The following is a 487,500-nucleotide window of genomic DNA, read 5'->3' as shown; positions in this document are numbered from 1 at the left end:
TATCACCTGATTGAGCTAATCATGTAAATGTAATTAACTAGAGAGTCGGGCACCACAAAATAATATTTATAGAGCTGTTATCTTCCGAATAAACTCTTAAAGACCTAGTAATATTTTACATCAATAGCAGTCAATATCAATCGTCACCTTAATTCAGTCTCATCTAAAAGTTGTAAGTTCTTAGTTATCTGCACGAACCCTGGCTAACAATTTGAATCAGCAATACAAAAGTGGGTTTAATTATTTATTTACTAAATACCTAACTAATAACACAGAATTACACATAATTAAATCAGAACTTGATTACAAATTGCGTCATAAATGAAAAGGTCCCTGGCGGGCGGAACAGATATGACAGCTTGTTACACAAAGGAAAAGGGTCTGGGTTGAGTGAAGGAGCGGGAAGACTGAGGAACAAAGGGAAGAAGCTGGGCTATCGTAAATACAGTATCTTATGCATTCTAAATTACTGCCCATTTGGAAAAGGAAAATGCAAGGTTGGTGGTAGATGGAAGGCCGTGTTGCCCAACCGAGTCCTTTGAAGAATGTCTCTGGTGGTCAAATTGTATACTTTGTAGTAACGTCGTTGTGTGGTAGACGGGATACTCTGTCTGTTCCTTCCTAACCTGCGTTTGCAGCTGCAGTTGCTAACTCGCGGCTAGGAGGTATCACTTCTGTAGTGAATAAGAGTTCAAAGTTCATACCATTCGCAACCAAAGCTCACGCTGATGTTGGCTTTGTTCTGTAGTTATTATCTGAACCATTCTGACATAGGACCGTCGTCCTACATCCCCGGAACAGGAAGTTCTATTGTCGTCAAGGGTTTATATTGGAAGGGAGAGGAGGGCGTGTTTGAAAAGTTTTATAACCAAGGGTTTTGCAAATGTAACCTCAGTACGGTAGAGAGAGGAAAAGGGGGGAAGAGGTATTTATGACTGTCATAAACCTAACCTCCAGGACAACGTCATGACACCAGGCAGGATGTGTCCATGGATTTATGCTGCTTACGCCAAATCCGGACTCTGCCATCAGCATGACGCAACAGGAACCAGGATTTATTCGGACCAGGCAATACTTGTCCACTGCTCATTGTCCAGTGTTGATGACCACGTGCCCACTGGAGCCGCTTCTGGTTTCTGGCTGACAGAAGCAGAACCCGGTGTGGTCGTCTGCTGCAACAGCCCATCCGTGACAATAATTCGAGATGCTGTTCTGCACACCACTGTGTTATTTGTCTGTTTGTGGCCCCATTGTCACATCGTTCTCTGGAAACTCTACACTGTCATGAGTGAAAAGCCCAGCCGTTTCTGAGATACTGACAATTATTCCACACCCTGAGTCGCTTACGTCACTAGTTTTACCCATTCTAAAGTTCTATCGAACAGTAACTGAATGCCTCGATGCCCGTCTGCCTACTTAATATAGCAAGCCACAGCCATGTTACTCACTGTTTGTAGGAGCGATACATTCAGGGATGTAAACTGGTGAGGGACAAAAATGTGTTTTTTTGCACTCACCCCCGTCTCCGTGGTCAGGCTTCTCACCTACCGTTGCCACTTCGTTGTCGTTCAGGGGACGCGCTGTAACTGGCAAGCTGCCTTCCCAGAGTGCGAGCTGATGCTGTAACTATGAAATTGGTTGCCTCTTCTTTCTTCAGTCACGTGCTGCGCTGAATTCTGTTGTTACGTAAACGATTGGCTGAGCCTTGGATACAGCCAGTATTGCTACAAACGCGCATCACTCGTTCACTTGCAGCCAGTAGTGATCCAACAGTTTGCGTCGCTGTACATTTGTGAACAGGTGGTGTACCTAATAAACTGGCCGATGAGTGTATATTTTAAAGGAATAGCTCTGTATTCATCATAACATATCATCCTAAATTATGATTCAGAAGGGTGATACTTAGTCACATCAATGAAAACTTCAGACACTTGACAGAGAGAACTTGCACAATTGGTGGCTGACTAAATACTTTTTTGCCCCACTGTATATCCTACCAACGGGACATTAAAAACTGTAATATCTTGTGTTCACCGAGTTGTGGCTGAATGACGACATGAGTAACATACAGCTGGCGGGTTTTACTCTTTTTCGGCAGCAATCTCTGGTAAGACAAAGGAATGGCGGTCGATGTATATTTGTAAACAACAGCTAGTTCACGAAATCGAAGGAAGTCTCAAGGTTTTGCTCGCCTGAGGTAGAGTATCTCATGATAAGCTGAAGACCACACTATCTTCCAAGAGAGTGTTCATCTATATTCTTCGTAGCTGTCTATTTACCACAAACCGATGCTGGCACTCTACCTCAGGCGAGCAAAACCTCAAGACTTAATATTAGAATTCGTGCACCAACTTATATTGACAAATAGACACAGACCGCCACCCCTTGGCTTACCGGAGGCAGCTGTTCTATCTTGCCCACGCATGGAAAACCCAGCCAGCTGTATGTTATCTATGTTGTCATTCACCCAAAACTCTGAGAAATATAAGATATTACCAAAAAAGTTGGATATTTTAGATTCTAGAGTAGCCACCCTTTGCCTTGATGACAGCTTTACACACTCTATGGTGGTGAAATTACAAGATTATGTTATAATACTGTTATTGTTTTATGTAACAGAATAGAGTTCTTAGAACTCTCATGTGTCTGTGTTAACGCTGACAGTAGATTTATGATGCCTTAGGTGATAAACCTGACAAGCCACATTCCATTCATGTGAGGGAGATTGCTCCAGTCTGAATGGACTGTACCAGGGTGAGAGGGCTTGGGTTGAGAGGAACCTCGTTTTCGGGGCCAAATCCTAGTTTCCTTACAATGAGAACAGTCTTCACAGCAGTTACTGTTATCAATTTATTTAATAGCAAATGCTATCTGGCTGGGGGATACTCCTTTCTCATATATTAAGTCTCACCTTGTGACCCATTCCACACATCTGTTGTTTGTCATGTAGACTAGTGGGGTGTATCTTTACCATATACAAGATCTTGGTATTCTTTGTGTTGGGGCTCTCAACCCAAAAGTCAAGAGTTTTGAGTTGACCAGCCTCGTATTGCAGAGCACTCATTCACTTGTGTGTGGTAAGACCTACTTTCCTTATCAATAAGTGAACAAAGAAATTACTTTAAGTATAACTCTGACTTGTGTGATATGTTTGTCTCTCATTTGAGAATAAAGAAATAACCACAATTCTTGGCATTTTCTCTACCAGAATGCTTTTCCAACAGTCTTGAAGGAGTTCCCACATATGCTGAGCACATGTTGGCTGCTTTTCCTTCACTCTGTGGTCCAACTCATCCCAAACAATCTCATTTGGGTTGAGATCGGGTGATTGTGGAGGCCAGGTCATCTGATGCAGCACTCCATCACTCTCCTTCTTGGTCAAATATACCTTACACAGCCCGGAGGTGTATTTTGGGTCATTGTCCTGTTGAAAATGACAGTCCCACTAAGCTCAAACCAGATGGGATGGCGTATCGCTGCAGAATGCTGTGGTAGCCATGCTGGTTAAGTGTGCCTTGAATTCTAAATAAATCACCGACACACCTCCTCCTCCATGCTTCACGGTAGCAACTATACATGCAGAGATGATCCATTCAACTACTCTGCATTTTACAAATACACGGCAATGTCTTTTGCTCATGTGTCTTGGCCCAAGCAAGTCATCTTCTTATTGGTGTCCTTTAATGGTTTCTTTGCAGCAAATCGAGCCATGAAGGCCTGATTCACGCAGTCTTCTCTGAACAATCAAATTTATTAATAAAGCCCTTCTTACATCAGATGTCAAAGTGCTGTACAGAAACCCAGCCTAAAACCCCAAACAGCAAATAATGCAGGTGTAGAAGCACGGTGGCTAGGAAAACCCCCCTAGAAAGGCCCGAACCTAGGAAGAAACGTAGAGGAAAAAGGCTCTGGGGGGTAGCCTGTCCTCTTCTGGCTGTGCCGGGTGAAGATAACAGAACATGGCCAAGATGTTCATAGATGACCAGCAGGGTCAGATAAGTGGTTGTAGAGGTTGCAACATGTCAGCACCTGAGGAGTAAATGTCAGTTGGCTTTTCACAGCTGATCAGAGTATCTCTACTGCTCCAGCGGTCCCTAGAGTTGAAAACAGCAGTCAAGCAAGCGCCAGGACCGTCTCGTAAAGTTGATTCAGCTGCGGATCAGGGCACCACCAGAACAGAGCTTGCTCAGAAATGGCAGTAGGCAGGTGTGAGTGCATCTGCACGCACAGTGAGGCGAAGACTGATAGCCTGGAGTCAAGGGCAGCAAAGAAACAACTTCTTTCCAGGAAAAACATCAGGGACAGACTGATATTCTGCAAAGGGTACAGGGATTGGACTGCTGAGGACAAGTCATTTTCTCTGATGAATCCCCTTTCCGATTGTTTGGGGCATCCGGAAAAAAGCTTGTCCGGAGAAGACAAGGTGAACGCTACCAATCAGTCTTGTGTCATGCCAACAGTAAAGCATCCTGAGACCATTCATGTGTGGGGTTGCTTCTCAGCCAAGGGAGTGGGCGCACTCACAATTTTGCCTAGGAACACAGCCATGGTACCAACACATCCTCCGAGAGCAACTTCTCCTAACCATCCAGGAACAGTTGTGACGAATAATGATTTTCCAGCATGATGGAGCACCTTGCCAATCGTGATAAGTGACTCAGGGAACAAAACATCAATATTTTGGGTACATAGCCAGAACTCCCCAGACCTTAATCCCATTGAGAATTTGTGGTCAATCCTCAAGAGGCAGGTGGACAAACAAACCTACAAACTCCCAAGCATTGATTACGCAATAATGGGCTGCCATCAGTCAGGATGTGGCCCAGAAGTTAATTGACAGCATGCCAGGGTGTATTGCAGAGGTCTTAAAAGGATCAACACTGCAAATAGATCCTTTCCATCAACTTCATGTAATTGTCAATAAAAGCCTTTGACACTTATGAAATGCTTGTTATTATACTCCAGTATTCCATAGTTAAATCTGACAAATATCCAAAGACACTGAAGCAGAAAACTTGGAGAACGTGGAAATTAATGTGTCATTCTCAACTTTTAGCCACGACTGTACATGTCAGTGGCAAGGAAGACAGAAAACAAAATTCCAATGGTGATATTTATTATCAAAACACCTTATAGATCAAAGGCAATGAAGTGAAGCATTACAGGTAAAATATAAAGAAATTTAAATTTGGTCACAAATTATGCAGGGACGAGAACTAACTAAAAATACACTTGCGCAGTTACAATTGCCTAAAAAACAAGAAATGTGGAAAGGTCGATACAGGGCTGCAAATATCAGGGCCATAATGACACTGGACGATTACGCATTTCTGTCGATTCTGACATCGATCTCTCTTCCATTCAGCCTGTAGCCATTCATGGTGCGACAGGCCCTCTCTGCAGTCTCCGGGTTGTCAAAGCGAACCACGCCACAGCCCTTGGACTTGCCATTCTCCATCTTGATGTCAGCATATTGGACAATACCTACAGTAGAAAGCACATTAAAGCTGTTAGACAAAATATTTTGGCTGAAGTGCCAATTGAATTTTGGGTCAGAGACTTCCATGGTGTCATTACCTAATGAACTTAAACATTCCATTTGCATGCCTCTCAATTCTGTCAAATGACATTTTTGCCCAAGTTTGTGGGAAGTCCACACATTAATGAAATGAGTGGATTATGTTCTTACCGCATGTATTGAAGTTATCCTTCAGCATTTTCCAGGTGAAGTCAAAGGGCAGCTACAAAGAGAGTCAAATCAATACGTTTACAATGGTCTGTGTTGAATACAACCTTCCAGATGAGTCTAAATAAAATCAATATTCTGAATACATGCCAACCACACATTTGGGGACAGTTGATCATTATTTACATAAAAGCTTACATTTCTGACAAAGATCTGGCAGCCCTTCCTGGCGTTGGCACCAGGACCTCCGGCCCCCCCAAAGCCATTTCCTCCAAAGCCCCCACGCTCCATCTCAGCTGGCCGGTCAAACTGGCCGCCAACACCGACAGCGCCCATGCGGTCCATGGTGGAGCCCATGCGGTCAAGCCCGGTGGCCGGGAAGCGGTCGATACCGGCTGACCCCATGCGGTCAAAGTTGGTTCCCATCCTCTCCATGCGGTCCGCCATACCCATGGGAGATGCGAAGTCCAGGCCAGCAGGCATACGTTCCAAACTGGACGGGCCTAGGCGGTCAAACCCAGCTGGGCCCAGGCGGTCCACACTGGAGCTCATACGGTCCAGCCCAGAACCAAGCCTGTCCATACTGGGCCCCAGCCGGTCCAGCCCAGAGCCCATCCTGTCAAAGCCAGACCCCCCTAGCCTGTCCAGATCAGACACGCGGTCCATCCTCTCCATCCCCATGCGCTCCATTCCACCCAGACGGTCCATTCCACCACCCAAGCGATCCATGCCAGAGCTCATGCGGTCCATGCCCAGTGAGCTCCCTGTAAGTCAAGGAAAAACAACTAGTGAGACATTTCAGGTCCTGTGAGAAATCAGCGTCAGACGTGTTAGGAAGAATTGCGCAAATCCTAAAAGTACTAACCCATTCCTCTTTCAAAGGATTCTCCAAAATTATTGCGAGACATGCCCATATCATTTCGACCAAACTCCCGGTCAAAAGAACCACCAAGCCCACGGTCCATCTCTGACAACGCAAGAGATTAAACTATTAGAAGACAAACTAACGTTTCACAAACACGTGATTCTGTATTGTGTGAATTTAATTTCCTTACCATTCATCCTGCCCATTCCAGATGGTCCAAAACGCTCCATGTTGTTCATTCCACCAAAGTTATCCATGCCTGGGAGAAAATTATGGCAAGAAAGTTACATCTACAATATAGTGTATTAGAAAAAAAAGGGCAGGAAAAACACGATACAAAATATGTTAAACTATACCCATTCAATGGACGCAGTACAAAAAGTACATACCTCCCATTCTACCCATGCCACCACCAAAGCCCATGCCATCCATGCCTACAAACCAAACAAACAGTGAGTGACTAAACCAAGCCAAATGAAAATTCCACTGCAGAGGATCACAAAGACAGTTCCATACCCCCAGGTCCCATGTTGCCCATTCCTCCACCTCCTCTGTTCAGTGCGGTGGCGTCAATGGGTTGGCCACCAGGCCCAAGTCCCAGCCCGATGCCACTAAGGCCACCTGAGGGAAAAGAAATGGACGATTGAGAGAAAGAAACACAACAGACCCTATTGAAGATTTTGTGGAAGCTAGCCTTGAACATCAAAATGTGTTAGACAGGCTTCTCTTTACATTTCAGGGGGGGGGGCAATTGTACATACGTGGTAGTGCTGGGGGTCTCTCAGGTGGTGCAAAGTCTCCTTTTGGCAAGGACTTCTCATCCTGAAATAACCAACAAGTATCAGTTAAAATATATTCCTTGTACACATTTTTGAATGTAACATTTGTTAATATTAGTGTGCACACTAATATGTTGCTCACCAGCTTGACATGCATGACCCGGTTGAAAAGCAGTTGACCGTTGAACATACTGACGGCTTGGACAGCTTCAATAGGCATGTCAAAGGTGACGGTGCCCATGCCCCTGCTATTCCCATCTTTGTCCTCCAGGATGTCAGTGCGCACCACCACACCTGCCATGCCAAACACCTCCTTCAGCTTCTTCCAGCCAACCTTGTAGTCCAGCTGGACACAAAACAGTGTTAACTTGGTTAAAATACTTGCAATATCATAATTTAAAATGATACCAAAACAATGTATATTGGACATACTGGACTACAATCAACTTACATTAGCTACAAAGACAGTGCTTCCAATCTTGCCAGCCTGCAGCCCGTGGATGATCTCATTGGGGATGTTGGAGTTGTTCATGAGGCTGGGGGGGATGTTGACCATGGGTGGCGCGCCCGGTCCTGGGCCCATGCGGTCCATGTTCATTCGCTCCATATTCATGCGATCCATGCCCATGTTCATTCCACCATGGCCACCGGGGGGTCCACCACCACCCTGGGACCTGTGGGCGTCCCTCTGGGCAATCACACCATCTGGGTCCTGAGGAAGAGAGACATGGACAACATCACTAAACAGAGAAAAAAGGCTTAGTGGTAGATTTTTGTTCTTCTGGTGGTAACAAGTGCCAGTAGCATCAAAACATCATAGAGATCGGGCTACTTTTTTCAACATTCTGTTAAAAATCGCGCAACATTTCAACGGCCTGCTACTCATGCCAGGAATATAGTATATGCATATGATTAGTATGTGTGCATAGAAAACACTCTGAAGTTTCTAGAACTGGTTCAATGGTGTCTGTGACTATAACAGAACGAGTTCCTTGGTCAAAATCACCAAGAAAACCTGGTCACTAAATCGACGAAGAAAAAATCAATCCGCCAGTCCATGTATTGTCTATTGGAAGGAAAAATACTTAACCTGTTGCGTCGCGCAATCCCGGATCCGGGATTCTATTTATAGCCTCAAGCTCATTAGCATAACGCAACGTTAACTATTCATGAAAATCGCAAATGAAATAAATATATTTGCTCTCAAGCTTAGACTTTTGTTAACACTGTCATCTCAGATTTTCAAAATATGCATTTCAACCATAGCTAAACAATCATTTGTGTAAGAGTATTGATAGCTAACATAGCTATAAACCTAGAATTCAGCCAGCAACATTTTCACAAAAACAAGAAAATCATTCAAATAAAATCATTTACCTTTGAAGGACTTCAGATGTTTTCAATGAGGAGACTCAGTTAGATAGCAAATGTTCAGTTTTTCAAAAAAATATTATTTGTGTAGGACAAATCGCTCCGTTTTGTTCACGTTTGGCTATGAAAAAAACCTGTATCCAGTTATAGCCTCAAGCTCATTAGCATAACTTAACGTTAACGATTTCTGAAAATGGCAAATAAAATGAAAATGCGCCTGCTCTCAAGCTTAGCCTTTTCTTAACACTCATCTCAGATTTTCAAAATATGCTTTTGAACCATAGCAATTCACTAATTTGTGTAAGAGTATGCTAAGCTAGCTTAGCATTTTGAGTAGCATTTAGCACGCAACATTTTCACAAAAACCAGATAACCAAATAAAAAAAATAATTTACCTTTGAAGAGCTTTGGATGTTTTCAATGAGGAGACTCAGTTACATAGCAAATGTTCAGTTTTTCCTGAAAGAATCTTTGTGTAGGAGAAATCGCTCCGTTTTGTACATCACATTTGGCTACCGAAACGAAAATTCAGTCACCAACAACGTCAAACCTTTTCCGAATTAACTCCATAATATCGACCGAAACATGGCAAACGTTGTTTGGAATCAATCCTCAAGGTGTTTTTTCACATATCTCTTCATTGATATATCGTTCGTGGAAGCCTGCTTTCTTCTCTGAATTCCATGGAAAAATACTTGCAGCTGGGGTTTGCGCACCAATTTCGGCGCAGGACACCGGGCGGACACCTGGTAAATGTGGTCTCTTATGGTCAATCTTCCAATGATATGCCTACAAATACGTCACAACGCTGCAGACACCTTGGGGAAACGACAGAAAGGGCAGGCTCATTCCTCTCGCATTCACAGCCATATAAGGAGACAATGGAAAACGGAGCCTCAAATCCTGCTGATTTCCTGGATGCCGTTTCATCTTGGTTTTGCCTGTAGCTCACGTTCTAGGGCACGCACAGAGAATATCTTTGCAGTTCTGGAAACATCAGAGTGTTTTCTTTCCAAAGCTATCAATTATATGCATAGTCGAGCATCTTTTTGTGACAAAATATTGCGCTTAAAACGGGCACGTCTTTTTATCCAAAAATGATATAGCGCCCCCAGAGTTTCAAGAGCTTAAGCCTGAGAATACAGTTCCTATAGCTTCCACACGATGTCGCCAGTGTTGTGATTTCGATTCAACTAAATCGTTGGTCATCTGAGTAATAGCCACATCCGGTTGTCAAGTCCACAGCTGTAAACAATGGAACCGGAAAAGTACGTCTCCCAAACTGCTGCCTATTGAATACAGATCGCTCCGTGATCAATTTGATCTTTTATTAACGTTTAGTAATACCTAAAGTTGGATTACAGAAGTAGTTTGAAGTGTTTTGTCAAAGTTTATAGGCAACTTTTTTAATTTAAAAAAATAACGTCGCGTTTAAAGTGTTTTTACTGGATCTGACGGTCTTCATAAATTGACATTTTGGGTACACAAGGACCGATGTAATCGAAAAAAAAAAGAGACCCAATTGTGATGTTTATGGGACATATAGGAGTGCCAACAAAGAATCTTGTCAAAGGTAATGAATGTTTTATATTTTATTTCTGCGTTTTGTGTAGCGCCGGCTACGCTAATTCCTTTGTTTACGTCCCCTTCTGGTATTTCGGCGTGTTGCCTGCTATCAGATAATAGCTACTCATGCTTTCGCGGAAAAGCATTTTACAAATCTGACTCGTTGGCTAGATTCACGAGTGGAGCTTGAATTGACTTCCCTGCATGTGAAGTTTAATGAACGTTTGAGTTTTAACGAGTGCTATTAGCATTTGGCGTAGCGCATTTGCATTTATTGTTGGCAGGGGGTGCGGTTGCGTCCCGGGTGGGCCAGAGAGGTTAAAAACAGACTGCTCACCTCTTTGACCTTCAGGGGACGCCCATTCAGGTTGTGCTTGTTGACCTTCTCCACAGCCTTCTTCATCAGTTCCTCAGTCCTGAACTCAACAACCCTGTTCACACAAACATTGTGATGACCACCAGGAACTTAGAATAACCTTCAGACACCTATTAGAATCAAGACAGAATGACGAAAATACTTACGCGCAACCCTTGGTTGATTGAAGACCACACAGCAGCATCATTGAAGTAGAAAAACAACATTCAAGTTAGTAATCAGTTGTGGCACTGTAGAGAACAATGGTATTCAGGGGGCTGAATTACTCTTATGAAAGGGCCAAACACATTCTACTCACTTGTATGGCCACAGCCTTGAACAGTCAGTTACTCTTCCAAAATTATTAGACCGCTTAAAAGCTGGTCACCAGACAATATAGCAAATACAGAGGTTGTCTGGTGAATCTAAACCCTTAACATTGTACACAAAGGCAGAAGTCCCAGACAAAATGCACTCCTTTGAAGGAAATATCTGTTCCACAAAAACAATTACATGGGCTCAAATCTATTACATGTAACAGCCATGTTACAACCTCTTGGGGGGCTGGGCACCATTTTAGATTAAGCCCCAGATGAACAAATCCACAGCAAAAGGGGACTTTCCCAGCTACTGCAATCACATGGGATTGGCTACAGAAACCCGAATTCCCAATCAGACACCAAGATGACCTCTTTCAGTGCCACAGACTGCACCATGTTTTCTGTCCAGTGTCACCCACTTGACACGTTCATCAAAACTCATCCAGGTCTGAACATCCCCCACAATGAAAGAAAAGATAACTCAAGCTGACAAACACAGGTTCGTCTATTGCACTTACCCTCGATTTGCCTTCTCCGTCCATTAAGTGTTCCACGTACGTTACCTCACCCACTACAAATCAGATTCCAGACGACACACACCAGGGGAGAGAAGCCGAGAAAACAATGGGGGTTTAGAGCAGACAAGCGGTTGGTGACCGTGAGCTCGGCCTGCTACTCCAGAGCCTCCCCCCAGCACCTCAATTCTGGTACAGGTCTACAAAAGACAAGCTCTTACTGGATCTTAAAATGACTTCTTAGCCTGTCCTTGTAGAGTCCCCAAACACCAAGCGCAATAGATTGAAGAGCACAATCGGCAAATAGCTAACAACATCTAAAATCGGATGAGTTATCATAAAGGAACCATTTTCGAAGCGAGGATAAAGTTGACAGAATGACAGTTACGTTTGCAGAGTCATTTGAAACCATGAGTCCACCCTTCCAAAATACAAGTTCCTTGTTAAATGTATTTGGAACCACTGACTGATACAACTGTTCGAACACACCCTTGAACATAAACTACACTAAAAACTAAATTCTACCAACTCAACTAACGCCAATGTCTGAAGAACATTGACATTTTTGGAAAGCTGTACAGACATTGGACCTGGAGAGGCACAACAGTGTCCAAATGTGTTTTTAACTAACAAAGGGACAACCATGGCTAATTCCAGCAAATGAGTGCACCATAAATGGACAGGAACCAATCCTCAGCTGAAACAAGGACAGCCGTGAGAAGCTGCTTCATTTTGTAGACCTGTACCCCAAGAAATCCCAAGCACACATCTGTAATTGGTACAACATGGAGATCTGCGGAAACGACAAACCTAAAAAAGAGAATGCAATTTAACGCCACATTCAATTATTATATCCAAACACTAAAAATTGTTTCTGAAAGGCATTGGTAACCTCTCAGAACACCCATGCTTTATCATGATTAAAAGCAGGTGCTATTTATTACATTAGTGCTAACTTATATTATAGCTTTGCCAAAGCCATGTAAACCACCATTTAAACGTCAATAAACAGTACACCGTTCCTTTTGTTGCAGGGCTCAATTTAAAGACAAAAAGAAGTCGAGGACAACTAGCCCATGCTGCAAATTAACATTAAATATAACCAATTAAACATTTCTTATTTTGACATAATTCCCAAGAAAATTATAACGCAAAGAACATAAGACCAGCTTTAATAATTGTAGTATGGGCACCTGAGAGAAATTCAGTATGTCTCAAGGCAATGCAGACCGTTTTCCTTTTTCAGCTATATACACACACAAACCACAAGACCCAACACAACGGTGCAATTGATGGCCCATACACTATAAGCCATGTACTTAATTTGAAGACCTCCCTTTAGGTTGTATAGTCCCATTGTTCAAGCAAGTGTAGCTGCAGTGATCAAGGACTCCAAAATGAAGTACAAATTCATAATGCTATTCACAGCACTATAAAAAATGACTAGCCGAAGGCAGAAATCACAGAGAGAACTATTCTGAAATCTAAACCACCCAAGACTTAGGACACAGGCCAATCCATGGAAAGGCCAATCAGTCTGTATACCAAGAACCTCATAGCTATGAATTGCAACCTCGGTCTTTTACAGATTTGCCAGATGCCTTCCAGTGAACAAGGTGAAGTGGTTCAACGCAAATGACCTGTTATGGGAGGTTTTATTAGCCTTGATGGACTCCATATCTATAACGGATCTAACTTAACACCATACCTTTTTCTTTCATTAGGTCTTTGAGTGCCTGCCATTTCACATCATATGGAATGTTGCTGACAAACACACGGTATCTCTTTGATGGGTTTCCATAGGGTTCAAAGCGACTTCCTCCACGCTTCTGGGGCCTTTCCTTCCTGACACTGGGTTCATGCTTGGCCTTGCCGTTAATTTCCCTTAGGGAAAAAAGAACGGGGAGTGATTAATAGAGTAACGATAATACGCCGGTCTGATGATGAAAAACTGTTAACGTCCACTAACAAAAAAATACTTAGGCAAGTTAACGTTACATTTCTAGACTGCAGTACAAAAGGCCAACTAGTTGTAAATTACTAGCTAGCTTCGTTCTGCAACTAACTTCAGGCATGTATGTTAACGATTCTAACTTGTACTTTGTTTACAGATCGTTTAATATAGCTAAATGTTAACACAAACGCTTAGTTACCGGACGAAGCTACACCAGTTTGGCTCTTGACTAAGACTAAGACTCCTATATTACAAGCCAACTTGTATTAGCTAACGTTAACTTCCCTTTCTCCCATTTTCAGACACGCGATATATCATATAAAGGTAGCTAACTAGCGTTATTCCGTATTTTGTGAATAGTTGGCCAGTAGACGAGCTTAGTTAACCAAAATAGCAAGTGATGGCGTACTAAACAAAAAAATGGAGGGAGAGGACAGGTTAGGTAACGTTAGCAGACTAGCTAATTTGCTAATCTCGTGCGGTGTGGTGGCACTGGTGCACGCACGTAGTTCACATTGTGGCTAGCATAGCGAGAAGAATCCATTGTTTAGCTATTTTAGTGATTAGCTAGGTAGGTATCAATTTAGCTGTTAACTTCTCAAAACAATACAGACTAAAACTATACGAGAACTTGGCGAGTGGAAAATGTAAAGAACGGTTACTACGTAGCTAGCTGCCAGCCAAAAAAAGAATTCATGAAATAAATCAAAACGTTACCCCTGGCCTGGTTTCTCCGGAGCAGCGGCCTCGGTCGACATCTTCTTGCGCAGTTAGCTAATCCTGTTTCGTTACGGAATTTAATTTTTGGTCAATAGAATAACTCAACAACGCTGATAAAATATTGTTGAAATTTGACAGTGTTCCTTCACTTTAGCAGTATTGAATAAATAACTGTTTTAATGTATTTTTGGAGCGACGAGCTACTAGTCAACAAGCTAACGTTGGTGAAATGGCGGATGAATACACCCGTTTCAATTTATTCGCTGGGTTGCCAAGGAGAGTGAAGCATGCTGGGAATTTGGCTCTGGCGACCGCTCAGAATCAAAGTACAATTATAAATATTTTTTTCTATTGAATATATATAAATCCGTTACCAGTTCGAAACATGGCAAAATGTTTCACAGTTTCAATTTTGTTTACACTGTTTTTTTTATCATGCAAAGAAACGGAGTTTCTAAAGACAGAGACAACATCACGAGACTTCCGAGAACGCGTTTGAAACAGACCAGGCCGGGGTTTGGAGTTTGAGAAGTGTTTTTTTTTTCCACCTTTATTTAACCAGGTAGGCAAGTTGAGAACAAGTTCTCATTTGCAACTGCGACCTGGCCAAGATAAAGCATAGCAGTGTGAACAGACAACAACACAGAGTTACACATGGAGTAAACAATTAACAAGTCAATAACACAGTAGAAGAAAAAAAAGAGAGTCTATATACATTGTGTGCAAAAGGCATGAGGAGGTAGGTGAATAATTACAATTCTGCAGATTAACACTGGAGTGATAAATGATCAGATGGTCATGTACAGGTATAGATATTGGTGTGCAAAAGAGCAGAAAAGTAAATAAATATAAACAGTATGGGGAAGAGGTAGGTAAAATTGGGTGGGCTATTTATCGATAGACTATGTACAGCTGCAGCGATCGGTTAGCTGCTCAGATAAAAGTCTCCAACTTCAGCGATTTTTGCAATTCGTTCCAGTCACAGGCAGCAGAGAACTGGAACGAAAGGCGGCCAAATGAGGTGTTGGCTTTAGGGATGATCAGTGAGATACACCTGCTGGAGTGCGTGCTACGGGTGGGTGTTGCCATCGTGACCAGTGAACTGAGATAAGGCGGAGCTTTACCTAGCATGGACTTGTAGATGACCTGGAGCCAGTGGGTCTGGCGACGAATATGTAGCAAGGGCCAGCCGACTAGAGCATACAGGTCGCAGTGGTGGGTGGTATAAGGTGCTTTAGTAACAAAACGGATGGCACTGTGATAAACTGCATCCAGTTTGCTGAGTAGAGTGTTGGAAGCCATTTTGTAGATGACATCGCCGAAGTCGAGGATCGGTAGGATAGTCAGTTGTACTAGGGTAAGTTTGGCGGCATGAGTGAAGGAGGCTTTGTTGCGGAATAGAAAGCCGACTCTAGATTTGATTTTAGATTGGAGATGTTTGATATGAGTCTGGAAGGAGAGTTTACAGTCTAGCCAGACACCTAGGTACCTATAGATGTCCACATATTCTAGGTCAGAACCATCCAGGGTGGTGATGCTAGTTGGGCGTGCGGGTGCGGGTGCAGGCAGCGAACGGTTGAAAAGCATGCATTTGGTTTTACTAGCGTTTAAGAGCAGTTGGAGGCCACGGAAGGAGAGTTGTATGGCATTGAAGCTTGTTTGGAGGTTAGATAGCACAGTGTCCAAGGAAGGGCCAGAAGTATACAGAATGGTGTCGTCTGCGTAGAGGTGGATCAGGGAATCGCCCGCAGCAAGAGCAACATCATTGATATATACAGAGAAAAGAGTCGGCCCGAGAATTGAACCCTGTGGCACCCCCATAGACTGCCAGAGGACCGGACAGCATGCCCTCCGATTTGACACACTGAACTCTGTCTGCAAAGTAGTTGGTGAACCAGGCAAGGCAGTCATCAGAAAAACCGAGGCTACTGAGTCTGCCGATAAGAATATGGTGATTGATTGACAGAGTCGAAAGCCTTGGCAAGGTCGATGAAGACAGCTGCACAGTACTGTCTTTTATCGATGGTGGTTATGATATCGTTTAGTACCTTGAGCGTGGCTGAGGTGCACCCGTGACTGGCTCGGAAACCAGATTGCACAGCGGAGAAGGTACGGTGGGATTCGAGATGGTCAGTGACCTGTTTCTTGACTTGGCTTTTGAAGACCTTAGATAGGCAGGGCAGGATGGATATAGGTCTGTAACAGTTTGGGTCCAGGGTGTCTCCCCCTTTGAAGAGGGGGATGACTGCGGCAGCTTTCCAATCCTTGGGGATCTCAGACAATATGAAAGAGAGGTTGAACAGGCTGGTAATAGGGGTTGCGACAATGGCGGCGGATAGTTTCAGAAATAGTGGGTCCAGATTGTCAAGACCAGCTGATTTGTACGGGTCCAGGTTTTGCAGCTCTTTCAGAACATCTGCTATCTGGATTTGGGTAAAGGCGAACCTGGAGAGGCTTGGGCGAGTTGCTGCGCCGGGGGCGGAGCTGTTGGCCGAGGTTGGAGTAGCCAGGAGGAAGGCATGGCCAGCCATTGAGAAATGTTGAAGTTTTCGATGATCATGGATAACATTTTTTGTTGCTGTTCATTTGCTCGACATCTAAAAGGTATAACCTAGATTAGAGCCAATGTCTTAAGTAGTTGAACATGTTACTACTCATGTTACTTGGAAAAGTGGTAAACGGACAAGTTTTTCACATTTTTGTCAAAAAACAACTTAGGAGTGCCTTTGCTTTGACGGGATGCACATGCGCAGTTTGGTGCGATAGACCCGATGACGTGTTTCTGCGCATGAGTTTAGCTAGCGTACTGGTACGTCAATGAATGTCAAACGGTTTTAGGACACATATTTGCACATTCAGGATATGTAGCTAAGCCATTGCAAGAATATATTTTATTTTGAACTAATGCAAGCCTGAATCTGTTTGTGGCAAGCACATCCAGTAAACTGCAGTTTACCAAGATTAAAAAGAGTAGCCTAATAGAATAGACATCGGATTAAAAAAATAACTCACTTTTTTTTAACCACCTGCTGTATATATGCATCACTGATATAGCCTAGCAATGTAGGCCTACCAAATATTTCTGTAAGTAAACCTCATTGTCTCAATCTCATTGTTCTATTTGTGGGCCTACTTCTGTTTTGTTAGACTTCAGTGCGGCTTGAAAAACGTATGTGTTATTGCTTTACACCACTACTATATTGTGGATAAAGAGTTACCTGTCTAAAAGAACACAGAGGGTGTTCTTTATTGGAAGCCTCCAACATAATCCAGGTAGAATCAGAAATTCCCCAGGGCAGCTGTCTAGGCCTCAAACTTTAAAAAATATTTACTAACAACATGCCACTGGTTTTGATTAAAGCCAGTGTGTCTATGTATGCGGATGACTCAACACTATACATGTCAGCTACTACAGCGACTGAAATGACTGCAACACTTAACAAAGAGCTGCAGTTAGTTTCAGAAAAGGTGGCAAGGAATAAGTTAGTCCTAAATATTACAAAAATTAAAAGCATTGTATATGGGACAAATCATTCACTAAACCCTAAACCTCAACTAAAACTTGTTATGAATACTGTGGAAATTAAGCAAGTTGAGTAGACTAATCTGCTTGGCGTAACCCTGGATTGTAAACTCTTCATGGTCAAAGCATGTTGATTCAACAGTAGCTAAAATGGGTAAAAGTCTGTCCATAATAAAGCACTACTCTCAACACTATCAACAAGGCAGCTCCTACAGGCCCTAGTTTTGTCGCACCTGGACTACTGTTCAGTCTAGTGGCCAGGTGCCACAAAGAGGGTCTAGGAAATTTACAATTGGCTCAGAACAGGGCAGCACGGCTGGCCCTTAAATGTACACAGAGTGCTAACATTAATGATCTTTTTATTTTTTATTTCACCTTTATTTAACCAGGTAGGCAAGTTGAGAACAAGTTCTCATTTACAATTGCGACCTGGCCAAGATAAAGCAAAGCAGTTTGACACATACAACAACACAGAGTTACACATGGAGTAAAACAAACATACAGTCAATAATACAATAGAAAAACAAGTCTATATATAAATCTGCATGTAGTAGTGATTTTAGCATGTTCATCTGCATGGAAGAAAAGTCACAACACTAAACAATACATTAATTGCACTATAACGGTGATAACCGGTGCCCACAAACTGTTAGCGCCTACATAATGCTGTCCCAACACCTTACCACTGCTCCACCTGGCTATCAGCGGAGCCTTGTCTGGCAGTGAAATAGTTCATTCAGCCTCATTTACTGCCTTAAAAAAACGTAACTAGTATGACTGACTTGCTTAAACAAATGTGGTTTCTACTGACAATTGAGATGTACAAATATGGCATAAGGGGACGACAAGCAGATAAGAGGCAATCCGTAATTTCGACTAAGACATTAATGAGCGAGTGACAACGGACATAGTCAATATAACTATATGTTCAGCGACAGAATTTAGAGAATGAAAGCTCTTACAATATTCAATGATTACATTTCTCTAAAACAGGTTGTAGGCTACATGTGCACCACCAAGTTAGAACAGTAGGCAAAATTAAGAGGTGAAAATAGACCAAATGATTAGGGTGAGGTACATTGAACATAGTTTGGGTCTTTGCGTGTCAAAAAAGATACACGTCAAATAACACTTTGATGCGTTAAATAAGCTTTTCATTTGACACGTCAGATAACACAATTCTATTATAGAATGTTGTGTGTGCTGAATTTGCACATGCAAGCCAAGAGCCACCACTACTATCAGTAGCATTGTCAAAGCTGTACAAAAAAAGTCTGCAAACAAGCACACACCGGCCACGAACAATGTCTTTACAATACCGCGTTGGTGAAAATAGACCAAATTATTAGGGTGAGGCACATGTGCTACTAACAGCTTACTACACAGCATACACTTAGCATTACTTTCTTAGCTACAGTATACAGTGGCAAGAACAAGTATGTGAACCCTTTGGAATTACCTGGATTTCTGCATAAATATGACATAAAAGTCACAACAATAGACAAACACAGTGTGCTTAAACAAAATAACACACAAATTATTGTATTTTTCTTGTCTATATTGAATACATACTTTTTCCAACCGACACTGAATGTTTAAAGTATGTGTACCCATATGCTACTGACTTCTCCAAAAGCTAATTGGAGTCAGGAGTCAACTAACCTGGAGTCGAATCAATGAGACGAGATTGGAGATTTTGGTTAGAGCTGCCCTGCCCCATAAAAAAACACTTGAGTTTGCTATTCACAAGAATCATTGCCTGATGTGAACAAAAGAGATCTCAGAAGACTTAAGAATTGTTGCCTTGCATAAAGCTGGAAAGGGTTACAAAAGTATCTCTGAAAATCAGTTCACGGTAAGACAAATTGTCTATAAATGGAGAAATTTCAGCACTTGTTGCTTCTCTCCCTAGGAGTGGCCGACATGCAAAGATGACTGCAAGAGCACAGCGCAGAATGCTCAATGAGGTTAAGAACAATCCTAGAGTGTCAGCTAAACCTACAGAAATCTCTGGAACATGCTAACATCTCTGTTGACGAGTCTACAATACGTAAAACACTTAACAAGAAGGACACCGTGGAAGAAGCCACTGCTGTCCAAAAAAAACATTGCTGCACGTCTGAAGTTGGCAAAAGAGTACCTGGATGTTCCACAGTGATACTGGCAAAATATTCTGTGGACAGATGAAACTAAAGTTGTGTTGTTTGGAGAGAAAAAGGCACAGCACACCAACATCAAAACCTCATTCCAACTGTAAACTATGATGGCGGGAGCATCATGGTTTGGGTCTGCTTTGCTGCCTCAGGGCCTGGACAGCTTGCTATCATCGCCAGAAAAATGAATTCCCAAGTTTATCAAGACATTTAGCAGGAGAACGTAAGGCTGTCTGCCAATTAAAGCTCAACAGAAGTTAGTTGATGCAGCAGGACAACAACCCAAAAGACAGAAGTAAATCAACAACAGAATGGCTTGAACAGAAGAAAATATGCCTTCTGGAGTGGGCCAGTCAGTCCTTACCTCAACCCAATTGAGATGCTGTGACATGACCTCAAGAGAGCGGTTCACACCAGGCATCCCAAGAATATTGTGGAACTTAAACAGTTTTGTAAAGAGGAATGGTCCAAAATTCCTCCTGACCGTTGTGCACTCTGATCCGCAACTACAGAAAAAGTTTGGTTGAGGTTATTGCTGCCAAAGGAGGGTCAACATGTTATTAAATCCAAGGGTTCAAATACTTTTCCCAATCTGCACTGTGAATGTTTACACGGTGTATTCAATAAAGACATGAACAATTATAATTGTTTGTGTGTTATTAGTTTAAGCATATAGACTACATTTATCTATTGTTGTGATTTAGAGGAAGATCAGATAACATTTTATGACCAATTTATGCAGAAATCCAGGTAATTCTAAAGGCTTCATATACTTTTTCTTCTCACTGTACATATCTCCCTTGCATATTACATCATTTATGCAGTAGCATAACGTTACAAGACCTTTTTGGACTCACCTTGTGCTGTGCTCATTTAAACAGGAAGGTGGTGCGGCGGTCCTTTGTCGGCAAATGTTGTCATCAAAGCATTCTGTGGAAGCACACAGCCACTCCTCTGAATAGCAGGCTCGTGGTTGCTTTTGCAATGCTTGCAGTTAGCCACGGATTCCTTCCAAACCACTCATTGTTGAATTTGCAGTTTCCAACTTGTTGTGTAATGTTAAAGTCCAATAGCCGATGAGCAACGATACGTTTTATCTATAATTTTTCTTCATTATTTCTCTTCATATGACAAGCATTAAAAAGGATTTGCCAGTAGATTGTCGACTTGATTCATGATGATGACTGCTAGCTAAGATTTTGAAAGTAAGACGTTGACATGATCAGTCCAATCAAAGCTACTGTACATATAACGCGATTTGACGCCATTTTATTTGTGGCCAATGACCTTGAGCCTTCTTCGAAGGGCTCTTCTAATGTAACTCTATGGCAGGACCCGAAGGTTTTAAATGTTTGATGTCTACTCTTACTAAGGATTTACACTTGACCTGTGACATAGTGTCCCCATGAGTGACAGAACACTGAGCCAATCGCGGCGCAATGCTCCTATTTTCTGCTGGCTTGCCCCACCACCACAGAAAGCACTGAGCTAGGCTGAAACACCTGCATTTTGGAGCTGCCTTACTCAAGAGACCATGTTTGTATGCAGCTTTATTAACTATCCACTATATGCATGTCAATCTCTCCTGGCTCAAAGTGGATGAGAGATTGACTTAATCCTTACGTGTTTTTGTAAGAAGTGTTGACATCCTGAATGCACTGAGCTGTCTGTTTAAACTACTAGCACACAGCTCGGACACCCATGTATACCCCACAAAACATGCATAAATTCCCAATCTGACCCTCAAACCATCACGGTCACCTAATAATCCCCAGTTTACAATTGGCTCTTTCATCCCCTCCTCTCCTCTGTAACTATTCTCCAAGTCGTTGCTGTAAATGAGAACGTGTTCTCAGTCAATTTACCTGGTAAAATAACGGATAAAAAAACAAAACAAATGCCACCAGAGGTCTCTTCGAAATCCCCAAGTTCAGAACAGACTATGTGAGGTGCATTGTACTACATAGAGCCATGACTACATGGAACTATATTCCACATCAGGTAACTGATGCAAGCAGTAGAATCAGATTTTAAAAAACGGATAAAAAACACCTTATGGACCAGCGTGGACTTTGAAGAGGCACACACACCGCTAGCACACGAACTCTACCCAGGTACATTGTGGTATTGTTGTATGGTGGTATCATGCATTTTGTGTTGTTGATATGTAGTAGTGTAGTGATGTTATAAAATGTACTGTTTTATTATATGTGTAAGGTAAGTGTCTTGATGCGTTTGGACCCCAGGAAGAGTAGGCATTTGCTAATGGGGATCCCTAATCAAATACAGTTTACATGGGCGCCAGTGAACTCCTCCCCTTCTGCAGAGTCAGGAAGATTCCGTTTTCCTGCGGTCAGTTGGGGACTGAAAAAACAGCGCATTGTCTCACACATTGGGTTATAGAGAAAACACTGCAACTAACTTTAGAAACGCTAGACCAAGAATATATCGCTATTAAATTGGAATTGGACTATTTTTAAGACATGGGCAACAGAGATGATGAATACGATTTCTTGTTCAAAGGTAAAATAACTATTCATCTAGCTGTAGCCAGCTGCCTCTTGGTGGTAGCTACAACAAATATGATTTGTGTCTCATTCTGTCAATTATGAAGGTACCTTGTGAAGATCCCACAATGTATTTTATTCTAATAGATCACTTTAGAATGTCCAGCTAGATTAGGAATTGATAGCCTCCATCTGATCTGGTGACTTGCTAAATATAATGCTGAGTTTAAGGGGTTTGTCGCATTGTGTTGAGCAATGCCCAGCTCTAACTTAGCTAACACTTAGCTAACAACATAGGTTTTCTTAGGTTGCTTTATAACACCAATACCATAATCCTCAAAGGTCCTTGTTTATAGCCAGCAACATGTCGGTTTTATACAATTAATAAAGCTAGGAGGATCCTTCAAACAAGTGTACCAAAGGCTCAAATCTGAAATGATTTTTAATTAGGTGTAGCCTACAATTAGCCTGCTATGATTCATAGGTAGACCTAATACTCATACAGAATTAGCCTAATATACATACTCAATCATAAACAGTTGTTTACATTATAATGTGACTTGCTTTATGATCAATAGTAGCTGAACATGCTCATAAAATACTGTCCTAATTGTATCAGATAAGGATGGGATAATGAGCAGGAAGGAAGTTCCCAGTGGGTCACCCTCTTGATAGTCTGATGCTCTGACCATTCCATAATCGATTCCACTCAATATAGCACAAGAAAACACATTTGTCAAAATCTTACAGATACCAATTTATAACCCTACTGATGAGCTACTGTTAGATGTTGTGTTTCAAATCAATCCCACAGAAGCACACCTCACCCGTTACCCAATCTAGTTTAGTGTACAGCAGTCTATAAAATACATTCCAAATGACACTTCAAACATAACAGAAAATGTGAAAAAGGGGCAGTGTGAGAACAAAGAGGATTTCCTAGGGAGAATGACTGAAGGAGACGATGGGAAGGGAAGCCCTCTGAAAAGTGTCAACTCAGGATTCCCAGCAGGAGCAGGTTCTCAGCTTCCTGCACCATGACTCCAGAAGGACAAAGTTCAAATCCTTTTCCCCCTCTGAAGAGGCAGAGCAGCACTTTGTACTCATATAACCACTTTATTTCTGAGTGTTTTTCTGTTGTCTCAGTCTTCAGCAGAATTCAATCAATGAAAATATTGTCTTTCCAAAGCTTTAAAAAAGTCAGACATGCAAACCTCAGGTTATGATAAGTAATCCACTTGGTATAACTGTAATTGGTTTACTGTACTATATGTGATCTCATAGTTTTGACTGTACTGAACTGCACATACAATGGCAGCCTGTCATTGCAGTGCTAATGTTGTCTGTGTGTTTTGTTGCCAGTGGTGCTGATCGGAGACTCTGGTGTGGGGAAGAGTAACCTGCTGTCCCGTTTCACACGGAATGAGTTCAACCTGGAGAGCAAAAGCACCATTGGTGTGGAATTTGCCACCCGCAGCATCCAGGTGGATGGCAAGACAATAAAGGCCCAGATCTGGGATACAGCTGGACAGGAGCGTTACAGAGCCATCACTTCAGCGTGAGTGGAGGAGGGTGCTCGTCTTCCTGTAACCTGCCCTTTACGGAACCAACACATTTGGATAGTGTTGAAACCATCCTGAAAAAATGCTTCTGTGAATCACACAACCTTTGACCTGCTTGCTCTGTCCCAATCAGGTACTACCGGGGGGCAGTGGGGGCTCTCCTAGTGTATGACATCGCCAAGCATCTCACCTATGAAAATGTCGAGCGCTGGCTGAAGGAGCTCCGGGATCATGCTGATAACAACATTGTTATCATGCTGGTGGGCAACAAGAGTGACCTGCGCCACCTCAGGGCAGTGCCCACAGACGAGGCTCGTGCCTTTGCAGGTAAACAACCACCACTGCAACAAGCTCACTCTAGGGACAGAGATGGTTAAATATTCACCCATGTTTGTCTCAATTCAATCTTTTCTCTTTTTCTCCCTCAGAGAAGAATACACTATCATTTATTGAAACATCAGCTTTGGATTCCACTAATGTGGAAGAGGCATTCAAGAACATCCTCACAGGTAAGAAGAGGGATCCATGACACACCTCACAATACTGGAAACTAGCTGGTCTATAAATTATGTATTATTGGCACATTTTCTTTTCAGTAACTGTCTCTTCCTTTTCCTACAGAAATCCACCGAATCGTATCACAAAAGCAGATAGCTGACAGATCAGCACATGACGAGTCTCCAGGCAACAATGTAGTGGACATCAGTGTCCCCCCCACCACCGATGGGCAAAAAAACAAACTACCGTGCTGTCAAAGCCTGTGACCCTTACAACTCCTGTGACCCCCTTCACCCAACCCCACTCCACTTCCACCATCACTCTGTGTTATCCTGTGTGGCCCATTCTGTCTTTGTTCCCATATGTGACGACGCCCTGTTTTCCCCTCCCTGTCTGTATACAAAACATCCTTTTTATTACATGTGCTCTTCTTCTGCCATGAAGTGAAACTTTAAAAAGCCTTTCTGTCACTTTGTCAGTCATTCATGGAGTCAATATTGAGGTTCCTGCATTGTAGGAACAGGGCAGTTTTATTTTAAATGGATTGAGCTATACAGGTGTAGGATCTTAATTTGACTTATATTTTCATAGCAAAATAATGTTTAGTCCATAATCTGGTCTAAAGTAGGCTACATGAAAAGTGCAATACTGTTAATACAACCGTGTGTTAGTGTGGGTTTTCAGTGAATTTATGTAAATCACAAAGCTCATCTGCGTTTCCTGCGGTGCAGGAAAATTCTCAGCAACAAAAGAGTGATCAAATTAAGATCCTACACCTGTACTTGAAGTGCTATAGAGCAGGGTTTCCCAAACTCGGTCCTGAGGTCCCCCCTGGGTGCACGTTTACTTTTTTTGCCCAAGGACGACACAGCTGATTGAAATAACTAACTCATCATCAAGCTTTTGGCCTCACCAAAACGTGTACCCAGGGGAGGGGGGGCACCATGACTGAGTTTGGGAAACTCTGCTATAGTGTGCTGGACTAGTATATTTGAACAATGACCAATAGATGGTGCTGTGTATATAGCCACTCACAGTTGCTCATGAATAAGGCAGTATTATGACATTGGTATATGTATGCATTTGTCTTTTAAGTGGCTCTTACTTTTCATCCAGGCAGTTATCATGCCCAGAATTAACCTTATTGTGTATTTATTCAAATATATTTGGCTCACCTTTTCATTGTTTTATTTTCCGTAAGCACTGTAAGACTTTTCAATAAACTCCTTTAAACACAGTAATACGTAAGTAATTCATTCATCATTAACATATCATATATAATTTCTCAGTGCACTACACAGTATTGGAATTTAAATTGCTCAACCGTAGATGTATGTGGGTAGAATATGTGAGATGTCTCCTGTGTACCTGTTTGGAGGTTATGGGGGCTTGCTGTGGTAGAGGCAGGGGTCTAGAAAGATTGTTCTTGCTCTTCCATGCCCAGCCCTGTTCCTCTGACCTAGGACAGCACTACACCCCATGAGAGCTAGCCTAGTGGTACAAAATGTGGTGCTGAATCAGCATATGGAAAATATTTCACCAGTGTTTATTCTAAGCCTCATATAGGTCTATCTGCCAGTCATTGGGTGTGAGTGAGACATTCTTAGGTCCAGGAACTGTTACATTCAATATGTCCCCCCTCCCATTAGTTGTTTAGTTTGGTGTAGCCAAGAGAGAAATATAGGCCAGTGGTGGAAAATAATTATCGCATGACATGACCCTCTCATCTTTGGTGGTCTATTTTAAGTGGATTTAGAAACAAGCCTAATCTTAGATGGAGATGATGGGTTTTATAAGTTGAAAATGTAACCAGTAAATTAACATGAGACATTTTGACATTTAATATATTACCTTGTGTTGATGGGTCCACTCCCCTCTTGTTGAAAGGTGAGTGACTGAAAACTACTATTAAGGCCAAGCAACATTTTGTAAAAAATAGATTTTTGTCCGAACATGTTAAGTGATACAGACAACCGTAAAGTCTGAAAGAACATTCAATAAGGGGCCAGTGTAGTACATGCAAGAGTCCGCATAATTAAGAAAACAAAAGGAGTGATTGATGTTTATCCATACTGTGGCTTCATTTATTATTTTCTTTGCACACTTTCTTGGCTGATTGCAAGCACCAACATATTTTGGGTTTAGACATCTTTCTTTTTCCACTGCACAACATAAACATTATAGTTAAAGCTGGAATCCTTAATGGTGGAACTGCCACGTCCGTTTGCGATATTACAACAACAAAAAACAAACACTGTTTTTTCCCCAACAGACATCATTGCACCTGCGATAGAAGAGCATAACTTGTTTAACCATGCTGTGCGACTCTCCTCAGCTTCTGCGGATTCCATCTCTAAGAGTGATTAAAAACCCTGTGCTTAATGAATAATTGAACAAAAATTACAACGGATACACATCAGCATGTTAAAAACAGTGGAAAAATTAACAAGAGATTAAGACCTTATCAAACAAAAATAAGTCTACAAATCTGGTATGTTGCTCCTTCTACATACAAGCATGAGAATGCCCAGGAATCTTTGTTGCGTCTTCAAATCAAAAACAACACCCGAGGAGCAATATCCAAACACCAGAAATTTGAAAATTGTACTATATCAGTAATGCTTTTAAATCCCTTTCAAAGTTGGTGTTAGAAACAACCAAACTGTATTGATTTCCATGATAGTTTTGTAAAAGTGCCATTTGATATACAAAACAAGAATAAATGCATCTTTGGAGAAAATAACCTGTTTTGAGTTAATGGTTATATAAAAGCTGGAGTAATGTGGCAAGTATGTCTCTTAGCTGCCTTCAAAGGGAGCAGTGTTGCATATTGTTGGCAACTCACAGACTCACTTAGCAAAATAAAACATCCTATTGTGGCCCTCTCAGACTGCACAAGTGAGCAAACTGCTATGATCCTTCATATGCACTAGCTTCTACATTATATTTCTGATTTTCATTATGTATTGTTACGGTTATAGGTAAGCATTGCATTGTAAATTTATCAAATTGCACACTTGCTGTAACTACACCCTACTTTGCAATGTCTCCATAGCTCCAAACATGTCAGGTAGAGGCAAAAGCACCAATCAGAGACAGCATGAGACAGGGCAGTGGCCCATCACTGACAATGTAGATAAGAACTCTCTCCATGCTGAAAGATCCTGAAAGCTGTTCCACTCCACAACACACATTGACATACAGGAAAATAACCTCCAACTAAGCTCTAGTATTATTATTTAACAACAAATAGGTTTTCCAGACAAGAGGATTACTTTAGAGGTCAAATCAACACTTTACAACAACAACAAAAAGTGGAGGATACTTTATTTAAAAAAAAGGGGTCTCCCAACAGGACACCACTGAACTTGGCTGACTGTCTGTCTATGCTGTTCAAGTTTAGAGGATGACTTTCCTATTTCGTTTACTGTGACTGGAGATCACACTTTTTCAGTTTGAAACGGATTTCAGAAAGCCACTCTCATAACCAGGATTCTCACAGCTGCATAACACTTATACAGCTTAGCTGTCCCACTGCAAAGCCCTTCAGGTGATAAACCCTCAGTCAAACCTATGCATGAAGCCTACAGGTACTGGAAGAGTTGAACCTGCACCTACAAAATAAGCAATACACAGGAGTATGATTACCATGAAGGGATTATAACAAAAACTACTATCATAGAAATAAATTAGCGTCAAATCTAGGCCTAGGTTTTTGGCTTCTGTGGACCATAATTTGAGATTTCTACTGAGGCTATTTGCATTCAGTCTCTCTCCTTATTCAGGCCAGTTAACATTCAGGGTCAATACTTTTACGTTCAACCATGGACAACACTATGATTAACAATATATATATATACACACAAATATGCAGAAATGAAGCTGGGCTAAAACAAAGGGGGTTCTGAAGCGACCATACAGTGTACAAGGAAGAAAGTAAAATATATCAACTGAACAAAGAGGAACTCAAACCAAACACACACACACAGTTGAAGTCGGAGGTTTACATACACCTTAGCCAAATACATTTGAACTCAGTTTTTCACAATTCCTGACATTTAATTCTAGTAAAAAATCCCTGTCTTAGGTCAGTTAGGTTCACCCCTTTATTCTAAGAATGTGAAATGTCAAAATAATACAGAGAATGATTTATTCAGCTTTTATTTATTTCATCACATTCCCAGTGGGTCAGAAGGTCACATACACTCAATTAGTAATTGGTAGCATTGCCTTTAAATTGTTTAACTTGGATCAAACATTTTGAGTAGCCTTCTACAAGCTTCCCACAATAAGTTGGGTGAATGTTGGCCCATTCCTCCTGACAGAGCTAGTGTAATTGAGTCAGGTTTGTAGGCCTCCTTGCTAGCACACACTTTTTCAATTCTGTCCACAAATTTTCTACAGGATTGAGGTCAGGGCTTTGTGATGGCCACTCCAATACCTTGACTTTGTTGTCCTTAAACCATTTTGCCACAACTTTGGAAGTATGCTTGCGGTCATTGTCCATTTGGAAGACCAAGCTATAACTTCCTGATTAATGTCTTGGGATGTTGCATCAATATATCCATATAATTTTCCATCATCATGATGCCATCTATTTTGTGAACTGCACCTGTTCCTCCTGCAGCAAAGCACCCCCACAACATGATGCTGCCACTCCCGTGCTTCATGGTTGGGATGGTGTTCTTCGGCTTGCAAGCCTTCCCCGCTTTCCTCCAAACATAATGATGGTCATTATGACCAAACAGTTCTATTTTTGTTTCATCAGACCAGAGGACATTTCTCCAAAGAGTACGATCTTTGTTCCCATGTGCAGTTGAAAACCGTAGTCTGGCTTTTTTATGGCGGTTTTGGAGCAGTGACTTGTTCCTTGCTGAGCGACCTTTCAGGTTATGTCGAAATAGGACTCGTCTTACTGTGGACATAGATACTTTTGTACCCGTTTCCTCCAGCATCTTCACAAGGTCATTTGCTGTTGTTCTGGGAATGATTTGCACTTTTCGCACCAAAGTACGTTAATCTCTAGGAGACAGAACGCGTCTATTTCCTGACCGGAATGACGGCTGCGTGGTCCCATGGTGTTGTACTTTTGTTTGTACAGATGAACGTGGTACCTTCAGGCGTTTGGAAATTGCTCCCAAGAATGAACCAGACTTGTGGAGGTCTAGATATTTTTTTTTTTGAGGTCTTGGCTGATTTCTTTTGATTTTCCCAAGTAAAGAGGCACTGAGTTTGAAGGTAGGCCTTGAAATACATCCACAGGTACACCTCCAATTGACTCAAATGAAGTCAATTAGCCTGTCAGAAGCTTCTAAAGCCATGACATAATTTTCTGGAATTTTCCAAGCTGTTTAAAGGCATAGTCAACTTAGTGTATGTAAACTTCTGACCCACTGGAATTGTGATACAGTGAATTATATGTGAAAAAATCTGTCTGTAAACAACTGCTGGAAAAATTCCTTGTGTCATGCACAAAGTAGATGTCCTAAATGACTTGCCAAATCTATAGGTTGTTAACAAGAAATTTGTGGAGTGGTTGAAAAAAAATAGTTTTAATGACTCCAACCTAAGTGTATGTAAACTTCTGACTTCAACTGTATATTCATGAAAAGATCCAAACAGGTGATAGTAACATGGCCAGCCCTATAAATCTGTGTTTTTGCATATATCTCTTGTCCAGAGGTCAACTCATGCATTTTAAAGCTGTGGTAGATGGGTGAGAACAGTGCCTACACTGGTCTTGCTCCACACACTAGGTTCTACTGTCAAGGTACAGTTGACATCTGTAGACGTCTGAGACAAGACATCAGTCTGGTCGCCTGCATATCAGAAGGGGAATGCAACTGCTATAAAACATGAAGTAACATCAATTAACCAATCTATGCTCTTGCTGCATGTGATTCCTCGCAAATGTTATGACTACACAAAAAAAACACATAATATTTAAAAGCATTTCATTGGTCTATCGTCGTAGGAGAGCAATGTACTAGCTATTGAAGAGTGATCTTGACCTGCGCTACTCTAACATTGTCCTGGAAAGGTAAGACTTACTCTCCGTCAACCACAAAAAGTTTGAACTTCATGTTGGTGGAATATACATTTCCATAAAGTTTCTTTTCTCTCCCATCAGTGGCGTGTAGACCTACCTACCTAGATCAGCTCACTCTATGTGGTGCTAATAGTATGAGAGACCTCTATACTCTAGGGAGGAAACCCAGTTCAACATACTAACTTGTAACACCAGATTAATGGGAGCTCAACCAACCTCTCGTACAATTCCCCCCCCCAAAAATACCAAAAATAAAAAAATGAACAGTACATGCATGCAAAATTGTGCATGTTGGTGCCAGTCTCATCACGTACTGTGAGAGGAAACCGTGTCCAGTGTTTTATTGCACAATCTCCATCTTTATGAACAAAATTCCTGCTCACACCAAGGAGGAAAACAGATGGAGCTGAATTGAAGGGAGTCAACTGGCTTGCGTAGCAATGTCATAAGCATCTATAATCCCCCCAGTCTAATAGCCTTTGGCTGGTAAACAGGAATGAAAGCTTTAAGCTTCTTACTTCTACACTCAGTGGTTAGGGAACCAACCGCTGGATGGATCGCCGTAGATCAGCGTCAACGATCCATACTACACTTTTAGAGACGGCTGTGAAGGAAATTAGGGAGGAGAAAGTGGGAATTGTCCACTTAAAAACTAGAGGGTTTGGTCTTAAAGCTTCAGCAGCCATCTCCACTGAGCATCTGTCCAATGAATCCTATGTTGTCCCTTTGCAGCGCACAGCGGAGACCCATCCAATCAACTGCCCTTTTCCAAACCTTCCGAAACACCATACTGCACGGTAATCACTGGTCTCTAAAATATTGGTTTCTTTACCAGATCACAAAAAAAAACACCATCAGAGGCTCAGACGACAAAATAAAAAAGAAGTGCTGACGATGATGACACACATAGTTAGAAAGGATTTAAATAGAAAAAGAGCTTGGGCTCTGGTTGGAGACGTGCTTTTTCATTGAGAACCTCCAGCACCCAAAGAACACCAACTTCAAATCTTCCCACCTTTGACCTCATACTATAGTCTCGTCTGCTGTTTTTTTCAGCAGCTTGGTGGAGAGCAAGGAATGCTGGTTAGAATGCCGCCCCTTGGCATCGGGAAGGAGGAGGCGTACTTTCTGATGGGTTCGTCTCCACTCAGAGTAGAGCTGACAGTGGTAGCGGAATGATACCTGCAGGAGAGAAGGGTAGAGAAGAGGATAGACTGGAGAATATTTGTGTTCATCCAAGCTATAAACAAAGTTAAGGTTAGGATTTGGGGAGGGCAGCTGATCCTAGATCTGTGCCTACTCACCAGAGTCCAGAGGACGTAGATTGTGAAAAGGGCGATGGTGAGGGCGATGAGGCCCAAGGCCTCCAGTCTGCTGTTGAAGTGCAGGTGATCTTGGGCTCCCCTCAGACACAGCCAGCCAGAGATGGCTGCCAGGGGCGTGATTAATAGGAAGCACACCATGTCACAGAACAATGTGCGCTTCTCGTTACGAGGGCCCGGGTCCCGCAGCCACTGTGGAAAGAGAAGCGAGGACAGAGAAGAAAGAGAAATGTGTACTGAGTCTACATGAGCACTGGGTATGCACATGCACTATAGCCAAAACAGGGGACACTGGAGGACTCTGCTTTTCTTGTTTAGGATTTGGTTTATTGAGATACCCATTAGCAGATCAAGGGTTAAACTTCCTGGGTTTCTTCATCATTCATTACATAAACACATGATGGCACATAACAAAAAAACAACAAAGAATCCCTAACCCTCCCAAACTACATTTCTGTTGACATATTCAGGATGTAATATGCATGAGTAATACACAACTAAGTCAACAGATCTACATGTTGGTGACCCATGAGCAAGGCCAGAAATTCTATTTCAACACATAAGTATGTATTGCAACTATCTACAAACACAATTTTTGCATTGAGGAATCTACGCAAGCAGAAAGAGAAAAAAAAGTGAATCATGCTCATGTGTTTTGACATAACATAAGCACAACCACACACACAGAGGCAGGCAGAGGAGAACAGACAAGCTAAAGGCATTGACCTTTGTTACCTCTGTGAGGGGCTTGGGCCTACGCTCAATAGTGAACTCTGTGTGGCACAGCTCACAGTAGCTGGTGTTGGAGGAGGAGAGCCACCTCTCCAGGCAGCTCTTGTGCACTGTGCCCAGAGTCCCTGTGCAGTTGCAGGGGGACAGAAGTCCCTCGCCGTTGGCCCCCTCGTGGCAGATCCGGCAAATTGGCCCATCGCTGGAGGAAACAGGAAGAGAGAGGTCCTGAACAGGGTATTCTGACTGGGTTTACTTACTACAGCTTGCCGGATGCCACTTGGGCTAACATGTCACAGTCTTAACAGCTAAGCTAATTCTCATACATGCCGAGGACAACTGTGAGAGTGAGACATTATCTTTCTGGTAACACCCACACTCTGACATATACTCGCATACACTTTCACGAGTTCCAGATATAACTAGGATTACTACTATAAAAGCCTGTTGGAAAGCCCTGAATATTTCATAAATGCTTAAAGTAAGAATGTGTTCAGGAGTTTTTAGTCATAGTACCTCTGTGTGCTCAAAGGTTTGATGACGGTGGAGAGCAGCCGCCCATCTTTGGCTGTGACCTGGGTGACATACTGCGCTCTGCAGTTATCCGACTCCTCCACGCTTTTGGACAGGCCAGTGTTGCCAGTGCAGTCGCATAGGGAGCCCGGGAGGTGGCAACAATCCCCCGTCGTCATGGTTACACCGTCCAGGGGTCAAAAGTCAGGGGTCAAAGGGATTATGGGGGAGCAGACTCAGCTCCCTCAGGTCAGAGCAGTTAGGCCCAACGACTGAAGAGCGATAGGATGGAGTTAGGACATCATTCACCATACAATACACTACAGGTTACTTTACAGAACTTATTATGAGACAAACAGTGAGAGTTATAATATAAACACTACCGGTCCAAAGTTTCAGAACACCTACTCATTCAAGGGTTTTTCTTTATTTTTACTATTTTATACATTGTAGAATAATAGTGAAGACATCACCACTATGAAATAACACATATGGAATCATGTAGTAACCAAGTGTTAAACAAATCAAAATGTTTTATATTTGAGATTCTTCAAATATGCACCCTTTGCCTTGATGACTGCTTTGCACACGCATGCAATTCTCTCAACCAGCTTCACCTGGAATGCTTTTCCAACCGTCTTGAAAGAGTTCCCACATATACTGAGCACCTGTTGCCTGCTTTTCCTATAACTCTGCGGTCCGACTCATCCCAAACCATCACAATTTGGTTGAGGTTGGGAGATTGTGGAGGCCAGGTCATCTGATGCAGCACTCCATCACTCTCCTTCTTGGTCAAATATACCTTACACAGCCTGGAGGTGTGTTGAATCATTGTCCTGTTGAAAAACAAATGATAGTCCCACTAAGCCCATACCAGATGGGGCGGAAGGTAGCCTAGTGGTTAGTGTTGGACTAGTAACCAAAAGGTTGCAAGATCGAATCCCTGAGCTGACAAGGTAAAAAAAAAAATCAGTCGTTCTGCCCCTGAACAAGGTAGTTAACCCACTGTTCCTAGGCCGTCATTGAAAATAAGAGTTTGTTCTTAATGTTCTTAACTGACTTGCCAAGTTAAATAAAGGTGAAATAAAAAAATGTTTAATTGCTGTGGTAGCCATGCTGGTTAAGTGTGCTTTGAATTGTAAATAAATCACAGACAGTGTCACCAGTAAAGCACCCCTGCCACGATTGAATGGACCAAGGTGAGCGTACATTTTTCTTTATTTGCAAATGTCGCCAACAAAACAATAATACAATGAAAATTAACTACCCACAACTACCAAAAGGAAAAAAAGGCTGCCTAAGTGCCATTCCCAATTATAGACAACGATAGACAGCTGTCCCTGATTGGGAACCATACCCCGCCAAAACATAGAAACAAACAACATAGAATGCCCACCCCAAATCACACCCTGACCTAACCAAATAGAGAAATAAAACGTCTCGCTAAAGGTCAGGGTGTGACAACCCCACCCCATAACATGCTTTCCTCCTTCATGATTTACAGTAGGAAATACACATGTGGAGATCGTCCGTTCATCCACACAGCGTCTCACAAAGACATGGCGGTTGGAACCAAAAATCTCAAAATTTGGACTCCAGACCAAAGAACAAATGTCCATTGCTCGTGTTTCTTGTCCCAAGCAAGTCTCTTCTTCTTATTGGTGTCCTTTAGTAGTGGTTTCTTTGCAGCAATTCGACTGAAGCTGTGATTCACTCAGTCTCCTCTGAACAGTTGATGCTGAGATGTGTCTGTTATTTGAACTCTGTGAAGCATTTATTTGGGCTGCAATTTCTGAGGCTGGTAACTCTAATGAACTTATCCTTTGCAGCATAGGTAAGTCTGAGTCATCCTTTCCTGTGGTGGTCCTCATGAGAACCAGTCTCAACATAGCGCTTGATGGTTTTTGCAACTGCACTTGAATAAACTTCAAATTTTCCGTATTGACTGACCTTCATGTCGTAAGTAGTTTCTCTTTGCTTACTTGAGCTGTTCTTGCCATAATACAGACTTGTTATAGGGCCATCTTGTGTATACCATGCCAACCTTGTCACAACACAAGAAATTCCACAAATTAACTTTTAACAAGGCACACCTATTATTTGAAATGCATTTCAGGTGACTACCTCATGAAGCTGGTTGAGAGAATGCCAAGAGTGCGCAAAGCTGTCATCAAAGCAAAGGGTGGCTACTTTGAAGAACCTCAAATATAAATCATATTTTGATATGTTTAAAACGTTTTTGGTTACTACATGATTCCATGTGTTATTTCATAGTGGTGATGTCTTCACTATTATTCTACAATGTAGAAAATAGCAAAAATAAAGTAAAAGCCTTGAATGAGTAGGTGTTCTAAAACTTTTGAACGGTAGTGTATAATAATAATTTTCTTTGACCAACATTAGAACACTGAGCTGTATGAGGCCTAAATGATGGCAACATGAAATAGAATCTAAACATTTTTCAAAACAGTGATATTTTTTTTTTTATATAGGGGGGAAAATAATGATCTTCTTGTCTGAAAATTCAGTTGAGCCAATTTGCCAAAACACAACACAGCTACTTCTAAAGGGCAACCTCTGTATGAGCAGCAGGGCACAAGAGAGTGATAAACAGCTGTCATCATACAGTGCATTCAGAAAGTATTCAGACCTCTTCCACTTTTTTCACTTTTTTACATTACAGACTTATTCTAAAATGGATTAAATAAAACAAATTTACTCAATCTACACACAATAACCCATAATAACAAAGCAAAAATGTTCGCAAATGAATAAAAAATAAAAAACAGAAATACCTTATTTACATAAGTATTAAGAACCTTTGCTATGAGACTCGAAATTGAGCTCAAGTGCATCCTGTTTCCATTGATCATCCTTGAGCTGTTTCTACAACTTGATTGGAGTCCACTTGTGATAAATTCAATTGATTGGACATGATTTGGGAAGGCACACACCTGTCAATATAAGGTTCCACAGTTGAGAGAGCACGTCAGAGCAAAAACCAAGCCGTAAGGTCGAAGGAATTGTCAAATCTGGGGAAGAGTACCAAAAGAAATGTCTGCAGTGTCCAAGGTCCTTGGGGATAAACGGAAGAAGTTTGGAACCACCAAGACTCTTCCTAGAGCTGGCTGCCTGGCCAAAATTAGCAATTGGGGGAGAAGGGCCTTGGTCAGGGAGGTGACCAAGAACCCAATGGTCACTCTGAAAGAGCTCCAGTTCCTCTGTGGATATGGGAGAACCTTCCAGAAGGACAACCATCTCTGCAGCCCTCCACCAATCAGTCCTTTATGGTAGAGTGGCCAGACAGAAGCCACTCCTCAGTAAAAGGCACATAACAGCCCGCTTGGAGTTTGCCAAAAGGCACCTAAAGGACTCTGACCATGAGAAACAGGACAAGCCTCTGAATGTCCTTGAGTGGCCAAGCCAGAGCCTGGATGAGAACCCAATTGAACATCTCCGGAGAGACCTAACAATAGCAGTGAAGCGACACTCTCCATCCAACCAGACAGAGCTCAAGAGGATCTGCAGAGAAGAATGGGAGAAACTCCCCAAATACAGGTGTGCCAAGCTTGTAATGTCATAACCGAGAAGGCGCTGGGCTGTAATCGCTGCCAAAAGTGCTTAATTAATACTAGGTTTTGAATACTTACGTACATGTGATCAGTTATTTAATTTAATACATTAGCAAACATTTCTAAACCTGTTTTTCTTTGTCATTATGGAGTATTGTGTGTAGAGTATTTTCTCAATTTTAGAGTAAGGCTGTAATGTGGAAAAAGTCAAGGGGTCTGAATACTTTACAAATGCACTGTAGCTATCCTCACCCAAATAGGCTCGCTGTCTGTATGGGATGAGCCTTCACTACTAAGAAATGCACTGACATGACCAAATTAGAGTTGGAGTATTCAAGTCTAACAAATAGCAATCCATTTTGTAAATATCAAGAATAATAATCCTGATTTGATAAATCAATTAGTGGTTACTGCAAGCAAACCGAGCTCGGTACATAATGCTTGTTGTCGAATCCCGACAACACTGAAATACAGACGCAAACCCCCGACAGGACACATCTGGATCATTTGGTCAACCAGCTGTTTAACTTGCTACAGTAGCTTGCTAGCGCAATATAGACCACACTAGATACCATACTGCTTGCTACATGGAAAATTATGATTGCATGTGTTCACATCAGTATCGTTGATTTAAGCGAATGCCTTATAGCGTTACTATGAAAATTGTCTAACGTTATTCGGCTAGCTTTATCATGTTAGCTAGCCAGTTAGCTATTTATGTTAGCCAGCCGATCGAGACGATAGAAAAAATGTATTACTCACAGCATTCCTCATTTTTTTCATTTTAACATGTAATATGTGGCGTTGTCGATATATAAAATACTCATTGATAATTCCTTTCGGCGAGCTAAGTATCTTTGCCAGTTATCGTCTTGCTGACAAACGACAACAATAGCATTTTCTTTGGTAGCCTCCTCACTGTCGTCACACAGCCACAAAGTCCTAAACCCCGCCTATTCTACAATTAATTTTCTTAAAATCAGATTTTAAACCTAACCTTAACCACTGCTAAATGTATGCCTAATCCTAACTTTAAATTAAGCATATTTAAGTTCTGGATTTTGAAAATATAGCCAATTTTGACTTTAAGGCTGAGGTAACTAGTGGAAACCCTCCACCGACGGCGTTTCCGCTCAACAATACAGGGTGCGTTTGTAAATAAACTTTGGAGTGCCAGAGAGCGCTCTGGGCGTTCAGTGTTGTCAGATTGTCGGTTCGGAAATTCAGAGCTCGCACTTGACGCTCAGGCCTGAGGAGTAGGGTTGATCCGAGCGTCCTGACCTCAACGGCAGTCAAGCACCCAAGCTAACTGGCTAACGTTGGCTAGCTTGCAAGCTACTTCCAGACACATGAAAGAACACCTCACTCTGACAATTCCCCATAAAGTATTTATTTATCTAGCTCCTTTGCACCCCAGTATCTATACTTGCACATTAATCTTCTGCACATCTACCATTCCAGTGTTTCAATTGCTATATTGTAATTACTTCGCCACCATGGCCTTAACTCCCTTATCTTAACTCATTTGCACTCACTGTATGTAGACTTTTTGTTTTCTTTTGTTCTACTGTATTATTGACTATGTTTTGTTTATTCCATGTGTAACGGTTGTATGGGTCGAATTGCTATGCTTTATCTTGGCCAGGTCGCAGTTGCAAATTAGAACTTGTTCTCAACTAGCCTACCTGGTTAAATAAAGGTAAAATAAAAACTAAAACGTTTTTACTCTCCCTAACAGAGCTGGTTAGGGTGTTTTCATGTGATCTAGAGCGTTAGTGACTGTAACTGTGCTACTGGCAACAATTTAATTACGCTTTTTTTTGCCTACGTTTACTGACACCGGCCATATTCTGCCTAGTTAAAGGTTAAATAAAACAATTATTCAACTGGTGTTCAATGTTCGTAAATGCATCAGTTATTCGCGCTTTGGCACGCAGACGAACGCTCTGAAATAGCCAGAGCGAATTTACGAACGCACCCTTAGTTACCTTCCTCGCCAATTTGGCTTGTTTTCTGCTCCGGATGGATAGGCTACAAAATGTAACATATAGAAAAATCTCACCCATTTGTATGTGAAATAAAACAGATGTACAGTTTCTGTTCCATATGGAAGAGACCTTTTATTTAGTCAAATATACATTAACACCAGACGCAAGCACATTTTGTATGACAATGTAGACCAACCCACGTTGAATTCACCAGGAACAAAAGGCGACGTAGCTATATTTACATAGTTGATTTAATGAAACTCACACCTTTAAAAGACCTGCTGGAATTCAGTATGTCTTGTATGGGAGTAGTTGAATGTGGGGTATCGTTCATGTGGATAAATCATGGGAAAAAAACTTTGGAATGATTAACTGAAATTAATATAAAACTAATCAGGCATATCATACAAAAATAAAATTTCAGACATTTTATCAAAGTTGCACAATATCTAATGAACACTTTTCTGGTGAGCATATACAGTATACGTAAAGTATTCAACGTTGCATAAGGCTACCATTACATTTCAGTGCACTATTTTTTTGGCATCCGTGCATTCAATTCTTCAAAATCTGTAAATAAGTCTCAAATTGCTCTATAAAGTTGGATTTGAGATTATATTGGTCCTCCTACTGGTAGGAGATATGTAAACATGCATTTCTGTATCAAGATTTCAATGGTATGCTATACATACACCATCAGAAATTATGCAGGACATTTTCAGCACTTAATTACAAGACGGAGTTATTTTTGTTCAAAGAAAATGTCTGCCAACATGACATGAATTTGGTTTATTTCCATTTCAGTGTTCCTTGATGAAAAGGCAGATGAACCGATTTGTTTGATTTAGAAGTTGGATGTGACAAAATTACATACGTAACCACACTCCAAAAAGGCAATTCTACTAGAAAGGGGAGATAAGGCATTATAGCCAATCATACAAAGGCAACCTTTTCATAAATTCCACTGTCAACTCAATTTGACACCTTCATGGTTTGACTAGAGAGAAGCAATGAGAGCATCCTCCACCCTAGATATTGCAGTGTTTTATTAGAACACCCCCACCCAAACAAACCAAGCTAAGTGTTGGGATTTAAAGATGTTAGTCATTCAGAATCAGTTTACATGGCGAGTTGCATTTGAAGTGATCAGCAGGACAACCTTCATATTCACTTTTGCTTTCAATTGTCATCTGACTACTGGATCAGGTCATAGTATAATCTGATGACAGAGAGAACACAGTGGCTGCAGCTAACAGTGAAACAAAGCACATGAAACCATTGGTAAATCCAATCTTCACCAATGTGCTGCTCTGCAAGTTTATCTTTTAGATTAGATCGTTTCAGATTTGAATTGATTTCAGCCACACTTTGGTGTATCTGTGAACCACAGGCTTAACAAAAAATAAAAATGCACAATTTTCTGAAATGCATCAGATCAGCCAAACTGTCACTACCCACATCCCTGTTATTGCTCCTTTCATGCCACACTCAAGACAGGGACTCTAAGGACAGCAACCAGAAGCTTGTTTTATCTAAAAGGGATACAGCTTGTCAAAATTTACTTTTTGTAACAGATTAGGAGAATTGGGTTAAGGTTTTAAGAAAGGGGTTAGACAAAATGCTAAATATTTCAACCTTTGATGTCAATTGACAAGCTGTAGCTTATCTTGATATGACCCAGAAGCTCAGGACAATCTGATCCCTCACCAGTCCTTCTACAGGATTGGGTCACATGATCAGAGCCTGAATACAACCCCCCCCAAAAAAAATCCTATCACTTAGTAAAAGACAAGTTGACGTTAGAGGATAGCATACAGACAAACAACAAACATGAGAAAAGTGAAAAAGGAATGTTATCTAGAAAGTCAAGGTTTCTAGGAGACTTCTAAAACACATGGAGGAGGAGACAGCAACAGCACAACACCCAGGAGAAAAGCAGATGAAGAGAGTGAGGAGTGGATGTGGGACGGTGGTATTGAGGGTCACAGACTTTGACAGCACGGTAGTTTGTTTTTTTGCCCATCGGTGGTGGGGGGGACACTGATGTCCACTACATTGTTGCCTGGAGACTCGTCATGTGCTGATCTGTCAGCTATCTGCTTTTGTGATACGATTCGGTGGATTTCTGTGCAAAAAAAAGAGGAAGTTTCCATTACTCATTAAATATTTACCTAATACAGCACCTACTGCATTCATGTGTTAGAAATCACACAATTTGACTTAAAATAAACTAATGTAAATAGTCTTGAATAGTGGCTCCTGTCGCTTACCTGTGAGGATGTTCTTGAATGCCTCTTCCACATTAGTGGAATCCAAAGCTGATGTTTCAATAAATGATAGCGTATTCTTCTCTGAGGGAGAAAAATAAAAATATTGAGTTGAGACAAACATGGGTGGCTTTTTAACCATCTCTGTCCCCAGAGTGAGCTCTCTCCTCCAGCGGTATTGTTGCAGTTTACCTGCAAAAGCACAAGCCTCGTCTGTGGGCACTGCCCTGAGGTGGCGCAGGTCACTCTTGTTGCCCACCAGCATGATAACAATGTTGTTATCAGCATGATCCCGGAGCTCCTTCAGCCAGCGCTCGACATTTTCATAGGTGAGATGCTTGGCGATGTCATACACTAGGAGAGCCCCCACTGCCCCCCGGTAGTACCTGATTGGGACAGAGCAAGCAGGTCAAAGGTTGTGTGATTCACAGAAGCATTTTTTCAGGATGGTTTCAACACTATCCAAATGTGTTGGTTCCGTAAAGGGCAGGTTACAGGAAGACGAGCACCCTCCTCCACTCACGCTGAAGTGATGGCTCTGTAACGCTCCTGTCCAGCTGTATCCCAGATCTGGGCCTTTATTGTCTTGCCATCCACCTGGATGCTGCGGGTGGCAAACTCCACACCAATGGTGCTTTTGCTCTCCAGGTTGAACTCATTCCGTGTGAAACGGGACAGCAGGTTACTCTTCCCCACACCAGAGTCTCCGATCAGCACCACTGGCAACAAAATACAAAAAACATAAGTACTGCCGTCTCACAGTGGAAAAGATGAGGGTTCAGCAGTGACTAGTACAGGATACATTTGTTTAGATTCAACAATGTCTAAATGAAGCCCAAAACTACTGAGCATGTTTCTCCTGGTAGCTTGTCTGATGATTGGTGCGGATACTTAGGCAAAATTATTTGTATGACAAAACATTTATATCTAAGACAGATAAGTCGTCAGTCAATTGTTATTTATGTCAGACAAGTGGTGACCAAGCAAACATTGCACAAGAAACGGTCTGCTATCTTTGGTCAGCTGGTGGTAATGGATAGCCTAGTTAACACAGTGCCAGCAGTCGCTTTGGCTAACACCATCCCAGCTGATTGTAAGACATTACATTAGCTAGCTAGTTAATTAGTTAGCCATTTGTTATCAACTCCATGATATTAAAACTAACAATCTACAAAACGTTGAACAATAGTTAGCTTAGTGACTTTTTCTTCATATTGTCTGAGTGTAGCTAGCTAGTAAACTAAAGGGTGATGAGACGTTTAGCAAGCTACCGATTATGGCGCAGATAACCGCTTATTTGATAGCTAACAGGTTACATAGTTGGCTATCAGCTAGCTAGTTTGGCTAACGTGGACGTTAGCTAGCTGGGGAGACTTCCTCTCCTTTCAACTTCAACTAACGTTACTGCGAAAACATGTAAACTTTGACCACTACAACACATGTGGGGCGCGTCTTACCTTTGAAAAGATAGTCGTATTCGTCGTCTCGGGTTCCCATTTTGAAGATTTCCCACTTTATGAAAGTACTTTACTACAAAAGAGAGCCTCCTAAATCCGTCTCAACCACTGCTCCGACCGGCAGTAAAACAGCCTCCAAAGGGAATATGCACATGAGCTGACGGACAACTGCTTTGACCAATTAGAGGTGTATCTCTGTTAATTGATAGATACATTGACAAGTAATATCCTTCTCAATTTAATATCGACCAATGGCCATAGGTAGGGCCGTGATCAGAGGAAAACTGATAGCTTCCCATCATAGGTATTTATGAAATCTACATTCTAAAAAATGTGGATTGAGCAATAATCTTTTCCACCTTGTGAGTATTTCTGTCCATACATGCATTTGATGGTTTATGAAGGAGAGCTTATTATTGAAAATACAAACTAACAAAAATGGACTAGAATCAATTATTTATTTGCCATGAAATCATTCTGATTATTTTAACAATTCTCATATTGTCAGGCACTGGGATTTCCCTCAGTTGTACAGTAATTCAGTGGTCCCAAATATTTTAGCTGCTGTTGCTATGACATCCGAAGTAAACCCTTGATACTCCCCTGGAATTCATCTAAGAGAAACAAAAATTCATAATTTACAATTTAGTGAAGAGTTCAGTTCATAGCTAGGCTAACATTATTAATCAAATAATTTGGTCGGACAAAAAAACAGAACAAGAAAGGGGAAACACTGGCCTACTTCTGTCATAATGAAGGCTCGAAGCTTTGATTGTGTCAAAGGCAGAAAGCAAAACAACAACAGGATATGATGCCATACAATTAGTCAAATATTCCAATTTTTAACTCAATGGTCTCTTTTATAATTTGGTGAAATGTTGTCAGATTAAAAAGTTCCATTGTTTTTCAGGGCCTTTCTACAAAGATGGTCAATGGACATCTACATACTATTTTCTTTGTGATAGCTTTACATTATTGTTTTTTTTTTACCTGACTGGAGGTTCTTCAGTCTTTTTTGGACTGTTAGTAAATGCTGCATGCCTTCAGAATCCTTCAACCCACAATGGGCGCTATGCCCAATCTTTTTCTCCCGGCCTACATATTGCCTGCGAATAAAAGAACACAAAACAATACATACAGGACTGTAATGGGTCAAAATTGTAAAAGCATAAAACCCCAGAACCTTCCATCCACTCTCCCAGGAGACTTAGGGGAGCGTGAAAATTAAAGATCTGGGCTAAATTATGAAATCTATGCCAAGAAGCTGATTAGATTACCCATTGCGATATGGAGAAGCAGGTCTCATAGAGAGGTTCCTCTGAGGCATCGTCACAGCAGAAGGGGAATGAGGGGAGGGTGATGCTCCACTTCTCCATGCTACTGCTCTATATTGTCTCCCTCTCATCCCCTTCTTCTTCCAGTAGCTGGTGACTCTGCAGAGAATCTAAACTGTCCACCTGCAGAAAAGAGGAACATAAAGCCAACAACTCAGTCATATTGTAATAATGATGCATAAATGCTCTGTTGCTTGTGTTTTGTGAAACCTCAGCTGTGCTTCTTCATGAGAACAGCCTACTGCAACTAAGGGAGCATAACAAGACTAGTAGCAATACATTGAATATTGATCATTTTTAGTCTGAGTAACAGTGCCGTGAGCAAAATATACCAATGTGTACTGGTCATCAATTGTACATGATTTACAATAAAACAAAAGGATGAGTCTCACCAGTTTTTATGCCTTTTTCTCCCATTCCTTGCTCTTGTCTAACACCTGCATCCAGTCTTGCCTCCTCTGGTCATCTCTCCCAGCCTCCTTCTCCAGGACGAAGTGCAGGTTGGTTCTCAGGTTGAAGAACCCCTCCTTCAGGCCACCCATGTGGGGGGTGAAGTGCTGCGGTCCCTTCTCCAGGCCACAGACCAGTCTGCACCTCAGAAGGTCTGCCTTTACGTGGTGCTGTACATCTGCCAGGTCCTTCTGACGCATCCTCAGGCTATTCAGGGCAAACTCCCTCTACTCAATTTGGGTTCTCAGCTTCTTTCTGTCAGAGTGGAGAGAGAGGGGATATAAGGGAGTTATATCATGTACAATCAGGGGCGGCAGGTAGCCTAGTCGTTGGAGCGTTGGACTTGTAACCGAAAGGTTGCGAGATTGAATCCCCGAGCTGACAAGGTAAAAATCTGTCGTTCTGCCCTGAACAAGGCAGTTAACCCACTGTTCCTAAGCCGTCATTGAAAATGAGAATCTGTTCTTAAAACTGACTTGTCTCGTTAAATAAATGTACTTTTTTTTAATCATTGGCTAGGGTCACTGTTGTATCTTCATTGTTTTGATCTGTTTTTATTTGTATCAATAAAGGAAAGTGTGTGTGTGCTTATGTTAACCTGAGATCCTTGATAGTGTCTTGCAGCTCTTTCTCATATCTAACGGATCTCTTAAGCTCCTTGTTTGCTTTGACTGCTCCTTCAGCAATTGAGTGTTCAAGGCAACAACCAACAAAGCCAATATAAAATCAGGATTATACAGTGACAGGGAAACATCTGATATAATCTTCAACATTATGCACTCACTCTGGCTGTGCAGCTCCTGCTCTGTTGAAGACAATTTCTTTGTAGCTCTGTTCAGTGTCTGTTGAAGCTTTCTCACCTCCTTTACATGCCCAAACTCTGTCTTGTCCACTGCATCCTGCAGAATCTCCACTTTCTCCCTGGCACTCTGAAGACCTGAGGGTCTGGATGTTCTTCTCAAAGGAAGCCAGGTTATGTTGCAGAGACTGGGTCCTCTCTTGGGAGTCCCCAAGGATTTTCTGCAGATTTTGGCCTCTCTTCTCAGACTCCTCCAGGTCCTGCTGAAGGGACTGGAGCCTCTTGTCAGAGACCCAGAGGATTTTCTGCACACTCTGAGTCCTCTCATTGGAGCCCATGAGATTGTGCTGCAAAGACAGGACCTGTCCCTCAAACTCCTTGAGTTTCTGCTCCATGGAGTGTACCTTGTCCTCAGACAGCCTGAGGCTCTGCTGGAATGTGAGCTTGGAGCTCTTGTTCTCCTGCTTAGCAGAATGGAGGGACAGGTGGAGGCTCTTGATCACAGTCTCTTGTCGGCTCTTGGTATCTCTGAACTCCAATTTTATGGCACCGTTCTCAGAGAGTAGGCGCGTAAGGTCAGATGAGATCAGGTAGCTCTGCACGTCATCCTTCAGTCAAACACAGCACAAAGAATAAATACAGGATGGTCACACATGACTATGAATATTATCCTATAGCAGGGATCATCAACTAGATTCAGCTATGGGACAATTATTTTTTTGAAGCTGATTTCCTGGTGTTTTTTTTACAGTCTATTATGTCGAACAATGAAAATTCCACACACATTTCTTTCTCCAACTTTTGTATTTATTATTTTGCTCAGAAAACTTGGCTGGCCAAATAAAACCATGCTGCCAGTTGGGGAACCTTGTCCTATAGCCTTACATCATAGGGCGGCGCACAATTGGCCCAGCATCATCAGTGTTAGGGTTTGGCCAGGGTAAGCCGTCATTGTAAATAGCAATTTGTTCTTAACTGACTTGCCTAGTTAAATAAAGGTTAAATAAAATACATTTAGAAGGAACTCTTGGAGGATGGGGGTATGTAAGATAATGTGTTTGTCCTGATGGTCTCTCCTGTGACAGCTATCCTCCAATGCTGATGACTTAGTCACCAATTTGCATGCATCTGAATGAATTTGATCCAAAATAGGCTGAGAACATAAAACATAACACACTTTTGTTTTTCAGGCAGATTCCCACAGCAGAACACAGAACCATGGCCAACTACTGGATGCTAAAAGAAAACCATAAAAACAATTGAAACAGTGATTTGCAACTATGCATCATCAATCATTATCATACTGCACCTTCATGTGGGCATGGACCATGGCTTCAACTTCTTTGTATGACATTTTGGACTTGTCTATTTCATCATGAAGCTGTCTTGTTATAACATTGTAGAATTCTAGAAAATAAAAGAGTGAATTAAAACCCTTTAACATTTTATAAAAAATAAAAATTTGTTGAACCTGTCTCCAAAAAAAAGGCCCAAATCAAGACAGTGTTTGTCTTATCACTGGGTTGATTTCTGTCATCACTAAGAACTCCAGATGCTGGACTTGAGCATCTACTATTGCCTTCATTTGACATTTTGTCTCCAAGACCCTGGAACAAACCAGACACAGTTAAATAAGATATATAAAATACAAATATTTGCTAATGAACTTTAGAGGACAACAAACCTTGCAAGACAGGTCCTCCCATGTGGGGAGAGTTTTAGTGAAGTCTCCATTGTCCATCATCATGTCAAAAGAGGGTGAAAAACCCTCACTATAGCTATAGATTAAAAAATGAGACTTCTAATCGTAATTCTTAGACAAATTATGGATGTGCTAGATTTCAGTATTAAATGTGCTAGTCCTCAGGGGCGGTTCTGGGGGGGGGGGGGCAGTGCCCATGTGACAACAATTTTGGACACCCTTGTGGCCCCCCTAACTGTGGAGTATGAAATAATTTTTACAAAACTAATTTTTGCCATTGTTTTTTTTTACATCCATTATTAGACAGTGGCAAAGATGATGATTATGAACATGGTATTTTGCTTGCTAATGCCTGCAATGCAGTGAAGAAAACGATGACATCAATAACTTCTAATGTAATTGGCCCCTCTAACAGTACAACTGCCCCCCCCCCCGCCACTGCTAGTCCTATAAATCATAAAATATCATTAGCTAGCTAACCTTTCAAAACGTAGCTCTGTTGTTCTCCAAGGAAACCTGACTTACGATTTGAGCGTTCCATTCGTTCATTCCCGCCCTCTGGCTCTGGCACTTTGATCATGGGAACGTCTCAGTGACATAAATAGACACGCTGGTATTCGTTTTTTTTTATTGGCATGTAAATTAAGAGAATGACATACAATTGAATCATCCCAGCACTTTGACCGTTTATTTGAGTTACATTTTAGTAATTTAACAGACGCTCTTATCCAGAGCGATTTACAGTAGTGAATGCATTGACATAAATAGACATGTTGGTATTCGTTTTAAAAATTATTTTGTTTTACTTAATTTGTTTTTCTGCAACTTTTTATTGACAAATAAATTAAGAGAAGGACATACAATTGAATCATCCCAGCGCTTTGACAGTTTCTTTTGGTTACATTTCAGAAATTTATCAGACACTCTTATCTAGAGCGATTTACAGTACTGAATGTATACATTTTCTTACTGGTCCCCGTGGAAATCAACCTAAAACCCTGGCGTTGCAAGCGGCATGCTTTATCAACTGAGACACACGGGACCAGACATTTGACAAGACATTTTAATGTCACTGGTCTCAGATATATAGCTCAATGTTTTAATGAAATGGCACTGTCACAGGGCATATTTTCTCTTATGTAAAACATTCAAGCAAAATACCAATGAGAAAATTCAATTTAAAAAGACAATCAAAATAAAGATTATATAGCCACAATATGGGCAGGTAACGGTGCAAACAACTGTTGAGAACATGTATTACATTTCATTAGAACAGACAAATTAAGGATCAATACATGTAAAAATATTTCATAAGAACCTCATAATTTTGACATAATAAAACCATGATTGCATAACATATTTAAACACTTTCCTACTATTCAATTGTATTGTTATAGCTGTAGGCCTCCTACTTAAAAGTGTAACCACCAGTCTAGTAATGAACTTCATTTGTGGATTAGCATAATAATCAGCTCAGTTGACAAGTGACTCACTGGTAACCTCAGAAACGTTTCTGTAGTGATGAGGACCAACTACAGTAACATTTTCCTGAGTGTTGTTATGAAACATGTTCTTTACCTCCCTCATTCACCAGTACTGCTCAGATAAGATGTCATAAATCGAAGATATGTTTGAGTACTGTGCCTTGAACATCATGTTGCTATTCTCACCAGTTGAAAAGTTGAATTCTATACTAAGCAGGTCAATATGCTTCTCTTAAAATGTATCTTCCGTGTGCTTTATTGCAAGCTAAGGGGAAAAGGCCACACGAAAATCAAGCACATCACAATGAAGATTGTTTTTCACAGCATACGCTGAACAGTAGCATGGGAGACACATGGAGGGAATTCCCTGCTTGCCAACATCAGCTATATAGACATGGAATTACACAGACACACACAACTTTGGAAACATGGGCAAATACTCTATTTCATAGACATATAACTGCTTTATTGAGTCCAAACACACACACACCTATTTATCCTCATGTATAAATAGATGAATATACACAGATATACAGTGCATTTGGAAAGTATTCAGACCCCTTAACGTTTTCCACATTTTGTTATGTTACAGCCTTATTCTAAAATTGATTGTTTTTCCTCATCAATCTACACACAATACCCCATGATGACAAAGCATAAACAGGTTTCGACATTTTAGCAAATATATTAAAAATAAACAGAAATAACTTAAGTATTCAGACCGTTTGTTCAAAATTGAGATCAGGTGCATCCTGTTTCATTGATCATCCTTGAGATGTTTCTACAACTTGATTGGAGTGACCAAGAACCCAATGGTCACTTTGACAGAGCTTCAGAGTTCCTCTGTGGAGATGGGAGAACCTTCCAGAAGGACAACCATCTCTGCAGCACTCCACCAATCAGGCCAGACAGAAGTCATTCCTCAGTAAAAGGCACATGACAGCCCGCTTGGAGTTTGCCGAAAGGCACCTAAAGGACTCTGACCACGAGAAACAAGATTCTCTGGTCTGATGAATCCAAGATGGAACTCTTTGGCCTGAATGCCATGCGTCACATCTGGAGGAAACTGGCACCATCCCTACGGTGAAGCATAGTGGTGGCAGCATCATGCTGTGGGGATGTTTTTCAGTGGCATGGACTGAGGGACTAGTCAGGATCGAGGAAAAGATGAACAGAGCAAAGTACAGAGAGATCCTTGATGAAAACCTGCTCCAGAGCACTCAGGACTTCAGACTGGGGGCGAAGGTTCACCTTCAAACAGGACAACGACACTAAGCACACAGCCAAGACAACACAGGAGTGGCTTCGGGACAAGTCTCTGAATGTCCTTGAGTGGCTCAGCCAGAGCTCGGACTTGAACCCGATTTAACATCTCTGGAGAGACCTGAAAATAGCTGTGCAGCGACGCTCCCCATACAACCTGACAGAGAGGATCTGCAGAGAAGAAAAGGAGAAACTCACCAAATACAGGTGTGCCAAGCTTGTAGCGTCATACCCAAGAAGACTCAACGCTGTAATCACTGCCAAAGGGGCTTGAACAAAGTATTGAGTAAAGGGTCTAAATTGTTATGGAAATGTGATAGTTTTTTTTATTTTTATACACTTGCAAAAATGTCTAAAAACCTGTTTTATCTTTGTCATTATGGAGGTATTGTGTGTAGATTGAGGGTTACATTTTGAAAAATATATTTTAAAATAAGGCTGTAACGTAACAAAAAGTGGAAAAAGTCAAGGGGTCTGACTACTTACCCAATGCACTAGACATATTTCTGATATGCATATTCATTTTTAAATCATGCTGTCTCTGTAAAGGACTCTCCCTAAGTGAGGGCACATAGCGATTTGAAAACACACACACACACACACACACAAATACAGCTAAACTGTTGGAAGAACCCCTACTGATGTGCATGTACAGTAAAACTCTTCAGTTACAGATATCATACAGAGACAGCAGTGATTTATACACCATAAATAGAGCTGCATTTTGTCAGCTCATTAAAACATATGGTACAGTAATTCATGTGTTGCTCTTCATCTTTTCTTGCCGGCAGCAAAAAATGTAATCAAATAAAAATAATATTCTCCAATTCAAATTTAAAATATATTTATATCTTTATATATGTATTTATAATTCTATATACACATTCTCAGGAGCACAACCACAGGATTGAACAAATTACTTGAAATGAATAAATACAACAGCACTAGAATGAAAAATCAAATCAATATTTGAATTTTAATGTCTATTTAAGGCAATTAAAAGTAACTTTACAACTACTGCACTGTAGAAAATATTGCTGCTATGGTCTCTTGATGACATTAACAACTGATTACAACTGGGCACCGCGCATAAATAGTTTACAAGTTCTGACACCTTGCCTCACACACAGACATACAAACACACCAACTTTAATTTAGACAGCCAAGTGTGAAACAGAAAAAGAGCAATAAAACTGTTAAAAATGTAACTTAAATTTTAAAACATGTAATCCACATAAAGACTAAAAAACATGAATCCTATGCCAGAGGATTGTGATAAAGACGACACTTTCACATCTAATGATGGTTAATACATAAAGTGCAGCCTGAATTCCCTTTCTGATTAACCCTTACTAAATAACAGAAGTATGAATTCATTCTGGCCATGATATGATATTGTTATTTGTCCTAAGTAATCCAATCCATTAGCCTAAGGTCACTAGCCTGGTTGACCCGACTCAAGTGACTCACAGCAAGGGAGAGCTGTGACACACTGGTCTGGAAAGGAGGCCATTGTAAATGCAGTATTTGTGCAGAAATGTGCTCCTGAATGTACTGAGCTTTGATTGGTTTTCTCAAACTTTTTTTCCTCTCTTTTTTTCTGGGGAGGTTGAGCCCTCATGTTGTTTGGATGTGAAAATTCAACAGTTGTATTGGATAGCTGTGAATGGCTGTCCATGTGGGTGTTGGAATGAGAAAAATACAGAAGAGAACCAATCAGTAAAACAAGCACATCCCCTTCCTTATCGTCACATCGTGCAGACGTCAAAATAGCCTTTCCAGACTCTGGAGTCAGGAGGACTCTTAGTTAGCCTACTAGCCTGGCTAATACCCATGTCCAGCAGAGCTCAAATCCAGAGCCAAAGTTTGATTGCTAAACTGTTGGCATTTCATTTCATATTAAGAGAACTCAATAACTCATTATGCTTGGAATTTTTTGTTGTTGTTGCATTTATCCAAAAGCTGGGTGGTCCTGGAAGACATTGTAATGATGTAGGATTCTGAAATGATAGACAATGTCTCAACATTAGTTAGTGTTGCAATGATCTGGTTTTGAGGCTTGGAGACTCATGAGAGGTGCATTCAGCAGGAGTGTATGGGAAGTATAGCAATACTGTGATAGAAATGTCAAAATAAATACTTGACAACTAACAAATAAACCTGTAAAATAATACAGTAGGCTTATAAATATGCACAAAATCATGTTTTGTGAAACACAGTCGAGCAATAATTTTTTCTGTTTATGAAAATAAATAAAGTGTTGAAAAAAGTTCAAAAAATAAAGAAACTAAACTAAAAACAAAGAAAAAGCAAACAATATAAATTAACATGATATCAATAAAATACATGTGACCATTTGACTTAATCAACCGTTGGGAATGTGTGGCGAGTAACAGAGATGACTTGACGCCCCTGTTCTCATGGGGCATGTTAGACGTAGCATAGCCATTTGAGGCCCTGTTTTTATCATGGTAGGGTCATTTTTGGTTGAGGTGAGGGTGAAAGGAGAGGAATGGATCATATCATCAACACAATGATAATGGGATGTCTAGGGGGGTTTCCTCACAGTATTTTGTCTGTTCTGCTTTTGTATCCATGGTTTAAAATACAGGTCGGGACTGGAATCATTCTGCTGCCTGCCACTTAAAAGGCCTGGGGATCAATCTGATGGCTCCTCTCTCCACAGAGTCATTCTCCTCTCAGCTCTATGGAGGAGTGTTTACTGTTGGTGGAAGAAAAAAAGAAAAAAGAGAGAAAGAGAGAGAGAGAGAGAGAGACAGAGAAAGAGAAATTGTAAGGGGAATAGAGGTTGTAAATATTTGGCATATATTCATGTCAATAGTGTCAAATAAAATCTATTAATTCCCCCACAGCACTGTATAACTAGGGTATAACCCTTATCAAAGTACATTTATTTATCAAAGGTCTATATCAATAATTCACAAGGCAGGCAAGGGAGGACATAAACACATAAAATAGAGGGTAGAAAGAGAGAAAGGTAGTATTTTTCCTCATGAAGATCAGCTCAACAAAACATTTTCATGACTGTTTTTACATTTTGTATTCATCTATGTTGAGACAAACCCTAAGAGACAGTCTCCTTCCACTAGGCACTGTAATGCCATGTCCCACAGGCTCTGCTTCCACTCATTCTGCTGGCAGTGGCAGCTCCTGTCTCATGGTGAGGTGGAAGTGACAGTTGTATGTGTGTGTGTGTGTCTTCTCTATGGGAAATAATGGGCCAGGGGTGGAAGTGACAATTCCATTCACAGCTACTTCCTCCTTGCCATAAACCAGTGCAGTGGACTTTGACAAAGGGTCAGCCAGCCTGCTACAGCTCTGAGCTTCTACTACTACTACTGCAGCTTAGATTTCTTAAAATACCCCGGACTAAAATCAAATCTAAGTGTATTTGTCACGTGCCCCGAATACAACAGGTGTAGACCTTACAGTGAAATGCTTACTTACAGGCCCTAACCAACAGTGCAATTTTTAGGTAAAAAATAGGTAATAGGTTAACAATAGATAAGTAAGGAAATAAAAAAACAACAGTAAATAATAACAGTAGTGAGATTATAACAGTAGTGAGGCTACATACAGTAGTGAGGCCACATACAGTAGTGAGTCTATAACAGTAGTGAGGCTACATACAGTAGTGAGTCGATAACAGTAGTGAGGCTACATACAGTAGTGAGGCTACATACAGTAGTGAGACTATAACAGTAGTGAGGCCACATACAGTAGTGAGTCTATAACAGTAGTGAGGCTACATACAGTAGTGAGACTATAACAGTAGTGAGGCTACATACAGTAGTGAGGCTACATACAGTAGTGAGACTATAACAGTAGTGAGGCCACATACAGTAGTGAGGACACATACAGTAGTGAGGCCACATACAGTAGTGAGTCTATAACAGTAGTGAGGCTACATACAGTAGTGAGGCTACATACAGTAGTGACACTATAACAGTAGTGAGGCCACATACAGTAGTGAGGCCACATACAGTAGTGAGGCTATATACAGTAGTGAGGCTATAACAGTAGTGAGGCTACATACAGTAGTGAGGCCACATACAGTAGTGAGGCCACATACAGTAGTGAGTCTATAACAGTAGTGAGGCTATATACAGTAGTGAGACTATAACAGTAGTGAGGCTACATACAGTAGTGAGGCCACATACAGTAGTGAGGCCACATACAGTAGTGAGGCCACATACAGTAGTGAGGCCACATACAGTAGTGAGTCTAACAGTAGTGAGGCTACATACAGTAGTGAGACTATAACAGTAGTGAGGCCACATACAGTAGTGAGTCTATAACAGTAGTGAGGCCACATACAGTAGTGAGGCCACATACAGTAGTGAGGCCACATACAGTAGTGAGGCCACATACAGTAGTGAGTCTATAACAGTAGTGAGGCTATATACAGTAGTGAGACTATAACAGTAGTGAGGCCACATACAGTAGTGAGTCTATAACAGTAGTGAGACTATAACAGTAGTGAGTCTATAACAGTAGTGAGGCCACATACAGTAGTGAGGCCACATACAGTAGTGAGTCTATAACAGTAGTGAGTCTATATACAGTAGTGAGGCTATAACAGTAGTGAGGCTATAACAGTAGTGAGGCTATAACAGTAGTGAGGCTATAACAGTAGTGAGGCCACATACAGTAGTGAGTCTATAACAGTAGTGAGGCTATATACAGTAGTGAGGCCACATACAGTAGTGAGTCTATAACAGTAGTGAGACTATAACAGTAGTGAGTCTATAACAGTGGTGAGGCCACATACAGTAGTGAGTCTAACAGTAGTGAGTCTATAACAGTAGTGAGACTATATACAGTAGTGAGTCTATAACAGTAGTGAGGCCACATACAGTAGTGAGTCTATAACAGTAGTGAGTCTATAACAGTGGTGAGGCTATAACAGTAGTGAGTCTATAACAGTAGTGAGTCTATATACAGGCACCGATTAGTCGGGCAAATTGAGGTAGTATTTACATGTATGCAAAGTTAAAGTGACTATGCATATACGATAAACAGAGAGCAGCAGCAGCGTAAAAGAGGGGTTGGGGGGGGCACACAATGCAAATAGTCTGGGTAGCCATTTGATTACCTGTTTAGGAGTCTTACAGCTTGGGGGTAAAAACTGTTGAGAAGCCATTTGGTCGTAGACTTGGCACTCCGGTACCGCTTGCCATGCGGTATTAGAGAAAACAGTCTATGACTGGGGTGGATGGAGTCTTTGACAATTTTTAGGGTCTTCCTCTGACACCACCTGGTGTAGAGGTCCTGGATGGCAGGCAGCTTAGCCCCAGTGATGTACTGGGCCATACGCACTACCCTCTGTACTGCCTTGCGGTCGGAGGCCGAGCAGTTGCAGTACCAGGCAGTGATGCTCTCGATGTTGCAGCTGTAGAACCTTTTGAGGATCTGAGGACCCATGCCAAAACTTTTTAGTTTCCTGAGGGGGAATAGACTTTGTCGTGCCCTCCTCAAAACTGTCTTGGTGTGCTTGGACCATGGACCAAAACTGTCTTGGTGATGTGGACACCAAGGAACTTGAGGCTCTCAACCTGCTCCACTACAACCATGTCGATGTGAACTTTGGTGTGCTCTGCCCTCCTTTTCCTGTAGTCCACGATCATCACCTTTGTCTTGATCGCATTGAGGGAGAGGTTTTTGTCCTGGCACCACACTGCCAGGTCTCTGACCTCCTCCCCATAGGTTGTCTCATCGTTGTCGGTGATTAGGCCTACCACCGTTGTGTCGTCGGCAAACTGAATGATGGTGTTGGAGTCGTGCTTGGCCACGCAGTCATGGGTAAACAGGGAGTACAGGAGGAGACTAAGCACGCACCCGAGGGGCCCCTGTGTTGAGGATCAGCATGGCAATGAGGATCAGCATGTGTTATGGCCTACCCTTACCACCTGGGGCGGCCCATCAGGAAGTCCAGGATCCAGTTGCAGAGGGAGGTGTTTTGTCCCAGGGTCCTTAGCTTCGTGATGAGCTTTGAGGGAATTATGGTGTTGAATGCTGAGCTGTAGTCAATGCACAGCATTCTCACGTAGGTGTTCCTTTTGTCCAGGTGGGAAAGGGCAGGGTGGAGTGCAATAGAGATGGCGTCATCTGTGGATCTGTTGGGGCGGTATGAAAATTGGAGTGGGTCTAGGGTTTCTGGGATAATGGTGTTGATGTGAGCCATGACCAGCGTTTCAATGCACTTCATGGCTACAGACATGAGTGCTATGGGTCGGTAGTCATTTAGGCAGGTTACCTTGGTGTTCTTGGGCACAGGGACTATGGTGGTCTGCTTGAAACTTGGCCAGGGACAGGTTGAAAATTTCAGTGAAGACATGTTAGTTGGTCAGCACATGCGCAGAGTACACATCCTGGTAATCCGTCGGCCTTGTGAATGTTGACCTGTTTAAATGTCTTACTCACATTGGCTACGGCAAGCGTCATCATCCAGTTGTTGGGAACAGCTGGTGCTCTCATGCATGCTTTAGTGTTGCTTGCCACGAAGCGCGCATAGAAGTCATTTAGCTCGCCTGGTAGGCTTGTGTCACTGGGCAGCTCGCGGCTGGGCTTTGTAGTCTGTAATAGTTTGCAAGCCCTGCCACATCCGACGAGCATCCGAGCCGGTGTAGTAGGATTTAATCTTAGTCCTGTATTTACGCTTTGCCTGTTTGATGGTTCGTTAGAGTCCTGCTTCTTGAAAGCAGCAGCTCTACCCTTTAGCTCAGTGTGGATGTTGCCTGTAATCCATGGCTTCTGGTTGGGATTTGTACATACGGTCACTGTGGGGACAACGTCATCGATGCACTTATTGATGAAGCCGGTGACTGATGTGGTATACTCCTCATTGCCATGGGATGAGTCCCAGAACATCTGTGCTAGCAAAACTGTCCTGTAGCTTAGCATCTGCATCATATGACCACTTCCGTATTGAGCGAGTCACTGGTACTTCCTGCTTTAGTTTTTGCTTGTAAGCAGGAATCAGGAGGATATAATTATGGTCAGACACGCGTCTCTGTGTGTGGAGTAAAGGAAGTTATTTTTTTTCTCTGATTGCACATGTAACATGTTGGTAGAAATGTGGTAAAACGGATTTAGGAGAGCCGCCTCTGGATGAGCATTTTCTTGTTTGATTAAGACCGCAGCTTGTTGCGGTCTAAGTACCAGCATCGGTTTGTGGTGGCAAATAGACAGCTGCAAAAAATATAGATGAACTCTCTTGGTAGATAGTGTGGTCTACAGATTATCATGAGATGAGGTTTTGTTCGCCTGAGGTAGAGTATCTCATGAGAAGTTGTAGACCACACTATCTACCAAGAGAGTTCATCTATATTCTTCGTAGCTGTCTATTTACCACCACAAAACGATGCTGGCACTCTACCTCAGGCGAGCAAAACCTCGAGACTTCCTTAATATTAGATTTTGCACACCAGCTGTTACTGACAAATAGACACAGACCACCACCCCTTGTCTAACCGGAGGTTAGTTGTTCTGTCCTGCCGATGCACCGAAAACCCAGCCAGCTGTATGTTATCCACGTCGTCGTTCAGCCACGACTTGGTGAAACATAAGATATTACAGTTTATAATTACCTGTTGGTAGGATAGTCTAGATCAGAGCACATCCAGTTTATTATCCAATGATTCTACATTGGCCAATAGGACGGATGGTAGAGGCGGGTTACCCACTCGCTGACGAATTCTCACAAGGCACCTGGACCTGCGTCCCCTGTATCGGAGTCTTTTCTTCATGTGAATTATGGGGATTTGGGCCTGATCTGGTATCTTGAGTAAATCTTTTGCTTTTGAAACGCTAAAGAAAAATAATTGTCCAGTACGAGGTGAATAATCACTGTCCTGATATCCAGAAGCTCTTTTTGGTCATAAGAGACGGTGGCAGAAACATTATGTACAAAATAAATTACAAAAAATGCAAAACCCTCCCACAAAAATCGCACAATTGGTTAGGAGCCCGTAAAATGGCAGCCAGCTCCTCCGGAGCAATATTGTGTGTAGATTGATGAAGAATATGGCTGTAACATAACAATATGTGAAAAAAGTCAAGGGGTCTGAATACTTTCCGAATGCACTGTACGTACCAGCATCTGTTTGTTGTGTCCTCCTCCCAGAGCACTAAGAACCTTGGCGTGATCCTGGACAACACCCTGTCGTTCTCAACTAACATCAAGGCGGTGGCCCGTTCCTGTAGGTTCATGCTCTACAACATCCGCAGAGTACGACCCTGCCTCACACAGGAAGCGGCGCAGGTCCTAATCCAGGCACTTGTCATCTCCCGTCTGGATTACTGCAACTCGCTGTTGGCTGGGCTCCCTGCCTGTGCCATTAAACCCCTACAACTCATCCAGAACGCCGCAGCCCGTCTGGTGTTCAACCTTCCCAAGTTCTCTCACGTCACCCCGCTCCTCCGCTCTCTCCACTGGCTTCCAGTTGAAGCTCGCATCCGCTACAAGACCATGGTGCTTGCCTACAGAGCTGTGAGGGGAACGGCACCGCAGTACCTCCAGGCTCTGATCAGGCCCTACACCCAAACAAGGGCACTGCGTTCATCCACCTCTGGCCTGCTCGCCTCCCTACCACTGAGGAAGTACAGTTCCCGCTCAGCCCAGTCAAAACTGTTCGCTGCTCTGGCCCCCCAATGGTGGAACAAACTCCCTCACGACGCCAGGACAGCGGAGTCAATCACCACCTTCCGGAGACACCTGAAACCCCACCTCTTCAAGGAATACCTAGGATAGGATAAAGTAATCCTTCTCCCCCCCCTTAAATGATTCAGATGCACTATTGTAAAGTGCCTGTTCCACTGGATGTCATAAGGTGAATTCACCAATTTGTAAGTCGCTCTGGATAAGAGCGTCTGCCAAATGACTTAAATGTAAATGATGTAAATGTTTGTACCAGCATCAGTTTGGGCGGCAGGTAGCCTAGTGGTTAGAACGTTGGACTAGTAACCGAGAGGTTGCAAGATCAAATCCCCGAGCTGACAAGGTAAAAATCTGTTGTTCTGCCCCTGTTATCCCACTGTTCCCAGTCATTGAAAATAAGAATTTGTTCTTAACTGACTTGCCTAGTTAAATAAAAGGTAAAAAAAAAATGTGTGGGGTACAGCGATGAGTCAGTCATTAAAAAATCATGTTAAACAATATTATTGCAGAGTGAATCCATGCAATTTATTTTGACTCCTGAACTTATTTTGGCTTGTCATAACAAAGGAGGGGAATACTTAGACTCTAAACATTTCAGTTAAAAAAAGAAGATTTGTAAATCCACTGACCTTATGGGGTATTGTGTGTCGGCCATTGATTAAAAAAAAAATCTAAATGCAATCTATTTTAAATTCAGACTGTAACAAAATAAAATGTGGAATAAGTCAACGGGTAGGAAAACTTTATGAAGGCACCGAATGTGTACTAAAGTAGTCAAAAATTTGATTCCATATTCCCGAGCATGCAATGTGGTTCTACAAAATTGTTGGATATATTTGCTGTTTGTTTTGGTTGTTTCAGATTATTTTGTTCCCAATGGAAATTAATGGTAAATAATGTATTGTGTCTTTTATTGTAAATAATAATAAAATATGTTTCTAAACACTTCTACAGACTGATGGCAGCCCATTCTTTCATAATCAATGCTTGGAGATTGTCAGAATTTGTGGGTTTTTGTGTGTCCACCCGCCTCTTGTGGATTGACCACAAGTTCTCAATGGGATTAAGGTCAGGGGAGTTTCCTGGCTATGGACCCAAAATATAGATGTTTTGTTCTCCGAGTCACTTAGTTATCACGTTTGCCTTATGGCAATGTGCTCCATCATGCTGGAAAACAAATTGTTCTTCACCAAACTGTTTCTGGATGGTTGGGAGAAGTAGCTCTCAGAGGATGTGTTGGTACCATTCTTTATTCATGGCTGTGTTCTTAGGCAAAATTGTGAGTGAGCCCACTTCCTTGGCTGAGAAGCAACCCCACACATGAATGGTCTCAGGATGCTTTACTGTTAGCTTGACACAGGACTGATGGTAGCGCTCACCTTGTAATCTCCGGACAAGCTCTTTTCTGGATGCCTCAAACAATCGGAAAGGGGATTCATCAGAGAAAATGACTTTTGCAGAATATCAGTCTGCCCATGATGTTTTTCCTGGAGAGAAGTTACTTTTTTGCTGCCCTTCTTGACACCAGGCCATCCTCCAAAAGTTTTTGCATCACACATGCAGGTGCACTCACACCTGCCTGCTGCCATTCCTGAACAAGCTCTGTACTGGTGGTGCCCCGATCCCACAGCTGAATCAACTTTAGGAGAAGGTCCTGGCGCTTGCTGGACTTTCTTGGGTGCCCTGAAGCCTTCTTCACAACAATTGAACCGCTCTCCTTGAAGTTCTTGAGGATCCAATAAATGGTTGATTTAGGTGCAATCTTACTGGCAGCAATATCCTTGCCTGTGAAGCCCTTTTTGTGCAAAGCAATGATGATGGCACGTGTTTCCTTGCAGGTAACCATGGTTGACAGAGGAAGAACAATGATTCCAAGCACCACCCTCCTTTTGAAGCTTCCAGTCTGTTATTCAAACTCAATCAGCATGACAGAGTGATCTCCAGCCTTGTCCTAGTCAACACTCACACCTGTGTTAACGAGAGAATCACTGACATGTTGTCAGCTGGTCCTTTTGTGGCAGTGCTGAAATGCAGTGGATTTTTTTTGGGGGGGGGGGGGGGGGATTTAGTTCATTTGCATGGCAAAGAGGGACTTTGCAATTAATTGCAATTCATCTGATCACTCTTCATAACATTCTGGAGTATATGCAAATTGCCAACATACAAACTAAGGCAGCAGACTTGTGAAAATTAATATTTGTGTCATTCTCAAAACTTTTGTCCACGACTATACATTAAGGTGGATGCTACCATGAGTATGGATAGTCCTAAATAAATTGTGAATAATAATGAGTGAGAAAGTTAGACGCACAAATATTATGCCAAGAGATGCTAACCCTCTCACCATTACAATTAAGGGGGGGGGCTATATTTGTGCGTTATTGGCGTTCAAGCAGGCATATATTTGGCCGGTATGACGTAGCACTGTGATAAAGTCTCTCACTACAATGGAAGTTAATAGGAAAACGAGTTGTACATCACGAAGACGTCTATCATACATGTCATATTTTAATACTGGCTGATATCATACCTCGGGAGGAGATCTTCTCTCGAATTAAATATGGATCATATTTTTTGCAATATTCCTACCTCGAGAAATGTGTAATTTAACAGAGGGTCTAGCACATTTTTCCTATTTGTCTGCCTCTTTAGTCCAGGGTGCATTGCATGGTTCCGTTGTCAGAGATATTATACAAAAGAGATAGGAATCCAATGAAAAAATGAACATATAATGCCCCACCGAGCAGACTGTCGACCAATTGCATTAAAGTTGTCATGCTGCATCACACGGTTGCTAAAATAATCATCACGCAATCGCTTCTCAAAGTCCAAGTGAATGTCAAGAGAAAAGTGCCTATTTTCCTCAAAGAAAACACATTATTGTGTTTCAGAGAGGAACTGTACAAATCAAATGTAATAGCTATTTATTTGCTTTACTTATTTGCCGTTCAACTGACCAACTGCTTTTTACTGTACATGTCAAAGCACAGGCTTATACTGTATTGTTGGTCAGTTGTTTCAGAAAAAAATAGTGATATTGGCAACAGTAGCTGTGCGGGTCTGGGATCTGATAATGGTGATGCATGAGCCATGAGGTGAAGGAGACATGTGCCAAGTTACCGAACTACATGCAACCAGCCAGCCAGGCCTACAGACCGAGAGTATGAGGCCGAGGCACCACAGTGAAAGAACTGAGCAGCATGCAGTGAGAGTTGGGGGTTGCATGGTGAACAGAGAGGGAACCAAATGGTTGTAACTGGCACGGCCATATTCAGTGGGCACAACGGGTGGGCCGGCCCATACACACACTGTACTGGATACTGGAGGTGTAATTCTCACTACTTACTGTCTCGCTCTCCTCCCCATCCGGCAAGGTATTAGACTCACTGCCATAGTGCAGAGGGGAGTACACCCAGGTCCTGTCCTCTGGGGGCTGTCGGTGCACAACCGACACAGCAGAGGGCGTCAGAGAGAGGGAGAGAGCGGGGGCCATTGGACGCACACAGAGAAGCAGAGGCAGGCAAGAGAGATAGACAGGACAAGGCAGGCCAGGAAAATTAAATCAAATTAGAAAATGCCAAAGGAGGAAATGCCAGGACAGAAAGTGTGAGCTTGGAATATAGATTAGCCTAACTGCAGGGGAAATAGGGAAATGCTATTTGAACAGAACACAGTGTAGAGGGTTAGTGTAATGAAATATTAACATTTCCTTCAAAAGAATGTTAGTCTTTTCCCATTTCCTGCTATCACTGTCAAAAGTCTTCAGTTTTAATGCTGGCTGGTATGCATCATGTGCCTAAGAATGGTTTTCTATGACTATGCTATTTCTATTTGATTAACCCCTCATCAATCTCAAAAGCCAAGGTGAAGTGGACAAGGAAAAAGGATGAATGTACATCAGCCAGACAACAGGGTGGGAGTGGGTGGTTGGCAACGGGTGGTGGGTGGAAAGCGAGGGAGCCAGCACTGCCAACAAACAAAATGACATCTTCTCTCAAAGCATCTCCCCCCCCCCCTTCATTCTCAATAAAGGAAAGTGCTCTTAATGCATTTACTATTAGGTGCATTAAGTATTTGGCCGGGACAGCACCTCAGTGCTGAATTTGAGAGAGAGAGAGAGAGAGAGAGAGAGAGAGAGAGAGAAAGACAGAGAGAGAGCGAGAGAGCGAGAGAGAGAGACAGAGGGAGACAGAGAGACTGAGAACGAATTTGAGAGAGAGAGAGACAGAGACAGACAGAGGGAGAGACTGAGAACACATTTGAGAGAGAGAGAGTGAGAGAGAGAGAGGTGGGAAGACAGGGAGTGGGAGCGGGAGGAGAGAGACAGATGGCCTCAAATGAGAAGCCAAGAGCCTCCTCCTATAACTTAGCCACCTCATCCCTTCTTTCTCCTCCTTTCCTGCCCCATCATTCCCCCTCTCTCTCTACAGGGAGAGTCTTCTCCAGCTGTTTGATGTGATTCAACATGAAGAGGAACAAACTCAAAGCGGAGGATGAGGTGGATGAATAACATTAAAGCTACAGTCTGCTAAAAGCAAAACAATAAAATGATATAAAGATTTGAAATGACTATTGAACAGATTGCAGACTGAAGCTTAACAAAAGGCCATGTCCCTTTTTGTTCAAATTATATAAAACACATGATGAAATAAAAATGATCTGTAACAATAAGTAAAGCATGTAATGTGTCATGTCCTCTTACCCATCAAGGCACCATAAAGCATCCTCAGAGAAAAGATGCTCGTCAAGAGAAGTCAGTTTATAAGTCATTTGTGTGAGATCTTGTGCATGTCTTTTCATTCGGATCCGTCTAGTTCAAAGTCTGAGGAATCACTACAGATAGAGCACTAAGACTAAGTAAGCAGACTGGAGGACTAACCTACAACAACTCCATCCACAGCTATAGGCCATTGATATCCTTATAAACATGACTGAAGCATTGACTAGGCATAAGAGCTTGGGACTATAAGGTTCTATCTGCAAAAAGATGAATCTGAGATATTTGGCTTTAAAGTTCCGAACCCTCATTGGTTTGAATGGTGTCAGCAATTTTTATCTTGTATTCTTTTGAACTTAAAACCATGAACTGGGGTATTCAGAGTACTATATAAGTAGAGAGCATTGAACAGAACAAGGATATGTCAATAACATTTTTTGTCAAAAATGCAGATAGATGCCTACTACGAGAGCTTGGGACTATGAGCTGGGAGCCATAGAGTCCTACTAACTTACACTGCAGCTGGAGCTTTCTCCTCCGACAGGACAGGAGAGAACACCCAGGTTCTCCCGTCTGCAAGCTGACAGCACACCCCCACAGAGAAGGGGGGGGGGTGGAGAGAGAAAGAAGAAAGAGAGAGGAGGGAGAGAGAGATGGGGGAGAACAGAGGGGTAAAAGGGATGGAGGACAGACAGATAAGACGAAGATGAAACATGGATGGAAATGAAAGGTTCATAGAAGAGATGGTTGCTATTTTGACTGTGATGGTGAAATGTGAATTAGGCATGATGATGAATGGATTTACAGGTCTGGTGCCCTCCCTCTCCTCTCACCCCCCTTTCTCCTTCCTCTCACCACCCGGAGCCTCTGTCACAGCTTCAACAGATAAATCAGAGGAGAGAGGGAGTGTGAAAGAGAGGAAGATAAGGGAGACAGAGCGAGGGATAGGAAGGAGACAGAGCGAGGGATAGGAAGGAGACAGAGCGAGGGATAGGAAGGAGACAGAGCGAGGGATAGGAAGCAGACAGAGCGAGGGATAGGAAGCAGACAGAGCGAGGGATAGGAAGGAGACAGAGCGAGGGATAGGAAGGAGACAGAGCGAGGGATAGGAAGGAGACAGAGCGAGGGATAGGAAGGAGACAGAGGGGGATAGGAAGGAGACAGAGCGAGGGATAGGAAGGAGACAGAGCGAGGGATAGGAAGGAGACAGAGCGAGGGATAGGAAGGAGACAGAGCGAGGGATAGGAAGCAGACAGAGCGAGGGATAGGAAGGAGACAGAGCGAGGGATAGGAAGGAGACAGAGCGAGGGATAGGAAGCAGACAGAGCGAGGGATAGGAAGGAGACAGAGCGAGGGATAGGAAGCAGACAGAGCGAGGGATAGGAAGCAGACAGAGCGAGGGATAGGAAGCAGACAGAGCGAGAGGGTGAGTGTAAAATGATAAATGAATCATTCAGGCTGTAGCCACTCAACAGGAGCTGGTGAAGTGCTTCTCTGCCATCTCCCCTGGGCCTGCTCTGACAAGAACAATCACTTCAGCCTCTCTCCATGACCTCTCAAAGTAATATCCACTCCATCTCTCAGGACTGGTACAATATCCCACACATTTCTCTGATGAAGAGTCATGTCTACTTTGACCAGTCAAATCCCAGAAGACAATAATCTTTTCATGCAGTTTACTGCTATGTGCAGTAATGATGAGATGACACAACCATACAACCCATAAAATGAAACCGTTTAGAAGCACTAAATTAGAACGCTGTTAGAATGTTATATGACCTAATACGTGTCTTTGGTTGGCTAAATGACCACAGGTGCATGGATACAGAGAGACACAGTGGTGATAGTGGTTGTTTAAAAGTGTTGCCTCTCTGTTTCTCCTGAACTGCAGCATGAGAGTAGAGAGGCAGAGCAGGTCTGGTGAGTTGAGCTGGTCATCCGATGACTAAGAGCTCTCAGACAGACAGACCTACTGACCCTCAGAGGCTCCAGGGTCACAGTGTGAGGTGTTTCATTGCAGGAGAGACTGTCCACCCGTCCGAGCAACGCCAGAGGAAACTTGCCTATCTGGACTTTTCATCACTTCTCACCACAGACTCGTACATCAATGCATGGCTCTGGCTCCGAACTCAGTGTCGTAGAGCCCAGACTTCTACAATAACACCTGTCAGATCAACGTCAGGCTGTCTGAAGAGAAGCAGTCTGTTCAGGAGGACAAGGCCCATGCAGTTAAGAGAGAGAGAATAACTCTACTTCACCATCTGCTGATGTCATAGCCTGAAGTACTGTCCTATTTGTCTGGGCCCACATTCAATTATGTTTAGTGCCAGATTGAGATGACATAAAGTGCTTAGGATAAAGCAGAAGTGAAGCTAGGGAGATGGACTGACTAAATTAACCCTTAAACACCTCAAATCCCAGTCTTAACACTCCACCCAACCCTCTCTGAACACCCCAGAACATTCTGAACACTTCAATCCAACCCACACTGAACACCCCAGAACATTCTGAACACTCCAATCCAACCCACTCTGAACACCCCAGAACATTCTGAACACTCCAACCCACTGTGGTGTCTTCTGGTATAACACACGCCCATGCAGGTGTCTCACCTCACTCTCTCTCTCTGCTCCCTCTGGATTCCTACTGTCAACGCTTCTGTAGAAAGGCATGACAGCATCCAAATCTGAGACTCACACACCCTCCCATGACCCAACACTAATAACACACACTGACCATCTGCATTACGGGTGGCAATGATAAGTTACACACTCATGGACAAACAATATTTAACAAATCAAAAATGGAAATGATGGCCAATGGAAATGATGGGAGCTAGCTGTGTATAGTCTAGTGTCTGCTGTTGTCTGTTTCATGTTCTGCTGTATGCCTATCGACTGACGTAGATTTAAACCAAGGAGCTTTTAGTAGCTAGGATACTGTAGTATACTGTAACTGAGCTGTATGCCTATAGACATGGTAGCAGTTGGTATTTAGTATCTATCATAATCCTGCCTTGTGTGCCCAGGGTCCAATTCATTAGGCACTAAATGGATGAAAACAAACTGAAACAGGGAGAAACAGTTTTGTTTTTTGTTACAAAATGTTTTAAAATGTTTTCCTAAGGAATACGATCCAAGTGTGTGTGCATGTATGTTGTGCCAATGAAAGCACAACTTACAAAGTAGATGTCTGTGATTGTTACGTCGTCCTCGTCGTCCTGGGAGGCTTGGCTGGTGCAGCCGGACCCTGACACCATGCTGCCCCGGCGGTCCCCCTCAACCTCCACCAACTTGGAACTGGCAGGGGCCTCTGGGTCAGGGGCCTCAGCAGCCGGGGGAGAGGTGGAGGGTGGGGCAACAACATCAGCAGAAGCCTCAGCTCCCTCTGGTATCTCACTGAGAAGATAAAGGGGGGGTCAGTCACACACACACACACACACTCTCTCTCTCTCTCTCTGAAACCCGCCCAGAGCTGAGACTGACTGATTAGATCAATGGGAACAGAGAAGCCACTAACCAAGACTTACACTACCAGATGGCGCAGTGCCACCACAATCCCTCTATTGTCCAGACCCAGATCATTAACTACTAGGAATGACTTAAGCTTATCCCAAATAGCTTTCCCAGCTTGTGTGTTTAGATAGAGACAGAAATGTGAAGCCTTGCATTCCTAAAGAACAGTGACAGCATCTCAGACTCGGAGAAGGACCTGTTTGTTGGGAAATAAGTATTTAATGGGGGTGAGGGGCTGGTGTTGTAGTTGCCATGCAACCAGGGACCTCAACTCTATTTCTACCTCTCTCCCTCTCTTTTTTTTTCTCTTGCTCTCACCTCTCACCAAGTAGGTGAGCCTGAGGCAGCTTTGAGGAGCAGGGTCTCCAGGTGGCTAATCTACCCAGTCTCCTCCATCCTTCCCCTACTACCCCACCCAGCTCCCCGAGGCCATATGTCTAACTTGGGTCTCAACCCCCCCAGACCCATCTGACACAGTTCCACTGCCTGGCCACTCCATAACTTTCCCCATGCACTCCTGTCTTTCTGTCTCACCCTTTTACAGCCACTGTGGTCTCACCCTTTTACAGTCACTGTGGTCTCACCCTACTACCCTGTCTGCCTGTCTCACCCTTTTACAGTCACTGTGGTCTCACCCTACTACCCTGTCTGTCTGTCTCACCCTTTTACAGTCACTGTGGTCTCACCCTACTAACCTGTCTGTCTGTCTCACCCTTTTACAGTCACTGTGGTCTCACCCTTTTACAGTCACTGTGGTCTCACCCTACTACCCTGTCTGCCTGTCTCACCCTTTTACAGTCACTGTGGTCTCACCCTACTACCCTGTCTGTCTGTCTCACCCTTTTACAGTCACTGTGGTCTCACCCTACTACCCTGTCTGCCTGTCTCACCCTTTTACAGTCACTGTGGTCTCACCCTACTAACCTGTCTGTCTGTCTCACCCTTTTACAGCCACTGTGGTCTCACCCTTTTCTCACCCTTTTACAGTCACTGTGGTCTCACCCTACTACCCTGTCTGCCTGTCTCACCCTTTTACAGTCACTGTGGTCTCACCCTACTAGCCTGTCTGTCTGTCTCACCCTTTCACAGTCACTGTGGTCTCACCCTTTTACAGTCACTGTGGTCTCACCCTACTACCCTGTCTGCCTGTCTCACCCTTTTACAGTCACTGTGGTCTCACCCTACTAGCCTGTCTGTCTGTCTGTCTCACCCTTTCACAGTCACTGTGGTCTCACCCTACTAGCCTGTCTGTCTGTCTGTCTGTCTGTCTGTCTGTCTGTCTGTCTGTCTGTCTGTCTGTCTGTCTCACCCTTTTACAGTCACTGTGGTCTCACCCTACTACCCTGTCTGCCTGCCTCACCCTTTTACAGTCACTGTGGTCTCACCCTACTAGCCTGTCTGTCTCACCCTTTTATAGTCACTGTGGTCTCACCCTACTACCCTGTCTGCCTGTCTCACACTTTTACAGTCACTGTGGTCTCACCCTACTACCCTGTCTGTCTGTCTCACCCTTTTACAGTCACTGTGGTCTCACCCTACTACCCTGTCTGCCTGTCTCACCCTTTTACAGTCACTGTGGTCTCACCCTACTAACCTGTCTGTCTGTCTCACCCTTTTACAGTCACTGTGGTCTCACCCTTTTACAGTCACTGTGGTCTCACCCTACTACCCTGTCTGCCTGTCTCACCCTTTTACAGTCACTGTGGTCTCACCCTACTAACCTGTCTTTCTGTCTCACCCTTTTACAGTCACTGTGGTCTCACCCTACTACCCTGTCTGCCTGTCTCACCCTTTTACAGTCACTGTGGTCTCACCCTACTAACCTGTCTGTCTGCCCTGTTTACAGCCACTGTGGTCTCACCCTTTTACAGTCACTGTGGTCTCACCCTACTACCCTGTCTGCCTGTCTCACCCTTTTACAGTCACTGTGGTCTCACCCTACTACCCTGTCTGCCTGTCTCACCCTTTTACAGTCACTGTGGTCTCACCCTACTACCCTGTCTGTCTGTCTCACCCTTTTACAGTCACTGTGGTCTCACCCTACTAGCCTGTCTGTCTGTCTGTCTGTCTGTCTGTCTCACCCTTTCACAGTCACTGTGGTCTCACCCTACTAGCCTGTCTGTCTGTCTGTCTGTCTGTCTGTCTGTCTCACCCTTTTACAGTCACTGTGGTCTCACCCTACTACCCTTTCTGCCTGCCTCACCCTTTTACAGTCACTGTGGTCTCACCCTACTACCCTGTCTGTCTCACCCTTTTAGAGTCACTGTGGTCTCACCCTACTACCCTGTCTGCCTGTCTCACCCTTTTACAGTCACTGTGGTCTCACCCTACTACCCTGTCTGTCTGTCTCACCCTTTTACAGTCACTGTGGTCTCACCCTACTTGTCTGTCTGCCTGTCTGTCTGTCTGTCTGTCTGTCTGTCTGTCTCACCCTTTCACAGTCACTGTGGTCTCACCCTACTAGCCTGTCTGTCTGCCTGTCTGTCTGTCTCACCCTTTCACAGTCACTGTGGTCTCACCCTACTAGCCTGTCTGTCTCACCCTTTTACAGTCACTGTGGTCTCACCCTACTAGCCTGTCTGTCTCACCCTTTCACAGTCACTGTGGTCTCACCCTACTACCCTGTCTGTCTGTCTCACCCTTTTACAGTCACTGTGGTCTCACCCTTTTACAGTCACTGTGGTCTCACCCTACTACCCTGTCTGCCTGTCTCACCCTTTTACAGTCACTGTGGTCTCACCCTACTAGCCTGTCTGTCTGTCTGTCTCACCCTTTCACAGTCACTGTGGTCTCACCCTACTAGCCTGTCTGTCTGTCTGTCTGTCTGTCTGTCTGTCTGTCTGTCTGTCTGTCTGTCTGTCTGTCTCACCCTTTTACAGTCACTGTGGTCTCACCCTACTACCCTGTCTGCCTGCCTCACCCTTTTACAGTCACTGTGGTCTCACCCTACTAGCCTGTCTGTCTCACCCTTTTCATAGTCACTGTGGTCTCACCCTACTACCCTGTCTGCCTGTCTCACACTTTTACAGTCACTGTGGTCTCACCCTACTACCCTGTCTGTCTGTCTCACCCTTTTACAGTCACTGTGGTCTCACCCTACTACCCTGTCTGCCTGTCTCACCCTTTTACAGTCACTGTGGTCTCACCCTACTAACCTGTCTGTCTGTCTCACCCTTTTACAGTCACTGTGGTCTCACCCTTTTACAGTCACTGTGGTCTCACCCTACTACCCTGTCTGCCTGTCTCACCCTTTTACAGTCACTGTGGTCTCACCCTACTAACCTGTCTTTCTGTCTCACCCAGTCACTTGGTCTCACAGTCACTGTCACTGTGTCTCACCCTACTACCCTGTCTGCCTGTCTCACCCTTTTACAGTCACTGTGGTCTCACCCTACTAACCTGTCTGTCTAGCCCTTTTACAGCCACTGTGGTCTCACCCTTTTACAGTCACTGTGGTCTCACCCTACTACCCTGTCTGCCTGTCTCACCCTTTTACAGTCACTGTGGTCTCACCCTACTACCCTGTCTGCCTGTCTCACCCTTTTACAGTCACTGTGGTCTCACCCTACTACCCTGTCTGTCTGTCTCACCCTTTTACAGTCACTGTGGTCTCACCCTACTAGCCTGTCTGTCTGTCTGTCTGTCTGTCTGTCTCACCCTTTCACAGTCACTGTGGTCTCACCCTACTAGCCTGTCTGTCTGTCTGTCTGTCTGTCTGTCTGTCTCACCCTTTTACAGTCACTGTGGTCTCACCCTACTACCCTTTCTGCCTGCCTCACCCTTTTACAGTCACTGTGGTCTCACCCTACTACCCTGTCTGTCTCACCCTTTTAGAGTCACTGTGGTCTCACCCTACTACCCTGTCTGCCTGTCTCACCCTTTTACAGTCACTGTGGTCTCACCCTACTACCCTGTCTGTCTGTCTCACCCTTTTACAGTCACTGTGGTCTCACCCTACTAGCCTGTCTGTCTGTCTGTCTGTCTGTCTGTCTGTCTCACCCTTTCACAGTCACTGTGGTCTCACCCTACTAGCCTGTCTGTCTGCCTGTCTGTCTGTCTCACCCTTTCACAGTCACTGTGGTCTCACCCTACTAGCCTGTCTGTCTCACCCTTTTACAGTCACTGTGGTCTCACCCTACTAGCCTGTCTGTCTCACCCTTTCACAGTCACTGTGGTCTCACCCTACTACCCTGTCTGTCTGTCTCACCCTTTTACAGTCACTGTGGTCTCACCCTACTACCCTGTCTGCCTGTCTCACCCTTTTACAGTCACTGTGGTCTCATCCTACTAACCTGTCTGTCTGTCTCACCCTTTTACAGTCACTGTGGTCTCACCCTTTTACAGTCACTGTGGTCTCACCCTACTACCCTGTCTGCCTGTCTCACCCTTTTACAGTCACTGTGGTCTCACCCTACTAACCTGTCTTTCTGTCTCACCCTTTTACAGTCACTGTGGTCTCACCCTACTAACCTGTCTGTCTGTCTAGCCCTTTTACAGCCACTGTGGTCTCACCCTTTTACAGTCACTGTGGTCTCACCCTACTACCCTGTCTGTCTGTCTCACCCTTTTACAGTCACTGTGGTCTCACCCTACTACCCTGTCTGCCTGTCTCACCCTTTTACAGTCACTGTGGTCTCACCCTACTACCCTGTCTGTCTGTCTCACCCTTTTACAGTCACTGTGGTCTCACCCTACTAGCCTGTCTGTCTGTCTGTCTGTCTCACCCTTTCACAGTCACTGTGGTCTCACCCTACTAGCCTGTCTGTCTGTCTGTCTGTCTGTCTGTCTGTCTCACCTCTTTTACAGTCACTGTGGTCTCACCCTACTACCCTTTCTGCCTGCCTCACCCTTTTACAGTCACTGTGGTCTCACCCTACTACCCTGTCTGTCTCACCCTTTTAGAGTCACTGTGGTCTCACCCTACTACCCTGTCTGCCTGTCTCACCCTTTTACAGTCACTGTGGTCTCACCCTACTACCCTGTCTGTCTGTCTCACCCTTTTACAGTCACTGTGGTCTCACCCTACTAGCCTGTCTGTCTGTCTGTCTGTCTCACCCTTTCACAGTCACTGTGGTCTCACCCTACTAGCCTGTCTGTCTGCCTGTCTGTCTGTCTCACCCTTTCACAGTCACTGTGGTCTCACCCTACTAGCCTGTCTGTCTCACCCTTTTACAGTCACTGTGGTCTCACCCTACTAGCCTGTCTGTCTCACCCTTTCACAGTCACTGTGGTCTCACCCTACTACCCTGTCTGTCTGTCTCACCCTTTTACAGTCACTGTGGTCTCACCCTACTACCCTGTCTGCCTGTCTCACCCTTTTACAGTCACTGTGGTCTCACCCTACTAACCTGTCTGTCTGTCTCACCCTTTTACAGTCACTGTGGTCTCACCCTTTTACAGTCACTGTGGTCTCACCCTACTACCCTGTCTGCCTGTCTCACCCTTTTACAGTCACTGTGGTCTCACCCTACTAACCTGTCTTTCTGTCTCACCCTTTTACAGTCACTGTGGTCTCACCCTACTACCCTGTCTGCCTGTCTCACCCTTTTACAGTCACTGTGGTCTCACCCTACTAACCTGTCTGTCTGTCTAGCCCTTTTACAGCCACTGTGGTCTCACCCTTTTACAGTCACTGTGGTCTCACCCTACTACCCTGTCTGCCTGTCTCACCCTTTTACAGTCACTGTGGTCTCACCCTACTACCCTGTCTGCCTGTCTCACCCTTTTACAGTCACTGTGGTCTCACCCTCACTTTTACAGTCACTGTCTGTCTGTCTCACCCTTTTACAGTCACTGTGGTCTCACCCTACTAGCCTGTCTGTCTGTCTGTCTCACCCTTTCACAGTCACTGTGGTCTCACCCTACTAGCCTGTCTGTCTGCCTGTCTGTCTGTCTCACCCTTTCACAGTCACTGTGGTCTCACCCTACTACCCTGTCTGTCTCACCCTTTTACAGTCACTGTGGTCTCACCCTACTAGCCTGTCTGTCTCACCCTTTCACAGTCACTGTGGTCTCACCCTACTAGCCTGTCTGTCTCACCCTTTCACAGTCACTGTGGTCTCACCCTACTAGCCTGTCTGTCTCACCCTTTCACAGTCACTGTGGTCTCACCCTACTAGCCTGTCTGTCTCACTCTACTCTACTCCACTCTCTTAACCTAATTAGATGGCTGTTCCAGAGAACATCCAGAGGCAGCGGTGATCTGTACATAACAAGGGACTTAACAGCATAGCAACAGGCCACAGCCACCCCAATAACCAAATGGGACCTAGTGAGGTGTAAGGTGGGGACTTAATATCACCGCCAAATGGGAACACGGCATCCCCACTTCTCAGAGCGGAGGGTTAGATAACCTAGGTGATAGCCTGTCCCAGGTGAGACGTTTTCAGGTTAGTATTAGTAAAAAGTGCCGTAGCAGCAGCGGCCTGGGTTCCTATTGGGGTAAGAGCAGCCCCATCAGAGGTAGGATCTGAAACACTGACTTTACACTTGGGAATCCCGGAGTTACAGTGAGCACTGACAAGTATGTTAAGTAAACCAACATGATGCCCGTTGACATGTTAAGAACTCTGTAAATGCATGGCTCTGGTTTCAGTGTGTTGGTTACTGGGTGTGCTGCTCAGTAGAGATGAGCCTGATCTATGTAGAGTAAGGCTGAGGCTGTGTACCTGGTCTCTGGAGAGTAAGGCTGAGGCTGTGTACCTGATCTCTGGAGAGTAAGGCTGAGGCTGTGTACCTGGTCTCTGGAGAGTAAGGCTGAGGCTGTGTACCTGGTCTCTGGAGAGTAAGGCTGAGGCTGTGTACCTGGTCTCTGGAGAGTAAGGCTGAGGCTGTGTACCTGATCTATGTAGAGTAAGGCTGAGGCTGTGTACCTGGTCTCTGGAGGCTGAGGCTGTGTAAGGCTGAGGCTGTGTACCTGGTCTCTGGAGAGTAAGGCTGAGGCTGTGTACCTGGTCTCTGGAGAGTAAGGCTGAGGCTGTGTACCTGGTCTCTGGAGAGTAAGGCTGAGGCTGTGTACCTGGTCTCTGGAGAGTAAGGCTGAGGCTGTGTACCTGGTCTCTGGAGAGTAAGGCTGAGGCTGTGTACCTGGTCTCTGGAGAGGGCTGTGGGGCCGTGATGATGGGCTCGCTGGCCTAATCTATGTAGAGTAAGGCTGAGGCTGTGTACCTGGTCTCTGGAGATGGCTGTGGGGCCGTGATGATGGGCTCGCTGTCATGTCTCTTCACCTCCACCTCCACCGTGATGGTCTGCTGCTCCTCCTCACGCACCTCCTCCTGGGTCCTACACACACACAGATGTGCAATGTAAGTACACACATGTTAAATGTACAGTACCAGTCAAAAGTTTGGACACACCTACTCATTCCAGGATTTTTCTTGATTTGTACTATTTTCTACATTGTAGAATAACAGTAAAGGCATCAACACTATGAAATAACATATATGGAATCATGTAGTCAACAAAAAGATATATATTTGAGATTCTTCAAAGTAGCCACCCTTTGCCTTGATAACAGCTTTGCACACTCTCATCCCAAACCATCTCAATTGGGTTAAGTCAGGTGATTGTGGAGGCCAGGTAATCTGATGCAGCACTCCATCACTCTCCTTCTTGGTAAAATAGCCCCTACACAGCCTGGAGTTGTGTTGGGTCATTGCCCTGTTGAAAAACAAATGATAGTCCCACTAAGCCCAAACCAGATGTGATGGCGTATCGCTGCAGAATGCTGTGGTAGCCATGCTGGTTTAGTGTGCCTTGAAATCTAAATAAATCACTGACAGTGTCACCAGCAAGCACCCCCACACCATCAGGTGTGGGAACCACACATGCGGAGATCATCCGTTCACCGACTCTGGGTCTCACAAAGACACAGCGGTTAGAACCAAAAATCTTACATTTGGACTCATCAGACAAAAGGACAGATTTCCACTGGTATAATATCGAATTGCTCATGTTTCTTGGCTCAAGACAGTCTCTTCTTATTATTGGTGTCCTTTAGTAGTGGTTTCTTTGCAGAAATTCGACTATGAAGGCCTGATTCACTCTCCTCTGAACAGTTGATGTTGAGATGTGTCTGTTACTTGAACTCTGTGAAGCATTTATTTGGACTGCAATGTGAGGTTCAGTTAGTAGCCTATTTCTGAGGCTTGTCACTCTAATGAACTTATCCTCTGCAGCAGAGGAAACTCTGGGTCTTCCTTTCCTGTGGCGGTCCTCATGAGAGCCAGTTTCATCATAGTGCTTGATGGTTTTTGCAACTGCACTTGAAGAAGCTTTCAAAGTTGACTGACCTTCATGTCTTAAAGTAATGATGGACTGTCATTTCTCTTTGCATATTTGAGCTGTTCTTGACACAATCTAGACTTGGTATTTTACCAAATAGGGTTATTTTCTGTATATCACCCCAACTTTGTCACAACACAACTGATTGGCTCAAACGCATTAAGAAGGAAAGAAATTGCACAAATTAACTTTTAACAAGGCACACCTGTTAATTGAAATGCATTCCAGGTGACTACCTCATGAAGCTGGTTGAGAGAATGCCAAGAGTGTGCAAAGCTGTCATCAAGGCAATGGTTGGCAACTTTGAAGAATCTCAAATATAAAATATATTTTGATGTGTTTAACACTTTTTTTGGTTACTACATGATTCCATATGTGTTATTTCAAAGTTTGAAAATGTAGAAAATAGTAAAAAATAAAAACCCTTGAATGAGTAGGTGTGTCCAAACTTTTGACTGGTATTGTAAGTACACTCACACACACACACACACACACACATGTGAATAAGCACACACACGCACATGCACAAGTGTAAGCACACAAGCAGGCACACACACGCAATTACAACTCAGCGACAGGAAGGGTGGTCACATCCATAAAAACACAGGCCTATAGAGTGACTTGACACACCCTAGCCTATTGGCCTTACACATTGGTCAGAGCCGGAATTACTAGCGCTGTAAGAACACCCAACTACCAAGTCCTTTATGCAACGGAATAAGTTGTGCATTCAAACAGGCCATGTAGGCACAGCATTGTTGTTACCTCCCGTCATGGCTGACAGACTGGGTGTGCCTCCTGCAGAGAAACACACAGAGAAGTTAACGTGTTGTAAACCTGGGTAGGGTCCATCAATTTGGTTCTGTGGCTCTGACAGTTCAACACAACCAGGGACTGTTTTTTTTATCCAGTTATGAATATGGTATAGCCATTATATTATACATTTTGACTTATGATTTAATTCTCATTAAAAAAAGGGCACACTCCATGAATACATAAATAAGCCATTGTGTCCATAGCGGTACCTTCTCTCAGAGCTGTTGTTCTGGTACCTGTAGCGGGGGTTCTCTGCTCCAGCATCTGAGGGAGACCTCTCTGGGATGGACAGAGAGGTGGTGGAGGAGAGCGTGGTGGCGATGGAGGCCGTGGTCGCTTCCTCAAACGACGGAGGGGTGCAGGGTAGAAGGTCTGGTCGCCCTGAGAGAGAGAGAAGAGACAAGGGGGGAGATGTGGGGAGAGAGAATCAGAACAGGTTATCAAAACACCTGCATTCAGTCTCCGTCAACAGCGAGGATAAAATGACACCGCTGCATGAATGTGGAGTGTGTGAATTTGACGGTGGGGGGTATTTATATGATCTAGGTCCTCTACCCTCGTCCTCCAGCGTGGGGAAGCTGCGTGCTCCTCTCAGGTCATATATGTTATCGTCTCTCTCCGAGGGCAACTGGCTGGCTGACCAGGCGGCTCCAGGGCCAGTGTACTTAGGCACAGTCAGGCCCACACGACCCTTCTTAATGGGAGAAGACTTCAAGGCTGAGGAACACACAGATAAATAACATCACTTGTCCTCTTACCACCAAAGGGAACACAGTCCTATGTGTGTTTGAGTGTTCAATATCTTTCAAATTTTCTCATAATGTTTCACCTCCCAATACAAAATACATACAGAGGATTTGCAGCGAAAAAGTACATCATTCAAAAGAGATCAATTTAAATACATCAAGTTCAAAACCAAGATTCAAGCATAACACTAAGTGAAATGAGCAGGTCTTTGTTTTCCTGGAACCGTGTGTGTGTCAGTCTGACTGGTAGTATAGTCTAGTCTACTCACAGGAGCTCTTCTTGAACACATTGCTGCTCATGAATTTGAAGAACCTGTCTGCATAGAAGCCAGGCCGATGGACTGATACGGTGTCCTGGGGGGTATGGGAAGACACAGAAAGCAAATGAGAGAGAGGTAAAACAGGAGAGAGAGACACAGTGAGAGAAAGAGAGAGGGAGAGAGAGACAAAGAAAGAGGGCAAGAGAGAAGAACACATTTACTTTAAATACAGTCCATCTCTCCAGAGAGAGGCCATTCTTAGTTAGGATGCTGCACGCCTCACTGTATGGCCTAATTTATTCATCCTTTCTCTCTAGAGTAGGACAGGCCAAATGACCCAGGACACACTCTCTCCAACTCATTACACGTGCACCAGTGGGCTGAGATCACATGGCTGGACAGGACACACTCTCTCCAACTCATTACACATGCACCAGTGGGCTGAGATCACATGGCTGGACAGGACACACTCTCTCCAACTCATTACACATGCACCAGTGGGCTGAGATCACATGGCTGGACAGGACACACTCTCTCCAACTCATTACACGTGCACCAGTGGGCTGAGATCACATGGCTGGACAGGACACACTCTCTCCAACTCATTACACATGCACCAGTGGGCTGAGATCACATGGCTGGACAGGACACACTCTCTCCAACTCATTACACATGCACCAGTGGGCTGAGATCACATGGCTGGACAGGACACACTCTCTCCAACTCATTAAACATGCACCAGTGGGCTGAGATCACATGACACTCTCTCCAACTCATTACACGTGCACCAGTGGGCTGAGATCACATGGCTGGACAGGACACACTCTCTCCAACTCATTACACATGCACCAGTGGGCTGAGATCACATGGCTGGACAGGACACACTCTCTCCAACTCATTACACATGCACCAGTGGGCTGAGATCACATGGCTGGACAGGACACACTCTCTCCAACTCATTACACATGCACCAGTGGGCTGAGATCACATGACACTCTCTCCAACTCATTACATGCACCAGTGGGCTGAGATCACATGGCTGGACAGGACACACTCTCTCCAACTCATTACACATGCACCAGTGGGCTGAGATCACATGGCTGGACAGGACACACTCTCTCCAACTCATTACACATGCACCAGTGGGCTGAGATCACATGGCTGGACAGGACACACTCTCTCCAACTCATTACACGTGCACCAGTGGGCTGAGATCACATGGCTGGACAGGACACACTCTCTCCAACTCATTACACGTGCACCAGTGGGCTGAGATCACATGGCTGGACAGGACACACTCTCTCCAACTCATTACACGTGCACCAGTGGGCTGAGATCACATGGCTGGACAGGACACACTCTCTCCAACTCATTACACGTGCACCAGTGGGCTGAGATCACATGGCTGGACAGGACACACTCTCTCCAACTCATTACACGTGCACCAGTGGGCTGAGATCACATGACACTCTCTCCAACTCATTACACGTGCACCAGTGGGCTGAGATCACATGGCTGGACAGGACACACTCTCTCCAACTCATTACACGTGCACCAGTGGGCTGAGATCACATGGCTGGACAGGACACACTCTCTCCAACTCATTACACGTGCACCAGTGGGCTGAGATCACATGGCTGGACAGGACACACTCTCTCCAACTCATTACACGTGCACCAGTGGGCTGAGATCACATGGCTGGACAGGACACACTCTCTCCAACTCATTACACATGCACCAGTGGGCTGAGATCACATGGCTGGACAGGACACACTCTCTCCAACTCATTACACATGCACCAGTGGGCTGAGATCACATGGCTGGACAGGACACACTCTCTCCAACTCATTACACATGCACCAGTGGGCTGAGATCACATGACACTCTCTCCAACTCATTACACATGCACCAGTGGGCTGAGATCACATGGCTGGACAGGACACACTCTCTCCAACTCATTACACATGCACCAGTGGGCTGAGATCACATGGCTGGACAGGACACACTCTCTCCAACTCATTACACATGCACCAGTGGGCTGAGATCACATGGCTGGACAGGACACACTCTCTCCAACTCATTACACATGCACCAGTGGGCTGAGATCACATGACACTCTCTCCAACTCATTACACATGCACCAGTGGGCTGAGATCACATGGCTGGACAGGACACACTCTCTCCAACTCATTACACATGCACCAGTGGGCTGAGATCACATGGCTGGACAGGACACACTCTCTCCAACTCATTACACATGCACAGGTGGGCTGAGATCACATGGCTGGACAGGACACACAACACTCGGGTGTTTGGTTCAGTCTGACCCAGAAAGAGAGGGTGAGAGATGACCCCCCCACCCCGTATCTTCTCAGTGAGGTACCAGAGTCTCCTGCTGTTGTTGCCCCACCCTCCACATCTCCCCCAGCCCCTGATGCTCCTGGAGCCACTGCTAAACCCTCTGCTGCTCAAGCCCCTGGCCCGGAGTACACAGCTTCGGCCTCGGAGGCCACTGCCAGTCTTTAAGGTGGTGGTGGTGGTGGAGGCTGAGCGGGACCGCCGGGGCAGCATGGTGTCAGGGTCTGGATTCACCAGCCAAGCCTCCCAGGATGACAACAATCACAGACAAATACTTTGTAAGCTGTGCTGTCATTGGCTCAACACACATGCACACACATCCGAGAGAGAGAGATGTGGTATAACCCCATCACTCAGTCATTATGCTGGTTTCCCAACACGTCACAGTCTTGTTAAACCATGTCAGGGGGGAGAGAGAGAGAGATGTGGTATAACCCCATCACTCAGTCATTATGCTGGTTTCCCAACACGTCACAGTCTTGTTAAACCATGTCAGGGGGAGAGAGAGAGATGTGGTATAACCCCATCACTCAGTCATTATGCTGGGTATAGTCATTATGCTGGTTACCCAACACGTCACAGTCTTGTTAAACCATGTCAGGGGGAGAGAGAGAGATGTGGTATAACCCCATCACTCAGTCATTATGCTGGTTTCCCAACACGTCACAGTCTTGTTAAACCATGTCAGGGGGGAGAGAGAGAGATGTGGTATAACCCCATCACTCAGTCATTATGCTGGTTACCCAACACGTCACAGTCTTGTTAAACCATGTCAGGGGGAGAGAGAGATGTGGTATAACCCCATCACTCAGTCATTATGCTGGTTACCCAACACGTCACAGTCTTGTTAAACCATGTCAGGGGGGAGAGAGAGATGTGGTATAACCCCATCACTCAGTCATTATGCTGGTTACCCAACACGTCACAGTCTTGTTAAACCATGTCAGGGGGGAGAGAGAGAGAGATGTGGTATAACCCCATCACTCAGTCATTATGCTGGTTACCCAACACGTCACAGTCTTGTTAAACCATGTCAGGGGGGAGAGAGAGAGAGATGTGGTATAACCCCATCACTCAGTCATTATGCTGGTTTCCCAACACGTCACAGTCTTGTTAAACCATGTCAGGGGGGAGAGAGAGAGAGATGTGGTATAACCCCATCACTCAGTCATTATGCTGGTTACCCAACACGTCACAGTCTTGTTAAACCATGTCAGGGGGAGAGAGAGATGTGGTATAACCCCATCACTCAGTCATTATGCTGGTTTCCCAACACGTCACAGTCTTGTTAAACCATGTCAGGGGGAGAGAGAGATGTGGTATAACCCCATCACTCAGTCATTATGCTGGTTACCCAACACGTCACAGTCTTGTTAAACCATGTCAGGGGAGAGAGAGATGTGGTATAACCCCATCACTCAGTCATTATGCTGGTTTCCCAACACGTCACAGTCTTGTTAAACCATGTCAGGGGGAGAGAGTGGTATAACCCCATCACTCAGTCATTATGCTGGTTTATGTGGTATAACCCCATCACTCAGTCATTATGCTGGTTACCCAACACATCACAGTCTTGTTAAACCATGTCAGGGGGAGAGAGAGATGTGGTATAACCCCATCACTCAGTCATTATGCTGGTTACCCAACACGTCACAGTCTTGTTAAACCATGTCAGGGGGAGAGAGAGATGTGGTATAACCCCATCACTCAGTCATTATGCTGGTTTCCCAACACGTCACAGTCTTGTTAAACCATGTCAGGGGGAGAGAGAGAGATGTGGTATAACCCCATCACTCAGTCATTATGCTGGTTTCCCAACACGTCACAGTCTTGTTAAACCATGTCAGGGGGGAGAGAGAGAGATGTGGTATAACCCCATCACTCAGTCATTATGCTGGTTTCCCAACACGTCACAGTCTTGTTAAACCATGTCAGGGGGAGAGAGAGATGTGGTATAACCCCATCACTCAGTCATTATGCTGGTTTCCCAACACGTCACAGTCTTGTTAAACCATGTCAGGGGGAGAGAGATGTGGTATAACCCCATCACTCAGTCATTATGCTGGTTACCCAACACGTCACAGTCTTGTTAAACCATGTCAGGGGAGAGAGAGAGATGTGGCATAACAGGAGAGAGAGAGATGTGGTATAACCCCATCACTCAGTCATTATGCTGGTTTCCCAACACGTCACAGTCTTGTTAAACCATGTCAGGGGGGAGAGAGAGAGATGTGGTATAACCCCATCACTCAGTCATTATGCTGGTTTCCCAACACGTCACAGTCTTGTTAAACAATGTCAGGGGAGAGAGAAATGTGGTATAACCCCATCACTCAGTCATTATGCTGGTTTCCCAACACGTCACAGTCTTGTTAAACCATGTCAGGGGGAGAGAGAGATGTGGTATAACCCCATCACTCAGTCATTATGCTGGTTTCCCAACACGTCACAGTCTTGTTAAACCATGTCAGGGGGAGAGAGAGATGTGGTATAACCCCATCACTCAGTCATTATGCTGGTTACCCAACACGTCACAGTCTTGTTAAACCATGTCAGGGGGAGAGAGAGATGTGGTATAACCCCATCACTCAGTCATTATGCTGGTTACCCAACACGTCACAGTCTTGTTAAACCATGTCAGGGGAGAGAGAGAGAGATGTGGTATAACCCCATCACTCAGTCATTATGCTGGTTTCCCAACACGTCACAGTCTTGTTAAACCATGTCAGGGGGGAGAGAGAATGTGGTATAACCCCATCACTCAGTCATTATGCTGGTTTCCCAACACGTCACAGTCTTGTTAAACAATGTCAGGGGAGAGAGAAATGTGGTATAACCCCATCACTCAGTCATTATGCTGGTTTCCCAACACGTCACAGTCTTGTTAAACACATGTCAGGGGAGAGAGAGATGTGGTATAACCCCATCACTCAGTCATTATGCTGGTTTCCCAACACGTCACAGTCTTGTTAAACCATGTCAGGGGAGAGAGAGAGATGTGGTATAACTCCATCACTCAGTCATTATGCTGGTTTCCCAACACGTCACAGTCTTGTTAAACCATGTCAGGGGGAGAGAGAGATAACTCCATCACTCAGTCATTATGCTGGTTTCCCAACACGTGTGGTATAACCCCATCACTCAGTCATTATGCTGGTTTCCCAACACGTCAGTCTTGTTAAACCATGTCAGGGGGGAGAGAGAGAGAGATGTGGTATAACCCCATCACTCAGTCATTATGCTGGTTACCCAACACGTCACAGTCTTGTTAAACCATGTCAGGGGAGAGAGAGAGATGTGGTATAACCCCATCACTCAGTCATTATGCTGGTTACCCAACACGTCACAGTCTTGTTAAACCATGTCAGGGGGAGAGAGAGAGATGTGGTATAACCCCATCACTCAGTCATTATGCTGGTTTCCCAACACGTCACAGTCTTGTTAAACCATGTCAGGGGGGATAGAGAGATGTGGTATAACCCCATCACTCAGTCATTATGCTGGTTTCCCAACACGTCACAGTCTTGTTAAACCATGTCAGGGGGAGAGAGAGAGAGATGTGGTATAACCCCATCACTCAGTCATTATGCTGGTTTCCCAACACGTCACAGTCTTGTTAAACCATGTCAGGGGGAGAGAGAGAGATGTGGTATAACCCCATCACTCAGTCATTATGCTGGTTACCCAACACATCACAGTCTTGTTAAACCATGTCAGGGGAGAGAGAGAGATGTGGTATAACCCCATCACTCAGTCATTATGCTGGTTTCCCAACACGTCACAGTCTTGTTAAACCATGTCAGGGGGAGAGAGAGAGAGATGTGGTATAACCCCATCACTCAGTCATTATGCTGGTTTCCCAACACGTCACAGTCTTGTTAAACAATGTCAGGGGAGAGAGAAATGTGGTATAACCCCATCACTCAGTCATTATGCTGGTTACCCAACACGTCACAGTCTTGTTAAACCATGTCAGGGGGAGAGAGAGATGTGGTATAACCCCATCACTCAGTCATTATGCTGGTTTCCCAACACGTCACAGTCTTGTTAAACCATGTCAGGGGGAGAGAGAGAGAGATGTGGTATAACCCCATCACTCAGTCATTATGCTGGTTTCCCAACACGTCACAGTCTTGTTAAACCATGTCAGGGGGAGAGAGAGAGATGTGGTATAACCCCATCACTCAGTCATTATGCTGGTTTCCCAACACGTCACAGTCTTGTTAAACCATGTCAGGGGAGAGAGAGAGATGTGGTATAACCCCATCACTCAGTCATTATGCTGGTTACCCAACACGTCACAGTCTTGTTAAACCATGTCAGGGGGAGAGAGAGATGTGGTATAACCCCATCACTCAGTCATTATGCTGGTTTCCCAACACGTCACAGTCTTGTTAAACCATGTCAGGGGGAGAGAGAGATGTGGTATAACCCCATCACTCAGTCATTATGCTGGTTTCCCAACACGTCACAGTCTTGTTAAACCATGTCAGGGGGGAGAGAGAGAGAGATGTGGTATAACCCCATCACTCAGTCATTATGCTGGTTACCCAACACGTCACAGTCTTGTTAAACCATGTCAGGGGGAGAGAGAGATGTGGTATAACCCCATCACTCAGTCATTATGCTGGTTACCCAACACGTCACAGTCTTGTTAAACCATGTCAGGGGGAGAGAGATGTGGTATAACCCCATCACTCAGTCATTATGCTGGTTACCCAACACGTCACAGTCTTGTTAAACCATGTCAGGGGAGAGAGAGATGTGTGGTATAACCCCATCACTCAGTCATTATGCTGGTTTCCCAACACGTCACAGTCTTGTTAAACCATGTCAGGGGGAGAGAGAGAGATGTGGTATAACCCCATCACTCAGTCATTATGCTGGTTACCCAACACGTCACAGTCTTGTTAAACCATGTCAGGGGGAGAGAGAGAGAGATTATGATGTGGTATAACCCCATCACTCAGTCATTATGCTGGTTACCCAACACATCACAGTCTTGTTAAACCATGTCAGGGGGGATAGAGAGAGATGTGGTATAACCCCATCACTCAGTCATTATGCTGGTTACCCAACACGTCACAGTCTTGTTAAACCATGTCAGGGGGAGAGAGAGATGTGGTATAACCCCATCACTCAGTCATTATGCTGGTTTCCCAACACGTCACAGTCTTGTTAAACCATGTCAGGGGAGGGAGAGCGAGTGAGAAAAAACAGTTCTACAGTGCCGTCAGAAAGTATTCACACCCCTTGACTTTTTCCACATTTTGTTGTGTTACAGACTGAATTTAAAATTGATTACATATAGATTTTTTGTTTTTCAAAATGTTTACAAATTAATAAAACATGAAAAGCTCAAATGTCTCGAGTCAATAAGTATTCAACCCTCTTTGGCAGGCCTACATAAGTTCAGGAGTTAAACATTGCTTAATAAGTCACATAATAAGTTGCATGGACTGCATGGAAGAATAGTGTTCATCTCTGTACCCAACACATACACTTATCTGTAAGGTCCCTCAGTCGAGCAGTGAATTTCAAACACAGATTCAACCACTAAGACCTTTGGAGGTTTTCCAATGCCTCGTAAAGGGCACCAATGGTAGATGGGTAAAACCCCCCAGACATTGAATATCCCTTTGAGCATGGTGAAGTTATTAATTAATGGCTGTGATAGGAGAAAACTGAGGTTGGACAAACATTGTATTTACTCCACAATACTAACCTAACTGGTATTGAGTGAAAAGAAGGAAGCCGGTAAAGAATAAACATTCTAAATCATGTTTGCCACAAGGCACTAAGGTAATACTGCAAAAAATGTGGCAAAGCAATTACCTTTTTGTCCCGAGTACAACGTGTTATGTTTGGGGCAAATCCAATAAAACACATTACTGAGTAACACACTCTATATTTTCAAGCGTAGTGGTGGCTGATCATGTAATCGGTATTCTTGCAATCGTTAAGGACTGGGGAGTTTTTCAGGATAAAAAAACAAATGGAATGGAGGACAGGCAAAATCCTCGAGGAATTCCTGATTCAGTCTGCTTTCCAAAAGACAATGGTAGATGAATTCACCTTTCAGCAGGACAATAACCGAAAACACAAGATCAAATCTACACTGGAGCTGCTTACCAGGAAGACAGTGAATGTTACGGAGTTTCCAAGTTACAGTTTTGACATAAATCTACTTGAAAATCTATGGCAAGACCTGAAAATGGTTGCCTAACAATGACCAACAACCAAATTGACAGACCTTGAAGAATTTATAAAATAAAAAATGGGAAAATGTTGCACAATCCAGGTGTGGAAAGCTCTTACAGAGACTTACTCAGAAAGACTCACAGCTGCAATTGTTTCTAAAGGTGCTTCTACAAAGTATTGACTCAGGGGTGTGAATACTTAGAGTTGAAGTCGGAAGTTTACATACACTTAGGTTGGAGTGGTTGAAAAACTAGTTTTAATGACTCTTGTTAACAAACTATAGTTTTGGCAAGTCGGTTAGGACATCTACTTTGTGCATGACACAAGTAATTCTTCCAACAATTGTTTACAGACATATTATTAACACTATTCCAGTGGGTCAGAAGTTTACATACACTAAGTAGACTGTGCCTTTAAACAGCTTGGATAATTACAGAAAATAATATCATGGCTTTAGAAGCTTCTGATGGGCTAATTGACATCATTTGAGTCAATTGGAGGTGTACCTGTGGATGTATTTCAAGGCCTACCTTAAAACTCACCTTAAAACTCAGTGCATCATGGGAAAACCAAAAGAAAACCAAAAGAAATCAGCCAAGACCTCAGAAAAAAATTATAGACCCCCAAAAGTCTGGTTCATCCTTGGAAGCAATTTCCAAACGCCTGAAGGTCCCACGTTCATCTGTACAAGTAATAGTACGCAGGTATAAACACCATGGGACCGCGCAGAGGTCATAGACCTCAGGAAGGTCACGCGTTCGGTCTCCTCGAGATGAATGAGCTTTGGTGCGAAAAGTGCAAATTAATCCCAGAACAACAGCAAAGGACTATGTGAAGATGCTGGAGGAAACAGGTACAAAAGTATCAATATCCACAGTAAAATGAGTCCTATATCGACATAACCTGATAGGCCACTCAGCAAGGAAGAAGCCACTGCTCCAAAACCGCCATAAAAAAAGCCAGACTACGGTTTGCAAATGCACATGGGGACAAAGATCGTACCTTTAGGAGAAATGTCCTTTGGTCTGATGAAACAAAAATAGAACAGTTTGGCCATAATGACCATCGTTATGTTTGGAGGAAAAAGGGGGAGGCTTGCAAGCCGAAGAACACCATCCCAACCGTGTAGCACGGGGGTGGCAGCATCATGTTGTGGGGGTTCTTTGCTGCAGGAGGGACTGGTGCACTTCACAAAATAGATGGCATCATGAGGATGGAAAATATGTGGATATATAGAAAACAACATCTCAAGACATCGTCGCAAATAGGTCTTCCAAATGGACAATGACCCCAAACATACTTACAAAGTTGTGGCAAAATGGTTTAAGGACAACAAAGTCAAGGTATTGAAGTGGCCATCACAAAGCCCTGACCTCAATCCCATAGAAAATTTGTGGGCAGAACTGAAAAAGTGTGTGCGAGCAAGGAGGCCTACAAACCTCCTCTGTCAGGAGGAATGGGCCAAAATTCACCCAACTTATTGTGGGAAGCTTGTGGAAGTCTACCCGAAACGTTTGACCCAAGTTAAACAATTTAAAGGCAATGCTACCAAATACTAATTGAATGTATGCAAACTTCTGACCCACTGGGAATGTGATGAAAGAAATAAAAGCTGAAATAAATAATTCTCTCTACTGTTATTCTGACATTTCACATTCTTAATATAAAGAAGTTATCCTTACTGACCTAAGTCAGATAATTTTTACTTGGATTAAATGCCAGGAATTGTGAAAATCTGAGTTTAAATGTATTTGGATAAGGTGTATGTAAACCTCCGACTTCAACTATCTGTAAATTCGATATTTCTATATTTGATTGTCAATACATTTACAAATATTCCTAAAAACATGTTTTCACTTTGTCACTACGGGGTATTGTGTGAAGATGGGTGAGAAAAACACATTTTGGGGGGAATAAGTCAAGGGGTATGAATACTTTCTGAAAACACTGCATATTATGAGCAGCATGAAGCTGATGTTTGAGAGAAATGGGGAGGCTGAGGTGCTTGATGTCAGAGGATATGTTAGTGATGGAGAGGGGGATGACGAGGAGAAGAGGCTCTTATTGTGTCCCTGAGTACACGTGTACTGTACAGATTCACTAAGGAGGTCATGCACCCACACACACACACACACACACACACACACACACACACACACACACACCCACACACACACCCCTGCTTCTGCACAGTAGCAACCTGTCTGTATAGCTGTGACTTCATCAATAAATGCATGAGGGGAAAGAATAGCAGTAACCTCAAGGTCAGAGTATAGAGTACTCAGAACCCAGACAGAGGGGGGGGACAGACGGTGGCTTGCTGTTCAATCATTAAAACCGCACAACAGGTCAAATCTCCAATAGTCTGCACACCTGTCTGTCTGTGAGGAGCTGGAGTAAAGCTGTCTGTCAAACAGGACTAGGAGCTCAGGTGCATCCTGTTTCCATTGATCATCCTTGAGATGTTTCTACAACTTGATTGGAGTCCACCTGTGGTAAATTCAATTGATTGGACATGACTTCGAAAGGCACACAGCTGTCTATATAAGGTCCCACAGTTGACAGAGCATGTCAGAGCAAAAACCAAGCCATGAGGTCGAAGAAATTGTCCGTAGAACTCAGACAGAATTGTGTTGAGGCGCAGATCTGGGGAAGGGAAACAAAACATTTCTTCAGCATTGAAGGTCCCCAATAACACAGTAGCCGCCATCATTCTTAAATGGAAGACGTTTGGAACCACCAAGACTCTTCCTAGAGCTGGTCGTACGGCCAAACTAAGCAATCGGGGGAGAAGGGCCTTGGTCGGGCAGGTGACAAGGAACTCGATGGTCACTCTGACAGAGTTCTAGAGTTCCTCTGTGGAGATGGGAGAACCTTCCAGAAGGACAGCCATCTCTGCAGCACTCCACCAATCAGACGGAAGCCACTCCTCAGTAAAAGGCCCGCTTTGAGTTTGCCAAATATGAAACCAAGATTGAACTCTTCGGCATGAATGCCAAGCGATACGTCTGGAAGAAACCTGGCACCATCACTATGGTGAAGCATGGTGGTGGCAGCATCATGCTGTGGGTATGTTTTTCAGCTGCATGGACTGGAAGACCAGTCAGGATCGAGGAAAAGATGAACGGAGCAAAGTACAGAGAGATCCTTGATGAAAACCTGCTCCAGAGCACTCAGGTCCTCAGACTGGGGGTGAAGGTTCACCTTCAAGCAGGACAATAACCCTAAGCACCCAGCCAAGACAAACAGGAGTGGACTCGGGACAAGTCTCTGATGCTCCCCATCCAACCTGACAGAGCTTGAGAGAATCTGCAGAGAAGAATGGGAGAAACTACCCCAAAAAAGGTGTGCCAAGCGTCATACCCAAGAAGACTCAATGCTTTAATCGCTGCAAAAAGTGCTTCAACAAAGTACTGAGTAAATTGTCTGAATACTTTTATTTTTTTCTTTTATTTAACCAGGCAAGTCAGTTAAGAACAAATTCTTATTTTCAATGACAGCCTAGGAACAGTGGGTTAACTGCCTGTTCAGGGGCAGAACGACAGATTTGTACTTTGTCAGCTCGGGGATTTGAACTTGCAACCTTCCGGTTATTAGTCCAACATTCTAACCACTAGGCTACCCTGCCTCCCCATATACTTATGAATGTAATTCACAAACATTTCTAAAAACCTGTTTATGCTTTGTCATTATGAGGTATTGTTTGTAGATTGATTTAATACATTTTAGAATAAGGCTGCAACGTAACAAAACGTGAAAAAGGTCAAGGGGTGTGAATACGTTCCCGAAGGCACTGTATATTGGGTGTGAATACGTTCCCGAAGGCACTGTATATTGTTAATGACTGTGTTGATAAAGAGCTCAGATATGATTACATAGCCCAGACTGACTGTACTAGGAAATACAAATAAAGAAGGCTCATTATGGTTAAACTCACCCCATCGTGAACCAAAGCCTTCCACGTGTGCTCCAGTTTCTTTATTAACCTGGAGCCGGAAAGAGAAACAACACTTCAAACGTTTGGTATTAAAAATCGATTAACCCGTCAGAGTCTAAGTCGGAGCAGGGGTGGGGGTACTACTAAGCTATATGGAATTGTTTTAAGAAGGTCATACCAAGGATCATTTTGCTATTTGATTTTGAATGTTTAGACCCTTTGAAGTATCAAAAAAATATATACAAAAATTATTTGATGAAAATGTTTATTTGGCCTTACTGCTATTAGCCCGTAGAAATGCATTGAATAACACATTCACTACATGGAACAACAGATAGTCCCCCCCAAAAAACATCTAAAGGAAATGTGTTCTGAAGTGTCTGTCCAATATCTGAGACATGTATTGAACCCCTTATTTTTGTCACTAAATAGTCTCCATATATACTTCCATAAATGTTTGGGATTTTTCGATGTTTGTATTATGCTAATTACATTTTCACGGGGGCGCAGACATTGACCTTAGGGGGTTAAGGTCACAGAGACAAATATAAACAGGCTACAGGCTGTTGCTTTATATGCTGATGGAGGCTGAATATTTGATCATCTTATGATGCTGGCAGGCTGATTCTACAAGACAGATAGTGACTGAATGAGTTATAATATAGTTACCTGGGTCACATTTATTATGCACCAAAGATAAAAAAAAATATACTGCTACAGATAGGGACTACCCGAACTTGTCCAATAAGAAACGTTTGTTTTAGTTTCCGTTCCAAAACATTTTGCTACAATGTGACCTAATGAACACGATTCTGTATGATATTTGTGAATACCTGTACGATTGCAGGATGTCGATGATTCCGATGTAGAGGAGTAGACGCTCTCCTTTCCCATTGACTGCTGGGATGCCGCCCATCCTACAGACAAACATGAAGAGAGTCAGATACAAAGAGTGGCACTGACAAACAGAGAGGGTAGAGAGAGCTACAAGGAGACAGCTAGCAACACTCAAACACCCCAGCCGGTCACAGGTCAGTCACTCACGTGTCGTCAGTGTCGATAGACTCTCCGCAGGCGGCCCCTCCCTGGATGGACTCCATGGCGGTGGAGTAGAGGGCCTTCTGGGCCACGGGCCTCTTCTCATCCTTCTCTCCTCCTTCCATCTGCTGCTCCCGCTCTGCCTGGTCGATGTTATGGACCCCCAGCAGCAAGCTGTAGTCCATGATCTTAAAGCTCTCCAGCACCTGGAAATAGACACAGATAAATAGGTTTCAGTTATAGGACTGTGCCAGGCCTATGAGCCCTATGATTGGTCGACACGTCAATGGGATCCTCCTCAATTATCTTTTCTATTACAAATGGGGGTATTAAAAAGTTAACCTGTACTGCAGCGTAGTATAAAACATTTGCTTCACAGGGGATGTAACTGCACAGTCAGGGGCATATTTCAGAAATATATTTAATTAATAACTTGCTGCTCGACGTCAAAGGAATTGACAATATTAATAATATACCTTGCTGCAGCAAGTAGTGTTTTTAGTGCCCTCAACTGTAGATGCGAAGTTAAAAATTATGTCAATGTGTAATTTAAACCCTGATAGCAATGGGTCCTAAACCTGGCTTGTTTTCCTCACCAGACAGTCTCTCTGCAGTGTCTTGACCAGAGCGCTGTACATATCCTGGTCCAGCATCAGGCCATCCTGCAGGTCCTGCATGAAGTCCAGGTCTTTGAAGGTGGGCTTGGCCTTCTGTCTCTCCTTCTTGGAGGCACAGCGTTTGTACGTGGAGCCCTTCAGGTCAAACTTGAGGTGCATGCGGACGGCGCGCGGTAGGACGTTGTTCATGACCACCATGCGGATGTTCTTACCGCCAGACTGGATGCAGTACAGGCCGAAGAACTTGGGGAGCAGGGTACGAGGGTTCTGGTTGAGGTTCTGGAGAGAGGGAGGAAAAGAGAGAAAGATGCAGTAAGAAAAAGACCAACATTACCAAGAGCACAGGATAGTTTTGAAGAAAACAGTCCATGATTTGGTACCTTTCATTTTAACCCTGGTAATTAGGTAACCTGCTCTTTAAAATAGATGTGCCTGCAATGTTTGTGAGCTATGTGAGCCACAGTTTTTTTAATGGTTTTAACTTGATTTGGAAAGGCAATACATACAATCATTTTGAACAGTTTTTATCTCAGTCTTTGTTTTTAAGCCTTTTTAAATGGATATTTCAGGATTTTGGCAATGAGGCCCTTTATCTACTTCCCTAGAGTCCGATTAACTCATGGTTACAAATGTTATTTAACCTTTATTTACCCCGTTCCGCTAGCGGAACCCCTCGCCAACAGCCAATGAAATTGCAGGGTGCCAAATACAAATCAACAGAAATCTCATAAATCAAATTTCTCAAACATACAAGTATGCAAGTACTTTAGATACTCTTCTCCTTAATGCAACCGCTGTGTCAGATTTCAAAAAACCTGTCAGAAAAAGCATAATCTGAGGCGCTCAGAGCCCAAACCAGCCAGATAAATATCCACCATGTTGGGAAGTCAACATTATTCATAAATAGCATTATAAATATTCAATTAACTTTGATGATCTTCATCAGAATGCACTCCCAGGAATCGCAGATCCACAATAAATGCTTGTTTTGTTCGATAATGTCCATCATTTATGTCCATTTATATCCAATAGCTTCTTTTGTTAGGGCGTTTGGTAAACAAATCCAAAAGCGCGATCTGGTCCATTCGGACGAAACGTACAAAAAGTTATATTACAGGTCGAAGAAACTTGTCAAACTAAGTATAGAATCAATCTTTAGGATGTTTTTATCATAAAAGTTCAATAATGTTCCAACCAAATAAGTCCATTGTCTGTAGAAAAGCAATAGAACGAGAGCTACCTCTCAAGTGAAAGCGTGTTACTGAGAACGAGGCTGTAGGCAGACCCCTTAGTCAAACAGCTCCCATCAGGCCCCCCTTCACATGAGCAGCCTGTGGAAGCCCTAGGAAGTGCAAAATAACCCATATCCCACTGTGTATTTAATAGGGGCGAGTTCAAAAACTACAAACCTCAGATTTCCCACTTCCTGTTTGGATTTTTTTCTCAGGTTTTTGCCTGGCATATGAGTTCTGTTATACTCACAGACATCATTCAAACCGTTTTAGAGACTTCAGAGGGTTTTCTATCCAATACTACTAATAATATTCATATATTAGCATCTGGGACTGAGTAGGAGGCAGTTCACTCTGGGCACGCTATTCATCCAAAAGTGAAAATGCTGCCCCCTATCCCAAATTAAGAACAAAATCTAATTTTACAATGACGGTCTACCCCGGCCGAACCCTAACAACGCTGGGCCAATTGTGCGCCGCCCTATGGGACTCCCAATCACAGCCGGTTGTGATACAGCCAGGGATTAAACCAGGATTTGTGGTGACGCCTCTAGCACTGAGATGCAGTGCCTTTGACCACTGCGCCACTTGGGAGTTATGTCTCTGTGTCTAGTTTCAAGGATGTAATGACTGGAAGTCTATGGGTATCTACTAGCATGCTACCTAGCAGATACTTTCAGTCATTGCGCTGACGCTAGTTAGCAACTTCATACTGCACGCAGAAACATAAAAATGACATCCTCATTGCCAAAATCCCAAAGTATCCATTTAGGTGGTTGAGTAAGGCCAGCCCCATCACAGTACCACATGATTCCTCAAGACCAAACCAACCTCACCCCTGCAAAATATTCACAACACAAGAGTAGCCAAAAAATACCAAAAGCAGTAACGCAAAGTACGAGACGTTTAAACTAACCTAATTCACAATTTCGTAAAACTATCTCCATTTCATCACTCTGCTTTAAATATTTAAGTAGTCAACCCAAATAAGTGAGGTTAGCCAAGCAACACACATTCCTTAAACATTAAAAGTAATGACAGAATCCCATTAAAGTTATTACCAGGAGCCAGCTTCTTATCCACTCAAAGAGTGCAACTCCTGGCAGACACACAGAGAGAGAGAGAGGAAGGAGAGAGACGGGAAGAGACAGAGAGAGAGACAGAGGAAGGAGGGGGCCGGAGGGGTCACAGGGCTCCAACAGCAAGCTATAAGGCCTTCAGGCTTTTAGGCCACAACCAGTGATCTTCACAACAGAGACAGACTGGGGGCATGAGACCAAGAGAGCGAGAGACGGAAAGAAACAGAGGGAGTGAATTCCCATCATCCAGCAACACATGCCCCCTCTGTCCCTGAGTGGAGGGAACAGCGCTGACAAGTCAACAAGAGAGAGTCACATGAGAGAGAAAGCAGGGGATGAAAGAGGGGGATAGAGAGTAGAGGTCGATCGATTAATAGGAATGGCCAATTTAATTAGGGCCGATTTCAAGTTTTCATAATAATCAGTAATCTGCATTTTTGGACACTGATTATGGCTGATTACATTGCACTCCACAAGGAGACTGCGTGGCAGGCTGACTACCTGTTATGAGAGTGCAGCAAGGAGCCAAGGTAAGGTGCTAGCTAGCATTAAACATATCTTATTAAAAACAATCAATCTTAACATAATCATTAGTTAACTACACATGGTTGATGATATTATTGGTTTATCTAGCTTGTCCTGCATTGCAAATAATCGATGCGGTGCCTGTTAATTTATCATTGAATCACAGCCTACTGAATCACAGCCAAACGGGTGATTTAACAAGCACATTCGTGAAAAAAGCACTGCCGTTGCACCAATGTGTACCTAACCATAAACATCAATGCCTTTCTTAAAATCAATACACAAGTATATATTTTTAAACCTGCATATTTAGTTAATGTTGCCTGCTAACATGAATTTCTTTTAACTAGGGAAATTGTGTCACTTATCTTGCGTTCTGTCCAACAGAGTCAGGGTATATGCAGCAGTTTGGGTCGCCCGGCTCGTTGCGAACTGTGTGAAGACCATTTCTTCCTAACAAAGACCGTAATTAATTTGCCAGAATTTTACGTAATTATGACATAACATTGAAGGTTGTGCAATGTAACAGGAATATTTAGACTTAGGGATGCCACCCGTTAAATAAAATACGGAACGGTTCCGTATTCCACTGAAATAATAAATGTTGTTTTCGAAATGATAGTTTCCGGATTTGACCATATTAATGACCTAAGGCTCGTATTTCTGTGTGTTATTATATTATAATGAAGTCTATGATTTGATAGAGCAGTCTGACTGAGCGGTGGTAGGCAGCAGCAGGCTCGTAAGCATTCATTCAAACAGCACTTTCGTGCGTTTGCCAGCAGCTCTTCGCTGTGCTTCAAGCACTGCGCTGTTTACGACTTCAAGCCTATCAACTCCTGAGATTAGTCTGACAATACTAAAGTACCTATTAGAACATCCAAAAGTCAAAGGTATATGAAATACAAATGGTATAGAGAGAAATAGTCCTATAGTAACTACAACCTAAAACTTCTTACCTGGGAATATTGAAGACTCATGTTAAAAGAAACCACCAGCTTTCATATGTTCTGAGCAAGGAACTTAAAAGTTAGCTTTTTTACATGGAACATATTGCACTTTTACTTTCTTCTCCAACACTTTGTTTTTGCATTATTTAAACCAAATTTAACATGTTTCATTATTTATTTGTGTCACGACTTCTGCCGAAGTCGTTGCCTCTCCTTGTTCGGGCGGTGCTCGGCTTCCGACGTCACCGGTCTTCTAGCCATCATTGATCCATTTTTCATTTTCCATTGGTTTTGTCTTGTTTTCAATCCCATTCATTACCTGTTGTGTATTTAACCCTCTGTTTCCCCTCATGTCTTTGTCAGAGATTGTTCTATTGTCAGTGTAGTTGCTTGTTGTATAGGTGCGCGACGGGTCTTCGTACCCATATTTATTTTATTATTCATTTGTCTATTTAGTGTTATGGAGCATGTTACTTGGACTTTATTAAAAGACTCCATTTTACACACCTCGTTTGACTCTCCTGCACCTGACATCCCTGCCACCTATACACATATGCCTGACAATTTGAGACTAAATTGATTTATTGATGTATTATATTAAGTTAAAATAAGTGTTAATTCAGCATTAATCGGCATCGGCTTCTTTTAGTCCTGCAATAATCGGCATCGGCTTCTTTTAGTCCTGCAATAATCGGCATCGGCTTCTTTTAGTCCTGCAATAGTCGGCATCTTTTAGTCCTCCAATAATCGGCATCGGCTTCTTTTAGTCCTCCAATAATCGGCATCGGCTTCTTTTAGTCTTCCAATAATCGGCATCGGCTTCTTTTAGTCCTCCAATAATCGGCATCGGCTTCTTTTAGTCCTCCAATAATCGGCATCGGCTTCTTTTAGTCCTCCAATAATCGGTATCGGCTTCTTTTAGTCCTCCAATAAATCGGCATCGGCTTCTTTTAGTCCTCCAATAATCGGTATCGGCTTCTTTTAGTCCTCCAATAATCGGTATCGGTATTTAAAAATCATAATCGGTCGACCTCTAATAGAGGGGGAGAGAAAGATGTGAGGGTGAGAAAGAGATGTGAGAGGGAGAGAAAAAGAAAGATGTGAGAGGGTGAGAGAGAGTAAGAGATGTGAGAGGGTGAGAGAGTAAGAGATGTGAGAGGGTGAGAGAGAGTAAGAGATGTGAGAGGGAGAGAAAAAGAAAGATGTGAGAGGGAGAGAAAAAGAAAGATGTGAGAGGGAGAGAAAAAGAAAGATGTGAGAGGGAGAGAAAAAGAAAGATGTGAGAGGGAGAGAAAAAGAAAGATGTGAGAGGGAGAGAAAAAGACAGATGTGAGAGGGAGAGAAAAAGACAGATGTGAGAGGGAGAGAAAAAGACAGATGTGAGAGGGAGAGAAAAAGACAGATGTGAGAGGGTGAGAGAGAGTAAGAGATGTGAGAGGGAGAGAAAAAGAAAGATGTGAGGGAGAGAAAAAGAAAGAGATGATTTGGTGAGAGGGTAAGAGATGTGAGAGGGAGAGAAAAAGAAAGATATGAGAGGAAGAGAAAAAGAAAGAGATGAGAGGGTGAGAGAGAGTAAGATGTGAGAGGGTGAGAGAGTGTAAGAGATTCCAAATTCCACATTCCAAAAAAATGTTTTAAAAAAATATATACAAATAAGGTCATTTTAAAGCATGCAATAAAAGAGTGGTGTACTGGGATGTGAGAGGGAGAGAGAGAGTAAGAGCAAGTGAAAGCATGACAGAGAATCGAGCTTGGCATTGCTGATTACAAAAGTATGGGGGGAAAACAGGCATGTAGAATGATGCCATGAGAGAGTGGAAAACAAGTGTGAGGGGGTGGCACTGACGTTTGTTACATCACCATGTTTTACATCAGGCCCCCAGCCCAACCCAGTCCTGTCAGCAGACGTGTAGAGCTGTTCTACTGCCTCTCTGTGTGTGCCTGCCTGTCTCCGCTATGTGTCTCAGTCTTAGTCTCAGTCTGCTATGGCCTCTGGCCACAGTGAACCCGCATGGCTCACAATCCCTCATGGCTCATTAGCATGCACACCTAACACCCATTGGAATCGTGTAACTGCAATGGTCTGGAGCCAAAATGGTGGAAAAGGTCAGTGTAAATGTCTTCCTGTTGTCATATACTAATGCTTGAGGGCATTTCCCTTCAAACGTGGGTAAATTCCTGCTCGGTTTCCATGCCTGTTAGTACATGAATATACATAAGCTTATCCCCACGGAAAATAGAAATCTAAAATAGAAACATGGACATACACTAGTACCTGGTCGGACCTGCTTTGCCTCCAGAACAGCCTGAACTTTGCTCAATTGGTATCAAGGGACTTAACGTGTGCCAGGAAAACATTCCCAACACCATTACACCACCAGCCTGTACTGTACTGTTGACAGCAGGCAGCATGCGGCCATGGACCCACGCTGTTTATGCCAAATCCGGACTCTGCCATCAGCATGACGCAACAGGAACAGGGATTCATCAGGAAATGTTTTTCCACTCCTCAATTGTCCAGTGGAGCCACTTCTTGTTTTTAGCTGATAGGAGTGGAACCCGTGTGGTCATCTGCTGCAATAGCCAATACGTGACAAGGACCGACGAGATGTGCGATTCATCAGAAAAGATTGCCTCTTGTGAGTGAGTGGAACGATGCAGTGTGTGTGTGTGTGTGTGTGTGTGTGTGTGTGTGTGGGGGGGGGGGGGGGGTCATATCTCACCATGTAGTAGCCAGGCAGCAGCTTCTGTAGAAACTCGGCCTCCTTGTGCATAACGGTCTTGATGATGAACTCATCGTCCTTGGTCAGGTAGAACACAGAGCCACTGGCCCCGGGGTTGGACAACTCAATCAGGGGCTCGTTACACAGGGAATACTGCAGACACACAGACACATACACTTTGACTGCATCAGGTAGAACACAGAGCCACTGGCCCCGGGGTTGGACAACTCAATCAGGGGCTCGCTACACAGGGAATACTGCAGACACACAGACACATACACTTTGACTGCATCATTTTTGCAGATTGAAACATACACAGGTACAAACATGCACTCTGACAAGTATACATACACAGAGACACACATCACACACACTAATCGGAGGTATGTGTGTGCTGTGGAGCTTCTCGACTGCTGCCCACTCAGGGAGGAGCGGTGACTCACCCTGTCTCCTCCTCTCCACCAGACCTCCTCTCCACCAGATCTCGTCTAGCCTAACCATCTCTACCCATCCTTCTTATACCTTCCCCCTCTCCTCAACCCAACCCTTCTGTGGCCCTCCTCATCTCTGCATACCGTTTCTCCTCTCACCCTCCCTATTCTGTTCTTCTTCCTGCCTAATATCTCTATTCATCCACATAGTATTTCTTTGCTCATCTCTCCCTCTCCCAAAATCTCCTCATTCTCTCCAACCCTCTCTGCCCCTCCTGTCTCTCCTGATTCTCTTCCCAGTCTCTCTCCAGGCGTGCCGGGGTGCCTGCCTGTCTGGTGGGGGAGATCACACTCCCAGTCAGGGTGCTACAGAGCCTGCTGTGCAGCTCACTGATGTCAGCAGGCCTGGACTGAGAGGGAGGGAGTGGGCAGCAGGCTGTGGGATAGAGGGCCACACACACCACACAGTGACAGATTGTATTTTTTCAGTGCTTTTAACCAACTGAAATTATACATTGTCAGATTGAAAACAAATAACTTTTGGGGGTTAGATATGAAGCTTTTAATTGTTTCACCACAATCCATCACCCTCTGAAATGCACAGCCTGATGAATCATCCCTTCTTGCAGGCGTATCCCAATCAGACAGTGTGGGGAATAGGGGATGACAAGAGGGGAAGATGAGAGCAGGGAGAGAGAGAGCACAAGAGAGAGGAAGGAGAGTGAAAATGAGAGAGAGAAAGAAGGGGAGAGGGGAAAGAGAGAAATAAATAAACAGAGAAAGATGAGAATGGAGGAAGGGAGAAAGAGTGAAGAGAAAGAGAGAGAGACAGTGAGGCAGGAAGGAAGGAAGGGAGAGCAAGACCCTGAGTGCAGAGAGCTTGAGCTCCAGGCACTGTGATTAATCACTGAGGCAGGAACACTGCACACACACCCAGGGCCACAAACACACACACACACACACACACACACACACACACTAAATGCAGACCCTCCGAGGGAGACAGACACCGAATACACACAGGAGCATGACAGCATCCTAAAAACACAGGCAGTTGTATAATCATATCGTCTAGAAGGCAGGAGGGGCATGTTCACAGACGAACACACACAGCCAGTCAGGCAAGACTGAAACAACGTGACAAGGGCCATGAGGGATGACGCTGTGCCTGTCAAACTCACACACACACTGAGTGCATTATTATGGCATATCGAAACACACACAAGGACATGTATGTATCCTACTCCGACAATTATACATACACAGAGACACGGCGCACACACACACACACACACACACACAATAATCAGAGGTACAGTGCAGTCAGAGAGTAGTCAGACCCTTGACATCATCTACATTTTGTTACGTTACAGCCTTATTCTGAAATGGATTAAAGAAAACAATTTCCTCAGGAATCTACACACAATCGCCCTTAATGACAAAGTGAAAACAGGTTTTTAGACATTTTTGTAAATGTATATAAACAAAAACCAGAAATACCTTATTTACATAAGTATTCAGACCCTTTGCTATGAGACTCGAAACTGAGCTCAGGTGTATCCTGTTTCCATTGATCATCCTTGAGATGTTTCTACAACTTGATTGGAGTCCAACTGTGGTAAATTCAATTGATTGGACATGATTTGGAAAGGCACACACCTGCCTATACAAGGTTCCAAAGTTGACAGCACATGTCAGAGCAAAAACCAAGTCATGAGATCAAAAATAATTGTCCGTAGAGCACTGAGACAGGATTGTGTCAAGGCACAGATTTGATTTATTTATTTAATTTAACTAGGCAAGTCTGTTAAGAACAGATTCTTATTTACAATGCCGGCCAACCGCGGCCAAATCCGGATGATGCTGGGCCAATTGTGCGCCGCCCTATGGGACTTCCAATCACGGCCGGATGTGATGCAACCTGGATTCAAACCAGGGACTGCAGTGACGCCTCTTGCACGGAGATGCAGTGCCTTAGACAGCTGCGCCACTCGGGAGCCCCAGATCTGGGGAAGGGTACCAAAACATTTCTGCAGCATCAAACTTCCCTAAGAACACAAAGGCCTCTATCATTCTTAAATTGAAGAAGTTTGGAACCACCAAGATTCTTCCTTGAGCTCGCCGCCCGGTCAAACTGAGCAATCAGGGGAGAAGGGCCTTGGTCAGGGAGGTGACCAAGAACCCGATGGTCACTTTGACAGAGCTCTAGAGTTCCTCTGTGGAGATGGGAGAACCTTCCAGAAGGACAACCATCTCTGCAGCACTCCACCAATTAGGCTTTTATGTAGTGGCTAGAAGGAAGCCACTCTTCATTAAAAGGCACCTAAAGACTCTCAGACCATGAATAGCAAAATTCTCTGGTCTGATGAAACCAAGGTTGAACTCTATGGCCTGAATGTCTAGCATCATGTCTGGAGGAAACCTGGCACCATCCCTATGGTGAAGCATGATGGAGGCAGCATCATGCTATGGGGATGTTTGGACTGGGAGACGAGTCAGGATTGAGGCAAAGATGTACAGATAGATCCTTGATGAAAACCTGCTCCAGAGCGCTCAGGACTTCAGACTGGGGGCGAAGGTTCACCTTCAAACAGGACAACGACCCTAAGCACACAGCCAAGACAACACAGGAGCGGCTTCGGGACAAATCTCTGAATGTCCTTGAGTGGCCCAGCCAGAGCTTGGACTTGAACCTGATTTAACATCTCTGGAGAGACCTGGAAATAGCTGTGCAGCAACGCTCCACATCCAACCTGACAAACCTTGAGAGGATCTGCAGAGAAGAATGGGAGAAACTCCCAAAATACAGGTGTGCCAAGCTTGTAGCGTCATACCCAAGAAGACTCGAGGCTGTAATTGCTGCCAAATGTACTTCAACAATGTACTGAGTAAAGGGTCTGAATACTTATGTAAAAGTGATATTTCAGTTTAATTTAAAAAAAATTTTTTAGCAAACATTTCTAAAAAAAACAGTTTTTGCTTCGTCATCATTATTAATACATTTTATAATAAGGTTGCAACCTAACAAAATGTGGAAAAAGTAAAGGGGTCTGGATACATTCCGAATGCACTGTATGTGTGTGCTGTGGAGCTTCTAGACTGCTGCCCACTCAGGGAGGAGCGGTGACTCACCCTGTCTCCTCCTCTCCACCAGACCTCCTCTGGCCTAACCATCTCTACCCATCCTTCTTATACCTTCCCCCTCTCCTCAACCCAACCCTTCTGTGGCCCTCTTCATCTCTGCATACTGTTTCTCCTCTCACCCTCCCTATTCTGTTCTTCTTCCTGCCTAATATCTCTATTCATCCACATAGTATTTCTTTGCTCATCTCTCCCTCTCCCAAAATCTCCTCATTCTCTCCAACCCTCCCTGTCTCTCATTCTCTCCAACCCTCCCTGTCCCTCCCTCCCGATCATCTAATATGTTAACGTCATGCAATGTTTTCATGTCTGTTGTCATGGTTTAAAAATGTTAGATTTCCCTATTCTTACCAGGTAGTCATCGGGCCTGATCCCAAAGAGCTCCCTGAAGTAGCGGAAGGCCACGGGAGCGTACGTCTTAAAGCGGAAGTCTGGGAAGTGGTGGGCTGGAGTCAGGTTGCTGCCTTCACTGGATGGGGGAGAAGGGGAGAAAGGCCTTTAGATACGGGACAACTATGTATGAACTAAGGAACTATTCTAGTGTAAATATATGAATATATATTGCTTTCTATCAAAATAACATGTCCAGGATCAGGGATGTGATCGGTCTGAGGCCTGGATGATGTGACTGTCTCGTTCTAATGATTTCACAATGTTATGTACTGCCCTGATGGTGTGGTTAGCAATTAACTACTGCAGTACATATCTTTTCTATGAATATACTGTCAATATACACCATTCACATACATATATATTTATATTCCGGACTCTGACATTGCTCATTCATATTATGTCTTAATTTCTTGTTATGTGTTTTACTTTTGGATTATGTGTGTATTGTTATTGTATTGCTAAATATTACTGCACTGTTGGAGCTAGAAACATAAGCATTTCACCGCACTGGCGATAACATCTGCAGAACTGTGTACACGACCAATAAACTTTGATCTGATCTGATTTAGTTACCTGGGAAAGAAGACGCTCTCCACCACATAGAAGTCCTGCATGAGGACGTCTCTCTCAGGCTTGGAGCTCAGGTTGCCCACTGTGTAGCCGATGCCCAGCTGGATGGCACCTTTCAGGGCAGACGACGTGGTCTGGGGGAGAGGAGACAGACAGTAGGGGTTAGTGGAGATAAAACTACTCTGAGCTTGGTGGACAGACGGTGGACAGACGTTAAGAGCATTGGGTCAGAAGCCAAAATGTTGCTGGTTCAAATCCCTGAGTCGACTAGGTGACGTGCCATTGAGTAAGGCACTTAACCCTAATTGTTCTCTAAGTCACACTTTGGATAAGAGTGTCTGTTAAATGACGTAATGTAAACATACAGCGTGCAGGCTTTCACGGTTCTCTTCCCTACTTTGCTTGCTCACAGCTGTAGCCTAATTATGCATACAGGACCATTACCAGGTGAGTTTTCTTGTGCCAGTGTCTTGGCTTGCTTGCTCTTGTGGGAGGTTGGCATTTCAAGGCGCAGGTACTATATGTTATTACTCTGTAATTGATTGACTAATTGAATCAGGGGAGATGCTGCCTACCTTCTTGTAGGTGGTCTCTCCAGACGCATCCACTCCCCTGTGGCCCATCCTCTTCCCCTGGCCTGGGAGGCCTGAGACACCAGGCAGCTGTTGGCCAGAGGATGGAGCAGAGTGATTAAGACACAGATTTAGATTTTTACTCACTTCTATGGGGTGAAAACACTAACACCACCTGATGCCTAGCTATGGGCCAGGTTTATCAAGCGTTTGCAGTGCCTGTGGGAAGTTTGCACCTGTTCTTTCCAATAGGGAACAACACATAAAAGGATGAATGAAAGGTAAACTGAATATCAATAGAAGAACGAGGACACAGGGGTCAGTTTCATGTTTTTTTTAGCTTTGATTTCGTTTGTCTTCTATTCCCGTGATAATTACAGATGCAAACTCAACACAGGTGCTACCGCTTAGTAAATATGGCACTAAAAAGCCTTGTGAGTGAACTGAGTCTCCCCCTCATGCCCATTTTCTAACCCCTCCCAGATTACACAGACAAACTGACAGGGGGCACTTCTCATCACAGGGCAGAGTGTAAAATGAAAGGGGCTTATAACACAGCACATGACCGGGGCAGTACCTAATATATGACCGGGGCAGTACCTATGAAGATTCCCACACTGCCCGCGAGCATACTGAAGCCTCTATATGAAGTGTAGTAGTAGAGAGATCACACAGCATAAGGAGTGCAGGCAGGGGGATGAAAGTAGCAGGAGATGGTGTGTGTAGCAGAACACAGACATTAGGACGGGGGTTTAAATAGAGGGCATGCCAGTCAGCTGTATTTCACAGTCATATGGGCTCAATACAAGTAAAGGTGAGTACATTACCTCAGTGATGTGTGCTTTTCTAGCAGAAAAATCTGAAAGAGAGAGAGACCGAGAGAGACAGAGACACAAAGAGAAAGAGAGAGCATTAGACCTATGAGTGATTCCATTAGTTCACATAATCAGTGTTCGAAGGAACAAAGAGGAATCCCATAGGATACACATTATGTAATAACAGTGTCAAATAACAAATGGGGGGCAGGTAGTGGAAGGAATGGTTACCAAATCAATATACCATCCATATTCTTCCTGGTAGTCTAGTCAGTACCATCTATCCCCAGCCTAGCATTTCATAAAGCCATGTGATGTGAAAACAGTGCCACATAAACAAAGGAATGGATCAGTGAGCTCTGCTGTCCTGTTCTCTTCAGCCAGCCTCAAATAGATCCATAATTGTAGCTAATTTCTCAACTCACTTAACATAATGAAGGAGTAGACTAAGAGGGGAGCGTAGACAGAGCAACACACTGCTACTGGGATGATTGAACATCAGATGCCAGGGGACTGATTTACATCAAGAGTCAAGACACTGACTGACTGAGGCGTTTAAAACTGACCAACACTGTTATTTTAGGCATGTCTATTTAAAATGATTAACACAGACAGTAAATATGCAATTGGAATGACCTAAAAAAATACATTTTCAATGAGAATGTGTTATTCACCAGCCGTGCAAAGTGTGTGATGACAGGAGGTTGTGGCTGGGAGAAGCTGCATGTTCTCTGAATTGATGTTTTACTCCTTCAAGATGCATTGCTGAAGCATGCCTACCACCAGTGGATGCAAGTTGGCGTTTATTGTCATGAATCTTGCACTGGAGGCATCTCTGCAGATTGTGGCTGTTCCAGCTAGTGACTAAAGTCATAGAATCTGATTTTAAACCTTAACCACACGCCAATGCAATCATTCTGCAAACAGGCTGGAACACTGCATAAAGAAAATACATTACATCCAACCACGCCAATGCAGATGATTAGAGCGAGGAGAGCGGAGCCTGTCCTCCTTGTTACCAGGCAGACCCCAAGGTTTTCTTCTGTTCCTGTAACCTTTATAAACAGCCCCCCTGTCATTTCGCCCTGTGAACAGTGGGGTTGTTTCCCTGTGTATCTTCTTACTAGACTAGAGCCATTTTGTTTCTGCATGCCTACAACCGTTCTTATTACACTACACCCGTTCTTATTACTCTACAGGTGTTCTTATTACGCTACAGGTGTTCTTATTACCATACACCCATTCTTATTACTCTACAGGTGTTCTTATTACTCTACACCCATTCTTATTACTCTACATCCGTCCTTATTACGCTACAGGTGTTCTTATTACCATACACCCGTTCTTATTACTCTACAGGTGTTCTTATTACTCTACACCCATTCTTATTACTCTACAGGTGTTCTTATTACTCTACAGGTGTTCTTATTACTCTACACCCATTCTTATTACTCTACAGGTGTTCTTATTACTCTACAGGTGTTCTTATTACTCTACACCCGTTCTTATTACGCTACACCCGTTCTTATTACGCTACACCCGTTCTTATTACGCTACAGGTGTTCTTATTACGCTACACCCATTCTTATTACGCTACAGGTGTTCTTATTACTCGACACCTGTTCTTATTACTCTACACCCTTTCTTATTACGCTACAGGTGTTCTTATTACTCTACACCCGTTCTTATTACGCTACAGGTGTTCTTATTACGCTACACCCATTCTTATTACGCTACAGGTGTTCTTATTACTCGACACCTGTTCTTATTACTCTACACCCTTTCTTATTACGCTACAGGTGTTCTTATTACTCTACACCCGTTCTTATTACGCTACAGGTGTTCTTATTACTCTACACCCGTTCTTATTACGCTACAGGTGTTCTTATTACTCTACACCCGTTCTTATTACGCTACAGGTGTTCTTATTACTCTACACCCGTTCTTATTACGCTACAGGTGTTCTTATTACTCTACACCCGTTCTTATTACGCTACAGGTGTTCTTATTACTCTACGCCCGTTCTTATTACGCTACAGGTGTTCTTATTACTCTACGCCCGTTCTTATTAGGCTACAGGTGTTCTTATTACTCTACACCCGTTCTTATTACGCTACAGGTGTTCTTATTACTCTACACCCGTTCTTATTACGCTACAGGTGTTCTTATTACTCTACACCCGTTCTTATTACTCTACACCCGTTCTTATTATGCTACAGGTGTTCAGCTGGAACCTGTCATTCAGGGCAGACACCCACCTGTTTTGAGCCCTAATTGTTTAGCCTGTTTTGCATGGTATTTTGGCATTAATACGGGTCACATATCAGTTTGCAAACAATGTAAAAAATTAAGAATAAATCAATAAAGCCGTCTCTTTTTTGCTTTCTTGAGTAAGAAAATGCAGGTGTTTCAGCCTAGCTTAGTGCTTTCTGTGGTGGTGGGGCAGCAAGCAGAAAATACGGAGAGTAGGGGTTGGTAATGTTCTCTCGGTGCATCGTGATTAGCTCAGTGTTCTGTCACTCATGGGGAGACCACACCACTGAATAATCTACAGTTAGAGCTCGAACATTACATTAGAAGTGCCCATCCTAGAAGGCTCAAGGTCATTGGCCACAGATAAAATGTAAAATCACATTATATCTACCATATCATTGATCATGTCAACAACATGGGCCAGAAAATGTTGAATACATTGGCCATGCTGTCAATTTAGCATTCTTCCGTGTTCAAAACAACTGGAAACTCAGATCTGGGGACTCTCAGACTTCAGTGAGTTCAAGACAACTGGGGGAAAAATGAGCTCCGACTAGGAAAATATGTTTTGAACGGTCATCTAACTCGGAATTCCAATTCGGGAACTCGGGCCTCTTTCTGAATCTCCGACCTGAAGATCCCCCCCCCCCAGAGTTCCCACTTGTATTGAAAGCACCATAAATCCAGAGAAAACCCAGACTTTGATGACCAAGTTTGATGACAAAATTTGAACACAAGAAGGACCGCCGCGTCACTGGCCTGTTCAAGTGAGCACAGCACAACAAGGTGAGTCCAAAACTGTATTGTATGCTGCTGCATAAATAGTGTAATATGCCAGGGAGATATGTACACTGTAGCTAAGAAAGTAATACAAAGTGTATGTTGTATAGTAAGCTGTTAGTAGCCTGTGTGCCTTACCCCAATAATTTGGTCCCTTTCCACATCATAACTAAGCCTACTGTTCTGACTTCATGGTGCACATGTAGCCTATAGCCTGTTTTAGAGAAATGTCATCATCAAATATTGTAAGAGCTTTCATTGTCTGCTTATACGCCCCCTTTATTTATCCTACAGTTCTGACTTGGTGTACAAGGGAGAATAATGAAGTAGATTGTCAATTGTCAGTAGAAACCACATTTGTTTAAGTAAGTCAGCCATGTTTTTTTCAAGGCAGTAAATGAGGCTGAATGAACTGTTTCACTGCCAGACAAGGCTCCACTGGTAGCCAGGTAGAGTGGTGGTAAGGATTCACTCCATGGTGGTGAAAGGAAATATCTGCTATTGGGACAGCTTTATGTGGGCCCAAACAATTTGTGGACACCATTTGTCACCATTATAGTGCAATTTGTTTATTGTTTAGTGTTGTGTAGTGGCTTTGCTGGAATGCATCAACAACAAGTAATGTGGAGTTTGCCCCACCAAGATTAACATGCTAAAATCGTCATTGCAGGTGTTATTAAGCTACAGGTTTTCAGGCATTTCTCTGTGAACCCTCCCTCTGATCATTGCTACATGCTTCTCTGGCTCCGTTCTGTTATAGTGCCTTCAAAAGGCATGGTGGTGAAAGGAGAACTTTTGTCAATTTTCCAGTTCTTTAAGAGTATGATTGCATCATTGTGTGAAGAAGACCTTGAAACCTACAAGTCAGATATGGAGCTGGACAGGTTTCCAATGGGATCTGTCAACAAACTCCTAAGGAACAACTGGCACACATATTTACAAACAAACTCCGTAAAAAAAGAAAAGTCCTCTCACTGTTAACTGCGTTTATTTTCAGCAAACTTGTGTAAATATTTGTATGAACATAACAAGATTCAACAACTGAGACATAAACTGAACAAGTTCCACAGACACGTGACTAACAGAAATGGAATAATGTGTGCCTGAACAAAAGGGGGGAGGGGGGGTCAAAATCAAAAGTAACAGTCAGTATCTGGTGTGGCCACCAGCTGCATTAAGTAGTGCACTGCGACTCCTCCTCATGGACTGCACCAGACTTGCCAGTTCTTGCTGTGAGATGTTACCCCACTCTTCCACCAAGGCACCTGCAAGTTCCCAGACATTTCTGGGGGAATGGCAATAGCCCTCACCCTCGAATCCAACAGGTCGAAGACGTGCTCAATGTGATTGAGATCCGGGCTCTTCATGGCCATGGCAGAACACTGACATTCCTGTCTTGCAGGAAATCACGCACAGAACGAGCAGTATGGCTGGTGGCATTGTCATGCTGGAGGGTCATGTCAGGAGGAGCCTGCAGGAAGGGTACCACATGAGGGAGGAGGATGTCTTCCCTGTAACACACAGCTTTGAGATTTTCTGTAATGACAACAAGCTCAGTACCGATGATGCTGTGACACACCGCCCCAGACCATGACGGACCCTCCACCTCCAAATCGATCCCGCTCCAGAGTACAGGCCTCAGTGTAACGCTCATTCCCTCGACGATAAACGCAAATCCGACCATCACCCCTGGTGAGACAAAGCCGCGACTAGTCGGTGAAGAGCACTTTTTGCCAGTCCTGTCTGGTCCAGCGACGGAGGGTTTGTGGACATTGTTGCCGGTGATATCTGGTGAGGACTTGCCGTACAACAGGCCTACAAGCCCTCAGTCCAGCCTCTCTCCGCCTATTGCGGACAGTCTGAGCACTGATCGAGAGATTGTGCATTCCTGGTGTAACTCGGGCAGTTGTTGTTGCCATCTTGTACCTGTACCGCAGGTGTGATGTTTGGATGTACCGATCCTGTGCAGGTTTTGTTACATGTGGTCTGCCACTGCGAGGACAAATCAGCTGTCTGTCCTGTTGAGCGGTCTTAAGCATCTCACAATACAGACATTGCAATTGATTGCCCTGGCAACATCTGCAGTTATCATGCCTCCTTGCAGCATGCCTAAGGCACGTTCACACAGTTGAACAGGGACCCTGGACATCTTTCTTTTGGTGTTTTTCAGAGTCAGTAGAAAGGCCACACACACACACACAAAGTCAGGAGTTCACCTTAGCCAAATACATTTTTTCACAATTCCTGACATTTAATCCTAGTACAAGTCCCCTGTCTTAGGTCAGTTAGGATCACCACTTTATTTTAAAAATGTGAAATGTAAGAAAAATAGGAGAGAGAATGATTTATTTCAGCTTTTATTTCTTTCATCACATTCACAGTGGGTCAGAAGTTTACATACACTCAATTAGCATTTGGTAGCATTGCCTTTAAATTGTTTAACTTGGGTCAAACGTTTCAGGTAGCCTGCCACAAGCTTCCCACAATAAGTTGGGTGAATTTTGGCACAATCCTCCTGACAGAGCTGGTGTAAGCCTTCTTGCTTGCAAACGCTTTTTCAGTTCTGCCCACAAAAGTTCCATAGGCTTGAGGTCAGGGCTTCGTGATGGCCACTCCAATACCTTGACTTGGTTGTCCTTAAGCCATTTTGCCACAACTTTGGAAGTATGCTTGGGGTCATTGTCCATTTGGAAGACCCATTTGCGACCAAGCTTTAACTTCCTGACTGAAGTCTTTAGATGTTGTTTCAATATATCCACATAATTTCCATCCTCATGAAGCCATCTATTTTGTGAAGTGCACGTGTCCCTCCTGCAGCAAAGCATCCCCACAAAATGATGCTGCCACGCCAGTGATTCACGGTTGGGAGGGTGTTCTTCAGCTTGCTAGCCTCCCCCTTTTCCGCCAAACATAACGATGGTCATTATGACCAAACAGTTCTATTTTTGTTTCATCAGACAAGAGGACATTTCTTCAAAAAGTAAGATCTTTGTCCCTATGTGCAGTTGCAAACCGTAGTCTGGCTTTTTTTATGGCGGTTTTGGAGCAGTGGCTTCTGCCTTAGTGAGCGGCCTTTCAGGTTATGTCGATATAGGACTCGTTTTACTGTGGATATAGATACTTTTGTACACATTTCCTCCAGCATCTTCACAAGGTCCTTTGCTGTTGTTCTTGGATTGATTTGCACTTTTCGCACCAAAGTAAGTTCATCTCCAGGAGACAGAACGCGTCTCCTTCCTGAGCGGTATGACGGCTGCGTGGTCCCATTGTTATGGCTTTCTATGTGCGAAGGAAAAGCGGACCAAAATGTGGCGTGTTGATTACGATTAATGTTTAATGACAAACATACTAAACACAAACACTACAAAACAATAAACGTAATGAACGTAACGAAAACCGAAACAGCCTATACTTGTGTAAACTAACACAGAACAAGGACATAGGACACTAAGGACAATCACCCACGAAACACTCAAAGAATATGGCTGCCTAAATATGATTCCCAATCAGAGACAACGATAAACACCTGCCTCTGATTGAGAACCACTCCAGACAGACATAGACTATGCTAGATACCCCCAATAAACCACAAACCCAATACCTAAGACAAAACACACCACAATAAACCCATGTCACACCCTGGCTTGACCAAAATAATAAAGAAAACACAAAATACTAAGACCAGGGCATGACACCCATGGTGTTTATACTTGCGTACTATTGTTTGTACAGATGAACGTGGGACCTTCAGGCGTTTGGAAATTGCTCCCAAGGATGAACCAGACTTGTGGAGGTCTACAATTTATTTTCTGAGGTCTTGCCTGATTTCATTTGATTTTCCCATGATGTCAAGCAAAGAGGCACTGAGTTTGAAGGTAGGCCTTGAAATACATCCACAGGTACACCTCCAATTGACTCAAATGATATCAATTAGCCTATCAGAAGCTTCTAAAGCCATGACAGAATTTTCTGCAATTATCCAAGCTGTTTAAAGGCACAGTCAACTTAGTGTATGTAAACTACTGACCCACTGGAATTGTGAAACAGTGAATTAAGTGCAATAATATGTCTGTAAATTTTTTTTGAAAAATTACTTGTGTCATCCACAAAGTAGATGTCCTAACCGACTTGCCAAACTATAGTTTGTTAACACATTACACACACACACACACACACACACACACACACACACACACACACACACACACACACACACACACACACACACACACTTGTGGCCAAAAGTTTTGAGAATGACAAATATTAATTTTCCCAAAGTCTGCTGCCTCAGTTTGTATGATGGCAATTTGCATAAACTCCAGAATGTTATGAAGAGTGATCAGATGAATTGCAATTAATTGCAAAGTCCCTCTTTGCCATGTAAATGAACTGAATCCCCCCAAAACATTCCCACTGCATTTCAGCCCTACCACAAAAGGACCAGCTGACATCATGTCAGTGATTCTCTCGTTAACACAGGTGTGAGTGTTGACGAGGACAAGGCTGGAGATCACTCTGTCATGCTGATTGAGTTTGAATAATAGAATAATAGACTGGAAGCTTCAAAAGGATGGTGGTGCTTGCAATTATTGTTCTTTCTCTGTCAACCATGGTTACCTGCAAGGAAACACGTGCCGTCATCATTGCTTTGCAAAAAAAGGGCTTCACAGGCAAGGATATTACTGCCAGTAAGATTGCATCTAAATCACCCATTTATCGGATCATCAAGAACTTCAAGGAGAGCGGTTCAATTGTTGTGATGAAGGCTTCAGGGCACCCAAGAAAGTCCAGCAAGCGCCTGGACCGTCTCCTAAAGTTGATTCAGCTGCGGGATCGGGGCACCACTAGTATAGAGCTTGCTCAGGAATGGCAGCGGGCAGGTGTGAGTGCATCTGCATACACAGTGAGGCGAAGACTTTTGGAGGATGGCCTGGTGTCAAGAAGGGCAGCAAAGAAGCCACTTCTCTCCAGGAAAGGTACAGGGATTGGACTGCTGAGGACTGGGGTAAAGTCTGGGGTAATTTCCACTGATGAATCCCCTTTCCGATTGTTTGGGGCATCCGGAAAAAAGCTTGTCCAGAGAAGACAAGGTGAGCGCTACCATCAGTCCTGTGTCATGCCAACAGTAAAGCATCGTGAGACCATTCATGTGTGGGGTTGCTTCTCTGCCAAGGGAGTGAGCTCACTCACAATTTTGCCTAAGAACACCGCCATGAATAAAGATTGGTACCAACACATCCTCTGAAAGCAACGTCTCCCAACCATCCAGGAACAGTTTGGTGACGAACAATGCCCTTTCCAGCATGATGGAGCACCTTGCCATAAGGCAAAAGTGATAACTAAGTGGCCTGGGGAACAAAACATTGATATTTTGGGTCCATGGCCAGGAAACTCCCCAGACCTTAATCCCATTGAGAACTTCGGTGAGTAAGTTTATAAGGAAGTGAATTGGAGATGTTGTACCCACTGTGACTATTTAAACCTACTCTAACCAGAATCCGTGGATAGATGGCAGCATTCGCAGAAAACTGAAAGCACAAACCACTGTATATAACCATGGAAAGATGACTGGGAATATAGCCGAATATAAACAGTGTAGTTATTCCCGCCACAAGGAAATCAAACAATCAAAATGTCAGTACAGAGACAAAGTGGAGTCGCAATTCAACGGCTCAGACAAGTGGCAGGGTCTACAGGCAATTACAGACTACAAAAAGAAACCCAGCCATGTCACAGACACCGATGTCTTGCTTCCAGACAAACTAAACACCTTCTTTGCCCACTTTGAGGATAATACAGTGCCACCGAAGTGGCCCGCTACCGAGGACTGCGGGCCCTCCTCTCCTTCTCCGTGGCCGACGTAAGACATTTAAACGTGTTAACCCTCGCAAGGCTACTGGCCCAGACGAAATTGCTAGCCGCATCCTCAGAGCATGCGCAGACCAGCTGGCTGGTGTGTTTACATACATATTCAATCTCTCCCTATCCTAGTCTGCTGTCCCCACATGCTTCAAGATGGGTACAGGAACAATGGTGGCCAAGAAGGCAAAGATAACTGAACTAAATGACTATTGCCCCCTAGCACTCACTTCTATCATCATGAAGTGCTTTGAGAGGATTCTTTTCACCTCCACCTTGCCTGCCACCCTAGGCCCACTTCAGTTTGCATACCGCCCCAACAGGTCCACAGACGATGCAATCGTCATCACACTGCACACTGCCCTATCCCATCTGGACAAGAGGAATACCTATGTAAGAATGCTGTTCATTGACTACAGCTCAGCATTCAACACCATAGTACCCTCCAAGCTCATCATTAAGCTTGAGGACCTGAGCCTCACACCCGCCCTGTGCAATTGGGTCCTGGACTTTGACGGGCCGCCCCCAGGTGGTGACGGTAGGAAACAACATCTCCACTTTGCTGATCCTCAACACTGGTGCCACACAAGGGTGCATGCTCAGCATGACTGCATGGCTTTGCATGCCTCCAACTCAATCATTCATTTTGCAGATGACACAACAGTAGTGTGCTTGATTACCAACAACGTGAGACAGACTACAGGGAGGTGGTGAGGGCACATTACATGAGGAGTGAGGTGTCAGGAAAACAACCTCACTCAACGTCAACAAAACAAAAGGAGATTATTGTGGACTTCAGGAAACAGCATTGATGGGACAGCAGTGGAGAAGGTGGAAAGTTTTAAGTTCCTCGGCGTACACATCACGGACAAACTGAAATGGCCCACCCACAGAGACAGTGTGGTGAAGAAGACACAACAGTGCCTCTTCAACCTCAGGAGGCTGAAGAAATTTGGCTTGTCAGCTAAAACCCTCAAACCTTTACAGATGCACCATTGAGAGCATGACATCCTCCGATACACAACCCAACCAAGCCGCACTGCTTCTTTACACAGCTCGCATCCAACCCGGAAGCCAGCAGGACCAATGTGTCAGAGGAAACACCGTGCACTTGGCAACCTTGGTTAGCGCACTGCGCCCGGCCCGGCACATGAGTCGCTGGTCCCTATCTGCCAAACCCTCCCTAACCCGGACTACGCTAGGCCAATTGTGCGTCGCCCCACGGACCTCCCTGTCGCGGCCGGTTACGACAGAGCCTGGGCGCAAACCCAGAGTCTCTGATGGCACAGCTGTAGTACAGCGCCCTTAACCACTGCACCACCCGGGAGGCCCTATCATTTGTTTTTCAACAGGACAATGAGACAACACAGCTCCAGACTGTGTAAAGGCTATTTGACCAAGAAGGAGAGTGATGGTGTCATGTCTTGTTATGTCTGTTCCTGTCCTTTCTCTTCATTCTCTCTCTCTGCTGGTCTTTTTTGGTTACCTTCTCTGTCTCTCATTCCTCAGCTGTTCTACATTTCCCCTAACTAGCTCATTCTCTCTTTCCCCACCTGTTCTCTCTTCCCCCTCTGATTAGGTCTCTATTTCTTTCTCTGTTCCTGCTACTTTCAGTGTCTGATTCTTATTTGTGTTTTTGATGCCAGAAGCAAGCTGTCGTCTCGTTTGCTTCCACCTTGTCCTGTCCTGTCGGAGTCTGCCTGGCAGGAGAATCCTGCACTATACTAACGTTCTTTTGTTCCGCTGACAACGTTGGAAGAGGATTTATGCCATTCCTGTATTTTCATTAAAGAACTCTGTTTTCTGTTAAAACCGCTTTTGGGTCTTCACTCAAGTTCATAACAGAAGAATCAGACCAAGAATGGACCCAGCGGCTCCGGACCCTTTTCACTCCGCCGTCGAGATCCAGGGAGCGATGCTAGGCAGACACGAGGAGGAATTGTCTGCTGCTCAACATGCCGTTGAGACCCTGGCCGTCCAAGTCTCCGACCTCACAAGACGGGTTCACCAACTCCACCTCGATCCTCCGCCCACTTCCAGGGTTTCCGAGTCGCCGGAGCCCAGGATCAACAACCCGCCGTGTTACTCTGGGGAGCCCACTGAGTGCCGCTCATTCCTCACTCAGTGTGATGTGGTGTTCTCTCTCCAGCCCAACACTTACTCCAGGAGCGCAGCCCGCATCGCCTACGTCATTTCTCTCCTTACCGGACGGGCGCGTGAGTGGGGCACGGCAGTCTGGGAGGCGAGGGCTGAGTGTATTAACCAGTATCAGGACTTTAAGGAGGAGATGATACGGGTTTTTGACCGTTCTGTTTTTGGCGAGGAGGCTTCCCGGGCCCTGTCTTCCCTATGTCAGGGGAATAGATCCATAACGGATTATTCTATTGAGTTTCGCACTCTCGCTGCCTCTAGTGACTGGAACCCGGCTTTGCTCGCTCGTTTTCTGGAGGACTCCACGTCGAGGTTAAGGATGAGATCCTCTCCCGGGAGGTTCCTTCCAGTCTGGACTCCTTAATAGCTCTCGCTATTCGCATAGAGCTTTGATCTTCGTCGCCGAGCTCGTGGAAAGGAGCTCACGTTCTCCGTTGCTCCCCTCTCCACATCACTGCCACCTGCCGCATCACTGCCACCCTCCTCCGCCGGCTCGGATGCTGAGCCTATGCAGCTGGGGGTTGCATCTCGGCCAAGGAGAGGGAACGGAGAATCACCAAACTGCGGCTCCGCTGGTCATTTTGTCACCTCATGTCCAGTAAAAGGCCAGAGCTCATCAGTAAGAGGAGGGCTACTGGTGATGGCCTCTCCTTCTGGATCACGCACTACCTTTCCGGTCCATCTCCGCTGGCCCGGTTCATCTGCTTCCTGCAGTGCCTTGATAGACTCTGGGGCGGAGGGCTGTTTTATGGACGAGACCTGGGCTCGGGAACATGACATTCCTCTCAGACAGTTAGGGAGCCCAGGGCCTTGTTCGCTTTAGATGGTAGTTCTCTCCCCAAGATTCAGCGTGAGACGCTGCCTTTAACCCTCACTGTCTCTGGTAATCATAGCGAAACCATTTCTTTTTTAATTTTTCGTTCACCTTTTACACCTGTTGTTTTGGGTCATCCCTGGCTAGTGCGCCATAACCCTTCTATTAATTGGTCTAGTAATACTATCCTATCCTGGAATGTTTCTTGTCATGTAACCTGTTTAATGTCTGCTATCCCTCCTGTTTCCTCTGTCTCTTCTTCACAGGAGGAGCCTGGCGATTTGACAGGGGTGCCGGAGGAGTATCACGATCTGCGCACGGTGTTCAGTCGTTCCAAGGCCACTTCTCTCCCTCCACACCGGTCGTATGACTGTAGTATTGATCTCCTTCCGGGAACTACTCCCCCGGGTAGATTATACTCTCTGTCGGCTCCCGAACGTAAGGCTCTCGAGGATTATTTGTCGGTTTCGCTCGACGCCGGTACCCTCCTCCTCCTCCCCCGCCGGAGCTGGGTTTTTTTTTTTGTTCAGAAGAAGGACGGGTCCCTGCGCCCATGCGTGGATTATCGAGGGCTGAATGACATAACTGTTAAGAATCGTTATCCGCTTCCTCTTATGTCTTCAGCCTTCGAGATCCTGCAGGGAGCCAGGTTTTTCACCAAATTGGACCTTCGTAACGCCTACCATCTCGTGCGCATCAGGGAGGGGGACGAGTGGAAGACAACACTCCGTTAGGGCACTTTGAATACCGGGTTCTTCCTTTCGGCCTCGTTAACGCTCCAGCTGTCTTTCAGGCACTAGTTAACGACGTCCTGAGAGACATGCTGAACATTTTTGTTTTCACATGGACCTGATTTTTTCACCGTCTCTCTCGATTCATGTTCAGCACGTGCGCCCGTCCTCAGCGCCTTTTGGAGAACTGTCTTTATGTGAAGGCTGAGAAGTGCACTTTTCATGCCGCCTCTGTCCCTTTTCTCGGTTCCGTTATTTCCGCTGAGGGCATTAAGATGGATCCCGCTAAGGTCCAGGCTGTCATTGATTGGCCCGTTCCTAAGTCACGCGTCGAGCTGCAGCGCTTTCTGGGCTTCGCTAATTTCTACCGTCGTTTCATCCGTAATTTCGGTCAGGTGGCAGCTCCTCTCACAGCCCTTACTTCTGTTAAGACGTGCTTTAAGTGGTCCGTTTCCGCCCAGGGAGCTTTTGATCTTCTTAAGAATCGTTTTACATCCGCACCTATTCTTGTTACACCTGACATCTCTAGACAGTTTGTTGTTGAGGTTGACGCGTCAGAGGTGGGCGTGGGAGCCATTCTTTCTCAGCAAGGTCCATCCTTGCGCGTTTTTCTCTCATCGCTTATCGCCGTCCAGACGTAACTATGATGTTGGTAATCGCAACTGCTCGCCATCCGCTTAGCCCTAGGCGAATGGCGACAGTGGTTGGAGGGGCGACCGTTCCTTTTGTCGTTTGGACTGACCATAGGAACCTTGAGTACATCCGTTCAGCCAAACGACTTAATGCGCGTCAGGCTCGTTGGGCTCTGTTTTTCGCTCGTTTCGAGTTTGTTATTTCTTATCGTCCGGGCTCAAAAAACACCAAACCTGATGCTTTATCTCGTCTCTTCAGTTCTTCTGAGGTCTCCACCGACACCGATGGGATTCTCCCTGAGGGGCGTGTTGTCGGGTTGACTGTCTGGGGAATTGAGAGGCAGGTAAAGCAAGCACTCGCTCACACTCCGTCGCCGAGCTTGTCCTAGGAACCTTCTGTTCGTTCCCGTTCCTACTCGTCCGGCCGTTCTTCAGTGGGCCCACTCTGCCAAGTTAGCCGGCCACCCCGGCGTTCGGGTACGCTTGGCCAGCGTTTCTGGTGGCCCACTCGGGAACGTGACGCGCGTCGATTTGTCGCCGCTTGTTCGGTCTGCGCGCAGACTAAATCTGGGAACTCTCCTCCTGCCGGCCGTCTCAGACCGCTTCCCATTCCCTCTCGACCGTGGTCTCACATCGCTTTAGATTTTGTCACCGGACTGCCTTCATCAGCGGGAGGACAGTTATTCTTACGGTTGTCGATAGATTCTCTAAGGCGGCTCATTTCATTCCTCTCGATAAGCTCCCTTCTGCTAAGGAGACGGCTCAGATCATTATCGAGAATGTTTTCCAATGGCCTTCCGTCTGACGTCGTTTCCGACAGAGGTCCGCAGTTCACGTCTCAATTTTGGAGGGAGTTTTGCCGTTTGATTGGGGCTTCCGTCAGTCTCTCGTCCGGCTTTCATCCCCAGTCTAACGGTCAAGCCGAACGGGCCAATCAGACTGTTGGTCGCATTTTACGCAGTCTTTCTTTTCGTAACCCTGCGTCTTGGTCAGAACAGCTCCCTGGGCAGAGTACGCCCACAACTCGCTTCCCTCGTCTGCTACCGGTCTATCCCCTTTTCAGTGTAGCCTCGGGTACCAGCCTCCGCTGTTCTCATCTCAGCTCGCCGAGTCCTGCGTCCCCTCCGCTCAGGCTTTTGTCCAGCGTTGCGAGCGCACCTGGAAGGGGGTCAGGTCGGCACTTTGCCGTAATAGGGCGCAGACTGTGAGGGCCGCTAATAGCGTAGGACCAAGAGTCCTAGATATTGTTGCGGTCAGTTCTCCACTCAGAACCTTCCCCTTAAGACAGCTTCTCGCAAGTTGGCCCCGCGGTTCATTGGTCCGTTCCGTATTTCCCAGGTCATTAATCCTGTCGCAGTGCGACTTCTTCTCCACTTCGTCGCGTTCACCCGGTCTTCCATGTCTCCTGTGTTAAGCCCGTTCTTCGCGCCCCCGCTCGTCCCTCCCCCCATCCTTGTCGAGGCGCACCCATCTACAGGGTTCGTAAGATTTTGGACATGCGCCCTCGGGGCCGTGGTCATCAGTACCTAGTGGATTGGGAGGGGTACGGTCCTGAGGAGAGGAGTTGGGTTCCCTCTCGGGACGTGCTGGACCGTTCGCTGATCGATGATTTCCTCCGTTGCCGCCAGGTTTCCTCCTCGAGTGCGCCAGGAGGCGCTCGGTGAGTGGGGGGGTACTGTCATGTCTTGTTATGTCTGTTCCTGTCCTTTCTCTTCATTCTCTCTCTCTGCTGGTCTTTTTTGGTTACCTTCTCTGTCTCTCATTCCTCAGCTGTTCTACATTTCCCCTAACTAGCTCATTCTCTCTTTCCCCACCTGTTCTCTCTTCCCCCTCTGATTAGGTCTCTATTTCTTTCTCTGTTCCTGCTACTTTCAGTGTCTGATTCTTATTTGTGTTTTTTGATGCCAGAAGCAAGCTGTCGTCTCGTTTGCTTCCACCTTGTCCTGTCCTGTCGGAGTCTGCCTGGCAGGAGAATCCTGCACTATACTAACGTTCTTTTGTTCCGCTGACAACGTTGGAAGAGGATTTATGCCATTCCTGTATTTTCATTAAAGAACTCTGTTTTCTGTTAAAACCGCTTTTGGGTCTTCACTCAAGTTCATAACAGATGGAGTGCTGCATCAATGACCTGGCCTCCACAATCACCCGACTTCAACCCAATTGAGGTGGTTTTGGATGAGTTGGGTGGCAGAGTGAAGAAAAAGTGGCCAACAAGTGCTCAGCATATGTGGGAACTCCTTCAAGACTGTTGGAAAAGCATTCCAGGTGAAGCTGGTTGAAAGAATGCCAAGAGTGTGTAAAGCTGACATCAAGGCAAAGGGTGGCTATTTGAAGAATCTCAAATATATTTAGATTTGTTTAACACTTTTTTGCTTACTACATGATTCCATACGTATTATTTCATTGTTCTGATGTGTTCACTATTATTCTACAACATAGAAAATAATCCAAATATAGAAAAACCCTTGAATGAGTAGGTGTGTCCGAACTTTTGATTGGTACTGTTTTTTAATTCCTTTTTTTATTACCCTATATTATTTTCCCCTAACCATACCACCCCTCCCCTAATTGGACTAAACTAATGGACAGCACTTAGGCTTCTACTTCCAGTTTACACATTCTATATACATTTTACAGACACAGTTGGCTTGTTTTTAGTCCCATCCTTCAGCTACCCTCAACCCCTCCCATCTATCTCTGAAGACAATCCAGTTTTGATTGGAGTACAGATTAATTTATGGGGAAATATACAAATGTTTTTGAGAAAAATACAATGCAATTTTATTGAGTAAATGTATTTCTTGGTTCTCTTCATGTTAAGAGAAAAAAACTTTGTTGTTTGTCGATGTAAAAATCTGGGTCTGCAGAATTTATGGTGGAAAAAATTGGTTTCCCATAAATTCGGGCGGAACAAATGGTATCTCCGCTGAAAATGTATGAACACCACTGGTCTTGTCAGTAAACAGTGTCAATAACATGTCAGAACCAGTTGGGACCATCACAATATACAGTCCATTCGGAAAGTATTCAGACCCTTTCCTTTTTCCACAGTTTGTTACGTTACAGCCTTATTCTAATGTGGATTCAATAGTTTTTGTTCTCATCAATCTACACACAAAACCCCATAATGACAAATCAAAAACATTTTTTCAAATGTATAAAATAAAAAATAATAATAATAAGTATTCAGACCCTTTTCTCTGAGACTCAAAATTGAGCTCAGGTGCATCCTGTTTCCATTAATCATCCTTAAAAAGTTTCTACAACTTGGAGTCTACCTGTGGTAAATTCAATTGATTGGACATGATTTGGAAAGGCACACAACTGTCTATACAAGGCCCAACAGTTGACAGTGCATGTCAGAGCAAAAACCAAGTCATGAGTTGTTGAAGGAATTATGCATAGAGCTCCGAGACAGGATTGTGTCGAGGCACAGATCTGTGGAAGGCGTCGCAGAACATTTCTGCAGCATTTAAGGTCCCCAAGAACATAGTGGCTTCCATCATTCAAGATTGGAACCAGCAAGACTCTTCCTAGAGCTGTCGGCCTGGCCAAACTGAGCAATCAGGGGAGAAGGCCCTTGGTCAGGGAGGTGATCAAGAACCCGATGTTCACTATGACAGAGCTTCAGAGTTCCTCTGTGGAGATGGGAGAACCTTCCAGAAGGACAACCATCTCTGCAGCACTCCACCAATTAGGCCTTGACGATAGAGTAGCCAGACAGAAGCAACTCCTCACAGCCTGCTTGATGTTTGACAAAAGGCACCTGAAGGACTCCGAGACCTTGAGCAACATGATTCTCTGGTCTGATGAAACCAAGATTGAACTCTTTGGCCTGAATGCCAAGCGTCACGTCTGGAGGAAACCTGGCACCATCTCTATGGTGAAGCATGGTGGTGGCAGCATCATGCTGTGAGGATGTTTTTCAGTTGCAGGAACTGGAAGACTAGTCAGGGTTGAGGGAAAGATGAACGGAGCAAAGTACAGAGAGATCCTTGATGAAAAACTCATGCAGAATGCTCAGAACCCCAACAGGACAACAACCCTAAGCACACAGCCAAGACAACGCAGGAATGGCTTCGGGACAAGTCTCTGAATGTTCTTGAGTGGCCCAGCCAGAGCCTGGAATGGAACCCAATCAAAAATCTTTGGAGAGACTTGAAATTAGCTGCAGCGATGCTCCCCATGCAAACTGACACAAGCTTGAGAGGATCTGCAGAGAAGAAATGGGAGAAACTCCCCAAACGCATGTGTGCCAAGCTTGTAGCATCATACCCAAGAACAGTCGAGGCTGTAATCGCTGCCAAAGGTGCTTCAACAAAGTACTGAGTAAAAGATCTGACTACTTATGTAAATGTGATAAATATTATTCCAATGTTTTTTACATTTCTCGTACCTGTTTTTGCTTTGACATTATGGGGTATTGTGTGAAGATTTATGAGAAGGAAAAAAACTATTTAATCAATTTTAGAATCAGGATGTAATGTAACTAAATGTGGAAAAAAATCAAGGGGTCTGAATACTTTTTGAATGCACTGTAGTACAGCCACCAAACCTGTATAGGGAGAATGAGCAAATATAGAATACTCATCACAATAAATACCAACCACTCCTGGGAAGTACTAAGCAGATCAGGTAATCTGCTCACATGTTTACCACACATAGCTTCTAGCAGCAAGTCCATAGTAGTGGATGACAGGGAGAGACGGAGGGACTCATGGGACAAAGGCATTTTGAAGTTGTCCTGTCCTGTCCTCCCTCCCCCCTCTCTCTCTCTCTCTTCTCTCTCTCCCCTCCCCCTCCCCCTGCTCCCCTCTCTCTCTCTCTCCCTCCCCCTCGCTCTCTCTCTCATTTCCATGTGCGTCAGTCACCTGCCTCAGGGTGACTCCCTCAGGGCCCCCTGGCGGCCATCAACTAAATTAGTTCTCTCCCGTTCCTCTCCCTTCCTCCGCATTTCCACACCCAAGTGTCGGAAATTAACAGACCCGGGGAAAATGAACAAGCTTACTGTGTGTGATAGTTCAGCTCACTTCAACTGAGAAATGTTTTATACACCTATTCTTGCTATGGGTTTGCAGTATGGATAATTTACATGGTAAATTGTAGAGACTTAACATCTCATTCACATCTAATGTGTTAGTGACAATTATTCCTCTAGAACACCTGGCCCTTCTCTCTCAGACGTCAATGGAAGATGGCTGTATTGTACTTTAGTGCCGGCTGTTGGCTCTCATGCAATCATCCTCACAAACAAAGCCAAATCATCCCAGACGTGACTGCACCCGCTCCCCTTCTTCACTCCCCATTCCCTGGTTTCCATGACTCCCCAATTGAGGTCAACTGGCTTTTTATGACTATGCACGTGTGCCTGGAATCAACAGACACATGCTGCCTTCGTTCCAAATTAAATCTAATTTTATTTATCACATGCTTACTTACAAGCCCTTAACCAACGGTGCAGTTCAATAAATAAAGTACAAATAAAAAGTAACACTAAATCAGGGCATTTATTTGAACACAGGAGCAAACAGAGATCATAGCCAATCCAGAATAAACAAAGACAAAACAATAAACAAAATGACCATGTATCAATAAAGAGGATAGTGTACAGCCGAACCAATACTGTGACCTCGCCTCACATTGTCCGTGTGTAACTGCGAAACCTCGCTATATAAGCCAAACTGGGATATTTTTAGATGCTGCTATGATTGAAACAAGTGGATTGAGTGCATCTGCATCATATGTTCTGAGTGCTGATTATCCATGTGTCAGTCTGACCTAGTTCAGATCAATGGGATAGGTCCCCAGAGCTGCTTAAGGACTGTCGGCTAGGTCTCGCAGGTTGCTCTAACTATTGATTTGGTTGATTGTCTTCAGAACAATCTAGACAAGCCTGTTTGGTTTATTGGATTTTAAGAGTACACCTGGAATGACATTCTGGCTCTGAAATCAATGAATGGAGAGAATAACTCAATAAAAAGTTTAACACAGAGAAAGATACAGCATTTCCCCAATTGTTTACACACAAAAATTGGAACTTGAAACCTGAAACTCATGTACCAAATCCTTGAACCAAGTCTGAAAAATTGCAAGCACAATTCCTGCTTCACACTCAGTTTTCAATTCTATATCACACTTTTTGCAAAACACTACACACAGTTCTCTATATTAGGCACAACATTCAAAAATAAAATATCTTAAGTCCCTGTTTTGGAGGAAAATGGAAGTCAATGGTGAAGCAAGAGCTAGAGGTGAAGGAGTGAGAGTAAGGGGAGGAAGAGGAAGGACAGTTGTCTCAGATGAGATCAGGGCCACATTGGTTGACTATGTGCTCAACCATGGATCGAGTATGAGGGAGGCTGGGCAGAGAGTTCAGTCCAACCTGAGCTGCTACACAGTTGCATCTATCATCCGTACATTCAGAAATGAGAACCGGTAAGTTACTTACCATCTATGCTCTTTATGTATGTATACTGTAGTCTGACATATCAGTAGGCCTTTGTTACTCAGTGATTGTTGGCCTATGTCATTTCATATGGAAAGAAAATAGATTATTTTAGCTTACTGTAACTAATCATATCATATTTGTGGATCTTCTGCAGAACTGAGAGACGGCCAGGCCATGGTGGAAGACACCGGCTGTTCACACCAGAACTGAGAGACGGCCAGGCCATGGTGGAAGACACCGGCTGTTCACACCAGAACTCAGAGACGGCCAGGCCATGGTGGAAGACACCGGCTGTTCACACCAGAACTCAGAGACGGCCAGGCCATGGTGGAAGACACCGGCTGTTCACACCAGAACTCAGAGACGGCCAGGCCATGGTGGAAGACACCGGCTGTTCACACCAGAACTCAGAGACGGCCAGGCCATGGTGGAAGACACCGGCTGTTCACACCAGAACTGAGAGACGGCCAGGCCATGGTGGAAGACACCGGCTGTTCACACCAGAACTGAGAGACGGCCAGGCCATGGTGGAAGACACCGGCTGTTCACACCAGAACTGAGAGACGGCCAGGCCATGGTGGAAGACACCGGCTGTTCACACCAGAACTGAGAGACGGCCAGGCCATGGTGGAAGACACCGGCTGTTCACACCAGAACAGAGAGACGGCCAGGCCATGGTGGAAGACACCGGCTGTTCACACCAGAACAGAGAGACGGCCAGGCCATGGTGGAAGACACCGGCTGTTCACACCAGAACAGAGAGACGGCCAGGCCATGGTGGAAGACACCGGCTGTTCACACCAGAACTGAGAGACGGCCAGGCCATGGTGGAAGACACCGGCTGTTCACACCAGAACTGAGAGACGGCCAGGCCATGGTGGAAGACACCGGCTGTTCACACCAGAACTGAGAGACGGCCAGGCCATGGTGGAAGACACCGGCTGTTCACACCAGAACTGAGAGACGGCCAGGCCATGGTGGAAGACACCGGCTGTTCACACCAGAACTGAGAGACGGCCAGGCCATGGTGGAAGACACCGGCTGTTCACACCAGAACTGAGACGGCCAGGCCATGGTGGAAGACACAGGCTGTGAGACGGCCAGGCCATGGTGGAAGACACCGGCTGTTCACACCAGAACAGAGACGGCCAGGCCATGGTGGAAGACACCGGCTGTTCACACCAGAACTGAGAGACGGCCAGGCCATGGTGGAAGACACCGGCTGTTCACACCAGAACTGAGAGACGGCCAGGCCATGGTGGAAGACACCGGCTGTTCACACCAGAACTGAGAGACGGCCAGGCCATGGTGGAAGACACCGGCTGTTCACACCAGAACAGAGAGACGGCCAGGCCATGGTGGAAGACACCGGCTGTTCACACCAGAACAGGAGACCGCTATTGTGAACATGGTGGTGGCGAACAATACCATCAGACTAGGAGAAATCCAGAACCACATAATTGCAGACAACACAATATTCAATAACATTCACCAGGTGGGCTTGTCTACATTGGACCGTGTATTACAGCACAACCGAATCCAGATGAAACAGGTCTACAGGGTGCCATTTGAGCGGAACTCAGAGAGGGTTAAAGAACAGTGCTATGAATATGTGCAAGTAAGTACTATACTGTGAATCTACTATCCTATCAGCACTGTACAGACACATTACAGTACTGTAATCCAGTGTATTGTGCCTCACCATATTGACTGCTCTAGGTCTATGTCACATATTGTCTTGTTGTCTGATTCAGAGTCTTGGAGCTGGATGCCGTTGTAATTCAGCACGTTTGTATATACATTGATGAGGCTGGCTTCAACCTAGCCAAAAGATGGGGACGGAACATTATTGGCCACCGTGCCACAGTGAATGTCCCTGTACAGCGTGGAGGGAATATCACCACATGCGCAGCCATTACCCAGCAAGGCGTCCTCCATCACCATGCCAACCTTGGTTTACAACATGTTTACAACACCGCCATTCCACCTTCCTGGACACACGACATCATCATTCCAGCCGTGCAGATGGATGGACCAGAGCAGCCCATGTATGTTGTCATCTGAGACAACGTGAGTTTCCACCGTGCTGCTCTGGTCTGCAACTGGTTCATCGACCACCCACAATGTATTGTTCTATACCTCCCATCACATTCCCCATTACGAAACCCAATTGAAGAGGTTTTTTTCGACATGGCGATGGAAGGTGTATGTGGTGAAGTTGATGTGGGGGCTTTTGGCGTCTGGATCCGTCACTCCAGAAGATTCTTTCCCCGCAGTTTAGCCAGTGAGAACATGGCTTGTGATGTAGATGAGGTGCTGTTTAGCCAGGGAGAACATGGCTTGTGATGTAGATGAGGTGCTGTTTAGCCAGGGAGAACATGGCTTGTGATGTAGATGAGGTGCTGTTTAGCCAGGGAGAACATGGCTTGTGATGTAGATGAGGTGCTGTTTAGCCAGGGAGAACATGGCTTGTGATGTAGATGAGGTGCTGTGGCCAGACCAATTTTTTTTCTTACATTTTGCATGTGTTTTGGTGTTAAGAGTTTTGAAAGAAAGAGCCACTTTCATTTTTGTATAGAAAACCCTTTATCTGACTGAATGTTTTTCTCCTGTTGGGTAGGGAGTGTTACATGCGTACAGGAACAAGTGTTCAAAAATACTGCATTTTGGAAATAAATGACAATATTTTATTTGTTACTGTATTGCATTTGTGTGTGTTTATTTATGTATATTTGAGTAGGTATACATTACTGTAACAATCTTTACAACCAGTTACAGTGTAACACTGAAAATCCAAAAGGCTGGGATATTCATAGTAGTGTTTTGTATTGAGCACATCATAAACCTACTGCTGGGATATTCATAGTAGTATTTTGTGTTGAGCACATCATAAACCTACTGCTGGGATATTCATAGTAGTATTTTGTGTTGAGCACATCATAAACCTACTGCTGGGATATTCATAGTAGTATTTTGTGTTGAGCACATCATAAACCTACTGCAGGGATATTCATAGTAATGTTTTGTGTTGAGCACATCATAAAACTACTGCTGGAATATTCCTAGTAGTATTTTGTGTTGAGCACATCATAAACCTACTGCTGGAATATTCATAGTAGTATTTTGTGTTGAGCACATCATAAACCTACTGCTGGAATATTCATAGTAGTATTTTGTGTTGAGCACATCATAAAACTACTGCTGGGATATTCATAGTAGTGTTTTGTGTTGAGCACATCATAAACCTACTGCTGGGATATTCATAGTAGTGTTTTGTATTGAGCACATCATAAACCTACTGCTGGAATATTCATAGTAGTGTTTTGTATTGAGCACATCATAAAACTACTGCTGGGATATTCATAGTAGTGTTTTGTGTTGAGCACATCATAAACCTACTGCTGGAATATTCATAGTAGTGTTTTGTATTGAGCACATCATAAAACTACTGCTGGGATATTCATAGTAGTATTTTGTATTGAGCACATCATAAAACTACTGCTGGGATATTCATAGTAGTGTTTTGTGTTGAGCACATCATAAACCTACTGCTGGAATATTCATAGTAGTATTTTGTGTTGAGCACATCATAAACCTACTGCTGGGATATTCATAGTAGTATTTTGTGTTCTCGCGATACATGGCCCCATCCATTCTCCCCTCAATACGGTGCGAGTGGAGTTTAGACCAAAAAGCTCTATTTTTGACCAAAACACATGACCTCCCATTCCCCCTCTGGATCATCCTGATGGTCATCGGCAAACTTCAGACAGGCCTGGACATGCACTGGCTTGAGCAGGGGGACCTTGCGTGCGCTGCAGGATTTTAATCCATGACGGCGTAGTGTGTTACTAATGGTTTTCTTTGAGACTGTGGTCCCAGCTCTCTTCAGGTCATTGACCAGGTCCTGCCGTGTAGTTCTGGGCTGATCCCTCACATTCCTCATGATCATGGATGCCTCACGAGGTGAGATCTTGCATGGAGCCCCAGACCGTCATCTTGAACTTATTCCATTTTCTAATAATTGCACCAACAGTTGTTGCCTTCTCACCAAGCTGCTTGCCTCTTGTCCTGTAGCCCATCCCAGCCTTGTGCAGGCCTACAATTTTATCCCTGATGTCCTTACACAGCTCTCTGGTCTTGGTCATTGTGGAGAGATTAGGGTCTGTTTGATTGAGTGTGCGGACAGGTGTCTTTCATACAGGTAACGAGTTCAAACAGGTGCAGTTAATACAGGTAATGAGTGGAGAATAGGAGGGCTTCTTAAAGAAAAACTAACAGATCTGTGAGAGACGGAATTCTTGCTGTTTGGTAGGTGATCAAATACTTATGTCATGCAATAAAATGCAAATTAATTACTTAAAAATCATAGTGTGATTTTCTGGATTTTTGTTTTAGATTCCATCGCTCACAGTTGAAGTGTACCTATGATAAAAAAAATTGACCTCTACATGCTTTGTAAGTAGGAAAACCTGCAAAATCAGCAGTATATCAAATACTTGTTTTCCCCACTGTAGGTGTTCCTTTTGTCCAGGTGAGAAAGGGTGGTGTGGAGTGCGATTGAGATTGCATCATATGTGGATCTGTTGGGGCGGTATGCGAATTGGAGTGGGTCTAGGGTGTCTAGGAGGATGCTGTTGATGTGAGCCATGACCAGCCTTTCAAAGCACTTCATGGCTACCGACGTGAGTGTCACTGATTGTTTAATGGGTAAGGTAAACGAAAACCATGTGCCTTTAAGACAGCAGAGAAATGTCACACACAAAATGTAGATTTTTTTGCTTGTGTTTTCAGTGTAAGTAGGACTTTATTTTTCTCATTAATATGTGCCTTTCGGTTAGGCCAACACAATAGCAGGGCAACAGAATTAACTTTGGAGAAGAACTAGGCCTGTATGTTGTTAAGTATTGAATCTACGGAAGGCAATGAGCCAGCGCAAACGCCTAATTGGTCTCCCTCTAAATTATAAGTCACCCACTCCTTCCCTCCTTCTTTGTTTTTGGCTTCGGCCCAGTTGGAAAGTTGCTGCAGTGAGGTAATTGACTCTGTCTGCTCCAGTGTGACCATGTTGTCAGATTTCACCCATTCCTCCCCAACCAGGACTATTGAGTGACCACACATGATTAAGGCACCCTCAAATGTACTAATGCTAAACCTTTTAAAGGCATAACACATTCATGGCCATGACAGGACCTGGCAGGGTATTACCCTGTATTACCCACACACCAACAGGAGGCATACCAGTAACCCACAGACAGAGCATTAAAACATCTCAAATTGGCAAACCACACCACAGCTTAAAACCGCCAAATGCGATTCATTCTAGCATTGAAATGGTAGTCTAGTCAACATAACCACAGTGAAATAAAATATGCAGTGTATAGCTGACAGTCAGTGGCTACAGCGTGTGCCCGGGCGGAAAAATGCTTTTCATGAAGCCAACGGATGCTCCATTATGATCAATAGCAGGTCTGAGTTAATAAAAAGTGATCAGTCATTCAATTGAGCTGGCTAGAACATCCCATTGAGACGTGTGGGTGTGCTGAGCTGCTGCTCAATGAAGTCTGCCAGAACAGTCATCTTAATGGAGCCCAGCCTTTTGAAAGCAATAGCATTTAATTGAACTGCCACCAAACACACAATGTGGAAAGAGTTGAGTTCAATTCCTTTTAAATTCTGTCAATTCAGGGAGTGAAATAAAGAGGTAATATTAATTTAATTTCAAATCATTTCCTGGATTGACCGATAAATTATTTTGTCAATAAGTAAACTCAGCAATAAAAGAAACGTTTTCTCATAGTGTAAATATTTATATGAACATAACAAGATTCAACAACTGAGACATAAAACTGAACAAGTTCCACAGACCTGTGACTAACAGAAATTGAATAATGTGTCCCTGAACAGGGGGGGGGGGGTCAAAATCAAAAGTAACAGTCAGTATCTGGTGTGGCCACCAGCTGCATTAAGTACTGCAGTGCATCTCCTCCTCATGGACTGCACCAGATTTGTCAGTTCTTGCTGTGAGATGTTACCCCACTCTTCCACCAAGGCACCTGCAAGTTCCCGGACATTGCTGGGGGGAATGGCTCTAGCCCTCACCCTCCGATCCAACAGGTCCCAGACGTGTTCAAAAGGAGCGCGTCGCTGGCCATGGCAGAACACTGACATTCCTGTCTTGCAGGAAATCACGCACAGAACGAGCAGTATGGCTGGTGGCATTGTCATGCTGGAGGGTCATGTCAGGAAGAGTACCACATGAGAGTGGAGGATGTCTTCCCTGTAACTCACAGCGTTGAGATTGTCTGCAATAACGACAAGCTCAGTCCGATGATGCTGTGACACACCGCCCCAGACCATGACAGACCCTCCACCTCTAAATTGATCCCGCTCCAGAGTACAGGCCTCGGGTGTAACGCTCATTCCTTCGACAATAAACACAAATCCGACCATCACCTCTGGTGATAAACCGTGACTCGTCAGTGAAGAGCACTTTTTGCCAGTCCTGTCTGGTCCAACGATGGTGGGTTTGTTCCGTTCCTGTTGTTACATGTGGTCTGCCACTGCGAGGACGATCAGCTGTCCGTCCTGTCTCCCTGTAGCGCTGTCTTAGGCGTCTCACAGTACTGACATTGCAATTTATTGCCCTGCAGTCCTCATGCCTCCTTGCAGATGAACAGGGACCCTGGACATCTTTCTTTTGGTGTATTTCAGAGTCAGGAGAAAGGCCTCGTGTCCTACGTTTTCATAACTGTGACCTTAATTGCCTAACGTCTGTAAGCTGTTAGTGTCTTAATGAACATGCACCTGCGGAACGGTCGTTAATTGTTTATGGTTCATTGAACAAGCATGGGAAACAGTGTTTAAACGCTTTACAATGAAGATATGTGAAGTTATTTGGATTTTTACAAATTATCTTTGAAAGACGGGGTCCTGAAAAAAAAACTTCCACCATAATTTGCAAATAAATTCATTAAAAATCCTACAATATGATTTTCTGGATTTTTCCCCTCATTTTGTCTGTCATAGTTGAAGTGTACCTATGATAAATTACAGGCCTCTCTCATCTTTTTAAGTGGGAGAACTTGCACAATTGGTGGCTGACTAAATACTTTTTTGACCCACTGTACATTTGCAAACATTTCTAAAAATCTGTTTCACTTTGTCGCTTTATGATGTGTTGACGATGACGGAAAACATTAATTTAATCAATTTTAGAATAAGGCTGTAACGTAACAAAATGTGGAAAAAGGGAAGGGGTCTGAATAGACCATCTTGGATAAATTATACAAATATTTGTTAATACTGTAATCCCCAATTTAGCCTAACTGTGCCAGGACATAGTAGTCTTGTCAGGACTGGTGAGTGTTGTGGACTTCAAAAGCAGAAAAATAACAATATACTGAAGCTGAGGTTGGAACCTGGTGTATTGGCACCGACTACCATTGCAAACACAAAACTTTTGTGGTCTTTCCTATCCATGAAAGGCAATGGCTGCATGCTCATTACTGCTTCTCTAACTTCTCTTCTTAAAAAAGAAAGAAAAAAAGACTGATGATCCATTGAGACCAGAAGACAAAAGTGCTTAATACATTTCATATCAAAACCAAAACCACAACCAAAACTGAACTCAGCTATTCACCTCAGGAAAAATCAAAGCATTAAATGGTATCTTTATTAAAGCCATGTCCACTTTGCTGACTGCTGGGGTCTGATTGACAGCAGACTGATAGACTCAAAACCATGACCTGGACTGCAGAGTCATTTACAGTCAAATAATAATTAAGATATACATGGGCAATTTGAACTTTCTCATAGATCATGCACTGATGTGGAAGACAAAAAATAATAAACAACCACAGAAGGGCTTGAAAAACATCCAAATGACTAATTCGAGTTAGAAAGGACTTGGAGCACTTAACCGAAAAAGCAAGAAGACGTCAGCTTGACATCAAAACGTCAGTCACCTCTTCATATCCAGTACAATGGAATAAAGTCAGCTAAAATAAATACATCTCTCAATCTTATTTCTACCTTCAATTACCACTTCTGGAAGTTTTTCTTGGTAAGCCCTTCTCATGATATTTGTCATTGTTGTTGAGCACCCCTCCTTTCCTTTGTTTGATGAAGTGCAAAGCGCCACCTGAACTCCCAACACTCAAAACAAGTAAGGACTTGACACATGAAATGCAGCAGTAAAAGCCAGTCAGTCTCTGAGTCCATAATGCTCTGCTTCTCTTCCTTCTACATGGCTCTAGCATAACCTCCTTAGGGCTATAACACTGCCTGCCTGAGTGGAGCCCTGCAGTTTCCGACTCTGGCTCCCTTCTGACTTAATGCTCTCTCCCATCGGTCTCAATGGGAATGATGGAGATGGACCCAGAAACCCTGCTTGGCTGGGACAGACAGATTGTGGTTTGTTGAACATCATGCTCCAGCACACAGAGATGTCAACACACATAGATTGGTTTGTTGGGCTTCATCATAGCCAGTTTATGAAACCTATTTTTTTATTTTACTAGGCAAGTCAGTTAAGAACAAATTCTTATTTTCAATGACGCCCTAGGAACAGTGGGTTAACTGCCTGTTCAGGGGCAGAACGACAGATTTTGTACCTTGTCAGCTCAGGGATTTGAACTTGCAACCTTTCGGTTACTAGTCCAATGCTCTAACCTAGAGTAGACAGGATATGAACATCTGCAGAGAACAATGTGTCAATATTGGAACGACTAAATACGTGAATCTGTCAGGAGGACGGGTGAACTGAGCACAAATCTAGATCATGTTGTAAAAATAACCCTTTATTTTAGGGTCTTTGGTTTTCTTTCCCACACTGTCAGGTAGACAGAGGATTGTTGAGCACCAATACTTTGGCTGCGTGTGTCAGGATATCCCCCCTTAGGGAGATGTGTGCTTCTGTAGGGCCACCGGGAGCAGAGCTGCGTCCTGCTCCTTAGGCGGAGTTAAAAACAGCTCAGACCTCCAGGCAGTGAGGAGATGGGATCACTCACTCACACACACACACACAGTTTCTGTTTTCATCACTTACTGGGTCCTTGGATCAGAACTGAGTGGTTATCCCTCACTGATCCCAAAAACTGCAGAGAGTTGTTGTGAGCAGCATGAAAGTCCTTTTAGGGTGAACTTAGGGGAGCATGGCAGTTAAAAAGCATGTGTAGCAGCTAGGTTCTGTTGCATTCAGTTTACACCATTAATAATCAGGGTGGTGATGGATGAGAGCAGCACATTTTCCTCTGGTGATTAAGAGCTAATGCTCTTGTTTACCTTGACTAGAGTCTGACTCAGGAGCCATAGCGTAAACGCTGTATGGGCGCAGCAGTAGCAATGCACACCTTCCCAAATTCCTGGGTTTGGCTGGTCAAAACAACAATATATAAAATGCCATTTAGACGACACTTTTCTACAAAGAAACTTAGTCATGCGTGCATACATTTTACGTATGTATGGTCCCGGGAATCAAACCCATTACCATGGCGTTACAAGCACCATGCTCCACCAACTAAGCTACAAAGGACCTCATCTGGGCTCAGCAAGAGGGTGACCATAGATCGCTCAACCACAGCTTTATATGGAGGGACTACGGTTGAATAAGGAGCTAAAAACATGCCCTTCCATGTCAGAGACAAACTTGTGAAATGTGTGGCTAGGTACTGTCAGATAGTCTGGCTGACACCTAACTCCAAGTCCTCCTGCATTCAGAGTCGGGGAAAATAGATTTTGTTTTTGTTGACACGATGCGTCGATTATGAAGGGGATGTGCTTTTTTTACTGATACAGTGGTGAGAAGGTATCTACCGTGTCCAGAAGCAACTTTCCCATACATTTTCTGCATTCAGGTTCACTCAAACATATTTTAAAAGCTTTGTTTTACTATTGACAGTAACTGCTAATTTTGGGATTGTATATATCGATACGCTCTCCTTAAATATTTGTCATCTGATGTATTCATTTCATTCGGAATTGTTTCATCAAACTTCGCCACCAGTTCCTGATATCATGGCATAAAAACTACAATCTGTGTCCTGAATTCAGCTGTTGCGTTAATGCAGAATTCTGCATTTTTCACACAGAAACAAAAGATCAAACGCACAACAAATACTGTATCTTAGTGAGTTTTGTGAACGCAGATGTTAAAATGCGTGTTATTGTAATTTCTGCTTGGCATTAGACACATTTTGTGGCTTAGTTGCACTTCTCCACTCAGATGACGAACGCTCTGACGGATGTGTAGCTACTTTTCGGTACTTTTCTCAGTGTACTCTACTTTTCTCCAATAAAATGCAAGACTAACTTCAAGCAAAACATACTGAAATGTTGCTGGCTATATACTTCTATGATAAACATTCGAAATATAATGGCCATGCATTGTTTCTGCAAGAAAGATATTACTTTTTCATTGTAAGCTCATTTGTGTGGTTGCTAGCATTGCACTTCTGTTGTCATCTGATGAAAATTAATCTAAACTCAGCAAAAAACAACAAGCGTCCCCTTTTCAGGACCCTGTCTTTCAAAGATATTTGGATTTTTACAAATTAACTTCATAGATCTTCATTGTAAAGGGTTTAAACACTGTTTCCCATGCTTGTTCAATGAACCATAAACAATTAAATGAACATGTACCTGTGGTACGGTCGTTAAGACACTAACAGCTTACAGACGTTAGGCAATTAAGGTCACAGTTATGAAAACTTAGAGGACACTAAAGAGGCCTTTCTACTGACTCTGAAAAACACCAAAAGAAAGATGCCCATTGTCCCCTCATCTGCGTGAACGTGCCTTAGGCATGCTCAAGGAGGCAAGAGGACTGCAGATGTGACTAGGGCAATAAATTACAATGTCCGTACTGTGAGACGCCTAAGACCGAGCTACAGGGAGACAGGACAGACAGCTGATCATCCTCGCAGTGCAGACCACATGTAGCAACACCTGCACAGGATCAGTACATCCGAACATCACACCTGCGGGACAGGTACAGGATGGCAACAACAACTGCCCGAGTTCAACCAAGAACGGACAATCCCCCAAATCAGTGCTCAGACTGTCCGCAATAAGCTGGAAGAGGCTGGACTGAGGGCTTGTAGGCCTGTTGTAAGGCAGGTCCTCACCTGACATCACCGGATACAACGTCGCCTTATAGCTGTATGGCAAAAAGTGCTCTTCACTGACGAGTCACGGTTTTGTCTCACCAGGGGTGACGGTCGGATTTGCGTTTATCGTCGAGGGAATGAGTGTTACACCGAGGCCTGTACTCTGGAGCGGGATCGATTTGGAGGTGGTCTGGGGAGGTGTGTCACAGCATCATCGGACTGAGCTTGTTGTCTTGCAGGCAATCTCAACGCTGTGTGTTACACGGAAGTAATCCTCCTCTCTCATGTGGTACTCTTCCTGCAGGCTCATCCTGACATGGCCCTCCAGCATGACAATGCCACCAGCCATACTGCTCGTTCTGTGCGTGATTTCCTGCAAGTCAAGAATGTCAGTGTTCTGACATGGCCAGCGAAGCGTCCGGATCTCAATCCCATTGAGCACGTCTGGGACCTGTTGGATCGGAGAGCGAGGGCTTGCGCCATTCCCCCCAGAAATGTCCGGGAACTTGCAGGTGCCTTGGTGGAAGAGTGGGGTAACGTCTCACAGCAAGAACTGGCAAATCTGGTGCAGTCCATGAGGAGATGCACTGCAGTACTTAATGCAGCAATCATGTAAGTGAGAAATCTTCTGGAAAGAAACGTTAAAATTATTTATTGAATATTCATGGCTGGTTCGGGCCCTATGTCGTGTTGTAGGACAATGGTGGCAAAGGATATTATTGCTACCTAAAGGCGTCAGCATGCTTCAGTTCGGCTGGCAACTAGCCGAACTCGACTAGGAGAACCGAACATGCATGCCCGCATGCATACTCCCTTAAAAGACATCTTAAAAACAAGAAAAAAGCTACAATAGTACTGTTTGTCCATTTTGAGACACCGTCGCCATTATACACGTCCTCAAAATAGTTTGAATTAATTTAAAGCAAGAAATCTGGTCATAAATTGACGTAGTCACTCAATTTTACATAATTTGGTGCAGTATTTCTCAATGAAAAAAATGTGCATGAAAACAAGTCGTCTCTCATTGAATGATAAAGGCTTTATTGAAGAATCCGCACTGTTGGCCAATCACCCACAAAGGGGCAGAGACTTCGGCTACAGACTTCAGCTTGCCTCCAGAAAAATGTTTGTGTGCCCGAACAACACAAGAAGTCCAAAATGGGAAAAAAAAAAAACGACACAAAATGTCATCATATGCATGAACTCCTCCGAACGGTTTTGGCTGGGAAGCATGCCGATGACTTAACGTGGATCCAAGTTCAGTTTTGGCATAGGGCAAAGACGACCGCTTCCCAACCGAAACAGTTCGGAACACTTTGTGTATATATTATGATGACATTTTAGTTTGTTTTGGGGTTCAAGGGAAATTAGAAACAGAAAAAGTGAAATTGTTTCCAACATTCTATTATCAACATACCTGGATAAGGGCGCAAGAGGCTCTCATGTAGGGGGAAAGTTGCATCTCCCAGGAAAACACAAGGACTTGGCATTGTTGTACCTGGCAGGACAGCTGGCAGTGGTAAATCAAGGGTCTTCAGCAGCAGTTTGGACCAAAAGAACTCTTGAAAAACACTCCACCATAGTGCTCTTGGCTGTATGCCCTACATCCATAATTATGAACCAGAAGCAAGCATCTTCTCTGTCTCCATATCTCACCTATTATATGTGTTGTTAGCTATATTAAATCTAGTACATCCTGGAAAATTTACACCATAAAAAAAAAATGCCAGTCAAGTGTCGTCTTCTTCTATGAAATCATGGCGGTCCACAAACAAACTTTTAAAGTGCGTGGCGCCACCTACTGCGTTAGAATGTACTATCAATCATGATCTGCTAAATTCTGTACTAACATGAAAATAAAATTCAAAACCAAATAAACCCCTAACTTCTCCCACACATCTTTTCTTTCCTTTACACCGAGCAGCTACATGACCCATTCTTTGGGATTTAAATCACTGCAGTGCATATGGGACAAATTCTCTAACATTGAAACTAAGGAATCCGATCTGTGCTTTTTGACCAGCAGGGTCAAATAATAATAATCACAGTGGTTGTCGAGGGTGCAACAGGTCAACACATCAGGAGTAAATGTCAGTTGGCTTTTCATAGCCGATCATTCAGAGTTAGAGACTGCAGGTGCGGTAGAGAGAGCGAGTCGAAAACAGCAGGTCCAGGACAAAGTAGCACGCTTCACTGCTTTCTGTATCATGACCTCTCTTCTTCCCATGTCTTTCCACTACCGACCATTCCGGTCCTTTACTCTCATCCACCCGCTCCGTGCCAACGGAACTGACACCCATGTTGTTCTCATTCCAGCACAGCTATTGGTTCACCCCCCCGCAAAAAAAACTGGTCGGTTCTCTCAAAGCTCAGCCCATGTCTGTGCAAATACTGCATTACAATGGACTCCAGGCTAACCGTCAGATGCATGTTGAGGCAATATCTCCACCCTGTGCAACAGCCTGAGGCCTGACTCGGTTTGACTCATACTTCAAAGATGTGAGCCTTACTGAGCTGCAATTTTCTCCTGAGCCCTCCTCCCAGGCCTAGCCTATGTGTAAAGGTGTCCTGCTTGTGTGCTTAGACAGAAATCATTGAATGTGTACTAAACCCTGCTGAATGCAAAAAGGCTGGGAAGGGCAGTCTGAGTGTAAATCTTGACTGCTGAAGTATGGAGAAAGATGACAGCTTCTAGAGTAAGGATAAATCCAGACAGAAATGTCTTATGCATAGCAACAAGACCTAACAGTAAAATATAGTAACATGTAGGTAAGTGATAAAAAAATGATAGTGTAATGTTTTACACACAACTTCTGCCAAACACTGAAATGAATCACTGACTAGAGCCAACTCCATGGCCTAAGAGTCATGAATGATAGACATGGCTTTGAATGAATGGCAACCAGTAGAGAGAAGGTTCAATAAGTTCACCAGCTCCGCTGTATAATGAATGAATTTCCTCACTGTTCACGACCATTAAAGATTCATAACCCCTCCAGCTTATCTCTCTACTTTGTGAAACATTGCATCAATGGTGCCGACTCAAAGTCTGCATTCATCAATTACAGTAGCCATGTTTTCATATATAGTTATGAGAGTAAAGTCATACCGTATATAAAAAAAACAGGACAACTATGATGGAAAGATGAAGTTTCCGTACAATTTTATAAATACCGACAGACCATTAGTTCGTTAGACATGGTGGGATCATTTTGTCAGTAAAAGTAATTATGCGAGAAATTACGGTGGAAGTTATTTTATGAGCAAATATTTATTGAACAACCATGAGATCGAGTTAAATGGAGTCACGCGATGGCATGGTGTGTGGTCCTCCCACTACGACTCGGGAAACCCATGCAGTTTATTAGGCTACAGATGAAATACTGTAAACTATGATTAACTTGGCAGGGTTGTGAAAGTACACCGTGATCTTGATTCTCCTCTCCAATAAATATTTATGGTCTTTTTCTGGTGATAAGATGATCGATGCTTTGACAAATAAAATATTCTCGCTCTTATCCATAATAATCTCATTATATAGACTAGCCTACCCACACTGTATCTGGAAACTGTTGGCTATAGCGCACGTGCCAAGACCAGAATAGGCACATTTGTTATAAATATATATATTTTTAAAAATAAAACAATTTGGGGGGGGGGGGGCTTTTTAGCCCCTTTTCTCCCCAATTGTGTGATATCCAAATTGGTAATTACAGTCTTTTCCCATCGCTGCAAATCACGTACAGACTCGGGAGAGGTGAAGGTCGAGAGCCATGCATCCTCCGAAACACAACCCCGCCAAGCTGCACTGCTTCTTGACACACAGCTCGCTTAACCCGGAAGCCAGCCGCACCATTGTGTTGGACGAAACATCATACAGCTGGCGATTGAAGTCAGCATGCATGCGCCTGGTCGCCAGATGTGGTCGCTATGTGCTCAGATTCATCAAGAGCGCGATGGGACAAGGACATCCCAGCCGGCCAAACCCTCCCCGAACCCGGATGACGCTGGGCCAATCGTGTGCCGCCTTATGGGTCTCCCAGTCACAGCTGGCTGTGACACAGCCCGGGATCAAGCAGCCCGGGATCACAGCCCCGGATTTGTAGTGACGCCTCTAGCAGTCTGCCTTTACATGGAACCCAAACCGGCTGTGGGCGTGCTCCATCGTGCATAAATGTATTTTGTCCCCCTGCACCAAACGCAATCACGACACGCAGGTTAAAATATCAAAACAAACTCTGAACCAATGACATTAATTTGGGAACAGGTCGAAAAGCATTAAAGATGTATGGCAATTTAGCTAGTTAGCTTGCTGTTGCTAGCTAATTTGTCCTATTTAGCTAGCTTGCTGTTGCTAGCTAATTTGTCCTATTTAGCTATAGCTTGCTGTTGCTAGCTAATATGTCCTGGGGTATAAACATTGAGTTGTTATTTTACCTGAAATGCACAAGGTCCTCTACTCCGACAATTAATAAAACGCATTTAAACGGTCAACCATATCGTTTCTAGTCATTTCTCCTCCTTACAGGCTTTTTCATCTTTGAACTTATATGGTGATTGGCATCTACCCTTTCATAGTATTACCACAACAACTGGCAAAACAGTTCGTCTTTCAATCACCCACGTGGGTATAACCAATGAGGAGATGGCACGTGGGTACCTGCTTCTATAAACCAATAAGTACATTTTGTGTGCACTATGTGAACATGCACTGACTTTTATCTGCAACAATTCCATTTGGTGGAAACACCACTGGTGGGAAAATGCGCATAATTTCTTTATGCAGATACTAGAATATTAGCATGAAAATCTCTTGTCAATTGGATGGAAACCTAGCTTGTAAAGTAGAATATTCAGTGCAGTAAATAATTGATTGAGTTATGCTAACCTGTGTGGCCATCTGACTAAGACAGAATTCAGATCTACTTTACTAGAGCAGGTTACGTTGTTGTGGGTCTTAAAGGTCCGTGCAGAATGGCTGCTAGCCGTCCAGCAATATAGTTGATATTACTGGCCCCTGAGGAGTTCTATGATAATGTCTGGATTTTGACCCATAATGATGAGTCATTGAATGATACTGTCATAAATAATCCGGTGTGCCACAGCGCCTTTAGCAGGCAAAATGAAGTGGCTTTCGCACAGATGACTACTGCTCTCAAAACATTACCCGTGTGAACTATCACCCCTGAATACCTCCCATGCTTTAGGAGAAACCGCTGCTAATATGCCTTCATGTTCAGAGACAGGTAAAGCAGTGAAGACTGAGATAAACTCTCCTTAGTATAAACACTTGAACACTGAAACAGAGAATTCCCAGTCTAAACACTTCACTGTGTCATGCAGACTCTGGACTTCGAAGTCCTAACATCTTTGAAGATAAAATACAGAGGCATTAGAGGAGGAGATAATCCACACAAAAAAAGGAACAATCATCTGGAAAGGTTTTGATACAGAGGATTTAGCGGGGACCGAGCTAGCTTCAAACAGCTCTAGATTCTCACAGACTTTAGTAAGAGGATAGGAAATTATAACAGCTCTACTTAACAGTGTGCACAGCACCCACCTTGTAACTAGAATCAACAACAACCTTTGGTTTGAAAGTCCTCTGAGGGTACACAACAGGGCAGCATGACACTGAAGTCATCAGTGTAGTAAAGTCTGAACTGAAGTTGAGCTCAGCCCTCACCTGCAGACTGACACAGACAGAGTAGAGGTAATGACGATGGTGCTTCCATGATTTTTCAAAATAATTAAAATGGAAAACTGGGCTTACATGAAAACCTATGGACAAGGGTAGCCAAACAAACAGCCAAAAAACAAGGATGTTCCCATCTGTTCCCATCAATGGTAGCAGGCACACCATTGTGCCACTGTCAGCGTTTCTGACAGCAGCAGCCTACAGAAGAGTACAGAGAGGGAGAGATAAGGAGAGAGGGATGGATGCTGAGGAACGAGTGGCTGAGCCAAGGAATTCACTGACTAACAAGGGGAGGGGAGAGGTGTGCTACAAGTGTGGACTCTGAGGATGGAGGAAGGAGAGAACCAAGGAGATGAGAGGATGAGGCTGGAGGCAGGAGAGAACCAAGGAGAGGGGAGGATGAGGCTGGGGGCAGGAGAGAACCAAGGAGAGGGGAGGATGAGGCTGGTGGCAGGAGAGAACCAAGGAGAGGGGAGGATGAGGCTGGGGGCAGGAGAGAACCAAGGAGAGGAGAGGATGAGGCTGGAGGCAGGAGAGAACCAAGGAGAGGGGAGGATGAGGCTGGGGGCAGGAGAGAACCAAGGAGAGGGGAGGATGAGGCTGGGGGCAGGAGAGAACCAAGGAGAGGAGAGGATGAGGCTGGGGGCAGGAGAGAACCAAGGAGAGGAGAGGATGAGGCTGGGGGCAGGAGAGAACCAAGGAGATGAGAGGATGAGGCTGGGGGCAGGAGAGAACCAAGGAGATGAGAGGATGAGGCTGGGGGCAGGAGAGAACCAAGGAGAGGGGAGGATGAGCCTGGGGGCAGGAGAGAACCAAGGAGAGGGGAGGATGAGCCTGGGGGCAGGAGAGAACCAAGGAGATGAGAGGATGAGGCTGGGGGCAGGAGAGAACCAAGGAGAGGGGAGGATGAGCCTGGGGGCAGGAGAGAACCAAGGAGAGGGGAGGATGAGCCTGGGGGCAGGAGAGAACCAAGGAGATGAGAGGATGAGGCTGGGGGCAGGAGAGAACCAAGGAGAGGAGAGGATGAGGCTGGGGGCAGGAGAGAACCAAGGAGATGAGAGGATGAGGCTGGGGGCAGGAGAGAACCAAGGAGATGAGAGGATGAGGCTGGGGGCAGGAGAGAACCAAGGAGAGGGGAGGATGAGGCTGGGGGCAGGAGAGAACCAAGGAGAGGGGAGGATGAGGCTGGAGGCAGGAGAGAACCAAGGAGAGGGGAGGATGAGGCTGGGGGCAGGAGAGAACCAAGGAGATGAGAGGATGAGGCTGGGGGCAGGAGAGAACCAAGGAGAGGATGAGGCTGGGGGCAGGAGAGAACCAAGGAGAGGGGAGGATGAGGCTGGGGGCAGGAGAGAACCAAGGAGAGGGGAGGATGAGGCTGGGGGCAGGAGAGAACCAAGGAGAGGGGAGGATGAGCCTGGGGGCAGGAGAGAACCAAGGAGAGGAGAGGATGAGGCTGGGGGCAGGAGAGAACCAAGGAGAGGGGAGGATGAGGCTGGGGGCAGGAGAGAACCAAGGAGAGGGGAGGATGAGGCTGGGGGCAGGAGAGAACCAAGGAGAGGGGAGGATGAGGCTGGGGGCAGGAGAGAACCAAGGAGAGGAGAGGATGAGGCTGGGGGCAGGAGAGAACCAAGGAGAGGGGAGGATGAGGCTGGGGGCAGGAGAGAACCAAGGAGAGGGGAGGATGAGGCTGGGGGCAGGAGAGAACCAAGGAGAGGGGAGGATGAGGCTGGGGGCAGGAGAGAACCAAGGAGAGGGGAGGATGAGGCTGGGGGCAGGAGAGAACCAAGGAGATGAGAGGATGAGGCTGGTGGCAGGAGAGAACCAAGGAGAGGAGGTAGGGCATGCCTAAGTGAGATGAATTATGTCAGCCTGACAGAGGAACTGTTCATTGATCTAAAGAGAAAAATGACAGTTGCTTGAGTGTGAAGGCCTGAATGGAACAAAATGGTGAGATGGTTATTTCACGAGCCACGGTTACCCCCACACCATATTCTCACTAAGTAACGTGATGATCTCATGTAGAATTAACAGTCAACAATATGGGGAGTAGAGCTGGGCGATATGGACAAAAAAATCCAGAATCGGGATAAATTTCCTGAATTGATGCGATAATGATAAATAGAACGATAAGTTTTATTATTATTATTATTATTATTATTATCCTTTAAAAACGACTACTTATGGTTGTAGCCATCAGTTGTCCCATTAACAATCACCAATAACAGCACACAAAGTGTCAAACTTCACATTAGTCAAGTATAGCCTACTTATCGCAATGAACAATATCAGAAAAATGCCTGTGATAAGTGATCGGTGTCAGTCATTTTTGGTTTAATGTCCCAGCTCTAATGGAGTCCATATATTACAGACAACATTGTCATAGAACAATAGTCCCAATCAACCACAGATCAGTGAGATCTTATCCTTATTCAGCAGTAACATTCTGATTACAGGGCACTACAGTGCGACCATTTTACTTACATATGCCCCGAAATATTTTGCTGTGCTACCTGGAATGAAAACTTAGGAGCACCAATGCACCTATAAAAATGTGAGATTCTAACTTTAGTATCTCAAATAATTTTTCATTGTGCTGCTAAATTTCCTTGAGTGCGTGGCACTTACATTGTTCAATGTATGTTTGTTCCTCTTTCCATAGGTTATGATGATATAGTGAATAGCCTTGGCCTATTGGATGGCTTAGGCCTACTCTACTTATTTAGAATGGTCAGGCTGTCAACTAAGCATGCACCTTTATGATCTCTTATCTGACCAAACAATGGCCAAGGAAAGAGCCAATCTGAGCAGACAGCAGCAGATGAAGTTGGCCTGTGGAGCTGGAGCACCTACAAATCAGTCCATTATGGCTTATCAGCTGAACCTCGTAATTAGAAGATCTACACCATTTTTATTTATTTATCGGTTATTATACCAGGTAAGTTGACTGAGAACACGTTCTCATTTGCAGCAACGACCTGGAGAATAGTTACAGGGGAGAGGAGGGGGATGAATGAGCCAATTGTAAATTGGGGATTATTAGGTGACCGTGATGGTTTGAGGGCCAGATTGGGAATTTAGCCAGGACACCGAGGTTAACACCCCTACTCTTACAATAAGTGCCATGGGATCTTTAATGACCTCAGAGAGTCAGGACACCCGTTTAACGTCCCATCCAAAAGATGGCACCCATTACAGGGCAGTGTCACTGCCCTGGGGCATTGGGATATTTTTTTATAGACCAGAGGAAAGAGTGCCTCCTACTGGCCCTCCAACACCACTTCCAGCAGCACCTGGTCTCCCATCCAGGAACTGACCAAGACCAACCCTGCTTAGCTTCAGAAGCAAGCCAGCAGTGGTATGCAGGGTGGTACCATAAGGCGTGGCACAAACACACATGACTTTAACGGGTGTGTGCGGGGTGGAAGTATGAGTGAAAGACGAGTAGCTACATTTAGACTTGACCGTGAAGTCAAGATAGCATAGTGAAAGGACCTGGAATGTTAGACAGAATTCTTCCTGACATAACTTCAATAAAACACACAAATATCAGCAGGGAAGCCAAATAATCTCAGGTTGAATTTTTACACAACAGGAGTGTCAGGTTGGGGAGATATCACCAGTAGCTTAAATGATCATCCATACCGCCCAAACAGATCCACAGATGATGCCATCTCTGACTCCACACTGCCCTTTCCCACATGGACAAAAGGAACACCTATGTGAGAACATGGTCCAAGCACATCAGACAGACAGTCGTGAAGAGGGCACAACAAAACCTATTACTCCTCAGGAGACTGAAAAAATTTGTCATGGGTCCTCAGATCCTCACTGGGTTCTACAACTGCATCATCGAGAGCATCCTGACTGGTTGCATCACTGCCTGGTATGGCAACTGCTCGGCCTCGGACCGCAAGGCACTACAGAGGGTAGTTGGTACGGCCCAGTACATCACTGGGGCCAAGCTTCCTGCCAACCAGGACCTCTATCCCAGGTGGTGTCAGAAGAAGGCCCTAAAAAAAAAAATTGTCAAATCCCCCAGCCACTCTAGTCATAGACTGTTCTCTCTGCTACCACATGGCAAGCGGTACCGGAGCACCAAGTCCAGGTCCAAGAGGCTTCTAAACAGCTTCTACCCCAAGACTCCTGAACAGCCAATCAAATGGCCACCCAGACTATTTGCATTGCCCCCCCTCTTTTACACTGCTGCAACTCACTGTTATTATCTATGCATAGTCACTTTAATAACTCTACCTACATGCATTACGTTCCCCAGTTTCTGTGCTGTGGGTTTGGTTGTGTGTGTGTGTTTCAGGATGGCTTCCTGAAATTCTAAGCAGCTGATTGGTCGGCCCCATCGATAATTGGAGATCTGACCCCGCCCTCTCGTCAGGAGATACAGCTGTCTTCAATTACTGACTCCTTCTCCAGCTGGATAAAAGCCAGTCTTCCTTTGTTAGGAAAGAGAGAGCTTCTTGGTATGTCGTTGTTGGTCTGTATAATTGTTGAAGTATTTTGGAGCCGGTCATGCATGTCAAAAGGACTGCGTTTCTGTTTATTGAAATGGTTTACTTACATTAGTAATTATAATTACATATACCTGTAGTATTTGTCTATGCACACTAGGTAAGACCTGTATTTTGGCTAGCGTGCCAGGTGGTGATAAGATAGGTAAGGTATGAGAGGGGGCTCTTTAACAGTTTCTTTGGTTCCGTCCAGCCCCTTTTCTCCAAATTACTGTGTGAAGGAGGAAATAAATTCCCAGTAACTGTGAAATTGTCATCCTTACCGCACCTGCAATCCCATACCTCTTTCACTCCACGGGGAGTTGTGTAGCAGGGTGTTGCGTTACCTCCAAGAGGCATGTGTAACATGAACATTTTACCTTGACTAACCGGTGTCCCCACACATTGACTCTGTACCGGTACCCACTGTCTATAGCCTCGCTAGTTATTTTACTGCTGCTCTTTGTTTGACATTTTTTAAACTGCATTGTTGGTTAAGGGCTTGCAAGTATTTCAAAGATCTACACCTTGTATTCAGCGCATATGCCAAATAAAATTATTTGATTAGTCACGTGATGTGACATTGTTGGTTACCTGAAAAACAAGCCTAATTTTCTCTCCAAAGAATGGAGTTAGATGTATCAAACATCCCCAGGGACGCTGATCGATTTCCGTGACTACGTGAGAGAATTCTCCATCTGTCAGTTGGCATTTCTACACGGAAAGCTTTCATTGCATGTCTGTGGAAAGCGGTGTTTTCATTTACTTGGTCTAAATTAAACTTAAATTGTCAAATATTTCACTTAACACCATCAGCCTCAGGGTGGGAAATTAACACCAGACAAATGCGGGTTGATTTTGGCCTTGGTGGGTAAGAATGTCTATATTAGCCTAGATCTAAGCTAATGGACCACAATCCATATTGTGATAACAATGTGTACAATTATTATACTTTAAAGGTTAGTTTGTAGCCATCCATTTCTCCATTAACAATCACCCATATATGTTTAATCTTATATCAAATGTCTCTAGTGGCTACTATATTGAAAAAATATAAATGCAACAATGAGTTAGTTCATAAGGAAATCAGACAATTTAAATAAAAGTTGGCCCATATCTACAGATGCCACATGACTGGGCAGGGGTGCAGCCATAAGAGGGCATTGGCCCAGCCAATCAGAATGAGTTTTTCCCCACAAATGGCCTTCAGAGAGAAATGTTCCTGGTCTCAGACGATCCTGAATGTGGAGGTCCTGGGCTGGCGTGGCCTGCAGTTGTGTGGCCAGTTGGAAGTACTGCCAAATACTCTAAAACAACGTTGGAGGCGACTTATGGTGGAGAAACACTCAATTCTCTGGCAACAGCTCTGGTGGACATTGCAGTCAGCATGCCAATTGCACACTCCCTCAAAAAATAAGACATCTGTGGCATTGCGTTGTGACAACTGCACATTTTAGAGAGCCTTTTATTGTCCCCGGCCCTAGGTGCACCTGTGTAATGATCATAGTTTAATCAGCTTCTTGATATGCCACATCTGTCAGGTGGATGGATTATCTTGGCAAAGGAAAAATGCTCAAAGGGGATGTAAAAAAGAATTGTGCACAAAATTTGAGAGAAATAAGCTTTTTGTGCGTATGGAACATTTCATTTCAGCTCATGAAACATGGGACCTACACTTTACATGTTGCATTTATATTTTTGTTCAGTATATTATCCTAACAAACAATATCGGCAAAGTGCCTGCAATAAGTGGTTGGAATCGATCATTTTTGGTTTATCGTCCCAGCTCTATCTTAGCCTATTTCTGCAGTAGGATATACTGTACCAGTACAAATCCCAGTGGCAGAATAGCATGGCGTCCATTTAGTCTACACTTCTCTACATGAATGGTTTTCTTATGTGTGAAGATTTTCCATGCATGCATTCCTGTACATGCATGCATTCCTGTACATTCACATTGCACACTCAAACTGAACTTTTATTTTCACCAATCGCTAAGCCTCAACACTCCTGCATGTCCCTCCCTAGACTGATTCATGGGAGTCTTGTGCTGAAGTATTGCCTTGCCTCTTGTCAGAGTCAGCGCTTTTCTCACAAGGGACATGATAACTGTATGTCAAGGCTGGAAGATTAAGAAGACCAGACCAGACATGACGGGACTGACACAGCTGGCTCAACAACTCCACACACGTTAGGAGGAAATCCATTGCACACATTCTGCTATTACGCAACCACTATTAAAGTATGTTATGTGACATGACATGCATTTTTTTTTTTTTTAATTTTACCTTTATTTTACTAGGCAAGTCAGTTAAGAACAAATTCTTATTTTCAATGACGGCCTGGGAACAGTGGGTTAACTGCCTGTTCAGGGGCAGAACGACAGATTTGTACCTTGTCAGCTCGGGGGTTAGAACTTGCAACCTTTCGGTTACTAGTCCAACGCTCTAACCACTAGGCTACCCTGCCGCCCCATGTTGACTGCACTGTAAATAGAGTTAGGCCCACATTTTAATGTGAAATGCGAGCTTTTGGTTTCAGAAATCTGTAAAGTATCAATAAATCTCCCCAAAAAGTGAAACTGGGCTGGAGTGAATGTTAGAAATATCTTCACCTCATTTAGTTGACAGGAACACTGCACATTACTCAATATTTGTAGTTCTCAGTGTCAAATTGCCAGAGTTAGGCCTAGCAATGAAGCTATTTATCATCATATTCCCTGGCTAAAACAGATTAAATGAGAAGGATGAGCTTACAAAAAATACAGATAAGGAACTGCAATGGCCTAGTAGGCAAATTCATTTTTTGAACCATCAGTTTTGCTTCCAAAAATACAGTGATAAGAAAAGTGATTTTAAAGAGAGCCAATCCACTATCACCAACATTTCAGAGACGAGCCGAACCTTCACAAACCTCATTATTTCCAGAGCCCTCTACAGAAGAGAAGACATGCAGAAAAGGTTTAATCAAGTGGGTTTCTGGCACTGTCAGATGAAGGGATTTGGAATCAGTCCACAGTGTTGACAGCCAAGAAAAATAGCAAGAGGAGAAAACCGAGACTGTGTATTCAAATTCAGCTATATGAAATATTCTCATCTGGCCATTGCAGAGGATTGCAAACATTGCAGCACAGCCATCATACATAACCTTTAATAATAATAATATTTCTGAATAGATTACAGTATAGGTAACCTAGGCTATACCTCAAAGTTATACCCTGATGAAGACAGCTTGTCTGTCGAAACGCTGGTTAGAAGGTTATTAAATTATTGCATCTGAGCCCCTAGAGTGTGCGGCTCTCCTTTTCAAGTATACCCTCAAAGTAGACCTATAGAATCATGGCCTGGGTAGAACTCGGATCAGGAAGTATTGCATACAGTTAATAGAAAAATAAGACAAACTGGGGGGAAATGCTATGAATAAAACAAGGAGATTATTTTCAAATCCTTGAAATCATTCTTCAGATTTATTTCAAAGATAGTAGCTAGCTAGACAGCTAAACTATACCTTCCATATTTTACACACTACAGGGCAGCGTCACTGTCAGTCAGTGATGCACGGCTCCAGGATTTCTGGCCTCGAGTCGTAGGATTCGACTCTTGCTCGACTCCCAAAATACACAAACGGATGCGCACACACCACCTCATTATTGCAGACTCTTACTAGGAAGTCTACATTTGCGTTCTGGAGGACTGACATCAGCACGATGCTGCCCATTTGCTCATCAATTTAGCCTAGGTGATGTGTAGAAACTAGAATATTTCTGCTGTCATTTTATTTTTTAAATCTAATAATTGACTCTTATAACGGAAGCCATGTTTTTTATTCTAGGTGTGAAAATATTTCAACTTCATGTTTAAACGATAATAGGCTACACGGATAACTCGTGCTTGGCTGTCCAATGAATCGGTCTCCCCATAATATGTAAATTGATGAATTGTTATCATTATTTTAGCAATCCATGGTAGACGTTTTTCCTAATAACAATGCCCCCCATCCTGCTAATTTGAGTTGCTGAGTCGTATTTGCAATTGACTGTGTTTATGGATGAGAAAATAAAAATGTGCCATTTCCAAAAAGTTTCGCGGATATGATGCTTTGCGATCTATTGCCTAGGACAGGGCTCTCCAACGCTGTTCCTGTAGAGCTATTATCCTGTAGGTTTTCACTCCAAACCTAATCTAGCGCATCTGATTCAGTTTATCAACCAGCAAATTATTAAATCAGGTTACTTACAACTGGGGATAGGGTGAAACAGGGTTGGAGAGCCCTGACCTAGGACATCAACAGCCAGGGGTTCATTAAATAAATTGGGCACAATAGTTTATTGCACATTTAGGCCTAATTAAACTGATGCATTTGTCTATGTTCAACTTCAATTCACTGGCACCACGAAGAACAGCGTAGCCATACTCACTGACAGCCTGATATACACGTTAATATGTTTTTGGTTAATTTACAAGGCATTGCTATGCTAGAAAGACATTTCTAGATACAGATTACAAAGATGTGGTTCTGACTGCCCCGACTCGCTTTCCCTCGCCTGCTCCTCGTTATGAAAAACGCTAGTGTGTGTTTGGTCTTCGGTCTGTTGCGTGTAGAATAGCTCAGCCTACTCATTGATAACCCCTACTTCAGTGAACTTGCGAGAGACAATGCAAGCCAAGAAATGGCGACATACAGCATTGCGATAGTCCACATCTTATTATTACGTCTACCCATGCCTGGCTGTGCCCCCTCCCATCTCTTGCTATCTTGCTCTTTCTTTGCTGTGAAAGATGCAAGAGTTTGTGTACGGCAAATAGTTTCCTACATTGCTAAAATACTGAATCCTAGGAATCGATTCCGCTAGCTTGACAACCAGAAATGGGAGTCGACTCCTCACTACTACTGGCACGCTTATTCATCAATGAATTTTCGGATGCTTGCGAATGTCAAAGTTAAACATTTGACAAATTACTTATTTTCACCCTGTATGAAATTAAATTGATGTGGCATTCAGTGAGTTAGCTTGCTGCTAACGTTAGCTGTAATCGCAATGACAGTCAGCCTAACCTGCTAGCTAGCTGAGTCGATATGGCTAGCAGCTTGCTCGCATAGCTTGCTTTACACCCCTTGCATGGCTAGCTTGCCATGTTACCTGGCTAAAAGAAGATGAAACACAGAACCACAGCCACGGCAGGAACTGCATCAACACAGCTAGCTAATACAATGCCAGATATAGCTACAATCAATACAAATATTTAGTTACCGAAGTCGCTATCCATTCCATAGCTTACTCCAATGACAGTGTCCGCATCCTCGGATGCTGTGGCCCCGGAAAAAGGACTCGCTTCCCTGGCCTCTGACAGCCCAACCGCTCCCTCAGCTACTGGCAGTGCTGCTTCCATCCAGACTCCCGGAGAAAGGGCAAGCCCTCCGAATGAAAGACCAACTGCGATGGCGCGATTCGGAGAAAATGAACGGTTGTTATTCAGCGTCCTACAGCTAAACCATACGATGAAATTAAAACAAATTCAGTGTGATATCCGTTATGGACCAGGCATCCGTGCAGTGGTTATCAGCCCGTCGGCGACACAGGTCCTCTCGGCTCGACTGCACTTTCTGCTGTCGCTGGCTTGATGCTGTGCATTCTGTCTCCCTCCGACTGATTCTTGAAGAACTGCTGACATTGACTTGGCTGTACGTCACGCATTCTCCTGTGCAAGGCAATGATAAATTAAATATAGCTACAATAAACCAAATTAACTGCTTGATTGAATCCTTCCTCTTTTAATTGACGAGGAAAAAGGTTTTATCCTCAAAAAGGGTGGCTAGCTACCGACCTTCGCCCCTGTCCATGACCTTTCAAAATGGATGATGACCAAATCTATTGAGCATGAATTCTGCACAAAGATGGAATACTCTGACTAACATATTGATTGTTCCCATCAACAAAAGCCAGGGATTGCCTTTGATGTCTGATATCCTTGGCACCTTGACGAGGCACTGCTCCTCTTCCAACATCGGAAAACCTCAGGTTGCAGAATGACTGACAGGCATCTGCAGAGGCTTGAAGGCTTCTGCTCTTCTTGGTAGGAGAGTTAAAAGGAAAATAGCATTTGTGGTATTATAGAATGGCTGGGCTTTGTTGTTATTTTGCCAACTATCAGGTCCTCAAGTTTATTCTGGTTGGCAAAGAGCTCTTCTTAACTTAATCAACTGAAAGAAGAGCTGTTGTTGTGAATGGCAATGTGAACTGCATTTCAAACTAACCTGACCCGTCCATAGTCCATCTAGTCCATCTCCAGAGCTTTATTAAATCTGACTGGTCTTAATGTAGATTATTAATCAAATGCAGATTCATCATGAGTGTTAATTTGTGATTATAAACTGTGTGGTTCGAGCACTGAATGCTGGTTGGCTGAAAGCCGTGGTATATCAGACTGTATACCACAGGTATGACAAATTATTTTTTAGTGTTCTAATTACATTGGTAACCAGTTTCTAATAGCAATAAGGCACCTCAGGGGTGTGTGGTATATGGCCAATATACCACAGCTAAGGGCTGTGTCCAGGCCCTTATGCTTTGAAAACGCAGACAGCGTCAATGCATTTTGGTAAACCAGAATTACATTCATTTCCAATGAAACAATGCGTTTGCCTTGCAACATTGCATTGCAGAGGCAGTTGCAGTGTGTTCAGTGTGGTGCATACATTGGATTTATCAAACCTATGCATAGACGGCTTGACAGAAACGGTAGCAGAAGGTGAATGTTGAAATTTTGTTTCATACATATCCAGATGATACTGCATACTATTTTGCGCAATGACGCTGTCGGTGTGTTCGAAGCGTTAGCCGTGGTATATTGACCATACACTGTACCACACCCCCTCATGCCTTATTGCGTAATTAGAAACCCGGGTGGTTTGAGTCCTGAATGCTGGTTGAGTGAAATCCGTGGTACATCAGATCCTATACCACGGTATGAGAAACATTTTTTTTTTACTATTCTAATTACATTGGTATCCAGTTTGTAATAGCAATAAGGCACCTCTGGGGTTTGTGGGGTGTATGGCCAATATTCCACAGCTAGGGGCTGTATCCAGCCCACAGCTAGGGGCTGTATCCAGTCCACACCTTCTCAGGCCTTATTGCTTAAGTATATACTCAGTGGCCAACAGTCTCTGTCAACAGAGCAAAGGGATGACGAGCGAGTAACTTTGGTTGCACCATTTTTGTTCTCAAATCCAGTAGAGGGCAGTGTAACATCTATTTCAGCAGAACAGATTCACAAATTCAATTTCAAGCACTACCACTCATATATGAAGGAATGCTCTCAGGTGGTAAATCTAAATTACTATTTCCTTTTTAGGTAATCAGTAACTTGAACTTCTTGTTGCATCACATGGAACAACCTTGTCAACCTCATCAACTCCTGGCAAAACATCAGCATAGCAAAACAGGTTAGTAACAGGAACCATGGTTTTATTAATGTTCTACTTGTGTAGTATGTGTTGGGAATTAAAAACAAGAAACATAAAGACGTTGAAAGACGCATTCCCCATTGACAATAAACACACTTGACAACAGAATTAGCACAAAGTAGTTTAGTTTATTATAGAATATGACACTAAGATCATATTTTTAATAATGCACATTCCGTTTTAAGTATTCAAAGGGAACAGTTGTAGAGGTCAAATCAAATCTGAGTTGTAGAGGTCAGGGTTCCTCTCCGGTGTACTGGCCGGGTATAGGGGGTCCTCCCAGGGGGTTGCACGCCATTATCATCAGGTCTGTCCTGTCCGTCAGGCGGGTTTGTGGACAGACCGTCACTGGTCTGGGGAATGGACCCACTCACACCCATTGGCTGACCGGGGGGGGGGGGGGGGTGTATCAGTGCATTAGTCCGTCAGTCATGGAAGAATTACAGGTACTTAGGAAGATCCTTCTCCACCACCTGAAAGGAAGGAGAAGATATAGGCATGATGAATTGTATCCATGTCTCTTTTTTTTCTGAACAAGGATTTATTTGTTTTTCTTGCATGTCCTAAGACAGTTTCAAGATACAATACTTGCAAAAATGTACAGTTCAATAGGGAGAAAAAACAAAATGAATGAAAAAACAAAGACAAAAACAACAGGATACAAATAAGGACAAAACCAAACTAAAACCAAATAGGTTTCAGTATTTCCAAATTCAATCAGCCTATTCAAATTTCAATCTCAAAGGTTACCAACCCAGAGCCACATAGGAATATTAAAGGTAGACAAAGCAGGGCAATCCCATCTCCCATCCACAAGACCAAACATTGTTGTTAAATTAGGTCTTGCAAGTGGGAGGCAGCATATGACCAATTGACCAGAGTTTTGGACTTGGCCCCACACAGTCTGGCAGTGGATCTTTCCAGCTGTGCAATATGCTAGTATATAAACAACCAACATCTGCAAAGGGCAATAGCAGGTTCAAACCAACTCATTAGAATAGGTTTTTTTGCCTGCTCTTAATGCAACCATAACAATCTGCCTTTGAGGGATAAGATAAGGAAATGCTAGAGGAGGTAGATTCCTGCCAAGAAAACCATTGAAAACACTTGTTGAACCCAAAGAGACTTTACCGGTAAACAGCTCCAAAGCATATATATATAATTTCCCACCTCAGATTGGGTACATTTATTAATCATCACTATCCACAAGCTTCATTTTGAACCTTCACTCTGGGGTAAAATAAAGCCTTTGAGAAAATTTAATAGGTTGATGGGCCCTTGCCCTCTTAGAAGAGGCACATTTGTTTCCCCATATTGTGGTCCAATCCCATTTAAACCCTGAACTTTGCAGGTCCTTCTCCCAGACCTTCATAACAGGTAGATGATTTATATTATGAGTCACCAGCCTATCGTATAGTGAGGACACCATTCCAGCATCCATGTCTTTTAGTTGATTTTCAGTTATGTTTCTCTCCTCATATGGATTTAATATAATTGGATTTAATTTGTTAGATAAGAGCCATAACAGTAGCCAGCTATAGACACTTGTGGTGTGTTGGATTTCCCATTCAGTAGAGACACTATGAGAGATACAGTGGGGCAAAAAAAGTATTTAATCAGCCACCAATTGTGTAAATTCTCCCACTTATAAAGATGTGAGAGGGCTGTAATTTTCATCACAGGTACCCTTCAACTATGACAGACAAAATGAGAAGAAAAAAAATCCAGAAAATCACATTGTAGGATTTTTAATGAATTTATTTGCAAATTATGGTGGAAAATAAGTATTTGGTCAATAACAAAAGTTTATCTCAATACTTTGTTATATACCCTTTGTTGGCAATGACAGAGGTCAAACGTTTTCACACACTGTTGCTGGTATTTTGGCCCATTCCTCCATGCAGATCTCCTCTAGAGCAGTGATGTTTTGGGGCTGTTGCTGGGCAACACGGACTTTTAACTCCCTCCAAAGATTTTCTATGGGGTTGAGATCTGGAGACTAGCTAGGCCACTCCAGGACCTTGAAATGCTTCTTACGAAGCTACTCCTTTGTTGCCCAGGCGGTGTGTTTGGGATCATTGTCATGCTGAAAGACCCAGCCACGTTTCATCTTCAATGCCCTTGCTGATGGAAGGAGGTTTTCACTCAAAATCTCACGATACATGGCCCCATTCATTCTTTCCTTTACACGGATCAGTCGTACTGGTCCCTTTGCAGAAAAACAGCCCCAAAGCATGATGTCTCCACCCCCATGCTTCACAGTAGGTATGGTGTTCTTTGGATGCAACTCAGCATTCTTTGTCCTCCAAACACTACGAGTTGAGTTTTTACCAAAAAGTTATATTTTGGTTTCATCTGACCATACGACATTCTCCCAATCTTCTTCTGGATCATCCAAATGCTCTCTAGCAAACTTCAGACGGGCCTGGACATGTACTGGCTTAAGCAGGGGGACACGTCTGGCACTGCAGGACTTGAGTCCCTGGCGGCGTAGTGTGTTACTGATGGTAGGCTTTGTTACTTTGGTCCCAGCTCTCTGCAGGTCATTCACTAGATCCCGCCGTGTGGTTCTGGGATTTTTGCTCACCGTTCTTGTGATCATTTTGACCCCACGGGGTGAGCTCTTGTGTGGAGCCCCAGATCGAGGGAGATTATCAGTGGTCTTGTATGTCTTCCATTTCCTAGTAATTGCTCCCACAATTGATTTATTCAAACCAAGCTGCTTACCTATTGCAGATTCAGTCTTCCCAGCCTGGTGCAGGTCTACAATTTTGTTTCTGGTGTCCTTTGACAGCTCTTTGGTCTTGGCCATCGTGGAGTTTGGAGTGTGACTGTTTAAGGTTGTGGACAGGTGTCTTTTATACTGATAACAAGTTCAAACAGGTGCCATTAATACAGGTAACGAGTGGAGGACAGAGGAGCCTCTTAAAGAAGAAGTTACAGGTCTGTGAGAGCCAGAAATCTTGCTCGTTTGTAGGTGACCAAATACTTATTTTCCACCATAATTTGGAAATGAATTCATAAAAAAATCCTAAATGTGATTTTCTGGATTTTTTTTTCTCATTTTGTCTGTCATAGTTGAAGTGTACCTATGATAAATTACAGGCCTCTCTCATCTTTTTAAGTGGGAGAACTTGCACAATTGGTGGCTGACTAAGTACTTTTTTGCCCCACTATATACCATGTTTGAGCAGCCATTAAAGAAAGCATGCCCTATATTCACATTTTCTGTGTGCTTGATAGAGGATTGCCCCCCACCACCCCAGCCCACTCACTCCCCACTACTTCCAATTTTACAGGGTTGTATTCACCTAAAAATGTTTCCAGGAAGTATTTATAAATGGTCGATAATGCATCATTTCAGTGGCAAAGTCACAAGGCAGAATGATGGAGAGGGTTATTCCAGGCCAGCCCTGAGGTTATGGCTGAGTGCTACATCACATGGACGTGTCAGTGAGCCCATCATAGGCCTGTGCTGTAATTACAGTCATTGACTTACACTGGGATCATCCATTGGTCCATATCTCTTCATAACCTGGCCCTCTCTGTTGATCAGGAACTACAAATACAGAGAGAAGAAGCAATGGACATTGAAACTCATTCTGCATTAAAGATTCAGTCCGGGATTAAAAACACTTACAAATCCATAACATATTGTAATGTAATATAGTTTTTAAAATTAACATATCATAAGAAATGGATGACGTAATGCACAATTTTCGGGGACCTGTTTTGGCTCATGAGCACTACTTTCAAAACTACTGGCTGAAATTATACAAAAGCTCTGGAGAATCACTTTAAACTTCCATGATCTAACTGCAAAATCTGATAATAGTCAATAGGTATTTTTGTTTTCAATTCGTTAACCCCACAACTCCCCAACTCATAAATGCTGAAATATACTTCCATTTAAGTATGTATTTGTATGACACTGGGCCAAGAAAGACCATGATAGTAAGACTACCATTTTAATTTTATTAAGTGAGGCTATAACGTTGAACTCAATGGGCATGCAATGAGCAACCTTTGCTTTCACCAGAGATAAACGCTTGGCATATAAATCTGGGTAACTCCTGTGTCAACTTTCTGCTGATGGGGATATATGATGATGACTATTAAGAAATATTTACCTTTGTGAAATTCCACTTGATGCCACTGTTGGGAAGAAAACAAGATCATAAGATAAAGTAATCATTAACACCGTGACAATAACCAAACTCATACATGTTATATTTTAAATATCTGCTTATATTACGGTATATAAGCTATTATCAAATACTTTGCGGAGCATTAGTAAGCAGTTTGTAAATAATTTGATATAATGTATTTAAAGCTGTCTAAGGCACTGCATCTCAGTGCAAGAAGTGACACTACAGTCCCTGGTTCAAATCCAGGCTGAATCACATCCGGCCGTGATTGGGAGTCCCATAGGGCGGTGCACAATTAGCCCAGCGTCGTCCGGGTTTGGCCGTCATTGTAAATAAGAATTTGTTCTTAAATGACTTACCTGGTTAAATAAAAAAATACAATATATTTTATATTCATGGCCATCAAAAATGATATGCGAGTCAAATCACGCTAGTTGTGACACGTCTCTCCAAAATGTTTCCACTCACTTTCCCAGGAAGCCTTTCCCATTGGGCTGCTCCTTCAGCCACTTCCATAGGGGGTGGGCGTTATCCCCGTTCACATCAATCTTACTGAACATTGGGAACTCAGCATTGTATGACTTAGCAAAGTCCTTGATCTGAGCTTCAGTGCCAGGTTCCTAAAATGAACACATAAGACACATAATAAAATGGCCATAGAAGAAATGTTTTAGGTGAGAAAAATGTTTTGATGAAGATGTAGCTACCTGACTCCCGAACTGGTTGGAAGGGAAGGCCAGGATGCGTAAACCTTTCTCAGCGTACTTCGCGTGCATCTCCGCAAACTGAGAGTAGTTTACTGGGGTTTTCCCTCATTTAGAGGCAACGTTGACGATGATGACAACATCTCCCCTACACAAACACATTAAAACACAGGAGAGAACAGGTCAGAGGCTTTTGGAAGGGGTATGGTGAATGATATATAACATGATTGTGGTTATTTAGTATTTTGGAGTGCTGAGTAACTTGTTTTTTCACCCACTAACCTGTATTTCTCGAGGGACACCTCATTGCCATCAATATCCTTGGCAGAGAAGTCATAAATAGATGTGGCTGTCTGCCAGTCCTCTGTCGGGGCAGACTGCGAGAGAGGTGTGAAGAAATAGAGTAAGTCCAAATATTAAAAGTGTACCGTTTGCTGCTAGCTGGCTGCTCACTCACACTCACTGTAAAGGAAAGACTCAGCAAATCTCTCTCTTTCAGAGTGATCGTCATCAATCAAATTAAATGCCTTTGCTCTCATCCATTCTACACGGAAATCCACATAATAACATATTTTGAAAATGTGTTTGAATGACAGAAAAGCAGCAATTGATGTGTTAAAAAGTTACTGATTACAAGGGTGTATTTCCCCTCCAACAAAAAACACACTCTATGCACCTGGCATACATGCTCAGATAGAAAGATTCGACAGCAGATGTAAACATAAGAAAACCACCCATAGCCAATATCGCCAAAACATTTCTCAGTGATCTTACTAAAGTCTGCAGCAAGACAGAGAAAAGGACAGCAGATCCTAGTAGACCCATGATTCCCTTTCAGTAAGGGATGTGACAGTATCCCTGTGATTTGGCCGCACAGTCTTCTGTCCCACACACCTTTGACTGACTGAGCCTTTCAGTACAGTACACACACTAATCCCCCAATTTATGAAACTCTGACAATCAATAACTAGGAAGATATGGCATTCTTCTCTGATAGGATGCTTTTATGCTGACCACTGACAGGCAAAGGATGATAACGCCTACACAATCAGTGGTCCTCATTACATACTGTTATCTCTTCCTAGAAGTGACACAAAGTGTGACTTGCACAGGACAAAGGTAACCTCATCTTTGAGAACTGACCTTGCTAAATACATAATTCAAAAAGTACAGAACACAGTAGTACTTCTCTATGACTAAATGAACAGTAACATTTCACATTAACAATAACATTTTAAAAGGATGGAGCAAAACTATCAATATGGTCCAAAAACCCACTATTACACCAAACAACAACTATATTTGGATGTATATTGCCCATATGCAGTGATCTTATAATTATGACCTTTGTCAGGATATCATATCAACTTAGATGAACCTTCACTTGACAAAGGCATACAATGAAACAATTTCTGTTTGCGATAGAGATTTTCAATTACAGAAGGCTATTCATAGTGTAAGTCTCAACAAATGACTCGCACAAGAGAGCCTAGTCATTCTGCAGCGCACGTAAACAGGGGTTTCAAAAAGCCTCAGTTCTTTCCTATTTCAGAGGTTCTTTATTCCATCAAATGTCATAACATCTTTAGCATCATATGCTATAGAATAGATGCAACAGATGTGCATGGAGACTCATGTTTACATTTTCTAAGAGATATGATTTTCTCAAGTATCAATCTTTTAATTTGAGGGCAGTGGTACAAGACAGTGGTTGGGCAACTACATTGATTCAGTATATATTATTTCACCATTTTGATAAGGTGCAAACTTTACCACTCAATGATGTCATCTTACAAACACAACAAGGTCAATTATACGCCTGATAAGGGAGCAGGGAGGTTCTGACTTGTGATACCACATAGCCTACCCTGTGTACACCCCAGATACCAAATAAATAATTAAACTGAAAACCAGCCAGATGATGATCATGTGTCCATACTTTTTCTGACATCCAGACACAATACCTTTTAACACCCTGTATGTACACAGCTCTTTCACAGACATCAAATGAAGAGATCATGTAGAGTAGTATAATTACATAAAACACACAAACATAACTAAATCCTAAATACATGCACTGCAAGTTAGGCCACTTTGCTATAGACAACGTTAGCAGGTTTTCAGCACACACCAGAAGGGCTATGGAGAGAATGGTTTCATCCTATGTAACAGTCAACAGCACAACAATTAACTCTGCATATGGCTATAGTACTGTATACAATAGCCTACCATTGTGAATAAATATAATCCAATCACAAGAACGAGTCCACAGCTTGCCAATGTCCCAAATACTAAAACACGCTTAATTTGCCACAACGACATTGAATTGTATAAACTCCGCCTGCAGGGTTTGTTGGGAAACGTACTGCGTACGGTGTGTTTGAGCCTCTAGGGGGCGTGCCATCACCGTATTTGATAATTTGCATGTTTTTCTCTGACTGAGCTAAGTCATACGGTCGTTTGTTTTTTTGTACATGTGCTAAGAAATAACATTTATATTTGAAGAGGGTAAAATACAAATGCAGTTCTAATGACTGGTTAGATCAGTCAAAAATATTTAATTCATTGTTGGGAAATATCCGGTGACATCATCATTGCGCGCGCTCCTAATAACGTGTAACTGCAACGTGAGTTAGCATTAGCTAGTGATAAGTACCTTACATGTATTGATATATCGTATACTGCACCGGTAATTAATCAAAACATATCGGAACGCAATGGATGACGATGAAGAAACATATAGGCTATGGAAAATTCGGAAAACCATCATGCAGGTGGGTTACTGGGGTGAGCTGTTTGCTAGCTAACGTTAACTGTATCAACTTTAGTAGTAGCTAGCTAACTATCGGTAGCTGTAGTCAATATATGATACCCAAAGGTGGAGCAATTGATATTCACTAACTATAGTTCAATGATGGAGTATGAATGACTCCCAATTAGCTATAGTTTTGGTGCATAAACAATGATAGAGGCCTCTAATGGCCGTGCTAACATTGGCAGCGCCGTTTAGGGCTTCCACCATTTTAATGTAGTCAACTGGGTGATACTTTCAACTTCATTGGCTGACCCAAATCTTGAAGAACAACATTGGCCACATCAAAATGGAGTTCCAAAGATGAGTCCCATCTATTTGGCTATGATTCAGTATATGAAGGACCTGTCTTGTCACATTACATGGAAAGCGTCATTGTACAACTCTCTCCTTGTTGGTCAGCTGTGTCATGACAGAGGCTACCTGGTGACCCAAGATGAGTTGGACCAGACCTTGGATGAGTTTAAAAGTCAGTTTGGGGACAAACCCAGCGAGGGTCGCCCACGACGGACAGATCTCACTGTCCTGGTAGCACACAATGATGACCCCACAGACCAGATGTTTGTTTTCTTTCCTGGTATGTTATTGCCAATGTGGCCCTAGTGACCACATTGACGATACAGTAATAAGTCAGCACCTGTCATTTGCCATAGTCCTGTAACTTATGACGATATTGAATCCCTTCATTTTCACCCATGTAGAGGAGCCTAAAGTTGGTATTAAGACCATCAAGATGTACTGCCAGCGGATGCAGGAGGAAAACATCACACGTGCCTGCATTGTAGTTCAGATGGGAATGACACCTTCAGCTAAGCAGGTAAGGTTTGTGGATGTTGTTGGACACGAGATCTTACTTTTTCAAGCTACTATGTTTGTTTTCAGCTTTTCATTTCAGTGGTCTTTTTTTTTTCTAAACATCAAATTTTAGTCTCTAGTTGATATGGCCCCCAAATACATCCTGGAACAGTTTCTGCAGCAGGAGCTTCTAATAAACATCACTGAGCATGAGGTAAGCAGATGGAAAGTTGTTGCAATATCATTAAGATTGTAGTCATAAGACCTTTTGAACTGCTATGTGACACACTTAACTAATCTTATTATGTAATTATTTTGTTGCAGCTAGTTCCTGAACACATAGTCATGACAAAAGAGGAACTGTCTGAATTGCTGTTACGATAGTATCCTTTTTCACAGCATGGATTTCAAACTCGTACCTGGATAGAGTATAAATCCTGCGTTCTATGTACTGGATTCACATGCATAGTCACCCCAAATGAGAATCTATTAATCTAACACTAGATTGAGCTATAGAGAGAAACTTGTGTGTTGGGATTTCTTGATTTGTCTCAGTAAACTGAAGGAGAGCCAGCTGCCTAGGATCCAACAAGGAGATCCTGTAGCCCGGTACTTTGGATTGAAAAGAGGCCAGGTACAAGATTAATCTTCTCAACCTAATGTAGTTAAAACATTTCTGAAATAAGTGATTTACTTGGCTCTCGTCTCTTTGCGGTGACAGGTAGTAAAGATAATCAGACCCAGTGAGACTGCTGGACGATACATCACCTACAGGCTGGTCCAGTGAGGATTTCAATGTGAGTGCTTGGTGAATATTAGGGCTTTTTCCGAACCAGCATCTCTATATTGTACATTTTTTGTATAACAATACATTTAATTATTCAGATGGGCATTTGAGAATGTAAATCTACTCTCGTTCCTTTAGGTATGTTGCTGTACTAAGGGACAGCGTGTGAGCCAATAAAACTCATGGATTATTCCACAGCTGGCCTCATCTCTTTGGATTAAGTTCAGTTGTTAATTTGTTCAATAAATCCTCTAGAAAGATATGTATGGCGATGCTAGTTATTTTAATATGGTTTGACCATCCAGACAATGCATATTTTAGTTGTCTAAAAATGTGGGCAAGGTCAGGACAAAGGGCACGTCACCTAGAGTAGCAGCAGGTATACATGAGGCTATGGTTGTTTTACAAGTCAACATTTAATAGTATTCTCTTTATTACTGACAATGTCAAAACAGTGAATTCAGCAGGTAGACAAATACAGCCAACATAACTGTTAAGATAAAGTTGGATTTTATTTCTGAAATAAAAACCAGCAGCACTTTGAATACCTGGAATAGTTATCTTAAATCACAAGACAAACTCACTATTCAAGCATAAGAGCAATGTAAATACTTTTTAAAATAGATTATCGCTATGCCAATTTTCAATATTAAATCACAGCTTGTTATAACTAGAATTAATGCTGACAGAAAACAGCTATAACTAAGTGTCCAAGATTTTTTTATTTAACCAGGTAGGCTAGTTGAGAACAAGTTCTCATTTGCAACTGCGACCTGGCCAAGATAAAGCAGAACAGTGTGAACAGACAGTTACACATGGCGTAAACAATTAAGTCAATAAAACAGTAGAAAAAGAGTCTATATACATTGTGTGCAAAAGGCATGAGGAGGTAGGCAAATAATTACAATTTTGCAGATTAACACTGGAGTGATAAATGATCAGATGGTCATGTACAGGTATTGGTGTGCAAAAGAGCAGAAAAGTAAATAAATAAAACAGTATGGGGATGAGGTAAGTAAAATTGGGTGGGCTATTTACCGATAGACTGTACAGCTACAGCGATCAGATAGCAGATGTTTGAAATTGAGGGAGATAAGTCTCCAACTTCAGCGATTCTTGCAATTCGTTCCAGTCACAGGCAGCTGGATGAATGTGTCATGTAGTATTACATGACATTCTAATGCCAAAGTTAAAACCAAGATTCATGGTAACATCCACCAGACTGGAAGTACAGGCCGTGTTTACACAAACTGGCTCCCTGTCCCTGGGCAGCAGACTAACCTTTGACCTGCCCAGAACATGGTTGTTGGACTGATTCACGTTGAGCTCAGAAGCCTCTAGGTCTCATGGTCCAAGGCATCGGGAACCAGGTCAGTCTGAGGTAGAGACTGGAGAGTTTCAGGCTATCCTTGCAGCTCAGTTGGTCATCCTCTGTGCTGACCTTGCTCTCCTGTTTGACCAGGCTGTGGGGACCCTCTCCCAGTCTCATCCAGCTCAGAGTCAGAGTCCACCATTTGCTCACTGGAGCCTAGGGAGCCTAGAGAACTGCCTGCATGGAGGAAAAGTGACACTGGTCAGACTCACCTGGATAAATATAAAGATGTAGTAAAATCAAAAAGGCAAAAGGTAATTCTTCACAAGTCCATCTAAACATCTCTTACCACAGCCCTCCATATTGTCAGTCTGTTCTGCTCTGTTCCTCTACATCAGCTACCGCAGCACTGCTGTTCTCATCTATACCTGCACCGACAGTCTACCAGCAGGGGGAGACAAACACAACCTAAGATAAAATAGGGAGCTTGAGTTCAAACCATTCACAACTCTGGTATTAGTTGAGCTATTGTGGGTAGGTGAACAGAAAGCGTTCACATTCTTTGTATGTTTGAAATATTCTTTAACATGTAATTTTGCTTATCTAAAGTATGTACACAACAGACCTGTTGGGTGGAGAATGGGTGACTGTTGGAGGACTGGAAGATGGCTGTGTAAAAGACAGAGTCTCTGATGCGGGCCTGGTGGGGGTAGTCCACAAGAGAGGACAGGGACACTGTGGCCCCAGTGGGCCGGGGCCACATCAGAGAGGGGCCAAACATGATGCCCAGGTTAAATGGGACTCATCTTATTGTCCTGCTCTAACTCTGCAATCCTGAGGACAGGGAAGGGGGCAATATGTATGATATGACAGGGAGAGGTTTAAAAAAAACTAAGAAGTTAAACATGGAAGGGGTGCAAACATTTAAGCATTAAAATCCTTAACTGAAAAAAGATGCAGAATGTAAACAGCATAGTGGGTCAATTTCTGCAACAACTGAAACGCTAACATGTTAAAACAGTGCTGTCATACCTTGTCCATAGACTGCTTACAGGGTTAAAAAGACAAATGATTCAATGACAGATTGGTTAAACTATCCCTTTAATATAATATGTGCTCAGGCTGCCATTGTCATCATGTATCACAGCTAAACTGAGTTTTATTCATCCATTATCCAGAAACATGATTATTCAATCAATATATTTGTAATACAGGGATGTTACATTACAAATAGTTATGGGTGGACAAGGTGAGGATTTTCTATTCTGTTCTTGAAATGAAAAACAATGACAAGGGCAGATATTCATTGCCATATCTGTAATCTTTAATGAACCAAATCTTTACAAAAATCAGTCATTTTAACAGAAGTGAAGCAGGATAGAAAATTGAGCTTCAATATATCCAGTGTTCTGTGAATGTCCATAATTGTTTTGGAGCATTTCCCATTCAGGCACATCACGTTGCGCATAAGAACAGCCCTTAGCCGTGGTAAATTGGCCATATATCACATACCCAATCAGAACCCAAAATATAAGCTTGTTATACTCCATGGTTTGTTGACAAAGTACATCTAAAACACTGAAAAGCCTCTATGGTTAACTATATATTTTTTTAGATAATCAATGGTCAGTCCTTGCATACATAGCAGTTGTTTTGACCCAAAAGGTGGGATGACCACTTGTTTTAATTTAGGATTCCAGCTTTAAAATGTTTTTTGTTCAAATGACATCCTTGACAGCAAAGTTGTTGGTAACGTCTCCATAGTTTTGATTTTAAAAATTGCATTTATTTTTTTTAAAGTTGTAGAAATACAAAAACCCTGATTTTTTTTATTAGAATTTCCAGCTAAATGAAACATCTTCCTCTCTTGGAATTAGACATAAAGAAAGGTGTGAGCTCTGGTCTGCGGAAGCCATCGCCTAAATTCCCATGTCTGAAGGCAGCCCTAGCATTGGCCCTCTAACTTACCTCTCCAAAGAAGATGTTAGTCCAACAGAAGGACAAAACAAACCAAGTGATCCTTGAAGGTTGAGAGCATTTCACATCTCCCATTTAAGAGGCTATTGCCTTGTTTGTGCAGGCGACTGCCGAATGACTGAACTTTATCATAAATAGCGACTGATTATGATTTGAAGATCAGTCAGTCACATCACGGTTTTGATGCTCTCGAACACGGCCGTTGTCTGTGCACTCTAGAGTTATAGTTCTGGAATGGTGTGCTCTAATCTAAAGTTCTGTAGCTGGACCCCACTCGATGTCATCAGTCTCTTCATTGTCAGAGCTGTCACTGCCTCGGATCCGAGTGCGCCTCGTTTGGACAGCCTGATGGTGAGCCAACCTATCAGGAGATAGAAGAGAAGAGGGCATTACTAACTGTCAGTTCAGTCTTACTCAACTTGGATAGAATAATTTGGACTAGGACTGGAGTAGTTGATCAATTGCTAAGGTTGGTTTATAGACAGGCATTTTGATTACCATGTGTGAAACAAACATTGTCATACAGATTAATATGATCAGATACTAACACAATGAACAATGGAGATGCTTTCCTCTCCTGAGATTCTGCCATACGGGTCTGAAAGAGGGAAAGAGGTCATGAGTCAAAATCACTGGAGACCAAGTTAACAGACTATTTTAGCCTTTGGAAGGAAACTGCGAGTTAATAGAGGATCTGTAAGAGTTTGTGCTATGCTGAACTGTGACAGTCCCACCAGTACCTGTTGAAGTTTCTTCTCTATGACTGACAGTGTGACAGCTGGGGGGCTCTCTGGCAGCAGTTCAGCCAATGGGGGCTCAAGCACAGAGACAGAGACTCTGGGGTCAGGGGCTATGAAGTCAGGGGGTGTGTCCGAGGGGGTGGTCGGAACAGCCTGGTCAATGGCCCTGAAGTCCGAATCTGAGAAGCTATGATAGGGTCGGATTTCATCAGCAACGTCAACGTGGGGAGGGCTGTCAGATGGACGATGGGTCGATCTGGGCTCAGACACATGCATCAGGGGTGGAACCTCTCTCAGGGACTCGGGGGAGGGGTACTCAGAGGCAGGCTCTGAAGACCGGGCCAGAGCGGTGAGCCTGGAGATCCGGGGCTGATTGCTGGGATCAAATGGTTCCTCCAGGTCCTCATTATCAGTGTAGACGTCTGTGTCCTCCAGTTCGCTGGCAGCACTCAGGTAGTCCGAGTGGGTCCGGTCCAATGCATCCAGCTCCTCCTCTCCGCCTCCCTCCAACTAACACACACACACACTTATTTTGATCTTTATAGCACCAGGTAAGTTGGTGAGAGCAAATTGCCAGTTTTACTGTGGAGCTGGGATCTGTCTGTTTTACCGTGACTTCTGAGTCCCAGACAGGTTTGGCCTGCTGGTGTCTGATCTTGTCTTTCAGAGTCTCATACCACACATTAGAGCTGGGCTGGAGATCAATACGAGCTGGGAACAATGAGACAGTTTTTAATAAAACCACTTGGGACATGTTTTTTGTGTGGTTTTTTTTTTTTACAGATAAACCATGTAAGAGCAAAAACAACATGTATGTGTTAACCTGTGAATAGATGGCTGCAGTGCTTCCTCATCTTGAGGGCCTGTGTGTAGAGGCGTCTGGAGCTCTTGTTGGAGTCGGGGCACATCCTCTGCCTCATGACCTTGACGTCCTTCCTGCTGTGTGGGTCCAGGAACAGAACCATGGGGTGGTACTGGATGTAGTTCAGACGCTCCACGGCAGTGGGAGTAATGTCCAGCAGAGGGTGCTTGTTCTGGAAACAAAGTGAACAAACACAGGGCATTTTTCTTCAATTCTGGTACTGGAGTCAAAAAAGCATACAGCAGTTGTACGTCTGCTCTGTCTCACACCAAAACAGGTCACATCCCAGTTTGTTTCATCACCTTCTCTGCAATCCTTCGTACTGTGTCCAGCTTGATGACCGTGGAAGTAGTGTCTGCGCCACTACTACGAGGAGCCATCTCTGCCACCTCATATTCATGAGGCATCTCTCTGGCCAGCTTCTCCATGGCCACATCGTTCAGAGGACCCATGATGACGATTGGCCGTTTGAAATTAGCTGGAGAGCCACATGGGTCAAAAGGCGTACATGTGTTGATTCCAAATACAAAAAAAGTACCCTAACATTTAATGTGTTTGACTATTATGTGAACTATTATGCAATATATAAAAAACTGTCCCTACCTTTTCTGAGCAGAACTCTCTCGTAAGCTGGGAATTTGCCCTGGATAGTAAGCTGGAGCAGGTCATCACGAGTCCTGCGGACGTTCTTCTTGGCCCCTCTGAGCCCCCGTAGTTTCCAGAACTCTACCCTGGGCCCTGAAACCTGGCGATCACCTTCTCCACTGGCCCTCTGAGCCTGCTCCATTCTGGCCAGAGTCTCGGCCCTGAGAGAGACGGAGAGGAAATACCATGTGGAATAAAAGCAACCCCAATGATAGTATCTTTAAGTGTACACATTGGAAATAAGTGCAGTACATTGCTCTCAAGTGTCATGCTCTGTAACCATATGCATCGTTATACATTCAAACCCAACCAACCAACAAAGGAATAAACCAAACAACCAATCATTCTAGTCTCAACTCACCTGACCTGGTTGGGGATGGTGCCCTTGTCCAGCTCATGCAGGTCATTGCCCATGCGTATAGCCAGCCACTTTCCCAGCTTGCCCCTGTGCATGGTGTCCACCACTCTGAACACCTCTCCCCTGGTGAAGGCTAGGCCGATGTTGCCCTCCACCTCATTGTCATAGTGGGTCCTGACGTAGAACGAGTCCCCCAGGTTGGACTTCAGGATCTTCTTGTAAACTGACGAGAGCAAGAATAACTCCGTCATTTAGGAATAACTTAATCATTTGTATGTACCTTATTACTGGGATAGTTATTACCAAAGTAATTATATAGAAAATGTCACACTGACAAGTCCTCTGAAATCTTCCACCCTGCACCTGCTTCAGTCTCTGAGGTAATACTCACTGTCCATCTTGTTCTGAGTACGGATGTTGACCGGCTCCCCTCTCTTGATGTTGATCAGGAACATCGCAGCTTCCTCACGGTTGAAATAACCAAAGTCCACCCCATTCACCTACAACAAGACCATAGCCCATGAGTGGTGAAAGACATGTTGCATATACCGTGGTGTAGATACCGTAGTGTAGATACCGTAGTGTAGATGCCGTAGTGTAGATGCCGTAGATCAGCACTTCAGTGGTCATCAACACTTGTCCCAGAGAGCTACAGTGTGTGCAGGCTTTTACTTCAGCACAGCATCATTTAAAAAAATATTTAAAAAATAAACTAATCAAGATCTTAGTTGAATCAGCTGTGTTCGTGCTGGGCTAGAACAAAAACCTACACACCCTGTCCCGGTGGTGACCACTGCTGTGATCAGTGGGTCTTCACCTGCATGATCTGGTCCCCCTCCTTCATACCCTGCTCCTGAGCTGGGCTGTTGGGCTGAACCCCATCCACAAAGATGCCCACATCGTTGCCTCCCACCAGTCTCAGACCAACGCTTGCCTCCTTCACAAACGACACTGTGTTCAGATCTGAGCTGTATCAACAGAGAGTAAACAGTTTTGAAAAAAGGAGTAACATCAAACTGAGAATTTATGAAAAGGAGCATTGTCTAGTCTTATATGCTACAGACTATAGCAGGGTGTCCCTACTGGCAGCAAAACAAAAAACAAAATGTTTGACTGTCATCGTTGGACATAAGACTAAAAACACCAGCAAATCAGCTCCAACTAATTTTAATTTTGGAAACCTGTTCCAAAGTATTCCCAAGCATAATAAAGAAATGCGATCGAATACAAATGTAAGCAAGGTTTAAAGATATTGTTTTAGTCAAATATTATATCTGTTTCGGCTAGCATGCTAGTAGATACCCATAGACTTCCAGTCATTGCGTTAATGCTAGTTAGCATTGACTTGAAAAACGAACACTAACTTCCTTTATACTGGACACAGACACAAAAATGGTATCCACGAGTTCATCTGACTCTGGGAAGTAGATAAAAGGGCCTCATCGCCCAGTATGCCTCCAATGTTGGCTATATGGGTATAAATAAAACTCACCCCAAGCTAGGTGTAGGAATGGAGTCTGGGGGTAGGGAGTAGAGGGGTTCCTCGGTCTTGTCTGAAATGGAAATAACAGTTAAGACCTTCCAACCAGAGTTACTAATAAACTAAGCAAAAAAAGAAACGTCCACCCACTGTCATCTGCGTTTATTTTCAGCAAACTTAACATGTGTAAACATTTGTATGAAGATACATTCACATACATGTGACAAACAGAAATTGAATAATGTGTCCCTGAACAAAGGGGGGGGGGTCAAAATCAAAAGTAACAGTCAGTATCTTGTGTGGTCATCAGCTGCATTAAGCACTGCATCTCCTCCTCATGGACTGCACCAGATTTGCCAGTTCTTGCTGTGAGATGTTACCCCACTCTTCCACCAAGGCACCTGTAAGTTCCCGGACATTTCTGGGGGAATGGTCCTAGCCCTCACCCTCTGATCCAACAGGTCCCAGACGTGCTCAATGGGATTGAGATCCCGGCGCTTCACTGGCCATGGCAGAACACGGACATTCCTGTCTTGCAGGAAATCAGGCACAGAACGAGCAGTATGGCTGGTGGCATTGTCATGCTGGAGGGCCATGTCAGGATGAGCCTGCAGGAAGGGTACCACATCAGGGAGGATGTCTTCCCTGTAACACACAGCGTTGAGATTGCCTGCAATGACAACAAGCCCAGTTCGATGATGCTATGCCTCTCTCAGCCAATTGCGGACAGTCTGAGCACTGATGGAGGGATTGTGCGTTCCTGGTGTAACTCGGGCAGTTGTTGCCATCATGTACCTGTCCCGCAGGTGTGATGTTCGGATGTACCGATCCTGTGCAGTTGTTATATATGTGGTCTGCCACTGCGAGGATGATCAGCTGTCCGTCCTGTCTCCCTGTAGCGCTCTTAGGCGTCTCACAGTACGGACATTGCAATTTATTGCCCTGGCCACATCTGCAGTCCTCATGCCTCCTTGCAGCATGCCTAAGGCACGTTCACACAGATGAGCAGGGACCCTGGGCATCTTTCTTTTGGTGTTTTTCCAGAGTCAGTAGAAAGGCCTCTTTAGTGTCCTAAGTTTTCATAACCGTGACCTTAATTGCCTACCGTCTGTAAGCTGTTAGTGTCTTAACGACCGTTCCACAGATGCATGTTCATTAATTGTTTATGGTTCATTGAACAAGCATGGGAAACAGTGTAAACGCTTTACAATGAAGATATGTGAAGTTATTTGGATTTTTCCGAATTATCTTTGAAAGACAGGATCCTGAAAAAGGGACGTTTCTTTTTTTTGCTGAGTTTACATTATAAAAGAGGACATTGGAGAGCTGATACTTACAGTAGACTGGAGGGTTGCTCTTCATTGATATCCCAGTGCGGACATCGCCATTGACTCTGTGTGGAATACTACAAGAGAAGAGATGCATTACCATTCACGCACATTTACACAATAACGCTTCTACACTGAGTTAGAGATCAGAGGTGGTGGGAGCACACACACTTGTGATCAAATTGACTTGAATAGTGACAGTGACTTTTGTCACAGAAGAGCATTCTTTTTTTTATGGTGGTTAATTAAAAAAAACTGTTCTTTACCTGGTTGTCTATAGTGGTTTCTAGAAGATACTGTAAACTAGAGTTTTACCTGTGGTTGCTCTCCACATCTGTACTCCCAGACCTCCTAGGGGGTGAGGGTGTACGGTCCGAATCAGAGGAACCTGAACAGGGCAAACAGAGGATCAGGATACATATCTGGCCTTAATGGCCATGTTCTGTTATAATCGCCACCCGGCAGAGCCAGAAGAGGACTGGCCACCCCTCAGAGCCTGGTTCCTCTCTAGGTTTCTGTCTTTCTATAGTACTTTTCCTAACCACCATGCTTCTACATCTGCATTGCTTGCTGTTTTAGGCGGAGTTTCTGTATCACACATTGTGACATTACTGATGTGAAAGGGCTTTATAAATACATTTGATTGAAATTTGACATGGTGCCTTCAGAAAGTATTTATACCCCTTGACTTATTCTACACTCAATACTCCAGAATGACAAAATTAAAACATGTTTTTATGATTTCACATTTATTGAACATGAAATAGATATCTAATTTACATAAGTATTCACACCTCTGTTAATACTTTGTAAAAGCACATTTGTCATTACGAGGTACTGTGTTAGAGATGGGTGTGACGAAAACAAATCTAATCCATTTTGAATTTAGGCTATAACACAACAAAATGTGGAAAAAGTTAAGGGGTATGAATTCTTTCTGAAGGCACTGTACATGTACAGACTTTAGGATTTCCAACCCCAAAATTCCATCTTCTTAGACGGTGCTCATCTTTCACATGGGGGACACTGACCTGAGACTGGACTGGAAGAGGTCATGCCTTGTCGAGGGGGGTCCTGTCTCACTACTGGAGCTGGAGAAGACTTCATCTCAGGCAGAGCTCTGGGAGAGAGAGAGAGCAATCACACTCAATATAATGCCCTTACTGTGTCAACTACTTGAGTCCCCGAGCTGACAAGGTAAAAATCTGTCGTTCTGCCCCTGAACAAGGTAGTTAAACCCACTGTTCCCAGGTAGGAAGTCATTGTCAATATGAATTTGTTCTTAACCGACTTGCCTCGTTAAATAAAAGGTTACATGTAAAAAATTAAATATTCAGGGGTAGGCTAGATTCAGATGTGGGATGATTTTTGTTTGAGCGGATGGTCGGGGGGCCGGAACATAATTATTATTATTATTTTTTTTAAATGTACCCAGAAAATTTAACCAATTTAACAAATTCTTATTTTCAATGACGGCCTAGGAACAGTGGGTTAACTGCCTTGTTCAGGGGCAGAGCGACAGTTTACCTTGTCAGCTCGGGGATTCGATCTTGCAACCTTTCGTTTACTAGTCCAACACAAACCATTAGGCTATGTAAGACCAAGAAGAGCTTATTTTTTAAAATATGTCATACTCTAATTACATTGAGACACGATCACATTTAACCAAATTCTTGTCAATTCATTTTACTAATAACTTGTTCACCCCAAAAAACAAAACAAGAAAAGAAAAGAACACTGACAGTTTTGGCCTGTTGCTGACCTCTGCCTTCAGAAAATATTCACACTCCTTGACTTATTCCACATTTTCTTGCATTACAGCCGGAATTCAAAATTGATTAGAGCTCTCAATATTTACCCATGTATTCTTTTCAGAATTCTTCAAGCTCTGTCAAATTGGATGATCATTGCTAGACAACCATTTTCAAGTCTTGCCATACATTTTTTTAATTAAATCTGTGTGAAAATCTAACTCCGACACTAGATTTCAGCCTTGTATTTTAGGTTATTGTCCTGATGAAAGGTGAAATCATCTCCCAGTGTCTTTTTCCCCCTGAAAATCTCCCCAGTCCTTAACGATTACAAGAATACCCATAACATGATGCTGCCACCACTATGCTTGAAAATATGGAGAGTGGAACAGTAGTGTGTTATGTTTGGGGCAAAACAAATACAACACTCTGTATTCAGGACAAATAGTGAATTGCTTTGCCATATTTGTTGCAGTATTACTTTAGTGCCTTGTTGCAAACAGGATGCCTGTTTTAGAATATCTTTATTCTGTACAGGCTTCCTTCTTTTCACTCTGTCAATTTGGTTAGTATTGTGGACTAACTACAATGTCGTTGGTCCAGCCTCAGTTCTATCAGTCATTAAACTCTAACTGTTTTAAAGTCACCATTGCCCTCATGATGAAATCCCTGAGCGGTTTCCTCCCTCTCCGGCAACTGAGTTAGGAAGGACGCCTGCATCTTTTGTAGTCACTGGGTGTATTGATACACCATCCAAAGTGTAATTAATAACTTCACCATGCTCAAAAGGGATATTCAATATCTGCCAATAGTTGCCCTAATTTGCAATGCATTGACAAATCTCCCTTAGTTTTATTTCACCAGGTATGCTAGTTGAGAACAAGTTCTCATTTACAACTGTGATCTGGCCAAGATAAAGCAAAGCAGTTTGACACATAACAACACAGAGTTACACATGGAATAAACAAACATACAATCAATAGTACAGTAGAAAAAGTCTACATACAGTGTGTGCAAATTAGGTACGACAAGGGAGGTATAAGGCAATAAATAGGCCACGGTGGCGAAGTAATTACAACATAGCAATTAAACACTGGAATGGTAGATGTGCAGAAGATGAATGTGCAAGTAGAGGTACTGGGGTCTTCCCTGGTCTTTGTGATTGAATCGGTGTTTGAATTTCACTGCTCGTCTGAGGGAACTTACAGATAAGTCTATGTGTGGGGTACAGAGATGAGGTAGTCATTCAAAAACTGTTAGTTAAATTCTATTATTGCAACTTATGCGACTTGTTAAGCACATTTAAACTCCAGAACTTATTTCGACTTGCTATAACAAAAGGGGTTGAATAGTTATTGACTCAAGACATGTCAGGCCAGTGACAATTTTATTTTAATCCATTTCAAATTCAGGTTGTAACACAACAAAATGTGGAAAATGTCAAGGGGTTTGAATACTTTCTGAAGGCATTTGTCAGTGTTGTTTCAAATGTTCACCCAGTTCCTTGTATAAGGAGACTAACCAGTCTAGCGTCCCGGCTTTATCTTCAGAGAATCTAGTGCACTGAAGCAGTCAGTATTGAAACCGTTTTGACTAAACGTGTTTGTGTGCCAATGTTATAAAAGAGTTGTTGTGTGTCTGTCAGCCTGACCTGTATCTGTTCTTGGATACCCTGGAGATGGAGCCTCCACTGTCATTAGACTCCCGTCGAGGGACGGATGCGTAACTTGCCTCCGACTCCGATCCTGAGTGCTCTGGGGACATGGACACACACATTTTTGATTTCACCTTTATTTAAAACCAGGTAGGCCAGTTGAGAACATGTTCTCATTTACAACTGCAACCTGGCCAAGATAAAGCAAAGCAGTTCGACACAAACACCACATAGCTAAACAAAGCACAAAACAGACCACACGAGCAATAATAATAAGTTACAAATACAGTTAAGTCAATACGCACACACCTTTAGCAGGATTGCTCCTTGTGACACTGGGGGCTTTCCACTTGGGGGGCTCCACCTGGGGAAACATGGCTACCAAGGGAGTGTCTCTGGAAGAGAAGAGGGAGGTTGGAGTGAGGGAGGAAGACAACAGAACTCAGTTACGTGTGGAAAGGGGGACCCGTGGCTGAAATAAATAATCATGAGGATGAGAAGAGTGATATTCACCTTAGGGCCTCTGGGGGAGCTGTCTCACATGGCTAATCACGTCATGAGCATATGGACAATTTAGCATCATTGTTGCGTTAAATTGAAAAAGAGTACCTCAGTCTGTTATTCATGCCATGAATGCTAACCCATCCTGGATCATTTCAAATGCATTTTAAGATTAAGTCAGGTAAGAGGCAATCTCCATGTTGCTTTGATCATACTGCTGATTGCTTTTTGACCAGATTCAACCACATGTACAGTAGAGAAGTGCTCAGTGGAAGTCACTTTTATTTGATTGTTAAACAGAACCTCACAGTAGGCACAAGAACAACATGTATTATGGGGTACAACGTAATCGTCAATCAAGGCCAACAGACCAAAAATATAATAATTCATGAAAACTTAACAGTATATTAATAATAGCAAAAGAGCGGAAGGAGGAGGTGGGTGGCATGCATCAGCTGCCCAGTGCCCCAGTCCAGGGGCTCCTGCTGGGACTTGGGATGGGGTAGGATGGTAGGGGTGGGCCTCATCGGTACCTGTATCTGCTCCGGGAGTCCTGGCTGTGGGCGGGCCCAGAGCTGCTGTCTGACTCAGATTCAGAGTCTGGGGAGAGAACAGGGGTAATGCTCTAATTATGTGGCCGTTTCTACCTCGTTTCAATGCACTTACAATGTTCTGTCAAGGGGTTCCTGTTGTGGAACTTGAGGTACTGACCTGGGAGTGGGGCTTTGACAGGAGAAGAGACCCGTCGAGGAGGATCCTGACGAATGGTGATGGGTGAGGCTCTCAGTGTCCGAAGGTGGGACAGGTTAGGGAGCACTCTGTATCTGGAGTGGTCCTCTATGACTCGGGAACTCTCCCCTCTTCTCGGGGGTGGGGAGGCACTGCGGTCCGAGTCCGACTCTGACACCACTACACAGACAGATAGAGTGAAGGAGAGCAAGAGACCGTGAAAGAGGAGAGAGGGACAGTGAAGGAGAGTGAGAGGGAGGGAGAGAACATGTTATTATCATGATCCACTCAGTGTCATTTGATGAGATTTCCCTATAGCCCGTGCGGTGTTTACCTTTGCGAGGTCTCAAGGTGGAGGAGGAGGGACGGGAGGAACGTGGGGCGACCCAGTCAAAGACGGCAGATGAGGCTTTGGGGTTGGGGAGGGTGGACAGCCCTGAAAGAGTTCTACAGCAAGAGAGAAATACCCCCAATGAAACACACTAAGACAGATAAGTTAGACACATTTGGTTTGATATTGAGGTTTGAGGTGAACCCACCTGTATTTGTTGGCGTGGTCTGGGCTGTCCTTCCTGACAGGAGTGGGTGATGCACTACGGTCAGACTCAGACTCTGAGAGGGCTGGATTGAAATACACAGGTCAGGTCAATATGACAGGTTACAGATTACACGGGTGGGATGGACCAATGCTTATGACTGGACTCACCTCGGTGAGAGGGGTAGGCTTTAGCAACAGGTCGGGACAGTGTCGACCGCACCGGGGACAGATCACGTGATTTAACTACTAGAGGAGGCTCAGCTCTTCTGCAACAAGCCAGAGAGACAGAATGCCTTGTCATAGATAGGTCAAAAGTTGACTTATGTATCCACCCTTTAATTAAGAGTGTTAAATAACACTAATATGTGAGAAAAATATTTTTTGGTGAACAAATGTCATTTTTGGCATTACAATAAGGTTGGTAGCAACATGGAAAATCGTTGTGGAAATCTGTTGCAGTCGACTACAAAATCCACAATGCAATGCTCCCTCTATGGGCTGACTGGCTAGGTAACTGACTACCTAGCTAGGTAGCTAGCAAGCTAACATGGCTACACAATATCAGCATGTAAAGTCACTAGTTAGTGCAGTTTGTTTAGGCGATTTCACAGCTATCAATTTAGGAGTCTACAATCTCACCATGTTCAACCTGCAGATCCATGTGCCTCACAGAATGGAGTCTTTTGAGGAGATGGGAAACGTTGCCCATGCTACGTCAATGTAGTACATGTAACCGACATATCAATATACACACACAAACCATTAGGTTTTTTGAAACCAGGTTTGCTGTTCATCTGAGCAATATAAATTGGAAAGGAGTTCCATGCAATAAGGGCTCTATATAATCACGTATGCTTTCTTGAATTTGGGGACTGAAAAGACCCCTGGTGGCATAAGTGTATGTGTCAGAGTTGTGTGCAAGTTGACTATGCAAACTATTTGGAATTTTCAACACATTAATCTTTTCTGAGATGTGAGATAATCAACCTGCCATCTGTAATATAGTATTGCTTTGGAATCGCGACATTATGTCAGGAAAATAGGCACGTGTCTCGACATATACACGAACGTTGAGAAGGGATTGCGTGAGGATTAGCTTAGCAACCACATGATCCAGCATGACAAAGTGAATGCGATTGGTCGACAGTCTGCTGGTTGGGGCATTAAACGTTCCTTCAGTCATTGGATTCCTCTCTTGCAATGCACCTTGGACTAAAGAGGCAGAGCAATGGGAAAAATGTGCTAGACCCTCTGTTAAATAAATCATTTCTCGAGGTAGGAATATCGCAAAAATATGATCAATGGCTCATTCGAGAGAAGATCTCCTCCCGAGGTATGACAGCCAGTATTAAAATATGACATGTATGATAGATGTTTTTGCGATGTAAAACGTCCATTGTAGTGAGGGAGACTATCACAGTGCTACATCATACCGGACGGATTTCTGCCGGCTTGAACGACAGTAACTCAGATACACATAAAAACATGAAAGGACCCAGGTAATCGATAGAACGGCACTCGAGATGCACGAAAACAATGTAACATTCAAAATGTGTGAACCGTTCCTATAAGAAAATGTTGGATTAAGTACAGACATCTCAATAAGATCAGAATAGGTGAAATAAGCATGTTTCAGGTGAGGTAACCTGCGTGTGCGTCGTTCTCTAGTTGCAGAGCGTGACACTCTGTCTCTGGGAGTGGGGATGTCTGTATCCAGGTCTGAAATGTCTGAGGACAACCGAGGAAAGACATTAAAACCACATACTGGATCAACTAGCTGTTCAGGAGCTGCTTCTGACATCACATTTCACATCAATCACTTTTCTCCTCCCCCCTTCCACAGTCCCTCCCTCCCGGCCCCCCTTCAGTCATGAGGTGCAGTGCTGATGCTACATTCTTTCCCTAATATACTACTTCCACCCTCTCTCCCTCACCCTCCAGTTCAGAGCTGCTGTTGCCGCGGTGGTCCTCCTCGCTGTTGGGGTCACTGTCCTGCACTTCTGGGATGCTGACTAGGAACTTGCGGTCGTCTCGCAGGACCATCATGGTCAGCTTTCCCCGGGACTTCTCCACCAGGTGCTTGGTCTCCAGAAGGGACAGGTTCTCTGTGGTCATCCCATTGATCTGAACAGGAAGTAGAACAATTATGTGGTCACACAATGCAGAAATCTCCTTGGCTTCATACAATAACTGTGTTATTGACTTGTTAATTGTTTACTCCATGTGTAACTCTGTGTTGTCTGTTTACACTGCTATGCTTTATCTTGGCTAGGTCGCAGTTGCAAATGAGAACTTGTTCTCAACTAGCCTACCTGGTTAAATAAAGGTGAAATAAAATAAAAATAAATAAATAACAAATATTGAAAAAAAGACACCGTTAGAATACCAAAAGTATTTGGTTTATGGTCACAGTAAAGAATCAAATCTATGTACAAACCAAATGTTTTGTGATGAGATATAACAGCCTGCTTTCTCTTACCTTGAGAATGAGGTCTCCCTCTTGCAGAGTGCCCTCCTTGGCAGCCAGACCCGTCTCAGTCATGTGTTTGATGAAGATCTGGCTTCCCAACTTCAGTCCATACTCTGAAACAGGAAGGCAACATAAAATTGATATAGTGCAAGCCTGGCATTCACCCATCTATGTCAGACCTGCGATGATGTTTTGAAACCTTTTGCTACCCCGTGCCTTAATAGACGCGACGCAAATTCTCTCTCCTGTTGTTTCTCCTTACCGTCTGTGAGTTTCTTCTTCAGCAGGGTGGCTTTGATTGGCTTGTCTGGGAAGGCCTGCTGTGGGAGCCGTTTGTACCCTGAACTTAGCGGCAGGGCATGAGCGGTTCCGTTGCGGTCGAGGGCGGTGCGGTCAGCTTTGTGGGCCTGGTCACCACCATCAGAGTAGCGTCGGGGCCTCTGTGGGGGGTCCTGGTCCAGCAGGTTGGAGTAGGAGGCAGCACGCGAGGGTCTGGTGCTGGCGGGGAGCTGGATCTTACGAGGACGCTTCACTGTCTGTGAGAGGGAGAGTCAGTAACACAGCTGAAAAATGTATTACATTTATTTTTTTCTGGTGTACTGAAATCATGATCTCACATCCATAACCTGGGGTTGGAGTTGCTCACAAATCTTACGAAGATGTCAAGAATAACTCATCTAAACAGAAGATAAAGTTTGCCAGTACTCACTATGTTGGCTGCTTTGCCACATGACTTGAGGTTCTGGATGGTGAAGGTCGAGTAGACATTCTCCATTGACACGCCATTGACCATGACGATCTGATCTCTGACGCTTTTGGAAAGGGACGAGATGTAGAACAAGGTAATCAAGCACATGCGATTTTAAGTGTGTGTGTGTGTGTGTGTGTGTGTGTGTGTGTGTGTGTGTGTGTGTGTGTGTGTGTGTGTGTTTATATACAGTGAGCTCCAAAAGTATTGGGACAGTGACAAATGTTTTGTTGTTTTGGCTCTGTACTCAACACGGTTCACCCATCCATATTGGGTGAACCGTTTAGAAATTACAGCACTTTGTACATAGCGTCTCCCCCAATTTTGGGACAAATTCACTTCTGTATTAAAGTTGTAAAAGGTATTTGGTCCCATACTCATAGCACGCAATGACTACATCAAGCTTGTGTGACTGCAAATTTGCTGGATGCATTTCAGAATATTTTGTGCCCATAGAAATAAAATGGTACATAATGTGTCATTTTGGAGGATATTTTACTGTAAATAAGAAAATAACGTTTTCTAAACACCACATTAATGAGGATGCTACCATTAATGTGGATGCTATATACATTTGAGTCACTTGTATTGTTTTATGTTATGGCAGTATCAGCCAATCAGCTCCTTTGTTGTTCAACGCAACGTGCCATTCCATAATGGCTACTGTGGCTACTGCTAGCTAGCTAGAGGAAGAAAAGGGCAGGTTTTTCCCCTTTTCGTCCCCAATCTTGGTGTAACATTTGGGATAATGGAACAATTCAGAGTACAATGCATTTCTCATCCCTGGATTGAGGTAGGTTTTCCAAGCCATATTTCGAGCTGGCTCTGCAGTGTCAGGAAATCTGTCTGACCCTAGTGCAGCTGTAAGCAAGTGGGTTGGCTCTACTGGCAAGCCTGAAGGGTGAAGGTGTATGGTGTGTAGGTGACTTACAACAGCCGTCCCATAGCGGGTCCGTTCCGTACCACATCTGAAACTATCACGGCTGTGTCCCCTGAGTCCGGGTTCGGCTGGTCTCTGCCTCCTGATATCGCAAAGCCAAACCCCATCTTGGAATCCTGCCATCAAGAGAGAGGGAGGGTGATAGAGGGGAGAGAGAGTGAGCACATTCCATCAGCACTGAAGTGTGTCACCTGACCTGTACCTAGAGTAACAGGGAGCAGGGAATGTCTTTGTTACTCTTATTTCCTGCAGTTCGCCACTGAAACTGATAGTTTTGAAGTCCATTCTAACTAAAGTGGTTCAGTAGGCTATTTCTTTCATTGTACCTTGATGCAAGTGACTAAAATGTATTTAGTTTCAGGTGAAAGTATAACATCAAAACACTGACCGACCAAACAACAAGAGACACTTACTTTGCCGAGTGTTATAGTATGCTGCTCGAATATCGTTAATTCCTCCATCTCCGGTTCCTGAGAAACCAAATATCAAAGCCATTACAACATGTTAAACCAACAGAATACAGGCATTCTCCACTTTTCCATTAATGAACAGGAGCAACTTCAACAGAAGTCCGATAACATCAGAAGCAGCCGTTTTGTGTCCTTACACAGCCCAGTGTTGTTTAAGAGACAGTGAGGAGCGAGTTAACAGCAACGTGCTCCTTCCTACCGGTCTCATTCCATTCTTGTCTGGCAGGTATGGGGAGGGGCCCCAGGGGAAAGACTCAGCGGGCTGCACTTATGGCCTTGCTGTGACATATGACACCAGGCCATTGTTCAATGTGCAACGTTACAGAAACCTGCAGGTAGAAACGTAATATCGCCGACTATATTCCTTCTGCGCCCTGCTTCTAGTCATGAAGAAAACTGTCTGTTCTACACAATGCATTTCTATATGCAATGTTTCACGTGCCTCATCCAATTGAACACACCTTTAGATACAATCTGCAGACAGCCTAAGATAGTGAATCAAATCAAAATTGTATTTGTCAAATGCGCCGAATAAAACAGGTGTAGACCTTAGTGAAATGCTTTACTTACAAGCCCTTAACCAACAATGCTGTTAAGAAAAATAAGTGTTAAAGCCTTGTAGCGACCCGCACAGACAGCGGTGTTCGTTCGGGGGAGGGTAAAACTTAGCCAGCTAGCCGAATAATGTGGCGAGGTAACGGACTTGAGAACGGGGGTTGAAAATGCTTCGAGGGAATCCGAAAGTGAAGGTAGGGGACGATTATGGCCAAGGAGGTGCATGTGCATCGGAGGATCTGGCCGAGGAGAGGCCCCTTGAGGGTGACCGCTAGAATGATGGCGGCTGAAGCGGACATGAGTGCTTCGTTGACTGTTTTTCACGTGGACCAAAAGGGTGACGCTGTGAGACGAGGAATCTATGGCTCAGGATGGTAACAAACATGGCAGCGCCCAGTCCCCGATTGCGTCCGTATCTGTTAAGAACCCGAGGTACTCCAGTAAGGCGGATTGGGAAGCTTTTCATGCTCAGTTTCATGCGGTTTGCTCATTTTAGGGGGCGGTCGAATGAAGAAAGGGCACTGCAGATGGCTTTGTGCCTCACGGATGATGCTCTGGCCTGTTTGATATTGATTAGCCCCGAGGACAGACATGATTATGGTGCTTTAGTTGGAGCACTGAGGAGGCGCTACGGACAGTGTGTACAGCCCGGGATACTGCGCTTCGAACTGAGTAATAGACGCAGGCAGCCTGGGGAGCCTCTACGGGTACTAGCTAATGATATTGAGAGCTTCTCTCAGCAGGCATATGCTCACATGCTCCCTCTGTGCAGAGCGAGCTAGTATGGGACCAGTTCATACAGGCGCTCTCCCCTACAGAGCTGCGCATACAGACCCAGCTGGCTCTTTCGGAGTCATAACAGATAGTCTTGGAGAGGGAGCTAGTGTGGGCTGGGGCTTCAACAGTGTTGGGGTTTTTGTTATGTCGCTGTAGAAGGGTGCCCTGCTCTGCCCTGGTGGACACTTGGTCCACAGTAACCCTGGTGAGGCCAGATATTGTGCCAGGTTGGACTCCGTTTGAGCCCACAACTGTGCAGCTCCGCACAGTCACAGGTGAGCTGGCACCCATGAAAGGGAAGGGAATAATGACTGACAGTAGGGGGCAGGTCTGTGCATCATCCTGTGTGGGTGGCGGCTGTGCACGGCCTTTGTGTACTAGGGTTGGACTTTCTTAGGAGCGCAGGCTGCCAGTTATACCTAAAATGGGGGCACACTGAGCTTCCAGGAAGGGGGGGGGGGCATGGTGACAGCTTTGCACTGAGTGAGGAAGAGGTGGGTCAGACTCATCTGGTGCAGCATGAGATTGACACAGGTGATGTTCGGCCCATCAAGATGCATCCCGCCGTATCCCGCTGGCACGCCAGGAGGCGGCAGACAAGGCTGTGTTGGAGATGCAGCGGGCAGACTTCATTGATCCCTCAGACAGCCCCTGGGCGGCGCCAGTCATCATGGTTCCTAAGAAGGGGGGCAAGCTGATGTTCTGTGTGGACTACAGGTGGCTGAATGAGGTAACCAGGAAGGACTCATGCCCCATACCACGTATCGATGAGTCACTGGACCTAGTTAGGGGGTCCTCCTGGTTCTCCTCACTAGACCTTTGCAGTGGCTACTAGCAGGTGCCCCTCTCCCCACAGAGGCCAGAGCCAAAACTGCATTCTCCACTAACAGAGGACACTGGCAGTTCAAGGTCCTGTGCTTTGGCCTGTGCAATGCTCCAGCTGCTTTTGAGTGTTTGATGGACAGGGTGCTGGATGGCATCTCCCGACAGCAGTGTCTGGTATACCTTGATGATGTATCTGAATGGGGGCAGAAACAGGGACAGACCTACAGCCAGTGCTACAGTGGGTAGAGGCGCAGCTGAGACCACCGTGGGAAGGTGGTAGCTCTCTCACTCGCGACCAAAGTGTTGTGGTCAAAGTTTTAGAGACTGCGGCTGGCTGATGGCGTGCTACAGTGGGCATGGAAGGAGTCCGCTAAGGGAGAGGAGAGGTGGCAGGTGGTGGTCCCAAAAGCACTGTGGGAGGCTGTGCTCCAGAGCACTCCGGAGCACTCCTTGTGGAGCACTTCAACAAAACGCTTGGACAGCAGCTGGCCATCATCTCTGCCAAACACCAGCGTGACTGGGACAAGCACCTGCCCATGGTCCTCATGGCATGCCGCTCCGCTGTCCAAGACTCCACCTCCTGCATGCCTGCCCTCCTCATGCTGAGTAGAGTGCTCCGCACCCCTGCAGAGATGAAGTTTGGTCAAACTCTGGATAGCCTCCTGTTCACCCGGGCCCGGAGACTCCAGGACAACCTGGAGACAGTCCACAAGGTCGCTAGAGGGCAGCTGGGGAATGCAGGTCTAAGGCTGAAGAGGAACTATGACGTGTACACACAGGGAAGGCACTTTGTGGCTGGGGACCTGGTCTGGGTAGGGGAGATTGTGTACCAGGAGAAAGGTGGCACTGCACCGGGACAGGTTAGCCCCATACAGAGGGCCCCTTCTTCCCAAACCCCAGGGACCCCCACTATTCCCCTCTCTGGCAATGATATTCCTCAGGCACCCACCCCCAGGCGCCACAGACAACCCACTCAACCAGTCTCCCTCCCCTGAGCCCCAAACTGTATTCCCCATTACCTCATCCTTATCCCCATGTCCCTGCCTTCATCACCTGGGCCCCAGAGGGGAAGCCCCCTGCCACAGACTGTTTCCCCCGTTTCACATCTTTTGGGGTGGAGCATCTCAAGTTTAAGGCCATGTTTAGCCATTGTTCTCTCGCTTACATCTGGTCTTCACAAGAGATGGTCAGTTGTTTTATACGCGTATTCTTCATATATATGGTGTGGGCTACAGCCAAACAGTAGCCTGTGTGGAGTTAGGTTAATAAACCGTGAATTCGTAAACTCAATATTCTGTCTGGACAGTTGTTCCTTTATGATCTATCCAGGTCTTTACAGTATTTACATGGTAGACGGCAACCGGATGTCATTGCTTTCAATGAGAGCACAATGGTAAATGCCGTTGAGCCTGGCGGTGAATGCCGTCAGCTGCCATGGTAGACGGACTTGCCGCCAGAGTTCAAATATTTCAATTTCTGCCGTCTGCCATTGCGTTGTTTTCTACCGGATGTTGATTTGCTCGGTTTGTTTACTGAAATCACCACAGCAATGCACACCATCATGATGGCTCACTTTGGCTGTCACCATCTTTTTTACTTTCTTGTCCAGCTATGCCAAATGGGATGATGTTTTTTTGAGTCCATCTACTTGCTTCACTAGCTAGGTTTCCATCCAATTGGCGACAGATTTTCATGCAAATATTCTAAAATCCGCAAAGAAAATGCGCACACAATGTACTTTTGCCCTTTGATTTTTATTTGGTACATCAAAACCTAACGTTCAATGTGTTTATCACATTTTCAACTCTACGGATAGTTTTGTCAAACTTTGCTTTAAATAGCAGATGTTCCTACTCTGGTCTTGGCATGTGCTCTCTAGCCTACAGCTGGCTAGTCTACATGAGATTATCTGTCAAATGGCAGCCAAGCATCAATCATCCTTTCCCAAGAATAAGACTCGATATTTATTGGAAAGGCACATCATACTCAACACCGTGCACTTTCACCACCCACCCTGTGAAGTTGATCAATTTATTTCATCTGTAGCCTAATAAACTGCATGGTTTCCCAAGTTGTAGTGGGAGGACCACACACTATATCACTGCGTGACTCCAAGTTTACTTCCATATGAAATGTAAACAGAAGACCACTTTTACAATCAGTTCAGCAATTCTGTGTATGTGTGACCATCTGTCTGGCTCCGTTAATAATATAACTAGGCCTACTAGAAAGAAAAAAAAAACGAGTGAATTTCCTACTATTCGACATAGGTTTAATTAGCTCTAACAGGCATTGTTGCATGGAGGTCAGTGAGCCCCTAGTGTTGTCCTACAGGGTCAGGACCAACATCCAGGTCAACAAGGTGAAACAGACAGGGTCAGGACCAACATCCAGGTCAACAAGGTGAAACAGACAGGGTCAGGACCAACATCCAGGTCAACAAGGTGAAACAGACAGGGTCAGGACCAACATCCAGGTCAACAAGGTGAAACAGACAGGGTCAGGACCAACATCCAAGTCAACAAGGTGAAACAGACAGGGTCAGGACCAACAAGGTGAAACAGACAGGGTCAGGACCAACATCCAGGTCAACAAGGTGAAACAGACAGGGTCAGGACCAACATCCAGGTCAACAAGGTGAAACAGACAGGGTCAGGACCAACATACAGGTCAACAAGGTGAAACAGACAGGGTCAGGACCAACATACAGGTCAACAAGGTGAAACAGACAGGGTCAGGACCAACATCCAGGTCAACAAGGTGAAACAGACAGGGTCAGGACCAACATCCAGGTCAACAAGGTGAAACAGACAGGGTCAGGACCAACATACAGGTCAACAAGGTGAAACAGACAGGGTCAGGACCAACATACAGGTCAACAAGGTGAAACAGACAGGGTCAGGACCAACATACAGGTCAACAAGGTGAAACAGACAGGGTCAGGTAGCCACAGAGGCAGATAAGCATCCACGATAAATCACTAGCCAGTGGTGGCTGGTAGGTGGAGCTATAGGAGGACAGGCTCATTGTAATGGCTGGAATGGAATTTATCAAACACATGGAAACCACGTTGGACCACTTTCTATTTACTCAATTTCGGCCATTACAATGAGCCCGTATAGCTCCTCCCACTTTACCAATGGTAGCAGGTGGAATAGCTGCCAGCCAGGTGCATTGTTTCTCAGAGAGTTGGTTGGTAATTTTTTACAACATCAGTCTAATTAACAGACTGAAGGACTGGATATCAGCAGTCTCACAGCTAACAAAAACTCAATTTAAGAAGATCCTGGTCCAAGAGACTGACTGTTCAGAAAGTCATTAATGACCTAAGCAATGAAATAAATGTATCAATGTATAAAATAAGCAATATAGTTCTGCTCATCAGTCAAGTTAATTATTGTAATAAAAACAAATGAATATAGAGGATATAGTTGACATGCATCCTCTGGCAGCCACCTTTCATCTGCTTTGAAAGGTTGAGGGGGCTGACTGCCAATATGCAAATAGTATTTATGTTATCTTTCTAGCGGCGTCTAGTCAGAGACACTATTCCTGAAAACAGTCACTAATATCCATTTCAGAAAGAAGATGTGGTATATTACCACTAAAATGTTTACAGGCAATGTTTATACGACCCCCCTTCAAACAGACCCTTATTTACCACTTTCTTGCATGTATACCCTTGTATTACATATCAATGGGTAACTGGCAAATTGGGAGTTGTGGGGGCAGGAGGCTGTTGTTCAACCATGGGGGCTGTTTAACAATGGAAGTGTTAATGAATTTACCTGCAAAAAGCCAGAGATACCATTCAAACAGACCCAAAACCTGTATTTTGGTTACAGGAATCAGGTTTCCATTCAACCATTTTATGCGAGTAAAGTAAATGTCAGCAACAACATATATTAACAGGCCTGATGGAAACAGAACGTTTGTCTGTAAACTTTCCAAATATTTGAGTAAACAAAATACGCTATACACGGTGGGATCTTTTTGCGTCTGTAAAATGTATTAAGCGAGAAATGGCGGTGGAAACGCTTTCATGCGCAAATATTTATATAATACCCAGCCAACATGTCCAGGTGGGCCCCACCTGGGTTTCAACTGGACTTCAAGGGTTTCAACTGGACAAGGTCTCTTAAGGGTTATCTTAGCTGGTACCCAGATGGGTTAACCTTTTGGGGCAGACATGGACAAACCCATGTACGTTAGTGGGGGGAAGAAAATGGGCCCCGAATCATTTTACAGGCAAACTGGTGTTATTTGTTCAGGAATAACGACTGGGACACAATCGGGTTAACCATTTGGGTCAAACAGGCAAACTCATGTGGGCTACAACATGGGTATCAAATAGGCCCTGAATCAATTTGAAAATGGCTTGTAAGTTGGCTTTTTTTAATACCCCCTTTTTCGTGGTATCCAATTGGTAGTTACAGTCCTGTCCCATCGCTGCAACTCCCGTACGGACTCAATAGAGGCAAAGGTCGAGAGTTGTGTGTCCTCTGAAACACAACCCAGCCAAGCCGCACTGCTTCTTGACACAACGCCCACTTAACCTGGAAACCAGCCGCACCAATGTGTCAGAGAAAACACTGTACACCTGGCGACCGTGTCAGCGTGCATTGCGCCCGGCCCGCCACAGGAGTCACTCGTGCACGATGGGACAGGAACATCCCTGCCGGCCAAAAAAAGCATCCAAGCAAGCAAAACAGCACACCTCTCTCTCCGTGTAGGCCATCTGATGCTGTCTGGTCCAAACCAGTATGACATTGTTGCGGCCAGAAGCATTGAATGCAAGGGAAGCTAGAGAGCATTTGGCCTCCCTTGAAACAAAAAAATCATCAACATTAAAGGAAGCGAGCTCAACTATGAATGGTCCTGGACCAAAAAAAACAAAAGGAAGTGACAAGGGAAGCCATCTTTGATTTGTCATCTCTCCTATCAAATCGCTTTGAGCATATACTTTATTGACAGAAACAACTTGAATTGTTGCATTTCGTTGTCATTCTCCGGTGGCTGGCTAGCACTGTCCCTTTCCTAAATTAGCCATGGATGGAGATAGGGATTTGGACTCTTAGTTTTACTTAATTCTTCGTACTGGCCAATTATTATAACAGCGATTCGGATCCAACCATAAATGCATACATTGTTGTGCCCCTGACCTGAGAGGATGGAAGTTCAATATGTACAGTAGTTAGATGTAAAAGGCTAATGATAACTAGCTGAAGTTGCCCATGAATGGAAGTTAGGCTAGCGAGCAAGCATTTTAGCCAGGTAGCCGAGGATAACCAAAAAGATAAGCGTGTACTGTATGACAAAGTGATAAACCATTTTAACATGAAAGAGTGGATGGCATTGGCATTTCTCTACAAGTAGGGTGAGTCAACATGTTTTTCTACTTGCACAAACACACCCCCACATCATATTTAGCATACTGATTGGACTAAATCGTTTTTGGCATCTTTTAGTTGTCACTATATTAGACTAAGCAGAGGTGATTTGATGATGTTGAAATGTTGTAGTTGGAATAGTGGAGGCAGCACCTGTTTTTCTTTGTGACTTGCGGTCACTCAGTGGTTCTAAATAAGTGTTTAGTGGTCCGATAATGTCGGAACCATGAACTTGCTTAACCATGCTGTAGGTCATGTATGCGTCGTGGACTTCTCCGGACAGAGATTGTTTTATCACAAAACCGGATGCCACCATTACTGCAACGGTCAGTCACATGGGAAAACCCATGTGGGATATAACATGGGTCCCAATTGGGCCCTTTGCCAATTTGTTATGGGTTGCAAGTGGGCTACCTGGTGTGAATATGGTCAGGGACTGTCTATGGGACTCAGTCGGTATTACTACCTGGATCACAAGCCCATGTGAGCTACTACATGGGTCCCAAACGGGCCCTGAATAAATGCTGTGTGTGTTGTAAGTGGGGTATCTGGTGTGAATATGGTCAGGGATTGTGTGGGTCCCAAAATGGTCAGTAAAAACACCAACTAATGAAATGAGGGGAAGCTAAAATAAAAGTTAACATTTTCATTTTTCTGTGTGGGTTTAAATTGCGAAACCGTATTATGGCATACTGTCACATTTTTGGGGGAAATGCGCATTCAATATTTTGAGGAGCAAGTGACAGACTTTTAAATTCAGGCGCTAAACCAAAGATTGTACAGGTAACATTGGTTGTAGATACATGTCCAGGCAAGACAACAGTAGCTAATTATACATCCCTCGCTGAATTTATCGGCTGTTGGCCTACTTGGTCCAAGTATGTACTTAGCTAACGTTAGCTACCGAGGCAAATACAATGAAGCAGAATGACAGCTACCATTTGTCAGAACAGTTCAAATAACGTGATCTTGAATTGATTGGTCAAAAATATTGAGATTAGTCTTTCAAATGAGATATATCTATATATACACATACACACACGAAGGTTACTGTATGTCAATTACAGCCCTCAAATGGTTAAGTGTACTACCGACGTTACAACCGACGTTATCTGCATGAGGGAGTTATCCAACTTGCTCCTCCGTCACGACGTTACCTGAACGGCAATCTGCAGCCCACTAATCGTTAGCTGTCTTATCGACTGCTATCTGAACATTTTCTGACAATTATTCTTGGGTCACTATAACTATATCTATTTTGCCAATTGGATTGATCCCCTTTACCACACGGAACCCCACTAATCTACCAACGGAAACGCACGAAGTGGCTAAACAGAACACTGTGCTATGCTAGCTTGCTACCGATGGCCTGGCTAGCTGTCTGAATCGCCGTGACGCCAACCAACCTCACTACTAACTGGACCCTTATGATCACTCGACCAAGCATGCCTCTCCTTAATGTCAATATGCCTTGTCCATTGCTGTCCTGGTTAGTGTTTACTGTCTTATTTCACTGTAGAGCATCTATCCCTGCACATTATACCTTATCCAACCTTTTAGTTCCACCACCCACACATGCGATGACATCACCAGGTTTCAATTATGTTTCTAGAGACAATCTCTCTCATCATCACTCAATACCTAGATTTACCTCCACTGTATTCACATCCTACCATACCTTTGTCTGTACATTATATCTTGAAGCTATTTTATCGCCCCCAGAAACCTCCTTTTACTCTCGGTTCCGGACCTTCTAAAAGACTAATTCTCATAGCTATTAGCCGTACCCTTATCCTACTGCTCCTCTGGTGATATAGAGGTGAATCCAGGCCCTGCAGTGCCTAGCGCCACTCCTATTCCTGAGGCGCTCTCTTTTGTTGACTCCTGTAACCGTAATAACCTTGGTTTCATGCATGTTAACATTAGAAGCCTCCTCCCTAAGCTTGTTTTATTCACTGCTTTAGCACACTCTGCAAACCCGGATGTTCTCGCCGTGTCTGAATCCTGGCTTAGGAAGACCACCCAAAATTCTGAAATCTCCATTCCGAACTTCAATATTTTCAGACAAGATAGAACGGCCAAAGGGGGCGGTGTTGCAATCTACTGCAGAGATAGCCTGAAGAGTTCTGTCCTGCTATCCAGGTCTATACCCAAACAATTTGAACTTCTACTTTTAAAAATCCACCTCACTAAAAACAAGTCTCTCACCGTTGCCACCTGCTATAGACCACCCTCCGCCCCCAGCTGTGCTCTGGACACCATATGTGAACTGATTGCCCCAATCTATCTTCAGAGCCCTACCAGGTACCACCCCAAAGCCGTAAACACGGGCACCCTCATTAGATATCATCCTAACCAACTTGCCCTCTAAATACACCTCTGCTGTCTTCAACCAAGATCTCAGCGATCACTGCCTCATTGCCTGCATCCGTAATGGGTCAGCGGTCAAACGACCTCCACTCATCACTGTCAAACGCTCCCTGAAACTCTTCAGCGAGCAGGCATTTCTAATCGACCTGACCGGTGTATCCTGGAAGGATATTGATTTCATCCCGTCAGTAGAGGATGGCTGGTAATTTTTTTTAAATGCCTTCCTCACCATCTTAAATAAGCATGCTCCTTTCAAGAAATTTAGAACCAGGAACAGATAAAGCCCTTGGTTCTCTCCAGACCTGACTGCCCTTAACCTCTTACATCTATGAGGGCGCTATTTCATTATTGAATAAAAAAAACGCCCATTTTAAGCGCAATATTTTGTCACAAAAAGATGCTCGACTATGCATATAATTGACAGCTTTGGAAAGAGAACACTGACGTTTCCAAAACTGCAAAGATATTGGCTGTGAGTGCCCCAGAACTGATGCTACAGGCAAAACCAAGATGAAACTTCAAACAGGAAATTAGCAGGATTTTTGAGGCTCTGTTTTTCATTGTCTCCTTATATGGCTGTGAATGCGCAAGGAATGAGCCTGCCCGATCTATTGTTTCCTCAAGGTGTCTGCAGCATTGTGACGTTTTTGTAGGCATATCATTGGAAGATTGACCATTAGAGACTACATTTGCCAGGTGTCCGCCCGGTGTCCTCCGTCGAAATTGGTGCGTCATCTTCAACTGCACGTCTTTTTCCAAGCGGTTCAGAGGAGAAAGTAGACATCTACGAACGATATATCAATGAAGAGATATGTGAAAAACACCTTGAGGATTGGTTCTAAACAGCGTTTGCCGTGTTTCAGTCGATATTATGGAGTTAATTTGGAAAACAGTTCGCCGTTTTGATGACTGAATTCTCGTTTTTTTTTGGTACCCAAACGTGATGTACAAAACGGAGCGATTTCTCCTACACAAAGAATCTTTCAGGAAAAACTGAACATTTGTAACTGAGAGTCTCCTCATTGAAAACATCCGAAGTTCTTCAAAGGTAAATGATTTTATTTGAATCCTTTTCTGTTTTTTGTGCAAATGTTGCCCGCTAAATGCTACGCTAGCTTTCAATACTCTTACACAAATGCTTGTTTTGCTATGGTTCAAAAGCATATTTTGAAAATCTTAGATGACAGTGTTGTTAAGAAAAGGCTAAGCTTGAGAGCTAGCACATTCATTTCATTTGCGATTTTCATAAATAGTTAACGTTACGTTATGCTAATGAGCTTGAGGCTATAACTGGATATAGGTTTTTTTCATAGTCAAACGTGAACAAAACGGAGCGATTTGTCCTACACAAATAATATTTTTTGAAAAACTGAACATTTGCTATCTAACTGAGAGTCTCCTCATTGAAAACATCTGAAGTTCTTCAAAGGTAAATGATTTTATTTGAATGATTTTCGTGTTTTTGTGAAAATGTTGCTGGCTGAATTCTAGGCTTATAGCTATGCTAGCTATCAATACTCTTACACAATTGCTTGTTCAGCTATGGTTGAAAAGCATATTTTGAAAATCTGAGAGGACAGTGTTGTTAAGAAAAGGCTAAGCTTGAGAGCTAGCACATTCATTTTATTTCATTTGCGATTTTCATAAATAGTTAACGTTGCATTATGCTAATGAGCTTGAGGCTATAAATAGGATCCCGGATCCGGGATTGCTAGATGCAAGAAGTTAACCAACACGAAAACATCCTATGGCGTTCTGCATTAGCATCGAATGCAGAACGTGATATGCAACTTTTCAGGGAAGCTAGAAACCATTATACACAGGCAGTTAGAAAAGCCAAGGTGAGCTTTTTCAAGCAGAAATGTGCTTCCTGCAACAAAATCAAAAAAGTTCTGGGCCACTGTAAAGTCCATGGAGAATAAGAACACCTCCTCCCAGCTGCCACTGCACTGAGGATAGGAAACACTGTCACCACCGATAAATCCAATATAATTGAGAATTTCAATAAGCATTTTTCCACGGCTGGCCATGCTTTCCACCTGGCTACCCCGGTCAACAGCACTGCACCCCCCACAGCAACTCGCCCAAGCCTTCCCCATTTCGCCTTCTCCCAAATCCAGTCAGCTGATGTTCTGAAAGATCTGCAAAATCTGGACCCCTACAAAAATCAGCCGGGCTAGACAATCTGGAACCTTTCTTTCTAAAATTATCTGCCGAAATTGTTGCAACTCCTATTACTAGCCTGTTCAACCTCTCGTGTCATCTGAGATTCCCAAAGATTGTTAAGTAGCTGCGGTCATCCCTGTCATCCCCAACAAACAGATTTCCGACCTTTTCGAATCCCACTATACCTTCTCTGCTATGCAATCTGGTTTCAGAGCTGGTCATGGGTGCACCTCAGCCACGCTCAACGATATCTTAACCACCATCGATAAGAAACAATACTGTGCAGCCGTATTCATTGACCTGGCCAAGGCTTTCGACTCTGTCAATCACCACATCCTCGTCGGCAGACTCGACAGCCTTAGTTTCTGAAATTATTGCCTCGCCTGGATCACCAAATAATTCTCTGATATAGTTCAGTGTGTCAAATCGGAGGGCCTGTTGTCCGGACCTCTGGCAGTCTCTATGGGGGTACCACAGGGTTCAATTCTTGGACCGAATCTCTTTTCTGTATACATCAATGATGATGTCGCTCTTGCTGCTGGTGAGTCTCTGATCCACCTCTACGCAGACGACACCGTTCTGTATACATCTGGCCCTTCTTTGGACACCGTTAACAACCCTCCAGGCAAGCTTCAATGCCATACAACTCTCCTTCCGTGGCCTCCAACTGCTCTTAAATACAAGTAAAACTAAATGCATGCTCTTCAACCGATCGCTGCCTGCACCTGCCCGCCCGTCCAACATCACTACTCTGGACGGCTCTGACTTAGAATACGTGGACAACTACAAATACCTAGGTGTCTGGTTAGACTGTAAACTCTCCTTCCAGACCCACATCAAACATCTCCAATCCAAAGTTAAATCTAGAATTGGCTTCCTATTTCGCAACAAAGCATTCTTTACTCATGCTGCCAAACATAACCTTGTAAAACTGACCATCCTACCAATCCTCGACTTTGGCTATGTCATTTACAAAATAGCCTCCAATACCCTACTCAACAAATTGGATGCAGTCTATCACAGTGCCACCCGTTTTGTCACCAAAGCCCCATATACTACACACCATTGCAACCTGTACGCTCTCGTTGGCTGGCCCTCGCTTCATACTCGTCGCCAAACCCACTGGCTCCATGTCATCTACAAGACCCTGCTAGGTAATGTCCCCCTTATCTTAGCTCGTTGGTCACCATTGCATCACCCACCTGTAGCACGCGCTCCAGCAGGTATAGCTCTCTGGTCACCCCCAAAACCAATTCTTTCTTTGGCCGCCTCTCCTTCCAGTTCTCTGCTGCCAATGACTGGAACGAACTACAAAAATCTCTGAAACGGGAAACCCTTATCTCCCTCACTAGCTTTAAGCACCAGCTGTCAGAGCAGCTCACAGATTACTGCACCTGTACATAGCCCACCTATATTTTAGCCCAAACAACTACCTCTTTCCCTACTGTATTTAATTTAATTTATTTATTTTGCTCCTTTGCACCCCATTATTTTTATTTATATACTTTGCACATTCTTCCACTGCAAATCTACCATACTAGTGTTTTACTTGCTATATTGAATTTACTTTGCCACCATGGCCTTTTTTTGCCTTTACCTCCCTTATCTCACCTCATTTGCTCACATCATATATAGACTTGTTTCTACTGTATTGACCGTATGTTTGTTTTACTCCATGTTTAACTCTGTTGTTGTTCGTGTCGAACTGCTTTGCTTTCTTGGCCAGGTCGCAATTGTAAATAAGAACTTGTTCAACTTGCCTACCTGGTTAAATAAATGTCAAAATAAAAATAAAATAAATAAGAACATCCAATAGTCAAAAGGTATATGAAATACAAATGGTAGAGAGAAATAGTCCCATAACTACAACCTAAAACTTCTTACCTGGGAATATTGAAGACTCATGTTAAAAAGGAACCACCAGCTTTCATATGTTGTCATGTTCTGAGCAAGGAACTGAAACGTTAGCTTTCTTACATGGCACATATTGCACTTTCTTCTCCAACACTTTGTTTTTTCATTATTTAAACCAAATTAAACATGTTTCGTTATTTACTTGAGGCTAAATTGATTTTATTGATGTATTATACACTGCTCAAAAAAATAAAAGGGAACACTTAAACAACACAATGTAACTCCAATCAATCACACTTCTGTGAAATCAAACTGTCCACTTAGGAAGCAACACTGATTGACAATACATTTCACATGATGTTGTGCAAATGGAAGACAACAGGTGGAAATTATAGGCAATTAGCAAGACACCCCCAATAAAGGAGTGGTTCTGCAGGTGGTGACCACAGACCACTTCTCAGTTCCTATGCTTCCTGGCTGATGTTGAATGCTGGCGGTGCTTTCACTCTAGTGGTAGCATGAGACGGAGTCTACAACCCACACAAGTGGCTCAGGTAGTGCAGCTCACCCAGGATGGCACATCAATGCGAGCTGTGGCAAGAAGGTTTGCTGTGTCTGTCAGCGTAGTGTCCAGAGCATGGATGCGCTACCAGGAGACAGACCAGTACATCAGGAGACGTGGAGGAGGCCGTAGGAGGGCAACAACCCAGCAGCAGGACCGCTACCTCCGCCTTTGTGCAAGGAGGATCACTGCCAGAGCCCTGCAAAATGACCTCCAGCAGGCCACAAATGTGCATGTGTCTGCTCAAACGGTCAGAAACAGACTCCATGAGGGTGGTATGAGGGCCCGACGTCCACAGGTGGGGGTTGTGCTTACAGCCCAACACCGTGCAGGACATTTGGCATTTGCCAGAGAACACCAAGATTGGCAAATTTGCCACTGGCGCCCTGTGCTCTTCACAGATGAAAGCAGGTTCACACTGAGCACGTGACAGACGTGACAGTCTGGAGACGACGTGGAGAACGTTCTGCTGCCTGCAACATCCTCCAGCATGATCGGTTTGGCGGTGGGTCAGTCATGGTGTGGGTTGGCATTTCTTTGGGGGGCCACACAGCCCTCCATGTGCTCGCCAGAGGTAGCCTGACTGCCATTTGGTACCGAGATGAGATCCTCAGACACCTTGTGAGACCATATGCTGGTGCGGTTGGCCCTGGGTTCCTCCTAATGCAAGACAATGCTAGACCTCATGTGGCTGGAGTGTGTCAGCAGTTCCTGCAAGAGGAAGGCATTGATGCTATGGACTGGCCCGCCCGTTCCCCAGACCTGAATCCAATTGAGCACATCTGGGACATCATGTCTCGCTCCATCCACCAACGCCACGTCCAGGAGATGGCGGATGCTTTAGTCCAGGTCTGGGAGGAGATCCCTCAGGAGACCATCCACCACCTCATCAGGAGCATGCCCAGGCGTTGTAGGGATGTCATACAGGCACGTGGAGGCCACACACACTACTGAGCCTCATTTTGACTTGTTTTAAGGACATTATGTCAAAGTTGGATCAGCCGGTAGTGTGGACTCCAAATCCAGACCTCCATGGGTTGATAAATTTTGATTTCCATTGATAATTTGTGTGATTTTGTTATCAGCACATTCAACTATGTAAAGAAAAAAGTCTTTAATAAGAATATTTCATTCATTCAGATCTAGGATGTGTTATTTTAGTGTTCCCTTAATTTTTTTGAGCAGTGTATTTAGTTAAAATAAGTGTTCATTCAGTATTGTTGTAATTGTCATTATTACAAAAAAAAAACAAAAAAACGGCCGATTAATCGGTATCAGTATCAGTGTTGAGAAATCATAATCGGTCGAACCCACATAAAGCCCAACATGAACCCACATAAAGCCCAACATGGCAACCACATAAAGCCCAACATGGCAACCACATGTGGGACCAATGTGGATACACAACATAGGGGGGCCCAAGTGTTAACCCTTTAACCCACCTGGGCTAAAAACCTGGGGCCCATGTGGGGTAAACACATTTGCCCAATGAGGTCCTTCAATAAACCCAACGTGAACCCAGAGAGCCCAACATGGATACGGAGGACAAAACTGTGTGTTCCTGTTGGGTTTCCCTAGTGAGGCCCATGGAACAGCCCTTCGTTAACTCATATGGGCACCATATGGAAATGTTGGCTGGGTAACCAGCATATCAACGTAAACTTGGAGTCACGCGATAAGTTGTGTGGTCCTCCCACTACGACACGGGAAAGGATGCAATTTATTAGGCTACAGATGAAATAAGTTGAACTTCACAGGGTGGTGAAAGTGCACGGGGATGAGTTCAATGTTCCTTTCCAATAAATAGAGGGTCTTATTATGGTGACATGATGCTTGGCTGCAGTTTGACAAATTAAAATACTCTAATTTCTTCATAATTTCAATATGTAGGCTATACACGCACTGTATTTGCGAGCTGTTGGCTAAAGCGCGCATGCCAATACCAGAGTGGGAACACTATATGAACACATTTTTAGTGACAAAACCATTTGCGATGGAAACCCATTTAATGTGTATTTTTATTTCGGTACATGGGAATTCAACCTCATTTTTATGTGCACTACATCATCACACAGATTTATCTGCAACAAGTCATTTGGATTGAACATCTCTGATCAGAAAATGCACATTCGTTTTATTTCTGATTATTCACATTCCACACGCCAATTGGATGAAAACCTAGCTACTGTCAAATGCAGGAATCATGACTAGGTCTTTCGGTGGGTTTTATTAGTACCCCTATCCCTTTCAGATTTAAAGAAAAAGCAGGCATAGTTCTGAGTATGAAAAGGATATGACGACATCGTCAAAGGGTAGTGAACAAGTGGAGATTTCTAAGCACATATAAAAGCATTATTCAGCATGTACATTTTGCTTAGGATTCTGCCAATCAACAATCTTGGCTTGTGAAACTTCAGAAATAACATGAGTAGGTTAAATGCAGTCAAGAAATCTACACACTTTTTTTTGCCTAAGTCAATAAAACAATTGAGTAGTAGTTAATCAAAACATCTTCAACTGCTTGTAGAACTCAATCATAAGTGGTACTTTACTCAGATGTTCTTATCACTTAATGTTTGAGTACTTTAAACAAACTAGGTTATTCAGTAAATATAACTACTGTATGTGTTGTAAAAACTCAACTTTGGATGAGCACAAGTTGACTAATAAGTCAATCTAACATTTATTAAATAAAGTTTCTTACTTGATTATGTTTTACACCTTCACCTAAATAAAGTAGTAGTTTGATGAGTAAATTTTTTTTTTTAAATCAAGTGTTTATGTGTTGTAGTGTTGCAAGTTATGAATACTTAATACTGCCACAGTTCTTTTTAGAGGATTGTTGGGAATTCACAATTTCTGATGCATACTACATTGTGTAAAAGTATGTTTGAAGAATGAAAAGTAAATTTCTAAAATAGTATTAAGCAGTTTATGCTGAGGGTGTAACTGAACATAATGAACAAATGTAATTTTAAAAAGGTCAAGAAAATTGACGTTCAATAATGACATGCCATTCCCACCATCAACAAGGTTATATGCACCACTTAACGAGGCTAATGCAGCATTATGTAATGGTCAAAGGTCATAAAACAGTTAAGTACTTAGACCCTTTACTCAGTACTTTGTTGAAGTACCTTTGGCAGCGATTAAAGCCTCGATTCTCCTTGGGTATGATGCTACAAACTTGGCACACCTGTATTTGGGGAGTTTCTCCCATTCTTCTCTGCAGATCCTCTCAAGCTCTGACAGGTTGCATGGGGGAGCGTCGTCGCATAGCTATTTTCAGGTCTCTCTAGAGATGTTCGATCAGGTCGAAGTCCGGGCTCTGGCTGGGCCACTCACGGACATTCAGATACTTGTCCAAAACCACTCCTGTGTTGTCTTGGCTGTGTGGTTAGGGTCATTGTCCTGTTGGAAGGTGAATCTTAGACCCAGTCTGAGGTCCTGAGCGCTCTAGAGCTGGTTTTCATCAAGGATCTCTGTATTTTGCTCCGGTAATCTTTTTCTCGATCCCGACTAGTCTCCCAGTCCCTGCCGCTGAAAAACATCCCCACGGCACAATGCTACCACCACCAAGCTTCACTGTAGGGATGGTGCTAGGTTTCCTCCAGACATGACGCTTGGCATTTAGGTCAAAGAGTTTAATCTTGGTTTCATCAAAACTGAGAATTTTGTTTCTCATGGTCAGAGTCCTTTAGTAGCCTTTTGGAAAACTCCAAGCGGGCTGTCATGTGCCTTTTACTGAGGAGTGGCTTCCGTCTGGCCACTCTACCATAAAGGCCTGATTGGTAGAGTGCTGCAGAAATGGTTGTCTTTCTGGAAGGTTCTCCTATCTCCACAGAGGAACTATTGAGCTCTTTCAGAGTGACCATTGGGTTCTTGGTCACCTCCCTGACCAAGGCCCTTCTCCCCCAATTGCTCAGTTTGGCCAGCTCTAGGTAGTCTTGATGGCTCCAAACTTCTTCCATTTAAGAATGATGGAGGCTACTGTGTTCTTGGGGACCTTCAATGCTGCAGACATTGAAGGTCGACCTCTTGGCTTGGTTTTTGCTCAACTGTGGGACCTTACATAGACAAGTGCATGTGCCTTTCCAAATCATATCCAATTGAGTCTTACAGCAAAGGGTCTGAATACTTATGTAAATAAGGTATGTCCATTTTTAATACATTTGCAAAAAAAAAAAATTGGTTTTCGCTTTGCCACTATGGGGTATTGTGTGTAGATTGATAAGGAAAAACATTTAATCCCTTTTAGATTGAGGCTGTAATTACTACAGTATTTATGTATACTCCCCCCAAATACCTAGGTGTCTGGTTAGACTGTAAACTCTCCTTCCAGACTCACATTAAGCATCTCAATCCAAAATTAAATCTAGAATCGGCTTCCTATTTCGCAACAAAGCATCCTTCACTCATGCTGCCAAACAAACCCTCGTAAAACTGACCATCCTACCGATCATCGACGATGTTATTTACAAAATATCCTCCAACACTCTACTCAACAAATTGGATGCAGTATATCACAGTTCCATCCGTTTTGTCAAAGCCCCATACACTACCCACCACTGCGACCTGTACGCTCTCGTTGGCAGGCCCTCGCTTCATACTCGTCGCCAAACCTACTGGCTCCAGGTCATCTACAAGTCTCTGCTAGGTAAAGCCCCTCCTTATCCCGTAGCATGCTCTCCAGCAGGTATATCTCACGAGTCACCCCCAAAGCCAATTTCTCCTTTGGCCGCCTTTCCTTACAGTTCTCTGCTGCCAATGACTGGAACGAACTGCAAAAATCACTGAAGCTGGAGACACATATCTCCCTCACTAGCTTTAAGCACCACAGATCACTGCACCTGTACATAGCCCATCTGTAAATAGCCCATCCAACTACCTCATCCCCATACGGTATTTATTTATCTTGCTCCTTTGCACCCCAGTAGCTCTACTTGCACAGTTATATATAATATACACACATATTCTGCACATCTACCATTCGTGTTTAATTGCTATATTGTAATTACGTCGCCACTATGGCCTACTTATTACCTCTTATGTGCACATACTGTATATATACACTTTTCCTACTGTATTATTGACTGTATGATTGTTTTTATTTTATTTATTTAACCAGGAAGGGCTGATTGAGATTAAAATCTCTTTTTCAAGAGCGCTCTGGCCAAGATAGGCAGCACAAAGTCCTTACAAAAAAAATTAGACAGACAGACATGAAAAACTACATGTAGTAAAAACCATTTAATTCACAAGAGTATAAGACAACAAATTAAAAACATTGACAGGTCAGGGAATCAGCCTCAAAATCCTTCAGTGATTTAAAAACAAATCGGGACAAGTTCTTCCAGTTAAAAGTATTTTGTAAGGTGTTCCAAGATGATGGCACAGAGTACATAAAAGCCCTTTTACCAAATTCAGTTCAGACATTTGGAACAGTTAGCAGGATAAAGTCCAACTCTGTGTTGTTGGTGTCTAACTGCTTTGCTTTATCTTGGCCAGGTCGCAGTTGGAAATGAGAACTTGTTCTCAACTGGCCTACCTGGTTAAATAAAGGTGAAATAAAATAATAACACAATCTTAAACCACACTTTCTCAATGTAGCAACAAAATCCTTAGGTACTTTTCTGCCTTTCATAAAAGACCATTAAAGAGGTGTCCTTTATACTCACCACTTCTCTGAATCTCACTTCCATTCCCCTTTGGGAGATCAGCTTAGCAACACACCTATGGACTCCTCTACACTAAAACAACTTGCTCTCTCTTACATATCATAATCCATGTTGGGGGCAACGAAATTCAAGATCCAGACAGTGCTTCAAATCCAATTTAAAAATGTTCCTCACCAAAATGACCCTGAGTCGGTGGTCTGGTTGAAAGGGGAGCCAGGTTATCAATAGCTTGAGTACTGACCACGGAAAATCACCCTACAGAAACAAACTCCACCTGGATCAATGGGAGGCTCCACCCCCTCTGCCTCTCCCACTCATACAGCACTTTATATTGCCCTTTGTTGCCAAGGATATAAGGCAGAACCACATTTGCCACAGTAAAACCCCACATTTAAAACACCTTGAGGTTTAGATGGAAAATATGAAGACAGATACTCCAGAATGTGAGTCACTGTAATCCAGTCATTAGATGAATATTTATGTGAAACTTGAAAATACAAATTTTGAGAGCAGATAAATCATATCACTAAGGGGGAGTTACAGCCAGTAAACTCACATGGTCTGATCAGAACTGTGCATGTTAGCCTTTAAGCACTTCCCAACTCTGATGGTGACATTCAGTAGGAAAGTAAATCATTGAAACCAACACAAAATAGATACTGATTCAATTTCTACACAACAATAAATCAGTCAAACATATTTTATCAGGTCAGTCACTCATCCTCTCTTATTGCAATTTCACTGCAAACTTGATTTTACCTACTGAAGCCAACACTGAGCTCAAAGAGAAACTACAAAAAAATGGATAGACCGAGTGTCACTGAATAATCTATGAGTTTCAGTGCCTGTGTCAGATTCATGACAAAACAGCAACATCCTGTTTGGTTCCAACAACAACTGACAGAATAAGGCTTAGTCACCTCTGGTCTGGCTGACACACTGAAGCTGTTCTCAGCACCTGTGAGCTTTATACCTTATCTCAGCCACCACCACTCATACCCTGTCCCCACATAGTCCAGGTGACAGGGAACAGTGTGACGCTATAGCGAAACTCCCCAAATGACACCTAGCCCCTTCCTGTTTCCAAAAGGCATTTCATAATCATATATCCAATGTTGCTGAGACAGGCCTGTGCACTGAGAGGAAGGATATTCCCATACTTACTGGAGAGCAGTTAGGTACTACTTTCCCTTGGAAGCCCAGGTTATGGGCCTGGCACTTTGGTTACCAGAAGGAATGGAGTACACTGGGCTGTTAACTGACAGGGTATTTACTCCAAAGGCCCTGGCAAAGATCTCTCTATATAGGCCACTGTCTCTGTGCTTTGCATTTGGAGAGGAACGAGAGTTCCGATTGTATCTCTTCATAAAAAAACATTTATGCATGGCTTAGAGCACAGGTGTTTTCTGACTGGGTTTTTCTCCTACCTGGTCTACCTTCCTTCTAATCTTCCGTTTGCTTGGGGAGGAAGGGATAACATACAGATTAGTCATTAGAAGGCCTTAAGAGGCCAATTGCAGGACGAAGGTTGCCGTCTAGGCTACATTCCAGTCTGAGTATTGTGACAATTGGGTGTGGTAAAAAGAAAGTAAGAACACAGCAGCCTCACTGTTTTTACTCCACTTACTGGAACTCCTGGCCAAAGGACAGTCACAACACACCCTTTTTGAATCACACATCTTTTCTTCACTTTGTATTTTCATTGCCTTAAGTATATGTTTTTTATTTTCATTGCTTAGGCCTCTACACCAGACTTGGGCACACATCCTGAATTATTAATAGACCAGAGGGAAATAGAGGTAGTGTTTAAAAAACAACACTTGAGTACATGTCATAAAGAAGGCTGTAACAAAAGCAAAGACTTCTTAAGAACAGGTGTGCCCCTACGGCAGGTAAACAATCACTCAGAGAGGGACGGCTCAGTAGGCCCCAACTGCACTAGCACACGAGCAAATATATGTCATGTTCCGAATTGGAACAAATATTGTGCTTCTCAAAAATGCACACAATAGACCTACATATTGTAACTACTGTTACTTGACTACTGGGAAGCTTACTATGCATGGGAGTGTTGCTGAGGCCTACCACATAATATTGCACAGTATGTGCAACCATTTTACAACACATTTTAAAACTACAAGAGGCATATAATCCTAGTGAATGTGATTAATTACCATGGGCTTTCAACCTTCATTGAACTGCTGCTGACGATTACAGACAACTTTTTGGATTGTTTATACACACACAGCAGGTAATTGAATCACTACCAATACAATTATTGACACAATATTATGCTCATTGCTGTTAATGCGTATGGATCCGGTGTCATGTGTCGTTTACACAGTGTGGAAAACCATTTCTCGGAATTCACACTGATCTGATGACCATGACTGGATAGTTTGAACGAGACTTTTCCTTGAGTGAGTCAGTTAAAAAAAAGCAACCTTGGATTTAAAATTAAACTAGTGGATTAGAGATTTAAAATTTATCAAGCAAGCATCAAGTAGACAATGGAAGGGAAGATGCAGCCATTTGGTAATGCAGTGGCGAAACTCCTTGGCAGGCAAAAACCTGCATGTGTGGCAGAACCAGTAGGGTGAGGAGGCAGGTCCACCCTCACTACTCAGTAATATTTTGTATTGAATTTGCTCCAACCATAACACTTTCTATTCAGGACATTGCAGTATTACTCTAGTGCCTTGTTGCAAACATGATGCTGGTTTTGGAATATTTGTATTTTCTACAGGCTTCCTTCTTTTTACTCTGTCAATTAGGTTAATGTTGTTGATCCATCCTATCACAGCCATTAAACTCTGTAACTGTTTTGAAGTCACCATTGTCCTCATGGTGAAATCCCTGAGCGGTTTCCTTCCTCTCTGACAACTGAGTTAGGAAGGACACCTGTATCTTTGTAGTGACTGGGTGTATTGATACACCATCCAAAGTGTAATGAATAACTTCACCATGCTCAAAAAGGATGTTCAATGTGAAATTAACAAATATTTTACCCATCTACCAATAGGTGCCCTTCTTTACGAGGCATTGGAAAACCTCCCTGGTCTTTGTGGTTGAATCTGTTTGAAATTCACTACTCTGACTGAGGGACCTTAGCAATAATGTAATGTGTGGGGTACAGAGATGAGGTAGTCATTCAAAAATCATGTTAAACACTTATTGTACACAGTGTGTTCATGCAACTTGTCACCTAAGAACATTTTTACTCCTTAATTTATTTGGGCTTGCCATAAAAGTAATTCCAGTTTTTCGTTTTTAAAAATAAATGTTCACTTCGACTTTATGGGGTATTGTGAGTAGGCCAATGACAAAAGTATAACTTAAATACATTTTAAATTCAGGCTGTAACAAATTGTGGAAAAAGTCAAGGAGTGTGAACACTTTCATTAGGCGCTGTATGATGACAGAAAGTGAAGACAGTAAAACCAGAGCTGTAAACCAAGTAGGCTTCGCGATCTCTGTGAGATTGCAATGTTCATGAAAACAAAGCGGTCACAACATTCGAGCAAATTATTTCAACTCACGCCTCGAGATAACAATTTGTCGATCCCCAACATCTGCTTGAGAAATTGTGTTCAAAAGGTGGTAGTTATTTCCTATCCTACCTGTAAAACGTCTCAGACAAGTCCCAGCAACTCGCGTAAAGGCGTCCAACTCACAATAATAATTTGTCTCCAAACACTTGACGCTATCAGCCGATTTGAATGAACTAAATAAAATCCTTAAAAAACCAAACTGAAGAACACAGAGAAGGGATTCCCTATTTGGCCGTACAGCGTTCAGGTGCGTTTCATAACGTCATCACACTTGATCGTCACATACAGGAAGAAGGACGACACCCTTCCTTTTTTTTCAATTTCATTCTTCCCTGCCCTGTTAATAAAACACTGTCTAGAGACACTCCTTGTTATTCCTCAATCTATGGATTATCAATGTATCGAACCTATAGCCAACCATTATTATAAAGCCCAAATAGTACAAGGAGTATAATTGTACTATCAAATATCAGATGTATTAATAAAAAACAATCAAGAATGTACAAAGATGGGCTCCTAAGTGGTGCAACAGTCTAAGGCACTGCATCTCAGTGCAAGAGGTGTCATAACAGACCCTGGTTGGATTCCAGGCTGTATCACAACTGGCCATGTTTGGGAGTTCCGTAGGACGGCACACAATTGGCCCAGCTTCACTGACTTGCATACTTAAAAAAAGGTTAAAAAAAATAGACCGGTAGGCTAGCCCTTATGACCCTCAGTTCCATTCCATTACACATAAGACTCAAGAGCACTGATGCTTTGTCTGAACATGAACACACATCTCTTAAAGTACGGTTTTGGAAGCATAAGGACCTTATCTTTCATATCAACGAGAAATAATAGTAAAAAAGGTTAAATTGATACACACCTTTATAGGCTTAGTGTTCCCACACAGCCATATCTCTATGTTACTTCGCTCATTTATAGAAAACAGATGGGAAACAGAGGGACCTTTATGCTTTTAGAACCGTATCGCAATTGAGAATCGACTCACGTTTAGATTGAGAATTTGGCTGTTTTGGCTGGCAGAGCCAGACTACCTCTGAAAATAACAAACGGTATGCTCCTTAAGAAGTACTTCTTCGGCTAGTGGTAGTCTAGTAGGAAAGGTCAAACTATACTGCCTCCGCCCTCCCGAGTGTCGCAGTGGTTTAAGGCACTGCCTCACAGTGCTTGAGGCATCACTACAGACCCGTGTTCGATCCCAGGCTGTTGAGTCCAATGAGGCGGCACACAATTGGCCAAGCATCGTCCGGGTTGGTGGAGGGTTTGGCCAGCTGGGATTTCCATGTCCCATCGCGCTCTAGCGACTCGTGACGGGCCCGGTGCCTGCAAGCTGTCTTTGGTCACCAGCTGGACGGTGTTTCCTCCAACACATTGGTGCGGCTGGCTTCCGGGTTAAGCCAGCAGTGTGTCAAGAAGTAGTGCGTCAAGGGTTGTGTTTCGGAGGACGCATGGTCCTCGACCTTCGCTTCTCCCGAGTCTGAGACCATCCAGGACCTCTATACCAGGCGGTGTCAGAGGAAGGCCCTAAAAATTGTCAAAGACTCCAACCACCCGTCAGAGACTGTTCTCTCTGCTACCGCATGGCAAGCGGTACCGGAGCACCAAGTCTAGGTCCAAAAGGCTTCTAAACAGCTTCTATCCCCAAGCCATAAGACACCTGAACATCTAATCAAATGGCTACCCAGACTATTTGTATTGCCCTCCCCTCCCTCTTTTACACTGCTGCTGCTACTCTGTTATTATCTTGTACAGTTGAAGTCGGAAGTTTAGTTAGGACATCTACTTTGTGCATGACACAAGTCATTTTTCCAACAATTGTTTACAGACAGATTATTTCACTTATAAATCACTGTATCACAATTCCAGTGGGTCATGATTTTACATACACTAAGTTGACTGTGCCTTTAAACAGCTTGGAAAATTCCAGAAAATTATGTCATGGCTTTAGAAGCTTCTGCTGGACTAATTGACATAATTTGAGTCAATTGGAGGTGTACGTGTGGATGTATTTCAAGGCCTACCTTCAAATTCAGTGCCTCTTTGCTTGACATCATGGGAAAATCAAAATAAATCAGCCAAGACCTCAGAAAACAAATTGTAGACCTCCACAAGTCTGGTTCATCCTTGGGAGCAATTTCCAAACACCTGAAGGTACCACGTTCATCTGTACAAACAATAGTACGCAAGTATAAACACCATGGGACCACGCAGCCGTCATAGTGCTCAGGAAGGAGACGCGTTCTGTGTCCTAGAGATGAACGTACTTTGGTGTGCGAAAAGTGCAAATCAATCCCAGAACAACAGCAAAGGACCTTGTGAAGATGCTGGAGGAAACAGGTACAAAAGTATCTATATCCACAGTAAAACGAGTCCTATATCGACATAACCTGAAAGACCGCTCAGCAAGGAAGAAGCCACTGCTCCAAAACCGCCATAAAAAAGCCAGACTACAGTTTGCAACTGCACATGGGGACAAAGATCGTACTCTTTGGAGAAATGTCCACTGATCTGATGAAACAAAAATAGAACTGTTTGGCCATAATGACCATTGTTATGTTTGAAGGGAAAAGGGGGAGGTTTGCAAGCCGAAGAACACCATCCCAACCGTGAAGCACGTGGCAGCATCATATTGTGGGGGTGCTTTGCTGCAGGAGGGACTGGTGCACTTCACAAAATAGATGGCTTCATGAGGAAGGAAAAGTATGTGGAAGGAAAATTATGTGGATATATTGAAGCAACATCTCGACATCAGTCAGGAAGTTAAAGCTTGGTCGCAAATTGGTTTTCCAAATGGACAATGGCCCCAAGCATTCTACAAAAGTTGTGGCACAATGGCTTAAGGCCAACAAAGTATTGGAGTGGCCATCACAAAGACCTGACCTCAATCCGATAGAAAATGTGTGGGCAGAACTGAAAACGTGTGTGCGAGCAAGGAGGCCTAGAAACCTGACTCAGTTACAATAGCTCTGTCAGGAGGAATAGGCCAAAATTCACTCAACTTATTGTGGGAAGCTTGTGGAAGGCTACCAGAAACTTTGACCAAGTTAAATAATTTAAAGGCAATGCTACCAAATACTAATTGAGTGTATGTAAACTTCTGACCCACTGGAAATGTATTGAAAGAAATAAAAGCTGAAATAAATAATTCTCTCTACTATTATTCTGACATTTCACAATCTTAAAATTAAGTGGGGATCCTAACTGACCTAGGATAAGGAATTTTTACTATTAAATATCAGGAATTGTGAAAAACTGAGTTTAAATGTAGTTGGCTAAAGTGTATGTAAATGTCCAACATCAACTATTACCTCGACTAACCGGTGCCCCTGTACATTGAATCTGTACCGGTACCCCCTGTATATAGCCTCGCTATTATTTCATTATTTGTTACTTTAATTCCTTATTTTTTGTAGGTATTTTTCTTAAAACTGCATTGTTGATTAAGGGATTGTACGTAAGCTTTTCACTGTAAGGTCTACACCTGTTGTATTCGGCGCATGTGACAAATACAATTTGATTTGCAGTGATGGGACAAGACTAACTACAGTAACAATTAGGGAGAAAAATGAGTAAAAGTACAAAAAACGATTCTGCCTCCATATGGGAAAACGTTGAGTACGCCAAAATGTTACTAAAATGCACACAGCCCATTTGACATATTTCATAAACCTATTACTAACTGAAATGCACATTAAAGGTCTCAATCAACGTAATACAGAAGTAATGAGATCACCACCACCTGTCTTAGAACTGTGTTTTCAAAAGCAATTCAGCATCATCAGTTAAGGCCCAATGCAAAAGGCATTCATTCACGATGAAAAAGACAGACACCATTTTTCACAATCTTCAAGTTTTTATTTGTTGTTTGTTTACAAAGTTAAGATTGCATTTTGATATATTCCTTCCTTTTATGAGTAGAAAACCTTTTAAAGAATTAGTCGAAAGGCACATTTTTTTTGTTTTTACAATATATACATTTCGATCTAAATTATAAATATATAGAAAAACAAAAGCACAACCCAGAATAAAAGTGCTGAACAGTTTTTACAGAAAGAAAATATAATTTAAAAAAATACATACAATCAGTAGCATGTTTTTTGTTTAGTTTTTGTTGACAATAAATTATTGAATGTGATACTTTTATATGCAAAAGGTGGAGAAACAAGGAGGATGGTTACAGTATACAAAAATGCTATCCATCAAAAGGTCAGGAACATAACAAGCTTGCAACTCTCAATCATAACAAACAGACAACAGTAACTTGATTATGCCATTCTTAGTGCAAATTTAGACAAAATAAAAAGACCTAGCTAGCTAAGACAAAGTCAAACAGTTCCTTTAAAAATTGTAATTCATTTTCTCAAATCGTGTTTGTCCGTTTCCACAGGTTTATAATGCATATTACCTCTATGTCAGTGTTATACCACACAGTCCATTGGCCATAGGTGAAGTATGGGACAAACAGTTTGATTGTGAAAATGTTTGGATTTATTGGAATGTGCCTGATGAGGAAATATATGTTTGGGACAATCTGAAGCAGAAAAGCGAGGGCTATGAGATGGGATAAAGTAGAATCTCTTAGGAGAAAATGGGCCTGAGCTATTGGATGTCTGGGATCAGTGTGAAGCTGTCAGATAGTCGGGAAAGGGGAACGATCTGCACCAGTAATTGCACATATCAGTATATCCAGGTGCAAATCTGCTCAAAATCTTTGTCAGCATTAAAATGTATTAAACAACAAAACAACTGTCCAGAGATATAAACAATAAAGTTCCTTAAAAGAAACAGCGTTTGATCTTTGCCCTAAGATGGCATAAACACTTAAAATCAAAGATAAAAAAACACGTTTTTTTTTAAACCAGCAAGAGTCGCAGTACAAAATGAAGAAATAAAATAGCACTAAATGTGCATTTTTGTTAGGTTCACCACTGTTGTAAGGGAAAACAATAACATTTCTCATAACTCCCCACCAATACATCTCTTTAAGGTTTCTTCCTGAGATTGATATAATAGGTCAGATATAGCCAGTAACTTCCGGGGTGTGGAATACTTTGGTATCTCTCTGCAAACTAAAGCCCTGGCAGAATATGGAAAAGTTGGAACAATTCTACTTGAGTCACAAGCAGAATCGGATCAAAGAACTGAAAAGAAACAAATGATCACCCCTGTACAGCAGTACAGAACAGTGCAATATTATTTGGTGGCAGGTTATAATAGACTTATTTTTTGTTTTTATAGTAATCTTGAAAACTAGAAATGTCCCTGACCAAACTTTGACTAAAGGATCATCAGGATAACAATCTAAAAATGAAATATCCCTAAAATATAAATAACAATAATCATCATAATAATGATGACAAAAAACATCAATAGCACATTGCTTTCATCCCATCACAATGTTTATACAAAGTTCATAAGTATTTCAGAGGTCTTCAACTACAGACTACAAGTAGAACAGAAATAAAGAGGAATCCAATTCTTACCATGCACAGGTATATCTATAACCTTCGGCTGTGGAGCGTAAACAGTACTTAGACTTCTAAAACATCTGCTATTCAAAATGTATTGTTTATTGCTTTTGATTAGTTGAAATTACCCAGGCTTTTCATGAACCAATTACCGTGCATTCATTTCACAACCACAGCCAGATCTTACAGGTTCTGAAACATAATATATATATACACACACACACTACTGTTCAACATTTTGGGTCACTTAGAAATGTCCTTGTTTTTGAAAGAAAAGCATATTTTTTTGTCCATTAAAATATCAAATTGATCAGAAATACAGTGTAGACATTGTTAATGTTGTAAATTACTATTGTAGCTGGAAACGGCAGATTTTTTATGGAATATCTGCATAGGCCCATTTTCAGCAACCATCACTCCTGTGTTCCAATGGCACGTTGTGTTAGCTAATCCAAGTTTATAATTTTAAAAGGTTAATTGGTCATTAGAAAACCCTTTTGCAATTATATTAGCACAGCTGAAAACTGTTGTTCTGATTAAATAAGCAATAAAACTAGCTTTCTTTAGACTAGTTGAGTATCGGGACCATCAGCATGTGGGTTCGATTACAGGTTCAAAATGGCCAGAAACAAAAAACTTTCTCCTGAAATCGTCAGTCTATTCTTGTTCTGAGAAATAAAGGCTATTTCATGTGAGAAATTGCCAAGAAACTGAAGATCCCGTACAACGCTTAATTGGAGCCAATTTCCTCCTACAACTGGACAATGACCCAAAGCACAGCTCCAAACTATGCAATAACTATTTATGGAAGAAGCAGTCAGCTGGTATTCTGTCTATAATGGAGTGACCAGCACAGTCACCGGATCTCAACCCTATTGAGCTGTTGTGGGAGCAGCTTGACCGTATGGTACGTAAGAAGTGCCCATCAAGCCAATCCAACTTGTGGGAGGTGCTTCAGGAAGCATGGGGTGAAATCTCTTCAGATCACCTCAAAAAATTGACAACTAGAATGCCAAAGGTCTGCAAGGCTGTAATTGCTGCAAATGGAGGATTCTTTGACAAAAGCTAAGTTTGAAGGACACAATTATTATTTCAATTAAAATTCATAATTTATAACCTTGTCAATGTCTTGAGTATATTTCCTATTCATTTGCAACTCATTTCATGTATGTTTTCATGGAAAACAAGGACATTTATTTCTTAGTGACCCCAAACTTTTGAACGGTAGTGTATGTATACATATACATACATATACATACACAATTTAGAGAGGGATATATATATATATATATACACACACACACAAAAGTGGATTCGCCACACCCGTTGCTGACTGGTGTAGAAATTCCCATGATTTTGTGATGTTTGACGAGCAGGTGTCCACATACTTTTGGTCATGTATGTATGTATTTATATACATACATACATACGTGTATGTATGTATGTATATACAGTGTCTTCGTTAAGTATTCCAGACCCATTGACGTTTAACACATTTTGTTAAATGACCTTATTCTAAAACGGATTAAATGAAAAAAAATCCCAATCTACACACAATACCCATAATGACAAAGCGAAAACAGGTTTAGACAATTATTATTATAAAAAAATAAAAAAATATTTACATAAGTATTCAGACCCTTTGCTGAGACTCGAAATTGAGCTCAGGTGCATTCTGTTTCCATTGATCATCCTTGAGATGTTTCTACAACTTGATTGGAGTTCACCTGTGATAAATTAAATTGATTGGACATGATTTGGAAAGGCACACACCTGTCTATATAAGGTCCCACAGTTGACAGCATATGTCAGAATAAAACCCAAGCCATGAGATCGAAGGAATTTTACGTAGAGCTCCCGAGACAGGATTGTGTCGAGGCACAGATCTGGGGGAAGGGTACCAAAAATGTCTGCAGCATTGAAGGTCCCCAAGAAGACAAGACTCTTCCTATTGCTGGCCAACATGAGACATCGGGGGAGAAGGGCCTTGGTCAGGGAGGTGACCAAGAACCTGATGGTCACTCTGACAGAGCACTAGAGTTCCTCTGTGGAGATGGGAGAACCTTCCAGAAGGACAACCATCTCGGCAACACCTAAAGACTCTCAGACCATGAGAAACAAGATTCTCTGGTCTGATGAAACCAAGGATGAATGCCTGAATGCCAAGCGTCACTTCTGGAGGAAACCTGGCACCATCCCTAAGGTGAAGCATAGTGGTGGCAGCATCATGCTGTGAGGATGTTTTTCAGCGGGAGGGACTGAGAGACTGGTCAGGATCGAGTGAAAGATGAACGGAGCAAAGTACAGAGAGATCCTTGATGAAACCCTGCTCCAGAGCGCTCCAACTGGGGGCGAAGGTTCACCTTCCAAAAGGACAATGACCCGTAGGGGTGGATTTGGGACAAGTCTCAAAGCTTGAGAGGATCTGCAGAGAAGAATAGGAAAAACTCTCCAAATACAGGTGCATCAAGCTTGTAGCGTCATACCCAAGAAGACTGGAGGCTGTAATCCCTGCCAAAAATGCTTCAACAAAGTACTGAGTAAAGGGTCTGAATACATAAGTAAATGTGTTTTTATTTTTAATAAATTAGCAAACATTTCTATAAACCTGTTTTTGCTTTGCCAATTATGGGGTAGTGTGTGTAGATTGATGAGGAAAAAAATGTAATACATTTTTGAATAAGGCTGTAACGTAACAAAATGTGGAAAAAGTCCAGGGTTCTGTATACTTTCCAAAGGCACCGTATGTATTATATATATTTATTATTTGTTTTAGCATATATATATATGCTAAAGTTATAAGCTAAAACAAATGCTCATATCAGTGTTGGTCTGAAAGTTAAACAAAACAACAAATCCCCCGAGACATTCCTGAGAACTTCAAATCAAAAGCAACCCAGGAGTCACCGTTGGATGAATGGTAAGTAGACTAAAAGTAGGATATGACACCATTTTAAATTGCATCACATCAGCAGTGTCCATCCCATCTAACCCCTGCTCTCTGTCTATAACATGGCCTGGGAAAGCAGGGTTCCACACAGAACAGACGTGCTGAAGGGACAGCTATTGGGTCCACACACAGACAGACATACACATACTGGGATCGTGGGGACGACCCCTGGCACCTGCCACCAGCATGGAGCCAACAGAGGGCCGAGGAGGGTTAAGTTAAATACAAATAGAATAAATTAACATACCTATGCTTCCAGTACAAATCTATACATTAGGCCTATATGGGTTTCAAAGACTGCATTTAAGTAGGTTTCCAAAGGCACTGTTACAACGGCTGACTCCCTTCTTTTTTCACACGGGACACTAGAGAGAGTGATGGTAGAAACAGCAGAGTGAGGGAGAAGAAGGAGCCAAAACTGAAACATTGTCAATTTTTCCAGTTTTATGTTTTTGAGTAGAGCCCTTGGTTTTAAAAAACCAAGTCGATGCAATGACGATGAAGCGAATTACAGGACAACGCAGAAAAGCATACAGATGTGCATGAAAGGCAGTTTGAATCCAGCGATGTTACCAGTGAAACCCAACATAACCAGTAGCGACTAGCTGTGGTTCTAGAAAGATATTTCTAAATTAAGGTTTCCTCAATTAAAAACAAAAAACAATTGCAACCAGGTTGGATTTTTTTAAAGCACATGAGCTTTTGATAGTTATAGAAACATAATCAAACCCTGTTGGAATTGTGTTTCTTCATTGAGTCAAGCCCTGGTGTAGAAACGCCGTATAGACCATTTGCTCTCTCTCAGCGAAGTGACCGGGCCAGTTCCACCTGGGTCGTATGTTTACCATCTCTGAACGGGACCACACATTTGGTCTAGTGAAAGTGACCCTGGCCTGTGGATCCAGTGCCTGGGAGGGTTGAGGAGGAGAAGAGCACAGGACAGGCAGTGATGTGACTAGGTCCTGAGGGGAGAGGGGATGAGGCTTGCGTTCACACTCAGCAGCTAGAGGACACAGACAGCCACACTGACAAGGTGGTTACACAGAGTCCCATTCAGACAGCCACACTGATGATGTGGTTACACAGAGTCCCATTCAGACAGCCACACTGATGATGTGGTTACACAGAGTCCCATTCAGACAGCCACACTGATGATGTGGTTACACAGAGTCCCATTCAGACAGCCACACTGATGATGTGGTTACACAGAGTCCCATTCAGACAGCCACACTGATGATGTGGTTACACAGAGTCCCATTCAGACAGCCACACTGATGATGTGGTTACACAGAGTCCCATTCAGACAGCCACACTGATGATGTGGTTACACAGAGTCCCATTCAGACAGCCACACTGATGATGTGGTTACACAGAGTCCCATTCAGGCAGCCGGTAATGGATAACCGTCTGCCGGTCTGCGCTGGTCCGCAGCATGTTGTCCAGCACTTCGCGCACATTAATGAGAGTGTCCGTGCTGCAGTGGCCGTTGGCTAGAGGGAGCGGTTGCTGTTCTGAGGGGGCCAGGGCCGAAGGAGAGAAGAGAGAGGAGGAGGGGGAAGAGAGGAGGCCGGACGAGACTGTGTTGGAGGAAGTGGAGGGGTTAGTAGTTGTCTGGCTAGACAGAGAGTAAGGCAGATGGTCTGGATCTTCCAGCAGTTTGAGGATGTCATAGTAGTCTTGGTGGTCGCTGTTGATTAGAGTCGGACTGTCCAACCGTTGCTGTGGTTGTATCTGCTGTGGTGACTGTAGCTGTGTTTGTATCTGCTGTGGTGACTGTAGCTGTGGTTGTATCTGCTGTGGCAACTGTAGCTGTGGCTGTATCTGCTGTGGCGACTGTAGCTGTGGCGACTGTAGCTGTATCTGCTGTGGCGACTGTAGCTGTGTTTGTATCTGCTGTGGCGACTGTAGCTGTGGGTGTATCTGCTGTGGCGACTGTAGCTGTGGGTGTATCTGCTGTGGCGACTGTAGCTGTGGATGTATCTGCTGTGGCGACTGTAGCTGTGGATGTATCTGCTGTGGCGACTGTAGCTGTGGTTGTATCTGCTGTGGCGACAGTAGCTGCTGTGGCTTTGTCAGTGGTGGCAGTGGCTGTAGAGGTTGCTGCAGTTTGTGTGCAGTGTTCTGGGCGGCGAGCTCGCTCAGCAATATCAGAGAGTCCAGGCCAAAGCCGTCTCTGGTCAGGCAGTCGAGGACCAGGCCTCTCTCTTTGCTGTCTGGGGAGGGAGAGGGGCTCACCGTCAGGTCTAAGACCTCCTCCCCGGTCCGAGGGGGCATGGAGGAGGAGGAGGGGTCGGGCTGCAGGAGGCGCAGGGAGGGGAAGTGGTGGGGGAAATTGGAGAAGTGGGAGGTGGGGCTGGCCATGCTGGGGAGCTGTTTGACTGGACCGAGCTGGGGTTTGAGCTGTGAAGGTTTGGGCTGGAGTAGAGGCTTGACCTGTAGAGGATTGGCCTGGGCCAGGCTCAGGTGCTGGGTCTTGAGGCCCTGCGACAAGTTCTGGTTGTTGAAGCTGTGGTTCAGGGTCTGTCTCTGGCTGTAAAGCTTGGCCAGCAGGTGTTGGTTCTGAAGCTGCCGCTCCTCGGCTAGCCGCTGCTCCTGGGCGCGCTGCTGCTCCTGGGCGCGCTGCTGCTCCTTCTCCTTGCGCCTTCTCTTCACCTCCTCGTCCATTTTGAGAAGTTCCTGCCGCACTCGGGCCACACAGTTCTCTGGGATCTTGATACCTAGGGGAGAAAGAGAGGGTATCATGTTTTTTGTTTTTTTTTACCCCTTTTTCTCCCCAATATTGTGGTATCCAATTGGTAGTTACAGTCTTGTCTCATCGCTGCAACTCCCGTACAGACTCGGGAGAGGCTAAGGTCGGGAGCCGTGCGTCCTCTGAAACACAACCCAGCCAAGCCGCACTGCTTCTTGACACAATGCCCACTTAACCTGGAAGCAACTTAACCTGGAAACACTGTACACCTGGCGACTGTGTCAGCATCGCCCCGGACTGCCACAGGAGTCACTAGTGTGCGATGGGACAAGGACATCCCTGCCGGCCAAACCCTCCCCTAACCCGGACGATGCTGGGCCAATTGTGCGCCGCCCCATGGGTCTCCCGGTCGCGGCCGGCTGCGACAGAGCCTGGACTCAACTAGCAAAACTAGCACTGCGATGCAGTGCCTTAGACCACTGCTCCACTCGGGAGGCCACGAGAGTATTATGTTTACATTTGTTTATACAAGTCGATAATTTGGCTCAGTTGGTTGGAGCATAATGCTGTTGTGGCGTTTGATTTTGGCAACCGAAAAACTCATTTGTCAAGACATTCCCTCTGATTCCCTTTCACAGAACCACACTTTGGCGATGGTGTGTGTGTGTGTGTGTGTGGGTTGTATGGAGTTGTTTAGTACTCACCAACTTGCTTGTTACTATTTTTGGTTTTGAGGCGTACGATCTGAAGGATGCTGGAGCAGGTGATGTCAGAGACCACGTCAGCCACATACTTCCAGACGCGCAGTAGCGCACCACACAGCATGTGGTACTGACGCAGACGCATTCCCTGCAGACACTCCTGACCCTCCTCGATCTTCTTACACTTCCCGTTCCAGTTAGCATGGCTACATTTCCCAAAGGAGAAGTTGAACTGGCTCTCCCAGCTGTCCTTGGCTTGGTCTGGAGTCACCTAGGATGGGAACACAACACACAAGTCTTATGTTAAAGTGTTGAGTGCTGGTTTTTATATTGTACCTCAGACAATACGCAGGACTGCTCTCCTGTTTCACTATTGTTTATTCCACTAGAGGGCAGCATACACCACACAAAAACCATAAAACATTTCCTGCCAAACAACAAAGACAAATCTTGTTGCCATGCGAGTGGAAATCTTCTATTGTGTGCATGTCAGTGTGTCTGTCTGTGTGTGTGTCTGTGTGTGTGTCGGTGTGTGTCGGTGCGTGTCAGACTGAGTCATACCTTGCTGTAGCGTAGCTGCAGGTTGTCCAGGCTCTCTGGGTGGGCCTGCTTGCCGATGTTGGGCTTGTAGACGATGAAGTTCCTCCCTCGACCCTGCTCCGCCAGCAGCACACACGGGTGGTTCCCCCGCAACTGAGGAAACCATAGGAGATGGAAATGTCTTTAAAGTTCTGTAAAATACTTTCATGTGTTTTCCTCTGGCCACGATTGAACTCCATCTGTACAATTGTTTTAAACCACAAATAAATCAAATCAAAAAAGAGGCGGAAGATTTATATTGAGTTCAACTGGGAACCTGGCAGTGTTGAAGTGTTTGCCTGGTGGGACTATAGAAGACTGTCATTTCATTGTTGAATTGTATTATGAACCAAGTGGATTTAACTACAGTATAATTAAGAAAACTCCACATCAGGAAGGAAGAGGCTGTGTATATTGTTCACTCAAGCCACTACAATTAATAGTGAACAAAATCCTAGTTAAACTCCTTCTTTAGGTTCATAACATGTATACTTTCATCCTACTCCCTTGATGTGCAATGAAAGAGCCACACTCCAGAGAACTGAACAGAGGCACCTGGATCCTTCTGATATGTCATTCACCCCTGGGAAATAGCCAGTCTGGAAGCTGTTCTAGCTCTGCTTGAGCCCTGGGGAGGAACAGGTACTCACAGTATCATACGCTTCCTGGTACGTCTGTGTGCGTGCTGGGACATGCAGAGTGTCTCTCTGTGCTCTACGGTAGCCAGCTAAACTCACCTTGTGTGAGAGGTAGAAGCCCTCGTCAGGACTGTTGAGGTTCTGGACCTTCTCATAGGCCTCCTCCCAGGGCATACCTCTGTCCACGCTGATCTATAGAGGTGACATGCAGAGGACAAGGGTTAAAGGTTAGAGATCAGAAAAGCTGCCCTATGGGAGAACACTATGCATGAATACCCACTGTGGGCACGATTCAACATTCCCAACACATATGCGGAAATCTGTGCGGGAACACACACATACACAGCTCTTTGTATCCTCTTTGTATCAGGGGCTCAGAGGCCAGCCAGGGGGGTTGGCATGAGTTGGGAGTCTACATGTGCTTTACCGGTCCTGCCTGTGTTGGCTAAAAATGTTCACTCTAGGTTATCCTGCAGTGACGGCCAGGCAAGGCAGGGAGCCGGAGACACCAGTAATGATCATTTTTCAGCATTCTGCTACCCTCCCTCCATCTGGCTAAATATGATGTTCACCATCCAACCACAGGCTGCTGAAATGTCAACATTTTAAATCTGGGTATACCTGCTTGTGCAGAGCAATTCATTATTTTTGAGGTTGGTTCGGTGTCGGTTCAATTCTAAAAAAAAGAATTTCTGTTTTCGATTTCAACAATATATATATATATATATATTTTATTCATTATTAAATAATCACATAAAAATTATTTTTTAGATTTTTTATGGAAATTCCAGAGCAAGGAAATAGTTAACATTCAATTACCAAAACATAGAAAATAGGAAATATTTTACTTAGTTTCATTTGAATTAATTTTGAACTCCTTAAAGTGATCATCACTGCCTGTAGCAGTCAGCCCATCTAACGTTATCTCTGTGCTTCCCATACTGCACTGCAGGGCTGTAGAACTCATTCCATGGAGGGGAGGTTTTTGGTTGCCCTAGACAACCAGGTATGGGGAGTTCCATACTAATTAGTGACCTTAATTCATCAGTCAAGTATAAGTAAGGAGCAAAAACCCGCAGACACTTGGCCCTCCGTGCAATGAATTTGACACCTGTGCTGTACTGTCTTTAGTCATCCTTTTTAGCTAGGCTAGTCTGCCCATGTATGCTGCTGAGCTGTCTGACAAAATAATTTGACTAGTTCTTCAAAGTAACTCTCTCGTCATTGTGTACATTCTTCTGTCATGTGGTCTGTGTGTATCTAACCTAACGTATTGAAAAAAGAATCCTGTCAGAGCAGGAAAGATCCAGGCAATGGATTATGGTCAATGTAGTTCATTACCATGTTTCTGCGCTAAACTAGGTTATTTGCTTAATGAAAACTACAACTCCCTGTAGCCCAACGTCCCACGTAGTACTTTATTTCTTCCGTGAATGATTTGATTTCTCTCTAGAGAAACGTTGGGCACACAAAAAAATAACTACATGTAATTCAAGGAAGTGATCCGAAGTTGGTCAATTAGTTGTTTAATAACTGAAACCCCCCTGAAATGTTGGTTAAATCGCTCAGCACTAATAACTGTATCCAGCAGTCAGAGTACTGAATAACAAAGTGGAGGATAAATCTGTCGACTACATTATATCACCTCTCTGGCTGCGTATGCAGGAAACACTGCTTTCTTGTTGTTTCACGGCAAAGGTGGGTAGTGTTTAAAAATATATATATCACTAGGTTTCGTCTTATTGAAACTTTACATCTATTTTTCAGACCAGAGAACCAGCAGCACTCATTTAGTTACAAAACAAAGATCAACATGCAAATCTATATGAGGTGCCTGTCAAATATAGCGAGATAATTTGATTATACAATAATGTACCAATGTACCACGGGAGTACCTTGTAGAGCACGACCTGTCCGTCCTGGGGGTTTCCCACTGTCATGAAGGTCTCTTGCTTCTCCTCGTAGATTTCATCGTTACCTGGTGCCAGATCTAACAGAACAGGACACATAGTTCTAGTCAGGAGACATACCTAGCATCTCTATACAGAGACTCGGTACCATCCCAAACCATCAGCCTCATGCTGCTGTTCATGAAAAGACATTCTAGGAAGGCCAAATGAAGTAGGCAGGTAGATTTATTTTAATATATGGAGGAGCATATACTGTATGGCGTAGTAGTCACATACAATATAATGCAGCCTTTTGTTCTAATAGTGTGGAGAGTTATTTAGCTTTACAACCTATGGGAAAGGGCACCATTTTATTCAGTCATGTTTTAAGCGCGAGTGTTGGACTCCATACCTAGGATTCCCATGTCATATTTGCCCTCCTTTTTGTCCTTCTCGATCAGGTAGTCAAAGTTGTCGGTGAAGTACTGGAACAGAGAGTTCTGCTTGTGGACCTCCAGGCCCAGGATCCTGTTGAGGAACTTGGTGATGCTGCAGTCTTTTTCAGTGCTCAGACCAAACCGTGGCTCCTTGCAGAAGATGCCCACGTCCATCATGCCATGCTTCATGTCTGAAACAGGTAATACAACAATTATTTCAATGTAGCTTTGGACTTGCATAATGTTTCTACAATTTCCTACATGCACTCAACATACCTCTGAAGAACAGAGCATCACCCCCGGGGTAACCTTTGGGAGGGGACACCTTGCTCTCGATGTGGCCCAGGATGGCTTTGGTGATCTTATCCAGAGCCTTGGTACCGTACTGCAGAAACACACGTCAGGAAACCAGGTCATCTAACAGGTCAGCGCTCCCATCCCCCAGAACCTCCAACACAACCAATCACACTAAATGCCAAATTAGGCTTCTGTACAAGAGGAAGCATGATCTTGCATGTAATAGTTGTAGCCAGCGCTGACCTTGTTTTCAAAGTTGTATTTGCTCAGGTCTCTGGACTCTGTGGCTCTCCTGTCACCGTGGGTCAATGCACCCTGGACACAGAAACAGGAACAAACACGGTTAACTTTACAGCTTTATGTCACGGACTGATAACACACCAGCTACAAACACACAACTTTCTCTACTGCAGCAGACAGGTAAAGCATAGAGGCAGTGAATTGACATGACTGCCAAGACATTGAGTGTTGTGCACAGATTGTGACTGAAGGTCCACTTGAAGCCAGCAGCTGCTTTAGCTGGTGCCCACACAAAGGAACGTTCTGAGATAAAAACAAAGGGATGTTTCTGCCAGATATGAGATCACTGCTGATCTGGAGGGAGCCAAACAAAGGTAGTCAGAGGCTGGAGGGAGGGAAAGGAGGGAAGGGAGGGAGGGAAGGAGGGAAAGAAGAGAAGCTGGGCCATGGGCATGACGTATCCTATTCTGAGACTGGATTACCGTACAGGCCTGGCAGAGACAACACACACTTTCTGGAACCCCTCCTTCCCTCCAGAGGGACAAGGCAAATTAATGACTGGAGTAAAGAGATTACAATGAAATATGGAAAACTGTCTCATAGCAGTCTCATAACTACCCAGACATGGGTGCCTTCCAATGTCTGATAACCTTATTATTCAGACCAAAGGAGGATGAGGAATGTCATGGGTTGGAAATGTTGTGTGAAAGGTGTTTGTGACCTTGAAAGTGTCTGGTCAATGGGACCGTGGTGGGGAAGTAAACGGACTACTGGGAGAAAGACAGCCCCCAAGTAATAAGCTCAGCAGTTCAATCTTCACTCTAATAAAATGAGGATTTATTACACATGTAGTTCTGGGATTCCATAATAGATAGATCAGACTGTAGTAAAGGAGGCTGCAACAGCACGTACCAGGCTCTCCAGCCTCTTGGCCACAATGGAGGCGAAGCGTCTTTCCCCGGCCAGCTCAGAGATGAGGAAGATGTACTCTGGAGCCGTCACCTGGTTAGAGCGATGGGTACGACCTGTAGGACCACACACACAGAGGAGGAAGATCAGTCAGAACAGGCAGACTCTGGGGAATTATACTCAACAAATATAAATGCAACATGTAAAGTGTTGGTTCAAAGTTTCATGAGCTGAAATAAAAGATCCCAGTAATATTCCATATGCACACATTTGTTTACATCCTTGTTAGTGAGCATTTCTCCTTTGCCAAGATAATCCATCCACCTGGCAAGTGTAGCATATCAAGAAGCTGACTAAAGAGCATGATTATTACACAGGTGCACCTTGTGTTGGGGACAATACAAGCAGTTTTGTCACACAACACAATGCCACAGATGTCTCTAGTTTTGAGGGGCATGCAATTGGCATGCAGACTGCAGGAATGTCCAGCAGAGTTGTTGCCAGAGAATTGAATGTTCATTACTCTACCATAGGCCGCCTCAAAAGTTATTTTAGAGAATTTGTCAGTAGGTCCAACTGGCCTCACAACTGCAGACCACTTGTAATCACGCCAGCCCAGGACATCCACATCCGGCTTCTTCACTTGCGGGATGGTCTGAGGCCAGCCACCCGGATGTCTGATGAAACGGAGGAGTATTTATGTCTGTAATAATCTGCTTTTGTGGGGAAAAACTCATTCTGATTGGCTGGACCTGGCTCCCCAGTGGGTTGGCCCTCCCAGGCCCACCCATGGCTACGCCTCTGCCCAGTCATGTGAAATGCATAGATTAGGGCCTAATTAATTAATTTAAATTCACTGTTTCCTTATAAGAACTGTCACTCAGTAATATCGTTGAAATTATTGCATGTTGTGTTTATATTTTTGTTCAGTATCGTAGTGTACAAGAGGGAAAAGCTAGAAAAATAAGATATTGGTTTATGGGGTAGGTTGATTTCAATGAACAGAGGATGATGTCAGCAAATGTGGATTTCCTGGGTAATCTGTCTCTGAATTGTGTTTCCTCTAGAGGTCTTCACGGATCCACCTGTACCCGAATCACAATCCGGGACACAAGCGGGTCGGATGCAGAATTCTAAATTATGTCACGGGACTGTGTCAGATCTGAGACTATTGTCACAGGTCTCGGGTATGTGTAATTTTGACTGACATGTCCAGGTGGGCCCGTACAGATCTGAAAGTGACTGCTGCAGTAGAGAGAAAGAGAGAGGGATGCCTTTCATCATTTATGCTGCTGCTCTTGCTTTTCACGAGAGTGGAGCGTGTAGCTTGCTGTTGGCCAATCATGAGTCATCAAAGCGGCAATAGGTTACAGTCATAGAGCATCACTCCATGTGTGGCAAAAGTGAAGAGATATCTAATCAATGGAAGATGGAATTAAAAGTTAAAGGAGAAGGATAGGCTTCAACGACCAAGAGCCAAACAGGCAGGCTGCTACTTAATTTTCTGAATGGAGTTGTTATTTGTAACTGTAGGATGAGAAAGTGCATGTATTGCAGCCTCTCTCCCTCTCGCACCTCACCAGCTCTGGTGTGCTGCTTCCCTCACTCAGATCGGATCTGGATCTGACCAGGTCGATGTGGAACAGGTCTCTATATTTAAAATAAATAAATGGATGCATATTGTATCCGGGTGTGAAAGCCCCAGGTCCATTTCGGAACGGGTCCAAGTTTCCACTCACCACATCTTTTTCCTGGAACAATCGTACCATATCTAAACCCGTCATTTAGGTCTGACTTGGATCTTAAAGTGGAAATCCTAGGCCACCTAAATGTGTGTGTGTGCGTGTTTTGCTGTTGTGAGTGCCCACACATGCCAACCCATGGAGTGAGTTCAGCTCCCCAAGGGAGCGTGGCTAACGGGAAGGAATTACAGGCAGTTAGCTAATTGCAAACAATTAATTCACGGCCCACAATGTGTGCGTGCACATGCCCGCTTTTCCACTGTTGTTATTGGGTGCAAAATGATATCTAGCAGACGGCAGCGGAGATGAAGAATAATTATATTATTCTAATTTAGTTCAACACACCTCTCTCCCTGCAGCCAGACAAAACTGCAACACCTCCAAGTAAAGTTTCACAACACCATTATAAAAGTGACTCATTCCAATGATTAGAATCGCATCCTAATACAAAATATATTTTAATTTGATATTCATCAAATGATTAAATCCGTCTTTAGGCAAGGCAATTTGAAGAGGCAGCCAATACTAATGTCATGACATTTTATCAGGCTAGCATGTAGCCGGGGCGGCTGGGTAGCCTAGTGGTTAGAGCGTTGGACTAGTAACCGAAAGGTTGCAAGTTCAAATTCCCGAGCTGACAAGGTACAAATCTGTCGTTCTGCCCCTGAACAGGCAGTTAACCCACTGTTCCTAGGCCGTCATTGAAAATAAGAATTTGTTCTTAACCGACTTGCCTAGTTAAATAAAGGTAAAATAAAAAAACAATAAAAAAAAAACACTTCTAGCAGGGTGGATTGTGTGAAGAGAGACGTCTGTGTGACAGGGTGTGTAACCTGCATTGAGGAGAGTCTGACCCTGACCCCTAAAGGCGTCAGCATGCTTCAGTTCGGCTGTTGCCTAGTCAAACTCCACGAACCGCACGAGTGTGCTCGCATACTCCCGTAAAAGACCTCCGCTTGAAAAACTAGAAAAAATAAGCAAGAGTAATGTTTGTCCATTTTGAGATGCCAATGCCACTATACACTTCCTCAAAATAGTTATAATTAATCTAAGATAACTCCAGAAATCTGTAATTAATTATGACGTTTTTGCAGAGGAGATCTTAGTCGCGCAATATTACATCCAGGTTGCATCACATCCGGCTGTGATTGAGTCCCATAGGGCGCCGCACAATTGGCCCAATATTGTCCAGGTTTGGCCGGGGTAGGTTGTCATTGTAAATAAGAATTTGTTCTTAACTGACTTGCCTAGTTAAATAAAGGTTAAATAAAAAATAATAAAAAATGTATCTAACTAAGATGTTTGGTGCAGTATTTCTCAATAAAATAAAATGGCCACAATGTGCATGAAAACGAGTCGTCTCTCATTGAATGACAAATACTTAATTGAAGAATCCCTACAGTTGACCAATCACCAATGAAGGGGCTTCGGCTTGCCTCGAGAAAATGTGTGTTGTGCCCAAACAGCCGAAAAAAGTCCAAAACATCACTAAATGTTGTCATAATATATGCTCAAACTCTTCCGAACTGTTTTGGCTGGGAATCATGCAGACACCTTAAGCTTAACAGACCCCTGACCTTTAACCCCTGGTAGTCTCCAGACTCACCAAACTGCTGGATGGCTCTGTCTGCACTCCAGGGCAGCTCTAGGGTTATGTGGACCCTCCGACGCTGGTTCTTCACCCGCTTGTCTGCCTGCAAGGAGATGCCCGAGCTGGCTGCCTCTGAGATGATGGCCACCATCTGGGAAGGCAAGAGGGATGGAGGAGAGAAAGATAACAAACCACTGTAACACTGCACACCAAAACATAGAATAATGCCATCACATCGGGTCAGAACACAGAATAATGCCATCACATCGGGTCAGAACATAGAATAATGCCATCACATCGGGTCAGAACACAGAATAATGCCATCACATCGGGTCAGAACATAGAATAATGCCATCACATCGGGTCAGAACACAGAATAATGCCATCACATCGGGTCAGAACATAGAATAATGCCATCACATCGGGTCAGAACATAGAATAATGCCATCACATTGGGTCAGAACACAGAATAATGCCATCACATCGGGTCAGAACATAGAATAATGCCATCACATCGGGTCAGAACATAGAATAATGCCATCACATCGGGTCAGAACACAGAATAATGCCATCACATCGGGTCAGAACACAGAATAATGCCATCACATCGGGTCAGAACATAGAATAATGCCATCACATCGGGTCAGAACATAGGATAATGCCATCACATCGGGTCAGAACATAGAATAATGCCATCACATCGGGTCAGAACACAGAATAATGCCATCACATCGGGTCAGAACACAGAATAATGCCATCACATCGGGTCAGAACACAGAATAATGCCATCACATCGGGTCAGAACACAGAATAATGCCATCACATCGGGTCAGAACATAGAATAATGCCATCACATCGGGTCAGAACACAGAATAATGCCATCACATCGGGTCAGAACATAGAATAATGCCATCACATCGGGTCAGAACACAGAATAATGCCATCACATCGGGTCAGAACACAGAATAATGCCATCACATCGGGTCAGAACATAGAATAATGCTCTCATATCCGGTCAGAACACAGAATAATGCCATCACATCGGGTCAGAACATAGAATAATGCCATCACATCAGAACACAGAATAATGCCATCACATCGGGTCAGAACATAGAATAATGCCATCACATCGGGTCAGAACATAGAATAATGCTCTCACATCCGGTCAGAACATAGAATAATGCCATCACATCGGGTCAGAACATAGAATAATGCTTTCACATCGGGTCAGAACATAGGATAATGCCATCACATCGGGTCAGAACATAGAATAATGCTTTCACATCGGGTCAGAACATAGAATAATGCCATCACATCCGGTCAGAACATAGAATAATGCTTTCACATCGGGTCAGAACATAGAATAATGCCATCATATCCCATCAGGACATAGAATAATGCCATCACATCCGGTCAGAACATAGAATAATGCCATTATATCCCGTCAGAACATAGTGTCACAGGATCATGATTTTCTAAGCAAGAACAAACAAACACAGTTTGAGTGAGATCCTTCGGCTCACATGTAGAATGGTTCTAGTGTCCAGTGTCTCACCTTCTCTCCACACATGAAGCGGTCCTTCTCCTTGAGGTTGATGTGGTCTATGGTATGGCTCTGCTCTGCACGCGACTCGTAGCGCACGCTTCCGTCAGGACGCCGCACCACGCGACCCTTACGACCCGTCATCTACAACATAGGTCGTCAATGATCACAAAACAATCAATCACAAATCTCTAAACAGGAAACATACCGGTTCTCATCTCACATTTGTCTGATAGAGCCCTCACTATGCACTCTCTGACATAAGGTTATGTGGCACCTGCCCAGCCCGGTAACAGAGGTGTACGTACCTCCGATACCATCTCTGGTCCTCCAAACTGGTCAATGAGCTCGTCCAAAGTGTTCAGAGGTAGTTCCTTTCCCAGGTCAGCAATCTTGTTCAGGAGGCTCTGCTTCATCTTCTCTATACTGGCTTTAGGAACCCAACCAACCCCAGACAGAGGCATGTTAACGACTGTTAACAGAGTCAGCCATAAAGGGAGCGAGCACGGTAAGATGTCCCCAAATGTCTGCTAAGTGCTTTTACTGTCTGTGTGTGTGAGAGAGTACAGTGGATCTAAAATGCATCCGTTTCTTTGTCATTTTCTTTGTCTTGAATTATTGCCTAGACTTCAACACAAGGTGTGCATTGCATAACATACAGAGTATACAAAACATTAGGAACACCTTCCTAATATTGATTTGCACCCCCTTTTGCCCTCAGAAGAGCCTCAACGTGTTGAAAGCTTTCAACAGGGTTGCTGGCCCATGTTGACTCCAATGCTTCCCACAGTTGTGTGAAGTTGGCTGGATGTCCTTTGGGTGGTGGACCATTCTTGATACATACGGGAAACCCAGCAGCATTGCAAATCTTGACACACTCAAAAAGGTGCGCATGGCACCTACTACCATATACTGTTCAAAGGCACTTAAATATTTTGTCTTGCCCATTCTCCCTCAATGACACACATACACAATCCATGTCTAAATGCCTCTTTAACCCGTCTCCTCCCCTTTGTCTACACTGAAGTGGATTTAACAGGTGACATCAATAAGGGATCATAGCTTTAAGGGATCATAGCTTTCCAATGTCATGGAAAGAGCAGGTGTTCTTAATAGTTTGTACACGCAGTGTATATTTTTACCTGTGGATCATTTTTGGTCTGAACCAATTCAAAAATATCGCTAAAAGGAGAGTCGAAATCTAGTACCTGTGTGACAGCTGGTGTGCTGGACGAAGATGACGTCATCGTTATTGTCCATCAGGGAGTCTGGCGAGGAGTTGGAGTCGGTGTCCATGCCGTCCGTGTCCGTGCTGCTGTCGTCACTGATGTTGATCACGCCCCCCAGATGAACCATGGTGTGCTTTGGGAATTTGGGCTGCCGGCCCCTGGGCTTACCTATTGGACAGAAAACACACATGAGCTAATTCAGACTGTGGCTCAGTGGCTTTACCTGAATAATACATACTGAGACTGACTGGATTTGAAGTCAATTAAAATTGACATAAGCCCCCGTTGAGAAATCTGGTCACAAATAGAGTTGTTATTATTATCATTACAGGGTTCTCCCCTGGATTTGTTAACGAGGCAGTGCTGCTGAGTACAGTGGGGATGGGGGCAGTACCCACCTTTGGACTCAGTCCAAAGTTTTATTTGGACCAGACAGAACAAACACCTCACCAGAGGAACCCAGAGTTTTTACTATTTTAGTTAACGTACGTTTTCTCTTGTTTCCACGTGCCTTCTCTCTCCTCTGCTTCTCGGAGGGAAAGTGTTTCTGTACCAGAGCTTTGAACACACCCCTGAGGAGAAAAGACCAGACATACACATGTTATCTTCTCAATCTGACACCGTGGAAGGCTGACAGAACGTAAAGACAATTCTGACAGGTTATCGAGATGAGTGACACGCTCTGATTGGCCTCATCATATGCATTTCATGTCTCCCAGGTTCAGATGGTCCAGGCAGGCAGACACACAGCGTTATTTCCAGTCTGACACAGAGCATACGCTCCCGGTTTAACTCGATTGCAGGAACAGTTCTGGGATCAGCTTACCCTCCCCAAATCCTAGTCCTTAACCATTAGCGGGGAAACAACTTAACTGACTGTGGATCAGTGTCTAAGGGCAGATTCACCATATACCCTCAGATAGTGTGTACTGAAGAAGAAAATTCAGACTGAACCTTTGACTGCAGCTGGAGAGTGACAAATGGAGTGCTTTCTAACCAGGAAGTGGTCATTCACCCGGCAACAAACAAATGATTTGTATGAAAACCACAGGCGCGTCAGGCTGGAAAGCCCCGGTTGCACTAGATGGAAGCTGTGATGGTGTGTGTGAGAGTTGAATCAGGGCTGAGCCAAACATCTATTTGCTCTAATACTATACTTACCCAGAGAGCCATGGGCACAGAAACACACTTACTCTGCTGCAGATACGAATCTGTCCAGGTGCCCATCGTTCTCATCCAGGACCTCTCTGGTTCGGGCCTCTCCTGTGGACTGTAGACCAATCACGATGCACTGGGAAGGGGAGAAACAAGATACATGAGCAGAGCGTCACACTAAAACATACCAACCTGGAAAAAACATTAAAACATGGCTCTATTTCCTTTATGATTTTCTTTGTCCAATCAAATGCTTGGATAATTGTGATAATGCCTCTTGGCCAGAGATTCCCATCTAAATGACACTCCGGTGTGGAAAATGCTGAATCACCACGATAAGACATCTATATTTAAAGGTTTAATAGACAAACAATAGACAGATGCATATGGGGAGATAGACACGTTCCTCTGAGAGGTTCATACCAATCTGCCAACCTCCTCAAGGGCACGCATAAATACTCTTGCTTATCTGTTTGTTCTCCAAGTGTTCCGGGCCTCTGATAAAAACCTTTAATCAACGTTGTCAAGAGCACTAGGGTCAGAGTGAGCCTTATATTAAATGTATTGATCATTTGAAACCATTGATGGCTGAATTTAAAGCCACTGACCCTTGGCCTCAGGGAGGTCACCTAGGATACCAAGTTATGCTTTATGGTGACTCCTAACCTCTTGGAAGTCAACCAGAGGCTGAGTACAAATTTACAGGGGGCCAATAATTTTTATCTTAAAAATGAATGACAAAATAAAGGCTGAATAAATTAACATAAATGCTGGTCAGTCTCACCTTGCCAGCTTTCAGTTCTTTCTTGGCCAGCTCCACCAGGCAGCGAACCTTGGCGGCGATGCAGAGGTATTTGAAGAAGCGCTGGTGGGAAGACCAGAACTGACCCCACAGGGACTTCCTGCTGACCAGACACAGCGCGTCCGCTGCACGCATGAACACGGCCAGCGCCTCCGCCCACTGAGAAGGACAAACATATATAGGTCAGTCTCCTTGCTCTTTACAAGCTAGTTATCTTACCCTAACAGGGTAGTATTGCACTCTTGCACTTTACAACTTTCTACATACACATTAAGACAATCTCCTGCTTGCCTGACCATGCGGTTGTGCCTGCATGGCCAGGAATGACTCCAACACTATCATTAAGTTTGCAGACGACACAACAGTGGTAGGCCTGATCATCGACAACGACGAGACAGCCTATAGGGAGGTGGTTAGAGACCTTGCCGGGTGGTGCCAGAATAACAACCTATACCTCAACGTAACCAAGACTAAGGAGATGATTGTGGACTACAGGAAAAGGAGCACTGAGCACGTCCACATTCTCATCGACGGGGCTGTAGTGGAGCAGGTTGAGAGCTTCAAGTTCCTTGGTGTCCACATCAACAACAAACTAGAATGGTCCAAACACCAAGACAGTTTTGAGGAGGGCACGACAAAGCCTATTCCCCCTCAGGAAACTAAAAAGATTTGGCATGGGTCCTGAGATCCTTTAAAGGTTCTACAGCTGCAACATCGAGAGCATCCTGACTGGTTGCATCACTGACTGGAACTGCAACTGCTCGGCCTCTGGCCGCAAGGCACTACAGAGGGTAGTGCGTATGGCCCAGTACATCACTGGGGCCAAGCTGCCTGTCATCCACCAGTCACACTGATGATGGCATGATGCCAAAACTTTTCTATTTTGTTTTCACCTCTTATTTATGCACTTTCCTACACAGTATAAATTATTTATGCACCATGATGTCCTACTAAAAAAAAAAAAAAAAATGCATTTCAGCCTCAGTTTTGGATGTATCTCTCTTTTTAGAACAGTGTGCAGGTCGCCGCCTCTTCCAGCTTTCATTTCAATGACTTTTGTGTCATGTCTTGACTTCTGTTTTCAAATGTATCAACGCTGCAATGCATCACTTCTCACTTCTAAGAGTAATGTTTTTGTTCTGCAATGTCGTTATCCAAATAAACTTAGCAAATAAATTAAATCAACACGCACACACTATCAAGTCAGTCTTACCAGTTTGGCAGCTTTGTTGTAGACCAGTTTGAAGTCGTCGTCCAGACCGATCTCCTCAATGCGGAAGGACACCCCTGAGAAGCTCAGCTGCCGGGCGATGTACATCCCACTCACCTTCATGTCCATGGCAACAATCTCCATCGCGCCTACACCCCTGTCAATCAAAAATCAAAGCCACAGGCGGCCTGTCAGCGATGCTGAATCCTGGAAGCCAGGACTGGTCTGGTAACCACAACATTACGAGATGTCATTCTCACAACATAGATAATCATAAACATTTGAATAATATGATACAGGTGACATAAATCAGGTAAATGACGTGTGGAATAAGGTCAGACCTCTTCTCGATGGCATGCAGGAAGTCGTCAAAGGTCTTGAAGGGCGTGCCCTCGCCCCAGATCCCCAGGCGGCTCATATAGATCATGTTCTTTGGCTCAGAGGCACCTAGAGGGAGACAGAGAAGCAGGGGTGAGATGTTGATACAGAGAGAGAAAGAGCGAGAGCGGGTGAGGGAGAGAGTAGCGAAGAGACAGGGAGAGAGAGGAAGAGGGAAGACAAATACAGTCTGAATAAGATTGAGAAAGGGAAACACAGAGGACAAACAGTCCTAAAGTACAGGTATTGTGAGAAGGAGTGATAGTGAAAGAGAAGACAGAGGTCCAGGTACAGTGTGAGAAAGGCCCACCTGTGGCACTGGCGTAAACCACCCTGGCCAGCGGCAGGTTGTGCTGCAGGTCCAGCACGGCCTTGCCCATCTTGGTGGACGTAGCATTCTTGGCCTTGTGGCATTCGTCAAACACAATCTAGGAACATGGTCAAGGACAAAGTACTGCAGCTACAAGATGAACTGTAAACATTGAGTGATGTATGCTCTCCTATCACTAGTTACTGGGCTTGATGCCACGCTAGAACATACAGATGTGGCAATATCATCCAAACTATTGACCAAGTATGTTCACATTTTAGGGTTTGGGGTTAGTCCGTGTTAGTGGATAACAAATGCAGTACTTCCATTCTTCTAAAATGGCCAGATAGATTTTTCAGGTAATGTTGGTCATTAAGCAAGGTGATAATGTAGTATACAAGGATACAACTCCATCAAAGCCGGGCTTGCACCAGTCCAGGATCTGCTTGAGTCTGGTGCGGTGCTGCCCACCTGCTTGGCTCTCCCCGATCAGTGCAGAGTATGTCGCAAACAGGACTCCTTCTGAGGTAGCTGTGTCTCCATACTTTATCTACAGGGAAATAACATAATCACAGGTTTCGCCAGGGAAAGACATTAGGTAAATCTGATGGATATGAATGATTGAGAAGAAATATTGATCTGGAGTGTGGTTTGCTTTTCCTTAAACACTCACCTTGTTTAAGGCATGCACAGGAATGGTGGGAGCATCTATGTCTTTCAGATCTCTCTCTGCGTCGTATTTCAGGTCATTGGATACACTGAACCTGTGTGGGGAAAGAGGAGAACGAGTGCATCTTTACAAAACAACCGTGGAGCACAACTGAATAGGTTTGTTTTATAGTTTGTAGTAACCAATGGCACTGACTATCAGTGATGGTTTCTAACACAGGTCACAAAGGCCCCTTCCTGAAGATATATCCATTACAACTAACGTTTTACAACCAAAACCATTACATCTAAATCTGTTAGACAGGGAGACCCACTCCTACGTACTGGTAGGAGAAACCTATTAGGTTGGGAGAAACAGAGCTAGGCTGGGGAATGCATTGGGTGGCGTATCTAGTGTCTTACCATAGCGCTTTCTTCCTTCCCTTTAGGTAATTCTCCAGGATGATGCCGGCCACTGTGCGGCCTTTCCCTACTCCGGCCCCGTCTCCTATCAGGAAGCCTGCTCTCTGGTTGTTCTGCAGAATTACCTCGTGTTGCTGGGAGCACACAGGGAGCACAGCGTCACTCATGTGTCCACGCAAGTAGAAACACTAACTAACACTTCGCATTCTAGTCATCTAGTAGACACTCTTATGAAGACCGGCAATTAATACAACAGCATCCCATCGAACAAACGTCTTACATAGAAATATATCAAAAGCACAGCTGAAGTAGGTAATACAGCAGAAACAGGTGTTTAAAACCAATGTATACTCCACCCTTTTTTGCATTACCCACATACTGTAGTTCCCAAGAACAAAATTGTTCCTGTCAGACCAGATGTGTGAGGTCAGGGGTCAGAGGTGATAGAGTGGTGTGTTACCTGGCATGCGTATATGATGGCCTCCAGCTGCAGGGCAGAGAGCAGGCCACAGTTGATGGTGGAGTCAGGAATGGACAGAGTGTAGGTGATGTCAGGTGGAGGGACGCTGGACAGCGTGTTGGTCTCCACCACTATGTCTGGGTGGGAGATACCTATGGTGGCTGAGGAAGGACAAAATAGTTAAAAGATTGAGTGGACAGACAAAACCTTACTCAGCCCCTCACAGACTAACTACCAGTATCAGATGGTATTATTATTTTATTATGAGGAAACTATGTGTAGTAATACCACAGAAAAATGTTACTACTGAAAAATAATAATTCCTTCCACAAAGGAAACCAATAAAAACAGGATAAATAGGTTGTGTCTTGATAGTAGTGTAGGGCAGCGTACATTTGGATGGTTTGTAGTCAGCGTAGGTGTCTACATGTCCCAGCTCCTCTGTCTCTTCCTCCTCCTCCTCCGCCTCCTCTTCTGCCGGAGTCTGGTTTCTCTGAGTCTGCTGAAGCAAGGGGACACAGGTCATTTAGTTAATATCCTGTCCATTACTGGTCTCCTCGCCATCTACACTGGTATGATACAACTGGACAGGTGAAAAGCAAATGCCCCTGTTTTCTTTTCAGATCAGTGCAGATGAGGAAGAGATGTCAGTAAAATATCCTCAACCTACTGGACAAGATACATGTGAGGTGAAAGGAACAATCAAAATATTTGTGGATGTTCACAGGTCAAAGGGTGACTGCTAATTGGACATAATTAACCTAACAAGGTTAATTCATTAATGTCAATGTGAGCCTGATTGGACATCAGATCATTAGCCTTCAGTGTTTCGGAAGGACTCCGAAGAGCAAAGCCTCACAGGAAGATTCATTTCGACAAAGAAGTTACCAAAACCGGCTGCTTTACTCAATATATTATTTCAAAACCTGTTTTTGGAAAGTCCGCAAAAATACGGCAATAATTCACTTGAATTAAAACATTTATACCGGGGCCTCCCGAGTGGGGCAGCGATCTAAGGCACTGCATCGCACTGCACTGCATGCCAGATGCGTTACTACAGACCCGGGTTCATTCCCGGGCTGTGCCACAACGGCCATGGTGGGGAGTGCCATAGGACTGCGCACAATTGGCCCAGCTCCATCTGGGTTAGGGGAGGGTTTGGCGGGAGGGTCTTTACTTGGCTCATCGCTCTAGCAACTCCTTGTGGCGGGCCGGGTGCCTGCAGACTGATCCCAGTCGCCAGTTGAACAGTGTTTCCTCCAACACATTGGTGCGGCTGGCTTCCGGGTTAAACTGGCGGGTGTTACTGAGCACGGTTAGGCGGGTCATGCTTTGGAGGACGCATGACTCCACCTTCGACTGCCGAGCCTGTCGGGGAGTTGCAGCGATGAGACATGGTCGAAAAAGGGGGTAAAAAAATTCCAAATTACTTTTATGCCAAACTCATTTTGAATTTAGTGCAGCATATTTAAAATGATGCTGTCAATGTTGGCTCCACCTCCACATTCTTATGCCTGTCAAAACGGGGCCCTCAGTCAGTCACTTGACTAATTTAGGTCTGATTAGATTTGAAGGGTTGAGGCTACCTGGTATCCTCCCAAAGGTGGGGTGCTGATAATGGCAGCGATATCCTCCAAACTGTTCAAATCCTGAAACCTGTTGGCATTCAGCTGCAGGGAGAACAAACAAAAAACAAACACAAACTAATGAAAAGATACCAGTCACACTGAGTGGAGAGTGACTGTATGTCATGAACATGTGGGAACATCTGGAAACACAACATGAGAGAGAGTGATCTTGTCCGTGACAGCCAGCTAGATAAAGGATACAATAATAACAGAACCTATAGGAAGAATACAAAGACTCAAACGTTCCCATTTCTGAGTTAATTTGCTACCATGCTCACTTTATAGAGATGGATTGTAAACATATCTGACCCCTAGAGGCAACACTTACCAACTGCACATGATGTGTATTAGAGAATTGCTGTTCAGTGTTAAGCACACAGACACTTGATCTTGTTTTTAGAGTGAGTGTGTATGTGTGGGTATGAGCGTAGTGGTGTTAGTTATCTAGGTAGTAGTATGTGGTGAAGCGGGTACAGTGCCATCAGAAAGTATTCACACCCCTTTACTTTCCCACAATTTGTTGTGCTACAATGGCCTACTACACACAATACCACATCATGTCAAAGTGGAATTAAGTTTTTCAAAATGTTCATAAATTAATACAAAAATAAAAGCTTAAATGTATTATTTATTTAACCAGGCAAGTCAGTTAAGAACAAATTCTTATTTTACAATGACAGCCTACCCCGGCCAAACCCCCCACTAATCCGGACTACGCTGGGCCAATTGTGCGCCTCCCTATTGGACTTCCCATCACGGCCGGTTGTGATACAGCCTGGGATCGAACCAGGGTCTGTAGTGCCAACTCTAGCACTGAGATGCAGTGCCTTAGACCTCTGCGCCGCCCGGGAGTCAGTAAGTAAACAACCCCTTTATCGTGGAAAGCCTAAATAAGGAGTAAACATTTGCTTAACTAGTCCCATAATAAATGGAATGTTTAATATGATTTTTAAATGACTACCTCATCTGTACCCCACACATACAATTATCTGTAAGGTCCCTCAGACGAGCAGTGAATTTCAAACACAGATTCAACCACAAAGACCAGGGAGGTTTTCCAATGCCTCGTAAAGAAGGGCACCTATTGGTAGATGGGTAAAAACTGTAAAAGCAGACATTGAACATCCTTTTTGAGCATGGTGAAGTTATTCATTACACTTTGGATGGTGTATCAATACACCCAGTCACTACAAAGATACAGGTGTCCTTCCTAACTCAGTTGTCAGAGAGGAAGGAAACCGCTCAGGGATTTCACCATGAGGACAATGGTGACTTCAAAACAGTTACAGAGTTTAATGACTGCGATTTTTTAACCTTTATTTAGGCAAGTCAGTTAAGAACAAATTCTTATTTTCAATGACGGCCTACCAGGGAACAGTGGGCCTGTTCAGGGGCAGAACGGGGGCAGATTTGAACTTGCAACCTTCCGGTTACTAGTCCAACGCTCTAACCACTAGGCTAAAACAAGCATCCTATTTGCAACAAGGCACTAGAGTAATACTGCAAAAAATATGGCAAAGTATGGCAAAGCAATTAACATAACGGAGCTAAGCATAGGCAAAATCCTAGAGGAAAACCTGGTTCAGTCTGCTTTCCTCCAGACACTGGGAGACTACTTACATTTTCAGCAGGTCAATAACCTGAAAAGCCAAATCTACACTGGAGTTGCTTAATAAGATGACAGTGAATGTTCCTGAGTGGCCGAGGTACAGTTTTGACTTAAATCTACTTGAAAATCTATCCCAAGATGTGAACATGGTTGTCTAGCAATGATCAACAACCAATTTGACACCAATTTGACAGAGCTGGAAGAATTTTGAAAAGAATAATGGGTGAATGTTGCACAATCCATGTGTGTAAAGTTCCTAGAGACACAGAAAGACTCACAGCTGTAATGCTGCCAAAGGTGCTTTTACAAAGTATTAACTCAGAGGTGTGAATTCTTGTGTAAATGACATATTTCTGTATTTCATTTTCAATGCATTTGAAAAAATGTAAAAACAAATGTCTAAAAACATGTTTTCACTTTGTCATTAATCCATTTTGAATTCAGGCTGTAACAAGAAAATGTGGAATATGTTGAGGGGTGTGAATACTTTCTGAAGGAAGTTATGCATGTTTTCGTTGTTTTGTGTGAGAAAAAGAAAACAGCTTTTGTGTGTTTTCTGACGTGTTTATTTCTGTGTTTGAGTGTGTATGAGTGAGAGTGTGTGTGTGTGTGTACGTAGTCAGGTCCCCTCACCTCCAGCTGGCTCTGTGCTGGTGTGTTTATGTCCCATATCGTGGGCACGTGGGCCAGGTTATCTGTGGGGATGAAGGCCTGGGCATCGGTGTAGTCTGACAGCGAGTCGGCCGGAGAGGAGAACAGAGAGTTGGAGAGGTCATCGATGCAGGACAGGTTCTGGAAACAGAGACAGGACAACAGACAATATGTTAGTTCATTCTCTCCTTTCTGGATCAAGTTAGTGCTGCTGGCACCTTTTTATACTGCAGCAGATTCTATGCGGTATAACAAGGACAGTTGTTTATCTTTTATACTGTGGGATTATTCCTTGGTTTATAGTACCCTGTTAACCATTGTTATTACAAAAAAATATCCAATGCCAAAGAGCACACACTGTACAATCAAACGGCTTCCAGTATGTTCTGAATATTCATTATGCAATATAACATATTATGCATGATGATTTTGTGACAACAAATTTGACCTAAATCTTATTCTACAAGCATAACAGAGCAGTTGTACTTCTCATACAGAGGTTATGGGAGGGACATGACGACACACTAGGCCTGGTCCTCAGCCAACATACCACTCTCTCTGGAGAGCATAGCCTAATTAGACAGATGTGAATGTGTGTGTGGAGCGTCTGTGTCTCTCATTTCAGGCATGGCTGCCTTCCAGACTCTCTCCATTCATATTGTAGTGGCTCCATTTGCCATGTTCACTAACTACCTCCCACAGGCACCCCCTGAGACATGGACCCAGAGAGAGGGAGAGAGAGACAAGCCCCATGGAGGAGATGCCATGTCTAGTACCCAACATGGTGTGTGTGTGCGTGAGAGAAAGAGTGTGTGTATGTGGTGTTGTAATACACACGTGTGCTCGTAAATGTATTTGTGTGGGTTTATGTACTGTATGTGTGAGTGTGTGTGTGCTTAGATACAAGAGTTGGTAACTATGTGTAGTGTTCCCACAGTATGACTGGCTGGTCGGTCATTGGTAGAGGCTCCCACACCCCCACACTTCAATTCAGTGGAACCACCCAGAGGCCAATGCATCAACTTAGCCCAGCGTTGCATAACAGGAGCAGGGGCTCCAACCACAGATGACCCAGCAGCCTAAAACAGATATACACCCTGGAATAAAACATTATCTAATATCAAAGGACTGACTAGGGACAGCAGGTACGACACCCTGTCCAGCACAGTAAGATCCTACAGCAGAGCAATACACTCAAAATGGAGCCTAATAAAGAATGGAAAACATGCTCGTCGCACAACCTGTTACTGAAATATTTTCCACGGTCGATACGAGTACCGTTGTGCTGTGTACATTACTAGATTATGTAGGAAGAAGGGGCCTAGCCAGAGTGACTACACTCTACATACTACAGAACATACACTATATATACAAAACTATGTGGACGCCCCTTCAAATTAGTGGATTCTGCTTTTTCGGCCACACCCGTTGCTGACAGGTGTATAAAATCAAGCACAAAGCCATGCAATCTCCATAGACAAACATTGGCAGTAGAATGGCCTTACTGAAGAGTTCAGTGACTTTCAACATGGCACCATCACAGGATGCGTCCTTTCCAACAAGTCAGTTTATAACATTTCTGCCCTGCTAGAGCTGCTCCGGTCAACTTTCATTTTGTACTTTACCCCCTTTTTCTCCCCAATATCGTGATATCCAATTGCGATTCTGTCTCATTGCTGCAACTCCCCAACGGGCCCGGGAGTGGCGAAAGTCGAGTCATGCGTCCTCCGAAATATGACCCACCAAACCAGGCTCCTTAACATTTGCTCGCTTAACACAGAAGCCAGCTGCACCAATGTATTGGAGGAAACGCCATTCAATTGACGACCGAAGTCAGCCTGCAGGCGCCTGGCCTGCCAGAAGTGCAAAGAGCTTACACCTTAAGGATGAATTGGAACGCCGACTGCGAACCAGGTCTAAGCGCCCAACATCAGTGCCTGACCTCACTAATGCTCGTGGCTGAATGGAAACAAGTCCCCACAGCAATGTTCCCACTTCTAGTGGAAAGCCTTTCCAGAAGAGTGGAGACTGTTATAGCAGCGAAGGGGGGACCAACTCCATATTAATGGCCATGATTTTAGAGTGAGATGTTTGACGAGCAGGTATGTCCACATACTTTTGGTCATGTAATGTACGTACACACCCCAGGCTGGGAGGTTTCACAACCGACCAGCGAGGACAGGACAGGGACTTTAATAGGCGGGATAGCAGCTCTAGGGGAACCCTAAGGGGGCAAGAAGCCGGCCAACAGGGTCTGTGTGTGTGTTTACAAGGTCAGAGGAGCAGGATAAGTGGTGCGGTTGGTTGTGTGTGTGATATGTATGTGACTTAAGGGTGCTAAAGAGCTCCTAAAGAGTGGTTTTGCAAGGGCACAGCACTCAGCTAATCAGTGTTTACTGGAAGCGCTCCGATTACACTCCTGGTTGTGTGTGTGCACTTGTGCATGTGTTAGCTCTGCTAGGGCAAGATCAGACTTGAGCTCTGAAAGCAGCCTTTTGAAGTTTTGTGCCTGTGGCCAGCTAAAATGGAACAGCTGCATTTTTTTGTGTGTGACAGAAGAGAAATGGGGAAGAGAAGCCGAGACGATCCCTGGAAACTCTCCCCCCTCCATTCCTCCACCAGTGCCCCTCCCACCACCATTCCAAGAAACGTGGCTGTTCCGGCAGAAGAGTGATTAATAAACAAGGAGGAACAAAATGTAACCAGAGGCAGACATATACTACACCCTTCCCCCCAACTGCCAGCAGTTCCTACAGTGGAAACACAAGCTTAGTGATGAATTCTGTCCTAGAGTGAACATAAGGAAGGGCTTCATAATCTCTTACACTAGAAACTAGGCACCCTTCATTACAGCTCTTACCTACAATTAGACTCACCACAAAAAGACCAGACGATGTAACATGCACATACCACTTTATAATTTAGACATTTTGTTTATTGATTAACAAATTGATATGGTCATGAACTGTCAGATATCAGAAATAATGATGTCCTTTTCCCCACCACTCCAACCCTCTTGCTCTCCAACCCTCTTGCTCTCCAACCCTCTTGCTCTCCAACCCTCTTGCTCTGAGAGGACGAACCTTATCATCAAAGCAAAGATGAGACGGCAGCCTTTCCCTCTCAGTGCCAGGATAAGAGCTTTGATTATGAACAAACAGAAACAGCCCCCTACCCAAACATCAAACATCATGGCCAAGGTCGTTCTTCTCTAAAATCACCAACCAATTGGACCCCCAGCTCCACTAATCTCCACTCACAGAGAGAGCGAGAGGAGAGGGAGAGAGAATAACCCGAGCAGACTGGAATGTATTTTTCTTAATAAATGTGAAGCAAGGCAAGTGTGACTGGTAAAGCACTATTTGTTCCCGCAGCGATGCGGTTGGTGCTGCAGCTAAGATGATGTTCTTCTGTGAGGCAGAGATAAGGCCTGAATTCCAACTGCACTGATGGTAATCTGGCCAACAACAGCCACAGACTCCCTGGCTCCTAATCCTCACAGGACAAAACATGGAGATGGCAGAGTGAGCGAGCGATGGGAAACATGGAGAAATCTGTGAATGAGTGAGTGGTGTGTGTCCGTGCATGCACATCTCATGCGTGTGTGTGTGAGAGAGTGAGTGGTAGCAGACAGTGTATGGCTTTTGTGAGAGAAAAGGATTTCAAAGTGAAAATCCAGGACAAGTTGTGCGTTAATTTATGAAACGGCAGAGCTGCGTGCTGGTTGGCTTGTTCCCAGTTTGTGGGTCAGTCCTCATGTCATCACACAAAGCCAGTCCTTCACAGATTCCTCTTACACTTCATGTTCTCCTGTTTTAGTGCTTAACCCAGCATTCTCATCATCCTGACCCACACAGAGAGGAAAACCACATTCAAGCCCATATATACAGTATCTGTAGGCCTCCTTTCCACAATCCTTCAATCACATGATACAACCCCCTGGATGTGACCACAGAGAGAGAGAGAGAAACACACACACACAAAAAAAGAAATTCCCAACATAATTAAAATAATGACAGTAGCTTTACATAGCAGGGTTGTGATAAGACATGAGGCTGGTCATTGTTCAGCAACTGTAGAAGGCATGGCTCTTCTCGGTTCAGTTCTAGAAGGTATGTCTATCTTTTCAGGAAGTCGTAACATACAATAGTGATTCTCTCTGGCCCATTTCAGCTCCCGGATGAAGTTGCCCGTTTTACACTCATCTTAGGTCAGTTTGACATTTTATCCACTAATAGTAAAGGTTTTTATTTGGTGGTGTGGGTAAGCTGATCCTAGGTTTGTATTCCCCCCCACCCGAGGGGGAATAAGCAGACTTCCTGAAATCCTAACAACCACTTCTTCTTCTTCCTCCTCCTCCTCCCCAGAGGAAAAAGCAGACTTCCTGAAACCCTAACCACCACTTCTTTTTTTTCCTCCTCCTCCTCCTCCCGAGAGGGAATAAGCAGACTTCCTGAAACCCTAACCACCAATTATTTTTCTTCTTCCTCCTCCTCCTCCTCCCCAGAGGGAATAAGCAGATTTCCTGAAACCCTAACCACCACTTCCTTCTTCCTCCTCCTCCCCAGAGGAAATAAGCAGACTTCCTGAAACCCTAACCACCACTTCTTCTTCTTCCTCCTCCTCCCCAGAGGGAATAAGCAGATTTCCTGAAACCCTAACCACTACTTCTTCTTCCTCCTCCTCCCCAGAGGGAATAAGCAGATTTCCTGAAACCCTAACCACTACTTCTTCTTCCTCCTCCTCCTCCTCCCCAGAGGGAATAAGCAGACTTCCTGAAACCCTAACCACCACTTCCATCTTCCTCCTCCTCCCCAGAGGGAATAAGCAGACTTCCTGAAACCCTAACCACCACTTCCTTCGTCCTCCTCCTCCCCAGAGGGAATACGCAGATTTCCTGAAACCCTAACCACCACCACTTCTTCTTCTTCCTCCTCCTCCTCCTACTCTTCCCCAGAGGGAATATGCAGATTTCCTGAAACCCTAACCACCACTTCTTCTTCCTCCTCCTCCTCCCCAGAGGGAATAAGCAGACTTCCTGAAACCCTAACCATCACCACTTCTTCTTCTTCCTCCTCCTCCAAAGAAGCTGACGAGGCAGCCAGGGAATCCCCCTCTACTCAGCCAGCCGAGGAAGTGGAGAGTCACACAGACATCCAGTATGTCTGAAGACAACAAACTCTCATTGTGATGTTTTGTTTGGATGTTTTTCAACCCAACATTTGCTGTAGCTAGTGTTTTTAGCAGACTTCCTTCTTTCCTCTCCACTGCTGTGTGGTTTATTAAAAAGTCAATCAACTGTACAGCCTTTCTCCAATCATGACTCTTAAATCCTATGGCATTAGGTCCGGAGCCAAGTAGTTCTGTAAAGTTCCAATATGCCAGCCCGTGTGGACTCAATTTGATGACATCACTGTCCACAGTGCCGGATGCCAACACAGCTGGTTGAAACACTCGCAACAGCAGTAGCTTGTGTGGAAACAACTCCCCCTCCCCCAACCCTAACCTTTCAATTCCAGGTAGGGGATGTAAAACACACCTTAAAATCGGTGTCTGTCTGGGCCCGGGGTCAGCAACTGTTGTGTAGGAGTGACGGCAGGAGGAGGAAGCCCCACCTATCTCCAGGGGCCTGTGTGGGTCACGTGGTCCCTGTATGGAACCCAGTACCTACTGCTGTCACCAGAGCCTGACGGATGGCCTGGGGCCACGGAGCGGTCTGGCAGATTTTATCCCAGGCAGTCTGTTACCCACATCACCTAACATGCTGTACAGAGATACCCACAGAGGCCTTTACGTCCTGCCCAGCCACAGGAAAGAGGGGAAGCTGGCCTCTGGAACTGTCCAATGCTTGCACACTTTTCAATAATAAAAGGATGCCATAGCAGGCTATCATATTTGAATGATTAAAAAATTATCCAGTTGGCTATGAGGCCTGCTGTGATGGCTGTGTCTGTTCTGGGTTGGCAGGGAGAGAACGAGACTCTCTCAGGCTGTGGAGGGGTAGTAGGGCACAACGATCCTCTTACTCCAACAGCAGCACCACCATAAAATGCAGGTACAACGTTAAGATAAGAGAAATGTAACGTAGAAATGTCTGTTCTACACACCAGAGAATAATGTATGGTGTAAACAGCATATTTATTTCTCTCTTACACGGAACACCTCTCTTCTTCCACGCAACAATGAGCTCACAGTCAACTTAGTCAGCTTTAATAAGAAATCTGAATAAGGTAGTCACCCGACAGGGAAGAGGGTTAGCCCAATAGGAGGGCAGCAGTCAGGGGCCCCAGTGATCTCTCTGCCAATAGGAAGTACAGAAGGGCTGGGTGGAGAGCAGCTGACACACACTGTGAGCAGGTCAATAGTATAATGTGGCTTCCTCTCCTGCTTTCTTTCTTTATCGAAATCTGCACTGTGAAAGAACTAGACAGGTGATAACACTTTTTAATGGGGGATATTCATATCACTTTCATCCATTTTTCTTTCTTTCTTTCTTCAGAACAGTGCAGATGACAGAAAGGAGTATTGAGATGCACCCATTGTCTCTGAAAAACAAAGAGGGTGGGATTCTGAAGCTTACCGTAAACCAGCACCACGTGTGACTCAGGAATCAGAACAAATAAAATAACAAACAACACACACCTAACAGGAAACAAAACCGGTCAAGTTGATATTGTGTGCGTGCAGTGGTGTGTGTGTGTGTGTTTTGGGGTAGGGGGCAGATGTGAGCCTGCATTCTCATGGTTTAAGGGAAATGGATTCATCAGGGTGCTGACGTCAGATAACTCAGTTCCCAGGAACTGCCTGGTTATTGTGCAGCATAAGATTGCATCACACTCCACAACACTTACAATGTCAATATCCATATTATGGACACACTAAATAGGCAAAAATAAATTAAATCCAAAAATCTTTTCAGTTTTGACCAGGGTTAGGACCAGTTCAAGGGAACAAGTAAAAGAAAACAGAAAAACAAACGCACATTTTCAAGGAACAGAACCAGAACCGAGAATGAAAGTGATCTTCAATTTTCTGGAAGAGAACCATTATTTTAAAAGCATGGGAACCAGTTAATAACGTTGTTTTACATTCCGGGCATTTTCTTCCAGTCCCACAAAAAAACGGAACAATGCACATATGCAAAGCCCTCACTGTCACTCAAACTACTTCCAGTGGCTGCCTACCTACCAGCTGAACATCTTTGCCACTGTGTGTGTGTAGGCTACCTGCCCCTCCCCTTGAAGCATGCATTGTCTATTGTAGCTACTGACATTACATCCATGATTCAGAAATGAATTAGAGAACAATGGATTAACTTTTTCAATGCTGGTTATGTATTCTATAGTTATCACGTTTGACATTGGATTTATTAAGTCCAAAAGGTAAGACATGTTTTTTATTTTAATTCTGGTGCCGCCCTGCACACACAAGCTTGTTTGCTAGCTAGCTTGTTGCTAGCTCTGGTTTAGCTCTGGAAAACTCTAGGCAGCATTATGTGTAATGTAATGGAACTGAGAGTCATGGTCAAGGGCTAGCTCTTGTTCAACGTTAGTTATGCCAACTCTGAATTTCAAAGACATTCAAAGTTCCTCCATAGAAGCTGCTCCTCTGTAGGTATAATTTTGTGAGCCTAATTCAGATAATGCATGTCATAACAAAAATACCCAGTGCTTCATGCCCAGCGCTCTCCTCACCTGCAAAATTTCAGTCGCATGTTGCACCCTACTTGTCTGTCCAATGCATGTATATAGCTTGCCCGCTCCATAGCAAGCTGCTCTATCCATTGGTGAAGTAATTTAATGTTGAGCTAAATGTAAAAATAAAATTAATTCAGGAGGTTTAAAAAGGAACAGAAAGGAATGATAAACAGTTGTTTGGTTCAAACCGGTTCAGAACTTTATTTTGCTGGTTGGAACAATGGAATGGAATGCAAAATAATGTGTGGTTCTGTTCAGAATGAAACAATTGGAAAATAATTTTGCTTCCAACCCCTGGTTTTAACCAAATTACAATGACATATCACTTTTAATGCCAGTTTCTCTTTTGATTTGGAATGGAATTGGCTTAAGAAAAAAAGCCCCCTCTAAAATCCCACCCCACACACTGGCACTCCAACACCAGAAGCCCATGAACTCAGTTAACCTTCCTCTCTCCCAGTTCCAGTAAAAAATGCCTTGCTGCCACTCCGGGCCTAAAATAGTGCTGACTCCCTTGTATCTGCAGTGGACATGACAAGACGGAGAGAGAGAGGCACACACACACGCACACCACCTCTGGACTGGGAAAGTATTACAGTGGACTCTACATTCACTTGTTGGAAGAAATGCCGTCTGTCTGCGTACATTGGACGTCAATGAAAGAGCATGACACAGACCACTGCATGACGCACGGATTCAACTGTAAAAATGGGCATTGTGATGAAAGCACTGAATTTGTTGATAATATCAACCTTGCAGCAAAATCATGTGATTAGCTGAATGAACATGAATCGTATACATTCCAGATTCATTTAGAACAAAAAACATTCAGAGAATGTATGACTGTGTTCTGTCCTCTATACTTGGAATAGAGAGATGAGGAGAGATAAGGAGAGAGCATGGCACTTCTGCTGTATGTATGGTGGTCATGCGCAGCTATCAGGTTCTAGGACTTACTGGAAGGCTGTGGTCCAGACAGCGTTTATCGTGATTGGCAGACACCAACAGGGACGAGCAGCATAGGAAGCCCAATGTGAAACAGAACAAACTCCAAAACCACCAATATGCTTGATATAATATTCATTCAATAATCATCTATTTATTTATAATAGCATATTGAATATAACGCAGTCCAATGTCTAAGAGTGAAGAAGAGAATGTGCAGCAAATTTTTTGTTGTTGACATGAACATGTAATTAGTAGTTATTGATAGAGCAGTAGCCTAGCCTATTCATGTCTGAACTTAACCCAACTTTAGTTAATTCTACATAGGTCAGAGGAGGCCATAATGCAAGCTAGGCAGAAGAGGTGAGGCCTAGGTGTACTGACAATTTCTATTCTACCAAGGAGGTGTAAGGAGAAGGAAGAACATTAAATAACAACCCATTCCAGAAAGCAAACAAATAAACAACCAAATCAGTCCACCAGATAACACCTAACCTACTTATTCTCCATTACCTACACGACAGTCAGTGTCAAACGAACACATCGGTAAAAAAAAGAAATAAATGAAAACAGCCATCCCGCAAACATCTATACATTATTGTTCACCCCAGACACGGAGCTCCTGTTTTACACACTTCAACATAAAGAACTGATGACCAACCTTACCTTGGGAAGAGGTCGTCCCAACTGTGAATGAAGTTTAGTCCAAAGTGGCAGAATAGAAGACATGAGTCCAAAAGCTTTGGGCGGAAAGACCACACACCTCTAATTCACCTTTCCCTTACAACGACAGATCGTTCCATGTGCTGGAGCTGTGGAAACACCTCACAGCTGTAATGTTTCCCAATAGCAGATGGCCCTACCAGCTCCTCAGAACACCCAACACACACATTTGAACAACGCAGACTACAGGTAAGTTCTGGGCAGAAAACACTGCCCTAAAACACACACATTTCCTGCTACGGCTGGACTGACAGGTATTTGCATAGAGGTTTAGTCATATTGATTGTAGTCTAGTTCCTCAATGCTCTAAGGTGCTGGGGAGAGAGCAAAGGGGAGGGGAGCAGGAGGAGGAGCTTTCAGGAAATGATGCTTTTGTTGGTAAGTGACTAGAGTTACTGGCAGTCAAGCTCATTTTACTGTACATGGTGTAACTCAACCGCATTGGTAGAGTAAACAGTGCAGCGTGCTGGGTCCTCTTTAGCGGCTCCTGAGCCGCTGCTTACGGCTGTGTTTAATGGTGTGGGATTAGTATTTAATGATTATTATATTTAGAGGTTGGTAGACTTATTTTCAGTCTGCCTGACAGATTAGGCTCCATTTCAAGGCTGCTACTGCTGCTTGAAGTGGAAATGATCTGAACATCTAATGGTTGAGTTTTGCTGAGCTGAGAAGTCAAACTAATTAAAGAGCTAATGGAATGGGCAGTCACTGATCAGTGTTGTGCTACAGTAGACGGAGAGGTCATTCCAAGCTGTCAAAGCACCTGTTCCACACTGACTGTCCATGTAGCTTCATGGTTCAGAAATACTGGGGGAAGTTTTGATATCTCATGCGCAAAGACACAGACAACGAGCGAGTCTATCTAATATATAAGTCACCATAACTTACACCATAGGCCTATCTGTGATACAAACTGAAAAATTACAGGATCTATATGCAATCAAAAAAAATTGAATATAGTAAAGAGATTACAATGAATTACACTGATATGATGGAAGGCCCTTCAACAGCTGATGTCTTCTCCACCTCTGAACCCATCCCGAGTCCTGCACAGATGCACTATGGACACCACTATGGGCACTACTTTGCACATTCTTCCACTGCAAATCTACCATTCCAGTGTTTATTTTTATTTTTTTACTTGCTATATTGTATTTACTTTGCCACCATGGCCTTTTTTGCCTTTACCTCCCTTATCTCACCTCATTTGCTCACATTGTATATAGACTCATTTTTCTACTGTATGTTTGTTTTACTCCATGTGTAACTCTGTGTTGTTGTTCGTGTCGAACTGCTTTGCCTTATCTTGGCCAGGTCGCAGTTGTAAATGAGAACTTGTTCTCAACTTGCCTACCTGGTTAAATAAAGGTGAAAAAAATAAATAAACTGACACAAACCATCATAACTAACATCTCTGCTTATGGAAAACAAGGCTGTGATCGGCAAAATACCTGGGGGAAAGGCTACTGATAAATTAGAATGATACGACAGAGATGAAAGAAATTGGCTCGTACTAAACAGAAAGTGCCTTCAGAAAGTACTCACACCACTACTTTTTCCACATTTTGTTCTGTTACAGCCTGAATTTAAAATGGATTCAATTGAGATTTTGCATAACTAGCTTACGCACAATACCCAATAATGTCAAAGTGGAATTTTGCTTTTAGAAATTTAGACAAATTAATAAAACATTTCAAGTTTAAATGTTTTGAGTCAATAAGTATTCAACCTCTTTGTTATGGCAAGCCTAAATAAGTTCAGGAGTACAAATGTGCTTAACAAGTCACATAAGTTACAATGACTCATTCTGTGTTCAATAGTAGTGGTAAACATGATTTTTGAACGACAACCCATCTCTGTACCCCACACGCACAGATAATTGTAAGGTCCCTCAACAGAGTAGCACATTTTAAACACAGACTCAACCAAAAAGACCAGGAAGGTTTTCCAAAGCATCGCAAAAAAGGGCACCTATTGATAGATGTGTACAAATGTTTAAAACAGATGCTGAATATCTCTTTGATCATGGTAGTTAATCATTAGGCTTTGGATGGTGTATAAATACACCCAGTCACTACAAAGATACAGGAGTCCTTCCTAACTCAGTTACCGGAGAAGAAGGGAAATGCTTTGGGATTTCACTAAGAGGCTGATGGTGATTTTATAAAACAGTTACTGAGTTTAATTAATTATTGTGATATGAGAGAACTGAGAATGGATCATCAACATTGTAGTTACTCAACAATACTAACCTAAATGACAGAGTGAATAGGAAGAAGACTGTACAGAATAAAAATATTCAAAAACATACATCCTGTTTGTAACAAGGCACCTGGTTCAGTCTGCTTGTCAACAGACACTGGGAGACGAATTCACCTTTCAGTAGGACAATAACCTAAAACACAAGTGGTCTAGCAATAATCTACAACCAACTAGACAGAGCTCGAAAAATAATAATAAAAAAAAAAGAGGCAAATATTATACAATCCAAGTTCGCAAAACTAATAGACTTACTCCAAAAGACTTTCAGCTGTAATTGCTGCCAAACATGTTTCTAACATGTATTGACTCATGGGGTTGAATACTTATCTAATCAATATATTGGTGTTATATTTTTCCATAATTTGTAATAAATGTTAGAATTTTTCTTCCACTTTGACTGTGTATTTTGAGCAGATCATTGACCAAAAATGACAAATCAATTTTAATTCCACTTTAACACAAAATGTGGAAAAAAGTCCAAGCGTGTGAATACTTTCTGAAGGCACTGTAGCTCCTGATTTCCTTTAAGAAATGATGAATGTGAAACAATCACATATTTCACAATCACATCTTCCTTCCTGGCAGAGGGATGGTGCAGGGCCACTGCCCTCTGCAAACAGGAACAGAGATGGGGCACCGTGTTGCCCCCCTCCACTGGGCTAGTCTGGTCCAAAATGGAGACCAACAGACTGAGTGGCGCCTCTGGGTGGTGTCATGAGGGAGATTGTGGGAATCCTCACGCCTGTAACGGTCACTGAGCTATTGGGACATCGGTAAGGATGAGTCACTGATAGGCTGCCTCTTTCAAGCCGGCAGTGTCATCTCTCCCCTCTGTGTCAAACCCAGGACAATAGAGTAACTGTGGCGGCAGGGGCTGCTGCTGCTGTTGTTGAAAAGAAAGAAGCTATATCTGTTAGGACAGAACCAGTGTTAAACATTAAAAAGCAACATCAAAAGCACAAAATGTTGCTTTCCCACAAATTGCGAGGCTAGCTGTATGCCCACAATTGGAGGACTGGAAGTTGAGGCAGTTTGGATTGGAAAGGCAGTGTAGCTTCAGCAGAGGAGGCATCGATGGTACAGCCAGAGAGAAACAAACACAGTCTGACAAACAAGTCTGACAAACAAGCCACATCTCCTTCTCCGACGGTCAGTTCCTCCACATGACCAGCTCCTCCGTAGATACTGGTTCTCTATTGCCAAACATGTAGCACCCACCTGGGTGATGCCACAGCTGCTGAAAAGCTCATGAAAATCCACCACATCTTGGCAGTGATTAAGAACAGTCCCTGAGCCTCTTTGCCATCTCCAGACACTACATGCAGTACTTGCAATTCGTCCCGACAGATGAAACAAAGTTGGGGCTGCATTATTTGAATCCAAAACAGCCAGCTACCGAGCAATAAGCCAAAAATATTTACTTGTCATCCCAATTATGCAACTCAGCATAAAGACCTCAAGATGTAAGTGATCAACCCCCAGAGCAGTCAGACACCCACACAGCAATAAAAAAAACACAAAAATATACCATATTTACAGAGCTCTCAGCGTAGGTTACCTCACAGCGCCATTGCAACCACTGAACTTAGTTGGCCATCCAACAGGCAATTTGTGACGTGAATTAGAGAAGAAAGAAAACTGTCTTTGCAAAACAAGTACGGTGTAAAACCTGCATTTCAGAACTTATGGATTTTACTATTAAACTAACAGCTCCATTTCTGTAGTGCTTTCTACTGCAACAAAAAACAAGCAGAGACAATAAAACAAGCCGTTTAGCTTGATTCAGTTAGAATAAACACAGAACACGGGGGAAGCTTTCACTTGGTAGTACAGAACCTGAGGGTGTTAAGTCAATGGACATTATCCGGACACTTTCTTTTGCAATCCAGGGCTTCAAAAGAATTGAGCATGGCCTTTAAAGCCTTTCATTTTCTATCTCCTTGGAGAATATGGCGGATTACGGTATGGTTGCCGTCTTGCAAGCACCGACCCGACTTCAGCAATTTTGTCTTTTTTTCCCTATGGTATTTCTCATGTGTTTCTTAGCTATATTATTACTATTATTATTGCATTGTTGGGAAAGAGCACACAAGTAAGCATTACACTATACTGTTTTACACATGCTGTATCCTGTGCAGGTGACAAATGTGGGAAAAAACTAACAGGAGGGGGTGGGGAGGCAGAATGGGCCTGTTCAAACATACAGAGATGTGTGATCTAACAAAGACAGCCTGACACTCCATGGGACAATCAGGAAGTTGGAAAAAGTATGTGCACCGTGTGTGTGTGTGTGAGTATCACAGTGTACTCAGCATTGAATATGTGTGCGGCGGATATATTCCTCACTCTAACTGGGGCTTACTGGTGAGAGTGGTTAGAAAAAGTGCTCTCCTATGATTCTTCTTCCAGTAAGCAGGGCAGCATTTCTCTTATTTTCCCTGAATCATGTTACACAGCACAGCAAATCAGATGATCTGTGTGGAGAGATCAGACAGAGCCCATGACCCAGATCCTCAGTGTGCGCATGCTCCACGCACATTGCCCTGCAAGCCTTCTGTGGCTAAATTTCTAAATGCGGTGACAACATGCTAGCATAACGCCACAGAAACGACTCTCTCTAGCAAGAATGCTAGCCATGGGTTTAGAGTGCATTCGGAAATTATTCAGACCCCTTGACCTTATCACGTTACAGCCTTATTCTAAAAAAAAATTTTGGGTAAATATATTAACAAAAAAATAAATAATATAAAATGAATATTACTTAAGTATTCAAACCCTTTACTCAGTACCTTGTTGAAACACCTTTGGCAGTGATTACAGCCTAGATTCTCCTTGGTTATGATGCTACAATCTTGGCACACATATATTTGGGGAGTTTCTTCCATTCTTCTCTGCAGATCCTCTCAAGCTCTGTCAGGTTGGATGGGGAGCGTTGCTGCACAGCTATCTTCAGGCCTCTCCAGAGGTGTTCGATCGGGTTCAAGTCCAAGCTCTGTCTGGGCCACTCAAGGACATTCAGAGACAAGTCCCGAAGTCACTCCTGCGTTGTCTTGGCTGTGTGCTTAGGGTTATTGTCCCATTGGAAGGTGAACCTTCGCCCCAGTCTGATGTATTGAGCACTCTGGAGCAGGTTTTAAATCAAGGAATCTCCCTGTACTTTGCTCCGTTACGTTTCTCTCAATCCTGACTAGTCTCCTAGTCCCTGCCGCTGATAAATATCCTCACAGCATGATGCTGCCACTACCATGCTTCACCGTATGGATGGTTCCAGGTTTCCTCCAGACTTGACGCTTGGCATTCAGGCCAAAGAGATCAATCTTGGTTTCATCAGACCAGAGAATCTTGTTTCTCATGGTCTGAGAGTCCTTTAGGTGCCTTTTGGCAAACTCCAAACTGGCTGTCATGTGCCTTTTACTGAGGAGTGGCTTCCATCTGGCCACTCTACCACAAAGGCCTGATTGGTGGAGTGCTGCAGAGATGGTTGTCCTTCAGGAAGGTTCTCCCATCTCCACAGAGGAACTCTGTTCTTGGGGACCTTCAATGCAGCAGACATTTTTTCGTACCTTTTTCCAGATCTGTGCCATGACACAATCCTGTCTCGGAGCTCTACGGCCAATTCCTTCGACATCATGCCTTGGTTTTTCTCTGACATGCACAGTCAACTGTGGGACGTTATATAGACAGGTGTTTGCCTTTCCAAATCATGTCCAATCAATTGAATTTACCACAGTTGGACTCCAACCAAGTTGTAGAAACATCTCAAGGATGATCGGGGGCGGCATGTAGCCTTAGTGGTTAGAGCGTTGGGCCAGTAACCGAAAGGTTGCTGGATCGAATACCCGAGCTGAAGAGGTAAAAATCTGTCGCTCTGCCCCTGAACAAGGCAGTTAACCCACTGTTCCCTGGTAGGCCGTCATTGTAAATAAGAATTTGTTCTTAACTGACTTGCCTTGTTAAAAAAAGTAGTTGTTTTTTAAATGTAAAACTTTTTTTTTTTATCAATGGAAACAGGAGCTCAATTTCGAGTCCCATGACAAAGGGTCTGAATACTTATGTCAATAAGGTATTTTTTTTAAACATTATTAATAGATTTGCAAGCATTTTTAAAAACCTATTCTTGTTTTGTCATTATAGGGTACTGTGTGTAGATTGAGGAGTAAAACTTTTTTTTTTTTAAATGCATTTTAGAATAAGGCTGTTAGGTAACAAAATAAGGTAACAAAATGTGGAAAAGGGAAGGGGTCTGAATATTTTCCAAATGCACTGTACATGCATTCTGATTCAAGGTGAACATGCATGTGAGCGAGCATGAATACACAGAGAGAAAGAGCCACAAACTTTCCACCGCTCAATTCACATCCCCACCTACTGAGTGCAGCACCGTTTGACCGGTTTGAAATGTGAAAAGGTCAAGCCATTCCACAACAAGCTCATTCTACTGAGCCTGGGTGCACCTCCCATCCTGAGCACACGGAGGCTCAAGGCACTTCACACACACCGCACGCAAGCATACCCACTCCCATTTCATCTGCCTTGACAAAGCCAATCAATTTCTGCCTGAGTAACAGAAGGGGACTCCTCTGACATTTTAATCTGGCAGCACTCAGGGCAGCAGATGTTAGGAGGACAACTATAACTACACTCAAGAGCACAATTGACATGTGGATAGATAGATATAGATGTATAGCCTTCATGTCGATAGATAGTAGTATAGCTATCATGTAGATAGATAGATAGATAGATAGTAGTATTGCCTTCATGTGGACGGATAGATAGATAGTGGCACAACCTTCATGAGGATAGATAGATATTAGTCCAGCCTTCATGTTGACGGATAGCAGTATAGCCTTAATGTGGATAGATAGATAGTTGTAGAAGAGCATTGATGTGGATAGATAGATAGTAGTAGTATAGCCTTCATGTGGAGAGATAGATAGTTGTAGAAAAGCATTGATGTGGATAGATAGATAGTAGAAGAAAGGCCATCATGTAGATAGACAAAAAGTAGCAGTATAGCCTTCATGTGGAGAGAGAGATAGCAGTACAGCCTTCATGTGGAGAGAGATAGCAGTATAGCCTTCATGTGGAGAGAGAGATAGTAGTATAGCCTTCATGTGGAGATAGAGAGATAGTAGTAAAGCCTTCATGTGGAGAGAAAGATAGTAGAATAGCCTTCATGTGAAGAGAAAGATAGTAGTATAGCCTTCATGTGGAGAGAGCGAGATAGTAGTATAGCCTTCATGTGGAGAGAGAGATAGTAGTAAAGCCTTCATGTGGAGAGAGAGATAGTAGTATAGCCTTCATGTGGAGAGAGAGATAGTAGTAAAGCCTTCATGTGGAGAGAGATAGTAGTAAAGCCTTCATGTGGAGAGAAAGATAGTAGTAGTATAGCCTTCATGTGGATAGATAGATAGTAGTAGTACAGCCTTCATGTGGAGAGAAAGATAGTATAGCCTTCATGTGGAGAGAGAGAGATAGTAGTAAAGCCTACATGTGGAGAGAGAGAGAGATAGTAGTAAAGCCTTCATGTGGAGAGAGAGATAGTAGTAAAGCCTTCATGTGGATAGATAGTTGTAGAAAAGCATTGATGTGGATAGATAGATAGTAGTAGTATAGCCTTCATGTGGAGAGATAGATAGTTGTAGAAAAGCATTGATGTGGATAGATAGATAGTAGAAGAAAGGCCATCATGTAGATAGACAAAAAGTAGCAGTATAGCCTTCATGTGGAGAGAGAGATAGCAGTACAGCCTTCATGTGGAGAGAGATAGCAGTATAGCCTTCATGTGGAGAGAGAGATAGTAGTATATCCTTCATGTGGAGATAGAGAGATAGTAGTAAAGCCTTCATGTGGAGAGAAAGATAGTAGAATAGCCTTCATGTGAAGAGAAAGATAGTAGTATAGCCTTCATGTGGAGAGAGCGAGATAGTAGTATAGCCTTCATGTGGAGAGAGAGAGATAGTAGTAAAGCCTTCATGTGGAGAGAGAGATAGTAGTATAGCCTTCATGTGGAGAGAGAGAGATAGTAGTAAAGCCTTCATGTGGAGAGAGAGATAGTAGTAAAGCCTTCATGTGGAGAGAAAGATAGTAGAATAGCCTTCATGTGAAGAGAAAGATAGTAGAATAGCCTTCATGTGGAGAGAGCGAGATAGTAGTATAGCCTTCATGTGGAGAGAGAGATAGTAGTAAAGCCTTCATGTGGAGAGAGATAGTAGTATAGCCTTCATGTGGAGAGAGAGAGATAGTAGTAAAGCCTTCATGTGGAGAGAGAGATAGTAGTATAGCCTTCATGTGGAGAGAAAGATAGTAGTAGTATAGCCTTCATGTGGATAGATAGATAGTAGTAGTACAGCCTTCATGTGGAGAGAAAGATAGTATAGCCTTCATGTGGAGAGAGAGAGATAGTAGTAAAGCCTACATGTGGAGAGAGAGAGAGATAGTAGTAAAGCCTTCATGTGGAGAGAGAGATAGTAGTAAAGCCTTCATGTGGATAGATAGTTGTAGAAAAGCATTGATGTGGATAGATAGATAGTAGAAGAAATGCCATCATGTAGATAGACAAAAAGTAGCAGTATAGCCTTCATGTGGAGAGAGAGATAGCAGTACAGCCTTCATGTGGAGAGAGATAGCAGTATAGCCTTCATGTGGAGAGAGAGATAGTAGTATAGCCTTCATGTGGAGATAGAGAGATAGTAGTAAAGCCTTCATGTGGAGAGAAAGATAGTAGAATAGCCTTCATGTGGAGAGAAAGATAGTAGTATAGCCTTCATGTGGAGAGAGCGAGATAGTAGTATAGCCTTCATGTGGAGAGAGAGAGATAGTAGTATAGCCTTCATGTGGAGAGAGAGACATAGTAGTAAAGCCTTCATGTGGAGAGAGAGATAGTAGTATAGCCTTCATGTGGAGAGAGAGAGAGATAGTAGTATAGCCTTCATGTGGAGAGAGAGAGAGATAGTAGTAAAGCCTTCATGTGGAGAGAAAGATAGTAGTAGTATAGCCTTCATGTGGATAGATAGATAGTAGTAGTACAGCCTTCATGTGGAGAGAAAGATAGTATAGCCTTCATGTGGAGAGAGAGAGATAGTAGTAAAGCCTTCATGTGGAGAGAAAGATAGTAGTATAGCCTTCATGTGGAGAGAGAGATAGTAGTAAAGCCTTCATGTGGAGAGAGAGATAGTAGTATAGCCTTCATGTGGATAGAGAGATAGTAGTAAAGCCTTCATGTGGAGAGAGAGATAGTAGTAAAGCCTTCATGTGGAGAGAAAGATAGTAGTAGTATAGCCTTCATGTGGATAGATAGATAGTAGTAGTACAGCCTTCATGTGGAGAGAAAGATAGTATAGCCTTCATGTGGAGAGAGAGAGAGATAGTAGTAAAGCCTTCATGTGGAGAGAAAGATAGTAGTATAACCTTCATGTGGAGAGAGAGATAGTAGTAAAGCCTTCATGTGGAGAGAGAGATAGTAGTATAGCCTTCATGTGGAGAGAAAGATAGTAGTAGTATAGCCTTCATGTGGATAGATAGTAGTGTAGCCTTCAAGTGGAGAGATAGATAGTAGTAGTATAGCCTTCATGTGGAGAGAGAGATAGTAGTAGAGTAGCATTCATATGGATAGATAGTAATATAGACTTCATGTGGAGAGAGATAGTAGTATATTCTTCAAGTAGATAAATGAATAGTAGTAGTATAGTCTTCATGTGGATAGATAGATAGTAGTATAGCCTTCATTTGGAGAGATATAGTAATATGGCCTTCATGTGGAGAGATAGATAGTAGTAGTATAGCCTTCATGTGGATAGATAGATAAATAGTAGTATAGCCTTCATGTTGAGAGATAGATAGTGCTAGTTTCGCCTTCATGTTGAGAGATAGTACTAGTATAGCCTTCATGTGGATAGATAGATGGTACTAGTAAAGCCTTCATGTGGATAGATAGATAGTACTAGTATAGCATTCATGTGGATAGGTAGAAGTAGTATAGCCTTTATGTGGATAGGCAGAAGTAGTATAGCCTTCATGTGGATAGGTAGAAGTAGTATAGCCTTTATGTGGATAGGTAGAAGTAGTATAGCCTTCATGTGGATAGGTAGAAGTAGTATAGCCTTTATGTGGATAGGCAGAAGTAGTATAGCCTTCATGTGGATAGGTAGAAGTAGTATAGCCTTTATGTGGATAGGCAGAAGTAGTATAGCCTTCATGTGGATAGGTAGAAGTAGTATAGCCTTTATGTGGATAGGTAGAAGTAGTATAGCCTTCATGTGGATAGGTAGAAGTAGTATAGCCTTTATGTGGATAGGCAGAAGTAGTATAGCCATCATGTGGATAGGTAGAAGTAGTATAGCCTTCATGTGGATAGGTAGAAGTAGTATAGCCTTCATGTGGATAGGTAGAAGTAGTATAGCCTTCATGTGGATAGGTAGAAGTAGTATAGCCTTCATGTGGATAGGTAGAAGTAGTATAGCCTTCATGTGGATAGGTAGAAGTAGTATAGCCTTCATGTCGAGAGATAATAGTATAGCCTTCATGTGGAGATGGATAGTACTAGTATCGCCTTCATGTTGAACAATAGATAGTACTAGTATAGCCTTCATGTGGATAGATAGATAGTAGTATAGCCTTCGTGTGGAGAGAGATAGTAGTATAGCCTTCATGTGGAAGGACAGACAGTAGAAGAAACGCATTGATGTGGATAGATAGATAGTAGTAGTATAGCCTTCATGTGGAGAGAGAGATAGTAGTATAGCCTTCATGTGGAAGGACAAATAGAAGAAAAGCCTTCATGTGGAGAGATAGATAGTAGTAGTACAGCTTTCATGTGGAGAGATAGATGGTCGTAGTAAAGCCTGTATGTGGATAGACAGATAGTACTAGTACAGCCTTCATGTGGATAGATAGATAGTAGTAGTACAGCCTTCATGTGGATATGTAGATAGTACTAGTACAGCCTTCATATGGATATATAGATAGTACTAGTATAGCCTTCATGTGGATATATAGATAGAACTAGTATAGCCTTCATGTGGATAGGTAGAAGTAGTATAGCCTTCATGTGGATAGGTAGAAGTAGTATAGCCTTCATGTGGATAGTTAGAAGTAGTATAGCCTTCATGTGGATAGTTAGAAGTAGTATAGCCTTCATGTGGATATATAGATAGTACTAGTATAGCCTTCATGTGGATAGGTAGAAGTAGTATAGCCTTCATGTGGATAGGTAGAAGTAGTATAGCCTTCATGTGGATAGGCAGAAGTAGTATAGCCTTCATGTGGATAGGTAGAAGTAGTATAGCCTTCATGTGGATAGTTAGAAGTAGTATAGCCTTCATGTGGATAGGTAGAAGTAGTATAGCCTTTATGTGGATAGGCAGAAGTAGTATAGCCTTTATGTGGATAGGTAGAAGTAGTATAGCCTTTATGTGGATAGGCAGAAGTAGTATAGCCTTCATGTGGATAGGTAGAAGTAGTATAGCCTTTATGTGGATAGGTAGAAGTAGTATAGCCTTCATGTGGATAGGTAGAAGTAGTATAGCCTTTATGTGGATAGGCAGAAGTAGTATAGCCTTTATGTGGATAGGTAGAAGTAGTATAGCCTTTATGTGGATAGGCAGAAGTAGTATAGCCTTCATGTGGATAGGTAGAAGTAGTATAGCCTTTATGTGGATAGGTAGAAGTAGTATAGCCTTCATGTGGATAGGTAGAAGTAGTATAGCCTTCATGTGGATAGGTAGAAGTAGTATAGCCTTCATGTGGATAGGTAGAAGTAGTATAGCCTTCATGTGGATAGGTAGAAGTAGTATAGCCTTCATGTGGATAGGTAGAAGTAGTATAGCATTCATGTGGATGGCTAGGTAGTAGTTTAGCCTTCAGATAGATAGATAAAACTTTGAAATAAAAAGAAATGTGGATAGAGCCGTTACATTTTTTTATTTTTTTATTTCACCTTTATTTAACCAGGTAGGCTAGTTGAGAGCAAGTTCTCATTTGCAACTGTGACCTGGCCAAGATAAAGCGTAGCAATTTGACACATACAACAACAGAGTTACACATGGAATAAACAAAACATACAGTCAATAATACAGTTTGAACAAAAGAAAACAAAAAGTCCATATAAACTTACCTCATTTGCACTCACTGTATAAGGAAATAAATAGGCCATGGTGGCGAAGTAATTACAATATAGCAATTAAACACTGGAATGGTAGATCGGCAGAAGATAGTACTGGGGTGCAAAGGAGCAAAATAAATAAATACCAGTATGGGGATGAGGTAGGTAGATAGATGGGCTGTTTACAGATAGGCTCAGTACAGGTGCAGTGATCTGTAAACTGCTCTGACAGCTGGTGCTTAAAGCTAGTGAGGGAGATGTGAGTCTCCAGCTTCAGAGATTTTTGCAATTCGTTCCAGTCATGGGCAGCAGAGAACTGGAAGGAAAGACGACCAAAAGAGGAATTGGCTTTGAGACCAATGAGATATCTGCTGGGGCGCGTGCTACGAGTGGGTGCTGCTATAGTGACCAGTGAGCTGAGATAAGGCGGGGCTTTACCTAGCAGAGACTTGTAGATAATCTGCAGCCAGTGGTTTTTTTTTTTTATTTTTAATTTGACCTTTATTTAACCAGGCAAGTCAGTTAAGAACACATTCTTATTTTCAATGACGGCCTGGGAACAGTGGGTTAACTGCCTGTTCAGGGGCAGAACGACAGATTTGTACCTTGTCAGCTCGGGGGTTTGAACTTGCAACCTTCCGGTTACTAGTCCAACGCTCTAACCACTAGGCTACCCTTGGCGATGAGTATGAAGCAAGGGTCAACCAACGAGAGCGTACAGGTCGCAATGGTGGGTAGTGTAAGGGGCTTTGGTGACAAAACGGATGGCACTGTGATAGACTGCATCCAGTTTGTTGAGTAGAGTGTTGGAGGATATTTTATAGATGACATCACCGAAGTCGAGGATCGGTAGGATGATCAGTTTTACGAGGGTATGTTTGGCAGCGTGAGTGAAGGATGCTTTGTTGCGATATAGGAAGCCGATTCTAGATTTAATTTTGGATTGGAGATGCTTGATGTGAGTCTGGAAGGAGAGCTTACAGTCCAACCAGACACCCAGGTATTTGTAGTTGTCCACGTAAGTCAGAGCCGTCCAGAGTAGTGATGCTGGACGGGCGAGCAGGTGCGGGCAGCGATCGATTGAAAAGCATGCATTTAGTTTTACTTGCGTTTAAGAGCAGTTGGAGGCCACGGAAGGAGAGTTGTATGGCATTGAAGCTCATCTGGAGGTTAGTTAACACAGTGTCCAAGGAGGGGCCAGAAGTATACAGAATGGTGTCGTTTGCGTAGAGGTGGATCAGATAATCACCAGCAGCAACAGCAACATCATTGATGTATACAGAAAAGAGTGTCGGCCCGAGAAATGAACCCTGTGGCACACCCATAGAGACTGTCAGAGGTCCAGACAATAGGCCCTCCGATTTGACACACTGAACTCTATCAGAGAAATAGTTGGGGAACCAGGCGAGGCAATCATTTGAGAAACCAAGGCTGTCGAGTCTGCCAATAAGAATGTTGTGATTGACTGAGTCGAAAGCCTTGGCCAGGTCGATGAATACAGCTGCACAGTACTGTCTCTTATCGATGGCGGTTATGATGTCGTTTAGAACCTTGAGCGTGGCTGAGGTGCACCCATGACCAGCTCTGTAAACAGATTGCATAGCGGAGAAGGTATGGTGGGATTCGAAATGTTCAGTAATCGATTTGTTAACTTGGCTTTCGAAGACCTTAGAAAGAAAGGGTAGGATAGATATAGGTCTGTAGCAGTTTGGGTCTAGAGTGTTACCCCCTTTGAAGAGGGGGATGACCGCGGAAGCTTTCCAATCTTTGGGAATCTCAGACGATACGAAAGAGGTTGAACAGGCTAGTAATAGGGGTTGCAACAATTTTGGCAAATCATTTTAGAAAGAGATGGTCCAGATTGTTTAGCCCGGCTGATTTGTAGGGGTCCAGTTTTTTCAGCTCTTTCAGAACATCGGCAATCTGGATTTGGGTGAAGGAGAAATGGAGGCGGATTTGGCGGGTTGCTGTGGAGGGTGTGGAGGGTTTCCTATCCTCAGTGCATTGGGCAGCTGGGAGGAGGTGCTCTTATTCCCCATGGACTTTACAGTGTCCCAGAACCTTTTTGAGTTAGTTCTACAGGATGCAAATTTCTGTTTGAAAAAGCTTGCCTTAGCTTTTCTAACTGCCTGTGTATATTTGTTCCTAACTTCCCTGAAAAGTTTTTGTGAAAATGTTGCCTTAAGGCTTAATGCTATGCTAGCTATCAATACTCTTACACAAATACTTGTTTAGCTATGGTTGAAAAGCATATTTTGAAAATATGAGATGACAGTGTTGTTAACAAAAGGCTAAGCTTGTGAGCCAATATATTTATTTCATTTCATTTGCGATTTTCATGAATAGTTAATGTTGCGTTGTGCTAATGAGCTTGAGGCTATGATTACGCTCCCGGATACGGGATTGCTTGACGCTCGAGGTTAAAGAAGCAATAAAACTGGCCTTCTTTAGACTAGTTGCATATCTGGAGCATCAGCATTTGTGGGTTCGATTAGAGGCTCAAAATGAAACCAATTACTTTTCTGTAACTCGTCAGTCTATTCTTGTTCTGAGAAATGAAGGCTATTTCATGCAAGACATTTCCAAGAAACTGAAGATCTTGTACAACGCTGTGTACTACTCCCTTCACATAACAGAGCAAACTGGCTCTAAACAGAATAGAAAGAGTAGTAAGAGGCCCAGGTGCACAACTGAGCAAGAGGACAAGTACATTAAGGTGTCTAAGTCCTCAACTGGCAGCTTCATTAAATAGTACCTGCAAAACACCAGTCTCAATGTCAACAGTGAAGAGGCGACTCCGGGATGATGGCATTCTAGGCAGAGTTCCTCTGTCCAGTGTCTGTGTGATTTTGCCCATCTTAATCTTTTTATCGGCCAGTCTGAGTTATGGCTTTTTCTTTGCATCCCGGAGTCGCTTCTTCATTGTTGATGTTGAGATTGGTGTTTTGCGGTTCTTATTTTATGAAGCTGCCATATAAATTCTTCCCAGAGTTCAAGTAACAGACACATCAACATCAACTGTTCAGAGGAGACAGCATGAATCAAGACTTCATGGTCTAATTGCTGCAAATAAACCACTGCTAAAAGGACACCAATAAGAAGAGAAGACTTGCTTGGGTCAAAAAACACGAGCAATGGACATAAGACAGGTGGAAATCTGTCCTTTGGTCTGATGATTCCAAATTTGCGATTTTTGGTTCCAACCGCCGTGTCTTTGTGAGACGCAAGAGCGTGGTTCCCACCGTGATGCATGGAGGGGGAGGTGCGATGGTGCTTTGCTGGTGACAGAGTCTGATTTATTTAGAATTCAAGGCACACTTCACCAGCATGGCTACCACAGCATTCTGCAGCAATACGCCATCCCTTCGGGTTTGTGCTTATTGGGACTATCATTTGTTTTTCAACAGGACAATGACCCAACACACCTCCAAATCGCTGTTTATCGGTCTTTCGGTCCCAGCTTTGATGCACCTGTACTGACCTCACCTTCTGGAGGATAGTGGGTTGAACACGCTGTGGCTCGGGTGGATGATATCCTTGATGATCCTTGTAGCACCATACACAAGAAGACTTGAGGCTGTAATCGCTGCCAAAGATGCTTCAACAAAGTACTGGGTAAAGGGTCTGAATACTTATGTAAAAGTGATATTTCAGTTTTACAGTTTTTATAAATTAGCAAAAATGTCTGAAACCCCATGACAAACCAAACAGGTTATTGTGTGATGAGGAAACAATACAATTGTATCAATTTTAGAATAAGGTTGTAACGTAACAAAATGTGGAAAAAGTCAAGGGGTCTGAATACTTTCTGAAAGAACTGTATATTATTTGTGGGTTGAGTTGGAGACAGTAATTCAGACAACTAGAAAGGCCAGTCTAAATATCACACTGCTTGTCAAGAAGAAAAAAAGCTACATGAAAAAGTAGGAAAATTCCCTATGAAATACCACACTGAACGCATAACATAACATTGTTCCTTTATGACACAGACAAGCTGCTATCTTTGTTCTCCTAAAATCCCCATCTGAATATCATCCTGTTATCAGAATAAAATCACAGGGCACCTACACTCATTCATGTGTCTACAAAGCAAAACTGACATTTCAGAGGTATGTTTGTGTCATATGACACCAGTGTGTGTGTGTGTGTGTGTGTGTGTGTGTGTGTGTGTGTGTGTGTGTGTGTGTGTGTGTGTGTGTGTGTGTGTGTGTGTGTGTAGCTCTGTACAGTGTGTGCAGCACCCATTTAAGTCTACACCACACAGCTGGGCAGTGCCCGGGAGCTGTAAGGCATTCAGTCCTCCAAGGCATCTGTGCGCACTTGGCATGTGCCACACTTGGGTAAGAGGCTCTTCATAAAGTAAATAGGCATACCCCCAACCACTGAACACTCATTACTCACCAGCCACCTGAACCAGGACAGGCCGGATGTGAGAGGTATACTGACTGGCTCTTCATTAACACATAACTGCTCTCCTTTACCTACAGCTACTGGAGCCCAATGAGTTAATACCATAACACACAACCTCCATACAAACAACCCAGATGACAAGTCAATGGTCTGTGTTGTTAAGGCTAATCTCAGGCACTAGAGGCCAGGGGAGGGATTCATTTTCCATATGAAGAGAAGTGGAATTGCCTGGGTTGACACAAAGTGTGTATAAGTGGGCAATACAAATGAATATAATAAATATAGCCCATAGGATGCTACATATAAACAGAGGGGGGAAATTCCCTGTCCCAAAAGCCCCAGGGTGATTGGTGGTGCATAAACTCAACAAGCAAATATGAGGAAGAAAGCAAGAGATACAATTCCTCCATGCAAAAACTCCCCGAAAAAAACCCACGCTTTCAAGTGTTTCTCAAAGGTGCAATGAGACCAACCATTTTCCACAGAGTGACAGAGTGAATAGAACCTGATGGCAACAACTAAAGCCCTGATAAATGACAGTGGCTTATTAATAACAAGCCTTCACAGGAAAAGGAGCAGGTAGCGTAGACAGTGTCAGACAACGTTTTAATCCGTTTCTACAGCCAGGAATAACCAACCATGCATCATTGAAGACAGGATCAGAGAGTGAGACAGACGGGGACAGAGGGAGTGTGATATAGGGAGCTCTTACCTGAGGGAAGTCTCCGTTCCTGGGGAGGTTGAGGAAATCGTCATGGAACCCTGAATGGCTGAACATGTCCAAATCGGGCATGGGAGCATTCAAGTGGTATTGCCTGAAAAAGGTCAGAGGTAAGGCAGCTTAAAGAGATGGACTGAGAGGTTGAGAGCAGAGCGCTGTGGATAGCAGGTTTCACAAGGGAACTCCCTAGTCATCATTAGGTTGGCAGAAGTTGAATCAGAAGGCGTTTGGAATTAATTTAAACAAAGGAAACAAGAACGCAGTGAGAATTTTGCATGGCATGGTTAGAAAAACAACCGTCTCATCCTAGCCCAACAAAGAGCAAGAATAGTGAGAGGATAAAAGGAATAAATAAAGTCAACATGCACAAAGTGGAATACGTCAACCCGTACAAACTGTGGAGTCATAACACAAGCTATTCAACCAAATGAGTCATTATCCTAAAGGAGATCTCTTTTTTACAACCAAATCTCTATTTGTGATGTAAATGGAATGTTATAGAAGGGTCCAGACACCTTAACAGAAGTGCTTTGCTATTTGGCTAGCAGACACACAAGTAAATTAGTTTACAATGAAAAAGCAAAGTACTTTTTGCAAAAATTATGCAAAGCCATCATATTTATAATGTTTATCATAGAAAGAATGTAGCCAGCTACAATTTCAAAATTTTCGCTTGAAGTTAATCTTGCATTTTACTGGAGAAAATAGGCTAACCCGAAAAGTACCAAATTAAAGTAGCTATACATCAGTCAGAGCACGGTCTCCTAATGAATTCTGATCCGAGTGGAGAAGTGCAACTGAAATTACAATAAGAAGCATTTTAGATCTGGGTTTACAAAACGCAAAGATATTTCTGGTGCATTTTTTTTTCTTTGTGAAAAACTGAATTCTGCGTTAACGCGATCCCTAAGTTTAACTATAGTGTTTGCTTTCTGCCGTGTTTGAGAAAATAATACAACTGCCACTGCTATTTTGATTTCCTTCCGTGTGTGTGTGTGTGTGTGTGTGTGTGTGTGTGTGTGTGTGTGTGTGTGTGTGTGTGTGTGTGTGTGTGTGCATGTACACATGCTGCTCCAGAACCAGTGCGGTTCTTCCTTCAGACAAGCATGCATCAAAACTTTGTTAATTTGAACAATGTCTCTCGTTCACATTTTTTATTTTACCTTTATTTAACAAGGTAGGCTAGTAGAGAACAAGGTCTCATTTACAACTGCGACCTTGTCAAGATAAAACAAAGCAGTGCGACACAAACAGCACATGGAAAAAACAAACATACAGTCAATAACACAATAGAAAATGTCTATATACAGTGTGTGCAAATGTAGTAAGATTAGGGAGGTAAGGCAATAAATAGGCCATAGTGGCGAAATAATTACAATTTAGCAATTAAACGTGATAGATGTGCAGAAGATGAATGTGTAAGTAGAGATACTGGGGTGCAAGATGGGCTATGTACAGATGCAGTGATCTGAAAGCTGCTCTGACAGCTGGAGCTTAAAATTAGTGAGGGAGATATGATTCTCCAGCTTCAGTGATTTTTGCCATACGTACCAGTCATTGGCAGCAGAGAACTGGAAAGGTGGCAAAGGAGGCTTCGGGGATGACCAGTGAAAAATACCTGCTGGAGCACGTGCTATGGGTGGGTGTTGTTATGGTGACCAGTGAGCTAAGGCGGGGTTTACCTAGCAAAGACTTTTTGATGACCTGGAGCCAGTGGGTTTGGCGACGAATATGAATTGAGGGCCAGCCAACGAGAGCATATAGGTCGCAGTGGTGGGTAGTATATGGGGCTTTGGTGACAAAATGGATGGCACTCTGATAGACTACATCCAGTTTGCTGAGTAGAGTGTTGGGGGCTATTTTGTAAATGACATAGCCGAAGTCAAGGATCGGCAGGGTAGTCAGTTTTACGAGGGTGTTTGGCAGCATGAGTGAAGGATGCTTTGTTGCAAAATAGGACACTGATTCTAGATTTAATGTTGGATTGGAGATGCTTAGTCTGGAAAGAGAGTTTACAGTCTAACCAGACGCCTAGGTATTTGTCCACATATTCCAAGTCAGAACCGTCCAGAGTAATGATGCTGGACGGGCGGGCAGCAATCGGTTGAAGATCATGCATTTAGTTTTACTTGCATTTAAGAGCAGTTGTAGGCCACAGAAGGAGAATTGTATGGCATTGAAGCTCGCCTGGAGGATTGTTAACACAGTGTCCAAAGAAGATCCAGATGTATACAGAAGGGTGTCGTCTAAGTAGAGGTGGATCAGAGACTCACCAGCAGCAAGAGCAACATCATTGATGTATACAGAAAAAAAGAGTCGGCCCAAAAATTTAACCCTGTGTCACCCCCAGAGAGACTGCCAGAGGTCCGGTCTGAGAAGTAGTTGGTGAACCAGGCGAGGCAGTAATCAGAGAAACCAAGGCTGTTGAGTCTGCCGATAAGAATGTGGTGAATGACAGAGTCAAAACCCTTGGCAAGGTTGATGAATACAGCTACACAGTATTGTCTCTTATCGATGGTGGTTATGATATCGTTTAGGACCTTGAGCGTGGCTGAAGTATGCCCATGACCAACTCGGAAACCAGATTGCAGAGTGGAGAAAGTACGGTGGGATTCAAAATGGACGGTGATCTGTTTGTTCACTTGGCTTTCGAAGAGCTTAGAAAGGCAGGGTAGGATAGATATAGGTCTGTAACAGTTTGGGTCTGTCGTGACTCACCCTTTGAAGAGGGGGATGACAGCGGCAGCTTTCCAATCTTTGGGGATCTCAGACGATACGAAAGAGAGTTTGAATAGGCTAGTAATAGGGGTTGCAACAATTCATTTTAGAAAGAGAGGGTCCGGATTGTTTAGCCCGGCTGATTTGTAGGGGTCCAGATTTTGCAGCTCTTTCAGAACATCGGCAATCTGGATTTGGGTAAAGGAGAAATGGTGGGGGCTTTGGCGGGTTGCTGTGGAGGGTGCCGGGCAGTTGACCGGGGTAGGGGTAGCCATGTAGAAAGCACGGCCAGCCGTAGAGAAATGCTTATTGAAATTCTCAATTATAGTGGATTTATCGGTGGTGACAATGTTTCCTATCCTCAGTGCATTGGGCAGCTGGGAGCAGGTGCTCTTATTCTCCATGGACTTTAGTGTCCCAAAACCCTTTGGAGTTTGTGCAACAGGATGCAAATTTCTGTTTGAAAAAGCTTGCCTTTGCTTTCCTAATTGCCTGTGTATATTGGTTCCTAACTTCCCTGAAAAGTTGTATATCGCGGGGGCTATTCGATGCTAATGCAGTACGCCACAGGATGTTTTTGTGCTGGCCAAGGGCAGTCAGGTCTGGACTGAACCAAGGACTATAACTGTTCCTGGTTCACATTCACTTGTAAATGTCCAAACTCACCAAAAATGATATTTCGGTAGCACCTACATACAGTGGGGCAAAAAAGTATTTAGTCAGCCACCAATTGTGTAAATTCTCCCACTTAAAAAGATGAGGCCTGTAATTTTCATCATAGGTACACTTCAACTATGACAGACAAAATGACAACAAAAAAAATCCAGAAAATCACATTGTATGATTTTAAATGAATTTATTTGCAAATTTTGGTGGAAAATAAGTATTTGGTCAATAAATAAGTTTCTCAATACTTTGTTATATACCCTTTGTTGGCAATGACAGAGGTCAAACATTTTCTGTAAGTCTTCACAAGGTTTTCACACACTGTTGCTGGTATTTTGGCCCATTCCTCCATGCATATCTCCTCGAGAGCAGTGATATTTTGGGGCTGTTGCTGGGCAACACGGAATTTCAACTCCCTCCAAAGATTTTCTATGGAGTTGAGATCTGTAGACTGGCTAGGCCACTCCAGGACCTTGAAATGCTTTTTACGAAGCCACTCCTTCGTTGCCCGGGCGGTGTGTTTGGGATCATTGTCATGCTGAAAGACCCAGCCACGTTTCATCTTCAATGCCCTTGCTGATGGAAGGAGGTTTTCACTCAAAATCTCACGATACATGGCCCCATTCATTCTTTCCTTAACACGGATCAGTCGCCCTGGTCCCTTTTGCTGAAAAACAGCCCCAAAGCATGATGTTTCCACCCCCATGCTTCACAGTAGGTATGGTGTTCTTTGGATGCAACTCAGTATTCTTTGTCCTCCAAACACAACGAGTTGAGTTTTTACCAAAATGTTATATTTTGGTTTCATCTGACCATATGACATTCTCCCAATCTTCTTCTGGATCATCCAAATGCTCTCTAGAAAACTTCAGACGGGCCTGGACATGTACTGGCTTAAGCAGGGCGACATGTCTGGTACTGCAGGATTTCAGTCCCTGGCGGCGTAGTGTGTTACTGATGGTAGGCTTTGTTACTTTGGTCCCAGCTCTCTGTAGGTCATTCACTAGGGTCCCCCCGAGTGGTTCAGGGATTTTTGCTCACCGTTCTTGTGATCATTTTGACCCCACGGGATGAGATCTTGCGTGGAGCCCCAGATCGAGGGAGATTATCAGTGGTCTTGTATGTCTTCCATTTCCTAATAATTGTTCCCACAGCTGATTTCTTCAAACCATGCTGCTTACCTATTGCAGATTCAGTCTTCCCAGCTTGGTGCAGGTCTACAATTTTGTTTCTGGTGTCCTTTGACAGCTTTTTGGTCTTGGCCATAGTGGAGTTTGGAGTGTGACTGTTTGAGGTTGTGGACAGGTGTCTTTTATACTGATAACAAGTTCAAACAGGTGCCATTAATACAGGTAACGAGTGGAGGACAGAGGAGCCTCTTAAAAATAAGTTACAGGTCTGTGAGAGCCAGAAATCTTGCTTGTTTGTAGGTGACCAAATACTTATTTTCCACCATAATTTGCAAATAAATTCATTTTGTCGTTCATAGTTGAAGTGTACCTATGATGAAAATTACAGGCCTCATCTTTTTAAGTGGGAGAACTTACACAATTGGTGGCTGACTAAATACTTTTTTGCCCCACTGTATGTAGGTGCTGGATTGCCTCTCTTTGCAATTTTTTCCCCCGTTTGTGCTCGTTAGCATATTTGACAATATGAAAATTGGGATCTCACCCAACTCTATACGGGGTCCCCGAAAAAACATGAACAAAGGCTCCAAAATGTCCTTTTAGAAATCGCAACGCTCTCAGTATAGTGACACGTCTTTATGTTGTACACATGAAATTGTGTAATACCGAACTTTATCCGCAACATTACATTACATTTTTTCGCGACTCAAGCGATATCTCGCAGTCCATTCTACAGGTAACTGTTAAAATAAAGAAAACAGTTGAGTAAATTAGGGACACAAAATATATTGAAAGCATGGGGTGTGTCCACACAGGAAGTTCAAGACACTTGATACTGTTTTGGAAGGTCGTGGTGGCCCAACACCCTATTAACTTCTTATGGCTGGGGGGCAGTATTGAGTAGCTTGGATGAATAAGTTGCCCAAAGTAAACGGCCTGCTCAGTCTCAGTTGCTAATATATGCATATTATTATTAGTATTGGATAGAAAACTCTAAAGTTTCCAAAACTGTCAAATTAATGTCTGAGTATAACAGAACGGATATTGCAGGTGAAATCCTGAGGAAAATCAAACCAGGAAGTGGCCTCTATTTTGAAAACTCCATGTTCCATAGCCTGCCTTTGCTCCATTTAAAGGGATATCAACCAGATTCCTTTTCCTATCGCTTCCTCAAGGTGTCAGTCTTTAGACAGTTTCAGGCTTTTATTTTGAAAATGAGCGAGAAAGATAACATTGCGTCATTGTATGGCTGGGTGCCAGCAGCGTTTTGTATGCGCCACAGAGTTTGGGCAGCCATTGCCTTTCGCTCTCTTACTGAAAAAGACAGTTGCGGTTGATATATTAGCGATTATATATTTTAAAAACAACTTGAGGATTGATTATAAAAAACGTTTGACATGTTTCTGTGGACATTACGGATACTATTTGGAATTTGTGTCTGCGTTATCATGACCGCTCTTTCTTTCCTGTGGATTCTGAACATAACGCGCCAAACAAACGGAGGTATTTTGGTATAAAAATTATCTTTATGGAACAAAAGGAACATTTATTGTGTAACTGGGAGTCTCGTGAGTGAAAACATCCGAAGATCAAAGGTAAACAATTCATTTGTTTGCTTTTCTGATTTTCTGCCCAAGCTACTTTGATGCTAGGTGTTCATAATGTTTTGTTGAGCGATCGATAAACTTACAAATGCTTGGATTGCTTTCGCTGTAAAGCATATTTTCAAAATCTGACACGACAGGTGGATTAACAAAAGGCTAAACTGTGTTTTGCTATATTGCATATGTGATTTCATGAATATAAATATTTTTAGTAATATAATTTGAATGTGGCGCTCCGCAAATCAGCGGTTGTTGATTAAAATTATCCCGTTTACGGGATTGCAGCCATAAGAAGTTAAGACACTTGCTGGCATTTCCTTTATTTTGGCAGTTACTTGTAGCAGCAGGCTACAACAGTTCGCACCTGTTGTTTACAAAGCATAAGACAAATACCATTTGATTTGAACGAGTTCTGTATGATGGCAAGAACGATAAACCAGGAGGATTCTCCGTCATCGTTTAAATCTCCAGTTTGGGAACATTTTATCTTTCCTGTAGATTACACTGGCGATGGACAGATAGAGTATGTTGTCACTGCTTAACGAGATTAGCATATGCAGCTGCCAACACCTCAAACATGTTGACACATTTATGCCGACATCTCCCCGGTATTCCTACCACCTCTTCATTCAAGCAGCCCTTCGCAGCCAATTCTGACTGGGCCAAATAAATTACAAGAGTGATAGATATGTTTATAGCCGTGGATATGCACCCATTCTCAGTTGGTGACAAGAATAGGTGGTTTCAGCAACTGGTGAAAGTGCTCGTGCAACATTACGAACTTCGCCCTGTCGCACCCATTTCAGCAAACAGATAATCCAGCTCTATATAAAGCAAGCTAAAGCCTTAAGTTGTCAATGAATTGGCATCCTATGTTGCGCCTACTTCAGATGGATGGAACGCCGGGGCTACAGAGAGTAACTTAACAGTGACAGCACATCATATTACCCCAGACTTGAAAATGAGAAGTACCATGCAAGGAAACACAATGCTTGTACAAGTCACACGCACTCATTTTTCTCTTTGTAAGAAAACATAGCATAGGCCTAGACAATGTCTGAGCCATGTTTACATATTGATTTCACACGCATGTTGCACTTTATTTTTGTGTTGTTGATGAGTAAGAAGTGTTGGTATTCCTGATTGTGCTCTCATCAGGCATTATTTGACTACAGTAACTGTTGGCATTTAATTTTCCAGCTGTGTCGAAACGTGACCCCAAAACGTACCGAACCGTAGGTTTGGTGAACCATTACACCCCCATTGACGAACTCCTGTATCTGTTAGGCGAAATACCACAGTGTGCGATCACAGCACCAAGATTTGTGACCTGTTGCCACAAGAGAAACCAGTGGAGCACAAACACCTTTGTACATTTAACCAATATATATATATATATATATATATATATATATATATATATATATATATATATATATATATATATATATATATATATATATATATATATATATATATATATATACACACACACACACACACACGTACATGCAACCAATATTTATTATCGGTTTATTTATTTTCCTATGCCATTCATACTACAACTACTTGCACACTGTTACAACTTTGTACGTAGCTAATAATATAACATCTGAGATGCCCCTTTGAATTGAGAGAGAAAGAGTCAGACGGAGAGAAAACAGACCCTACCCGTCATCGGGTTCCATGATCCACAAAGGCCACGCTGACCATACTGCCTTTGTCCAGTCAGACTCGCACAGACAACACACACTGGAGATGTACCAAGTCGACTCACACACCATCACAAAGACACTGGAGTGGCACAGCTGTGTGGAGTTGTGTCTCTCTACACTCAGGGCTTCATGTGACTCCCCTCTGACCTTAAGCGAATGGAGGCACTCCACTCTTTCACTTTTGCTCCTTGGAATCACAACCCAGTTCAGTGGAAAAACACCGCTTCACTTCTGCTGCCTGTTGGATATTTTCACTTTCTCACTGAGTCACAGCAGGCAGGGCATGACGGTGACAAAATGAGGAGCGCAACATAAAATGAAATCCTGTGAGTAAATGTATACAATGGGGGGATTGAGGACAAAACTGTCCTCCAACCCAGGCCACAGACCAGCTGGAGGATCGTTGATGGACTTGAGGTTGTTATTTAAAGAGAACGGGAGAGATAAGCAATTGGGAGAGTTGCTGGTGGTCTAAACTTTAAGTTTGTCGGTTTCATATGTATATCAAAGCTGGGTGTGAGGGGAATTTAACATGGAGATTCAGGGATGTGATTGGCACAAGATGTGAGGTAAATCTCAAAAAAAGCAAGCCAGATATTCTAGGATCAGAAGTCCGGGTTTCCCGATTGGTGTAGAAAATTCACGCCTGTAATCGAACATCTTAATTTTAAAGGGTCACCGTCAGCCATCAAGCTGGGGTCACAGTGCAGCATCCTAAAGCTTCCAATTGGCTCGTTCATTCTCCTTCCGCTACCCTGTAACTATTCCCCAGGTCGTTGCTGTAAATTACAATGGGTTCTCAGTCAATTTACCTGGTAAAATAAGGGTTAAATAAAAATGACAGTGATAATTGCTACCTTGCCAGAAGGTGTCAGCACTAGCAGCATTCCAATAACACAAAGTCAGCCCTTCCCGGATGAGTCAGCTTTAAGTAGTGTTACAAAACCCCTCAAATATTTCTATAACCAACTGTGACAAAGGCTATTCCATGTATCGGACTGGTTCAAGCTGGTGTTGCACAATTTAATGTACGTAGGGCAGGCCAAACAGAAAGTAACCCATCTTCCAGTAAATGCTTTATTGACTACCGAGTATCACTTCTCACCTGATGCATAACTGTTATTGAATTCTGAGGAGATAAATCGAGTTAAAGTGACAACCTCCGAGTTGTAATAGTTTGATCACGACAGTAGGACGTGATAACCAAAAGCGGAATGCAATAATATTCAGAGAAGTCAAACCTACATTGCTCGTCTCGAATTACAGGCTTGTCCAGACAACTATGGATTACAGAGACCCAGATGAAAGGCGTGTTTGATCATCTATAGAATACTAGCATAGAAAGGTTCAGAACATTTGTGAAACATCACAGCAGAAAAATATATGGCAGATAGAAATCAAAACTGGAAGGGCTTCAGAGAAAGATGGGAGAGATTGACAGTAGCTGACGGCTGGGACTAAAGCAAATAAAATAACTATTGTAAAATATACAGCGTCTGTAAAAGGTATATACTATGCATAAACTGGAAGCTGAAGCCTAAGTATTGTTGTCCATTATTTTACTCCAATTAGGGCAGTGGTGGTATAGTTAGGGGTAAATAATAAAGTTAGTTAAAAAAAATGTATATATATATGTATTTTACAACAAAAATATTGGGAATTGGAAAAAATGCAGACATTACATTGATAGAATCCACAATTTATATGCAATATTAAAGCTGATCTACCCCCTAAAAACATTGAAAAAATAAAATACTAGCATGGGCAGGAAGGGCAAAATAAACCCACTCAAAACACTAACAGGAAGAGTGTGGGGGGGGGGGGGCGTTTAAGAGGTTTAATATTTTCTTGTGTGACAAGCCAGCAGAATTTCCCAAAAGACATGTGACATTATGATCCTTCCCTGGCCTAACCCTAACCCTCTACTTACCAAAAGACATGTGACATTATGATCCTTCCCTGGCCTAACCCTAACCCTCTACTTACCAAAAGACATGTGACATTATGATCCTTCCCTGGCCTAACCCTAACCCTCTACTTACCAAAAGACATGTGACATTATGATCCTTCCCTGGCCTAACCCTAACCCTCTACTTACCAAAAGACATGTGACATTATGATCCTTCCCTGGCCTAACCCTAACCCTCTACTTACCAAAAGACATGTGACATTATGATCCTTCCCTGGCCTAACCCTAACCCTCTACTTACCAAAAGACATGTGACATTATGATCCTTCCCTGGCCTAACCCTAACCCTCTACTTACCAAAAGACATGTGACATTATGATCCTTCCCTGGCCTAACCCTAACCCTCTACTTACCAAAAGACATGTGACATTATGATCCTTCCCTGGCCTAACCCTAACCCTCTACTTACCAAAAGACATGTGACATTATGATCCTTCCCTGGCCTAACCCTAACCCTCTACTTACCAAAAGACATGTGACATTATGATCCTTCCCTGGCCTAACCCTAACCCTCTACTTACCAAAAGACATGTGACATTATGATCCTTCCCTGGCCTAACCCTAACCCTCTACTTACCACATCAGGAGCTTTCATTCTGACTTCCAGACAAACCATTCATTTAGCTACTTCAGATTATCAGCTTGTGTCAATCTCCTACTCTGTGTTAACCAGTATGTGTGTCAGTCAGGGTTTGGTTTCAGTTCCATTTACATGAAGGATGACTTTTTAAATAGGTAGCCTGCTTCAATTCACTATGGAATTAACTGAATTGAAACCGAATTAATTCACCACTACTGTACTGCAGCATTAGTCTGAAAGACTGCCAACAATGCAGATACAGTAGACAGAGGAACAGTTTGCATTTAAAATGACCCATACATGTTCCAATACAGCTGCAGGCCTACACCCTAGATATCTACTGCTTTTGAAGTACTGCTGTAAACAGAAGCTCAAGCTGGTGGGTGGCCTGTTTGTCAAAGCATTGATACATGAGATACACTGAGGCAAAACCACGTGGTGACGAAACTGAGGGGGCATGTACAGCCATTTGTTGGATAGCAACCCTTGAATACACACACACACAACCCTGGAAGGATCTCACACTCATTCAGTGAGCTCTGTATTGTATCTACCCAGTCAGCATCTCAATGACATCTTAAAATAGTGTGTGTGTGTTTTTTTTATTTTACCTTTATTTAACTAGGCAAGTCGGATAAGAAAAAAATCTTACTTTTTAATAACGGCCTAGGAACAGTGGGTTAACTGCCATGTTCAGGGGCAGAACGACAGATTTGTACCTTGTCAGCTCGGGGATTCAATCTTGCAACCTTTCAGTTACTAGTCCAACGCTCTAACCACTAGGCTACGCTCAGTGTGTGAGTGAGAGAGTGGTGAGTAAACAGAGTGTTGGAGACCGACTCGTTCACATTTCTGCACAGGACTCTGCTCACACTGAACAGGGATGTGAGGATGAGGCTGAGACTAATTTAATCACTTGTCTTCCAATGTACCACAGGACTTGATCAACTGTGTAGTAACTAGCAAATCCATTTTAGCTACAGTAAAAAACATCTAATCATATGTCAGTGAGATCAACTATCTGCACTTAATGACGGCTACAAGGCATCATTCTGATCAGCAGAGCTGAAGACGATACAGTAGATTACATTCCCATTTAGGGTCATTGCAGGTCCACAAATTCGTTATGTCTGACATTGTTATTTACCTTGTTCTCATGCTATTCATTGGACGTCTGGCTACAACTACAGCAAGAATGACAATGTATTTAGGAGGCAAGCAGGACTAATACAGCTGATAAGTATAGTTGTAGAATCAAATCAACTTTCATTAGCCTAATATTTTATCTAAGTAGGCTACTTCATTAAACCACTCAGGGAAGGGGGGGGGGGGGTGATTTGCAACAGAGATGACAGATTAAAGAAGCCACTACCAATGAACTAAAGTCTGAGGAAATGTGAAAACAACAGGTTTTGCAAAGAGGTAGAGCAAACTACATCAACAGTTAACCCACTACAGTCTATTTTATAACAGATTCACTCTATGGAACAACAGATCAGCCACCCCAAAAACAATCTCAAGGAAGTTTGTTCTGAAGTATGTGCCCCATGTCTGAGAGATAAGAAAGATCAGGATTTTTTTTTACATGTATTTAACCCCTTATTTTTGGCACTAAACAGTCTCCATATATTTGTTCATTTATTTCTTCAACTGGTACCTAGATACGAGTGTTGTGAGGCCTGTGGGTGTCCTAGCGCAAAACAACGACATGTACGTGTTTGTGAGGGTCATCTTTCCACAGAGATGTCATATTTTCCACAGAGAAGTCATATTAGTGTGTAGCCCAAACTGTTTGGACGGTTTGGGCTAAAGTGTTCTAGAGTGTGCAGCAGTCTAAGGCACTGCATCTCAGTGCTAGAGGCGTCACTACAGACCCTGGTTCAATTCCAGGCTGTTTCACAACCAGCTGTGATTGGGAGTCCCATAGGGCGGTGCACAATTGGCCAAGTGTCGTCCGGGTTAGGGTTTGGCTGGGGTAGGCCGTCATTGTAAATAAGAATTTGTTCTTAACAGACTTGAAAGGTTAAATAAAGGTTAAATAAAAAAATGAAATACAGACAGAAGTTGTCTGAAGTCGGTACAGCCGATCTGACGAGTGGGGGTCGTTACAGACAATTTTATGATAAGACCGCTTTAGCTGTCACCTTTCACCGCAGATGTGGAAGTGCGGATGCAGGGGATTGAGACGAATCCAATACAAAAACTGATCTCTAGCTTAAACTGACAGATTTAATTGTGGGTTATTTATTTATTTTTTCCTTCGGGGGCTCGGATATCGACTCTACAGGGTTAAATCAACAGTTGGTAGGGATTTGAGGTTTGAGTTACATATAGTCTCTTTGCCATGTGCTACATGGGAAAACTGAATAGAGAAAATGCTTTAAAAAGCATTGAACTAACTAACCTGACCCAGTTAAACCAGATGAAATCATGTGTACACAACTGGTACATAGATAGACCTTTCTGGACATACAATTGCCAGTGTGTGCGAGATGGAGGTAAGAGTTAGGAGCTCTTATGTGTGTGTGCGCATGTGCTGTGGTGTGCGTCTGAGAGGTGAGGGTTAGGGGGCAGTGTGAGAAACACATCTCAGTTGACTGGGAGGCCAGGGAACAGCCCCAGCTGCCAGATGCAGAGATAACCTCCACCCTCTACAGCGAGTGTGACGCCAGCCAGCCAGCCAGGCATGCAACGTTCCACGGGAAATTAAGGAGACGTAATAAGGAACTGAAGCCCACCCCCACATTTTAAGACTGGCACTTACAGGGCAATCTACATAAGACTCATTACACACTAGTACTTTGACTGGTGCTTTATTGTCAGGGTACTTTTGAATTATTATTTGCATTTAATAAACCAGAGTCCAACTTAAACTTTGCTTTCTCACTGGCCCAGTTGGCCAAACATCTACTGGCCCAAACAGGATTTCTACTGGCCTGGACATGGTGTAGTTTTTAAATGCATTGGGGTCATGCAGGGCTTATAGGTTGGCATGACCTCACTCTATACATTCAGCTATTAATAGGAAAAAAAGTTGTAGTTGTTGTTTTGGCTCTGTACTCCAGAAATGTACTCCAGGAATGATACAATGACTATGATGTTAAAGTGCAGACTGTCAGTTTTAATTTGAGGGTAGTTTTATCCATATCGGGTGAAACGTTTAGTAATTACAGATTTTTGGGGTACATAATCCCCCCCATTTTAGGACACCAAAAGTATTGGCACAAATTAATTTGTGTATTAAAAGTAGTCAAGTTTAGTATTTTGTCCTAGCACACAATGACTACATCAAGCTTGTGACTCTACACACTTGTTGAATGCATTTGATGTTTGTTTTAGTTGTGTTTCAGAGTATTTTGTGCCCAATAGAAATTAATGGTAAATAATGTAGTGTATCATTTGAGTCCCCTTTATTGTAAATTAAAATATGTTTCTAAACACATACATTAATGTGGATGCTACCATGATTATGAATAATCCTGAATAAATCGTGAGTAATGTTAAGTGAGAAAGTTACTCACAAATATCATACCCCCAACTTTCTCACTCATCATCATTCACGATTAATTCAGGATTATGCGTAATCATAGTAGCATCCACAATGTAGTAGTGTTATTTTATGTAATTCTGTCCTTCGGCTGTAATTATCTATTAATGTTATGTATTATGTCATGTTTTATATTTTGTTTGGACCTCAGGAAGAGTAGCTGCAGCTTTGGCTGTAGCTAATGGGGATCTGAGGAAAATTCATTAAAAAAATACTAAATACACATACATAAACAGCAGAGGGGAGGGTGAGGTATGAGAAGTGATTGGTTACTTACTGGTTTCCAGATTGCATAGGGCAGTGTGCGTTGTAGCCTCCAGACTGCTGTGAAAATGATGCCCAGGAACCAGAGGGATACAGATAACTCTGAAACGGAGTAGATAAAAGGTTCATTAGTATACCATGCCTAACAAGACTCAAACACTATATGCGACTGGATATCATATGGTCAAAAATGCTTTGTATTTATATTGTCAAATGACTTGGGCAGGAATCGTATAACAAAATATCTCTGCGTTCATGAAGGGGGGGGGGGGTACCCTTTTCTCCAAAATGACATCTGTGAAAACTTGTGCGCAAAATATATATTTTTTTTTTAAATCACCAGCCATTTCACAGGTAACCATTTAGGATGTCATTCCTCATGAGGGGCCACATACCCAATTGTATAACTATTTTCATGCCATTCTAATTTTGCCATGGGGCAGATATTTTTGGGGAGAGTTTTACACATAATTTCATACAATTCTATTAATTTTCCATAAGGTGGAAAACAATGTTTGCAGATTTGAAAATGATATGTGTGAGAGTGACTAACAAAATCAATGGGGGGCCCATCGGTTGGTAATTTGACAATGATTACTGCTAGAATAACTTACCAAACTTAAATATGTTAGCTGGCATGGGCTAAATTGAGTGACTGCAAGGGGCTGACATAATAGAACAACTGCTGATACAAGCTACATTTGAAATTGCACCTTGTGTATTCTACTATCCCAAATCTCAACATTAAGTTGAGATCAGTGGGCCACGCCACCAGTTGCCCATTCCTGCACTATATAGTACCAGCGTCTCCTAAAAGCGAGACATAGATGATGCCCGGCACTAGTTAATACATGAACGAGTATCAGCCTGGGAAATCTTGACCCTCATCAGGCCCAGTATCGGTCGAGATAACTGTGTCAGCACAAAGACGTCACCGTCCCACCACAGATGTCAAAAAGTCTAACGCATGACTGCCATTGTTAGTGTTCCAGGTCCTTCTCAAATCGCAGGGGTCGCATTAGCCTTCAGAAATGGAGACCATAAAAAACATTTCACCTGTGATTTATATTAAAAGTCAGTGTTTTTTTGCTTCAATAGATTGATCAGGCCCATGTAATTACAGTTTTCCTTCACACAAAATACATTATTGCAACACATTAGTCAAAAAATAGCTTCATTTTCATCAGATGACAACATAAGTGCAACGCTATTTGGCTAGCAGCCAAATGTAAATTAGCTTATAATGGAAAGGCAAGGTCTTTCTTGCGAAAATGATGCATGCCGATGTTTATCATATTATTATTATTTTTTACCAGCTACATTTTCTAATGTTATACATTTTACAGGAAAAACGTACACAGAAATTACTGAAGAAAAAGTACACATAGAATGCCGTTCGCGAATGCGGGAATTTTATTGGTCTGACGAACAAAGATGTCTCATCCGAATGGAGAAGTGCAACTGAAGCACAAAATTTGTCAGAACGTGAGCAGAAATGACAATAAGAAGCATTTCAGATCTGTGTATACAAAACACAGCAAGATATTTATGTGTTTTATTAAAAATGTTCTGTGTGAAAAATGCAACATTCTGCATTTACGTGACCCCTGAGTTGAAGTGTCCTTAACCACCATGAGTTATTATCAGGCGAGGGGAGAGAAGCACCTGATCTGTTTAACTAGTTGCGGGTCTTTGTTGACTCTTTGCTGAGTACTTCTTGCTTAGATAGAGAGGGAGATTCAATAGAATGAGGGCACATCCTGCATGTAAATATAACCGACTTAACATTCCCTTCCCTAACCTTTAACATTAGTGGCTAGGGAGGAAATGTAACCTGGTCCCTTGGTTGCTGACAGTCAGCCCCCCCTGTAGGCCAGCCCAGAGGCCCGGAGGTAGAGGGGCCAGTGGAGATCCAGAGATAGAGTTCTGCATGCCGTTTGCCATGCTAACAAAATGTTTGATGACAATAAACATTATTATTTGCATATGTAGCCTTTTAATATTAGCACATTATGTAGCCACATTTTCCTGGAAATTTGAGTTGACCAAAATGGGTGGATATGTAAATGTGTGCAACCGACATACCTCCATATTGGAAGAGGCAACTTCAAAAATGCTGCTGTCCAGCTGTGGCCCCTCTGGGTGCAGGTAGTTCTCCCCGTCCATGGCCGGTGAGGGTGATGGGAGGCTGGGCATCAGGTTGCAGGCTGACACATGACCTTTGAGCTTCGCGTACGTATGCTGGCTGTGTTCTACAGAGCTTATACCAAGGCCCACTCCATCCCCTGGAGAGCGAGAGAAAGAGACATAGAATTTGAATAGCTTGAATTAAACCCCTAACTATTCACGTGGTAGCGCGTCATGTTATTCATCCAGTAGTGTAGTCTAATATAACTGTGTAAAACCTGTACTGCTGTTTTGAAGCAGCAGAATATACATACCGTTTTACCTAAAGTCAAATAACCTAATTACATAATGGTTTTGGGTGCTGTAACACCAAGTAGACTAAAGCAAATGGGTCCTGTCAATCAGGAATGATGAGCTAAGACAAGTCTGTACAAAGGCTGCAGTTTTTAAATAAAGATAATGCATGAACGTCACTATGACAGGTTTGATTACGTCGGACTAAAATGCGTAACAGGGGTTGTAGAGAAACCAGCATGGTGAAACTGTGTGGGATGGCAACAACGTCATCTGGGGAATATCACTCAAATGACATCCAGATTGACAAACAATCACTTACTTGAAGTGCCAAACAAAATAAATGTCAGATCAATCAAATAACAGCCTACTGCTTATTATGCATTGAAACATCTTAACGTTGCAAATCATAGGATAGCCCAATTTAAATCATGAGTTTGTCTGTAAATGTAGTGGGATGTCAGTCTTCTTCGCACACTGCTCCATTAATTTGCTGCATTCACAGCTCAATTGTAATTGGAAGTAGCTCATTGTTCCTGATTGACAGGACCCATTTGCTTTATGCCTTCTGACATCACAGCAGATTCCACATGCAATGCTATTAAATTCACAGCTCTCATTGAGCTAGGAAGAGAAGCGGAAGAGTTGCTGCTGCCTTGGCAACATCTAATGGGGATCCTAATAAAATAGTAAATACTAGCTGTAGACAGAGGGGGTTGAGAGAGGATGGCAGGTGCTGTATGTTCCTGGACAGCTAGTTAGTGAGCCTACTGGAGAGGAAGCTTAGAGGATCAGATGATCAAAATGATCAGATGATCAAAAGAGGCTCCACACACCACCATGACCGATTGGCTGAATAACCTCAATCGCACTCCCTCCTGAAGGAGAAACAGTCAGATATGCATATCAAATAGGCACATAAAAGCCTGCACGCCAGGCTACATTGCTTCTATACCACTATCTGGAGCAAAGCTAGTGTGAGGGCTTGTTGTTTCTTTAATATGCTCTTTCCCCCACCTCTCTCACTAATCAAACTCTTACCTCCCTCCCTCCTCACCAGCACACAAAGAACAGACCTGTCCACCTGCACCAGGGGGCATAGCCAAAAGTCTAATGGAGTTCATATGAGGGTTTCAATAAGCAGTCCTTTGTACTACAGCCTGACCTAGGCTGGCAGGCTCCTCCCCAGGGTGTGTGGATGCTGACACTTAAGTCGTTTTTCTAACCACAGGACCTGACCAGGTAAAACTGTACTCATGGTCATAGTTATAGGCTATTGCTCCATCTATGGTCCAGAAAAACAGCTGGCCCTACTAACATTTTGGAAACCATATTAGGTGTTGGCGTACAGTCAAACCTGGTAAAGAACAGATACATGAGAGGAGTGTGCATGTGTTTGTGTGAGAGTGGTGTGAAGGAGATATGCGGCTGTGAATCCCACAATCACAGGCAAGTGATGACTTAATCAGTGTGACAAACACAACAGTCCATCTCTCTTCATTAATCCCCACTTTGCTCTCTCTCTCTCTCCTTCATTCTCTCTCACCATCTCAGGAGCGTTGAGATTTATTCCCAGCATCCCCAGGCCTTTTCCCGCTTTCCCTCCAGTCGATCCAACCATCCCCCATATCACCAGCAGCAGTTCATGTCTCCTAGCAACCAAGATAGTCTCTCTCTTTAGCAGCCCAGTGTCTGAGGACAATAAATACTGATAATTATTGGGTTCCCAGATGTTCTCTTCCTGTAAGGCCTATTATCAATACAGGAAAACAGGAAAAACTTCCTGCCACTGAGGGAGGGAGAGAGAATGGCGGGAGGCTAACAATGTAACTAGTGTTTCATTCACTCAGCAAAACACACACAAGGAAAGCATTTACTATACCTGCATGGATTATTTAAAAGCTTCTGGCCTATATTGAAATATATAATGCTTTTCACAAGTACAGGGGGATGGGTTCTAGGGTGAGGAGGGTGTCCCATTTGTAAGACAGTAATGCAAAAACCCAGATCTTTTGTATTAAACAGTTTAAACTTAAAACCTATTGTAGAGTAGTAGATAGGGAGGGGGTTCATTTCACAGTCACAGGAGTGAGTATACAGTGTAATATTGTCATTGCTTCAGAGTAGGGATGTTAACCTTTAAATCGGTTAGCTGGTTCGAAAAAATACATTTGACCAGTCATGCTTAAAAATCGGTCTATGGGTTAATTTGCATAATTTAGTGGAATTAAATTGGCGCGTGTGTATTTTGGTAGTCATGCAGTTTATTTATCCCACGGGCACAGCATACAAAGTGTAGTTTGTGGAGCGGAATAGCCAATCACCTGTCACACAGCGCGAGAGCAGCGCCTCAAAAAACTGGTACTGGAGTGAAACGCTTTCTGTAAACCCAGTCATCGCGCAACAAATAACTATTAAAAAGAGCCATTTTTATTTGTCAATCTCAACTCGTAATTAAAGCGCACCTCCCATTCGAGTGCATAACCGATAGTCAACCGTAGGCAGGCTATCAGCGTGTCACCCACCTCTTTGCAATGTGAGCTTAAGGCGGTATAAATTGTTTGAAACCTGAACGTTTTACTTTACTTCAAATAATGAGGTACGTCTTACCTTGCTTCAAAGAAGCAAAAATCCACCCATAGAAAACAGGCAATTATTGTATTATTTTATTGGTTTTCATATGAACTTTCTTTCGTTATCCAGAAGCCAAAAGGCACAATCATAGTCATATTAGAAACCAATCCTAGTTGTTGCTATTAAATTCCCTCTCCTAAATTTATATTGTATCTCAATCTCATGGAATCGCTCACATTAGGTGTGCTGTTTAGAACTGTTTTCCCGCGAATTGCATTTTGGAAAATGTTTGAAAAAATGTGTTTTATTTGCTGCTTCATTACAGAGTTGCATGTTCAATAATATAGCCTTTTGACTGGAAGACGATAGGCTTGCTAATGTTGCATGTTTCCATTAAGCTCTTGATGAAAAAGGTATGTTCCTTGTATGCGTGCATAGTATCAGAGAGGAAGAGGCAAAGCGAGACGTTTCACAATCGCTAATAAATGTGTATATATATTTTAAAAATACAGTTTGTTGACCTGTTGATGAGGGTTGGTTAGTCGGCAACATATTGACCGAGATGTCCATCCCTACTTCAGAGACTGGTGCTGGTGGTGGTTGGTCTAGCGACCCCCTCTCTTAGCCTCCCGACTGGGTGGCCTGACATATTATAAACCAAGGGGGTGAGGTGCAGATTATTTCATGTCCATGCATTTTATAAATCTAGCCTTGATGAAAGAATTCAATACCTTTAAGAGGGCTGAAGTACAAGTTATGACCTACATTACAACATATTAGGTATTGATTATGAACAAACATCACATTTTGTTGTACCATTGAATTTTCCACATGTTGCTGAGTGCCAGCTAGCCAAGCCACCAGACTTCCTGTCTCTCATTCTGACTAGGCACTCAGCCTGCCAGCTGAAACACATGTAAGTCATCCAGGGAAGTGTGTGACTCCCTTAATCTGCTAAATCACAGCTAAGCGCTCACGAGGACCACCATCCTTCCACACAGGAGGGGAACAACAGCCTCTTCCTCTGTGGCAGTGCTAGCTCAGCCTGGGTCAGGGGCCGGGCAGAGCTGAGTCCACACAGCCAGCAGGGAGGGGAGAGAGCCAGGCAAGGCTGACTATGGAGCGCTATGGCAGGGTCTTTTCCTACCATCTATAATGATAAAGTTGCCTAATTAAATGCCAATCTAAGGTCATTCAGTTTTGCATTCATGTGTTAAGGTTATGATTTGTAAAGGGTAAACTGATAGTTGGTCTGGCCTGTGCCCAAGGGCAACTACTGCCCGGAGTGGTATGGGAACATGCCCCAGGTTAGTGGTGTCATCTCTACCACCCTGTTCGCAGGCCTCCACCTCCTCACCCCTCGTGTGCTCCATCACTCTTTAAAAACACTCGTCTTCCCTTGCTCCTCAAGCCTGGCATTAATCCTGCTTAAGGCAGAGAGTAAATCCCTTAATGAAGATGAAGTGGGGCTGCCCATTAACTACGCTCTCAAGTTCAGGGCATCCTGGCTGCAAGGGTGACACACACACAGGGTTGCAAGAGGTTTCATATGAATGAATGACAGACCAAACCTTTTACATCTGTTCCCGTTGAACAGAGATACCATCTCAGACCTCACGATTGACAACACTTCTTCCCACCTTTATGTGGATCCCAGGAAGAATAGCTGCTGCATGCCCAGTAGCTAATGGGGATCCTAATAAACAAAACCTACAAAGTCACTCACTTATGTCCTCACCTATTAAATGTCTGATTTCAATAAGATTATAGAGCCATGCTACATTACATTAAACCAGTGGGTTGGTGGTTATGACAGTTTGGCATACCATGCTGGATTAATTAGCCAAATGATTTTGAAAAATGCCTAAAAAGTAACAAGTTACTTCCCTCGGAAACACAGTTGTCATTCAAATCAGTGAATTATTAAATCAGGTATTTTTCAACACGCCATTATCCATTGAGCGGCACTGACGCACAGAGAGGATGTGTGGACAGTTCGGGGACAAGGGAGGAAATGACAAAGAAAAATGATCAAATGACTGAGTAACCAAATCTGCAGCGCTATCAAACAGGAGGGAGATAGAAACAAAGTGTTTTAAGAGCCTACTGTATTGTTAGAGTTTCTGAATCCATTCATATATTAATCATGCTGAACATGATTAGAAGCAACATTGGAATTAGCCTGAACACCAAAAACCAACAGAGGAAGTGGCAATGCTTTTGTAACCAATTTACATTCAAGGGACATTATCTCCATAATGATGCATTTTCACACTTTGTTCCAAATTGGACAGAATCATCACATATTGCCATGCACAATGTCAGAATTGCTGCAGCAAAATATCACAAGGGATTGAGTGAGTCACATTAAAATGAAACCCAGAAAGGCCAATTCGCCATATGAGAGCTCATGATGAATAATATTAGCCTAATGACAATCGCCAGCTGTATGAGACATGTGATTTATCAACATGAGGGTGAATATTACAGGGAAGAAATGACTCAGAATGAGTCTTTTGTTGTGTTGAAAAGGAGAGGGGGAGAATGAGAATCACCAACAGTGGCTTGCTGACACCAGAGCCCCACTATCCACCAGTTCAACAGATCTAGATCAAAGCCAGGTAACATCAGAGGAAATGGATCCACTTATCTGGTCTCTTCTAGGTGGCCTATATATGTAGTGGGAAATTGGGACTAGGGTGTCATTTGAGATTACACCCGATTCACTCTGATTAGTCTCTAAAATGGTTCACTCACACTGCATTCAATAACCCTAGATAATAAAATGTAAGCTAACACCCATGCCCTCTGTCCTGCAATACAACAGAAAACTGACATAACTTACTCATAAACATGATTGTAGCCAACTGTGTCAGGTGGTTCATTCCTCTTCAATGTGTCTGTTTTATAATTCGAGCACAAGCAGCATCATTCTAGTGATGCATCCTGGCTCTCCCTGCCTCTCGGTCTGATCGAGAGTAAGCCTGGCCGGGTGTGTTCAGGCTGTAGTGTCAAGTGCTGCTTGCCTCTCACCCAGCCTGACCCTGCCTGATGCTGTGGATTTGATGCTGAAGACTGGCTCCAAAAACCCAAACAAACGCCAGCCAATCCCTTCTCGTTGTGTGAATAAGTGAGCATGGGGCAAAGCAGAACAAAATGGGCTCGGCTGGAGGCATTAGACCATATACTCAGCGGACCTGCAGGCTGGCGGAGATGATTCATACAAACTGACCCAGTTCTAAGTAAATGTGTACAGTGGGCCTGTGCCAGCTCAGCTGTGGACTTCGACAGCAGAGACTCCTATTACACACCTGATCATGAACAGGACCAGACTACCGCATCAAGCCAGTGAATGAGGATGGCTCCATTGTGTGTGGTTTGGACTGGAGGGAAAGTGTATAATGGTTGGGTAACCAGGGAACAGGCTTGTAGACTCCTGTGTGGGAAATCGAGTCTAACCCCCAGTGCTGGAACACCTAACCATTAGGAAAGGAATTCTGTTTTTTCTGCATAAAACAGTTTTTTTTCCTTTTTTTCAACCGCCTAAGACAAAATACATTTTCTGGATTGAAAAACGCTTAGTATAAACTTAAACGACTAAAATCAGACAAAATATGTAGAAAAGATAATGGGCCGATACATTTGTCGTCGGAAATTTACATACACCTTAGCCAAATACATTTAAACTCAGTTTTCACAATTCCTAACATTTAATCCTAATAAGATCACCACTTGATTTTAAGAATGTGAAATGTCAGAATAATAGTAGAGATCATTATTTATTTCAGCTTTTATTTCTTTCATCTCATTCCGAGTGGATCAGAAGTTCACATAACCTCAATTAGTATTCGGTATGTTTGCCTTCAAATTGTTTAACTTGGGTGAAATGTTACGGGTAGCCTTCAACAAGATTCCCACAAAAAGTTGGGTGAATTTTGGCCCATTCCTCCTGACAGAGCTGGTCTAACTGGGTCAGGTTTGTAGGCCTCCTTGCTCACACACGCCTTTTCAGTTCTGCCCACAAATCTTTGATAGGATTGGAGGTCAGGGCTTTATGATGGCCACTCAAATACCTCGACTTTGTTGTCCTTAAGCCATTTTGCCACAACTTTGGAAGTATGCTTGGGGTCATTGTCCATTTGGAAGACCCATTTGCGACCAAGCTTTAACTTCCTGACTAATGTCTCGAGATGTTGCTTCAATATATCCACATAATTTTCCATCCTCATGAAGCCATCTATTTTGTGAAGTACACCAGTCCCTCCTGCAACAAAGCACCCCCACAACATAATGCTGCCACCCCCGTGCTTCACGGTTGGGATGGTGTTCTTCAGCTTGCAAGCCTCCCCCTTTTTCTTCGAAACATAACAATGATAACAAATATAATAACAAATTATAGCCAAACAGTTCTATTTTAGTTTCATCAGACCATGGGACATTTCTCCAAAAAGTACAATCTTTGTCCCCGTGTGCAGTTGCAAACCGTAGTCTGGCTTTTTTATGGTGGTTTTGGAGCAGTGGCTTCTTCCTTGCTGAGCGGCCTTTCAGGTTATGTCGATATAGGACTCGTTTTACTGTGGATATAGACACTTTTGTACCCGTTTCCGCCAACATCTTCACAAGGCCCTTTGCTGTTGTTCTGCGATTTATTTGTGCTTTTCGCACCAAAGTACGTTCATCTCTAGGAGACAGAACGCATCTCCTTCCTGAGCAGTATGACGGCTGAGTGGTCCCATGGTGTTTATACTTGTGTTCCGTTGTTTGTACAGATGAACGTGGTACCTTCAGGCATTTGGAAATTGCTCATTGTGGAGGTTTACAATTGTTTTTCTGAGGTCTTGGCTGATTTTTTTTCTCCCCATGATGTCAAGTAAAGAGGCACTAGGTTTGAAGGTAGGCCTTGAAATACATCCACAGGTACTCCTCCAATTGACTCAAATTATGTCTAGGAGCCTATCAGAAGCTTCTAAAGCCATGACATCATTTTCTGGAATTTTCCAAGCTGTTTAAAAAGGCACAGTCAACTTAGTGTATGTAAACTTCTGACCTACTAGAATTGTGATACAGTGAATTATAAGTTAAATAATCTGTCTGTAAACAATTGTTGGGGAAATTACTTGTGTCATGCACACAGTAGATGTCCGAACCGACTTGCAAAAACTATAGTTTGTTAACAAGAAATGTGTGGAGTGGTCGAAAAACAAGTTTTAATGACTCCAACCTAAAGAGTATGTAAACTTACGACTTCAACTGCATGTTAACAATTCTGAGTAATGAATTCAAGAGCACTGATTTTGTTATGTTTGAGCAGAAGACCGTAGTATTAGGAAATTTGCTTTAAAACTATAACATTTTCTCTCTGCTCCATGATGAGCTGCCAAGATGGGGGCCTCAAATTCTCTTGCCCGGGGCCTGAACCAAATCCAGCCGTGCAGACGATCATGCCACGACCCCTGCCACACTCACCACCCATTTTATCCAGAAAAAAACCTTTGTGTGTTTCAACCAGCCCAGAACCCCCACTGCCTCTCTAAGATTATAAAATGGTGCTTCTCTTTTATGAATAATGTTGCACGGTATGCCGAAACGTCTGTACTTTTTCAATTATAGAACAAGAAGAAACTGTTTGGTACTAGAATTGTTAATACTTTCGGTACTTCTGTCAAATGTGTCTTACGGATCAAGGCTATCATCACAGCCAATGTGCGAGTGCACCGTGCCTACTCAACTTAGCCAGCGCTAGGAGTTTGGGCTAATTCATGTTAGCTTCACTTAGCCTGCGCTAGGAGTTTGGGATGCATCATGTTAGCTCCACTTAGCCAGCGCTGGGAGTCTGGGATGCATCATGTTAGCTCTACTTGGATGCATCATGTTAGCTCCCCATTCAAGCTGCACATTAGTTGACACACTTGAATAATAAAACATGGCATGTAGAAATGTTGAAACTGTTCGCAAAATAATGTCCATTGAGGCTAGAACACTTTACAATGCAAGAAGATACCGGTAACTTCCAGCTTTGTAGCTCAACTTTCCTTGCTATGCTAGCTGACAGTGAAAGCTAACATCAATTGACTATCCTAGTACTTTGTTTGTGATAATATGCAAACCATAACGCAAAATACGCTGATATCAAATCTGATTGTCACCAAAACATTATTAATTCACTTAAATCTGTCTCTCTCACATCTTTCCCAAAGATGACCTATTGCTCAGCGATCTGAAGGTGTGAGTAGGGGTCCTGACGGGCCACTCCCCTCCTGCCTGAATGATGTCATTACTGGTTAAAGAGACAGTGCACACTTTCACAAAATAAGCAACTTCTATGCAAATGTTGGATCAGTACAATAAAATAAGTACAAAAGGTAAGGGAAACAGAATGTCTTAATTATTATCCACATAATATTTCACATTTCCAGTTGCTGCAGGATTATATTCCTGGTATAGCAAATGGACGCAAATTAAAGATCCTACATCTGTATCATAGGCCTGCGGTATAACAGGCTAATACTTACACCGTAACTAAAGTTTTTAAACTTCATTACAGTAAAATCAAAAGTCAGCCAAGCCATTGATAATAGGGAAAATACAAGAAGGATATTATATTGTGGCAAACATTACAGTTGGAACTTAATTTGGCTCCCCAAAAAATGGCTTAACAGAATGAAACAAAACACTTACAAACTGGTTTAAACTTTCCCAAAACTTTTGAACAGGCTAAATTGCAGCAATTACCAAGAAAGGCTACCACCTACCGTACCCAACTAATGATAGCAATTAGCTAATGATATACAAGACCAGTCAAAAGTTGACACCGACTCATTTAAGGGTTTTTCTATTTTTTTTACTATTTTCTACATTGTAGACTAATAGTGAAGACATCAACACTATGAAATAACGCGTACAGAATCATATAGTAACCAAAAAAAGTGTTAAACAAATCAAACTATATTTTATATTTGAGATTCTTCAAAGTAGCCATTCTTTGCCTTAACAGCATTGCACACTCTTGGCCTTCTCTCGACCAGCTTCATGAAGTAGTCATCTGGAATGCATTTCAATTAACTGGTGTGCTTTGTTAAAAGTTCATTTGTGGAATTGCTTTCCTTCTTAACACATTTCAGCCAATCAGTTGTGTTGTGACAAGGTAGAGGTGGTATACAAAAGATGGCCCTATTTGGTATAAGACCAAATCCATATTATGGCAAGAACAGCTCAAATAAGCAAAGACAAATGACAGTCCATCATTACTTTAAGACATGAAGGTCAGACAACTTTGAAAGTTTCTTCAAATGCAGTCGCAAAAACCACCAAGCGCTATGATGAAACTGGCTCTTATGAGGACCGCCACAGGAAAGGAAAGACCCAGAGTTACCTCTGCTACAGAGGACAAGGTCATTAGAGTTACCAGCCTCAGAAATTGCAGCCCAAATAAACGCTTCAGAGTTCAAGCAACGGGCACATCTCAGCATCAACTGTTCAGAGCAGACTGCGTGAATCAGGCCTTCATGGTCGAATTGCTGCAAAGAAACCACTACTAAAGGACACCAATAAGAAGAAGAGACTTGCTTGGGCCAAGAAACACGAGCAAATAAACGCTTCAGAGTTCAAGCAACGGGCACATCTCAGCATCAACTGTTCAGAGCAGACTGCGTGAATCAGGCCTTCATGGTCGAATTGCTGCAAAGAAACCACTACTAAAGGACACCAATAAGAAGAAGAGACTTGCTTGGGCCAAGAAACACGAGCAATGGACATTAGACTGGTGGAAATCTGTCGAAATTTGAGATTTTTGGTTTACAACCGCCATGTCTTTGTGAAACGCAGACTTCGTTCATTAGAACGTGCGTTGAAGATGTCGTTCCCATAGCAACGATTAAAACATTCCCAAACCAGAAACCGTGGATTGATGGCAGCATTTGCGTAAAACTGAAAGCGCAAATCACTGCTTTTAAATCAGGGCAAGGTGACTGGAAACATTTACATGAACACAAACTATTCCCTCCGCAAGGCAATCAAACAAGGCAATCAAACAAGCTAAGCGTCAGCGTATAGAGACATAGTATAGAATCTCAATTCAACGGCTCAGACACAAGAGGTATGTGGCAGGGTCTACAGTCTGTTCATCGACTACAGCTCGGCATTTAACACCATAGTACCCTCCAAGCTCGTCATCAAGCTCAAGACCCTGGGTCTCGACCCCGCCCTGTGCAACTGGGTACTGGACTTCCTGACGGGCCGCTCCCAGGTGGTGAGGGTAGGCAACAACATCTCCACCCCTCTGATCCTCAACACTGGGGCCCCACAAGGGTGCGTTCTGAGCCCTCTCCTGTACTCCCTGTTCACCCACGACTGCGTGGCCACACACGCCTCCAACTCAATCATCAAGTTTGCGGACGACACAACAGTGGTAGGCTTGATTACCAACAACGACGAGAAGGCCTACAGGGAGGTGGTGAGGGCCATCGGAGTGTGGTGTCAGGAAAATAACCTCGCACTCAACGTCAACAAAACTAAGGAGATGATTGTGGACTTCAGGAAACAGCAGAGTGAACACCCCCCTTTCCACATCAATGGAACAGTAGTGGAGAGGGTAGTAAGTTAAGTTCCTCGGCATACACATCACAGACAAACTGAATTGGTCCACCCACACAGACAGCATCGTGAAGAAGGCGCAGCAGCGCCTCTTCAACCTCAGGAGGCTGAAGAAATTCGGCTTGTCACCAAAAGCACTCACAAACTTCTACAGATGCACAATCGAGAGCATCCTGGCGGGCTGTATCACCGCCTGGTACGGCTACTGCACCGCCCACAACTGTAAGGCTCTCCAGAGGGTTGTGAGGTCTGCACAGCGCATCACCGGGGGCAAACTACCTGCCCTCCAGGACACCTACACCACCCGATGTTACAGGAAGGCCATAAAGATCATCAAGGACAACACCCACCCGAGCCACTACCTGTTCACCCCGCTATCATCCAGAAGGCGAGGTCAGTACAGGTGCATCAAAGCTGGGACCGAGAGACTGAAAAACAGCTTCTATCTCAAGGCCATCAGACTGTTAAACAGCAACCACTAACATTGAGTGGGTGCTGCCAACACACTGACTCAACACCAGCCACTTTAATAATGGGAAATGATGTAAAATATATCACTAGCCACTTTAAACAATGCTACCTAATATGTTTACATACCCTACATTATTCGTCTCATATGTATACATATATACTGTACTCTATATCATCTACTGCATCTTTATGTAATACATGTATCACTAGCCACTTTAAACAATGCTACCTAATATGTTTACATACCCTACATTATTCATCTCATATGTATACGTATATACTGTACTCTATATCATCTACTGCATCTTTATGTAATACATGTATCACTAGCCACTTTAACTATGCCACTTTGTTTACATACTCATCTCATATGTATATACTGTACTCGATACCATCTACTGTACCTTGCCTATGCTGCTCTGTACCATCACTCATTCATATATCTTTATGTACATATTCTTTATCCCCTTACACTTGTGTGTATAAGACAGTAGTTTTGGAATTGTTAGATAGATTACTTGTTGGTTATTACTGCATTGTCGGAACTAGAAGCACAAGCATTTCGCTACACTCGCATTAACATCTGCTAACCATGTGCATGTGACAAATAAAATTTGATTTGACGATGATCTTTGCATCTGTGGTTCCCACTGTGAAGCATGGAGGTGGTGGTGTGATGGTGCTTTGCTGGTGACACGGTCTGTGATTTATTTAGAATTCAAGGCACACTTAACCAGCATGGCTACACAGCATTCCGCAGCGATACGCCATCCCATCTGGTTTGCGCTTTTTGGGACACCTCCAGGCGGTGTAAGGGCTATTTGGCCTATCCCTATTTGAGTGATGAGTGCTGCATCGGATGATCTGGCCTCCACAATCACCCGACATCAACCCAATTGAGATGGTTTGGGATGAGTTGGACAGTAGAGTGAAGGAAAAGCAGTTAACAAGTGCTCAGCATATGTTGGAACTCCTTCAAGACTGTTGAAAAAGCAATCCAGGTGAAGCTGTTTGAGAAAATCCCAAGTGTGCAAAGTAGAAGTCGACCAATTAATCGGAATGTCCGATTTCAAGTTTTCATAACAATCGGAAAATCGGTATTTTTGGACTCCGATTTGGACATTTTTTTTTTACACCTTTATTTAACTAGGCAAGTAAGTTAAGAACACATTCTTATTTTCAATGACGGCCTAGGAACGGTGGGTTAAATGCCTCGTTCAGGGGCAGAACGACAGATTTTTACCTTGTCAGCTCGGGGATTCAATCTTGCAACCTTACAGTTAACTAGTCCAATGCTCTAACCACCGGATTATAATATTGCACTCCACGAGGAGCCTGCCTGTTACACGAATGCAGTAGAATCCAAGGTAAGCTGCTAGCTAGCATTAAACTTAACTTCTAAAAAACAATCAATCACTAGTTAACTACACATGGATGATGATATTACTAGTTTATCTAGCGTGTCCTGCGTTGCATATAATCGATGTGGTGCGTATCGTTGCACCAATGTGTACCTAACCATAAACATCAATGCCTTTCTTAAAATCAACACACAGAAGTAAATAGTTTTAAACCTGCATATTTAGCTAAAAGAAATCCAGGTTAGCAGGCAATATTAACCAGGTGAAATTGTGTCACTTCTCTTGCGTTCATGCATGCAGAGTCAGTGTATATGCAACAGTTTGGGCCACCTAATTTGCCAGAATTGTACGTAATATGACATAACATTGAAGGTTGTACAATGTAACAGGAATATGTAGACTTATGGATGCCACCCGTTAGATAAAATACGGAACGGTTCCGTATTTCACTGAAAGAATAAACGTCTTGTTTCCGGATTCGACCATATTAATGACCTAAGGCTCGTATTTCTGTGCGTTATGTTATAATTAAGTCTATGAATTGATAGAGCAGTCTGACTGAGCGTTGGTAGGCACCAGCAGGCTCGTAAGAATTCATTCAAACAGCACTTTCGTGCGTTTTGCCAGCAGCTCTTCGCAATGCTTCAAGCATTTATGACTTCAAGCCTATCAACTCCAGAGATTAGGCTGGTGTAACCGATGTGAAATGGCTAGCTAGTTAGCGGGGTGCGTGCTTATCACAGGTTCAAACGTCACTCGCTCTGAGACTTGGAGTGGTTGTTCCCCTTGCTCTGCTTGGGTAACGCTGCTTCGATGGTGGCTGTTGTCGATGTGTTCCTGGTTCGAGCCCAGGTAGGAGCGAGGAGAGGGACGGAAGCTATACTGTTACACTGGTAATACTAAAGTGCCTATAAGAACATCCAATAGTCAAAGGTTAATGAAATACAAACGGTATAGAGAGAAATAGTCCTATAATTCCTATAACAACTACAACCTAAAACTTCTTACCTGGGAATATTGAATACTCATGTTAAAAGGAACCACCAGCTTTCATATGTTCTCATGTTCTGGGCAAGGAACTTACATAAACATTAGCTTTCTTACATGGCACATATTGCACTTTTACTTTTTTCTCCAACACTTTGTTTTTGCATTATTTAAACCATATTGAATATGTTTCATTATTTATTTGAATCTAAATTGTTTTTATTGATTTATTATATTAAGTTAAAATAAGTGTTAATTCAGTATTGTTGTAATTGTTATTATTACAAATAAATAAATAAATCTATATTAAAAAAATATAAAAATATCGGCTTTTATTGGGCCTCCGATAATCGGTCGGTATCGGTTTGAAAAATCATAATCGGTCGACCGATTGCAAAGTTGTCATCAAGACAAAGCTACTTTGAAGAATCTAAAATAAGATTTTTTTTTTACCCCTTTTTCGTGGTATCCAATTGTTTAGTAGCTACTATCTTGTCTCATCGCTACAACTCCCGTACGGGCTCGGGAGAGACGAAGGTTGAAAGTCATGCGTCCTCCGATACACAACCCAACCAAGCCGCACTGCTTCTTAACACAGCACCATCCAACCCGGAAGCCAGCCGCACCAATGTGTCTTAGGAAACACCGTGCACCTGGCAACCTTGGTTAGCGCACACTGCGCCCGGCCCGCCACAGGAGTCGCTGGTGCGCGATGAGACAAGGATTTCCCTACCGGCCAATTTAACTCATAATTGAGAAATATACTATACCTACAGAAAGCTCAGAACATCCTCTCGCCATCTGTGACAACACAATAGCTGTGTTATACCAGCAATTGGATTTGACAATGTTACACAATCAGAACAATTTTCTTTTGCCTAGGGCATTTGTTTTCTCCAGAGACAGAGACACAGAGCGAGAGACAGAGACAGAGAGACAGAGACAGAGAGACAGAGAGCCACACTTGCTAGACACAGAAGTAGGCCAAATCAAAGGGTCGCAAAATGTGATTAATGGTCACAGTCTGACGCCTTTTCACCAGAGCCACTAACTTTTGTTTAACTTCATTGAAAAAGGACTCAATCTTCGCAATCAACAGTAACTTAGGCCAAGGCTCCTCAATTGCGTTCTCCCTCTCCTCAGTAGCAAGGCAGCCCTGGAGAATTTGTCCGGCTACAATTTTATTACTGGCAAAGTAAACTGTGGAGTGTACTCTGAATCTGAATAGGCTGGTGTTAACAATGAGTGGGTGATTCTGATCTAAGCCATAGGGGACTGGACTATTGGTCAGGGCAGGATACAGAGTAGCCTACTGTGTGGAAACACTAGCAGATAGCAGGATAGTCTTTTCCGTCAAACCCAAGCAGGGGGAAAGGAGAGATTACAATAGCCTACATTAGAACAGCAAAGCTGTTGAAAGCTTTTAAACTCTTTGCATAAGGTACTATCCGCTTCCTTCAACAAGCTCAGCTCCAAGTGAAACAGAAATCAGCCTAAATGACAATGCAATACAGGTTTTATTTGACGTACTCCTAACCTATATGAAACATTCAACAATGAAATTAGCAGCAATAAAGTTACTGCTTTGCATTGAAGCTTGACAAGGTGAGGCACGGGTTTTGAGGAATCAGTCACCACCTATGATATTTTAAGTGCTCTGAGGACCTGGCTTGGCTGTAGACGGAGTCTGAGTGGCTGGAATGACAAACTACTGAAAAAGATGGGAAAGCTGGAGGTGGACTAAATGCTGCACAGTGGCTGCAAAGTCAAGCGCCATCCCCCAGACCACTCGGTGCATTCAATATGCCATTTTATATTCTGTTTTGTTATGGCCTATCTTGCATGTCCAGTGCCAGCCTAACAGTAGCTTTTTGCTTTCTAGATAACTGCTTCCTACAGTGGGCTAAAGGGACTGATCTGGTTTCTGTTCCATTCTCTCTGGAGACTCAGGTGGAGCCCGACCTGTGACATTCTCAGGTGGAGCCCAACCTGTTTCTCGCCACTGGGGCCCACATGGCAATCCCTTTCCTTCTCAAACACAGACACGCAGCTGCATGTCACCACAGACAGGACAGTATCTTAAGATTTCTTGGTGTAATATTATCATCATCATCAAGATTTCAGCTCTAAAAATGTTTCTCTGCGACTGTAATTCATCCTCTAAAAATGAGGGATTGTTGAAGCTTTCAACACAAGGCTAAATATGATCTTGTATCTTAAATACAGTGCCTTCAGAAGGTATTCATACCCCTCAACTTAATGAATGTTTATTGTGTTACAGCCCGATATAAAAATGGATTAAATATATTTTTTCCTCACCTATCTACACACATACCCCATAATGGCAAAGTGAAAACATGCTTTTTTTATGTTAGCAAATTTATTGAAAATGAAATAAGGAAAGTACTAATGTATATAAGTATACACACCACTGAGTCAATACATGTTAGATTCACCTTTGGTAGCAATTACAACTGTGAGTCTTTCTGGTTAAGTCTAAGAGCTTTGCACAACTGGATAGAAAAATATTATTTTCAAAATGATTCAACCTCTGCCAAATTGGTTGCTGAACAATGCTAGACAGCCATTTAAGTCATGCCATAGATTTTCAAGCAGATTTAAGTCAAAACTGTAACTCGGTCAGGAACATTCGCTGTCTTCTTGTTAAGCAACTTGTGTAGATTTGGCCTTGTGTTTTAAAAGGTGAATTCATCTCAGTGTCTGGTGGAAAGCAGACAACCAGGTTGTCCCTCTAGCATTTTGCCTGTGCTTAGCTTCATTCTGTTTACTTTTATTGTAAAAAAAAAGCCCTAGTCCTTAACGATAACAAGCATACCCATAAACGATGAAGCCGCCACTATTCTTCAACATATAGAGAATGGTATTCCGTAATGTGTTGGATTTGCCCCAAACATAATTTTTTGTCCTGAATACAAAGTGTTAATTGCTTTGCCACATTTTTTGTTGTGTCTTGTTGTAAACAGGATGTAAACAGGATGTATTTTTTTGAATATTTTTTTTTTATTCTGTCCAGGCTTCCTTCTATTCTCTCTGTCAATTAGGTTAGTATTGTGTAGTAACTACAATGTTTATCCATCCTCAGTTCTCCCATCACAGCCATTAAACTCTGTAACTGTTTTAAAGTCACCATTAGCCTCATGTGAAATCCCTGAGTGGTTTCTTTCCTCTCTGACAACTGAGTTAGGAAGGACACCTGTATCTTTGTAGTGACTGGGTGTATTGATACACCATCCAAAGTGTAATTAATAATTTCACCATGCTCAAAGGGATATATTCAAAGTATTTTTTTACCGATCTACCAATAGGTGCCCTTCTTCACGAGGCATTGGAAAACCTCCCTGGTCTTTGTGGTTGGATCTGTGTTTGAAATTCACTACTCGACTGAGGGACCTTATAGATAATTGTGTGTGTGGGGTACAGAGATGAGGTATCAATCATGTTAAATGCTATTATTGCAGAGTGCATCCATGCAACTTGTGTGACTTGTTAATCACATTTTTACATCTGAACTTATTTACGCTTGCAATAACAAATGGGTTGAATACTTAGCTGAAATGTGTTGTCTTTCATTTGTAAATATTGCCAAAAACATAATTCCACTTTGATGTTATGGGGTATTGTGTGTAGGCCAGTGACAAAAAAAATCTTAATTTAATCCATTTTAAATTCAGGCTGAATGACAACAGGTGAGGCACTGTAGGTGAGCTCAACCTGAGGTGGGGTTAAAAGGGAGTTGGAGGGAATCCTCCTAAATCAAACATGAGATCTACTGACAATGATCTTATCTCTTATCATACATGGGTGAGCTCAACCAGAGGTGGTGTTAAAAGGGAGTTGGAGGGAATCCTCCTAAATCAAACATGAGATCTACTGACAATGATCTTATCTCTTATCATACATGGGTGAGCTCAACCTGAGGTGGGGTTAAAAGGGAGTTGGAGGGAATCCTCCTAAATCAAACATGAGATCTACTGACAATGATCATTCCAATTGACCCTGAGAGGTCCAGCATTAGGGGGAGGAGTCCTAGAGAGATCAGCTCCTCTTTCACCAGGTCAGAGAGAACACTAGCCTGGTCCCAGATCTGTATGTGATTAATAGCACGGACAGACCAGTAGGATTGTCATGTGTCTGCCGGCCGAGAGTACGCTGCACCCCTGAGCAAAGTGCAGGACGTAATTTACAAACCAATTGTACATGGGCTAAAAATGGCAGCAGTCAGTCGCCCACCGGCAGGTGGTGCTTATAGCACACAGCAAAGTCAGCAAGTGAACGGCGAACAATTACACAATCTATTGAACCTAACAACCTGAACTCAATAAAAACCTATGACGGTGAAATTAGCAGAAAGAACACTACTGCTTTACATTGACGATTGACAAAGAGTCCAAGGCAAGAGTTAAGAGGACTCCGTCACCAGTCGCCAGTGTTGTAGTCGTCACTAAACCTATAGTCCGAGTCGAGTCCCAAGTCTCCTGTCCTCGAGTCACGAGTCCCTACGGCTAAGTTCGATTCAAGTCCGACTCAGAGTCACCAATGGTCAAGTCACAAGTCCCTATGGCTAAAGTCATTACTGATACTGCCGGATTGATGCTCTTCTGAAGCTAGATTCACACCTCTATTGATTTGGCTCAGATTTGGCTGAAGAAAACTAGTGGCGGGCCGGCGGGAAGATTTTTATTTGAGCATTGAAGTAACGCAACGATTTCCTTCCTATTGTCCAATGGTCATAATTGCCTGCAATATGCAATAGCCTATGAAACAAATAAGTCCTTCATACACATATTTTAAAATAATGTTCAATAATTATGTCAAATCCGTAATGTTTTGAAGGGATAGTGTCTAGAAGACATTGCTCCTGTTAGATTGACCGGATTATTATTTGCAATGTTACAGTTGTAACAGTATCTCAGCTTCTTTTTTGTAATTGCCCACTGATATTTATGTAGGTTTTTTATTACAGAGTGAAAAGTAAAGGGAGACTTGTCAGAACGAGACAAATTCAAAGACAGACTACTTTTCTATACTCAAGGGGAAAGAGTATACTATTCAATACCATTGTTTAACATTTCCAAGAGCAGTTTGTGTTTCTTAACCAGGCAAAGCTAAATAGTAGGCTGGTGATTGGTGGTAACCGGGAAGCAAGAGCTGCTTGTGCGATGTGCAGCCAAGCCTGCTACACATCGCTTGCTTCGCCACAGCTCAAGAGCTGATGTCGACTGTGCGCCGCTGTGGCGCGTCCTTCATATTACTATAGAACAGAACACTGGCTTCTCTGTGCAACCTGTGCAGTTAATATTTTACTTATCATAGCAGCCTATCCAGTCCAAGTGCAGATACAAGTGAAGGGAAGGCGAGTCCGAGTCACCAAAATTTGAGTCAAAGTCGAGTCACATCATGAAAATTGGGATGAGTCGGACTCGTGTCCGAGTCCTGGACTCGTGTCCGAGTCCTGGACTCGAGTACTACAACACTGCCAGCCATCACCTATGATATTTGGAGTGCTCTGGGGACACGGCTTGGCTGTAGACAGAGGCTGCGGAAGGGTGACTAGGGCCCTATAAAATCTGCATTGCGGATGGAATCACGGAATCCAGACATGAAACGGAATTCAACAATATTAATATATATTTAAAAAATTTAATTTTGTAGGAAATCAACTAAATGTATTGAACTTATTTGAAAATTCATTACATTTGCCCAAGTTAATCAAAAGACATAAACAAAATGCATCAGTGAGTCGTATTTTCCTGCAACTTCCTGAAACAGCAACATGAACGACCCTGTCTGTCTGTGTGCGTGTATATGTCCACACTATGTTTAGCGATTATGCTAATAATAACAACATTCTTCTGGTAGAGATGAAGGCTTTCCCAAAATCATCTCAATTAAAATGTTAAGTACAAAGTAGACGATGCCTACCTAACCAAACAATGGTCTCTAGCTGGTGCATTAAAGGGTAACTGCACCCAAAATTCAAAATTTCTTAGATTTTTCTCAGCCCTCAGGTTTCCTGATGTGGTTTAAGCATTGTTGTGGCCTTAGAAAATACAATGTTGTTAATCGATGAAAAAGTGCCGGATGTAATTTACAAACTGATTTTACATGTAGAAATAGGCGAAAATGTTGTCTGTCAGTCGCCCACCGGCAGGAGGTCCCAATTAAACAAAAAAGGCATTTCACTGAACTTGTGCACGTGACCTTAAAACAAGAAACAATCAGCAATTGAACAAAACATTGTTAACCCCCTGCTATTGTCTGTGATAAGGGTTCCTGTCTCTCTGACTAGTGAAAGAAGAGCTGATCGCTCTGGGATTCCTCTCCTTAATGCTGGATCACTCAGGGTCAACTGGAATGAACATTCTCAGGAGATGATCTCATGTATTTGACTTAGAAGGATTACATCCAACTCCATTTTAACACCACCTCGGGTTGAGCTCACCCATGTATGATAAGAGCAAATATTTAGCTTTGTGGTGACAGCTTCTACAATCCTATATTTTTAGAGGATGAATTAGTCACAGAGAATTGTTTTATTTTTTTAGTTAAAATCTTGAAGATAATATTACCCAAGAAATCTTGACGTACGGTCTCGTCTGTGGTGTCGTATAGCTCCATGCCTGTCAGTGTGTGTTTGAGAAGGGATTGCCCTGTGGGCCCCAGTGGTGAGAAGTAAAGAGAACGTCACAGGTCGGGCTCCGGAGGGCAGAACAGAAACCAGATCAGTCCCCTTAGCACCGGTCCACTCTAGCTACCTACAAAGCGAAAAGACAAACGTATTTGTATTTTGTATTCTTTAAGGATCCCCATTAACTGTTGTCAACGCAGCAGCTACTCCTCCTGGGGTCCAGTAACATTAAGGCAGTTATCTACAATTTAAAATATTACATAACATTACATATTACATAACACATTAAGTGTGGGCCCTCTGGCCACGACTCCACGACCACATATCTACAAAATTGCTGTGTAGGTGTGTGTAGAGTGCGTGTCTTATCACTTGTATGTGCAAGCATGTCTGTGCATGTCTCTTCACAGTCCCCACTGTTCCATAAGGTGTATTTTTATGTTTTTTTTTTACATCTGATTCTACTGCTTGCATCAATTACTTGATGTGAAATAAAAGTTCCATGTAGCTATGGCTCTATGTAGTACTGTGCGCCTCTCATAGTCTGTTCTGGACTGTGAAGAGACCTCTGGTGGCATGTCTTGTGGGGTATACATGGGTGTCCGAGCTGTGTGCTTGTATACTGAACAAATATATAAATGATTTTACTGAGTTAAAGTTCAAATATGGAAACTAGTCAATTGAAATAAATGAATTAGCCCCAAATCGATGGATTTCACATGACTGGCCATAGGCCCACCCACTGGGGAGCTGGTCTCAGACGATCCCGCAGGTGAAGAAGCTGGATGTGGAGGTCCTGTGCTGGTGTGGTTACACATGTTCTGCTTTTCTGAGGCCGGTTGGACACTTGGCAAAATGTTCTAAAACAGCGGCTTATAGTAGAGAAATATAAATTAAATTCTCTGGTAACAGCCTGGGTGGACATTTCTGCTGTCAGCAAGCCAACTGTGGCATTGTGTCAGGTTACAAAACTGCACATTTCAGAGTGGCCATTTATTGTCCCCCAGCACAAGGTGCACCTGTGTAATGATCATGCTGTTTAATCAGCTTCTTAATATGCCACACCTGTTAGGTGGATGGATTATCATGCAACGGTGAAATACTCTAACAGGGATGTAAAATTTGTGCACAAAATGTGATAGAAATAAGCTTTTTGTGAGCATGGAACATTTCAAAATCTTTTATTTCAACCCATGAAACCAACCCTTTACATGTTGTGTTTATATTTTTGTTCAGTATAGTTTAAAAACAGACAGCTCGGTGCATTCAGCATGTCAAAACTTAATAGTGATGAAGTCAATCTTTCCTCTATTTTGAGCCAATGTTAGTTCTCCGTGTACATTTAAGGGCCAGCCGTGCTTCCAATTATAATTTTTCTAAGTCCCTCTGTGTGGCACCTTACCACACGACTGGACAGTAGTCCAGGTGCAACAAAACTAGGGCTTGTAGGACCTGCCTTGTTAAGAAGGCAGAGCAGCGTTTTATTATGAGCAGACTTCTCCCCATCTTAGCTACTGGGTTAGGGGAGGGTTTGGCCATCTGGGATGTCCTTATCCCCTCGCACTCTAGCATCTCCTGTGGCAAAGCCTACTAATCATTACTTATTATTATTATTATTATTATTATTATAATAACAATAAGGAGATCAAGAAAAAGAGGGTATAGGAGCGAGAGCTGAGTGCATGACAAACAGGTGCTGTTAGATTACAATATTATTTTTCTGCCTGTTTGGAACAGTGTAAACACTAAATACATTAAGTAATACCAACCTGTTCTAATGCAAAAATATCTGTACGCCTTTATTACAGCATAGCAAAAGATTTTAAAAAGCATTATCTATGAAATTGCTTTCTCTGACATTTTGCCATTGCATTAGGCTAGGTGCTCACGGAATCAGGCTATTAAAACAAACACTCAAACAGGCAACAGATGCAAGATCGGTCTTATTTCATTAAATATACAGTACCAGTCAATAGTTCGGAAACACCTACTCATTCAAGGGGTTTTAATCTTTTAATATTTTCTACATTGTAGAAAAATAGTGAAGATATCAAAACTATGAAATAACACACGGGATCATGTAGAAACCAAAGAAGTGATAAACAAATCTAAATATATTTTATATTTAAGATTCTTCAAAGTAGCTACCTTGATGACAGCGTTGCACACTCTTAGCATTCTCTCGACCAGCTTCACGGGGTAGTCATCTGGAATGCATTTCAATTAACTGGTGTTCCTTGTTAAAAGTTAATTTGTGCAATTTATTTCCGTCTTAACGCGTTTGAGCCAATCAGCTGTATTGTGACAAGGTAGGGGTGATATACAGACGATAGCCCTATTTGGTAAAAGACCAAGTCCATATTATGGCAAGAACAGCTCAAATTGGCAAAGAGAAACAACAGTCCATGATTACTTTAAGACATGAAGGTCAGTCAATCCGGAAAATGTCAAGAACTCTGAAAGTTTCTTCAAATGCAGTTGCAAAAACCATCAAGTGCTATGATGAAACTAGCTCTCATGAAGACCGCCACAGGAAAGGAAGACCCAGAATTACCTCTGCTGCAGAGGATAAGGTCATTAGAGTTACCAGCCTCAGAAATTGCAGCCCAAATAAATGCTTCAGAGTTCGAGTAACACACATCTCAACATCAGCTGTTCATGGGATAATGTGTTTGAATCAGGTCTTCATGGTCAAATTGCTGCAAAGAAACCAATACTAAAGGACACCAATATGAAGAAGAGACTTGCTTGGGCCAAGAAACATGAGCAATGGACAGACCGGTGGAAATCTGTCCTTCGGTCTGATGAGTACAAATTTGATGCAGAGTAGGTGAACGGATGAGCTCCGCATGTGTGGTTCCCACTGTGAAGCATGGAGGAGGTGTGATGGTTTGGGGGTGCTTTGCTGGTGATTTATTTAGAATTCAAGGCACACTTAACCAGCATGGCTACCATAGCATTCAGCAGCAATATGCCATCCCATAAGGTTTGCGCTTAGTGGGACTATCATTTGTTTTTCAACAGGACAATGACCCAACACAACTCCAGGCTGTGTAGGGGCTATTTTACCAAGAAGGAGAGTGATGGGGTGCTGCATCAGATGACCTGGCCTCCACAATCACCCGACCTCAACCCAATTGAGAAGGTTTGGGAAGAGTTGGACAGCAGAGTGAAGGAAAAGCAGCCAACAAGTGCTTCGCATATGTGGGAACTCCTTCAAGACTGTTGGAAAATAATTTCAGGTCAAATCAAATCTTACTGGTCACATACACATGTTTAGCAGATGTTAATGTGAGTGTAGCGAAATGCTTGTGCTTATCGTTCCGACCATGCAGTAATATCTAACAAGTAGTCTAACAATTTCACAACTACCTTATACGCACAAATGTAAAGGAATGAATAAGAATATGTACATATAAATATATGGATGCGTGATGGCCGAACAGCATAGGCAAGATGCAGTAGATGGTTTAGAGTACAGTATATACAGTGGGGAGAACAAGTATTTGATAACCTGCAAAATGGGCAGTGTTTCCTACTTGCAAAGCATGTAGAGGTCTGTAATTTTTTATCATAGGTACACTTCAACTGTGAGAGACGGAATCTAAAACAAAAATCCAGAAAATCACATTGTATGATTTTTAAGTAATTCATTTGCATTTTCTTGCATGACGCACGTATTTGATACATCAGAAAAGCAGAACTTAATATTTGGTACAGAAATCTTTGTTTGCAATTACAGAGATCATACGTTTCCTGTAGTTCTTGACCAGGTTTGCACACATTGCAGCAGGGATTTTGGCCCACTCCTACATACAGACCTTCTCCAGATCCTTCAGGTTTCAGGGCTGTTGCTGGGCAAAACGGACTTTAAACTCCCTCCAAAGATTTTCTACTGGCTCGGCCACTCCAGGACCTTGAGATGCTTCTTACGGAGCCACTCCTTAGTTGCCCTGGCTGTGTGTTTCGGGTCGTTGTCATGCTGGAAGACCCAGCCACGACCCATCTTCAATGCTCTTACTGAGGGATGGAGGTTGTTGGCCAAGATCTTGTGATACACGGCCCCATCCATCCTCCCCTCAATAAGGTGCAGCCGTCCTGTCCCCTTTGCAGAAAAGCATCCCCAAAGAATGATGTTTCCACCTCCATGCTTCACGGTTGGGATGGTGTTCTTGGGGTTATACTCATCCTTCTTCTTCCTCCAAACACGGCGAGTGGAGTATAGACCAAAAAGCTATATTTTTGTCTCATCAGACCCCATGACCTTGTCCCATTCCTCCTCTGGATCATCCAGATGGTAATTGGCAAACTTCAGACGGGCCTGGACATGCACTGACTTGAGCACGGGGACCTTGCGGGCGCTGCAGGATTTAAATCCATGACGGCGTAGTGTGTTACTAATAATTTTCTTTGAGACTGTGGTCCCAGCTCTCTTCGAGTCATTGACCAGGTCCTGCCGTGTAGTTCTCGGCTGATCCCTCACCTTCCTCATGATCATTGATGCCCCACGAGGTGAGATCTTGCATGGAGCCCCAGACCGAGGGTGATTGACCGTCATCTTGAACTTCTTCCATTTTCTAATAATTGCACCAACAGTTGTTGCCTTCTCACCAAGCTGCTTGCCTGTTGTCCTGTAGCCCATCCCAGCCTTGTGCAGGTCTACAATTTAAACCTGATGTCCTTACACAGCTCTCTGGTCTTGGCCATTGTGGAGATGTTGGAGTCTGTTTGATTGAGGGTGTGGACAGGCGTCTTTTATACAGGTAACGAGTTCAAACAGGTGCAGTTAATACAGGTAATGAGTGGAGAACAGGAGGGTTTCTTAAAGAAAAACTAACAGGTCTGTGAGAGCTGGAATTCTTACTGGTTGGTAGGTGATGAAATATTTATGTCATGCAAATAAAATGCAAATTAATTACTTAAAAATCATACAATGTGATCCTGGATTTTTTTTTAGATTCCGTCTCTCACAGTTGAAGTATAACTATGATAAAAATTACAGACCTTTACATGCTTTGTAAGTAGGAAAACCTGCAAAATCGGCAGTGTATCAAATACTTGTTCTCCCCACTAAACATATGAGATGAATAATGTAGGGTATGTAAACATTATATAAAGTGGAACTGTTTAAGTGACTAGTGATACATTTATTACATCCAATTATTAAGTATTAAAGTTGCTAGAGAATGAGTCAGTATGTTGGCAGCAGCCACTCAATGTTAGTGGTTGCTATTTAACAGTCTGATGGCCTTGAGACAGAAGCACTTTTTCAGTCTCTCGGTCCCAGCTTTGATGCACCTGTACTGACCTCGCCTTCTGGATGATAGCGGGGTGAACAGGCAGTGGCTCGGGTGGTTGTTGTCCTTGATGATCTTTTTGGCCTTCCTGTGACACAGGGTGGTGTTGGTGTCCTGGAGGGCAGGTAGATTTCCCCCGGTGATACGTTGTGCAGACCTCACTACCCTCTGGAGAGCCTTGCAGTTGTGGACGGAGCAGTTGCTGTACCAGGCGGTGATACAGCCCCGACAGGATGCTCTCAATTATGCATCTGTAAAAGTTATTTGTTTTGTTTTTTGTGACAAGCCAAATTTCTTCAGCCTCCTGAGGTTGAAGAGGTGCTCTTGCGCCTTTCTCACCATGCTGTCTGTGTGGGTGGACCATTTCAGTTTTTGACACTACACTTCAATGGCCCTCACCTCCTCCCTGTAGGCCGTCTTGTTGTTGTTGGTAATCAAGCCTACCACTGTAGTGTTGTCTGCAAACTTGATGATTGAGTTGGAGGCGTGCATGGCCACGCAGTAATGGGTGAATAGGGAGTACAGGAGAGGACTGAGAACGCATCCGTGTGGGTCCCCAGTGTTGAGGATCAGGGGGGTGGAGATATTTCCAACCCTCACCACCTGGGGGGCGGCCCGTCAGAAAGTCCAGGGCCCAGATGCACAGGGCGGGGTCGAGACCCAGGGTCTCGAGCTTAATGACGAATTTTGAGGGTACTATGGTATTGAATGCTGAGCTGTAAACGATGAACAGCATTCTTACATAGGTATTCCTCTTGTCCAGATGGGTTAGGGCAGTGTGCAGTGGGATTGCGTCGTCTGTGGACCTATTGGGGTGGTAAGCAAATTCGAGTGGATCTAGGGTGTCAGGTAGGGTGGAGGTAATATGATCCTTGACTGGTCTCTCAAAGCACTTCATGACGGAAGTGAGTGCTACAGGGCGATAGTCGTTTATTTCAGTTACCTTAGCTATCTTGGGAACAGGAACAATGGTGGCCCTCTTGAAGCCCTCTTTGGGGCGGCAGGGTAGCCTAGTGGTTAGAGCGTTGGACTAATAACCAGAAGGTTGCAAGTTCAAATCCCCGAGCTGACAAGGTACAAATACGTCGTTCTGCCCTTGAACAGGCAGTTAACCCACTGTTCCTAGGCCGTCATTGAAAATAAGAATTTGTTCTTAACTGACTTGCCTAGTTAAATAAAGGTTTAAAGAAAAAAAAAGCATGCGGGAAAAGCAAACTGGGATAGGGATTGAATATGTCCGTAAACACACCAGCCAGCTGGTCTGCGCAAGCTCTGAGGACACGGCTAGGGATGCCATCTGGGAGCGGCAGCCTGCGAGGGTTGACACATGTTTTACTCACATTGGCTGCAGCGAAGGAGAGCCCGCAGGTTTTTGTAGCCGACCTTGTCAGTGGCACTGTATTGTCCTCAAAGTGAGCAAAGAAGTTGTTTTGTTGGTCTGGGAGCAAGACATCGGTGTCCGCGACAGGGCTGGTTTTCTTTTTGTAGTCCATGATTGACTGTAGACCCTGCCACATATGTCTCGTGTCTGAGCTGTTTAATTGCGACTCTACTTTGTCTCTATACTGATGCTTAGCTTGTTTGATTGCCTTGCTGAGGGAATAGCTACACTGTTTGTATTCGGTTATGTTTCAGGTTGCTTTTCCCATGATTAAAAGCAGTGGTTCGCGCTACTTGATTTGTTTAATACTTTGGTTTCTACATGAATCCATGCGTGTTATTTAATAGTTTTGATGTCTTCACTATTATTCTACAATGTAGAAAATATAAAGACAAACTTTTGACTGGTACTGTATATTGAAAGCCAGGCACATTTAACAGTTATGCTATTGATTATAGACCTAATTCAGTTGGGGTTTCGTCTCTCCTCAATTTTCTTAGAAAATTAAGCTAAGGCAAGGGCGTTTTCCTCCTCATTGCTGCTGCTCAATCTTAATATGCTGGTTAACTTTGCTATTATGCACATAGCAACATAGGGAAAGGCACCTATTCTACAGGGCACTAGAGATTGTTTCAGAACAGCGTTATCCAACGCAGGAGAAAGCTCATTTGTTATAAAATAATATTTAGAGTTACCATTATTTTTACATAATAGTTCAGTATCACATGTCTTAGAGTGATGGACTGTGCCATCCCTGTGGTCTCCACAGAGACAGGTGCAAACCACAGGTGTCTTGTGCACCACGGGGAGAAAAAAAGATAAATATGCAACTGCTCGACTAAAGAAAATCTCAGTCGGGGTGAAACCAACAGCTTATTGAACCAACAGCTTATTGACCAGTCGATATATAGTGTATTATCCAGATACAGATTTAGCACTTGGTGGTTTATAGCAGCTTCCCACAAGAACGGGCTTTATGTGCGGCAGGTGAACCTGTAGCCATTTTACTTCAGCAGTATTTAGCATGAGATCATCTCAAAGCTTTACAGGAATTTGGCTCTGTATAAAGGCCGCAACACTGCCACCAAGGGCATTTCTGTCTTTTCTGTAGATGTTATAGCCATGCATCGCTACCACTGTATCAAAAGGTATTTTCTAAGTAAGTTTCAGAGATCAGAATAGGAATCATCTATTAGTAGTAATTTATTGATTTAATTAACCTTTTTTCTTATGCTAAATATGTTAATGTGGGCTATTCTTAGCACTTTTCTGGGATGCTTAGCAGAAGTAGACGTAACAATGTTATTTATGTTTGAGCTGATAGTGCAGGGTGAGGTGACCACAGTTGAATTCCTACTCGGGCACACAGTCTCAGTGCTAACAGTATAATTATGGTTCAGTGTATACAATAGCTGTAGAGGCATTCAGGAGAGTTTGAGGGGGCGCAAATTAGGTTACTTAAATTGTGACTGCCAACGCCCCTAGGAGAATTTACATTTGATGCAGGACTACTTCCACTCAGCGACACAATGGTAGGGATTACTGATCTGGGCCTGGGTCATTGATAAGTCAGTCTCAACGCAGCCTTCAAAATGTGTGGATAGAGTCCAGGAGACAAGATGATTTGGATGGACCATCATTTCTGTAGAGCATATTCTGTTTCCAGCAGGTGTCAAAGTTACCTATAAAAGTTATTCCAACTGAGCTACAGTAATATTTTAGCCAGGTGTGTAATGCCAGAAGCCTACTGAATCTTTCACACCGATGGTACCGGACATGAAATAATTGGCCGCTTTTTGGAATCTTTGAAAGCAAAAATCCATGATTTAAAATCATTTTTCAGCAGTTCCGAGCTAGCCCTTTTAATGACATTTGACCTCACATGGACTACAACAGCGTCAGCGGTCGCAAAACGGTCGGAAGCAGCCTTGTGATGTCCTGTACTTGTGCTCCAAGTTAACACAGGGTTTTTGTCCGGGGAACAGAGGTGTCTTTTACCTTAGAAGCTGACAATGACAACAGCTGGTGGTTTCGTAAACCCCTTGAGGAACAAAGGCCGGTGGGGCCCGATGGACCTGAGCCAGCTGTAGTATCCATCGTGGATGATGAATGGGCAGGAGAACCCGAGGTAGAAGCCACTGGAGGGAGACAGAACAGAGGACGAAGGCGCAGGTACCTCCGGGTCCGATTTGGAATCTGAAGCCCCAGGGAAGAAGGTACCGCAAAGCAGTTTCTCGCCTGGGTCCGGGCTTACCTTCGCCAAGGAGGCCCTTGGCGAAGGTAAGCCCGGACCGGAAAACGGCGACGGCACTTCCACCAGGCCAGAGCGGCATCCGGCTAATGGGGAAGAAGATAAAGAAAAAGTAGGCAGGCATGGAATCCCCAGTAGCTTGTGTAAGTTCGCTACTTGTTTCCTGAAAGCAGCCACTTCTCCCTTGTAGTCCTCTGCAAGCAAACAGTTGCTACATTGAAAGTCCAGGCAGTCTACATTGTCCCAGAATAAAGCAAAAATAAACAGCTCCTGCAGCGTTGAAAATATTTGTTAGCATCCTCCATTCGAGGTTGGAGGCAAGCAAGGCTAGCTGGGCTTCAGGGCTTCAGTGTCTCTCTACTTGACAGGGAATTCTCAACTTGTCCGAGAGAGAATTACACGGCTATCAAAAACCGTCAGGCCAAGGTAAGTCTACATCAAACACACAATTAATTTGAATGTTTGTAAAAATTCACAAAGTAAACAAAAATGAATGGTGGTGCATAGTTTTGTAACTCAGGCTAGTGAAACACGTTTTGTCAACAACGGAAGCTGGCACCGGACGTGCTGAGCGTAACTTTGTGATTGGTGTGTGTTCGGATTTGGGAGGAGGATGTGAGGAATAGACTGAGGTGTTGATTGCAAAATCTACCCATGCAAGGCAAGTCTCCTTAAGACACCTCGAGTGTCTGTCGTTGTCACGCAGAGGATAAAGATAAAGCACAGAGATCCAGGACCAGGTTATACTTCCAAACGAGTTGACTGAAACCATGCACACAATAAATACCATCCCCTCAACCAGCAACACTACACTCGATACCTCAGTGTCTAATCTTTCTCCATTAATGAACTACTAATGAAACAGCCAAGCTCTGCAGTTATTACACACATAATTGATAAGAAATTCAGAAATGGCAGCTAATCATCTATTTCTGTAGTTACTTGTGGGAATGCTCTGAGTAGATGCAAAACACACTTTTTATTATTTATGAATACAAATATTACTTATGCTATGAATACATTTCCAGGTAGCCTACTTCATAAGTACCAGATTTGCAGCTTGGTATGTTTTAAAATAGAAATCTTACATTTCACTACCCACAACCTAGGCTAGCTTAACAATGACAGAATCATCTTCATCCATTAATGTGGTTGTTAATATTGCCCTAATATTTCCTTGCTGGATTAGTTCCATGTTGAAATTACAACGTTTGCCTTTCCAGAGAAGGATGTTGACACTCCTCAGCCTACTGAAAGGCACAGCATTGAGCACCCTCTTCTGCATTTTAATCATCTTCAGAATGGCTCATGTGGCCGAGACACACATAGAACATAGCCAACCATAAAAGGCTATATGTGTCGCCTCAGACTGTGTAGTCGGAACAGTATGCCCTTTTTTCCTGCAAGAACCATGGCTCTACCAGCTCATGTTTAATACATGAACCATAAGCCTACCTAATGAAGGCCAGAGTCCAGGAAAGACAGGAACAGTCAAACCCATTACCCATTCCTGACTCCCCCCACCTCTCTCTGCTCCTCCTCCACTCTACATTTTCACTCTTGCTCCAATCGGCCCAGAAGCTATAAATTAGATTTATCACTAGCTCTGGATTGAGGGGAAAGAGTGGTGGTAGCACAGCACAAAAAGTCCATGTCAGGGGAAGCAGTGAGCTGACTGTAAAAAAAGAGAGCGCTGTTTGGGTGCATTAAATCACACGCCCTGCTCCTTGTCCCTGCTGCGCTCAACAACAGAGCCTTGTGCCCTTCAGAGCTCTGGCAGAAAGGGTAGCGCTGGAGTGCACTTGCTGACGCAGGGGAGGGGGAGCAGTGGAGTAGCACCCCCACACTGAGGCACAGTGACCGGAAGCAAGGCTGTGGATCAACTCACTCAGCCTAGCAGCAAGACATTAATGAGCATTGGTATTTTGGTTATAATACATTTATAAACATAAGATTATCAAGAACTACATCCTAGAACTACATCCTATGGAAGCCTAAATGTTAGTTTGTACAGTGGGGTAAAAAGGTATTTAGTCAGCCACCAATTGTGCAAGTTCTCCCACTTAAAAAGATGAGAGAGGCCTGTAATTTTCATCATAGGTACACTTCAACTATGACAGACAAAATAGGAAAACAAAAATCCAGAAAGTCACATTGTAGGATTTTTTATGAATTTATTTGCAAATTATGGTGGAAAATAAGTATTTGGTCACCTACAAACAAGCAAGATTTCTGGCTCTCACAGACCTGTAACTTCTTCTTTAAGATGCTCCTCTGTCCTCCACTCGTTACCTATATTAATGGCCCCTGTTTGAACTTGTTATCAGTATAAAAGACACCTGTCCACAACCTCAAACAGTCACACTCCAAACTCCACTATGGCCAAGACCAAAGAGCTGTCAAGAAATCAACTGTGGGAGCAATTATTAGGAAATGGAAGTCACACAAGACCACTGATAATCTCTCTCGATCTGGGGCTCCACGCAAGATCTCACCCCGTGGGGTCAAAATGATCACAAGAACGGTGAGCAAAAATCCCAGAACCACACGGGGGGACCTAGTGAATGACCTGCAGGGAGCGGGGACCAAAGTAACAAAGCCTACCATCAGTAACACACTACGCCACCAGGGACTCAAATCCTGCAGTGCCAGACGTGTCCCCCTGCTTAAGCCAGTACATGTCCAGGCCCGTCTGAAGTTTGCTAGAGCATTTGGATGATCCAGAAGAAGATTGGGAGAATGTCATATGGTCAGATGAAACCAAAATATAACTTTTTGGTAAAAACTCAACTCGTCGTATTTGGAGGACAAAGAATGCTGAGTTGCATCCAAAGAACGCTGAGTTGCATCCAAAGAACACCATACCAACTTTGAAGCATGGGGGTGGAAACATCATGCTTCGGGGCTGTTTTTCTGCAAAGGGACCAGGACGACTGATCCGTGTAAAGGAAAGAATGAATGGGGCCATGTATTGTGAGATTTTGAGTGAAAACCTCCTTCCATCAGCAAAGGCATTGAAGATGAAACGTGGCTGGGTCTTTCAGCATGACAATGATCCCAAACACACCGCCCGGGCAATGAAGGAGTGGCTTCGTAAGAAGCATTTCAAGGTCCTGGAGTGGCCTAGCCAGTCTCCAGATCTCAACCCCATAGAAAATCTTTGGAGGGAGTTGAAAGTCCGTGTTGCCCAGCAACAGCCCCAAAACATCACTGCTCTAGAGGAGATCTGTATGGAGGAATGGGACAAAATACCAGCAACAGTGTGTGAAAACCTTGTGAAGACTTACAGAAACGTTTGACCTCTGTCATTGCCAACAAAGGGTATATAACAAAGTATTGAGATAAACTTTTGTTATTGACCAAATACTTATTTTCCACCATAATTTGCAAATAAATAAATTAAAAATCCTACAATGTGATTTTCTGGATTTTTTTCCCTCATTTTGTCTGTCATAGTTGAAATGTACCTATGATGAAAATTACAGGCCTCTCATCTTTTTAAGTGGGAGAACTTGCACAATTGGTGGCTGACTAAATACTTTTTGCCACACTATGTTCAATACAAAGAGGTCAACTTTTAGCATTTATTATTTATGTAAGATCCATTTGCTTTTGTCAATACCTATTTTTCACAGGATGTGACAAAATAAGAACAGTGGAGTAGAGTTTTTTTTCTTCTAATTTATTACACTCCTGACTTTATGTCAACTCATGTCACGAAGTGAACAGCTGTCTATTGATCAAGCTCTGGGGTGCACTGCCGCCAACAAGGAGAGGGGGGAAGCTTGTGGTTTTCATTCAGTAGACATATTCCTGCATGATAGTTAAAGAGCCTGTGTGTTGCCATTAAGCTCCAGTAGCCGTGGGGAGCGAGAGAGGTGGTCATTGGCCTTGATGTCATGAATTTCTAACCCTTCTCTATCTCGCTCCCCTCGGCCATGGTGGATAAACAGGAAGCTCAGTAACACAGCATATTCAACTGGCAATCAGCAAATAGCATCCCTCACTAGGGGAAATGACCATGGAAAAACTACCATGGCAACCTGTGCCAACATTAGCATTTTCCCTGACTAGCCTACAGGCATCGAAGGCAATTGTACTCTGCTGGGAAGAAATTGTGAAGTGGCTACAGATTTGTAAGAGAACGGTCATTTTGATTTCTTCATGAGCAATTATCCTTACTTGTGCATACAAGGAATCAAGAAAATCTCAACTGCCAGCCATAAAAAACACTTGTATATCATGCCAGGCAGACACAAGAGCTAACATTTCTACAGCTAGGCCTATAAAGTTACACTGCAGTTGCACATAATACTCAGACAGGCAGGACTAAAGCTTAAGGGGTCAATGCCTCCTCACAGCTGTCAGTGATCTACAATCCAGGCAAGCTACAATGACACATGCATCGCCTCCTGCTCTTCCCCACTCCCCTCTCATAACACGCAAAGCTTCAGCACAATGCATGTGTCAACATTTCCCCTCTTCACAAGTCCAAACAGGGTAAAAATGTTTTATCAAAATTAGGGATGGAAAAATGCGTTCAGTATAAACTTAAACGACTAAAGCCAGATAGAGTATGTAGATGATAATGAGATCTTTATATATTTTTTTTACAATATGATCTTTGAGAACGAACAATCACAAATAAAAGCTACAGTCAGGGAGAATTGAAAATCCCCAAAACAAATGAATTTAGCAGATTTTGTTACTATGTTAGAGCAAAAGAAAACAGCATTAGCCAAAGCAAAATGCATAGAATTGCAGGAAATTTTCTTTAAAACAGCAACATTTTCTTTCAGCTCCATGGTAGAATGGCAGGGAATGAGCTTAAAACGGCAACATTTTCCCTCAGCTCCACAAATTCTCAATGTGTTACCAAGATGGGGGCCACTAAAATTCAGCTGCTCCGACCACACCCATTACCTAAGCCCCCTTTTGAGCCAGAAAAACCCCTGCAGACAGGTCTGGAACTGCATTGTGACTCGAGTCCATATGCCTGCTCGTGCCTATGGCCCTAAACATGCCACATTCACATAGAAAGGTCTTTCAGCCAAACAAGAGATGTGCTTCCTTGCCTTTGATTGCCAGTGACTTATCATGCACCTCACAACTCCATAATTCTGTGTGGGTTTGCATGTAACAAATTGAAATAAATTCTAAAACGTCTGTTTTCCATCTGAGCCTTATCCATCTATATTATATTGTGATATGGTTGACTACTTTATATCCAACCTATCAAAAGTACTAGTTATGAAAAGAGAGATGTTAAATGTAATGTGAATTAGAGTTCCAAAGTTTACATTAAAAGAAAAGCTGGTCACACTGTCCACTGATTCAGAAAGGATTAGGAAAGAAAGCGGGGATGTGAGGGCTATCAATATCACTATGAAAAAAAGGTATACTTTCAATGTGGAAAACCTGTTGTGTATTCTGTTAACTACATAACGAAAGGTTCAACCGATGATCACTCAAATACGCAATACCTAGCTAGCCACTTAATTTTTAAAAACGAACGCAGTTCTTTAGTAAAGTAAAGGCTTTACATGTATGGTTAGCGTAATAGCCAACAATACCATAGACTTCGTGTAAACACAAGCCTTAAAGTTCGCTTTCTAGATACTATAGTTATTTCAAATACTTTCCAGATATCTAGCAAATATAGTTAAGGTCGTCTTTAAATGCATGTCCGATAAATAAAATAAAGTTGCTTTGATGACAAATCATGTCGCTACAATGCCGGGAACTAGCTAGGCTAGCTAACTAAGCAGTACAAAAATATTTAGGGGAAATCTTTGGTACAAAGGCAGAGATAGCTAGCTAGCTACCACTAGCCAAGCCAAGGTGCTCTCTGAGATACCTAGTTAGTACCAAAAGCGTAGCTAACTAGCATTAGCGGCTGGCTAGACATAACGATAGTTAAACGAATATTGAAAACTACAAAACAAAAACATACATTTGACAGCAATCTTTCAGTAGCATTCAAAATAACATTAAATACCACTTAGCTACACGTTCACCAACGTTAGCTAGCTAAACAAATAGATGCTATCGAAATGCGACGACTATTAGCTTGCCTGGCTACCAAGCTAACTATGTTGCTCAAGCTGCTTGAGAAGTCTTGAGTCGATCGAGCAGGGGATTGATAGCTAAGGTTAGCTGACGATGTGTCGTTCGCGCCGTGTTTACGCTTTACGAAAAGCTGAAATTAAACTTACCACGAATGTGTTTCTTATTCTGAATACAAAATCCGTTGGCAGTTATGTTTTCAATCGAATTATTGCTTTAAATGGACCAAAACAAGGAATTTGGTCCAACTTTTATTTTCAGTTGTTTCCTTCACTTCCTGATAGATGCCGCCATCTTGCAAGCAGATATTTCCTCTGCTGTCGTCACTCGGGATGTCACACAGTGGGATACTCCTGCCGCGTTCAATTACTAGTCGGAACTAGGAAAATCGGAAACTTTACGACTTGCTAATTGGTTGAATGCGGAACGTGTATAACTAAAACCAGTTAGTGAGTCGTACATTTCTGAGTTGCCTTGTTCCGACTAGTATATGAACGCAGCATCAGTGATGTCGCTCATTCATGGTGTACTCAAGAAACAGGGAACTCGGAAAATACGCGGTCAGATAATGACGTCAGCGATCTTCAGATCGGAAAGTTGGAGCTCTAAGAAAGAGGTCCAAGCTCCGGAGTTGGATAAACACAATTCGACCCAACCAAATCACGAGAAAACAAAAATATAATTACATGACACATTGGAAAGAATTAACAAAACAACTGAGCAAACTAGAATTATATTTGGCCCTAAACAGAGACTACACATTGGCAGAATACCTGACCACTGTGACTGACCAAAACTAAAGAAAGCTTTGACTCTGTACAGACTCAGTGAGCATAGCCTTGCTATTGAACAAGGCTGCAGTAGGCATACCTGGATCTCAAGAGAAGACAGGCAATGTGCACACTGCCCACAAAATGAGGTGAACTTCCCAACCTCCTGCCAAATGTATGACCATATTAGAGACACATATTTCCCCCAGATTACACAGATCCACAAAGAATTTGAAAACCACAGAAATACCACAGTGTGCCATCACAGCAGCAAGATTTGTGACCTGTTGCCATTTTCTAGTGAAGAACAAACACCATTGTAAATACAACCCATATTTATGTTGATTTATTTTCCCTTTTGTACTTTAACAATTTGCACATCGTTACAACACTGTATATATACATAATATGACATTTGTAATGTCTTTATTCTTTTGGAACTTCTGTGAGTGTAATGTTTACTGTTCATTTTTATTGTTTATTTAACTTTTGTATATTATCTACTTCACTTGCTTTGGCAATGTTAACATATGTTTCCCATGTCAATAAAGCCCATTGAATTGAATTGAACGTTCTGCAGTCGGAGCATTTTCCCCGCCTGATTTCCCAGTCTTCTTGAACGCGTTGTTGTTTGACTAGTTGTTTTGAACGCGGCAATAGTGTCTTGAAGCTCGTGGATCGCAACAGTATTTCTTACCTGCGGAAGTTACTGACGATCGCCCACCTTCGTAACATTCTCAGCTATTTTGAATGGGCCTATAGCTACATGAGTAAAACAAATACCATCATCAACAATAGTACTTTCAATTCCGGCTGTTTTTAAACTTCAATAATGTTTTACTAAGTTCACTTTTGCTATAGCTTGGCCTATATCATTGGATGTGATTTTAAAATTATGTATTGTAAATGGGAAAGTATTTGTCTCAGAAGTTTTCATAATGGCTGGACCCCATATGGCCAGATAAGCTTGTCCTTTGGTACATGGCCAGTGGTCACTTGTTTGACTCGGCTGGGACCAAGGCTTGTTTGACTAGGCTGGGCCCAAGGCTTGTTTGACTAGGCTGGGACCAAGGCTTGTTTGACTAGGCTGGGACCAAGGCTTGTTTGACTAGGCTGGGACCAAGGCTTGTTTGACTAGGCTGGGACCAAGGCTTGTTTGACTAGGCTGGGACCAAGGCTTGTTTGACTAGGCTGGGACCAAGGCTTGTTTGACGAGGCTGGGACCAAGGCTTGTTTGACTAGGCTGGGACCAAGGCTTGTTTGACTAGGCTGAGACCAAGGCTTGTTTGACTAGGCTGGGACCAAGGCTTGTTTGACTAGGCTGAGACCAAGGCTTGTTTGACTAGGCTGAGACCAAGGCTTGTTTGACTAGGCTGGGACCAAGGCTTGTTTGACTAGGCTGGGACCAAGGCTTGTTTGACTAGGCTGAGACCAAGGCTTGTTTGACTAGGCTGGGACCAAGGCTTGTTTGACTAGGCTGGGACCAAGGCTTGGGTGTTGTCAGACATGGCTCTCACATCCTCTCCTTTGGTTTCAAAATAGGCTACAGACAAATAAAATGTTACGTGTCGCATGCGCCTTACCGTGAAATGTTTACTTACAAGCCCTTAACCAACAATGCAGTTTTAAGAAAATAGAGTTTAGAAAATATTTACTATAAACACAAAAAAAGTGTTACACCATTACACCTGATTCAGCTTCCTTCCAATAACAGAGCCACACAAAAAAGTAATCTCTGTACCAAATAATAATAATCTTGTACAAAGTAGCCTCATATGCCCATACTGTACATTGAACAAAATTAAATGTTAATTCAGCATCAATACAGACATGGAAACCATAATTAGCCCATAATATTAATACATTTATATTCCCATTAAGGTAAACTAAGAAGCAGATTTCGATGAACAGGGGAGCTGTGTGTGGATCATTTTCTGGTTTCTGTCATTTTGGCTGCTCAGTTATTGAATGATGCAACTGGAAGCGGTCCAATTGTTTCCAGTAAACACAGCCTTCCTTGAACAAAGTACCCATTTTCCCAACAAAGGGGTAGAATGAATTACAGGGTGAGGTTAATAGAGACCAATTAACAAGAGACAGACAAGGTGCACATTGCTTTGTCTGGACAGGGGTGTATCACCTCTTACTTTTGTAGTTGCTTCTGCTTCAGCAATTATAATAACGTGGGCCTGGATTGGGGTATAAAGTTTAGATTGCACATAAAAACAGATGCCAGTTAGTCCTTTACAAACCAAATGAAAGATTATCCAACAATGATAACAAACAGGATGGAACAGGGACGGACATTTTGTAGCTCACAATTATTTCTGGCTCACTTCTGGGTATTGTGTTGTGTAATAGTGTTTTGATAGATCAACAATGCATATCTCCATTTTCCAGGTCCAATGACATTTCCTAAAGATCACAATCCAAATTTGATGGTTATGATCTCTCCTCATTTCCCTCATGTACACTTGAAGTCAGACGTTTACATACATTTTAGCCAAATACATTTAAACTCAGTTTTTCACAATTCCTGACATTTAATCGTAGTAAAAATTCCCTGTCTTAGGTCAGTTAGGATCACCACTTTATTTTAAGGATCTGAAATGTCAGAATAATAGTAGAGAGAATTATTTATTTCAGCTTTTATTTCTTTCATTGCATTCCCAGTGGGTCAGAAGTTTACATACACTCATTTAGTATTTGGTATGATTGACTTCAAATTGTTTAACTTGGGTCAAACTTTTCGGATAGCCTTCCACAAGCTTCCCACAATAAGTTGGGTGAATTTTGGCCCATTCCTCCTGACAGAGCTGGTCTAACTGGGTCAGGTTTGTAGGCCTCCTTGCTCACACACACTTTTTCAGTTCTGCTCACACATTTTTTTCTATAAGATTGAGGTCAGGGCTTTGTGATGGCCACTCCAATACCTTGACCTTGTTATCCTTAAGCCATTTTGCCACAACTTTGGAAGTATGCTTGGGGTCATTATTCATTTGGAAGACTCATTTGCGACCAGGCTTTAACTTCCTGACTGATGTCTTGAGATGTTGCTTCAATATATCCACATAATTGTCCCTCCTCATGATGCCATCTATGTTGTGAAGTGCACCAGTCCCTCCTGCAGCAAAGCACCCCCACAACATGATGTTGCCATCCCCGTGCTTCACGGTTGGGATGGTGTTCTTCGGCTTGCAAGCCTCCCCATTTTTCCTCCAAACATAACAATGGCCATTATAGCCAAACAGTTCTACTTTTGTGTCATCAGACCAGAGGAAATTTCTCCAAAAAGTACGATCTTATTCCCCATGTGCAGTTGCAAACCATAGTCTGGCTTTTTTATGGCAGTTTTGGAGCAGTGGCTTCTTCCTCCCTTTCAGGTTATGTCGATGTAGGACTTGTTTTACTGTGGATATAGATACTTTTGTACCTGTTTCCTCCAGCATCTTCACAAGGTCATTTGCTGTTGTTCTGGGATTGATTTGCACTTTTTGCACCAAAGTACGTTCATCTCTAGGAGACAGAACACGTCTCCTTCCTGAGCGGTATGACGGCTGCGTGTTCCCATGGTGTTTATACTTGCGTACTATTGTTTGTACAGATGAACGTGGTACCTTCAGGCGTTTGGAAATTGCTCCCAAGGATGAACCAGACTTGTGGGGGTCTACAATTTTTCTTCTGAGGTCTTGGCTGATTTCTTTGGATTTTTCCATGATGTCAAGCACGTGACTGTGTTTGAAGGTAGGCCTTGACTCAATTGACTCAAATGATATTAATTAGCCCATCAGAAGCTTCTAAAGCCATGACATCATTTTCTGGAATTTTCCAAGCTGTTGAAAGGCACAGTCAACTTAGTGTATGTAAACTTCTGACACACTGGAATTGTGATACAAATAATCTGTCTGTAAACAATTGTTGGATAAATTACTTGTGTCATGCACAAAGTAGATGTCCTAACCTACTTGCCAAATCTGTAGTTTTTTAACAAGAAATTTGTGGAGTGGTTGATAAACAAGTTTTAATGACTCCAACCTAAGTGTTTGTAAACTTCCGACTTCAACTGTATGTATACAGAGACCTCAATCCCAATGGTTTATAATATTACGGTATGTGTTTATTTGCCTGTTCTTGTTCACAGCTGCCAAAGTTCAATTTCTGCTGTGATTTCCTTATTACACCAATACCCTTTCTCTGTGCGCATTGAGTGACTTCCCATTCATTAAATATTAAAGCCACCTATCAAGTGCAATGATACAAACCGAATATAAGCAAGGAAACTACTTTTCCTGACATATTTGAATAGTTTGTAATCAAATAGATCATGTGTTGTCCCCACACATAACCTATATTGCATCACTGTAGCACAGCCTATAAACTACACTGAAAATGATAGTTTGTTGTTTGCATACTGTAAATTTGAATTTGGCCCTCTCTGCTGGAAGAAATGTGAAAGCACATGTAATGTCCATTAGGCCTGTTTGATGATTGGCACAGTTAATAATTTCTTTAAGACATGCAACTTCTTCTTACAACAAAAAAACACACATCATTTATAGCCTAGGTATATAATGTGTTCAATCTGAAATTAGGTCAAACAAAATAGAGAGTAGGCTTATCCTCTATGTGCAATAATGTAGCCTACATTGTATAAACCATATTGGCCCACACAGAGCTTAACACACGAATGTGACTTAAGAAGCACTTCGTAAATGACCCCATTTTATGCAACCTATGTAAATCCCCGATGAACCCGAATTGCATAATTTACCCCAAAGTCTCATTTCCTTGTACATATACTGTGTTTGCCCAAGGTAGCCATAATTGCATTAATCCATGGCCCAAACAAGTGGCCATACAGTAAGAATTGCTGTCTTTTTCAGTAGGGTACACATTCTTTCAAATTTTGTATTGAGATTCTGTCTATTTTGTTAGAACTTTTAAAGTTATTGCCTGGATATGTTTTTGGCAAATAGTTCAATTATGAATGTTTTTTTTTCTTAAGACAGGTAATTAGATCATATAGTAGATAATTGATTCAAATGGCAGTTGTATTCCACTTTTGTTTTTCTTTACAGTGGTCAGTGCTATTGATTCTCCAGGGACCCTTCGTATGTTTCATCTGCAGTTGAAGAGATGTTCTTGTTTTCTCTGACTGACCTTGTTGTCCTTCACTGCATGAACACCACTCCAGAGTTCCAACAGTAAGTCAATGATTTCATGTCTTATTGTCTACCTATCGGGTCATTTAAATGTCTTATAAAGTTATACAATTACACTTTTTTTAGGGTAGTAGACTTCAGTCAATCAATCAATAGCTTTAAAGCATTGTTTTTGTTCCTTATGCACCATAATAAAATCAACGTATGAGATTTGAATCAAAGGCCATTCTTCCCAAATGTGCTCTTTTTACATGTGTCTTGGAACTTTTTTTAAATTAATAAATAGTAATATTCACAAGTTGTAGACTATGTGGAACTATGAGCAAATATTTTGCAGACTAAACCCTCTAGACCGATTTATGGCAGTCATTCATTCTAATGTAGGCTCCATACTCAACGATCCAGTTGAACAGTGTTTACAATCTTTGCTACAGCTTGAGGGCACTATCATCTCATGTGACTTAGATCTATGAATTCATACACATGGATTTCTGACACATTGACATCTTGTGGAAACAAGTAATACCCTGGCTTGTGTGAATTCCAATTGTCTGAAGATTGGCCAACTCTGACTTTCCACGCCTGAAACCCACGCATGTAAATTGTGAAATTCAGATTATATGGTGATAGGTAAAAAATACTTTGTTAATAAACGGGAGGTCAAAAGCGGCTTGTGAATTCAGACAGACCATATCAGAACATGTCTTTGACACCAAACGCATTTGCAGATTTTCTCTCACCTTTCTGGAATATATACAGTACCAGTCAAAAGTTTGGGCACACCTACTCATTCAAGGGTTTTTCTTTATTTTTACTATTTTCTACATTGTAGAATAATAGTGAAGAAATCAAAACTATGAAATAACATGTATGGAATCACGTAGTAACCAAACAATTGTTAAACAAATCAAAATATATTTTATATTTGAGATTCTTCAAATCATCCACCCTTTGCCTTGATGACAGATTTGCATACTCTTGGCGTTATCTCAACTAGCTTCATGAGGTAGTAACCTGGAATGCATTTCAATTAACATGTGTGCTTTGATAAAAGTTAATTTGTGGAATTTCTTTCCTTAATGTGTTTGAGCCAATCAGTTGTGTTGTGACAAGGTAGGGGTGGTATACAGAAGATAGCCCTATTTGGTAAAATACCAAGTCCATATTATGGCAAGAACCACTCAAATAAGCAAAGAGAAACAACAGTCCATCATTACTGTATGACATGAAGGTCAGTCAATCCGGAAAGTTTCTTCAAGCGCAGTCACAAAAACCATCAGCGCTATGATGAAAATGGCTCTCATGAGGACCGCCACAGGAAAGGAAGACCCAGAGTTACCTCTGCTGCAGAGAATACATACATGCACCTCAGATTGCCGCCATCATTGATCCATTTTTAATTTTCCGTTGGTTTTGTCTTGTCTTCCCACACACCTGTTTTCAATCCCATTCATTACCTGTTGTGTATTTAACCCTCTGTTTCCCCTCATGTCTTTGTCAGAGAATGTTTTATGTCAAGTGTTGTTTTATGTTGTATAGGTGCGCGATGGGTCCTCGTACCCATGTTCGTTTATGTCTGTACGTATTTAGTGTTTGGAGCATGTTAAGTGGACTTATATTAAAAGACTCCATTTACACTCCGTTTGACTCTCCTGAGCCTGACTTCCCTGCCACCTATACACACGACTCTGATACCAAAGCCCCTTATACCACCCACCATTGCGACCTGTATGCTCTAGTCGGCTGGCCCTCGCTACATATTCGTCCAGGTCATCTATAAGTCTATGCTAGGTAAAGTTCTGCCTTATCTCAGCTCACTGGTCACGATAACAACAACCACCCATAGCACGCGCTCCAGCAGGTATATCTCACTGGTCAACCCCAAAGCCAACACCCCCTTTGGCCGCCTTTCCTTCCAGTTCTCTGCTGCCAGTGACTGGAACAAATTGAAAAATCGCTGAAGCTGGAGACTTACATTTCCCTCACTAACTTTAAACATCAGCTATCTGAGCAGCTGACCAATCGCTGCAGCTGTACATAGTCCATCTGTAAATTGCCCACCCAATCTACCTCATCCCCATATTGTTTTTATTTACTTTGCTGCTCTTTTGTACACCAGTATTTCTACTTACACACCATCATCTGCTCATCTATCACTCCAGTGTTAATCTGCTAAATTGTAATTACTTTGCTACTATGGCCTATTTATTGCCTTAGCACCTCATGCCATTAGCACACACTGTATATAGACTTTATTTTTTTTCTATTGTGTTATTGACTGTACGCTTGTTTATTCCATGTGTAACTCTGTGTTGTTGTTTCTGTCACATTGCTTTGCTTTATCTTGGCCAGGTCGCAGTTCTAAATGAGAACTTGTTCTCAACTAGCCTACCTGGTTAAATAAAGGTGTTCTCAACTAGCCTACCTGGTTAAATAAAGGTGTTCTCAACTAGCCTAACTGGTTAAATAAAGGTGTTCTCAACTAGCCTACCTGGTTAAATAAAGGTGTTCTCAACTAGCCTGCCTGGTTAAATAAAGGTGTTCTCAACTAGCCTACCTGCTTAAATAAAGGTGTTCTCAACTAGCCTACTTGCTTAAATAAAGGTGTTCTCAACTAGCCTACCTGCTTAAATAAAGGTGAAATAAAAAAATATATAATAAAACTATATTTTTTATTTATTTTCCTATTTCAATATTTTGTCAATTCACAGCCTACCTATATTGTCAGTAGACACTTGGGTTAAACTATGCTGTCTCCAGTGATGACAGTTACTCTTTATCTCTGTTTAGATAAGCAAGCTGCCACAGTCCATTAAAGTTTTAAAAGGATTGTGGTGACTGTCTGCACCACTCCTCCCTAGTAATTCTTTCATTCCTCAGCGGACATTTCTAATTTCAAGCAAACTGCCGTACTCCTCCATAGCGGATATCTCTGGAACTCTTTAAGTGTGGACTCTGACAATCAATACAGGCCTTGAGAGGAGTTTGATAAATTGCTGATGGCACACAATATAACATGTGTTCTGCCACTTTGCAAACCAACAGTATTGTGTGCATAAATCTTCCAGCGCTGGTGCATAGACATGCAGACAGGGAGCTTCCCTTTGGCCTCACAGCATTTGTTTGGCTTCCGTGAACACATTGTACGTTTGGGAGAGAAGTAATTTTGTTTAGATGGCGATGGCCCAAAGCACATTAATCTTTTCGGAAACACAGTAATTGTTAACTCTGACTGCCAAACATGGTGGTGAGTGGTGAACTTACATGCCCCAGCCAGTTGCCTCCTACACCTAAGACCATGATTGATTGAGTCGTTGTGGTGATGATCTCTGATGTTTCTGGGAAACAATGGGAGAACTCTATGAATCCTACCTCCAATACTGGTGACCTGACATCCTCATGGTGTTAGTGATGATCAGCAAGTCAAAGTAGCTCTGTTGAAACAAGAAGACCAGCGGCCCCTTAGCATCAAAGCAGACTTTAGTAGTTGACCTCACAGCTTGGGTCAACACAACAGTTGAAGTCGTATGAACTAGACCTGGTCATGTGGCTACTAAAGGCTGCGGATCAAACCAGCAAGCCAGCCGTTTGTCCTCATTGAATACTGTGACCCTTGGTCCAATCAGAGAGAAAGAGGCGATGCAAGAGGCTTTCCTTCTCCCAAAATCTGTCCTAAAGCTATATCAGAGTTGTGCCTGTTGTTATAGATAGAAGACTCATCATGGATATAACCTATTTTAGCATGGACATTGCAATTGAGGGCTGACACCATTTTAAAGTAGTCAACTGGGTGGGGATTCCTATGAGTTGAGAGCAATCAGCCAATGAAGAAGAAAATGTACTACTTTAAAATGGAGAGACCCTCAGTAGCACTGTCCATGCTATCACAGACATTACAATTACAATGGCATAGATACAAAGATGAATTCTCTATCTCTGTGGCCTGTTGTTCACATGGGTATCTGTCCTCTCATTGGCTAGAATGGTCCCACCTGATCTCACCTCCTCTCGCCTGCCTTCCATCTTTGGGGATATGTATTTCCATTGTTAAAGCAGTCACTTGACCATCTTGTACCCCATGTAGCCATTGCATTGACATCAGCACAGATCCTCTAACTCTCAGAGAACAGCAGGATGCTAGCTGCCAATCTCCAAGGATTTAGCATCATAAGAACCCAAACAGACCCTGCAATCCCCCTCCCCAGAGTCTCCAGGCCCTCACTACATCAGCAGCAGGTCATCTGTCAGCACACCTTCCATCTCTGGGCCCCATGCGTCAGTATCTGTCAGTATGTGCTTTCTGTCACATGGTGTCCCATCTCTGCATCATTTATCCTGGTGCTCTGGGTGTTGGCATAATTATCGCTTCCTTGGTCTCCCCATTCATCACTGCTCACTAATTTAGCACTGCAGAGGAGACTTACAAACTTCGATGGAAACTAATTAGAGAAGAGAATGAGGCAGAAAATTGGAGGGAGGTTGCTCTTTAAAAAGTACAGTGCGGGGAAGTATAGAGTTGTACTATGAATTTGAATAATATAATTTGTATGTGTATTTATTAGGGATCCCCATTAGCTGTTGCCAAGGCAGCAGCTACTCTTCCTGGGGACCAAACACATTAAGGCACTTACATCACACAAAACCAAAGATGAAACTGTACATCATATAAGATTATTACACCACTACATCTCTACAATACAACATGTGCAATACCACCATACAGCAATATTACAATGTGCGTGTGTGTAGAGTGCCGGTGCAAGCTTGTCAAATCAAATCAAATGTTATTGGTCACATACACATGGTTAGCAGATGTTAATGCGCGTGTAGCGAAATGCTTGTGCTTCTAGTTCCGACCATGCAGTAATATCTAACAAGCAATCTAACAATTTCACAACTACCTTATACACACAAGTGTAAAATAATAAATATGAATGTGTACAGTTGAAGTTGGAAGTTTACATACACTTCGGTTGGAGTCATTAAAACTCGTTTATCAACCGCTCCACAAATTTCTTGTCAACAAGCTATAGCTTGGGCCTCCCGGGTGGCGCAGTGGTTTGTTGACAAACAAGTTTTAATGACTCCAACCTAAGTGTATGTAAACTTACTAATTCAACTGTACATATTGTGCCACTTTGGGTTCGTGCCCAGGCTCTGTTGCAACCGGCCGTGACGCACAATTGGCCTAGTGTCGTCCGGGTTAGGGAGGGTTTGGCCGGTAAGGATATCCTTGTCTCATCTCACATCAGCGACTCCTGTGGCGGGCCGGGCGCAGTGCAGGCCAACCAAGGTCACCAGGTGCACGGTGTTTCCTCTGACACATTGATGCAGCTGGCTTCCGGGTTGGATGTGTGCTGTGTTTTTTATTTACCTTTACTAGTTAAGTTAAGAACAAATTCTTATTTTTTCAATGACGGCCTAGGAACAGTGGGTTAACTGCCTGTTCAGAACGACAGATTTGTACCTTGTCAGCTCGGGATTTGAACTTGCAACCTTCTGGTTACTAGCCCAATGCTCTAACCACTAGGCTACCCAGCCGCCCCGCAGTGTGGCTTGGTTGGGCAAGTCGGTTAGGACATCTACTTTGTGCATGACAAGTAAATTTTCCATCAATTGTTTACAGAGAGATTATTTCACTTTTTTTCACAATTCCAGTGGGTCAGAGGCTTATATACACTAAGTTGACTGTGCCTTTAAACAGCTTGGAAAATTCCAGAAAATGATGTCATAGCTTTAAAAGCTTCTGATAGGCTAATTGATATAATTTGATATAATTTTTTCAATTGGAGGTGTACCTGTGGATGTATTTCAAGGCCCACCTTCAAACTCATTGCCTCTTTGCTTGACATCATGGGAAAATCAAAATAAATCAGCCAAGACCCCAGAAAACAAATTGTAGACCTCCACAGGTCTGGTTCATCCTCGTCTGGTTCATCCAAACGCCTGAAGGTACCATGTTCATCTGTACAAACAATAGTACGCAAATATAAACACCATGGGACCACACTGCCGTCATAGCGCTCAGGAAGGAGACGCGTTCTGCCTCCTAGAGATGAACGTACTTTGGTGCGAAAAGTGCAAATCAATCCCAGAACACCAGCAAAGGACCTAACCAAGGTTGCCAGGTGCACAGTGTTTCCTCTGACACATTGGTGCGGCTGGCTTCCGGGTTGGATGCGCGCTGAAGCAGTGCGGCTTGGTTGGGTTGTGTATCGGAGGACGCATGACTTTCAACCTTCGTCTCTTCCGAGCCCGTATGGGAGTTGTAGCGATGAGACAAGATAGTAGCTACAATAACAATTGGAGACCACGAAATTGGGGAGACAAAGGGGTAAACAAAAAAAGATGCTGGAGGAAACAGGTACAAAAGTATCTATATCCACAGTTAAACAAGTCCTATATCGACATAACCTGAAAGGCCGCTCAGCAAGGAAGAAACCATTGCTCCAAAACCGCCATAAAAAAGACAGACTACGGTTTGTAACTGCACATGGGGAATAAGATTGTAGTTTTTGGAGAAATGTCCTCTGGTCTGATGAAACTAAAATAGAACTGTTGGGCCATAATGATCATCGTTATGTCTGGAAGAAAAGGGGGGAGGTTTGCAAGCTGAAGAACACCATCCCAACCATGAAGCATGGGGGTGGCAGCATCATGTTGTGGGGGTGCTTTGCTGCAGAAGGGACTGGTGCACTTCACAAAATAGATGGCATCATAAGGGAGGAAAGTTATGTGGATATATTGAAGCAACATCTCAAGACATCAGTCAGGAATTTAAAGCTTGGTCGCAAATGGGTCTTCCAAATGGACAATGATCCCAAGCATACTTCCAAAGTTGTGGCAAAATGGCTTAAGGACAACAAAGTCAAGATATTGGAGTGGCCATCACAAAGCTCTGACCTCAATCCTATAGAACATTTGAGGGCAGAGCTGAAAAGGCGTGTGCGAGCAAGGAGGCCTACAAACCTGACCCAGTTGGACCAGCTCTGTCAGGAGGAATGGGCCAAAATTCTCCTAACTTATTGTGGGAAGCTTGTGGAAGGCTACCTGAAACGTTTGACCCAAGTTAAACAATTTAAAGGCAATGCTACCAAATACTAAGCCATGCAATGTAGTTCTCTCACGTCACCCCGCTCCTCCGCTCTCTCCACTGGCTTCCAGTTGAAGCTCGCATCCGCTACAAGACCATGGTGCTTGCCTACGGAGCTGTGAGGGGAACGGCACCGCAGTACCTCCAGGCTCTGATCAGGCCCTACACCCAAGCAAGGGCACTGCGTTCATCCACCTCTGGCCTGCTCGCCTCCCTACCATTGAGGAAGTACAGTTCCCGCTCAGCCCAGTCAAAACTGTTCGCTGCTCTGGCCCCCAATGGTGGAACAAACTCCCTCACGACGCCAGGACAGCGGAGTCAATCACCACCTTCCGGAGACACCTGAAACCCCACCTCTTCAAGGAATACCTAGGATAGGATAAGTAATCCTTCTCACCACCCCCCCCCTTTAATGATTTAGATGCACTATTGTAAAGTGGCTGTTCCACTGGATGTCAGAAGGTGAATTCACCAATTTGTAAGTCGCTCTGGATAAGAGCGTCTGCTAAATGACTTAAATGTAAAATGTAAATGTACCTTTACAGAACATTTTACAGGCTTATAAAGACTTCTTTGAACTCATGTTTTCATGTAATGGAATAGGGTGCTGTATTAGCTGTATTACAAGGATTGGCTGTCCCTTATAACGTCAAACGTCCTTGTAATGGCACCCGTGTGTAATGGCTCAGACAGCCGTCCTGCATCCCTCCCCATCTCCCTGATGATGCTGCTGTCCCCTGATAAACACACAGATCGAGACACACACACTCTGTCTCTCTCATAGTACCTGTGGCATTCTAATCCTCTAGAGGGTCTGGTTTATCTGAGCCATCTAACAGGTAAAACAGGAGGGATTATCCTTCTCCATCACAGCTCTGGGCTGATCTCCCTTCTTCAGAATCATCTACTGAGCAGCACTTGCATGGCTTAGCCACGGGGCATCTAGCAGATAGGCCTGCACACAGGTGTTTATGGAAGAGCTGATGGCAGGATATCCAGTAGGTGACTGTCGGAACTAGAAGCTCAAGCATTTCGCTACAATCACATTAACATCTGCTAACCATGTGTATGTGACAAATAAAATATGATTTGATTTGACTGTGGAGGCCAGGTCATCTGATGCAGCACTCCATCACTCTCCTTCTTTGTTAAATAGCACTTACACAGCCTGGAGGTGTGTTGGGTCATTGTCCTGTTGAAAAACAAATGATAGTCACACTAAGCACAAACCAGATGTCCTTTATTAGTGGTTTCTTTGCAGCAATTTGACCATGAAGGTCTGATTCACGCATTCTCCTCTGAACAGCGGATGTTGAGATGTGTCTGTTACCTCAACTCTGTGAAACATTAATTGGGCTGCAATTTCTGAGGCTGGTAACTCTATTGAACTTATCCTCTGCAGCAGAGGTAACTCTGGGTCTTTATTTCCTGTGACGGTCCTCATGAGAGACAGTTTCATCATAGCACATGATGGTTTTTGCAACTGCACTTGAAGAAACGTTCAAGCTCTTGAAATTTTCCAGATTGACTGACCTTCGTGTCTCACATTGTGTCTGCATTGTGCCCCACCACCCGCCAACCCCTCTTTTTACGCTTCTGCTACTCTCTGTTCATCAAATATGCATAATCACTTTAACGATACCTACATGTACATACTACCTCAATAAGCCTGACTAACAGCTATATAGTCTTGCTATTCTTTTTTCAAATGTCTTTTTACTGTTGTTTTATTTCTTTACTCTCTCACACACACACACACACACACACACACACACACACACACACACACACACACACACACACACACACACACACACACACACACACACACACACACACACACACACACACACACACACACACACATACCTTTTTTTCTCCTGCACCATTGGTTAGAGCCTGTAAGTAAGGATTTCACTGTAAGGTCTCCCTACACCTGTTGTATTCGGCGCACGTGACATTTTTGTTGTTGTTTTGATTTACAGTAGTGACTGTCGTTTCTCTTTGCTTATTTGAGCTGTTCTTGCCATAATATGGACTTGGTCTTTTACCAAATAGGGCCATCTTCTGTATACCACCCCTACCTTGTCACAACACAACTGATTGGCTCAAATGCAAATTCACTTTTAACAAGGCACACCTGTTAATTGAAATGCATTCCAGGTGAGTACCTCATGAAGCTGGTTGAGAGAATGCCTAGAGTGTGCAAAGCTGTCATCAAGGAAAGGAGTGGCTACTTTGAGGAATCTCAAATATAAAATATATTTTGATTTGTTTAACACTTGTTTGGTTACTACATGATTCCATGTATTATTTCATAGTTTTGATGTCTTCACTATTATTCTACAATGTAGAAAATAGTCTAAATAAAGAAAATCCCTTGAATGAGTAAGTGTGTCCAAACTTTTGACTGGTACTGTAAATCAATGGTAGTAATGGCTACTGACTGACCGTGCAGGCATTTCCTTTAATCCTTAATATAACCCATGCGTCAATCTATACTGAACAAAAATATAAACGCAACATGTAAAGTGTTGGTCCCATGATTCTTGAGCTTAAATAAAAGATCCTAGAAATGTTCCTTACACACAAAAAGCTTATTTCTCTCAACTTTTGTGCAGAAATGTGTTTATGTCCCTGTTAGTGAGCATTTCTCCTTTGCCAACATAATCTATCACCTGACAGGTGTGGTATATCAATAAACTGATTAAACAGCATAATCATTACACAGGTGCACCTTGTTTGGGGGACAATAAAAGGCCACTCTAAAATGTGCAGTTTTGTCACACAACACAATGCCACAGATGTCTCAAGTTGAGAGAGCGTGCAATTGGCATGCTGACTGCAAGAATAACCACCAGAGCTATTGCCAGATAATTGAATGTTAATTTCTCTACCATAAGCCGCCTCCAACGTCGTTATAGAGAATTTGTCAGTACGTCCAACCGGCCTCACAACTACAGACCATGCCAGCCCAGGACCTCCACATCTGGCTTCATCAACTGCGGGATCGTCTGAGACCAGCCACCCGGACAGCTGAGGAGTATTTATGTCTGTAATGAAGCCCTTTTGTGGGGGAAAACTGATTGGCTGGCCCTGGCTCCCCAGTGGGTGGGTCTGGCTCCCAAGTGGGTGGGCCTCTGAAATTGTGGCATGTTGCGTTTCATATTTTGTTCAGTATTAGTAACATCCACCGCATCTGCCTGTGTCAGCCTTCCGCATCTGCGGTGGAAGGTGGCCAAGCTACAGTGATGTTTGTAAGACCATGAGACATCCCGACAATAGGTCTTCTCACGAAAATGTCTGTAGCGTCCAAACGGTTTGGCCTAGAAAATAATATGACCACTCTATGGAAAGATGAGACACTCCCACAATTATCACGGGTCTGAAGGTAACCGGAACTTGTTAAAAAAACATTAATGGTAGTTTTGAGGTAATTTTGTGCCAATAAAAAAAAGGGGTTAAATATGTGTCCAAAAAACGTGAATATTTTCCTTAGCTTCCTTATGTTTCTTAGACACAGGAAAGCAACTTCAAAACCTTATTCCTTATGATTTATTTTTGGACTGTTGGTTCTGCCATTTATGAATGTGTTTTAAATGTGTTTATATGGGCTATAGTAGTAAAGGCCAAATACAATATTTTATACAAATTTTGATACCTAGTTACAGGGGTCCTAAAATTCTAAATTAAATATCTATATGACCCCCCTCCCCCCAATGCTTAGTGTTTTAGAGGTTAAAGATTCTGGAGAATAATGTGGAGAACCACCACGTCTGTTGGCAGCACATTACCAGCCACTATAACTGAGCTCCTTTCCTTGGCTATCTCCAGTCCACTTTATCCCCCGCCACTCATTATGTGTCTCCCAGACCCACATGGGGTTTCAGGCTATGACTCTGAGATAGGTGCCCTCTCAGCACCGCTGTGCTCTTAACCCGAGGAAGACTCAACCCACATCTCCCAATATAAATCTCCCTTCACCCAGCCTACAGCCAACAGACATCATTATCTCTCTCCACAGCCCAGAAAATCAATAGCTGGTTGGTTGGAGGGAAATATTTGAAACACAAGGATGGTGAGAAAGAGTGAGTGTGAAAGAAAAGGAGTTATGGTGGTTAGCTAACTGTTCATGAGAGAAGAGGTTGAGCTTCTCACAAATACACTCGTTCAAAGCGTCTTTATAAGCAGTAATAATGTTCTGACAGTTTTATTAAACGTTTTAAGAGGAAGACGCAGCAGATTGGGAAATAATTACATGGAGGAAGGAGCTTTCTCTTCACCATGACTACAATGAGGATAATCATAATTGTTCCTACAACTTAACATCTAGCTGCTACAGAATTCTGTTGAAATCGTCTGAATTTCGCAACAAATTGAATGAGGGCCTTTTTTAAAGCTGAATATGCTCACAAATGCAATCCGTGTATGCTAATCGCCACAAAGAAAGTTGAACAGACCAACAGCCACCCATTAATCCAAGTTATTTTCTGTTGTGTAATTGAGGCTTTAAACAAAAACATTCTATAATACTGTATTGCTTCATGCTCAGTATTGTCCACTTTCACAATATCAATCTTCCACAGTACTGAATGTTGGCATTGTCTTTACAGTGTTAGCAGAGTTGTCCTTCACTTGTGTCATTGACCTTGTGAGTTCTTTGGAACATGACTGTTTTCTCTCCAGAATTATGGAATTCTACCAGAAAATGGTTTGTCTCTGGATTCTCCATCTTGCTAATATAAATACAGATGTTGAATCTGTCTGTTGATCCAGTGCCATGAGGTTCATGGTTGCATTGTGTGTGGAAGGGACAGCCATCGTGATCTGCTACTGGGACGGAATAGTGCACTTTATCATGTACCTCATGATGATACACCGCTTATGGAATACTGTGTCACCTTGGTCTTCTTGTAATGTTGATCTACAAATCACACATACACCACCATTCTAATACACTCTATTCAAGCCTGGACCAATTAACAAAGTATTGTATTATATTGTACCTTATAGTCCCCTTCGCCAAGAGGGCTAAGGATTCGTACTGCAGAATCGGGACATCTTTGTGTGACCACACATCTCACTGCTGGGCCATTCATTTGAAGCTGTATGCTGCCACTAGTTTAAAGTGATTGGAGTAACCACTTTGGGCCATTTCTTCCCCTCTCTCAGTATGTCTTATCATACCCTCTGTCTCTTCTGGGCTGGATCGTTGTTTTCCAACATGAGTGTCTTTGTGACAGGAGTCGTTGTAGGTGAGTCTCACCTTCACCCCTCCTGTATCCCACAATGACCGAGTTAATCAACTGAACAGCGTTGTAGCATCAGTGTCATAGTGTTGGCTGCCAGTACAACAATGCACTTGCCTTTAACATTGACAGAACAAAGCAAAACTAGTCTCAAAGCATCTGTTCTCTGGGTTTCAAACTGAGAAGTAGCGGAGGATCAAACTAACCCACAACAATATGTTACCATAATTTTGTATTTAAGTTGCATATTATTTCAATGATGCCCTACTGCGGACTTATTTAGAACATCATTTAAGTTAATTACAAGCTGTGAATAATATAGCTGTCACGCCCGCTATCCTCAAACTCCCTGTCCTTAATCAACCAAGGCGCAGCGTGCATGGAGTTCCACATATTTTAATTGGAGTGAAACCTAAACAAACAGGTAAACCGCAATGAACGTGCCGCAACCAAGGTACCTACAAACACACACAGAAAATAATAATTACCCATCAGGTGATTAACCTGATGGATTGCTTAGGGCCAGGAGTTTTACCTAACCATGTGACCTCACCAGGAAAACTAGGGCTCAGATCATAGAAATAGAATGGGTGTCCCCATAGAGCCCCGTAGTGGAGGTGTCATAATACCCATAAAACCTAGCGGTCAAACAGGGAAATGGTTCCAATCGTTTTTCCACCATACATTTTTCCTATAGGGGATTTTAGAAACACTTAAAAGAAGGGCTGTGTTTCGTGTAGCCTTACCCTTGCGTGACATTTTGATAACCATGTACATCTCTTGTGGACAAGGTGACATTTATCAATATACATACACTACCCTTCAAAACTTAGAAATGTCCTTGTTTTTAAAAGAAAATCACTTTTTTTGTCCATTAAAATAGAAAGTAAAATGTAATTAAAAAGGTCAAATAGAACCACAATAGCCTTTGTCCAAACACATACACATGATAGAGGACACTTTAAAAAGGGTTGTTGGAGCTTTAAATTGAAGGATTTCAATATTCGCTCTAACTTAGTGTTTTCTGCGCACCTATGCAACAATCACACTATACTGACAATAAAACAATCTCTGACAAAAACATGAGGGGAAACAGAGGGTTAAATACACAACAGGTAATGAATGGGATTGAAAACAGGTGTGTGGGAAGACAAGACAAAACCAATGGAAAATGAAAAAAGGATCAATGATGACTAGAAGACCGGTGACGTCGAACGCCGAGCACCGCCCGAACAAGGAGAGGCAACGACTTCGGCAGAAGTCGTGACAGTACCCCCCCCCCTGACGCGCGGCCCCAGCTGCGCGTCGACACTGGCCTCGGGGACAACCCGGAGGGCGAGGTGCAGGGCGATCCGGATGGAGACGGTGGAATTCTGATAACATGGAAGGATCTAACACGTCCTCCACCGGAACCCAGCATCTCTCCTCCGGCCCGTACCCCTCCCAGTCCACGAGGTACTGAAGGCCCCTCGCCCGACGTCTCGAATCCAAAATGGATCGAACAGAGTACGCAGGAACCCCCTCGATGTCTAGAGGAGGCGGAGGAACATCACGCACTTCAGCCTCCTGGAGCGGGCCAGCCACCATCGGCCTGAGGAGAGACACATGGAACGAGGGGTTAATACGGTAATGAGTGGGTAGTTGTAACCTATAACATACCTCGTTCACTCTCCTCAGGACTTTAAACGGACCCACAAACCGCGGACCCAGCTTCTGGCAGAGCAGGCGAAGGGGCAGGTTTCGGGTCGAGAGCCAGACCCTGTCCCCTGGTGTGAACACTGGGGCCTCACTGCGGCGACGGTCTGCGCCAATTTTCTGGCGCCTTATGGCACGCTGAAAGTGGACGTGGGCTGCCTCCCAGGTTTCCTCAGCGTGCCGAAATCAATTGTCCACCGCAGGGGCCTCGGTCTGGCTCTGATGCCAAGGAGCCAGAACCGGCTGATACTCCCTTTCAATGTGTATTAGGGTAAGGTTAGTGGAGGAGTGACGTAGCGAGTTCTGAGCCATCTCTGCCCAGGGCACAAACTTCGCCCACTCCCCCGGCCGATCCTGGCAATAAGACCGCAGAAACCTACCCACATCCTGGTTAACTCTCTCCACCTGTCCATTACTCTCGGGGTGAAAACCTGAGGTAAGACTAACCGAGATCCCCAGACGCTCCATGAACGCCCTCCAGACCCTTGATGTGAACTGGGGACCCCGATCAGACACTATATCCTCAGGCACCCCATAGTGCCGGAAAACGTGTGTAAACAGGGCCTCTGCAGTTTGTAAGGCCGTAGGGAGACCGGGCAAAGGGAGGAGACGACAGGACTTTGAAAACCGATCCACAACGACCAGGATCGTGGTGTAACCCTGTGAAGGTGGAAGATCAGTCAAAAAAATCCACCGACAGGTGCGACCATGGCCGTTGAGGAACGGGTAGAGGTTGTAGCTTACCTCTGGGCAGGTGTCTAGGAGCCTTGCACTGGGCGCACACCGAACAGGAAGAAACATAAATCCTCACGTCCTTAGCTAAAGTGGGCCACCAGTACCTTCCTTCCAGACAGCGCATCGTCCGACCTATCCCAGGATGACCAGAGGAGGGTGACGTGTGAGCCCAATATATCAATCGGTCGCAGACAGCAGACGGAACGTACAGACGACCAGCAGGACACTCAGGGGGAGAAGGCTCTGCACGTGACGCCCGCTCAATGTCCGCGTCCAGCTCCCACACTACAGGCGCCACCAGACACGAAGCTGGGAGTATGGGAGTGGGATCCATCCACGCACCCGAGACAGTGCGTCTGCCTTAACGTTCTGGGAGCCTGGTCTGTAAGAAAGAGTAAACACAAAACGAGTGAAAAACATGGCCCACCTTGGCTGGCGAGGATTCAATCTCTTTGCCTGCCGGATGTACTCCAGATTGCGGTGGTCAGTCCAGATGAGAAAAGGGTGTTTAGCCCCCTCAAGCCAATGCCTCCACACCTTCAAGGCTTCTACGACAGCTAACAGCTCTCGGTTCCCCACATCATAGTTTCGCTCCGCCGGGCTGAGTTTCTTCGAAAAGAAAGCACAGGGGCGAAGCTTCAGTGGCGTACCCGAACGCTGAGAGAGCACTGCTCCTATCCCAGCTTCGGATGCGTCCACCTCCACTATGAATGGCAAAGAGGGATCCGGATGAGCCAGCACAGACACCGAGGTAAACAGAGTCTTCAGGTGCTCAAAAGCCCTGTTCGCCTCAGCCGACCACTGCAAGCGCACCGGGCCCCCCTTTAGCAGTGAGGTAATGGGAGCTGCCACCTGACCAAAACCCCGGATAAACCTCCAGTAGTAATTGGAAAACCCCAAAAAACGCTGCAACTCCTTTACCGTGGTTGGAGTCGGCCAATTACGCACGGCTGTAATGCGGTCGCTCTCCATCTCCACTCCTGAAGTGGAAATCCGATGCCCTAGGAAGGAGATGGATTGTTGGAAAAGAGAGAATCAAGAGAATCAATAAGGAAAAGACTAATCTTCTCCTTGTGACCCTCCTGCGTTATCATACACAAAGGTGCGGTTACCTCCCTGATAAACCTTGACCCTAATGGTCGACTATCTAAGGCATGAATAGGGAAAGGCATATCCACAGGAACAATAGGGATCCCTAAACTATGAGCTAGACTTTTATTAATGAAATTCCCAGCCGCACCTGAATCTACTAGTGCCTTATACTGGGAATGCAGTGAAAAATCTGGAAAAGAGACAGACAAACATTAGTGCATCAGAGGGCTCTGGATGAGAATGGTGCCTACTCACCTGGGGTGACGCCAGAATACCCTGCCTGCCCTCTCGATTCCCAGAGGAACCAACCCGGCACCGATCAGCAGTGTGCCCTCTGCGACCATGAATGGTGCTCGAGCGGGAACCCCCTCCGGTCTCCCTGCGCACCATCCCTCCCAATTCCATAGGTTCGGGAGAGAGGGTGCGGGAGGATGGAACAACCAGACCCCGATCTAGACGTCCACGAGTAGCCAGCATGTTGTCCAGGTTGATGGACATGTCCACCAACTGGTCGAAGGTGAGGGTGGTGTCTCTACAGGCCAGCTCCCGACGGACGTCCTCGCGTAGACTACAACGGTAATGGTCGATCAGGGCCCTGTCGCTCCAAGTTCCACGAGTATGCTCCATAACAATAAATGAACAAACAAACCAAACATGGGTACGAGGACCCGACGCGCACCTATGCAACAATCACACTATACTGACAATAAAACAATCTCTGACAAAGGCATGAGGGGAAACAGAGGGTTAAATACACAACAGGTAATGAATGGGATTGAAAACAGGTTTGTGGGAAGACAAGACAAAACCAATGGAAAATGAAAAAAGGATCAATGATGGCTAGAAGACCGGTGACGTCGAACGCCGAGCACCGCCCGAACAAGGAGAGGCAATGACTTCGGCAGAAGTCGTGACACAATGTCAACAGTGAAGAGGCGACTCTGGGATGCTGGCCTTCTCAGCACAGTTCCTCTGTCCAGTGGCTGTGTTCTTTTGCCCATATTAATCTTTTCTTTTTATTGGCCAGTCTGAGATATGACTTTTTCTTTGCAACTCTGCCTAGAAGGCCAGCGGTAGTGTATATACTCTCAGATTTGAAAATGCTAATTAGCATCAAAGTAAACATCATGCAAGACTACAAATCCCTGCAAGCTCCTGCACATCATCTTTAGCTGGCACCTTTGCTAACAGGTATATTTAAAGACTTTTTGCCAATTTATTCATAACTACATTTAGCGAACATTAGATAGTTAGTTAATCCAGAGATGCTTACCTTTGCCTCAATGTGGCAGTCTCGTCCAGATCATCATTGCATTTGGAGTTCTTTATAATAGCCAAATTATCAGCTAATTAACGTTTCATTTGTTGGTGGTAAATACAGGCGAATATGTTGATAAAAGTCACCTTGTCCCAGAGAGATTTACACGGTTATGACTCATACTGTGGTACTCTTGCCGAGTTCCAAAACACTGTGACTTCTGACTTCAGTGTGTTCAAAACAACTGAGAAAAAATGAGTTGCTACCGGGAAAAATAGATTTGAACGGTCATGCAAGTCGTGATCACTGAGATCATGATTTGACCTCGTATTTTTCAGAGTTTCCAGTTGTTTAGAACGCGGCATCTATTCAAGTCAAGGATGGCATAATGGGTGTACTGGCAGCCATTGCGAGTGTACCAATAGGCACAAAGCAGGAAGTGTACCCTTCAATATGTGCTGTGATTTGTTGATTCAACTCAACTGGCATTACAAAAAATACATTCCATTGCATGAGCCACATCAGTTAACATACTTTGAATGAACATTCTATGTTACCATAAAAAGTATTGCGTCACAGTACCAGGCAGCCATTGTGAATGTGCCCATGAGTTTACCAGTCAAATGCGAGGGTTAAAGGTTCCAAGCCCGTTTTCATCATTCTATTTCTATGGCTCAGAGTTAGACTTGATCAGGAAAAACTCCTGGTCCTAGTAATGCTATGTTTCTACAATATCTTCTCAGAAGTGTGTACTTATGGCTATGTGTGCATATCATCTCAGTGCATTTCATCTGTCTAAAGTTTTAGTCTCATCTGGCGCACAACAGACCTTTTCCAGGTGCTGCTAATACTGGGGACGATGTCCTTCACTCTCTTCAGGGGCTTGGTGAGCCAGCAGGGCCTGAATACACACTGCCACGCCCTGGCCATAGAGAGGCTTTTATTCTATGTTTTGGTTAGGCCGGGGTGTGACTAGGGTGGGCATTCTAGTTTCATTATTTCTATGTTTTCTATTTCTTTGTGTTTGGCCGGGTGTGGTTCTCAATCAGAGGCAGCTGTCTATCGTTGTCTCTGATTGAGATTCGTACTTATGTAGCCTTTTTCCAACCTGGGTTTGTGGGTAGTTGTTTTCTGTATAGTCTTAGTTACCTTACAGAACGGTTCCTTTCTCGTGTTGTTATTTTTGTTCTAGTGGTCAGATTTAAATAAATATCACGTACGCTTTGGTTCACTCCTTCTTCATCAGACGAGCGTTACACACTCAAAAATAAAACATCAGAAATAAAGTGTTATATTAGGATTGGTCCAATTTTAGTCACCAATTTTAGTACAGCCGAAAGAGTCAATGCATATAGAAGTTATTCCCTCATGTGCCACCTGTCTTCGTAGTAGATGATGATTTGTTTATGATGCATAGATTATGTCCGACATCTTTTGTGCTGATTCAATCATGTCATATGGGTGGTCTCATATGACACTTCCCTCTCAAAAAGCCACTTGAAGATGATTTGTCTGATTTGTGGAAAAATGTATCTACTTATTATATGTTTTAATGGTATTTTCATTCAATACTTGTTCACGTTCTCAATAATGATAACAATAACTGATCCTACAAATGAGTAGTTTATAAAGTACTCTTGCCTAGAGGATCATGTTGTAACCTTCCGTGTGTGTGTGTGTGTGTGTGGGGGGGGGGGGGGGTAGCTCTTGACTCCCCTCTAGAGGCCTGTTCTGTCTACCTTGGCCAGTATGAGCCCTATCTGAAGGACCCGGGGTTCTACCCCAAGGTTATTTTGGGTACTTCAGACACAGAGCATGCCTCTGCAGTGTCAGTGGCATCCCTTAATAGTTGCTAAACCACTTTGTTTTAAATAACAATGTAATAGCCACTCCATCCAGAGATCACTTGGAGTTTCCTTGAAGCCTGCACTCTCTCTCCTCTATGTGCATCTCATCATTACACCACAATGAGAGGGCTGAGAGGCCAGGTTGGTTCATCGTCTCTGATTTCTTAGGCAAGAGAATGTGGTTGTGATGGGGCCAGTCTCAACGGCCGCCTGGGTTTATTCCAAATGCTGGGTGTTTTGTTTTATTCGGGTTCTTAACGGAGTCAATAGGTTATCTAAAGACCTTGTTGTGGCTACAGTCCAGGAACAATGGCAAAGCATCGATCAGGCAGGGATCTGCATGCTGAGAACTTGATAAACTAATCCTCCTTCCCCTGAACCCCCCATCAGCAACACACTGGGTGGGAGGTGTGTGTGTGTGTGTGCATGTGTGTCACGTTCTGACCTTTATTTCCTTTGTTTTGTCTTTATTTAGTATGGTCAGGGTGTGAGTTGGGGTGGGCAGTCTATGTTTGTTTTTCTATGATTTGGGTATTTCTATGTTTCGGCCAAGTATGGTTCTCAATCAGAGGCAGGGGTCATTAGTTGTCTCTGATTGAGAATCATACTTAGGTAGCCTGGGTTTCACTGTGTGTTTGTGGGTGATTGTTCCTGTCTCTGTGTTTGGGTTTTCACATTTCTTGTTTTTGTTTGTTTGTTCATGTGAAGTGATTTATTAAAACATGAATCAAAATAACCACACTGCGCTTTGGTCCGCCTCTCCGTCAATGGAAGAAATCCCTTACAATGTGTGTATGCTCTAGCTAGCATGTGAGTGTCAAAGCATGTGTGTGCAATGCAGGTGTGTGTGTGTATGGTGTTACCCTGCCTTTGCATTGAGCAACCTTTTTAATCATTGCCCTGTGCAACTGGGTACTGGACTTCCTGACGGGCCGCCCCCAGGTGGTGAGGGTAGGCAACAACATCTCCACCCCGCTGATCCTCAACACTGGGGCCCCACAAGGGTGCGTTCTGAGCCCTCTCCTGTACTCCCTGTTCACCCACGACTGCGCGGCAACGCACGCCTCCAACTCAATCATCAAGTTTGCGGACGACACAACAGTGGTAGGCTTGATTACCAACAACGACGAGACGGCCTACAGGGAGGAGGTGAGGGCCCTCGGAGTGTGGTGTCAGGACAATAACCTCACACTCAACGTCAACAAAACTAAGGAGATGATTGTGGACTTCAGGAAACAGCAGAGGGAACACCTCCCTATCCACATCGATGGAACAGTAGTGGAGAGGATAGTAAGTTTTAAGTTCCTCGGCATACACATCACAGACAAACTGAATTGGTCCACTCACACAGACAGCATCGTGAAGAAGGCGCAGCAGCGCCTCTTCAACCTCAGGAGGCTGAAGAAATTCGGCTTGTCACCAAAAGCACTCACAAACTTCTACAGATGCACAATCGAGAGCATCCTGGCGGACTGTATCACCGCCTGGTACGGCAACTGCTCCGCCCACAACCGTAAGGCTCTCCAGAGGGTAGTGAGGTCTGCACAACGTATCACCGGGGGCAAACTACCTGCCCTCCAGGACACCTACACCACCCGATGTTACAGGAAGGCCACAAAGATCATCAAGGACAACACCCACCCGAGCCACTGCCTGTTCACCCCGCTATCATCCAGAAGGCGAGGTCAGTACAGGTGCATCAAAGCTGGGACCGAGAGACTGAAAAACAGCTTCTATCTCAAGGCCATCAGACTGTTAAACAGCAACCACTAACATTGAGTGGCTGCTGCCAACACACTGACTCAACTCCAGCCACTTCAATAATGGGAATTGATGGGAAGGATGTAAAATATATCACTAGCCACTTTAAACAATGCTACCTAATATAATGTTTACATACCCTACATTATTCATCTCATATGTATACGTATATACTGTACTCTATCATCTACTGCATCCTTATGTAATACATGTATCACTAGCCACTTTAACTATGCCACTTTGTTTACATACTCATCTCATATGTATATACTGTACTCGATACCATCTACTGTATCTTGCCTATGCTGCTCTGCACCATCACTCATTCATATCTTTATGTACATATTCTTTATCCCCTTACACTGTGTATAAGAAATTAGTTTTGGAATTGTTAGTTAGATTACTTGTTGGTTATTACTGCATTGTCGGAACTGGAAGCACAAGCATTTCGCTACACTCGCATTAACATCTGCTAACCGTGTCTATGTGACAAATAAAATTAGATTTTTGATTTGATTTGATAAATGAGTCAGACAGATGACCGGGCGCAGCACACAGACACTGCTCCAAGGACTGAAGGGCAACGTGTGATTGGCTCTCAGCCTCTGTGCTCAATTCATTAGGATTCATCAGGACCAAAGCCCTAGAACAAAAGCCACTGTTCAAAAGGTATAATTTGATGCCATTACTTCAGCAGCTACCTGACTTTCAAGCTCCAAATATTATCTGTCGAAGTGCAAGTGAGAGTCAATGTAATGACCTCTATTTGAACACTACAATTTGGTCCTCAGTGTGCATTGTGAAAGCACTTCAAGTGTGTGTGTGTGTGTGTGAGTGTGTGTGTGTGTTGTCTATGCAGCCGGCAGCAGTATTATCTGTATTCTGTGTGAGTGCTTGTACTGCTGTAACACTGTTAGTGCCCTAGCAAGGATGAAGATGTACTGCATTAATTGTCCATTGGTGTGTCTATATTAATTCTCCATTGGAGTGTCAGAGCTGCACAGTGGTGCGGGCCGGCTGGAATCACACGGATGTCTCTGAGACACTTGTACTGTAATGTAATCCTGTGACGTAATCCCCGTTGTAGATTCTGCACTTCCTGTTCTACATGCTGCCAATGCTTTGGGCCTTTGTCTATGGACTCATAGTGCCTGGCTGCATCTGGATGCCTGATTGGACTGTGTTCGAGGCATTGCCCAGGTAAGATATGGGGGACATATGTGTTATTATGGGTTAATAACAAACTACAGTTCCCAGAATGCAATATACTCTACCTACATGTCTTCTTCTACATCCAGGACCTCTATACTACGCGGTGTCAGAGGAAGGCCCAAAAGATTGTCAAAGACTCCAGCCACCCAAATCATTGACTGTTCTCTCTGCTACCGCACGGCAAGAGGTACCGGACCTCCAAGTGTAGGTTCAAAAAGCTCCACTGCTGCTACTCGCTGTTTATTATCTATGCATAGTCACTTTACCCCTACCAACATGTACATATTACCACAATTACCTCGACTAACCTGTGCCCCTGCACATTGATTCTGTACTAGAGGTCGACAGATTAATCGGTATGGCCGATTAATTAGGGCCGATTTCAAGCTTTCATAACAATCGGTAATCGGCATTTTTGGACACCGATCATGGCCGATTACATTGCACTTCACGAGGATACTGCGCGGCAGGCTGAACACCTGTTGTGCGAGTGCAGCAAGGAGCCAAGGTAAGGTGCTAGCTAGCATTACACGTATCTTATAAAAAACAATCAATCAATCAATCTTAACATAATCACTAGTTAACTACACATGGTTGATGATATTACTAGTTTATCAAGCTTGTCCTGCGGTGCAAATAATCGATGCGGTGCCTGTTAATTTATCATTGAATCATAGCCTACTTCGCCAAACGGGTGATTTAACAAGCGCATGCGCGAAAAAAGCACTGTCGTTGCGCCAATGTGTAGCTAACCATAAACATCAACGCCTTTCTTAAAATCAATACACAAGTATATAGTATTTTTAAACCTGCATATTTAGTGAATATTGCCCGCAAACATTAATTTCTTTTAACTAGGGAAATTGCGCGTTCTGTGCAACAGAGTCAGGGTATATGCAGCATTTTGGGCCGCCTAGCTCGTTGTGAACTGTGAAGACTATTTCTTCCTAACAAAGATAGCAAACTTCGCCAAACGGGGGATGATTTAACAAAAGCGCATTTGCGAAAAAAGCATAATCATTGTACCTAACCATAAACATCCATGCCTTTCTTAAAATCAATACACAGAAGTAGATATTTTTAAACCTGCATATTTAGTTGAAATAAATTCATGTTAGCAGGCAATATCAAACTAGGGAAATTGTGTCACTTCTCTTGCGTTCATTGCACGCAGTCAGGGTATATGCAAGAGTTTGGGCCGCCTGGCTCATTGCAAACTAATTTGACAGAATTTTACGGAATTATGACATAACATTGAAGGTTATGCAATGAAACAGGAATTTTTAGACTTATGGATGCCACCCGTTAGATAAAATACGGAACGGTTCCGTATTTCACTGAAAGAATAAACGTTTTATTTTCGAAATGATAGTTTCCGGATTTGACCATATTAATGACCTAAGGCTAGTATTTCTGTGTGTTATTATGTTATAATTAAGTCTATGATTTGATATTTGATAGAGCAGTCTGACTGAGCGGTGGTAGGCAGCAGCAAGCTCGTAAGCATTTATTCAAACAGCACTTTCGTGCATTTGCCAGCAGCTCTTCGCTGTGCTTCAAGCATTGCCCTGTTTATGACTTCAAGCCTATCAACTCCGAGATTAGGCCGGTGACAGTTTCATCCTGTTTGTTGGACTGGGTATTTATGCGCCCTTGTGTGTGGCGTGACCGTTACTCCGTTCTTGGAATAAAGATCCACGTTTTGAACTACCCTGCTCTCTGCGCCTGACTCTTCCACCCACTACTCCTAGAGGCCTTTACAGGTAACCCCTGTATATAGCCTCATTATTGTATTTTTATTGTGTTACTTTCTTTACTTTAGTTTATTTAGTCAATCACTTCTTAACTCTTATTTTCTTAACTGCATTGTTGGTTAAGGGCTTGTAAATTAGCATTTCACGTTAAGGTCTACTACACTTGTTGTATTCGGCGCATGTGACAAATAACATTTTATGTTATTTGATTCTACATATTGCTATTACTTGCCATACTAAACTTGAATAGGTTGAATTACTTTAGAGTGACTAGAGCCCCTGAAAGTTCAAACTGTGTACATTATGCTCAGCATTAGTTTCATTAGTCGTATGTAAGGGATACAGATGGCATACACTGTTCAATGAAATTCTTACTTGCAGGTTTCTTCTTGACAATGCAACAACAATAAGAAATAATAAAAGATAAGAATATGAACATAAAGTAAATGGGTCAGTAGATTAGAATAGTGAAAGTATAGCTCCCAGTGCTACCACTATTGCAAGTTGTCATATAAATATTTTATTATATCCAGCCTTAATAAGGTATCTTCATGGCGTCCGTGTTCATAATAATAACCAGTCAGCCCCATCCTACGGAGACCTATTTCCTGTCATCAGGAGGTTGAATTTCCTCTCCATGCTGGACTAATAGAGGCAGTCATCAAACAAGAAGCAGTGATCAAAGGGCAGTACTGTATAGACTCATCTGCAGTCCCTACTATCCCTCTCAACCCGGGGGAAGGCCTGCCTCAGGGATTCAGCATTTCTAATCACCAGAGTCTTCTCTCTGAGGTCGTGCTGTACTGTACATCGCTAGCTGCAGATACTAATGGCTGTTGTACTGGCTCAAAGTAGAGTAAAGTATGAGATTTAAAGCTAATAAATCAAACCTTTTGTGTGAGAACACTTGAATATCAACACTTGAAAATCAGCGGTCAGCAGTAAATAAATGTATTGGCTAGTTATGAGAGTGAACAAGAATTACACTAGTATGTGGACACCCCTCCAAATTAGTGGATTTGGCTATTTCAGCCACACTTCGTTGCTGACAGGTGTGTAAAATCAGGCACACAGCCATGCAATCTCCATAGACAAACATTGACAGTAGAATGGCACGTACTGAAGAGCTCAGTGACTTTCAACATGGCACCATCATAGGATGCCACCTTTACAAGTCAGTTCCTCACATGGCTGCCCTGGTCAACTGTAAGTGCTGTTATTGTGAAGTGGAAACATCTAGGAGCAACAACGGCTCAGGCGCAAAGTGGTAGGCCACACAAGTAACACTCACTACCGTGTTCCAAACTGCCTTTGTAAGCAGCGTCAGCACAATAACTGTTCATCGGGAGCTTAATGAAATGGGTTTCCATGGCCGAGCAGCCGCACACAAGCCTAAGATCACCATGTGCAGTGCCAAGTGTCGGCTGGAGTGGTGTAAAGCATGCCGCCATTGGAGCAGTGGGAGCGAGCTCTCTGGAGTGATGAATTACGCTTCACCATCTGGCAGTCCGACGGCCGAATCTGGGTTTGGCGGATGCCAGCTGAAAGCTACCTACCCCAATGCATAGTGAGGAGGAATTAATGGTCTGGGCCTCTTTTTCAAGGTTCAGGCTCCTTTGTTTCAGTGAAGGGAAATCTTAACGCTACAGCATACAATGACATTCTAGTCAATTCTGTTGCTTCCAAATTTGTGGCAACAGTTTGGGGAAGGCCCTTTCCTATTTCAGCATGACATTCCCCCCGTGCACAAAGTGAGGTCCATACAGGAATGGTTTGTTGAGATCATTGTGGAAGAACTTGACTGGACTGCTCAATCTCATCGAACACCTTTGGGATGAATTATTGGAATGCCAACTGCGAGCCATGCCTAATCGCCCAACATCAGTGCCTGATTTCACCAATGCTCTTGTGGCTAAAATGGAAGCAAGTCTCCACAGCAATGTTCCAACATCTAGTGGAAAGCCTTCCCAGAAGAGTGGAGGCTGTTATAGCAGCAAAGTTGTTTTTGGAATGAGATGTTTGATGAGCAGGTGTCCACATATTTTTGCCATATTTTTGTATGTTAGTTACAGCTAGGGATTCAACACCAATATGTGTTCTATTGGGAAGTGAGTAGTAGTATTTGTCTGACAATGGATGTTCCTAAAAATATTTGCTGAGTGACATGACTGAATAACCCAAAACCTTTGTTTGGAATAACCACAAACGTTCCTCTCTCTCACACAGTGCCAGTGGGCCCACATCGGGACATCCCTCCACCCACGTACTGTGGTCCCATTCCAGAATCCAAACAAGGCCTTCCTGGCTGTCCTTGCAGCCAACCTACTGTATGGTGTTTTACATGATTAACGACTCATGGTGTAATTGTAACAACATACAATAACTCAAGTCCTTTTGTTCACCTGACCTAGAATTCCTCACAATACGGTCGGAATTTGATTATCTCCCAAGAGAACTCTCCTCGGTTATCGTCACAGCCGTGTATAACGGATACCAAGACGGCCATCAAGGAACTTCACTGGACTTTATGCAAACTGGAAACCATATATCCTGAGGCTGCATTTACTGTAGCTGAGGATTTTAACAAAGCTAATTTGAGAACTATCGCCCCATAGCACTCACTGCTGTCATCATGAGGTGCTTTAAGAGACGAGTCAGGGATCATATCACTTTCAACCTACCTACTTTCAACCTAACCATCACCCTAGACCCACTCCAATAGGTCCACAGACGATGCAATCACCATCACACTGCACACTGCCCTATCGTATCAGGACAAGAGGAATACCTATGTAATAATGCTGTTCATTGACTTTAGTTCGGCATTCAACACCATAGCACCCTCCAAACTAATCATTAAGCTTGAGGCCCTGGGTCTCAACCCCGCCCTGTGCAACTGGATCCTGGACTTCCTGATGGGCTGCCCCCTGGTGGGGATGTTTGGAAACAACATCTCCAATCCGCTGATCATCAACACTGGGGCCCCTCAAGGGTACGTTCTCAGCCCCCTCCTGTACTCCCTGTTCACCCACGACTGCGTGGCTGTGCACGCCTCCAACTCAATCATCAAGTTTGCAGACGACACTACAGTGGAAGGCTTGATTACCAACAACAACGAGACAGGCTACTGGGAGGAGGTGAGGGACCTCGGAGTGTGGTGTCAGGAAAATAACCTCTCACTCAATGTCAGCAAAACAAAGTATTGTGGACTTCAGAAAACAGCAGAGGGAAAAGGTGGAAAGCTTCAAGTTCCCGGCGATCTGAAATGGTCCACCCACACAGACAGTGTTGGGAAGAATGCACAATAGCACCTCTTCAACCTCAGGAGTCTGAAGAAATTTGGCTTGGTCCCTAAAATTCAGAAACTTTTACAGATGCACAAATGAGAGGATCCTGTCAGGTTGTATCACCGCCTGCAACCTCAGGGTTCTCCAGAGGGTGGTGCAGTCTGCCCAACGCGTCACCGAGGGCAAACTACCTGCCCTCCAGGACACCAACACCACCCGATGTCACAGGAAGGCCCAAAAGATCATCAAGGATATCATCCACCCGAGCCACAGCCTGTTCAACCCACTATCCTCCAGAAGGTGAGGTCAGTACAGGTGCATCAAAGCTGGGACCAAGACACTGAAAAACAGCTTCTATCTTAAGGCCATCAGACTGTTAAATAGTCATCACTAGCCGACTACCACCCGGTTACGCAAACTTGCACCTTAGCAGCTGCTGCCCTATATACATAGACTTGGACTCACTGGCGACATTAATAATGGAACACTTGTCACTTTAATAACGTTTAAATTATTTTTACATACTGCTTTACTCATCTCATATGTATGTACTATATTCTGTTCTACTGTATTTTAGTCAATGCCATTCCGACATTGCTCGATCTAATATTTATATATTTCTTAATTCCATTCCTTTAATTTTAGATTTGTGTGTATTGTTGTAAATTGTTAGATACTACTGCACTGTTGGAGCTAGGAACACAAGTAATTCGCTACCCCCGAAATAACATCTGCTAAAATTTTTATTCATTTGAAACAGTTATTCTAGTGTCAAGATGTACTACAAAGTGTAAATAGGACAATTTTGTTCATAAAATCAGTCTTGCGTGCGTCACAACAGGTAAATGGAGGTTAATTTTAAATGGAAAGTTGCCCACTAACATGGGATTGATTGCTCTCTATCCAATAGCATAGACATTGAGACAAAACTGCCCATATTTTTTACTTGAGAAATACTACACCAAACAACTTAGTTATATGTAAAATTGTGCAACTTAAACATCCTCTACAAAAATGTCAAAATAAATGACAGATTTCTTGAGTTATCTGAGATTCTGGGAATTTTGTGGAAGTGAAATAAGATTCCGTGTCTACAGTGTCTCATGGGGGACAAACGTCATTCACCAAACGCAGAATCAATTAGGCAGCATATGTCCAAGACTAAAATCTCATTTTTCTAATGAGCAGAATCGCCCAATCGGCATGTCCACTGGCTCTTTAAGTGAGACTGCTTATCACTGTGTCACCTATAGGCCAGTTGGTGCAATTGGTGCAAAATGTTTTTTTTTTTATAAGAATATAAGAATATGATTAATAAGAATATGTTTCACATCTTCGATGTGAATACCTAAATATGGGTGAAGTAGTCAAAAATGTCCTTTTTCGGGACATCAGACCTTAATTCTGCTTAATTCTCACTTGAAACATAGTTTTTGTGTTTAATAGGCTAAATTACACATTCGGTTAACATCTGACTCCAGCGATCTGTTCTGCAATTTGGAGTTTGACATTTCAGATTTAGATATAATTTTTCACTAAGTAGTTTTGAGGTAGTGAACCATTTTTAAGTAACTTTAGTTAAGTAAACTATATTTTTCTTAAGGGTGGCTTTAGTGTAGCTTAACTTATTCTTGTGAGAAGTAATTGTGACGACCCTCCCTGACGAATTCTTTCTCTTTGCACTTGTTTTCCTTAATAGGATGTCGGCGGGCGGCGCTGGGAGGGTCGTCAGCGACATGGAACACACCTGGGCTCGGGTGTGTCCCAGAATAAATACACCTCTTCCCCATTCATTGAGGAGACTCTCTCCATGCAGACACACTGTTAGAGTTTGGTTGTGGCATTTTTGTGGCCTGTTTGTTTTTTTGTTTGTTTGTTTGTTTGTTTGTTTGTTTGTTTGTTTGCTTGCTTGCTTGCTTGCTTGGGCACCTTTCAACACCCCTCATTATCACATGTATGTCAGGATTTGGCCAGGGTTGTTCCGAGTTTTGGTCACTAGATGCCCCCATTGTGCTTTTTGACCTTATGTTTTTTCCCTTGTTCCCCATTATAATTTGCACCTGTGCCTCGTTTTCCCTGATTGTATTTAAACCCTTAGTTTCCCTCAGTTCTGTGCTCTGTGTTTGTATGTTAGCACCCAGCCCTAGTGTTCTGTGTATTCTTGTCGATTCCGGTGGATGCTCTTGTGGAATTCTGTTTTTGTTTTTGAGTATCTCTTGAGGCTTTTTTGTGCTATTCCTACCACCTTTTGGATTTGCCATTTTTGTATTTAAGGACTTCTCCTTTTTACTTTATTAAATACACCGTCTTAAGTACTGCTGTGTCTGCCTCATCTTCTGGGTTCTGCTGACTATTCGTGGCTCAGTTGGTTAAGTGACTGTTTCTCACACCGGAGACCCAGGTTCATAACCGGGTCCTGACAGAAACACAGAGCCAAAAATGAACCCAGAGGCAGCCAGTTCCCAGGACCTTTTGCCATGCTGTCCCACCACCAGGAGACTGTCCAACGCCACGAAGCCGCCCTGGTTCAGCAAGAGGCCTTAATGGCTAGACATTGTCATCTTCTGTCGGAGATGCTGACTTCCATTAAGCAAATATCTGATCGTCTTACCCCGGCAACAGTTCCCGTCCCAGTACCTCAGATTCACGTACCCATGGCAGTTAACCCCCTGGCTGAACCTCGTCTTCCACCTCCCCAACGGTTCTCAGGTGATCCAAGTGCTTGTAAAGGGTTTCTCACCCAATGTTCTCTCTCCTTTGAGCTACAACCCTCGTCGTTTCCCACCGACCGGTCTAAGATCGCTTATATCATCACCCTGCTGTCGGAAAAAGCCCTGGCCTGGGCTACTGCTGTGTGGGATGCCCATAGTTCCTGCTGTGCCAGCTACTCTGCCTTTGCTGAGGAATTCAAACGAGTGTTTCAAGGCCCAAGCAGTGGTTCTGACTCAGCCAAACAGCCCCTGACTCTCCACCAAGGTTGGCGCAGCGTGACGGACTATGCCATCCAGTTCCGCACGGTGGCAGCAGCAAGTGGCTGGAACAACGAGGCGCTCACGGTGTGCTTTCTGAAAGGCCTTTCCGACACTATCCAAGATGAACTGGCCACTCGGGAACCACCGGACAATCTCGAGTCCCTGATCAAGTTGGCCTCACGCATTGACCAGCGTCTGAGAGAGAGAGAACTCAACCGTAGACCTCTAGCCCCTATCAGTCCCAGCTCCGAGTCCCCACCTTTATCCTCGCTGGCTCCATCGGAACCCATGCAGATTGGACGCATCTCCCAGGCTGAGAGAGACCGCCGGATGAGGGAGCGACGCTGTCTATATTGCGGCAAACCGGGCCATTTCCGTTCCACGTGTCCCGGGCTCCAGGGAAACGCTCTGTCCCGTACAGACCGGGGGGAACTGTAACGGGAAACATAACCTCCTCCCATCCGTCCAACTCCCGTCTGCTCATTCCAGTCACCCTCTCCTGGGACAACCACAAGCTTCACCTTCAAGCCTTGGTAGACTCTGGAGCCGCAGGTAACTTCATGGATGGTGTCTGGGCGAAGGAGAATGGCGTTCCCTCTGAACCTCTAAGTGAACCCATGAGGGTCACTACATTGGATGGAAGCCCTTTGGGATCTGGAATTGTCACCCATGTCACTACCTCCTTGCGACTTTCAGTTTCACAACACCAGGAATTGATGAACTTTCATTTGATCTCCTGTTCCGAGTTCCCTCTCGTCCTTGGATACCCCTGGCTTCACAGCCATAACCCTCACATCGACTGGTCTGTGGGCACTATCAAGCAGTGGGGTCCTACGTGCCAAGCTACTTGTATTTTCCAGAATTCCCCGAGTTCTACTCCCGAGTCTTTAGAATCCATCGACCTGTTTCCGGGCACTTGCCCCCCCAGGGGTCGGATCTTTTCCCTATCTCCACCCGAACGAGCTGCTATGGATACCTACATCAAGGACGCTCTGGAAGCAGGTCTCATGCGTCCATCCACCTCCCCGGCGGGAGCAGGGTTTTTCTTTGTGGCCAAGAAAGACGGTGGATTACGTCCTTGCATCGACTACCGGGGACTCAATGCCGTAACCGTTACCCGCTACCCCTTATGGCCACAGCCTTCGAGCTGCTCCAGGAAGCAGTTGTTTTCACTAAGCTTGACCTGCGGAACGCATACCATCTTGTGCGGATCAGACCTGGTGACGAGTGGAAGACCGCTTTCAACACGCCTACTGGTCACTATGAATACTTGGTGATGCCCTTCGGCCTGACCAACGCCCCAGCGGTGTTCCAAGCGCTCATAAACGATGTGCTTAGGGATATGCTTAACATATTTGTGTTCGTTTACTTGGATGACATCCTCATCTTTTCGAGCTCCCTTCAAGAACACACTAAGCATGTCAGACAAGTACTCAAACGCCTCCTGGACAGCCATCTGTACGTTAAGCCGGAAAAATGTGAATTCCATTCATCCCGAGTACAATTCCTGGGATTTGTAGTGGAACCCGGTCGAGTCCAAATGGACCCCAGGAAGGTAGGGGCGGTAGCGGATTGACCCACCCCCAAATCCGTTAAGGAAGTTCAGCGTTTCCTGGGCTTCACAAACTTCTACCGCAAGTTCATCAAGAACTTCAGCTTGGTGGCAGCCCCTCTCTCAGCTTTAACCAAGGGTGGCAATGCAAGGTTTTTGTGGGGAAGAGAAGCTGAGACGGCCTTCCAAGGACTCAAGCAGCGCGTTCTCTCTGCTCCCATCCTGATACTACCGACTACGGATGAACCATTTGTGGTGGAGGTAGACGCATCAGAGGTTGGTGTTGGAGCTGTCCTGTCTCAGAGGGTGAAGACAAGAAGCTTCATCCGTGCGCTTTCTTCTCACACCGGCTTACCCCGACTGAGAGGAACTACGATGTGGGGGATCGTGAACTCCTAGCGGTTAAGATGGCATTGAAGGAATGGAGACACTGGCTCGAGGGGGCTTCTCACCCGTTTCAAGTGCTTACGGACCACAAAAATCTGGAGTATATCCAGCAGGCGAAGCGGTTGAACTCTAGACAAGCTAGATGGTCTCTTTTCTTCAATCAATTCCAGTTTATCCTCACCTATTGGCCCGGGTCGAAGAATCTCAAACCGGATGCCCTGTCCCGAGTCTACGCTCCTGCCATTCGAGATGACACGGACATGCCTGTCCTTCCTGCTGCTAAGATTGTGGCTCCGATCTCGTGGCAAGTTGAGGATACCGTGAGACGTGCTCAAGCTAGCGAACCGGACCCGAAAGGAGGTCCTGCCAATTGGTTGTTTGTCCCCAAGGCAGTGAGGACTCAGGTCCTTCTGTGGGGGCACTCCTCTCGCCTCACCTGTCATCCGGGCGTAGGTCGCACCTTGGAGTTCATCCAGCGTAAGTTCTGGTGGCCTACCATAAGAGAAGACGTTGCCACTTTCGTCAATGCCTGTCCCGTGTGCTGCCAGGGCAAATCTTCTCACCTCCGCCCTCAAGGACTCCTTCACCCTTTACCTGTTCCCCACAGACCCTGGTCCCATATCTCATTGGACTTTATTACTGGACTTCCTCCATCCCATGGCAATACTACTATCCTAGTCATAATCGACAGGTTTTCAAAGGCGGCCAGGTTCGTCCCTCTGACTAAGTTACCTTCTGCCAAGGAAACGGCTGAGTTGGTAATTAATCATGTGTTCCGAGTCTTCGGCATTCCTCAAGATATGGTTTCTGACAGAGGTCCCCAGTTCGCCTCAAGGTTTTGGAAGGCCTTCTGCCAACTCATGGGGGCTTCTGCCAGTCTATCTTCAGGGTACCATCCGGAGTCCAACGGCCAAACAGAGGATGAATCAAGAGCTGGAAACCACCCTCCGATGTATGACTCGTGACAACCCGTCCACATGGTCATCCTTTATTGTTTGGGCCGAATACGCGCACAACACCTTGCGTTCCTCCTCCACTGGTATGTCCCCGCACGAGTGTCAGTTTGGGCTATGCTCCTCCATTGTTCCCGGACCAGGAGGCAGAAGTCAGAGTGCCTTCAGCCTTGAAGTTCGTCAGACGCTGTCGGCTTATGTGGAGGAAGACCCGTCTTAATCTTATGCGTTCCTCACAGAGGTACCAACAACAAGCCAACAGACGTCGCCGTCCCGGGCCTACCCTGCGCCCCGGCCAGAGAGTCTGGCTCTCCACAAGAGACTTACCTCTACGGGTGGAGTCTCGCAAGCTGTCCCAAAAATACATCGGTCCCTTCAAGGTTGCCAGGAGAGTTAACCCAGTTTCTTATCGCCTACACTTACCCAGATCCCTTAAGATTAATCCCACATTTCACATTTCATTGTTAAAACCTGTTGTTTTTTCTCCCCTTGTCCCGGCAGACAGACCTCCCCCTCCGCCTCGTGTCATTGGAGGCCAGCCGGCTTATACCGTCCATCGGATACTGGATTCCCGCCGGGTGCAGCGGTCCTGGCAGTATCTGGTGGACTGGGAAGGCTACGGTCCCGAGGAGCGCTCCTGGGTTCCTGCCAAAGACATCCTGGACCCTGACCTCATTCGTCAGTTCAGGGCCCTCCACCCTGAGAGAGCTGGTAGGAACGTCAGGAGCCGTTCCTAGGGGGGATTCTGTCAGGATTTGGCCAGGGTTGTTCCGGGTTTTGGTCACTAGATGCCCCCATTGTGCTTTTTGACCTTATGTTTTTTCCCTTGTTCCCCATTATTATTTGCACCTGTGCCTCGTTTCCCCTGATTGTATTTAAACCCTTAGTTTCCCTCAGTTCTGTGCTCTGTGTTTGTATGTTAGCACCCAGCCCTAGTGTTCTGTGTATTCTTGTCGATTCCGGTGGATGCTCTTGTGGAATTCTGTTTTTGTTCTTGAGTATATCTTGAGGCTTTTTTGTGCTATTCCTACCACCTTTTGGATTTGCCATTTTTGTATTTAAGGACTTCTCCTTTTTACTTTATTAAATACACCGTCTTAAGTACTGCTGTGTCTGCCTCATCTTCTGGGTTCTGCTGACTATTCGTGGCTCAGTTGGTTAAGTGACTGTTTCTCACTCCGGAGACCCAGGTTTGTAACCGGGTCCTGACAATGTATGCATGCAACCACTCACTTATACTACTGATTACTGACTACACACACCATTGTTATTTGTATCTACGTTACTTCAGTTAATAAATATATTTTTGTTATTCCAAATCTCCACGTTGTCTAGCTTTTTGTTATGGACTTTGAGCCGGTTCGTGGCATAATTGGTAGCTCAGAGTAGCTTCCCCAACACCGACGAAGAGAAGTATGTGTATCATACAGGACATCACGTTTTTCTTAGGCCGGGGACCCCTCCATTGCACTATACTGAAGAGGCAGAGAGTGGGACTGAAACAGGCTCCACTTTCCCCACAGCCGTTAGTTCATACAAACACAGAGCTGTTGGCAAACAAACCATTTACTCCCCTTTTCATTAGAAACAAATGCGGCAGCCTGGTACGGTACGAAGAAATACCACCAAAATAACTCACTCCAGTGTGTCATCCTTAGACTCACACACACGCACATATACACACACACACGCCATAAACATACACACAGGCTAATCTAATTCATTCTCCTTCAGCAGCTTTACATGCTGATGTATGGTAATGAAGAAGGAAACGCCCTGCTTGCACATGCAGTCTGTGTGACAGACCTTCTTTATGAAATCCGGCCCCTTTCACAACAGCTCCATCCATATGATGGAAGTGGAGGAGCCACTGGGAATACGTGCAGATGTCTGCTCAGCTGTGCAGCCTGAGACCCCAGGAGAGTTGCGATCTGCCTTTAGCTCGATTGCTGAACACTGCAGTTACATACGACACAAGCAGCCCAATTCTGATGATGAATTGGTCTTTTGATCAATCACATCAAATCTTCTTACATGACATATTTTTCAGATCTGATCTGATTGGTCAAAAGACCAATTAGTGGAAAAAACATCAGAATTGGGCTGCCTGTATTAACACAGCCTACAGCAATTCATACTTTGCTGGCAGACTGAGGCAGTATCAATATTAGTGGGTGTGAAGCAGACAGAGGGCATGATGGTCAGATGATGTAAGCTGCAGGGGTGAAGTGCTGCTGTTGCATGGAGGAGCAGCACTCCCTCAATTCTTTTCAATTTGAGAATACATGTATTCCATGAAAAACAATAGAATGAAAATCCAAATAAATATGTATAGCCGTCTAGAGGTAGTTAAATGGAGGTTTCTTCCCTGTCTATTCTCTGGCAGTGGCGAGAATGATGAAGAACTAATGGCTGCGTGTGTGCACTGTTGAAGCACGTCAAAGGCTTGATCACTTTGGCCAATCAGAATGCTGAAAAAATATCTATATTCACTGTGTCTGCCTGGGTGTTCATAAAATTTCATGGACCCCTTTTGAGCAGTAGAACCCAGAAGGATATGTGACCACTTGGTTACAGCGACACAGTTCTGCCGAGGAAACTCAAACCAGAGTGGCAACTGCAAAGCCCAAGAAGCCTGATCCTCTCTGGAAGTTGCTGTAGCCCTGCTTGGGATGTTTATCCTACATTGGCTATTGGTTGAGACACAGGGCCCTCTAGCTTGGTATTTCAGGGTGGGCAATTGAAAATGGTCAAGTTAAAGGTAATAATGCATTTAGGTTATAGTTTATTGATATGTGTGAATACACTTAGTCAAAAGCTTGATTTTTCTGGCTGTTTTAATTTCCTGCAATTCTATGTAGTAATGATTTATTTTCACTACTTTTATTCTGTAATATGCTATATTGTAACCACGTGTTCAAGCTAATCAAATCAAAATGTATTTATGATACAGTGTGTAAGCTTAGCTACACAATGAAATGCCTATTCACAATAAGGCTCTCCTCACAAACAGTGTAATGATTTTTTTATACTTAACCTTTATTTAACTAGGCAGGTCATATGTATGTGTATTTACATTAGGCTATGGCCTACAAATAGCTACTGCAAATTATTTTAGTTTGTTCTAGAACTGGCCGAATGGCAGAGCCATCCTTCAGCACCACATGTTGGTTCAACTTCTTTAACATCATTAAGCGATCCTGGCACAAAATGACTTCTCATCAGCATCTGTTGCCTACACCTAATAGTCATACTCATTACTTATTATTACAATTACAATATTATCACCTCTCAGAATGTTACTTGCTTAGTAAAGTTAGATTAAAGCTGAATCAATGTTTCGCAAGATCACAGCATGATTAATATGCATTTTAAATCAAATAAAACCGTTTTTGTCACATGCGCCGAATACAACAGGTGTAGACTTTACCGTGAAATGCTTACTTACATGCCCTTCCCAACGATACAGAGTTTAAAAAGAATGATAGAAATAAAATAGTAACAGAAGAGGAATCCAAAATAAAATACAAACTGAAAAATACAAACGAATGGAGAATATAATATCATAGCATAGTAGGCCTATAACGTTACTGTTACACAAAAAAACACCTCATTTCTCATGAGATTATAGGATTAGCTGAAACTGAATTGTAAAAAAAAAAAAAATGCACCAAAACACAGCAGAGCGTGCCAATGGTAGGATGTGCTTTGATCGAAACAAAGGGCTAATAGTTTGTTTACAGCATCTGCTCGAGTACTACTTCACTCAGGAAACAGTAATTCAAGAAAATCTAAATTACCATGAAACTGATTGAGATCAATCAAACGATTGTCATGGAGATGCAGTTTGGACGTTTCACTGGTAAAACTTGAATAATTATCATTCACTATTGGCAGTGATGATGGCCTATTTTGAAATGAAGTAGCCTATGCCCAATATGGTGTTTGACGTTATTAAAAATATTACATTAGATTTAGACAATTATGTGTGGGAATAGGCAGACGTTGCGATTGGAGTATGCATTTTATGCATATTATATAATGGTGGGCTGGCTATTCAATTGGCTACATCTGAGAGTACAAACTTTGATTGATGACATCATTTACATTTTCTGCGTTCATACACCTTAAAAAAAATAGAACTACACCACTGACTGGTAAACTGGATTCCTTATGGCCTCCTACTGAGACTTGACAGAAATAAAATGTTGCACAATCAAAAGCATTTCCTATTATAGTGTAAATTGGCGTGATCCTGACTTCAGAAACGCCGTAGTCATTCTCAGCAATGCTTTTATAGTTGAAAAGAGCACCATCGTAACAGTAGGCTATACCCTTCTTTCTAGAACACTCTTGAAATGTTTAGGCGAAGAAAAATGATTTGGAGAATGCGGGCATCGATCCCGCTACCTCTCGCATGCTAAGCGAGCGCTCTACCATTTGAGCTAATTCCCCGGTTCGCAATTTTAGCTCAGAGTAGGCTAATATAGTACGCAATTAGTTTGTCCATACCAGTGGTTAAGTATTTGGTATCCTGCTAAATTATAGTCTATAATAACTACATGCACACAAATCCACATTGGGTGAAATATTACAATGTTTGATTTTGGATAACATTGCTAGGCTAAGTTTAATGAGTTTTCGGCGATTGAGTGGAACTATCACTGCATTTCTGAAACATTGTGTACCTGCTGGCACAATTTACCATGTCAATGTGACAGCAAATGCAACATTGTAGCACTGTTGTTCCTTTACTGTACCCCGAATGACAGCCTACATTGTAGTAAGATAAGACAGTGAATTGATGTGCCGCTCTCTGATAGTGATTATCATCATTATACTTAAAATGAGTGAACTGCGGAACAGTCTAACTAGCCCAGTCCTGCCCAGCGTCAGCAGTTCCCCTGCATTGACAAAATGAAACAGCTATAGGGCAGGAGACCGCAAGCTAACTGCAGGATAGAGAGAGAGAGGATGAGTCAAGTACTGCACCATATCATTAAAAGCCCAGCTGGAGCAAACGACATACGGCATATATATCTTCACACAAACGGAGTATTCTTGAAGAGATAATAATGGTAAGTGGGGGGATGGGTTGCCTCTGTGTGTGCGCATCATGCGGTCTTTTTTATAACTGCATGGGATATTACTGTAGCCTGCAGTAACCTTGAAGAGTTGCTACAGTACTGTAGACTACTATTGCAGTACAGTGCATGATGAGGAGGAGAGAAGGAGACTGGAGTGGCGCATGTAGGGTTATTTGTTTACAATGTGGTCAGCAGCATATTTGCATGTTCCTGTTATAGTCTATCTATGTAGACAATTAAAATGTATAATACTGCAGAGGTGCCTAAAAAGGAATGTATTCTGCTGCAATAACAACTCTTTATTACATTCATTATATTATTGTTTACTTTTAAACATTGGAGGCTCTGTATGACATTGTATCCATACACAGTACCAGTCAAAAGTTTGGACACACCTACTCATTCCAGGGTTTTTCTTTATTTTGACTATTTTATACATTGTATAATAATAGTGAAGACCTCAAAACTATGAATAAAATAACATTTTATTGGTCACAGACACATTTTTAGCAGATGTTATTGTGGATGTAGCGAAATGCTTGTTGTCAAATAAAATAATTTTTTATTGTTCACATACACATGTTTAGCAGATGTTATTGCGGGTTCAGCGAAATGCTTCCTAATGCAAGTGAGTAATATTCCATTATTAAAGTGGCCAGTGATTCCAAGTCAATGTATATAGGGCAGCAGCCTAAGGTGCAGGGTTGCGGAACCGGGTGGAAGCCGGCTAGTGATGGCTATTTAACAGTCTGATGACCTTAAGATAGAAGCTATTTTTCAGTCTCTCAGTCCCATTTGATGCACCTGTACTGACCTCGCCTTCTGAATGATAGCGGGGAGAACAGGCCGTGGTTCGGGTGGTTGATGTCCTTGATGATCTTTTTGACCTTCCTGTGACATCGGGTGCTCTGCGGTTGCGGGCGGTGCAGTTGCTGTACCAGGCGGTGATACATCCCAACAGGATGCTCTCAATTGTGTATCTGTAAACGTTTGTGAGGGTTTTAAGGGCCAAGCCAAATTTCTTCAGCCTACTGAGTTGGAGTTGTTGTTTCCTCTCTTTACCACCTGGGGGTGGCCGTCAGGAAGTCCAGGACCTAGTTGCACAGGGCGGGGTTCAGAGCTTAATGGGCCCCGAGCTTAATGATGAGCTTGGAGGGTACTATGATGTTGAATGCTGCACTAAAGTCAATGAACAGCATTCTTGCATTTGTATTCCTCTTATCCAGATGGGATAGGGCACTATGCAGTGCGATGGCGATTGCATCGTCTGTGGATATATTGGGGCGGTAAGCAAATTGAAGTGGGTCTAGGGTGTCAGGTAAGGTAGAGGCTATATGATCCTTAACTAGCCTCTTCATCTCAGCACTTCATGATGACGGAAGTGAGTGCCACAGGGCGATAGTCATTTAGTTCAGTAACCTTTGCTTTCTTGGGTACAGGAACAACGGTGGACATCTAGAAGCAAGTGAGGACAGCAGACTGGGATAGGGAGAGATTGAATATGTTCGTAACACTCCAGCCAGCTGGTCTGCACATGCTCGGAGGACGCGGCTAGGGATGTCGCCTGGGCCGGCAGCCTAATGAGGGTCAACACGCTTAAATGTCTTATTTTCGTCAGCCTCGGAGAGGGAGAGCCCACAGTCCTTGGTAGCAGGCCACATCAGTGGCACTGTGTTATCCTCAAAGCGGGCAAAGAATGTATTTAGCTTGACTGGAAGCAAAACGTTGGTGTCCGCGATGTGGCTGGTTTTCTCTTCGTAGTATGTGATTGTCTGTAGACCCTGCCAAAAAAATGATTGTCTCAGTACTGACGTTTTGCCTGTTTGATTGCCTTATGTAGGGTACAACTACACTTTTTGTATTTGACCATATTCCCAGTCCCCTTGCCATCGTTAAATGCAGTGGTTCCCGCTTTCAGTTTTGCGCCAATGCTGCCATCTATCCATGGTTTCTGGTTAGGGTAGGTTTTAATAGTCACAGTGGATACAACATCTCCTATACACTTCCTGGTGAACTCAGTCACCGTATAACACACATGGAATTATGTAGTAACCAAAAACGTGTTAAACAAATCAAAATAGATTTTATATTTGAAAATCTTCAAAGTAGCCACCATTTGCCTTGATGACAGCTTTGCACACTCTTGGCATTATCTTAACCAGCTTCATGATGTAGTCACCTGGAATGAATTTCAAGGAAAAGGTTAAAAGTTGTTAAAAGTTAATTTGTGGAATTTCTTTCCTTCTTAATGCGTTGGAACCAATCACTAGTGTTGTGACAAGATAGCGTTGGTATACAGAAGATAGCCCTATTCGGTAAAAGACCAAGTCCATATTATGGCAAGAACAGCTCAAATAAGCAAAGAGAAATGTCAGTCCATCATTACTTTAAGACATGAAGGTCAGTCAAGAATGAACATGTATTTGAACGTTTCTTCAAGAGCAGTCGCAAAAACCATCAAATGCTATGATGAAATTGGCTCTCATGACAACCACCACAGGAAAGGACGACCCAGAGTTACTTTTGCTGCAGAGGATAAATTCATTAGATTTACCAGCCTCAGAAATTGCTGCCCAAATGTGACCAACCACCTTGATTCGGTCTTATGTAGCAAAATCAGAACTTGTGTTTATTGGATAAAAGCAGAGACACAGAGCTACAAAATGGAATTGCATACGCTGCATTTGAGGGACAATGGGAAAGTAATTCTGCTTTGAAAGTTGAAAAAATTGTAACCTCACTTTTGAGAAAATGGCCTTTGAATATTTGGTACCTACTGGAGAGCTTTTCGTTGTCTCCACCCTTTCAGCATTGTTCACACCCTCTTAAGCATTAGCCGCACACATCTCTAAGGGTTTATCCAAGTTCTGTCCTAACAGCAGCAGTCAAGCACCCAAGCTAATTGGCTAATGTTGGCGAGCTTGCTATCTACTTCCAGACGCAAATGAGAGAACAGCTCACTGACCATTTTACTCACCCTAGAATAGTGGTTTGTCTGTTTTATGTTATCCAGAGTGTTGGTGACTGCAACTGTGGTGCTGGCAACAATTTAGGCTTTTTTGCCAATGTTTCCTGACACCGGCCATATTCAATGGGTGTTTACAGTTCGTAAATTCGTCGAGTTATTCTGCACTCTAGCACACTCAGACAAGAGTGCTCTGAAATCGGAGTAGATAGCCAAAGCGAAATTACCAGCTAGGTCTATCAACATTTGTCGCAGTGACATTGAACTTGAAATGAAAACAACTTTGTCAAAATTAGAAACGTGAAATATCTGAAAATGTAGCTACCTAGACTATCTTACCCGTATATCTCATAGATGGACGCTTCTCCCCATCACAGATGCCATTGTTGCCCTTCGTTTGAAGATGTAAACCGGCAGACAGGTGTTTTCTCCATCTCATTATCTATCATACTCTAATTCCTCTGATTTCAAAAGTTGGTCCTCCAGAACGTGGAGAGCAACACTTATGCAGTTCTACTACACAATGCATTTTTTAAAGCAGTGTTAGACAGGATTAGCTACACATACAGACCAGCTTAAATAGACAGAAGTGTGCTATATGGAATTCCAATCCAAACTCATTTCTCGGCATGTCCAGCCTACTCATTGTCGCAGCCAATCATGGCTAGTGGGGAGGTTGCTCTTTTTTTCCACGGCTAAACCAACTAGGCTCGTAATTTAACAATTTTATTTGTATTTACAGATGACATACAAGTCTGTTATTAAGGCACATAAAAGTTCACATTCCAGAAGGCATTTCTGCTGTTCAGAGGAGACTGCTTGAATCAGGCCTTCGTGGTTGAATTGCTGCAAAGAAACCACTACTAGAGAACACCAATAATAAGAAGAGACTTGCTTGGGTCAAGAAGTCAAGAAACACAAGCAATGGACATTAGACTGGTGGAAATATGTCCTTTGGTATGATGAATCCAAATTTGTGAGACGCAGAGTAGGTGAATGGATGATCTCCGCATGTGTGGTTCCCACCATGAAGCATGGAGGAGGTGTGATGGTGTGGGTGCTTTGCTGGTTACACTGTCAGTGATGTATTTAGAATTCAAGGCACACTAAACCAGAATGGCTACCACAGCATTCTGCAGCAATACGCCATCCCATCTGGTATGCACTTAGTGGGATAATCATTTGTTTTCAACAGAACAATGACCCAACACACATCCAGGCTGTGTAAGGGCTATTTGACCAAGAAGGAGAGTGATGGAGTGCTGCATCAGATGACCTGGCCTCCACAATCACCTGACCTCAACCCAATTGAGATGGTTTGGGATGAGTTGGACCTCAGAGTGAAGGAAAAGCAGCCAACAAGTGCTCAGTATATGTGGGAACTCAAGACAGTTGAGAAAGCATTCCAGGTGAAACTGGCAAAGCTGTCATCAAGGCAAAAGGGTGGCTACTTTGAAGAATCTAAATATTATTTTTTTGTTGAGTTTAACACTTTTTTGGTTTCTACATAATTCCAATATTTCATAGTTTTGATGTCTTTATTATTCTACAATGTAGAAAATAGTAAAAATTAAAACCCTTGAATGAGTAGGTGTGTCCAAACTTTTTACTGGTACTGTATGTGTTCTACTGTACAATGAAGTTGAACTAATACTTCACCATATTCCAACCTTAACCTACATACAGACTTAAATGCCCCCTTGGTCAAATCAATTGGACTAACTAATTGTGTAATACCATTTCTGAATGACTTAATTGAGCAGCTTCATCACCTCGCTCTTTCTCCTGGGGTTATAATTTAGTGCCAAGTCCGGTGACGTTAGAAGCCCTATTCCTGAATTGCTATATCACATGGTGTAATGCACTCTCTTACCACTGCATAATATAGCACATGATGTTCAGTTGCAGAATTGCTCATTAGTCATGTCCTAAACAAGATTTTTAATTTAATTTTACTAGGCAAGTCAGTTAAGAACAAATTCTTATTTTCAATGACGGCCTAGGAACAGTGGGTTAACTGCCTGTTCAGAACAACAGATTTTGTACCTTGTCAGTTCAGGGATTTGAACTTGCAACCTTTCGGTTACTAGTCCAATGCTCTAACCACTAGGCTACCCTAGTTGGTCCAGCCTCCATGTTATATAGGTTAGCCATTTCAGGCCTTAGGAATGCCTAGCAGCACCATTGGGCACCACCATAACTCAAACTCAAATGTGTCCCTCTCTCCCTGCCTTCCTTGCAGCTCTCCTCACAGCCCCTGTTCCTGGGGACAGTGACCTGCGTGGTCCTAACCTTTGTCCTCTCTGTGACCTCCCTCCCTGCCGATGCTGAGAAGGGAAGGAGGAAAGTTGTTCATGTACTGGGTAAGATTTCTGACTTTGTCTCTATCCCCATCCCACACATATTGCTTCACTACATTCTGAGGTACGTAGGCTATAAAAATCCATCTTTCCAGAAGCAAGTCTCTCACCGTTGCCACTTGTTATAGACCCCCTTCAGCCCCAGCTATGCCCTGGACACCATATGTGAATTGATCGCCCCCCCCCCCCATCTATATTCAGAGTTCGTACTGTTAGGTAACCTAAGCATGTCCCAGTTTAACACCCTGGCCATCCTACAATCTAAGCTAGATGCTCTCAATCTCACACAAATTATCAAGGAACCCACCAGGTACAACCCTAAATCCGTAGTCATGGGCACCCTCATAGATATCCTGACCAACTTGCCCTCTAAATATACCTCTGCTGTCTTCAACCAGGATCTCAGCGATCACTGCCTGCTTGCGTAATGGGTCCGCGGTCTAACGACCACCCCTCATCACTGTCAAATGCTCTCTAAAACACTTCAGCGAGCAGGCCTTTCTAATCAACCTGGCCCGGGTATCCTGGAAGGATATTGACCTCATCCCGTCAGTAGAGGAAGCCTGGTTGCTCTTCAAAGGTGCTTTCCTCTCAATCTTAAATAAGCATGCCCCATTCAAAAAATGTAGAACTAAGAACAGATATAGCCCTTAGTTTACTACAGACTTGACTACCCTTGACCAGCACAAAAATATCCTGTGGCGTTCTGCATTAGCATCAAATAGCCCCCGCGATATGCAACTTTTCAGGGAAGTCAGGAACCAATATATAAGGCTAGCTTTTTCAAACAGAAATTTTCTTCCTGTAGCACGAATTCCCAAAAAGTTTTGGGAAATTGTAAAGTCCATGGAGAATAAGAGCACCTCCTCCCAGCTGCCCATTGCACTGAGGATAGGAAACACTGTCACCACCGATAAATCTACGATAATCGATCATTTCAATAAGCTTTTTTTCCACAGCTGGCCATGCTTGCCACCTGACTACCCCTACCCTGGCCAACATCTCAGCACATCCTGCAGCAACGCCCAACCCCCTCCCCCCCCCCCGCTCCTCCTTCACTCAAATCCAGACAGCTGATGTTCTGAAATAGCTGCAAAATCTGGATCCCTACAAATCAGCTGGGTGAGACAATCTGTACACCCTCTATTTCTAAAATTATCAGCCGAAATTGTTGTAACCCCATTACCTGCCTATTCAACCTCTTTCGTATCGTCTGAGATCCCCAAAGATTGGAAAGCTGCTGCGGTAATCCCTCTCTTCAAAGGGGAGACACTCTAGACCCAAACTGTTATAGACCTATATCCATCCTGCCCTTCTAAAATCTTTGAAAGCCAAGTTAATAAAGAGATCACCGACCATTTTGAATCCCACCGTACTTTCTTCAATATGCAGTCTGGTTTCCGAGCTGGTCATGGGTGCACCTCAGCCACGCTCAAGGTCTTAAACCATTTCATAACCGCCATCGATAACAGACAGTACAGTGCAATCATCTTCATCTACCTTGCCAAGGCTTTCAACTCTGTCAATCAACTCATTATTACGGCAGACTCAATAGCCTTGGCTTCTCAAATGCCTGCCTCGCCTGGTTCACTAAATACTTCTCAGATAGAGTTCAGTGTGTCAAATCGGAGGGCCTGTTGTCCGGACCTCTGGAAGTCTCTGGGGGTGCCACAGGGTTCAATTCTCGGGCCGACTCTTTTCTCTGTATACATCATTGATGTTGCTCTTGCTGCTGGTGATTATCTGACCCACCTCTACGTAGACAACACCATTCTGTATACATCTGGCCCGTCTTTGGACACTGTGCTAACAAACCTCCAAACGAGCTTCAGCGCCATACACTCCTTCCGTGGCCTCCAACTGCTTTTAAATGTTAGTAAATCTAAGTGCATGCTCTTCAACCAATTGTTGCCCGCACCCTCCCGTCCGACTAGTATCACTACTCCGGACGGTTCTGACTTAGAATATGTGGACAACTACCTAGGTGTCCGGTTAGACTGTAAATTCTCCTTCCAGACTCACATTTAGCATCTCCAATCCAATATTAAATCATGAATCAGCTTCCTATTTTGCAACAAAGCCTCCTTCACTCTTGCCGCCAAACATAGCCTAATAAAACTGACTATCCTACCGATCCTTGACTTTGGCGATGTCATTTATAAAATAGCCCCTATCACTCTACTCAGCAAACTGGATGTAGTCTATTACAGTGCCATCTGTTTTGTCACCAAAGCCCCATATGCTACCCACCACTGCCACCTGTATGCTCTCGTTGGCTTGCCCTCACTACATATCCATCGCCAAACCCGCTGGCTCCAGGTAATCTATAAGTCTTTGCTAGGTGAAGCCCTGCCTTATCTCAGCTCACTGGTCACCATAACAACACCCACCCGTAGCACGCTCTCCAGCAGGTATATTGCACTGGTCATCCCCAAAGCCAACGCTTCCTTTGGCTGCCTTTCCTTCCAGTTCTCCGCTGCCAATGACTGGAACGAATTGCAAAAATCACTGAAGCTGGAGTCTTATATCTCCCTCTCTAACTTTAAGCATCAGCTGTGAGCAGCTTACCGATCACTGTACCTGTACACAGTGTCACGAACTGGCTCAAAGTTCATAACAAAAAGGGAGACAACGTGGAGCTAAGGAATATATATTTATTAACTAAATACAATTAACAATGGTGTGTGTAGTCAGTAATCAGTAGTATAAGTGAGTGGTGGCATGCATTAATGTGATAATGAGGGGTGTTGAAAGGTGCCAATGCAAACAAACAAAAACAGCCACAAAAATGCCACAGCCCAAAATCTATCAGTGTCTGCATTGAGAGAGTCTCCTCAGTGAATGGAACACACCCAAACCCAGGTGTCCCATTTTGCTGATGACCCTCCCGGCTCCGCCCACCGACATCCTATTAAGGAAAACAAGAGCAAAGAGAAAGAATTCGGCAGACAGAGTAGGAGGGTCATCACCCCCCCATAAAACCGGGGACCAACAAGGCCCCCGGGACAGCATACCAGTCACACAAATTGACCCAGCCTCTGAGTCCACTTGCCCCAGCCAAGCTCATCCTCCGCAGAAACCAGGAAGCAACCTTTAAGAGGAAAGACGAAAACGAGACCAGAAGGGAACAGACTGGAGTGACAGAACAGGACAATACCAGGCACAAAATAACAGTGGTCAGTCACATGTAATTATTTCGCCTCTATGGCCTATTTATTGCCTACCTCCCTACTCTTCTACATTTGCACACACTTGTCATGACGTTGCCCTCTTTGGACACCGCGAGCACCATCCCCCTACCTCAGCACCATCTCTCTCTGTCTCCTACAACCAGGCTGCTGTGGTCAGAGAGGTCGTAAATTCCTAGGGAAGATCCTGCCTCATGACCAGACAGTATAGAGAGAGAGTGAGTTCATAGAGAGAACAAAGGAATTTCTTCCACCTCACAGAACTGGAGAACCCAACAACATTTATATTCTGGAGAACGTATAAAATATTGGTGAAGAATCCAGCTACAAACTGGTCCGTTTGGTACAATTTTGTGAAACTCATGGGAGACAATACGGCCACATTACCATAACGCTGTTTATACAATAGCCTCAGATATGAAGCTTACATCTAATTGTTGTATAAGATGAATGAGTGAGGATGATACTGTTTGTGAAATTGTGTAATGTGATTTTGGACTGTTTAATGAAGGAAACTCCAATTCCCTTTGGAATTGAACTAAATCAGAGGACCACCCATGAGCACAGTTATGATCTGGCATCCTGGGACAGGCCCTTTTCTGCTCTTCCGAATAAAACCCCCACCCGGGTTTTCTATCACCAGACCAGTTTACCTCGATACGAGAGGGCCAAGGTTTGAGAGGAGAACGAGCTTACCTCAATTATGAGATGGCTAAAGGTTGCAGACCAGCTTACCTTGATAACGAGAGGGCCAAGGTTTGAGACCAGACTGCTGAACTTTTAACCATCCCACGTGGTTAAACTCTTAGACTATCGATACCGACAGAATAAGAACAAGTCTTTGATATTAATTAGTCTGCAGCTAGGAATTTGGTATCATTGAACGCGAAGACCGACAACCGCTATCTATCCTATAACGACATGAATAAATGTCACTCTGAACTATCCATTCTAACCACGACAGAGAGAGAGAGAGGGCGGACAGACTCTCCAACAGAAACAAACTTCTCAACAGAGATCCCGACGACACACTGAGCGTAAATATATATATTGATTGCAATTGTTCCCGAATGAGTGAGCGTTCATGTGCAAAGAATTAGCATTTAAATTGTTATAATTATCAACTCTGTGGGTGACTTCTCAGCTGACCCCCACTCCCCTTTTGGCTAACAACCTGCCATGCCGGTTTAGCCCACTAGGGCACATCCGTTATAATTTCTTTGTAACCATCTACTTTGTTTGTTTGTGTTATGCATTTCTGTGAATTACTTAGTTAGTAAATAAATTATTTTAAGACAATTGATGTATGGATGACTCATAGTGAAGACTGGGTTCGTGCAGATAACCAAGAATTTACGACATTTGGAATGAGACTAACGTGAGGTAAATAATAATTTATTAATTCGAAAACTAATTGAGCAGATATTAAAATATCTGAAAGTTATAATAGGAAAATTATAACTTTGTAATCTTAATATTTTCCTTGGTTGTCACGCCCTGGCCATAGAGAGGCTTTTTATTCTCTATTTTGGTTAGGCCAGGGTGTGACTAGGGTGGGCATTCTATGTCCTTTTTTCTATGTTTTGTATTTCTATGTCTTGGCCTGGTATGGTTTTCAATCAGGGACAGCTGTCTATCGATGTCTCTAATTGAGAACCATACTTAGGTAACCTTTTCCGCCACATGTTTTGTAGGAACTTAACTTTGTAGTTGTTCAGGGCACATGAGTAATGAAACTCAAAATAATTATGTAATTCATCAGTTATTTTTTATTTTATTTTTGAGCGTTGGCTGGCTGCAAATGAAATCAAAGATGAAAATAAGACGTATTTCTCAGTGTTTTGGGTCCAACTGAGTATGGATTGCTGAAAGGTCTCATTGAACCAATACAAGCAGTGGACTTGAACTATGCAGAACTGACTGAAACTCTTTCAAGGGATTTCAAGCCTAAGCCAATTCTTATTGCAGAAAGTTTCAGATTTTACCAACGTCACCAGAGTCAAGGGGAAACCTTGGCTGACTGCATCCTTGCTTTGAAAAGGCTCGCAAGTGCATGTGAGTTTGCACAATTTCTTGATGATGCTCTCCGAGACAAGTTTGTATGTGGTCTCACAGGTAAAGCATATCACAGAAGGCTTCTGCCAGAGAAGGACCTGAGAAAGAAATCCTGTGATATAGCACTTGGACTCGAGCTTGCCCACAGGGATACTATTTAGCTATTGGGACATGCAGAAGGTCAGAAAGGTATTCAACAGGTCAGTGATGCACGTGGTGAAAAAGGCTCACAAAAGTCACACCTTTCTCAGTCCCGTCCTCAAGGTTACACAAGAACAAAGCAGCCCACATCTCAAAGATCTAAGCCAATTTGCTACAGATGTGGGGGAGATAATCATCAGCACAGTGAATGTCGATTCCAAAATGAAAAGTGCCACAATTATGGAAAGTTTGGACATTTACAGAGAGTGTGTAAAGCCTCGAAACGCACAGCAAGAGAACAGTAAGTGTCAGACGCAGCACAAGAAGAGGAAGGTACAACTGAAACAGTAGTGGTACTGTTCACAGTGTACACAGCTCAACAACTAAAAGATGGAATCTATCTCAGCATGGAGTTAGCGGGAAAACCAGTAAAAATGCAGCTGGACACCGAAGCGTCTGTATCTCTGGTTCCAGAGAGACTCTACAAAGAAAAACTGAAAGAGTGCCCTCTTCAGCCCACGTCCATCCGCCTTTCTTCATACACTGGTGACACCATTCCTGTGTGAGGGCAGATCCAGCTACCAGTCCGGTATGAGGGGAAGGAGTGGACGCTTCAGTCTGAGAAATGACAAACCAGTGAGTCAGGCCACACTCACTAACATGCTGGAGACGCACAAAGAACTTTTCAAAGATGGCTACGGTGAAATACAAGACTTCACAGCAAAAGTCAGAGTGCAAGAAGGAACCAAGCCTATCTTTCACAAACCACGTCCAGTTCCCTATGTTCTTAATTAAGGAAGCAGTAGAGACGGAACTGGACTGCCTACAGAAGAATAACATAATCACGAAAGTAGCGAGGAGCGACTGGGCTGCTCCGATTGTTGTAGTTCCAAAGAAAGACAAGACCGTCAGAATGTACAATTAAATTTACAATATCAAACAAGATAATATAAATCATAAGACAGTTATGTATATTCTTCAGTATATCAAATTATATATACATGAACTTAATTTCCTTTAAAGACTCAGACATTAGTTAGAAACTAAATATTGCACAATGTCTACAAGGTCACAGTAAATCACGGCATTCTACCAGAGGAATATCCACTACCAAACGCTGAAGATCTGTTTGCCACTCTAGCTGGTTGGAAGGTTTTCAGTAAGCTGGACCTGGCATTCGCTTATCAGCAACTGAAGCTGGATCCGGAGTCAGAACAGTATCTGACCATCGATACACACAAGGGGCTATTCAGATTCAATCGCTTGGCCTATGGAATCTCGACAGCTCCAGCGATATTCCAACACACAATGGATCAGATCTTGGACAGTATAGACAATGGTGTGTGCTTCATGGACGACTTCCTCTTGTCAGCACCAACCATTGGAGAGCACCTTGTAGTGCTGGACAAAGTGATGTCAAGACTGGAAAAATATGGAGTGAGAATGAAACACAGCAAGTGCGAGTTCCTCCAGGACTCAGTGGAGTATCTCGGATACAAGATTGATGCACAAGGCCTGCACCCAACCAACAGCAAGGTGGAAGCAATCGTAAACGCACCAGCACCCACAAATATCTCAGGGCTGAGGTCATTTTTGGGGCTCCTGAACTATTACGGAAAGTTTGTGGCAAACTTGTCCACATTGTTGCATCCGCTTCACCAACTGCTGCAGGCTGATACAAAGTGGAATTGGTCCCCACTATTCAAGACTTGCAAACAGCGTCTGCTAAAGAGCAAGTGGCTTGCCCACTACAACACAGAGATGAAGCTGAGACTCGCGTGTGCTGCATCTCCATACGGAGTAGGAGCCGTCATCTCACATGTTCTACCGTCAGGTGAAGAACACCCTATTGCATTTGCATCACGGACTCTGTCACCAAGTGAGAAAAATGATGCTCAAATTGAGAAGGCATCCCTGAGCATAATATTCGGAGTGAAGAAGTTTCACAAACACCTCTATGGAAGGAAGTTCCAACTGCTGACAGATCACAAGCCTCTGTTGGCCATCCTTGGACCAAAATCATCTATACCAACCCTTGCTGCACTTTGAATGCAACGTTGGGCTCTGATATTGTTAGCCTGCGACTACGAGATTGAGTACAGACGATCCAGTGATCACGCAAATGCCTGATGCACTATCAAGACTACCATGCAATAGTGACTCCGACAGTGAAGATGATAGAGCAGTCTTCGAGATCTCTCTCATTGACGAACTGCCCATATCTGCTTCAGACATAGCAGAGGAAACAAGGAATGACCCAGTGCTTTCCAAAGTCTTGGACTTAACATTAGACGGTTGGCCAACCTTCGTAAATGACGATAACCTTTGTCTATTCATCGACAAGAAAGATCAGTTGTCCACTGATCAAGGATGTGCTCTGTGGGGATCAAGTGTGGTGGTACCTCACAAATTCCAGAGGAGACTGCTATCTGACCTGCATGAGGGACATCCAGGGATCACTCGAATGAAAGCACTCGCTTGCAGTTATCTGTGGTGGCCTGGACTGGATCAGGACATTCAACAGCATGTAGGCCACTGCTCACCTTGTGAAGCTGTTCACAACAAGCCTGCTGCTGCACCTCTTCATCCATGGTCCTGGGCTGCTACACCTTGGGAACGCATCCATGTGGATTACGCCGTGATTGACAAGAAACATTTCCTTGTTGTCATCGATGTCCATTTCAAGAGAATGGAAGTGTTCCCTACTCAACTGACCACAGATGAGAAGACCATCAATCTTCTCAGACACCTGTTCGCATCCTTTGGACTAGTCAAGGAGCTCGTATCGGACAATGACCCCCCTTTCACGTCAAACGATTTTGAAATGTATTCTCAAGAACAACGGAGTAAGGCACATCCTGTCACCACCTTACCATCCGGCATCAAACGGAGCAGAGGAGAGAGCCGTGCAGACCTTTAAGAAGGCCTGGACTAGACTCGAGGTTCAGTCTGTGCCCACCCACCAAAGGCTTCCCCGGTTCCTGTTTACTTACCGTAACACCCCACACACAGTAACGGAATGTACACCAGTTGAACTGTTTCTGAAACGCCAACCACGTACCCGCCTGACATTGTTGAAACCAGACTTGTCAAGCACTGTGGCAAAGCACCAGCTACAGCAGAAGAAAGCTCATGACAGACACTCAAAGACTGTCAGAGAATTCAAAGAGGGAGAGAGGGTGATGGTACGTGATTTCAGACACCCCAAGCGCCTGTGGAACTCAGGTGTGATCTTGCAATGCAGAGGACCTTTGACTTACCAAGTCCAAATTGGTCATCGCCAGGTCAACGTTCATGTGGATCATCTGCTACAGTCCAATGCCCCAGCAGAGACATGCCGAGAGAACAAGAACAATAACGAACCCCAGGACTAATCTCCTGACTGTGGATGTACGGGAGAGACAGCCTGACCTTCCACCCGAACCTGTCCCACCACCGGAAGCCCAGGAGGAGCGGAGATATCCTATTTGACAGCGAAGGGCACCACAAAATCTTGACCTGTGAGTTGAGCTGGTTAAGGAGGTAACAGACAGTTTAAAAAAACAACACTTTAATATGTCCTAGATAAAAGGAAAGAAAAAGGACATTACCTGGGTTAGTTATTAGGACGCAAACTCCATCTTCGGGGCAGAATAATCCCCTGGATTTGTGCTGGGCTTTGAAAAGTCTGCTTCAACCCAGTAGTTGAAAATTGTTTAAGAATGCATTGTTCAGATATTGCATTAGTAGTTCCCTCACATATTTACCTTGTTCCCTGGGAGTTAAACACTATGGGGGAGGAGTGTAGTATCTGGGATCTACATATGTTTATATTAGTTACTATGCTCTTACTAACCAGTAATGTATTACGGCAGTGTTACGTTACTACACCTAATAGGAAATGCACATGCGCACTAGGGTGCCGCGAACTGTAGAGCACGAGGGGTTTCGATTAAACGAAAACCAACTGTACTCCCGTCTCCTACCTGGTAATTTCTCCACAACACAAATATTACATTGAGCAATGTAATAAAGTAATGACTTTTCAAATAAGTTACCTTACACGTTATGTTGGCTGGCGATTTGTTAGATACACTGTCCTTACAAACCACATAGCATATCATTACAGCAGTATGTACTGGTATGTTAGCTAGCTACCTAGCATTAGTTGGCTGTTTATACATCAAACTTGCTAGTATATTAAAGGATATCTAACTAACTAGCCAACTTTTATTTACTTGATTATTCCCGTCATTTTTAGCTTAGCTAAATGGTATAGTCGTTGTGCGTTCTCAATGGACATTCGGGTGCTTTTGTAAATTTGCTTTGGCTATCTACTCCGATTTCAGAGCACTCTCGTCTGAGTGTACAGAGCGCAGAATGAATTTACGAGAGCTCAACACTGTTGAATATGGCCGGTGTCAGTAAACATCTGCAAAAAAAGCATAATTCAATTGTTTCCAGCAGCACAGTTACAGTCACCAATGCTCTGGATAACATGAAAACAGCCTAACCAGCTCTGCTAGGGCGAGTAAAATGGTCAGAGTGGTTTCATTTGTGTCTGGAAGTAGATAGCAAGGTAGCCAACGTCAGCTTGGGTACATGACTGCCAGGCAAGAACGCTCAAATCAACCCTACTCCTCGGCCCGAGGAGTTTACAAATGGACAATCTGACAATGGTCTGAATTTAAGAACACAGCTGAAGTTGTAACATATCTAACTAGTATTTTTTAGGCAGAAGATAGGCTTTGTGGATCTTCCTTGCTAACATACTATCTAATTATATACACTTTCACTATCCTGATATTTTAACTGAAGTTTGGGTGGTTCCCATAACTGTAGCAGTAGTCCCTATATACAGTGCATTTGGAAAGTTTTCCGACCATTTCCAGATTTTGTTACATTACAACCTTATTCTAAAATGGATTAAATCATTTTTTCCCCTTTATCACTCTACAGACAATACCCCATAATGACAAAGCAAAAACACATTTTTAGAAATGTTTGCAAATGTATTACAAATTTAAAAAAATTGACTTTGTTGAAGTATCTTCAGCAGCGATTACAGCCTCAAGTCTTCTTTGGTATGCTACAAGCTTGGGGAGCTTCTCCCATTCTTCTCTGCAGATCCTCTCAAGCTCTGTCAGGTTGGATGGGGAGTGTCGCTGCACAGCTATTTTCAGGTCTCTCCAGAGATGTTTGATTGGGGTCAAGTCCGGGCTCTGGCTGGGACACTCAAGGACATTCAGAGACTTGTCCCGAAGCCACTCCTGTGTTTTCTTGGCTGTATGCTTAGGATCTTTGTCTTGTTGGAAGGTGAACCTTCGCCCCAGTCTGAAGTCCTGAGCGCTTTGGAGCAGGTCTTCATCAAGGATCTCTCTGTACTTTGCTCCGTTCATCTTTCCCTCGATCCTGACTAGTCTCCCAGTCCCTGCCACTGAATAACATCCCCACAGCACCATTCACCGTAGGGATGGTGCCAGGTTTACTCCAGACGTGACGCTTGGCATTAAGGCCAAGAGTTCAATTTTGGTTTCATCATAGAGAATCTTGTTTCTCATGGTCTGAGAGTTATTTAGGTGCCTTATGACAAACTCCAAACGGGTTGTCATATGTCTTGTACTGAGGAGTAGTTTCCGTCTGGCCACTCTACCATATAGGCCTGATTGGTGGAGTGCTGCAGAGGAACTCTGGACCTCTGACAGAGTGACCATTGGATTCTTGGTCACCTCACTGACCAAGGCCCTTCTTCCCCGATTGCTAATTTTGGCCGGGCGGCCAGCTCTAGGAAGAGTCTTGGTGGTTCCAAACTTCTTCCATTTAAGAATGATGGAGGCCACTTTGTTCTTGGGGACCTTCAATCCTGCAGACATTTTTTGGTTCCCTACCCCAGATCTTTGCCTCAACACAATCCTGTCTCGGAGCACAGCATACAATTTCTTCGACCTCATGGCTTGGGTTTTGCTCTGACATGCACTTATATAGACAGATGTGTGCCTTTCTAAATCATGTCCAATCAATTGAATTTTTCACAGGTTGACTCCAATCAAGTTGTAGGAACATCTCAAGGATGATCAATGGAAACAGGATGCAGCTGAGCTCAATTTCGAGTATCATTGCAAAGGGTTGGAATACTTTTGTAAATAAGGTATTTCATTCTTTCATTTTTATAAATTTGCAAAATTTTGAAAACATCTGTTTTGGTTTTGTCGTTATGGGGTATTGTGTTTAGATTGATGAGGGGGAAAATGTATTTAATCCATTTTAGAATAAGGCTGTAACATAACAAAATGTGGAAAAAGTCCAGGGTTCTGAATACTTTCTAATACACTGTAGGTAAAAGTACAGGTACAGGTCAGCTCAAGGGTGTCATATTCGCTCTTCAATAAGGTCTGGAGGGGCACACTGAAATGTTTTCCCCTCGCCATTAAAATGCGCAAAAAATTGTCCTCTATCCATCTTTTTGGGAATTGTCAATGCTCACTGACTGCCTAGCTTTCATTTATGTGATTATTAGCGAGCTGGACACAGTCAAAAAACTGTGTGAATTTAGGTACGATATAATTTCTACAGAGTTTCAATTTGGTTTTAGTAATTTTAAAGTATATTGAGTTTTTTTCCCCTGCCAAAAAATAAAAAAAATGTAAATATTATTATGATAATGTTTTAATCAAACCACCTGCAGGCCAGAGTGGACCCCCTTGCAGGACCAGATTATTGGAAAGCATAATTCCTCCCAACCTTACCTCTCCTGACCATTCTTCTTCCTTTATTCTCCCTCTTTGTGTCCAGAGGATGACACTGGAGCAGTGATCGTTCAGACCGCCCCTGGTAAAGTGATCACCCACCGGGGAGGCTCCATCACTCTGCCCTGCCGCTACCACCACGAACCCGAAAGCTCCGACCCCAACCGCATCCGCATCAAGTGGACCAAGGTGACGGATGCACTGGTGTTTGAGGACGTGTTTGTGGCGTTGGGCCTTCAGCAGAGGGTGTTCAGATCATACCGGGGTCGTGTGTCCCTAGAACAGAATGGACCGGGAGACGCATCTGTCATCATCCACAACGTCACTTTGGAGGACTACGGACGCTACGAGTGCGAGGTCACCAACGACATGGAGGACGACACGGGATTTGTCAACCTGGATCTTGAAGGTCAGGGATTAAGGTTGAAGGGTTCAAATCAAATCACATTTTATTTGTCATATGCTTCGTAAACAACAGGTGTAGACTAAAAGTGAAATGCTTACATATGGGCCGTTCCCAACAATGCAGAGAAAAACAATTATAACATAAGGAATAGATACACAAATCAAATCAAATGTATTTATATAGCCCTTCTTACATCAGCTGATATATCAAAGTGCTGTACAGAAACCCAGCCTAAAACCCCAAACAGCAAGCAATGCAGGTGTAAAAGCACGGTGGTTCGGAAAAATTCCCTAGAAAGGCCAAAACATAGGAAGAAACCTAGAGAGGAACCAGACTATGAGGGGTGGCCAGTCTTCTTCTGGCTGTGCCGGGTGGAGATTATAACAGAACATGGCCAAGATGTTCAAATGTTCATAAATGATCAAACATGGATCATGGTCAAATAATAGTAATCACAGTGAACAGGTCAGGGTTCCATAGCTGCAGGCAGAACAGTTGAAACTGGAGCAGCAGCACTGCCAGGTGGACTGGGGACAACGAGGAGTCATTATGCCAGGTAGTCCTGAGGCATGGTCCTAGGGCTCAGGTCCTCTGAGAGAGAGAAAGAAAGAAAGGGAGAAAGAGAGAATTAGAGAGAACATACTTAAATTCACACAAGACACCGGATAAGACAGGAGAAATACTCCAGATATAACAGACTGACCCTAGCCTCCCGACACATAAACTACTGCAGCATAAATACTGGAGGCTGAGACAGGAGGGGTCAGGAGACACTGTGGCCCCATCCGATGATACCCCCGGACAGGGCCAAACAGGCAGGATATAACCCGACCCACTTTGCCAAAGCACAGCCCCCACACCACTAGAGGGATATCTTCAACCCCCAACTTACCACCCTGAGACAAGGCCGAGTATAGCACACAAAAATCTCTGCCACGGCACAACCCAAGGGGGGGTGCCAACCCAGACAGGAAGATCTCGTCAGTGACTCAACCCACTCAAATGATGCACCCCTCCTAGGGACGGCATGGAAGAGCACCAGTAAGCCAGTGACTGAGCCCCTGTAATAGGGTTAGAGGCAGAGAATCCCAGTGGAGAAAGGGGAACCGGCCAGGCAGAGGCAGCAAGGGCGGTTCGCTGCTCCAGTGCCTTTCCGTTCACCTTCCCACTCCTGGGCCAGACTACACTCAATAATAGGACCTACTGAAGAGATGAGTCTTCAATAAAGACTTAAAGGTTGAGACCGAGTCTGCATCTCTCACATGGGTAGGCAGACCATTCCATAAACATTGAGCTCTATAGGAGAAAGCCCTGCCTCCAGCTGTTTGCTTAGAAATTCTAGGGATAATTAGGAGGCCTGTGTCTTGTGACCATAGTGTACGTGTAGGTATGTACGGCAGGACCAAATCAGAAAGATTAGGTAGGAGCAAGTCCATGTAATGCTTTGTAGGTTAGCAGTAAAACCTTGAAATCAGTCCTGGCCATAACAGGAAGCCAGTGGAGGGAGGCTCGCACTGGAGTAATATGATCTTTTTTTTTGTTCTTGTCAGGATTCTATCAGCCATATTTAGCACTAACTGAAGTTTATTTTGTGCTTTATCCAGGTAGCCGGAAAGTAGAACATTGCAGCAGTCTAACCTAGAAGTAACAAAAGCATGGCATTGATTTTTCTGCATCATTTTTGGACAGAACATTTTCAGATTTTTGCAATGTTACGTAAATGGAAAAAAGCTGTCCTTGAAACAGTCTTGATATGTTCGCCAAAAGAGCAATCAGGGTCCAGAGTAACGCCCGAGGTCCTTCACAGTTTTATTTGAGACGACTGTACAACCATGTCAGATTCAACAGAAGATCTCTTTGTTTCTTGGGACCTAGAACAAGCATCTCTGTTTTGTTCGAGTTTCAAAGTAGAAAGTTTGCAGCCATCCACTTCCTTATGTCTGAAACACAGGCTTCCAGCGAGGGCAATTTTGGGGTGTCACCATTTTTCATTGAAATGTACAGCTGTATGTCATCCGCATAGCAGTGAAAGTTAACATGATGTTTTCGAATGACATCCCCAAGAGGTAAAATATATAGTAAAAACAATAGTGGTCCTAAAACGGAACCTTGAGAAACACCGAAATTTACTGTTGATTTGTCAGAGGACAAACCATTCACAGAGACAAACTGATATCTTTCCGACAGATAAGATCAGGCCAGAACTTGTCCGTTTAGACCAATTTGGGTTTCCAATCTCTCCAAAAGAATGTGGTGATCAATGGTATCTCAAGCAGCACTAAAGTCTAGGAGCACGAGGACAGATGCAGAGCCTCGGTCTGACGCCATTAAAAGGTCATTGAACACCTTCACAAGTGCAGTCTCAGTGCTATGATGGGGTCTAAAACCAGACTGAAGCATTTCGTTTACATTGTTTGTCTTCAGGAAGGCAGTGAGTTGCTGCCAACAGCTTTTTCAATTTCTTTTGAGAGGAATGGGAAATTCCATAGTTTTAAAAATATTTTCTGGGTCAAGGTTTGGCTTTTTCAAGAGTGGCTTTATTACTGACACTTTTAGTGAGTTTGGTACACATCCGGTGGATAGAGAGCCATTTATTATGTTCAACATAGGTGGGCCAAGCACAGGAAGCAGCTCTTTCAGTAATTTAGTTATAGGGTCCAGTATGCAGCTTGAAGGTTTAGAGGTCATGATTATTTTCATCATTGTGTCAAGAGATATAGTACTAAAACACTTGAGTGTCTCCCTTGATGCTAGGTCCTGGCAGAGTTGTGCAGACTCAGGACAACTGAGCTTTGGAGGAATATGCAGATTTAAAGAGGAGTCCTTAATTTGCTTTCTAATGATCATGACCTTTTCCTCAAAGAAGTTCATGAATTTCTTATTGCTGAAGTGAAAGCCATCCTCTATTGGGGAATGCTGCTTTTTAGTTAGCTTTGCGACAGTATCAAAAATTAATTTTGGATTGTTCTTATTTTCCTCAATTAAGTTGGAGAAATGGGAAGATCGAGCAGCAGTGAGGGTTCCTCAATACTGCACGGTACTGTCTTTCCAAGCTAGTCGGAAGACTTCCAGTTTGGTTTGGCGCCATTTCCGTTCCAATTTTCTGGAAGCTTGCTTCTGAGCTCGGGTATTTTCTGTATACCAGAGAGCTAGTTTCTTATGACACATGTTTTTAGTTTTTATGGGTGCAACTGCATCTAGGGTATTGCGCAAGGTTAAATTGAGTTCCTCAGCAAGGTGGTTAACTGATTTTTGTCCTCTGATGTCCTTGGGTAGGCAGAGGGAGTATGGAAGGGCATCAAGGAATCTTTGGGTTGTCTGAGAATTTATAGCATGACTTTTGATGCTCCTTGGTTGGGGTCTGAGCAGATTATTTGTTGCGATTGCAAACGTAATAAAATGGTGGTCCGATAGTCCAGGATTATGAGGAAAAACATTAAGATCACATTAAAAAGATCCACATCATCTGTTCCATGGGACAAAACTAGGTCCAGAGTATGACTGTGGCAGTGAGTAGGTCCGGAGACATGTTGGACAAAACCCACTGAGTCGATGATGGCTCCGAAAGCCTTTTGGAGTGGGTCTGTGGACTTCTCCATGTGAATTTTAAAGTCACCAAAAATTTGAATATTATGTGCTATGACTACAAGGTCAGATAGGAATTCAGGGAACTCCGTGAGGAACGCTGTATATGGCCCAGGAGGCCTGTAAACAGTAGCCTTAAAAAGTGATTGAGTAGGCTGCATAGATTTTATGACAAGAAGCTCAAAAGACGAAAATGTTATTTTTTTTTGTAAATTGACATTTGCTATAGTAAATGTTAGCAACACCTCCGCCTTTGCGGGATGCGCGGAGTATATGGTCACTAGTATAACCAGGGGGTGAGGCCTCATTTAACACAGTAAATTCATCAGGCTTAAACCATGTTTCAGTCAGTCCAATCACATCAAGATTATGATCAGTGATTAGTTCATTGACTATAACTGCCTTGGAAGTGAGGGATTTAACATTAAGTAGCCCTATTTTGAGATGTGAGGTATCACGATCTCTTTCAATAATGGCAGGAATGGAGGAGGTCTTTATTCTAGTGAGATTGCTAAGGCGAACACCGCCATGTTTAGTTTTGCCCAAACATGGTCGAGGCACAGATAGCTGAGCTGACTACACTGACTGTGCTAGTGGCAGACTCCACTATGCTGGCAGGCTGGCTAACAGCCTGCTGCCTGGCCTGCACCCTATTTCATTGTGGAGCTAGGGGAGTTAGAGCCCTGTCTATGATCGTAGATAAGATGTGAGCACCCCTCCAGCTAGGATGGAGTCCGTCACTCCTCAACAGGCCAGGCTTTGTCCTGTTTGTGGGTGAGTCCCAGAAAGAGGGCCAATTATCTACAAATCCTATCTTTTGGGAGGGGCAGAAAACAGTTTTCAGACTGCTGTAGAGCTCATCACTCCCCCTAAAAGGGTGGGGGCCAGAGGCAATTACTCGATGCCGACACATCTTTCTAGCTGATTTACACGCTGAAGCTATGTTGGACTTGGTGACCTCTGACTGTTTCATTACACAACGAGTAATGATAACTTGGCTATATACACAGGGTACCAGTACCGAGTTGATGTGCAGGGGTACGAGGTAATTGAGGTCGACATGTACATATATTTAGGGATAAAGAGACTAGGCAACAGGATAAATAATAAACGGTAGCAGCAGCATATGTTATGAGTCGAAAGAGTTAGTGCAAAAGGGGTCAATGCAGATAGTCCGGATAGATGTTGGTTAACTATTTAACTAGCAGTCTTATGGCTTGGGGGTAGAAGCTGTTCAGGGTCCTGTGGGTAGAAGCTGTTACCTACAATGGTGCCAAAGGAGATGGCTGCCATTTTACGATCCCGTAACCAATTGTGTTATTTTGTACATAATGTTTCTGCCACCGTGTCTTATGACCGAAAAGAGCTTCCTGATATCAGGGCAGCGATTACTCACCCCGTACTGGAGGAAATCTTCTTCTTCAACAAGTCGGATGGGAAGGATTTACTCCAGACACCCGACAAGGCCCTCATCCCCGTCATTCGTAGAAGGAAAAGACGGAGGTATATCATGGACGACGGTCCGGGTGCCTTGTAAGGATCCGTCGCCGAGAGGGTAATCTCCCTTCATAATCGATAATAAAATAGACAAACTACGAGCATGTATATATCCTACCAACGGGACATTAAAACTGTAATGTATTATGTTTCACAGGGTCGTGGCTGAACGAAAACATGATTAACATAGAGCTGGCGGGTTTTAAGCTTTTCCGGCAGGACAGTATAGCGGCCTTTGGTAAGACAATGGGAGGCGGCCTATGAATATTTGTAAACAACAGCTGGTGCACGAAATCTAAGGAAGTCTCGAGGTTTTGCTCGAGGTAGAGAATCTCATGATAAGCTGTAGACCACACAATTAACCAAGAGAGTTTACATCTATATTTTTCATAGCTGTCTGTTTACCCCTGCAGACAGATGCTGGCACTAAGACCGCACTCAATGAGCTGTATACTCAAATCAGTTTTATCTAATTTCTATCAGCATGTTAAATATGCAATCAGAGGGAAAAAACTCTAGACCACCTTTACTCCACACACAGAGATGCATACAAAGCTCTCCGTCGCCCTCTATGGCAAATCTGACCATAATTCCTGATTACAAGCAAAAACTAAAGTAGGCAGCACCAGTGACTCAGTCAATAAAAAAGTGGTCAGATGAAGCAGATGCTAAGCTACAGGACTGTTTTGCTAGCACAGACTGGAATATGTTCCAGGATTCTTCTAATGACATTGAGGAGTACACCACATCAGTCACTGACTTCATCAATAAGTGCATGTATGGGCACCGTCCCCACAGTGACCGTACGTACATAACCAAACAAGGCAACATCCGCACTGTCGCTTTCAAGGAGCGGGACTCTAAACCAGAAGCCTATAGGAAATCCCGCTATGCCCTCGACGAACTGTCAAACAGGCAAAGCGTCAATACAAGACTAACATTGAATTGTACTACACCGGCTCTGACGCTCATCGGATGTGGCAGGGCTTGAAACTATTACAGACTACAAAGGGAAGCACAATAAGAAAGTGGCCAGTGACACGAACCTACCAGATGAGCTAGTGTTACTTGCCTCACTTCAAACATGCATGAGAGCACCAGCTGCTCCGGACGACTGTGTGATCACTCTCTCCATAGCCGATGTAAATAAGACCTTTAAACAGGTCAACATTCACAAGGCCACAGGGCCAGACACATAACAGACACATAACCAGGACGTGTATTGCGAGCAGGTGCTGACCAACTGGCAAGTCTCTTCACTGATTGAGTTTATTTTTCTTCACCTTTTTTTAACTAGGCAAGTCAGTTAAGAACAAATTCTCATTTTCAATGATGGCCTAGGAACAGTGGGTTACCTGCCTAAATGACTACCGACCCGTAGCACTCACATCTGTAGCCATGAAATGCTTTGAAAGGCTGGTCATGGCTCACATCATCACCATTATCCCAGAAACCCTAGACCCACTCCAATTTTCATACCGCCCCAACAGATCCACAGATGACGCAATCTCTATTGCACTCCACCCTGCCCTTTCCCACCTGGACAAAAGGAACATCTATGTGAGAATGCCATTCATTGACTTCAGCCTAGCGTTCAACACCATAGTGCCCTCAAAGCTCATCACTGAGCTAAGGATCCTGGGACTAAACACCTCCCTCTGCAACTGGATCCTGGACTTCCTGACGGGCCGCCCCCAGGTGGTAGGGGTAGGGAACAACACAGCCGCCACACTGATCCTCAACACAGGGGCCCCTCAGGGGTGCGTACTCAGCCCCTCCTATTCTCCCTGTTCACTCATGACTGCACGGCCAGGCACGACTCCAACACCATCATCAAGTTTGCCGATGACACAACAGTGGTAGAGCTGATCACCCAAAATGATGAGTCAGCATATAGGGAGGAGGTCAGAGACCTTGCCGGGTGGTGCCAGGACACTAACCTCTCCCTCACCGTGATCAAGACAAAGGAGATGATTGTGGACTACAGGAGAAGGAGGACCGAGCACGCCCCCATTCTCATCAACAGGGCTGTAGTGGAACAGGTTGAGAGCTTCAAGTTCCTTGGTGTCCATATCACCAACAAATGATCATGGTCCAAACAAACCAATATAGTCATGAAGAGGGCACGACAAAGCCTATTCCCCTTCAGGAGACTGAAAAGATTTGGCATGAGTCCTCAGATCTTCAAAAGGTTCTACAGCTGCAACATCGAGAGCATTCTGACTGGTTGCATCACTGCCTGGCGGCAGGGAAGCCTAGTGGTTAGAGTGTTGGACTAGTAACCGGAAGGTTGCAAGTTCAAATCCCCGAGACAAGGTACATACCGAGACAAGGTACAAATCTGTCGTTCTGCCCCTGAACAGGCAGTTAACCCACTGATCCTAGGCCGTCATTGAAAATAAGAATTTGTTCTTAACTGACTTGCCTAGTTAAATAAAGGTAAACATTTCGTACATCACTGGGGCCAAGCTTCCTGCCACCAAGGACCTCTATATCAAGCAGTCAGAGGAAGGCCCTAAAAATTGTCTAAAACTCTAGCCACCCCAGTCATAGACTGTTCTCTCTACTACCGCGCGGTACCGGAGCGCCAAGTCTAGGTGCAAGAGGCTTCTAAACAGCTTCTACCCCCAAGCCATAAGACTCCTGAACAGCTAATCTAAGGGCTACCCAGATCCCCCTTTTACGCTGCTTCTACTCTCTGTTTATAATCTATGCATAGTCACTTTAACTCTACCTACATGTACATATTACCTCAATTACCTCAACTAACTGGTGCCCCCACACATTGACTCAGTACCGTTACCCCCTTTATATAGCCTCTCTTGTTATTTTACTGCTTCTGTTGAATTATTTTCAATTTATTTTCAATTTTTTAATTAACTTTTTTTAAAGCATTTAAAGCATTGTTGGTTAAGGGCTTGTATGTAAGCATTTCACTGTAAGGTTGTAACTGTTGTATTCAGCGCATGTATTCAGCGCAATGTATTTTATTTTATTTGTTGGTTCTGTTGCACCAAGTCTGTTGGTTCCAGACTTGGTGCATCGCTATCGCTTGCCATGCGGTAACAGAGAAAACAGTCTATGCCTTGGGTGACTGGAGTCTTTCACAATTTTGTAGGGCCTTCCTCTGACACCGCCTGGTATAGATGTCCTGGATGGCAGGGAGCTGTGCCCCAGTGATGTATTGGGCTTTACTCACTGCCCTCTGTAGCGGTTAGATGGGTTATGTCTGGTGTAAGACCTCAGTCAAAATGAAAAATGAAGTATTTGAAAATGTAACAGGCAGAATGGAGTTAGTGTTTTTCAGCTTTCACAACATGAGTAAGTTGTCCTCATAGTTCAGTATCTCTCTCTCTCTCCTCCAGGCGTGGTGTTCCCATACTACCCACGGGTAGGGCGCTACAAGCTCAATTACCACCAGGCTGAGGACGTGTGTAAGGAGCAGGATGCCATCCTGGCCTCCCATGCCCAGCTCCACAAGGCCTGGCTAGAGGGCCTGGACTGGTGCAACGCAGGCTGGCTGGAGGACGGCTCTGTCCAGTACCCCATCTCCCACCCCCGGGACCAGTGTGGCCAGAAGGACACCCCTGCAGGGGTACGCAACTACGGCTATAGACACAAAGAGGATGAGCGCTACGATGCCTTCTGTTTCACCTCCAACCTCAATGGTGAGTGTGTGGTGTGTGTGGTGTGTGCTTACTTTTTACTTTTCTTGAGCAGATGAGATATATGAACATTGATTGGTGACGGGTAGATTCCCCAGATATCTTTCCACTGTATTGCCTCTGCTCTGACTATACGGTGTTTTCAGATCTGTGCAGACGAAGGGAGGGAGATGAGGCAAGATGTATTGAGATGCAGCGATAGGAGCCTGTCTCTGATCCATGCCTGTGATCCCCTAACCTTGTGTTGATTCCGCCCTCTTAAAAGGGCCACAGGGTCTTCTAGCTGTGCTTTTATCTCCTCTCCTTTGATTTCCATCAACACTTCCACACAGTCGTGGCAGGGGAAGAAGCCTAGCCTGGTTCTATGGCTCATAACAAATTTAGGAGCACTGCTGCTACACTGCTGCTCTACTGTACAAGAACTCATCATGACAGAATTATCCATCTGTTACCAGGGAATTGAAACATTCAATTTGGAGAATCTTGATTTATGGGTACAGCCGTTGAGTGCTACGGTAAGATTGTGACTCAGTCGGCAAAGAAATAACAACATTGGATGCATTCCGAAACAAAATAGATTTTCATTTTTTTTCTCCTGAGACTGAATAAAAGTAATGATTTTCTTCCTGTGAACATTAAAGTAAAAGTCATTTTGTCAACAATATCTGAGCATCTGCCTAGTTAAATAAAGGTTAAATAAATCAAATTAAAACAAATCTGAACTAGAGAAGTTAAAGTACACAGTAGCCATAGTCGAACATTAACCTGGTACTTCATAGTGGAGACCTAGCAGTCTCTTCATTGCAGTGAGTTAATTACAGTCAACAGACAGACTGGCCTGAGATTTGGGCTATCTTCAGGAGTAATGGTAGGGGATACTGTTGCACTGACCAGCTGGAAGATATTAACACAGTAGCCTTTGGGGAAATATGAGACAATATTCCTCCCTAACAGGCATCAGCCACATAAACAAACGCAAAATCGATAGCCAAGTGTAAGTGTTTTCTAGGGTTGCTTTTTTATTTCTCTCTGTAAAAACTTAACTCAGCTTCATTTTAGCTCAAATACTTTCTGCAATCATGAATCCAATTCTGTAAATTCTGGTAGGCGAGAAGTCTTCCCAGTGCAAGATGAAAGGAGAAATTGAAGTATTTTACTGTCCACCGATGCTGTATCGTATTCGATTTTGAGCAGCTGCCCAGACGGATGTTTGGTTGATTAGAGATTGGGAACACATTCTACAGGCAAGGTATCAGACTGGTCTAGGCCATAAGAACTCAGGATCTCTCCCCTCAGGGAACCTGCTGCTGTCTCATGTGGTTCTCTGTCTTTATTTCTTTGTCTCACACCCTGGGAATTTCTCTCCTTGTCTGTTCTGGCTCCCTCTCTCTCTCTCTCTCTCTCTCTCTCTCTCTCTCTCTCTCTCTCTCTCTCTCTCTCTCCCTCTCTCCCTCTCTCCCTCTCTCCCTCTCTCCCTCTCTCCCTCTCCCCTCCAGGTGAGGTGTATTTCCTGAAGCGTTTTAAGAAGGTTAACTATGCCGAGGCAGTGAAGGCGTGCCTGCGTGACAGCTCGGTGGTGGCCAAGGTGGGTCAGCTCTATGCTGCCTGGAAGATCCAGCTACTGGATCGCTGTGAGGCCGGCTGGCTGGAGGACGCAAGTATCCGCTACCCCATCGTCAACCCACGCACCCGCTGCGGAGGGCCCCAACCGGGGGTCCGCCACCTGGGCTTCCCCGACTTGAAGTTCCGCCTCTACGGAGTTTACTGCTTCCGCAAGAACCAAGAGAATGTTAATGTTGATGTAGTTAAGATGACACAGCGCCCAGGGAAGAGCAGCAAGGACATCCCCATGAACACCACTACCACCAGAAACATCTAGAGAGACTGAGATGAGGGTTTATTAGGATCACTGCTGCTACAACATAGCTCCATCCATTGCTTTAAAATAAACAATGTTGCTGAACATTACTGACAAGACATGCTAATTTGCAGCAGGATTCACCAGAAAGAGCGTGGTTCAGTTAGGGGCGGGAATCTTTATCTCTGTGATTTCTCTTGTCTTAAATGAGGTGGCAGTCATGTTGAGGTTGGTTTGTGCGCCCACCATTGTCTCAGAAAGGCTTAGCTAGTAAATGCATCAGATCATTATTTCCCAGGCACAAAAATGAATGCCATTGTTTACTATGCGTTTATGAGAGACCACAGGCATGATGGGGGCTCAGACTTCACAGTGTGTTCTGCTCTCCATGTGGCTTCATTTCTGAAGGAAAAGCAGACTACTATCATGCCTAATCTATCTGCAAATGTTGCCAGGTGCCAGCATGATGCCCAAGCTTTGCCTGGCATGGCAGAGCACTGCTTAGAGGTGCCCTTTGAGTTCTACTGCGCCCCCAGTCGTCCGCCTCCATCCGGTTGCCATGTTTGGGTAGAGCCATCTGAAACGTTTCTCCTCAGTAACTAACTAAGCACTGGCAACCGTACCAGAGCTCAATAAACATAGTGAATGTTGCACTTTAAATTAGATATATTTTATGAGGAAATGGTTAGTCTATAGCAAGCATGTTTTACCTGGAGCTAATTTTAGTAACTGATGCTGATCTAACTGAACTTGGTTATAGCTGCTTTAATAGCTGCTTGATTACACCATGTTTCTATGCAGCCATAGCCATTGATTGCACTATTTGTTCAATTGTGAAAACCACAATTTAACTGTATCAGTAATTATCTTGATGTATGAATTGTATCTATAGCGAGGGCTATATGCTGAAGCTGTGATTCAAAAGTAATAAATTAGATATTGACAATGTTGTTCATTAAAACTGATTCTGTGAGATGATGTTTTCGCATTTTCGCCATCTCTACTGTATCTTTTTATTTTGATTTATTGCACCTTTATTTAACCAGATAGGCTAGTTGAGAACAAGTTCTCATTTGCAACTGCGACCTGGCCAAGATATCTGGTCTGTGTGTTTCTGAGTAGCACTGTGAGTGCAGGCTTTAGTGGGAAAACACTTGGTGCACTGCCAACACAACAGAAGTGAACATGTCATTTCCATAGCAACAGTCTTAACAAGCCCATATCAAGTTTGAGGCAAACTAACAACATAAAACAATCATTCTGTTCAGTGATGAATTTGAGCAAAGCAAATTGGAAATATATGAGTGACCTGTAGCTACGTCCTCAGAAGCACAAACTTAAAGTATGTTGAGACATTTGTTAAAGACACATTCAAATGCCATGAAGACATATCAAATCAAATTTTATTTGTCACATACACATGGTTAGCAGATGTTAATGCGAGTGTAGCGAAATGCTTGTGCTTCCAGTTCCGACAATGCAGTAATAACCAACAAGTAATCTAACTAACAATTCCAAACCTAATTTCTTATACACAGTGTAAGGGGATAAAGAATATGTACATAAAGATATGAATGAGTGAGGGTGCAGAGCAGCATAGGCAAGATACAGTAGATGGTATCGAGTACAGTATATACATATGAGATGAGTATGTAAACAAAGTGGCATAGTTAAAGTGGCTAGTGATACATGTATTACATAAGGATGCAGTAGATGATAGAGTACAGTATATACGTATACATATGAGATGAATAATGTAGGGTATGTAAGCATTATATAAGGTAGCATTGTTTAAAGTGGCTAGTGATATATTTTACATCCTTTCCCATCAATTCCCATTATTGAAGTGGCTGGAGTTGAGTCAGTGTGTTGGCAGCAGCCACTCAATGTTAGTGGTTGCTGTTTAACAGTCTGATGGCCTTGAGATAGAAGCTGTTTTTCAGTCTCTCGGTCCCAGCTTTGATGCACCTGTACTATTTTAATACAACATTGTTAGAGCAGGGTTTCACTGTTATATCAATCTCTGCCATGAATTATAACAGAGGCTAAGCCCAGAGTCATCTTGACATTTATAATTCAGGGGTTTGGAGCGAACATTATGCAGAGATTAACCAGAAAGACTTCAGTATCTACCTAAATTAAATGGTAACACAATTGTGTGGGGAATAAAGATGGTAGGTTTGGAATGAGAGCTCAATAGGAAGGAATACTTGTTTGAAGATGATATCTTCAAGGAGGTGTCGTGGGAGACGTGACCAGTTCACATGTTTACATTACAGTAAAAGGTCTAGCCTAGGTTATTTTCTCGAAACCTCTAGAAAATCTCCCATAGTGAGAATACAGTCTAAACCAGGGAGATTCCAGCCTCTACCAAATGTCAACAGGAACACTGTGGGGTGGACTGGGTTAGTCTCTGCTCCCATTTACTCTCCAAATGGGAACTGTGGAGAGAGGAGAGCGAGAGAGCGAACTTTGACACTTATGGCATCGAACGGATGAAAAGCGCAATCTTCATTTCATCAACCTCTTTTTTTTTGCTGGCTTAAAATGAAATGAGGCGACCCTGTAACAATGGAACTGCCCCCCAGAGGAGAATCAGACAGCACAGGCTTCCATTCATCAGCCTGTGGCAAGGGTCAGACCTTCACAACACTAGACTGAGCTGAGAGAGGAGCCGTGGTGAAGGACAGAGGAAGACCTGGGTACCCCACTCCACTCAGACATGGTAGAGCCAGGGGGAGAGGAGAGAGGTAGATACCATCAGATCAGCTCTCCCAGGGTTAGGGTATGTAGACTGAAGGGCATCACCTAGTGCATTCACTGAAACATCATAGCTTTCAGTGAGAAGTGATCATGAAGCACTTCCTTGTTGTGGGGCTATTTCACTGTAATACACAGACTTCACCCATCGGCACACTTGTATAAAATCCCAGCTTTCAGTAGTTATCAGATAACTGTTTTCTATAATGGTGTACACGAGGGAGACGTATGGCATGTCCTCTTATGTTTCAAGCCCATGGCTTGTTATGATTGACTCTACACAGACAGACATGGATAACATTGACTCAATGAAGATGGCATCTAAATTACACCCCATTTTCCATAACAACTTCCCTTATGCTTTAGCATATTCTGCTGCCCTGTGTAATTTGTTTTTGAATATTCTGGGACACATTACGCATTAGAAACAGTTGGTTAGTGGAGATGACTAATTGGCTAAATAAGCTAACAAGTTCCCCCGGAGAGTTGGCATTTAAATATGCAGCTATGCTAAGTCACTCGACAGTGTTAACCATCTAATGTGGATAATGAATGTGAATTCACATGGGCCTCATCATATAGGCCTCCAGATGAAAGAATGCTGATTCTGTCTGCTTAGCTCCTCCCCTGAGCCGGCCGTGTGAATCCTGCTGTTTGTTGTGATTGGAAGCTGTCACACACACAGATCAAGAGCATGCTGGACTGTTTCGAGAATCCCAGATTGGGTCGGCAAAGAGTAGCAGGAGGTTAATGAAACAACTCAAACCTTTTCGTCTGCAAGAATGAGGCGCTGTGTGTGTTGTGTGCTGTATGTGTGTGTGTGTGTGTGTGTGTGTGTGTGTGTGTGTGTGTGTGTGTGTGTGTGTGTGTGTGTGTGTGTGTGTGTGTGTGTTTGGGGGCACATGGTGAGAAGAGGGGGAAGAGACAACCTCAACAGAAACACAGAGGCAATGGGAAAGAGAAAGACAGGGTGAGAAAAAGAGAGTGAGGGGGTGAGAGAAAATAATAGAGAGGGAGAGAAAGATAGTGTGCTAGCAGTGGGAGAGAATGGGAAAGAGAAAGAGAGAGAGGGGGAGTGATGTAGAAAGGGGGGGATGTAGACTGACTCGAGGCTAGCAGGTCTTTCACAGGAATAGGGAGGGAAAATTGTCTCTGTGAAAACTATTGTGTTCCGATTGTAAATTAGGGAATTAACCTGTAACCCCAGAGGTGTGTACCACTGACTCCAAAATCAACACACCTTCAGCCGTACCAGCTTGAAGTTGAATAAGTTTCAAGTTTTAATGTCACATGCACAAGTACAGTGAAAAAATATCCTTTCTTGCAAACTCAAAACCTAACAATGCAGTAATCAGTAACAATGTAATACTAAAAATAACATAAGGTAGAACAAAAACACACAAAATATAAAAATAAGAAATAAGAAGAACACAATAAAGTAAGTAAGCATGCTATATAGGGGGGACTCCCGTGTGGTGCAGTGGTCTAAGACCCTGGTTCGATACCTGGCCGCGTCCAGGAGACGCATAATGCTGGGAAAAATTGGCCCAGCGTCATCCAGGATGTCCTTGTCCGTGCTCTAGAGAATCGTTGTGGCAGGCTGGGTTCATGCAATACCATATATACAATGTGCAGGGATAACTGGAGTGATAGAGGTAGATATATATGTAGGAGTAAGCATCAGGATATATGATAAACAGAGTAGCAGCAGTGTGTGTGTGTGTGTGTGTGTGTGTGTGTACCCCATAATGACAAAGCGAAAACAGGTTTTTAGAAATGTTTGCAAATGTATTAAACATAAAAAACATAAATACCTTATTTACATAAGTATTCAGACCCTTTGCAATGAGACTCAGGCATCCTGTTTCCATTGATCATCCTTGACTTGTTTCTACAATTTGATTGGAGTCCACCTGTGGTAAATTCAATTGACTGGATATATTTGGAAAGGCACACACCTGTCTGAGCTCCCACAGTTGACAGTGCATGTCAGAGCAAAAACCAAACCATGAGGTCGAAGGAATTGTCCGTAGAGCTCCGAGACAGGATTGGGTTGAGGCAGAGATCTGGGAAAGGGTACCAAAACACTGGAGGAAACCTGGCACCATCCCTACGGTGAATGATGCTGTGGGGATGTTATTCAGTGGCAGGGACTGGGAGACCAGTCAGGATCCTTGATGAAAACCTGCTCCAGAGTGCTCAGGGCCTCAGACTGGGGTGAAGGTTCAACTTCCAACAAGAAAATGACCATAAGCACAAAGCCAAGACAATGCAGGAGTGACTTCGGGACAAGTCTCTGAATGTCCTTGAGTGGCCCAGCCAGAGCCTGGACCTGATCTAACATCTCTGGAGAGATCTGAAAATAGCTGTGCAGCAATTCTCCCCATCCAACCTGACAGAGCTTGAGAGGATCTGCAGAGAAGGGGATAAATTCCTCAAATACAGGTGAGCCACGCCTGTAGCGACATACATAAGAAGACTCGATGCTGTAATCAAAGGCAAAGGGGCTTCAACAGTCCTGAGTAAAGGGGCTGAATACTTATGTAAATGTGATATTTCCGTTTTTTATTTTGAATAAATTAGCAAATGTCACGACTTCTACCGAAGTCGTTGCCTCTCCTTGTTCGGGCGGTGCTCGGCGTTCGACGTTACCGGTCTTCTAGCCGTCATTGATCCTTTTTTCATTTTCCATTGGTTTTGTCTTCCCACACACCTGTTTTCAATCCCATTCATTACCTGTTGTGTATTTAACCCTCTGTTTCCCCTCATGTCTTTGTCAGAGATTGTTTTATTGTCAGTATAGTGTGATTGTTGCATAGGTGCGCGTCGGGTCCTCGTACCCATGTTTGGTTTGTTTGTTCATTTATTGTTATGGAGCATACTCGTGGAACTTTATTAAAAGACTCCATTTTACACTCAGTTTGACTCTCCTGCGCCTGACTTCCCTGCCACCTATTACACCTATGCATGACAGCAAAAATGTATAAAAACCTGTTTTTGCTTTGTCATTATGGGGTATTGTGTGTAGACTGATGAGAAAGGTAGATTTAATACATGTTTTAATAAGGCTGTAATGTAACAAAATGTGGAAGAAGTCAAGGGGTCTGAATACTTTCCAAAAGCACTGTATGTGCATATTATATGTGTGTGAGCAAATGATACAGTGAGTGTTTGTGTGTGTGTGTTGGTGTGTGTGTGTGTGTGTAGGGTCTTGTGGGTGTGCATAAAACATTACATAACTAAAAACATTAATACAGTGCCTTGCGAAAGTATTCGGCCCCCTTGAACTTTGCGACCTTTGCCACATTTCAGGCTTCAAACATAAAGATATAAAACTGTATTTTTTTTGTGAAGAATCAACAACAAGTGGGACACAATCATGAAGTGGAACGACATTTATTGGATATTTCAAACTTTTTTAACAAATCAAAAACTGAAAATTGGGCGTGCAAAATTATTCAGCCCCCTTAGGTTAATACTTTGTAGCGCCACCTTTTGCTGTGATTACAGCTGTAAGTCGCTTGGGGTATGTCTTTATCAGTTTTGCACATCGAGAGACTGAAATTCTTTCCCATTCCTCCTTGCAAAACAGCCCGAGCTCAGTGAGGTTGGATGGAGAGCATTTGTGAACAGCAGTTTTCAGTTCTTTCCACAGATTCTCGATTGGATTCAGGTCTGGACTTTGACTTGGCCATTCTAACACCTGGATATGTTTATTTTTGAACCATTCCATTATAGATTTTGCTTTATGTTTTGGATCATTGTCTTGTTTGAAGACAAGTCTCCGTCCCAGTCTCAGGTCTTTTGCAGACCCCATCAGGTTCTCTTCCAGAATGGTCCTGTATTTGGCTCCATCCATCTTCCCATCAATTTTAACCATCTTCCCTGTCCCTGCTGAAGAAAAGCAGGCCCAAACCATGATGCTGCCACCACCATGTTTGACAGTGGGTATGGTGTGTTCAGGGTGATGTGCTGTGTTGCTTTTACGCCAATCATAACGTTTTGCATTGTTGCCAAAAAGTTCAATTTTGGTTTCATCTGACCAGAGCACCTTCTTCCACATGTTTGGTGTGTCTCTCAGGTGGCTTGTGGCAAACTTTAAACGACACTTTTTATGGATATCTTTAAGAAATGGCTTTCTTCTTGCCACTCTTCCATAAAGGCCAGATTTGTGCAATATACGACTGATTGTTGTCCTATGGACAGAGTCTCCCACCTCAGCTGTAGATCTCTGCAGTTCATCCAGAGTGATCATGGGCCTCTTGGCTGCATCTCTGATCAGTCTTCTCCTTGTATGAGCTGAAAGTTTAGAGGGACGGCCAGGTCTTGGTAGATTTGCAGTGGTCTGATACTCCTTCCATTTCAATATTATCGCTTGCACAGTGCTCCTTGGGATGTTTAAAGCTTGGGAAATCTTTTTGTATGCAAATCCGGCTTTAAACTTCTTCACAACAGCATCTCGGACCTGCCTGGTGTGTTCCTTGTTCTTCATGATGCTCTCTGCGCTTTTAACGGACCTCTGAGACTATCACAGTGCAGGTGCATTTATATGGAGACTTGATTACACACAGGTGGATTGTATTTATCATCATTAGTCATTTAGGTCAACATTGGATCATTCAGAGATCCTCACTGAACTTCTGGAGAGAGTTTGCTGCACTGAAAGTAAAGGGGATGAATAATTTTGCACGCCCAATTTTTCAGTTTTTGATTTGTTAAAAAAGTTTGAAATATCCAATAGATGTCGTTCCACTTCATGATTGTGTCCCACTTGTCCCACAAAAATACAGTTTTATATCTTTATGTTTGAAGCCTGAAATGTGGCAAAAGGTCGCAAAGTTCAAGGGGGCCGAATACTTTCGCAAGGCACTGTATATAGAGTTACTGAGATGATGATGAACTGGGATTATGACGCGAGCTCTGATCTGGGCATATCATTGTACTGGTCTACTGATAGCCTACAACCATATAGCCTGTTTGTCTAGGGTTTCACAGTGTGATGGCTTGATGTTCTCCTGCTTGATCATATATATCATATTATGCCCTGCCAGCACCAGAGGTCTACTATTAACAAACACACATCTAACCCACATTTATGGAACAGCAGGATACTAGTCAAGAAGTGGGCCTATGAGCTAAAATAAATGCATACATCGAATGTACACCATAAAAGAAACAGTGCCCAATGCCTGGATTAATCTTTCCCAAATCCTGTTGTAGAGCTTTGCGGTAAGATGCTTAATACAGTCCGATTTCCGGATCATCAGTTGTAGACACATAACAATACAACTAGGAGAGCAGCCGCCTGAGAGCGCAAGCCCGGCCAATGAAGGCCGACTCAGGATGACGTTTTGCTGGCTTTGTGTCTCGAAAAGCTATTAGCGGCTGATGCTTCGTCATCTGCACAGACATCATTATCGTTGTAAATGCAGTTGCACTGGTGAAGCTTAGAGGACTGGCCTATTCATCAAAGTAGCTGTGGGGAAGATAAATTAACTTAAGATGGATTTAACCTTTTGATTTGGCTAAGCTGTAGGGCTCACCTGTTGTTGGGAGAATCTATCGGAGCTGACTCCATCGTAGTGAGAGAAGAGTAAATGTATTTGTATATTGTTTGTGTTGCTAAACTTTGGAGGTATTAGTGAGACACTGGGGGATGATGTCAAAGGTCCCTGTTGATTGTCCATGGTTGCCAAATGGCCAACGTACAGACACTAAAACAAGATTAGCGTGATTAGAGGATGCTCTTTGTTATACACTGATCTCAGTGCCAAGTCATTTCAAAGATCACAAGCAGTGAGTGAGGATGAAACACGAATCTACATACCATCTCTGTAGGGTTAGGTTGTGGATGGTGTATGTAGAACATCCTGTTAAAACCCACCTTCAGTAAAACAAACAGAAATGGGAACAAGGGCCTAATTTCTCATTCACAGGAAAACCACAATATAAGCTGCCTTAGTATCAATGCTTCAGGTATGCAAACATACAGTTAAAGTCAGAAGTTTACATACACATAGGTTGGAGTCAATAAAACTCTTTTTTCAACCACCCACAAATATCTTGTTAACAAACTATAGTTTTGGCAATTTGGTTAGGACATCTACTGTCTGCATGACATAAGTAATTTTTCCAACAATTGTTTACAGACAGATTATTTCACTTATAATTCACTGTATCACAATTCCAGTGTGTCAGAAGTTACAATACACTAAGTTGACTGTGCCTTTAAACAGCTTGGACAATTCCAGAAAATTATGTAATGGCTTTAGAAGCTTCTGATAGGCTAATTGACATAATTTGAGTTAAATGGAGGTGTACCTGTGGATGTATTTCAAGGCCTACCTTCAAACTCAGTGCATCTTTACTTGACATCATGGGAAAAGCAAAAGAAATCAGCCAAGACCTCAGAAAATAAATTGTAGACCTTCACAAGTCTGGTTCATCCTTTGGAGCAATTTCCAAATGCCTGAAGGTACCACGTTCATCTGTACAAAAAATAGTACGCAAGTATAAACACCATGGGACCACGCAGCCATCATACCGCTCAGGAAGGAGACGCGTTCTGTGTCCTAGAGATGAACGTACTTTGGTGCGAAAAGGTCAAATCAATCCTAGAATAACAGCAAAGGACCTTGTGAAGATGCTAGAGGAAACAGGTACAAAAGTAACTAAAGCCACAGTAAAACGAGTCCTATATCAACATAACCTGAAAGGCCGCTCAGCAAGGAAGAAGCCACTGCGCTAAAACAGCCATAAAAAAGTCAGACTACGGTTTGCAAACTGCACATGGAAACAAAGATCGTACTTTTTGGAGAAACGTTCCCTGGTCTGATGAAACAAAAATAGAACTGTTTTGCCATAATGTCCATCGTTATGTTTGGAGGAAAAAGTGGGACGCTTGCAAGCTGAAGAAGACCATCCCAACCGTGAAGCACGGGGGTGGCAGCATTTCATAAAATAGTGCACCAATAAACCATCATGAGGAGGGACAATTATGTGGATATTTTGAAGCAACATCTCAAGACATCAGTCAGGAAGTTAAATCTTGGTCACAAATGGATCTTCCAAGTGGACAATGACGCCAAGCATACTTCCAAAGTTGTAGCAAAATGTCTTAAGGACAAAAAAGTCAAGGTATTGGAGTGGACATAACAAAGCCCTGACCACAATCCTATAGAACATTTGTGGACAGAACTGAAAAAGCATGTGTGAGCAAGGAGGCCTAAAAACCTGACTCAGTTACACCAGCTATGTCAGTAGGAATGGGCCAAAATTCACCCAACTTATTGTGGGAAGCTTGTGGAAGGCTACCCGAAACGTTTGACCCAAGTTAAACAATTTAAAGGCAATGCTACCAAATACTAATTGAGTGTATATAAACTTCTGATCCACTGGGAATGAGATGAAAGAAATAAAAGCTGACATAAATAATTCTCTCTACTATTATTCTGACATTTTACATTCTTAAAATAAAGAGGTGATCCTAACTGACCTAAGACAGGGAATTTTTACTCGGATTAAATGTCAGGAATTGTGAAAAATGGAGTTTAAATGTATTTGGTAAAGGTGTATGTAAACTTCCAACTTCAACTGTACCATCTGTTATACTGTATGTTCCACAGGCCCCAACAGCAACAGTACATGATTCATGTTCAGCACTTGTTTGCTGCTTGTCCTTCAATCCACAGTCTAACTCATCCAAAACCATCTCAATTGGGTTTGTGGAGGCCAGGTCATCTGATACAGCACTCCATCACTCTCCTTCTTGGTCAAATAGCCCTTAGACAGCCTGAAGGTGGGTTGGGTCATTATTCTGTTGAAAAACAAACGACAGTCCCACTAAGAGCAAACCTGATGCAATGGCGTATCACTGCAGGATGCTGTGGTAGCCATGCTGGTTTAGTATGCCTTGAATTCTAAATAAATTAATAAATTATAGGCAATGTCACAAGCAAAGCAACCACACACCATCACACCTCTTCCTCCATGCTTCACTGTGGGAACCACACATGCAGAGATCATCATTTCACCTACTCTGCGTCTCACAAAGACTCAAATTTAGACTCATCAGACCAAAGACATATTTCCACTGTCTATTGCTCTGGTTTCTTGGCCCAAACAAGTCTCTTCTTATTATTGGTGTCCTTTAGTAGTGGTTTCTTTGCAGCAATTTCAACTATGAAGGCCTGATTCACTCAGTCTCCTCTGAACAGTTGATGTTGAGATGTGTCTGTTACTTTGCAGCAATTTCAACCATGAAGGCCTGATTCACTCAGTCTCTTCTGAACAGTTGATGTTGAGATGTGTCTGTTACTTGTGTAACTGTGAAGCATTTATTTGGCCAGCATTTTCTGATGCAGGTTACTCTAATGAACTTTTCCTCTGCAGCAGAGGCAACTCTGGGTATTCCTTTCCTGTGGCGGTCATCATGAGAAACTATCAAAGTTCTTGAAATATTCCGTATTGACTTACCTTCATGTCTTAAAGTAATGATGGAATATCATTTCTCTTTGCTTATTTGAGCTGTTCTTGCCATAATATGGACTTGGTCTTTTACCAAATAGGGCTATCTTCTGTAAACCACCCCTACCTTGTCACAACACAACTGATTGGCTCAAATGCATTAAGAAGGAAAGAATTTCCACAAATTAACTTTCAACAAGGCACACCTGTTAATTGAAATGCATTCCAGGTAACTTCCTCATGAAGCTGGTTGAGAGTGTGCAAAGACTGTGCAAAGCCGTAATCAAGGGAAAGGGTACTACTTTTAAGAATTTCAAATATAAAATATATTTTGACTTGTTTAACATTTTTTTGTTATATGATTCTGTACGTGTTATTTCATAGTGTTGATGTCTTCACTATTATTCTAGGAAATAGTCTAAATAAAAAATAAAAAACTTAAATGAGTAGGTGTGTCCAAACGTTTGACTGGTACTGTATGTATGGTGGTATTGTAACATTTGTATTGTAGATATTTAGTAGTATAATAATGCTATATGATATATACATTTGTTTTTGCCTTAATTTGTTTGGACTCCAGGAAGACAGCAGCTAATGGGGATCCTGTTTCTGTTCAGAGGAGAATACGAACACAAACCCAGAGCTGTTATTGTGTGGATGGAAAAGTGAAGGTCACGTTCGATACTTCATTAAGTAAACTCTTCAGCAGTCGTCCTAATGATTTCTGCTTGTCCTTGGAACTCACACAGCCCACCAAACATCACACACACTTTAGAATCTTTCAGAAATCCCTGAAAAAAACATTTCAATAATTATCCATTCAAAACACAGAGGCAGTATGTGCTGTAGATTGGTGTCTCAACAATGTACCTATGGTAAGCCTCGATGCAGGACAGAGGAGGCCAAAACTAGATGGGGAGAGAGAGGTGTGAAGCAGTACAAAAACAGGAGAGGCAATTGTTCTTGGAACACATCATGAAATGACGGGAAAACAACGTTGATTCAACCAGTGTGGTGCCCGGTGGGACAGTCTCTTTCCAGCTCTCTCTCCCTCCCCCTTTCTCTACTTTCAGCAGAAGTCTGGAGGGAGTTTCACACCAACTTTCAACAAGTTTCAACAACTATCAGTTTTAGCTCTGCATTGGAGATATGTATTCCTTTGAAAAAAACACTCTTTACTCTTTGCAAAGATACAGGTTGTATGCAGGACCGAAAAACAATAGCAAACAACACTGTAGTAGCATGCTAAATATTCACAAGCTTGATTCTCACATAATTGGAGAAAATGGGTTGCTCTCGGCTTGAACAACACAAATGACTGACTTTGCATGTACTATTTACATACATTTACCTTGGGGGAGGTTCAGGCAATTTCATGGATTAATAGTAAGACTAAAACACAAAGAGACAAATATTTACACAGACATGTTGTTCCCGTTAGTCATTGTGCCCACATAATATATATTTTCAAGGGGTGTCTACATACTTTTGTATATATAGTGTAAATTTGCCCCAAAGCCGGTTTAGTTTTGCTTTGTACTTCATATGCAAAGCTGTCCTTGGTCTTTCTCTAAAACCCTTACAAGCGCCACAAAGGAAGCAGATATTGTTCTGAATTAAAAAGCAACTTTGGACTGACCAATGTAGACATTTTCAAATATATGCAACTTAAAAATGTTATATCACGAAATTTCGACAATGAAAGCTTTTGGACATGAGGGAATTTGAGTCAGAAAAATGTATCATTATGATAGGTCAACTATCATAATCAAGACTTAAAAATAACTGTAACTGGCACAAGATGGAAGGAGTGTTGCAACATAACAAACTAAATTACAGTTAAAGAGAAAATGTATGCTTAATCCGTTATAAACTAATGAATAGAATTTCAACCTGGTCTCAGAGCATTTCATATTATTATGTACGCAAATCCAAGACTCCATTTGGTATGATATGTTACGTTTCATATGTTATGTTTTAATTTGTGGATGTCCATCACCCATTTCGTAATGAAATCTTACAAATTACAATTCGTATTATATGTTTCAAATTTGCAAAATGTACAATATGTCATGATTTGAAAAACGTACAATATGTTTCATTACCAAAACGTATGATATGTTACGAATTCTAGCTTGGTGGCTAGGTGGACAATATTATTTTCATCACTTATATTGAGAAAGCTATTACTTAAATACTGGAAGTCAATTTATACTCCAACGTTAAGAGAATGGAAGAATCAAATGCTTTATTTCGATATTGATCATATCTGTCTACAAACAGAAACAACATAACACAATATGAAGTCATATGGGGCAGAATCTTACAAGCATTGGTGTGGATACGGAGGGAACATGTGGGTCTGAGCTAGTGTTATGTCATTAATGTTTGTTGAGACGTATGTGTGTAGATGTTAAGTTGCCTATTGTTTTTGTCTATGCATGTTTTGTTTATTGTCAAAAAAAGTTAAATAAAATATATATTTTATGAAGGAATGTAGGAGATATTTTTCAATGAAAAAAAATGTAAGTGTTGGTTTTACAATACAGTATTTGGAAAGGCCAATTCTCTGACAGAATCTCTGATTTTGTGTCTTTCAAAAAACTTGCATGCCAACATAAGATGAAAAGACTCAATTTACCATATCTTACCATGGATCTGATCACCAGGGCCACAAAGTGCATCATTGACTGTGGTGTACAGTATCGTACCAACATCCCAAAATCTATATAACCACACACACAGCCATATAACGGATCCAATCAAAGTTTTTTAATGATCATTTGTCTTGTAAAGAATATCATACAATATGATAGGACTGGAATTTATAAGAACACCAATAAATACGGATGAATACTTAAGGACCAGATTCACACAGTCTGTCTCATCATCAAGATCATCACACAACGTATCTGTGCTTGTACTATAGTCCTTGTAGTGCTGCTGCATACTAAGGGAGGCGGTGTTGTGTCAGAACTGTAATGTGTCACTTTAGGCTCACCAAAGGAAGTGTTGATCCTCTCATTTTAATGAGGTGGCAGCAGCGGGATAACAACAGTGTTGTGTCTCTCCCATCTGTCTGGTGAACGGAGCGTTGGGTACTGAGACTGTATGAATATGGTCCAGCGAGTCTAAGCAACAAACACACCCAGAGTTCAAAATTATTTAAAAAAAATCCCACACAGTATTTACATCACAGAGAGGAGGAAAGGACGAGAGGAGTTGAGGAGTGATTTGTGGTCTCGGCTGCTACGGGACTGGACCCCTCGTTTCCCATTCTCTCAGTTTGTAGCTTCCTTCCTCAGAGCAAGTGCTGGTTTCTTGACAGTGACAAAATGTTAACTCAGTTAATTAACAGTATGTAACGCTGTACTGTATGTAACCACATACAAAAAGGGGTAAATAAGCTCTTCACTGCTAATTCTTAGAAATAATTTCAACACTCCAGATTAAACAAATTCTGGTCTAGCAAGGGGATTGTACATCAATTAGGATGCCAACATAGTTAGTTCACATAACTAATGAATAACCAGTGCTTGGCAGCTATGGGTTACCATTTCTCTGCTATGGGAATATCATATAAAACAGAAGGAATTGATCTTAGGGTCAAAACAGTCACACAAACACACACAATGTTGTTTTGGAGTAGATTTAAAAACACACAGGGAGGGACAGAGAATAGTGTCTGGCAACTCAAAAACAAACCAGGAAATGAACAAGTTCAAAAAGTCAGCTTGCAAAGACACTGAGGACAGGTAGGTTAGGTACCAGTCAGCAATATCCATTAGACCTATCAATTTATGCTGCCAGTCTCACAGACACTCTAACAGTACCTCAATCAGACTAACCATGAAATTAATGAGCTGTCTGTCTGCAGTGTTGTCACGACTTCTGCCGAAGTTGGTCCCTCTCCTTGTTCAGGTGGCATTCGGCGGTCGAACTCACCAACCTTCTAGCCATCGCTGATCCACTTTTCATTTTCTATTGGTTTTGTCTTGTCTTCCATCACACCTGGTTCCAATTCCATCAATTACATGTTGTGTATTTAACCCTCTGTTCTCCCCATGTCCTTGTCCGTAATTGTTTCTTGTAGTGCTTGTTGCATGGTATGTTGGTATTACCGGGTTTTGTTTGACCCATTTATTGTATTGTTCTGTTGAAGGTGATTTATGTTGATTTAAACGACACCGTTGTAAATCAGTTGTCGCTCTCCTGCGCCTGACTTCTCTGCCACCAGTACGCACCTCATTACAGAATTATGGACCAAAACTATGGAGTCAGCAGGAGCAGGTACCCCGGGTATTAGGGGTGGAGGAGCGCGTCCGGGAGCACGCAGAAATGCTCCACTATCTTGGCACCGCCATGGACCGCGTTGTCCAGACAATGGACCGCTGGGAGAGACAGGGAGTTCTTCCAGCGCCTCCATCAGCACAACTGGGGTCTCCCCTGAGTGCCCCTCTTCCTCCTGGTCCCAGTGAGATTCGTCTCTCCATGCCCCAGGAATATGACGGGAAGGCTGCAAACTGCCAGTGGTTCCTTCTACAATTGGACCTAGACCTGGCCACCGTCCACCCGGCTCCGTCGGGCCGTGAGAGGGTGTCCGCCCTCATCTCGTGCCTCACCGGGAAAGCCCTGGAGTGGGCCAACGCCGTGTGGAGAGAGGGAGATGGGGCATTGGACCAGTTTGAGGAGTTCACCCAGCCGTTTCCAGGCAGTCTTCGACCACCCGCCTGAGGGTAGAGCGGCGGGTGAGCACCTCTTCCATCTGAGGCAGGAAACGAGGAATTCGCCCTGGAGTTTAGGACCCTGTCTGCCGGCGCGGGATGGAACGACAGGGCCCTGATCGACCATTACCGCTGCAGTCTGAGCGGGGACGTCCGTCGGGAGCTGGCCTGCAGAGATACCACCCTCATGTTCGAACAGCTGGTGGACCTGTCCATCCGGCTGGACAACCTGCTGGCTACCCGTGGACGTTCAGATCGTGGTCTGGTGGTTCCATCCTCCCGCACCCCCTCTCCGATACTCATGGAGCTGGGAGGGGCGGTGCGCAGGGTGACCGGAGGGGGTGGGGCGGTGCGCAGGGTGACCGGAGGGGGTCCCGTGCACCATCTGTGGCCGCAGAGATCACACCGCCGGTCGGTGCTGGGATGGTTCCTCTGAGGATTGAGGCAGCAGGCAGGGTGTTCTGGTGTCACCCCAGGTGAGCCGGCACCACGCTCCCCCAGAGCCCTCTGTTGCACATATGTTTGTGTATGTTACTTTCCCTGAGTTTTCCCCGCATTCCCAACATAAGGTGCTCGTCGATTCAGGCGCGGCTGGGAATTTTATTGATAGAGCGTTAGCCCATAGTTTAGGGATCCCCATTGTTCCCGTGGCTGTGCCCTTCCCCGTTTATGCCTTAGATAGTCGAACATTAGGGTCTGGGTTGATTAGGGAGGTTACCGCTCCTCTGGGCATGGTGACGCAGGGGGGGTCACAAGGAGAGAATTAGTCTCTTCCTTATTGACTCTCCTGCGTTTCCCGTGGTGCTGGGCTTAGCCTGGTTAGCTTGTCATAACCCCACTGATTCTTGGCAAAAGAGGGCTCTCACGGGGTGGTTGCGAGAGTGCTCTGGGAGGTGTTTAGGGGTTTCTGTTGGTGCTACTACGGTGGAGAGTCCAGACCAGGTCTCCAACATGCGCATTCCCCCTGAATATGCCGATTTGGCTCTCGCCTTTCTAAAAAGAAGGCAACTCAATTACCACCCCATCGACGGGGTGATTGTGCGATAAATCTCCTGGTAGACGCTGCACTTCTCAGAAGTCACGTGTATCCCCTCTCACAGGCGAAGACTGAAGGAGGCTATGGAAACATGTGTCTCTGAATCCCTGCGTCAGGGGTACATTCGCTCCTCCACTTCACCCGCCTCCTCAAGTTTCTTTTTGTGAAGAAGAAGGAGGGAGGTCTGCGCCTGTGTATTGACTATCGGGGTCTGAATCAGATCACTGTTGGGTATAGTTCCCCGCTACCGCTCATAGCCACAGCGATTGAGTCAATGCACGGGGCGCGCTTCTTCACCAAACTAGATCTCAGGAGCACTTACAACCTGGTGCGTATCCGGGAGGGAGACGGGTGGAAGACGGCTTTCAGTACCACCTCAGGGCATTATGAGTACCTCATCATGCCGTACGGGTTGATGAATGCTCCATCAGTCTTCCAAGCCTTTGTAGACGAGATTTTCAGTGACCTGCAAGGGTAGGGTGTAGTGGTGTATATTGATGACATTTTGATATACTCCGCTACACGCGCCGAGCATGTCTCTGGTGCGCAGGGTGCTTGGTCGCCTGTTGGAGCATGACCTATACGCCAAGGCTGAGAAATGCCTGTTCTTCCAGCAGTCCGTCTCCTTCATAGGGTATCACATTTCCACCTCAGGCGGGGAGATGGAGAGTGACCACATTACAGCCGTGCGTAATTGGCCGACTCCCACCACGTTAAAGGCAACTACTAAAAGAAATTTATCCAGGGTTTTGGTCAGGAAGCGGCTCCCATTACCTTACTGCTGAAGAGGGGCCCGGTACGCTTGCAGTGGTTAGCTGAGGCGGACAGGGCTTTTAGTCACGTGAGGGCTCTGTTTACCTCGGCTCCCGTGCTGGCCCATCCGGATCCGTCTTTGGCGTTCATAGTGGAGATGGATGTGTCCGAGCCTGGGATAGGAGCTGTGCTCTCTCAGCGCTCGGGAATGCCACCGAAGCTCCGCCCCTGTGCCTTCTTCTCGAAGAAGCTCAGCAAGGCGGAGCGAAACTATGACGTGGGGGACCGGGAGTTGTTGGCTGTCGTCAAGGCCTTGAAGGCGTGGAGACATTGGCTTGAGGGGGCTAGACACCCTTTTCTCATCTGGACTGACCACCGCAATATGGAATACATCCGGGCGGCGAGGAGACTGAACCTTCTCCAGACAAGGTGGGCCATGTTTTTCACCCATTTTGTGTTTACCCTTTCCCACAGACCAGGCTCTCAGAATGCTAAGGCAGACGCATTGTCCCAGCTGTATGACACAGAGGAGTGGCCCATGGATCCCACTCCCATACTCCCCGCCTCCTGCCTGGTGGCCCCGGTAGTGTGGGAGCTGGACACGGACATAGAGCAGGCGTTACGTGCAGAGCCCGCTCCTGTCCAGTGTCCCGCTGGGCATCTGTACATCCCGTCTGCTGTTCTTGACCGGTTGATCTATTTAGCCCACACGTCACCCTCCTCTGGTCATCCTGGGATCGGTCGGACAATGCTCTGTTTGAGCGGGAGGTACTGGTGGCCTACCTTGGCTAAGGATGTGAGGGTTTATGTTTCCTTCTGCTCAGTGTGCACCCAGTGTAAGGCTCCTTGTCACCTGCCCAGAGGTAAGCTACACCCCTTACCCGTTCCACAGAGGCCTTGGTCGCACCTGTCGGTGGATTTTCTGACTGATCTTCCACCCTCACAGGGTAACACTGCAATCCTGGTCGTTGTGGATCGTTTCTCTAAGTCCTGTTGTCTCCTCCCTCTGCCCGGTCTCCCGACAGCCCTACAGACTGCGGAGGCCTTGTTAACACATGTCTTCCGGCACTACGGGTGCCTGAGGATATAGTGTCTGATCGGGGTCCCCAGTTCACGTCTAGGGTCTGGAAGGCGTTCATGGAACGTCTGGGGTCTGGAAGGCGTTCATGGAACGTCTGGGGTCTCGATCAGCCTTACTTCAGGGTTTCACCCCAAGAGTAATGGACAGGTGGAGAGAGGGAACCAGGATGTGGGCAGGTTTCTGCGGTCCTATAGCCAGGACCGGCCGGGGGAGTGGGAGGCGTTCCTTCCCTGCACAAAACTGCACAGAACTCACTTCGCCACTCCTCCACTAACCTTTCTCCTTTCCTGTGCGTACTGGGGTACCAGCTGGTTCTGGCGCCTTGGCATCAGAGTCAGACTGAGGTTCCTGCGGTGGACGACTGGTTCAGGCGTGCGGAGGAGACATGGGAAGCTGTCCGTGTTCACCTGAGTGAGGCTCCTAAAGGAGAACGCAGATCGCCACCGCAGTGAGGCCCCGGTGTTCGCACTGTGAGACCGGGTCTGGCTCTCGACCCGAAACCTGCCCCTCCGCCTGCCCTGCCGGAAGCTGGGTCCGCGGTTTGTGGGGCCATTTAAAGTCCTGAGGAGAGTGAACAAGGTTTGTTAAAGGTTACAGTTTCCACCCGATTACTGTATTAACCCCTCGTTCCATGTGTCTTTCCTCAGGCCGGTGTTGGCTGATTCCAATTCCATCAATTACATGTTGTGTATTTAACCCTCTGTTCTTCCCCATGTCCTTGTCCATAATTGTTTCTATTACCGGGTTTTGTTTGACCCATTTATTGTATTGTTCTGTTGACAGTGATTTCTGTTGATTAAACGACACCGTTGTAAATCAGTTTTCGCTCTCCTGCACCTGACTTCTCTGCTGCCAGTATGCACCTCACCTCCAACAGATTCAATAGTTATGTCATGTCTTGTTATGTCTGTTCCTGTCCTTTCTCTTCACTCTGTCTCTCTCTGCTGGTCTTTTTAGGTTACCTTCTCTGTCTCTCATTCTTCAGCTGTTCTACATCTCCCCTAACTAGCTCATTCACTCTTTCACACCTGTTCTCTCTTCCCCCACTGATTAGGTCTCTATTTCTCTCTCTGTTCCTGCTACTTTCAGTGTCTGATTCTTGTTTGTGTTTTTGATGCCAGAAGCAAGCTGTCGTCTCGTTTGCTTCCACCTTGTCCTATCCTGTCGGAGTCTGCCTGGCAGGTGCATCCTGCACTATACTACGTTCTTTTTGTTCCATTGTCAACGTTGGAAGAGGATTTATGCCATTCCTGTTTTTCATTAAAGAACTCTGTTTTCTGTTAAAACCGCTTTTGGGTCTTCACTCAAGTACATAACAGAAGAATCAGACCAAGAATGGACCCAGCGGCTCCGGACCCTTTTCACTCCGCCGTCGAGATCCAGGGAGCGATGCTAGGCAGACACGAGGAGGAATTGTCTGCTGCTCGACATGCCGTTGAGACCCTGGCCGTCCAAGTCTCCGACCTCACAAGACAGGTTCACCAACTCCACCTCGATCCACCGCCCACTTCCAGGGTTTCCGAGTCTCCGGAGCCCAGGATCAACAACCCGCCCTGTTACTCTGGGGAGCCCACTGAGTGCCGCTCATTCCTCACTCAGTGTGATGTGGTGTTCTCTCTCCAGCCCAACACTTACTCCAGGAGCGCAGCCCGCATCGCCTACGTCATTTCTCTCCTTACCGGACGGGCGCGTGAGTGGGGCACGGCAATCTGGGAGGCGAGGGCTGAGTGTATTAACCAGTTTCAGGACTTTAAGGAGGAGATGATACGGGTTTTTGACCGTTCTGTTTTTGGGGAGGAGGCTTCCAGGGCCCTGTCTTCCCTATGTCAGGGGAATCGATCCATAACGGATTATTCTATTGAGTTTCGCACTCTCGCTGCCTCTAGTGACTGGAACGAGCCGGCTTTGCTCGCTCGTTTTCTGGAGGGTCTCCTCGTCGAGGTTAAGGATGAGATCCTCTCCCGGGAGGTTCCTTCCAGTCTGGACTCCTTAATAGCCCTCGCTATTCGCATAGAGCGACGGTTTGATCTTCGTCGCCGAGCTCGTGGAAAGGAGCTCGCGTTCTCCGTTGCTCCCTCTCCACATCACTGCCACCTGCCGCATCACTGCCACCCTCCTCCGCCGGCTCGGATGCTGAGCCTATGCAGCTGGGGGTATCCGCATCTCGGCCAGGGAGAAGGAACGGAGAATCACCAATCGCCTCTGTCTCTACTGCGGCTCCGCTGGTCATTTTGTCACCTCATGTCCAGTAAAAGCCAGAGCTCATCAGTAAGGGAGGGCTACTGGTGAGCGCAACTACTCAGGCCTCTCCTTCTGGATCACGCACTACCTTTCCGGTCCATCTCCGCTGGCCCGGTTCATCTGCTTCCTGCAGTGCCTTGATAGACTCTGGGGCGGAGGGCTGTTTTATGGACGAGACCTGGGCTCGGGAACATGACATTCCTCTCAGACAGTTAGGGAGCCCACGGCCTTGTTCGCTTTAGATGGTAGTTCTCTCCCCAAGATTCAGCGTGAGACGCTGCCTTTAACCCTCACTGTCTCTGGTAATCATAGCGAAACCATTTCTTTTTTAATTTTTCGTTCACCTTTTACACCTGTTGTTTTGGGTCATCCCTGGCTAGTGCGCCATAACCCTTCTATTAATTGGTCTAGTAATACTATCCTATCCTGGAATGTTTCTTGTCATGTGACCTGTTTAATGTCTGCTATCCCTCCTGTTTCCTCTGTCTCTTCTTCACAGGAGGAGCCTGGCGATTTGACAGGGGTGCCGGAGGAGTATCACGATCTGCGCACGGTGTTCAGTCGTTCCAAGGCCACTTCTCTCCCTCCACACCGGTCGTATGACTGTAGTATTGATCTCCTTCCGGGAACTACTCCCCCGGGGTAGATTATACTCTCTGTCGGCTCCCGAACGTAAGGCTCTCGAGGATTATTTGTCGGTTTCGCTCGACGCCGGTACCATAGTCTCCTCCTCCTCTCCCGCCGGAGCGGGGGTTTTTTTGTTCAGAAGAAGGACGGGTCCCTGCGCCCATGCGTGGATTATCGAGGGCTGAATGACATAACAGTTAAGAATCGTTATCCGCTTCCTCTTATGTCTTCAGCCTTCGAGATCCTGCAGGGAGCCAGGTTTTTCACCAAATTGGACCTTCGTAACGCCTACCATCTCGTGCGCATCAGGGAGGGGGACGAGTGGAAGACGGTGTTTAACACTCCGTTAGGGCACTTTGAATACCGGGTTCTTCCTTTCGGCCTCGTTAACGCTCCAGCTGTCTTTCAGGCACTAGTTAACGACGTCCTGAGAGACATGCTGAACATTTTTGTTTTCGTTTACATGGACGATATCCTGATTTTTTCACCGTCTCTCTCGATTCATGTTCAGCACGTGCGACGCGTCCTCCAGCGCCTTTTGGAGAACTGTCTTTATGTGAAGGCTGAGAAGTGCACTTTTCATGCCGCCTCTGTCCCTTTTCTCGGTTCCGTTATTTCCGCTGAGGGCATTAAGATGGATCCCGCTAAGGTCCAGGCTGTCATTGATTGGCCCGTTCCTAAGTCACGCGTCGAGCTGCAGCGCTTTCTGGGCTTCGCTAATTTCTATCGTCGTTTCATCCGTAATTTCGGTCAGGTGGCAGCTCCCCTCACAGCCCTTACTTCTGTTAAGACGTGCTTTAAGTGGTCCGTTTCCGCCCAGGGAGCTTTTGATCTTCTTAAGAATCGTTTTACATCCGCACCTATTCTTGTTACACCTGACATCTCTAGTCAGTTTGTTGTTGAGGTTGACGCGTCAGAGGTGGGCGTGGGAGCCATTCTTTCTCAGCGCTCTCTCTCTGACGGCAAGGTCCATCCTTGCGCGTTTTTCTCTCATCGCTTATCGCCGTCAGAACGTAACTATGATGTTGGTAATCGCGAACTGCTCGCCATCCGCTTAGCCCTAGGCGAATGGCGACAGTGGTTGGAGGCGACCGTTCCTTTTGTCGTTTGGACTGACCATAGGAACCTTGAGTACATCCGTTCAGCCAAACGACTTAATGCGCGTCAGGCTCGTTGGGCTCTGTTTTTCGCTCGTTTCGAGTTTGTTATTTCTTATCGTCCGGGCTCAAAAACACCAAGCCTGATGCTTTATCTCGTCTCTTCAGTTCTTCTGAGGTCTCCACCGACCCCGAGGGATTCTCCCTGAAGGGCGTGTTGTCGGGTTGACTGTCTGGGGAATTGAGAGGCAGGTAAAGCAAGCACTCGCTCACACTCCGTCGCCGCGAGCTTGTCCTAGGAACCTTCTGTTCGTTCCCGTTCCTACTCGTCCGGCCGTTCTTCAGTGGGCCCACTCTGCCAAGTTAGCCGGCCACCCCGGCGTTCGGGGTACGCTCGCTTCCATTCGCCAGCGTTTCTGGTGGCCCACTCGGGAACGTGACGCGCGTCGATTTGTCGCCGCTTGTTCGGTCTGCGCGCAGACTAAATCTGGGAACTCTCCTCCTGCCGGCCGTCTCAGACCGCTTCCCATTCCCTCTCGACCGTGGTCTCACATCGCTTTAGATTTCATCACCGGACTGCCTTCATCAGCGGGGAAGACAGTTATTCTTACGGTTGTCGATAGATTCTCTAAGGCGGCTCATTTCATTCCTCTCGCTAAGCTCCCTTCTGCTAAGGAGACGGCTCAGATCATTATCGAGAATGTTTTCCCGAATTCATGGCCTTCCGTCTGACGTCGTTTCCGACAGAGGCCCGCAGTTCACGTCTCAATTTTGGAGGGAGTTTTGCCGTTTGATTGGGGCTTCCGTCAGTCTCTCGTCCGGCTTTCATCCCCAGTCTAACGGTCAAGCCGAACGGGCCAATCAGACTGTTGGTCGCATTTTACGCAGTCTTTCTTTTCGTAACCCTGCGTCTTGGTCAGAACAGCTCCCTGGGCAGAGTACGCCCACAACTCGCTTCCCTCGTCTGCTACCGGTCTATCTCCTTTTCAGAGTAGCCTCGGGTACCAGCCTCCGCTGTTCTCATCTCAGCTCGCCGAGTCCTGCGTCCCCTCCGCTCAGGCTTTTGTCCAGCGTTGCGAGCGCACCTGGAAGGGGGTCAGGTCGGCACTTTGCCGTAATAGGGCGCAGACTGTGAGGGCCGCTAATAAGCGTAGGACCAAGAGTCCTAGATATTGTTGCGGTCAGAGAGTATGGCTCTCCACTCAGAACCTTCCCTTAAGACAGCTTCTCGCAAGTTGGCCCCGCGGTTCATTGGTCCGTTCCGTATTTCCCAGGTCATTAATCCTGTCGCAGTGCGACTTCTTCTCCCGCGCTATCTTCGTCGCGTTCACCCGGTCTTCCATGTCTCCTGTGTTAAGCCCGTTCTTCGCGCGCCCCGCTCGTCCCTCCCCCCATCCTTGTCGAGGGCGCACCCATCTACAGGGTTCGTAAGATTTTGGACATGCGCCCTCGGGGCCGTGGTCATCAGTACCTAGTGGATTGGGAGGGGTACGGTCCTGAGGAGAGGAGTTGGGTTCCCTCTCGGGACGTGCTGGACCGTTCGCTGATCGATGATTTCCTCCGTTGCCGCCAGGTTTCCTCCTCGAGTGCGCCAGGAGGCGCTCGGTGAGTGGGGGGTACTGTCATGTCTTGTTATGTCTGTTCCTGTCCTTTCTCTTCACTCTGTCTCTCTCTGCTGGTCTTTTTAGGTTACCTTCTCTGTCTCTCATTCTTCAGCTGTTCTACATCTCCCCTAACTAGCTCATTCACTCTTTCACACCTGTTCTCTCTTCCCCTCTGATTAGGTCTCTATTTCTCTCTCTGTTCCTGCTACTTTCAGTGTCTGATTCTTGTTTGTGTTTTTGATGCCAGAAGCAAGCTGTCGTCTCGTTTGCTTCCACCTTGTCCTATCCTGTCGGAGTCTGCCTGGCAGGTGCATCCTGCACTATACTACGTTCTTTTTGTTCCATTGTCAACGTTGGAAGAGGATTTATGCCATTCCTGTTTTTCATTAAAGAACTCTGTTTTCTGTTAAAACCGCTTTTGGGTCTTCACTCAAGTACATAACAAGTTATTCCCCACTCTGATCAGCTTGTCGATGTACGAAGTTTAACATCTGATATGGGTGGTATCTAGCAAAAATCTAGCAAAAAAAATCTAGCAAAAATTATCTGATAAAAACAATCACATCTACCACAGCTTCTCAGGCTCATAGAGTGAATGTCATTCTCCTCTCGTAGGGTTAATACCATAACAGGTGATGCTACTCTCTAGCAGTCAGAAAGCAGGTGTCCTCGGCACGGGACTGCCGCTACGCTGAGTCTTCTTTTACTGGAGGGGCTGGAGACAGAACTGACACAGCGGTGGCTTTAGTGCCTCTGTTGCTACAGAGCTGTCATCTGATTCACCAGCGGCATGGTAGAAAGATGACGGTGAGCTACAGTAGAGAGTCTTGTGGTGTTGGGGTTTAGTGTCAGGATTAACTGCCCTCAATGGGCTGCTGTACACCAGCACTGAGGGGAGGGGAGGAGGAGAGGAGTGAAATGAGGACAGGAGAGGAGGAGAGGAGATGGAGATGAGATACACACGTTGATCATACTAAAGCAGTGTATGTAGTCATTGATGGATGTTTCCAGCTAACGCAGGGCCCAGATTAAATAGAGGGCAGTGCTCTCTCCCTTCTCCTCTCCGCTCCTGTCCTCCTCCTCTCACTCCCAGAACAACGTAAATACAAAAGGGCAAGGTTAACGTCTCATTACAGCTTGTGCTTCAGAATGCTAACAGAGTTTTCTTCCTCTCAGGCTGCTTGTCTATTGCTACCTGAGACAGACGACAGAAAGTGAACTTCTCCTCTGCTCATATTATTCCAAACTCTGATCCAATCACACGCTACCTGACTGCGCATCTACTCATCCACACACACACAGTTTGCCAACCGTGCAGAGTGCAGAGACACAGACACCACACTGATGCAGTTCTAATTAAGCAGTATCCCACTACTCTCCCACTCCTGCTCATATGTTTACATTGCCAAAGCAAGTGAAATGGATTTCTCTCTCTCTCTCTCTCTCTCTCTCTCTCTCTCTCTGTGCCGTGGCAGCAGACAGCTATGGGCGACTATGCCGTGCCGTGGCAGCAGACCGCTATGGGCGACCATGCCGTGCCGTGGCAGCAGACAGCTATGGGCGACTATGCAGTGCCGTGGCAGCAGACCGCTGTGGGCGACCATGCCGTGCCGTGGCAGCAGACAGCTATGGGCGACCATGCAGTGCCATGGCAGCAGACCGCTGTGGGCGACCATGCCGTGCCGTGGCAGCAGACAGCTATGGGCGACCATGCCATGCCGTGGCAGCAGACAGCTATGGGCGACTATGCAGTGCCGTGGCAGCAGACCGCTGTGGGCGACCATGCCGTGCCGTGGCAGCAGACAGCTATGGGCGACCATGCCGTGCCGTGGCAGCAGACAGCTATGGGCGACCATGCCGTGCCGTGGCAGCAGACAGCTATGGGCGACTATGCAGTGCCGTGGCAGCAGACCGCTGTGGGCGACCATGTCGTGCCGTGGCAGCAGACAGCTATGGGCGACCATGCCGTGCCGTGGCAGCAGACAGCTATGGGCGACTATGCAGTGCCGTGGCAGCAGACCGCTGTGGGCGACCATGCCGTGCTGTGGCAGCAGACAGCTATGGGCGACCATGCAGTGCCATGGCAGCAGACCGCTGTGGGCGACCATGCCGTGCCGTGGCAGCAGACAGCTATGGGCGACCATGCCGTGCCGTGGCAGCAGACAGCTATGGGCGACTATGCAGTGCCGTGGCAGCAGACCGCTGTGGGCGACCATGCCGTGCCGTGGCAGCAGACAGCTATGGGCGACCATGCCGTGCCGTGGCAGCAGACAGCTATGGGCGACTATGCAGTGCCGTGGCAGCAGACCGCTGTGGGCGACCATGCCGTGCCGTGGCAGCAGACAGCTGTGGGCGACCATGCCGTGCCGTGGCAGCAAACCGCTATGGGCGACCATGCCGTGCCGTGGCAGCAGACCGCTGTGGGCGACCATGCCGTGCCGTGGCAGCAGACAGCTATGGGCGACCATGCAGTGCCATGGCAGCAGACCGCTGTGGGCGACCATGCCATGCCGTGGCAGCAGACAGCTATGGGCGACTATGCAGTGCCGTGGCAGCAGACCGCTGTGGGCGACCATGCCGTGCCGTGGCAGCAGACAGCTGTGGGCGACCTCAGTTGTTTAGTGACTCGTCTTCATAATTAAGGTTCATCACAATGAAGCAGCGATCCCATTGTCGGCCGTCTGTCTGCCTTCAGGCCATCAGACTACAGAGCTGGAGAGGGAGGGCAGCTGGAAGAGAGGGAGAAAACGGGTGGCTGCGTGTGTGTGTTTGAATCGAGGGTGTATATCATGATGAAAGTGTGTAAGCGTGTGTGTATGTGTCAGAGAAAGAGAGGGTGAGAGAGAGTGAGTCAGATAGGGAAGAGAGAATGTGTCTCTATGATAGAGAGAGAATGTGTCTCTATGATAGAGAGAGAGAATGTGTCTCTATGATAGAGAGAGAGTATGTCTCTATGATAGAGAGAGTGAGTATGTGTCTCTATGATAGAGAGAGAGAGTATGTGTCTATGATAGAGATAGAGTATGTCTTTATGATAGAGAGAGTGCGTATGTGTCTCTATGATAGAGAGAGTATGTGTCTATGATAGAGAGAGAGAGAGCATGTGTCTATGATAGAGAGAGAGAGAGTATGTGTCTATGATAGAGAGAGAGTATGTGTCTATGATAGAGAGAGAGTATGTGTCTATGATAGAGAGAGAGTATGTGTCTATGATAGAGAGAGAGAGTATGTGTCTATGATAGAGAGAGTACGTGTCTATGATAGAGAGAGAGAGTATGTGTCTATGATAGAGAGAGAGAGTATGTGTCTATGATAGAGAGAGAATGTAGGGTATATCTGTGTGCATCAGAGCAGGCCCACACCATCCACGGAGCACATTGATCTGAGTTGACCCATTGCTCCAGGAGACCTACAATAACCAGCGGGTCTGGTGGGGAGATAACAACATCTTCCTAGATGAGAGGATGACTACCAGCCAAGCAAGACATGTTGGTCAGCCTCCACTGTCCTATAAAACAACCAGGACTCCATCTCTACTCTCTAATCATATCCAGCATCTGATTGGAACCTCATTCAAGCCCAGTCTCTCTCTCAGCAGAGTCTCTGTTTGTTATGGTTTTATAGTTCTGTCACGCGAGAGAGCAATCCAATCACCTCTGTTCATATTTGTTCTTCCTGTCACACACACCACTCTGTCCCTCGTATTACTGTGAGAGACAGACACACATTGACCTGCTTATGTCCATATTAATCATAGTCATCACGCTTTTTCTATGAGAATCTCAGCTGATTTAAATGCCCAAGGAGCACCCACCCACCCATAGTCAATCCATTGTCTGGAATGTCTGGAATAGTAGACGGATAGAAAAAAGCAGATAGAAAAAAAGCAGGTATTAGACTGACATGTTAAAGACGTCAGAGCTTGAGTGCTGTGAAAGGCCTGTGGCACCCGATCCGTCAGAGCATAGCCACTGCCATCACAGCCAGGGACAAAGGTCAGGATGATAACCTCTTCATTAATTAAGCATGCTTTAAGGGAGATCAATGGTACTGATATGGAGCCTCTCTCTCTTTTCTTTCTCTTCCCCATCTGTGTCATTGACAAGGTGGATAAAGGGCTGAGGATGAAAGACAAGGGAAGAACTGGAGGAGTGAGGGAGGGGGAGAGAGAGAGAGAGAGGGAGAGAGAAAGAGAGCAAACAGAGAGAGGAGAGAAAGAAAGAGAAAAAGGGGGATGTAAGCTCAGAGGAGTTGCATAAGGTGATAAAGGAGCTTTAGAGAATCAGTCGGACCCTGCAGTGAAAAACAAAACGTGTCTCATTTTTTAGCGGCTGCAGAGAGGAGGTGGGCCGGGTCTAATCCCAGGCTGCAGTACACCTGTTTAAAACCAGGACACACAGCTGGAGTGAGTACTATTGTGAAACAATGTGAACGATAGCCAATTGCCTCCATGTCCAGAAATACAAAAGTGCTTTATCTCTTCTAACCATCTATAATTTTTCTAGCATCTTCTGTGAGTCCTGTCGCTTCACTGTTAACCCCACACAACCCTCACTGAGATTGGGCTCTGAACCCAGCCACCTCTGCCTTTTCCAACAGCTCTTGTTCTTTGCCCTCCCCCCAGCCCAGGTCTCTTCTGGTAGTCATCCCGACTTTATGGCCCCATGTCCTATTAGCAGTACTTCTGAAGCTAATTATGGCCCCAGCTCTGTACCCGACGGCTGCACAGAGAGCCCTGTCATCCCTCTGTTTGATGTGCTGGAGAACGGGGACAACTGTAATTAAGAGTCCAGATTCCTTGCTCCTCTCTCTTTTTCTCTCCCTCTCTATTTCTCCACATGTCCTTCTCTCTCTCTCTGACAGAACAATTTCTCCTCAGCTGGCCAGAGAAGTAGAGCTCTAAAATAGACGATGAACAGACCTTCAATTTAGAGACACAGATGGAATAAGAGAGTGTGGTGATAGGCATGAGAGGATTCTAATGAAGGATCATTGCCTATCAGCTAGCTGGAAAACCAGACTCAATCACAATTTGTCCAGTTCCAAAGGTAACAGCTTTTCTGGGTTGGGTTTCTCAACTACCAACTAGCAATCTCCTCTAGTACTTAAGCAGGACACAGAATGACTTAGAAAGGCAACACATACCGTAGGATGATATTGTTAGAAGAAACCATTAAAGTAACATTTCCAGTTCAGCTTTAAAAAAGACTGCTGTGGATGCTTGATTCGATTTGATTTGACCTCAGTGGTGTGAGGTAGACTCAGATACAAGCTAACTGTGAGTTGTCTCTGTTTCCCTCTGTGCACCTAGTACACCCGGTCCAAATTGTCTGTCTTACGATGCTGAAACACAACGCTACTCAATCAGTACAAGCACCAGTGTCAAAGCAAAGCATGTCAATCTGTTCAGAATAACTGTTGTAGGTTATTAAGTCAAATGTCTGACAAAGAGCTAACCAAAAACAGCAAAGTCAGGAAATACACTCAGACAACAAGTCTCTTAAAAATAAAGGTGTTAGAATGAAGACTTGTGGAAAAACATGGATGCATGTATCTATCTATTCCTCCACTTCTGATTCCAATGATGTTGTCACTAATTACAGCTTGTACTTAACATCCTCCTCCACGATTGTTTATGTAAAATAAAAGCTTTATTAGGTGAGTAATGCCCCGTATCCCGGGTCCTCACTGACTCGATGACAGTAGGTCGTGAAGGGGGAGGGATAAATGAAAGAAAGAGAAAGTGTTGAAGGCAAAGAAAAGAGTACAAAGGGATTGTTATTGTCTCAGTGAGGCCTAGCAGTCGGCTGTCAGGCCTCAAAGTTGAGTATGATACATGCTGGCTCGGGGAGCCAGGCTGTGGGGCCAGGAAAAGGGCAGGAGAGGGGGTGGACAGGGGGTAGAGAGCAGTAGAGAGGGAGACTGGGCAGTGAGGTGAGGTTTGGGCAGTGGAGGCTTTCGGTTCAGATGTGGGCATGAGCATGGCCGTGCCTGTGACCCTGGTCTCCTCCGTGGTGGCCTCCGTGTCCATGGCCGTGCCTGTGGCCCTGGTCTCCTCCGTGGTGGCCTCCCTCACCGTGTCCATGGCTGTGTTTATTGTGCTTTTTACGCTCCCATCTCCCGCTGTGATCATGGTGCCGTCTGTAGCGGTGGGCTCGCCGGGCTAGAGAGAGGGAGAGAAGGGTGTGAAAGGAGGTGAAAGGGGAGGAGTGAGGGGTAAGAGAGAGGGAGAGAAGGGTGTGAAAGGAGGTGAAAGGGGAGGAGTGAGGGGTAAGAGAGAGGGAGAGAAGGGTGTGAAAGGAGGTGAAAGGGGAGGAGTGAGGGGGTAGAGAGAGGGAGAGAAGGGTGTGAAAGGAGGTGAAAAGGGAGGAGTGAGGGGTACGAGAGAGGGAGAGAAGGGTGTGAAAGGAGGTGAAAGGGGAGGAGTGAGGGGTACGAGAGAGGGAGAGAAGGGTGTGAAAGGAGGTGAAAGGGGAGGAGTGAGGGGTACGAGAGAGGGAGAGAAGGGTGTGAAAGGAGGTGAAAGGGGAGGAGTGAGGGGTAAGAGAGAGGGAGAGAAGGGTGTGAAAGGAGGTGAAAGGGGAGGAGTGAGGGGTAAGAGAGAGGGAGAGAAGGGTGTGAAAGGAGGTGAAAGGGGAGGAGTGAGGGGTACGAGAGAGGGAGAGAAGGGTGTGAAAGGAGGTGAAAGGGGGAGGAGCGAGGGGTAAGAGAGAGGGAGAGAAGGGTGTGAAAGGAGGTGAAAGGGGAGGAGTGAGGGGTACGAGAGAGGGAGAGAAGGGTGTGAAAGGAGGTGAAAGGGGAGGAGTGAGGGGTAAGAGAGAGGGAGAGAAGGGTATGAAAGGAGGTGAAAGGGGAGGAGTGAGGGGTAAGAGAGAGGGAGAGAAGGGTGTGAAAGGAGGTGAAAGGGGAGGAGTGAGGGGGTAAGAGAGGGGAGAGAAGGGTGTGAAAGGAGGTGAAAGGGGAGGAGTGAGGGGTAAGAGAGAGGGAGAGAAGGGTGTGAAAGGAGGTGAAAGGGGAGGAGTGAGGGGGGTAAGAGAGAGGGAGAGAAGGGTGTGAAAGGAGGTGAAAGGGGAGGAGTGAGGGGTAAGAGAGAGGGAGAGAAGGGTATGAAAGGAGGTGAAAGGGGAGGAATGAGGGGTAAGAGAGAGGGAGAGAAGGGTGTGAAAGGAGGTGAAAGGGGAGGAGTGAGGGGTAAGAGAGAGGAGAGAAGGGTGTGAAAGGAGGTGAAAGGGGAGGAGTGAGGGGTAAGAGAGGGAGAGAAGGGTGTGAAAGGAGGTGAAAGGGGAGGAGTGAGAGGTAAGAGAGGGAGAGAAGGGTGTGAAAGGAGGTGAAAGGGGAGGAGTGAGGGGTAAGAGAGGGAGAGAAGGGTGTGAAAGGAGGTGAAAGGGGAGGAGTGAGGGGTAAGAGAGAGGGAGAGAAGGGTGTGAAAGGAGGTGAAAGGGGAGGAGTGAGGGGTAAGAGAGGGAGAGAAGGGTGTGAAAGGAGGTGAAAGGGGAGGAGTGAGGGGTACGAGAGAGGGAGAGAAGGGTGTGAAAGGAGGTGAAAGGGGAGGAGTGAGGGGGTACGAGAGAGGGAGAGAAGGGTGTGAAAGGAGGTGAAAGGGGAGGAGTGAGGGGTAAGAGAGAGGGAGAGAAGGGTGTGAAAGGAGGTGAAAGGGGAGGAGTGAGGGGTACGAGAGAGGGAGAGAAGGGTGTGAAAGGAGGTGAAAGGGGAGGAGTGAGGGGTAAGAGAGGGAGAGAAGGGTGTGAAAGGAGGTGAAAGGGGAGGAGTGAGGGGTAAGAGAGAGGGAGAGAAGGGTGTGAAAGGAGGTGAAAGGGGAGGAGTGAGGGGTAAGAGAGAGGGAGAGAAGGGTGTGAAAGGAGGTGAAAGGGGAGGAGTGAGGGGTAAGAGAGAGGGAGAGAAGGGTGTGAAAGGAGGTGAAAGGGGAGGAGTGAGGGGGGTAAGAGAGAGGGAGAGAAGGGTGTGAAAGGAGGTGAAAGGGGAGGAGTGAGGGGTACGAGAGAGGGAGAGAAGGGTGTGAAAGGAGGTGAAAGGGGAGGAGCGAGGGGTAAGAGAGAGGGAGAGAAGGGTGTGAAAGGAGGTGAAAGGGGAGGAGTGAGGGGTACGAGAGAGGGAGAGAAGGGTGTGAAAGGAGGTGAAAGGGGAGGAGTGAGGGGTAAGAGAGAGGGAGAGAAGGGTGTGAAAGGAGGTGAAAGGGGAGGAGTGAGGGGTAAGAGAGAGGGAGAGAAGGGTGTGAAAGGAGGTGAAAGGGGAGGAGTGAGGGGTAAGAGAGAGGAGAGAAGGGTATGAAAGGAGGTGAAAGGGGAGGAATGAGGGGTAAGAGAGAGGGAGAGAAGGGTGTGAAAGGAGGTGAAAGGGGAGGAGTGAGGGGTAAGAGAGAGGGAGAGAAGGGTGTGAAAGGAGGTGAAAGGGGAGGAGTGAGGGGTAAGAGAGGGAGAGAAGGGTGTGAAAGGAGGTGAAAGGGGAGGAGTGAGAGGTAAGAGAGGGAGAGAAGGGTGTGAACGGAGGTGAAAGGGGAGGAGTGAGGGGTAAGAGAGGGAGAGAAGGGTGTGAAAGGAGGTGAAAGGGGAGGAGTGAGGGGGTAAGAGAGAGGGAGAGAAGGGTGTGAAAGGAGGTGAAAGGGGAGGAGTGAGGGGTAAGAGAGAGGGAGAGAAGGGTGTGAAAGGAGGTGAAAGGGGAGGAGTGAGGGGTAAGAGAGAGGGAGAGAAGGGTGTGAAATGAGGTGAAAGGGGAGGAGTGAGGGGTACGAGAGAGGGAGAGAAGGGTGTGAAAGGAGGTGAAAGGGGAGGAGCGAGGGGTAAGAGAGAGGGAGAGAAGGGTGTGAAAGGAGGTGAAAGGGGAGGAGTGAGAGGTAAGAGAGAGGGAGAGAATGGTGTGAAAGGAGGTGAAAGGGGAGGAGTGAGGGGTACGAGAGAGGGAGAGAAGGGTGTGAAAGGAGGTGAAAGGGGAGGAGTGAGAGGTAAGAGAGAGGGAGAGAATGGTGTGAAAGGAGGTGAAAGGGGAGGAGTGAGGCGAAAGAGAGGGAGAGAAGGGTATGAAAGGAGATGAAAGGGGAGGAGTGAGGGGTGAGAGGCGAGACCGGATGAGAGGGAGTAGAGGGGTGTGTGACAGGTAGAGCGGAAGCAACGGGGGAGAGTCAAGGATGAGATAGAGTGAGAGAGGTATATGAGAGGAGGGAGGGGGGGACGAAAAGTCAACACCACAGATATACAGCTCTCAACATCAGCCACTCAGCTCTGAGTGTCTACTCTAGTTTACATTGAACAGTGTGGGCACCAAGCTCTCTACATGTATTAGCATAGGACTGTTCTCCCACTCACGGCCTGAGTAAGCCACTTTCTTCCTATGTTGTGCTGCCAAATTGGATCCGTTGGTCCTGGTTTGGGTTTGCCAACAAAAAGTCTACCTTGCCAGGACAATGATGACTAACAAACGACGATGGCAGGAAAACAACATTGCACTTAAAATGCACGGAATAAAAAAAATAACAAGGCTCCATATTTTCACTTTAAACAGCAGCAATCCATTACATCAGTATGAGACGAATAAATATCACAGTTTGAAAGGGGAAAGGAGAATAAGGTTTCTAATGACTTCATAAAATATATCATCCTACAATATGAAAGATCCTGCTGTCATAAAGACAGATGGATGTTGTTCTGCAGAGTGACTTTTATTACTCTATGGGAGGATGGTAAAATAAAAGGTTTCTTATGGGTGTTTCTGGCATTCCTCCAAACCCCTGGCTGTCAATCTCACAGAAAAAGAGCTGTAACTTAGTTTTATCGACATTAAAAGGACATTACCATCATCACACAACCTCTATCTCATGAAAAGCTGTTCAAAATAGAGTACATGCTACAACTTCTATGGAGAGTCTTGTATTCCTACTGAATCTGATCTAATTGCCGTGTTCATTAACCCCATAGACATAAAACGTAACCCTTTAACGGTCTTGGTCACTCACACTTTGTGCAGATGATCTTGGGCCGGTCCCACTTGCCGTTGGCACGACACTTGGCCGTGGGGACGTGACGTTGGAGGAACCCATCGGCACACTGGTAACGCACCAATGAATGAATGTCATAGTGGGACCGCTTACGGCCAATCAGAAAGGCGTTCTCCACGTTGGGGGGGTTCCCACACAGCACTGCCAATGGAGAGAGAGAGAGAGGGAGAGATAGAAGCACAGCAATGGATGAGTGGGACATGAGGTCATAATATGATGTCTATTACCAGCATTCACAGTGGTGTACATCACAGTCATTCTTTGCCTGGGTGCATGTCCCTTTTATGCCCTTGTCCCCCATGAGACCTCACGCTGACTCACTGACCTTTCAGCTCTGGCTAGAAGTTCCCCATAGGACCAGATCTAGGATCAGTTTACCCTCCATAAAATCTAGCATTCACTATTCAGGAGGAAAACACAAAATTGACCTTAGATCAGTGTGTAGGGGCAATTTCATCATACACAAACTATCTTAGAGGGGACAGGGGCCTTAGGGGCCACAGTGTGTGACAGGTGTTAGGAATGCACCCACGCTTGCATCTCATTGGCCGGATTAGAAGGGGGACAAATGAGAGATGAATAATGAGTAGGGTTGACTGGGGGTGAAGGTGCAGTTCCTCTGTCATTCCCTAGATGGCAGCCCTGCAGTTGAAACCTAAAGCCCCCAGTACATTAACTAACCCCCAGACAGTTACCATTCAACAATCCATCTGCAGACTACAGTAAATCCTTCATTCGCTTCATTGAAGTAATCGCTGATTGCTCATTTGAAACACGTGGTGAAAATGAGAGGTCAGATCAGTAATAACTCCAAGGAGTAGAGGAAAGGAGGGAAGAAGGGGAGGAAATATGTATGTTCCAGGTATCCCGGCATTGTGACTGCAGTACAGCCCCAGTGGGAGGTCTGGTCTGTGACTGCAGTACAGCCCCAGTGGGAGGTCTGGTCGGTGACTGCAGTACAGCCCCAGTGGGAGGTCTGGTCTGTGACTGCAGTACAGCCCCAGTGGGAGGTCTGGTCTGTGACTGCAGTACAGCCCCAGTGGGAGGTCTGGTCTGTGTCTGCAGTACTGCCCCAGTGGGAGGTCTGGTCTGTGACTGCAGTACGTTCCCATGGGAGGTCAGGTCTGTGACTGCTGTACTGCCCCAGTGGGAGGTCTGGTCTGTGAATGCAGGACGGCCCCAGTGGGAGGTCTGGTCTGTGACTGCAGTACGGCCCAGTGGGAGGTCTGGTCTGTGACTGCAGTACTGCCCCTGTGGGAGGTCTGGTCTGTGACTGCAGTACTGCCCCAGTGGGAGGTCTGGTCTGTGACTGCAGTACTGCCCCTGTGGGAGGTCTGGTCTGTGACTGCAGTACTGCCCCTGTGGGAGGTCTGGTCTGTGACTGCAGTACTGCCCCAGTGGGAGGTCAGGTCTGTGACTGCTGTACAGACCCTGTGGGAGGTCTGGTCTGTGACTGCAGTACTGCCCCAGTGGGAGGCCTGGTCTGTGACTGCAGTTTGGCCCCAGTGGGAGGTCTGGTCTCTGATTACAGTACGGCCCCAGTGGGAGGTCTGGTCTGTGACTGCTGTATGGACCTTGTGGGAGGTCTGGTCTGTGACTGCAGTACTGCCCCTGTGGGAGGTCTGGTCTGTGAATGCAGTACTGCCCCTGTGGGAGGTCTGGTCTGTGACTGCAGTACTGCCCCTGTGGGAGGTCTGGTCTGTGACTGCAGTTTGGCCCCAGTGGGAGGTCTGGTCTCTGACTACAGTACGTTCCCATGGGAGGTCTGGTCTGTGACTGCAGTACTGCCAAAGTGGGAGGTCTTGTCTCTGACTGCAGTACTGCCAAAGTGGGAGGTCTGGTCTGTGACTGCAGTACTGCCAAAGTGGGAGGTCTGGTTGGTGAATGCAGTACGGCCCAGTGGGAGGTCTGGTCTGTGACTGCAGTACTGCCCCAGTGGGAGGTCTGGTCTGTGACTGCAGTACTGCCCCAGTGGGAGGTCTGGTCTCTGACTACAGTACGTTCCCATGGGAGGTCTGGTCTGTGACTGCAGTACTGCCAAAGTGGGAGGTCTTGTCTCTGACTGCAGTACTGCCAAAGTGGGAGGTCTGGTCTGTGACTGCAGTACTGCCAAAGTGGGAGGTCTGGTTGGTGAATGCAGTACGGCCCAGTGGGAGGTCTGGTCTGTGACTGCAGTACGGCCCAGTGGGAGGTCTGGTCTGTGACTGCAGTACGTTCCCATGGGAGGTCTGGTCTCTGACTGCAGTACGTTCCCATGGGAGGTCTGGTCTCTGACTGCAGTACACGCCCAGTGGGAGGTCTGGTCTCTGACTGCAGTACGTTCCCATGGGAGGTCTGGTCTCTGACTGCAGTACACGCCCAGGGGGAGGTCTGGTCTCTGACTGCAGTACGTTCCCATGGGAGGTCTGGTCTCTGACTGCAGTACACGCCCAGTGGGAGGTCTGGTCTCTGACTGCAGTACGTTCCCATGGGAGGTCTGGTCTCTGACTGCAGTACACGCCCAGGGGGAGGTCTGGTCTCTGACTGCAGTACACGCCCAGGGGGAGGTCTGGTCTCTGACTGCAGTACGTTCCCATGGGAGGTCTGGTCTCTGACTGCAGTACACGCCCAGGGGGAGGTCTGGTCTCTGACTGCAGTACAAGCCCAGGGGGAGGTCTGGTCTCTGACTGCAGTACACGCCCAGGGGGAGGTCTGGTCTCTGACTGCAGTACAAGCCCAGGGGGAGGTCTGGTCTGTGTCTGCAGTAATTACCTGTAGGCTACTAAAATATAATAATTCATAATATTTTGCAGGCACTTTTCTCCAAAGCGACTTACAGTCATGTTTGTATAAGTTTTACATATGGGTGGTCCCGGGAATCAAACCCACTATCCTGACATTGCAAGTGCCATGCTCTACTAACTGAGCTACCCTAATCACATAGCCATGATATTACTTAGCCATATAATTAGACACCTTAATAATGGCTAGCCATATCAGATTACCCCACTTTTAATAGTGCTAAAAATCTGTAAATTGTGTTAACAGCGTTTGTTTAGACTGCCAGTACAGTGATTGCTGCTGTGGCTCACACCTTAAATTCAGCCAACCAGAAAACCCCAGTTTATTACTCACTGTGCTCAGTGTGCAGTAGCAGAGACTAGCAGGGACATTACTAACACGAGCACGCGGTGTCAACAGATCAATAGACACAGGACCAGACATGGCACTCCATAACACAACCCAGATATGCCCTTACTGACTGGGTCTAGGTTGGGGATGGCTGGCAGGCGAGCAGGTGTGTGTGTGTGTGTGTGTGTGTGTGTGTGTGTGTCAGGTTGATGTAGTGTTGTTATGAAAGCTGAAGACAGTTAAAGCCTGGATTCATCCTGCACTTTCCGAGCCCTGTGGGCTGCAGCTACTCCTAGAGGCTATCATGTCTCAGCAGATTCGATTGGGGTGAGGTGGGTATGTTTACACAAACAACACGCAAGCATATTTTCAACACACACATGCACACTCTCTCTCACTCACAAACACCCACGGCCACGCACGCTTCATTCCCAGCCAATGTCGTGCCCTGCAGCTGTCACGGCAGGCAGCTGAGTTAAGGTGAACTGTGAGTAAAGTCTAATGAAATCAAACGTTTTTTGTCACATGCTCCTTAAACAACAGGGAAATGTTTACTTACATGCACTTCCCAACAATGTAGAGAGAAAAAAGAGAAATAATATAAAAATAATAACACTAGGAATAAATTCACAATGAGTAACAATAACTTGGCAATATACACGGGGCACCAGTACTGAGTCAAAGTACAGGGGTACGAGGTAATTGAGGTAGATATGTACTGTACATATAGGTAGGGATAAAGTGACTAGGCAACAGGATAGATACTGAAATAAACAGTAGCAGCAGTGCATGTGATGAGTCAAAAGACTTAGTGCAGGGATGGGCAACTTTAATCGGGGATGGGGCCCACAAAACAATATCATGAGGGGCCGCGGTGGCTTGTTTTAAACCAGGTTTGCTGCAATTCTACACATTTTGCCATGGGGTGGAGATAACATTTAGCAATTTTATAAATCATTTCAGGCTATTCTACACATTTTGCCATGGGGTGGAGATAACATTTAGCACTTTTATAAATAATTTCAGGCTATTCCACACATTTTGCCATGGGGTGGAGATAACATTTAGTAATTTTATAAATCATTTCAGGCTATTCTACACATTTTGCCATGGGGTGGAGATAACACAACTACTCGTCCGACCACAAGGCTTTACAGAGGGGGGCGTGTACGGCCCAGTACATCACAGCTTGGTATGGCAACTACTCGTCCGACCACAAGGCTTTACAGAGGGTGGTGTGTACGGCCCAGTACATCACCCCTTGGTATGGCAACTACTCGTCTGACCACAAGGCTTTACAGAGGGTGGTGTGTACGGCCCAGTACATCACCCCTTGGTATGGCAACTACTCGTCCGACCACAAGGCTTAACAGACAGGGGCGTGTACGGCCCAGTACATCACCCCTTGGTATGGCAACTACTCGTCTGACCACAAGGCTTTACAGACAGGGGCGTGTACGGCCCAGTACATCACCCCTTGGTATGGCAACTACTCGTCTGACCACAAGGCTTTACAGACAGGGGCATGTACGGCCCAGTACATCACCCCTTGGTATGGCAACTACTCGTCCGACCACAAGGCTTTAAAGACAGGTGCGTGTACGGCCCAGTACATCACCGCGGCCAAGCTTTTGTAGAGGTTACCATTTTGTCCGCGGGCCTACAAAAGGAGGGCCGCAGTGATGTACTGGGCCGTACACACTATCAGGCATGTAGAGGCAGAGACAGTGGCAGGTGTTCCAGGTAGGGTTGGTAACAGACATGTAGAGGCAGAGACAGTGGTAGATGTTCCAGGTGTTCCAAGTGTAGTTGGTAACAGGCATGTAGAGGCAGAGACAGTGGCAGATGTTCCAGGTGTAGTTGGTAACAGGCATGTAGAGGCAGAGACAGTGGCAGGTGTTCCAGGTGTAGTTGTTAACAGGCATGTAGAGGCAGAGACAGTGGCAGGTGTTCCAGGTAGGGTTGGTAACAGACATGTAGAGGCAGAGACAGTGGCAGATGTTCCAGGTGTTCCAAGTGTAGTTGGTAACAGGCATGTAGAGGCAGAGACAGAGGCAGATGTTCCAGGTGTTCCAAGTGTAGTTGGTAACAGGCATGTAGAGGCAGAGACAGTGGCAGGTGTTCCAGGTGTAGTTGTTAACAGGCATGTAGAGGCAGAGACAGTGGCAGGTGTTCCAGGTGTAGTTGGTAACAAGCATGTAGAGGCAGAGACAGTGGCAGGTGTTCCAGGTGTTCCAAGTGTAGTTGGTAACAGGCATGTAGAGGCAGAGACAGTGGCAGGTGTTCCAGGTGTTCCAGGTGTAGTTGGTAACAAGCATGTAGAGGCAGAGACAGTTGAAGGTGTTCCAGGTGTTCCAGGTGTAGTTGGTAACAGGCATGTAGAAACAGAGACAGTGGCAGGTGTTGCAGGTGTTCCAGGCGTAGTTGGTAACAGGCATGTAGAGGCAGAGACTGTGGTACGTGTTCCATGTGTACCAGGTGGAGTTGGTAACAGGCATGTAGAGGCAGAGACAGTGGCAGGTGTTCCAGGTGTTCCAGGTGTAGTTGGTAATAGGCATGTAGAGGCAGAGACAGTGGCAGGTGTTCCAGGTGTTCCAGGTGTAGTTGGTAACAGGCATGTAGAGGCAGAAACAGTAGCAGGTGTTCCAGGTGTTCCAGGCGTAGTTGGTAACAGGCATGTAGAGGCAGAGACAGTGGCAGGTGTTCCAGGTGTTCCAGGCGTAGTTGGTAACAGGCATGTAGAGGCAGAGACAGTGGCAGGTGTTCCAGGTGTTCCAGGCGTAGTTGGTAACAGGCATGTAGAGGCAGAGCCAGTGGCAGGTGTTCCAGGTGTTGCATGTGTAGTCCGTAACAGGCATGTAGAGGCAGAGACAGTGGCAGGTGTTCCAGGTGTTCCAGGCGTAGTTGGTAACAGGCATTTAGAGGCATAGACAGTGGCAGGTGTTCCAGGTATTCCAGGCGTAGTTGGTAACAGGCTTGTAGAGGCAGAGACAGTGGCAGGTGTTCCAGGTGTAGTTGGTAACAGGCATGTAGAGACAGAGACAGTTGCAGGTGTTCCAGGAGTAGTTGGTAACAGGCATGTAGAGGCAGAGACAGTGGCAGGTGTTCCAGGCGTAGTTGGTAACAGGCATGTAGAGGCAGAGACAGTGGCAGGTGTTCCAGGCGTAGTTGGTAACAGGCATGTAGAGGCAGAGACAGTGGCAGGTGTTCCAGGTATTCCAGGCGTAGTTGGTAACAGGCATGTAGAGGCAGAGACAGTGGCAGGTGTTCCAGGTGTTCCAGGCGTATTTGGTAACAGTCATGTAGAGGCAGAGACAGTGGCAGGTGTTCCAGGTGTTCCAGGTGTAGTTGGTAACAGGCATGTAGAGGCAGAGACAGTGGCAGGTGTTCCAAGTGTTCCAGGTGTGGTTGCTAACAGGCATGTAGAGGCAGAGACAGTGGCAGGTGTTCCAGGTATTCCAGGCGTAGTTGGTAACAGGCATGTAGAGGCAGAGACAGTGGCAGGTGTTCCAGGTGTAGTTGGTAACAGGCATGTAGAGGCAGAGACAGTGGCAGGTGTTCCAGGTGTTCCAGGTGTAGTTGGTAAAACAGGCATGTAGAGGCAGAAACAGTGGCAGGTGTTCCAGGTGTTCCAGGTGTAGTTGGTAACAGGCATGTAGAGACAGAGACAGTTGCAGGTGTTCCAGGCGTAGTTGGTAACAGGCATGTAGGGGCAGAGACAGTGGCAGGTGTTCCAGGTGTAGTTGGTAACAGGCATGTAGAGGCAGAGACAGTGGCAGGTGTTCCAGGCGTAGTTGGTAACAGGCATGTAGAGGCAGAGACCGTGGCAGGTGTTCCAGGCGTTCCAGGCATAGTTGGTAACAGGCATGTAGAGGCAGAGACAGTGGCAGGTGTTCCAGGCCTTCCAGGCGTAGTTGGTGACAGGCATGTAGAGGCAGAGACAGTGGCCGGTGTTCCAGGTGTTACAGGTGTAGTTGGTAACAGGCATGTAGAGGCAGAGACAGTGGCAGGTGTTCCAGGTGTTACAGGTGTAGTTGGTAACAGGCATGTAGAGGCAGAGACAGTGGCAGGTGTTCCAGGTGTTCCGGGCGTAGTTGGTAACAGGCATGTAGAGGCAGAGACAGTGGCAGGTGTTCCAGGTGTTCCAGGTGTAGTTGGTAACAGGCATGTAGAGGCAGAGACAGTGGCAGGTGTTCCAGGTGTTCCAGGTGTAGTTGGTAACAGGCATGTAGAGGCAGAGACAGTGGCAGGTGTTCCAGGTGTTCCAGGTGTAGTTGGTAAAACAGGCATGTAGAGGCAGAAACAGTGGCAGGTGTTCCAGGTGTTCCAGGTGTAGTTGGTAACAGGCATGTAGAGACAGAGACAGTTGCAGGTGTTCCAGGCGTAGTTGGTAACATGCATGTAGGGGCAGAGACAGTGGCAGGTGTTCCAGGTGTAGTTGGTAACAGGCATGTAGAGGCAGAGACAGTGGCAGGTGTTCCAGGCGTAGTTGGTAACAGGCATGTAGAGGCAGAGACCGTGGCAGGTGTTCCAGGTGTTCCAGGTGTAGTTGGTAACAGGCATGTAGAGGCAGAGACAGTGGCAGGTGTTCCAGGTATTCCAGGCGTAGTTGGTAACAGGCATGTAGAGGCAGAGACAGTGGCAGGTGTTCCAGGCCTTCCAGGCGTAGTTGGTAACAGGCATGTAGAGGCAGAGACAGTGGCAGGTGTTCCAGGTGTTACAGGTGTAGTTGGTAACAGGCACGTAGAGGCAGAGACAGTGGCAGGTGTTACAGGTGTAGTTGGTAACAGGCATGTAGAGGCAGAGACAGTGGCAGGTGTTCCAGGCCTTCCAGGCGTAGTTGGTAACAGGCATGTAGAGGCAGAGACAGTGGCAGGTGTTCCAGGTGTTACAGGTGTAGTTGGTAACAGGCATGTAGAGGCAGAGACAGTGGCAGGTGTTCCATGTGTTCCAGGTGTAGTTGGTAACAGGCATGTAGAGGCAGAGACAGTGGCAGGTGTTCCAGGTGTAGTTGGTAAAACAGGCATGTAGAGGCAGAAACAGTGGCAGGTGTTCCAGGTGTTCCAGCTGTAGTTGGTAACAGGCATGTAGAGACAGAGACAGTTGCAGGTGTTCCAACCGTAGTTGGTAACATGCATGTAGGGGCAGAGACAGTGGCAGGTGTTCCAGGTGTAGTTGGTAACAGGCATGTAGAGGCAGAGACAGTGGCAGGTGTTCCAGGCGTAGTTGGTAACAGGCATGTAGAGGCAGAGACCGTGGCAGGTGTTCCAGGTGTTCCAGGTGTAGTTGGTAACAGGCATGTAGAGGCAGAGACAGTGGCAGGTGTTCCAGGTATTCCAGGCGTAGTTGGTAACAGGCATGTAGAGGCAGAGACAGTGGCAGGTGTTCCAGGTGTTCCAGGTGTAGTTGGTAACAGGCATGTAGAGGCAGAGACAGTGGCAGGTGTTCCAGGTGTTCCAGGCGTATTTGGTAACAGGCATGTAGAGGCAGAGACAGTGGCAGGTGTTCCAGGTGTTCCAGGTAGAGTTGGTAACAGGCATGCAGAGACAGAGACAGTTGCAGGTGTTCCAGGTGTAGTTGGTAACATGCATGTAGGGGCAGAGACAGTGGCAGGTGTTCCAGGAGTTCCAGGCGTAGTTGGTAACAGGCATGTAGAGGCAGAGACAGTGGCAGGTGTTCCAGGTGTTCCAGGCGTAGTTGTAACAGGCATTTAGAGGCAGAGACAGTGGCAGGTGTTCCAGGTATTCCAGGCGTAGTTGGTAACAGGCATGTAGAGGCAGAGACAGTGGCAGGTGTTCCAGGCGTTCCAGGCGTAGTTGGTAACAGGCATGTAGAGGCAGAGACAGTGGCAGGTGTTCCAGGTGTTCCAGGTGTAGTTGGTAACAGGCATGTAGAGGCAGAGACAGTTGCAGGTGTTCCAGGAGTAGTTGGTAACAGGCATGTAGAGGCAGAGACAGTGGCAGGTGTTCCAGGCATAGTTGGTAACAGGCATGTAGAGGCAGAGACAGTGGCAGGTGTTCCAGGCGTAGTTGGTAACAGGCATGTAGAGGCAGAGACAGTGGCAGGTGTTCCAGGTATTCCAGGCGTAGTTGGTAACAGGCATGTAGAGGCAGAGACAGTGGCAGGTGTTCCAGGTGTTCCAGGTGTAGTTGGTAACAGGCATGTAGAGGCAGAGACAGTGGCAGGTGTTCCAGGTGTTCCAGGCGTATTTGGTAACAGGCATGTAGAGGCAGAGACAGTGGCAGGTGTTCCAGGTGTTCCAGGTGTAGTTGGTAACAGGCATGTAGAGGCAGAGACAGTGGCAGGTGTTCCAGGTATTCCAGGCGTAGTTGGTAACAGGCATGTAGAGGCAGAGACAGTGGCAGGTGTTCCAGGTGTTCCAGGTGTAGTTGGTAACAGGCATGTAGAGACAGAGACAGTTGCAGGTGTTCCAGGCGTAGTTGGTAACAGGCATGTAGAGGCAGAGACAGTGGCAGGTGTTCCAGGCGTTCCAGGCGTAGTTGGTAACAGGCATGTAGAGGCAGAGACAGTGGCAGGTGTTCCATGCCTTCCAGGCGTAGTTGGTAACAGGCATGTAGAGGCAGAGACAGTGGCAGGTGTTCCAGGTGTTACAGGTGTAGTTGGTAACAGGCATGTAGAGGCAGAGACAGTGGCAGGTGTTCCAGGCCTTCCAGGCGTAGTTGGTAACAGGCATGTAGAGGCAGAGACAGTGGCAGGTGTTCCAGGTGTTACAGGTGTAGTTGGTAACAGGCATGTAGAGGCAGAGACAGTGACAGGTGTTCCAGGTGTTCCAGGTGTAGTTGGTAACAGGCATGTAGAGGCAGAGACAGTGGCAGGTGTTCCAGGTTTTCCAAGTGTAGTTGGTAAAACAGGCATGTAGAGGCAGAAACAGTGGCAGGTGTTTCAGGTGTTCCAGGTGTAGTTGGTAACAGGCATGTAGAGACAGAGACAGTTGCAGGTGTTCCAGGCGTAGTTGGTAACATGCATGTATTTGGGTGCAGAGACAGTGGCAGGTGTTCCAGGTGTAGTTGGTAACAGAGTTGTAGAGGCAGAGACAGTGGCAGGTGTTCCAGGCGTAGTTGGTAACAGGCATGTAGAGGCAGAGACCGTGGCAGGTGTTCCAGGTGTTCCAGGCGTAGTTGGTAACAGGCATGTAGAGGCAGAGACAGTGGCAGGTGTTCCAGGTGTTCCAGGTGTAGTTGGTAACAGGCATGTAGAGGCAGAGACAGTGGCAGGTGTTCCAGGTGTTCCAGGCGTATTTGGTAACAGGCATGTAGAGGCAGAGACAGTGGCAGGTGTTCCAGGTGTTCCAGGTAGAGTTGGTAACAGGCATGTAGAGGCAGAGACAGTGGCAGGTGTTCCAGGTATTCCAGGCGTAGTTGGTAACAGCTATTTAGAGGCAGAGACAGTGGCAGGTGTTCCAGGTGTTCCAGGTGTAGTTGGTAACAGGCATGTAGAGGCAGAGACAGTGGCAGGTGTTCCAGGTGTTCCAGGCGTATTTGGTAACAGGCATGTAGAGGCAGAGACAGTGGCAGGTGTTCCAGGTGTTCCAGGTAGAGTTGGTAACAGGCATGCAGAGACAGAGACAGTTGCAGGTGTTCCAGGCGTAGTTGGTAACATGCATGTAGGGGCAGAGACTGTGGCAGGTGTTCCAGGTGTTCCAGGCGTAGTTGGTAACAGGCATGTAGAGGCAGAGACAGTGGCAGGTGTTCCAGGTGTTCCAGGCGTAGTTGTAACAGGCATTTAGAGGCAGAGACAGTGGCAGGTGTTCCAGGTATTCCAGGCGTAGTTGGTAACAGGCATGTAGAGGCAGAGACAGTGGCAGGTGTTCCAGGTGTAGTTGGTAACAGACATGTAGACACAGAGACAGTTGCAGGTGTTCCAGGCGTAGTTGGTAACTGGCATGTAGAGGCAGAGACCGTGGCAGGTGTTCCAGGCATTCCAGGCGTAGTTGGTAACAGGCATGTAGAGGCAGAGACAGTGGCAGGTGTTCCAGGCGTAGTTGGTAACAGGCATGTAGAGGCAGAGACAGTGGCAGGTGTTCCAGGTGTTCCAGGTGTAGTTGGTAACAGGCATGTAGAGGCAGAGACAGTGGCAGGTGTTCCAGGTGTTCCAGGCGTAGTTGGTAACAGGCATGTAGAGGCAGAGACAGTGGCAGGTGTTCCAGGTGTTCCAGGTGTAGTTGGTAACAGGCATGTAGAGGCAGAGACAGTGGCAGGTGTTCCAGGTGTTCCAGGTGTAGTTGGTAACAGGCATGTAGCGGCAGAGACAGTGGCAGGTGTTCCAGGTGTTCCAGGTGTAGTTAGTAACAGGCATGTAGAGGCAGAAACAGTGACAGGTGTTCCAGGTGTTCCAGGCGTAGTTGGTAACAGGCATGTAGAGGCAGAGACAGTGGCAGGTGTTCCAGGTGTAGTTGGTAACAGGCATGTAGAGACAGAGACAGTTGCAGGTGTTCCAGGCGTAGTTGGTAACAGGCATGTAGAGGCAGAGACAGTGGCAGGTGTTCCAGGTGTAGTTGGTAACAGGCATGTAGAGGCAGAGACAGTGGCAGGTGTTCCAGGGGACTTCTGGCCCAACTGCTCCAAAGGACCAGGGTGCTCTCGCTTGGACTTGAGGTGTGTGTGTGTAAGAGAATACTTTGAACTGTATATAAATGAGAATTTGAGTATTTGATAACAGTCTCTGTTTGTGTGTGCGTGTGTGCATATTCATATTTGTGTGTCTGTGACAGACAGATGTCTTCACCATGGCCCATCCTCCTGATCAGGGTGACTCATGCCAGCCTGCTCTGTGGTCTGTCCCACGGCATTATGGGTAACACTAATTACCCAGATGACGTGCATCTCTGATTGGATACTGCCTCCTGGCTCTCTATCAAGAGGAACAGGCCTGAGTGTCAGCCACACGCCAGTCATCAGCCAATCACATCATACGGCCACTGATGAGCAGCAGACCCCAGAACAACACCACTAAACAGTAGGAATCAAGACAGAATATGCTCTGCTGTAAAGAAGGAGTGTAGTTGGGCTGAAGATTGAATGCTGCCACTGACGGATTGACTGAAAGTCAGCTTTCCAGTTGGAGCCATTAAGTAAGACCTGTGACAGTGTGTCATCAACTATGGGTTAAACCTCTGTATAATGAGAGAAAAAAACATGCTGTAAATACTATATGTAACATAAAGAGTAAATACCTTCACATCCACAGTGGAAAGTTGATCTGACTCTAGGGCAGTGGTCCGCAAACGTATGTGTGGCATGAGTGACTTATCTTAAGTTTTCTATCTAATTGGTGACCATTCAGATGAAGTAAATACTATTTCTAGTCTGATGCCAATTTTAAATCAGCAGCCAAAATGATCTCGCAGTGACCCACCAGTGAATCCAGAGTCTCCTGATCTTCCATTTCCTTAAACACAGTTCTGGATTCTGGCCAGCCCTCTCAACCTACCTATAAACCTCTCGCTGGCTGGCTATTAATACCCTGTCTCTCTGTCTGCCCCAAATGCAAATCAGGGACTATCAGCTCTAATAAGCACTGGCTTCTCTGGCGTCTCACACTCCTCACAGCACCATGACAGCACAGATCCACAGAGGCCTGACCATGTGACACTGGAACTTTAACAGACAACCCTAAAACATTGTGTGAAAGTCTTCCAACAATGCTTCACACAAAGGAGGATCATTTTGATGTGGATTAAATGTTCTGAGAAATCTCAGCCCCTGGGTTGACAGGAAAACCCTCAGTAGTAGGGGTTTAAAGGAGCTGTCTGAAGTGGAAAGTTGAGCTACAGGTGAGCTGACTGGATTTGGAGGTGAGCTGACTGGGTTTGGAGGTGAGCTGACTGGGTTTGAAGGTGAGCTGACAGGGCTTGGAGTTGAGCTGACTGGGCTTGGAGTTGAGCTGACTGGGCTTGGAGGTGAGCTGACTGGGCTTGGAGGTGAGCTGACTGGGCTTGCAGGTGAGCTGACTGGGCTTGGAGGTGAGCTGACTGTGTTTGAAGGTGAGCTGACTGGGCTTGGAGGTGAGCTGACTGGGCTTGGAGGTGAGCTGACTGGGCTTGGAGGTGAGCTGACTGGGTTTGGAGGTGAGCTGACTGGGTTTGGTTTGGAGGTGAGCTGACTGGGCTTGGAGGTGAGCAGACTGGGTTTGGAGGTGAGCTGACTGGGCATGGAGGTGAGCTGACTGGGCATGGAGGTGAGCTGACTGGGCATGGAGGTGAGCTGACTGGGCATGGAGGTGAGCTGACTGGGCATGGAGTTGAGCTGACTGGGCTTGGAGGTGAGCTGACTGGGCTTGGAGGTGAGCTGACTGGGCTTGGAGGTGAGCTGAGTGGGTTTGGAGGTGAGCTGAGTGGGTTTGGAGGTGAGCTGAGTGGGTTTGGAGGTGAGCTGACTGGGATTGGAGGTGAGCTGACTGGGCTTCGAGGAGAGCTGACTGGGTTTGGTTTGGAGGTGAGCTGACTGGGCTTGGAGGTGAGCTGACTGGGTTTGGTTTGGAGGTGAGCTGACTGGGCTTGGAGGTGAGCTGACTGGGCTTGGAGGTGAGCTGACTGGGCTTGGAGGTGAGCTGACTGGGCTTGCAGGTGAGCTGACTGGGATTGGCTTGGAGGTGAGCTGACTGGGTTTGGTTTGGAGGTGAGCTGACTGGGCTTGGAGGTGAGCTGACTGGGCTTGGAGGTGAGCTGACTGGGTTTGGTTTGGAGGTGAGCTGTCTTGGTTTGGAGGTGAGCTGACTGGGTTTGGAGGTGAGCTGTCTGGGATTGGAGGTGAGCGGTCTGGGCTTGGATGTGAGCTGACTGGGCTTGGAGGTGAGCTGTCTGTGCTTGGAGGTGAGCTGACTGGGTTTGGAGGTGAGCTGACTGGGCTTGGTTTGGAGGTGAGCTAACTGGGTTTGGAGGTGAGCTGTCTGGGCTTGGAGGTGAGCTGTCTGGGCTTGGAGGTGAGCTGACTGGGCTTGGAGGTGAGCTGACTGGGTTTGGAGGTGAGCTGACTGGGTTTGGTTTGGAGGTGAGCTGACTGGGCTTGGAGGTGAGCTGACTGGGTTTGGAGGTGAGCTGACTGGGATTGGCTTGGAGGTGAGCGGTCTGGGCTTGGATGTGAGCTGACTGGGCTTGGAGGTGAGCTGTCTGTGCTTGGAGGTGAGCTGACTGGGTTTGGAGGTGAGCTGACTGGGCTTGGTTTGGAGGTGAGCTAACTGGGTTTGGAGGTGAGCTGACTGGGCTTGGAGGTGAGCTGACTGGGCTTGGAGGTGAGCTGACTGGGCTTGGAGGTGAGCTGACTGGGCTTGGAGGTGAGCTGACTGGGCATGGAGGTGAGCTGACTGGGCTTGGAGGTGAGCTGACCGGGCTTGGAGGTGAGCTGACTGGGCTTGGAGGTGAGCTGACTGGGCATGGAGGTGAGCTGACTGGGCTTGGAGGTGAGCTGACCGGGCTTGGAGGTGAGCTGACTGGGCTTGGAGGTGAGCTGTCTGGGTTTGGAGGTGAGCTGAATGGGTTTGGTTTGGAGGTGAGCTGACTGGGTTTGTAGGTGAGCTGTCTGGGTTTGGAGGTGAGCTGACTGGGCTTGGAGGTGAGCTGTCTGGGCTTGGAGTTGAGCTGACTGGGCATGGAGGTGAGCTGACTGGGCTTGGAGATGAGCTGTCTGGGTTTGTAGGTGAGCTGACTGGGTTTGGAGGTGAGCTGAATGGGTTTGGTTTGGAAGTGAGCTTACTGGGCCTGGAGGTGAGCTGACTGGGTTTGGAGGTGAGCAGACTGGGTTTGGAGGTGAGCTGTCTGGGCTTGGAGGTGAGCAGACTGGGTTTGGAGGTGAGCTGTCTGGGCTTGGAGGTAAGCTGACTGGGCTTGGAGGTGAGCTGTCTGGGTTTGGAGGTGAGCTGAATGGGTTTGGTTTGGAGGTGAGCTGACTGGGCTTGGAGGTGAGCTGACTGGGCTTGGAGGTGAGCTGTCTGGGTTTGGAGGTGAGCTGACTGGGCTTGGAGGTGAGCTGTCTGGGCTTGGAGTTGAGCTGACTGGGCATGGAGGTGAGCTGACTGGGCTTGGAGATGAGCTGTCTGGGTTTGTAGGTGAGCTTACTGGGCCTGGAGGTGAGCTGTCTGGGCCTGGAGGTGAGCAGACTGGGTTTGGAGGTGAGCTGTCTGGGGTTGGAGGTGAGCTGACTGGGCTTGGAGGTGAGCTGACTGGGCTTGGAGGTGAGCTGACTGGGCTTGGAGGTGAGCTGTCTGGGCTTGGAGGTGAGCTGACTGGGCTTGGAGGTGAGCTGACTGGGCTTGGAGGTGAGCTGAATGGGTTTGGTTTGGAGGTGAGCTGACTGGGCTTGGAGGTGAGCTGACTGGGTTTGGAGGTGAGCTGTCTGGGTTTGGAGGTGAGCTGACTGGGCTTGGAGGTGAGCTGTCTGGGCTTGGAGTTGAGCTGACTGGGCATGGAGGTGAGCTGACTGGGCTTGGAGAAGAGCTGTCTGGGTTTGTAGGTGAGCTTACTGGGCCTGGAGGTGAGCTGTCTGGGCCTGGAGGTGAGCAGACTGGGTTTGGAGGTGAGCTGTCTGGGCTTGGAGGTGAGCTGACTGGGCTTGGAGGTGAGCTGACTGGGCTTGGAGGTGAGCTGACTGGGCTTGGAGGTGAGCTGTCTGGGCTTGGAGGTGAGCTGACTGGGCTTAGAGGTGAGCTGACTGGGCTTGGAGGTGAGCTGACTGGGCTTGGAGATGAGCTGTCTGGGTTTGTAGGTGAGCTGACTGGGTTTGGAGGTGAGCTGAATGGGTTTGGTTTGGAAGTGAGCTTACTGGGCCTGGAGGTGAGCTGTCTGGGCTTGGAGGTGAGCAGACTGGGTTTGGAGGTGAGCTTTCTGGGCTTGGAGGTGAGCTGACTGGGCTTGGAGGTGAGCTGACTGGGCTTGGAGGTGAGCTGACTGGGCTTGGAGGTGAGCTGTCTGGGCTTGGAGGTGAGCTGTCTGGGCTTGGAGGTGAGCTGACTGGGCTTGGAGGTGAGCTGACTGGGCTTGGAGGTGAGCTGACTGGGCTTGGAGGTGAGCTGACTGGGCTTGGAGGTGAGATGACTGGGCTTGGAGGTGAGCTGACTGGGCTTGGAGGTGTGCTGACTGGGCTTGGAGGTGAGCTGACTGGGCTTGGAGGTGAGCTGACTGGGCTTGGAGGTGAGCTGACTGGGCTTGGAGGTGAGCTGTCTGGGCTTGGAGGTGAGCTGACTGGGTCTGGAGGTGAGCTGACTGGGTTTGGAGGTGAGCTGTCTGGGCTTGGAGGTGAGCTGACTGGGTTTGGTTTGGAGGTGAGCTGACTGGGTTTGGTTTGGAGGTGAGCTGACTGGGCTTGGAGGTGAGCTGACTGGGCTTGGAAGTGAGCTGACTGGGCATGGAGGTGAGCTGACTGGGCATGGAGGTGAGCTGACTGGGCTTGGAGGCTAGCTGACTGGGCATGGAGGTGAGCTGACTGGGCTTGGAGGTGAGCTGACTGGGCTTGGAGGTGAGCTGACTGGGCTTGGAGGTGAGCTGACTGGGCTTGGAGGTGAGCTGACTGGGCTTGGAGGTGAGCTGACTGGGCTTGGAGGTGAGCTGACTGGGTTTGGAGGTGAGCTGACTGGGTTTGGTTTGGAGGTGAGCTGTCTTGGTTTGGAGGTGAGCTGACTGGGTTTGGAGGTGAGCTGTCTGGGCTTGGATGTGAGCTGACTGGGCTTGGAGGTGAGCTGTCTGTGCTTGGAGGTGAGCTGACTGGGTTTGGAGGTGAGCTGACTGGGCTTGGTTTGGAGGTGAGCTAACTGGGTTTGGTTTGGAGGTGAGCTAACTGGGTTTGGAGGTGAGCTGTCTGGGCTTGGAGGTGAGCTGACTGGGCTTGGAGGTGAGCTGACTGGGCTTGGAGGTGAGCTGACTGGGCTTGGAGGTGAGCTGACTGGGCTTGGAGGTGAGCTGACTGGGCATGGAGGTGAGCTGACTGGGCTTGGAGGTGAGCTGACCGGGCTTGGAGGTGAGCTGACTGGGCATGGAGGTGAGCTGACTGGGCTTGGAGGTGAGCTGACCGGGCTTGGAGGTGAGCTGACTGGGCTTGGAGGTGAGCTGTCTGGGTTTGGAGGTGAGCTGAATGGGTTTGGTTTGGAGGTGAGCTGACTGGGCTTGGAGGTGAGCTGACTGGGTTTGTAGGTGAGCTGACTGGGCTTGGAGGTGAGCTGACTGGGCATGGAGGTGAGCTGACTGGGCTTGGAGGTGAGCTGACCGGGATTGGAGGTGAGCTGACTGGGCTTGGAGGTGAGCTGTCTGGGTTTGGAGGTGAGCTGAATGGGTTTGGTTTGGAGGTGAGCTGACTGGGCTTGGAGGTGAGCTGACTGGGTTTGTAGGTGAGCTGTCTGGGTTTGGAGGTGAGCTGACTGGGCTTGGAGGTGAGCTGTCTGGGCTTGGAGTTGAGCTGTCTGGGCTTGGAGGTAAGCTGACTGGGTTTGGAGGTGAGCTGACTGGGCTTGGAGGTGAGCTGACTGGGCTTGGAGGTGAGCTGTCTGTGCTTGGAGGTGAGCTGACTGGGTTTGGAGGTGAGCTGACTGGGCTTGGAGGTGAGCTGACTGGGCTTGGAGGTGAGCTGACTGGGTTTGGAGGTGAGCTGACTGGGTTTGTTTTGGAGGTGAGCTGACTGGGCTTGGAGGTGAGCTGACTGGGTTTGGAGGTGAGCTGACTGGGATTGGCTTGGAGGTGAGCGGTCTGGGCTTGGATGTGAGCTGACTGGGCTTGGAGGTGAGCTGTCTGTGCTTGGAGGTGAGCTGACTGGGTTTGGAGGTGAGCTGACTGGGCTTGGTTTGGAGGTGAGCTAACTGGGTTTGGAGGTGAGCTGTCTGGGCTTGGAGGTGAGCTGACTGGGCTTGGAGGTGAGCTGACTGGGCTTGGAGGTGAGCTGACTGGGCTTGGAGGTGAGCTGACTGGGCTTGAAGGTGAGCTGACTGGGCATGGAGGTGAGCTGACTGGGCTTGGAGGTGAGCTGACCGGGCTTGGAGGTGAGCTGACTGGGCTTGGAGGTGAGCTGACTGGGCATGGAGGTGAGCTGACTGGGCTTGGAGGTGAGCTGACCGGGCTTGGAGGTGAGCTGACTGGGCTTGGAGGTGAGCTGTCTGGGTTTGGAGGTGAGCTGAATGGGTTTGGTTTGGAGGTGAGCTGACTTGGTTTGTAGGTGAGCTGTCTGGGTTTGGAGGTGAGCTGACTGGGCTTGGAGGTGAGCTGTCTGGGCTTGGAGTTGAGCTGACTGGGCATGGAGGTGAGCTGACTGGGCTTGGAGATGAGCTGTCTGGGTTTGTAGGTGAGCTGACTGGGTTTGGAGGTGAGCTGAATGGGTTTGGTTTGGAAGTGAGCTTACTGGGCCTGGAGGTGAGCTGACTGGGTTTGGAGGTGAGCAGACTGGGTTTGGAGGTGAGCTGTCTGGGCTTGGAGGTGAGCAGACTGGGTTTGGAGGTGAGCTGTCTGGGCTTGGAGGTAAGCTGACTGGGCTTGGAGGTGAGCTGTCTGGGTTTGGAGGTGAGCTGAATGGGTTTGGTTTGGAGGTGAGCTGACTGGGCTTGGAGGTGAGCTGACTGGGCTTGGAGGTGAGCTGTCTGGGTTTGGAGGTGAGCTGACTGGGCTTGGAGGTGAGCTGTCTGGGCTTGGAGTTGAGCTGACTGGGCATGGAGGTGAGCTGACTGGGCTTGGAGATGAGCTGTCTGGGTTTGTAGGTGAGCTTACTGGGCCTGGAGGTGAGCTGTCTGGGCCTGGAGGTGAGCAGACTGGGTTTGGAGGTGAGCTGTCTGGGGTTGGAGGTGAGCTGACTGGGCTTGGAGGTGAGCTGACTGGGCTTGGAGGTGAGCTGACTGGGCTTGGAGGTGAGCTGTCTGGGCTTGGAGGTGAGCTGACTGGGCTTGGAGGTGAGCTGACTGGGCTTGGAGGTGAGCTGACTGGGCTTGGAGGTGAGCTGACTGGGCTTGGAGGTGAGCTGAATGGGTTTGGTTTGGAGGTGAGCTGACTGGGCTTGGAGGTGAGCTGACTGGGTTTGGAGGTGAGCTGTCTGGGTTTGGAGGTGAGCTGACTGGGCTTGGAGGTGAGCTGTCTGGGCTTGGAGTTGAGCTGACTGGGCATGGAGGTGAGCTGACTGGGCTTGGAGATGAGCTGTCTGGGTTTGTAGGTGAGCTTACTGGGCCTGGAGGTGAGCTGTCTGGGCCTGGAGGTGAGCAGACTGGGTTTGGAGGTGAGCTGTCTGGGCTTGGAGGTGAGCTGACTGGGCTTGGAGGTGAGCTGACTGGGCTTGGAGGTGAGCTGACTGGGCTTGGAGGTGAGCTGTCTGGGCTTGGAGGTGAGCTGACTGGGCTTGGAGGTGAGCTGACTGGGCTTGGAGGTGAGCTGACTGGGCTTGGAGGTGAGCTGACTGGGCTTGGAGGTGAGCTGACTGGGCTTGGAGGTGAGCTGACTGGGTTTGGAGGTGAGCTGACTGGGTTTGGTTTGGAGGTGAGCTGTCTTGGTTTGGAGGTGAGCTGACTGGGTTTGGAGGTGAGCTGTCTGGGCTTGGATGTGAGCTGACTGGGCTTGGAGGTGAGCTGTCTGTGCTTGGAGGTGAGCTGACTGGGTTTGGAGGTGAGCTGACTGGGCTTGGTTTGGAGGTGAGCTAACTGGGTTTGGTTTGGAGGTGAGCTAACTGGGTTTGGAGGTGAGCTGTCTGGGCTTGGAGGTGAGCTGTCTGGGCTTGGAGGTGAGCTGTCTGGGCTTGGAGGTGAGCTGACTGGGCTTGGAGGTGAGCTGACTGGGCTTGGAGGTGAGCTGACTGGGCATGGAGGTGAGCTGACTGGGCTTGGAGGTGAGCTGACCGGGCTTGGAGGTGAGCTGACTGGGCTTGGAGGTGAGCTGACTGGGCATGGAGGTGAGCTGACTGGGCTTGGAGGTGAGCTGACCGGGCTTGGAGGTGAGCTGACTGGGCTTGGAGGTGAGCTGTCTGGGTTTGGAGGTGAGCTGAATGGGTTTGGTTTGGAGGTGAGCTGACTGGGCTTGGAGGTGAGCTGACTGGGTTTGTAGGTGAGCTGACTGGGCTTGGAGGTGAGCTGACTGGGCATGGAGGTGAGCTGACTGGGCTTGGAGGTGAGCTGACCGGGATTGGAGGTGAGCTGACTGGGCTTGGAGGTGAGCTGTCTGGGTTTGGAGGTGAGCTGAATGGGTTTGGTTTGGAGGTGAGCTGACTGGGCTTGGAGGTGAGCTGACTGGGTTTGTAGGTGAGCTGTCTGGGTTTGGAGGTGAGCTGAATGGGTTTGGTTTGGAGGTGAGCTGACTGGGTTTGTAGGTGAGCTGTCTGGGCTTGGAGGTGAGCTGACTGGGCTTGGAGGTGAGCAGACTGGGCTTGGAGGTGAGCTGACTGGGCTTGGAGGTGAGCTGACTGGGCTTGGAGGTGAGCTGACTGGGCATGGAGGTGAGCTGACTGGGCTTGGAGGTGAGCTGACCGGGCTTGGAGGTGAGCTGACTGGGCTTGGAGGTGAGCTGACTGGGCATGGAGGTGAGCTGACTGGGCTTGGAGGTGAGCTGACCGGGCTTGGAGGTGAGCTGACTGGGCTTGGAGGTGAGCTGTCTGGGTTTGGAGGTGAGCTGAATGGGTTTGGTTTGGAGGTGAGCTGACTGGGCTTGGAGGTGAGCTGACTGGGTTTGTAGGTGAGCTGACTGGGCTTGGAGGTGAGCTGACTGGGCATGGAGGTGAGCTGACTGGGCTTGGAGGTGAGCTGACCGGGATTGGAGGTGAGCTGACTGGGCTTGGAGGTGAGCTGTCTGGGTTTGGAGGTGAGCTGAATGGGTTTGGTTTGGAGGTGAGCTGACTGGGCTTGGAGGTGAGCTGACTGGGTTTGTAGGTGAGCTGTCTGGGTTTGGAGGTGAGCTGACTGGGCTTGGAGGTGAGCTGTCTGGGCTTGGAGTTGAGCTGTCTGGGCTTGGAGATAAGCTGACTGGGCTTGGAGGTGAGCTGTCTGGGTTTGGAGGTGAGCTGAATGGGTTTGGTTTGGAGGTGAGCTGACTGGGCTTGGAGGTGAGCTGACTGGGCTTGGAGGTGAGCTGTCTGTGCTTGGAGGTGAGCTGACTGGGTTTGGAGGTGAGCTGACTGGGCTTGGTTTGGAGGTGAGCTAACTGGGTTTGGAGGTGAGCTGTCTGGGCTTGGAGGTGAGCTGTCTGGGCTTGGAGGTGAGCTGACTGGGCTTGGAGGTGAGCTGACTGTTTTTGGAGGTGAGCTGACTGGGTTTGGTTTGGAGGTGAGCTGACTGGGCTTGGAGGTGAGCTGACTGGGTTTGGAGGTGAGCTGACTGGGATTGGCTTGGAGGTGAGCGGTCTGGGCTTGGATGTGAGCTGACTGGGTTTGTAGGTGAGCTGTCTGGGTTTGGAGGTGAGCTGACTGGGTTTGTAGGTGAGCTGACTGGGCTTGGAGGTGAGCTGACTGGGCATGGAGGTGAGCTGACTGGGCTTGGAGGTGAGCTGACCGGGATTGGAGGTGAGCTGACTGGGCTTGGAGGTGAGCTGTCTGGGTTTGGAGGTGAGCTGAATGGGTTTGGTTTGGAGGTGAGCTGACTGGGCTTGGAGGTGAGCTGACTGGGTTTGTAGGTGAGCTGTCTGGGTTTGGAGGTGAGCTGACTGGGCTTGGAGGTGAGCTGTCTGGGCTTGGAGTTGAGCTGTCTGGGCTTGGAGATAAGCTGACTGGGCTTGGAGGTGAGCTGTCTGGGTTTGGAGGTGAGCTGAATGGGTTTGGTTTGGAGGTGAGCTGACTGGGCTTGGAGGTGAGCTGACTGGGCTTGGAGGTGAGCTGTCTGTGCTTGGAGGTGAGCTGACTGGGTTTGGAGGTGAGCTGACTGGGCTTGGTTTGGAGGTGAGCTAACTGGGTTTGGAGGTGAGCTGTCTGGGCTTGGAGGTGAGCTGTCTGGGCTTGGAGGTGAGCTGACTGGGCTTGGAGGTGAGCTGACTGGGTTTGGAGGTGAGCTGACTGGGTTTGGTTTGGAGGTGAGCTGACTGGGCTTGGAGGTGAGCTGACTGGGTTTGGAGGTGAGCTGTCTGGGATTGGCTTGGAGGTGAGCGGTCTGGGCTTGGATGTGAGCTGACCGGGCTTGGAGGTGAGCTGACTGGGCTTGGAGGTGAGCTGTCTGGGTTTGGAGGTGAGCTGAATGGGTTTGGTTTGGAGGTGAGCTGACTGGGTTTGTAGGTGAGCTGTCTGGGTTTGGAGGTGAGCTGACTGGGCTTGGAGGTGAGCTGTCTGGGCTTGGAGTTGAGCTGACTGGGCATGGAGGTGAGCTGACTGGGCTTGGAGATGAGCTGTCTGGGTTTGTAGGTGAGCTGACTGGGTTTGGAGGTGAGCTGAATGGGTTTGGTTTGGAAGTGAGCTTACTGGGCCTGGAGGTGAGCTGACTGGGTTTGGAGGTGAGCAGACTGGGTTTGGAGGTGAGCTGTCTGGGCTTGGAGGTGAGCAGACTGGGTTTGGAGGTGAGCTGTCTGGGCTTGGAGGTAAGCTGACTGGGCTTGGAGGTGAGCTGTCTGGGTTTGGAGGTGAGCTGAATGGGTTTGGTTTGGAGGTGAGCTGACTGGGCTTGGAGGTGAGCTGACTGGGCTTGGAGGTGAGCTGTCTGGGTTTGGAGGTGAGCTGACTGGGCTTGGAGGTGAGCTGTCTGGGCTTGGAGTTGAGCTGACTGGGCATGGAGGTGAGCTGACTGGGCTTGGAGATGAGCTGTCTGGGTTTGTAGGTGAGCTTACTGGGCCTGGAGGTGAGCTGTCTGGGCCTGGAGGTGAGCAGACTGGGTTTGGAGGTGAGCTGTCTGGGGTTGGAGGTGAGCTGACTGGGCTTGGAGGTGAGCTGACTGGGCTTGGAGGTGAGCTGACTGGGCTTGGAGGTGAGCTGTCTGGGCTTGGAGGTGAGCTGACTGGGCTTGGAGGTGAGCTGACTGGGCTTGGAGGTGAGCTGACTGGGCTTGGAGGTGAGCTGACTGGGCTTGGAGGTGAGCTGAATGGGTTTGGTTTGGAGGTGAGCTGACTGGGCTTGGAGGTGAGCTGACTGGGTTTGGAGGTGAGCTGTCTGGGTTTGGAGGTGAGCTGACTGGGCTTGGAGGTGAGCTGTCTGGGCTTGGAGTTGAGCTGACTGGGCATGGAGGTGAGCTGACTGGGCTTGGAGATGAGCTGTCTGGGTTTGTAGGTGAGCTTACTGGGCCTGGAGGTGAGCTGTCTGGGCCTGGAGGTGAGCAGACTGGGTTTGGAGGTGAGCTGTCTGGGCTTGGAGGTGAGCTGACTGGGCTTGGAGGTGAGCTGACTGGGCTTGGAGGTGAGCTGACTGGGCTTGGAGGTGAGCTGTCTGGGCTTGGAGGTGAGCTGACTGGGCTTAGAGGTGAGCTGACTGGGCTTGGAGGTGAGCTGACTGGGCTTGGAGATGAGCTGTCTGGGTTTGTAGGTGAGCTGACTGGGTTTGGAGGTGAGCTGAATGGGTTTGGTTTGGAAGTGAGCTTACTGGGCCTGGAGGTGAGCTGTCTGGGCTTGGAGGTGAGCAGACTGGGTTTGGAGGTGAGCTTTCTGGGCTTGGAGGTGAGCTGACTGGGCTTGGAGGTGAGCTGACTGGGCTTGGAGGTGAGCTGACTGGGCTTGGAGGTGAGCTGTCTGGGCTTGGAGGTGAGCTGTCTGGGCTTGGAGGTGAGCTGACTGGGCTTGGAGGTGAGCTGACTGGGCTTGGAGGTGAGCTGACTGGGCTTGGAGGTGAGCTGACTGGGCTTGGAGGTGAGATGACTGGGCTTGGAGGTGAGCTGACTGGGCTTGGAGGTGTGCTGACTGGGCTTGGAGGTGAGCTGACTGGGCTTGGAGGTGAGCTGACTGGGCTTGGAGGTGAGCTGACTGGGCTTGGAGGTGAGCTGTCTGGGCTTGGAGGTGAGCTGACTGGGTCTGGAGGTGAGCTGACTGGGTTTGGAGGTGAGCTGTCTGGGCTTGGAGGTGAGCTGACTGGGTTTGGTTTGGAGGTGAGCTGACTGGGTTTGGTTTGGAGGTGAGCTGACTGGGCTTGGAGGTGAGCTGACTGGGCTTGGAAGTGAGCTGACTGGGCATGGAGGTGAGCTGACTGGGCATGGAGGTGAGCTGACTGGGCTTGGAGGCTAGCTGACTGGGCATGGAGGTGAGCTGACTGGGCTTGGAGGTGAGCTGACTGGGCTTGGAGGTGAGCTGACTGGGCTTGGAGGTGAGCTGACTGGGCTTGGAGGTGAGCTGACTGGGCTTGGAGGTGAGCTGACTGGGCTTGGAGGTGAGCTGACTGGGTTTGGAGGTGAGCTGACTGGGTTTGGTTTGGAGGTGAGCTGTCTTGGTTTGGAGGTGAGCTGACTGGGTTTGGAGGTGAGCTGTCTGGGCTTGGATGTGAGCTGACTGGGCTTGGAGGTGAGCTGTCTGTGCTTGGAGGTGAGCTGACTGGGTTTGGAGGTGAGCTGACTGGGCTTGGTTTGGAGGTGAGCTAACTGGGTTTGGTTTGGAGGTGAGCTAACTGGGTTTGGAGGTGAGCTGTCTGGGCTTGGAGGTGAGCTGACTGGGCTTGGAGGTGAGCTGACTGGGCTTGGAGGTGAGCTGACTGGGCTTGGAGGTGAGCTGACTGGGCTTGGAGGTGAGCTGACTGGGCATGGAGGTGAGCTGACTGGGCTTGGAGGTGAGCTGACCGGGCTTGGAGGTGAGCTGACTGGGCTTGGAGGTGAGCTGACTGGGCATGGAGGTGAGCTGACTGGGCTTGGAGGTGAGCTGACCGGGCTTGGAGGTGAGCTGACTGGGCTTGGAGGTGAGCTGTCTGGGTTTGGAGGTGAGCTGAATGGGTTTGGTTTGGAGGTGAGCTGACTGGGCTTGGAGGTGAGCTGACTGGGTTTGTAGGTGAGCTGACTGGGCTTGGAGGTGAGCTGACTGGGCATGGAGGTGAGCTGACTGGGCTTGGAGGTGAGCTGACCGGGATTGGAGGTGAGCTGACTGGGCTTGGAGGTGAGCTGTCTGGGTTTGGAGGTGAGCTGAATGGGTTTGGTTTGGAGGTGAGCTGACTGGGCTTGGAGGTGAGCTGACTGGGTTTGTAGGTGAGCTGTCTGGGTTTGGAGGTGAGCTGACTGGGCTTGGAGGTGAGCTGTCTGGGCTTGGAGTTGAGCTGACTGGGCATGGAGGTGAGCTGACTGGGCTTGGAGATGAGCTGTCTGGGTTTGTAGGTGAGCTGACTGGGTTTGGAGGTGAGCTGAATGGGTTTGGTTTGGAAGTGAGCTTACTGGGCCTGGAGGTGAGCTGACTGGGTTTGGAGGTGAGCAGACTGGGTTTGGAGGTGAGCTGTCTGGGCTTGGAGGTGAGCAGACTGGGTTTGGAGGTGAGCTGTCTGGGCTTGGAGGTAAGCTGACTGGGCTTGGAGGTGAGCTGTCTGGGTTTGGAGGTGAGCTGAATGGGTTTGGTTTGGAGGTGAGCTGACTGGGCTTGGAGGTGAGCTGACTGGGCTTGGAGGTGAGCTGTCTGGGTTTGGAGGTGAGCTGACTGGGCTTGGAGGTGAGCTGTCTGGGCTTGGGTTTGAGCTGACTGGGCATGGAGGTGAGCTGACTGGGCTTGGAGATGAGCTGTCTGGGTTTGTAGGTGAGCTTACTGGGCCTGGAGGTGAGCTGTCTGGGCCTGGAGGTGAGCAGACTGGGTTTGGAGGTGAGCTGTCTGGGGTTGGAGGTGAGCTGACTGGGCTTGGAGGTGAGCTGACTGGGCTTGGAGGTGAGCTGACTGGGCTTGGAGGTGAGCTGTCTGGGCTTGGAGGTGAGCTGACTGGGCTTGGAGGTGAGCTGACTGGGCTTGGAGGTGAGCTGACTGGGCTTGGAGGTGAGCTGACTGGGCTTGGAGGTGAGCTGACTGGGCTTGGAGGTGAGCTGAATGGGTTTGGTTTGGAGGTGAGCTGACTGGGTCTGGAGGTGAGCTGACTGGGTTTGGAGGTGAGCTGACTGGGCTTGGAGGTGAGCTGTCTGGGCTTGGAGTTGAGCTGACTGGGCTTGGAGGTGAGCTGACTGGGCTTGGAGGTGAGCTGACTGGGCTTGGAGGTGAGCTGTCTGGGCTTGGAGGTGAGCTGTCTGGGCTTGGAGGTGAGCTGACTGGGCTTGGAGGTGAGCTGACTGGGCTTGGAGGTGAGCTGACTGGGCTTGGAGGTGAGCTGACTGGGCTTGGAGGTGAGCTGACTGGGCTTGGAGGTGAGATGACTGGGCTTGGAGGTGAGCTGACTGGGCTTGGAGGTGTGCTGACTGGGCTTGGAGGTGAGCTGACTGGGCTTGGAGGTGAGCTGACTGGGCTTGGAGGTGAGCTGACTGGGCTTGGAGGTGAGCTGTCTGGGCTTGGAGGTGAGCTGACTGGGTCTGGAGGTGAGCTGACTGGGTTTGGAGGTGAGCTGTCTGGGCTTGGAGGTGAGCTGACTGGGCTTGGAGGTGAGCTGACTGTGTTTGGAGGTGAGCTGACTGGGTTTGGAGGTGAGCTGTCTGGGCTTGGAGGTGAGCAGACTGGGTTTGGAGGTGAGCTGACTGGGCTTGGAGGTGAGCTGTCTGGGCTTGGAGGTGAACTGACTGGGCTTGGAGGTGAGCTGACTGGGCTTGGAGGTGAGCTGACTGGGCTTGGAGGTGAGCTGACTGGGCTTGGAGGTGAGCTGACTGGGTTTGGTTTGGAGGTGAGCTGACTGGGTTTGGTTTGGAGGTGAGCTGACTGGGCTTGGAGGTGAGCTGACTGGGCTTGGAAGTGAGCTGACTGGGCATGGAGGTGAGCTGACTGGGCATGGAGGTGAGCTGACTGGGCTTGGAGGCTAGCTGACTGGGCATGGAGGTGAGCTGACTGGGCTTGAGGTGAGCTGACTGGGCTTGGAGGTGAGCTGACTGGGCTTGGAGGTGAGCTGACTGGGCTTGGAGGTGAGCTGACTGGGCTTGGAGGTGAGCTGACTGGGCTTGGAGGTGAGCTGACTGGGCTTGGAGGTGAGCTGACTGGGTTTGGAGGTGAGCTGACTGGTCTTGGAGGTGAGCTGAGTGGTGTTGGAGGTGAGCTGACTGGGTTTACAGGTGAGCTGACTGGGTTTGGAGGTGAGCAGACTGGGTTTGGAGGTGAGCTGTCTGGGCTTGGAGGTGAGCTGACTGGGCTTGGAGGTGAGCTGACTGGGCTTGGAGGTGAGCTGACTGGGCTTGGAGGTGAGCTGTCTGGGCTTGGAGGTGAGCTGTCTGGGCTTGGAGGTGAGCTGACTGGGCTTGGAGGTGAGCTGACTGGGCTTGGGGTGAGCTGACTGGGCTTGGAGGTGAGCTGACTGGGCTTGGAGGTGAGATGACTGGGCTTGGAGGTGAGCTGACTGGGCTTGGAGGTGTGCTGACTGGGCTGAGCTGACTGGGCTTGGAGGTGAGCTGACTGGGCTTGGAGGTGAGCTGACTGGGCTTGGAGGTGAGCTGTCTGGGCTTGGAGGTGAGCTGACTGGGTCTGGAGGTGAGCTGACTGGGGTTGGAGGTGAGCTGTCTGGGCTTGGAGGTGAGCTGACTGGGCTTGGAGGTGAGCTGACTGTGTTTGGAGGTGAGCTGACTGGGTTTGGAGGTGAGCTGTCTGGGCTTGGAGGTGAGCTGTCTGGGTTTGGAGGTGAGCTGACTGGGCTTGGAGGTGAGCTGTCTGGGCTTGGAGGTGAACTGACTGGGCTTGGAGGTGAGCTGACTGGGCTTGGAGGTGAGCTGACTGGGCTTGGAGGTGAGCTGACTGGGTTTGGTTTGGAGGTGAGCTGACTGGGTTTGGTTTGGAGGTGAGCTGACTGGGTTTGGTTTGGAGGTGAGCTGACTGGGCTTGGAGGTGAGCTGACTGGGCTTGGAGGTGAGCTGACTGGGCTTGGAAGTGAGCTGACTGGGCATGGAGGTGAGCTGACTGGGCATGGAGGTGAGCTGACTGGGCTTGGAGGCTAGCTGACTGGGCATGGAGGTGAGCTGACTGGGCTTGGAGGTGAGCTGACTGGGCTTGGAGGTGAGCTGACTGGGCTTGGAGGTGAGCTGACTGGGCTTGGAGGTGAGCTGACTGGGCTTGGAGGTGAGCTGACTGGGCTTGGAGGTGAGCTGACTGGGTTTGGAGGTGAGCTGACTGGGTTTGGTTTGGAGGTGAGCTGTCTTGGTTTGGAGGTGAGCTGACTGGGTTTGGAGGTGAGCTGTCTGGGATTGGAGGTGAGCGGTCTGGGCTTGGATGTGAGCTGACTGGGCTTGGAGGTGAGCTGACTGGGCTTGGAGGTGAGCTGACTGGGCATGGAGGTGAGCTGACCGGGCTTGGAGGTGAGCTGACCGGGCTTGGAGGTGAGCTGACTGGGCTTGGAGGTGAGCTGACTGGGCATGGAGGTGAGCTGACTGGGCTTGGAGGTGAGCTGACCGGGCTTGGAGGTGAGCTGACTGGGCTTGGAGGTGAGCTGTCTGGGTTTGGAGGTGAGCTGAATGTGTTTGGTTTGGAGGTGAGCTGACTGGGCTTGGAGGTGAGCTGACTGGGTTTGTAGGTGAGCTGTCTGGGTTTGGAGGTGAGCTGACTGGGCTTGGAGGTGAGCTGTCTGGGCTTGGAGTTGAGCTGACTGGGCATGGAGGTGAGCTGACTGGGCTTGGAGATGAGCTGTCTGGGTTTGTAGGTGAGCTGACTGGGTTTGGAGGTGAGCTGAATGGGTTTGGTTTGGAAGTGAGCTTACTGGGCCTGGAGGTGAGCTGACTGGGTTTGGAGGTGAGCAGACTGGGTTTGGAGGTGAGCTGTCTGGGCTTGGAGGTGAGCAGACTGGGTTTGGAGGTGAGCTGTCTGGGCTTGGAGGTAAGCTGACTGGGCTTGGAGGTGAGCTGTCTGGGTTTGGAGGTGAGCTGAATGGGTTTGGTTTGGAGGTGAGCTGACTGGGCTTGGAGGTGAGCTGACTGGGCTTGGAGGTGAGCTGTCTGGGTTTGGAGGTGAGCTGACTGGGCTTGGAGGTGAGCTGTCTGGGCTTGGAGTTGAGCTGACTGGGCATGGAGGTGAGCTGACTGGGCTTGGAGATGAGCTGTCTGGGTTTGTAGGTGAGCTTACTGGGCCTGGAGGTGAGCTGTCTGGGCCTGGAGGTGAGCAGACTGGGTTTGGAGGTGAGCTGTCTGGGGTTGGAGGTGAGCTGACTGGGCTTGGAGGTGAGCTGACTGGGCTTGGAGGTGAGCTGACTGGGCTTGGAGGTGAGCTGTCTGGGCTTGGAGGTGAGCTGACTGGGCTTGGAGGTGAGCTGACTGGGCTTGGAGGTGAGCTGACTGGGCTTGGAGGTGAGCTGACTGGGCTTGGAGGTGAGCTGAATGGGTTTGGTTTGGAGGTGAGCTGACTGGGCTTGGAGGTGAGCTGACTGGGTTTGGAGGTGAGCTGACTGGGCTTGGAGGTGAGCTGACTGGGCTTGGAGGTGAGCTGACTGGTCTTGGAGGTGAGCTGAGTGGTGTTGGAGGTGAGCTGACTGGGTTTACAGGTGAGCTGACTGGGTTTGGAGGTGAGCAGACTGGGTTTGGAGGTGAGCTGTCTGGGCTTGGAGGTGAGCTGACTGGGCTTGGAGGTGAGCTGACTGGGCTTGGAGGTGAGCTGACTGGGCTTGGAGGTGAGCTGTCTGGGCTTGGAGGTGAGCTGTCTGGGCTTGGAGGTGAGCTGACTGGGCTTGGAGGTGAGCTGACTGGGCTTGGAGGTGAGCTGACTGGGCTTGGAGGTGAGCTGACTGGGCTTGGAGGTGAGATGACTGGGCTTGGAGGTGAGCTGACTGGGCTTGGTGGTGTGCTGACTGGGCTTGGAGGTGAGCTGACTGGGCTTGGAGGTGAGCTGACTGGGCTTGGAGGTGAGCTGACTGGGCTTGGAGGTGAGCTGTCTGGGCTTGGAGGTGAGCTGACTGGGTCTGGAGGTGAGCTGACTGGGTTTGGAGGTGAGCTGTCTGGGCTTGGAGGTGAGCTGACTGGGCTTGGAGGTGAGCTGACTGTGTTTGGAGGTGAGCTGACTGGGTTTGGAGGTGAGCTGTCTGGGCTTGGAGGTGAGCTGTCTGGGTTTGGAGGTGAGCTGACTGGGCTTGGAGGTGAGCTGTCTGGGCTTGGAGGTGAACTGACTGGGCTTGGAGGTGAGCTGACTGGGCTTGGAGGTGAGCTGACTGGGCTTGGAGGTGAGCTGACTGGGCTTGGAGGTGAGCTGACTGGGTTTGGTTTGGAGGTGAGCTGACTGGGTTTGGTTTGGAGGTGAGCTGACTGGGTTTGGTTTGGAGGTGAGCTGACTGGGCTTGGAGGTGAGCTGACTGGGCTTGGAAGTGAGCTGACTGGGCATGGAGGTGAGCTGACTGGGCATGGAGGTGAGCTGACTGGAGGCTAGCTGACTGGGCATGGAGGTGAGCTGACTGGGCTTGGAGGTGAGCTGACTGGGCTTGGAGGTGAGCTGACTGGGCTTGGAGGTGAGCTGACTGGGCTTGGAGGTGAGCTGACTGGGCTTGGAGGTGAGCTGACTGGGCTTGGAGGTGAGCTGACTGGGCTTGGAGGTGAGCTGACTGGGTTTGGAGGTGAGCTGACTGGGTTTGGTTTGGAGGTGAGCTGTCTTGGTTTGGAGGTGAGCTGACTGGGTTTGGAGGTGAGCTGTCTGGGATTGGAGGTGAGCGGTCTGGGCTTGGATGTGAGCTGACTGGGCTTGGAGGTGAGCTGTCTGTGCTTGGAGGTGAGCTGACTGGGTTTGGAGGTGAGCTGACTGGGCTTGGTTTGGAGGTGAGCTAACTGGGTTTGGAGGTGAGCTGTCTGGGCTTGGAGGTGAGCTGACTGGGCTTGGAGGTGAGCTGACTGGGCTTGGAGGTGAGCTGACTGGGCTTGGAGGTGAGCTGACTGGGCTTGGAGGTGAGCTGACTGGGCATGGAGGTGAGCTGACCGGGCTTGGAGGTGAGCCGACCGGGCTTGGAGGTGAGCTGACTGGGCTTGGAGGTGAGCTGACTGGGCATGGAGGTGAGCTGACTGGGCTTGGAGGTGAGCTGACCGGGCTTGGAGGTGAGCTGACTGGGCTTGGAGGTGAGCTGTCTGGGTTTGGAGGTGAGCTGAATGTGTTTGGTTTGGAGGTGAGCTGACTGGGCTTGGAGGTGAGCTGACTGGGTTTGTAGGTGAGCTGTCTGGGTTTGGAGGTGAGCTGACTGGGCTTGGAGGTGAGCTGTCTGGGCTTGGAGTTGAGCTGACTGGGCATGGAGGTGAGCTGACTGGGCTTGGAGATGAGCTGTCTGGGTTTGTAGGTGAGCTGACTGGGTTTGGAGGTGAGCTGAATGGGTTTGGTTTGGAAGTGAGCTTACTGGGCCTGGAGGTGAGCTGACTGGGTTTGGAGGTGAGCAGACTGGGTTTGGAGGTGAGCTGTCTGGGCTTGGAGGTGAGCAGACTGGGTTTGGAGGTGAGCTGTCTGGGCTTGGAGGTAAGCTGACTGGGCTTGGAGGTGAGCTGTCTGGGTTTGGAGGTGAGCTGAATGGGTTTGGTTTGGAGGTGAGCTGACTGGGCTTGGAGGTGAGCTGACTGGGCTTGGAGGTGAGCTGTCTGGGTTTGGAGGTGAGCTGACTGGGCTTGGAGGTGAGCTGTCTGGGCTTGGAGTTGAGCTGACTGGGCATGGAGGTGAGCTGACTGGGCTTGGAGATGAGCTGTCTGGGTTTGTAGGTGAGCTTACTGGGCCTGGAGGTGAGCTGTCTGGGCCTGGAGGTGAGCAGACTGGGTTTGGAGGTGAGCTGTCTGGGGTTGGAGGTGAGCTGACTGGGCTTGGAGGTGAGCTGACTGGGCTTGGAGGTGAGCTGACTGGGCTTGGAGGTGAGCTGTCTGGGCTTGGAGGTGAGCTGACTGGGCTTGGAGGTGAGCTGACTGGGCTTGGAGGTGAGCTGACTGGGCTTGGAGGTGAGCTGACTGGGCTTGGAGGTGAGCTGAATGGGTTTGGTTTGGAGGTGAGCTGACTGGGCTTGGAGGTGAGCTGACTGGGTTTGGAGGTGAGCTGTCTGGGTTTGGAGGTGAGCTGACTGGGCTTGGAGGTGAGCTGTCTGGGCTTGGAGTTGAGCTGACTGGGCATGGAGGTGAGCTGACTGGGCTTGGAGATGAGCTGTCTGGGTTTGTAGGTGAGCTTACTGGGCCTGGAGGTGAGCTGTCTGGGCCTGGAGGTGAGCAGACTGGGTTTGGAGGTGAGCTGTCTGGGCTTGGAGGTGAGCTGACTGGGCTTGGAGGTGAGCTGACTGGGCTTGGAGGTGAGCTGACTGGGCTTGGAGGTGAGCTGTCTGGGCTTGGAGGTGAGCTGACTGGGCTTGGAGGTGTGCTGACTGGGCTTGGAGGTGAGCTGACTGGGCTTGGAGATGAGCTGTCTGGGTTTGTAGGTGAGCTGACTGGGTTTGGAGGTGAGCTGAATGGGTTTGGTTTGGAAGTGAGCTTACTGGGCCTGGAGGTGAGCTGTCTGGGCTTGGAGGTGAGCAGACTGGGTTTGGAGGTGAGCAGACTGGGCTTGGAGGTGAGCTGACTGGGCTTGGAGGTGAGCTGACTGGGCTTGGAGGTGAGCTGACTGGGCTTGGAGGTGAGCTGTCTGGGCTTGGAGGTGAGCTGTCTGGGCTTGGAGGTGAGCTGACTGGGCTTGGAGGTGAGCTGACTGGGCTTGGAGGTGAGCTGACTGGGCTTGGAGGTGAGCTGACTGGGCTTGGAGGTGAGCTGACTGGGTTTGGAGGTGAGCTGACTGGGTTTGGTTTGGAGGTGAGCTGTCTTGGTTTGGAGGTGAGCTGACTGGGTTTGGAGGTGAGCTGTCTGGGATTGGAGGTGAGCGGTCTGGGCTTGGATGTGAGCTGACTGGGCTTGGAGGTGAGCTGTCTGTGCTTGGAGGTGAGCTGACTGGGTTTGGAGGTGAGCTGACTGGGCTTGGTTTGGAGGTGAGCTAACTGGGTTTGGAGGTGAGCTGTCTGGGCTTGGAGGTGAGCTGACTGGGCTTGGAGGTGAGCTGACTGGGCTTGGAGGTGAGCTGACTGGGCTTGGAGGTGAGCTGACTGGGCTTGGAGGTGAGCTGACTGGGCATGTAGGTGAGCTGACCGGGCTTGGAGGTGAGCTGACCGGGCTTGGAGGTGAGCTGACTGGGCTTGGAGGTGAGCTGACTGGGCATGGAGGTGAGCTGACTGGGCTTGGAGGTGAGCTGACCGGGCTTGGAGGTGAGCTGACTGGGCTTGGAGGTGAGCTGTCTGGGTTTGGAGGTGAGCTGAATGGGTTTGGTTTGGAGGTGAGCTGACTGGGCTTGGAGGTGAGCTGACTGGGTTTGTAGGTGAGCTGTCTGGGTTTGGAGGTGAGCTGACTGGGCTTGGAGGTGAGCTGTCTGGGCTTGGAGTTGAGCTGACTGGGCATGGAGGTGAGCTGACTGGGCTTGGAGATGAGCTGTCTGGGTTTGTAGGTGAGCTGACTGGGTTTGGAGGTGAGCTGAATGGGTTTGGTTTGGAAGTGAGCTTACTGGGCCTGGAGGTGAGCTGACTGGGTTTGGAGGTGAGCAGACTGGGTTTGGAGGTGAGCTGTCTGGGCTTGGAGGTGAGCAGACTGGGTTTGGAGGTGAGCTGTCTGGGCTTGGAGGTAAGCTGACTGGGCTTGGAGGTGAGCTGTCTGGGTTTGGAGGTGAGCTGAATGGGTTTGGTTTGGAGGTGAGCTGACTGGGCTTGGAGGTGAGCTGACTGGGCTTGGAGGTGAGCTGTCTGGGTTTGGAGGTGAGCTGACTGGGCTTGGAGGTGAGCTGTCTGGGCTTGGAGTTGAGCTGACTGGGCATGGAGGTGAGCTGACTGGGCTTGGAGATGAGCTGTCTGGGTTTGTAGGTGAGCTTACTGGGCCTGGAGGTGAGCTGTCTGGGCCTGGAGGTGAGCAGACTGGGTTTGGAGGTGAGCTGTCTGGGGTTGGAGGTGAGCTGACTGGGCTTGGAGGTGAGCTGACTGGGCTTGGAGGTGAGCTGACTGGGCTTGGAGGTGAGCTGTCTGGGCTTGGAGGTGAGCTGACTGGGCTTGGAGGTGAGCTGACTGGGCTTGGAGGTGAGCTGACTGGGCTTGGAGGTGAGCTGACTGGGCTTGGAGGTGAGCTGACTGGGCTTGGAGGTGAGCTGAATGGGTTTGGTTTGGAGGTGAGCTGACTGGGCTTGGAGGTGAGCTGACTGGGTTTGGAGGTGAGCTGACTGGGTTTGGAGGTGAGCTGTCTGGGTTTGGAGGTGAGCTGACTGGGCTTGGAGGTGAGCTGTCTGGGCTTGGAGTTGAGCTGACTGGGCATGGAGGTGAGCTGACTGGGCTTGGAGATGAGCTGTCTGGGTTTGTAGGTGAGCTTACTGGGCCTGGAGGTGAGCTGTCTGGGCCTGGAGGTGAGCAGACTGGGTTTGGAGGTGAGCTGTCTGGGCTTGGAGGTGAGCTGACTGGGCTTGGAGGTGAGCTGACTGGGCTTGGAGGTGAGCTGACTGGGCTTGGAGGTGAGCTGTCTGGGCTTGGAGGTGAGCTGACTGGGCTTGGAGGTGTGCTGACTGGGCTTGGAGGTGAGCTGACTGGGCTTGGAGATGAGCTGTCTGGGTTTGTAGGTGAGCTGACTGGGTTTGGAGGTGAGCTGAATGGGTTTGGTTTGGAAGTGAGCTTACTGGGCCTGGAGGTGAGCTGTCTGGGCTTGGAGGTGAGCAGACTGGGTTTGGAGGTGAGCTGTCTGGGCTTGGAGGTGAGCTGACTGGGCTTGGAGGTGAGCTGACTGGGCTTGGAGGTGAGCTGACTGGGCTTGGAGGTGAGCTGTCTGGGCTTGGAGGTGAGCTGTCTGGGCTTGGAGGTGAGCTGACTGGGTTTGGAGGTGAGCTGTCTGGGATTGGAGGTGAGCGGTCTGGGCTTGGATGTGAGCTGACTGGGCTTGGAGGTGAGCTGTCTGTGCTTGGAGGTGAGCTGACTGGGTTTGGAGGTGAGCTGACTGGGCTTGGTTTGGAGGTGAGCTAACTGGGTTTGGAGGTGAGCTGTCTGGGCTTGGAGGTGAGCTGACTGGGCTTGGAGGTGAGCTGACTGGGCTTGGAGGTGAGCTGACTGGGCTTGGAGGTGAGCTGACTGGGCTTGGAGGTGAGCTGACTGGGCATGTAGGTGAGCTGACCGGGCTTGGAGGTGAGCTGACCGGGCTTGGAGGTGAGCTGACTGGGCTTGGAGGTGAGCTGACTGGGCATGGAGGTGAGCTGACTGGGCTTGGAGGTGAGCTGACCGGGCTTGGAGGTGAGCTGACTGGGCTTGGAGGTGAGCTGTCTGGGTTTGGAGGTGAGCTGAATGGGTTTGGTTTGGAGGTGAGCTGACTGGGCTTGGAGGTGAGCTGACTGGGTTTGTAGGTGAGCTGTCTGGGTTTGGAGGTGAGCTGACTGGGCTTGGAGGTGAGCTGTCTGGGCTTGGAGTTGAGCTGACTGGGCATGGAGGTGAGCTGACTGGGCTTGGAGATGAGCTGTCTGGGTTTGTAGGTGAGCTGACTGGGTTTGGAGGTGAGCTGAATGGGTTTGGTTTGGAAGTGAGCTTACTGGGCCTGGAGGTGAGCTGACTGGGTTTGGAGGTGAGCAGACTGGGTTTGGAGGTGAGCTGTCTGGGCTTGGAGGTGAGCAGACTGGGTTTGGAGGTGAGCTGTCTGGGCTTGGAGGTAAGCTGACTGGGCTTGGAGGTGAGCTGTCTGGGTTTGGAGGTGAGCTGAATGGGTTTGGTTTGGAGGTGAGCTGACTGGGCTTGGAGGTGAGCTGACTGGGCTTGGAGGTGAGCTGTCTGGGTTTGGAGGTGAGCTGACTGGGCTTGGAGGTGAGCTGTCTGGGCTTGGAGTTGAGCTGACTGGGCATGGAGGTGAGCTGACTGGGCTTGGAGATGAGCTGTCTGGGTTTGTAGGTGAGCTTACTGGGCCTGGAGGTGAGCTGTCTGGGCCTGGAGGTGAGCAGACTGGGTTTGGAGGTGAGCTGTCTGGGGTTGGAGGTGAGCTGACTGGGCTTGGAGGTGAGCTGACTGGGCTTGGAGGTGAGCTGACTGGGCTTGGAGGTGAGCTGACTGGGCTTGGAGGTGAGCTGACTGGGCTTGGAGGTGAGCTGACTGGGCTTGGAGGTGAGCTGACTGGGCTTGGAGGTGAGCTGACTGGGCTTGGAGGTGAGCTGACTGGGCTTGGAGGTGAGCTGAATGGGCTTGGAGGTGAGCTGAATGGGTTTGGTTTGGAGGTGAGCTGACTGGGCTTGGAGGTGAGCTGACTGGGTTTGGAGGTGAGCTGACTGGGTTTGGAGGTGAGCTGTCTGGGTTTGGAGGTGAGCTGTCTGGGCTTGGAGTTGAGCTGACTGGGCATGGAGGTGAGCTGACTGGGCTTGGAGATGAGCTGTCTGGGTTTGTAGGTGAGCTTACTGGGCCTGGAGGTGAGCTGTCTGGGCCTGGAGGTGAGCAGACTGGGTTTGGAGGTGAGCTGTCTGGGCTTGGAGGTGAGCTGACTGGGCTTGGAGGTGAGCTGACTGGGCTTGGAGGTGAGCTGACTGGGCTTGGAGGTGAGCTGTCTGGGCTTGGAGGTGAGCTGACTGGGCTTGGAGGTGAGCTGACTGGGCTTGGAGGTGAGCTGACTGGGCTTGGAGATGAGCTGTCTGGGTTTGTAGGTGAGCTGACTGGGTTTGGAGGTGAGCTGAATGGGTTTGGTTTGGAAGTGAGCTTACTGGGCCTGGAGGTGAGCTGTCTGGGCTTGGAGGTGAGCAGACTGGGTTTGGAGGTGAGCTGTCTGGGCTTGGAGGTGAGCTGACTGGGCTTGGAGGTGAGCTGACTGGGCTTGGAGGTGAGCTGACTGGGCTTGGAGGTGAGCTGTCTGGGCTTGGAGGTGAGCTGTCTGGGCTTGGAGGTGAGCTGACTGGGCTTGGAGGTGAGCTGACTGGGCTTGGAGGTGAGCTGACTGGGCTTGGAGGTGAGCTGACTGGGCTTGGAGGTGAGATGACTGGGCTTGGAGGTGAGCTGACTGGGCTTGGAGGTGTGCTGACTGGGCTTGGAGGTGAGCTGACTGGGCTTGGAGGTGAGCTGACTGGGCTTGGAGGTGAGCTGACTGGGCTTGGAGGTGAGCTGTCTGGGCTTGGAGGTGAGCTGACTGGGTCTGGAGGTGAGCTGACTGGGTTTGGAGGTGAGCTGTCTGGGCTTGGAGGTGAGCTGACTGGGCTTGGAGGTGAGCTGACTGTGTTTGGAGGTGAGCTGACTGGGTTTGGAGGTGAGCTGTCTGGGCTTGGAGGTGAGCAGACTGGGTTTGGAGGTGAGCTGACTGGGCTTGGAGGTGAGCTGTCTGGGCTTGGAGGTGAACTGACTGGGCTTGGAGGTGAGCTGACTGGACTTGGAGGTGAGCTGACTGGGCTTGGAGGTGAGCTGACTGGGCTTGGAGGTGAGCTGACTGGGTTTGGTTTGGAGGTGAGCTGACTGGGTTTGGTTTGGAGGTGAGCTGACTGGGCTTGGAGGTGAGCTGACTGGGCTTGGAAGTGAGCTGACTGGGCATGGAGGTGAGCTGACTGGGCATGGAGGTGAGCTGACTGGGCTTGGAGGCTAGCTGACTGGGCATGGAGGTGAGCTGACTGGGCTTGGAGGTGAGCTGACTGGGCTTGGAGGTGAGCTGACTACGGTTTGGAGGTGAGCTGACTAAGGTTGGAGGTGAGCTGACTGGGCTTGGAGGTGAGCTGACTGGGTTTGGAGGTGAGCTGACTGGGCATGGAGGTGAGCTGACTGGGCTTGGAGGTGAGCTGACTGGGCATGGAGGTGAGCTGACTGGGCTTGGAGGTGAGCTGACTGGTCTTGGAGGTGAGCTGACTGGTCTTGGAGGTGAGCTGACTGGGTTTGGAGGTGAGCTGACTGGGTTTGGAGGTGAGCTGACTGGGTTTGGAGGTGAGCTGACTACGGTTTGGAGGTGAGCTGACTGGTTTTGGAGGTGAGCTGACTGGGTTTGGAGGTGAGCTGACTGGGCATGGAGGTGAGCTGACTGGGCTTGGAGGTGAGCTGACTGGGCTTGGAGGTGAGCTGACTGGGCATGGAGGTGAGCTGACTGGGCTTGGAGGTGAGCTGACTGGGCTTGGAGGTGAGCTGACTGGGTTTGCAGGTGAGCTGACTGGGTTTGCAGGTGAGCTGACTGGGTTTGGAGGTGAGCTGACTGGGTTTGGAGGTGAGCTGACTGGGTTTGGAGGTGAGCTGACTACGGTTTGGAGTTGAGCTGACTGGTTTTGGAGGTGAGCTGACTGGGTTTGGAGGTGAGCTGGCTGGGTTTGGAGGTGAGCTGACTGGGAATGGAGGTGAGCTGTCTGGGCTTGGAGGTGAGCTGACTGGGTTTGGTTTGGAGGTGAGCTGACTGGGCTTGGAGGTGAGCTGACTGGGTTTGGAGGTGAGCTGTCTGGGTTTGGAGGTGAGCTGACTGGGCTTGGAGGTGAGCTTTCTGGGCTTGGAGGTGAACTGACTGGGCTTGGAGGTGAGCTGACTGGACTTGGAGGTGAGCTGACTGGGCTTGGAGGTGAGCTGACTGGGCTTGGAGGTGAGCTGACTGGGTTTGGTTTGGAGGTGAGCTGACTGGGTTTGGTTTGGAGGTGAGCTGACTGGGCTTGGAGGTGAGCTGACTGGGCTTGGAAGTGAGCTGACTGGGCATGGAGGTGAGCTGACTGGGCATGGAGGTGAGCTGACTGGGCTTGGAGGCTAGCTGACTGGGCATGGAGGTGAGCTGACTGGGCTTGGAGGTGAGCTGACTGGGCTTGGAGGTGAGCTGACTACGGTTTGGAGGTGAGCTGACTAAGGTTGGAGGTGAGCTGACTGGGCTTGGAGGTGAGCTGACTGGGTTTGGAGGTGAGCTGACTGGGCATGGAGGTGAGCTGACTGGGCTTGGAGGTGAGCTGACTGGGCATGGAGGTGAGCTGACTGGGCTTGGAGGTGAGCTGACTGGTCTTGGAGGTGAGCTGACTGGTCTTGGAGGTGAGCTGACTGGGTTTGGAGGTGAGCTGACTGGGTTTGGAGGTGAGCTGACTGGGTTTGGAGGTGAGCTGACTACGGTTTGGAGGTGAGCTGACTGGTTTTGGAGGTGAGCTGACTGGGTTTGGAGGTGAGCTGACTGGGCATGGAGGTGAGCTGACTGGGCTTGGAGGTGAGCTGACTGGGCTTGGAGGTGAGCTGACTGGGCATGGAGGTGAGCTGACTGGGCTTGGAGGTGAGCTGACTGGGCTTGGAGGTGAGCTGACTGGGTTTGCAGGTGAGCTGACTGGGTTTGCAGGTGAGCTGACTGGGTTTGGAGGTGAGCTGACTGGGTTTGGAGGTGAGCTGACTACGGTTTGGAGTTGAGCTGACTGGTTTTGGAGGTGAGCTGACTGGGTTTGGAGGTGAGCTGGCTGGGTTTGGAGGTGAGCTGACTGGGAATGGAGGTGAGCTGTCTGGGCTTGGAGGTGAGCTGACTGGGTTTGGTTTGGAGGTGAGCTGACTGGGCTTGGAGGTGAGCTGACTGGGTTTGGAGGTGAGCTGTCTGGGCTTGGAGGTGAGCTGACTGGGCTTGGAGGTGAGCTTTCTGGGCTTGGAGGTGAGCTGACTGGGCTTGGAGGTCAGCTGTCTGGGCTTGGAGGTGAGCTGACTGGGCTTGGAGGTGAGCTGACTGGGCTTGGAGGTGAGCTGACTGGGCTTGGAGGTGAGCTGACTGGGCTTGGAGGTGAGCTGACTGGGCTTGGAGGTGAGCTGACTGGGCTTGGAGGTGAGCTGACTGGGCTTGGAGGTGAGCTGACTGGGCTTGGAGGTGAGCTGACTGGGCTTGGAGGTGAGCTGACTGGGTTTGGAGGTGAGCTGACTGGGCTTGGAGGTGAGCTGACTGGGCTTGGAGGTGAGCTGACTGGGCTTGGAGGTGAGCTGACTGGGTTTGGAGGTGAGCTGACTGGGTTTGGAGGTGAGCTGACTGGGTTTGGAGGTGAGCTGACTGGGTTTGGAGGTGAGCTGACTGGGTTTGGAGGTGAGCTGACTGGGTTTGGAGGTGAGCTGACTGGGTTTGGAGGTGAGCTGACTGGGTTTGGAGGTGAGCTGACTGGGCTTGGACGTGAGCTGACTGGGCTTGGAGGTGAGCTGTATTGTGTCAACCTATTGTCCAGACTGACTGATTGAAATGGTCTCGCTAACATGCAGGACACTTTAAAGTATTCTTTAATGTATGTAGAGCACAGCAGAAACATGATATCACCTCCTCTTCAACTCTCAGTCCCTTTCGCCCCCTCTCTTTCTTCATCCCCTCTCGATTCTTCCCTTTTTCACATTCTCAGTCTCTCTCCCCTTCCCTCCTTTCCTCTTTCTCTGTCTCACCTGTTCCCTTCTTGCAGACGTAGGGCAGGTTGTAATTGCAGGGCACATCATTCCACTTGCCGTTCTCGTGGGCGATCATCACCACACAGTCCTCTCCCCCCGCAAAGAAGTTATCCGGCTGGTTCTCACGCCAGTTCTCATATTGCTGTATCACAGTCACAGACACAGGTACAGTCACAGACACAGATACAGTCACAGACACCGATATAGATACAGTCACATGGCCCAGTCACAGACATAGTCACAGAGTAAGGGTACAGTCACAGACACAGATATAGATACGGTCATATGGCCCAGTCACAGACATAGTCACAAACACAGGTATAGTCACAGACACAGATACAGTTACAGATATAGATACAGTCACATGGCCCAGTCACAGACATAGTCACAGACACAGATAACGCCACAGACACAGACACAGATACAGTCACAGATACAGTCACAGACACAGATATAGATACAGTCACATGGCCCAGTCACAGGCATAGTCACAAATACACGTACAGTCACAGACACAGTCACAGACACAGATATAGATACGGTCATATGGCCCAGTCACAGACATAGTCACAAACACAGGTACAGTCACAGACACAGATACAGTCACAGACACAGTCACAGATATAGATACAGTCACATGGCCCAGTCACAGACATAGTCATAGACACAGATGCAGTCACAGACACAGATACAGTCACAGACACAGTCACAGACACAGACACAGTCACACAACACAGACAGAACAAAAAGAAAAGTGGTAGATAGCATCATTATCCATGCAATATAAAACAGACTGTTTCATTGTGCTCTTTTATTGAACGACACTTATGGTCTTTCTCCAGAGGTATAGACCGACAAAGAGTAATGACAGCTCTGAAATAACACCAGGCTCATAGGAGCTGCCTCTAGGGAGACGGAAGTGGTAAGTAGCGCAGGATGAAAAGTGATTCAGAGAGCGAGGGTGTACATGTACACATGTATTGACACGTTCACTCTATCAATTTCCCCCGGACCTTTAGCTGACATCCACCTCCTCGCTACAACACATGAGGATAAAAGAGTAATCCTCTCTCTCTCTCTCTCACCAGGTCCATGTTGTCAGTCCACTGGAAATCCTCCTCTACTGTTCTGTCGTTCAGGCCGATCCAGGTGTTGTCATGGCTCAGATCTGAACAGTGACAGGGAAAAACACACCCACACACCACCTGTCATTTAAAAAGACAACCAGCAGTATTTACTGCAGAATAGTTATGCATATTCTGTCTCCAAGGCACCACCAGCCATTCCCTCAGGGAGGTTCAGCTCTGATCTGAACACAATCTCATCCGTCCATAGCAGAAGGCAGAAGCAGCCAGATCTTTGTGGACGGTGCAGCATTGATGAGATCTGGGTGTAATGGAATTTCAATCATGGTGTTCCTGATTAACATCATTATGGGGCCCATTAATCTTTCTAATGGCTGTGCTCCCTTTATTACCGAGGTGGAGACGTCCATTCTCCAGGCAATTAAACAAACCTTTTGGTAAATGTGTCTGTGAAGGAGAGGATGAGGGAGGACGAGTGGGGAAAGGATAGCTCTGTCCGTTCGGGGACTGGGAGGGGCTCCCACGCTCCTATCATCCATTTCTTTCTTTTTCCATCCCTTTCTTCCTCTGTCTCTTCCTCCATCCCTCTCTCCCTCATCCCTATCTTCCTCTGTCTCTCCCTCCATCCCTATATTCCTCTGTCTCTCCCTCCATCACTCACTCTCTCCCTCCATCCCTCTATTCATCTCTCTCTCCCTCCATCTCTCTCTCCCTCCATGTCTGTCTCCCTCCATCGCTCTATTCTTCTGTCTCTCCATCCATCCCTCTATTCCTCTCTCCCTCCATCCCTCTATTCCTCTCTCTCTCCCTCCATCCCTCTATTCCTCTCCTCTTCTAACTCCAACTGGGATGGTATCTGGATCAGTGCCAAAACACGAGACTACACTTAATTATAAATTCTGTAAGGTCGTAATGATTGAAAGACACCCACCGTTGATGAAGTCCTGCTCGTGGAGTGTGTGTATGCTAGCCAAGTGTCCGCTGTGCTCCCTGCAGTCCTTCTCTGCGTCCTCCCAGGTATGTCTGCGGCTGAAGTACCTGTAGCAGTGGCCATGGAACTTCCTCCATGTGTGTTCACAGCCCTCCGTGTCTGCACAAAGAGCGAGAGAACAAGAGCGAGAGCGAGACAAAGAGATAGAGAGAGAGAAAGAATGTAAACATGTTTCTCATGCCAATAAAGACCCTTGAATTGAAATTGAATTGAGAAAGAGAGAAAGACAAAGAGAGAGAAAGAGAGAGAGGGGGGTTAGTCTACACCAGGTATTCCCAAACTGCAGGGTACACTAAATAAAAATGTGATTCATATTACATCTAAAAAAATAATAATAATATGATTATTAGAATATTTTTCCTTCACATTTTCAAACAGTCCATTTATATTTTCCAACGGGGCTATACTTGGGTATTTAGGTGAGTTTTTTTTCTCGCCTGAGTAGCCTCGTTTCACCGCCAAAAATAAAATGAAACCTTCTCGTGTTAAGTGAAATAACAACGCAATAAAAAACAGTAAAATGACAGTGAAAATACCAGTAGTGAGGCTCTATACAGGTGGCATCAGTACAGAGTCAATGTGAGGGGTCACCGGTTAGTCGGGCTAATTGAGGTAATATGTACATGGATGTATAGTTAAAGTGATTATGCAGCAGCGTAAAAGAGGGGTTGGGCTAATTGAGGTAATATGTACATGGATGTATAGTTAAAGTGACTATGCAGCAGCAGCGTAAAAGAGGGGTTGGCAGCGGGGGGGGGCAATGAAAATAGTCCATTTGATTACTTGTTTAGGAGTCTTACAGCTTGGGGGTAAAAACTGTTGAGAAGCCATTTGGTCGTAGACTTGGCACTCCGGTACCGCTTGCCATGCGGTATTAGAGAAAACAGTCTATGACTGGGGTGGATGGAGTCTTTGACAATTTTTAGGGTCTTCCTCTGACACCACCTGGTGTAGAGGTCCTGGATGGCAGGCAGCTTAGCCCCAGTGATGTACTGGGCCGTACGCACTACCCTCTGTAGTGCCTTGCGGTCGGAAGCCGAGCAGTTGCCATGCCAGGCAGTGATTCAACCAGCTCTCGATGTTGCAGCTGTAGAACCTTTTGAGGATCTGACGACCCATGTTTTCAATTTCCTGAGGGGGAATAGGTTTTGTAGTTTTTGTCTTCACGACTGTCTTTTGGACCATTCTAGTTTGTTGTTGATGTGGACACCAAAGACAGCCCCTTGGTCCTTCTTTGCCTGTAGTCCACAATCATCTCCTTTGTCTTGATCACGTTGAGGGATAGGTTGTTATTCTGGTACCACAACGTCAGGTCTCTGACCTCCTTTTAGGCTGTCTCATCATTGTCGGTGATCAGGCCAACAACTGTTGTGTCGTCTGCAAACGTAACGATGGTCTTGGAGTCGTGCCTGGCCATGCAGTCGTGGGTGAACAGGGAGAACAGGAGCGGACTGAGCACGCACCCCTGTGGAGCTCCAGTGTTGAGGATCAGCATGGCAGATGTGTTGCTACCTACCCTCACCACCTGGGGGCGGCCCGTCATGAAGTCCAAGATCCTGTTGCAGAGAGGGTTGTTTAGACCCAGGGTCCTTAACTTAGTGATGAGTTTTGAAGGGACTATGGTGTTGAACGCTGAGCTGCAGTCAATTAATAGCATTCTCACATAGTTGCGTTGGCAACAGTTAATGGGGATCCTTAATACATACAAATACTCTCCCTTACTCCAGCAATATGACTCTCCGTTATCCCTCCCTCCCTCCCTCCCTCCAGGCCTAATCCTAGTTCAGCTGTGGGCTGGGATGGGAGCAGTATGAGGAAGCAGCGAAGCCTTGTGAAAGGCAAATGACAACAAATGACAACAATCCCCAGAAATATCTTCCAGTGGAGACACTCTCCAGGCTGATTAAGCCATGTCACAGCCATGTCACAGCCCTGTCACAGCCATGTCACAGCCCTGTCACAGCCATGTCACAGCCATGTCACAGCCCTGTCACAGCCATATCACAGCCCTGTCAGCACTGAGCCTCTCCCTCCCTCCATCCCTGTCACAGCCCTGTCAGCACTGAGCCTCTTCCTCCCTCCATCTTTCCATCTCATCATCTTTCCCTCTGTTTTTGTGGGGGTTTACTACATGCTGCACCTGTCCTCAGTGTCTACAGAGGGGGTGTGTGGGAAACAAAGAGAGTGGGAGTGTGTATGTGTGTGTGGGAAACAAAGAGAGTGGGAGTGTGTATGTGTGTGTGGGAAACAAAGGGAGTGTATGCATCTGTGTTTGGGGATGGGGGATCAGTGTTGGTGTGTCAACCCAGCCAACCCCCCTTCCCCTCCAACCCCTGCAGAGTGGGGATCAAAGAGAGATGGCCTCAGCCTTTCCTCCAACAAATCTAAAGTGACACCAGTAAATTGGGCCGTATGGGGCCCTGCTTAGCATGCAGACACTTACAGGCTGGCCTGAGAAGAGCTCAGTGGAGGGTGGGTGGGTGGGTGGGTTCAGTGAGTGAGTGAGTGAGTGAGTGAGTGAGTGAGTGAGTGAGTGAGTGAGTGAGTGAGTGAGTGAGCATGTTAGAGAGTGAGTGGCAGGTAGCCTATTGGTTAAGATCGTTGGACCAGTAATCTAAAGGTTGCTGGTTCCAATCTCTGAGCAGACTAGGTGAAAAACCTGTCGATGTGCTCTTGAGCAAGGTATTTAACCCTAATTGCTCAGGGTATGTGCGTCTGCTAAAATATCAAATAAAATGTTATTAGTCACATACAGATGCTGCAGACATTTTTTGGAACCCTTCCCCAGATGTGCCTTTATTAAGTGACGCTGTTGGTGTTGCGAAATGCTTGTGTTTCTAGCTCTGACAGTGCAGTGATATCTAACAATTAACAGCTAACAATTTCACAACATATGTCAATGTAAATGTGTGTGTGTGTCTATGCCTACATCTGTGTGTGTGTCTCTGTGTGTGTGTCTCTGTATGTGTGTCTCTGTATGTGTGTCTCTGTATGTCTGTATGTGTGTGTGTGTGTGTGTGTGTGTGTGTGTGTGTGTGTGTGTGTGTGTGTATGTCTGTGTTTGTCTCTGTATGTGTGTGTGTCTGTGTTTGTCTCTGTATGTGTGTGTGTCTGTGTTTGTCTCTGTATGTGTGTGTGTCTGTGTTTGTCTCTGTATGTGTGTATGTGTGAGTGTGTGTCTGTGTTTGTCTCTGTATGTGTGTGTGTGTGTGTGTGTGTGTGTCTCTGTGTGTGTGTGTGTGTCTCTGTGTGTGTGTCTGTGTGTGTGTCTGTGTGTCTGTGTGTGTGTCTGTGTGTGTGTTTGTAAGTGTTTGAGTGCTAGCAGAGCTGTCCAGTCCACTTATATTAGTCAGAGCGGCTACATACGATGTGATAGCTAGTAAGGACCTGTTCTCCACAATGCGGTGCCATGATAATAGAGTCCTCAGACACCTCTTTACCTGGAGGAAGGTTTGAAGTGGACCGCTCGGGAGCTGTCCATGGTTCTGAAAACACTCCATCTCCAGCAAAATGCATTAGCCCCGCGATCACTATTAACAACGTCCCAATGGCTGGTGCTCAAAGCAATATAGTCTCCATTAGCTCCCAGTATGGGGAACAACATGTAGCAAACTGCTCAGCTGCACCCCCTCATAATAAGAAGCAATACTTAACATGTAGTGAGAGGGTAACTACAGTAAAACGTAAAACGCACAAACACAGGCACATTTGTACACAGAATGTAGGAATGCATGTTGAACGAAAGGCGAATTGCCATAGCACCGAACAAATTGCCTAACGCACGCAGGCACACACACACACACACACACACACACACACACACTTTGCTATGCGCTGCGCTGTGGAGGCCTGTGTAATTAGGTGAGTGAACACATCTGCATGGCTGCAGACACTAATCTCCCCTTCTGCTCCCAGCAGGCTCCAAGATAACACACACACCATAGCCCAGTGTGTGTGTGTGTGTGTGTGTGTGTGTGTGTGTGTGTGTGTGTGTGTGTGTGTGCCTGTGCCTGTGCGTGTACCTGTGTGCGTGTGCAGGTGCGTGCGCGTGTGTGTGTGGATAAGGGGGAGGCCAAACTTTCACTTATAGGATGAATTATACAGAGCAAAGATGAAAGATAATGTGAAAATCACTCGGTCTTCTGTTTTTAAGTATCATCCAGACTTCACGGAGAGAGTAGACAGCTGACTCTCTGTTCTCTCCACAACTCACTACAGCCCACACACACAGTCTCTGCTGCCCAGGTGGGTTTAATCATCATATAATACTCTGGTGTTCCAATAAATTGCACTGAACAGTCAGCCAGATCGCTCAAGATTGACTTTGAAATTGGACGTCTGTCCATGTCCTGAGTCGGGCGGGAAATGCCTTCAAAAATGGCCAGTAGGGGCAACAGTGAGTGCTATTAGCATCAAGTAGGCTTGGGTTTTTCTTATCTAGGGCGTTGTGGATGTACATAATTCCACGACTCCGTGTCTGAAGGCTGCGAGTTCCATCTCAGTTGTAGACACTTGTTTTATTTTAATTGTTTTGTTTCATTGTTTTGTTTTAAACTTATCCAAAACCTTGACCCTTAACTTAACCATTTGGAATGAATGCCTAAACTTAATGTTTTAACCCAATCCAAAACCTTAACCCTTAACCTAAATTTAGACATTTTATGTATGGAGGAACTTCGAAATTTGACATTTGGAGAAGTGCAAAATGTCTAATTCTGCAGTGAGAACTTTGAGAGCTTGTTGTGAACACTATGTGTTGTTTACTCAATTCTGTCAAGTGGGTGGAGATTAGAATGTCCTGGTGTGTTATTGCTGGTCCTGCAGGGCAATGTCTGCTGTCTGTATAGATCACACCCCAATCAGCCCTAGATTCCCCTTTCTACCCTAATACCTTTCCGAACCGTTTGACTGCTCTGTGGATGGTCTTTGTATGAATGTCCAACTTGGCTTACAACACATTTTAATCATAAATACAGTGTAGACATTGTTCATGTTGTAAATGACTATTGTAGCTGGAAACAGCTGATTTGTTAAGGAATATCTACATAACATAGGCGTACAGAGGCCCATTATCAGCAACCATCACTCCTGTATTCCAATGCACGTTGTGTTAGCTAATCCAAGTTTATAATTTTAAAAGGCTAACATCATCATTAAAAAAAACTTTTGCACTCATGTTAGCACAGCTGAAAACTGTTGTGCTGATTAACGAAGCAAAAAAACTGGCCTTCTTTCGACTATTTGAGTATCTGGAGCATCAGTATTTGTGGGTTCGACTACAGGCTCAAAATGGCCAGAAACTCGTCAGTCCATTCTTGTTCTGAAAAATGAAGGCTATTCCATACGAGAAATTGCCAAGAAACTGAAGATCTTGTACAACGCTGTGTGCTACTCCCTTCACAGAACAGCGCAAACTGTCTCTAACCAGAATAGAAAGAGGAGTGGGAGGCCCCGGTGCACAACTGAGCAAGAGGACAAGTACATTAGAGTATCTAGTTTGAGAAACAGATGCCTCACAAGTCCTCAACTGGCAGCTTCATTAAATAGTATCCTCAAAACACCAGTCTCAACGTCAACAGTGAAGAGGCAATTCCGGGATGCTGGCCTTCTAGGCAGAGTTCCTGTCCAGTGTCTGTGTTCTTTTGCCCATCTTAATCTTTTCTTTTTATTGGCCATTCTGAGATATGGCTTTTTCTTTGCAACTCTGACTAGAAGGCCAGCATCCCGGAGTTGCCTCTTTACTGTTGACGTTGAGATGCATGCCAGCATAGCCACTACACAACACAACACAACCCAACACTAAACAATACATTAATTGCATTATAACGGTGCCAAATGGTGCCCATAAACTGTTTGTGCCCACATAAAGCTGCCCCAACAGCAGATATTTCCTTTCACCACCATGGAGTGAATCCTTACCACCACTATACCTGGCTACCAGTGGAGCCTTGTGTGGCAGCGCAACAGTTCATTCAGACTCATTTACTGCCTTTTTAAAAACCATAGCTGATATGGCTGACTTGCTTAACTTCACTAGGGTAGGGGGCAGCATGCCCAAATTAAACTGCTTGCTACTCAGGCCCAGAAGATAGGATATGCATATAAGTAAATTAGTAGATTTGGATAGATTAGTAGATTTGGATAGAAAACACTATAAAGTTTCCAAAACTTAAAATAATGTCTGTGAGTATAACAGAACTGATATGGCAGGCGAAAATCTGAGGAAAATCCAACCAGGAAGTACTATTATTTTGAAAGGCAGTTTTTCCATTGAAAGCCTATCCACCATACAAAGACTTAGGACCCAGTACACGGTCTCTATGGCTTCCTCTACATGTGATCAGTCTTTAGGCATTGTTTCAGGCTTTTACTCTGAAAAATGAGGGAGATACAGCACTTTCAATGAGAGGACAGTGGAAATTTCCAGACATGAACCAAGCGCGTGATCGGGAGCGTGCCTATCTTGTTTCTCCTTTTCTATTGACAAAGCTTTTGTCCGGTTGAAATATTATTGATTATTTATGACAAAAACAACCTGAGGATTGATTTTAATCATCGTTTGACATGTTTCTATAAACTTTTATTGTACTTAAAAAAAAAAAATCTGGACTTCGTGCCCGTGCCTTGTGCGTTCGGATTACTGGACTGAACACGTGAACAAAAAGGAGATTTTTGGTCATAAAGAGGGACATTATCGAACAAAACAAATATTTATTGTCTAACATGAGACCTGGGAGTGCCACCAGATGAAGATCAAAGGTAAGTGATTAATTTGAATGCTATTTCTGACTTTTGTGACACCTCTCCTTAGTTGGAAAATGGCTGTATGGCTTTCTGTGGCTAGGCGCTGACCTAACATAATCGAAAAATGTGCTTTCGCCATAAAGCCTTTTTGAAATCTGACACAGCGGTTGCATTAAGGAGAAGTTTGTCTTTATTCGTATGTTTAACACTTGTATCTTTTATCAATGTTTATGATGAGTATTTCTGTAATTTGATGTGGCTCTCTGCACTTTCACCGGATGTTTGTTTGAGACAATGCTTTTCTGAACATAACACACCAATTTCAAATGAGGTTTTTGGACATAAAAATGAACTTTATTGAAAAGTATTTATTGAACAAAAACACACATTTATTGTGTGACATGAAGTCCTGTGAGTGATTAATTTAATCGCTATTTCTGACTTTTGTGAGCCCTCTCCTTGGCTGGAAAATGGCTGTATGGTTTTCTGTAATCGTTTGGTGTGCTTTTGCCATAAAGCCTATTTGAAATCGGGAACACTGTGGTTGGATTTACAAGAAGTTTATCTTTAAAATGGTGTATAATACTTGTATGTTTGAGGAATTTTAATTATGAGATTTTTGTTGTTTTGAATTTGGCGCCCTGCAATTTCACTGGCTGTTGTCGATAGCGTCCCACTTGTACCAGAGAGGTTAAATACATTTGGTTTCTACTGACTCCTTGTGGATTTGTGTAAGTTGATAAGAACCACATTCTCCTTCAATAATAACAAACGGCAAAATTAGTTTTGACTTCTGAATCACACACTAACATTATTACATTTATGTTCAGTAAATTCACAATGTTTATTCTTATATCATTAGCACTACTACTGAAACTTTGGTTTCATTTTCTTTTTGAATGGGAAGAGACTGTCACTGGAAAACATGGTTACAGACCCAACAACATTATATAGTATCTCCTCGTCAAGAAAAGCATATGAGCTAATTATAATACACAAAGTAGGCAAAACAAGGAAATCATTCTGAAATTGCCTAAAATGATGAATTAGATACCAATGAGCAATAGGCCTATAACAATTGAGATGTACAATATATGGCATAAGGGAACGATGAGCAGATAAGAGGCAATACATAATTTTGATTAAGACATTAATGAGCGAGCTGACGTTGACTTGGTACCGGTACCCTCTGTATATAGCCTCGTTATTGTTATTTTACTGTGCTACTTTAATTTTGTTTACATTCGTTTATTTAGTAAAATATTTTCTTAACTCAATTTCTTTAACTGCATTTTTGGTTAAGGACTTGTAAGTAAGCATTTCACGGTAAGGTCTACACCTGTCTACACCTGTTGTATTCGGCGCATGTGACAAATACAATTTGATTTGATTTGATTTGTATTCAACATAACTAGTTGTTCAGCACTTCTGAAATGTACAGCAACAGAATTAATAAACATGGGCAGTTCTTACAGTATTCTCCCTGAACACCAAGTCAGAACTATATGATAAATAAAGGGGGCAAATAAGCAGACAAAGAAGCTCTTACAGTATTCGATTATGACATTTATCTAAATCTTTAGGCTATATGTGAACCACCAAGTCAGAACAGTAGGCTAAGTTCTGAGGTGGAAAGGGACCAAGTTATTAGGGTGAGGCACATGGGCTACTAACAGCTTACTACACAACATACAACTAGTAGTAATTTCTTAGCTACAGTATACATTTTACATAATTTATGCAGCAGTATACAAAACATTTTTGGATTCATTGTTGTTGTGCTTTTGCTCACTTGAACAGGAAGGTGGCGCGGCGGTCCTTCTTGTGGGCAAATGTTGTCATCAAACTCTGGTATTCTCTGGATGTATATGGTGCTTTCAAGACAACTGGGAACTCATAAAAATACAAAGTCGAATCATGACATCAGTGATCTTCAGGTTGGAGCTATAGAAAGAGGCCCGAGTTCGTGACTTGGAATTCCGAGTTGGATGACTGTTCAAAACATGTTTTCCAAGTTTTTCTCAGAGTTCTCAGTGGTCTTAAACTCACTGAAGTCTGAGATTTCCCAATTCCGAGTTTCCATTTGTTTTGAACGCGGCAGAAGTCATGCTGGATTGTCAGCATGGCCAATGTATTCAACCTTTTTGTGTCCATGGTGTTGCGTGTGAATGTTTATCCTTTTAAGTTTGGAAAAGAGACCCTTTCAGATGTGAAAGGATTTGCCAGTAGATTGTCAACATGATTCATGAAGATGACTGCTTGTCTAGCTTGCTAGCTAAGATTTTGAAATGTAATGTTGACATGATCAGTCCAATCAAAGTTCTGGTAGATATAATGTCATTTTGGATGGGCACTTCTAATGTAAATCTATGGCAGCACCCAAGGGGGCTTGAACTGCCTAGCTCTCCCTATAGATTTTGCGGTGACGTATTGTCCCCATGAGTGACACGGTGCAACTAGAGAAGATTACCAATCTTCACACTCTGCATTATGCGCTGGCTGCCCCACCACCACAGAAAGCACTGAGCTAGGCTGAAACACCTGCATTTTGGATCTGCCTTACTCAAGAAAGCAAGAAAGAGACAACGTTTGTATGCGGCTTTATTCACTCAATACATTTGTTTTTACATTGTTTGCAAACTGATATGTGACACGAATTAATGCCAAAATAACATGCAAAACAGCAAAACAGCAAAACAGCTAAACAGCTAAACAGCAAAACAGCCCTGAATGACGGGTTGCCACTGGTGTGCAGACAGACAGACAGACAGACAGACAGACAGACAGACAGACAGACAGAGACAGACAGACAGATACAGACAGACAGAGACAGACAGACAGACAGACAGAGACAGACAGACAGACAGACAGACAGACAGACAGACAGACAGACAGACAGACAGACAGACAGACAGAGACAGACAGACAGAGACAGACAGACAGAGACAGACAGACAGACAGACAGACAGACAGACAGACAGACAGACAGACAGGCCCAGATCTGGTCTACTCCCAGATCTGATTTCCTCCTCCGACAGAAGTCTCACTGCCTGACAACACTCATCCATCGCCTCTATGATATTTATGCCTTTACCCACGTTTTTCTTTTTCCTTTGGACCAGGGTACATTTCTTCCATTAATATTCAGAGGGAGAAGTGAATGAGCATCAGTTAGGGATATAAAATGGCAAATGCATCCAGTTGAGTGATTGGCTCATTTATCCACATCACCATGTGTTGTTTGGGCACCGTGGCTTTTTGAGACCTCTGATGATGAAACGATGTGTGTGTCTGCATGCCTTCCGCCTCCCCCAGCTCACCTCCCCTCTCTTACTCTCTCACTTCCCCTCGCTCTCTCCCTCCCTGTGACAATCGCTTTGATGACTGACAGCTCTTTGCCATTTAAACGAGGCCAGCCAGAGTCGGAGAGAGAGCCTTCCACACTCTCACAGTTTTGTGATTGTGTAAATGGAGGATAGGATGGGAGTTGTTATGGCTATTACCAGGTCTGTGATGAGGATTCTAATCGGGTGAGGATTACATTCAATGTAATTGGTGAAGAGTGTACATTTCTGATGCTCTCTGATGCCTGGCTGTGCCTCATTCCACCTATAGTGCCTTTGGAAAGTATTCAGACCCCTTGACATTTTCCACATTTGTTATGTTACAACCGTATTCTAAAATTGATTAAATAAAATAATTTCCTCAGCCATCTACACACAATACCCCATAACGACATAGCGAAAACAGGTTTTTAGACATTTTTGGAAATGTATTAAAATAAAAACAGAAATACCTTATTTACAAAAGTATTCAGACACTTTGCAATGAGACTCAAAATTGAGCTCAGGTGTATCCTGCTTCCATTGATCATCCTTGAGATGTTTCTTCAACTTGATTGGAGTCCTCCTGTAGTAAATTCAATTGATTGTAACATGATTTGGAAAGGCACACACCTGTCTATATAAGGTCCCACAGTTCACAGTGCATGTCAGAGCAAAACCCAAGCCAAGAAGTCATAGGAATTGTCCGTAGAGCTCCGAGACAGGATTTTGTTGAGGTACAGATATGGGGAAGGATACCGAAACATTTCTGCAGCATTGAAGGTCCCCAAGAACACATTGGCCTCCATCATTCTTAAATGGAAGAAGTTTGGGACCACCATACTCTTCCTAAAACAGGCCGCCCGGCAAAACTGAGAAATCGGGGGAGAAGGGCCTTGGTCAGGGAAGTGACCGAAAACCTAATAGTCACTCTGACAGAGCTCCAGAGTTCCTCTGTGGAGATGGGAGAACTTTCCAGAAGGACAACCATCTCTGCAGCACTCCACGAATGACTCCTAGACCCTGAGAAATAAAATTCTCTGGTCTGATGAAACCAGATTGAATTCTTTGGCCTGAATGCCAAACATCACGTCTGGAGTAAACCTGGCACCATCCCTTCAGTGAAGTATTGTGGTGGCAGCATCATGCTGTGGGGATGTTTTTCAGCGGCAGCGACTGGGAGACTAGTCAGGATTGAGGCAAAGATGAATGGAGCAAAGTACAGCGAGATCCTTGATGAAAACCTCCAGAGCGCTCAGGACCTCAGACTGGGGTGAAGGTTCACCTTCCAACAGGACAACAACCCCAAGCACACAGCCAAGACAACGCAATAGTGGCTTCGGGACAAGTCTCTGAATGTCCTTGACTGACCCAGCCAGAGCTCCGACATGAACCCGATCGATCATCTCTGGAGAGACCTGAAAAAGCTGTGCAGCAACGCTCCCCATCCAACCTGACAGAGAGGATCTGCAGAGAAGAATGGGAGAAAATCCCCAAATACAGGTGTGCCAAGCTTGTAGCGTCATACCCAAGAAGTCTGGAGGCTGTAATTGCTGCAAAGGTGCTTCAACAAAGTACTGAATAAATACTTGTAAGTCGCTCTGGATAAGAGCGTCTGCTAAATGACTTAAATGTAAATGTAAATGTACTTACGTAAAAGTGATATTTCAGTTGTTTTTATTTATACATTTTCAAAAATGTATAAAAAAATGTTTTTGCTTCGTCGTGCTTTGTTTTTTTATTTCTCCGTTATTTGACCAGGTAAGTTGACTGAGAACACGTTCTCATTTACAGCAACGACCTGGGGAATAGTTACAGGGGAGAGGAGGGGGTTGAATGATTCTTAGGTGACCGTGATGGTTTCCGGGCCAGATTGGGAATTTAGCCAGGACACCCCTACTCTTACAATAAGTGCCATGGGATCTTTAACGACCTCAGAGAGTCAGGACACCCGTTTAACATCCCATCCGAAAGACGGCACTCTACACAGGGCAGTGTCCCCAATCACTGCCTTGGGGCATTGGGATATTTATTTATTTTTAGACCAGAGGAAAGAGTGCCTCCTACTGGCCCTCCAACACCACTTCCAGCAGCATCTGGTCTCCCATCTAGGGACTGACCAGGACCAACCCTGCTTAGCTTCAGAAAGCCAGCAGTGGCATGCAGGGTGGTATGCTGCTGGCATACCCCATTGTCATGCGGTATTGTGTGTAGACTGACGAGGGAAAAACAATTTAATCAATTAGGCTGTAACCTAATTTGTAACATGTTAACATGTGGAAAAGGTCAAGGGGTCTGAATACTTTCGGAAGGCACTGTAAATACCTGGAGACGTGATATACACCAAGCTGCTGCTAGAGACGGAGTGAGGAGAGAACAATCCACAAACGCGCACACACACACACACACACACACACACACACACACACACACACACACACAGTGTCTGCTGTATGTAGTCGCTCTTCCTCTTAAAGTGAAGCGAGCTGCAGCTTGTTCAGGCCGTCAGGGGGGGAGCTGTTATTGGTGGGCCTGACAGAAAGTCCATCAGATCAGCATTAGATAGGTCAGAGCCTCTGTTTACAGACCAGGGTCCACTGGGGACACCACTAGAGAAGAGGAGGCCAGGGCCCCAACACTCAGCCTCTCAGCCTGGTTCACCACAACACATAGTCTAATGGCCCAGTGCTAATTTCCCCCTCATCTTTCCCTTAAAGTTTCCTTAACTTTGCGATCACTTTGACCAAACGTTTAGTCAGTGAATCAGGCCGTCTCCATGGTAACAGATATTCTTTCTGCTATACATGACTTCAAACCACCGTAAAACCCCTTAAGTATGCCCTTACCTAGGGAAATAGTTGAGTGGCTCAATGCAACACTGTTAAACAATTCCCATACGTAAGGGAACATGATTCCTTAATGTAAACCAGGCCAAGCTAACCCTGGTTATATCAACTAGTACTGAGTGGGTCGTGAATGCTGTGTGTGTGTGTATATGTGTGACTGTGAATGTCTGTGTGTTTAAGCGTGTGAGTGCTGTGTGTGATAATGTGTGTGTGTGTGTGTGTTGACGTGCTGGGTCTGCCTGGGGTAAAGAGAAAATAAGCATTGCTTTCCAGTGCTGGGACTGCTTCACACATCTCTCCTCCGCCAGTAGCCATGCTCTCCAATGCACCTGTATCCCTGTCACTCTTCCTCTCTCCCCATCCCTCCGATACACAGTATTGAGCATCATTCTGAGGGAGACGATGGGAATTGCTTCTGGAACACGTCCCTAATTAAGCACCTTGAATGAGAACCAACCCAGGTTCCTATTTTGACGCACAAAGACAAGATGGGCCTTCTCTTTTCCCTCAGAACAGACTTGGCAGAGACACACAAGAACATATGGGCTGAGAGCTGTAGTCAGAGTCAACTGACAGCATTTCGTTATTCCGTTTTACTATTCCCTGCCAAGTTGCCTGTAAACTTGGTGATATTTTTCCTGCCTGGAATCATACGCCTCGTGCAGATGCGAGGCCCCGAGAGAGGTGGATCGTGTTTAGAGTAGCTGTGTAAGGATTAATAGAAACAACAAAGACTTGAAGCCCACTCGGTCTGCCCGCCTTCTGCTCAGAGTGAGTCCCAGCACGTGTCCCTCACAACGTGTGTTATTATAAAGCATGAATCTTCATTAGCATTAATAGCCTCTATAAAGACACAGAGGATGATCCAAGTTAATTTGCAGTCTTTCCTTGCGGTTTATGCTGAGTCGGGATTTAGAAAGGACCCACAGTGGCTCAACGGCTCTGGGCTTTCCCTGGAGCTGCCTGTCTTAAAACACAACACCACATAAAACAACATCTCTCTCCTGTCTGTTTGTTATGTCTGCCTGCATGTCTGTCTGTTAAGTCTGCCTGCATGTCTGTCTGTTATGTCTGCCTGCATGTCTGTCTGTTATGTCTGTCTGCCTGCATGTCTGTCTGTTATGTCTGTCTGCCTGCATGTCTGTTTGTTATGTCTGCCTGCATGTCTGTCTGTTATGTCTGTCTGCATGTCTGTCTGTTATGTCTGTCTGCCTGCATGTCTGTCTGTTATGTCTGCCTGCATGTCTGTCTGTTATGTCTGTCTGTCTGCCTGCATGTCTGTCTGTTATGTCTGTCTGCCTGCATGTCTGTCTGTTATGTCTGTCTGCCTGCATGTCTGTCTGTTATGTCTGTCTGCCTGCATGTCTGTCTGTTATGTCCATCTGCCTGCATGTCTGTCTGTTATGTCTGTCTGCCTGCATGTCTGTCTGTTATGTCTGCCTGCATGTCTGTCTGTTATGTCTGCCTGCATGTCTGTCTGTTATGTCTGTCTGTCTGCCTGCATGTCTGTCTGTTATGTCTGCCTGCATGTCTGTCTGTTATGTCTGCCTGCATGTCTGTCTGTTATGTCTGCCTGCATGTCTGTCTGTTATGTCTGTCTGTCTGCATGTCTGTCTGTTATGTCTGTTATGTCTGTTATGTCTGTTATGTCTGTTATGTCTGTCTGTCTGTCTGTCTGTCTGTCTCTGTCTGCAGTCACGACTTCCACCGAGGGCGGCTCCTCTCCCTGTTTGGGAGGTGCTCGGCGGTCGTCGTCGCCGGCCTACTAGATCCATCTTTCTTTTTAGTTTGGTTCTGTCTGTTTCTTACACCTGTGCTCTATTGAGTTAATTTCTGTGGGTTTATTAACCTTGTTGCCTGCTGGTATTTTGTGCGGGATTATTTCTGTGTTTGTTTGGTGCTAGATTGCGCCACAGGCTATTCTCATGGTCGTTTGAGCCGTTGTGATTTATTTTAGGAGTAGATTGTTTTTCCTCCTGTTGTCACTTCAAATTCCTGTTTTGTTGGGCGCCTTCGTTGGGTTTGTTTCCCTACCTGTTTTGTTGGGCGCCTTCGTTGTGGTTTGTTTCCCTACCTGTTTTGTTGGGCGCCTTCGTTGTGTTTGTTTCCCGACCTGTTTTGTTGAGCGCCTTCGTTGGGTTTGTTTCCCAACCTATTTTGTTGGGCGCCTTCGTTGGGTTTGTTTCCAACCTATTTTGTTGGGCGCCTTCGTTGGGTTTGTTTCCCGACCTGTTTTGTTGGGCGCCTTCGTTGGGTTTGTTTCCCGACCTGTTTTGTTGAGCGCCTTCGTTGGGTTTGTTTCCTGACCTGTTTTGTTGAGCGCCTTCGTTGGGTTTGTTTCCCGACCTGCTTTGTTGGGCGCATTCGTTGGGTTTGTTTCCCAACCTGCTTTGTTGGGCGCATTCGTTGGGTTTTGTTTCCCAACCTGTTTTGTCGGGCGCCTTCGTTGGGTTTGTTTCCCGACCTGTTTTGTTGTGTTTCGGGACTATCAAATAAATATTTTCTATTTGGACCTCAGTGCTCTCCTGCTCCTAACTCTTGCACCCACCTGGTCCTAGCGAGGCATCTTACATCACAAGTACACTTGACCTCGCAAAAAATGCAGGTCAATGACCCTCTGATTTAGCTTCTGAACCAGTACTCAGCAAACTGCATAGGCCTACTGCTGCTCCGAGTTCAATGATGCATCATATGTGTGTGATGATTACAGTGTGTGTCTATGCTCTGTCATAAACTGCTGCTATAAATATGTGATGCCTACTGGGGTACCTCCACACAGGGAATTACACAGCTTCTTCATGAGCTGATACAACACAAATGTGTCATGGAAATATAGCACAGTATGCATGTATGTACTGGCAAGGACTGGCAAATATAGTACAGTATGCATGTATTTACTGGCAAGGACTGGCATATATAGTACAGTATGCATGTATTTACTGGCAAGGACTGGCATATATAGTACAGTAAGCATGTATTTACTGGCAAGGACTGGCATATATAGTACAGTATGCATGTATTTACTGGCAAGGACTGGCATATATAGTACAGTATGCATGTATTTACTGGCAAGGACTGGCATATACAGTACAGTATGCATGTATTTACTGGCAATGACTGGCATATATAGTACAGTATGCATGTATTTACTGGCAATGACTGGCATATATAGCACAGTATGCATGTATTTACTGATGGACAAATACAGTACAGTATGCATGTACATACTGGCAAGGACGGGCAAATATAGTACAGTTTCATGTATGTACTGGCAAGAACTGGCAAATATAGTACAGTATGCATATATGTACTGGCAAGGACTGGCAAATATAGTATGTTTGTATAGGATTGGCCAGAAGTGAATAGAAATAGAAACAAGAAAATTAGAGAGGAGAGAGAGAGAGAGTAGGAAAGAGAGAGAGAAAGAAAGAGAGAACGCAGGAAAGAGAGAAAGAGAGAGCGAGAGAGAGAGAGAGTAGGAGAGCGAGAAAGAGAGAGTGAGAGAGAGAGAGTCTTTATTGTTTTGAAACTTAACACATGTTTCCCATGCCAATAAAGCCCTTGAATTGAATTGAGAGAGAGAGAGAGAGAGAGAGAGAGAGAGAGAGAGAGAGAGAGAGAGAGAGAGAGAAAGAAAGAGAGAGAGAAAGAGAGATAGTAGGAAAGAGAGAAAGAGATAGAATGAGAGAGAGAGAGTAGGAAAGAGAGAGAGAAAGAAAGAGAGTAGGAAAGAGAAAAAGAGAGAGAGAGTGAGAGAGCGAAAGACAGAAAGACTGAGAGTGGGAAAGAGAAAGGGATAGAATGAGAGTAGGAAAGAGAGAGAGAGAGAGAGAGAGAGAGAGAGAGAGAGAGAGAGAGAGAGAGAGAGTAGGAAGGAAAAAAAGAAAGAACAAAGAAATGAAAGAGAAGTAGAGACAGACAGTAGGTAGATTGATTATGTTGCTTACCAGGCTCCTCACAGTGTGTGTATACATCTTTAGTTTAGGCTTCTCTTCTCCTCCACAACATCCTCCTCTCTTCTCCACAACATCCTCCTCTCTTCTCCTCCACAACATCCTCATCTCTTCTCCTCCACAACATCCTCCTCTCTTCTCCACAACATCCTCCTCTCTTCTCCTCCACAACATCCTCATCTCTTCTCCTCCACAACATCCTCATCTCCTTTCCTGTACAACATCCTCATCTCTTCTCCTCCACAACATCCTCCTCTCTTCTCCACAACATCCTCATCTCTTCTCCTCCACAACATCCTCCTCTCTTCTCCACAACATTCTCCTCTCTTCTTCTCCACAACATCCTCCTCTCTTCTCCTCCACAACATCCTCCTCTCTTCTCCTCCACAACATCCTCCTCTCTTCTCCTCCACAACATCCTCCTCTCTTCTTCTCCACAACATCCTCCTCTCTTCTTCAAAACATCCTCCTCTCTTCTCCCCCACAACATCCTCCTCTCTTCTCCTCCACAACATCCTCCTCTCTTCTCCCCCACAACATCCTCCTCTCCTCTTCAAAACATCCTCCTCTCTTCTCCCCCACAACATCCTCCTCTCTTCTCCTCCACAACATCCTCCTCTCTTCTCCCCCACAACATCCTCCTCTCCTCTTCAAAACATCCTCCTCTCTTCTCCCCCACAACATCCTCCTCTCTTCTCCCCCACATCATCCTACTCTCTTCTCCAAAACATCCTCCGCTCTTCTCCTCCACAACATTCACATCTCCTTTCCTGTACAACATCCTCATCTCCTTTCCTGTACAACATCCTCATCTCCTCTCCTCCACAACATCCTCCTCTCTTCTCCACAACATCCTCCTCTCCTCCTCCACAACATCCTCATCTCCTTTCCTGTACAACACCCTCATCTTCTCTCATCTCCCGCCCAAAAGTTTTTTCCCCTTCTTGTCAAGACCAGTACGTAGTGGATCTAGTTTCAGGTGCTATGTTAGGTTAACCCGGCATTCATCACTCCCACAAGCTCTACAACACACAGGGGGATTTAACACCTTTATCAGACAACAATCCTCTCCAATTTCCCCCTCTCTCCACAATGCAGAATACATATTTATGTAACGTATGGAAAAGCAAGCAGGAAGAAGGAGTAAAAAAGAAGAAATCAGTGGTGTTCTCCAGGTCTCAGAGCAAAAGCATCACGTGAGGAGGAGGTATTCCTTCTGTAGATAAAGGCAGTTAGTCAGTCCACAACCACAACAAGGGATTCATTAGCTGGAACACAATGCTTTAGCAGGCTTTTTATTCAATTTGTCAACTTATTTGTTCTGTAGGAGCTGCGATTTACCTCTTGGGGATTGGAACGCTCTGTATGTGGTTGTTGTTGAAACTTTGTCTATGCTCTTGAGAACTGGTACTTCAGTACTACAGTAACTTAGCTGGTAGGAGCTGTGTGGATTGTCAGTTTTCCCGTCAGATAGAAGACAGTGGAAGTGACTGGTGGTGCTCTGTCGGTATGTGAAGGAGTTCTTCCATGTGTAGTTTCTGCTAAAGTAAGCAGTGAGGGGGAGAAGCTTTGGAGTTGGGATGGCGGGCGAAGAGAGAAACATCACTCCACAGTGAGCCAGGGAGGAATACTGTGTGTGTGTGTGTGTGTGTGCATGTGATAACGCTCAATAACACCAGGAGATCCCAGCCCAGAGACTACGTGGCCGTGCAGGGAACAGATGATTCTCCGTGACAGAGAAGAGTCCCAGGACATTTATTAATGTATAAAGACATTGACTAAAGCGAACACACGGTATAATCCACACATGCCAGAAGAGGCTTCCTGATGCTGTTGTGGAGAGGAGAGGGGGGTCAAAGGTGAGGCAGAGGGTAGGCGAAAGGGAAAGAGAAGAAGGGACAGACGGGATGTTTGTAGTAAACTTTGAGGGGTAAGAATGGTATGGCATCAGAGTTCAGGATGGAAACATCAACAGGTGAAAGAGAGAGAACTGAAATAGAAATAAGAGGAGACAAAAAGCTTGACAGTGGGACCTCTGCTAGGAAGGCATCTCACTGTTACATAGCACATACTGTATCACCTCAACTGTTACATAGCACATACTGTATCACCTCAACTGTTACATAGCACATACTGTATCACCCCAACTGTTACATAGCACATACTGTATCACCTCAACTGTTACATAGCACATACTGTATCACCCCAACTGTTACATAGCACATACTGTATCACCTCAACTGTTACATAGCACATACTGTATCACCGCAACTGTTACATAGCACATACTGTATCACCTCAACTGTTACATAGCACATACTGTATCACCCCAACTGTTACATAGCACATACTGTATCACCTCAACTGTTACATAGCACATACTGTATCACCTCAACTGTTACATAGCACATACTGTATCACCTCAACTGTTACATAGCACATACTGTATCACCTCAACTGTTACATAGCACATACTGTATCACCTCAACTGTTACATAGCACATACTGTATCACCTCAACTGTTACATAGCACATACTGTATCACCCCAACTGTTACATAGCACATACTGTATCACCCCAGCTGTTACATAGCACATACTGTATCACCGCAACTGTTACATAGCACATACTGTATCACCTCAACTGTTACATAGCACATACTGTATCACCCCAACTGTTACATAGCACATACTGTATCACCGCAACTGTTACATAGCACATACTGTATCACCTCAACTGTTACATAGCACATACTGTATCACCTCAACTGTTACATAGCACATACTGTATCACCTCAACTGTTACATAGCACATACTGTATCACCTCAACTGTTACATAGCACATACTGTATCACCCCAGCTGTTACATAGCACATACTGTATCACCTCAACTGTTACATAGCACATACTGTATCACCTCAACTGTTACATAGCACATACTGTATCACCTCAACTGTTACATAGCACATACTGTATCACCGCAACTGTTACATAGCACATACTGTATCACCTCAACTGTTACATAGCACATACTGTATCACCTCAACTGTTACATAGCACATACTGTATCACCCCAACTGTTACATAGCACATACTGTATCACCCCAGCTGTTACATAGCACATACTGTATCACCGCAACTGTTACATAGCACATACTGTATCACCTCAACTGTTACATAGCACATACTGTATCACCCCAACTGTTACATAGCACATACTGTATCACCACAACTGTTACATAGCACATACTGTATCACCTCAACTGTTACATAGCACATACTGTATCACCTCAACTGTTACATAGCACATACTGTATCACCTCAACTGTTACATAGCACATACTGTATCACCTCAACTGTTACATAGCACATACTGTATCACCCCAGCTGTTACATAGCACATACTGTATCACCTCAACTGTTACATAGCACATACTGTATCACCTCAACTGTTACATAGCACATACTGTATCACCTCAACTGTTACATAGCACATACTGTATCACCTCAACTGTTACATTGCACATACTGTATCACCTCAACTGTTACATAGCACATACTGTATCACCCCAACTGTTACATAGCACATACTGTATCACCTCAACTGTTACATAGCACATACTGTATCACCCCAGCTGTTACATAGCACATACTGCATCACCCCAGCTGTTACATAGCACATACTGTATCACCTCAACTGTTACATAGCACATACTGTATCACCTCAACTGTTACATAGCACATACTGTATCACCCCAACTGTTACATAGCACATACTGTATCACCCCAACATGCTGCCATTACCTGTACTATACACCACTTTTACATAGCAGATACTACTGTATCACCTTAACACGCTGCTAGCCTTCCTAGCTGAGGCCCCACTGTCGAGATCTCTGTCAATATTAGTCTAATAGGAATATTGAAATAATGTTTCAAATGTCGGAGAGACAGACAGTAAGGTTCATAGAAATCTCTTCTGTTGAAAACTAAATATTTGTCTAAAAGACATTTTTATACTGGAGATCAAGTTTATAAGTTCCCTGCCTGGGCTGATGAGACAGTGGATTGCGCAGTCAGATGGAACAGAGTAAATCTCTGTAGACAAACATTGGTAGTAGAATGGCCTTGCCATTCAGTAACTTTCAACGTGGCACCGTCACAGGTTGCCACCTTTCTAAGTCAGTTTGTCAAATGTTATGTGCTGCTAGTTGCCCCGGGCAACTGTAAGTGCTGTTATTGTGAAGTGGAACAACAATGGCTCAGCCACTAAGTCGTAGGCCACACAAGCTCACAGAATGAGACGGCCGAGTGCTGAAGCATGTAGAGCGTACAAATCGGCTTTCTTCAGTTGCAACACTCACTACCGAGTTCCTAACTGCCTCTGGAAACAACGTTAGCACAATAACTGTTCGTCAGTAGCTTCATGGCCGAGCAGCCTCAGATCACCATGTGCAATGCCAAGCATCGGCTGGCGTGGTGCAAAGTTTCCCAACATTGGTCCCTGCAGCAGTGGAAATGCTTTCTCTGGAGTGATGAACCACGCTTCACCATCTGGCAGTCCGACGGACAAATCATGGTTTGGCGGATACCAGGAGAATGCAAACAAAGCAATGTCCATACAGAAATGGTTTGTCAAGATCGGTGTGGAAGAACTTGACTGGCCTGCAGAGCTTTGACCTCAACCCTATTGAACATCTTTGGGATGAATTGGAACGCCGTCTGCGAGCCAGGCTTAATTGCCCAACATCCATGACCGACCTCACGAATGCTCTTGTGACTGAATGGAAGAAAGTCCCTGTAGCAATTTTCCAACATCTTCTGTGGACAAACTCCATAATAATGCCCATGATTTTGGAGCGAGATGTTTGACGACCAGGTGTCCCAATACATTTGGTCATGTAGTGTATCTGTCATAATTCTTCATAGTATCTGAACAATTGTATTTTCTCTGTCCCTTTAGTTCCATGATCATGGTTCAATGTTTTCCTTAGAAATGTCTATTGATATCTCCTCTCTTCAGGGTTGAATCATTTATGTGTGATATTATTACATTTTCTTTCAATTGCTAACATGCATTGGTCAAGACTAAGGCTCGTCCTCTTCTGACGAGGAGTAAGAGATATCGGACCAATTTGCAGCGTGGTAAGTGTCCATCTTAATATGTATAACTGAACACTACAAAATACAAAATAACCAAGTGAAAGAACAAAACAAACAAAACAGTCCCGTGTGGCACAAACACATAATCACCCACAACTCAAAATTGAAACCAGGCTACGTAAGTATGGTTCTCAATCAGGGACAACGATTGACAGCTGCCTCTGATTGAGAACCATACCAGGCCAAACACAGAAATCCCAAATCATAGAAAAAGGAACCCACCCATCTCACGCCCTGACCATACTAAACAAAGACATAACAAAATAGCTAAGGTCAGAACGTGACAAAGACTGAAGTCACATTGTCAAAACTCTGTACACAGTCAGCGAAACAGAAGTATATATGGACCAAACTATGAATCCTTTTTGATTGCTTTCATACAAAATACATTCAATGACCACATTCTCTGAAATCCATGAACTCTTTTCTCATTCATACTCCACCACCTGCAAAACGATATATTTGCAGCACGTTTTCAAATGCAAACACACTGTTTCCAAAACTGTTAAAAACACATTCAAAACATAATGATGGCAAATGTTGTGCATTTCTGAAGTAACCAGATTGAAAAATATAGATAATCTGCAGGAAATTGCCATGGTTGTCAATGCAATAAAACTGTGGGAAGTTCGGGACAGAGTGCTGGCAGACAATATCACTTTTGGGAATGTGAATACGGTCAGCACAATGACAATGGCCAGAGTCCCAGAGAAACATTAAATACGGAGGAAGCAGTTGTACACTGTACCCTTTGAGAGAAACAGTGGACTTGTGAAAGAACTCCGGTATCAATATGTCCAGGTAAGATGTCTGTTCAATAACCAAACAGGGTACATGCACAGCTATGCATAATGTCAAGTACCGTAAAACTGTGTTTACTGTATTTTAGAGTAATGGAGACGGAAGCCAGGAAAACTGCACATACATTCATCTTTGTGGATGAAGCTGGATTCAACCTGGCAAAAACATGACATCGGGGAAGAAATGTGATTGGACAGAGAGTAACCGTGGATGTCCCAGGCCACAGAGGAGCTAACATCACAATGTGTGCAGCACTGTCCGGTGATGGTTTGTTGTTACACAAACCTCTCATTGGCCCCTACAATACAGAGAGGCTCATTTCTTTTCTGGATGACCTGCATAATGGACTTGTACCAGCGGAGGAGAAAGGGGCCAGAAACCCCTGCCGTCGTTGTTGTGTGGGATCATGTGGCATTCCACCACTCTGCTGCAGTCAGACTGTTTGCTGCTCATCCCAGGATGACAGTACTATTCCTGCCTCCGTTCTCCCCTTCCTAAACCCCATAGAGGAGTTTCTCTCTGCGCGGTTTCTCTCTGCGTGGAGGTGGAAGGTTTATGACCACCATCCACATGACCAGATGTCCTTGCTGGATGCCATGAATGCGGGGTGTGGAGACACTTCTCCGGAAGACTGCCAGGGTGTGGAGACACTTCTGAAGACTGACAGGGTTGGATTAGACATTCCAGAAGATACTTTCCAAGATGTATGGGCAGAGAAGATATAAGATGCAATGTTGATGAGAACTTGTGGACAAATGCAGGAGAGAGGGAGAACTAGAACCCTCACAGTTGAGTACAGTATGAGTGATTATACTATACATGTTGATGAGAACTAGAACCCTCACAGTACTGTACAGTATGAGTGTTATACTATACATGTTGATGAGAACTAGAACCCTGACAGTACCGTACAGTATGAGTGTTATACTATACATGTTGATGAGAACTAGAACCCTCAAAGTACTGTACGGTATGAGTGATTATACTATACATGTTGATGAGAACTAGAACCCTGACAGTAATGTACAGTATGAGTGTTATACTATACATGTTGATGAGAACTAGAACCCTCACAGTACTGTACAGTATGAGTGTTATACTATACATGTTGATGAGAACTAGAACCCTCGCAGTACTGTACGGTATGAGTGTTATACTATACATGTTGATGAGAACTAGAACCCTCACAGTACTGTACGGTATGAGTGTTATACTATACATGTTGATGAGAACTAGAACCCTCACAGTACTGTACAGTATGAGTGTTATACTATACATGTTGATGAGAACTAGAACCCTCACAGTACTGTACAGTATGAGTGATTATACTATACATGTTGATGAAAACTAGAACCCTCACAGTACTGTACGGTATGAGTGTTATACTATAAATGTTGATGAGAACTAGAACCCTGACAGTACTGTAAAGTATGAGTGTTATACTATACAT

General features: G+C 44.9%; 10 protein-coding genes, 1 long non-coding RNA gene and 1 other non-coding gene across 29 annotated transcripts; 3 read left to right on the top strand and 9 right to left on the bottom strand.

Annotated features, from left to right (window-relative positions):
* Positions 1-5,099: 5,099 nt before the first annotated feature.
* On the bottom strand, positions 5,100-14,398 carry LOC135524572 (heterogeneous nuclear ribonucleoprotein M-like). 2 transcript variants are annotated; one of them, XM_064952234.1, is made up of 15 exons: positions 14,129-14,398; positions 13,166-13,341; positions 11,461-11,513; positions 10,790-10,797; positions 10,605-10,698; positions 7,782-8,042; positions 7,473-7,676; positions 7,313-7,373; positions 7,068-7,172; positions 6,941-6,985; positions 6,742-6,810; positions 6,552-6,653; positions 5,885-6,450; positions 5,690-5,741; positions 5,100-5,484 (listed from the first exon to the last, which is right to left on the bottom strand). In XM_064952234.1, the coding sequence occupies exons 1-15, from the start codon at positions 14,167-14,169 to the stop codon at positions 5,321-5,323; spliced, it is 2,001 nt and encodes a 666-aa protein (XP_064808306.1). In that variant the 5' UTR covers positions 14,170-14,398; the 3' UTR covers positions 5,100-5,320. The 2 variants fall into 2 exon arrangements, with proteins under 2 accessions (XP_064808306.1, XP_064808305.1); XM_064952233.1 differs by lacking the exons at positions 6,941-6,985; positions 11,461-11,513; positions 13,166-13,341; positions 14,129-14,398 and having other exon boundaries at positions 10,790-11,369.
* Positions 14,399-22,149: 7,751 nt separating this feature from the next.
* Positions 22,150-25,611, top strand: LOC135524571 (ras-related protein Rab-11B-like). The gene is made up of 5 exons (XM_064952232.1): positions 22,150-22,330; positions 23,677-23,872; positions 24,010-24,203; positions 24,305-24,385; positions 24,498-25,611. Exons 1-5 carry the CDS (start codon positions 22,291-22,293, stop codon positions 24,638-24,640), a joined length of 654 nt encoding a protein of 217 aa, XP_064808304.1. The 5' UTR covers positions 22,150-22,290; the 3' UTR covers positions 24,641-25,611.
* Positions 25,612-26,430: 819 nt separating this feature from the next.
* Positions 26,431-37,679, bottom strand: LOC135524570 (E3 ubiquitin-protein ligase MARCHF2-like). The gene is made up of 5 exons (XM_064952231.1): positions 37,322-37,679; positions 32,991-33,259; positions 32,481-32,676; positions 31,728-31,937; positions 26,431-31,605 (listed from the first exon to the last, which is right to left on the bottom strand). Exons 2-5 carry the CDS (start codon positions 33,164-33,166, stop codon positions 31,447-31,449), a joined length of 741 nt encoding a protein of 246 aa, XP_064808303.1. The 5' UTR covers positions 33,167-33,259; positions 37,322-37,679; the 3' UTR covers positions 26,431-31,446.
* Positions 37,680-38,648: 969 nt separating this feature from the next.
* LOC135524569 (ras-related protein Rab-11B-like) lies at positions 38,649-42,423 on the bottom strand. The gene is made up of 5 exons (XM_064952230.1): positions 42,272-42,423; positions 41,338-41,533; positions 41,007-41,200; positions 40,818-40,898; positions 38,649-40,672 (listed from the first exon to the last, which is right to left on the bottom strand). Exons 1-5 carry the CDS (start codon positions 42,309-42,311, stop codon positions 40,530-40,532), a joined length of 654 nt encoding a protein of 217 aa, XP_064808302.1. The 5' UTR covers positions 42,312-42,423; the 3' UTR covers positions 38,649-40,529.
* Positions 42,424-42,732: 309 nt separating this feature from the next.
* Positions 42,733-44,225, bottom strand: LOC135525305 (uncharacterized). The gene is made up of 4 exons (XR_010453119.1): positions 43,998-44,225; positions 43,549-43,728; positions 43,262-43,377; positions 42,733-42,885 (listed from the first exon to the last, which is right to left on the bottom strand). It is a non-coding gene; the product is annotated as an uncharacterized LOC135525305 (long non-coding RNA).
* A 3,000-nt stretch (positions 44,226-47,225) lies between these two features.
* Positions 47,226-149,502, bottom strand: LOC135524568 (phosphatidylinositol 4-phosphate 5-kinase type-1 gamma-like). 3 transcript variants are annotated; one of them, XM_064952227.1, is made up of 18 exons: positions 149,130-149,502; positions 102,915-102,946; positions 102,091-102,177; positions 101,519-101,649; positions 100,904-101,021; positions 96,981-97,133; positions 90,451-90,750; positions 89,861-90,060; positions 89,650-89,733; positions 88,817-88,865; positions 76,330-76,414; positions 75,870-76,031; positions 75,524-75,695; positions 75,264-75,296; positions 73,383-73,496; positions 65,882-66,098; positions 61,330-61,416; positions 47,226-52,025 (listed from the first exon to the last, which is right to left on the bottom strand). In XM_064952227.1, the coding sequence occupies exons 1-18, from the start codon at positions 149,266-149,268 to the stop codon at positions 52,023-52,025; spliced, it is 2,166 nt and encodes a 721-aa protein (XP_064808299.1). In that variant the 5' UTR covers positions 149,269-149,502; the 3' UTR covers positions 47,226-52,022. The 3 variants fall into 3 exon arrangements, with proteins under 3 accessions (XP_064808299.1, XP_064808300.1, XP_064808301.1); XM_064952228.1 differs by having other exon boundaries at positions 75,551-75,695; XM_064952229.1 differs by lacking the exon at positions 61,330-61,416.
* A 1,951-nt stretch (positions 149,503-151,453) lies between these two features.
* Positions 151,454-158,569, bottom strand: gpx4a (glutathione peroxidase 4a). Of its 2 annotated transcripts, none has more exons than XM_064952224.1 (7): positions 158,427-158,569; positions 156,480-156,574; positions 156,201-156,345; positions 155,962-156,113; positions 155,476-155,500; positions 154,845-154,904; positions 151,454-151,818 (listed from the first exon to the last, which is right to left on the bottom strand). In XM_064952224.1, exons 1-7 carry the CDS (start codon positions 158,517-158,519, stop codon positions 151,786-151,788), a joined length of 603 nt encoding a protein of 200 aa, XP_064808296.1. In that variant the 5' UTR covers positions 158,520-158,569; the 3' UTR covers positions 151,454-151,785. The 2 variants fall into 2 exon arrangements, with proteins under 2 accessions (XP_064808296.1, XP_064808297.1); XM_064952225.1 differs by lacking the exon at positions 158,427-158,569 and adding an exon at positions 156,972-157,122.
* A 100-nt stretch (positions 158,570-158,669) lies between these two features.
* On the top strand, positions 158,670-160,853 carry polr2eb (RNA polymerase II, I and III subunit E, b). Its single transcript, XM_064952223.1, has 8 exons — positions 158,670-158,971; positions 159,412-159,586; positions 159,711-159,826; positions 159,938-160,018; positions 160,129-160,187; positions 160,360-160,438; positions 160,526-160,601; positions 160,730-160,853. Exons 1-7 carry the CDS (start codon positions 158,915-158,917, stop codon positions 160,589-160,591), a joined length of 633 nt encoding a protein of 210 aa, XP_064808295.1. The 5' UTR covers positions 158,670-158,914; the 3' UTR covers positions 160,592-160,601; positions 160,730-160,853.
* LOC135524565 (tight junction protein ZO-3-like) lies at positions 160,850-203,101 on the bottom strand. 6 transcript variants are annotated; one of them, XM_064952217.1, is made up of 31 exons: positions 199,272-199,439; positions 179,038-179,094; positions 178,616-178,740; positions 177,646-177,748; positions 177,199-177,472; positions 176,946-177,049; positions 176,401-176,590; positions 176,113-176,194; positions 174,635-174,732; positions 174,468-174,549; positions 174,263-174,375; positions 173,911-174,108; positions 173,733-173,799; positions 173,008-173,093; positions 172,696-172,798; positions 170,325-170,413; positions 169,609-169,681; positions 169,303-169,370; positions 167,978-168,038; positions 167,303-167,453; positions 166,877-166,985; positions 166,489-166,708; positions 166,086-166,288; positions 165,785-165,960; positions 165,444-165,654; positions 165,231-165,331; positions 164,621-165,130; positions 164,429-164,478; positions 162,529-164,241; positions 162,253-162,344; positions 160,850-162,140 (listed from the first exon to the last, which is right to left on the bottom strand). In XM_064952217.1, the coding sequence occupies exons 1-29, from the start codon at positions 199,293-199,295 to the stop codon at positions 164,130-164,132; spliced, it is 3,840 nt and encodes a 1,279-aa protein (XP_064808289.1). In that variant the 5' UTR covers positions 199,296-199,439; the 3' UTR covers positions 160,850-162,140; positions 162,253-162,344; positions 162,529-164,129. The 6 variants fall into 6 exon arrangements, with proteins under 6 accessions (XP_064808289.1, XP_064808290.1, XP_064808291.1 ...); XM_064952218.1 differs by lacking the exon at positions 199,272-199,439 and adding an exon at positions 202,892-203,101 and having other exon boundaries at positions 162,253-164,241; XM_064952219.1 differs by lacking the exon at positions 199,272-199,439 and adding an exon at positions 199,446-199,534 and having other exon boundaries at positions 162,253-164,241.
* A 3,566-nt stretch (positions 203,102-206,667) lies between these two features.
* On the bottom strand, positions 206,668-314,416 carry LOC135524564 (protein strawberry notch homolog 2-like). 9 transcript variants are annotated; one of them, XM_064952206.1, is made up of 31 exons: positions 314,257-314,416; positions 299,054-299,239; positions 278,143-278,342; positions 276,071-276,159; positions 261,856-261,958; positions 234,987-235,145; positions 232,703-232,786; positions 231,510-231,618; positions 231,117-231,277; positions 230,657-230,790; positions 230,259-230,349; positions 229,992-230,135; positions 229,586-229,703; positions 229,239-229,344; positions 228,901-229,054; positions 227,670-227,846; positions 226,924-227,021; positions 226,220-226,302; positions 225,710-225,898; positions 224,810-224,931; positions 224,514-224,645; positions 222,974-223,109; positions 219,629-219,741; positions 218,720-218,791; positions 218,456-218,564; positions 218,155-218,370; positions 217,749-217,843; positions 215,953-216,045; positions 215,198-215,329; positions 214,640-214,907; positions 206,668-213,963 (listed from the first exon to the last, which is right to left on the bottom strand). In XM_064952206.1, the coding sequence occupies exons 2-31, from the start codon at positions 299,100-299,102 to the stop codon at positions 212,612-212,614; spliced, it is 5,088 nt and encodes a 1,695-aa protein (XP_064808278.1). In that variant the 5' UTR covers positions 299,103-299,239; positions 314,257-314,416; the 3' UTR covers positions 206,668-212,611. The 9 variants fall into 9 exon arrangements, with proteins under 9 accessions (XP_064808278.1, XP_064808280.1, XP_064808281.1 ...); XM_064952208.1 differs by having other exon boundaries at positions 231,510-231,615; XM_064952209.1 differs by lacking the exon at positions 232,703-232,786.
* A 42,852-nt stretch (positions 314,417-357,268) lies between these two features.
* Positions 357,269-357,341, bottom strand: trnaa-agc (transfer RNA alanine (anticodon AGC)). The gene has a single exon. It is a non-coding gene; the product is annotated as a tRNA-Ala (tRNA).
* A 490-nt stretch (positions 357,342-357,831) lies between these two features.
* On the top strand, positions 357,832-387,396 carry LOC135525304 (hyaluronan and proteoglycan link protein 4-like). Its single transcript, XM_064953012.1, has 5 exons — positions 357,832-357,964; positions 363,181-363,301; positions 375,454-375,816; positions 384,261-384,563; positions 386,057-387,396. The coding sequence occupies exons 1-5, from the start codon at positions 357,962-357,964 to the stop codon at positions 386,437-386,439; spliced, it is 1,173 nt and encodes a 390-aa protein (XP_064809084.1). The 5' UTR covers positions 357,832-357,961; the 3' UTR covers positions 386,440-387,396.
* Positions 387,397-487,500: the final 100,104 nt, after the last annotated feature.

Source organism: Oncorhynchus masou, chromosome 31 (genome assembly GCF_036934945.1).
Source record: "Oncorhynchus masou masou isolate Uvic2021 chromosome 31, UVic_Omas_1.1, whole genome shotgun sequence".
Lineage (NCBI taxonomy): Eukaryota > Metazoa > Chordata > Actinopteri > Salmoniformes > Salmonidae > Oncorhynchus > Oncorhynchus masou.
The sequence above is the reverse complement of the archived record's forward strand: the minus strand, read 5'-3'. Positions and strand labels throughout refer to the sequence as shown.

Bases quoted from the DNA above. Each gene is read 5' to 3' on its own strand.
- LOC135524565 (XM_064952216.1), bottom strand. From the start codon at position 199,295: ATGGAAGTGAGATTCAGAGAAGTG. The intron at 165,655-165,784 runs GTGATGAAACAA...CTTTGTTTCCAG, and splicing joins TACGAAGGATTGCAGAGAAG to AACAAGCACCCTCTGCTGGA. The intron at 164,479-164,620 runs GTACTGGTGGGA...TCCCTCTTTCAG, and splicing joins TAGAGAAGAAACTTCAACAG to ACCCGTATGGCAGAATCTCA.
- polr2eb (XM_064952223.1), top strand. From the start codon at position 158,915: ATGGATGACGATGAAGAAACATATAGGCTATGGAAAATTCGGAAAACC. The intron at 159,827-159,937 runs GTAAGGTTTGTG...ATCAAATTTTAG, and splicing joins TGACACCTTCAGCTAAGCAG to TCTCTAGTTGATATGGCCCC. The intron at 160,188-160,359 runs GTATCCTTTTTC...GATTTGTCTCAG, and splicing joins TCTGAATTGCTGTTACGATA to TAAACTGAAGGAGAGCCAGC.
- LOC135524568 (XM_064952227.1), bottom strand. From the start codon at position 149,268: ATGGAAGCAGCACTGCCAGTAGCTGAGGGAGCGGTTGGGCTGTCAGAG. The intron at 101,650-102,090 runs GTAGGCAGCATC...CCTCTCCCCCAG, and splicing joins GAGAGACCACCTACAAGAAG to ACCACGTCGTCTGCCCTGAA. The intron at 88,866-89,649 runs GTATTCACAAAT...TTCCGGCTCCAG, and splicing joins GACATCCTGCAATCGTACAG to GTTAATAAAGAAACTGGAGC.
- LOC135524564 (XM_064952206.1), bottom strand. From the start codon at position 299,102: ATGGAGCTATACGACACCACAGACGAGACCGTACGTCAAGATTTCTTG. The intron at 230,350-230,656 runs GTAAGACACTAG...TTCCCCACACAG, and splicing joins GGAAGGAAGAAAGCGCTATG to GTTCAGTGTATCCAATGACC. The intron at 229,055-229,238 runs GTCTGACCTTAT...TTTGATTGACAG, and splicing joins CTGCATGCCATCGAGAAGAG to GGGTGTAGGCGCGATGGAGA.
- LOC135524571 (XM_064952232.1), top strand. From the start codon at position 22,291: ATGGGCAACAGAGATGATGAATACGATTTCTTGTTCAAAG. The intron at 24,204-24,304 runs GTAAACAACCAC...TTTCTCCCTCAG, and splicing joins CGAGGCTCGTGCCTTTGCAG to AGAAGAATACACTATCATTT. The intron at 24,386-24,497 runs GTAAGAAGAGGG...CTTTTCCTACAG, and splicing joins ATTCAAGAACATCCTCACAG to AAATCCACCGAATCGTATCA.
- LOC135524569 (XM_064952230.1), bottom strand. From the start codon at position 42,311: ATGGGAACCCGAGACGACGAATACGACTATCTTTTCAAAG. The intron at 41,534-42,271 runs GTAAGACGCGCC...TTTTGTTGCCAG, and splicing joins ATACGACTATCTTTTCAAAG to TGGTGCTGATCGGAGACTCT. The intron at 40,673-40,817 runs GTAAGCGACAGG...TTTTTTGCACAG, and splicing joins ATTCAAGAACATCCTCACAG to AAATCCACCGAATCGTATCA.
- LOC135524572 (XM_064952234.1), bottom strand. From the start codon at position 14,169: ATGTCGACCGAGGCCGCTGCTCCGGAGAAACCAGGCCAGGG. The intron at 11,514-13,165 runs GTATGGTGTTAA...TCTGATTTGTAG, and splicing joins AGACCTAATGAAAGAAAAAG to TGGGTGAGGTAACGTACGTG. The intron at 5,485-5,689 runs GTAAGAACATAA...TTTCTACTGTAG, and splicing joins GGATAACTTCAATACATGCG to GTATTGTCCAATATGCTGAC.
- LOC135524570 (XM_064952231.1), bottom strand. From the start codon at position 33,166: ATGACGACGGGGGATTGTTGCCACCTCCCGGGCTCCCTATGCGACTGC. The intron at 31,938-32,480 runs GTAACAAAGGTC...CTCTTTCCACAG, and splicing joins GGCCCAAGCCCCTCACAGAG to TGGCTGCGGGACCCGGGCCC. The intron at 31,606-31,727 runs GTGAGTAGGCAC...TCTCTCCTGCAG, and splicing joins TCTACGTCCTCTGGACTCTG to GTATCATTCCGCTACCACTG.
- LOC135525304 (XM_064953012.1), top strand. The intron at 375,817-384,260 runs GTCAGGGATTAA...TCTCTCCTCCAG, and splicing joins TGTCAACCTGGATCTTGAAG to GCGTGGTGTTCCCATACTAC. The intron at 384,564-386,056 runs GTGAGTGTGTGG...TCTCCCCTCCAG, and splicing joins TTTCACCTCCAACCTCAATG to GTGAGGTGTATTTCCTGAAG.